Source organism: Equus przewalskii, chromosome 15 (assembly GCF_037783145.1).
Source record: "Equus przewalskii isolate Varuska chromosome 15, EquPr2, whole genome shotgun sequence".
NCBI lineage: Eukaryota > Metazoa > Chordata > Mammalia > Perissodactyla > Equidae > Equus > Equus przewalskii.
In genome coordinates this window covers 71809089-72385804 of record NC_091845.1, presented here as the reverse complement: position 1 = coordinate 72385804, position 576716 = coordinate 71809089, and the positions used below count along the sequence as shown (strand labels likewise).

Genomic DNA, 576716 nt, shown 5'->3' with positions numbered 1-576716 from the left:
ATGCCACCTTAACTCCGCAACCAAACTTAACACCAAGAGTAACAGGACACGTCTACACCACGTGTACCTTGACAGGATGCACCGAGATGGACGCACCATCACTTCTGGGGCATTCCTGCCAAACTGCACAACCTGAACTGACTCCTGAGGAACCCCAGAGGAAACCAAGCCAAGGTTTGTTCTACAAAATAACTGGCCTGTTTTCCCTAAGATCATTTTAGTAATTTCTAAGGCAACATTCTATCCAGGTGTTTTGTAGCCTGCATAGAACCAAACCAATGTAACATCATGCTTGTAGTTTTTGCTGTGATGAAGTCCACGCTGGTGAGGAAAATGCCTGAATGGGGCACCATTCCAGCAACTGACTATCAAATTGCTAGGGATCCCTGGGAGAAGCAGGTAGACTGAGAGGGAGCAGAGGCAGCTGAGGAATATTGGGGTACGGGACAGGGGTGTTGAATACAGTGTTCGACATCCAGCCCACAGCTGATGCTTTCGTGTCTCGGTTTTTCACCTACACTTGTGCTCCATGGCTGCAAAATTATGGCATATTGTTCCTTCCTCTCTGAACCAGTGAGAGCGACATACGGCAAAGCCATCAGAGGGGGCTAACACTTTCTGAGCACTAACTGTGTGCCCAGCACTGTACCTGCATAGTAGGTTGCATTCTCCCTATTATGAGCGAGTATGTCGCAGTGGCCAATTGCTCAGGCTCTTGAATAAGTTTCTTTATCTGTAAAGTGGGGATAATGATAATGCATAGTTCACAGGCATGAGGAGAGGATTCACTGAGATACTGAGTGTCAGGTGTTTACACTGTGCTTGGACCACCATGAACACATAAATGTTCTATGATGCTATGAGTGTGACTAGAAGGGCGTTGGATTAGATGATGTGCTTGAGGTCACTCGGCCCTGAGAAATGAAACAGGGATCAAGCCCACGCTTGGCATTTTTCATACCAACATTCTCCTCTGTGTGAAGTACAGAGACGTGAGGACTAACAGAGGGGCTTGGACTGGAGATCGAGTGTCCATGTCACAGAGAAGGAAGCCGAGGGCAGGTGGAGAGCTCTGGCCTCCCCCAGGTCAGCGCTGGCTGCTGCTCTAACACCCCTCCTCCCTTTGCCACGTTCCTCCATCACCTCCACTTGTGCTAACCTTGGCACTCAGGGAAGTGGGCAGGGAGCTCATAACTTGGTAATTGCCTAGTGGATTTTATGGAGCCATATAACGGTGTGCTGTGCAAACTTTTATGAGTATTTATTTTACAATGTCTACTGAAACCATTAACACTTCCATTAGCCAGATTCAAGGGCCTTGAGAGGCTTGGCTTCCCTTCTAGGATTGATTTTGTTTGTAGATTTTAAATAACAGTTTATGAAAACACTGCACGCTCATCCCAAGGCAAGGTGGCATTCTCAGTGTCTCGCAGACCTGGATGGAATTAGGAATCCACGAGAAACTATTTATCCTTTTCAATTCTGTGCTGGCAGGAAGGGGACAAATGGGGATTACTAGACCAGTGAGCCCACAGTATTTATTACTTCGCCTTGAAACCTGGATTCTGCTGGCAAAGCTGATCTCCGAGTGACCTCACGCCTTCCAAGACTGCACTTTCAGTTTGGGTTCCATAATTTCTGGCAGGTAGAATTTTAAGCACAGGGTACCGAAAAAGATAAAAATAAAATTCTAGTTCCTTTGAAATATGTGGCTGTACACTACAGGTGACTATACCTGATAAAATTAGGATACTGTCCTTAATGTACTTAAAATCTATAGTAAAGGCAAAGAGCTGTTTATCAAAAATAATTCTCTTTTTTAAGTAGTGCTGGAAGCTGAAGTTGTCAAGAGAATTACTGTAGCTGAGTAAAGTGATCATTAGCAAGAAGTGATCAGGTAGAGAAGCCAGTACCTGGGAGCTTGTCTCTGGTTGAGTAAGAGGAGGACATGGGTGGTTTATTTTCCCAGTGCTGAGGCATGTCACGGAGCTGACATGATTAAAATAAGTGCACACTTTGCACATCAATTGATTCCCCTGATGATGTGCAAGGAAATGTCCTAAGAACAGTGAAGAGAGATGCAAGAGTGAATTGAATCCCACTGGTCTGGCATGCAAGTTGTGTTGTTGTTGTTTGCTTGGTCCTTGTGGGTCTTCTTTGCGGCAGGCGGAGTTTAGCCCCCTCCTGAGTCGTGGCCCAGCTGTCATCACTGGTGCAGGCCAACTTCTTCTCTTTGTATCCGTTTTTTCCTTTTTATCCCCGTAACTCTTCCCATTCCCTTCCTCCCCATAAGCAACTGCACGTTTGCATTTGATGTCTACCTTTTTGCTTACATATGTTTTTATAAAATGTTTACTGCTTTGCTGTATGTATTTTTAATGCATGTAAGTGGTCTTATGTCATATAATCTCATTCCATTCTTGCTCCTCTCACTAAACACTATATTTTTAAGATTCACTCATGTTGCTTGTTTAAAGCTAATCTGTTGCTTCTAATTGCTGCATAATGCTACATTCATATTTTATTTGTGTGAAAGAGTAAGTTCTCTTGAGGAAGAGGTCTACCTGAACCTCAGGAAAATAATTCTGGAGATTCTGGGAGAACAGACTGGAGTCATTGGGGGAGGGGCAACTGGGACGCAACTTTAATCACCCAAATGACAGGGATCCTGGCCAAGAACTAGGAATGGAAAAGATGGGATGTGTGTTAAACCTATTTAGAGGCAGACTTGATGTATTTTGACTACATATTTGATAGAAGGAGTGAGGGGGAGAAGGAGTCAAAAGCAGCATTAAGATGTTGAACCTAAAGGGTGGGGTGGTTTCAAGTACCAATGATCGAGAGGGGAAACAGAATAGAAGGCGAAGGTATGGTGGGGAGGAGAGGGGAGAAAAGGATGGCCTCATGCCTAGACACTCATTTGTGCATTCAATCAACATCTATTGAATACCTGTTATGTGCCCTGCACTGAAGGAGCCCGCTAGGAAGGCAGGGTGGGGGTGGTACATACAGACATCTCTACCCTCACTGAGTGGAAAGTAGGCATTAACAAAAGGTCACAAAAAATAAAAACATCATTGCAAGTTGTCATGAGGGCCCTGGGAAGATGAAGGGCCCCAGATTTAGGAAGGAAATCAGGAGAGTTCTCTGGGGACATCACTTTTCAGCTGAAACCTGCATGAGAATGGGTCACCCAGGTGATAAATATTGCATTCCCCTCTGAGGCCTTGAAGTGGCAAAGCACTTGGCACATGGGAGGTGCTAAAGGAAGGCCAGGGTGGCTGAGGCACCGGGAACAAGGGAGGCCGGGCATAGGCTGGATTCTGCGGCATCTCCCGGCCGTGTTCAGCTTTTTAAAACTCATCCTAAGGCAAATGGCAGATATTAAAGACTGTTAATCAAGGCCTGCCATGCTTAGCTGAGCCATTCAAATCAGGGCTGTGTGGAGAAGATGTGGGGAGGGAGTGTGGGAAGACGGACCAATTTTGGGGGTGGGGGTGGTGTTTAGGCAGAGAGGTGGCATGTGGGAAGTCCTGGAGGTGGGGATGCTTGGCATTTTGGAGGAGCTGAAAGAAGTGAGTATAGCTGAAGTGTAGAGAATCAGAGGAAGGACAGCTGAGTGGTGACAGAATTCAGACCACCTCAGGGCTGGTAGGCCATGCTACTGAGTTTGGACACTATCTTAGAGGGAAGCAATTGGAAGACTGTAGGCAGGAGTGATCCCGTCTGATGAGGAGGTTAAAAAGAGATGGGAGAGTAAGAAGGAGACATTTAGGAGCAATTTCAGTTTTCTGGATGGGGGGCGGGGGTGGCTTGGCTTGGGGGTGGAACAGGAGATGGGAAGAAGGAGATTGATGAGAGGTTTTGAGGTCAACTTGACCAAGTTAGATGATGGATGGAATGGCAGAGGCAGGGGCTCTGTGTCACTGAGCTGCCTGTCGGATATGCAAATGCTGATGTCTGGGGATCATTTGGATATGACACTCTGACATGTAGGAGATGGTTTAGATGCTGTGAGATCAATTTCAGAACCCCGTGTGCTGTGGGGAAAGGGGAACCATGAGAACAGGTGAGGTCATCGAGGAAGATTGTGTAGGGACATAAATTGGGAAGTGCCTATTTGGAAGATAAATTTTTATTGGAGATTTTAAATTTTGTTATTCATTTTGAGACATTAAAAATGCAATAGCAAGCAAAGAAATATATAGCATAATCTCATATTCCCATCATCATGAATATATTTGGTCATATCTGCTACATGGGAAAAAAATAGAAATAAAATATTACAACCCCAACCCCCCAACTCCTGGCAAACACACTCGCGAGTTTGGTGGCAGGATACTTTTCTGCGATACAGATCCATCTTTTCTCTCTGTGTTTTTCCTTCCCTGATCCAGGCAGTTTTCAGACTCTGTGCTAAGTGTTTCGGGAGGCAGGGCTCTGGATGTTGGTGAGACGAAGGCTCTCTGAAGATGATAAGGATAGAAGAGACAAGGAGGCTTTCTCAGTGATTGAAGAGAGTTCCCTGGGCAAGTTCTGTGGTCCTGGAGTGGAGCAGCAGGGACCTTTTCCCTGTCCCTTACAGTACCCTGAACCCTGGTAGGACCTCAGAGTGGGTAGCCCATGGTGCCTGGGCTGCCAGCTCTGCCAAAGCTGCCCCCATGCAAGCTTGGTGGGGAAGGAGCAGGGCTACACAGGGCTCAGGGCCTGAGGCAGTGGAATTCTATTAGCGGGGAGGCCCCCTCTATGTTCTAACCCTGTGTCCTGCCTTAGAACCATGGCACAACCCCTCAGGGGAAGGAGAGGAAGCCCTGAGAACAATTGAGGCTGGAATTTCTCATCAACCCAGCAGAATGAGGGCTCAGAGTTAAAATCCAGTTAATTCACAGAAAGTGGAGAAATGAAATATTTCTTGAATGCCTGAGTCTACGGACAGAAATTCAAACCCAACGGAAGTCTACTTAATAAGAGGAGACCATGGTGGAGATTGAGTAGGAGGAGGACAAGAACCAGCACGTCCTAGGGCAGGGGCAGCGGAAAAGCAGAGGGGTCAGCTGTGTGAAATGTGGCAGAAGGACCTGAGGGGGAGGTCCTGGAAGCAGAGGGTGATCTATCCACCTGTAGGGATGGGAAGCCTTTGAGAACATAAAGGGCTTATGGCAAGGGGCTGAAAAGAGAATGGGAGTGAAACTTGTGTAGACTCCATTAAAGAAGCTTGTCTGTGAACAGAAGGAAAGAGAAAGAAGATTTAAAATGCTGTGTTTTGCTTAGGGCTAGGAGAGACGTGAGGCTCTTTCTGTCCTGAGGTAGAGGGAGAAGCAAGAGAGTCTGAATAAGAAAGATAGAGCGGAGGGGATACCTGAGCTTATGGCAGCTAAGATGTCCTGAGGGAGAGAGGGCTGGCCTTGGCAGGAGACGGCACACTCCTCTGGGCCTGCAGGAAAGAGGACTGTGTGGCTACATGTAGAGGGACTCTTCAAGTGTAGAGAGGGTACTGAGGGAGCACATGGTGGATGGCCTTGATCTTCATAACAAAGTACATGGAGAGGTCAATGTCTGCCTGTCAAGGACTTGGGAATAATAGAAACGTTTTCAGGTATATACAGAGAAGAACACCATAAGGGATCATTAAGGCTGAATATAAGTACAACCATGATAAAGCTGCTGTTATGATTGCATTCTATATTGTAGGCACTGTCCTATGCCTACTACCTAATAATTCACATAATTAGTGTACTTCTTAATTCTTAGACATTGTTAGTATTATTATCCCCACTTTATTGATGAGGAAATTGAGGCTTAGAGAGGTTAAATAACATAACTTCATTAAATAGTAAAACCCTGTGGTCATTCAACAAGAAAATCAGAGCCAGGGTTTTAAGCAGCCTACTGGACACCAAAGTCAGCCTTAATCCTTTGTCATACTGGAGGAACACAGCAGTGCAAGCATGGAGGTGGAAGTGAATGAGCTGTGTCCTAGGATGTTCTCCAGCAGCTTAGGGCCAGGAGGACTGCTGCATGCTGAGTGAACTGGTGTAGGAATTCCCTTAACTCTGATCTCAAGATATCTGGATGAAGATGTGAGTATGATGGATGTGGGACCCTTGGCCAGGCTGTTCAGAGAGAGACCTGATGGTCTGGCAGAGTAAAGAGTATGAAGGAGTTAAAAAAACTGGAGACCAAGGCTCAAGGTGGATTCCAGAGTTCATCTGTGTACAGGGAGAATCTGAAGCCATGAGGGTGATGAGCTCATCGAGGGAGATGGTTTAGAGTGTGAGGAAGAAGGGGCCTGGGACCAGGTCTGGGGGAATTCCAATATGAAGTAGTTAATAGAAGGAAGAGAAACTTGCAAAGGAGACAGAAAAAAGTATTGGCAGGAAATTGAGGAGCGGAGTGGTGGTGTGTCACTAGAGCAAAGGGAAGTGAGTGGGTACAAGGAGTAGGGAGTGTCCACAGGGCCAGGGAGAAGCTGGCAAGTGCAGTGAGATTAGGACCAAAACATGCCTGCTGGCTTTGGGGAATGGAGGGCTCTGGTGACCCAAGCAAGAGCACTTCTAGAAAAGCCAGCGGGGAGTAGGTTGAGGAGTGAGAAGAGTGAGGAACTGTAAATGGGAAGTATGAAAGAATCTTTTCAGGAAGTTTTGCTTAAAGGGTAAAGAGAGATGAGGCAATAGCTGGAGGGATATACAAGATTGAAAGAAGGCAGTTTTTAAATGGAAAAGATGTATGGGTATTTAAATGTCTTTGGGAGAAATCCATTCCGGAGGGAATTAAAGAAAGAAGAGATCCTGGATAGTGTATGCTTCCTGACAAGGCAGGAAAAGATGGATCTTAAGCCATGTGGACGAACCAGCCTCGGTTGGTGGGAGGGAGAAAAGGCCAAGGAACAGGAGGGAGGGGGTGGGCTTGCGTGCTTGGTGGTGGGTAGGCGAGAGTATCATGTAACAGACTCAATGTTCCCTGTGAAACAGAGGCAGGGTTGTACGCCAAGAGCGAGGAGAGAAGTGAGGGAGTCGGAGGTTTGAGGAGGGCGCATTAGGCCGGAAGCATGTTGCAGAGCTCATGAGAGAAAAGGGGCATGCTTGCTGGGCAGTGTTGAGAGTCCGTCTGAGAAGAGTTATCATGACTACATGGTGAAATTGATTTGCAGATGTGGTGCTTTCTCAATAAAACTCAGCAGCTGGTGCTCTGCTCCAGAGCATGAGGGCAGTTGGGGCCATTCAGAGTTGGCTTTTTGCCAGGCGGATGTGCTAAAAAGACAAAGTGGCAGAGGAGTTTAGAGTTCTGAAAAAAGTATTATTGAGTGATGGGCCGTGAGATCTAGGTTGGATAAGGAGGAGAATGGAGAAAGAAGTTAGTTGATGGTTGGCAGAGAATGACTGGAGGTTCCAATGAGGTTCAAAGACCATTTGGGGAGAAGCTGATCAAGCTAGCCAGAGAGCAAGGTGAGACCTATGCATAAAATGAATCATGATGACAAGATTTAGGTCTGGGGAGTAAGTGACCAATGTGTAAGAGAGGAGAAGTTCACTGGAGATGAGGCAGTCAAGGGACTGAGAGGCCAGAGTGTTGTATGGTCATCCATGTAGACCCTGAAGTCATGTGACTCACGGGCCAAAGTCAGGGGCCCAATGGCAGCACTGAGGAGGGGAAGAAGGCAATAGAGCCAATAGCTCTGGGCAGGGACTGTATGCCCAGCTGGAAAGAAGTGAGAGTCTGCTTATGCCTGAAATGCCACAATTTGAAATTCCTTTTTTAACCCAAGATGTCATCCCCTTTAAGTTGCAAAGGTTCCGAGGAGGAGTAATACACCAAGCCTCGTGAATCACTTACTTTTTGGTATAAATGAGTTTCTCAGTAGTTTACAGAGAATACTTTTTGGCCAGGAGAACTAAAAAGGCATATGGAGTGAGAGGAAATGGCTAAGCCTAGAAAATGTCATCACAGTCAATCCTAGGAATCAACACAGGGCAATTGGCTCAGGGTACCAGGAAAGTTGTAATCAGGCAAGTGGAGTTCCACTGGCTCACAACCAGCCCTCGTGAGCAGGCAGGGGGCACCATGAGACTTGGTTCAAGGCTTTCCAACTCCTTGGCTGGATTAGTTTGAATGAGATCTGAGCAGAGATCAGGATCCTGGACAAGTCAGAAGGACCACAATTTTCCCCAATAAAGAGCATTTCTAGGTCCCATAGCTGTAGACTTTCTAATTGGAAAAGTAGGGCTGTACAGACCTGGTTATTAAGTCATAGGTCTTTTCTTATTATGGGAAGCAGATCATATTTGTATATTTTGGGAAGCAGATCATATCATACTTATATGTCCATCTATTGGTCCATTCATCCATACCTCCATCCAAAACCAAACATTGATCACTTTCTATATGCAGGCGTTTTGGTGACAAGTATGAAAAGATATGAATAAGACATGATCCCATTCTTCAAAGAGATCATTATCTGGGCGAGGGAGAGAAAGATAAGTTCAACAAATAATTAAAATGCTGTTTGATAAATTCCATGATAATGATTGTACAAAATAGCTGGGGAACATAGCAGAAGAAGTAACTAACTTTGTATACAATTTTTTTTTCTAAATCAGGATGTGGGCAAGCTAAAACATTGGTCACAAATATCCTAAAATAGTCAGTGTCTCTGTGGATGGGGAATAAGGCACATGTGTCTTCTCAAAACTGCTAAAAATAAAGAAGGTTTCAGAAGGTCCTAGCATCTGCACAATTGTTCTGATGTCGGTATCAAGGGGATGTGTTTTGCTGTGGTTTTGAGATGAAGAATATTCCAAATTAATAGCAGAAATATTTTGTGAGTTAGAATATCTATACAACAAAGAGAATCCAAGCAAAATCGTCCAACTGTGATTTCCCTCAGCTTGGGAACTTGTCAGAGTGTCCTTGAGATTGGTAGGGGAGGGCTCCCAGAGAAGTCCCTGCACTCTCTGTCTGGGACATGGAGCCTGAGATCTCAGCAGGGCCTGGAGCCCTGGAAGCTTTCCCACTGGCACCACTTTTTCTTTCATTTATCTAAAACCTGGGTTTTCAGCTTGATGTCACAGCACAAGGATGTGTGGCCACAACTCTAATAACTAAAAATAATTCACATGCTCCCCTCGCATCGTTTCAAAGTTATTTCTATAACAATACAACTCTCGCTCATTCATATTTGAATTTTTTTCCAGTGGCAATAGAGGGGGGTGGATTTACAACTCTGGAAGGAAATTCTGCCTGCCCTGTCACCTATCTTATTTCTGTTGCATCTTTCCACCATATGGACCATAACTATTGATCAGTTAATTGTCCAGGTCACACAGGAAAGGTTCAGTGGGGATCAAGTGGGTACTGGGCTGCCTGTTCTCCAGGTGTAAACAGTCGATGTCTCAACGATAGTGCTTGTGATCCAGTGAGCCATGTTCTTCCATAAAAAGCAAAGGCTTTTTAAATAATGATATGCCTTAATTAACTTCACTCCATAGAAGGTGAATAAGTTCAAAATTTCAATGGGGTCTAGAAAGAAATAGAACGGTGAGGCATGGATTGGCACCTTCAAACGGGAGCTGTCATTAATTGCTGCTTGACCTAAGGTTTCCTCTTATTCTCCAGGAATCCTTTTCCCATTCTTTCCAGCTCCTGTCTGTCCATGAACCCCTGACCCATGTTCCTTCTGGCTTAGCCCTTGCTTTGGGTCTCTGCTTCTTTGGCTCTCTCCAAGTCCCTTTAGAGACGATTGACTTTTTGTTTCCTTTTCTTCCGTGGTCAGAGCGCAAAGAGAATGAAAGGCTCCCGTGGTTCACAGTCTGGTTCCTTTCCAATCAGGTTGTGATTATCTGATGACTGAATCTCTAACATGGGGAGCCTCTACCCCCTGCCCCTGTCTGGCTCCCTCCACTTACCTGCCCTGCCTTTTCTGATGAATAGACCCCTCAGACCCACTGAACCTCAGCCCGGAGCCTGCCACGTGCAGGATTGTACAGGCTTCTTTTGACAGCCCTTTCCTTAAAGAAGCCAAACTCTTTTGGCCTTTCCAAAATTTAAAATATAGCTTAAATATGCCAGAGCATGTGTTAAGCAGAACTACATAGTTTTCATATATCTAAGTTACTAATTTTCTGGGACCTGCCAACATTTCCATTTTAGGCTTGTAAGATTAGAAAGAATAATTTGCAAATATGTCAAAACTTTACATTTTCCACAAAGGCCCTGGTACAGATCATTGAGGGGTGGACCTTATAGTTCCCTGGCTACTTCTCTTCTCCCCGATGGGTTGCCACCATTTGTCCATTCACTCGAGGGTAGAGGGTGTGTAGGACAAACTCACAGCTGTCTATTATTTTGGTAAAGTACTAGAGTCAGAGAGAATGGAAGATGGGAAGACTGTGAGACCGTGGACTAAAATCAGGTCTTACTTAGATATAGTGCACAAAGGAAGCTCTGATGGCTGATAAAGGGTATTGAGGGAGGAGTCAGGCAGTGCCCTTTAGTGCTGTCCGCGCAAGATGGAGTCGCCCTGGAAAGAGTGATGCATCCCTACCCTGAGCTTAGTCTCCCCTTAGACCCCATTCGTCAGTGCTGTCCCCATAACTCACATGCTCACACCCCCTCACACACACTCTCACCTCCACTCACCGCCACTCACACATGCAGGTGCACACACACACACTCATTCCCTCTCACATACACAGCACACCCTCACCTCCACTCACACCCACTCACAATCACACACACAGAGGCACACTCACTCATACACACAAACACACTTATACACACACAATGCATACACGCACACACACTTATACGCATATGCGTGTGTGCCTTCTCAGAAGTGTGATCTAGAGGGCAGGGTATTGTTCTTTAGCAACTAGGAATGAGAACGTTTGGTTAGCTATGTGACCTTGGGCAGACTCTTCAGCCCATTGGGGCCTCAGTTTCCCCACATGGAAAATTAGAGATGTGAACCACGTAATGCTTAAGTTTACTCCAGTCCCAGTGCAGGCAGGAAGAGAATCTCTTTTTTTGAGATATGCTCCCACCACTCCTGCAGTGAGGGCTTCTCGGAAACCGAAGAAGATGCTGAAATGATTAATGAGGGAACAGAGATGAATCCATTTCAGCCTTCCCAGTTAACGATTTTGTAACCTGCTGAGCTGGTCTGGCACCTTCAGATCTGTTATTCAGGGTGGCTTTTTGTTGGTCTTTTCCAGGCTTCCAAATAATTCCCCTTGACATGGTACCCATCCCTCCTGCTTTCACTCCCTGACTAGCTGGGGGTGCTGCTGGAGGCCAGGCCCACACTCAGGACCGTTTGGAGATGGCAAGGCTGTCACTCTGGCTGAAAACACCAGAAAAGTGAGTCACCTTGGGTGCTGACCTTAAAGGGAGAGGCAATTGGTGATGGCTTCTCAGCGGCATCTCTAAAGGCCCAAGATACACACAGCGGCTCCCCTTTCACAGCGCTTTGCTGCAGGCAATACACGTTCACACCTATTAATTACTTCATTTGGTTCTTACAAGAGCTCTAAAAAGAAGAGAGTTCAAATATTCTTATTGCAATTTTTGATAAAAAGTTAAGTGACTTGTCTTATGGTCACAGCTAATGAGGAGCAGGCGTGAGGCTGCCCGTGGGTTTTTCTGATTGACAGACCAGGGCCTTTCCTGGAGCTTTTTATTGTCTCCTAAGAATGTGGATGTCTGAGACCCACCACTGGTGGTGCAGGGTCTCTTGGTGTCAGCGTGGGGGATGGGAATCCAGCTTGTTAGCTAGATCCCCAGGGAATTCTGACACACCCCAGGTTTGGGGGCTCCAGATGGATGTCATCCATCGCATGGGGCAGGCTTGGTGTGGTAAGGCAGCTGTGAGGTATAGAAGGGTGTTGTGCTTACAATGCTGAGGCCATAATTCTGCATGACAATAGACTCACCCAGTAATTACTCTCAGTCCTAGTCTCTTCATTTGATGATGAGGGAAATGAAGCCTGGGTGAACCCCTCCCCCTCCACACACACACATGCACGCGCGCGCGCGCACACACACACACACACATACAGGTACCCAAGTATTTGCTCAGGAAGGTAATATTTGGGAAAGCCCTCATTATGCACTCAGGGCTTATATTGGTTAGCTTTTGTTGTGGTAACGAAGAGCCCTGATTTGTCAGGAGCTTAGAACCATCAACCCCTTATTTCTTACTGACTTTATGTGAGGGCTGCAGGTTGGTGTAGTTTTGCTGGGCTTTGCTTGGCTGGACTGAGCCAGACTGGGAGGCCTCTCTCTGGGACAGGCTGTTCTCAAGGTACAGCGTAGGAACCCAAAGGGTAGCGCCAAATCCCCCTAGCGTATTTAAACTTTTGCTCAGACATGACCTACATCACATCCTCACTCTCATTTCACTAGCCAAAGCAAGACTCCTGGCCAAACCTAAAATCGGCGGGGTAGGGAATTACATACTCCACCTACAGGGAAGAGTGGCCTGGGTGGAGTGGGAGTGAGTAATTGTCAAGACAACACGGTTCAGTATAAGGATGTTATTATGCTGCCCATGGTTAAGAACTCATGAGCTTCAACTCCAGTGGCTGAGTCAAGCTCTCCATTGTCTGGTCAGGTGATTATCTTCTGGTTTGAGTGGCTCCAGTCCCATCCTGGCACTTTTCTGTCTCTCTCTGCCTCAGTGTCTCTTGCAGACTCTTCCTCTCTTCCATCTTCTGTCCTGGCACTCCTTAAAACTCAAAGGAAACGCTCTTGCCTTCAGGGACCTTGCAATATAAATGCAAACAAGGAGAGGCAGCCATAAATCCCTGCAGCCTTCTTCAGTGCTTGGCTCACCTGTCACTCAGCTTGGCAGGGAAAAATGCACTCACACTTCTCTCCTGCAAGTGAGAGACCACAGAGAAAAGAAAGGCACCAGCATTCGGGACCCCAGGAAGGAACTGAGTGTAATTAAGGGAGGCTGGAAACTTGCAAGGATTTCAGTGAGAGGAAGAAAAATATTGTCAGCGTGAGTTCTCTTACCCACTGTTTCAGGGTCATGTCCTCCAGGAGGAAGAGGAGGCCCCATGGCTGGGACCTACAGCACATGTGGTTACTATAGGAGGCCTGGGCTGGCCCATGTTCAGAGCATGGGGAGAGATCATGTGTCTGAGGGCTCAGTATTCCGTAACCAGCCTCACCCTTGTGTGGCAGTGTGATCCCTTTGGTGGACTCCATCATCATTGGTCCTGTTGTCACTGAACAAACTTTTATGCCATATGTAATACTACCATTCCAAAGGCACATATGGAGTGCTTCCTGTGGGCTGAGCCCATCCCTGAGGATATGGAGATGAACAAGCCCCAGGCCCTGACCCGAAGGGCTCACAGTCTACAGCACAAGGCAGATGCATGAATCAGACCTTATATTGCAAAAGAGGCCCAATGGAGATGCATGAGCATCACTGTGCATCATGGTACAGACAAGAAGTTTACTTCTCCAGCCGCCTTGTCTCTTTTTCCATAATGATAATAACAACTAGCATATCTGGAGCACTTCAGTTTCTTTGTATCATTTTCTCCCAGTAAGCAGCGTTTACGCTAACATACCGGAGCAGGGGAGCAGCATGTGAGTTGAACAGTTCTGGAGTTCTAATCCTGGGTCTGCGTCTTATTAGCTGTGTGACCCCATGTGAGTTATCCAACTTCGCTGAACCTCATCTCATCAATGGTAAAATTGGGACAATAATGCCTTCTTTTCAAGGGTCCTGTGAGGATTAGAGCCAAAATGTTCACATTGCCCAGCTCGGTCTCTGGACCGTCTTTGGATAGCATCTGCTTCCAAAATGCTGCATATTCTAAATGTGGTCACTTCTCCTGAACCTCACTGTAGCGTCCTTTGCTAGTTATGTGAATACTAGCTGCTGCAACAAACAGACCTCTTGACTTCAGTGTCTAGTACAATAAATGCTTATTTCCTGCTCATATGAGAATTTAATGCAGGTGTTCATGACTGGCAAGGGGCCTTCTTCCATGGAGTCTTCAGGGGCTCAGACCACTTCCATCCCTTAGCCCCACCATCCCTGCGTCTTCAGAGTTCACTGCTTCCAGCAGCTGGGCAAAGAGAAGGAGGAGACAAAATACCACTTCCTAACTGCCTTGGCCCAGAAGTGAAACACATCACTTCTATGTATATTTCATTGGCAAAAAAAAATCAATGTCCACTGCTAACAGCAGAGGAGACTTGCAAATGCAGTCTCCTTGTGGACCAGGGAAGGAGGAGGTCCAGGTGGGCTGTGCCACACACCATTTCTTCCGCAGACCACTGCAAATGCTGCCCCTGAGCCCACTCTCACCCTGGTAGAGGCCATCGGCTCTCCCACACAGTAGCCAAGGGGATCTTTTAAAAGTGTGAGTTATGTTATGTTACGTTTCTGTGCAAAACCCTTCAAATCTAGACTCCCGGCGATGACCAGCAAGTGCTTGCGGGATCTGGCCCCTGCCTACCTCTCTGATCTCAGCTCCTGTTACTCTGCCTTTCACTCACTCCACCCCTACAGATCTTTCTGTTCCTAGAACATGCTGGACTATTAATAACTTGGAGCCTTTGCACTTGCTGTCCCCATAGCCTGTGACAAACTTCTCACCTCTCATTTCATTCAGTTCTCTGCTGAAATATTGCCTTCCTGAAGAGGCCTTGTTTGACCACTTAACCACCCCTCATTTTTTTAAAAAAAAAAATTGTATTAGGAAATATGTATAGAAAATAATAAGGTGATACCACTATCTAGCTTTATCAAGGCTTAATATATATAAGCGTTTATTGAAAATGAGGATCTTTAAGACTCAGTCTTGACTGGGACCCAATACAAATATGGTAAGTGCCAAGTAGCCCCATATTCCAAAGCAAGGTGATAACATTAGCTGATCAGTCACCTCCAGCTAATAGAAGGGGTGAGACTGGAGGAGTCGGAAGAGAGAATTTCTTTGGAGAAAGTGGCTGGAGTGGTGTGGCATGTCCCCTCCCCTGTCTGCAGAAGAAAGAAGGGACTGTTTTCCTCTCCCTTTAACCTAAGATATGGAGCCATTAGAAGAACCACTCAGAGAGACTTTCCTTTGTCTGCTGGGGCTGGAGAAGCCTGAAGAGAAAGGCAGGCTGAGAGCTGAGGACTGTACAGCGGAGAGAGAGCTTCTCCAGAGCAAGCTGCAGGTCACGTGATGGTGGGGTAAGCGTGAGATTCTCCCAGTCAGAGGTCAATCTGAGGAAGGGAGCAGATATGGGCCCTGCTCAGGAAAGCCACTGTGGAAGCTCATGTTTCCTGGCAACAAGCTGGAAGGGAAATGGAGGCTTCTGACAGGACTGGGGGCACCACTTCCTTCTCTGCTGGAATCTGACTTCCCATCAGGTAGTGGGGCGCTAGAAGTTGACCTTCTCAGACAACTCCCTGCACAGCAGCAACTTCGATGGCTTAGAACCTGGGACTAGACTCGTTATTGCTCACAGACAAGGCTGTTCTCAGGTGCACACCTTAAAAGGTAGAGTAGCAAAGGGGCAGGCTCTCTCTCTAAGCATAGCCCACCATGTGTCCACAGACAGCCCCACATGCCTCTCTGCAGGATGTTGAGAGAATGGGGGACCAGTGCGTCTGCTGGCCCTTCTGCTCAGGAGTCCCACCCCAGTGGTAGAGGGTATTACTGTTCAGCACATAGTATATGTTTTCTTTCCCCAGCCCCAACCCCACTCTCCACCATGGAAGGAGCATACTTAACCTCCTCATTAACACAGGGCTTGGCCAAATGAATAGCTTTGGCCAACAGAATGTGAGCAGACATTTCAGTGTGCCAGTTCGAAGCAGAGTCTTTTAGAGGGATTGCCAGTCTGTTTTTCCTGCCTTAAGAACATTATATTTTGGTTGTAGGGGTGCCCTTCAGCCTGGGTCCTAGAATGAAAAGACCCGGAACACAGCCATTAACATACAACATGAGGAAGATACGAATAATTGTTGTCATGAGCCTCTGAGGTTTTAAGGTTGCGTGTTTCACAACTTCATTGTAGCAAAAGCTGACTGATACTAACTTTCTGTAAGTGACCCTTGTGGGTGTTCACCTGAGTCTCGTGCATGACCTGCAGTGAACAGGGTAAGGGCATCAGGAACTGGCATAAGGAAACTGCTGTGGGCCAAGTGTTTGTATCCCCTCACGATTCATACGGTGAACCTCTAACTCCCAATGTGATGCTATTTGGAGATGAGGCCTTTCGGAGATATTAAGTTTGGATGAAGTCAAGAGGGTGGGACGATCATGATGGGATTAGCGTCCTTATAAGAAGAGGAAGCGCTATCTCCCTCTACATGCACACACACAAGGGAAAGGCCCTGTGAGCAGACGGAGAGAAGGCAACTGTCTTACAAACCAGAAGGCAAGCTCTCACCAGAAACCAAATATGCTGACACCTTGGTCTTGGACATCCCAGCCTCCAGACTGTGAGAAATAAATGTCTATCATTTAAGCCACCCAGTCCATGGTATTTTGGGTTATAGCAACCTGAGCAGAATAAGACAATAATTGGGCTGAGAAGTAGAGGTGCTGCTGTAACAAGTACCTAAAAATGTAGAAGCAGCTTTGGAACTGGGAAATGGGTAGAAACTGGAAGAGTTCTGAGGTGCATGCCGGGAAAAAACAATATTGCCAGAAAGGGATTTTTAAGGTGATTCAGGTGAGAGCTCAGAAAGAAAAGAGGAGAGCTGTAGAGAAGGCTTCCATCTTCTTTAGAGAATACATAAAGAATCATGCACAGAATGTTGGTAAAAATATGGACAATAAAGGCCATTCTGATGAGGTCTCAGATGGAATGGGGGAACGTGTTCTTGAACAATGGAGAAAGGGTGATCCTTACTATAAAATGGCAAAGAACTTGCCTGAATTATATTTGTGTTGTACTGTTCTTTTGAAGGTAGAACTTGTGAGCAATGAAATTGGATATGCTAAGGAGATTTCTAAACAAAGTGTTGAAGGAGAGGGTTGGTTCCTCCTGATTGCTTACAGTAAAAGCAAAAAGAAAGAAACGAATTGAAGAAGGAATTGTTAAACAAAAAGCAACCAAAACTTACACATTTGGAAAATTCTCTGCCTATCCATGTTGCAAAAAATGAGAAATCACGTTTGGAAGAGAACACAAAGAGTGTGGCTATCCAATAATGAGATTAGCGTGGGGTGAATCAGTGACCTGATCAGCCATTTCAGCAGAGGCCAGGAATGGAGATGGGATCATACCTGCAGGAACTCTGCAAGCTGGGACTAAACGAAACAGAGAAAATAGGGCAGAATGAAGGAAGGCTGCAAACACATGCTATTTCTCAAGAAAAGGGAAGAAAGACACCAAAGGTCATTCAGAGATCATCAGCACTTCCATTCCTGCCACAGGCTCATGGGGCAGGGCTAGTTCCTCCTCAGTTTCAAAGGAGGGGGAGCTCCTCTCTGGTTTGGAGGGCCAGACTTCAGGGGCAGAGCCACCGCAGAGAGCCATGTGTGCATGGAGCTGAAGGGGCGGAACCAACTTGCTGAGCTGTGGGGGTGATGTTGTCACCCCAGTGGACCTGGAGGGCACAGCATCAGACCAAAGAGGATTACTCTTGAGTCTTAAGATCTCGTGGACTTTGCCTTGCTGAGTTGAGGACTTGCCTGGGACCTATCACCCCTTCCCTCCTTCCAATTTCTCTCTTTTGGAATGAGAATGTCTACCTATGCCTGTCCCACTATTGTATTTTGGAAACACATAACTTGTCTGGCTTTGCAGGTTCACAACTGGAGGTGAATTTTGCCTCAGGATGAATTGTACCTCGAGTCTCACCCATATCTGATTTAGACGATATTTAGATGGGACTTGGGACTTTAGACATTAGAGTCGATGCTGGAACGGGTTAAGACTTTTGGGGCTGTGGGGTGCAAGAAATGTGTTTTGCATGTGAGAAAGACGTGAATTTGGGGGGACCAGGAGTGGAATGTTATGGACTGAAATTGTCTCCTCTAAATTCATATATTGAAGCCCTACCCAGCAGTGTGATATTAGGAAGTGAAGATTTTGGTGGGTAATCAGGTTTAGATGAGGCCATGAGGGTGGGGTCCTCGTGATGCAGTCAGTGCTCTTCTAAGAAGAGACCAGAGAGCTAACTCTGTCTCCACCATGTGAGGACACAGCAAGAAGACGGTGTTCTGCAACCTGGGAAGAGGGACTCAGTCAGGAACTGAATCAGCCGGCACCCAGATCATGGGAATTCCCAGCCTCCAGAACTGTGTTGTATAAGTTGCCCAGTCTATGGTATTTTGTTACAGCAGCCTGAACAGACAACACAGAACCCAAGGGCCACACAAGGAAACGCGTTAGTTCACATGTTAGTTATAGATTTTCCGTAAATGTGCTCTATGAAATTGAAGTAGTTCCCTTCATTTTGGAATTTGCTGAGAGTCTTTACCATGAATAGTTAAATAAATAAACTGTGGTATAGTCACACAATAGAATACTACTCAGCAATAAAAAAAAGAATAAGCTACTAATACTTGCAAAAACATGGATGAATCTCAAAAACATCTAGAGGAAAAGAAGACAGACACAAGAGAATACCTACCACATGATCTCATTTGTATGTAGATTAAGAATAAGAAAAACTAGTCTGTGGTAATAGAAATTGAATAGCAGTTGCCTCTGGTGGGGGACTCATTGGAAAGGGGCATGAAAATAGATTTATGTATCATTCAATCACCCTAAATCGACTATTTCAGTTTTCCTAGGGCTCCCTGTAGTCTTTACCCATGTCTACATATTTTATGCTGCTTTGATCATAGACCAGATATCACCCCAGATTCTGCTCTCTTCCGCTAATGTCACATCATGGACCTTTTCCCATGTTGTTGTGTGGTCCTCGATGTAACTGTGTGCTCAATGGCTGTAGATTGTTCTGGTAGGAACCCCAAATTTTCTGGAGTATTGGTAATGTTCTCTATTTTGTTATGGGTTTTGGCTACATGGACGTATACGTGTGTCAAATTTTATTGATAAACTTATTTATATGTATGTTTGCAATATTATTATGTGCTCAGGTCTGGTTTTCTTTGTAGTTAATTCTACTTGTGATTCATAGCACTTTTTGCATCTGAAGCTTGATGTACATTGCCACATTTGAAAATACTCAATCTTTATGCCCTCAATACTTGCTTCTGTCCAATTTTCTTTCTCTTCTCCTTCCAGAACCACAATTACACCCGTTAGTGTGGAGGAGGCCAAATGGGAACTCTCCCAGGCTAAACCTGTTTTGATGCCCTTTTAGCCCAATTCCTTCTGTGTCTTTGGGGAGCCCACATACCTTCAGGTCTCCATCCCAGGGCTGAAGGGTCTAGTTTCCAGATCAACAAAAAGCTATCTCTCAATATTTGTTTCAGCGGTAAAGACTCAAAACATGAGCATCTAGTCTCCTCCCTGCCCCATGAATAAGAAGTCCTTATGCCTCAAAGGCATCACGGCCCTGAGAGGGGCAGATGCACCGGCAGACTTTCAGACACCCTGACCTATGAAAGGGAGCCTTCGGATAGAGGAGGTTACAGATCTTGTCCCCTTAGGCAGCCACCTCACCTTCCTCCTTTGGAATCTAGTGTCATTTGGGTCAATTAAAACAGTATTTGCACTTAATTTTACAGTTTAAAAAATAGCTTCTCATACAGTTTAAATCAGTCAGTGTTTAGACAGCATAAACATACACATCCCTATTTTGCAGATGTGGAAGGCGAGGTTCAGAGTGGCCCCTGTGTGCTGGGTGCCTTAGAAATGCTATCTCATTGACCTCTCACAAGACCTGTAGATTGTTCTAGTAGGAACCCCAGCTTTTTCTGCTCCACCCTCCCCACTCCACCTCCCAACAGTTGGGTATAAGACTTCAAGATGAGGGGCTCTGTGGCCTTCTGTGTGTTTAGAAGGGAGTGCAATGCTGAGAAGTCTCTTTTCTTAAAAATTCAAAGTTGAGCATCAAATAAGAACGAACATGCAGGCTGTTAAAGTCGTGATTTTTTTTTGTTTTAAGATTTTTTTTTCCTTTTTCTCCCCAAAGCCCCCCGGTACATAGTTGTATATTCTTCGTTGTGGGTCCTTCTGGTTGTGGCATGTGGGGCGATGCCTCAGCGTGGTTTGGTGAGCAGTGCCATATCCGCGCCCAGGATTCGAACCAACGAAACACTGGGCCGCCTGCAGCGCAGCTTGCAAACTTAACCACTCGGCCACGGGGCCAGCCCCTAAAGTTGTGATTTTTAAGGGCCACTCATCAACAGGTGAGCGTGTAAATCCCTGCTGAAGGCTGCTCTAGGGCAGTCCAGGACGAAATGGGAGGCAACGACACTCTAATGCTTTCATTTGTCCAGACATTCAGCAGGGATGGCAATTTCACTTAAGGGAAAATTTCAGCAGGAATCAATTTTTCTAAATCAAATTCAAGGGTCACTGATTGTTAAGGCAACCGTGGGTACGCTAATGATGCTATTTATAGTTTGGTTAATACGTATGCATAATAAGAGAAAATTATTTACAGAGATGATGAATTTAATATTGGGAGTGAAGCAGATTTACAGCCCGGAAAATGTAATTGCTTTTTGATATCAATTAAAGGACTGTTTCCAAAATCAATAAGAATTTTAAAGAATAGCGTGAGCCTGAATGAATGATAAGTAACTTGGAAGCAATTTTAAAATCTTACAGTGAACAATTCTCTTGAGTCCCATGAAGGGCTTTATGGGCCTTTGAGGAATAAGGTAAGATTTTTTTAAAACTTTCATTGATTCGAAATGAAAGCAAAGCTTGCACACACCACTGAACTGCCACTTGTGTCGCTACATAAAGTCGTGTCGGACATGGAGCTCTGGGAGTGATGAATCAGAGGGAAGGAGAGAGCTCAAGAGTGGGTGCCTAGAGGCTGGAGCCAGAAAAAGAAACACCTGTTGAGGCTGGGGAGGGGATCAGGACCTGCCCTGGGGGGAGGGCAGGGCAGCCCCTCAGCTCAGAGGTGAACAGTAGAAGAGGGACCGTCCAAGAGACACCAAAGGATGAAAGCATACAATTTTGTCATTCCATATATATTTATTGTGCATCTACTGGGTGGAGGCAACTTGATAGACTCTGCAGAGACAGTGATAAATAAGAAAGGGTTTGTCCTTGAGAGGTTCATAGACTAGAGGAGAAGGCAGATGTGCAAGGAGTAAGAGGACAATATAATGTTTGATCCCGTTTATGGAGAACTTACTATGTGACAGGCAACACACCAGGCACTTGGCATGCACTGTCTTACTCAGTCCTTGCAAGAAGACTCCATTTTATAGACTAAAAAAACTGAGACAAAATGAGGTTATACAACCTGCCCAAGGTCACCTAGCTAGCAAGTGCAAGAGCTGGAAATCAAACCCAGCATTCTGCATTTGTTAAAGTTGCTAACACTGTTTCCAGTGGAGTCTGAGTCATGGACCGTTGCTGTGTGGTGCCAAAGTCATGGCCATGACACCAGTGAGAACCCCGTACAGGTGAATGGCCAGTGCTGTGGGGCTGCCCAGGAGGAAGGGACTCACTTTACCTGGGGGACGGCGGAAAGGCTCAGCCAGTTGGATTTCCCAGAGGCAATGAAATTTGACCAACTGTTCAAGGATGAATGGCCATGGGCTTGGCAAGGAACGTAGGGAAGGGTATTTGACAAGGACAGAATTGTAGCCAATGCAAGGAGGCAAGCATGGACCATGAGACAGTCTTGGTACTTGCAGGCCAGGTCATCTCAAACAACAGGTGCCATCGCTGTTTTTAATGATTCCCCATAGCATTTGCCTGTGACAATGTCCACTGGAAAGTGGTCACTGACTACGCAGTGAAGATGTGACTGATCCTCAACTGAGCACTAGCTCAGGAATCTGAAGGCTGAGGTAAGAGTTCTGCTATTTCCTCGCTGTGTAACAATGGACAAGTTACTCAACCTTGCTGGATCTTGGTTTCCCTGTTTATAAACTGAGCATGTAATACCTATTTCTAAGGTTCATTGTGAGGTTTAATATGCAATTCTGAATCTAAAGTGTCTGATATGGGGCCTGGCACAGAATAAGCCTAAATAATTCTAAGAATATGTATCTATATTAATATCTGTGTCCATATGTATATTTATCTTTATCTTTTAATACTTGTCCTCAAGGAACATATGAATCCTAGTTGCCATGACAAAACCAAGTACTGTGTTGTCAACCAAGATAGAGAATCAGAGGATCATACAGACTTGGAATCAGGGGACCCCTAAGAGATTATCTTGTTTAGGCTTCTGGATGTTATCTGATTCTCAGTTGAGCAAGCTTTCCAGCACACCACGTTTATGTGGCATCATACCCAGTTCTAATGATAAATTTTAAACAACAAGCAGAAGATAGACGTGTGTTCCGATTAAGTACTTGGGCATGGAATCAGTATGCCAAGGCTTGAATCTTGGGTCTGTTACCAATTACGTATAATTGTATGGCTTGTATAATTTCATAAACTTGGCTGCACCTTAGTTTCTTCAACTTTAAAATAGAAATAATAATTGCACCTACCTCCTCAGATTCTTGGGAGGATTAAATGAGAGAATGTATGTACATCTCCTAGGGCAATGCTTGATCCACTAGTAAGTGTGAAAAAATGTCTGTTAACATTAATATCAAGGCATTGCTAAGTTACAACAGACAACTTACTTCTTCCAGTAAGTTATCAACACAATCAGTATAGCCCTACCAGCACAGCCAAAACGTATGTGGACAATGGTCTGGAATTTTCAGCAGAGGGTTTGATCTATACCGTTTTCCTCATGGGCTTGCAGAACAGGACTTCCATTGATCCAGAACAAATTTAGATAAATTCCATTGGCTCAGAAATTGATCTTATGTGAGTGCTGGCCTGTCTCCCATTATGACGTTGCCAGCAAGAAATCAGCATCGTCTTGGGATGGAGGAGGTACAGAAAGATCAATCCTAAAATAGCTGTAAAGAAAACCCAAGAAGCAAGCTATGCTGGGGAGAGCCTCACTCATCTGAGAGAGATATGTAGCAAAGGGTTAAGGAATTGGCTTCTGGAGGCACCCTGGGCAAGTCATCTTGCTTTGTTCTGCCTCAGACACCTCATTTTGCGAAATGGGGATAATTATAATACATAATTCCCGAGTTTGTTGTAAAGATTAAATACATGTACATATAAAGTATTTAGAAGCTAATAAATGCTGAATACTCATCAAATATTATTGATAATACACAGATCAAGTGCAGTAAGCCTCCAAGTAGCTCTACGGGAATAGAGGTAGGAGGGGAGAGGATGGGAATTCTCGCTTCTTTGTCTCTGATTTCTCTCGCCATTCTAATAACATCACTTTTGTTAGTTCAGTTCCTTGCAGACAGCATATACTGAGGGCCAGCTATGGGCCTACCTGTGTGCAAGATTCTGTAGGGGACCCACAAGGAGGGGCAAGAAGAGCAGGCATCTCTTTCACCTCCAAGGAACTCTCCATCTGAAAGGAAGACACTTCTATGCAGTGTGAACTTATCTGGTGTAGACACTTGGTATTGCACTAGCTCAGGCAAGGAGAGAGCAGGGGCTGGGTAGATTCGGCTCTAAGCAACAATCCAGGAGGGTGTGAGAGCGTTCCAGGTAAGAGGGCATCAGAAGCAAAGTCAGATGGGCGTGGCCTAGTGTGATAAGTTGGGGGAGAGGGTGAGGAGACCAATCTGGCTGGAAACAGGAGTGAGGGGAGTGGCAGGGGGGTGGTCATCTCAAGGGGCTGCTGTTGATAATGTTGTCGGTTGGGCAGAGATTCAGCTGGTGTCTGTGGTAGGGCCATACTGGTTGTTAAAGGACTGAAATCTGCCCACATACTGTCATCAACTGGGGACAACCTGACCCCAGCTCCCACTCACACAGAAGTCCCCCAAATGCAGAACTGGAGATTAATGCTCAGCGCTACAGGGGGCCTCCTGGGCCAGCCTGCTCTATCACCACGCCCAGTGACCAGTTCTGATTGGTCAGTGGAAGACGACCCTGTTTATCAGCACACAGAGGACCTCCAGGGCCAGGCTGAGGAAATTGCCCTTTATTCTGGAGACCACAGAGACTCACTCACAGTCTCCTCTCTTTAGAAATTCCCTCTGTCATGCAGAGGCATAGTGGGGCAATGTCTCCCACTGCAGGGACATTTGCCTCCTCCAGACTCAGCCACAAGCATTTGCTCTTTCCCACAGGTTTCCTGTGGGCTATTTGGGCCTGATCAGGCACACAATTGATGCCCACACTGAGGTCCCCACACCAGCAAAGGACAATAGAGCTGCTCACTGTCTTTCGTGTGATCCCAGTTGCACCACTGTGATGGTGAAGCAGTCACATCTTCCATCCGTTACAAAGGATGTTGGTGGTCACGCTGGATCTGCCTCTGCCCTTTGCTCTCCCTCTACAACTAGTTAGTTTGTCCTGCTAATTCTTTCTCAACAATTTCTCTTGTCTGTTCTTTTGTCTCTACAACCTCAGGGCTGCCTGTCTCCCTGACTGGTCCCCTACAAACCTCTTGTTGAGTTAGCACATCCCTTGTGGCTGAATCCTCTCAGCATCTGCCACTTTGGTCTTGTCTCCTAACTTCCCCAGGGACAGAGGGGTGGGAGGCTAACAGGGAGGGAGCGCAGATGCTGGTTAGTCTTAAGTTGATGCATCTGTCGAGGAGGACTGCCCTGAGGAGGTGTTGATGCTCTAGAGAATGCTTGGGCCACCTGGGAAAGCTTCCCTGAGGACAAATTGGAAATTGATTCCTGATACTTTTAAACTGAAAGAGGGAAGTGCTCCTGGTTTTCTTTAAATACGTCTGGGTAATTTTATCAAAGAGGCTGATTATATTGGAAATTTTGATTGATTCAGAAACATAACTATTTCAATTTAGAAATATACAAAATTACCTTGGTTAAAACCATCATTTTCCTGTCTTGCCTTTAAACAGATTATATGATTCTTTGTTCTCTTCTCTGTAGATGGTTACTGAGCAAAATCTGGATCTCCCGGTTGCTTGATTTGCGTCTTTTTTGGACTCAAGGCACACAATCAGTGCTATTTCTTCTCTCCAGCATTTCAGGGCCAAGTAGTTTGAAGAAGTCCAAGGCAGAGCTTTCCGGCAAATCCTTTGAAGAACTGCTGAAAGGATGATCAGAAACCATCTCCCAGATGAACAGAGGATTCAGGAAGAAGATGATGGTGGGTCACGAGTTTGCCTTTTTATTTATCAAGCCTACAGTTTTCTGACTCTATCATTTTCTCTTCATGGCCTCTGTCACCTCCCCAACCCAGTCCCCATCACCTGAATTCTGTCTGAGCCTCTACAAGCATTTTCAGCTACTCTTCCCATATTGACTCTCATTTTTCCCTGTATGTTATTTGTATTACCTCAACCCACTTACAGACTCTTTGAGGTCTTTGAAGCTATAGCTCACCAAGGTACCGAAAGAAGGGGTTCACAGGCCATCCATGACAATTTGTTCACTGACCTTTACACTGATGGCAAATGGTCCCTATTGAAGGGAACTCAATCCAAGGAGATTGGTTCTATATGTTGAACCACCGTGGCCCATGAAGAGATGACTGTCTGTTTGGCTGCAATTATATTATTACTGTCTTTATATAAATGGATGACTGAGAGTGCGACTCCACACATCTATCACCTTGGAAAGCCAACATCAATAATCCGGACAGGTGCCAAGGAGATATAACTGAGTACTCCATGGGACAGCCCACCCAGGGCAGGGAAGGGAGGTAGAGTAGCATCCCAGTTAAGCACTCAAGCCCTGAGGTCAGGCTGCCTGTGTTTGAAGCTTGATTCTGCCTTCAATTTCCTGAGTGAAACTGGCAATGATTTTAGACGTTCCTTCACTTCATAGTAAGCAATCCAAAAATAGTGTTGAGGACAGAGAACCCAAAAGGTAGCTATTATTGCTGGAAGGTCCCCTTGCAGAAGATCACTAGAACTCAATCTCCTAGTATCCAGAAACTGGATTTCCTGTTACTCTCGTGAAGCTACTTCAGATCTCCGCTTAAAAAGCCTCACAAAGGTCTGTTTCAATGTGTTTATGTGTCTTGGGGATTATCAAGTAGGGTAAGTCCTCTAACCTTGCTCTTTTTAAAAATTGCTTTGGTTATTGTAGGTATTTTACATTCATACATACATTTTAGAATTTATATAGAATTTACATGTAAATTCTGGCTTATAAATTTCTTCAAAAATGCCTACCGGAATTTTGATGGAGACTGCGTGGGCATGTGAGGAGATCAATTCTCCCCATATCAATTTCTCCTAGCAACATTTTGTAGTTTCAGTGTAGAGGTCTGGATCTCCTTGTTAGACTTATTCCTGCATATTCCATATTTTTTTGGTGCCACTCTAAATGGACTTTTGAAAATTTCCCTTTCTACTTGGTTGTTGTAGGTATATAAGAATAAAATTGCTTTTGTATATTAACCTTATCATCTATGACCTTGCTAACTTCATTCATTCGTTTTAGTAATCCTTAGCTTCCCTGGTATTTTCTACATGAACAATCACGTCAACCGCAAGTAAGGAGAGTTCTACTTCTTTCTTTCTTTCCAGTCTGTATTGATTTTGTTTTCTTGCCTTCACACAATAGAAAGGACCTCCAGAAAGATGTGAATAGATATGGTGAACGTGGGCATCCTTGCCTTCTTCCTGATCTTAGGAGGAAAAGCATTCAGGCTCTCACCATTAAGAATGATGTTAGCTGTCTTTTGTTTGGTTTTACTTTATATGTAGTTATAGATGCCCAGGTTGAAAAAGTGCCATTCCTAGTTTGATGAGAATTTTAAAAAATTATGAATGGTGTTTAATTTTGTCAAATTCTTTTTGACAGCTAATGAAACAATCATCCATTTTTTCCCTTAATTTTGTTTACATGGTAAATTGTGTTGATTGATTTGCACAGGTTAAACCAACCTCGTGTTCTTGAAATAAGCTCTACTTGGTTATGACGCATTATCCATTTTTTATATATAGTTGGAGTCAACTTGCTAATATTTTATTAAGAATTTTTGCATCTATATTCATGAGAGATCGGTCTGTAATTTTCTTTTCTTTGTTATGTCTTTGCTAGGTTTTGGTATTAAAGTTATGCTGATCTCAGAAAATGAGTTAGGCGTTGATCGTTCTGTCTCTATTTCTTGAAAAACTTGTGTAATAGTGTTACTTTTTTCTTCATTGTTTGATAGAATTCGCTAAGGAAGCTGTCTGTATTAGTTTCTTATTGCTGCTCTAACAAATGACCAGAAACCTAGTGGCTTAAAACAACACAAATTTCTTATGTTACAGTTCTTGAGGCCAAAAGCCTGAAATGGGTTTCACTGGGTTAAATTCAAGGCATAAGCGGGGCTGTATTCCTTTTAGGGGGAAGATTAGGGGAGAATCTCTTTTCCTGCCTTTTCCAGCTTTTTGAGGCTGCCTTCATTCTTTGGTTTGCAGCCCCTTCCATTTCCAAAGTCTACTCCAGTAGCCAGTTGAGTCCTTCTCAGATTGCATCTCCCTGACATTGGCCCTCTGCCTCCCTCTTTCATGTTTAAGGACCCTTGTGGTTACATTGGCCTACCTGGCTAATCCAGCATAATCTTTACCTTAAGGTCAGCTGATTAGAAATAGTAATTCTACCTATTACCTAATTTCCTTTTGCTAAAACAAATTCCAGGGATAATGATGTAGACATCTTTGGAAAGTCGTTATTCTTTCCACAATACCATCTCAGCCTGAAGTTTTCTTTGTGGGATGTATTTAATTTTTTTTTCCAATTTTTAAAATAGATGCAGCGCTATCCAGTTTTTCTGTTTCTTCTTTTGTCAATTTTGGTAAGTTGTATTTTTCAAAAAGTCCTCCATTTCACCTAAATTTTCAGGTTTGTTGGCCTAAAGTTGTTCATAGTATTCTCTTATTATCCTTTTCACGTATGTAGGATCAGTGGTGATAAAACCTTTCATTACTAATTGATGATATGTGTTCTTTTTCTTTTTTGCTTCATTTATTTAGCTAGAGTTTGCCAATTTTGTTGCACTTTTCAAAGAACCAGCTTTTTGCCATGGTAGTTTTCTCTGCTTTCTGCCTGCATTTTATTTCGTTAATTTCTGCTCTCAGCCTTTATTCCCTTCCTTCTACTTACATTGGGGTTACTTTGCTCTTTTTTTTCCTGCTTCATAAGCTGAAACTCTTGGTATTTGATTTTAAGTCTTTCCTTCCAAGTACAGCTTTACTTACATGCGACAGATTTTGATGTGTTGTATTTCTTTTGTTTTTCCAAAAGATACAAAAAGATTGTATCCATTGGATGCTATGGATCTCCTGTCTCCTTGAGACACTTCTTAAAAACTGGAATCTGAAACAGGGGCATTGCTGTACCCCAAAGTGGCTTTGGATTGGGACCAAAGGTCAACTCTTGACCTTAAAAAAAAGCACTCACCCTAAACCAGAGGCCTTAGTTCAGTAGCTATTATTTCCTTGTCCCAAAAATATGTTTTGAGAGAAAGAATTCTACAATTGTTTCAAGTATGCTCCAGTTATTGACCCTCTGAGCCCAAGTTGTTAGAAATCACATTGTGAATAATCTATTACCTCCCTTCTAACTAGGGCAAATTATAAGACACAGCTTTGCAATGTCTCCTGAATGCATATGTCTCCACTCAGCTAGGACCGACTTTGTTTTTCCTGGTACCTATTTGGACTGCCTCACTGTGCTAAATGGGATGTACATGGGCTCCTGGACTAGGTATGTGCTGAGAGAGAATGATGCAAGGCAGAGTCCATGGGGGGCAGAGCTTCTTGAGTAGATAAGGTGTAAAGTTGGGGAAAGCATGTGAGGCCAGAAGTCAGCATCTGGGTTTTATCACAGCTCTGCACAGTAAGGAGATGTGAGAGCAAGTCCTTTCTTCTCTCTGAGTCTGTCCTGCCTAGAGCATTGGCTGTGTGGTCCTCAGAGCAGAGTGGATGTGAAAGTCCCTTTGGGCTATAATGTGCTGGGTGACTGTTGTCTGGCATGGCTCTCTGTTTAACCTCTCCACCTCTTGACCCCTATTTCTCTAGCGGATCTTGCTTTTTTCTTACCTGCAGGTCTGGCTTCATGAGTGTGTGACCTGAGCAGTTGCACAGGACCCCACGCTCAGAATGGTCTGCACTTGGTTTAATGCTCTACTGTCACCATCTTGAAATTCTTAATCATTTTTAGCAAGAGCCCCACATTTTCATTTTTCACCGGGCTGCACAATTTCTGTAGGTGAGCCTATTTACCTGGAAAGTCCCTTGAAGACACCACAGTGACTTGGCAAGTAAAAGGGGCATAGTAAGGCTCCAGGGGCAAAGCTCAAGAGCTGTCGCAGACACAGCTGGGTGCAATTTGAGATGGTGTGTCACATTTCCATGCCTCACTAAAACAACTTCCAGCAGCACCTCTCCCGCCCCCATACCTCCTTGTAAGGAGAATTTTTGGAAGGCTAAATCATATTTTCCCGGATATTCCCCACCATACACCTGCCCCAGCAACTCCCCCAGTACTCATTCACATCCAGCAACCCAAGAATCAACAGCATCCATATGTGCATCCTCTATAAATGAAAGCTCTTTTAATTAGTGATGGGACACCTCAAATAATTTCAGCAGATGCTTCCATTCCACGCAAACAGGCACATGTCTTTGCAATTGGGCAATATCGTTCTAATTATATCACAGCCTGCAGCCCAACTGGGTCTGTCTCTTAGACAGTCTTTCTGAAGGAGAGTACGTGGGCTGGGAAGATCTATTTTATTCACTCTCCCCCACACACACTATGATATCTCCTTTCAATATTTAGTGTTTGTTAACGGTTTTTTGTTTTGTTTTGTTTGTTGCTATTTTGATCCCCAAGTGCTTTCTAAAGTCAGAAAACGGGGAATGGGAAGGACATAATTATTTGGCACTAGAATGGTTGAGGAGAGATGGCTCTAGGATTTTTCTTCTTTTTATAGTTTCTTTAAAAAGAATGGGTCTACTTCTTCACGGAGGCTGTGGAGCATGTGACGCAGAGATTCCTTTCACTCTCCCCAATATCCTGGGACTCTGTGGCAGAGATGACAGGGCCATTTGCTATAATTAAATATCCCCTAGGAGGAGTGGGAGAGAGTGTGGTCTCTGAACAGACTGGGTTTGTATCTGGAGCCGTCGGCATGGTTCTGTGTAGTTCCTGGCATACGGTGCGAGAGGACCTGTAAGCATGTAGGCTTGGGCAGGTACATTGTCTGGGTCCATGAGATGCTGGTTGTAGTTGTTCATGAAATATTTATACCTTCCGAACACATAGTAGGACCGTGCTTCTGTTCTTCTTTGAAGGCTTCTATATGGGGCTTCCAAATGGAGCCAAATGTCTTTCTAAATTTCCTTTTATATGGGGCTGTGTGATTTACTTTGGCCAATGAAATATGAGTGGGCATGAACTGTATCCCTTCCAGGTGGAAGTCTTCAAGAACCAGGCTTCCTTCCCACTGCTGCAGTGGTCATGGAAGCACATGTCAAGATGAAGTCTCTGTCACCTTGGGCCCCTGAGTGTCTAATCTCAGCAGAAACCTCTTATGGGCCTAAGACGTTTTTGTTGTATTCCACCACTGAGATTTTGAAATTGTTTGTTGGTGCAGCAAAACCTGGCCTCTCCTGACTAATACGATAGTGACTGGAGCTGGCCCAGGTTCACTCTCTGGGACGTTCCCACAGGGCCACTCTGAGCTGAGGAAAAGAGGGGTTCCTAGAGGAGCAATCTGAGGATTGGCAATACTGGATCAAGCGAGAGAAGACCTACTGACATATACCCATCTTAGGAACACATCTCTCCCATTCTGATACATAGGAATGGCCAACCATGAGGTCCTTGGGCTGTTTTAGGTGAGAAAGAGCAGCTAGATTCTGGAGCAGGGAGGCACAGAAAAGATGACTCATGGCAAGTTGAGGAATAGGCTGAATGAAGCTGTGGTTGAGGCTGCCTCAGGAGAATCCAAAGTCTCCAGGCAGCCCTGAGAGTTTTGTCCTCTCTGCTGACCACGAGCAGGGCCTATCCTTTGCACCGTGGCCTAACACTCAGGCCAGGCTGTGTTGAGGTGCAGCTGGAGGATGCACCCAGATGTCCCCATGTGGCAGAGGGGTCCTGAGGATGCCTTCCTTCTTGGTTGTGTGGGTCCATGAATTCTTGGTTTACCAATCTGGTAGACTCACTTGCTTTCCTGGTCATCCTCTGATGACCTCCAGGGCCTAAGGCAAGCTCAAGGTTCAACTTTCTCACTCTTGCCTCCCCTTATCTGATGTTGCTCTGGGAACCACCATTAATGAAGTCCCTACTTACATAAAACATGATCTGGGCCTCAAACACCAATTGAACAAGTGAGTGTCTTGAGCATCTCCCCATCTGTGAGATGGGAGCCTTGTGAGGATTGATAATTTTCTCTGAGTGCCTCCTATTTGTTTTTTAACCAAAGCAGGATATAGACAAAAACAAAGGAGACTAAAAAAGAAAGCAAGCTTCTTATTTCAAACTTCTTCCAGCACACACTTCAATCTGCTTTATTACCAAGATAATAAAAATAATGCAATTAAATTTAGATAAAATCAAAGAGACATGGTAAGTTTTATTTTATGTGGCCCATAATACATTTAAAATGGTCTCTCTGGGTGAATACTCTAGGCTGAGTCTCATCCAGCCCAGAGGGCTTCTTGTTCTGCCCACTGACAGTGGAACACTCAGAGAATGGGTCTTCAGCAGTGTGGGCACCACCACCACCCTCTGAGCTGTATTTCTCCACACTGACTTAGGTGTGCTGACAAACTGTTGTAAAAAGGAGCTAGAAGCCTCCTTCGGTCCTGCTCAGAGGCAGGGGACTGGATGAGAGAACCTCTCAAGGAATCTTCCAGCTGAGGGAATAACGCATAACTAGGATAAAAACCAGGAAACTATAGGAATTTAAACTTCCTATCTGAGGTTGCATTCAAAGAAGAAAGTTGGGGTGATATCCGAGTGATTAAAAATATTTGGAATGTGTGCAGCATGGACACGCAGAGATGCTAATGGTGTCAGGACATCGTCACCACTGAGTTTCTCTTGCACTTGGTCTCTGCCATTGGGAGCTCACTGTCTGGTGGGAGAGACAGACAGATATATCCCAACACTGTGATCAGGGCTGTGTCAGACACGTGTCCAGCTTCTGGGAGCGTGCTAATGGGACAGGGGTTCTGACTCTTTGGATGAACGGACCTCAGTCTGGATCTTGAAAAAGTGGAAATTAAGTGACAAGGGAATGAGAGCAGCAGCCCTGGAACTGCGAATGCTTTCCCCTGGCAGGGCCGGACCCTGGAAGGGAGGTAGCAGGAAGGGAGCTGGGGAGGACCGGGGGTCAGGTACAGAGGACTGAATGTGTCCACGCTGGATCGTTGAGTTCCTCCTGAAGCAGCAGGAAGCTGGGGGAAGATTTTAAGCAGAGGAGAGGCGTGGTCAGATGAGAGATCTCTCCCACCAGCTTTGGATGGAGAATGGCTGGAGGACAGCGACAGTGGAGAAAGTAATGCTGTAGGAAGCTCCTGCACCAGACCAGATGAGAGATGGCTGGGCCTGAGGGGACAGGGAAGCAGGAGCAGAATCTGGGGGATCCAGGATGAAGGGTGAGCACACCCTTTTGCCTTTGCCATTTCTCAGGGAAGAAACGCACCGGAGCAGCAAGCCTGCCGGTGTCTGGCCTGGATGTGCTTTCCCAGAACAAATGCATCTACGGGGTTGCTTGGGATTCAGTTCAGCAACAACTCCATTGGTGGGATTTTAAATGCCCTCAGCCCACTCACTCTCTGAGCAGTCGCTTCTCTCAGCTGAGAAGCAGCTGCCAGCTGCCAGGCCCCTGTGGCTCTCCCCACTGTCCCACAACAGGGTGCTCAGCAATGGCTGCTGTGCTGCTCTTGTGTGCTGGGCTTCAGCTCGGCATCACGGCAGCCATTCTGTGATCACCCCTTCAAGCTCCAGTCTGCCCGGTCGCCTACCCAGAGGCAGCGGCAGGTGGTACTGAGTGAACCAGCCTAGAGGTCAGGAAACTGGATTCCCATCCTGATGTGCCACAACTCTCCATTTCCCCAGCCCTTGTTTTCCATTTCAGGGAAGTGGGGAGCTCAGCCTAACCATCTCTCAAGGTTCTTTCGGTGCAGTGATTCTCACAGTGTAGCATTCATCAGAATCTTCTTGGGCTTCTTAAAATACAGACGGCTGGGCCCCACTGCCAGAGACTCTGATTAGTGGGACTGGCATGCGGCCTGAGAATCTGTATTTCCAGCAAGCTCCGAGGCATGCTGATGCTGCTGGTTGCGGACCAGACTTTGAGAACCACGTTTTTCCTCCTCACATTCTCTGAGAGCAGTTTTGAGTCATGCCATCTGGGTCCCTCCGCCCTTTAAAACAGAGAAAGCAGAAGAACTGTCCTATTTCAGTTGGTGAATGTGGGAACCAGGTTGGCTCTCGCACATGGGTGCTGAGCCTGGGAATGCTTTGAGGGAGGTGGGCATGGCTGGGAGAGGCTGGGAGAGACTGGAAATCAGGGTGGAGTCAGGGCAGATGCAGGCGCTGAGACCTCCTGACTTGACCTACAGAGCTGCCTGCTGGCTTTGCATGCTCCTCCACGCCCTATTCGGGCTCCTCGCTCCTGATATGTGGGAAAATCAATGCCTGCAAGGTATTAGAACAGCCATCGAATTGCCCTTACCTGCCACCAGGTGACACCTGGTATTGATTTAGCTTATGAAAGTGATTCACAGGTTTTGCTAAAGCCTGGAACAGATCAAATGTTATGAGCCTCATGACCCCATCTTCCTTCTCTGCTCTCAGCTAACGCTAGAGGAGGTAATTGGGAAATAATAGACCGAAGGAGCTTTTTTGGTGCTCTTACAAGGAGAACAAAATACGGGAGAATCATTTCATTGGGAGAGAAGGGATTTTAGTATCATTCGTTTTTATTTAGGGCAATTTTCTCTTTAAGTGCAGCATCCTCCAGACTTGACCGTTATAGAACAACAATCTTAACACAACCAGTAAATCAAATAAAAGAATTACCATGGAGGGAAGCTTTTTACGGATGTTCTGATGGTTACGTACCAGGCAGGTAGCTTAGAGCCAGGAAAGGCTAGAGTCTGCCAGAGAGTCTGTGCTGGGGCTGCCCAGCCTCTTGAAGAAATCTCTCTCTCGTTTTAATAGGGAATGTACTGGGAATAAGACAAATATTTACCAGCTTATTTACATTTCTGAGTCTTGATTTATAATAGTAAATTATAAACTTATCTGGTAGGGTTGTTGTGAAGACTGAAATAATGAAAAGTAGCCAGTGCCCAGTAGCAAGTGTTAGGTGTTGCTGTCGTTGTTATGGCGGTAGAAGTAGCAGGAGCAGAAAGAGCAGTGGTAGTGGGAGGGCGGAGTTTCCATTTATTGAGTGCTGTGGCAGCACGGTGACTTGTGGTCCCCATACCGTTTTGTCTCCTTAACACACAGGAAGACCACATGCCCCAGCTTCCTTTGGAGTTAGTTTAAACCACGTGACAGAATTCCCACCAGTGGGATGTGGGTGGAAGTGATATTACGAGCTCGTTCCTGGCTCACACTTACAAACATTTATAAAATCCTCCAAACCTTCTTTCCTGGCTGCGTTGACCTCGAGATGACGTATTCCTGGTGTGGAGGAGGGCTGCCAGACCCGCATGACAATTTATGTGAGTAATAATAAATGTTTTCATGTTAAGACCCGGAGACTTGAGAGTTTATTTGTCACTGCAGTGTTGTTTATACTATCCTGACAAACATGAATGTCTATATGTGTGAAATGATACATTAGACACATGAATACATAATATGACTTCATTTAATCTGCACAGAAACCCTGCAAGTCTGCTGGACCCCTCACCTGCTGCTCACTGCCTCCCCTCCCCTCTGCAGACACGGTTTGTGTTGGCATCTACTGTGCTGCAGAGAGCTGCTATCGTCGAGAAAAATGGACTTCTAAAACTGGCTACTGTTTTGCCTAGAGCTTCTTTTTCTTCTTAGTAGAGGGCAGATCTGCCTTCATTTAACCGTTAAGGAATTTCAGAATCTTAATCATGTGAGTTCCACAATGGGATCTCTATTGATAGTTGATGATTGTTGCATCTTATTTCTAGACTGTTCCTTTTACCATTTTGTGCAATCCTTTTTACTCCTATTAATTATTTTGCCATATTTAATATTTTGAGTGAAATGAATATCACTGCATTAGCTTTCTTTTGTTTAAAATTTGATGAAATGCTGTTATTGGACTGGCCTTCACTAACTTCCTCTATAAAATAGTATTCCCAGTTAATCTGGAAAGCATATCTTGCTTTTACATATTATATGCGTTTACTTGTTCATTGCTTATTGTCCGTATCCCCTTGCCACTAGAATGGATGTATGTCAATACCTACAATTGAGGTTTTCATAGATTCGTATGCACTTTTAAGTAATATAGGGAGATCTCTTGTACCCTTTGCCCAATTTTCCCCAACATTTTGCAGAACTATCATATGATATCACGCCTGAGATATTGACATTGATACAATCTACCAGTTGTATGCAAATATCTCTGGTTTTACATGTACTCACGTGTGTGCGTTTACATGCATGAATTAACTTCAATACAGTTTTATCGTTTGTGTAGGCTTATGTATCTACTTGTTTCCCTCCTAAACTACCCCTCCCCCCAGCAAGTCATAATCTATCCTCTATTTCTAAAATTTTGTGATTTCAAAAATGTTATGTAAATGGAGTCATAAAATATGTAATCATACAGTATGCAACCATACAGTATGAGATTGGCTTTTTTAAAAGTAACATTCATGTAAGGTAAAATTAACCATTTTAAAGTGCACAACCCAGTGGTATTTCGTACATTCACAATGTGCAACCACCACATCTACTAGATCTAAAATATTTTCATCACTCCAAAAGGAAACCCACATCTACTAAGCAGTCACTCCTCACTCTCCCCTCCCCAGAGCTCCTGGCAACCACTAATCTGCTTTATGTCTGTGGATTTACCTCTTCTGGATATTTTGTGCAAACGGGATTATACAATATGTGATATTTTTTATCTGGCTTCTTTCACTTACCATGATGTTGTCAAGGTTCATGCATGTTGTAGCATGCATCAGAATTTCATTTGTTTTTATGGCTGAATACTATCTCCATTGTATAGATATGCCACATTTTTGTTTATCCATTTATGTTGGTGGACATTTGGGTTATTTCCACCTTTTGGCAATTGTGAATGGTGTTGCTATGAACATTCATGTACAAGTTTCTGTTTGAATATCTGTTTTCACTTCTTTTGGGCGTGTACTGAAGAGTAGAATTGCTGGGTCATATGTTTAACTTTTTGGGGAAGCGTCGAATCATTTCTACAGCTGCTTCAGCATTTCACATTCTCACCAGCAATATGAAACATTCCAAATTCTCTACAGCTTCACCAACACTTGTTATTTTTTGCTTTTTGATTATAGCCATTTTAGTGGGTATAAAGTGACATCTCATTGTGATTTTGATTTGCATTTCCCTAGTGATTAATGACATTGAACATTTTTTCATGTGCTTGTTGGCCATTCATACATCTTTAGAGAGGTGTCTATTCAAGTCCTTTGACCATTTCATAATTGAGTCTTTTCCTTGTTGAGTTCTTTACATATTTTGGATCTAGATATTTACCAGATATATTATTTGAGAATGTGTTCTCCCATTCTGTAGGTTGTCTTAATTTTGTTGATAGTGTCTTTTGAAGCATAAAAGTTTTTAATTTTGATGAAGTCCAATTCATCAATTTTTTTCTTTTGCTGCTTATTCTTCTGGTGTCATATCTGATAATCTATTGCCAAATCCAAGATTGTGAAGATGTACCCCTAAAGGCTGCCTACGTTCCTCGACCTGACAGCGTCCTCCACATTCAAAGCCAGCAGTGTAGCATCTTCTCTCCTCCCTGACCTCCGCTTCGATCCTTACATCTTCTCTCACTGACTCTGATCATCTCCCCTCCTTCTACTGAGGACCTTTGTGATTACATTGGGTCCACCTGGATAATCCAAGATAATCTCCCCATCTTAATTCAATCATATCTACGGAGTCACATCTATCACGTAAAGTGACAAATTCACAGCCTCTGGGGATTAGGGCATGGGCATCATCGGGGGCCATTATTTAGCCTACCACAACTGGTACCAACATTTTACCACTTCCACTGAAGTGTGGATACCTCACTTCCCTTTAGAGCACTTTACCTTCTACACTTTTAAATATCATTGTCTTGGGCATGAGATGCTGTTACAATTTTTGTTTCAATCAATTATTATTTATAAAACTCATCAGGAAAATGGCTACTGTATGTACTCATATTTCTGCTCTTTCCATTGTTCTTTTTTCCTGAAACTCCAAGATTCCTTCTTTTTTCATTTTCTTTCTCTTGGAAGAAATTTCTTTAGCTGAACTTTAAAGAAGTTTGCTAATGACAAATTTTAAAAATTTTCCTTTGTCTGAGAATGTTTTGATTTCCTCCTCATTCTTGAAGGGCATTTTCACCAGCTATCGAATTTGCAGTTTACAATTCTTTTCCTTCAGTACTTGAAAAATATTGTGCCCCTTCTTTCTGGCCTCGGTGGCTTTAGATGAGAAATCCACTCTCATTCAAATGGGTCTTCCCCTACAGGTAATGTTTTCTTTCTTTCTGGCTGTTTTCAAGGTTTTTTCCTGTATCTTTACTTTTAAAAATTTTAATTATGATGTGTCTTGGCACGGATTTCTTTGAGTTTATGTTTTTTGAAGTTTTCTTAGTGTCTTATATCTGTAAGTTTGTGTCTTCCACCAGATTTGGAGAATTTTCAGCCACGATTTCTTTAAAGACTCTTTCAGCCCCGCTGTCCCCTCTACACCTGGGATGGCAGTCACTCTATTTAGTTTTAGCATGCAGGTCTTGGCTTACTTTTGTGGGCTCTGGTTTGAAAGGCAGATTAACTAATCAAAGCCTTTGTGGTATTATTTTGGTCTGTGTAGTGTATCTGGTTCCGCTGGGGTTCCCACTGGTCCTTGCTGGTGCTTCCTTAGGAGGGCAGAAGGAGCTTCCCCAGATGGTCTCACCAGGTGTCTCTAGGTGGGGGAGGGGGATAATGGGATCACCCTACGAGTGCCCGCTCACCCTTCACTTCCTCACCAATACCCCATCCCTGAATGTCTCTGGGTAAGCGAGGAGAGTCTTGAGCTCATGGAGACAAACAGCATTCCTAGATCACGCCGCCTGATGTCTCTCCTGCTGGCTCCACCTGCCTGCTCCTTAGATCTCTGTGGAAGAGGGGACTCTCAGTCCTGGGGAGGAAAGAGAATGCCCCCTTGGCTTCTTATTCTGGTGGGGCTCCCAATCAATTCCCCTTGCCAGTGGTGGTGGGCTCATCTGATGTTGTTGGAGGGCCTCCTGTTGGATCAGGGGGAAGAATGAACCTACCTGGGTTGCCCTCTACTGCTATGTTGGGGATTGGGAAATAGCAGGTCTGGGCAGCCTTCCTGTGTTGGGTGGGGGGTGCAAGACACCCTGCCTCTGTGTTGTTTCTCTAGTCTTGAAGTCCCACACCAGTTCGCCTCTCTTTTACCACCTTTCAGAGCTCTTCTTTGGTTGCCTCTTGCTCCATTTCCAGGATTTATAGCTGTGCTTAGCAGGGAGGAAGCAGGAAAAACAGGCTTACACCATCTTGTCTGGGCCAGTATTGACTCCACCATTTTCCTTAGATCATTTCCTCATCTTCATTGACTTTGATCTCTCCTACTGGAATTCTTATTAAATGCGTTTTGGAGTCTTGTCTTCTTTCACTTTAAAAAAGTCTCTCCTCTTTTATTTTTCCATCTCTTTTTACTATGGAAGATTTTCTTATCTTCCCATGCACTATTTTGATTTTCATTTATGTTTATTCTTTTATTTTTCTTGCCCTATTTATCTTTTACTTCCATTTTCAGAATTCAAATTTTCAATAGCTTTTTTCCTTGTGATTGCTCCTTTTCAACGTTTTCTCAAATGACTCTAAGAATCCAATAAAAAGTACAACTTTTAAACTGCTTTCTTTTCCTTGATTTCTTTAATTCATTGTTGTTGTTGTTTTGGATCATTTTGGCTTCCTCTTCATGCTGTTGATTTTCCTTAAAGGCCTTGTGATCCCTGGCCGACTCTTCACGTTGACAAGTGACAGCAAGGCTGTTTGGTACAGATGGCACACAAGGGACACCCCGCTGTGTGCAAGGGCTTGGGGGGCGTTCCCACTTCTGCCTAAGCCCACTGGCTTGACCCTTGTCACAGTAATTCCCTGTGGTTTAGTCTTGAGCGGAGCTGCCCCCATTTCTGTGTGTTGGTCTGCTGAGGAGGGTGGGAGGTACCCAGTCTCTCCTCTGCCCTTTCTCCAACATGCACATGTGGGCCTCAGGGCCACCGGGTACAAATGCTGCAGCCAACTCCTTTGTGACTCAGGAGGGTACAGGGCCAACTAGCCCAGCAGATAACACCCCAGTGGACGCTAGTGGGGGTGCTCTCCCTGAGAGATGTGCAAGTTGATCCACTGAGTGTGCAAAGAAAAGCTTAGAACTTTTACTGACTTGAATTTTATCTAAAATATGAAAGACAGTAAGGCTTACTAATTTTAACATAAGGGTTGTCATTCCTGAGGTGAAAATAGGAGTTCCTTAATCCACTTGTTTTATCGTCTTATGACGAACTGAAGTTTCTATCTTCTTGGTTAAGGAGACTTATGGATAATACATTCCATTAAAAAATCGAATCCTTGCAAAATGGTTAAGTGATTTAAAATTCCGGCATTGAAAATGCAAATCAAAGAGAATTTTAAAATGCCAACAGGAGTAAACAACTGGAGAATAGCAAAGCCGATACTTCCAACTTTCATTCACTACATTATGTGATGAAAATAGTGATGATTTAATGATATCTGATGAGAATTTGGTCCCTAAAGTTCCAAACTATCATGAAGACTGTTTGGAAGATGAAGTCTCACTCCTGATCATTAAAGATTAATCTCACCTAAATATAAATTGTGTTGAGATATTTGCTAACGAGCATAGTATGAGTATACAATTTATAAATAAATAAATTTACATCAATTGTGCATGTATGCTTAATTTTTTTTAAATGATAAGAGTATGTGATTCAAAACAATTTGGAAACCACTGCAGTGGATAGTCCTCCAACTAATGATTCTGATTTTCGCTCCACGGCCAAACTCAAGCTGGAGACCCTCTGGGCTCCCCTGGGAACACTGCCCTTACTGCTGCTAGAGACTTCTCCCTCATGGTTTCAAGTTGCAACAATCCAGTCACATCTGTATTCTATTGTCCATAAATTTTTTATCATTTCTGTTCCATCAATGACACTCTTACTTACATTTAAGGGCAGCCACAGATTTCTTCCTTTTTGCCAAATGTCACCGACACTCCTGTGAGATCCTCAGGGGGAGGGCATAAGGTGTATGCATAGGCCACCAGCCCAAATCTAAAGCCAAAAGGTGGCCACTGAACTTGGTGAACAAGAAATTCCCTACTGAATGTCTGCTCTGTAAACAATATTTTCTGTTGGTCTTTATTAAAACAAAAGTCAAAACAAACAAAAGCGGGCTGACTCAGGCATGGGGGACAGAGCACGCAAGCTTAGATTTTGTCACGAACTAGGGAGCTCCTGGGCCTGGATGTGGCTTTGGCATGTTGTCCAAGAGAAGGTGAGACTGGCAGAGGGAGGGGCAGGTTGTTATTATCATTTGGGGATATTATCTAAATAGGAAGGACTATTTCTTTCCTCCTAGAAAAATCTCTCCACCAGTGTGGGGCTAACATCAGATTCAGAACCAAGCATCCCCCACCCACCCAGACCCTGACTGCAGTTAGTGGTCTCCTGGTGCCCTTCCCGGCTTAGGTCCTTGGAGGCCTTGGGTTTGCTTTTAGTGAGGGAGGCTGTTTCTTTACAACAAGACCCTCCTCTTGCTTAGCTCTATGATGCACACACTCCCTCCTAGATATGTCATGGAGCACGTTCAACACAAAAATGAATTTAAATTAATTGGGTTTGAGATTCCTTCTTGGAGAATTTCATGAGGCCCTTTGAAATAACAGAAGTGTCACAAACATGGGTTGGGAAGCAGACATCAGGTACAAAGAGTATGCTAGAGGAAGATACAGTTGTCAGAAAGGCATTTTTCCCCCTGCAGTGACAGGTGGCTCTGACAGCTCTGGTTTGTCAGCAGGCAGACACACGAGGATGAGGAGATCAGAAATGAAAGATGCCAGTGAAAATAATTCCTTCTGTGGCTATGAAGTGATCATGACATTGCTGTATCATAACGCAGCGCGGAAGACAGGATCAAAATGAAATCTCTCAACCCGCAGAAGAAATTTTTACCTGGTAATGTTCTCCCTCTAGCCCGTTCTATATTTACTGATGTACCCTGAGGGTGAATGGAAAGGGGCAGGACTAAGAAGATGATCTATCCTTGTCCACAGATTGCTGGAGGCTGGAGGCTGCTTCGTGCAGGGTGTGGTTTTCAGGTTTGTGTCCCTGAGAGAATGGTCCCAGGGAAGCTGGGAGCGGGAGGCACCTGGGATGGTGAGGTAAGTTGTAGTGCCCAGGGCTCAGCACCAGGGGGAGACCTACCTACCGAACGAAGAGGCACATACACCTCCACATGATGCACCATCTGTACTAAGGCCCTTTCCCATCTTCTGAGGGTTGCAGGTTGTGGGAAGGGCATTCACTTTCTTAGGAAAGAAGGTCTTAGAGGAATACTATTTCCTTAAAACTTCTGGAAATAGTTTATGGCTACGGTAGTTACTTTCCCAAATGAACACAGGCTGAAGGCTATAGCTCAGAACATAAGTAGCCACAGATTCCTGAATAAGTTTGCCTAGACACTAGGATGCTTCCTCCATCAACCAGCCATAATGATGGAAAAGCAACTTACTGCTGGTCTGAGTTGAGACAGCTGTGGTTAAGAGCCAGAGAGGGGCTTTTGGGGTATTCAGCTCGGAATACGGGTGAGTGCAGAAGCCAAGAGCTGTAGTGGAGAAGGATGGGCTCCTGGATGGATCCCAAATGCCTGCTCCCTTATGTAATCTACTATGGCCCTGCTTCCCAGAAGTTTTTCTGGACATTTGGGAAAACACTTGTATGCAAGTCAATAACCTGTTCCCCTTCTTGTGACGATGAGTTTTCTAAGTTCATCATCTATAGTGGGTAGAAGTTCTCCTTTTCACACTTTCAAATTTAAGTCTACTGATGTAGAGTTTGGGGAAAAGGTTTATATTCATCCTAACACTGCATATTTTTGGAAAACCTGGCAAGTCTTCCTGCCTGCTTCCCTTTGGTAACTGTGAGCGGCCAGTTCTAGCCTTGGGGATCAAGCCATCATTTTATCTGTCCACTGAAAAAATATAGGAGTCTTCTCCAGAACCCTTCTTAAGTAATATTTTTTAGAAAGGCATAAATCTTCAAGCACGAAGAGACTATGAGAGGAGCAGCAGCAAAAACATTTTTGAAAGATGGATTGCAGGTATACAAGTCACATTTGACTTAACATAAAGAGAGCTGAATCTAAAGACCATACTGGGGAGAGCTGAAAAGCAAACCAGTTTCCAACCCCAAGCTCTCAAAAGGCTCAGGACTTGCTGGTCCTGCATCTCTGGGAATGGGAATGAAAGCGAACCTAAAGGCAGGATGATTTTGGTTCTCTTTATCCCTCCCACTCCAAGAAAGTGGACAACTGTCCCTTCTCCACCCTTCCAGAATACTGGAGGCTTATTTCCTGGAGCCAGGAGAAGAGAGGGTCTCTGCCTGGGGGCATCAGGCCCATGTGAGGATAAGGTCACCGTAAGGGAAAGAGAGGGCTTACGTGCAAGCTTGTACACTGAATGTGGAGGCTGCCAGCCCCCTTTTCACTCAGCTCCCGGGACTCTGGCAGTTAGACTTGACCTTCTAGGAAGGAGCTCAGAAGAATCTTCTCAGAGGAATCTGATCACCCTAGGAGGACTGACCTAAGGATAATGGAATTAAAGTTTCCCAAAGAAAAGTTCAGCCAGCACGCCACAACGTGATATCCGCAATGGGGAAGTCCTAGCCACTTCGACAGAGCTCCCAATGAGACTTTCAGTTTCCCAATTTTAAACAGGCAAGGATCAAGGATCACCAGAAAACTGAAAAAGTCCTCTAATTTAAAACGTGGAGATCAAAACAAGAGGGACAAAAAGCAACTTGGAGGAAATGCAAGAGAAAGAAAACTTTAAAAAATCCTATCATTAATATCATCTGATAGCTAGTAGAAGATATTCTCTCCATGAAAGAAAAGAAGAGAAGGCTATAGACATTAACATTCAGGGGGCAAAAGTGTCATCTTGAAAATTAAAAATATGATGACAAAAAGTGAAAAACTCAATAGAACGACTGGAAGATAAAATTAAAGATATCTCTCAGAAAGGAGACACAAAAATAAGAAAAGAGATGTCATTGTGGAGAAATCATAGAACAATTTAGGAATGTCTCAGAGATCCAAAATCTAAATAATAGGGATTCCCAAAAGAGACAAGAGAGAAAATGGAAGGGAGGCATTCATCAGTGAAGAAATTAAGGAAACTTCCCTGAATTGAAGGGCATGTCTTTCTAGGTTAAAAAGACCAACTGAACACCCAGCAAAAATAGAGCCACATCCTCATCGTCATCTTCATCATCATTATCATCATCAACATCATCATCATCATCATCATCATCATCATCATAGTCTATAAAAGTGAACAAATGCATGTGATTATTTCCAGCATTGGACACTAGAGCAGAACTGTCATCCTTGAGAGAAGGAAAACTCAAAATATGCTCCTCCTAAGTTCACCTGACTTTCTGTCTGGGGGAACTTTCCTGCCACATTGCAGAGACCTGGAGCCTTATCTTGCTGAACTGAGGAGGCAGGTGTTGGGGTCTGAAGCTGCGGACATGGCTTGGAGGGATGGCTATGAACACACAGAGTGAGGATCTGGAATGCCCGGCAGGGAGCAGATGCTGCAGGACAAAAGCTGAATGGAGGTACCTAAGGTCCCACAGTGTTGGGAGACATCAGAATTTGGATCTGGTCAGGGTGAAGAGTCCTTGTTGAGTCTCTGGAATATTCCAGAGACCCCCCCCTCCCCCAAAAGGCCATGTCTTAGCTATAAAAATCACACACATTATAAGAAAGAAAAAAAATAGACATTAACATAGACACAACAATCGTTAAGATAATATTACCAAATTGGGGCCGGCCTGGTGGCTGAGTGGTTAAGTTCGTGTGCTCCAGTTCAGTGTCCTGGGATTCACTGGTTCAGATCCTGGGAGCAGACTTACACACCACTCATCAAGCCTTGCTGTGGAGGCATCCCACATAGAAGAACTAGAAGGACTTACAACTAGGCTATACAACTCTGTCCTGGGACTTTAGGGAAGAAAAAGAAAAGAGGAAGATTGGCAACAGATGTTAGCTCAGGGCCCATATTCCTCACCAAAAAAAAAGCATAAAACAAACAAACAAAATATTAGCAAATTGGAACCAGCCCTATTGAGAAACGGTAATACACATTGGCCAGGCAAGATTTATCCCAGGAGTGCAAGTTGGCTTCACATTTCAAAAATAATGTAATTTACCACATTAATAAAATAACTGGAAAATGCAATTATTTCAATAGATAGAGAAAAAATATTTGACAAAATTCAACAACTATTCATGCTAAAAATTCTCAGAAACTACCAATAGAAGGAAATTGCTTCAATCTGATGAAGAGCATCTCCCAAAAAACCCCTACGGCTGAACATTGCATTTGATGATGAAGTATTCAACACTTTTCTGCTAAGATTGGTATCCAGTCAAAGACCGTCTCTCTCTCATCACTTCTATTCGACATTGTATTGAAGGTTTTAGCCATTGTAATAAGGCAAGATATAGAAATAAGTGACGAAGATGTGAACAAAGGAGCAAAACTTTCTTTATTCACAATGTTATTGTTTACATAGAAAATCTTAAGGAACCCACACACCAAGAAACCCTATGGAATCTAATTTATGAAGCTGGCAAAGTACAAAGTATCGTCAATACAGAATGCAAATGAATATCTACATAATAACAGCAAACAATAGGAAAATGAAATCACATCATAGCACATACATTCTGTTCTAAATTCCAAGACATGATAGATAGATAAATAATAAATAGATACACAGGTTATAATATGTAAACACAAAGATGATAGGTTACATTTATAGATAAAAGGCATTACAGGAGCCTGATTCCAAGATGGCGCCGTGAGTAGTCCTCTTTGTCTCTCGCCCTTCGAGTCTACAATTATTTGGACACTTATCGCTTGACAAAGGATATCCAGACAGCATCTCAGGACGTCTGAGACACCCACGCGACTATACATCGGAAGGCGGACGGACTTTCCTCCGGGAGGATGTGGAAATAGGTGAAAACTCTCCGACCCCGACGGGCAGCCTAGTACCCGCAAGCGGCTTTCTTCCAACGGACGCCCCCAGAGGATCCACACACATCTAGGGCAGGAGCGAGAACACAACAGAGGCGCGACGGTGGAAACAGGTGACCAGAACCCTACTTAAACCCCCCGCAATTACTCCTAAACACAGAGGGAAACTTTGGAGTTGCACACCTGAGCCCGCGGGGAGAGTCTCTCCCCGCCATTGGCGGGGAGACCCGGCCTGGTGCTCGGGGCGCCCGGAGGGTCCCAGAGAGACGCCCGCCCCGGGGGACTAGGGATTGCCGGAGATCTCGGAGAGGACCGGGGCGGGGGAACTTTCAAAGGCGGGTCCGGCGACCCGGTGGGGAAGCGCCGGAGCTCCGCCAGGCAGCAGACAAAACTCTCTGGCTGCCGGTAGCAGAGGGGCTACGCTGAGCACTCAGGGCTCCCGGCAGAGGCCCGGAGAGAAGCCCAGAGGGCGGGGCGACCCCCAGCTGCCGTTGCCCGCCCCGGGGGACTAGGGATTGTCGGAGATCTCGGAGAGGACCGGGGCGGGGGAACTTTCAAAGGCCGGATCGGCGACCCGGAAGGGAAGCGCCGGAGCTCCGCCAGGCAGCAGACAAAACTCTCTGCCGGTAGCAGAGGGGCCACGCTGAGCACTCAGGGCTCCTGGCAGAGGCCCGGACAGAAGCCCAGAGGGCGGGGCGACCCCCAGCTGCCGTTGCCCGCCCCGTGGGACTAGGGATTGCCGGAGATCTCGGAGAGGACCGGGGCGGGGGAACTTTCAAAGGCCGGATCGGCGACCCGGAGGGGAAGTGCCGGAGCTCCCCCAGGCAGCAGACAAAACTCTCTGTCTCCCGGTAGCAGAGGGGCCACGCTGAGCACTCAGGGCTCCCGGCAGAGGCCCGGAGAGAAGCCCAGAGGGCGGGGCGACCCCCAGCTGCCGTTGCCCGCCCCGTGGGACTAGGGATTGTCGGAGATCTTGGAGAGGACCGGGGCGGGGGAACTTTCAAAGGCGGGTCCGGCGACCCGGTGGAGAAGCGCCGGAGCTCCGCCCGGGCAGCAGACAAAACTCTCTGTCTGCCATTAGCAGAGGGGCCACGCCCAGCATTCAGGGCTCCCGGCAGAGGCTCGGACAGAAGCCCAGAGGGCGGGGCGTCCCCCAGCTGCCGTTGCCCGCCCCGTGGGACTAGGGATTGCCGGAGATCTCGGAGAGGACCGGGGCGGGGGAACTTCCAAAGGCGGGTCCGGCGACCCGGAGGGGAAGCGCCGGAGCTCCGCCAGGCAGCAGACAAAACTCTCTGTCTGCCGGTAGCAGAGGGGCCACGCCCAGCATTCAGGGCTCCCGGCAGAGGCTCGGACAGAAGCCCAGAGGGCGGGGCGTCCCCCAGCTGCCGTTGCCCGCCCCGTGGGACTAGGGATTGCCGGAGATCTCAGAGAGGACCGGGGCGGGGGAACTTCCAAAGGCGGGTCCGGCGACCCGGAGGGGAAGCACCGGAGCTCCGCCAGGCAGCAGACAAAACTCTCTGTCTGCCGGTAGCAGAGGGGCCACGCTGAGCATTCAGAGCTCCCGGCAGAGGCCCGGAGAGAAGCCCAGAGGGCGGGGCGACCCCCAGCTGCCGTTGCCCACCCGGTGAGGCTAGGGATTGCCGGAGATCTCGGAGAGGACTGGGGTTGGAGAGAGTTCCAGAGACCCAGCTTAGCAGCCTAGGGGGAAACCCTACAGGCTCACAGAAGCCTTAGGGAAAGCCTCTGCACAGCATCAGTAGAAGGCACCCAGCCGCCAGCCACAAGGCTGGAAGACCCCAGGGCAAAAGCAGCATAGCTAGGTGTACTAACCACAGACTGTAGAAGATGCCAATAGCTCTCCTGCGACCCATAGAGGACAAGTGAGATTTGGTGGGTGCCGACAGCAACCGAGCGACAAATAAAAGTGATCCCACCCCTGGCCACTGGAAAAGCCCATAACACCGTTGCAGACCCCAAGGAGAGAGCGCATCTAGGTGGGCAACAACAGTAGGCACCTGCAGCCTGAAGCCCCCCGTGACGGCCCCCACGGCAGAGGAGGGAATCCAAAGGGCCACTGTGGCTACGAAGAGGGGCCCAGGCCCAGTTAGCAACTACGGACAGGGTTCCTGGTTGGTGAAGTATAAACAGCTGCTCCCCCCACCGCAGCAGCTGAAACAAGTGAAAGGAGCAACTAAACTCTATCTCCATGCGGAGGCACAAATCAACATCATCAAGCAATATGAAAAAATACATTAAATCTCCAGAACAGAAAGAAAGTAACAAATACACAGAAATCAATCCCAAAGAAAATGAGATATATAACCTAAATGATGATGACTTCAAAACAGCCATCATTAAAATACTCACTGAGTTAAGAGAGAATTCTGACCGACAACTCAACGAGTTCAGGAGCTATGTCACAAAAGAGTTTGATACGATAAAGAAGAACCAAACAGAAATACTGGAAATGAAGAACACAATAGAGGAGATTAAGAAAAATCTAGATGCTCTGAACAGTAGGGCCGATAATATGGAGGAAAGAATTAGCAATTTGGAAGATGGCAATATAGAATTGTTGCAGGCAGAGGAGGAGAGAGAAGCAAGACTTAAAAGAAATGAAGAAACTCTCCGAGAATTATCAGACACAATTAGGAGATGCAACGTAAGGATTATAGGTATACCAGAGGGAGAAGAGAAGGAGAAAGGGGCAGAAAACCTATTCAAAGAAATAATGGCTGAGAACTTCCCAAATCTGGTGAGGGAGATGGATCTTCAGGTGACAGAAGCCAATAGATCTCCAAACTTTATCAATGCAAGAAGACCAACTCCACGGCATATAGTAGTGAAGCTAGCAAAAGTCAACGACAAGGAGAAAATATTAAGGACAGCCAGGCAAAAGAAACTAACCTACAAAGGAACCCCCATCAGGCTATCAGCAGATTTCTCAGCAGAAACTTTACAGGCTAGAAGAGAGTGGAATGATATATTCAAAAATCTGAAGGACAAAAACCTACAGCCGAGAATTCTCTACCCAGCGAAAATATCCTTCAAATACGATGGAGAAATAAAAACTTTCCCAGACAAACAAAAATTAAGGGAGTTCATTGCCACAAAACCTCCTCTTCAGGAAATCCTCAGGAAAACCCTCATTCCTGAAAAATCCAAAAAAGGAAAGGGGCTACAAAACCAAGAGCAGAGGAGATAAGTAGAAGGACAACAACAGAGAGTAGCAGCTCTACATCAGAACAGATTAAACCATGGGACGAGAAACAAAGGAAACTGAAGAAAACCGGAAAACAAGACACAAAATGGTAGTGGTAGGCCCCCACGTCTCAATAATCACTCTAAATGTAAACGGATTGAACTCCCCAATCAAAAGACACAGAGTGGCAGGATGGATCAAAGAACAAGATCCAACAATATGCTGCCTCCAGGAAACACACCTCAGCCCCAAAGACAAACACAGACTCAGAGTGAAGGGATGGAGAACAATACTCCAAGCTAATAATGAACAAAAGAAAGCAGGTGTCGCTATACTAATATCAGACAAGGTAGATTTCAAAGCAAAACAGATAAAGAAAGACAAAGAGGGACAGTATATAATGATAAAAGGGACTCTCCACCAAGAAGACATAACACTTATAAATATATACGCACCCAACACAGGAGCACCAAAATTTGTAAAGCAACTCTTAATAGAACTAAAAGAAGACATCAACAACAATACAATAATAGTAGGGGACCTCAACACACCATTAACACCAATGGACAGAACATCCAGACAGAAAATCAACAAGGAAATAATAGAATTAAATGAAAAATTAGACCAGATGGACTTAATAGATATATATAGAACACTTCATCCAAAAACAGCAGGTTACACATTCTTCTCAAGTGCACATGGAACATTCTCAAGGATTGACCATATTTTGGGAACCAAAGCAAACATCAATAAATACAAGAGAGTTGAAATAATATCAAGCATCTTTTCTGATCATAACGCTATTAAACTAGAAATCAACTACAAGAAAAAAGCAGAGAAAGGTGCAAAAATGTGGAGACTAAACAACACGCTTCTCAACAAACAATGGATCATTGAAGAAATTAAAGAAGAAATCAAATATTATCTGGAGACAAATGAAAATGAGAACATGACATACCAAATCATTTGGGATGCAGCAAAAGCAGTCCTAAGAGGGAAATTCATCGCAATACAGGCTCACCTCACTAAACAAGAAAAAGCTCACGTAAGCAACCTCAAACGACACCTAACAGAACTAGAAAAAGAAGAACAAACAAGGCCCAGAGTCAGTAGAAGGAGGGAAATAATAAAAATAAGAGCAGAAATAAACGATATTGAAACAAAAAAGACAATAGAAAGGATCAATGAAACAAAGAGTTGGTTCTTCGAAAGAATTAACAAAATTGACAAACCCCTAGCCAGACTCACCAAGAAAAGAAGAGAGAAATCGCAAATTAATAAAATCAGGAATGACAGAGGAGAAATCACAACAGATACCAACGAAATACAAGAGATCATAAGAGAATACTATGAAAAACTATATGCCAACAAATTGAACAACCTGGAAGAAATGGACAAATTCCTAGACTCCTACAATCTCCCCAAACTGAATCAGGAAGAAATGGAGAATCTGAATAGACCAATCACAAGTAAGGAAATAGAAACGGTAATCAAAAACCTCCCCAAAAACAAGAGTCCAGGACCAGACGGCTTCTCTGGAGAATTCTACCAAACATTCAAAGAAGACTTAATACCTATTCTCCTCAAACTGTTCCAGAAAATTGAGAAAGATGGAGAACTCCCTAACACATTCTATGAAGCCAACATCACTCTGATCCCCAAACCTGACAAGGACAACACAAAGAAGGAGAACTACAGGCCGATATCACTGATGAACATAGATGCAAAAATCCTCAACAAAATTTTGGCAAACCGATTACAGCAATACATCAAAAAGATTATACACCATGATCAAGTGGGATTTATACCAGGGACACAGGGATGGTTCAACATCCGCAAGTCAATCAACGTGATACACTACATTAACAAAATGAAAACCAAAAACCACATGATCATCGCAGTAGATGCAGAGAAAGCATTCGACAAGATCCAACACCCATTTATGATAAAAACCCTCAGTAAAATGGGTATAGATGGAAAGTACCTCAACATAATAAAGGCCATATATGATAGACCCACAGCCAACATCATACTCAATGGACAAAAGCTGAAAGCCATCCCTCTGAGGACAGGAACAAGACAAGGGTGCCCACTTTCACCACTCCTATTCAACATAGTTCTGGAGGTGCTGGCCAGAGCAATTCGGCAGGAAAAAGAAATAAAAGGAATCCAAATAGGTAACGAAGAAGTAAAACTCTCGTTGTTTGCAGACGACATGATCTTATACATAGAAAACCCCAAAGAATCCACAGAAAAACTATTAGAAATAATCAACAACTACAGCAAAGTAGCAGGGTATAAAATTAACGTGCATAAATCAGTAGCATTTCTATACACTAACAATAGACTAACAGAAAAAGAACTCAAGCACTCTATCCCATTCACAATCGCAACGAAAAGAATAAAATACCTTGGGATAAACTTAACCAAGGAAGTGAAGGATCTATACAATGAAAACTACAAGACTCTCTTGAAAGAAATAGGCGATGACATAAAGAGATGGAAAGACATCCCTTGCACATGGATTGGAAGAATAAACATAGTTAAAATGTCCATACTACCTAAAGCAATATACAGATTCAATGCTATCCCAATCAGAATCCCAAGAACATTCTTCACAGAAATTGAACAAACAATCCTAAAATTCATATGGGGCAACAAAAGACCGCGAATTGCTAAAGCAATCCTGAGCAAGAAAAACAAAGCCGGCGGAATCACAATCCCCGATTTCAAAACATACTACAAAGCTACAGTGATCAAAACAGCATGGTACTGGTACAAAAACAGGTCCACAGATCAATGGAACAGAATTGAAAGCCCAGAGATAAAACCACACATCTATGGACAGCTAATCTTCGACAAAGGAGCAGAGGGCCTACAATGGAGAAAAGAAAGTCTCTTCAACAAATGGTGCTGGGAAAACTGGACAGCCACATGCAAAAGATTGAAAATTGACCATTCTTTTTCACCACACACCAAAATAAACTCAAAATGGATCAAAGACCTAAAGATTAGGCCTGAGACAATAAGTCTTTTGGAAGAGAATATAGGCAGTACACTCTTTGACATCAGTTTCAAAAGAATCTTTTCGGACACTGCAACTCCTCAGTTGAGGGAAACAATAGAAAGAATAAACAAATGGGACTTCATCAGACTAAAGAGCTTCTTCAAGGCAAGGGAAAACAGGATTGAAACAAAAAAACAGCTCACTAATTGGGAAAAAATATTTACAAGCCACTTATCCGACAAAGGGTTAATCTCCATAATATACAAAGAACTCACACTGCTTAACAACAAAAAAACAAACAACCCGATCAAAAAATGGGCAGAGGACATGAACAGACATTTCTCAAAAGAAGATATGAATATGGCCAATAGACACATGAAAAGATGTTCATCATCGCTAATCATCAGGGAAATGCAAATCAAAACTACACTAAGATATCACCTTACCCCCGTTAGATTGGCAAAAACATCCAAAACCAAGAACGACAAATGTTGGAGAGGTTGTGGAGAAAGAGGAACCCTCATACACTGTTGGTGGGAATGCAAACTGGTACAGCCACTATGGAAAACAGTATGGAGATTTCTCAAAAAGTTAAAAATAGAAATACCCTATGACCCAGCCATCCCATTACTGGGTATCTATCCTAAGAACCTGATATCAGATATCTCAAGAGTCCGTTGCACCCCTATGTTCATTGCAGCATTATTTACAATAGCCAAGACGTGGAACCAGCCTACATGCCCAGAAACTAATGATTGGATAAAGAAGATGTGGTATATATACACAATGGAATACTACTCAGCCATAAAAAAAGACGAAATTGGCCCATTCACAACAATGTGGATGGACCTCGAGGGTATTATGTTAAGCGAAATAAGTCAGTCAGAGAAAGACGAACTCTACATGACTCCACTCATAGGTGGAAATTAGTATATTGAGAAGGAGATCTGATTGGTGGTTACCAGGGAAAAGGGGGGGTGGGGGGAGGGTACGGAGGGGGAAGTGGTGTACCCACAACATGACTAACAAAAATGTACAACTGAAATCTCACAAGGTTGTAATCTATCATAACATTAATAAAAAAAAAAAAAAATAAAAAAAAGGCATTACAGGATAGGGAAAAAAATAGATCACAGGAGTGTATATGAATGTTTCCCCCATGAACAGAACAATATCTGTTCCACCCTAGTTTTTGCCATTGTAATAAATGGCATCTCTGTCTGCCCATTGGGTCTAGCCAGCAGTCGTTCCTGACAGTACCTCCCTCTCAAGCACACATTCAAACAATCATCACGTCCTGGTACTTCTTCCTTCAAAGACAGCTTTAATCTGTCCACTTCTCTCTACCTGAGTTGCAATAACCCTAGTTCAAGCCATTGTCATTTCTCACTAGGACTGCCTCCTAAATCCTTTCCCCAAATCCAACACATTTTCCACAGAACAATCATTGTGATCTTTTGAAAAAGTAAACTGATGATGCCGCCTTCTGCTCAACACCCTTCAAATGCTTCCAATTTCCTCAAAAGCCACCCAAACTACTAGACACTGCCTGAGGCAGAGAGAAAGGGGGAGAACTCCCCCAGCTTTTCTCTTCCTCCTGGCCGCCAATGTCCTGTCAGCGCCTCCCATTGGCTGAGCCCTGTCCGAGGTCAGTGGACAAGGGACTGTAGAAAACACCAGCTGCAGGGCCCAATCTCCCTCTGCCCCATCTCCAAGATGCAAAATATCAGGGGAAAGATAAGGAATGGGTCTGAAGGTGCACAGGCCCAGGACCTGCTTTATCTAGAGAGGTCGGGGAGTCCTCTCAGGAGGTGACTTCAAACTGAGCCCTGAAGGATGAGAAAGAGCAACTATGTGAAGGATGGGGGAACACGGGCTCCTGGTAGAGAACAGCACAGGCAAATGCTCAGGCGGAAAATAGGTGCCATGTTGTGTCTGAGGAGCTGAAAGAAAGTCATCATGTCTGGGTGTGGTGAGAGGGGCAGATTGCCTGGAGGTGAGGCTAGAGGGAAGGGTGTGGGGCTGTGATGCAGGGCCTCACAGACTGCGGTGGAGCCTCTGGACTTGAACATAGGTGGCACAGTCTGATGAACACCCATTTGGGGAAGCGTCTTTCTGGCTGCTGTGTGCAGAGTGGATTGGCCTGGGTCATAACGTGAGGAGGCAGGGAGACTTGGTGGGGGTGGGGGTGGGGTTGCTGTGGCAGCCCTCCAGGCCAGGAGGTGGCAGTGGAGATGAAGAGAGCTGGGCAGAGTCCAGGTATGTTTCCTTTCTCCCTTGGCCTAGTGGGAGCGGGAGGCGGTCCAGCACTCCCAGGGCATCCTCCTAGTCTAAAGACAACTTTTCTCTGCACCTTGTTCCTTGATTCCTGAGGCTCTTTCCTCCTCATCCTGAGAGTTGCTGGGCTGGAGCTGGGGTAGCTCATGGCCCTAAAACCCCTGCTGATTCATTCCTCCTTCTCTGGAGCTTCCTGACTGTCTGGACCTCTCCCTCCAGAAACTGGGACAAAATGCACCCAGGGCCAGAGGTCACTCACACTGATTATGCAAGAAGTCAGTGGACTTAGGGGAGGGAAGGTGACGGTGCCTGACGAGTGCTGGGACTCTCCCAACCTGCGCCTTGAGTCTCTCATTTCCTTAAATTCCTCCCTAAACTGCCTGTTTTCCAGCCCATTTCTTCTTCTCTCTGAGGAACTGATTAGAGGTAATGGCCCCCTTCTAGACCAACTCATTGTGTATGTAAATTCACATACCAAGGGCACCGTCAGAGACAACAGTCCTTCTGCCTCTTGTGTCTGTGGGAGGAGCAGTCTTGACCACCCAGCTCCGAGCAGGAAGCTTTTCATCCACTCAGCCCTCACAGCTCCCAAAAGACCACAAGCAATCTACTCACCAGGCCCACTGACCCGTTTCTGGGGCCTGGTCCCACATCTGCTGCTTCTAGCTCCAGGCTCCTTTTCTAGGTTTGAAGAGCACATACGGGGTTTTAAGGGAAGTGACTTCCACAATCAGGAAGATGCTCCACGCACATCAAGGAGGACTTGGCACAGAGCTGGGCTATTACAGCTGACGAATCAGGCCAACTTGGAGCTCACAGAGGGCTTAAGGCCGATAACCTCTAAACTCATTTGCATACTGTGGACATTGACTGGGCATTTTCTTTGTGCCCATCCCTGTTCTAAATGCTATAGAGAATAGAAATTAGCCTCAAGCTGGTTCTCACCTTTACACATTACCTGACGGAAAAGCCCCGTATTCATTCAGCAAACAGCAGAGTCTTTCCTGCCTAGAAAGGCATCCTGCATGCCTACCCCAATGAAATGTCACCCTTGGTGGCTCTAACAGCAGTAGAATTCAAAAGAACCCCAAGGGACTGCCAGGGTAAGGCTGCCTTGGACTGATGAGTGAAGAGGCAAATCTTTGCCAGCCAAAAATTAGGATCCTACCCTAATCAGATAGAATTCCCTTCTAGGATTCTCCTCACAATATTCTCAAGAAATGCCTGGCCAGGCACCCTCAGCCCTCCCACCTGCAACATGATGTTTGACATTTGCTAGGGTTACTCACTCTGTGCTTGGGCAGCTCTGTCATGAAGTTCTGTCTTATATTGAGCACAAAGCTGCCTCCTTGTACTGTATTTGTTCTGTCTTCCCAAGTGACTGAGAACAAACCATCCCCTCTTCTGCATGAAGTCCTGAAGAGAAGGCTGCTCTCATGTGCCTTCTGAATGTTTTCTGGGCTCAGCCACCCATGTCTTCCGTTCTCCCTCCTAAGATTTTGCTGTGTGTTTGCTTATCATCCTGGGGGCTTCCTATGGACATGCTCCCTGTGATGGAGTCAGAGCCCAGCAGCAAGCCCAGCTCTCCAGGTTGGGGAAAGGGGCTTTCACCTGAGTTCACTGGGGTCATCAACCCATCCATGGAACACTCTGCTTCTGCTATTCCACCTCTCTGTGTCTCACTTTCCTGATCTGTCAAAGGGGGATAAAAATAGTACTCACCTCGTAGGGTTACATGAAGGTGAAAGCAGATAAGCCATATAAACCACTTAACAGATGACGAAATGTAGGTAATCAACTTAGCATGGGTCCCCTCTGGATCCTGAGACAAAAACTTGCAGACAGGAAATTTATTTTGAGAAGAGATGGCAGGGAATAGAAATGGGGGACTGGGAGGTCCACATACTGGCCCTGGGGAAGAGTGAACCAGGAAGGAGAGAAGACCAATACACAGTAAGTGCTTGGGTTGGTCGCCACTGGTGCCAACTGGGCTCAGTCCGGCTGGGATCCTCTGCAAAGCAGCGTATCTTGGAATTTTCCACCTGAGGGATGAAAGAGAGGAATATTTATTGTTGCCCATTAGCCAAAGAGGAGCTTCTTGTGTGTTAACTTTCTCATACTTTCTGATGGCACATGGAAATGTCAGCAGGTTCCCCAAATGCCCCACACTGAGGAACCCAAGAATCCCTCAGAAGCAAGAGAGACAAGGTGCAGCTAAAGCAGGATGCTATCAGGTTAGCTTGTGTAAAGGTGGTTGACCCAGCAAAAGCTGGAGTAAAAGGTGGGCTAAAAAGATGTGCAGGACGGCACAAGAAGCGCCCAATACATAGTGCCCAATGAATCTTTGTTACTTTTCTTCTTATCATCATCATCAAAATTAATGCAAGCCCAAGGTCACATTCACTCTTTGTCAGCCACACGCTGGTCCTGGTCATTCTATTGGCACAGAACCAGGTTTCCCCAATAACCTCAGAGCTGCACATAGTGACCTCTACTGTCTGTCAGCACCAACTTCATACAAATTACATGCTCAGCAAAGCATTCTGTCACTCTATCCCGTAGACTCTCTTTGTGACCCTAAGTTATCCTATGCTCACTAAAGCCTGGTTCCCTAATCTACAGAATGGATGGTTAGCGGTGCGAGGAAGGGCAGCATCACAGAGCCTTTTTCACGGTGGGAGAAAGGGCTTTTCAAAGGCACCTGAGAGCGGAACTATGGAGCAGTTTCCTCCAGAAGAAGACGGGGCACCCTCCATTTGCCAGTGGTCCCCAGAAGGTGCAGAGCGGGCTTTGATAGTCTCTCTGGAGCATGGAGAGACTTAGTAAGAGGCACCAGCTCTGTAGCTGCTGAGGTGGTCACCAACGGAGAGGGCAACACTCTCAGGAAGAGTGTGGGGCACACTGACCACTGGTCCCATCCTCCTTAATGTAGATAAGAAACATGGGGGGGGGCGGGTAAGAAGATGGACCATGCCCTCTCCCTCCCACTTCAAGTCCCCTTGGACAAAGACTGGCCTATCACAAGAAAGGGGGAATCTAAAGTTGCAATCCAGACTGGAAGTGACCATAAAGCCTAGAATTTCCCAAGATACACTTGAAAGATGTAAAGGGGTGATTTGACAAAGCACAACTCAAGGCGAGATTGGAGGAAAACCTCTTCATGTGTGTGCCCTGCAGAGTTCAGACAGTTCAATTAACCAGTTACATTTGTGGAGCCGAGTACCAGAATGAACCACTGCGGGGCCAGTCCACAGAGCACCTGAATCTCTGCCTTACTCTCCTACAAAGCAGTCCATGGAGTGGAAAGGTTCAGGGCAGCCTTCCTGCCCAAATCAGAGCGTCATGCTTGATTGTCTTCATTTCTTCCCTGGAAATGATGCTGAATAAGAATCAGATGGAGCCGCTGTCTCCTACTTTTCTATAATTTCACCCGGGAAGGCGACTGGCCAGGGTGGGGTAATTACCCCTGGCCTTCCCATCTGTGCGGGAGATGAAGCCTGGCACTCAGCCACGGGAGCTCCGATCTATGCTCCAGGCAAAGGAGCTCCTGACAAGCAAACTGACACTTCCATTGCTCTCATGCCAGTGCGAGGCACAACTTTAATTAAATGGGGTTGCTTAAAACTGCGGCAGAAGAGCTGGGGCTCAGACAGCCTCTTCTTCTCCTATGACATCACCCTGCTCGCGGGCGTTCTTTCTCCTTTCCTCTGGACTAGTCTTCCCTTGGCAGCTGCCGTTCTCTGACTCCAGACTACTGAGATTTCTTTAACTTCTGCCTTCAAAGCCCTTTGCAAAAATAAACTCTGAGGCCAGATCTGGCGGGGAGTGGGGCAGAAAGAGCTTCCTCTCCGTGGGTTGCTCTTTGAGCAGAGTGAATTCTTTCTGTATCCTCTCCTGCTCACCCACTACCCCTGTCTCGTTGTGTTTGTTTAATGAGAGGAGAAAATGTGAATGCCCAATTGAGCATTGCACGTTGTCTGAGAGTATCTAATTTGATCATATTCTATAGGCGTGGGTATACTCTATGGGGAAAACAAGCCATGCCTCCCACTAAACACATTTCTGTGATGTCCACAGAGGCCTGCAGAGTCCCTCCAGGGCAGAGTTGAGGGGAAAGCTTGGTTCCTCAGGACCTTGGGGACCTCAGTCTTAGGCTGCTTCCTCAGCACATCACTGGGAGCGGAAAGGGACGGGGGGCTGGGAGAAGGGCATGGTCACATTTTCATACAGGTTTGGCCAGTTTCCAGTTGGCTGACCTCCCAGGCATCATGGTCAGGCACTCCTTCTGCATTGCTGCTCACTGCCCACCGGAACCAAAGGGGCTTGATTTTGTATTTAGTTGTTCTAAAAGGGGATCTCTTTGTTTGGAGGTGGAAATATCTCCTCCCTCTAAGTAGGATATTGTAATTCTGCCCTGGCTCCTTGAAGTTGACCTTTTGTAGGCTGCCATATTTAAAGGAAGAAAGAAAAACCGAATAAATAATCTCACTGTGCTTGATAGCTAGGTGTCAGAGATGGAGAGGGGAAGATAAGGGCCTATTCCTGGTGACTTATTCTTGGTATGAAATTTATCAGGATAGAAAGGAAAGCCTTGGAGAGAATGTTTAATCAGAGGAAGTGGTGAACGATGGCAGACTCATTACATTCACCTTCAGCAGCGCGATCCTAAGGAACGGGGAAAACAGTGCCTTTGTCTGCCCCTCTTAACAGTTTTTAATTTTTAAATGCATTAAAATTCTTTTTAAATAAGTGAAGAGTTCTGAAGGTTTTTTAATAACTCTGACTTGACTAAAAGTTGGATTGAGAACGTCATTTTTTTTCTGGAAATTTTCGCCAGCCTTTGAAGTACTCCCAACTATATTCTCCCTTCAGAGAGAAAATGCTTGTTTTGAAAGTTGCCTTTTAAGCAGCAGCGCTGTTTCTTCTCTGCTGAGAGCTGCTCTTGTGCACTTCAAAAGCAGAGCATGTCAGCCTTCTCCACCCAGTTTCTCCCCTTTGAAGTAAGTGTGGGGGCAGTCACTGTCTCTTAATCGCACTCTCTGGCATTTCCATGGCACTTCACGGTTTTCAAAGCCTTTCACAGCCATTATCTTATTTGAGCCTCATGACAACCCTGAGGTAGACAGGGCAGGTATCTTTGTCCCCATTTTACAGATGAGAAATCTGGGGCTCAGAGAGATGGAGATTTGTCCCAAGGTGACAGGACACCCAAACTAGAGGTGACTGGAGCAGTCCGAGCCTTTGATGGATACTTTGGGGCTCTTTCTACTGAGTTGCATCCCTTGCCCAGTTGACATTTGGGGGACTAGGGAGTGAGAAGCTGGGGTGACTGAGATAGTTGGTGTTGGCTCTGTGCAGTGTATGAGATGTGTATGCTCTCTGAGGCTTTCAGTGTGCAGTTCTGGAGACTGTGCTGGAAATAGACCCACATTAAGACTTCCCCTGCTACAATGGAGCAAAATAAAGTCAGAAATAAAGCTGAGCTTTGACAGATCTTGTTCCCTGCTCCCATGCTCCATAAATTCCAGCAGCTGTGGTTGCTTCTCCCCCCACCTCCAGACTCAGCCCAGGCCTGGCCCTGGGAGCAGGAACGTCAGAGGCTCTGTCTCACAGGCCTCTGACTGAGAAGCTGCTGGTCCAACTAGTCCATGGTGACATCGTCTTTCATTGACTGAACTTCAGCTCATTTTGAACCCACTCCAGTACCTTATTAATTTTGGTCCATAGCTTAATCCTTATGTCTAGGGTAGAATTTAACTCAGAATTCAAGCTTCCACAAACAAGTGGTCATCTCTTCTACCTGTACATCCAGTAACTGAAGCTTATGGAAATTTCTTTCAGTGTAAACCCTTCATGCTCAAGGCACTTCATTTATTCATTTCATCAACTGGTTTATCCAACAAGCACCTTATACGCAGAAGCTGCCCCTGAGACTTTGTTAAAGAAATGAGTGAGTCCAGTGTGAAAAGAAACAATGATGCTCTGGGGTGGGAGTGCCAGGATGGGAAGGAGCCCAGGTGCTGTGGTCATCTCAGTCCAGAACTGGGATCAGAAAAGACTTCCTAGGGAAGGAAAGGCCTGATCTGGCTCCTGAAATGTGAGTAGATGTAAGCCAGGCAGAGATGGCATGGGAAAGGGAGCAGTGAGAGAGAGGGCGTTCTGGGAGGAAGAAACAGCACAAATAAATGCCAGAAGGTGAGGGGAGGGTGGATTGGGGGGAAAAAGTAGCTCAGAGAGAATAGAGCATGGATTTTGAAGAGAGAGGTAATACATGAGTCCAGAGTGTGAGGGCTTAGTCATAAAGGAACACATTAAGAATCTTGGACTTTATCCCAAAGGCACTGTGCAGCTTTAATAAGAGTTTTTAAGCAGGATAATGTCATACTCAGATTTGCATTTTAGAAAGATCATTCTAGTTGCAGTCTAGAGAATCCAGCATAGATATGCGAGACCCAGCCCTTCCCACAGGCCTACTCAGCTCGAGACCTAGGGAACTTGAAAGAGTCAGTCAGAACAGCATGCTAGTTCCCCATTTTCCTGGATCCCCTAAGCTCTGTACTCTTATTTAGCAAGGTCATCAGAAAGAAAAATGCGTGGCCTGGGCTGCCACATACAGACATGCCATTGCAGAGCTCAAATTTAATGATATTTCATTTGTGTAAGAACCATCCATTTGGAAAAAGGCTCTGTGTTTTTGTCAAACTGAAGTTTAAGACATTGTCCATCAAACGATCATTATCCTTTCTCTGAGGCTCCTCGCTGTTAGAACTCTGTTTTATCTAGAAAAGTGTTCAACTTGGCTTTCCTATACGTAGTATGGGGTTTGTGTGACTACCTTTCTGGGCTGTTGGGAAGGTCGACTGTCACCACAAATGTGAGGATTCTTGGATCCTCTTGGGCATTAAATAAGCATCTGCTAACTTCTCATGATCTACACATAATGTTTAATTCTAGGAGGTGGTGGATAGATATGGGCTTGGAGCCGGGTACCAGATCTGAGCTCAAATCCTGGCCCCACCACTTTCTGTAGCCGAGACCCTGAGCTAGATATTTAATTTCCATGACTCTCTGCTCTCTTATCCCTAACTCTTGGAAACACACTCACTCCACTGAGTTACTGAGAGGAGTGAATAAAAAATACATAGAAAGTGCTTGCCTCGTAGTAGGTGCTGAATGACTACTGATGCCTCTTTCTTCTGCAAAGGAACCCATGGGCTTCATTTCGTCAGAGTATGAACTATATAAATCAGTCTATTTCTCTTTCCTTCTTTATGTAAGTCAGGAAGCTCAGAGCTAATGCAGGGCTCAATTATAAGCTCCTGCCAGCATCCATTTTTGCGCTCCTATCTTCAGATTTCTATTTGTTCTCATTTTGCATCACTCTACTTTGTATATATTTATGTTTTCTAACCACCTCAAATGCACTTTTGAAGCTGGCAGATTGAAGACCATAATAGGTTTACTAAGTAACCTTATTTTGTTATCAGCGCCACATTAGTAAGATGTAGCTCCTGGATTTGATCCTTCTTTGGAGAACTGACCTATGCCGTGGTCTTTGACCATAAGCTTAAAATCCAGCCTTGGCAATAAATGCAATGGTAGGAGAAATAGTGGATGATCTCCTACAGAAACAGCCATCCATCTTGTAACAGACCCTACTGTTTGGTGGTAGTTCTCTGGAATAATGTGTTGAATAGATACCAAAAGCAGTGGTGCACACTCGTCCAGCAAAAAAGGGGGCAGATGGTTGATGACATGGAAATGTTCTTGGATAATGCTGGTTTTAGGCAAAGCTTGACTGGGGCTCGTGCAATGTCACCAGGGCCTGGATTGTCTCTGTCTCAGCTCTGCTCTCTTTCAAGTGTTGACTTTATGCTTAGACTCAAGCTCTAGAAAGATACTGGTAGTTGTTCTAGTCTACATATTTTCAAGATCAACCTTAAGCTTCTTTCTGTCCTTGTCCCAGAAATCTTAGAAAAGTCTTCATGCATCTCACTCGCTCCGATTGAATTTCGTTGTATAGCCTCTTTGTTCTTCCTCATTGTGACCAACGTGATGTGATGCTCTGATTGGCTTAAACCCATGAAGCCTCACTTCTGGAGCTGCAGGTGGGTCATTTTACCTAATTTACATGGACTGAGAATGAGAGAAGGGTGGTTTCCAAAAAATTTAATGGTATTTCTTTTTCCCAGAGAAGGTGAATGGATGCTCTGTGGCAAAATGAATAAATGAAACAATACTGGGGCCACACCGGGATCAGTTATTCACCTCCTCTATCTCACCTCCAAGATCACTCTTTGATGCTTTGCTCTATGATGCGGGGGCTGAGACTCTGCACACTCTTACTTCCCAGTCTCCCTTGTCAGCTGGCTTCCTGTTAAATTCTGCCAGTGGAGGCACTAGAGGAAGACCTGGAGAAGAGAGGAGGGAAAAGGGAATTTCTTTTTGTTTTCTAGTGTCCTTTATCTTCCCTCCAATAACAGCAGACGGTTGACTCTGGCCCCAGCTCCTTTCACCCTTCAAGTACCATTCCTGCCTGAACCATTGCCTCTGGTTCTTCATCCTCATTGTTTCTGGATATGTATCTCGAGTTAGATTACACGTTCCAGAGGACAGGTGCAAAGTCCGTCCCAGAGAGAAATAGCTGATATTCCAAAATAACTGCAAGATTTTGCTAATTTACATAATAAGAGACCTGAAAAATAGTCTGGGGATGGTTTATAAGGTGATAAAACAAGAAGGGTTGTCCATAACCATGGATCAGGCTGAATTTGTCTATATGGTTCTTTGTTAGTTGACTGAAACCAGAGCTCAGTGATGCTGAGATGTTCAAACTTCCCTGGCATAATATAGAGGAAAGAATCAAAACGCTTAAGAAATAAGAATGTTGAGGTGGATTTATCTTGTGCAGCCTTCACACTTACTCAGATCTGCTAAGTCCACTGCAAGGGTCCAAGTTGCACTTCCCTAATTAAGGTACTGAGAAGAGCATTGGCGAGGGAACAGCAGAAATCTTGAATAGCTCTCTCGTGGCTGAATAGCATCTGTAGGCTGGAAGGTGCTGCCACTGAGATGGTTTCCTGATTTCAGTGAGGTTGGTGGAATTCTGAAGTAGCAGAAACCAAGTGATAACAGCAAACTGCCAGAGACAAGGTGGACAGAATTACCATGATGAGCAGCAAAGATCAAGTGGTAATCATCATTTGAATATTTTTAACCTGCAGAAATTTTTGGCAGTGGCTAGTTGATTACAATGTCCCTAGGAATGAAATATATGGACAGCCTGTTAAAATGCTACTTAATTTATGTAACAGGAAAAACTACAATCTGGTGGTCAGAAACCTGGAGAGAGATACCAAAATGGAGAATACCAGTCTCCTACTCAGTTTCAAGGCCTAAGTCAGTTCACAGATCCAGAGTTCCTTGATTCCAGGGAAGACTGAGTTCTCTTGAGACAGATCCCTACAACACTAGCTCCATGTATGTCTCTACACATTCTCCAAAGGAATATGAAGCCATTTACTAAGATGATGGTAAACAGGCTAATGGGAAATGTTGAGACCTTTCAGGATTTAACTAGATACTGGCTCTGATTGAGCGTTAATCCTTAAGGATACAAAATGCCACAGTGGTCCATTGGCAGAGTGGGAGCTTGTAGAGGTTTGGTGGTAAATCAAGTCCAACTATGCCTCAAAGTAATCTGATGGTCTATGGATCTCCTTGTGTTTATTTTCCTGGTTCTTTAACATGTAATTAGAATAGACCTACTCAGCAACCAGTAGAACGCCCACATTGGCTCCCTGATCCAAGAAACAAGGACTCTTAGAGTAGGAAAGGCCAAACAGAAGCCTCTGGAACTTACCTTCCCTGCTAGGATAGTAGGCCAAAAGCAACACCATATCTCAGGGGAAACTGTAAAGATTAGTGCCCCCACTAAAGACTAGAAAGATACAGCGGTGGTAATTCTGCTCACATCCCCATTGAATTTGGTCTGCTTGGTTTGTGTAGAAGGTGAATGGATCTTGGAGAATGACCATGGAATTCTGTAAATTTAATCATGTGCTTTAACACCAATTACGGCAGATGATCCAGATGTGGGATCTCTCCTGTAACAAATCCATACAACCCCTGGAACCTATTACACAGCTGTTTGTATAGCAACTGCTTTTAGCACTATATCAATTTACAAGAACTACAAGAAGTGGTTCTCCTTTCCCCTGGCAGGGACCACAGTACACCTTCATGATTTCCTCAGGCTACACCAACTCACCTGCTCTTGGCTATAATCTAGTTCAGAGATAGTAATCATTTTGACAATCCATAAAACATCACACTGGTCACTGGTGGTCCTGAAAATCAGAAAACATCAAGTACCTTAGAAGTTTTAGTAAGATGCATCAGTGCCAGAGGATTGGAAAAAAATCCCATAAAATTTCAAAGGCCTAAAACTTCGGTGACCATATGGGATATGCCCTTCAATGTGAAAGGCAAGTGCCTACACCTTGTACCATCTCCCACTAAGAAGATGGAATAGCATTTTTGAAGCTTCTTTGGATTTTGGTGGCAACATATACCACATTTGAGTGTGATGTTCAGATCCATTTATAAAGCAAGCTAAAACTTTTGAGTGGGTCTCAGAGAAAGACAAGGCTCTGTAGCAAGTCCAGGCTTCAGGAGAAGCTACTCAGCCACTTGGTTCCTGTGACATAGCAGATCCAACATCACTCAAAGTTTCTGAAGCTCATATGTCTTCTGGCAAGAATCACTGTGGAGAGCCTTAGGATTTTGGAGAAAAACTCGTCTTTTCTAAAGATAAGCATACCTTTGAGAAATAGCTTCTTGCTTGCTATTTGGCCCTGGTGGTACCTGAATGCTTGACCATGGGACTCCAAGTGATCTGAGCTGCTCCTTATGAATTGAGTATCATTGGACCCATCAAATCATAAAGTTAGGCATGCATAGACACAATTCATTATCAAGTGAAAATATAAATGATCAAACTCAAACAGGTCCCGCAGACCCAAGTAAGTTGAATTCCCAGGGGACTGAGACTCCTGCAGCACATAGCCCAGTTGCATGGCCTCCCCTCCTTCCAGACGCATCTATGGAATCATGGGGAATTCCCTACAAACAATTGGCCCTTTGTCCTCCCCCTAGATTAGGGCTAGTTTACAGATAGTTCTGCATGATATGCTGGCACCCATAGGAGGTAGACTGCCACAGTTTTACGGTCTAAGTAGTTTATATTACTGTTCTACTAAATATTCTGTCTCATATCTCCACAGCGTCCCTTCTTGTTGGGAATTAGGTAGTCCATGATCTTTCTGTTTTTCCTCTTCACCATCCATAGCAGGTTGACTCATATCATACAGTGGCAAGATGACTGCCACACTTCTAGACATCATTCATAGTCAATGCAGGAAGAAGTGATAAAGTAAATGTCAGCTGGCTTTCCCATTAATCAACAAAACAGCCTTCCAGAAAACTTCTGCTTAAGTTTCCTAGGCCATAACTGTGTACTATGACCACCTCTAGCTGTGACAGAGGATGGTAAAGTATTTATCTCTTCATCTTCTTGTAATGAAAAGTGGCAAGGCAGAAGGGGTTGGGAATGGCTGCTGGATCCACCAACCAACAGAGTCTGCCACAGGCATAACTAGTTCTCAGTGACAGAAACCGCTTTGGTAGACACCCCCACCCCCCCACAACCCCACCCCCCCGAATGTTACACCATCCTCAGACAATAGATACTGGCCATCTTCTCCTGCTGCAATAGACAAAAATAAATTCAAATCATCTAAAAACTATCAGAATGAGTGTAGGGCGCAGATATTTTTTATGTCATTGGTAATTTTGTGAGAAATAAGGGCATTTCTTGCAGTTGGATTCCTTCATTAAAGTCTTTGACAGAGAGCTAAATAGGCTTGGGTCAATAATGAGATTGTGCAACTTGGGCCAGGTTTGATTTCTGTCTGCGGTATAAACAGTTGATGACAAGATCAATACATGCTTCCAGGTCTTAGATTATCTTTACTTGCATTTCCAATTAGGGGAAATGGACCTTAGAGTATTTCAGATTGGAGTACCCAGGCCTACAGGTTATCTTAAGCAAAGCTGGAACCAACTCTGGGGATACATTCAATGGGCTGACTTATCTAAAATTTTGAGGAGACAGGGATTACCCTCTTTAGATTCATTAAATAGACTTGGGGGTCCAACCTGCCCAGTTATCTGGAAGAAAGTGGAAGAATCAGAGTCTACAAGGGCAGGTTTAAGGGAATCCTAGAATTAGAATTCATCTCAAAAGCCTTTTTCTTTGGCTTCATGTAGTTACATAGATGCGTCCTCATTGGAGGAATTCTGTATCCCATTTGGCATGGAATGGGTGTTGTACTGACACACATCTAGAAGCTACATTTCACCCAGACATCCTACATGACCACTCTTTCAGAGGCCTTGCCATAAGCCACCTTTTTTGCATGCATATGTGGCAGCATTTTACTAATTTTTTTTAAATTGGAGTGTAACATAAATATAGAAAATAATCACAAATAATAAATGTCCAGTTTGGTGAATTTTCATTATTTGGAATATGCATGCATCCTGCACCACCAGATCGAGAAGGAAAACTTTACCAGCACCCCAAAAGACACTCTCTTTGTGTTTGCCCCTTCCTGTCAATACACCCCCTTCCAAGGATGACCACACTCTTGACTTTTTTTTGCAGTTTTCTTGAGATATAATTGACACATAACACTGTATAAGTTTAAGGTGTACAACATTTGATATATCTATATATTGCAAAATGATCACAAGTTTAGTTAACATCCATCCCTTCACGTGGTTATACATTTTTTTCCTTATGACAAGAACTTTTAAGATCTACTCTCTTAGCGATTTTCAAATATACAATACAGTATTGTTAACTATAGTCACATGTTTTACATTACATCTTCTGAACTTATTTCTCTTATAACTGGAAGTTTGTACCTTTTGACTACCTTCACCCACCTCCTCCACCTTCCACCTCCTGCCACAAATCCGATCTCTATTTCTGAGTTTGTTTTTTGTTTTTTCTTTTAGATTCCACATATAAATGAGATCATATGGTATTTGTCTTTCTCTGTCTGACTTATTTCACTTAGCTAATGCCCTCAAGGTACGTCCATGTTGTCATAAATACCAGCTTTTCCTCTTTTTTCTGGCTGAATAGTATTCCATTATCAATATACCACATTTTCTTTATCCATTCATCTGTTGATGGACACTCTTTTGACTTTTAACAGCATATATGTGATTCACTTGCTTTTGAAATTTATGTAAATAGAATCATAGGGCATGTAGTCCTTTGTGCCTAGCTTCTTTTACTCAATATTACAATGGTGGGATTCATCCATGTCGATTCATGTAGTTGTAGTTCATTCATTCTCACCGATTTGCAATATTCCATTGAATGAATACACCATTATTGCTTATCCATTCTTCTGTTAATGGTCATTTGGGTAGTTTCAAGTTTTAGGCTATCACTTACAGTGTTGCTATGAATAATCTTTTACATGATTTTTGATGAATTCTAGATGTGTTTCTGTTGGATGAAGTCAGTATGTCATGGAGTATGCATATATTCAGCTTTAGTAGACAAAAGCCGCTTCTTTCCTGGAATCAACAGTCACTGTTAGCCCTTAGGGCTCTGGGCTGGGTCTGCCTCTGAAAGCAGTAGGCTCGCTGGCTTTTGTCGGAGAGAAAGAGCTTCTAATGTAAAATATAATGAGTTCATGGCATCTTCTTATAAGCTCCTGTTAAGATTCTATGTTGCTGCTTTTCCTAGATTTTTACTATTTTTGGATATTTCCTGGAATTCTCATTTAACCAGGCTCTTTACTGCTTATATTTGGGACAGTCACATGCCTACCATGTGCCAAGCACTGCTAAGTGCTTAGCCTATTTTACTCCATTAAACTTCATAACAAGCCTCTGAGGAAAGTTTGTTTCTATTATAGATAAAAGATATAGATATAGATTATAGAAAAACCCAAGATCAGGAAAGGGAGTTGTGGAGCAAGTACAGAGACCCAGGCCGGTCTGCTTGTCTCCCTCTGTCATCTGATATTGCTTCCCAACTTATTCTGATACCTGGCTTTCACAAACTTGAAATTTACTAAAAACGGAAAGATGCATTTCATAACTCTTCTCCCAACCTGCTGTTCTCTGTCACCAGAAACAGTGTGAGAAGCTGCTGGTAAAAAGTTAAAGCTTTGAAACTGTTTGAAAATTTACAAAGTGGCATCAGGGGAATGAATAAGAGGAGGCTCTGTGAAGGTGGCAACGTGGACCCAGTTAGAGTGAAGACAGAAGACTGCACTTGCGCAAGTCCCTGCATTGGGTCCTGGATCACGGTGTTGTCCTGAGCATGCAAGGCATAGACGGCACCACCCGTGTACCCATTTGTTCAAGAGATGCTTTGAATGACTTTCACGTCAAGCACTACGCTGGGACCTCAGGATAGAAAGATGTATAGCATCTGCTCTGGGGGAGCTCATAGTGTGGTGGAGAAGGCAGGCAATTAAGCAAATAATTGCAAAAAAGAATGCTAAAGTATTCTAACAGAAGTAGGGGATAGACTGGGGCACAGAGAAGTAGCTGGTTCTCCCAGGGAGAGAAGCTGAGGAGTGGTTAGGAGGGATGTAAGGAGGATGAGTTTGAAAGATCAATAGTGGATGGAGTGGTAGCCAAGTGTAAAGGGTAGAAGGAGGCTAGAGTGTAGACAGGGACCCGGCATGAAGGCAGGGGGAGCCATCATGGGCTTTAGCAAGGAAGTGACAGGTCAGATATCCTCGAGTCAGCCCATGCCATGAAGGATTGTCTAGCTGCTGGTTCCTGGAGAGGCTCCCGACCTGTTTCCTGCCAGCCTTACCTCTGGAAGGTGATGGGGCAGAGCTGCTGGTCACACAAACGGATCTTTGGAAACTTGCAGGAGCGCTGGCCACAGACAGTTGCCGATCCTCTTCCAGGCCAGGATGTGGAGCTTTACGGGCATTTGTCCTCCAAAGTATAGTGCTCCCTGGAGCTCAGTCCTCCCTGTGTGCTGTCTAGGGGATGCACATTGTTAACGAAGTGAGCTTTCACACTTCCAGGAAGGAAATTGGATCCTATCAGTGAACTCAAATGGGTTCAGTCCTCCCAAGAGAGGCTGCTGCTGGTAAAGTGTTGAAAAAGTTTCTTGAGTGAAACTCGCCCCCTTTCCAAGTGTACTAGGGGGCGTTCATCCAGGGGCGTGTTAATTCCACCCAATGGAAATAGAGAATGGCATCTTTCCTAACTATAATCTCTTAGCAGGGATGGAAATAAGAGCCCAAGTCTCTGCCCGTGCATCTAGGGGAAGAATCCCTCTGGGCTCCTGCAGTGCTTGAGATACCTTCGTGCATGTGAAGGCAGGAGAATCTGGGGGCTGATGAAGTGAGGCTCAGAGGAATTGCTCCAGGGCAGGGCCAAGATGAGTGACTCAGGGGTCCTCATGTCTAGGGTCTCAGAGATGCCAACCTCTCCTCTAGACTAACAGCCTGTTTATTGCCAGGCAGCCTTGCCACCGACCCCATCGCACTGGCTCAATGGAAAGAGGAGTGCTCAGAAGAAAGGGGTCTGTGGTCTTGGGCTAGGTGAAGGCGGTGAGGCTTTCCTACATAGACACCCATTTCTTCCCCTTCTGTTGGCAATAGATTCTGATTCTTCCCAGGATTAGGCACATGGTCTGAGCTGGACTAATCTCATACACTATCCTGGGAAGCATAATTGTAGGACAAAGGAAGATGAAGGGTTGGCGTATGTCATCTGAGAAGGTCTTCTGGTTCCTGCCGCTGCTGAGATGCATAGAGCAGTCCTCTCCCCGAGGTCCCCAGTTCCCAGGCCAGCTTTTCATTCCTCAGTTCTGTGAGCTACCTCAGGATCCTTTCAATTAATCACACACACAGACTCCTCTCTTTCCTCACGGATTTTTTTCCCCTGCTTAAGTCAGTCAGAATTGGTTTCTGTTGTTGCAGCAGAGTCTTGGCTGAAATAGAAATTGGTTCCAGAAATTAGTTGTAGGCAGCAGGCCCTCAGGCTATGTGCAATTGGTCACGGGCCCAAATGGGATGCGTGTGCATATGGAGAAGGAACAGCTACTCGGTTACCTGTTGTGCTCACCTGAGATGACACGAGCCCAGTGAGGGTGCAGCACTGGGGACCAGCGGCACTGCCATAGAACACATCAGGGGATGAGACAGGGGGATGCTGGGCCCTCCTGAGGGCATCTAATAGCCTAAGAAAGTGTTCTAACCTCACCTAAACATCAAAAATCTCCACTTAAAGTAAATAATCTCTTATTACTTGTGGCTGTTGGCATGATAGTCCTCTAAAAATTTCAGAGATGTAGTCTTCCAGTGTCTAAATGAGAACACTAGTTAATTCATAACCTCATGAACCGGGGGTGTGGGTGGGCAGGTCACTGGCGTGGGGACATCTGTGAGGACTGGAGGACTTGGGGACACTGCCACCTCAAGCCCCTCTGAGTGCTGCCCCGCCCCTCTCCTGCCTGCAGAAGGGGCTGACACTGCCCCCACCTTAATGTTGCTCTCCAAATAAACAAGAGTGGACCTCAACACGGCCCCGAGGGTGAAATGGATAATCAGGGTACGGAAGAAAAAGTTGTGCCTGGAGGTAATTGCAGGTCCATCATCGGGGTGACTTGAGGGCACACACTTTGAGAGTGCTTAACTGATGAGGGTGAAATGTGATTTTAAGATTTTTTTATTTTTTTTCCTTTTTCTCCCCAAAGCCCCCCGGTACATAGTTGTGTATTCTTCATTGTGGGTTCCTCTAGTTGTGGCATGTGGGACGCTGCCTCAGCGTGGTCTGACGAGCAGTGCCATGTCCGCGCCCAGGATTCGAACCGACGAAACACTGGGCCGCCTGCAGCGGAGCGCGCGAACTTAACCACTCGGCCACGGGGCCAGCCCCTGAAATGTGATTTTAAATGAGGAAAAATCTACTGTCACAGGTGAGCCCATCAGACACTGTACCTGCTGTGTGCCTGCCTGGACAGTCAGTGGGTGCTTTCATCAATGAAAATTTCTAGTGAAGACTGGCCTATGCCGGTGAAACCAAGAGGCTAGGAAGCTCTGAAGTGATGTGGAGACGCGAATTCAAAGACCTACCTGCTTGCTATATCCCTTGACAGCACCCCAAAGACTCTTCTATCTCCCTTGCCTTGAGGAATAGATGGTAAGCAAAATGCTAGAATCTTCTTAAAATGCTCTACTGATAGTCCCCTTTGGGCCAAGAATACTGTAGATGAGCTCACTCAAAATGAGCCCTTGCTATCCTTGAGGATGGAAGAATCTTAGAGAGACATGACCCAGGGCACAGCTAGAAGCAGAGCAGTTTTGGTTCTCATAATAAGCAGTTTTGTAAGTATGGTAGTTAGGCCTTGATAGATGGTCTTAAGAGCAGCAATAACTAGCAGTGATCAATCCATCATGTGTCCTCAGAGACTGTGACCACCTCAGCATCTGTACCACCCAGGTCAGGCCAGGTTATGCTGCAGTAACAAAAACTCCTGTTATCTCAGTGGCTTGAAATAACAAAGATTTAAATCTCAATCACTCAGCTCCATCCTCCACTGAGGGTTGGTCAGGGGAGGGGTTCTGGGAGGGGCTAAAATTGTCAGAGTTATGTAGGGCCCCAAGTTGATGAAGTAGGCACCATGTCAAATGATGCCAGTCACACGTAGAGGGAGAGGATGATCTGGAGGGTCTCATACCAGCAATTAAAAACACTCAGCCTCAGAGGAGGGACACATGATGTCTCACTGGGTAGAACTAGTTACACAGTCCCACCCAGCCAAGAGGAGGCCAGGAAATGCAGTCTGCTGTGTATTTAAAAGTAGAGAACTGAAAATATTTGGGAAACAAAACTAATTCCTACCACATTATCCTGTTGAATACAACACAGACCTATGACTCTATGGGGAAGTTCCCTGTGGCCTTTTAAATAGCAATGGGAAAACTTACAGCTTGACTTCTGGGCGCTTCCAACAGCATCTGTCAGTGCTACCAAGAAGTGAATGCTGGGGAGTTACATCTTCATTCAGAGATGGCCTGAAACACCACTGTGGGAGGGAAGTCCTCCTAGCAGGCCAATTCTGCTGGGAAAGAGAGATGAGCTGAGGTAAGGATCTGCATATTTCCTAAGCAGTGGCTGCTGGATTGGGTGGGTGGTTAGAATCTTGGAAGGAGTAAGACCATAACGTTGTGGACATAGGGATGGATAAACTCTCCAGATGGGTCCAGAGTCTGAAAATACCCACACTCTTAGGAACACATACCAGAAGGCCCTGGATTCCTGCATCCGTAAATCAGAAGCAGGAAAGAGAGCAGGAATGGCTTGTTGAAGACTCCATTTCAGACACCAGCTGGGAGATGACACCCTGCAAGAGGTGGGCACTATCCTGCAATATGTGGTCCATATGGTATTTCGCTTAGATTCCAAATACACAGGTCCAGGAAGCAAAAGGATGGCACTGCTTACAATCCCCTAGTTTTGCTTCTCATCCTTATGATGCAAAGCTCTGTTATATTTTTAAAGTTTTTCACACGTACTTTAAAATTCATTCTTTGAGATGTACCATTCTACGGCTTTTGACAAATGCATAGAGTCATTTATCCACCACTATGGTCATTGCACAGAATAGTTCCATCACCCCAAATTTCCCTCCTGCTGCCACTTTTTCTGCTAGCTGTTTTATTGTGCAAAGTAAGGATGCTTCCACTAGAAAACACAATAATGGTCTTGTGGCTGACCTGGGCATGGATGGGAATTCTCACAGAAGCTCATCAACAATTCTCTTCTCTTAGGGGCTGGTGGGAAAGGCCTTGGCAATGGGAAGCAATATGGGAGTAGGCTCTGTATATCTGGGGTAAAAACTGAGAAAGGACAAAGGAACTGCTCTTGTCCCCAGAGATGGCCAAGGGCAGGCCTGAAACTCATAGCTGTCTTGTCTTCCTTTGAGAGGTCAGCACAGCCTCAGACCAGGAAGGCAAGTCTGCAGGCTGCTGAGCCCAGGCCCATTCTGCTCACACCCAGTCAAGACTGGGCTGTGGTGAAGGGCTTGGCCTCCTTTCCAGACTGTTGAGCCCTGGCCCACCCCAGCTGGCCTGTGGGATCTGTGACCACCAGTGTCTCCAGGGCACTACCTCCCCTGAGCTATACACACAGCTGGAGCTGCTAGGCTCAGACCCTCCCCATACTGTGCTCAAAGGAGGCCCCAACACTTAGCACCCTCACAGCCTATTGTACAATTGCATGGTCTGCAGGAGTGGGGGAACAAGAAATAGCAAAATGAGCATGTTTCAAGATGAGCAATTAACCTCATCTGTCAGGCACAGGCTATCATTGGGCCTGGCCCAAGTGACGAGTGAAGGGCCTCATTCTAGTGGCATCTGAAGTCACAGAAATGACAGAGAAAAGAAGAGGGATGCTTAATTCTGGGGTGGGTGGAAATAAGGCTGCTGTTCTCACTCCCTCCTTCTCCTCTCTCTGTGTAGGGGATTGAGGTTGTTGGGAGGGAGGGGGGAGAGCAGGAGGAACGGAGATGATGGTGCAGAAGCAACTGTCTCACACTGGCCTCTGGAAGGAGAAAAGAGGCCTCAAGCCCTGAGAGATCTCTTGTTGGGTGATCAGAGAGTAGAACAAAATCCATGATTAATGATTTGGTTATGGTGGCTTATAGATACCTGCCTTTCTTTCATCAGGGTACACCCATATTCTCCTAAGTTCTGGGTACCTATAAGAAAAAAAGAAGTACTGTCTCTTCCTCTGGACACATCTTCTTAGCAAAACCTTTCATGAATAAGGATGACGCCCATTTATGTGTTTCTTCATTTCTTCATTCATTCATTAGTTCATCCCTAAGCCTGTGGAACCCCTCCCTAGTGCCAGGCCCTTGCTTTACTTAGATGACTATGGGTAGACCTCACCTTCCAGAACTACATAGTCTCCTTGGGTTGTTATAGCAGGGCACAGCCCCTGGGGAGGGGAGTGATAGGAATAAGGCATGATGTCCAGGCCAGGACTTCCCACCCACAGTAGGTAAGGGGGCTTCTCTGTCTCTTGGATGGCTGTGTTGGGAATAACTCAGAGACAGGAAGGGTAGAGGAGGGCATCCTCAGGACCAGTTCTGAGGGTTCAGACCTCCAGTTTCCTGCCCAGCGCATGGGGAGCCATTAGAGACCCTTGAGGAAGGAACAAAGATTTCTAGATTGGTGGCTTGACCCCTGATGGCCAAGTGCTGGGTTACTTGCTCTTGGTAGTGAGGTAATTGTCTTCTGAGCCTGTTGAGGACACTGGCATGACATGGTTTCTGGTCTTAAGGTTCCCTTGGTAAGGCTCAGACTGCTGTCTGGCCATGCACACTTCCTGAAGCTACTCCAGCCCCAGGGAGAAGAGCCTGGCAGAGTGAACGTGGAGCCTGGGGCAGCCTGTGGGGAAGGTCATGACATTGTGGTGTGTGCTGTCAGTCAGCTCCTGAGTGGCACCCGCTCAGGGAGAGAAGCAGAAGTGGCTGGTCCAGGTCAATTGGAGATTGATTTACTTGACATGTCCATGTTATATGTCTATTGGATTTCCGCAGATGGTTGATCTGCAGTTGATATCGCACTGGACAGAAGGAGAGTGACGAGATGGGCTGCCTGCTCACATCCTGGCTTATGCAGCCCTCCCCTGCAATTGGACTGTTTAACCATCACAGGCAGGCACAGCCCTCCCTGTCTCAGGGACCATGTACAGCTCCAGGCAGGTGCTCTATAGGGAGCCCAGGGTCTGTGGCTTCTTGGGTCACGATTTTATCAATCCAGTTGTGGTGCCATACCAAGTGTCCTGAATTACAGACCCTAGACATTCACCCCTTTTCTAGGATTGGCCTCTCCTTTTATCTTCATTTGACCCTGTGTACACCTGCTTCATCCTCTGTGTGAAATCTCATCTGTGGGTTCCAGCTCCTCTGACCTGTGGCAGGCCCTGGTTGACATCAAGCCTTCCAGAGATTTGTCCTGCCCTTGAGTCTGTGTCTGGGACCTGTCATCTCTCAGATTTTGTCTTGTTTTCAGCCTTTGCCTCCCTCTGACCCCGACCTGCATGTTCCATCCCATCCCTGGACCTACCCTTTGATACCCCTGAATGCTGTACTCACCTGCCCTTAGCTCCAGAGTTGAACACCTGTACCCTGTCTTCATGTTAAATGTCTGCCCAGACTGAGTCTTGGGATGCTGTACCCACTGGACATGTGCTTATCTCTCTGCCCTCCTGATCTAGGCTCCCAGCTCCTAGTGGGTGGGTTCAGTGCTACCCGCTGGCCTCTTTCCACGATCCTGCCTATCAGGAGATATTGGCAAGACCTCCTCCCACCCACTGTTACCTGCAGTGACCTCATGATCTACTGTGCCTTGTGCTTGTGGGTTGGGTCTGAAGGGTAAGGCCAACCTTCTGGACAGTCACCCAGGTGCCAGCTTTATATAGGCCAACTGGGGAGGGGACACTATTTGCCTCTCTGGAGGTACCAAGAAGAACCATATTTTACGCCAACATAGCTAAGCATATGCTTTGGGTTGCAAGGGGTGCTTTGTAAAGGGTCTCCACCAGGAGGGCACAGCCCAGTCAGTAGGAAGGGCTGGAGCAATGAGCTCTCAAAAGTTGATTCTATTTAGTAGTTGAGTACCTAATGCCATGTTACAAACGTTGATAGAGCATCTACCGTATTAAAAACAAACAGGACCATTCTGACTGCAGGGAGGGGTGTGGTGGTATCCTCAGCAGCCAGCAAAGTCTCGTTCCAACCCTACTGCCTGGTTTTAGCCATATGAGGTAGGGTATAGGGTTTCCGTTTCGGCAGGAATATGAAAGAGGAAGTCAGACCACCTGAAACAACCAGGTGGAGGTGGCATTGGCTATTAGTGAGATCCAAAGGGAAGTGGAGGGTTGGGGTGAGAACTTGAGAGGACTGGTCCCACTATCCCTCCCTCTTGGAGGCCCCCCATCCCTAAGAGGCTGGTGGTGGTGGAGTGGTGAGGAGCATGGGCTTTGAATGCAGGTGGACTCGGGTTACAGACTCACCTCTGTCACTTACTAGGTTTATGATCTTGGACAAATTACTGAATCTCTCTATTCCTTAGTTCTTTGCTAGTAAAATAAAAACTCTAATACTTATATCATAAGATTACAGGAATTAACTGAGATAATGTATACAAAACAGCACAGTGCCTGCATCATAGTAAATTCTTGATAAATGGTATCTATTAGATTTAATCTATTTCCAACCATGGGTGACTGGGGTTTGTTTTTATTCAAGAAGGAGGAAATTTCCTTTTACTACCCTGCTTGGTCAACATTCAGTTGCCTGTTGCTTGGAGCTGCACCTTTCCTAGGGCTTGAGGATGGGACCAATCTCTGGGTTATGCTCAGCCCACTCTTTGACCCTTCCCTTCACCTGCTGGGCCCCAGCTTGGAAGGTGCCAGAGACCATGCACACAGAGTGTGCAAGATCTTCCTTTTATGCTGTCTATTCCTTGAAGATGTCTTGATAATGTATTTAAACTCTACCATAGCAGTCTTGTGACCTAAAGGGCTTTGTGAACTTCCTGTTAAGGAAAACAATAATATAAAGTGAACGTGTGTGTCGAGAGGGGTGGGGAGGCATAACAAAATACAGTCCCTGGCAAATAGTGGGAGGATCAGGCTGGCACCCAGAAGCCTCCCCATTTCCACCAAGGGTTGGATTTTTCAGCTCCAGCTTCATCTTCTTTATACATCCAAGTTGGGCCTTATGCAACCTGTCCTACTCAATACTAGTTGAGTGTGTGTGAGCTATCATTTTCACACCCTCTCTTCTTTTATCCAGATTAGGCATCTAATTGTCTAATAAACGTGCTTGTAAGATAATCAAAGGGAGGGGGATGAGTGCAAGGCCAAGAAGGGCTGTAGGAAGGACTCAGAACTTAACAATAAGTGGAGACATGCAGTGGGGTTCTCGTGAGCCCCTCTACCCCATCGGTGTGTGTCCACCACTGACAGTCAAGCTGAGGTTCCACCTGGCCAGCAGCTCAACACGCAAGCTCAGCTCGGAATTCCTCCTGACTGAATTAGGCATTACTAGGGATCTCTCTCCTCTCTTTTCTTTTCTCCTCACATCTTTCTCCTTCCCCTTGTGGAAATAAACTGAATAGAAGTTTCTATGTTATGTCCCATTGTTATTCATGCTTCGCATTCACTCATTAAACAAATGTTCATCAGGAGCCTACTCTGTTCCAAGGATATTAGTCACGTCAAGGTCAGTAGCTTTGAGCTCCGGGCTATGTATATTTTGACCATTTTGAGCACAGGGAAGGATGCAAGGTGTGCTCGAGAAATACCTTCAGTCTATTTACTTAATGTTCTTGGGCTTTGGCCTTGAAAGAAATGATAATCATTTCTCAGACAGTTATGAAAAAGAAGGCTCACCCAATAAGTTGGTGTACTCTTCTGAGGGGTGGGTGCTTACCATGTGCCAGAACTTGTGCTGAGGAGTTCCACACTGCTTTTCTGACTCATCCTTGCCCTTCCCTGCCTTTCCCTTTGATCCAGACACTCAGTCACTTAATAAGATTTTTCTGAGAATGAGCTCTGTGTGGGGCACAGAAGCACACACTGGGATACAAGACAAACAGGGGACAATATCTGCTCTCAGAGACTCACTATGTGAAAGACAGTCCCCCTTGCCCAGCCCGAGGGCAAGGCAGAATGGTGTGGGGTGCTTCCTGCTTTCCTGTTTTCTCTGTCATTCATGCAGTGTCTGTGAACCACTAATTGTGTGATCTTTTGTTTTCCTGACACAGTCTTCTCATTCCAGCACCTTAGATAGCACATGGAAGGACATTAGTCTTGAGTTCTCTTTCTACCAAGCATCTCACTATCCTTATACCCAGTTTGTCTTGTAGCAAAAATGACTGACAGGAGAGGAAAAGGCTCTGCCTGGTAGGTTTTGTGTTGGGTTTAGAAGAGAGATGATTCTAAAATTGGAGGGAGAGCTGTCTCAGGACAAATGTGGTCCTGCTGTAGGATATCAGTGACAGAGGGTCTCTCTTCTGGCAACCCTCCCCACAAGGCCAGACTCCATGGCTCCAGAATATCTCCTCCCCTGCTGGCTTTAGCACTGCTAAAGCACTGCTGTCCTTGAAGCCCCCCTATTTATCCCCTGCCTGCTTCTCCTGTTTCCTTTGCCCTTCAGAAGTTGCCTAAGGACCCTCATGGTACTCAGCTTCCAAGCAGAACTGCGACAGGAAATCTGGTGCTCTTCCGTTCCACAGACGCACAGCTGTTCCTGCTCAGAGGGTGGAGAGTCAGGCCCGCCACTTAAGGAGAGGAGAGAACTTAGGTGCCACTGACTTCTGCCAGCAGGAGGACGAGATGTCTACACCCCATTGAAGGACATGCCCAGATCCTTCCAGGCCACGTGGTGAGCAAAAATCTGTCACTGAAGTCTGCTGCTTTGGCAGTCTACAGGCTGAAGTTCATGGAGAGACCAGGAGCCAGCCAACAAGTTAGAAAGCAGTGTGACTGCTGGCAGACTTGAAGAGTCTGGCGCTGTGAAGGACTCCAAGGCAGAATGATCCAACCAGGAGACGAGGTCTCAGGACTCCTGCTCAGGGCAGAAGAAGGGCCAGCAAGACCCCAGAGTGGCAGGAAGAATATCGTGGGGACCCCAGGGCTCCTCTTTGACAACATTCAGAAGGCTTGTTTCCTCTCCACGTGCTGTCTTGGAAGATCCCCTTCAAGCTGCCACTGCATGTGGGGACATTCATCCCCACATCCCCTTTGCTTTGCTGAAGAGCGTCAGCTTTGTCGCTGTGGTAACTGGCTGAGCCAATGTTAGCTCACAGACCCCTAGAGCTGTGGAGATAAACAGGGTCTGTATGTAAGAAAGTTCTTCCTTATACTGACGGAAAGTTTTCCTCCCTACAATTTCTACTCGTTAGTCTGAATTCTGAAGTTCCAGAAAATTGGCCTCTCCTTTGCGCGATAGTCTTCCAAATATTTGAAGGCATTCAAAAGTCACAACATCTATATTATCCAAATTACCCCTTGTTTCTCCGATGACTATTTCTAAACCCCTTTTAATCCTCCTATTTTCACTAGATGTTTATAACTTGCTACCTAAAGTGCGGTCCACGGACCAACAACATTAGCATCCCCTGGGAGCTTGCTAGAAATGCAGAATCTGGGGTCACATCCTGGACCTCCAGGACTAGAATCTGCATTTTAACAGGATCCCTAGGTGATTTATATATCCATTAAAATTTAGAAATACTGGAAGTGCTTATTTATGACATCTTCATAGCAACATACACACACAGATTTGTATGTAACACCTATGCCAAAGAGTAGGAAAATGATTAAATTATGACATATTTAGGCTATGAGATATTATGCATTGTGCATAGAAACTACACAGAAACTTGAGGAAGTATTAATGCTAATAACTAACATTTAAAGAGAGCGCTTGACTACACCACACTCTGTTCAAAGCATATTGGTGATTACCTCCCTGTACCGTCACTGTAACACCACTAGGTACATAACACTGTTATTCACATTTTAAAAATGGGGAAAGAGGTCCAGAGAGGGTGAGTAACTTGCTCATAATCATACAGCTAGAGCCCTGGCAGTTTAATCCCAGAGCCTCTGTGCCTGAGCACTGCTGAAGTCAAATGATAAAGCTGTAGCTGCAGAATCATGTATAAGCTATGACCGCAACTCTGAGGATATACACTGAGTATTCTCCAACGTTGTCACATTGTGTTATCGTAATAAAAATAATGAAAAGCAGCAAGCCCCAAGCTGAGCACAGCTTCATCCAGCCCCAGCAGTGTCTCTATCACCTCTCTTACATTTTCTTTCCATTTAAAGAATGTTTACCATATAAAAATAATACACAATCATGGTAAAAAAAAAAAAAAAAGAAATTTCGTACACACAAAAGGACAAAAAATGAAAAGTGAAGAACTCTCTCCCCTAGGGGCCTCCTGCACTTTGAGATAACCACTGTTAGCAGCTTCTCGTATATCTTCCAAAAAGTATATCCTGCATTTAAAATAACTAATGCACACACATAGGTGCGTATATAACGCACATGCCATCCACTCGGAGCTTGGCTACATCTGTGAAAGCTCCTTGTGATTGGCTCCTGTTTTATTTATGATAAATTGGAACACCCAGATCTTCCACACATGAAGTGTTGTTAAGTTTTCATCTCTCCATCTTGTATAGTTTTTTTTTTTTTCTCACCTAAATGTAGGATATTTTATGGCTTCTTACTGAGTTTCATGTATCTGGTTGTGTTCAAGCATTCCAGCGAATTAAATCTCTTTTACTTCTGCCTCTAAGCCTAGAAGCTTTCTCCTTCACATGTCTCATGTGTACATCCTGAATTTCTAGCCTAAGGAAACAACCACAGGGCCGGGGGGAGCACGGAGCAGGGGTGTTTTATGAGGGTCACTATTAAGAGTGAATCAAAAAATATACCAAAATGTTAGCCATGGTATCTATCTCCAGATGGTGGGGGTTTTATCTTCACTTTTTATTTTTCTATGTTTTCCAAATGTTTAAAATGAGCATGGGCTAATTTTGTCATTAAAAAAAGAAAGAAAGAGGGGCTGGCCCCGTGGCCGAGTGGTTAAGTTCGCGCGCTCCGCTGCAGGCGGCCCAGTGTTTCGTCGGTTCGAATCCTGGGTGCGGACATGGCACTGCTCGTCAGACCACGCTGAGGCAGCGTCCCACATGCCACAACTAGAGGAACCCACAACGAAGAATACACAACTATGTACCGGGGGGCTTTGGGGAGAAAAAGGAAAAAATAAAATCTTTAGAAAAAGAAAGAAAGAAAAGTTGGGGTTTTATGGATTGGCTATTGTTTCCACCTCTTCACTATCTTCCTGAGAGAGATATGTCCTTTCCCTTGGCTGGGAGACTTTGTAGCAAGCTCAGTAGAGTAAGCAGTGTATATACTCCTGATGTATTGACATTGGATTTGACCACGGGACTTGCTTTGGCCATTGTGACACAAGCAGAGGCATTCACTTGTTTGTCTGGTCTGGTTTTGTCACCTGTGCTTCTGCAGCACATCACCCACCATGAGAGGAGTATGCCCTAGGTAGCTATTGGTCTCAGAATTGAGAGCCCTTAGAGGAGATGTGAACCTGGCCTATAGCCCAAGGCCGAGATCCCCATTCCCCCATCAACCCACAGAATGCCAAGTGAGAAAAATAAATGTAATTTGGGATGTTTTTTGGACAGCATAATTACAGTAATAACTGAGTGGCAGGGAGAGCCGGCTACTCCCATGCTGACTGGTGTGTCCTAATGGTAGGTACCCACCCTTCTCCGGCGATGGTGGCTGCCCTCTCCTTGCTTTGTGCTTCCCCCACCAGCCACTCCAGCTATGCTCCCCCATTCCTGCCCTTAGTCACCTGCCTCCTGCCGTCAGCTACAAGACAGGTCATGAGTTGGAAGGCATGCTTCCTGGCAGGTCCTAATGCTCTTTTCTCCAAAAGTTCCTGTACTGCGGAGTAGGAAGGGCTCTGGTCTACAGCTTAATTGAGTTGTTACGAGTTGAATTGTGTCCCTTTAAAATTCATATATTGAAGCCCTAACCTCCAGAACCACAGAATGGGACCTTATTAGGAAACAGAGTGATTGTAGATGTAATTAGTTAAGATGAGGTCATCCTGGAGTAGGGTGGGCCTCTAATCCAACTGACTAGTGTTCTTCCTAAAAGGGAAATTTAGACACAGAGACAGACATGCACACAGGGAGAACATCATGTACACATGAAGGCGGAGATCAGGGAGATGCTTCTAAAAACCAAGGAATGCCAACGATGGCCAGCAAACCATCAGAAGCTAGAAGAGAAGCATGGACCAGCTTCTTCCTCGCAGACTCAGGAGGAAACAATCCTGCTGACATCTTGATCCCAGACTTCCAGCCTCCAGGACTGTGAGACAATAAGTTTCTATCGTTTAAGCCACCGAGTTTGAGGCACTTTCTTATGGCAGCCACAGGAAGCTAATACATGAGGCCACCTCAGATTCTGCACCCAATTACAATGTGTAGGTTCCCCACCCCCGACTCCCAGCAATTCTCTGACACCATCTGGGTGTCCTACAACTCAACACTGGTCACAAGTCCAGGTTGTCCTCTGTGCTTCTGACCAACTGGCTCTAGATTGGAGCTTCCAACAATCCTCTCCGTCCTTGGGTTTGATTAACCTGTTAGGGCAGCTCACTCAACTCAGAGAAACATTTTACTTACTAGATTACCAGTTTATGCTAAAAAGATACAACTCAGGGACAGCCAGATGGAAGAGCTGCACAGGGCAAGGCATGGGGAAAGGGTGCAGAGCCTGCACACCCTCTTGGCAGTGAGCCACTTTCCCCAAATCTCCACGTGTTCATCAATCCAGAGGTCTCTAAACCCTGTCCTTTTGGGTTTATATGGGGCCTTCATTACGTAGGTATGATTGATTAAATCATCAGCCACAGGCAATTGATTGAACCTGCAGCCCCCCTCCCTTCCTAGGAAGTCAGGAGTGAGGGGAGGGTGAGACTGAAAGTGCCAACCCTCTAATCACATGGTTGGTTCCCCTGGCAACCAGTCCCCATCCTTTGGTGCCTTCCAAAAGTCACCTCATTAACATAAAAAAAGACTCTTTAATTACTCTCATCGAGGAAATTCCAAGAGTTGTAGGAGCTCTGTGCCAGGAACAGGGATGAAGATCAAATACATATATATCTTATTATAAATCACAATATCTCCCCACAGCCAAGTCTCTCTGTTCCTTTCAGTGCTGCTGAAGGTACGGCCGGCCTCTGTCACTACCACTCACCCGGCAGCTGGGTCCAGCTGACCTTGAGGGTGAGTGAGCAGGTCAGAAGTTCTCTCTCCTCTCCTTATCTTCCTTCAGAATCAGTCCTTTGCCCACACAGGATGCCATGCCAAAGTCGCCCTCACCTCCTACTCCCCTCCTGCCGTCCGGGAGCTCAATGCTGGAGTCCAGGCTCTATTCCCAAAACTCCTTCTTTGTGCCTCGGTGACTGCCTTTCTGCAAAATGAATCCTAAGTGCCTCTCTGCAGGTCCAATGTGGATGCATTGATAACCCTGGCACTAAAGACAGAGCTAAGTACCCCGCCTGCCTTCCACGTTGCCACAAGCCCATGACCTCATCCATTAAAAGTGACTGTTCAACCAGGAGCTGGTCTGCCTTCCGACTCCGTGCTCCGCCTTGCCACATGGGTAGTCATGAAAGACCAACCTAATACAAATGGCCTCATAGCACAAAAATACAAGTGCCTGTGGGATAGGAGAAAGTCAGAGCTAAAAAGAACCCAAAGATGGTCAAGCTCAAGCCTCTATTTTACTGATAAGGGACCTGAGGCCCCAGAGAGGAAATGACTCGGCCAAGCCGAGTTCTCTGCAAAGCCAGGACTAGAATATAGGTTTTCCACTTTAGTTTTCATAAGACCATCTGAACAAGCTATTTTTTAGAATCTATGATGGCTCTAATTAATCCCTGATTTATTTTCTAATTGTTCGCTGATCATTGGTTTAATAATCTATTTCACTTTTTTTATTACAGAAGCAAATGCACATTGTTGTACAATTTCAAATTGTACTGTAGAGTTCTCTATGGAAACTGATGTCACTAGTTGTCCCACTTCACCCCAAACACATGAGTCCCTCTCCCTGGGCTAGCTACTTAGAACCTCTTCTGTCTTTAGCATTTCTGATGGTTATCACTCTATCACTAAATAACATGCTCTTTTAACTGTTCAAACTTCAGACAGTATTAATTTCAGTTTTTAAAATTATTAGTAATATAATGAAACCTCTATTTTTTGATTCTTCACTTTACACATTACCTATTTACTCCCCATAATATATGGAGAAGAAATTAACATTCATCTCTCTCCTGTACCTTTCACGTGGTCAAACTTTGTAATGTTTATTTTTATTCTTAAATATAATTTAGTTCTCTTAGCACTTGTCCATAAATTAATTCCAAAATTAAATAAACAGCACTTAAAATAATATGAATACATAAATATTATTCATTGCAGATCCTAATACTGTATTTTTCCCCCTCAAAAACATGTACTCTTCTTTGTCATCAAGGAAGACTGCTCAGAAGGTAAAAGCTATCTTTGCTTACACGCGTTGTAGCTTATGACCATGCCTCCTTTCTAATTTGCTTTTCAAGACAGGACCATGTTTTTTTAAGCAGTCTGTCATTTTTCCTAGGAGATTCTTTTCACATTTGAAGATCTTTAACTGTTCTAGTCTTGCTGTTGATTGAGGGAAATCTCCTTTTTTTCTTCAAAACATTCTTCATGGAAGTCCTCTCTGCTCCTCCTTTTAGGTGACTGATTATGTCCTAGGATGGCTATACAGCAATTACCTCATTTGGAGAGTACACGTTTTCTTCTTTCTTTTATTTCCTTTTTTGGGTATCTGGAACACATGTTGAGCACTTTTGTTTCAGAAAACATATATGAATGGCATTTAAACTTTCTGAATTCTGGAATGCCTGAAACGTCTTTATTCCACCCTCACATGTGATTGATCGTTTAGATTGGCATGGAATTCTGGATTCAAATCATTTTCCCTCAGAATCTGGAAGGCTTTCCTCCTTTGTCTTCTAGAATCTGTTGTTGCACAAGGGAAATCTGGGTCAGTTTGATTTTTCTCCTTTGGAGAGAATCTCTTCTTTCTCTCTCTCGGAAGTTGTAGGATTTTCTCTCTGTTCCGAGTTCAGGAATGCCATTAAGATTTCTCTTACTGAGAGTTTTACCCGGTTGGGATTTGGCGGGCCTTTCAATTGGAATAATCCCTTCCTTCTTTAGCTCCAGAATATTTTCTTCCAACATTTCCTTGATAATTTGCTATTATTCTTTTTTTTTCAGTTTTCCCCTTTAAATCTCTTCTGTACAGATGTTAGACTTGCTACATCTGTCTTTCAGTGACTGAAGTTTCAATCATATCTTTTGTTTTGCTCCCTGTTTTGAGACATTAACATAGCTTTATTTGCTAGAGGACCAACGTTGTCTTCAACTGTGCTCTTACTATTCAGAATGCAATTTAATGTTTTATCTTTGCAGTCCTATTTGATTACTAAGAACACTTTTTGTTTTCCGGTTGTGTGTATCAAATTATCCAGTTCTTCTTCTGGGGATACAGTTTTTCTTAAATTGTTGTTATGTATACTAATAAAAATTATTTTTAGTCATACAGTATTCTGAACTTTGTTCCTTTTCACCAGACATTTTATCTTGGCAATTGTTGGATGTCAATATGTCAATGTTGGAGAGTTACTTCAATTCATTTTAGTAGTTACACTGTTTTTCATTTTCCATTTTACCTATGTGTAACTCTTTAACAAGTTCTCTAATAACGGACACCTGGTTTTAAAAAAAAATTGATAGTACAAAATTTTGCAATTATTCTCCTTGTATGAATGTCTTTGTGCACATAGGTTATTATTTCACTGGAATAAATGCTTAGTTGTAAAAAGCACTGATGTACTGTGTACAGCACGGTGACTATAGTTAATAACACTGTATTTTGTGTCTGAAAGTAGCTAGGAGAGTAGATCTTGAAAGTTCTCATCACAAGAAAAAAAGATTTTGTAACTATGTATGGTGATGGATGTCAACTGGACGTATTATGGTGACCATTTTGCAATATATACAAATATCAAATCATTATGTTGTACACTGAAACTAATGTAATGTTATACGTCAATTATATCTCAATAAAAAAATTAGCACCTAAACAGTACACTAGACAAACAAAAGGTGCTGGGTTGACGTGTATATGTACTGCTCATTTTGCTATGTATTGGTAAATCTCCACCCGTTAAGTTTCTATCTATTTACATTCCCACAAAGAATGAAGAGTTCTGTGTCCTACCCACTTCCCAACAAAGTATCCGAACAGACTTGACCTACTTCATCAGTGAAAAATGCTATCTTAGTGTAGTTTAATTTGCAGTTTTCCTGTTAGGAGTGATATAGATCAGATTATTATATGTTCAAAAGTCTTTTGCAATTCCACTTTTGTTAACTATATAGTTAAACCTGGACCACATTTCTATCAACTTATGGATATTTTTTAAGTTTTATAGAAATGTTTTATGTGTTAAATTAGTCTTTTTCTATCATGTGCGTTAAAAGATTAATTTAGATACTGTTTATAGAGTTTTGGCCATCCTAAATTTTCAGCAAACTTTTCAAATTTATAATAGTTTCAGATTTAAAAAAAATTGAGAAGATAATACAGAGTTCCTATATACCCAACCCCAATTTCTCCTATTATTAACATCCCAGATGAGCATTGTTCAATTGTAACAATTGAATCAATATTAATACATTATTATTAACTAAAGTTCATACTTTATTATTCAGATTTCCTTAGTTTTTACCTAATGTTCTTTTCCTGTTCCCGGATCAAATCACATTATGTTTAGTCATCCTGTCTCCTTAGACACCTCTTGGTTGTGACAGTTTCTCTGACTTTCCTTGTTTCTGATGACCTTGACAAGTTTTGAAGGATACTGGTCGGGTATTTTGTGGAATGTCCTTCAGCCGGGGTTTGTCTCATGTTTTTCTCATGATTAGACTGGGAGGAAGGCCACAGAGGTAAAGTATCATTCTCATCACATCATGTGAAGTGAACATACTATAAACACGACATCATGTTGATGTTAACCTGATCACCTGGGTGAGGTGCTCAGGTGTCTCCACTAAAAAGTTACTTTCTTTCCCCCCTTTCCATATTTTAGTCTTTGGAAGGAAGTCACCACATGCAGCCCACAGCTAAGAAGTGGGGACTTATGTTCCACCTTCTTGGAACAGAGTATCTTCATGAATTATTGGGAATTTTGCATGGCAGATTTGTCTATTCTCCTCCTATTTATGATTTCTATAGGTATGTGCATATTTGTTTATTTATTTATTCAGTGATTTATTTATGTCAGTATGGACTCGTGAATATTTATTTCCTACTTTGGCTCATAATCCAATGCAACTTTATTTTTTTGCTCAAATTGTTCTGCTTTGGCCTTTAGGAGTTCTTCCAGCTGGCTTCTGTGTCCCTTTGACATACCCCCATTATTGTGTGTTTTTAAGCACTTCCTTACTGCAAGATGCTCCAGGCTCATCTTGTATACTTCCTGTTCCAGTCCTAGAATCAATCATTTCGCTAAGGAGCCCTATTCCTTTCACTGGAGAATGATATTAAAAATCAAGGTATGAGTTCTAGGTGAGCTCATTTTTATGGAGTGTCATTGCTTCTAGGTCCTTTCAGGTGACAGAGCCAGGAAATATATATACATATATAAATATTTCTATATGCAACCATCTGAATTTATACTGAGCTAAACACGAGTTCATACTGACATCTTCAACTATAATCCAGTACCACATGGATCTTTCTAGCTTCCTCCCTTGCTGATCTGTAAAATCTACTCTAACAGTGAGAAACCTGGCTTCCACAATCTGTTATCCATTTACTTAACAGTTCAATTCCAGTACAGTGTTTTCAGAATTGTTAACCTGTACCCTCGCGGTAAAAACTCCCTCAACCAGAATACAATGTTTAAGTACAGGTCCTCCTACTTTTTGTCTACAGATTCCACTGATTTCCAAAGTTACTTGGATCAGCACCTTTCCCCGCACCCTCTTCAGTGAGGTTGTTCCCTGCATTTGTAATACAGTTAGATTCTTTTGTCACATTCTACTTTCCATCCTAGGACCTCCCGGTCTCCTAAATGATTTTTTTAATTTGCATATGTTAAGGTTTACTCTTTGTGCTGTAAAATTCTACGGGTTTTGACAAATGTATAGTGTCACGTAGCCACCATTACAGTGTCATACAGAACAGTTTCACCACCCTAAAAATCCCCTGTGCTTCGCCTATTCACCCCTCTCTCCCTGACCTGAACCACCAGCACCCACTGACCTACTTACCATCCCTGTAGTTTTGCCCTTTCCAGAATGTTATAGAAATGGAAAATACAGTATACAGTTTTCTCAAACTGGCTTCTTTCACTTAGCAATATGCATTTAAGATTCACCCATGTCTTTGTGTGTCTTGATAGCTCATTCCTTTTCATCAGTGAATAGTATTCCATTATATGGATCTACCACAATTTGTTTATCCATTCATCAACAAAGGACATCTTGGTCACTTCCAGTTTGGGGTAATTATGAATAAAGCTGCTATAAATAGTCATGTGCAGGTTTATGTATGGGCATAAGTTTTCAGATCAGGTGGTAATGCCTAGGAGTGTGATTGCTGGATCATACAATAGAAGAATGTTTGGCTTTGTAAGAAACTGCCAAACTATCTTTCAAAATGGCCATACCTTTTAAAATTCCACCAGCAATAAATGTGAGCTCCTCTTCCTCCACATGCTGTCAGAAATTAGTATTGTCAGGTTTTTTTTTTTGATTTTAGTCAATCTAATAGGTGTGTAGTGGTATCTCATTGTTGTTTTAATTTGCTCTACCCTAAAGACAAATTATGGTGAGCATCTTTTCAATTGTTTATTTGCCATCTGTATATTTTTGGCCCATTTTTAAATTGGGTTGAATGTTTTCTTATTGTTGAATTTTAAGAGTTCTTTATATATTTGGGACACTAACATCTCATCAGATAGGTGTTTGCCAATTTTTTCTCCCAGTCTGTCACTTGTCTTTTCATTCTCTTAACAGTGCCTTTAGTAGAGCAGACATTTTTGATTTTAATAAAGTCCAATGTATCAATTTTTTCTTTCACAAATCATACTTTTGACGTTGTATCTAAAAACTCATCACAAAGCCCAAGGTCACATAGATTTTATCTTATATTTGCTTTTAGAAGTTTTATAATTTTGTATTTCAGGTTAGATCTATGATCCATTTTGAGTTAGTTTTTGTGAAAGGTATAAGATTTGTGTCTGTTTTCTTTCTCTTTGCTTTTTTTGTAAATGAAGGTCTATTTCTTCCAGGCCCATTTGTTGCAAAGACTATCCTTTCTCCATTGGATTGCCTTTGAATTTTTTTTTAATGATTTTAGAATTATCAATTTTTTTAAACCTCTTGGTTTTCTGTTGTGTATGTAAAGGACTTCACTTTTCAAGATTATTTTTTAAAGTCTCTCATGTCTTTGCTTAGTACTCTTATGTCTTTTCTTAGTATTTTATATGTTTAAATTTTTGATCCAAATTTACATAAATGTAAAGTGTAATTTACATAAATGTAAAGTGTGAAGAAGAGATTCAGATTTATTTTCTTCTGAGGACTTCTGAGCCGTCTGAACACCATATATTGAAGAGTTCATCTTTTCTACATTGATACACCGTCCTTATATAGAAAATTTTTGAATGAATATTGGGCCTGTTTCTCCATTCTCTCTTCTGTTCCACTCATAGATTTTCCAGTCATGTTAATAACACACTATTTAATTACTATTCATTTATAAAATATCTTAATATTTGTAAGACTAATATTCCCACCTTATTTTTATTTTTCAGAATTTTCTTAGAGATTCTTACATCGTTATTTTTTCATATCAACATACGTTTCAATTTATCTACTTTAAAAATAGTCTATTGCTTTTATGGGGATAAAGTAGATTTTAGATATTAAATTAGGAATAACTGAAATCTTTATAATATTGATTTTTTCTATCCAATAATACAGTAGCCTTTCCATTATTAAAACTTATTTTGTGTCTCTCAATAGTATTTTAAAGTTACCTTCATAAAAATATTATTCAATAATCACATTAAATACAAATGGTCTAATCAGTCTAATTACAAAGTAGAATTGTCAGATTGGATAAAAAAATAAGGCCCAACTACTTGCTGCCTATCAGAAATGCTCTTTAAATATAAAGACATAAACAGGATAAAAATGAAAGCATGGAAAATGATATAGCGTGCTAAAATTAATCAGAGCAAAGAATATTACCAGAAATGAGAAAGGTTATTTCATGATAATAAAGGTATCAATGCACAAGAGAACAAAGCAACTCTAAATGTTTATGCTCCAAATAACAGAGCTTCAACATACAAGTAAAAACTGACCAACTGCAAAAAGAAATAGATAAATCAAACAATTACTGTGGGAAGTTTCAACACTCCTCTCTTAATAATTCACTGACAGAAAACTGGTAAAGAGATGAAAGACTTGTACAACACTACCGTGGCTTATTTGACATTTATAGAACACTCACCCAGCGACAGTGTAACACATCTTTTTTTAAGTGGACATGGAATATTTACCAACACAGACCATAGTTTGGGCCAAAAAATAAGTATCAATAAATGTAAAAGGATTGAAGTGATAAAAAATTTATTCTTTGACCAAAGTGGAATTATATTAGAAATCAATAAAAGAAGAATATCTTGAAAATTCCCAAATATTCAGAAGTAAATAACTCATGGTCAAAGAGAAAAATCAAAAGGGAAACTAGAAAATATTTGGAACTAAAAAAAAGAAAGCACTACATATCAAAATGTAAGATTGTAGATAAAGTCATAATTTGGGCGAAATTTATAGCACTAAATACCCAGAAAAGAAGACAAAAGATCCCAGAAGTGGAAATTAAACTTAAGTAAGGAGAAGAAAAGAAACAATGAAGATCAAAGTGGAAGTCAATGAAACAGAAAAAACAGAAAAACAGAGAAAATCAATGAAAACAAAAGCTGTTTTTTTAGAGGTTCAAAAAAATTGATAGACCTTTAACCAGAGAGATTATGAAAAAGAGAATGAAGACACTACTTATCAGTATCAACAATGAAATATGCAGCAATACAGATTTATTGCTATAAAAACATTTTTTAAAAAACATTAGAGAGAGTTTATACCAATACATTTTTAAAAGCTTAGATGAAATGGTAAATTTCCTTGAAATATCCAAACTATGAAAGCTTTTTAAAGAAGTAGATAACCTGAATAGCTCTGTAGTATTAAAGAAATTGAATCTGTAGTTTAAACCCTTCCGATGAAGAACCCTGGGGCTAGTTCACATCAATGGGCAATTCCATCAAGCATATGAAGAAGAAAAATACCAACCCTGCACAAATTTTTTGAAAATTTAAGAGGAAAAATTATTTCCTAACTAATTCTCTGTGGCCAGTATTACGCTAATACCAAAACTAGCCAAAGACATCACAAGAAAAGTAAACAGCAGGATAATATCCCTCATGAACATAGAAGCAAAAATTCTTAACAAAACCTTAACAACCTGAATATATAAAGAGGATAATACATCATGACCAGACTGGATTTATGCCAGGAACCTGAGGCTGGTTTAACATTAGAATGTCAATTGATTCAATTTACCATATTACAACCTAAAAAAAAAAACATGATCATCTCAATAGATACAGAAAAAGCATTTGATAACATTCAATACCCATTCATGATAAAAATGTTCATTAAACTTGGAAAAGAAGTGAACCCCCTTGATCTAATAAAGGGCATCTAGAAAAACCCTACACCAACACAACACTTAGTGTGAAGGACTGAATGTTTCCCCTCTAAGATCAGGAACAAGGTAAGAACGTCTACTCTCATCTCACCACTTCTGTTCAACATTTTACTGGAGGATCTAGCCAGGGCAATAAGAAAAAAAAAAAAAAAAGAGAGAGAGAGAAAGAAAGAACAGGCATCCAGATTGGAAAGGAAGGAATAATATTATCTGTAAAATAGATTGAATTTAACATGAGTGTCTAAGTAGAAAATCCCAAAGGATGTACAAAGAGCTCCTGGAATTAGTAAGTGAATTTAGCAAGGTCAATATAAAAAAGTTTAATTGTATTTCTATACAGTAGAGATGGCCATTTGGGAATACAAATTAAAAAGTTCTACTTACAACAGCATCATAAACACACAATATTAAAAAAAATGTATCCCATGATTTGTATGCTGGAACTACAAAACATTAATGAAAGCTACCAAAGAAGGACTAAATAAACGGAGAGTTGTACCTACAACTTTGTAAGTTCAATGCAAACTCATTCAAAATATCAGCAGGCCTTTTTGTAGAAATCAGAAACCTGATTCTAAAATCTATATGGAAAAGTAAAGGAATTAGAATACCCAAAACAATTTTTAAAGGAACACAGAGGACACCTACTCCTTCATTTCAACACTTACTATAAAACTACAGTAATTAAGACAGTGTAACATTCGTGAATGTTTAGACATACTGATAAATGGAACAGAATAGAGATAGCAGAAATAGATTCAAACATATACGTTCAATTGATTTTCAATGAGGATCCCAATGTAATTTAATGGATAGAGGATAGTCTTTTCAGCCAATATTGATGGAACAGTTGGATATCCACATGCAAAAAAAAAAAAATACAACTTAAACCTCTACCTTGTATCATATATAAAAACAACCTAAAATGGGTCATAATCCTAAATATAAAATGTAAAGCTGTAAAACATAACAAAGAAAACACAAAAGAGAATATATTTTACTTTCAGTTCGACAAAGGTTTATTGAAAGGACACAAAAGCACAAACCATAAAATCAAAAAAGATAGATTGAATTTAACTAAAATTTAAAACTTAGGCTCTTTGAATGTTAAGTAAATAAAATGATAAGCAAGAGGCTGGAAGAAAATGTGTGGAAAAAATAAAAGGAAAGTCTGATAAGAGAAGTCAACCCAGAATACGTAAAGAATTCTCAAAACTCAGTAAGAAAAAAACCCCAATCCATTAAAAAATGGAAAAAAGACTTGAACAGATGCTTCACCAAATAAGACATACAAAATGATAAATAAGCACATGAAAAGATGCTTGACATCATTAATCATTAAGGAAATGCAAATTAAAAGCATAATGAACACCCATTAGAATGACTAAAATTTTTAAAAGACAAAAACAACTCCATATCCAGTGCAAAGATGGGAAGTAACATTTGCATCCATTGCCGCTAATAATGGAAAATGGCACAGTCGCTTAGGAAAACAGTAGTCAGTTTGTTTTAATAAAGTTAAACATGAACTTACAATACGGCTGAAGACTCTACTCCAGATTGCCCAAAAGAAATGAAAACATATGTTCACACAAAGACCTGTACACGGATGTTTGCAGCATATTTATTCACAAAAGTAAAACTGGAAATAATCCAAATGTCCATCAACTGGTGAGTGGATAAAGCAATTGTTGTACATATGTAGGATGGAATACTACTCGACAATAAAAATAAATGAACTACTGATACATGCAATGCCATGGATTAATCTCAATAGCATTGTGTTAAGTGAAAGAAACCAGATACAGTTAGCTACATGTTTTATGGTTTCATTCATAAAACACTCTGAAAAGGTAAAACTATAGAGACCAAAGTCTGATCAATGGTTGCTAGGGGCTGAGGGTGGAGGGAAGAAATTGACAACAAAGGAGCACGTAGGAACTTTTTGGGATCATAAAAAAATATCCTGTATTGATTGTGGTAGAGATTATACTACTGTATATGTTTTTCAAAACTCATAGGACTGTGCACCTCAAAAGGGTGAATTTTATTGAAATTATCCTTGTTAAGAGACAATTCTCCATAGCTTTCTCGCATGTCTTATGGGTAAGGCAGTGATTGCTCTTTCTTCTGGACTATCTTTTCAAGAATGATTGCATAGCAAACAGCCTTGGTAGACAGAGATGTGTCACTCTCTCAAGCAAAGTGCAGGCACACTTACCGTCCAGCGTCATAAAGATAATGTCTGCCTCTGGAGCAAATGGCAAACTTACTGTTGAGTAAGTTCAGGGTTCCTCTTGTGCAACATAACGCATTGTATGTGCAGCATCATTTGGTCCAGGCTGTGTCACCCCGTGGGAACTGGGCTCAGGGACTGGTCTAAAATTTATGATATTCTGGTCACCGCTATTTCTGTGAGTAATAAACTGCCCTTCGCCTCTGACCCAGGAGTCTGGTAGAACAGGATCCGTGAAACAGCGGCAGGGTGACTTCTTAGCTTGCGAATAGAACAAAAGCTCTGACCCCCCACAGCTTTGACACTTTCAGAAAACACATTGACAAAAATATGTTCGCCAGGCACTAAATTGTCCTCCACCCTGTTGCCTGTTAATGAGAAGGAAGTAGGGAGGGACTGCAGGCCAAATACTGGGAAAGAGGTTCCAAGACAGCTGCCTGAACCGGGCCTTGCAGGTTGCGACTTTTCTCCAGTACGGGACTTCTTTGCCAGTTTGGTGGTCAGCTTCAAGTTCACTCTATTGTAATAACTAATATTAAGATGTTTCCTCAGGGCAAGAGGCTGAAGCTTCTGTCTCTATCAAATAACAGTTACAAGAACACCCACACGCACTGAGCACGAAAAGAGCGAAGACTGTGACCACTACAGGCAGAAAACAAGAGACTCTACAGACCTTTGGCCGATGCACTTGGGAGCTGTGGGACGCACAACTCTTGCTGGGGAAGAACGGGAGCAGCTGGATCAAATTATGGCTCAGCCCCTCCTACAGTCTACCGTGCAACTGCCGGTCCACTGGACATGACAGTAAAAGGCTCCCAGTTAGTGTTTTTGCAGTAGGAACTGGCTGTGATAAGGGAGTTTTCCCTAAAACCGACAAACTCCCCTGGGAAACCATAATTGAAGCGTTGACTAGTATTCAGGGTCTTACTGGATTGGTTTTACCATAATGATGAAAGTGAGCCACTGTAGATTGAGAAACTGACCCAAAGAAATCTAGATAAATGGTTGCTGTCAGCCCTGCCACCCTGGCAAATTCCCCTGTTCCTAATGTGGAAATCAAGTAAGAACTTAGGAGGTGTTATCTTAGTAATGGGAAATGATGCCCCAGATTAATGTCGATGCCTCAAAGAAAGTTACCACTGTGTGAGCCAAGCCCAAGAAAGGCAGAGGGCACACACCTCATGGCCCCAGCTGGAAATCAGTGTGGCTGTGGCTGCTGAGTCAAGGGGTTCTCAAGGATGAAACAGAGGGCATCAGCCATGAGGACCTCATCATTCCATATAGTACTGGGTAGGCCAAAACCACGGAGTTCGCTCGGTTGAGCTGAGAGCAGCTGCTGCAGTGCTCAAAATGGAGAGTAAACGTGCCTTGCTTACTGGTGTGGAGCCACTCTCTCTTCAGTGCCCTGGATTCATTACCCACCTCTATCTCAGTTACTCTAAGGAGAAGACGATCAGCCATGAGGCTGAGATCTCCTCCTTTCCCCAGGAGTACTGAAGACAATACACACCTGTCTGTATGCAGGAGAACTTCAGGGGAGGAAAGAGTTTCAAATTTTCATGGCTCTGTTGGACACAAGTGCCCAAGTCGCCATCATACCCATTGCCTGGATTGACCTAATGGGTTCTGGGCAAGTTTCAGAGTGGGGCAAGGAAGTTAATGTGATTTTGTCATTGGAACCCTTGAGGCCAATTAAATGTACTATGATTGTGGCTGAACATATAGTTGATGTTGGTGCTTTACATGCATGTACTTGAATGCTCGTAAAGTCCAGAGGAGGGTCTCCTGATCAGAAGAGAAGTGCTCCATAAACACTCAGTATTTCCCCACGGTGCCTACATTGCACTGGGACTTGCCACTAGTGAATGAGTCAGGTTTTAACGTGTGTCTCTACTCCCTGATGTCCAAACCCTTCACTACATAAATGATGTACTGTTTGTTGGCAAGGTAAAAGCCTGAGTCTTGATGACTTGATCACACCTCTGCCAGCAGGGGTGGCTGATAAACCCTGGCAAAATTCAAACCCTGTTCTCTGAGTAAAGTTCCTTGGGACTATGTGGATGGATGCACAAAGCTCAAGTATACCCCTTTCGGAAAGCATGAATTAGCTTCCCCTTGTGGAAAGTGAACACCTGATCCTGAAGTCTTTGTGACCCAGGCTCAATTATTAACAAGTTGAGTAGTACCCAATGAGCCTCACTTTTCAAATGGAAATAGTATATCAAATACTCAGCTGGGTTGGCCCATTAGCATCTTGGATTTACATGAAAACATGGCAGCTGTCTCTTTGAGAGAAACCTCATCTCCCGTCCTACTACTTTGGAAAACTATTTGAAAGTACCTATTAAAGCAGTACATGCAGATATCCTATGACTCAGCAATTTCACCCCTAGGTATATACTAACAGGAATGCATACATGTATATATCAAAAGACATATACACCAGAAGACGTATGTGAGAGTATTCATGGTACAATTATAATAATCAAAGGCTGGAAATAGTTCAAACATATAATGACAGAGTACATAAGCAAATTGTGGTATATTCATACAAAGAAATATTATACAGCTATTAAAATGAATGAATTAAGGCTAGCCTGGGCTCTCTAGTGGTTAAGTTTGGCACACTCTGCTTTGACGGCCCAGGTTTGGTTCCTGGGCATGGAGCTACACCACTCATCTGTCAGTGGCCATGCTGTGATAGTGGCTCATATACAAAATAGAGGAAGATTGGCAATAGATGCTAGCTCAGGGTGAATCTTCCTCCACACACACACAAAAAAGAGTGAATTAAAATTATAAGAACATGAATGAATTTCACACATATGCTTTGAGCAAAACAAATCAGGCACAGAATAATGCATACTATATTATTCCATTTATATAAAGTTCAAAAGAACGCAAAACAATCTATGGTTTTAGAAGTCAGGAGAGTGGTTATCTGTTCACTTTTGCAAAGTTGGGGGCATAGTGACTGGGAGGGAGCTTGATGTTAGTGGCTTTCTGATTTCCTGATCTGGGTGATGGTTACACTGGTGAGTTTGCTTTATGCAAATTCATCAAGCTATTGACTTATAATTTGGACAGTTTTTTCTTTATACTATACTTTAATAAAAGTGAATGTTAAATAATCAAATAATCAGTACCATTCATAATAAAATGCTGAAAAGGCTAGCACAAATACACAAACAAGAACACTACACACTAATCATATTTACTAATACAGAAGCAAGAATCCCAGGTAAAATTGTAACATAGTAGGTCCACCAGTAAAGTAAAAGCAAAACATGCCACAAAGAAGTAGAGTTCATTTCAGGAATTCAAGCATGGTTCAATATATTATCTTCTCTATGCATGCTAAAATACATTTGAAAAAATAAAATATCTACTCTAAATAACAATTCTTAGTAAAACAAAGATAGAAACTCCCTTACTTGAATATCTATATAATAGCAGCAACCAATGTCATACTTCATTGTGAAACAATAAAGGCATTTGCATTTTATCAAGAAAAAGATAAATATGTTTGCCAACACTATTATTGAATACTTTCCCAGAAGTTCCAGACAATGCAATAAAGCAGGAAAACAAATTAAATTAAAACATTGATGAGTTGGAATTAACACTCTCCTTCATTTTATACTGTATTATCATATAAAAAACAAACAAATGAAATAATAAATTTCACCAAGGAAATACTTAATAATATAATAATGCTCAGCATATTGGATATTTAGAAAATATACATTAAAAAATCAGGAAGTATAACACAAAAGCAGATTCCCTCAACTACAGCAAAACATAAATTATAAGAATTTTTAGCAAGAAATATATGGCATCTGTAAGAAAAGTACAAAACTTTTCTGAGGACTGCAGAAGACTACTTGATGAAATGGAGAGAAATGCCATATACGTAAATGAGAAGATACATCTGGTAAAGATTTCCACTATCTCATATTAGTTTAACCTTTAGAGCTATACCAATGAAAATAGTGATATTTCGGAACTTCACAAAATTGTCTCATAATTCAAGTGGAAAAATATACAGGTGAAAATAGTTATGAGAGTTAGGAAATTGAATAAGGATGGATGACTCATGTTACACAACATTAAAATGTGCAATGAGGCTGTGATAATTAAGATAGTGCTGTCCTGGAATAAGAGTTGGCAGACTAATGAAGCATCTCAGATGTCCAGAAATAGATATATATATATATACATATATATACATGTATATGCACATATACACACACACATAAGAATCCAGTTTAAGGGCAGCAAGTGAAATAAGTGGGGAGTGGGAGCTTACCCCCATTATTCCCAACCATAGGCAACCATTCAATCGTGTTCAATGCAGATACTTTGGTTATACATGTTCTTGAGAAATAGGTATTGTCATATTACAGGTCTATTTCAGTTCTTGCTTTGCCCACTCAGCCCTATGATCTTAAAATCTGTGCAAGCTGCTATGTGAAAACCTAGTAGTCCATTATCTGGAACACAAGCACCCCATGGTGTGCATCCACCACATTTTGGCTATTGACTTCCTCAGCAATGTCACCCAGATTGCCTCAACTCCTTACCACCAGACAACTTCTGGTAGAGTCCTGCGACATCAGTCATCTGAGCTAGGAGATCTGAAATCACTTAGAATGGCTGTCTTCTCCTTGACTCTTTTGTTAGTGTTTAGGACTTAGTCTTCTCTTGGCCATGAGTTTCACCTTTTCTAGTGTGAGATCACTCCCCCTGGCAGAGATGAATGTGCGCTGTCTGGAGGCTTGGCCACAGCTTGTGGGAATGGCCTTGCTGTACAGTCTGTGCCTACTGGCTGTGGTGTCTCCCTTGTCTTCTCAGCTGGGCTTTCTGTCCCATTTGTGATCAGCATCCCCACATCCACCTTTACACACTGGAAGGCAAGGTAGGTTTCAGAAAACAAGCTATGTTTTAGCATCAGTCCAGTCAGGATTGGAATCCCAGCTCGGCAACCCACTATCTGGATAGCCTTGACCAAACCATGCAGCCTTCCTAAACCTCAGTTTTTACGTCAGTGAAATGTTAATAATAATGATACCTGGTGCATTAGGGCATGGTGAGGCTTAAATGAGATAGCATATGGAAAGTCTGCGTGCTGTTTTTTGAAACACCAGGCTGGTTTTTGAACACACCTGGCCATAGCTCCAGTGGCGTTTGCCTACAAGACTGTTCCATCCTGGCTCGCTCCCTTACCTCCTTCAAATATTTGCTCAAATCCCACTTTGTCAATGGGTTCTGACCTGATCACCTTAATTAAAATTGCAAACCACCCTTCTCCTACTCTCAACTTTTCTTTTTTTCACAGCACTTTCACCTTCAAAGATGTTAGATATTTATGTTTATGTTTATTGTTAGTCGTCTGTCTCCCCTTGCTAGATCCAGTGAACATCCAGATCTGTGTTTTGTTTACAGATGGATCCTAAGCACGTGGAAATAATGCCTGTTTCCAGGTGGCATGGAGTCTCTACTGAGTAAACATTTGTTGAATAAATAGTTGTATTTAGCAGCATTAAAATAAGAATAGCCCTGAGAGCCTACCTAAGATGTTTTCACGGGCTAGAGAAAGTCCACTTGAGAAAGTCAGTCTTTGGAGAACGTGAACACCGGGCTGAGGTCCGGATCTTCTGTCAGGAGTCTTTGTTCTCAGTCAGCATCTAGGAGACCAGAGGCCCTTGGGGAGAGCTGCCAGGCTGAGTCACCTCTACGTGGAGTAGATACTTAATAAAAGTCTATCAGGTCTATTGGCTGGATTTGGAGACGGCATGATTCGTTAACTTTGAGCACAGGGACAGTTATTCCTTAGGCATCAAGAACTCCATGACCAGATAGGAAATATTCTTGCTCTTGTCCATTGGCCTGACAACTTGGGAAAGAGCTAAACTTTTGTTAAAATTCACCCTGGAAGCTGATCCTTCTGGTAGCTGAAATGAAAATGGAGTGCCCCTTGGAAAGCGCTGCTCAGGAGCCCATATGAGCACAGGAGGAACCCCATCCTCATTTTTCAGTCCAGTGAAATGACCTTGCATCCTCCCCTGGTGCTGGAAGAAGCCTGGTACAGCTTCAGGCCACTGGGGACTTTGGAGGTCAGCTCTACTCAGAAACCCACTGGTCAAGAGAGGCTGGGTGCTGGTGTCTGCGGGTCAGTGGAACAGTCACCTGTGGACTTACTGAAAACAGTATGGAGTGAATGAGTGAGGGGACTGAGGTCTGGGGTCCTACAGACTCACTGCCACCTTGTTCTTCTGTCTCGTGTGCCTCCTCCTCCTCCTTTGCCGTTTTCTCCTCGTCTTCCTTCTCACTCCCTTCACTGCCTTCCTCTCTTCCTTCCTCTGCCTCAGCTCCTCTGCTCTAGAGCAGTGGTCCTCACCTTTTAGTGAACATCACTTGGAAGGCTTATGAAAATGCAGATCATGGGGCCCATCCCTCAGAGTTTCTGATCCAGCGCTGCTGGGCTGAGGCCTGAGAACTTGCATTTCTAACAAGTTCCCAGGCGATGCTGTTGCTGCTGCTGCCCTGGGGTCCGCTCCTGGAGAAGCACTGCTCCACTGCTTGCATCCTCCCTACTCCTCACCTCTCACTGTGTTTCTCTGTCTACCTCTGCCTCCTTGTCTCCTCTCTCTCGCTGTCTTTGTCTCTCCTCTACGTCCTCGCTGACCTCTCTGTCTCTCTGTCTGCTCCTCTGAGGTCACTGATTTCTCTTTTTGTGACTTGGAATCAGGAGCAGGGTGGAGAAGGAAGCCCCAGGTTCCATCACCCAGCATCCTGCTTCCCAGGCTGGAACTCTCTTCTCTGCTTTTCCCTCGATGCTCTTTGCAAGTCCTTGTGCTGAAGCCTGCCTGCTGGCGACAGTGACACCCTGAGAGCCACAGTGGGCACTAAAGCCTCCAGTCCCTCCATATGGCAGGACTTGTGCCTCTGCTCCTCTCTCCCACAGAGAACACCCGGGAATCTTCAAAGACCACAGAAGCCGGGGGAGAGATGAGAGAAAGTGAATCCATTAAAAGGCGTAAAAGCTGACAGTTTCAAAAATAATGATCCGGGTTTCCTCTTATTTAAAACTACCCAGCTGCCCTGCTGCTTTCATTGCTGCCGCAACTGACACTCAGCTACGTTTGGAATTAAAAATACATAAGCGCTTTCTGAAAAAGCTGCTAATTTGAAGGTCATTAGCAGCCCAAAACATATTTCTCTTATTTATAAAAAAGGCATGTAATAAAGCTATTAATATTTACTCTCCTCCCAGAGCTCGGGCATGCTTACTCGCTCCAGTGTAAGAGGCCTGCCTTGTCTTGGCCCCCAGCAATGTGTCCCCCCAGGTGGCCTTCAATTCCTTATACCTGCCCTGTCCCTGACACCTGCATGATGGCCTCCAGCACCCAGAGGACGGAGGAGCCTGTGACTTGCAGTGGACTGAGATGGATGTAAATTGCCATTAGAGCTGTGAAATGGCCCCGTCTTCCAGGGAGAGGGCACTTCCGGCAGTTAAGCGCTGATGGGTTCAGAGGCACTTGGCTCGGTAACGAGGATATTTGGGATAATTTCCCCTGTGGGCTGCAGCTCGTGTCCTCGCTCCCTCTGGTCTGTGTCATAGCAGCCAGGCAGGCCCGCCTCCCCTGGGGCCACTGTGATGGCCGGCATTTGGCCCACCATTCCTGCAGTCTGGAGGGAGCCTTCCACACCTCGCTCAGTGCCCCAGGCTGAGGCTGGCTTGACTTCACACTGCTGTCAACTGCTGTGCCCAGGACTCTTTCTTCGCGTGTGCACCACTCTCTCGCATTTCTCTGTCCCCTGGTGGCTTCCCTGAGCTGGCCCTGCCACACAGCCCCGCCTCCCAACACCTTCTCCTCAGCTGTTTGTTTTATGAGGAAAATTACTAGAAGACCAGTCTGTCAGCAGCTTCCCTGCAAATCCTACTTGCGAAAGGAAGTGGGGGGTGGGGAGAACAGCAGAGGGAAAAGCGATGAGGCTGGGGGCTGTGGTTGCCATAGAAATCTAGAAATGGAACTGACAACTGCAAAGCATTCCACCGAGCAAAGGAGGAGGACGAGAGAGGGCGTGAGGGGCCATAAACACGGTGAGAGGAGCAGCTGATCAATAGGCAGTTACACAAACTGTGTTAGAGGAAGGACGCTGCATAGATGGGGTCCGAGCCTAGGAGTGCAGATCCTGCTAGAGGGCAGGCTGAGATAAGGATGCAATGCAATCCCTGGGCCTAGAACCAGAAAAGCAAGCAGCGCTGAGTCTACAGAAATGCCGCAATGGACACGGAGACCATCCTGACCCCCCTCCACCCTCACCCGGAGCAGTGGAATTGCCAACCTTCTGGTTTGGGCGAGGCAGAAGCCAGTGTTGGCCAGGCGACATTGTGATTTCTTCTGAAAACCTGATGTGTGGCAGAAGGAAATACAGTGGTGTACTCTGGCTTAATTTAGTTTCTTTTCTCTGAGATTTATTCCTTCATTATAAAAAAAAAGTCATTTTGGGCTTACTTAACCAATTTCCTTTCACCGCTCTTATTTCTTCTAATTACATCTGTGAGGCAGGGGATTATGCTTGCTGCTCATTGCGGGCTGGGAAAGGGTCGACTGCCCCGTGGTACGTGGAGTATAATGAATCTTCCTGGGCCCTCAGGAACGCTCTGGGGGTTGGAGGCCGCAGAGGGGGGTTGATGGCTCTGGGAGACAGGGGGAGGGGCAGGTGGCCTCTGGGTCATCAGGGTCATTTCCATCAAGGCCAGGGACAGAGGACCCGGGAGTGAGGGTGCCGGCAGCTGGAGGCTAAGCTTCTCAAGCCGGCCTCTCTCTGGAGCAGGTCTGCTGCTCCCTGTGTGTTGAGGGCAGCTAGGTGCTGACCCAAAATGGCCACCTTGTTCTGCCAGATTCTGTCAGATCCCTCACCGAGGAGGTTAAACCTTCATAAATCGGCCCCCTCAGGACTCCTGCCTCTATGGCAGCACCTCTCACATCGTTTTTGTTTTACTCCTGTATCAGACTGTGAGTGCCGTTAGAGTGAAGACCCTGCCTGGCATTTACAGGCATTCAGCAGAGATTGGTGAAAGAATGAATCAATGAATGCACGAAAGAGTAAATACTTTTTACCTCTTAGACTCCCTTCAAGTCATCATGGCCACCACCCTCCCCTGAGCCACCTGCTTGTATGTCTCTACTTTTCCCTGACTCCCTGTTGGTCCCTGAAGAAGTCCCCATCATTTGCCCTAAGCAGCCAACGAGACAGATTCCATGGTGGCCGACTGTTCCCTTTCTCGCTGCTTTAGTCCAGAACCACAGTCATTTTAACACTGACCGTGAGTCACCTGCATTTCGCCACTCGGTTATAGTCTGAGGGACTTGCTTTGTTTCTCTGTTTCTGTAATATGGATGGTAGTAAGCAGAGTTCTAGTACAATAAGTTTTTCCTGAAACCAGCTGCCAAGAACGACTGTAAAAGACCATTGGCAAGGCCCGCCTGGCAAGGCCGACCAGACAGTCCGGGGATCTGGATTCAGTTGGTGAGGCTTTGAGAAATATTTCAGATTCCTGAACTTTGCCCCAGCCTCCCTAACTCCAGCCACTGGCCCTCCAGCCCACCCCAGGCAGGTTGTATCAAGGTTGGCCTGACTCCAGAGCAGGAGCTCTGAGCCACCAGTTAGACCCGCCTCAGCAAATGCAGGCCCGTGACCATATGCAGCCCTCCACCTGTTTTTGTAAATAAAATCTTATTGGAACACAGCCACACGCGTTCATCTAAATATCATCTATGACTGCTTTCAGGCTACAAGGGCAGAGTTGAATAGTTGTGACAGATACCACATGGCCCACAAGTCTAAAATATTTACTCTCTGGCCCTTTACAGAAAAGTTTTACCATCCCCTGGATTAGATCTGCTGTACTGGAGTCTAGGAGAGATGCTAGATTTTCTTGTTCTCTGTCAGCCACAGGACTCGAAACCACAAACAGTTAACTAAATCTCTGCACCATATGACAGTTTGCAAATAAGACCAAAGGAATGATGTTCATTCAAACGAAATCAGCTGTACAGTATGCCCCCTGGGCCAGACAAGTTAATGCTTGGCAAACTGCCCTCTCTGTGAAACATCGCAGCAGGCGCTGAGCCCCATGGTGGGAAAAAACAATAAAAAAATTGTTAATTGTTAAATTGGATGTCAGAGAGAATATCTTTCAAAGTTGCAGTAGGCACTTTGCTTTGGGAATATATCAGATTGTGAGTAAGGCTGGAGGTCACCAATAGGCAAAGGAGCCCTTCCCCCATTGGGCACAGTGGATGCAAGGCTTGGTGCCATCTGCTCTGTTCTGCAGGGTCACCCATCACCAGGTGCCCTGCTCAGCTCTGCATTTTCCTTTAGCAAAAGCACAAATGAAAGCATGCGAGCAGGGCGATGTAAACACAGCTCTAAAGAGTTGTAGTGAAGGTGGCCCAACCTGGAGCCTGGGGTGTGGTAACTTCAAGAAGAGTCAATGTAATCAATGAGTAGTGTTGGTCCTTTGGTTTCCTTGGTTGGAGGCAACTGATAGCAAAGGGGCACGGATTCAATTATTAGTTCGTTTAGTCAACAGATTTACTGTGTGACCACTGTGCCCCAGGCTTGCAGATTCAGCCATGAATAAGACATGCTCCCTGGTTTGGCGAAGCTCCCAGTCTGGCAGGGCAGGAAACAGACACATAAATGGACCATTATAAAACAGAGTGAACACCATGATGGTGAGAAGCACAGGGAGCTGAGGGGCCTGGGAAGAGAAGCAGCTGACCCAGGTGGGAGGGCTCCGGGATGCCTTCAAGCGGAGCTGAGGCTCAGAGGATGGCCAGGAAGCAGCCTGGTGAGAGGAGACAGGCCAGGGCATATTCCAGCTGGAATTCCAGGTCAAGGGGCAGGGTCCTGGCTGTCAGGGCCAGTGAGCATCTGGGAGGCTCCAAAGCCGGGGTTGGGAAATGCTAAGAAAAGTGAGAAGGATTCATTGGTTTCCAAACTTCCAATCAAGTCCCTCCTTTAAGATTTTTTTTGTCATATTCACATACTAACTATACTATTTATTTACTATTTTTCTTAAAAACAAGACATGGTTTTAGTTGAATAAATTTATTTTAAAAGAAAACTTCATAATATATGTGAAATAATGCATGTATTTTATGTGATAGATACAGTTTTCTCCAGTACACATTAAAATAAAGGTATGACTATTATGATTTTGAAGAATTTGGACACGTACGTCCTAAAACCCTCTTGCCCATCGATGGTACACTCGGCGCTCTTTTGGGAACCCAGCAGGTTGATCTCTGAGGATGGCTTTTTGGTCACAAGAAAATCTCTGAAATGTAATCTACACAGAATTCGAAATATATTATGATGTGCATCCGAAAATAAACAAATAAATGGAAAAAAACCAAAACCAAAAACAAAATAAATAAATAAGACATTTAGTCAGTCAACAAATATCAAGTACCCTCACCTATATAGCACTGCCTTAAATGCACAGATTTCCAACTGTATTAAAGTTGTTACTTCTGAAAAAAAAAAAAAGAAAATCTCTGAACAGTTATTAGCAGAATAAAGCTCCTCATTTTGATAGGACCAGAAATTGGGCTTTAATCCAAAGAAAAAATGTGGTTTAGCACCAGGAAGGACAGGCCCCTGGCCTGTGAGAATGAGAAAGCAATGTGCCTATGCAATGTACTGAAGAAGTTTCCAGAATCCAACTATTGGTCCAATCTGACAGGCAGCCTGGAATCTGCCCAGGAGCGAGGCAAAGCTCGATTCCAGTCTCTGCAAACATGCAGGGTGAAGGGCAGAAATGATTAAGGTGACAGATACATGCAGCTGTGAAGTTCACAAAAACCCCAAATCCACAGAGGGCAAGGGCTGACCTTTATCAGAAGGCAAGAAGACTTTTTACCACAAACCACATGCACTGATTTGCTTCCTATTTTTAGGTCACGTTCCCAAACCCCTAGAAGTAAATTAAACTCACTGATACTGGCCACATTCATTGAGCTCTCCCTAAGAACAGGAACTAGACTGTGTGGTTTCTATGTGGCCCCTTATTCCACCCTCGCAAAAACCTTGTGGAGTAGATAATGTTACCCTCATATCACAGACACGAAGCCTCAGAGTGTACATAGGTCACCTGTGCTGTGCGACAGGACTGGATGGCCAGTAGGAATTCCCAGAAGATGCCTAGCTCAGGTGGCAGTATGCTTGGTGATTTGGAGAACACACTTCAGGCAAATAGCCTGGGTTCAAATCCTGGCTCTTCAGTGTGACATAGAACAAGCTGCTGGAACTTCTCTGAGCCTTACTAGTTGATTCATTCTCAAAATGGATATAATAATACCTGTTGTATAAGTTCTTGGTGTGCCTGGATCATAGCAGGCACCCCCCACCCCAAAAGTAGCAATTGCTATTACCAATTATAAAATTGAATTTGTGATTATTGTTTTTAAGAGCTTCTCAAGTGGCCATAATTCCAGCCCTACCCCAGGAGCACCTCTTCTAATTAGCTGTTAGAAAGGCTCACTTTGAATTCTAAATGTATAACTCTCGCAGCTCTCCCTCTGACCTGAATCTGATATGGGAGCCCTAATCAGTTTATCTGCCTCTGGAAATCTCACGGCCATGGTCAGAGATCCTCAAGACGTCTGTGATCAAACAGGAGAAGCCCAGTTGGCGTGCCAAATCCCACTGGCCTTGAGAGCCGGGCACTTGTATGCTCTGCCTTCCTGGTCCTGACCTTCCCTAGTGTGTGCTAGGGGGACAGGGCTGGGCTGTCAGTAAGCCCTATTGCTCCAGCAGGGGCTGGGACTCAGAGAGTCAACCCAGAACTACAGTAGTTCAGGAAAAGGTGGGCTAACTGCTCAGATTTGGCACCAGTGGGTTCTGGTCATATAGCTTAGACATGGGACACTTTCTGAGGTCTTCATTTCCTGCCCATGTCCCGTGGGCAGATAGAGCCCTGAGCTCACCTGGAGCTGCCCGCCTGCTCATTCAGCAGACGCCACAGCATCTGAACAGGTAAGGCTGCTGTGCACACTCAGGATTGTGTTCTCAGTAGTAAAGATCCTCTAAGAACAGCCTTGCCTCCTCACCCAGTTTCAGCATTTCCTTCCTGTGTGAATGCTGGGGAAGCCAAGGTTGAGGAGCCTGGTGACAGGCCCAAACATGCACTAAGCTTAGTGCGAAAGCCAAGGGTCCTCCTTGACCCATCTGACCTGTCTTCCTGGCCCATCTGCTGATGGGCAGTCTGCCTCCTTCCCTCCCTTGCCTTTGTGACATATAGTCAGAGAACTGCTGGCTGCCTGTCTCTCGCCATGGTTGAATCCTTGGTCCCCAAGCAGGCTTCTACGTTCCCTTTGACCTGTGGTTTTAGTTCACATAGTTTACATGGCTATGCCACCTTTATGACTCCATGGAATACCCAGGACCCTGCAAAGCCCCTAGAGCCCAGGAGCAGTCTCATGCATGTTGGTTGAATGAATGAGCGGAGTTCTGCTTTGCTATTACCAGGCTCTCCTCCCCATCTCCCTGCCCTAGTTCCTGGGAATCTGGAGTCCTGACCCTGGGCTCTGCCCTATAGCTAGACCCTAACTCTGAAGCATTGATATCCCAGTCCCACTGCCTGCCTGGTTGGTCCTGTTGTCAGGACCTTCCACTCATTAAGATGTCCATGAACTTCCCCTGGACTTCCAAGTGCTGACCCCTACATGCCAGGGTGACTGCCTGTGGCATCTCACTACCATCCCAGCTGAGCCTCTCCCCGTGGCACACCTTCCATTCTCTGTGTCTGAGGCTCTCTTGTCTTATTTCCAGAGGTTATCTCTTTCTTGACCGCAGCTCTCCTAGACTGCTCCTTCCTTCTGGACTTAATCTCCTTGGGCCCGGCCATGCCTTCCCTCCCATAAACATTTGTTATGTGTGGGCTCTCTGCTGGGTTCTGGAGATAGACAGATGAATATGGTCCATTCCTGCCCTCAAGGAGCTCATAGGCTAGAAGGTAAGCCAGCTGTGTTGAATATGATGGAAGTGAGGACAATTATTTAGGAGGTAGAGAAGGAGGTGACTGACTCCACGGACTGGGCCACCCTCACAAGACCTGTGACTTTTGAGCTGGGGCCTGATGGGCTCACAGGCTGGGGAGTGGGAGGGGTCCTAGCACAGGGATAGCCATGAGCACAGACGCAGAGGTGGAAAGGGTCTGGGAAGTTGTTGCCTGGTGGGAAGTCTGGCTGGAGAGGTAGGCATGGGCCTCCCCTCCATGATCAGGAATTTGGGCCTTATCCCATTGGTGGAGGGTAGCCACAGAGGGATGCTGAGTGGGAGAAGGGCCTATGATGCTTCTCGTTCGTTTCTCACCAGACCCTCTCATCGTCTGCTCATCCATTTCATCAGAAGGGAGCGGGCTTGCCTTGTCGCTCTAGCACTGCGACGGCAAGGCCCATGGGTTCAATCACGGCTCTTCGACTATCTGCACAAGAGACTGCGCGAACTAAGTGATTAGATTGTGAGAAAATTGGAAGGTGAGCTCGAGTTCTGCTAGGAACTCCTGTCATTCCTCGTTTCATTCATCCTCCAAACCTGATTAGAATGCCCGCATTTGAAGCTGCACCATCCCTCCAGAGGCACTTCCTGCCTTCTTGGGGCCTGACCCTCTCAATGACCCACCTTCTCTCTTTCTCTCTCCATGGATTTAGCTTTAAAACATGCTCAAGTCCTTCCCACCAAAAAATAATGACCAGAAGGAGCCTCGTCCAGCTACATCATTTTCCTTTTCCCTTTTGAAGTTAAGCTTCTTGGAAGGTTGTGATGGCCTCTCATTCCTCAATCCAGCCAGCATCTTTTGCAACCACCTCTCTGCCGATACTGCCCTTACCAAGTTCACCCCAGAACTCCTGCAATTAAACCCGTGGGCAGTTTACAAACCTCACCTCATATCAGCAATCCTGGGCAGCACTGAGCCCTGCACAGCCGTAGCCTCCCTGGAAGGTTTTCCGTTGGCTCTACCGACACTACAGGCTCCTGACTTTTCCTGCAGCAGCTCTACCCAGATGCCTCTGTGAGCCTTCCTTTGCCTGGACATCTTTTAAATATGGCTGTTCTCAGGGTTCCATGCGGGCCCACTTCTTTCTCCACTCCCATTCTTCCCATGCAGTAAACTCTTCTACTCCTGTGGCTTTAATTACCACCTGGAGAAAGGATGGCTTCCAAATCTATATCATTAGCCCAAATCTCTTTGCTAAATTATAGACCCCTGTATGCAGTGGTCCATGGGCAAATCAAATGCATATTGTCCCCGCAATTTCTTTCTCCTTTCTTATCCCATACGTCAATGAATGATATCAAAATCCACTCAGTTGCCCAAACCAGAAACTTGGGGTGTCATTCTTGACTCCTCCCTCCCTCACCCCGATGACCAATTCACCTTCTGCTGATCTTACCTCTTTCATATTTCTTGAATCAGTCCACTTTCTCCATCTCCACTGCTACTTCATACCTTCATCCACGTCTCCATCATCCTTTGCCTACATTATTGTATCAGCATCCTAACTAGTCTCCCAGAACTGAGGCTAGTAACTCCCAACAACCAACTCCATTTTCCATTTTGTGGCCAAAGTGATTTATATAATTCCCTGCTTCAACCTGCTTTCCATCAATTGCATTCAGAATAATACCCACATTCCTTGTGCCATAGAAGATCCTTCATGACCTAGTCCCTGCCTGCCACCTCCCCAGGTACCCATCGTTGGCATTCTATTCTCCAGCCTTGCTGAACAGTCTGTGATCCCACAAGCATGCCACCTACTTTCTAGCTTTTAAATCTCTGCCCATACTGTTCCCTCCACCTGCAACGCTAGTTCCACCACTAACATCTCCCTTTCCCCAATTTGTTAGGTCCTTTCACTCCTCAGGTTCCAGTTTAGCAGTCTCCTTCAGGGATGCCTTCTCTGACCCCCAGGACAATGGCAGTGCCCTTCTCAGGGCTCCCAAAGCCCTCTTGACTTCCCTGCTGAAGTTATGTACAAAGTTGAGTTCTGCTCTAAAGATTGTAGCTGAAACTTGTCATCTGTCATTGTATTCTGTGTCAAAAAGCCATTTCCAGAGCTACGGAGTTCCTACGTTACATGAAAATATGAATTTCAAGACAAGAAAAGGAAATTAAAGTCTTCTTGGAGAGAAGAGAACTTCTTTCTTTTAGGAGAATGCAATAGCATGGGCTCAGTATCTTAGCACCTTGGAAGTGGCTTATTTGCCTGTAATTTTGTTTTGTTCAACTTTTTTTACTTCGGGCAAGTGGGTGGCTACAGGAAATCTTGGAGTGAGGATGGCTTTAGGAAGGTGAAACAGTCCTTGGAAGAGAGTCTTAGTGTACAGGGAGTGGGAAAGATACAGATGAAGTTTCCCTGGCCAGGGAAGTCCTGCCCGTCCTCTCTGCCCAACCGAGGTCAACCTGGCAGGACAGTGGCCCTGGTTCTGCTTTCAGAAGGATGTGCTGCTCACTGCCCTTGCATTTTGCCTCTATTGCACCGGGGACAGTGCTGCTTTCATTCTGCATCTCGGGGACTTTGCAAGTGACTGACACTTGGTGGGATGCTGCTTTCCCGGCCAGCGCTCTGGGGAAGACTGTGACATCGTATTAAAGATGCAGAGGGGGGTGAAAAGGAGTGTGTTAAGCTTCACAAAACTAAAATTAGAATAGCTTACAATTGATGGCAGTTAAGAGTGAGAAAGATTCCAACTAAACCCCTGGGGATTAATTTCCTTAAAAGCATGCTGTCTAAGGTCATGGACTTCTGTAGGTGAAATAATGACATGTTAAACTTTCTCAACTCAAACTTATTTAAATCACCAAATATGTATTGAGTGCCTTCCATGTGGTAGGCAGTATGTTGGGTGCTGGGTACAGAGGTGAATATGGCATGACCTGTGTCCACTCCCACTCTGGGGATCACCAGAAGGTTGTGGGTGGGAATGCTGTGTGCAAGCCATGACTCCCAGCAACACAGGAACCCATCAAGGTTGTGTGTAACAGGTCAGCCTGGGAGGGATGCAGGGGTGGGGATAAAGGAGCAGAAGCCTCTCCTTTTCTCTCAGGCGTGTGATAGAGGTTCATCCACCACTGCCCAAGGGTATCCATCCCACTCACCCTTGAGCAGGGTCTGCAGAACACGTGGAGTCCCCCCCAACCACCACCAGGGCAGGCACTCTCCCAGAGGGACTGGGGGTTTGTGCTCGGTCCTCTGTGCACCTGTTCTCATTTGGAAATTGCTGGTCTCAGGAGACTCCCTGGTGGCGAACACCCTCGCCACTTGACCTCAATCAACTTGAACAACCTTCCAGTGTGATCCAGCCAGCCCCTCCCCGTTTTGATGACCTTTCTCTGAGCTCTGTAATTCTCCTCTACCAGCCCCGCCCCTCCAGCCCCATTGATACCTTGGGCAATACAAAACCTCTGGCTGCTTTTGAAAATGACCCTGTAACTTCTGTATGAACTGCAAGGCATCTCGATGAATGGGGGTAGGGGGGCCTAATCACGCCCTTAGTTGGTGCCAGAGCCATTATTTCTGAAATGATAGTGAAGTTCCCAGAATAGCCCACAAAGGCCTTTTTAGAACAAAACGTGTTGTTGGAATCTTGCATCTTTAACTAATATTTTGGAGATTCTCATCCCCCTGCCTGATGTTTCACTCTTCCTGCCCCTCCCCCATATTCCTGAAGTTCTATTCCTCAATCCTCACTAGCTTCTGTTCTCTTCACAAATGTGTGGTCAAGGATAACTTCCGGTCCTTGCTTGATTTCAATTATCTTAGGGGGCCTCAGTGAGGGCCCAGTGACCTAGCTCTACCCATAACTTTGGGGGCGGGCATAGGGAGGTGGTAGGAGGGAAGAGGCATATGATTTTAGTAGTATATGTATCTATTTGGCATCTGTGAGCTTTACTGATCTCCAGATGATACAATAAACACATGCTCTGTAGATGTATTTACTCTCTTTCATTCCTATCTTTGAGTGTTGGAGAGGGGCAGCAAGAGAGCACAGAGAGATGGGTCATAATCTCCAAGGCTTTCCCACAGATCACCTCCATTCCCATAACTCCTGGCCCAGGAACATTAATTAAACATCTCCCACCTGTCTCCTGTGCAGTCCCCACCCACCTGGCTCTTGGTGGCTGCAGGTGTGCCTGGCAGAGGCCCCTTTCTGTGAGCCATACCCTGGGTTGCACAGCATGGCCGTAGATCCCACCTCTTTAGTCTGGCTCACAGGGCCAGAGGCCACTGACCACTGTGCAAGGAGTTTTTAAGAAAGGATCTGAATTGGACTTAATCTTCTGCCATATGATAAGGTAGCATATCTAACTGAAATGCAGAGGCCTGGGGGCTCTCTGCCAGGGAGCATTCTCCCCAGGGAGCTCTTTTGAAGGCGTAAGTAAGGTCCCCTGTCACGAAAGTACCAGCGGGCACAGATACCTCTGTGCAGGGGACCAGCCTCTCCCATCGCTTCATGCCGGAGAGCCTGAGGGGTCATCCCCCTCTCTCTGGGTAGCTCAAGAACCTCAAGGACTGTCATTCCTTAGTCAAGGGCTTTACAGCCATTATCACGAATTCCAGGAAGGCAGGTTAGTGCAGTGAAGGTGCTCAGAGTGGTTCCTGGACCAGCAGCACCAGCACCCTCTGGCAACTTGCGGGAAGTACAAATTTTCAGATTCCACTCCAGATCGACTGAATCAGAAGACCTAGAGGTGGGGCCCAACAATCTGTTTTAACACGCCCTCCACGTGATGCTAATGCGTGCTCAAGTGTGAGACCCACTGGGATAATGGTTAAGAGCACGGAGTGAGACTGCCTGGGTCAAAATCCCGCCTCCACCATTGTGTGATCTAGGAAAGGTCTCTGCCTCTCAGTTTCCTCATCTGAAGATAGAGTATCTGCTACTCTTCACAAGAGAATGCTGAGGAAGAGAGCTGATACACGTAAAGTACTAGAACGTGCGTGGCATAGAGATCCTGCTCAGGAATGTTAGTCTTCATCAAGGGTAGTTCTTACTGTCTGGTTATACACTGAGGAAATGAGGCTCAGAGAGGTTAATGATGGCCCCGTGTTACAGAGGGAAAACAGGATGTCTCACTCCCTAAAGACACACTGCATTTTGGGGTGTGGAGGTGGGGAAGCCTGGCCTGTGAAGCTGAGCCAGGCATCTGCAGGGCAAGTCGAAAGCTTGGTCATACCCCTCCTCCTGAGAACTGCCTGGGGGGCCCTGGCCTCTGCTTTGCCGACCCCTCATTCTTTCTTTCCCCTGTGCACTCTGGGTCCTTTCTCTCTCTCTTCTTTGTGGAATCTTATGGCAGAAGGAAACCAAAGGGTGTGACATGACCTTCACCTTGACCTTGCTTTGCTCACAGCCAGAAGGTGGGCTGGCATTGGTGGAGGTGCAGCCAGGATTTTGGGTTAAGAATGCTGCCTGAGGAATTTGGTGACAAATTAAAATTCATTCCTGTGGAAAATTGAGAGTAGATTAGCTGAATTGCAGGCTTGTAAGACACTTCATGGATTGAGGTCTTTGGGGTAATTAGCAAATTGTGCGTGGGATTGGTAAGCTATTAACAAGGGGAAGTTTTCTATTCTACCCACTATGTGGCTGGATTGGAGCCCTTTGCAACCATATGGGAATCTGCTAAGTCTGTCCATCTCTTCCATCCCCTAAGGGTTACGCACAAGGGGGGGTGCTTCAAGATGGGGCTCCCCTACACTGGAGCTGTACCCCTAGGCCTATGAGCCTCTTAGAAAAGGCTTCAGAAGGTGAGGACCTCCCCAAGGACAAAGTTACCTACAACTAGGGAAAAAAACTCATCTCACCTTAAATCTTATTAAATTATCTGTGTGGGAACTGGAGCTCCTTTCACTGCCTCACACCCCTCCTCTCCAACTGCATGTTCACAGACACACCACAAGCGCGCAGTCTGAAATACTCTCAGTGGCTTTTACAAAACTGACCCGGATGTGAACTTCTCAAGTGCACAGTGTAAACTGAAATCAGGGCTGATCGTGCACTATTGGCGATTATGTTTATTTGCCACTGATTTCTTAAGTTGCACGTTTGAGGGCTCAGAGCCTCGTATTTATTCAGTTCTTCCTTTGAGTCCCCTCACTGAGTGTGATTCTAACATATTCTGCTTCTCGGGAGCCGCAGGGTCCGGGATGTCCCATATCAGGTCCTTCTCATATCGGCGGGAGAAGGACGGCTGTTAAGGACTCTCCCGTAATGTGGGGAAGACCCAGTGGGATTCGAGAACACACACTCCGACACCATGCTATGTAAACCCAGACATGCTTCTGCTCATTTTAATTAGACAGATAAAATTAGCAAGGAGATTAAGGTAAAAGGAGAAATTAAAAATATTTAAATGTTAGGTGGAATTTACAAAAGTGAATTGAACAATGAGGTACAAGAAGGAATGCAGAGAAACACAGACACATTTGAAACATTCGTCGGATGCCACGCGGCTGAAGCCAGTCCACAGATAAGGTCAGAAGAATTCTCCCTCGCCACCTGTTGAATCGCAGATTCCAGGCATGGGGAAGAACATCCTCCAGAAACACTTTCCTTCTCCCTCGCTTCAGATGTTACCGAGAATAATTCATCAGTCAGTATCATTCTAGAATAGCCCACACTGCATCCAATTCAAACCACTCACCTGTTTCCTGTCTGAATTTGCAAGCTCTTAAGAGTATTTCCCCCACTTTCATTTTATTTTTCTCCCTACCGCCTCTCCCCATTGAGCCAATAGGCCAACTGGGCCCAGCAGAAAACCAAACCATCACGTCCCGGCCCCTTTGGATTTTCCAGGGGCAAAGATTTCCAGTTCTTTCTTGTTTGCATCTGTTACGAACAAGCACAGTCATTTTATAACGCAGACATACATTGGCGTGCTCTCGCACATGGAAACAGGTTTTTTCTTTTTTGTTTTTTTTTTCCCCAATTTGTGGTTTCTTTTTCCTTTTTGCAGAAAATGCAAACAAAAGAAAAACAAGGTTTTCAATTGAAGGTACATCTCTTCTTCAATATGAAGACATTAATTGAATTGGTTGGATCCCCCATGCAGTGGTCAGCAAAGTCCTTTGGCAACTGACAGAACGACATCTGGAGACTCAGGAGCTGGGGTTTTTTTGAAGAAACTTCCCTACACAAGTCGGGAGCAAAAGGGAAATGGATGTGGGAGAAGGGAGGGGACTCTTGGGGAGGAGTACAAAAGGAGAAAAGAAAAGAATGTCATTGGTGAGGAAGAAAATGGAAAACGGCTTCTGTTTCTTCCCTCTACCTCCTTCCCTTTCTTCCTGTGGATGGACGACTCCAGCCCACAGAGGCTGGGAGCTGAGTTCACTCTTGGTCCCCCGATGCATCTTGTTTTGTCTTCACTTCTGTTGAACATCAGCTTTTTGTATTTTTATTATTGTATATTTGGTTTCCCACGGCATCTGAGACATGCTTCTGTCACCGAGAAATGAAAGTGGCCCGTTAGGAATAGGTCCAGTTTATTCTTCACTGATGTAATGCATTTCTCAGCTGAGAAGCCAGTCTTTCCAGAACATTCCACAGTGGTCAACCTCTGGTTCCTTAATCCTGGTCCTTTTCCTTCCTCTCCTCCCCCAAGAGAACGAGAGTTCTCATGCCATTGCCGTTGGTGACTGATTCATCTGGACCCTCATAGAATGAATGCTGTTCAGGATCTTCTTCTGATGACCTGCCAAGGTGACCCCTATTCTCAGGAGGTCTCTAGGAGGGAAAAAGCCACAAAAGAAGGCATTTTAGTGTTAGGGCACCTTTTCACAGATCAAAAGTCATCATAGAAGGCGAGCTCCTGATAATAGTTGGGTAGACAAATAAAAACGGTTTAAAATTCAATGAGCCCAGGTTCATCCGAGTCTTCGGCAAATACCTAACTAGGTACTTTCTTGTTCAGTCTCACTTTGCCCATGGCACTTGTCTCCAATGCCCCCTCCAACTTAGACAACCCTGGATGTGCTGTGCCTTGCTCCTCTCCTATGGCTTCTGGAGCAGCCCCTTCGTTTTATCCATGACACTCTGGGGGACTGGAACTTTCCTCTGCTGCTTTTTTTTTTTTTTTTTTTTAACACTTGAAGTATATACTGTATGGGGCTTCAGTTATTCTGTGAAGCTTTCTGCCTAAATTAGTGATCACCCACTGAGATTGAAAAGATGTGGGGTTTGCCTGCTTTTCTGATGTTTTTCCCCTGAGTTTCCATTTTCTGCCTCTGTTTGAATTTTAATGTCATGAATTTTTAAGAATGGTGATCTCAAAATAACTTTCAAATATCTGCCCAAGCAGGAATCTAAGGAATATGTTTAGGACAGGGGTTGGAATTAGATTAATCTTTGAGCTATGAGTCTTAATATGAACAGGTTCATGGCTTGTATTTGACTTCAGTGAAACCCATGCACTTCTCCTTAGTTAATAATAACAGTATATGGCATTGCTTGAACACTTCCCACCTGCTGTATACTAGCTTATTTATACTGATGGAAGCATTTCATAAAAATTGACAAACCACTAAGTCAATGATGATGATTTACCAGCAATCATTTCTCGTGTGCATCCTGTAGGCAGGCAACAGGCCAGTGCTTTACATGTGTTATTTCATTTACCTCTCACCACAAACCGATGAGATGGACACTTTTATAATCTGCACATTTATAGACAAGGCAAGTAGAGCTCAGAGAAGTTAAGTAATGTGCTCAAGATCACACAGCAAGTGGTGGAACTGGGGTTCAAATTCAAGACTGCCTGGCTCTCAGCCATCCTGCAGGGCTGCTCTCAGAACTCCTCTAAGATCCTAATGTATCCCCTCAAATCCCCCCGTCCCCAGCACAGTAGGTCACTTTGTACACTGTGCACCAGACCCACGAAGAGAACCCTGTGCTGGACTTCCACCCTCAATGCCTTGGCCCTCCTGATCCCCCTTCTTTCAGCTGGTGGTCAGTCCCCCACAGGCTATGGCTGCTTTACATAGTCAAATTGCCCATGTGTTTTTAGCAAACACTTTTGAGAGGCAGAGCTGAATTCTGAATTCACAAATTGTCCCGCAATCTATTTTATTTTGTTGTTCATGTTGTTTTATCTCTTAGGAAACAAGCTAAATTGCTCCAACAGCGTATGGACATTTTTTACTTTGAACTAAATCCCTTAATTTTCAGCTTCACTTTCCTTTTAGTCCTCTCCTTGTTCTTTTTCACGTGACTATTCCTGGACCGAGGGAATGACTCCACTCGATGTCCTCATTTTGGGGGGGGTCAGGGGATGACGGCCCCCGTACTCAGCCATGTCACAGTGGGAAAGCAGGAGCAGCCCCATCTTCGTGAACACCCACTCTGCCCCTGAACCCAGGCTTTCCATCATCTAGGGCATCCACTTTAGCTCTTCTGGATGGGGAAGCTGATTTTCCACTAGGATGTGATTCTTTTTTATTTTTTATTTTTGGTGTCTGACAATAACTCATAATGGCAGGGACTGTCCTTTTTAGGCATCACCAGGAAATAAACCTGGATTTAAACAAATGAATTCTGAAGTTTAGTGGCTCCTAAGGCTTGGTTCACAGTCAAACCATCTTCCTGGAGAAAGTGGAGGTTCCATCATTTCTGGCAAGAATAAACCTCAGAGAGGTGGAGCTGGGCTCCAGGAAGACTGACGGCAAAGCAGGAGTCTAGGACAAAAGGCCGAGGGTCAAGAAGCTTCTCCTCTGGGACTCAACTGCTGGGGGAGGATGACCACCCCTCTCCCCTGGGACTCAGCAACTGTCCCACCCAGGAGGGAATTCCAGCACCTAGCACTGTGCCTGACACAAAAGAGGTGATCAATAAGAGTTTGTCAACTGCCTGGCGGATTGACCAATCGTCTACTCTGGGAAATGTGTGGTACAGGCCACCAACTCGATGCTGTCAGTCCGTGTTGTAGCCTGGGCAGCCAGTGAGGTCCCCTCTGGGGCGGGGGAGGGTGTATTCAAAATTTGACCCTTGCCAACTTCAGCCCAGTAGTTTCCAAACTTTGCTGCCCGTTAGAATCACCTGGGGAGCTTTGAAACATCCCAATGTCCAGGTCTCACCACATACCAAATAAATCAGAATATCTGGGTGTGGCCATCAGACATCGGTATTTTTAGAAGATTCCCGGGTCATTCCAGGGTGCAGCAAATTATAGGCACCACTGTGGCCATGGGTGGACTGGAAGAAGGAAATGGAACTGGCCACCAGGAAAGCTGGCTCTCGCCCCGGCTTTGTTCCTTACGAGCACCGAATCTCCAGGCACTAACTTCACTACCTTCTGAATCTGCACAGTGGAGGGGTGGCACTAATAAATATGTCCCAGGCTACAGTCCCACAAAACCCTGGCCCTCAAAAATATGGTTCCATGGTATTTAATATTTTTAAATGGGTTTCTTTATTTCAGGATTTCTCATGGCCTTTACAATGCTAATATGTGTAGTGAATCTCCAAGAGAGTGATAAAGTGCTCAGTATTTCCCAAATTTATTTGACCGTGGGACCTTTTTTCCAAGGAGAACCTATTAACATTTCCCAGAACTGGCCTACTCAGAACATTCTTGGGGAAATGATGGACTACATGGATCTTTAAGACACTTTCTGGCTCTCATCTTATTTGAATAATTTTAGTTTTTGTATTCCTCCACACTCCTGTGGGAGCTGCAGACTGGTAAATAATTTGTGGGGGATGGAATTGTATGCTTATTTATAAGTGCTGTCTATGAACGCATACAAGCTCCCTACACATCTGAGATTGTTGCTGAATCAGTGCGATGTGTCTTCCTGCTATGCTGTTTAAAGTGCTGGCTGGCTGTGTTCTTTCCATCTGGATGCTCTCTTTGATGGGTTGAGTTTAAAAACTTAAACGGAGGAGAGACTCTTGGTGATTAGGCAAATGACATATGGCTCTGACTTTGAAGAGCTCTCACTGGGGCCCAGAATGGATCCCAGTCTCCCCACTCCAGCCCCAGCTGCCCCCTCCATCTTTCCGTGGTGCTCCTCCACCAGCCTGGTTCTGTACAGAGGCAGAGCTCTGGGGTTTAGGCCAGAAATCAGGACTCAGACCACGGTCAACAGCAGAGAAGGAGCCTTGACCTCCACCCATGAACTAGACATTCTCATCACTTACTCTGATGTCATCTGGGTGACCAGCTGGAGGGAGGTGAAGCCGGCGGTGAGGAAGCTGTCCCTGTACTGGACCATTTTGATGGCACTGAGCCAGTCATCCACGGTGGTAAAGGCCGTGAAGTCTGGGATGGAGCGGTCTAGCAGGGGCTGGGAAGGCCTGCGAGACAGAGAGGAGGAGGTGACCCCACAGCTGCAATGTGGGTGGGTAGAGCCACACTCTGAGTGGCCGGTAGACGTCACGGAGAACAGCATCCCCAGCAGGAGGAGGATTATGGGGGAGCCTGGCACTGACCCTTCCTTCCTTCCAGAATCCTGAATTGGCATGGCTTCTCAAGGCCAGGTGGCTAGTCCCCCAGCCTCTGGGCCCTGCCACAGTCATCAGTCAGTCAGACAGGCATGCTGACACAGCATGCAGTCTGAAGGAAAGGGAAGGCCCACAACTCCTTTGTAAACGAAATCTAAGAGCTTCACCATCCAAAGATATGATCTTTTAAAAAATATATGCAGTTCACTAAAACCTCCCCAAATCTATTGGTAACGTGTTTTTTTTTTTTTTCCTGGTTCCAACCTGTTACTTGAAAAAAAATGGAAAAGAGGAGCCCACCACTGACCTTGTTTGGCACATTCTCAAAGCTGATACCCAGGTACCCAATCCAGAAACCAGGAGGCCATCTTGACGTCTCCCTCACCTTCGACACCCAGGCCCAATCCTTCACCAGTCCTAAAGATGTGCCCTCCAAAATCTCTCACTCATCCACTTCTTTGCACACCAGCACCGTGATTTAAGACACGACCTTCTCTCTCATGATCACTGCAACATTCTCCCTACCCATCTTTCTTCAGGCGTGCTTGCTGCCCTCGATACAAGGTTCCCACTGTAGCCTGATGCTCTTTTAAAAATGCAAATGTGATCATGTCAATAACCCCTATCCTTTCCTGACCCTGACTCACATCACACCCTTCAATGGGTGTTCACTGTTCTGAAAACCAAGCTCCAAATTCTTAGCAGGGCCTCAAGGCTCTGAGAATATGGTCCTTACCCACTTCACCAGTCTTAGCCCCCACCCAGTGCCCTCACAAACTGCTCTTCCAACACACTGGCCCGGTCCTTTCCACCCTTGGCCCTCTGGCGCATGCTGCATTCTTGGCCTGGAACCCTTGACCCTCTACTCCCATCTCCCTTCCATTCAGTTAATGCATCTTTGCCCTTCAGCTCTCAGCTGAAATAATGCTCATCAGGGATGGCCACTCTGACACCAGACTCAAGGATATGTTCTCCAAGCCCCATGCACCTCCTTGCCATGCGGCGACCAAGGTCTCAATTTTGCATTTCTTTGGATGATCATCTGATTAGTGTTTGCCACTCTTCAACAGTTCTAAGCTCCATGAGGGCAGGGACCATGTCTATCTTGTTCATCCTCTGTCAGCAATGGGCACAGTGCTTGGCACATAAGAACCCAATAAACTTCGGTGAAAGGATGAATTAACAAGTGAGTTAACACTGCAAGTGTAGATGAGTAATGTACAGCTGACAGTGCTGACTCTAGCTGACAGTTGTTGTGCATTTGCTCATAAAAAATCGAATTGCCTTGTATTTCTCTGTCCCGCAGCAGTCAGGGCCCTTATTTGCTAATATGTTGGCCAAGGTTCCAGTATGTAACTCTACCTGCCTAGGGAACTGGTGTGGTTAACTGAAAGGGTGTCTTCTGGAAACAGATCTCCCAGAAGTAGGGCCTCATACCACACAGATTAGACACAGCTCCACTACTACGGAGCCCAGTGCCCAGTCCATATGAAGCCAAAGGAAGGTGGAGATCCAGACAGGTATCTCAACATCTGTCTACAGCCCATGCTGGAGGCAGGGAATATTTTAGAGAGATGGAAGAGAAAAAAGAAGGGAAGGGTCTTAGAACTTCCTCCATTAGTGGATAAGCTCAGCTACCTCACCCTTGCTCTCAACAGACCAAAAGGCTAGCAGCCTTGCTATCAGCCCTGCCCCTGACCTTGAGACCACCCATGCTTAGGAACTACCCTGTTCCACCAGACTCACACGGCGGTGATGGTTGCCACAGTCTTAAGACTTGCCGGGTTCCGGATCATCTTGTCCAGGGTGTTGACAATCTCCGCAAAGCGGGGCCGGCTGTTACGGTCTTTCTGCCAACAGTCCAGCATGAGCTGATGTAGAGCAGCTGGGCAGTCCATGGGTGGGGGTAGACGGTAGTCCTGCTCAATGGCATTGATGACCTGCAGTAACACACCACCAGAGCAGGTGTGACTGAGTGATGAGCCACCAGCCAGTCATTCTCAAATTAGTCCTGGAAAATGGAGCCTTCCTGACGCAGGTGTCCTCATTCTGTGCTCACATACCCGACTGTGATGGGTTTTATGTGTACTTGCCTTTTCCCCCCTAGAATGTGGGCTCCTAGAAAGCAGGGCCAACATCTTATTTTCCCATTGTGTCCCCAGAACCTGGCGCAGAGCCTGATACACACTTGATCTCTGTGAATGTTTATTGAAGAATGAGCCAGTGGATGGCTTCAGCTTCCCCTCTCTTTAAGAGCACATCAGGCCCAATTCTGCATCACTGGCAGCTGGTGTCACCAGAGGAGATGAAACAATGGCACACAGAAAACCTAGTGAACCCACTATTTATAGAGGACACCCACCAAAGCCTGTGGTGGCCTCATCCTTTCACCGCTAAGGGAAGAGAAAGAGAGGAAAGAATCAGCATTTGATGGAGAACCTACTCCATGCCAGGGACCCTCCAATGCTCCCAGGCATTATTTGTCTTAATCTTCATGAGGCAGTAACAGGAATTGGGTTAAAGATAATTTGGTCAAACAACTGGCTCAGTACAATGACAATGGTCAAAATTACAAGGTAATCCAAAATGAATATCTTCAATCAGGTTTTGGTAATTTTCACAGACTCCAGGGGATAATTTTGTAAAGATTTTAGGATCTTTCAGTACTTTTGTCTATTTTTCAGTTTGTTGTAAGAGTTTTTTACTGTTTACCTCTTAATTTCCAATTCATTTAAATCAACTATGTCTGCTCTGTGCCTTTTGTAATAGCAAAAATAATTGTAAACGACCCAGTGCTGAATCTGAATGTATTATGGTGCACTCATAACACAATGGAAGGCCTGGGATATAACGCAGGTCTTAAAGTGATGCTGTAAAAATGTGCCTATTGAAACGGAAAAATACTCACATTGTAAAATTAGGCAAAAGAGCAGGCTGCATAACTGCAGGTACGGTATAATCTTGCTTTTGTAAAAAACAAAAATCAAATCAAAACAAAAAACAATAATTATACACACACATAGAAAAGACCTTGGAAGGATATATACTGTGGAGTTAATGGCGGCTGCCTCTGGGCAGGTAGAAACATGAATACTCTTTAGGTTCTTCTTGTTGTTTGTTTGTATGTTTATTTTCTACAATAATTATGCATTGATTTTATATTAAACAGTTAAAGCACTTAAACAACAAAGGAAATAATTTCGAGTTCCGGGATTTTCAGGCGTTTTTGCCTCTACTTTCAAAAATATCAGGTTCATTTCAACTGATTATTCTTGCTTTTTTTCACTTTGTAAATGGGTCAGAAAGTGAATATTTTCAATCAGTTCATATTTTTACAAATTCTATACACAGTATATGGGACATGAGATGGGGCATGAGATAATATAATAAACTGAAGTCATTAGAGATAATCAAGGTGTATTATTCCTTCTATTCAATGCAGCAGAAAAACAAATAAGCATACAAACCATACCAAGATTATCAGTAAATAAAAAAACAGTGAATAGGAACACTCACTTTTGAATATGTTGCACCACTGATAAATTTTTATCTCTGCCCAACTGCTGTCAATCAGTTGTCAATCATCTGCTACCCTCTCAGGAGGGCTTTCTAGTCCCATTTTCCTCACAAGGAAATGCAGGCACAGGAAGTGGAGTCACTTGCCTGAGGGCACACAGCTAGTAATGATAGGGCTGGGAATGAATCACGGGGGTCCGATTTTCAGTTTTGAATACCTTGAAGTCCACCCAGGCTTCTGTGGGATCGCCATGGTAAGCTCAGCCTGGAGAACAGTCCTTGGAGCTGTTTGATAACTTCATGGCAGGAAACAGGCATATGGACCGAAACCAAGTAAGCCATGAGGATGAGCAGCTGGGCATCGTTCCCATCAGCCTGGCTCATCAACCAGCACCCTTTTCCAGCTCCTCCCAGGCAGCCACATTGAGGGGCCTGTCAGAGTCCCCACTCACTGCAGAGGCAAGTGGGATTACCCATGGAATGGACCCACGAGCTCTTTCTCGGTTGCCTAAAAGATAAGCCAGGTGGGGCCAGCAGGAGGGTTAGCGTCTAAGTTCCTCTAGGGGCCCCTCTAAATCTTCCAGGGCAGGGCAGCTCATGTTCTCCTAAACTGCTGGCATCTCTGCTCAAATTGTTAGATGTCAGAGCCCAAAATACTAATTTTCCCCACTGACAAGATTACTCTCCCATATGCCATAACAGGAAGGAGCACTGGAGTTAAGGCCTTTTTGCGGGGGCAGCTCTGTGGTGTGACCAGCTGACCCAAGCACCCCTGGCAGAGCTTCAAGAGACTGGGGTCCCCATGCATGTGCTGAATCTTCTGCTTCTGAGTTCTAGACTGAATGCTACTTAGCTACTTTCCCCTTGTCTCCTCGGCATGCCACCTCATGGGAATTTTTGGAAGACTCTCCTAACATTTGCTTTTGTATTTCCTCTGTTTGTTTGGTGTTCTGACTTTCTTTTTAAGAAGACATCAAAGAGCCACTGATGCCTCCTCCCTGCAGGTGAGCCAGGAGCGCAGATCTACAGGCTATGTTGGTGATGATGTGGCAATGTGATTAGGGGCACAGACCTTGGAGGCCTGGGTTCAAGTCCTAGCTCCACTTCTTATTAGCTCCAGAACCCTGGGAGAGTCCCTTGACTTCTTGAAACTGCACACATGGGGTTGTTAAAAAGATTAAATGACACAGTGAGGTGAAGCATGTTGAACATCACATAGGTGAGTAGTAGAAAGAATCTCTGCATCCCATGGAGACTGTCATTTCCGCCAGGTCTATTACAGCAGATGTCTTCTCTGCAAAGAGGGCTGCTGTTCTGCTGCTGGTCATGTGGAAGTCCAAGAAGATAGTGTTTGAAAAGCACCGAGCACATAGTGGGGACTCAGTCAATGCCACATCCCTATTTCTCACCTTTCAAGGTAGAGCATGGAAACCCCATCTCAAGCTCACATTTACAAAATGGGACTTTATTCCATTTTCTATTTCTTCTAGATAATTTTGTTGTTATTGCTTGAGTTGATACTCTGAATGCACATATGAACAAAGAAAGCCTTTACCCTCCACTCCAAAGGAGAATATCCCCAGGTCATTAATTGATGCGCGGGTAGCCCTTATTTACTCTAGTCTTTCACTGAAGTGCTATGCCTTTGGAGAATTTTATTCTATTTTTAAGGATCTGAGTGTTGTCCAAATTTTCTGAGTACATATAACTTATAATCAAATTAAAATATTATTTCAAAAAAAGAATTGTGGTCCTCTAATGGGGCTTTGGGATCATTCTCTGTCACACTTGCCTTGCTAGCAGGTGTGGAAAACAGGGAGGAGAGATGGAGAAACACCTTCAGTCTATCCGTCTGATGGCTCAAAACACAAGTGACCATGTTTGAATTGTGTGGAAAGATATGGCCCAAGGCTGGGGGCCTTTGGTGTCCTACTGAGCAGAGTTGAAAACTGGAGTGAGTCCTGGGCCCCTTTCCTTGGTCCGTCACAGGATGAGATAAATGGATGTTGAAAAGATTTGAGATTAGAAGGAGATCAGATGGTGTTTCCAGAGAGCAGGTGAGAGTGAGGGTGCAGGCTGTGGGAGAGCTAGTCTTGGCAACTGTCCCAGAGCAGACTGCGGGCTTGCTTTCAACAGTCTGCAGCAACTCTTTGGGCCATCCCAAAGGCCCTGGGGCGTAAGGGGGCAGGGACTGGGTCAATGAGGGGCTGGTTTTGCTCACTTGTACCCAGAGATGGCAGGTGTGGAGTTTGGGTGTGGACCAGGTGCAGGTGGTCTGACCCAGGTGCCTCAGGCTCCTGGTGAGGTACTGGAGCTCTGCTGGAAATTCAGCAGGGCCCCTCCTCCTGCCCTCACATCCTCAGCGGGGGGGCTCCTGGCTGTCCCCAGACATTCATTTCCCATTAGCGAGTTGGGCAGCGGGTGGTGCCTACTCGACCTTCCATGCAGGAGAGTGAAGTAGAGCTCTGAGTGGCGGAGGAACCAGGGCAGAGGGGGTTAAGTTGAGCTCTGATGTTTCAATAAAACCTCGGCTCCTCTCCACAGACACTGCCACTCTCATTATCTCTGTCAATCAGATCCAAGCGGCAGAACTTCCAAGTTCTCTCTCTGGCTGACAAACTCTCTGTACATGTTCAAAGACCTTCCTGGGCTCCGGAAGCCCAATTACCAGCACTCTGACTTGCCTCTGCAATTCTCTTTCTTAAAGCCTTTCAATTGTCATCTGTAAAATTCTTGACTGCCACTACCTCAGTGGTTTCTGATGAGTCGGGCTGTGGCTGGAGCAGCTCGGAGCCCCTCCTGGCTCTCTCCCAGGCCAGGTGATAAGAAGCCTTCTGAATGGCATCAAGTCACCCCCTATCCTCCACAGAGAGCAGAATTTCACTTAGGACAATGCTTAGGGGCTTTATTTTGGAGAAATACAGCAAAACTAGAATAAACTGCTACTTCGCAGATGTTCTTATCCCTCTGAGGCCCAGCTCAAGCATCAAATATCTGGCAAGACTTCCTTACCTCTCCCATCCGAATGTTCCCGCAGGCCTGTGATCATGTCACTGGACTGTAAACCCCCCAAGAATAGAACTGGCAAGCACAACGCTTAGTCACAGTTAGCATACAATGAGTGTTTGTAGCATGAACGATTTGGGAATTCTGGAAGTCTAATATCAGAAATTCCATTTGTTTTCAGCATAGGTGAATGCATTTCCTGAGAATAGCTTGAATGTCAAATCTTGCCTTTCAGAGAGTTTCATAATCCATTCTATGTGTGCTGAATTGTTCTTAATCAGATTAAAGTCTCTGGGCAGGACAAAATGGGTCTGCTTTTTCTGACTAATATTTATTACTCATCTAGCTAACGGTATGGACGGAACCAAGCTGCAGTTCATTTCATGAAAGCAGCCTCGGCATCAATTCCGAAACTTACTGATTCGACATGCCACAGGAGCAGAGGCGAGGCGTGGATAATCACAGATAATGGGGGACCTAGACGCCACACTTGGCATCGGGACCTGGTGAAGGATGCAGCCATTTCACCCGCTCTGGGCTGAAGCCACTCTGCTCATGGCAGGATGGGGCACTGTCACAGCAGCACCCCAGCTGCTCTTTCCAGTCTCACTGGGCAATGTCTCTGCGTTCCCAGATTGCCACCTTTCTCAGTCTTTTGAGCAACTGCCACGGCTCTAAACCTTCGGCTGCAGAGAGGGCTGGCCAAGGGCCGATTCCTCAAGTTTGCCGGTGCCTCAGAGCCCACCCAAGCCTGCAGGTGCTTAGCACGGCTGGTTTTCTGATGGAACCAGATCTGGACTGGGGACACCCCTGCCTCTTCTTGCTTGTCAGTTGGGAAAGATAAGAACTGCTCCCCAGGGTGATGCGAAGAGCTGGCAGAGAGCAGAGGTATGAGAGCTTTGCATACTGTCAGCCTCTCAGCTCCAAGTGGGGAGGTCTGTATTCAAAAAACAAAGGAGGAGTGATCCTGGGGAACAAGCCAGGGTCCCAGGCAGTATGGAAATCCAGGTAGGACTTTCCCTTGGGGCCTTATCAAAACAGATCATCTTCAAGACGCTTCCCACCTTTGGGTATTTATGGACCAAAGGACCCCATCTGGAACACCCCCAAAAGACATTTCCAGTTAAAGCATTTCAGATGACCCTTCTCTTTCCTTTCTTGCCCTTGTCTCTTGAGGGGCAGCCTGGAGGATGTTGATGACCTCCAGTCAGACAGGGTCCTGTTCCTGTGGCCCATCTGAATGTGACCAGCTTTGGGAAACTTGCTCAGCTCCTCCTTCACTGAGAGGTGACACAGGATCCCAGAAGGGTGGATTCTCAGGAAAGAGGGGCCCTTTACAATTCCTTTCTTTAAAGCCGACAGGTGTGAGTCCCAGACAAAAACTGCGCCTGGCTCCACGCAGCACATCTGTCAGAGGCAGAGCAGGTCTGGAAGCCAGGCCCGGCCTCAGAGCCCGGCGCCTTCCCCGCTGTCACATGTGGTGAAGGAGAACACAGCTGGGCACTCTGAAGCAGGGCAGAATTCCTGCTTAATTCTGGGCCTGATCTATTCATGGTCCGCAGCCACTCAGAACCAGCTCACCGTCCCCTGACTTGGCCTGGGCACCTTTACAGGCTTTGGGGTAATTGGGACTGTCATATCTCCATGCTGGGCTCTTTGATTAGTTCAAACATTGATGCCAAGGGGGTCCCTGTATCCCCTGCTCTGGTCCCCTCAAGGTCAGGTTATGAGGCCCTGGGCTGAAAACAGGAGGGTTTGGGATGCCACTCCTGTGGGATCCCTTGGGCAGGGGTTTGTGACAACCAGGTATTGCCAACACTCACATCTTGGTTGGACATATCCCAGTAGGGTCTCTCTCCAAATGACATGACTTCCCACATGACGATCCCGTAGCTCCAGACGTCGCTGGCAGACGTGAACTTGCGGTAGGCGATAGCCTCCGGAGCTGTCCATCTCACGGGGATCTTCCCTCCCTGGAAGAAGGAGAACTGGTCAGCCCCACCATCAGGTGAAAGTAAGCTGGACACACGCATCCTTCACTGGCCCACTCCCACGTCTGGTGAATCAGGACAGCCAGGACAGTCTGTGACCCCAGGCCGGCCTCCGTTCCTGCACCTGAGTGGCTCAGGAAGGATCTGCGTGGCCTGTGAGGGTTTCATGCCGTGTGTGGGCACACCCACACACGTCAGGCGGCAGCTGGTTCTGATGCTCCATTTGCCCCCAATTCCCTACATGCTGATTCTAATGTCACTGTCGGGTGAGAGGAGGGAGTGAAACCATTGTAAATGCACTACATGAGACCGGCTCCCTGAGCTGTGAGGTGTAAGTTGCTGCTGTCTTTGTCCCCCAACATTGTAAAAGTCACAACATTTGGGTCAGGAGGAAGCAAAATCAACAAAAAAGGAAGAAAGTGATGAGCCATACTTCATGGAGGACCTCCTCCTACAGGGTCACACTGTGCTGCCCCTTGGCCCCATTTTCCTTGTGCTCCATCCCTGGGTGGAGATATTCCTCACTCCGCCACCTGTGGTCAGGCCTGGGCTGCATGGGGTTCAAGGGGCCCAGGGCTGAGGTCTCTGTAGACGCTGGTCGTCCTCCCTGCCCTTCTGTGGAGGTCGACATCCTGAGGCTGGAGATACACTTTTCTAAAGGGCCCTTCTTAGGGTAGTTTCTCCTTCTGCTCTCCAGCCTCCCACTGGAAGCTTCCAACTTGGCTCTCTGCTTGTCCCTCAGCTTGTCTGCCAGACCTTGGCCTGTTCTGTTCACCTAAGGGATCGATATCCAGCCAAGCAGTCATTCGCCCCGTCAACAAATAGGCAATGAGCACCACTTTGGGCCAGGCCCTTTCTGGGGAGCTGGTGCCCCAGAGATGAGCCAGCCAGGGGCCCTGCCTTCAAGCTGTGCAGGCTACTGGAGAGGCAGACAACAAAGCAGAGATTTCAAATCTATTGTTAAAATGGAAAGTGATGAGGGTGAGGCTGAGGGGGACACAGGGTGTTCTGAGAAGCAGGGAAGACTCCCTAACACAGGCGGGGTCAGGGAAGGTGGCCAGGCGCAGTCGGAGGGGCAGTTTCCCGGAGCCTCTGGTTGAGTGTGGATACCAGTACTGCCCCTTTCTACCTGTGTGACCTGAGCAAGTTACCTAACCTCTCTGTGCTTCAGTTTCTCATCTGCAAAATGGGAGTAATGACTGAACCTACATAGTCAGGTTGTCGTGAGAATTAAGCAGCTTACTGTCCATATAGCGCCTGGGACAGGGCCTGGCATAGGGGGTAAGTGCTGCACATGCGTTAACTATTATTCACTCTGCTTAGTCCTAGAGGACGAGTAGGAGTGAATCAGGCAAAGTGACAAGAGGAGGGAAGGCCAGGCAGAGAGGAGCATGCGCAGACGCCAGGGTAGGTGAGAGGATGGTGCTGCCTGTCATCCAGGATGGCTGAGGCAGGGATGCTGCAGGGGCAGGTGAGGGGAGGGAGCAGAGAGCAGGGCACACTCTGTAGGATGCTGACACAGCTTACAGGGGTAAAGGGGGGCCCTCACACGGCCGCCCTCCAGAGCTCATCATTCACTAGAACAAATACAATCCTCTTTTTCAGTTCCTCATGTCAAATGCCAGGCGTTCACTCCCACGGCCCTTTCGCGATGCCTGGTCTCTGCCTCCTAATCCACGAAACCTCAGCTCCCTCACGCCCTCCTCACCTGCCTCGAGCCTCGGCTGAAGGAGGCTATTTTTATACTGACCGTCCTCATGATCTCTTCAAATCACCAGAGATATGTGCTGGACTTCAGCAAAAATACCTTAAAAATGTGTAAGCGGTTAGTCTGAGAGCAAGTGAGAGAAAAGGAGCACGCCACAAGCGTATTTTGATCCGGTTTCCTACCCAGGCCTGGGAGGAATAAAGGCATCTGGCCCTGACCTCCCCCAGCACACATCCAGCTTTCCGCAAAGAAGACAGTCCTGATTTCCCCGGGGAGGGTGGCAGGCTTTTGTGGTGGGAGATGTCCTCGGCTCAAATGCCAGCAACGTTGACAAATGCCTGGAGGGCAGGCTTGGGCTGTGGCTGCGACAGGATGCTCTGTTCTCACTGTCACCCAGAACATGAATGAATTTACTGGTTTTACCCACATGGTACCCATGGCTGGGAAGAGAGGTGGAAAATTCATCCAGCAAACCAGGAGTTGTCAAATACCTGGAGGCCAGTGTCTAATGGCTCAGGGACTCCATGTTGTATGCCCCCACTAGGGGAGAGGGTGTGTCCTGGAGAGGGCCTGGGGCTCCCCCAGAGGAGGGGGGGTTGATTTCTGGAAATATCTAGGATAAGTGAGGTAGAGAGGTGGAGTTTAATTAGTGTGATCTGTGTGTGTGTGTGAGAGAGAGAGAGACAGAGAGAGAGAGGCAGAGGGAGGGAGGGAATGAGACTGTGTGAATGAGAACTTATCAATATGTGAGTGAGTGTGTGAGAGAGTGGGAGACAGAGAATTTGGCCGTGTAGGTCTGTGAGTAAAAGAGGGTTGGGGCTTATCTTTGGTGTGTATGTTTGTGTCAGAGAAGGGGGGAGGGGAGATGGAAGTGTGGTCCTTCTGAATTTCAAAGAGGCGATTTGGGAGTCTGAAGGTGTCCTCTCTGCCAAGTCTGGAGCAGACCCCAGGGGCTTCCAGTGACAGCTGCTGAGCTGCTCCCTCCTGCATGTAAAGTGGCAGTGCCAGGCCCACTGGTGAGGCGCCTCAGCCCTCCTGCCACCTTGCGCTGTTGGGCCTCACTGAACACGGAGTTTGGCCTGTCACCGCCACCCCCATCCCAGCAGGTGGCAGAGGCTTCGAGAAGAGCCACCCTGGACAGGCAGGTGACAGCTTGTCACGACCGGCTCTCCCACTCAGCCAAGAGAGCAGGAGATGCTGACCTCTGAGGCAGAACAAAAGGGAGGCCAAAGTCAGGGGAGCAGATGGACAGGCGCTTTCCTCCTGGGAATTTTAAACTTTCCTCCCAGCTTTGCAAACATTGCATCATCAGCGTTGCCTTCGGATGCTCAGAAGTAATTATGGGGACGATTATTTAACTTGTCTTCAATTATGTGAAAGGAAATCTGTTAATTTAGAGGATGATGACCAGCCCCATGTGTGGTGTTGCAGCAGGCAGGGTTTCCACTAGTGAGTAGGGTCCTCCTGCCAGGGAAGAGAAGTCTGGACCAGAAGTCCCAAAGCCAAGGCATTCATGTGACTACAGAGTACTGTAAGAGTTCCTGGCTCTTGCCAGAGCAGGCATGAGGAAGGGCACAGAGGAGTGGTTGGCTGCGTTGGATTGGAAGGAACATGACAGAACAGGAATTCTCACGGGGGTGAAGAACAGATGAGGCCCAGGGAAAGAATCTGCATCCAGGTGGGCAAAGAGGGGCTGACACTGAGCTTGAAGAGACACTGTCCCCAGCACAGAGTTGCCCTATGGCACCAGATGGCTGCTTCCCCAGGGATACTGGGGGCTCAGGTCTGCATTCTGCAGGGACCAGGACTCCCCAGAGTTGCCACAGAGGGTCACTGTTGGGGCATGGGCGGGGTGGGGAGAAGAGGAGAGGCGGGGGAGGCACCTCACCACATCAGGGCTCTGAGCTCCCTAAACGACTTCATACGCCGACCTTGAATTGTTGTGTTGTCAAGAAATTCTTGCAAAGTTTGAAATCTACTGCCTCAGAATAATCATGCCCTGACTTAGGTATAAGACTCATTATAAAGATTGTGTGTGTGTGTAATTCAATAAAGTAAGAGAATATATCTGGCAGCGAATTAATTCTAACACCACCATCTTCAGGGTCACCTGCTGATAACCCACAACCACAGCAGGTATGAGGCCAACATGTGGAAAGTCTGTACAGGGGTGCTTTAGTCCCTTAGCCTCAGCCAGGATACAACAATATGTTTGCAGCACCCACTCTGCCCAGCATTCTGCTGGGGACAGGACAACAATGAGACTCAGCCCCACTCTCATAGAGCAATGGATGCCTCCAGTGCCACCTAGCCAGCTCACTGTCTTACCCCAGTGAGATTAGATAAGCACAGCTCATAGCTTTGGTTCTAGAACTCCCCCAATTGTGGAGTTTTCCAGGCCAAAGTCTGAGCATAGGACTGATTCTCCTTGCTAGTTACCAATCCTAGAGATGGCCATAAGGGTAACACTTCTGTGTGTCTGGGCATTGTTATAGAACTTTTCTCTGCCATCTTGTGTGAGACAAGTCTCAGTGGGGATATAACATGAATCTAGATACTCATGAACACTGAGTATGGTGATCATGGACTTGTTCATCAAATATTGGAATCATGCTGCATGAGGAATCCCCTTGAAGTGATAGGTTTGTGACCAAGAGCATCATGCAATGGCTCTGAATGTCATAATGCCCACTCACTAATAGGTTTATAATATATAAAACATATTGGGGTTGCTGTGAAGATCTGACATGATATATATATCTAAACCACCCAGTATACTATCGTTGCCATTAAATAAGTATTTTTTGAGAGTTATATGTTGGATTGTGTCCTCCAAAAGACATGTTCAAGTTCTAATCTCCTGTACTAATGAGTATGACCTTATTTGGAAATTTGGTCTTTGAAGATATAACCAGATAAGAGAAGGTCCTAGTGGATTAGGGTGGGTCCTAAGTCCAATGACTGATGCCCATGTAGGAAGGCCATGTGAAGACACAGAGACACATAGGAGAGAAGAACATATGAAGACAGAGGCAGAGATTGGAAAGATGCACAGACAAGCCGAGGATTGCCAACAACAGATTCTTCCTAGAGCCTTAGGAGGAAGCATGAGCCAGACAAAACATTGATTTTGGGTTTCTAGCCTCCAGAACTGTAAGAGAATAAATTCCCCTTGTTTAAAGTCACTCAGTTTGTGGTACTTTGGTAAAGTAGCCCTAGGAAACTAACACATTGAGTGTACACAATTTTATCAGGCACTAGTTTAAAAATACTGCTGTTAAATTCCCAGGTGGCAGGTCCACCGTGGGCTGTAATTAGGAGGCAGTGGGATTTGGGAGTGAGAGATTCCTCTAACATTCAGATTGAAGCCCAGCAGATAAACCCAGGGCCCTCTGTATTCCTCAGTGCTGTTGCTCAGACCCAGGCCAGCCTAGCCCTTGAAGGACTGTGCTGCCCAGCAATGCAAGTGCTGTGCAGTGACAATTACAAGGGCCAGCACCATCACACTTTCACTGATGAACTGAGGACCACAGGCAGAAGGCAGCTCTGATGAGGATGCTGGAGCCACCACCAATACTCCTCTTCACTGGAGAGCCCTGACATGCCTGAGGGAGAACCCACCCTTACACTTCCAGCTGAGTCCCAGACAGGGTAGACACTCCAGGTCTAGGTAGCTCCATCTTAATCGACAACACTGGCTGAAGGTAATGTTAATACCCCTCTTCTCGGTACCCCGGAAAGCCTAGCCTGGTGTTCTCAAGCTTTGCTGCCCATTGGAATCACCCTAGGAAGTTGTGGCTTTATTATTTTTTTAATGCCAATGGGCATTCTACTTTATTCAGAATCTCTAGGAGTGGTGCCCAAGCATTGGTAGGTTTAACATGCTTTAGGTGATTCTAATATGCAACCACTGGCCTGCAGCAGTGGTTCTTAAATTTGAGTGTGCATCAGAATCTCCTGGAAGGCCTGTTAAAACACACATCTCAGGGCCCTGACCCAGACTTTCAAATTTACTAGTTCTGGGATAGGATTTGAGAATTTACACTTCTAACAAATTTCTAGGGTGGTTCCTACACTTTGAGAACCATTGGTACAGATCAACCCTGCATAAGTCATGGATTGCATGAGGTCTCATTTTAAATACCAGCTCTGGTCACTGTTAGTGGCTGGGTTGAGAAGGATTCTGAGGGCTCATCTAGGCTCAGCAAGGAAGAGTACCATGACTGATGAGCCATGTCTGTGATGGGTGAGGGAATGGGTGGCCGTATATATGGCCACCATACTGCACTAAATGTCAAAAGATCTTAAAATGATGGGGCGACAAAAGGCAGCAAGATAGCTTCACCAAAGTTTCCATCAAGTATATCTGTGGCCTAAGGAAAATGAAGGGCAAATCGAGGTGAAGTTCACATTGCATAGAAAGTGTCTTTCTGCAGTGGAAGGTTGGACACTCCCCTTGGAGCAATGACCATCCTGACCGTGTGGTTGCCCAGCCTTGGCCGAGGCATCTGCCGAGAGAGGGTCTCTGTGCAGCCCTTTGTAGACAGTTCAGGCACAGATGGTCCTGCCCTCAGGCTGCATCCATGGGACATGTCCTCCTCCTGTTTCCCAGTCACTGTCCCTGGCCTGAACCAAGAGGTCTAATGTGGTTCTAAGTGTTAAATTAGGAAGGTATTTTTGAATAAATGTCTCTTTTTAAAAGCACTCTGAAAGTACACTGAGCCGTTTTCTCCAACCTCATCAACAAAGTGATTTTTTTCAGATAAGACCTGTATCAGCCAAGAAGGAAAAGAACTTTCTGCCTAAAAGGTTATCTTTCTCTGAGTTACCAGCTTCTAACAGCCAGTGGAAATGGCTTCAGGCTGCTAAATTGCAACTGAGTCCATATAATAAACAGGCTGTTCCTAGTTCCCCAGGATGCCAGGAATTTGCATGAAAACAGTCTCTCCATCTTCTGAGAGAGTTCATCTGGCCCTGCTGCTTCTTTCTTTCCAGAAGCCACAATCTTGACGGTGACACTGTAATTTATTACCACGCTAAGGATTATGATGCAACATACAGAGAATTAGAACTTTAGGTGGGAAACAGGCTGCAGGAACAGGTGAGCTTCTGGGGAGGATGGTCTTATTTGTCATGCAAATAGCACACGTAACAGAGAGAAGACAACCCGAAAAGACACACTGCGTTGTCTGCAGACAAAACTGTTTCTAAATAGAATGTTTTTCAAAGCTTTTCTTGAAGCATTAGCTGCTCTCCAAAATGAATGACACAATGTATTTCATACGAGTAATAAAATATGTGATTTGAATAACTACAAACGGCAAGATTTACAGTCAGTAGGGTCCTTGCTGCCTCTCCCCTGAGCTTTGCGAGCGCTGAAACCCTTCTGCGAGATGCTGCAAAAGGTAATTGCATCCCAAACATCATTTTCCAGCAGCTAGAGAAAGGCCTATTTGGACATAAATTAACTAAAAATATGCAGATAATAGTGTGTGTTTCCTGTGGGAAGAACAGAATGGCCGCTTGGTGATGTTTCCCAGATGGAAAAAAAAATCCTGTTCAACCAAACAGACGTTGTTTCTCTGTACTACACAGTCAGGGCAAACAGCTGTCTTTTCCTACCCACCCCCCAGATAGCCCCCGATGGCTGAGATGTGGGCATCATTATTATTATTTTTATCACCCAGCACTTCTTGAGTTTATAATTAAAAAGAAACAGTGGAGAGATAAGGGCTAAATAATTCACTGGCTGCCTTCATTCATTTGAAAGTAGGCGGTGGGTACCCTCTCTGGGCCAGGCCAGGGTCAGCAGAGGGAAAGGGAACAGTACCGCTTCTGCCCTGAGGAGGGCACCAGCCAGGCACTCCTGCAGCCATGAGCAGATCAACCAGGCGCAGGCTTAGTCTCTCCTGGTACCATCCCCCAGGCTTGGGCCTTGTTCTCAGTGCCCCTGGGAAGTCTCTCTGGAGAGAGTGGTTGGATTAACTGGTCCTATGGGCTTTAGATTCTCTGCATGTGCCTTCCCAGATGGTGGACTACTGGTAACCGAGGGAGGGAGCCAGTACCTACCAAGGACCTGGTGAGCAAGGATGTGTCTACCCAGCTGATGAGTCAAAAATTCCCCCTGCCTCCGAGCTGGAGCCTCAGGGCCCTTTGGATGACAAGGTGGCAGGGAGAACCAGGGAGCAGGGGATGGGCAGGGTTGAGGAGGAGGCTAGCCAGTCACCCTGCTGTCTACCCTCAGCTTCCTGGGCCATGTCCAGTGTATATGGGTTGCTTCTCTGTCCTTGGCAAGAATTGTGCTTTTTCCTGGAGCCCCTCATCCCCACTGCTTCTCTGCTGCCTACCCCCAGCCCCAGGCCCACCCTAACACACCACAATTCTCCTCTCCTTTTTCAGCCAGTCCATTTGCCTTGCCAGGGACACCTGGGCTCTCCCACGAGTCCCCATGTCTCCGTGGCTCCTCTCTCTGTCAACAGGCTGTGATGGCCCTCCTGCCTTTGCCCCATGTGTCACCCCCTGACCTCAGGCACCGGCACTATTCTGTGGTTCCATTCCCGCTCCTGTGCCCGGGACCCTGGGCCTTCCTGCACTCTGAGGCACGGCTGCACCGCCCACCGCAACCGGCTGCCAGGGGCTCCCACAGGAGCAGCGAGGTGCAGGGTGGATGCGCTGTCTGCAGACGGGGACTGGCCTCTGTGCAGCCATCTTGGAGACCTCTGTCCAGCTCTGTGGGAGGCCCATGGGGTTTACTCCATTGTCCTTGCTGAGTCCACTAGGGCCTTCCATTTTTTTCCCTTCTCTTCATGCAATGTGAGCATCTGACAGACTGTCCACGGCACCCCGTTTTACTCTGTATACCAGGTACACTCCTTATTCGCAGTGTGATTTTCGGTGCCTTACCCATGCCCACCAGCCATGCGTCTAGTCTCCCTCCCTGCCCCCCCAAGAGCTATTTTAAAATAATCAGTCATGTTAAGTAGCATAAGCTCTCGCGGCCTCCTGAACTGCACTGCCTTCTTGGCACGGCTTCTCCCTCCAACAATCCCGGCTGTTATAACCAAGTCACTTAACCACTCTGTCTTACCATCTCCACCTGCCAATATGGATAATAATGCTTAATTATCTCAGAGGGTCGTACGAGGAGCTGTTAGCTACCGCCTGCGGAGCGCGAGCTGTGCGGGTGAGGCTGTGCCACCTGCCTCCCTGCGTGAGCCCGTTCTCGGGGCCCCTGTCCTCCTCTGGTGGTGGTGAGGGATGGCTAGGGAGAGGCAGAGCCAGCCCCAAAGGCCATTCAGGGAGGCCAGCTTCCTCCTGGGTACCTTCCCCATCAGTTATGTGTCTCGGCAAGGAGAGGAGGGCGCTGTGAGTCCACACCTGACGAAAGGCACAAGGGGCACCCGAAACCCATCTGTCCTCCAGTTCCACATCTCATGCTGCCTTTTCTTCAGAGTGGATAACAAGAAAGAAGAAGGAAAGATAAATGGAGATAAATGTCCCTGTGTATGGAGGGCAGGTGGTATCTGTTCTCTCCCAAAGAGAAAAAAAAGGATTGGCTTCTGTTTTATTTTCAGAGCATGGAGCCCCAAACTCTCCTCCAAGGATGCCATCCCACCTGTGCTGTCATCACCCTGAGACTGTCCAAGTCCCAGTGAGCTTCAGGATACAAAAGATCGTGTGAGTCTACCACATTTTTGATGTTTGGGGAACATCTGTTCAGAGAGAAGAATATTAAGGTGTTCCTCAAAGTGAAGTGGGAAAAGACATTTCTTTCTTTCTTTTAAAATAAAGCATTAATGAGCAGAGTGCACAGGCTGGGAATAAGTTGAGGACTGATGGTCCCCTTCGTGACGGAGGGATGGACCATGGGGAAGTCTCCCAAACTGTGACAGGAGTATAAATTGGTAAAAGGTTTTGGGAAATGAACTTTTTCTATCAAAATTTAAAATATGCAATTCTGAACATCACCATGAGGGGCAGAGGAACATCATGTGCCTCCAGATGTGATCTCTGAGAAGGCCACACCGTCATTTGTGCAATGCATAATGCATAACCCGAGTCTAATCATGAAGAGATAGAAGACAAACCCCAAATGAAGAAGATTCTATTAAAAAAATAGGGACGATATTCTTTTAAAATGTCAATATCATAAACAACAAAGAAAGGGTGTGAAAATGTTCCAGATTAAAAAACACTAAACTGACATGACAATGAAATGCAATATCTGATCTTAGACTGGATCCTGTAACAAAAGCAAAAAGTGCTGAAAAGGACATTTTTGGGTCAATTAACAAAATTAGGGTACAGACAGTACATTAGATCAAAGTATTTTATCCATGTTAAATTGCTGAAGTTGGTAACTGTACTATAGCTTTGTAAGAGAATATTCCTATTCTCAGGAAATAAGGAAGTGCACTCTCGGTTTGTGGAGATAAAGAGCCATGATGTATGCAGCGTATTCCAAGTGTTTAGAAAAAAACATTTTAGAGATGGGAAGCAGGCAAATAATAAAGAAATGGGGTAAAATGACAACAATAGGTGAAGAATCTGGGCAGAGGTCATATGTATATGGGTGTTGTTTGTATTGTTCTTATTTTTGGAACTTTTCTTAAGTTTGAAATTATTAAAAAAAAATTTAATGTGCAAATTCTTTGACCCAACAATTTCCCTTCTTGAAATTTATTTTGCAGAAATATCTATACAAGTGTGCAGAGATATCTATAGGAGAATATTCATGGAAGCATTGTTTGAAATAATACAACATCAGAAGCCACCTAGACGGCCATCCCAAAGGAGCTTGTTAAACGGTTTCTACAGTTCATTCATCCAAAGGATGCCTGAGAAAGAGCCTGAGAAACCTCCAGGGGCAGCAGCAAAAGATCTCCAAAGGTATGAAGTAAGGGACTAAGAGGGGAAAAGGTCATATTCATGATACATCGTGAACTAGCAAAGCAAGTCAAATAGATCAATATGTATAGTATGAAACCATTTTTGAGACCACAAAAAATATATAGATAAACACACACACAAACACACTCAAATTGGGAAGGAACACACCAAACTATTAATGATAGTGACTTCTGGGAATTGGGAAGAGGAAGACAGTTTCACTTTTTACTTTAAACACATTTTTATTTTTTGATATTTTTCAACATTGCTTTTATAAATAAAACTATAGTAACATTTTTTTAAATATGGCATTCAAGAACCTTCCTTAGGTCCCTTTCTTCAGATAGGCTGACCCTCCAAGTTGGATCAATAAGCCCCCTTCTCTCTGCCTGCCCTGGGATCAGTCCTCTCTCAGGTGTGGGGGGAGAGAGTGGGGAATTGTGATGGCCAAAGTCTGATGAAAGGGGCTGATGATAACAGCTACCTAAGAGCCACAGGGAAAGGGTCAAGTCCAGGGTTGGAAGAGTGGAAACTGAAGGGTGTCTTCTTCCCACTCTGAAGAACCCAGCTGCTTTGGGACAGCCATTGCTCCCTGGGCACACGGGCTCCTGCTCCATTTTACACTGACCATTCTACTTGGTAGATCCCAGGTCTCCAGGGACATGTTTGTCACTCATTAATTAATTTCTTAATTCACTCCACAAGCATTTACTGAGCAGCATATGAAAGCTCAGGATACTGTGATAAAAGAAGAAGCCAGGCCAGCTGCTGGGAGAAAAGGATGCATGGCTGGGTAAGAACAGGAGGAGTGGGCAGCGAAGAGCAACTGAGTGGTCTGGAGGAGGGCACTGAGGTGAAACCAGGTGGAGGTGGTAAAAGCAGCAGTAAGAACACAGTGGAGGCTGGACCATGGGCTGAGCTGCCTGTGGTTGTTCCCAATCTCTCATGCTTTTGGCCTCAGATTCCAGTGGCCAGCCTAGGCCTGCACTACAGAACCCTTGCGTGGAGTATCTGGGAGCCAGCTCGATTTAGACTTCAGCCATGCTGCTTGTATCTTACCTCTTCTTTCCTTGCTGACTGACCTCTCTATTTTCTTATCTACGTTAGGATTTATAGTACATTTTCTCATTCCTTAGAAAACCAGATCCTGGAGTTCCTCTCACATTCCCAGACCTAAGTTCGCCCACCCTAGAGGGTCTAGACCCCTGCTCTTTACCTCCCTGCCTGTCCTTCTTGGGCCCATAGGAGCCCAGGGATGGGTCTGCCATATGATTGTCCCAAAGGCAGTTGAGTTCTTCACAGCAGGAAGAGGAGATCCCTCAGTTTCTACTCCTCCATCCCTGGACTTGACCCTTTCCCTGTGGCTCTTAGTGGCTGTTAACACAAGCCCCACTCACTAGACTTGGGGCCTTCCTAATCTTGCTACAGCCTTGAAGCTCTGCCTAGAACTGTGGGGCCTCCATTCCAGAATTTTCTGGAATCATGAGAGTCATGGTAGCACCTCCTGAGGAAGTCCAAAGACTTCCTGTTTTCAGAGAGTTCAAAATTCATTTTATCTGGGGCTGGTGAACTGTGAGCCCCGCAAAACAATTCCCATTTCCTTCATAGCCATGGTCTACCAAGGCCTACGAACCCATATTCATGTTCTGTAGGAACCCAAATGGCTCAGGAGGTAATCCTCAACCACAAGTCAAGAGAAGCCCAGGTAAGTTCCCAAGATCTGTGGCCTCTACACATGATAAGCAGAAGCCTTCCCATCTGGCCTTGTTGATGCTGGAGGTCCTACAGCCTATAGGAACATTTTAGTATCTCCCAAGGTCTATAAGACTTTTACCTTTCTGGGCTATCCAGGGGTATTTTACCACCTGTGACAAATGATGGGTGAGATGAGGACAGGTGGAAAGCAGGGCATCCTCGCTCTGGAGCAAAGAAGGCATGTAGGCAGAGAAGCAAGAATTAAAGAGCCAACATATTTGTGGGGCAGAGAGGAGCTTGTCTACTTCTCCCCATCCTACTCTCCTCTCCCCTCAAGTAAATGACAGACTGTTTACAACAAAGGTGTGCGCAGAGTGTAGAGTGATGGAATAAGACCAGATCTGAAAAGCCATAGCCTTACAGGGTTTGGCAACCGGGGAACAGATGAGAATCTTAATGTTTTGGCCAAAGGTTATTCGAAAACTTCTCAGGCAAAAATCACAGAGAATGTGATCTTCAGAATGTTATTAGGTTGAGTTTCCAAGCAGGACAAAGGAACATTTGACTGGATTATAGAACTACCATCCAAAATATCCCCTTGTCAATGACAAGTGCTAACACAGTGGCTAGAGGTGGAAAATATCATTTTGCAGCCATGATAATAAAGACTATTTCAGATAAGAATCATCAACAGATGCTAAAACTAGCATGGAAATTTTGATGAAGAGCAGAATATTTGCATAGTCAGTCCTCCCACAGACTATTTATCAATTACAAGAGAAAAACATATGTAATATTTACTATACGTAACTATTCATTGGAGAAATTGGACAAAATCTTGACCAGGTGATCAAAATTAATAGCACCAATGAGGGGCACATGGACATCATATGTCTTGAGATATGATACCCTAGGAAGGATGCAACATTACTTATGTGGGATATCACCAAGAATATAGAACAGAAATCTAATTCTGAAGAATACCAGAAAAGCCCAAATTGAAGAATGTTCTACTAATGCATAAAAAACGACTATATCCTTTAAAAAAAGTCAATGTAATAAAAGTCAAAGAAAGACACTGGAAATGTTCCAGATTGAGGGAAACTGAAGAGACGTGACAACTCACTGCAAGAGCTGACCCTAGACTGCAGGTCCTGGGAGGCATTCCCTTCTAGTAGAGATTGGTTTCCACAAAATTAAAATCTTTTGAAATTTTGTCCAAATAAAAAGTTTTAAAAAATCTTCTTTTGAATTGATTAGGTATCTAAAGGAATTCTCTGACAAACAATAGTGTTTCCTTTTGAAGTTGTTCTTACAGAGAAGTGATCAGGAGAGCCCTAAGCATTTCCGTCATGGCTTCAGATGTAGACAGTAAACCAAATGTAATACGGACAATACCCTAGCTTTGAAGCTCTAAAATGTAATTACATTTCCCTGTAATCTTCTTTAAAGACCAACATTGGCATGGTCTGTAGAGTCTCTCCTAGGCCTGGAAAAAGTATGACCACATAAAATGACCTATTATTGTGACACTTGATGGCCCATATTTTTCAAATACTGTACTTGGAGTGGCAAAACCTTTGTTGGAAAGGAAACCTTGTAAAAGCTCAATCTCTCAAACCCATCGAAGAGGAGCTGTGGTTGAAGCAGGATGGCAGCCTGGACCCAGCTGGGTCTCCCATCACACAAGAGGGGGCCCTGTCCCAACTCCTGTAAACTCTAGGACAAGAGAGAGAAGCACTGACCACATGCCAAAGGAGGCATCCTAGAGACTCACATACAAGGTTTTCTTTGGTTGACCTATACGTTCTAACATAATTGTTTTAATTTTGATATTATTGAAAACTCTAAAAACTTTCCGTCTCAGATGTTAGGCCTATTGATGGTTCAATGACTTATTATGCCTAAGTGGAGCATATGCTTCCTGAAGGTGATTGAATAGACTCTAATTTCCCAATACAGGCATTTCTGCTATAACGTCGTACACAAATTTCTAAAAAACCTCATATTCTGAAAAATCCCACAATAAAATAACAGAGAGAGCCTATGGAAAAAAAATTACATTGGGAGAAGAACACTCAAAATGTAACAAAAACACAACAATCCTAGTAAAAATAGTAGTGCAGGTAAATGACAACCTAGTTCGCACCAGCATATCAGCCAGTCAATCCTTTGCAGCCTAAATCCTGGATTTTGTGTTTCCTCTCAGGGGATGCAGGTCCTGGGGGGCATTCACATCTCATAGAGATCAGTTTCCTCAAAATTAAAAATCTGATCAGCAGTGTTGTCTCCAAATTAAAATTTAACACAAAGGAAGACGTTTGCACAGTTTCCTTATCTTTATGCTCCGCTTCACCAGATAACAGAGTGGAAAACACAGTAGTTCTGGAAACCACGAAACCAGCCACTGTTTGCACTAAAGAAAGGCCTTTCTGTCAATGTCCAACTTTTTTCTTCAGGCCCTCTTATTATGCTGAGGCTGTCTCTTTAATTGTAAGAAAACTTACCCTGACTGCTTCAAGACACAAATCTCCTGGGAAAAGATCACATGAGAACCACAGCACTTCTGCCTATCCTGACATCATTTCCCCATTTACTGATCATGTATTGAGTGGGTTTACACTGAAGAGACAGGCACTGTAACACAGCAGGGTCCATCTCCACTCTCATTTTTACCAGGCACCTCAGAGGAGGCGAGAGCAAATGGACATTTATCAAGCATCCACTGGGCGACAGCTGCCCTGCTGGGCGCTTTATATATTCACCCAATTTTCACAATACGAAGAGGTAGGGTCTTATTCCTATTTTACAGATCACAAACTGAGGCTCACAAAGTAAATTCTTCATGGGTTACATACTGTGTTAGTGGCAGAACCATGGTGTAGATCTCTGTCTCACTGCCATCAACTTTGTGCTCTTTACATTACATTGGTTAGATTTTCATATTAGAATCCCACCACTTGCGTATTAACTGAAAGCAACAAGTCCCATTCGTTGCTAATTAGAATTTAGCATGCCGTGTATTGTTGGAACAGAGTTCTCCTCCAAAATCAGGTGAAAGTATTTTACCAAGATCCAGAATAATTTATTGTATTTCATCAGCTTTTATGGTAAGTTTTATTTTGTTACATTTTTATAGGACTTGGAAAGTTTATTAAAGCACTTTCGAAACAGTATATTTTCCTTTGACCTTTACAATAATCATGTGATATAGGTCAAGTATAATATATTATTCCCATTCGAAAGATAATGGAACAGAGTCTCAGAGAGGTAAAGTAACTTACTCCAAGTTAATAATTGGCAGAGCCAGGATTCAAACCATGGTTTTTGGCTCAAAATTCAGCCTTGTCTTAAAGCTGCTGAGACCACCTTCAGAATTACCTACTGTGAGGTCTTGTGCGTTGAACTTGTGTGTCTGTCATCAGACCTATTGGACCGAATTATGCTCCATGAGTTGAAATGTGATGAAAACATTGAAAAATAAAGCAAGAAAAAAAATGAGTTTAGGGTGTTTGTTACTGAAGATAATGACTACTGGTAGGAGAACAAGTATCAAAAGCCAATACAAATAAACAACCAAAAAGCCTGAATAATAGGTTTTAAACTATGTGTCTTATTGACTTACTAAAATAATTATCTAATACTGAGAACTACTATAGAATACTGGTAACTATTTTAGGATAATAGAACCATAGCATGTGCGATGGTAATTTGGGAGGAACATGAACTATCTTGAAGTGATACTAAGGGATCCGCCCCTTCCTCTGCCCAGACCTCTGCATCCCCTCACCCCATACCCCCTACCCCCTACCCCCAACTCTAGCATTTCCTTGCCAAACCTTTACCCTTTTAACTTCTCAGGGTAGAATGTCTAACTAAAAACCATTTCATACCATTTTATTGGTGATGTTGGTTTAAAAGCACATGAATTCACACCGCTTGGCAATTTGGGCTGGGGTCGCCCTGGATTTCCTGCCATCTTCTGTGATCCCTGGACCAGGGAAATTCCGTTCCAAAGGAGAAGTTTTCAAAAATGGTGGGGGCTAAAGTCAGGTCCCCATAGCTACTCCTGGCTAAGTCATAGGCCAGAGTCCTAGGGAATGTGCCCAAAGCATTCACCTCTAACAGTCATGAAGTAAGAGAAAGTGCATGGACAACGCGGGTTCTTTGTCCCACCTGACATGGAGTAGGAAAATGTGAGGCTGCTGGGTCAGTCCGGGCACAACTGGGTTGTGGCTTTGCATTTTAATAGAAAATTCTCAGCCTATTCGTGAATAGAAGGTCAGCTTTGCTCTTGTCACCTGGGTCCCCTCCCCGCCCCTCTCCCCACTGCTTAGCTCCTTGGCCACAAGAGAATAAAGGAAGGAAGACCTGACAGGTCACTTTGAAAAGATAGTCATTGCTGACCAAGAAAAAAAATATCCGCCTCCCACAAAGGAGAGAGCTAGCCATGAGGGGAGGCAAGCAGCTTGTAACTCACAAGCCGAATCTGCGAACTTTGAACTTTTCTTTACGCCTTTTTTTCGTTTTTTCTTTTTATCAAACACTCAGATGGCATGTAGTCTCTAAGTGAGCAATATTGGTGGAAGTCTACATGGACCTTTTCACTGAGAATCTTGTCTTCCTGTTTCTTACTCTCTGGCTTTCTCACAGGGAAACAGTTTACTTGAATGCTTTTGTGGGAGGATTAAAATAAAATCTTCACCTCTGCAGCCTATTCCGCCTGCAGCTGGAGAATCTGCAGAGCTGCTGCAGCACTGGCCTTTGATCAGCTCTCCTCCTGCTCTTTCCCTTCCTCACTCAGCTCTCTCTCCTCCTCTCCCCCTTATTTTCCGACTCACTCTTTCCTGTTCCTCTGGATCTATAAACTGTGCTGGCAGAGAGTTTCTTGGCCGCCTTCAGATTTTCGAATTCAGCTTTCCCAGAGGAAGTGTAATATGGCCAGCCTCGACAGGGCTGGTTTTGAGCTGCTGGGGTCTTTAGAAAATCACTCTTGCTCCCACGTGCTCTCAGAGGGCTGGATTGAAGGGCCTGGTTTCCCTTTCTTGGATAAACACCTTGCCTTCCAGAGATTCGCTGGACCCACAGGCCTCTTTTTGTGAGGAGGCTATGCCTTGTGACTGGCTCATGGGCCAACCCCGTGAGGTCCTGGAGGCCCTATTAGGCTGGGTGCATGGGACAAGTACCTCCACCCTCCGTAGAACTTCTCTAACAATGTATAGAACTCCTGCAGAACTAGAGGGGGATTTGCAAAGACTCCCAGAATCTCAAGGCTGGTCAGGGCTTTACAAACCTGAGCAGTCCCTTTTACTTAACCTCTTGTGCTCATCGCTCTTTGAAAGCAAAGCTCCTGCAAAGATGCACTGCCACCCCAGTGAACTCAGCAAACCAGGATTAGAATGTTATTGGGTTTTTTTTTTTTTACCTTCTTAAATCTCACGCAGTCAGGTTTCCCTGAGTCCTGGGTAAATTCCGGATGTGCATCCAAGACCTTCCATGTTGTTTCCCACCCTTCATCCTTTATAGTCTGACTGCCCACCCACTGCACACCAGTCCAGTGATGGTGGGGCAGTTGGTCTCTTAGGATTTGTATGAATTTGATAGGGCTGCAGTAACACAGTACCATAAACTGGGTGGCTCAAGACAACAGAAGCATATTGTCTCACAGTTCTGGAGGATGGAAGTCTGAAATCAAGGTGTTGGCAGGGCCATGCTCCCTCTGAAATTGCTAGGGGCAAGTCCCTCCTTGCTTCTTCCAGCTTCTGGTGTTTGCTGGTGATCCTTGATGTTCCTTGACTTGTAGACGCATCAATCCAATCCCTGCCTCTGTCATCACGTGGCCACCCTCTCCCAATGGGTGTCTGTCTAAATTTCCCCCTTCTTATGAGGACATTAGTGATTAGTTTTAGGGTCCACTCTTATCCAATATGATCTCATCTTAACTTGATTACATCAAATTAAAGACCCTATTTCCAAATAAGATCACATTTCACAGGTACAGGGCTTAGGACTTAGATAGAATCTTTCCTAGAGGGACACAATTCAACTGAAAACAGGGCCCTTCCAGGGCTAACACACCATGATTTTACTGGTCTGCATGCCCTCTGCCCAATACCAGCCAAATCAACCTGTTCTCTACCCAGTGGGCACAGCACGTACTTTCTGGCCTCTCCTGTTCTGATCAGACTGTTACCATTGTCTAGAAAACCCTCATCCTCTGAGCCCTCATAGCCTTATCCATTTACCCATCCACCCCTCCATTCATCCTAGAAATAGTCACTGAGGATCTTTCATGCACCCAGTGTTACCACTCAGTTCATATCTAACTCATCTGGAAATCTATTCCATCCCCCACCCCTTTTCTCACTTCAGCTGAAAACAATCTCTCTTTTCTCTAAGTTATGGCCCCAAACTTTCATTTATTAAGCGCCCAATCAGTAAAATAAGCCTATTCCTTAGTGAATGATTTACAGATACTACTGCCAATCAACATATTAAATATAAATAAAGTTTAATTTCCTCCTCTAGCAGAGGTCCTTGCCTTTTACAGGAAATCAATGATCCTTGATTGATGGGTTCATTGACTTCTTGACTGACTCTCGTCAGGACCTCAGCTGAGAAGGTGAAATCTGGCTGGCCACCCTCTACAAGGAGTGCTCCAACAGGGCCTGCACAGCTCCCCCTCGCTCTCTTCACAGGGCTCCCAGCGCAGTCCCTGAACACTGGCGTCTGGGGTCTTATTTCTGGTTCTTCCTTGCCTCCTATGCCCCTGGAGTTCATAGGTTGGAGCAAAGCTGCTGTGGGCCCAATGGGGCTGCTCACATGGTCCCTACACCTTGATGCTGCCTCACCTCAGCCTGCCATTTCTCCCAACATCCCCTTTGGCTTTTTCTATTTTCTTTTTTTTAAAGATTGGCACCTGAGCTAACATCTGTTGCCAATCTTTTTTTTCTTTTCTTCTTCTTCTTCTTCTTCTCCCCAAAGGCCCCCAGTACATAGTTGTATATTCTAGTTGTGAGTGCCTCTGATCGTGCTATGTGGGATGCTGCCTCAGCATGGCCTGATGAGTGGTGCCATGTCCGCACCCAGGATCTGAACCAGCGAAATCCTAGGCTGCCGAAGCCAAGTGTGCGAACTTAACCACTCGGCCACGGGGCCGGCCCCTCTTTGGCTTTTTCTATGGGACAGCTGCTTCTCCCCGTCTTTACTTGATCACAAGCCCCCCAACACCTTTGTCTCCCCACACCCTGTGCTCACTGGTGAAGCAGGGTCTGTGTTTTGCTTTGGTCTGTTTCCCACGAGGCACTGGCCAAGCTCTTCCCCTAATTATCTCCTTTCCACCTTGAGTTTCAGCCCAGATGTTCCTTCCTCAGGGTCCTGTGATACACAATTGTAATCACATAGTTCAGTGCATAATTAGTTGTCTAATGTCCATCTTTTTTTGCTAGGAAGGAAATGCAAGGAGCTCAGGAACCGTCCATTTTGTTAACTGCTGTGCTTTGTACACACTAGGTGCCTCATAAATGTGTGCTGGTTGGGAGAAGAGCTCGCAGAGGCATTGCCTGGCCCACATCCAGGTGGCTGGCCCACCTCCGTGATGACAGGCACGATGACAGGCACGTGAAGAGGAGGCCCATACGCCAGGCTCAGAGTAGAGAGATGTGCTTTCTGGGAAACGCCATCTGAGCCTCGCTCCGGTCCCCAGCGCATGAGCTGGCTCAGGCTCTGCGATCCCATCCTCATCTCACTCACGCTAATAATACACTGGCCTTACTAATAATAATTATGCTGAGTCTTTTTCTAAAGGGCATTTCAGTCGGGGCCTGATATCCCTAACTGAGCATCTGGTGACAAAGTGACCCAGGGAGAGATATCGGAGGAAGGAGGAGGCAGACGTGCCTGAAGAAGAATTATCTGAGTGGCGGAGCATGGGTAGAGTGGCATTTGAATTATTCCTCCCTCAGCTTAATTAATGCTACTGGAGAATTTCCAGGGGACCGGGACTCGGTTTTATTCTGGCTGCAATTAAAGGGTCTCCCCCTCTTTTCCTTGCTTGTCTTCATTCCTCTTCACTTTCCCACCCACCCAAGAGAGAGCCTGTTACCCAAGCTCCATGATTGAAAGAAGAGCGAGGAATCATAATTTGACAATGGCCTCATGAGGGAAGGCATGGATTAGAAAGGGAGGAGAAGTATGATTTAAATGGACAAACCGCCAGGAACTGTGGGGAGAAGTAAAACTGGATCTGGGGTCGCTGGCTGGAAAGCCAACAAACCTTTCTCCTTCTGAGGGACTAAGGTCCTCTGAGCCCAAACCTGGCAGGCAGAGGGCTCCATCCGCTTAGCAGCAAATTCTTGCAAAGTGCAGATCGGGGTGCTTTTTCCTGAAGCCTTGCAAGAAGGATTATCTTTGAGATAATTTTCTGCTTTCTTTGCACCTTTTAAGTATTAAGTACATTACAATAAAAAAAATCTAAAACAGAGTCCTATAGCAGCCAAACTCACTTCTCAGTGATAATGAAAGAAAAAAGCCTGGCCATTACCCTGTACTGATTCAGAAAGTTTGTGTGTGTGTGTGTCTGGTAGCCCCAGGTATGTGTGCGTACTTCTCTGTGTGTCTCTGACTGTGCTTTTTATGTGTGTCTACTGCACTAAATACCTGTGTGTGCTTGCTGTGTGTGTGTTGCTGATGGGAGCCACTCACCACAGGCTTTGGGAAAAGTTCACAGAGCCTCTTTGTCCTCACCACAGGGTCCCCTAACCATAGTGTCACCCACGAGGGCTGTGCATAGCATTGCTGGCCCCGGTGGAACTGAAAGTCTGGGCAGCCCTCAGACCCCTGCTGTTTCAGGGAACAGTGATTGCAGGTCTGCCACTCTTCTGGGATGCGTCAAAGCAGATGGAGTCCCGACTGTTCGCGGCACCCACTTCTCCCGCACAGGTCGGGCTCGGGGCCCGGCATGGGGAAGGAGGAGCATCCTTAAGGCTGAAGCTTTGATCCCTTGATCTTTCCTCTGTGGATCTCCTCTTTGAAAGACTCTCAAGCAGGTTCCCTGGAGAGAAAAAGACTCTCCCTCCCAGACGTGGGTGACCCGCTCAGGCGCCCTGATCTACCTTCTTAGCTTGAGCGCCTGTTTACTTATAAGAGATGGGGGATAAACAAATGCAACGCCAGAAACCCTCTTGGAGTTCAACCCCAGTTTACCCCGCAGCTGGCTCACTGGTAACCGTGACAATGAAAGTGACTGAGGCGTTAATGTCTATGCTTTTGCTGCTATGGCACAGAATCTCAAGCCTGAGGGTGATCATCGATCTGTCCCTAACTCCTTAATACCAATCGCAGGATTTCCAGGGCTGATTTAATCAGCTTTTGCTTTTGTTCTTTTGGGTTTTTTCCCAAAAGAGCTGATGGATGGGGAAGGGATTCAGACTCTGGGAAATGGGTTATGAGGGGCAAAGTGGCAGGATCAGAAGGAGGGTCCCAGGACCTGGATGCAGATGCTAGTTTGGGGCTCTGTGGTGGGGACAGCAGCTGGCAGTGTCCCTCCTCCTGAGACAGAGGGAAAATGGGCCGGAGGCACAGGGGCTCCGGACCTCGCAAAGACCTGGTGTGCAGGAGTGGCCCCCGGACCTTCTCACTCCCTTGGGCTTACGGAGGGAGGAGGAGTTCTAGTGAGACTGAAAATACTTTTTCTTTTCCAGCCTGACAGATGGGGACTCTGTGTCAGACTAACTTTGATTTTTGAAAAATAAGGTAATTGATACTTCTCCCAATGCCAGTTTGGGCAGTAAATTTACACTCCCTAAAATAGTTTCAATGCAGTGGTTCTCCAAGTGTGGTCCCAGACCAACGTCATCAGCATTATCTGGGTACTTGTGTGAAATGCACATTCCTGGGCCCACCTCAGCCATACAGATCAGGAACTCTGTGCTTTAACAAGCCCTCCCAGGGGGTCTGGCACACAGTGGAGTGTGAGAACCATGGTTTCAATGGACACAATAATCTTAGTTGCCTTTCCCCTGCTCTCTCCTGAGACGTTTTCTTCAAAATTCTTCCATGGTGATCCTGTCAAAAATACCCTCAATTTTCCTTTGTGACTATCAGCTTTGCCTGGGCTTCTGGAGGCTCTCTGCTCTATTGTTTTCTGCTTTGGAGTGACTAGGAATAGGGAAAGTTATAAGATCCTTTTTGCCAGTTAGCCTTGAAAATGTACCCCTGAGCGTGTCTTGTGCTGGGCTGTGGGCTCTGAGAGGTGGGTGAGCACTTGTGCAGCATCCACAGCCATCACATAAGCTGTGACCGGAGCAGGACTTGGACTGGGGGTTGCTTCTAGTTTATCACATGGGGTCTTACAAATTCCCACAAATCCCATTTCATGGATGAGGAGACTTCAGGTCAAATCTATAGAGCATAGTTTGAATCCGAGTCCTGTATTCTTCCCACCACGTCAAAGAACTATTTTGCCACACCAGATGGGGAGAGAATTCTAGAGAGGGTCTTTTCTCCACCTTCCCAGGTGGGAAGACAGGGCTCAAATGGGCAGCATCGTATCATGGAATGAAGGTCAATTTTTTTTGTGAAAGGAAAGGCGCTCCAGATATCAGCGTGGAATCGATCGTGGCTAGAATTCTTGCTCTCTCCTGGAAACACGGTGAGGATGGAGGCCACAGCTGGGACAACAATTCAGAGGAATAATGGGGGAGGATGGGACTAGGGTCATGCATCCATGGTGACCTGGGATGGCTGAAATTCATCACAGGGGAGTAAGGGCCTCTGCAGAGCCTGTGAGGGGCAGGCCTGACGCCCCCAGCAGGATGAGCCATGGAGTCAGGTACCCACAGAGATTGCCCTCGGGGAGAGGCTGTCCCTAGTCCCACAGGGAGGATGGACCCTCCATGCCCAGGGTCCCAGAGCAGTGCAGGAAATGAGTCTGACGTAGATGGGGAGGATTCTAGAGGAAGTGGAACAGCTGAGCCGTCCCCGAGCCGGTCCAGGCAGTCCGTGTGGGAAATGAGGGGCAGAAGAGGCAGCGCAGCATGTGAGGAAGAACTGGCACGGGAATGAAGATCAAGAAAGGACAAGGGCACAGCTGGCAAATCGCCTGAGAAGATGGTTCCTGCCTCCCACCAGGAGGGGCCGATGCCCCGGAAACAGCTCTGTTTGAAGTTCACAGAGGGGGACAGAGCAGGGCAGAGAACGTCAGCAGACCTTAGAAGAGAGACAGCAAGGAGGAGGAGGAACTGATGGGCTGGGAAGGAGGTGAGTCTCAGAAGCCCAGAAAGCCAGGGTGTGGGAGGAGCTGGGGCCTGAGACAAGAGGACACCACCGCAGGAGGAGCAAAGGAGAAGGGGCTGAGGGAGATCAGAGGCACCTTGAAGACGGAGTGCAGTTCATTTAAAACAGGGAGGCCTGCAGAGAGCGGGGCTGCGGGAAGGCAGAGCAAGGCCAGAGACTTCTTAGAGAGACAGCCTGGGGCTCTGGAGGATGGGAACGTTGACACTACTTTAGCAGAAGGAACGTGGCTGAATACTAAGAAGGGAAGATTTTGCTCACAAAGGGACTGGATGTGGCCTTTTCTTACTGATCAGAAGAGCAAGCAATCCACGCTGGAGTAGAGCTTTTGACTTAACCAGCAGAAAGCTGCCATCCAGAGATTTATGGAATTCTACTGGGGCTCTGTCCACCCGTGGGAGCGGCTATGGGTGGCAGACCAGATTTGTGAATGTGTGTTTGAGCCCATGATGCAAAGACTTAATCAAACACATGGCACCTTTCCTGGTATGTGTGTGCCTCTTTTTTCTCTTGGTAACAGGAGACAGGACCAGTAATTACCAGAATGTGACCTGTGAAGTCAGACATTGAGACCTAGTCTATGACACAAGCATGGTGTTACGGACTGAATGCTCTGGTCCTCCTGAAATGTACATGTTGAAGCCCTAACCCCCAGTGTGATAGTATCCGGAGGCGGGGCCTTTGGGAGGTGATTAGGTTGAGATGAGGTCATGATGGTGGGACCCCCATGATGGGACTGGTGTCCTCATAGTTTGAGGAAGAGAGACCAGAGCCCTCTCTCTCTCTACTATGCACGGATGCGGGAGAAGGCGGCCACCTGCAAACCAGTAAGAGGGCTCTTACCAGGAACTAAGTCTGCCAGCACCTTGACTTGGAGTTTGAGCCTCCGGAACTGCGGGAAATAAACGTCTGTTGTTAAGCCACGCAGTCTCCGGTATTTGTCACAGCTGCCTGAACAAACTAAGGCACATGGGACTGTTGATTTGAACACCCACAACAGTATTCAGAAATATACCTGCCAAAAAGAGCACTGTGTAAATGGTACAGGTGTTAGAGCCCAGCCCAGCTCATTTATCTCATAAAGGATGGAACAGTGGGAGCAATTCAGAACTCCTCCCTCCTCCCTACTTTAGTGGGTTTATTCCAATCATAAGAAAGCACAAAAGAACAAATTCTATCTGTTCATTATTCTGGGAGCCTGGTGGGAAGGAAATGCTCCTGGGGCTAGAAATAGCAATTTAAAATAGAGAAAGAAGACCTGCAGAAAAGTATGGTGGTGAATTAAGACAGAATGAGAGATGAAGGCTGAGAGCCTGGTAGGAAAACCTAGAGAACTTTAATAGCTCTTAATGAGGTCTTCACTAACAGAGTAAAACAAGATGCATTAGAAGATGATGATGTTAAAGAGATCCTGAAAGAACTGCATGGAATAGGGGAATGAAGATGGAGTAGAGTGTCTTAAGGACTGTGTTAGGGAATTGCTGATCACGGGTAATAAGTGGAGGGTTCCACTTCTGGTGGGAGACATATGCTGCTAACAGACGGACTCTTCAGCAAATAACAACAAATACAAGAGAAGAGGAAAGGACAGAAAATAAGAAAAAAGAAAAGAAAGGAAAAGCAACCTGAAGTTTTCACCGACTGAACAGCGCGGAGGTGAACTTTACTTCCTGCAGTTTTGTCCTGAGGGCAGTCAGCTCTCGTGGCTAAAACTCCCACTGAAAAACCCACCCTCTGTCTGGCTGGAGGAACCAAGGGAAGATAATCAGGGCTGCTGCAGAGTTGGGGAGGATCTCTGGAAATGAGAACCAGGGAAAAGGAATCCCAACTTCTGGGTTTTCCCAATTCTCTGGCTGACCCTTGAACCATGCATGTATGAGACGGACTGAAAACCACAAGCACTGAAATCTGAACTGTTGCCTACTGCACACATGACCGAGTTTGCAGGTTGAGTGTAACAAGTTAATTCACTGCTAAACCGAAAACATCAACACTCTTTGGATCAATGTAACAGAATTCAGAGTCTCTACATCATAACAGTCACAATGTATATAATCCAAAACTACTAGACACACAAAGAGCTAGAGAAATGTAACCCGTTTTCACCAGAAAAAAAAGATGCCAACCCCAAGACGACCCAGACTTTAAAGCTGCTATTGCAGCTATGCTCAATAAAGTAAAGAAAAATATGCTTAGAATGAATAAAAAAATAAGACATTTCGGCTGAGAATTAGAAAGTATAAAAGAAAAATTAATAAGAAATTGTAGAGAAAAAGATACAATATCAGAAAAAAATCAATACAGGGCCTTTTTTTTTTTTTTTAGCAGAACGGAGATGGCGAATGAAAGAATCAATGAACTTAAAGATAGATCTGAGGAAGAAAGGGAAAAAATTGGGGAAAATAATGAACAGAGCCTCAAGAACCTGTGGAACAATTTCAAAAGTACTACAAATAGATAACTGTTGTCCTAGAAGGAGAGAAAAAGGGGTGGGAAATAATAATTGAAGAATTGTGGCTGAAAACTTCCCAAATAATAGTGAAAGACATAAATTTACAGAATTAAGAACCTTAGAAAATTTCAAACAGGATAAATTGGTGGAAAAAAGCATATCCAGGCACATCATACATCATAATAAAGCTAAAAACCAAAGATAATGAGAACATCTTGAAAGCTGCTAGAGAAAAATCACACAGCGTATATATATATATATATATATATATATATATGTACACACACACACATGCACACACTGGAACGATGATCCAAATAACTGAGGACTTTTCATCAGAAACCACAGCAACCAGAAGACAATGATACAACATGTTTAAAGTGCTTAAAGAAAAAAAGTAACCTATAAAGCTGGAACTGTATATCCAGCAAAAATGTCTTTCAGGAATGAATGAAAACATATAGACATTTCTCTGATAAAGGAAAATTAAGAGAATTTGTTGTTCAAAGACCTGCATTACAAGAAATAACAAAGGAAGTTCTTCAGACTGAAGGAATGATGCCAAAGAGCAAACTGGATCTTCCAGAATGAACAAAAAGCAAGAGAAATGGTCACTATGTTGAGTTAAAACAAAACATTTTCCTCTTATGTATTACATATGACTGCTTAAAGGAAAAACTGTCAGATTGTCTTCTGGGACTTTTAATGTACATAGACATAACACATATGACAATTATAACATAAAGGGCAGCAGGAGTAGGGTGGTAAATGGACTATATGTTTTGATTTTGTTGTTGTTTCTACATTTTATATAAAGTGGTACAATATTAACCCTAAGCAGATTGAAATTAAAAAAAAATTATATATATAAGTTCTAGAGTAACCAAGAAAAAAATGTAAAGAAGCAAGAGCTGAAAAATCAATAGATAAAGTTAATAGCCTGCTCGCCTCTGCCTGAAGATGGGGTGGGGAGAGATTCAAGATCCCTTGGCATCTGTCACCCAAAGGCCCAAAGGCCAGCAGAGCGAGTTGGCAAAGACGACAGCTGGCTTGGATACAAAGTCAGTCCTTTACTGGGCCTTTGTAAGCAAAAGGGGAAAAAATAAAGACAGAGAAACAGACTTTCTGGGACATCACAAATGACCAAAGTTGGGCAAGGGGTCCAGCACACTGTGGGGCCAGATAGGGAGCCGTAGTGTCCTGTCACCAGGCTTGGAGTCTGGATACCTAGAGTGAGGGCCAAGCTGCACTAACAGGCTATATGACTGGGGGTAACTCAGTTCACCACTCTGGGCCATGGATCTCTTGTCTGCAAAGTGACGGGGTAGGAGTTTCAGCAAATTCTTAGTAATTGCCTCTCTGGAGGAAAGGCACAATTGGACTTCCACAGCTCCTACTTTATATACACCTGTATTGGTAAATGGAGGGCTCCGTCATGCTCAGAATGAGGCCTCTTGCCCACTCTACTCTCTCCCAAGTCAAGTACATTTACACCCACTGTTTTGATTCCTGCCTTTATGCCAATGACTCCTAAATATACATCTTCATTTGGACTTTTCCTCCATGTGCCAAACCCACGTCTCCAGCTGCCTACTCAGTAGCTCTGCTTAGATACCCTACTAGCACATAAAAATCAAAATGTTCTAAACAAATACCTTTCAAAATTCTGTGGGTGTCAGAATTTCCTGGGAAATCATGGTCACAATGGAAAGGCCTGGACTCTATTCTACCTCAGTGAATCTGTGCCTCCATGCTCCTTATTAGCTCTCCAGATGAATCTGATACTCTTCCAACTTTGAGAAACACCATTCTAAACTAAACCTACAATCCACTCCCCAACCCTTCTACTGTTCCAACCAGTACCTTTCCAGCATCCCCACTCTCAGAGAATGGCAACATCATCCATTCAGAGGCATGGGTCTGATACTGGGTGTCACTCTTGGACCTCTGTCACCCTCATCCCTAAGCAACATCCACCAGCAAGTCCTTTCCAGGGTGCTCCCCGAACCCTCTGGGCTCCATTCACTCCCACTGTCTCAGAGCCCCTGGACACATCTTCTTGCTTCTATTGCCTCTCCCACCCAAACTCCACACTGCAAGCAGGGTAAGTGTTTTTAAAAAATAGTTTATTTTGAGATAGTTTCAACTCTCTACAAAAGTTGCAAGAACACTACAAAGAATGTCTGTACACTCCTCACCCAGAAACTCCATTCCGACTCTCAACAACTGTCCCAGAAAGACCCTATTAAGGATCCCACGTGTTACCTGGTTATCACACCTGCCTCTGGAATCCCCTTCAATCTGGAACAGTTGCTCAGTCTCCCTGACTTTCATGTCCTTGAAACTTTTGAAGATCATAGGCCAGGCATTGAATAGAATGTACCTTAATTTTAGTTAGTCTAATGTCTCCTCACGATGGTACCTGGCTTATACATTTTGAACAGAGTATCTCAAATGCTTATGTTCTTTTCCTTGCATCCTACTAAGTGGCACACAATGTCCACTTGTCCTGTGATTCGTGGTATGAACTTAAAACACTTGATTCAGATGGTGTTTGACAAACTTCTCTGTAAACTTACATTCTTCCCCTTTGTAATAAATATTTTGTAGGGAGATGCTTTAAGGCTATGTAAAATCCTATTTCTTTCCCCAATTTCACCCCAACTTTTAGCATCCATTAATGTTTCTTATCTGATCTAATTATTAATTTGATGGTTGCCAAATAGTGATTTTCTAATAATATCATTCTTTCCACTATTGGGAAAAGCTTTCTCTTCTCTCCATTTATTTATTCATTTATATTCATATCAGTGTGGACTCAATAATTCCTATCTTAGTCAATAGGTTGTAATCTGTTACTATCATTATATATTTTGAAGCTCAAATTATCCCGTATTTGGACATTGGGAGTCCCTTCAAGCTCAGTGTTGTCTTCTTTTGACATGTCCCCATCATTCTTTGAGTACTTTCTTACTTTTGGACACAAACAGATATACCATGCTCATCTTGTACTTTCCCTGCCCAGGCCCTGGAAAGGGTCATTACTCTAATAAGTTCTGATTGCTTTTAGTGTAGAAGGGACTATAGAATCCAGGATCTGAGTGCCAGGTGTACTCTTTGCTACATGAGTGTCATTGATTTGAGGCTCTCTCACCCTATATTTATTTCTTTATCTCTGTATTGAAAACTACAAGTTCATACCAATACCTCCAATTCCGATTCAATACCACATAATTCATTCCAGCAAATATGCTTTGCATATTTGTACCTCCTTTTCCAACATCTCCCATTATCTTCAATATATTTCTCAATCTCCCTTATAAAGTTAATTTCCCACTCTTGCGGGCTGCCAATCCCCTCACACGTGGGTCTCCATCCCTGCGAGGGCTTGTCTCCCTTGCTCAGGATGTCTACTTTGATTGGGCCTGCCAAATGGTTTTCTGGTGAAAAAAAAAGAAGGAAGAAAGCCAAAGAAGTATTTTGTTTTGTTTTGCTTTTAAGGAAGGGAAGGGAAGAGATTGGAAGGGGTTGGCAAGAGAAAAAGCCAGGTTATTTTTCTAAAATGAAAATCCATCACCATTGGGTCATGTGTGTGCATCTGTGTGCACACACACGTATCCACACACTCACAGCCCTTGAATGACTTGCTAGTACTTTGAGGCTGTAAATTCCATCACAAGGCTCTAGAAGGCCCTGCATGATGTAACTGCTGCTGACCTCCTTGGCCACTTTCCCCCTCTTTCTCCAAATTCCCAGCACAGGGGTCCTCTCTCAGCTCCTCTAATATTCCATTTTCCCTCTTACCACAGGGCCTTTGTATGTGCTGCTTCTCTCTCTCTCAGTGCCCTAACCTGCCCCATTCATTTGGGTGACTTATTCTTCAAATCTCTGTTGGAGTACCATCTCCTCCTCTGGATACCCTCTTTAACTCTCCCAGATAAAGTCAAACTGCTTTGTTATTTATTGTTCTATTCATGCTCTCACAGAACACAGTGGCTCTTCTCTCAACTGGTAATTATGCACTTATTTGTGTATATGTCTTATTAATGTCCTCTTTCCTCATTAAGTTGTGAGTGATGTGAGAAAAGAAATGATTTCTTTTTTTTTTCTTTTTGCTGAGGAAGATTCGCTCTGAGCCAATCTTCCTCTTTTTTTCCTTTTATCTGAGCCACCACCACAGCATGGCCACTAACCAACAAGTGGTGTGGGTCTACACCCTGGAACCGAACCCAGGCTGCTGAAGTGGAGTGCACCAAACTTAACCACTAGCCGACTGGGGCTGGCCCAGTGATGTCTCTTTTTGATCAGGATTGTGCCCCTAGCTTGTAGTCCAATATTGGCACACAGTAGATGCTCAATAAATACTTTTCATGTGAATAAATTGTAATTTTTGAAACAAAGTGTTTAATCAGCAAACATTATAACGTTCTCTATTTGGAATAAAAGGCAAAATGTGGAGGAATAATATGATAAATATGGTGAGGCAGGTGAACATATGACTGTGAAAGATCCTGAAAGCTCTTAGGTCTAGGAGTTTATAAGCGTTGCTATTTAGAAGAAACACAAAATCACAATAAATGATCTACATGATGCGTACAGAAAAATAATTTGGGAAAGATCTTACCTAAGGCATACACAAATTGTGTATTTGGCTCACATCATGACTGAGGTGACTCAAGGTCATCAGAATGTGAGTCCACCCAAAGGTAGCAACAGAGTTCATTCAAAATCCAAACATGAGGGTATTCTGTATGTGCATGTTTTGGGGCTTGATAAAGTCATTTTAAATTGTCCTTAAATGAAAAGGTGTCTGATAACAGTCAAGAACTGTTTTTTCTTATGAAGGATAACTTAGTTTACCCAAATAGTAAAACTTTCCTTGAAGTTATCATAATCAGAACAATATAGTTGGGCACAAGAATCAACAAATAGGTCAATGGTCCAGAATTGAGAATCAAAACATAATTTATATAAGGGACTTAATATATGACAAAGATGACATGTGATTCAATAAAAGATGGATAATATATTTAATTAGTGGTGTTCCATAGTTATCTATTCACCTGGATGAAACAGGGTAAGAAGATACGCCCTAATACATATTCAAAACCAAATTCAAGAACAGCTCTGGGGATCTATCGACAAGAAAATGGGTAAATAAACCATGGACTATTACAATAAATAGGAGCAAACTACTGAGGCACACACGCCAAGAATGAGTCTCACAAACAGGATGCTGAGTGACAGCAGCCGGACACAAAGAACACAAAATATGTATGATTCCAGTCACGTGAAGTTCTAGAACAGGTAAAACAAACCCACGGTCGAAGAAAAAATCAGAACAGCAGTTGCCTCCGGGGTGGGGTCGGGGTGAGAATTGACGGGGGAGGGACGTGAGGGAACTTCCTGGTGTGACGACAGGGTTCTACGTCTTGATAGGAGTTTGGGTTACACAGTTTTATGCATTTGTTAAAACTCTGTAAATGTACACTTAAGACTTGTGCATTTCTTATATGCAAATTTTACCTTAAGGAAAAAAAAAAGAATGTAAACAAATGTTTAACTCTAGTTAAAGACACGTACACTGACGTGTTCAGGGGTGATACGTACTGATGTCTGCAACTTACCTGGAAATGCGGCGACCACATAGGATGGAGTGGTGAACGGACAGAGGGATGATTAGATGGGGAGTTATATGACAAGCAAACAAAGCAAGATCTTAATTCTGGAATATACGTGGTGAGTATATGGTTGTGCTCTGTGAAATTCTATCAAGTGCTCTGTATGCTTGAAATTTTTCAAAATAAAATCTTGGGAAAAAGAAATAAATTTCAGGTGTACTAAATATTTAAACATAGAACAAAAACGCAAACAAAATAGTACAGGAAACTTTAAAAAGCATTTTATAACCTTGGAGTGAGGAAAACTTTTAAAATAAACCAGAAAATCCAAGAAGACATAGAGAAACAGATAGCTATTTTTGACTAAATGAATATTAACCACTTTTGAAAGCCAAAGGATATCATAAGCAATATCAAAAGAACAATTGTATTCTTTTGAATACAAAAAAGAATTGTATTTTTTTGTACAAAAAAGGAGGAGGGGTAATTAATTGTATCGCATTTGGCAGACAAAGGGTTAACATCGGTAATATAAAAAACTTTCTGTAAATTTCTAAGAAACCATCAAACAACCCAATAGAAAAATAGTTAAAAACATGTACAGATAATGAACAGAAGAGGAAGCACACATCCCAGTACCTGTGTAAAAAGACAGTAAAATCGCTAGCAGTGAGCTGAAAATGCAAACGAAAACAAAATAAGGTCTCATTTTTCATCTTTGGATTAGCAAATTTGTAAGGATTGATCACTTCCAGTGCTCATGAGGATGTTGGAAGACGCACCATACATTCCTGGTGGGGTGTGAATGCTTACAAACTTTCAGGACAGTAACCTGACAGTAAGAAAGCTCGAGACACACAGGACACAGAGTCACAGGCATAGTATGATCCCATTTTTATAAACTAAAAAGTTCAAAATTTTGAACAAAGAGAAAAATGTGAAAGGAGACACATTTAACTGAAAGTAATGCTTCACGACAGGGGTTGGTAAACAGCGCCAACTCTGCTTGGTCATCTGGTTTCCTGCAGCCCAGGAGCTAAGAATGGTGTTTGTATCTTTTAAAGGGTTACATTTTAAATAGAGGAATATCCTCTATTTTGCCTCTGGGCCAGCAAAGCCTAAAATATTTACTACATGGCCCTTTAGGAAAAGTTTACTGACTCCTGCTTCAAGGGAATGGCAGTTTCTCAGTTATTCTTTTCCTCTTCTCTGTATTGTTTTCATTTTTATAATAATCATGTATTGCAAGTTGAAAGAATATAGGTAGGTAAGAAATCAATCACTTTGGATGCTGTTGAGAATGGATATAAGGAGACAAAACGAAACCATGAGACTAGTTAAGGAGCTACTGTAACAGTGCAGGTGAAAGAGAATGGTGCTTTGGAACAGAGTGGGACAGTAGAGATGGAAAGAAGGGGCAGGTTTTATAGGAACCTATAGGAGTGGCTGAGGGATTGGACAGGAATGGTGAGGCACAGAGAGAAATCAAGGCTGATTCCTAGGTTTCAGTCATTAGTTGAGTGGTGAACCACTGAGATGGAGAGACTGGGGAGAGGAAACCAGAGAGTAAGTCTAGAGCTTTGTTTTGGACCTGTGGAAGTTCTAAATGGAATTGTGTGAACTAGGGGGTTGGACCCAGATGATTAGAGCAGCTTGGGCTATGGAGTGGGAGGCTGAGCAGGAAATACAAGTTTAAGAGGACTCATCATGTGGATGGCACTTGAAGCTATCGGGAAGCAATGGAGAGGGAGAGAAGGGGACAAAGAGTCTACCTGGTAGCACAGTGCCCAACCCAACTGGAACCTGCTCCCTGCTGACAGATGTCTCTGATGCTACTGTCCAACTGTTTGGATTCCCCCAAACCATCTGTTCCAAAATATCCAAGGAACATCATGGCTTTGGAGGAGACACCGACCCTTCCTCACAGCCTCTGCCCAAATGCTTGTCTGGACAACCAGCTGCTATTGTTTCTCTTGGCCAATGGATGGTCCACCCAGCACCTGACTCCCCCAGTGGAGAGACGAGTTCAGGTCCCAGTCCCTCCCAGTCTGCCCTGCCATGGGTCCCCAGCCATGTGCAGCCACCTTTACTCATGCCACGCTTTTACCTGAGAATGCCAAGAAAGACTCACCAAGGAGCTGGTATAGGTGGGATCTGAGGTGTCATCCTGGAGGTAGCGGGAAAGGCCAAAGTCAGACACCTTGCACACCAAGTTACTGTTGACAAGAATGTTTCTAGCAGCCAGGTCCCGGTGCACATAGTTCATCTCGGCCAGGTACTTCATCCCTGCGGCGATGCCCCTGAGCATCCCTACCAGCTGGATCACCGTGAACTGTCCATCATTTTGCTGTAATAAGACACAAAGGGCATTGAGATCAAGATGGGCTTCAGTGGTTAAACAGAAGCTGAGGTGCCATGGTCCCACTGCTTGTCAGCCTCTGTCAGTACCAGGCCAAGCCACTCACTGCCTCCTCCCTCCCCAAACCCCATCTTCATCCCTCTCCTTGAATGCTCTGCTCTCTTCTCCTTGCCAAACCCTGTTGATTTCATCTCCAAATTACATTTCAAACCCATCCACTTCTCTCTGTCTCCACTGCCACCATTCTAACCAAGTCATTGTCATCCCTCACCTGTAACAGCCTCCCTGCAGCTGCCCCGCCCCCACAATCCATTCTCTACATGGGAGTTAGAGCCATCTTTATAAGACATAAATCAGGTCATGTCACTCCCTGGCTAAAGCTCTCTATTAGCCTCCCATTGCATTAAGGAAAAGCTGCGAACTTCTTCGCATGGCCCACAAGACCCCACGGAATCATCTACTGCCTCACCTTATGCTACCTTATCCCTCACTCCTGTGCTAAAGCCACAATGATTGGTGACCTTTCAATCCTTTCCCAAGCCAAGCTCTTCCTGCCTTACGGTCCTTACACATGCCATTCCCTCTGTTTTTTCCCCACAATCCAAACTTACCTGCCCTTCAGGTCTCCACTTAAACTTCACTTCTTTGGAGAGGATGTCTCTGTAACCAGTCCCCTCCCCCAACTGTAATTAGCGCTTTCTTACTACTACCTGTCAGTGCATGCTCTTAGTTTTCTTCTCAGCACATATCATAAGTTTTAGCTGCCTGTGTGTGTGCATGCATGTGTGTGTGCGTGCATGCGTGCATGTGTGTATGTGTCTGTGTGTCTGTCTGTCTCTGCTGCTTGACTCTAAGCTCTTTGAGACAAGAACTCTCTCTTCTGTGGTCACCACAGTATTCCCAGTGCTGAGAACTTTAATGTCGATAGAAAGAGCTCAGTAAGCACATGTGGAATGAATGACCTAGACATCTCTTCCTATTTCCAGAAATAAACGTTTAAGGTGTCTTCCTTGGGTGCTACCAGTGCTGTCAACCTTGACATTGGGATAACCACACCTACCTCATAGGGATTGGTGGTCAGGGGAAGTGCACACCCAGCGTCTGGAACATGGACCCTTCTAGTGAATGGGAGCTGTGACTGCTCCCTCTCATGCCAACCTGAAGTGCTTCCTTCTCTGCAATCACAGTTTCTTGCATGGATGCCCTCTTCCAGGGTTAGATGATAGACTCTTCAGTGAATGAATCTGTGCATCCTTCTGCCTCCCCCAAACCTCTGGGTCTTGGCTCGGCACACACTGGTTAGATTAGTGGACCCTGGGCCAGGTTGCCAAGAACACCTTTTCCCATCTAGTCCAGCCCCAGCTGCTCGCCAAAGGGCTATGAGTTGTATTCTGTAAGTAGAGCCTGGACCAGGCACTGAGACGCTCTGATTGAAGGAGAGGTCGGAGTAGGCGGGTCTCCCTGGGTCTACTCCAGCTACTGCTGAACACAGGCCCTGGGCAAAGCAGTCACCTCCTCTGCCCCAGTGTTCCCATGTGAAATGCAGAAAGCATAAATAGTGTGAGGAGCTCTCATTTATTGAGCACCTACTATATGTGAGATAGTATATGCTACACTCTTCTGCATTATCTCACCTAAATATGTGTGGACACATCATTTATGAATGCATTCCCACAAAAGCATTTCCATAAGTAAGGAAAAATAAAAGAGCTGCTATAAAAATACCCTGTTTATTAGAGAAAACACCAACCGAAAATTCTAACAATGACAGCAATGTGGTTAAAAACGAGTATCTCCCTAAAGAAGCCCACTGGTAGATAGATGTTGGGGGGAACTGGTGGTGACTGAACAACTCTGAGAGGAGCAGTGTTGAAAGCGTGGGCAGCAGTGTGTCTATGCTTCCACTTTAAGTTAGTCAAGACTTCATAGAGCCGCTTTATTGTCTGATTTGTTTGAATATTTAGATCAGTCATCCTTATAGTTTCTGGGGCCAACAAAGGCCAAGAAGTGGTTAAAAGTCCAGGATTTGGAGCCACACAGACCGCTTGGATCCAGGCTCTGCCGCTCACTGGTTGCATGGCATCGGGCAAGTTATTTAACCTCCAGAGCAGTGATTTCCACATCCACAAAACAAGAACATAGTATCCACGCTTCCCAGAATTTTGGTGAGGTAAAATGTGATAATAGGTGTGAAGGGGCTTAGCTCAGTGCCCCACGAATACTAAGACGCAGCAATGATCGCTGGTATTATCAGCAAGGCCATATGCCTCACAAATCAGCTCTCCCACATACCTCAGATGCCTGGTGAGAGAGACAGAGGACACCTGGGGACAGAAATGTGGGTTCCTCATAGCCTCCTGGGTGTGTGCGGGAGACATCCTAGGATCATTACCCTGGGAGAACCTAGTTCACAGTGCATTCTGAGCTCAACAGGTTGGCACCTGTGATAGTACCCCCACCCCAACTGTAGTAATGGATGGTCAGGAGCTAATGATGCAGGCCTGAAGTTTGGATCAATTAATCAACAAACACTGATTTCTTCCATTGCTTGACTTTTGAATGGTAAGTCATACTTTACAGAAATATCTTTTGATCCTTAAAACTGGTCCTGTGGAGTAGGCGAGGCAGGCAATAGTATATTGCTTTTGTAGAGAGGATAAAGGAAATCCAGAAAGTTTAAGTGATCAGCCTGAAATCGCTCGGGGTGGTTTTGATTCATATTAAGAATCTAAGTCCAGGGGCCTGCCCTGTGGTCAAGTGGTTAAGTTCGCAGGCTCCGCTTTGGTGGCCCAGGGTTTCACTGGTTTGGATCCTAGGCGCGGATATAGCACTGCTCATCAAGCCATGCTGAGGACGCGTCCCACAGAGCACAACCAGAAGGTTCTACAACTAGAATATACAACTGTGTACCAGGTGGTTTTGGGGAGAAGAAGAAGAAAAAGAAAAAGAAAAAGAAAAGAAGATTGGTAATAGATTTTAGCTCAGGTGCCAATCTTTAAAAAAAAGAAAAAAAGAATCTAAGTCCAGAACAGCAAATTGCTTCTCCACTGACTTTCCATCTCTGATCAATTGGTAATGGCTGCCTCCAACACTGTGTGTAGAAGAAGGCTATGGATAAGCTTTGATTAATGATGGCTGCCAAGGTCATAGAAATAGAAAGTAGAGACAAGTGTACCACAAATATGCTACTCTTATCTGAATCTTTTAACTCCTATCCAGTGCCTCTTCCATTGGAATATGCTTACTCTGCAATGAGCAACACATTTTCTTCAGCATTAGCATGGGAATCACATAGCATGATAAGACAGGGTCATACCTGGCAAGTTCAAAGTTTTGGTGAAACTTAAAAGATATGACCATATTAAGATTTTCTGATATGTTCAAGTGTTTTATGTTCAGTTCATTGGTATAACTCTCCAAGAAGAACTTCCAGAGATATGAACATTGGCCCACAAAGATAAACAAGATAGAAAAAAAAATAGATTTCTTAGTGACTTTCAGAGAGGGCCTGGCTCCATGCTGAGCACACGGTAACAACACAGCACAGAGAAGAAATACAGGCAGGCCCAGGTGAAATGATTTAGACTTTCTTCCCTTCATGAAGTGCTTTTTGCTGAAATTGCTTTTCTGCAAATTCACTGAAGCCACTTGCTGGCCCTTTTATTAGATAGGAAGGATTTAGGTATTTCAACTTTCAGTGACAAATCCACTTCAGGAAATGAAACCCTTATTTGATTTGTTTGAAGAGAATGAATCATAGGTTTTTTTTTTAACTGAAAGAGACCTTTCAAGATCATCCAGCTCAATGCCTTTAGTTTATAGATTGGGAAATCGAGTTAACAGATTTGCTTAAGGCCACACGGTGACTCATAGCAGAGCCCAAAGCAGACCCTTGGTCTCAGGACTTCCAATCTGGTGTTCTCTTCCTGACATCTGGGTTGCTATCGTCCAGCTTCAGGCATGAATGAGCTTCTTTGATGCAAATGTCTCCATTTGACATTGCTCAGCGATTTCCAAGAGTCTTCCAGTTATGACCATCTGGGAATGAGCCAGTAGCAACCACAAGGCCAAACTTTAGGCACAGAGGCCTTATGGAGCATATTGACCTTCTTGGCTATGGCATGGAACATTGATGACGGCGTCAGGGGTTGTGCCTAAGATTATAGAAGGGCCACCAGATTAAGTCCTCCGAATTTGAATGCCAAGAAGTAAATATTTAATTATGGATTCTTGTGCTACAAATCCATGGCACAGACATTTAAAAAAATGGATAATAATGAACCTACTGAAGATGTGGTTGAAGAATAATGGTGCTTCCAATTCCTCCAGAATGTGAGGGATTCTAAGTCCTGCCATGGGAGAGGGGCAGTGAGTGGGCTGTGAGAAGCTATGTCCGATATGCTCACTGGATCCCCGATGCCCAGAGCCTCTCAGACACCGACCCAGAGCTGGAGCTGCGGCCACTCTCCAAAGGCTCCACGTCCGGTGTGAAAGGACCAGTCGGAGGGAAGGAAACAGTTGCACAAATTGAGGACTAAGGCTTTTCCTTTCTTCTCTGAATGGTGATCCTAAAATTATACCACTTCCCAGAAGATGGACCCTGCAGAACTGAACTGATGACCTACTTTTCGATTTTATCAAGCAGCAGATACATCAATTAATGTTGCTATGCTCCAGGGTTTGGTAGTAAGGCTGAAATTAGATTTATAGATTACCTGCCTCCATGCCGTGCAAGGAGTCAGAAACGCTTCATTTCCCCTCTCCTTCTGGCACCGCTGGCTCTGGCCGCTCTTTTCTCGCTGTCCTTTCTCCTGTTTTCCTGGGCCCCTCTCTCGCCTCTAGCTTTTCTATCACTGCCCAGGTCCCATCATCATGAAAAATACTGGTGTCCAACATGTCCCCTTGTCCTGGGTCCTGAATGCAAATAGCCCTGTGCAGAGCAACAGTGTGGGGCTTGACTTTCCATAGGCCCCTGAGAATGAATCCCCGCTCCTCTGCATGCTCCAGGAAGAGAGTCTGATCATATTGTGACTCCTCTGTGAAGTACAGACAGGTGACTTGTAGAAAATAAATGACTCCTGAGAGGGACCGGAGGCTGGTTCCAGAAAATACTTTTTCTTCTAACATTGTCTCCTACTTACTTTTATTTGGCTGTCTGCATGAGATCTATGAGCACGAATGAAAGCCCCCAGGAAAGCATGGTCCATACTCTGCTCTGACACGAGAGGTCTGGCAACAAGGACAGGAGACCATGTACACTCAGGATGACTACATCTCTCCTGCCACTCCTGGACGCTTTTGCCCCAGAAATGGTTATTCATGTCTTTCATTCAACTAGCATTTGCCAGGTGCTCACTGTGCTAGGTACTGGGGTTTCAAAATATAAGGCGTAACCCATAGGCTCCAGGAGGCTGTACCAGGCAAAGCACAGGGCCCCACAGTCTACATCAGTGGTACCCCCACCCCATCAAAATCAAGCACTGCTGCCTAATGACTCAGATGAGGGAAAAAGCGTGTGCTCGCCCTACAAAGGTAGCTTCAAATGTGCAAATGCAGCTTCTAGACACGTCCCCCAGCTACCCTTCCTCACTGCAGCCCCTAAGCTCTGCCTCTGAGCCTTGGAGCCACCATGCAGCTGCCGACAGATTACCAAATAGGCCAGCTTCCTGTGGCCTTTGAACACACTGTTCCATTGTTCTAGCAGCCTGCCTGCCCGCTCCCCCACCTGCCTTGCAAATTCCTCATTCTCCACTAAGAGATAAATTCTCTCTCCTCTGAGAGAGGAAGATTTCAGTTCTCCTTTATGTGACACCTCTATAGTCCACGCTTGGAAACAAAAAGCATAATCTAGGCAGATGATGGCTGCAAGCTTTGAATGCTAAGGTCCTCGGGGGCAGGGACCTCTGCGGCAGGTTGCATTCTCTAAGATGGACATAAGAGGATCTCCCACCCCTTATGTGTAAGAAGACATCGGGTTGCTGTCCCCCAGCAAACAGTGGGGACTCTTTCCTCCCTTGGTTCTGGGTGGGCCTGTCACTATGGTTGAAGGATGTTGTGTGGCTTTTCAGGCTAGGTTATAAAACTGATACAGCTTCTGACTTTTCTTCTTAGGGTGCTTGTTCTTGGGGCAGCTTTCTGTGAGGAAGCCCCATCAGGCCACATGGAGAGATGCCAGCTGACACTCAGCATCAATCATAAGACAAATGAGTAAACAAGCCTTTGGATGATTCCCGGCCTCAGCCTTTGAGCTGCCCCAGCTGATAACACGTGGAACAGAGATGTCCCCACTGAGCCCTGCCCAAATTGCAGGTTCACGAGCAAGACAAACCGTTGTTGTGCTAAGCCACTAAAGTCTTGAGGTGATTTGTTACACAGCATTAGAGCAATCTCGCTTTCATCTCTATAAGCCCAGTACCCAGCACAGGGCGTGCCCAGAGCAGTCACTCCGTGAATGTTTTAATGACTGACTACACACATGGTCCTTTGATCTGCAGCTACAGCTACCGTTTGGCAGCTTTGGTGATGTGCGTAGCCTGCTGCTTGGTATTGCCCTGAAGTCCTTGCTCTGAGGGCCCTGCCCCACTCTTTGATGCTGCCCCCTGAACCCTCTGCTCTCAGGCTCCCCAGCAGCCCCCAGCTGTGCCTTTGGTCCCATGCAGGCCTTGCACCCTGGCCTGTGCTCCGTCAGCTCCCACTCCCCAGACGTCAGCATCATGGCCATGCTCACTCACTCCTTTTCTGGGCATAGAAATGAAAGTGGTTCCACTATGGCTCCATTGGACATGTTCTGACAATGCTCTTTTACAGATCTCCCAGCCATAGGCCTTGAGGTACCCCCATCTCTGCTGCAGGTTGGTTGGGAGTCACAATTCTTCATCAACCCCAGAAAAGACTTGTGGACGCTTGTGACACAGTCTTCTCCTTTCCTGCCCACAAGTGCCTCCTCAGAGGGCACGTGGCCCAGATAACAAAAAAGGACAACCTGTTTTATCTGTGAGCTGCAATGAAGAGAGCTGGCTGGGAGGGCGGCTGTGCCGGGGAAAAGGCAGAGATGGCCACTGGAGTGTGCGCGATCTCAGTGATTCATGCAGATACCGATGGTCATTCTTTGCCCTCCCCTATCATTCTTGTTCATCCAACAAGTATTGATCAAGGCTCCACTCCATGCCATCCTCCTACTGAGTGTTCCTCAAGCTTTGCTTTATCCTTTCCTTTTAGCAAGAAATCTCTTAACCTTGCTAACATCTCCAGTCCCCACTCACATTTCACTGGGCCATTCCTGAATGGCCAGTTAGCCTCACATAGACACTTCTCCCCAGACATTGTTCCCCAGCGTCCACCAGGGCTCACACCATCCATGCCCCTGAGCTGCTCTTACCCTGAGGAAAGAATCCAGAGCGCCATTCTCCATGAATTCTGTGATGATCATGACCGGTCGACTCTTGGTGACCACGCCCTCCAGGCGAATGATGTTGGGATGGTCGAACTGGCCCATGATGCTCGCCTCACTCAGAAAGTCCCGACGCTGCTTCTCTGAGTACCCGGCCTTCAGCGTCTTGATGGCCACATAGATTTCCCTCTTGCCTGGAAGTTTCAGACGCCCCTTGTACACCTCTCCAAACTCTCCTGCAACAAGAATGCAATTATTACCCTCTTCCTTCTCAGTCTGTGGTGCCATAAGGGGAGGCAGCTGATCAAGAACAATGGTGCTCAATGTAGAATTGTGATTAAAGTGGCAGAAATGGAAACAGTGTTGTCTCATTGTAACTATGATGTCTCAGCTCTAATCAGTTCACGGCAAACACAGAAGGAATACTAAAATATGTTCCTTACCTCAGTTCTTAGAAAGAGCTCGAGCGACTAAAGTGGAATTTCACAATATATATGAGTTTGTTTTTCCCCAAGTTTGGTTTTTCATTTGTGTCCCAGCTGAATAATTGAAATGAAATGGTCAGTTTCACTTTGGCAGAATCATAATTTGTTTTTAGCAGAGCCTGGCGCAAGAATGTCCAGGGGCTAGGGGACATGTTCAGGTACTTGAGTCCTCTGAATGAGATGTATAGCGTTTATGTTCCTACATTGCCCTGAAAGCGTTTGTGTCTATTGGGTCCCCCAGAAAGCAGACACTGAGAAGTTACTGACAGGGAAGTTAGCAGATGCTGTGCAGGATAAAAGCGGGAGGAAGCAGGACTGGCCAGGGTCCCACATTACGATGCAGACCTGCCATTATGAAAACAAAGGAGGAAACGGGAACAGGCAATGAGAGGCCCACATTGCAAAGCAGACCTGGCTGATGTAGACCTGACAGTCTCATCAACTCAACAGAGAGCTCTAGAGTAAAGAGTGTCCATTCCAGAAAGGCCCAGGCCCTAGCATCCCGCATGCTCAGTCACTGGCTGGGGCTGCCAGGAAGAGCTGGGGCTCTGCGGGAAAGCTGAGGCAGATTCCGAAGGCGCCGCAGCTGGAGGGTGGCAGCTACCTGCACTCTTGGCAGCTGAACAGTGAGCGGTTTTTCTAAGCAAACATGAGCTGTGGGCACACCTCCAAGGGTGCCATAGCATTTAAACATTTCTGCAGTAAACTCACCAGGAGTAAAAACAATTCTGGCAACACTATTTCATAGCTGCTTAAAAAACACTGTTGAATCCTGTTAAATGTGCTTTCAAGTTATTTTATGATTTAACTTGGTTTTGTAACTTCCAATTCTTTCATGTGAAACAGTTTAGCATCTCCTTGTAAGTGCATCACCGAAATGGGTGACAAAGGCTCAGGCCTTCAGGAGAAACATGGCTTTCTGCTGGGAAAACTTTCTTTTTCACTTTCAGCTTCTGGAAGAAAATGATGGAGCAAACTGAGCAATCAGATAAATTACTGGCCATATTAAAAAAGCAGGTTAACATCTCCTCTGTGATTTGGTTGGGAGCCCCTTGTGTTTTCTGCTGCAAAAAAGGTTGGGAGGAAGCTACATGAAAGGCCTTTTCATGCAAAACTGCTCCAGAGTCAACAGAACTTGTCAGAATCTAGGGCTGGAGCGGAGGTTGGCTCAAGCACCACTGGGAAGATTTCAACACGGACCTTACAATGCTGACATATATCATGTGTAACATTGGCTCTGACATTGAATCACATGCTGCTTTGGTGAACCCCTCGAGGTCACACTGAGTCTCATGCACGTTTGTAGCTTGTGCACCCCACTGCGATGACTGGTACCTCGTGGGCAGGCCCGTAAAAGTTGGAGAAGCATATTTCTTATTATCTGTTTGACTCTCACTTTGCCCACTCTTAGGTTATATATTGCTGGAGACTCTCTCTCTGCTCTATCCAAAAGATTTAGAAGTAGAAGTATTTAAATTTGTATAAATCTCTGTTTAATGCAGCATCTTCTTCTACAGCCAAACACTGTATGACCATAACCAGGGAACGGCTGGAAACAGCTCAGCCATCCTGCAGAATGCCACAAGCTGTTGAGGACTAACAAGTGAGTGATGCGGACTGATTTCAAAAGATGTCCGCTTATTGTCAAATGAAGAAGACAAGAAAAGCAAGTTACAGAATGTGATATGTAGCACGTGTCCATGTGGGGGGGGGGGGGTGTGTGTGCAAAAGAAAAAGATGGAAAAATCCATATCAGATTTATTTTTAACTTCAAATTATTTTAAAAAATGGTTATACTAGAAGGGTGGGAGTAGGAGGGGGAAGGACAGGATAGTAAACTAAGTTACTTTCACATTGTTTGAATTGTTACAACAAGCATTACTTTTGTAGTTCAAATGAGTAAGATTTAAAGAAAAGTAGTGAACAATAGGGTTCTGCCATACATGTGTGTATATGTATATGTATGTATGTGTATAAATATATGCGTGTAAATATACACTTGTGTATGTCTATATCCATGAAGACATGCGTGTATGTGTATATCTGTACACATATGGAATCTATCCCTCTGACACTTTGACCTAGTAAGTATTCAATAACCAGGAGCTCAGTGAATACAAATTGCATATTTGATAAGTATACTAATTGGAGAATATTGGTTAGTACTCCTTCTTTGTTGACACGATAATGAGTTCTGTTTCTCTTAGCAAAGATTCAGTTGAGAACTGAGGGGAAAGGTATGCTAATATTTCTTCTTGGAGGAGATAGGACACCAATATTTACTGAGCACCCGCTGCGTGCCAGGCACAGTGCTGGGACCCTTGCATGTCTTAGCTCACTAATCCTCACAGCACCTTCATGAGCTTCATGACCTTCATGGGTATTATTATGCTCATTTTACTAATAAGGAAACTGAGGCATGAAGAAAACATGCCCACACCCCACAGCTGTGAGACAGGGCCAGGGTTGTGGTCCACGCCCATCCCTTTTCCTGCCACACCACCTCTCCATAGGTGTGCGCAGTTTGCAGTGTCACAGGGATCACAGCTGTATGGATAGGAAGTCACAATCCAGGCACCACCGTGCCCCAACTGTGCAGGTCCCAGCAGTTCATATGCAGTTACCGTCACAGCAACTCAGCAGCCAGCGAACAGCAAATGCAGTGAGACTGTCTCAGAGACAGATGTTATATTCATCGAAAGTTCCTGCCTGGGAGTGAGGTGGGATGAGAATATTTGTGAATCAGAATACTCATCAGTTTCTACACATCAGTGTGTGGAGTTTGGAAAGTGCTCCAGGTGAATCTGACGTCCCCCACAACACACACATAAACACCCCAGTGGAGGGCTTCTTGTCTACACCAGTGGTTCCCAAAGCTGGTTGCCCACTCAGTCAGCTGAGGAGCTTTACAAAGTACACAGGCCTGGGTCCCACCTTCAGCAATTCTGATTCGTGGGTCTGGGTGCAGCCTGGGCACGGACACATTTGAAAGCTGCCTGCAGGATCAGCTACATGATTTGCAGGGTCTAGTGCAAAACGAAAACTCAGGACTCCTTGTTCAAAGATTAAGAATTTCAAGACTGTGACAGTAGAATTTAAACTAAGTGTGGGCCCTTCTGAGCATGGGGCCCCGTCCCACGGTACTGGTCACAGGCCCGTGAAGCTAGGCCCGGCCGCCTAGGTGGTTCAATGTGCAGGCAAGACTGAGAACCACGGGTCTAAACTACCCAAGCGTATTTCAAATGGATTAGGGAGCTGCCAATGGCCTTGGAGTCCCCGGAATTTATCCCCACCCCTTCAAATTCTTTTGAAAGCAGTGCATATGGCTGCCTGTCCCCGCACAGGGCCTGACGCCGTGATGGCTTTATAGACGTGAGCAAAGAGGAAGAAGAGAAGAAGGAAGGAAGGAACAAACAAACGAAGGTGTGGCTTTGAAAAGTTCTAGCTATACAGGATGGTGTGGATCACATTACCTTCCTAACTGACAGACGTCATCTCATTGTTTAATCTTTGTGCCGATTGGTCTTCAAGTGCAATGCTTCTAATGCTTTAGTTTTAAATTACATCCTCTGCAGGGTCTCATTGTATCGTTTTTAAAAATTGTAAAATAAAAAGCATGCTCTCCTGAGAGGATTTTTAGGGCAGTGAAACTACTCTGTATGAAACTGTAATGATGGGTACACATCATTATACGTTTGTTCAAACCCACAGACTGTTCCACACCAAGAGGGAACCCTAATGTACACTGTGCACTTTGGGTGATAATGATGTGTCAGTGTAGGCCCATCGGCTGTAACAAATGTACGACTGCATGTGTGGAGCAGAGGGTACGTGGAAAATCTCTGTACCTTCTGCTCACCATTCCTGTGAACTAAAATTGCTCTAAAAAAATAAAGTCAAAAAAAAGGGCTCTCCTTAGGTTGGGAGAGATGTCTTTGTAATGGGTCACTATGGTGGTAACGGTGTTACTGCTCTCAGAAATTTACTCCACGATCACTGGAAAGCAGCGGCTTAAAGAAGGGTGATTCTGTAAAAATCGCCCTTTCCTGTCTGGCAAAGAAATGACTTCATATTCTCCAAGCCCAGAGGTTTTCAAAGCCCAACTGCAGAGGAAGTCACTCAATCCACAGTCCTCTCTCAGAGGCTGTGGTCCACCCTGTAGTTAGTGGCCCTGGTGCAGTGGGGAGAAACTCTGGTGGGAGCAAAAGAAGCAGCTCACGTCTGCACCAGCCCCACCACACGCTCAGGGCGAGGCACTCCTCCAGCCTCAGCGTTCCCAGCTCTACACAATCAAAAGAAATGATTGACGGAGGGCCTTCCTAACAAGGTGTGGTGTGTATGTGAAAGTGCTTTGTAAACTACAAAGATGTGGGTGGTGGTTTAAAGAAGACAAGCCACGGAGAGGGGCCTGGTTGGGAGGACAGGGATGGGCACTGGAAGAGAAAATGGGGGAAGGAGGTTTCTGCAGCCCAGTGGGACCTGAAGGAGGTTGATCCAGCCACAGCAGGATGTCAGCCAGGGGTAGTGGGGGAGTCATGCTGCCGTATCTGCACATGGTGGGTTGTCCCCAGGTGAGCCCAGGGTGCTGAAGTCTGGGGGCTCTGGCCCTCTAGCGCCTCCACAGCCTCAGAGGGAGTGGGAGTCAATGGGCTGTTATTACCAATATGTAGAAAACCAAGGCCTCGTGTCGCTTACGATCTAAGAACTGCTGTCACCTGTGATCTTTAACTTCAGGCTCATACACTATTCTCAAGAAACTATTTTTGCTTTTTTGACATCTTTTCTGTAATTAGAGCCAGAACTTGATGCCTGTGGTGCTTTGATTTGCTGTGATCTAAACACTAAAGAGCTTCCTTTTATATGAGCTCCAAATCATGCCCATATGTTTTCCATTTTTTTAAATAAAAATTCATAGTACCTAAAAAATAGCTTCAACACATGCAGCATTAACATTATTTTTAAAATAGATGCTTACAAGAAACCATTGGGTAGTGGCTGCGGTTGATTCTTTCTATGAAGATCCCGTACTGACTGTGACTGCAGTCAGCCTAATTTTGGTCTGGCTGGACTTTGATTGGCAGCACTTTTGCAGCTGACCTTGGAGCCTCTCCTACGGCAAAACCTCCCCTTGGCTAGGACCCAGCTCCAGCTTTAGGGAAGTTTGGTGGCCATTGGCTCTCAGTGGTGGTTCTCAAAGTGTGATGTCTGCTCAACAGCATCAGCATCACCCCAGAACTTGTTTGAAATGCAGGTTCTTGAGGCCCGCCTGGACCTATCAGAAGCTCAGGAGCCTCGGTTTTAACACACCTCCAGGTGATTCGGGTGTCTGGCTGGAGTTTGAGAACCAAGGCCCTCAAGGCTGTCAGCTGAGGGTCATTTAGCCAGTTCCTGTGACTGTCCTCCCAGACAGCTGCTGAAATTATTCTGTACAAGTTTCAGCTCCTTGCCAGATCCTCTCTTCTACCTTCCTTGACAAAACGAGGAAGAGAGAAAAATGGTTCAGCAGCATTAAATGCCTCAACTGTGATATATAAAATCAGAAGGAAAGAATTTTCAATTTTTGAAAATGAAACATCCAACCTGCCAGCAGGTATTTCAAGCTGTAGCTGTTGGCTATGTGCAGAGCAGATCTACACACAATTACACTCTTTTTTTTTTTAGCAGCATTTTGAAGTCACAAACTGCCTTAGGGGAAAAAAAAAGGAAAGCAGAGCTTCCAGTTACTAATTCAAGCTTCCACCAGAAAAGAAACTTTTAAAAAATAAATTTAACTAGATTTTAAAGTACGGTTTCCAGTAAGTTTTATCACACTCGCCTGTGTAACATAAGTAGGTTACGGCTAAACCAGGGATAGTGAAACTGTGGCAGGTGTGTCACTATCTCCTGACCCTGCACCCAGGACAGACATTACTAATTGATCACAACCCTATTCCTCCTTCTCAGCAGAGTTCCCCAGGTACCCATTACCAGGCTCCTGGAGTTGGCAAACGAGATGGAACCTGCTTAACAGACATGGTGTCCACAACACTTAATACCTAGATGGTGAGAGTAAACTGGTTTTCTCTTTCTTTGTAGCTGTTTGTGGTCCTTAGACAACTCCACACCTATATATCCCTTATTATTTTCATAATGTAAGTAAGCACATATAATTAAAAATGCTAAATAGCTTGGTCCTCGTCCTTGTCATTCTTAAGGCAGATAACTGATCATACTAGAAGAAGAGGACCAGAGGATGGGACCAGTGTATTCTAGGAAGAACATGCCCTCCCCAGGGAACGCAAAACGTCCTTGCAGCACCCCCAGATGGGGCAACCTGAATTCTAGGGCAGTGTTATCATTTCCAGCAAGGAGGCCTGGGCATCCCAAACTGCTAGATAGAGTTTACCATCAGAAGCAATGTCCCTGTATATTGGCTGCTCTTTTCCTGAACAGGAAGCAAAGTGGCAGGTGGTGTGGGGGTGACATTCACCAGACCCAGATCAGCCATGTCTGGGTTTCAATTCTTGCTCTACCATTAACTCAACTGATAGTACAACCTTCGGCAAGCTCTCCTCTGAAAGTTGATTTCCTCACCAGTTTAAATACACACACACACACACACTCGCACGCACACAAACTCTAACTCACAGGCCTCTTATGAGGGTTAAATGAGACAACGCTGGTAAAGTATGTACACGGTGAGTGTTCAGTGCATGCCAACTATTTTAATTATAATAACTAAAGACATCTATTTAATTTCCTGATCTAGGAACCCCAGTCATCTGCTGTGATTGCTACCCGGTCTGAGGCTACCCCCATGCTGCCCACTTCCACTCCAAATGAGCCCAGGAGAATCAGGTTGGCAGGTGGCCTTTCTACCAAATTATCTCCAAGAAACTCATCCTCTTCTTCAAAGAGAGAAATGCTGGCCCCCTTCCCGTCCGTGCTCATCACACAGCTCCTCAGCCAGCCCTCTCACTGTAAGCCACCTTATCCCTCACAATTAGCCATCCGCGGAAATGCGGAATCGGCAGACGATGGAGTCAGAGGAGGATGTACTTATAAACAAAATACAATTGGCGTGTCTTCCCCTAGATGACACCTGCTGGTGACACCTCTACCTACATTTTCATGCACTTGACAGTCATGCTCAGGGCTGCTGCATGCAATTACATAGGTTACACACTGCACAACCCAGGAGTGCCGTTCATATTCTAAGGCCTGATCATACATGGCAGCCCTGGTTCCTGCTCTGGGTGAGTCTACTGATCACACTGATCAGAATTAGTCAATGCCTTGGACTTGATCTGCGAGATGACTCCTATTAGTCAGACTCACGGTTACAAAGAGCTGATATTCTCCAAAGACGCCAGATGGCTGGTTGCCGTCTCGAAAGAGATTTCAGTTATTCCCATCATCCACAGGGAGAAGAGGGAGGGTCAGCCTTCCTGCCTTCCCCTGGGCCACTTTCAGATCACTGAACTCATGGTCTTACTCCACCTCTCTAGTCTCTCTCCATCCTCCCAAACTCTACCCAGTTCTCCGAATTTTTATCCCTGTTATGTTTTTACCCCAAGCCTCTACTTTCATTCAACCTTATGCAAAAAACACTTAATTGAGCACCTGAGTGCCACACACCAGGCTAGGCACGGGACTAACAAAAACACTTAGTTTCCCTCGCTCCCATGGAACTTTGAGCCTGATGATGAAAGGCGCTAAAAAAATAATTACGTATTGATTAATGAGTTCATTATAACTCAGTCTTCTTGGATGGTATCACACCCGGCTCACAGTTATTATTTTTTCTTCCTTTGTTCAACATCCTCAACAACTTTAGAAGAAATGTTGGCAGTTGATACAATTCTTCAACCTTACAGTTTCTAGATTTTACTCTCCTGGCCTTCACTCACATGCATAACCTCCACTGCCCACACCCTGGGGTCCAGGCAGCCTTCTTCTCCCTTCATGGTTTTAACCTGATGCCCCTCTTTTCTGCCCACAGCCTCCGTGCCATGTCTCCCCATCAACTCCGGGCACCAAGCCCCCAAGTCGCTCCAGTCACCATATTTGTATACATTCTGGTTTAGATCAGTTTAGTTACTTCAGTGCAGCCTTCCTTACCACCCATGATCCCAGCATCAGCCATCTCAAACCTTCTCCACGTTTCCAGGCAAAGCCCCATAACTGGTCTCCATGCCTCTGAGGTCTTACCCATCCTTTTCCATCACCCCCTTCCAGTCCAATCAAAACACACCGTTTATCAGATTCGTCTCCCCAGAACCTCATTCCTAGCACCCCCCTGCTTAGAAACCAACAGGAGCTCACCATTTCTGTGGGGATAAATCCGCACCACAGCCTCTGGGTCTCTAGGCCTCAGAATGATTCTTTAGACTTAATGCTCGATACCCTCAGGAAACTCCTCCCCAGCAGCCTCTCTCTTCCTTGTTCTCAGGATATACCGCACAGTGTCAACACATCCAATGCCTGCGTATCCTCAGGGTCCCCCCAGGTCCCTCTTCTCTGGGTTCTCCCTGCCATCAGTCCTCTCGTCTATCTCCGGGCCTATGTGTTCCTCGGGCTCCTGTCTTAGCTCTAAATCACCTATCCACTCTCACAGAGTGGCATTGTGTCTGTGTTACACAATAACCCCTGCAGGGCAGGGATTGTTAGGCATTAAGTGCATTTTCCAGCATCTACCCCAGTAACAGGCACAAATTCAATGTTTAATTAATGAGGCTCTTCTTGAAGCCTCAACTTAATCCCTCCTGCAACAAACATAGCCCTGTCCTCTGGCTCCAGACCCAGAAGGCACAGGTTCCACTGCCTATTCCTCTGCCACCTCTATGAAATAACCGTGTACCTTCTGGAAGCCTGGGGTGTGCTGGTAAGTGTTCAACTACCAGCTCTCCAGAAAAGAAAGAAACAAATATCTGTTATTTGTAACATTAGTCGGTTCCCATGGTGTAAATCCTCCTCCCATGGTTGACGTCAAGCTATCAACATGACGTCACTGAACATGGGGCTGGAAAGAGATGCACACAATTGGCTCTTGCGAGCTAGTGCCAGCTGGCTCCAGCACACCACTGCTGGAAGGTTATATTAATTTTCCTCCTCAAATCATCTAGTTTTCCTCTACTGTCTCATTCTCTAATGAGTTTGCCCAAAATATACTTTTTCTACTAGTTTTCATCCTTGAAAGCTCAGGCCACAGGTTATCTCCTTTGTCAAGAGAACAAGGAGCTGGACACTGCTCTGTGTTGGCCCACGGTGTTGTGGATGATATAAGATCATGAACAGTTACTGGCCCGTTTCCCACTAAGACTGTCAGACCTGTGAGGGGGAGAGCTGTTTGTTCCTCTCTGGAACTCCACATCTGGCAGTCAAGAAGTACCCAATAAGAGCTTGTTGAGGGAAGGAAGGAAGGAAAACACAAATGAAGGAGGGATAAATGACTTTTGATTCTTCTTTTCATGTTTTATTACCATTTTTCAACCCAACTTTTGCCCCCTGCTCCAAATCTGCCAGGTGGCTAAGAGAAATACTGAACTACACTATATAAATCTTACCTTAGAAAATTCCCTTTTTTTTTTTTTCTTAAACTCGACCTTCACATCTGCTCTTTTAGCACAAAATGAAATCAGTCTCAGTGAGGGAGAAGCAAGAGTGGTGACAGAGGAGAAAAAGAACTGGAGAATGGAGAGAGATTGATTCCAGCCCAGAGTGTCTCCTGTTAAAATTGCATCAAGTTACACTTAGTGAATCCGCATCCACAGGGATTAGCTCTGGGATTTCTGAATCGCGAAGAGATGGGTGTTTGGTAGAGGATGGTCAGCAGCAACTGGGCAGAGGTCTTTATCCCATGCTGCTGGGAGTCTTATAAACTGCTACATGTATCAATCTCTCCCAGTACCATGGGAGCCCGGAGAAGACTACGCCTTCTCTGAGCAGAATGCACAAACACGGCAGCATCAGCAAAGGCTACACAAAAATGAAGGTGAAGGATGGAGCAGGGCCATCAATTGTCCCTTTACAGGCATCCAGCAGTTGATGAGCTCACCCCAAATCGTAACTCCCCAGCAGGGTCATAAAATGAGAAGGCTCTTTACTCCTCCCCTGACAAAGGCAGAACGGGGCTGCTGTGTGCTCTCTGGGATGAAATGCAGGTCAGAACACATTGCTCTAAGTACATGACGTAAATAACAACATTAAAATCACTAGTACCATTACCACATGACATAACAACAATTAATAATGTGGAGAAACAGGGTGCAGGACTGAAAGCCCACCTCCCCAACACCCTTTCAAGTTTGCTGGAGAAATCTGAGCCCCTAAGGGTAATCCAATTTATCTGGTACCCAGCCTTCCAAGGCATGATGCTTAAATATGTCAGCATCTAACGAGGAAGAGAAAATTATCTGCACAGAAGTAAAGTCGTGGTTCAGTAACATATCTAATGAAAGTCAATGGGAAATATGTATAGACTGATGTGGATCAGATTTTGGTCAGCCGGCTGGAACTCCTGAGGGGCTGGCGAGAGGAGAGTGCTGTGTCCTTACAGGGAGAGTCCCAGCACCCACCACAGAGATACCATGAGGTTAGAGCTCTTTAAGAGGGAAAACAGAGCATGAAAATGGTGGCCTAATGGATCAAGCTTTCAAATGTGACTTCCAATTTCACAAATGGCTTTTTGACCCCTCAGTGCATTAAGAAAGGCAGTGAATGGAAGGACAATGACTTCCCCCTAAAAATAATATATGAAGTGGCTGTCTGTAAGACTTTAACTAAACATATTTTATTGAGTTAAAACACTATTGGAAAAGGCAACTCCATGGCTCTCCAAATATTGATACAAATAAAGCACTTCTAGACACAGGAGCTAAAAAAGAAGACTACAGCATACAAATGAAGAGAGCTTGAACAATGGCTAATAAGAATTGAAGAGGAAGAAAGACAAAAAATTGTGTAGAAGAAAATAAAAGTAGAAAAGAGGACACAACAAATGCAGCTTTTAAGAAGATTCAAAGGAGGCAACAGAGGAGATAGTAAAGAGATTACTTACGAAGTATTGATATTTTGGGACATTTTACTCACATTAATAAGGCTGGGTCTATTGCCAAATTGCTTCAACTACCGATCCATTAAAGAAAGATGAAAATCCTAGATTAGTCTTTAGGTAGGATTTCCTGAGAGTATCTCAGACATTTAGTTCTCTGCTGGGCTGGGTTTCTATTCCAAAGCAGTAAGATGGGTGAGCGCACACAAGTTCCTTGGGAGTGAAATTTGTCTTGTATTACCACCCATATCATAGATCTTTTGTAGAAAATATGACTATGGGTGAGTTTTCTTCTGGAAACAGTGGTCCCTCTTCAATTCCTCATGTCTACGTCCAAATGCATGTATGTAGGAAAAGCAGAACTGAAAGTATGAGAAGAAATCTTGGCTCAAAGCCATGGAGATATCATTGTCAATGAGTGAGATACTAAGTCAGCTTCTAAAAATTTACATTTCTTTCAAAGTCTTCTCAATTGAGCATCCTACATCTATCTCCTTATCTGCATTTGGTGGTCCATTTCCAGAGCTATTTCTGAATCTTTTAAAACTACAGCTGACTTCTCTGCTTGGCCACCGTGATCAAAGTCCCCAAAAGATCCCTAGACACATATTGTAGATGGTTCAGACTCATCTGGGGAGAAGGATGGTAGAGAACACCTAGAGTGGTGGGAAGAAGATGTCTGGACACCAAGAGAACAGAAATGAGGGGAGGGGAGAGCCATACCTGCTCCGATGACCTCTTCGATTTTCACAAAAGATACATCAATCTCCTTGGCAAACTCCCGGACAGCTTCATTCGGGTCCTCATAAGTGAAGGGGTCAATGTAGATCTTCATCCCTGGGGAGCCTTATTGGAGGAGATAAGCAGGGTTAACATCCCAAAGAGGACACAATGGTCATTAAGCACTGGCCGCTGTTCTCAGCAGTAAGGGTATGGCTGGGAGGGCTGGGAGGGTCTCTCCTACACACCAGGCTGCCTCTCTTTTCCTTGCAGGGTCTCCCTAATTCTCTTCCCTCTGGGCCATGCTAGCCTAGCGCTCTGTCCTCTACTTCTCCTCCATATTTTCTTCTCTTTGAGCTCTTGATGAAATGTGGAGCAGATTACTTATAAGTGACAGATCGGGACCAGTTCCCACACCGGGCGCTCACAGAAGGCAAAGAAGCTGATTGATGCCAACCAAATGCATTAGCAGAAAAGTGGTGGTACAATGGTAGGGCAGATATCAATATTTATCAACTTGACAACATTCCTGAGTGGAGGCCACCGTTAAGGTTATAACTGACAGCTGTGTCCAGGGCTGGACGAGGGATGAGGATGGATTAAAACAAAACAGAAATTGCTATTAGCAAAACCTCAAGATGGAAGTGCCAAGACGGTATACCAGAAGAGAAACCATGAAGAGAAAAGCTTAGAAAACACTGATAAAGAAAAGAGCAAAGTCTACATAGAAAAAAAATGTGGTGGGATGAAAGAAAAATGGTAATTGAACCCCCTTGCCTTCAGACACGCTCAAGTATGAAAAACGAACAAAATGGTGAGTGAAAAATACATACAGGAACATAGACTTTGTCACTGATGTTTACAGTGGCAAGATAAATAGGTGTGCATGGGGACAAAATAGAGAATTGTCACTGCAGAAAAAATACAATCGAAAAGTGGAGGAGGGGGGACAAGAAAGGAAATGGAATCCAAGAAACAAATGGATTTGTTTATAACGTAATTTTTCAACGTTTGATGTGTCATTAGGCAGCGTATAGACATCGTTTGCATGGTGGTGGTGTGGTGGCCGGGTGAGGTCTTCAAAAGCTAAACAACACAGGCTAGCATCATATCTTTGTGAAGAGAAGGAGTTTTCCCTGCCTGCTGCTGCTGCCTGTTATGGAAGAGTCAGGTCAGCAGGGCAGTCAGGTTTAGGAAAGCATGGGTGCTGAGCGCCCAGGGGGCCCAAGGCTGAGGCTGGACCTCAGGTTCCTGAGCTCCACCTTCTCGGTGCTGGGTCGTCCCCCTCCACTGTGGCTTTTTCTCTGGTGACTCCCAGTCCTTCACACATGGTCTAGTTTTGACATTTTTCATCCAAAAATCTCTGGTGGCTCCACAGCTCTCCCAAATTAGTGTTGCCTTGGTCACCCATTCAGGCAAGGATTGGAGTGCCCGAGTACAATCCATCGGGAGAAGGAAGATACAGCAGAGAATTGAAGGGGGATATTTTCTTAAAGCCAAAGAAAGCCAGGTGCCCTGCCCAGAAGAACTGCTTTTTTCTGATAGATGAGTTATTCCCAGTCATTAATTGAAATCCCTCCTAGCACGCTAGACGGGCTGCTCTAGGATGGCCAATGCCCTCCTGGAATGCTCCTCGGAAACTTGAGGATGACAGCGTTGACTTTGGAATCTGCTGACTGAGACTTGGACAAAGCAAATAGAAATCTTCACCTTTCTAAAGAATGTTCTGATCCCTGGGGTATGGAGAGAGAGAGAGAGAGTAAGAGTGAGCGAGAGAGAGAGAGAGAGGGAGGGAGGGAGAAAGAGACAGAGAAAGTGGAGAGAGAGTTTCTACTTTAATAACAGTGGACAAAGGGGAAAATAGAGATGGGGGGGGGGGTCGTCTCTTCCTCATTTGGTATGGAGAACAAGCAAAGAGCAAGAACAGTTGAAACCAGACTGAAAGTGTCTAATGAAGCCAGATCAGCATCTCCAGGCAGTCTCACCTTGGCTTTTCCCAGCAGCAACCCTTGAGACAAGGTTTTGAAAGCAAGTAGCTGATCTGGGAGGTGATCCCAAGAAGTACCTGTAGGCGAGTGAGGAAGGAAGGCAGCCTATAAAACGTGTGCTCGCAAGCCCCTTACCACCGTGGGTAACTGAAGCAGGCTCGAGCTCCCCGTGGAAGCTCTAGGAGCTGGTGTAGGTAACCACCCTGGGCATCAGGGAGCAGTGGTGTTACCACATGTTCCCCATCAGTCATTGGGTGGGGGCTGTTTGGCCTGCTGCGCAGGTGGGCAGGAGGCTCCACAGCCAGAGGGAGCATTTAGGGGAAGAAACACAGATGCTGCAGGTAGAAGCTGGCCAGTGTGCACCGGAAGGGAGGGGGCAGGAGATGAGGTGACCACGGATCCACTCAAAATGCAAAAAAGACAGCAGGTCAGAGTCAACAACCTGCGACTTTTCCCAAATTCTGTGCTGAAATGAGAAGAGGTTGAGAGCCCAGATGCTGGGGCCCAGAGGTGAGGTCAGAATCCCAAAGCTTCTCCCTAACCCAGCATAATGCAGCAAGTCCACACACATCTCTCATACCAATTTTCTCCCCTGCCAGCGGAGAAGATAGCCCCTCCCTCCCAGGGTGGTTGTGATAGTAAATAACATATTGCCAGTGACATGCCTAGCACAGTGCCTGATGTGCAGAGACGTCTCACGACCTGATATACTCACGATTATCACCAGCGAACTGCTCTAGGAGGTGTTCGGTGAGGTAGGAAGAGGACGCCACGTGCGGTGAGTAGTAGGGAGTGTAAGCCAGTTAGGGTTATATTAGTTACTTTAAAAATAACCACTTTGTCATTCTTAGATCAAAGGCTTTTAAACAATGTATGCTGAGCTGTCCCACAGGAACTCTTCCATGGAAACTAATTAAACAATCTAGAATGTGCCGTAATGAATGGTTTGCAAGTGAAGACATATATAAGGATGAATGAGAAAGGATTCCGAGATAATGAGCTTTACAGATATTGGCCCCAATCAGTTCAGGGAAGGAGCTATTCCCAGAAGAGAATGGCTCATCTCTTGATGGTGCCAGGATTCTTTTAGGTTGTAATGTGCAACTGAGTGCACCTAAATGGGAGAAAGTTCACACTTCAACGACAGGTGCAGTTTACTCACAAAGAGAGGTTTGCTACTTTGCTGGCTTGTAGAATTTAGAAGCGTGTGTGTATGAGTGTGTGAGTGTGCACGCGTGCAATGTCATGGCTCCTGTTCTGGGGCCAGGGGCTTTAGTTGTCACTGAGGCCTTTCACAAGAAGCCGGGGAGGCTATGTGGAGCCTAGGAGTGTGATGCAATGTCAATTTAGAATGCCCTGCATCTGTACCTGAAACTGAGGAACCATTGTTACGTTAAGGAAGGGAAAGTGAAATCGAGTCTAATAAATGACTCAAACCCAGTGCTTTTCCTCTGACATGGGTCTGTTAGCACTGACCTAGGACAGCCCTGGCCTAACTCTTCTGGTGGGGTCAGGAATCACACATCCTAAATCAGAAGAGTGATTTGGCCGAGCACGTGCACATAATGGCTCCCCCTGCGTCCACCCCATCTCAGAATGACACATCTCTCCAGACCTCTCTCGGCACTACAGCCAGCCTTTCTCAAGTCCCAGAAGATGATGGGAAAAAAAATGCCTTTCGCTAGGTAGAACAGGTCATTTGTCTTTTGGCTCATTTTGTGTTTCTGCATAAATCCTGCATCAGCCTGTTCCTGCTCCCACTTGCCAGTGAGCAGTTTTTAATTATCAGGAAAATGGTATTTAGTGCAATGAATCACCAGACAGTGAACAAGGAATTCAAGTCAGCTGCGGAGTCAGGCACAGCCAAACATTTGGAGACAGGGCTCAGGAAATGTTCTCAGATTATGAGTGTTGGGGAAATATTATTAGTGGCAGTAATAATAATATCAGATGTAATATAGCTCTATAATGTCTGGCATTTTATAATGCTCTGTACAGTGCTTCACATTATTATTAATATCATATATTTCTAGTATTTTACAGTTTCTGATTATTTTTAACATAGGTTACATACTTTTAAGTGGTATGTATGGACCTAAACTAATTGCCAGTACCCTGAGACAGGAAAAAAATCTTCAATTTTATGATCTTCTGGTTTACAAATTTCTATTATAAAGATCTAATCTGCAGATATGTTTGTTCTTTGACCTCAACCCATTTATGCTGTGGCTGGCATCACAGCCTGCACTGCTTAAAGCTTTAAAGGACCATAGTCCCAGGAGATTTGCCAAACCTTAAACATGAACCAAGGCTTTAAATATATTAGGTTTGGGGAGAAATGACTTAGCCACTATCCAGAACTTTCTTGCATGGCATGGAGTAGTCCTTGAAGCAGAAGAAATTCCTGGACATCCCCAGAGACCCCACATCAGATCAGGATGCTCTCAAAAGGGAAGAGGTCGGGATAAATTCTGGCATTTCTAGCAGATGTGTGGGGTGTATCTAAAAAAGTTAGCCAGGCCCATTTACAAGTGCCAGGACGTCAGGACAGAGGAGAAGTAGGCTGACAAATGGCAGTTCTATACAGTAGGGGTCATCTGGGGGTTAAAAGCCGAAGGAGAAGACTGAAGGAGGTCCTGTGCATTCAGAAAGTACAAGATCAGAACCATGGGCATCTTGTGGGTCCATGGAAGGCATGGCTGCCCAGTAGGCTTCAGGGGTGCCAGAAGAGCTGATGTCTTCCTGCTGGTGAAGGATTCCTAGAATCCCACAGCAGGGTTCCACAAAGGTAGTGTATGAGGTTGTCTTCAGTCACCGATATCTTGTGTCTCAGCAAGTCTGATGGAGCCACGGAAAAGGGTGAATTGTGCTTCCCTGCTCCTCATTCTGGATCCAAAGCAGGCTTTGTCATCTTTATGACTCACCTATATTTGGTCCAGGTATCTAAGCACAAGACAGAAGATGTTTAGGGATCTACACATAAAGTCCAGTTCCTGGAAGGGACTTCGTCCAATACTCTGCCTCAGTACACTGATCACTCCTCATTTTTCTCAAAGCTCACTAGACATCTGACCAGTGCACTGTGCAAGTGACTGTAGGAGCTACAGGAAGAACAAAGCTCATGAAGTTCTTCAGGCGATTGAGACATGAAATAACAGGTACGGTGCTGGAGAGCCCGGAATCCGGAGCCCACACCTGGAAACAAGCTGTAAGTGCTGCAGAAACCAGAGAAGCAGAGGGCTATGGATGCCAGTCTTCGTCAGAATCCTAGAAGGACAAGTGATATGGTCCTGCACTGGAGAGGGAGAAGCTCAGAGTGTCATGAGGAGCAGCTCAGAGAGAGGTCCACTGCATGAGTGAGGAGAGTAAGACCAGCTTGAATGTGGAGAGAAGTTGGTGGGGACGGGGGGTGGGGGGTGTCTGAGATGGAACAGCACTGATGCACTAGCATGGGAGGGCCTTGACTCTCAGACAAAGGCATTAGGATTGATGCCATCGGACACACAGAGCTGACAACTGCTCCATCAGCAGGGAAGGGATGTACTGAGAGCAAGCATCAGGGAGTTCATTTTGCTGTCAGGCTGCAGCATTCACATGCATTGTTGTGGGGCAGGGGCTGGGGGCTGAGAAAACAGCTATGAGGTTGTTGCAATAATTAAGGTGTAAGATAGCAGAGTTTTCAACGTGAGTGCTGCAATGAGGACAGCAGAAGGGGTGACATAAATTTCAAAGGAAGAATTGATGGCACTTGGTGAGCAATTAAAGACAGAGAATTAAAGAAGGTCAAGGAGAATCCAAATCAACGCCAAGACTTCTAGAATCAAGTGTGCTATTCACCAGGTAATGGACTCCGGGAAAGAAACCCTATTTTTAGGAAAGTTTGCACACATGGTTTAGACTTGGAATGCACAGACAAAATATGCAAGTGCGTAGAAGTCAGTCAGAAGACTGAGAATGGAAACAGAGCTGGAAGATGGGATCTGGAATTGCGGACATGAGAGGCACAAGGGCAGTGGTTGAAGCTGTTGATGTGAAAGTTTGAAGCTGGGCAGTTTTTTGGAGTAAACCCACTGGGCAAGGTTGATGGGCACTAGAAGCAGTTTGCTCTGCCTGCTTCTGAGGGCCAAGACCAAGACAAGGAGGGGCTGTCTCCTTCCGTGAAAGAGCAGAGGTAACGGTGCCCAGCCAGAGCTTGGGGAGGAATCCAAGTGGGGAGACCCAGGGTGGGCAGCGAGACTGAATGGAAAAGATCTGAGGAGGATCTTCCTTCCACTTGGTGGAAAAAGATGGTTTCACCATCTTTTCAGGATTGGTTCTTAAAACCACAGTTGTTGCCTAATATGTGTCTCCAGGAAAAGGAAAGTGGACCACAGGCTACTTGCTACTGAGGAAGGTAATTCAGGAAAAAGGGTTTAATATCTCCCTGCTTCTGGGACATCAATGGCCAGGACAGGGAGGTCCTTACAGGCAAGCCTCACTGGCTCTGGGCCACTGAAGTCCTGCCAGGAACCCAAGGGCAAGAGCCAACCAGCTCGGGACTAAAACAGTTAACACGGTTTCTAGAGGCTCTGGCTTGCAGCCAGCAGCAGACACACGGGTGAATCCAGCTCATTAAATTTATTTGACATTTAATAAGCACCTACTGAAAACCCAGCCACCTTTTGCACCTTGGGGCCTTTCCTCCTCCCCCCAGAGGCTCTCATTTACTCATGCTCAGTTACTAATGCTCTGTTACCTCCAGAAGAGGCAGCCAAAATGTCCGTGGTCTGTCTCCCTCCACCAGGGGGTACAACAAGGTGGCCAAGGTGATTTCCAGTGGGCTGGATGTTGTGTCCTCCAAAGTTCTAAAACACACCTGCCACCCAGAGTCAAGCAAGATGGGTGTGGAATCTTGGAGCTAGATGTGCTTCTGGGTCTAATCAAGTCCAATCTCCCAGGTGAAGCAGGAATCCTCTCTACAACATCCTTTATTGATAGCTCTCTAGCCTCTGCTTGAATGCTTCCAAGGACAGAGAGCTCACCTCCTCACACAGCAGCCTGTCTCTGCATTGGTGGAGAGCTCCAGTTTGGTGGGGAGGGTATGTTCTTATATGAATCAACGTCTGCCTACTTTGAGCTTTCGCTCGATGTTTCCATTAACCTCACGGGGCACAAGAGCATCTCCTTTCCTTTGCCTAATGGCAATATGCTTGATGATGACTCTTAGGCCCCTTCCCATGTTTCTCCAGCACCAAACTGGAGTTTCTAAGTCTCCTCAGTAACAGATCAGAACTTGGTACCCTCCACAGGCAGGCTGCTCTCCTCTGGACAGGTGCTTTGCCAACATGTCCTTCCTGAAATGGGGTCCCCAGAATCAAGATAACTCTAGATGTGCTCTTACCAGCACAGAGAACAGCGTGTCTGTGTATCACTTCCTCTGAGCTCAACTGTACTTGTAACCACAGAGTCAGACGGACCTCAGTTTAAAACCTTGCTTTATAAATCACTAATTCCAAGACTCTGGACAGATTACTCGTCCTCTCTAAGGCTTTACTTCTTCACGTGCAAAATCTGCCTCATGAGATAAGTTATGAGGATTAAATTAGTTAACACATGTAAAGTGCTTAACACAGCAAGAGCTCAAAATTGGAGAATAGTAATATTCTGCACCAGCAACAGTGCTTGGCTTTTTTATCAGCTATTTATCACTCATATTAAACCTGTGGTCAACGAAATACATAAATTTTTTTTCACACAAACCCATAGCTAGTCAGGTCTTCTCCTTCTGTACGGCTTTATTTTTGTTTCAACCTAAACACTAGATTCTAGATTTATCCCTCTAACATTTCATCTTGCAGATTTCAAATTAGCATTCAAAGCTGTTGGATAGTTCTGAATTTTGATTCTGTCTTCTGTGGTGTTAGTTATGCTCTCCGACTCTTACCTGCAAACTTGATAAGAATCCCTAGGCTTGCATCTGACTCATGAATTTAAAAAACAATCCAACAAACAAAACATTGAATTGGACAAGGACTAGAATAAAGCTAGTGACTTCCTTCCTGGCTGACAGAGTCACTAACCCACTTTCTTTTGCTATGAAGACAAGCTCCGTATCCACTTGACGGTGCTTTCCCTTAGGAGAGCATCAAATATTTTTGCCCAAATAAAAATCCACTACATCTGCAATTCTTCTCGAATTTACTAAATGTGTAACCCTAGTAAATGAGATGAGGACCCACAATTTTTTCTTAATAATCCTGTGTGGTTCCCAGTGATCAGTGAATTCAGTTTTAAATGCCCAGAACCCATCTGCTCAGTATCCTCAAGACTTAGCTGGACTCAAGCTCGCACTCCTGTTCTGTAATCCCTGTGCTCTGTCCTCTTGTCCTATGTGAAAACTAGAGTGTTTGCCAGTCTGCGGTCTTTGGGCACACACTCTTTTGTTTCTGCTTTTCCCAAAGCTTAATAATAGTAGCTTTGTGATTATATCTGCAGTTGCCTGCAACACAGAGATGGTTCAGTTAAGGTTGCTTTCTGAAAGTCTTGACCCCTTACCAAGCTTTCATTTTCCTCTCCCCACTCCTACATACTTCGCCCAACTCAGAAATCAGTGAGGCATCAACCACCATCAAATGTGTAGTTATCTGAGCCCCATAAGTACCTAGTAGCATTTCCCAAATGTAGAATCAACCAGAACTTTTCTAAGATAGATTCCCAAGCCTAGGTCATCCTGTCCAGGTAATTTTTGGTCCGCCAGCACCTTCTGAGAACTGGTCCACAGAAACCACGAGAACACACCATCTATCTGCTTCTTCCTGGACACGGGAAATCCACAGTCCCACCCACTTGAACATGAGCCACAGGTTCCCAGGTTCTTCATCCAAGCATCCAGCACCACATCCAGCACAGTTTCTCTTTCCAACCTGCTTTCCCTCTAGTCTCTTTCACCCAAATCCAAAATCCCCTTTATATGCCTGTTCCCTGTGCTCCAGGCTCAGAGGAGGGACATAAACCAGTGTCCTAGAGAGCACACTGTGTTCTCAAGTTGACCAAATCTGCCATGTCCCAACAGGCTGGAGAAAGTATCTCCTTCAGCCTTTGCATGAGCTGGAGAGGAGTGTCTGGGAGGGCAGGGACCAACAGCCTTTCTATGATGCTCTATGTCCTCCTGGAGGGGAAGAGAGGCAGGCATTCTTGGGCACTGATGAATGAGGCTGGGGAGCTGCTGCAGCTTTTCTGTCATTCCCAGGGCAGGAAGCCCCCAGAGCTCCAGGATGCTATCTGCATCCCACAGTGAGGTGCATGCATGTGGATGGCCCAGGTAGAGTTATGTGGACACATTCAGATCAGGCATTACTGACCTTTCTGCCTCCTGTGGTGGGATCCAGAAGGGGACCAACAAACCACCAACCAGGGATTAGTTGTCACCACATTCTCACTTGCTCTTGACCATCAGGCACTTTGGGCCTCTGCAATCTGGAAGGAGCCCGGGCTCTGCAGCCAAGTTTAGAGGGTGTGCCATCCACCTCTGCCACCTCTGAGCCATGTGACCTGGGTAAGTCACTTAGCCTTCCTAGACTGATGCCTACCTCTTTGAGTGGTTGTCAGGCTTAGATGAGTCGAACTGAGTTACCAGAATAGAGTTTCCAGTGCATGGTAGAGAGTGGGCTTTCCAATACTAATGATCCCCACCCCGAGCCCACCTTGGGCCAGGCCCATCCTCCATCAGAGCCTGAGTGACCTCTTCTGTTACAAGTGTGCTGAGCCTTCCCCCAGCCCTACAGTCTGTCCACTGTGACTCTCCAACCGTAATAACTTTAGTCAGAGTGGCGGATGTCTGCAGGAGAAAACGCACTAATACGATTCAATGCATGAGACCGTGAGTTTAGAGAACCTGGGTGCAAAGAGGAGCCAGATATCAGGGGCTGGATAAAAAGAGAACGGTTATGAATAGAGGGAAAGGACGTTTATAAAAGACGAACTGAATTAAAAAGAAAACAGACTTCTAAGGCAGCCAAGGGAGTGAACTCTGGTCCATGAAGAACTCTGCGTCCACCCCGAGTCCCAGGGATGGCGACTGCGCAGCTTGTCAACACTGTGTCCCCAGCTGTCCTCACTGGTTGCAGCAAGGCCACTATTACTGCAGACTGGGTACTGGTTTTTCTGTGGGTCCTGGGAACCAGGGAAGCCTCCTTCTGTTGGTCACCTGTTGGAGGTGACAGAGGCCTCCAGAAGGGAGCTGTGAGCACTTGGGAAGTGTACCTCTGGGCACGTGGCGCCCTGTGGTGCGCCAGCACAGCCCATCCCTCCAGAGCAGTAGAATGGCCAGATCTCAGGTTTAAGTGGCCAAAAGGGCGCTAAGCTGCCCCAGACTTGATGCTTGGGGACCCTCTGTACCTGCCCAAGTAGTGATGACAAGGCTTAGCCTACATGCCTTTAAAAGGGCACCCTATTCTCACCTTTGGGCTTCTCTAGTCTTCAAAAAGGCATTTCTCCTTTTGAACTCAATTTTGCATCCCCTGCCTTCAGGCCAACATGGCCACCCCTAAATGTTTCATCCAAAGAGTTCACAGGATGCCAAATCTGAAATGGGCTTCACAGTGGTTCTCAACATGGCAAGGAGTCAGCCCAGAGCAGGGAGGGGGCAAGATCAGAATCCTGAGGCAGAGGCAGGAAGAAGGGGAGCTGGAGACAGCCTTCCAGGAAATTCTGATGCACCCTGGAGGGGGACCTTCACTTAGGAACCAGAGATACAATCAAAGTCTTTGTTTCCCAGCTGGGGAAGCTAAGGCCCTGCCCAGAAGGGTAAACACACAGGTTAACAGAAGTAGAAGTATCTGTAGATTTTGCAGTGAGGCAGAGTCAGGGCGTCGGAAAGGAGAGCCAAAACACTGAGGTTCCCCTCTGAGACCAGTGACATCTGGTTAAAATGGAGGCCCAGGGTAGCCTGGAGGGAGAAAGAGGGGAGCAAAAGGGACACTGGGTGGTCCTCCAAGCCCCCAGTTGGCTCTGCTGATTGTGGGGCTGCCCTGGACCACTGTGGGAGAGCCTCAGGGCCTCAGCCAGTGCTGAGCCCACACCTGCCTCCCAGGAACGACGGTGCAAAGCAGCAGCCCAGCTGCCAGGGGTCTGGTCCTCTACAAACCCTTGGCAGGGTCTTGGATCGAAAGCCCCTGGAGAACAAAGCCATATCTACAAAGTGGCCTTTGCACAGCCCGAGCCGGCACTGACCACACTACAACACAGCTCCTAGGTGGTGAAGCTGCGGTGGGGACGTCCTGGCCTCATCCTCCTGCCTCAGGGAACATAGGAGAAGGAAGGAGTTTGGTCCATGAGAACTCTGGCCTGCTAGTCCATTTTCACTCCAGAACCACTTGCCGGAGGCATGCTTAGTGTGTGTGTACGAGGTCTTTCCACGCTCACTGCTGAGTGAACAGGAAGAAAAGGGTTTACATTGCAACAGGGGGATTTAGGCGAGATGCGGCTCACAGAAGAAGCCTGTGACAGAGCACAGCACAAAGTGCTGGGACAGGTTTCCGAGGGCATCTGCAGAATTCAAAAGGAGTTATTTAGGAACAGAACACGTCTGCCGCGAGGATCTAAGCATACCGCTTTCTGGAGGCAGGAAGGGGGCCCAGCTGGCCTCCTGGGGCCTTTTTCAGATCCTGCAATGTTGTCATTACACAGATAAAAGACATAGGACTTCAGGTTGCACATTGATGAGGTGAAATTTTAGTTATAAAAGTATTATGTCTAGGTTTTTTAAAAAGAGAGGAATAAGATAATGAGTGAGAAAAACTTTTAAAGGTACTTCTTAAAAGAAAACACTTGGGAGATATCCCAACACTTGGGCCTCTTGGGCTCTGCTATCTTTTTAATTCCCTGCATTCATGTTCTCTGGCTTATCTATGACTTTGGTTAACACATTCCCCAGCCGCTCAACTGGATAAGATAAGGCAGAAGGTGTTAAGAGAGAACCCTCCATCTTTTCCCACTGAGTCTCATTTCAGGATTCATTGACTTGCTAAACCCAATCTTTTCCCTGCATTCGCTGTCCTATATGGGCTTATCAATGCACAAGATAATCTACCCGCCAGGCGTCCAATGAGTGCCCATAGTGGGCGGACAGCAGAGGAGGTGGGGAGCCTATGGTCCCTGGGGACCTGCAGAGAGAGGCAGTGGCTGGGGCATCAGGGACTGGAAGGGGGCTCGCAGTTGGGACCAGCCAGTCTGCCCATAAGGAACGCCCCACGCATTCGCCTGCTCTACTCAGCGGTTCGCCAGGAGTCAGGCAGTGGTGTCTGCTTTCTACTCACCTCGGCCCGTGCTGTAATGCTGCAGCTTATCGCTGTACACGGCCTCTTTGCTGTAAGCCCGTTTCCTGTGGGGACAAGGCAGAGGAGCTCTTTCAGCCAGGCACACCCCCACCGCTCTGCTCCAGGGAACTCCGCCCAAGCCTCCTGTCCTGATGGGGCTCACCCAGCATCTCCTGGGACTGGGAACTGCAACTCTCACTTTAGGTGTGGCTCCTGTAGTGGCCAGTGTTCTGGCTTGGCCACCACTGTGGGCAGCTCAGTCTGCTTTCAAGTCAAGGTCTTTCAGAGGCCAGGCAGGGCCATGGGTCCCCATCAGAGCTTGGGGCAGAGGCTTTGAAGATGCCTATTAGCATTCTGGCTGCACTGCAGAGCTGCTCGAGAGCGGCTGATTGGGGCTTTGCACAGCGGAATCTGGGCTAACCACCGAAGACAGTAGCAATAGTATTAAAAATTCACAAGGCCTTCAGGGCCGGCCCTTCTGCAGAACTCAGAGCTCCTCTTTTCTTCCTCAGCATCCATCCTGCCCATTTGCCTTGTGTCCTCTGCTGAGGCAGCCTTGGTTCTCTAACCAGAGGATGGGCTGTGACACAGGGGGTGATGCTTCAATGGGTCAAATGCAAGTTTGTAACTGTCACTCCAAAAAACCATTGTGTGTGTTAGGGGGGTGGGGTGCTAAAAGTCTTGGCTAAAATGAGGTTTGAGGATGGATGCTGTTTACTCAGAGTCTTGCCCAGCTCTCACAGAGGATTTTATCCCAGGCTTAGAGAAAATAAATAATCTGGAGAATTCTAGGCTGCCTGTGGATTGAGATGGAGTAATGATGGCGACTTTGAAAGTGTGTCCATGAATGGTCAGGCCCTGTCCAGTCTGCATGACCTGGGAGGGGGTCTGCACGTGGGGCTTCCTGGGTCTGAGGAGAGCAGGCAGGAATGGGAGGGGAGGACCTACCTGCTACAGACGATGGAGATGGCCACCAAGGACACGACGAACACGACCCCAGCCGCCGCCGAGCCAGCAATCAGGGGCAGCTGCTCCCTCAGCTCAGACTTGTAATCGTCTAGGTGAGAAAGAGCCATTAGAATCCTTCCTGTATGCCCTTTGCATACAGCTGGTACTCAATACATGATAGCGAAGACTATATATAGATGAGAGAGAGAGTACAGTTTCTATGCCTCACAGCTCTGAGTCTGATCAAAACAGTGAGTGATCTTTGTCACAAATAAAAACAAATGACAGTGACAACAATAAAAGCAAAATAGCAGTAACAGAATCTCAGAACTAAAAGCAGATGACATTGGTCCCCAGAGCAGAGGGGACTCCCAATCCGCATGCCCTCATTCGGAATGTCTCTTGAAGGACTGTCAGCCACGTTGAGAAAAAGTCTAACGGGGTAGGGGGTGCTGAGTATTTCCTGAAACACGAAGTTGTTGAAATGCAGCAGAGTCAGCAGATTCACTGAGCGGGTATTTCAGGAGTCCCTGCTGCCAGCACTGCAGCAGGTGCCGTGGAGGGTGAAGAAACACCGAGGAATGGCCCTGCCCTCTGAAGCTCCTTCTCAAGAAGAACAGGACCAAGCCTTCTGCCAAATGTTAGGTCCACGCTGTTCTATGCAGGGGAGCCGGAAGCCCCTGGGTCAGAGGCAGACAGGGCTCATCGAAACCCTGGCTTTACCATGTGCAACCTCCGTGATCTTGGACCAAGTATTTAGCGCCTCTGACCCTCAGACTCCTTATCTGTTAGACAAACTATGATGCACATTTCACGTGTCTAGCCTAGCATGGGTGCCCCAAATACTAATTATCTTTTCCTTAACCCATATATACCACCTGGCCCAGCTGGCTATTATTATTGTGGCTACTCTTTCACGTGATGTTAGGGAGCCGTTATCGGATGTTTAGGACCGAGGCATACGGAGGTCAAGCTATATACGCTCCATGACAATTAGGCTTGCCAGATAGAGCAAATGAAAATACCAGAGGGCCAGTTAAATTTGAATTTCAGGTAAACAACGAATAATGTTTTCGTATAAGTATGTCCCAAATATTGCATGGGAGATACTTATACGAAAACATTATTCACTCTTTATCTGGAACTCGAATTTAACGGGCCATCCCGTATTTTATCTGGCAACACTGATGACAGTCCTTCTTGGAGTGAGGTTCCCCATGCCCTCCATCAGCATCACCTGAGCCTGGTTACTAACCATGAGGATTTCTGGGCCCCTCCTCAGATCTGCTGAATCAGAACCTCTGGTGAAGAGCAGGGTGTCTGCGTGTTCACCAAACACTCCGGGTGATTCTTATTCTCCCCGATGTTTGGAAACCACCCTTCAACTCTGTGGGTGGAAGAGACTTCTAAGGACAAGGATGTTTTCTCCAAAAATCAATTTAAAGGGGCTGGCCCGGTGGCCGAGTGGTTAAGTTCGCACGCTCCGCTGCAGGCGGCCCAGTGTTTCGTCGGTTCGAATCCTGGGCGCGGACATGGCACTGCTCATCAAGCCACGCTGAGGCAGCGTCCCACATGCCACAACTAGAAGAACCCACAACGAAGAATACACAACTATGTACCGGGGGGCTTTGGGGAGAAAAAGGAAAAAAAAAAAATCAATTTAAAGACTGAAGGGAGTCTCAGCTTCCCTCTGCTGAGAGCTTTTTGTAATGTGTTTTAAAAAATTAATTTGGCAAAAAAAAAAAAAAATGAATGGAAAGAACCACAATAAGGAGTGCATGGCAGCAACTCTATAAGTTAAAAACTTCATAAAGCAGGGGCCAGCCCAGTGGCCTAAGTGGTTAAGTTTGCGTGCTCTGCTTCAGCAGCCTGGGGTTCATGGGTTTGAATCGCGGGTGTGTATCTGTACACCACTCATCAGGCCATGCTGTGGCAGCATCCCACATACAAAATGGAAGAAGACTGGCACGGATGTTAGCTCGGTGACAATCTTCCTCAAGCAAAAAGAGGAAGATTGGTAAGAGATGTTAGCTCAGGGCCAATCTTCCTCATCACAAAAAAAAAAACCCCAAAACTACATAAAGCAATGCGACCTTCAGCCTTTAAAATTGATTTATAGAGAGTGGGAATCTTCAAGAACAACATCCTTGTCTTTAGAAGTCTCTTTCTCCACCCATAGAGTTGAAGGATGGTTCCCAAGCATTGGGGAGAATAAGAATCACCCAGAGTGTTTGGGAACATGCAGACACCCTGCTTTATGAATTGTTTTAAAAAAAAAAAGTAGGCAGCGAAATCAAAGGTTAGCCCGATGTAGCTAAGAGCTGCCCGGGACCACAGTGGCTCTGCCCCCATGTGGAGGTCACCTGCCCAAAGTGTGGTCATTGACCCTGGGCAGGATCCCATAGGTCCTCCTCGTCCCAATGACCCCGTCATAGGTCAACCTTCAGACACACTTTTGTGCTGCTGACGGGGCCAGAGGCCTCAACAAACATGATTACTACTGACGTGTGAACCTCAGTCATTAAGATAAATACTCCTGAACTTGGCCACTTACCAAAACTCTCTTATATCTAGCCCCTCTTGGGTTTACAAAACTTAACTGCCAAATGTAAAAGGAACAGCCTTCTTGGGAGAAATTAGTTACTTCTTAATTTGTCTAGCAGAATTGCCAAGAGATCAGTGCTCAGAGCATTTTGAGTTTTGGGTTTTTAATCCTGTGTACCTCCTGATGCCAAAGTGCCCATAAAGCTAGACGGCCAGTGAGGTGCAAAGCGGGGACAGAGTCCGTGAAGAACAGAAGACAGTCTGTGCTCTTTTCACACCAACAGCATCGTTAATCTGAATGAACTGGCTCATCCTTCCATCCCATCCTACCCTCCTCAAAAGATGAGTGAAAGTTCACCTAAAATAAACTCAAAACAGGTTATATACTCTAATCCGACGGGAGTCAGACGGCCCACATTAAAGCATCCAGGTAAAAACCACTGGGAAGGGGGAGGCACCCCAGCAATCCCCCAGCTCGGGCCAGAGTCCTCACACTAGAATGCCCACCAGCACTGGCTTCTCTTACAATTCTTCAAGAAAACGAATGTTACGATTTTTTTTTGGTGAGGAAGATTGGCCCTGAGCTAACAGCTAACATCTGTGCCAATCTTCCTCTATTTTGTATATGAGACACTGCCGCAGCTTGGCTTGATGAGCAGTGTATAGGTCTGTGCCTGGGATCTGAGCCCATGAACCCCCGGCTGCTGAAGCAGAGCATGTGAATTTAACCACTATGCCACCGGGCTGGCCCCATGAATATTATGATTTTTATATGAGATCAATGATTTTTAAATCTTTCTGATGAATTTTTAAATTGTTAAAAAAATGTAATATGAGTTAATATAAAACCTCCAGGCCTATCAAGTGCCTAGTCAGAGAGTGCCGGCCTAAAAGAAAATGTTGTGTAAGGGTGGACTGTTTTCTGTGTAATTCAAATAACTAAGGAAAAACTAAAGGCTTTCAATTTGGGAGGTTGGGAATCGACTGACATTTGGAAAACTATCAGGAAACAGCTCACAAATGAATAAATAAATATAGATAGATAGGTAGATAGTAGATAGATAAGTGAATACATACACTCTGGTAAATGGCTAATGCATGCACAGACACACCATGCACGACGCTGGGGCTACAGGAGGATTGGATTTTCATAACTATTAAAAGAGGTGGTCTCTGGGGACAGAGGGAGAGTGATATAATAGGGAACTAATAAAGCCCAAGGGGAAGTATTTTTGGTGACAGACTTTCTGGGGAACAGTTTGGAAAACAGTGGCTGTTCTCTCTGCAGACACCTGAGCAGGACCTCCTGGAGGCCACACATGAAGCCGCTTCACGTATGCTGAGATGCATGGGACTGCCCCACCCCAAATGTTTCCCTCCACTTCCTTCCTGGAGCGCTCAGCTCAGGCGATGAGGCTGCAAGCTCAGGTCCCAGGCCCCAAGAACAGAGTGAAGTGAAAGTGAGGGTGAAACCAGAGGCATCTGAGCCCTGATCGAGAGGCAGGAGGGTGCAGGGACCCTTGAGATATGGGGAGTTCTCACTGCTATGCAAATGCAGGGCCACACGTGGTTGCCTCTCCGCTCATTGTACAGAAACCCTTCCAAGGCAAATCTGCTAGATGTTGGGAGCAAAACGGGCCAGACTTCAGACAAATGTCCTGCCTGGTAAATGGAGCAACTCTCCATGGCCCCACTGGGGGCAAACCCTTTGGAGGAATTCCATTGGAATCCAGTTAGAGATTGGCATTTTGGCTGTGAGTGTGGCTTCTTTGGGGCCTCTTCTCCTCCCCCAGCTGCCTGCCTTGTGCCTGGGTCACTGGTCCACCCCTTACCGTCCGTCAGAGTCTGGAAGCACATCTTGCCACTGAACTTGCCGTAGCCGGCCACGGTGCGGGCGCGCACCTGCACCACGTACACCATGCCCGGCCGCAGGCCATCGATACGCGCTGTGTTGGTCTGGCTCCTGGCCATGGAGGAGTTAAACTCATTGTGTTCCTAAAAATGAGCAAGGAGAAGGGGTCAGCAGTCTGCTCCTGAGCTCCCAGGCCCCATCAGTTCTTGATCCTACGGGTCTGCTAGAAGTTGTCACCAGCCCCAGGCCATCCCTCTGAATGGGGACAGAATGGCCTAGACCAAAAGAAGGAAAAATCAGCTCTGGACCATGGGGTGGTTATGCTCTGAAGAGATGGGTCTGAGCAATGGCTGAGCTCTCAGGGCCTGGCCAGGGGGCACAGAGTCATTTTCCGCTCCAGCCCCCTCCAGGGTTAAGAGGTAGAATAACAAGGCACATCCACCTTTGCAAAATCCTGTCTAGTCTCTGACCTCAGCAGAAGCAGACAGCAACATCCGGCCCTGCCTGCCTCTCTTTGTCTTGCCTCTGCCCAGCCCTGGTCTTCTCTCTCCTCACTCAAGATCTCCCTAGTCACTCCTGGTCCAGGTCACTCCTTAAGTGCCCTCAAGTCCTTAGGCAAATGGCTTTGCATCCACTCTGCTGAAGAGCTTGAGCCTATTCTGGACCATGTACCACACCTGCTTCTGCCTTCACCATGGCGTGTGTCTGTCTGGGTCCCCATCCTCCAGTTCCCTCTCCACCAGCATCTAGGGAGAGCCTGTCCCTTCTCCCCGGAGAGCAGGCCCTATGTCCTCATCCTCCCACTTACTCAGGGGGTTAGCCCACCCTCTTGTCTGTCACTCCCTCCAGCACCTTCTGCCCTGTCCCCTACAGTACCTGTTTCCTGCACGTGTGTCCTCTGGTGTGCACAGATGGTGCTCGTCTTTCTCATCCTCCTGACCCATCTGCCAGTCGTGAGTGTCCTGAACGTGCTCTTGCTGCCTCTCTTTGCTGCTGGCCTTATGTGACATGTGGTCTGTGCCTGGGCTTTTATAGTCTCCCACCTTTTCTGCCGCTCCCTCCCCACCAAATCCAAACTTCTTTTCTAAAAAAGATCTGTGACTTTCCCTAAAACTATTATCAGACAAAAACAAAACTCTTAAACATAGGTTTATAGGCCCTTCATAAGGATGTCAATTCCAGTCTCTCACATCCTCCTAAATCACCACCTGGCTGCCCCTCCAGCGACCAGGCCCCTGGCCACCAGGCCTTTTCTCAGGCTGTTTTCCCAGTCTGAAATGCCTCCCTCTGGGGCTCCTCTGAGCCCTCCAGCTTCCTTAAGCCTACACCCCTCAAGGTTTCCTCTTCTAGGAAATCTTCTCTCACTATTCCAGCCCATGGATTCTCTTCATTACCGTCCTTCATCATTACACCTCACCCTCAGCACCTTCATATACACCAGCCTGGTCTCCAGTCACCTCCATGTAAGCATCATGGGGCTGGTGGGTTATCTCCAAGCGTGCAGGAACGAAAGTTCAGAGGTGGGCCTGCCCCTTCTGCACCACGAATCTTTGAGCAAAATGGGGACATCAGTGAAAATGAAGAGCTTGGGTCACTGGGAGGAAGGCCCATGTCCAATGTGGAGATCTATGGTACTGTGATGAGTTCGAGGCACAATGGTCCAAGAGGCACGGTGACAAATGAGGGGAAGCTGATGATGAGAGGTCTGTAAGACACATCCTTAGTCAAACAACAGAAGAAACTCGGGGAGTTGAGCCAGGAGAAAAGAATACAGCACAATAATAAGATATTATCGTTGTCTTAAAACATGTGAAAGTCTACTTTGCAAAGGCAGACATGACCTGATGTGTGATCATTCATTCATTTGGCCAGGCAGTCACACTTACGACACACCACCATGTGCTAGGCCCTATACACGGGCTGTGGGTGTCAAGGTACAGTCTCTCTCCTCTGGGGACACAACATCTTGTGGGATGGACCAGAAAATAGACACATGATGACAGCAGTGCTGACTGAGTGACTTGGCAGAGGGCAGCTTAGGGGGATGTAAGGAATATCAGAGGGTCACCCAGCCCAGACTGATAAGGAGGCTGGGAGGGGCTCAGAAAAAGGGTGACATGAGTTGTCATGAAAGACGAAAGAAATTAGCCACATGGATGAATGTGGGGAGTGAGAACTTAAAAGGATATCCCATGAGAACAGAATAAAACAAGCAAAAACAAGGCCTAAAAGAATTCAGGATCCTGCAGTAACTGGGTGTATCTGGAGTGTGGGTGGCATAGAGGGTGGTGATGAATGATTTGGAAGCACTTGTAAGGGACCACAGGTTGGACGCCAGCTCAGAGAGACAGCTGAAAGTTACAAAGAGGCCCATGGTCCCCCTGATGGAGGGGCTATCCATTGGCCTCTGGGAGAGACTGTCTGGGGAAAGACTATCCATCCATCACGTGATCTGTTTAAAAAGAGGCGGATCCCACCACCACCACTGCCAATCAGGGATTCTGCAGAAAGAAGGCTGTCTACTGTGGAAGGGATGCCATCTAGAATTTTGGTCTTTACTATCCTGACATGCTGGAGAGCTGAAACTATGAAAATCATCTCATCACCTTCCAAATGAGGACAAAATCCAGACGACTGTCTGAATTCTCTGGTTTTACTGGAATCTGATGGAAATATGTGCTGTTTGAAATAAATGAAGCATTGACTTGGCAGCTCTTTTACTGAAAACTGTGTTTTGGTGTATTGGCATTTGGACTGTGAGGAAAAACCATTAACCCATAATCACTTTATAGTCCAAACATTCAAGAATTTCAGTGATTAAAATGGGTATCAGTCCTTGTTCTCTTCAAAACCATTAATCAACGTCAAGCAAATGAGTGAGAGTGAAGAGTAAGGATTTTTTTTTCTTTTTGGTCGCTTATGACTGATTTTATAAGTGTGTGGGAGATAGAAGCTGCAGCTGTTGGAGGCAGAGACCATGTCTCCCTATTTCGCCTTCCCCAACATGTGGCACAGAGCTTGTACTGCCTGGGTGCTCAACCACTCAGTGCTAAGTGGATGACTAAACAGCACACTTCAGACCAGTTATCTGAACCAATCGATTGAGAACAAGATACTGCCAAGGTCTGAAAGGGTTTCTATGAGAAAATGAGCCTAAAATTTGAAGGGTAGAAATTCCCAAGGCCTAAACCAGCCCATTCTGGCCTAGACAGTTATTATGAAGAGTCAGTCAACGTCTAAATGCTTAATCATGAAGACAGCTGAGAGCAGATGTAGATGTTCCTCCCATGGTTTGCCTACAAGCGCTGACACCAGAAGTGAAAAGTGCTACAAGACAGTAAGCAAGAGAGAATGATGAATGGAAACATATTAAAATGGGGAAGGAGATGAACATGGAGAGGCTCTGGGAGCATCAGCAGCTTGATGGCATCTCAGCTCTCTATTAATGAGCTGTGGGAGGAGGCGAAAGCCTCATTGATTTCATTCACAGAGATGAAATTGAAAGGTGTCCCAAGCACAAACCGAGAGGGTGATATGGGGCAAGAGACCCAGGGAGGGTTGTCAGGGCTTGGGAAACTAGTGCATGGCCAGCTACTTGTTTTTGTAAATAAAGTTTTATTGGAACCCAGCCACACCCTTCTATTGACGTATTACCTATGGCTGCTTTCCTGCTACAAAGGCAGAGTTGAGTAGTTGGGACAGAGACTGTATGGCCCACAAGCCTAAAATATTTACTATCTGGCCCTTTACAGAAAAACTTTGCTGACTCCTGGTTTAGAAGAAGTGGCACAGCATGGAGGAATGGTGAGTTTTGTTTCTTTGGACTAAATCCAGGACATCTACCGGGCTGAGTTCTATTTGTGTTTGCATCTTCTTAAGACCAGGATTCCATGGCCTCACGGAGCAGGTAGGCATACCGTTCTGGTTACAAGCATTTGGATTTAAAATTAAGATACAATCTCTTATTTCCGGGGCCACACTAATTTCAAGATCCTCAGCATCAATATGATTACATCCAGTCTTATACTGAGCTCAGAAATACACTGAAATACAATAAAAATGTCTATAGTTCTGGCTCTGTGACTCCATAGCTGTGACCTGTGTGGTCATGAGTAAGTTGTTTAACCTTTCTGTGACTTACTTCCATCATCTACAAATTGGTTATACCTGGCTTTCAAGTGTCCTTCTTTCATTTCTTTCAAGGATCGGAACTAATATATCTGTGAAGATCTGGCACATAATAGATACTCAATATGTGATGAATTATTATCATTGTGGTTATTATTTCAAAATACCCTCACAAGGTAATGTCTTTTCTTTAGTCATATTAGAAATGGTCAAAGCAATGTAACGGATTTTATAGTCAAGCACTTTATAAGTGGAGGAGAGTTTTATAGTAATATACCGAACGGTAACCAATGCTTCAGCAAAAAAGCCTTCTGTGTTCCCAAGGAAAACATTCTGTCCTCCCAAGTGGGGACAATAATATGCTTCACTGAGGTGTGGAAGCTGCCTCAGGCATTGAGCTGCTGTGCATGTGTGTCTGTTAATAATTAGTATAAATTACTGAGAAGTAAGGATGTGGCCTGAAATGGGAGAATAAGGTTCCTTCAGAGCATCAGAAGTTGAGGTTAATTACAGTGTTTTGAGGGAGGAGGTTTGCATGTACGGGGAAAGGCAGTGGAGAGCCTGGGCGTTGGTTAGGGAGCTAGGAGCCAAGGGACACAGGCACGATTGTTTCGGTTCGGAGCCTGTCATTAAGCCCATCACTGCCCCAGGGTGACTGCCCTTGGCATGGCAGATGAGGAGGAGGGTAGGTGGTCTTCCATGCATTCAGCCCCTTCCCAGCACCCCGACTTGCTTCAGGGCAAAGAACTAGGCTATAGGCTCACTTCTAAGCTGTGTGACTGACGGCAAGTTTTTCTTTCTTTTTTTTTTTTTTAACTTCTTTGTGCATCGGTTTCTTTACCCATAGCAATGATACTAATGTTTACCACACTGTGTTGTGAGGGGGAAAGGAGATACTATTTATAAAGCCCCTGGCATCCAATAGGGCCACAGTAGGGAGAAATTATTATTTTTCTAAGATGAACTACAACGCTCAAGTTCATGTGTGTGTGGGAAGGGCGGCTGGATGGAACCTTATGAGTGACTCTGACATCACATCATAGACTGGCCACACACGATACTCTATTGAACCTGTAGGTCAACTTTGGTGATGAAATGAGGCCATGTGGTCAAGTGGTCTGAGCAGACTGGTCCAAAACATTTTGGAAAGTCAGCATTTACTTTATTAACTGATAAAAAAAAATCTAAGGCCCCAAATTCAAAGCTGAATGGATATAACGGCTGCTTATGAATCCAAATGGTTTAAATTACCCCCAGTTCACTGAATTACCTGAATCAAGAGTCTACAAAACCCAATATTCTCTAAATGAATAGAATGCTGCCTAATCCTCACCTTGCTTGCAAATTCGGCTGTAATGGCTGAGGGGCACACTTCCTCACAAACTAGACTCGTGATCCATCTGGCTCTCCACTTTCAGGAAGGTAAATTGCTACCATTTTATAAATGTGAAGACTGTGGCTGGAGTGGTTGAGTAATTTGACCACACTGCTGGTTGGTTAGGGCAGGCACTGGAAACTAGGGCTCCCGCTTCCCAACACAGTGGTGCCCCACTATTCAACACTGCTGCCATGTTGGAGGCCGCAGGTCTCCATCCGTGATCATCTTCTTATTTCCACTGACCCATCAGATGCTCTGACCCAGGCTCACTACTTTCATGCCATTTACATACTGAAAACTTCCAAATGGACATCTGTGACCTGCTCCTTTCTCCTGAACTCCAGACATGTACATCTGGCTGCTAATCCACGGCTCCACTTAGCTGTATCAGAGGCATTTTATACACAGAGCTGAACTTCTGTCACTTCTCTCCCCACGAGCATGCTCTGCCCACAGAGATCCCTTTCTCAGTCAATGGTGGCTATATCCTTCTAGTGGGTCAGGCCAGAAGTCTCCCACATCTGAAATCCAACCCATTGGAAGTCCTGTTGGCTCTCTCGTTTGTTTACATATCTGGAAATTGACTACATTTCACCAGCCCTTTGCTTCCACTTTGATTCAAGCCACCATCATCCTTGTCTTAGATGACTGTCATCTAGCAGGCCTATTTTAAACAGAACAGCCTGAATGATCCTTTCAAAATGTAAGTCAGAGTTTTGTCTGTCCTCTGCTCCTAACCCTGCTATGGATCCCCATCTCACTCTGTGGAAAAACCCAAGTTCTTAAGGCCCAACATGATCACCTCCCTGGATTAGCTCTTTCCCCGGTCTACTCCTTCCCCCGTCAGAGAGGTCTCCCTCCTGCTCCTTGAATCATGCATCATGATCTTGCCTCAGGGCCTTTGCACAGGCTTTCTATCCTCCAGATATCAGCTTCACAACACCCTTACCTCTTTCAGGTCTTTACTCAGGACTTACCTTCTCCAGGAGGCCTGCCTTTACCATTCTACCTGCTTCTGCAACCTGCTCCTCCCCCAGACTTCACCCCCCTGCTCCCATTGACCTTGCTTTACTTTTCCATTTTCCCTTCACACTACTCATTTTCTAACATATTTTACGATTTCCTTATTTATTATGTTCATTGTTCACTGTCTGTTTCCTTCTATTGGAAAGTAAGCCCCTTGAGGGAAGGAACCATTTTCTGATCACTAACATATCCTAGATAGTCCCTATCCAATGGCAGCTGCTCAATGAATACTTGCTGGACAAATAAATGAATGACTCTGGTGTTTTAAAAATAATGTGTTAGGTCAGTACAGCAAGCCCTGCATTTTCCTGGGATTTTGCAAGTCCCACAGTTCACAGTGGGAGAGAGGCCCTGTCTCCCCCTCAGACAGACTAGGGACCAACTCCACAGGGCACCATTTCTCTTTTTGTGGCAGCACATGCCCTGCAGTAGCCCCCAGCGGGAGCTGCTAAAAACAGTCAAGGAAGAGAATATACAAATTTCTATTTCTATTAATTTCTATCTCATCCTTTAAATTTTCATCTAAATATTTTTAATGTCCAAAACATATTAGTGCAGTAGTACATGAATATGATTTATAAATAAACAATCTTATATTGGAGGTACATAATCAATCACTTTGAAAAACACTAGTCTACAAAACCACTAAATCTTGGGAAAGTTCAGGGGACACCTGGCAGTTTCGTAGCATCTGCATTAGCACAGCAAACGTGTGACTGGGAGAATGGGCTTGGTCCCACCCACACCAGCCCCGGGAACTGTCCAGACAGCAGGGCAGTGGATTGGAAGTTTCTCTCCTGTGTTGGTACAGAAAGTGCCTGGGTTTGGGAGGCTTTTGCCCAAGCAGACCTGGAGAATTCTCCCAGGGAGCCCCTGTCCTCTGTCACCAGAATCTCCCCTCCCATAGGCTTTGTCCAGCTTGTCTCCTTGTGCCCTCAGCTGGCCACCACCCGCCACCCCACAGTGGCTAGCTCTAGGTCTTTCAAGCCTGCAGGCAAAGCTGGCTCACCTTCTCATAGTACCGGATCTCATAGTCCAGGATGATGCCATTGGGCTGCTCGGGCTGTGGCCATGACAAGGTGATGCTCCTCATGGTGGCACTGACCTGGTGCATGATGGGAACAGTGGAAGGGGCTGTGGAGAAAAAAAGAGACAGAGCAGATTATATGAGACTATATGAGAAGTGCTGTCTTTCAGAGATAAGGAGGGAGAGAAATGTCATTGAGTTTGAACCCTGTCTTTTCTTTCTCATCAGCTGAGCTGGATCCGCAGAACTTCCTGTGGGTTTTGCAGAATGAATGGAGTTTGGGTAACAAAGGAGAGAAAAGGCCATAATTTAGGACAGGAGAGCATGTGTGAAGGTGGGGGCTGAAATGGATGGGGTATTTTCTGGGCAGGGAGGAGAAAGGTTTGACCAAAACCAGAGATGACTGGAGGAATCATGGGAAAACAGTATGGCCTGGGGAAGCCCAAGCCAGTTAGAGAGGGCATGATAACCAGGACAAGTCTAGGCCTCAGACCGGAGGAGGAGAGGAGCAACGGGATGTTTTTGAGCAGAAGTTGCTGGAGGAATCTCAGTCTTGCAATAATAGGCTGAGCTATTGCAGAGAAGAGAGCCTGGAAGCAAGGGATGATAGTGAGAGAGTAGAACTGGTCAGTGCAGAAGTATTGTGCAACAGAAAGGAACATTCTAGCAAATATCTCCTTTGGAGACTGCAGTTAAGGTTTTGCTACATTTCAAAAGAAAGAGAGGAGGCATCTCTCAAAATAACATGAGTACAGACCAACAACAGAGTTCTTTCAGACTTCTGTCAGAGTTTTCCAGATGAGAACATTGGCAACAAAGAGCTCACAAATACAAATGAAGAAATGATCTGCAAAGCAAACATTTGGAAACAGGATAATAATTCCAAAATCTGTGAAGTGATTCTGAAATCTCTCTTTGGAAATAATATTATTTATTTCCCAATTCAACATTTTTCACACGGTCTAAGTAAAATGAAAACAGTCAGGAAATAACAAATGAGGGTTGTCTTTCTAGGGGGAGAGGCGGGTAATGGATGAGGCTTCACTCTGTGCTCTGCTCAGGGGCTATTCTGTTTAGTTGTGGCACTTCTGCCATGATGAAAGTCATGTCTTCGCGTGAACTCCACTTTACAAGGGTTTCTCTAGGGACTATGGCTGAGTGACATTTACTATCATCAGTTTAAGTTAAGAGATTCCCCTCCAAGACCTGAAATTACAGAGCACTGCTATCAGGTCAGGGGAGGAGGTGGTCATTGCATTCTCCACCACTCCCTGGACCATTCAGTGGAGCACCCACTACATGCTGGCCCCTAGGCTGGTGGTGGGATGCAGAGCATTTATTCTGAGGATGCTCACAGTCCAGGGAGCCATACAGAGAGCACAGTGTGAGAAGTGGTATGATGAGGGCTTAGAATCAGAGTCCCCCTGGGACTTTGCACAGTTCCCATTGGAGACCTTGTAATGGCTGTGAAAATGCAACTCTCAGAGCTCCTACTTCTGGGAGCATAACTGACTGATGGCCACAGCTGCTGCACTCTGAAATCCATCACTACATTCACACAGGGGCCCATTTCCCACAGGCTGCTCCCAGCCAACGACTGAGTGTGGCAGGCCAATTCCTGACTCTTCTGGTTGGCAACTTTGCCTCAGAGACTCACATTGGACTTACCAGTACTTCTGTGTAACACCATGGCAGTCTAAGACTCTTCCCACCCAATCCTCCTTCCTTCCGTCTCTCCTTCAGAGGGATCAGAGCTTCATCATGGTCTAATGGCTCTCTCAGCCTTCTCTGGCCTCCACCCCATTTCCCCAGTAAATCTCTGGCACATCGAATCCCACCTTGGCGTCTGCTTCGTGGAGGACGTGCATTAATACAGTCCTGAATCCCCCCAGGTATCCTCTGCCCAGCCCTGCTGTGTCCTCAAGGATGGCAGACTCACTGCTTCTAGGAGCTGCTACTCCATACTTGGGTAATCTCACCAATTTGCACGTCTTCCTTATCCTTATCTGAAATTTGTCTCCTTCCCACTGGTCTCAGTTCTGCCAACTGAAGTAATATAGAATGTTCTCTCTTCCACAGAATGGCTTGTCAAATAGCTAAAGAAACTAGTTAGGGCTCCCCCGAGTTTTTCCTGCTGAAAAGAATGGCCAGGTGCTACGAACATCTCTCCCACGATAAGCTGCCATCTGTGGCTCTTTTCCAACTGGGGCTCATGTTCTCTAAATCTCTCTTTAGGCATGAGGCCCCGAGGTGAACCCAATTCTCTCACTGATGTTTGAGCAGCAAAGAGTAGAGTAAAACTAATATCTATCATGACCTGTGTACTATACATTTATTGACGTGACCATTAGCCTTTGTATCACAATCATGCCCCTGCTATGAGACTCTGAAATCACAGTCAAATACGACCTTTATGGTTTCCCATGGTACGCTCCTCGTCCTTTGTCTGTAGAGTTGGCTTTTGCCTTTGATTACAGGGATTTACATGCATCTCTTTACCATCAGTCAAATTTGGACTATTAACCTAATAAGTTGAAATAATTTTTTGATCCTGATTCAACCAACAAATCCATCTTCTTTTCCTCTCAACTTAGTATCATTGCCCAGGTTCATCATTTAACTAATTGAACAAATATTTAATTATCTGCCACCTGTCAGTCGTCATTTTAAATGCTAGAGACTCTACAGTGAATGAAATAAATTTCCTGCCCTCATAAGGCTTATTTTCTAATGGAGGGATACAGAGACTAGATGTAATACATCAGTCAACCACAAGGTATGTTAAAAATATTAAGTACAACAGGAAAAAACAGAACAGAGGAAAAGCATACAGAATGCCAAAGTGCAGGAGGCTGGAGCAGGGAAAGCTGCAATTCTAAAGCATGTGGTCAGCAAGGTCTTGCCTGAAAATTAGATGCAGGAGCACAGGGTTGAAGGAGTGAACGGAGGGAGCCATGTGGGCGGATACCTGGGAGAAGAGCACAGGAGAGGGAACAGCCAAGGCAAAAGTTTTGATCTGGGAGCAGCCTGGAGTTTCAGGGGAACAGCAAAGAGCCAGTAGGACTGGAGCAGAGACAAGGCCACAGACGGTAGGGCCCTGAGGGTCACTAAAAGAGGACTTTGGCTTCTACTCCAAGTGAGATGAAGAGCCGAGGGAGGATCCTGAGCTGAGTGACAGAATCTGACTTGCATGCTAACAGGCTCACCCTCTGCTGGGTTGAAAATAGAACGCAGGGGCCACGTAAAAGCTGAATGATGGCTCAAACACTATGGCAATAATTCAGCTGCAGGATCATGGTTACTTGGATGGGGCTTGGAGCAGCGGGGTTGGTGAGAGTAGGGGTGGTCAGATTCTGAATATATTTAGAATATCTCAATGGACGGGGGACGTGGAAGAAATGGAAGAGTCAGAATGACTCCAAGGTTTTTGGCTGGAGCAACTGGAGGAGTGGGGCTGCCATCAACTGAGATCAGGCAAGACATAGTAGAGGCAGTCTAGGAGGAAAGACCAGGTGCTCCTGTTAGGGTTGAGATGTCCACGGTGTCCCAGAGTAGACGCCGTGTAGGCGAATGTATATAAGAGGTCCAGATTGGAGATGAAAATTTAAAGTCACCAGTATTTCAAAGATATTGAAAGCAGCAGAACTAAGAGAGATCACCAAGAGAATGAGTAGAACACAATCTATATTCTAAGATTCAGGTGATGAGGGGAAAACAGCAGAGGGGCCTGAGAAAGAACGGTCAGAGAGGTAGAAATAAATGGGAGCATGTGATCGCCTAGAAATCAAGGGGCAATAACGTTCCCCGGAGGAGAGAATGTGGGAAACGCTGCTGCTGAGTCACATAAAATGAAACTAGGAGCTGAGTGCGGATTCAGCAACAGGCTGGATGGTTAGGTATGGATGGCTCTTGACCATCTTTTCCAAGACCTCATGTGCATTGTGCAGAGCTGTGCAGAGGATGAAGGTGCTTCAGGGAATGTGAGGCAGTTTCTGGAGTCCGTCCAGATCACCGGGGGATCCCGCTGGACCCACCAAGACAGGTTGTGAATGGCTCCTGATAAGCCTGCTTCTCCCCCCGCAACACACACGCTGTGCAGCTCCGTGGAAACATGATGTTAATCATGTCAGTGCCACACAGGTTTTCAGGATCCTCCCACCTCAAGAGCTGAAGCATCACGTATTAAAAATTGGAAAGATGAATCCCAATGGCCTGAGGATTTTAATGGGCTTGGTTCTTTTCTTTGCCTCTAATCACTGGAAAGCCATCACTCAAGACCCAATATATTTACCAAACATTGTGCCAGGGCTCTGCTGTAATCACTGGGGATGGACGGACAACTTAAAAAGTCACAGCCCTGCCCTGAAGATCCTTGAAGTCCATCAGAGGCAATGAATAGCCGAAATCCACAGAAAGGAACACCCCTGTTAGGCAGATGGCAAGGATATGCCTGCAGCCAGTCAGCAGCACGCAGATCTGGGAGACGCTGCCAAGGATAATGGTCACAGGTCACCACCTCCCACATTTCTCGGATTTATAGTATTGACACAATGGTCACAGGCCTCACTGCAGGCTGTTTATCCTCACACAGGTCACTCTAAATGTTTTACATTTTCAGATGGGATTTAGCACATGGGAGAAAGCAAGAAACTATTACTTTTCCTCTCTGAAAGTCAGGGGCAGCTTACACTTGGTGCTCTGCCATCGGTGATCACCTACAGTGACAAATTTATTTTTTTTCCTTTTCCAAGTGCAAATGCCACCTCTAGATCTGGTGTTTTACATGTTGTGAAACTTTCAGACAAAACTTTCGAAAATAAAAATAAGCTCAAGTATCCACTCAAACACCAACTTCTTCTAGAAAAACTAAGGGGGAGATAAGGCAGATGACAGAGGGATGGGAAGACATTCAAAGACGCAGCCCCTGTGACCCCCAAATACACTGGTATCAACAGTAAGTCCCAGCCAGTTGTCTTTTCTCCCTAAATCTGCATCTTTAGATGAAGGAGCAGTTTCATTAACAAAGACTGAAAGACTCCCCCTCACAAGCACACAGAGTGCTTGGACTAAATTAAACATTCTATGGAGAGAAGGAAATGAAAATAAGGAGTTCACAAAATTATTAAAATTTAGCAAAGAAACAAATATGGACGTTTCTTTTAAAAAAAGTAATTTAAAGAATTAGTTTAGGGGCTATGTGGAAAGAAGGTACTGAAGGCTCAAGAAAGATGTGTTTGGCCTAAAAAAGAGATGCTCAAAAAACCCAAACATGATAAAAAAAAAAATACCCTGTGTTCCTTCTTAGCAAAATAAAGAGGCTGACCCAATAGGAAGGCAGGATCCAAAGAAGAGTCGGGAAGCAATGGAAACTGTCCTGTCAGGCACCGAGGAAAAATGAGCTGAGGTTCAAATAGAAGCAGAACCAAGAGCGTCTGATAAGAAAGTCCACAGCCAATAATAAGAAGCTCTTTAAATGTGTCAGAAGCGGAAAGAGACTTAAACTGCCCTGGTCAAAGGGCCCAGGGGTGGGAAAATGCAACAGCAGGTTGACTGAATGAATCCTTTGTCTTGGTTTTTGCCAAGGAAGACTTTGGGGAGATCAGACTCCCAAATTGCTTCCGAAGCAGACAGCTCCAAGATAGTATATCACATACGGCGAAGGAAGTGCACAGAATGTTCTTGCCTGAACTGACAAATGAGATGTGGACAAATTGCAGAGACAGGATGGCCCCAGCTGCAAGCTATGAAAGAACTCACAGGTGACGTGGGACAAGCGTTGGCCCAAACTGGTCACAGGTCACTGCCAACGACATCAGGGATGGGCCTGGCCAATCAACAGCCAGCCCAAAATCTGTAAGAAGAGCTCCAAAGGAGATCATAGGATCAGCATTCCTGTGAGACTCAGGCTGGGACTGGAAGGGTGACGTTAATCTATTTCAGAAGTTAATAACCCAAAATCTGGACCTTAAAGGCTTAATGTGGGGAAGCCTCACTGTCATATCTCAGGTTCACCAGGACCATACATTTCATGTTTATGACATTCCTCGACCCTTTAATTTAGTTACTGACTCAGTCATGTTCAAGGTTTTCTTCTTACTCATTTTGCTTTTCTTATTTGCTAGAGGCATTTTCTCCCAACAATTAAGCATCTCAGATTCCAAAATATGAAAATGAGTTGTTGCTTTTTTTCCCTAGGACAATTATTAAGTTCTAATGCATTATCTTTGCTTATTAAAAATGATTACCTTGCAGCATTATTCACAACAGCCAAGACATGGAAGCAACCCAAGGGCACCTTCTATGGATGAATGGATAAAGAAGATGTGGTGTATATATATATATATACAATGGAATACTACTCAGCCATAAAGAAAAGACAAAATCATCCCACTTGCAACAAGATGGATGGACCATGACGGCATTATGTTAAGTGAGATAAGCCAGACAGAGAAAGACAAATACTGCATGATTTCACTCACATGTGGAAGACAACAAATACATGGATTAGTGGTTCCCAGAGGGGAAGGGGGTTTCAGGGAGGATGAAAGGGGTAAAGGGGCACATATGTATGATGATAGACAAAAATTAGACTACTGGGGGGCTGGCCCTGTGGCTGAGTGGTTAAGTTCTCGCACTCCGCTGCAGGTGGCCCAGTGTTTCGTTGGTTCGAATCCTGGGTGCGGACATGGCACTGCTCATCAAGCCACACTGAGGCAGCGTCCCACATGCCACAACCAGAAGGACACACAACGAAGAATATGCAACTATGTACTGGGGGGATTTGGGGAGAAAAAGGGAAAAAAATTTTTAAAAATCTTAAAAAAAAATTAAGACTACTGGAAGTGAGCACAATGAAGTCTATTCAGAAATTGATAAAATAATAAGATGCACCTGAAATTACACAACGTGATAAACCATTATGATCTCAATAAAATTACTGGGAAAAAAATGACTTCCTAATGTCTTAATTGATTTTTGTGTTAAATGATTCTTTCAGTAGTTTTAACCATAATCCATTTTGGGATATAACAAATGATATAATAGTTTAGAATGTTGCAACATTTTATTTAAAACATCAAAAGTATCAGTAGTTTTAAAGAAAAATAATAGCAGAACACACATACCTTCAAAATTAAGTAGATTTATTGCAGCAAAATGTTTGAAGAGCTTATAAAATATGAAACTTGGATTTCAGAGTTCAGCAAATCTCACCTAAAAGGGAAAACACTGTTGCTTCTGCAGGTGGAAATCATGCCTGGGATGGCCTTGTTCTGAGGTCCCCTCTCACCCACCCTAGGAGCTGGGGTGTAGGTCACAGCTGGGTCCCCTCTACTTCGCCTCAGGTGACAGTCCCAGCAAGTCTCCTGGAAGATAAAATGGCCTCTCCAGTTAGCGGGACTTTCATATCTGAACTTTCTTTGGAGGCCCATAGAAAGAGGAGCCCATCTGATTCCTCCACAGTAACTCACGCCGGGCAGAGTAGGGCAGCTTCCCCAGTCCTACCATCTGGTTTGTGGGAGCAGGTGCGGAGGTCTTCATAGTGACCTCTCAGAGAGATGCGGCTGCCCCAGCCTGAACAGTGTGCATCTGAAGCTTAGTAGCCTCTTCTACCATCTTGGGCATTGCTTTTTCTGGGACAAATATCCACCAGTTGATGGACATTTGGGTTGTTTCTGCGTTTTGGCTGATGTGAACAATGCTGCTGAGCACATTCACGTACAACTTGTGTGGACGTATGTTTGCATTTCTCTTGGGCATGTACCTAGGAGTGGAATTGCTGGATCATATAGTAATGCTAACTTTTTCTATTCTTTCTAGAATAGCATTTCCCAGCCAAATCATCCTTGAACTACCTACCTATAATCTAACCATAGACTGCAGCTGTGAGGAAAACAGCGCAGAGCAGGGTGTAGTAAGGAGCTTAGGGCCCTAGCCCAGGGCAGTAGGAATTAGCAAAAATAGAGAAAGGCTACGGTTAGGGCCCTATAGATGCTGCAGAGAGAAGTGGGTTCCTATTCTGGCTCTGCCGTCTGCTTACTGTGTGATCTTGGGCTAAAGTTACTTAACTTCCTTGGGCCTCAAATTCTTCAACTGTAAAACAGGAATATTAATCCTTATGTTATGAATTTTTCAAAGGTTCTGAGGATGTGCCCTGTGTTGCTCCTGCCAAATCGATCCAGTCTGCCAGGCCAGGGGACTTGGTAACCACCTTAAAGTCTCCTTCTGGGTCCATCACTGTTCACATATGCAAATCAGTCCCTGGGCATAGTTCCCCCAAGGTAAATGTGAAAAGCATGATCCAGTGACAGCCTTGGGTATTTATTTGATAAATATCTTTGAGGGGATAAATAAACATGTCAACCCAGTCAAGGTGGAGGCGATGGATAAGAATGGGTTTGGAGAAAGGGAAGGCTAACAGTGGGGTTCCCCAGAGGTTGGTGTGATAAATGCTCCAGAAGACAGATGATTTTTTGTGACATCTCAAGATGACCTGAAGTCTTTCTGGGAAGTAATCTAGAAAGCAAATGACAAGGTGCCTTGTCCTGGAGGACAAGAGGACTTTGTGACTCTGCCGGAAGGATGAGCCATGGCCCAACCCTCTGATGGTGTGACTCAGGCCCAGGAGTCATGGATGCCCCCTTGGCTCTGCACCCTCCTTTCTCCTGATCTTGTCACCCATATCTCCTTACACTTGTCCAAACTCCCTTGTTCTCTCTGGGCCTCTTCACTTCAAACTGCACTCCAGCCACATTAATCTTTTCAAAGCTTGATTCGCTCATGTTTCTAGGATGGTCAAAAACCTCCAACGGCTCCCCACTGGAAAAAGTCCCAACTCCCTCTCTAACATTTGACAACATGGCAGCCAGTGGCCAGCCCAGGCTTCCTCCCTTTCAGGAACCTGCTGTTCTCATCTAACTGCTCCCCTCCCAGCAGAACTCAGCTTTTGGGATCTCTGCTTGTAGGACTACCCTCTCTGGCCACCTCTCTTCATAGCCCCACCAGCCTTCAGAGGCACAGATCTGGCCACACATCGCCCTGGCTCAGCCTTGGCAGACCATGCTCACAAGACCGCCCCTTCCCTCCTTCCAGTTCAAAGCCCTATTTTAGTAACTCATTGGGCTATAATCACCACCTTGGGACACAGTGCACTGTTATCTAACTTTCCAGGGGCTCATCTCTGCTCCCAATCACTGGAATAAATAAAATCTTTAGGGCAGAAGCCATGTTTCTAGCTTCTTCCTGCTGTGTTAGTACATAATTGATGTTCAGTAAAATTTGCCTGTACTAGAATGATTGTGGGCTCTTCTCTAAAGACGCCGGAAGTAAAAGAGGTCAGAAAATCATGTAGTTGCACCTTACACGGATATTGGCCTTCAAAGGAGAAAGATGTGGAGGCGGGGAGGCAGAGCTGTGATTCTGCAGCCTGCACTGGGGGAAGAATACGGAGCAGGTCTGAACTTAGCGGTCCTAGGGGAGTGGGGACGGGAGTGCTTCTGCATGGCACAGACGCAGAAATCGGAGGCTGCTACCATCCCCATCTCACTGGGATGTTTCAGCTGAAATGTGACCCTAACGTTAGTTGTTTTCTAACTTTTCTTCTTTTTAAGCTGTGGAATCCTTTCTCCCAACAAAATTTTCTTTGAAGCATGAAGTGCAAAACAGAACAATTCAGAGCTGCTCTGGGTGGACCAGAAGTGAGAGTCCCAGAGCCCTGGAAGCCGGGTTCATTTCCTTTCTCCCCAATCCAGACTCAGAAGGTTCACAGAGAGATCCGAGAGTGCTGAGCAGCCTCCGGAAGTCCCCTGAGGCCTCAGATTAAATTATGTGAGTTCCTAAAAGACACAGGAGATGAGGCTGGGAGTGGAGAGTTGTGGGTGGTGGGTTATCTTTCACCTTATATGAAACACATTCTTAGAAAAAACCCAAAATCTATATTTAAATGTCAGCTAAAGACTTCAGGCCCACTAGTACTGACGACAAAGAAGAACGGTTTGCACACAGATGAATTGGGCAAATGATGAATTGTGTTTCCTCTGACATTTCTATTCTAGAAGATAACTTTGTTGAGAAGGTACTGCTTAGATAACAGGTTCTCCCTCTCTTGATGAAAACTCATTTCGCTGCACAAATATGCTTGAATTTTACATTAGGAAGCCTGACTCATTAAATATTGTTGGTGCAGTAACACTTCTGGTCAAAGTAGATTAAACAAATAAGCAATTAGTTTGGAGCCTGGGTATGAATACAAAAGCAGAATTAATTATTTTTCTAATTGTTTTCCCCTATTGTGGACACTGGCTTCTTGGATATTGCTCTGGGCTGTGCCTTGAGACGACCCTGACACCCTTTTCCAATCTACCTTTCTACCCTGGAGTCATCTGGGGACAGAGGACTGCTTTGGGTGGGTGGCATCAGTTCGATGTTGTCGTAGAATATTGGCTGAGTACCGTCATGGGCTCATTGAAGTGGGCTTGGGGGAGAGAGTGAGGGCTTCCAGGCTGGGCAACTGAGTCAGCCCCATACCCCTAGACAGGCGCCTCCTTCACGGGTCTGTCCACTAAGGGTTTGGTCCCAAGCCAAGGGGGGTGTGATAGCTTGGGGCTGAGGGACAGGGGGCTGCTCTGGGGATGTGGGTTTATAGCAGAGGCCCTCATTTCTGCTATTACCTCTGAAGTAGTGGGGGTTCCTTAGTGAGATCATCCACCTGACCCAGCTGGTTCTCAAAATGTGCTCCCAGAGCAGCATCACCTGGGAACTGGCCAGAAAAGCAGAATCTTCCCCAGCCAGACCCACTGAGTCAGAAACTCCGGGTTGGGGCCCAGCCCAGTGACCTGTGTTTTAACAAGCCCTCCAGGAGATTCTGATGCATGCTCAAGTTTGAGAACTGTTCATCTAGAAATCTAGAAATCAGAATGATAAACTTTGAAAGGACATCCGAGGTCATTCAGTTTTCTGTCAACTCTTACTATTTATGGGTTAGAGTGGTGAAGGCAAGAGAGAAAGTGACTTCCCTGAGTCCTCTGTGGGCTGATCGGGCCCCCTGTCCCTGAGACCCAGGCAGGCCCTCTCTCCTCTCCCCCACACTCATGCACCCAGCATTTTCAGAGCCCTTGAGGACGGCCAGCATGGGGGGCAGGCAGGGTCACACCACTGATGGAGGGGTGCTGCCCTCAGGGAGATCAGAGGTCCCCACAGAGGCAGAAGTGGGCAGAGTCCAGGATCAGAAGGAGGAGGCATCCCAGCTAGCGGGGTCCCGGGGGCCCCTCCGCCTCCCAGCTCACCCTGTGGCTCCTCCTCCTTGCTGGGGTAATCAGAAGGTGCACCAGGAAGCAGCTGTTTACTGTGGAAAGGACAGCGAAACTGCCACTGGGGCCCTGGTGGCAGGAGGCTGTGAAGGGATGTGTGAGCACAGAGGGTACTTGTCAGGCGGTGCCTGTCCTAGGCAGCCACACCAGGGTGGCTTTGAGGGCAGCTGAGGACAGACCCATCAGGACTCAGGCAGCAGGCAGCTGGGGCAGCCACATAGCTCATCCTCCCACAGGCTGTCAGCCTTTTCCAGGTGAGACAAGAGAGAAGGCAGCTCTGGTGTGTCGAATGTTTGATCGCAGAGGCTGTTCACTAGAAACACCATCACTGGAGAGGCCACAGGAGAGAGCAAGGGACATCTTGTAGTAGGCCGTGTGCCCTGTACTCCCTGGCTGTCACTCACGTGCATTCGGAGTACCCGCCACAGTGGGGAGGACCCACCACTGCCACCCTAAGACTCGCATCACTGCCACCAATACTGGGCAGGGGCCGTGCCCACAGTCACTGGGCCTGGAAGTCTAAGTCTCCTGGCCTTCGGGCCCAGAGCCCCTCCTCCTGAGGCCAGTTTCCATCCTGCAATGCCCAGCTGTGAGCCCTGCCCTGCACAATGCCATCCCCACAATGGTATGGGCCTCCTTCTCCTGGACCCTGACTCCTGGATACACTTCTACTCTGCAGCCCTCTCAAGTATGGTGGTTTATGATTTTATGCCCAGCGAACCTCAGGGTCAAGAAGTGGGCTATGTCCCGCTTGTCCCATGTCACCTCTGTCACACCATTACTCACCATCTCCTGCACCCTCTGTAAAAATGCCATTGGGCTGGGACCCTCCAAGCTGTAGGACCACCATGTACACCCTCCCACTATCACTCCCTGACTCATTAATGACTTAGGCTTCCGTCTCCATCTTCTCCTCTATCTGAGCCTTGCCCTTCTGTGGATGACTTCAATGTCCACCTGAATATGCACTCTCAGTTCCCCGGACCCACAGCTTTTCTGTGTCTGCCCATTCCCATGGCACACTAGACTTTGCCACACCTGAGGTTTTCAAAGCCTCATTTTCAAAGGCACCAACTCAAGTATTCTGCTTCCTCATGGCGCTCTCTGATGAGCCCACTGCAACTCTTGTTGGCCGCATCTGGCCCTCATGGCCTTGATTTCCACCCAATGCATCAGCCCTCTCCCTTACTCATACACCTCACTACCCAGCTTAGGCTCCATTCTGCAGTAACATGATTGACAATACTCCCCTGACCCTCAGCATGAGTTGCCTTTATCTTTTCATAGGATACAACCAGCAAAACTCAACCCGAGAGAGATCCACCATCAGCTTCCTGTAGAGGCTGCTCTCCAGCAGCCATGTTCTGCTGAGGAAGGCACATAACAGGGCGAATGGACAGCTTTGTTAATACGTGCTCACCAACTTCAAATGAACCCTCAACCCTTTCTGGCAATGCTGAATTTCTCTAGTCAGTTTCATCTCCCATTCTCTGCAATGGCACTGCCAGACTTCTTCCATTCTCCTCAAGCCTTCAACCGCAGTACTTCTCCCACACTCTCAGCAACCAAGCTTACCGCCCACCTCCCAGAGAAAATAGAAGCCCGATATCCGACAGCATAAATAATACCTCGACGTGGGTACTCCGACTCCCCATAAATCCACATGTGCAGAATTGAACCCGCCTCCCCTTGTCGCCCTCCCTGAACACATTTGCAAACCTCGCGCTCATCCTCCTGCTTGATTTCTTTGTTCTCGATGTCAACTGCCTGCAAGACCCCCTTGGAAGGCTGCTCACTAAGCTAGCTTGCTAGGCCCCTCCCTGAGGGCCTGTGGCCCTGTGAGAGCATGGTTCTCCCGTGCTCCCTCAGACAGAGCCCCACTCAATGCCACCCCGAGGTCCTTGCCTCCCTGATGCCGGCGCTTCCTCCTCATGAGCCTCACCACCTCCCACCTGCAAAGTCACCTTCTTCACCCTCCCAGTCTTTGTCCTGGGCCCTCATTCCCTTCCAAGGCATCAGAGGAGCCAACAGACACCAGGATGCCCTGGCCCCGCCAGCCCCTGCTTACCCACCTCCTCGCAAGCTTCCCTTCCCACATGCAAACCCGCTTCTGCAAATGAATGCCAGCCTGCTGGTTTACGAGGCACCACCAGACTGTGAACACCATGGAAGGCCAGCTAGGACATCCTGGAACATGGGACACCGTGTTGAGGTGCAGGGGTTACTGGAAGAGCGAGACCAGGTCTTTTCCCCCAGGACCCCTCAGTCTTTCAGGAGAAATAGGGTCTACATACACAAAAACTAATACACATTCAAGAGCTCACTGTGTCATCCTTAAAACTAGCACAGCTCAGAGAAGACAACACACACAGCAGGATTTTCTATGAGGCAGATAGGCTCACAGGGGCATGAACAGGCCCTTGTTCCCCTGCGTTCTTCTGGACAGATGAAGCATTTGCTCTATGCCTCAAAAAAAAAAAAAAAAAAAAGTAAAAGAAAGAAACACGCACACACATAATTTAGAATCCTAGGGCTCAGTTCTATAGCTGATGTTGTCCTGCCACTTGGCTCTCAGAAGGAAACCGATCCCAAGGCCTTGGGGTTTGGCAGAGAGTCTCCCTTGCACTGGAAAATATTTGTGGTCCAGTAATGCCTTTATTTACCCAGAACATCTAATGTGCCTTTTTTCCCCATCTTTCACATCCTCTCAGAGAAGATGTTAATTTTCTGAAATTAAACACTTAGCTTGATTACTGTTTTGTTAATTGCTGCATTCAGAAACCCCTGGTGCTCCTGCCTGTTTAACATGGATGGTGCTGTGAAAATGATAGGCACGGAACTGGCATGCAGGTGGACAGACAACAGCACTGGAATGCCCTCCCAACTACCCCCAACTGGGCTTCCTCAACAGCTGGGGCCCTGCCTGTGGGGGGGTGAGTGAGGCAGCCCAGGTCTTAGCAGAGTGCCTCCCACAAGGCCACGTTTTGGGAGGACAGTGCACCCAGGAAGTCCCAGGTCTCACCAACATCTGGGAGAATTAATTCCAATCGCAGAGCCTGCCCAAAGATGCCTGAGGAAGGAAAGACCACAGAGAGAGCTCAAGCTGCACCATTTCCTGATGCCTGAGATCAGATTAAGAAAGGTTGAGGCATTCATTCATACATTTATCTGATCATTTACTAATTCATTCAGTGACCATTTATTGAATGCTATTATTTCAGGCACCTGCCTAGACACTGGGGAACAATAGCCAATAAGATGGATACAGGGCATGCTCGCCTGGAGATTACAGTGGGCTCATGGGGCTGACATGTGCCGGAGGAGCATGGAGCAGATATATCACCAGGACCCTTCCTCTCTCCACTCCCTTTGCTGGGGCCGCAAGGCAAACAGCAACCATCTCATGATCCAACTAGATGTTCCCTCTGCAAAGAGGGCTGTAACAATCTCATTTGGACGTTGAGCAGGGTAGGGACTTACTGCAGCCTCACTGTGAGCAGTCCCACTTTCACTTCACAAGCCACCTCCTTAGAGTGCCTGGCCCATGGTGGAGTAAAATGAGCAACCAGGTCCCCAGGTCCCCTGGGACCCTCTCGTAGTCCTTGCAGCCATGCATTCTCAGCTGTTCTCCAGATGTTAGCAGCATCACTCGGCACTGCTCAGGATCTGGAATGGAGAGAATTCCCACACCCAACCACCGCGTGGCCCAGCGGGTAATATCTGTCCACAAGAAGCTCAAATTGGTCAGTTGATGAACAATAAAATACCCCACCCAACACTGTCACTGTATACAACAATCGCTACCGATGGAAGTGCATCCGGCAAGTGCATGTGGTTACATCCTAACTTTTGGGTACCAAGAGCCCAGCTGAGGGCCCCTGGAGGTGCCTCACAGGTAGTCACCTGCTCATCTGTGACTTCCTGGGCCTCCATCCCGAGTCTCAGTGAGTACTGTGACTAGAATGTGAGCTCCTTGAGTCACGATTTGTCTGTCTGTTTGCTCCTGTACTCCTGGTGCCTGGAGCTGTGTATGACCACAGAAGGCCTTGATGAATATGCTGAGTAGGTGGATGGGAGCTTCTGGACACAGGAACCAGTGAGTCAGCATGTGGAAAGCAGTCACAAAGGCTGCGTTGAATGAATGAATACATTTCCAAAGTTAAAGTGCTTAAACAAACAAACGCCTTTGAGTATGGTTGACTCTCGCTGCGTTCCTATGAGTGGAGCTGGGCTCGTAGCATCATCCTAAGGCCATTTCCTTAAGTTTCCTTCTAGGAGCCAAGAGGAGGAAGATACCTGTTTACCTGGCTGGACTGGAGGGATCACCTGGCCACCTGTAGACTACCAGGACATATTCTGATCACCACACACCAGATAACATTTATATACTAAAGCTCATAAGTGGGGACTCAAGGACCCTGGCAAATATTTATCAAGGCTCTCTGTGCCTAGCACTGTGTGGTCCCTCCCTGACAAAGCTGGAGTTGGTGAGAAAGTCTGCTTCTCTGTACAGCTCAGCATGTAGTGGAGAGCCCCAAGGCTGCCTGGGGTGGAAGCTCTGACTTTGGTCACGGACAGTGCTACATGCTGAGCTGCTTAGCTCAACAGATGGCACACTACTGTTTGCAAATGGCCAGGACCTTTCTGAGGATACTTGAAAGTTCCTTCTCAATGCCAGGGCTTAGGAAACAATAAAAACAACCATTTTAGAATTAACAGTGAGAAGAAAGCAATGAAACGAACTATGAAATTGAATTAAGAACAGCAAAAATTTCATTTACTTAAGGTTTTTAAACTTTTCTTTATTAATTTCCATGAAAGTTTTCTTTAAAGTCATTCCAGTCTTTTTAAAGTTCTGACTCAATCTTTTCTCTTCTCTGAAGCAAATTTTGCCTGCTAATTTCCAATGAGATCAGCCCTTAAAAATGAACTAGCTTCAGCATATGGATCTTAACACTCTAAATTTTTATAGGCAGCAGTGTAATATTGTTTTAATATTTAATTTTGAGATTTACATAATATCTTTCCTCCACAGAGCTCAATATATTGCAATATCATAAATTCCTTTTCATATTCAAAGATTATTCTTTATGCATGCAAATACTATATTTAACCAAGGAATAATGCAAATTAGGTGATGTGTTCAGAGGAATTGGGGGGCTAGGTAATTCTTTTGTAAAAAAAGTAGTGGCTCTGAATGACTTTAATTGTCTAAGAACTTGAAGAATGGACAAACTATAGGGGCCTGTGACTATTAACAGAAGTCGTGTAGTATTTTATAAACAAAATGAAATAATAGATTGTGTCTGTGTTGTGGGCATGGTGAATATGTCAGTATTCCACATGCATTCGGCATAGCAGGCTATACACGAACTGTCTGTAATATAAATGTCAGATATAAATGCAGCTGATGACATCATGAAAGTAAGAGGAAAACTGTTGCTTCTCCAGACTTGCAATGAGGAGATACAGACAGGCTCCTCTGAGCAGCAGGATCAGCCTGTGCCAGGTACACAGGTTCAGGCTCTGCTCCTGCCCTCATCATTAACTCATTGGGACACAGGTTGTGCTGTTCCTCCTTCTTGCCTACTCCTCCTTGACGAATGGACAAACCAATATCTGTCATCTGTCTGATATAAATGACATCAGCCCCAAACAAAGAGACTGAGGGACCTCGGAAGGAAACAGCCTAGAAAGAAAAAGTCCAGCAAATTGCTCTCCGGCTTAGGACATATTCTCAGAAATGATGCTCATCTCCCTGTCCACAGCATGGCTTACAAAGTGGTTTTCTATCCCCTGTCTCATTTGCTTGTCACAACAGCACTAGGAAGCAGGTGTCATTACTCCCACTTTACAGTTGAGAAAGGCAGGATCACGGCCGTCAATGAACTTATATGAGTCGCATGAGGAGCAGAGAGAGGGACCAATCCCAGGACTCCTCTGCTATACTTCTGCCACCATGAGCCCAAAAAGGGAGGAAAGTGACTGCCCCATGGTGGAATGAGACTGCAGTAAGAGCACACTCACCTTTCCAGCTTGCATCAATCAGATTAGCCCTCTGAATCACAGGTTACAAACCACAGCCAACAGGCCAAACTAGAATTGGATTTGTTTGGCTCTCAAGTGCTTCAAATTTTTTTAATTAGCTGCCAACATTTTAAATCTGGATTTTCACCTTATAAGATCTGGCAGCACTGGGTATGGCACCACTTGTTGGAGCTGAGTAGGGGCTGCCCTGTATCTTCAGTTCTCTGCAGTCCCCACCACTCCCTATTGCCTGACACCTAACACTGATTTGCTCATCTCCATTACCTGCCTGGCCTCATGGGTCTTTGAGTTAGTTCTCTCTGGCTTAGATGGTCCCAAATTCACTGACTTTATTTCATCTTACTACAAGTTGATTTTATAGATGTGCTGGTATGATTTGTCTTATTTATTTTCTCCAAGATTTCCTCTGAGGTCCCCTTCCCCAACTCTGACACTCTGAGTCTAGTTGGCAGAAAAGAGAAGTAAAGTTTGTCATTCACTTTAATTCTCTCTGACAGCCAGATGATCCAGCAATCAGTCTGAATCTGGGACCAGGCACCAGAGAGTGACTGCAGGAGTTAGTGGTGATAACAATCTCTCTGCAAATCGCTTGGCCACTGGAAGAGAGAGAGTTCCACCTGATCTGGCCTATTTTAAACTCAAGGCAACTGTATTCAGTGCAAGGCTGCATCCCTGAAGACCTCACGTAAATCTGAGCTTGCATAATTCATGACCAACCCTGACCAACTATGATGGACATTTTTTTGACAGCTAAAGTGCCCCAGCTATGTGGCAATAGCTTACAGAGAGCTTACAACTTACACAGCTCACCATAATGCAATTTTCGATCACTCTGAGAATAAAATGGCCACAAACCTGAGTTTGAAACTCAGAAACATCATTTGCTGGCTGTGAGATGCTGAGCAAATTCCAAAAGCACTTCTGACCCTGGTTTCTTCACCTGATCCACCTCAACTCTGTAAAGAACTTGGTATGGGCTAGGCACATTGCAGGGACTCAAAAATAGTAGTTCTCTGCCACTGCCTATAGGCTGGGTGAGGATCCTATCCTGATACTCTCCAAGTGGTACAAGATCCTTGTGGAGTCTGTCTATGTACATGACTAGGGTCATCACGGAAGAAGATGGAGACTCTCTGGATCTCAGGACTCAACAGACCCTTCCGTGTTCCCCCTGTCATGCTTGCCTCTGGGGGAAGAACTGTATCTACTATGTGCCCAATGGACCGAAAGGTGATTACAAAATCTCTTATGGTCTCTTCTTAGATTACAACTTTAGGGTCAAGAAATGCCTGTTGGTAACTTTCTCTCATGGGCTGATGCCAACCATAACCATCTTTGTCCGGTACCTAAATCAGCTAAGAGGAGTTGCCTACCTCCACTGGGCAAGCTCATGAGAGCAGCACGATGCAACATCAGCCTGGCACATCTGGGCAGCCCCGAGAAAGAAGAGCAAGACAAAAGTGTGTGCTGAACAGTAAGAGTTCCACACCCAGCCAGAGATGCAGACCACAGCTCCCAAATAAAGGAGAAACAGCCAGAGCAGCAAGCAGCTGCCCGGGATAGAGTCTGAAGTTCATGAGCATCAGCCTTCAGACCAAGCCCACAGCAAATTGGCAGCCAACGCGTCCAAGCTCGTCTCTCAGGTGACCCTTACCTCCATTGTCAGGATCCAACTCACCTTGGGAATAACTTGTACCCCTCAGCAAACACACACTCATCTCCCATCTGCAACCAGAGGCAGGGGAAAGCCTTTTATGGTTCACTGTCACAGAGAAAATTTTGGAAGGGTAACAGAGGCTGCACAGTGAGGTCTCCCCTCTCAGCAGGATGGCATCAGCTGGTTCTGAATAACCCCTCCATGCTTGGAGACTATGAAATCGGGAGCCCAGAGAGACTGTCCATCTTTTAGAGCAGGAAACAGGAAGCAGAAACAGAGAGGCCATGTCCTCCTCACCCTCTTCTAACACCCTTCTGACTCCTTTAAGCCTCTGCTTCCTTATCTGAAAAATGGGAACAACAACGCCCAAGTCATAGGGTAATCATGAGGATCAAATGAGTCCACATATTCCAAAATTCTTTGTTAACTCAGGTGAAACACAAACATGAGGTGTTAGCTATAATAATTATTACTTGTCTACTTCTCACTCGGGACCCATTCAGTGGTGCCCAGCTCTTTCAGTTTGCGCAGTTCCAGACCCAGAATAGGCACTCGATAAACACTTACCAGTTGACTGAATGATTGATTCCAGGACTGCTCTTGGTCAAATTCTTTATCTGCCATCTACCTACTCATGACCCAAACAGTAAGACACTGGTGGCCACACCACACCATGAGGTCGGGGTAGGGAGACTGACTTGGATCTCCCCCAGAGTGGAAGAGCTCAGGGATGTCCTGGAAAGGGGTTGGACATGTCATGATTTATTGGTGAAACGTGGGCCCAATCCACCATATGCCCTAATGGATCTGAGTCATTAGAGTTTTTATGATATTGCTATTTAGTCTCCCCTTCATCTCTTATAAAATGTGTCTTCCATTCACGTTTCTAAACTGTTCTTTCAGAGGTACAGGCTGAAGTGTTTATTTTGAAGGTTCTCATCTTCTTAAAAAAATTATCTGTTGGTTGACAATAATTCGCATTCTCATGTGGATTCGCCAGAGCAGCGTGATAACAGCATGTTCCTCAGAGCCCGACAGCCCACGGTTCAGGAACCACTGGTCAACTGACACGTACTTTATAATAACCATGTGCCACCAAGAGGCAACTGTACCCTTCTCTCATTGATTGTAAACTTTTTGGCACCTCAACTCCAGAATTCCCAAAGAGAAATCACAGATTGGAAGGTGCAATGGGGCTAGGACCACGAAATCAGGGAAGATTAAGGATACAGGGCCTATCAGAGGCACAAAGGGCAAGAAAAATGTGCTCCTGAAGGAACAAATGAGTGAGGATAAAAATAAGTATTTTGAATGTTGGTAATGCAGGGCCTTTGCAGGAGCCCTGGTCCCTCAGCTCCTCTGCAGCCAGGGAAGGTGCAGATGGCAAGACAAGCAGATGGGCAGGTTCGGGAATAGCAGGGTAAGGGAAGGGAGGGGCAGAAATCAAAGCAAACCGATATAAGTGGCAGGTTTGTTCGCACATGCTTAGAGAGACAGAAAAGACAGCCAAGCCCAGCAGAACATGACAGGCTGGCAGGATTATTATTTCCAGAAGCTGGGACACTAAAATATTTCAGCCAGTTTTCTGCCTTAAACTCTCCAAGGGAAATACTGCTAACAAAGGCTGCCCATGTCACATGCTCAACATGATGCAAAAATTACCATTCCCTTTTCTTCGGGTAAGACGGACTGTCACAACCTTTGTCTCCATGGCGCCGGCGCTGTGGTCACCAGCTGGAGGTTTCCACACTTCCACTCTTATTTTCTCACTACACACGTATGCATGTAAACACGTGACCATACACACACATACAAACATGCACACACGAACACATGCTCACAGCAACAACGCAGCCATCTGGACTTCCATGCTCTCCTACGACACCTTTTTCTCTTCTCAGTTCTGACAGCTTAAACCCAAGAATCATCTGCCATCAAAGATGCCTGGTATTAAAAGAGGCAGAATGAGCTGAGGATGGGGAGGTGAGGAGTAGAAAAACATCAATGGAGTAACAGAGAAGAGGTCAAGAAGGAAAGCCACACGGAGGGAGAGAAAGCAAAGAAAGATGCTTGGCTCCTGCTCTTCCACTAACAAGCTGTCCTTTTTGAATCTGTTGATTGAGAAAAATCCATAATTCCAAATAAGATCATGGTCCATTGCCTATAGACATGATATTCACTTCCCCTCTGCAGCCTTGCACCATCACCCCAGGGGAGAGAGTGCTCATTTCTCTCTAACTCTCTTGGTATTTATGGCAGGTGTACAGCACATGATGCTTAGAATACACTACCTTGCAGCTTCACACTTTGTGTCTGTTTCCTGCAAATTCTTCACTTAATGAACTTCACGGGAGGAACAATGGTGTCCCAGCATCACCGTATCCCTTGCAGTGTCTAATCTGCAGCTTGGCACACAGTAGATGCTAAATAACTATCTTTTAATAATGAGTGAATAAATAAATAAATGAGTGAGTGAGCGCATGAATGGACTGGTTAAATGGATATAAAAAGAAAAGAACTCTTGCAAGAGGTGTGAATAGTAATAAAGAGAAAAGGTCAGAAGACAGAGATACAGAAATAAAGAGAAGAAAATGTGTCCTGAGCTGTGCATGCCACAGGATGTACTGGCTTTCAGGAGTGATCTATTGCCAACTATCTGTGGTCTCCATAACAGTGCAGCATTCATGTGAGCAAACTATAAAGAAGAATGCGCTCTTGAATTACATGGGTTTAATTGAAAAATAATCTATGAAGGCAATACTGACTTTATCACATGATGTCTGGGAAGTTTCTTTCATTGGGTTTTCTAGTAAAGCAGCACTGATGTTTCCAAGATCACGCAGTGCTCCATCCATCCACCCACCCACCCACCCATCCATCCCTCTGTCTATCCATCTACCCACCTATCTGTCTCTGTCTGTCCATCCATATTTTCAATGGAATTTGTTGAGTCCCAGCTGGATGCAGAGCACTGGGTCCTACTCTGGCTTGGATATACATCTTTGCTTTTGTGCTGGGCACAAGAAAATCTTTCAGAATCCAGCTCACACTCAGAGGTGATACACTACACCTGTTTCCTCTATAGCCACAAATGACCATCATCTGACACCTTCACTCCTGGGAGGAGCCCTGAGGGCAGACTGGCAGAACGGGTGTGGCTGTAGCTTTGTTCCTGCACAGAGATGGACAAAGAGCCAGCCACAAAGATGGACAGAAGGAGCACAAATGCCTCCAGACTTACCAGCTTGGTTTGTGGTGATGTTGACAGAGACGTGCTGTGGTGGGAAGGGACTCTTGCTGGAGACTCCATTGACTGCCTGGATGTCAAAGGTGTAGGGGGTGTGGGCCCACAGGCTGCTGATGGAGACACGGCACTCCGTCAGGCCCAGCTGCCTGGGCACAAACTCCACGTTGTCATCACAGCGGGAGCAGCTTCGACGGTCTGCCCGGCACTTTTTACAGATGATGTTGTAGGTCACATCATCCCGCCCACCTGTCTCCCTTGGAGGGTGCCACTCCAGAATGATGGATGTCTCATTGACGATGGAGATGACGTTGCGGGGACCCGACGGGACACCTGTAGGGAGACACAAAAGGGCCCAGTGAGGCTGGGCAGCAGCTTCCTTACCAGCATCTTTCTGTCTGCCTTTGCTGCATTCCCACCCTCATCATGTGTACACATCCCTTCCCCTCCTTCAACCCCAAATCTCCATGCTCTGATCTATTCTGAGACAAAATGGTGGACAGAGACAGCAACCCCAAACTCCCCTTACAGTCATCCCCACTGTGGCTTTCCTTCTTTTGATAATGTGTGCCAAGGGAGAGGAGGATGCAAGGACCTAGGTTCACATCTTTTTGTTCTCAGGACCAAGCTGCATCCTCTAGCCAGCTTTAGTGTCAATGATATATATGTATATTGGACACTCTGGATTCCTTGTCCTAACTGATGTAGAACTCAATGGTTGAGGGATATGAGCAGCCTGTCAAAAGCCCCAACATATCCTGGCATCCTGCACAAAATCTCCCACAATTTGGGATCAATGTGGTCTGTGCATGGTGGTATGGGTATTTCTCTGTAGGACAGGCTGCCAGAACACTTGGTTATGGAAAGATAAATATTCACATTGCACAAGCTTTTGTGCATGAAGACAAGAAGTAAAGTTGGATGGCAGGTTCATGCAGCCACCATTTTTGACCCCATGACATGAGAAGAGCACAGGGGACAAAAAGTGTTTGTTCCAGACACTCTGTTGGCTATTTTACATGCACTTAATCCCCCTCAAGAATCCTACAGGGAAGATACAATAATTAACTCAATTTTATAGGAAGGGAAATTAAAGTTGAGAATGAGGACGGGCTATAGATCATGTGGCCTATAAGAACTGAAGCCAGTGTGGGCACCCATACCTGCCTGATTGCAAAGCTCACGTTCTTAACTATAGCCCTGTGCTGCCTGCTAGTGACATCAGCTATCTTTTCCTACTAAAGGAAACGCTGTATCCAACTCTAGCCTTGCACTGATATCATACTCCAAATGTTGGTGGTCAGATCCACACATGGATCACAGGAGACTTGAACAGACTCTCTCTCCTACAAAGCAGCTAGGCTTACTGGGACTCAAGAAGGGTGGCCTCTTCCCTCTGGACAGCTCTGTCTATGGCTGATGTTCACACTCTGGCAAAGGTTGAAATGCCTCGTTAAAAACTCTAGAAAGCCTAGCATTTCGTAGGAGGGCAAAATGTTGCTGAATTAATGGCCACAGTGCTGCGCGTTTTAAGAATAAGTTGGAGAATCTCCCACCCAAGAACAGAACAGATCACAGCCTCAGGTTCCCAAGCTGAGCTTTGCATATCCCCAATGTCTAAATGATGGGAATGAATCCTGCCTGAAAGCCCCCCTTCCTAGCGGTAGGTCTGCTGGAGCAGCTGCTCCAGATAGTAATGCATTCAGAATTCACGCACGTGACTGTCGCCAGCCGAAGGAAGACATGTGTAAACTGGTTCATGCTGGAGACAGGAATCAAATGCCAACACACAAAATGCAGGAATAACAACAAGGTCGGGGGGCACTAGGGAAGGATTCTGTGTTGAATCAGTCAACAGCAAGCAGCTAGCGCAGAAGGCAAATATTAAATCGGATTCTATTATAACATGAAAGAAAATCAGTACTGTACTATATAAAGCCTATTAGGGCTGAGTTAAAGCACAACGTCCATACACGCTTGTGACAGGGCAGGATTCATGACGCGTTTTTACTGAAGTCCTGCAAATAGCATTCAAGAATTCCCCACCCATCTGCCCAGGGATAAACATTCATCTCTTTTGAATCAGCACACAGCTAGTACTGGGAGGGGAGTCGGTATCACCCTAGGTGGGCTCTTACTGGGCTGGGCTGGTCTCAGCTCACACTACACTATTCATTACCATCTGTATGGGCCAGTGCCTGTCTTGGACATGTTTGTTTGCACAGACTGATAAGACTCAGACCATAAGCTCCCAGTGGTCAATGCCATTGCTGTCTCATCTTCACAGCAGACAGCCTACCCACAGCTGGACCACTGTTTCTCATACTCGTAATAAAGACATTCACTGAGTGCTTGCTCTGTGTTAGGTGTGGGGCAAGTCCTTTAACAATGTTATCTTATTGCGTCCTTGGGACACTCTGAGGCTATCACCCAGAGAGAGGCCTTGGGTGGAGGGGCAAAGACAAGTACTGGCAGGGAAACTGACCGCCCATCCTGCCCACCCTTCAGAGACCTACCCCCTTCAGTTATCTTCCTTCTCCCTTGAGCTTTGACTTCACCCTCTCCCCTGACTCCAACTTCTCCACTGAACTTGCACAGGTTGTTGGCATTTTTAAACCCAAACACTGTTACCCGGCATTTCTCTACATCGCACATCATCTCTTTTTCACTCTCCAGCCAATCTTCTCCAAGGTGGAGTCACACTTGCTGGCTCTTCTCTCTCCCTGCTTGGCCACCTGCAGGCTGGTTAGTTCCCCACCCCCTGGCCACACCTGCTTTCCCTTTGGACTGCTACTTGACAAATCCAGGGACTGCAACTCAGTCCCTACCTTCCTTGATATCCCGTGTTGTCTCCAGCTAGACCCTGGGAGCCACATCTTCTGTGCCCCCCAACACACAGTCTGTCAGCTCCATCTCCTTTTCCTCAGCTCTTTCCCTGCCCCTATATCTCTACTACCTCATAATGAGGGGCCTTGTCAATTCTCCTGCCCTATTTCAAAAGCCTCCTAATTAATTCTCCAACTTCACTTTGCATCTCTCCCCTCCATTCTCTCCTGCCAGAGTGTGAGTTCCAAAATGTATATGGGATCATAGCCTTCCTCTGCTCAAACCCCAGTGATCCAAAATTCTACCTCCTTTCCACATCCTTCAAGTCCCCATGTAGTCTTAACGTTCTTGACCTCATCTCTGGCCACTTGTCTCTTGCCCCTCATCTTGTGGCCAATAGGAAGATTCCTGGGATTTGCTGTGCACATTAAGCTCTCTTCATGCCCCGGAGCCTCTGCACAGGGTTCTCTCCTCTGTCTGGAATTCTTTTCCTCCTATCTACTTGAGGAACTCCTGCTCACCCTTCGAGATCCAGCACCCATTCCACCAGGAGGCTTTCCTGATGTCTGCAGTCATGCACTGCCCCTCTGGGCTTCCATAAGCCCATTTCTAGATGCCTAGCCCAGATTCCACTGTTGCATTGTGATGGTCTCTTCCTCCGTGTTGTCCTCACCATGCTGTGGCCTCCTTGTGGGCAGGGGCTGGTGGCTGGTTTGTCTCTGTGATTCCCATGCCCAGCACTTTGCCCAACAGAGGCCCCTTCCACTAGAGGTTTTTGACCTCTGCTCAGTGTGCAAGGCTTAAGGTCACATGTGTGCATCCTTCTGCAGCATGAGACAGGATGCCCTGCAGCATGAGACAGGATGATGGAGGATGCAGCAGCACCCGTGAGGACCCACTGTTTGTGACTGAGTGGTAGAGGCTTTGGTGAGATAAAGGGGCCAAGTGAGGAGCTGGTTTGGAGAGGCCTGCCCTGTCCCTGACTCGACAGTGTGGTGGCAGCTGGGGAGACCAACTCTGGTCGGTGCTGCTCGTGTCTGTTCATTTACTCCCCACTTAGGAAGAAAAACAGTGGGTTTCTAGGAAGTCTTTTTCATATTTATTTAGAAACAGCCTTCATTTGAAGCAACGACTTCTTCTCATCCATGGCTGCATTCCAGAGCAAATGCATCTGTGGGGTATGAACGGGGGCCTGTGGGAGCCATAGTTGTTGAGTCCAGGACTGCAGAAACCTGAATCCTTTCCATTCAAGGAGCAGGAATAGACTCTAATGGTCTTCCCCTGGAGAGTGGACTCAGAGGGCTAGAGGAGCCTGAACACGCCCTGCTCTGGGTCCTTCCCCACCAGCCCCCTCACCAGCAGGGATGTGTCGTTATCTCAGAGCCAGCCCATTGCCTGGGCTCACAGTGCACATTTGTGGAGGTGACCAGAATCTGGGTCACAAACATTGTTTGTGACCCCATTCATTATTCATTCATTCACTCATTCACCCCTTTAACAAATACTCCCTGTACTGTTCTAGGCACTAGGAAGAGAGGAAAAAGCAAGACAGACAACTTCTGCTCCCACGGAGCTTACACTCTGGTGAGAGAAAATGGACAGGAAAGAAGAAAATATAGAGATAAAAGAGATTATTTCAGATAAAAATAAGTTCAATGAAATAAAACAGCCACGAGGCTCAGACTACCTCCCATCAATGCTTAGCTCCCCTCCCTTTACCCATGAGGTCTGCTCCCGGCTGGGCAAGCCAGGGCCCGGTGTCTGGGCGGCTAGAATGATGATGGTCCCAGGTCTGTGCTCCATCATCCTGATGATCAGGGCACATTCCTGCAAGCAGGCTGCTCGGCCTCTCCTGTGCCTAAATGAAGACCCTGACCAGAGCAGATCTGGCCTCTGAATAAATCTCCCTAGAGGAAGGTGTTAGGGCCACTTCCTACCCGCCCAGGCTGCACCCCCTGGGTTTGGGGCCCTACCTCTGCAGGAAGCATTTGTCCAGAGCCAGGGCCCCCAGGAACATCTTCAGGAGGAAGGCCAGTTGAGACAACCAAACAAGAACGTTCAAGAGGGACTAGAGAGGGAGGCCAGAGGAAGAAGAAAATCTGCCTTCTCTGTCCACAAAAGCCCTCAGGAAGTGTGGTGGCAGGGCTCAGAGCCAGGGCCTCCTTGTCTAAGCTTCCTGACTTTGTGTCCGTGTCCTCATTTTTTCTTAATTACATACGGACAGGCTTTTTGAAGCTACTCTGATCTGTTGCCACGGTTACTACTGATGGAAGCTTCCAGTTAATAGGGCTAAGGAAACTCAGTCTTTTTAAAGGATGGGAAAACTGCTGAGCTGTGATTCTCTGTCTGAGTGGAAGGAACGTGGTGGGTCCTGGGTTATGCGGATGAGTCTCCATTGTCTTCCAGGATACTTGAGAATTTGGCTTAGCCTGTGCGGAGCAGGGTTGGCATTGGAACCTCAAAGAGCAACCAGAAAAGATTCTTCTAGAGCCATAGGGCTAGCCCAAGAGTTGCCCTATTGAGACAGAATCTCCACTTTTTAATGTGATTTGAGCCAGACGATTTTTTTTTAAAGAATGGAGAGGCAGGATGGGTGGGAGAGAGTGAGTGTATTTGTAAGCATTAGGCTGGAAATAAGAGCACTCCTGAGTATCAAAGGAGAGATCTTCTGAAGACAGGTAAGCCCCAAGAGCCAATTCCTTTATCAGGAATCTTAATAAGGCCAACTTCCTGGTCTCAGAATTAGGATGTGAATTTCAGCCTTGTCCAAGGTGCCAAGCAGGCAGTGTCCAGTTAACCATGCATTGTTGCAGCTGGGTCAATGTCCTCAGACCCCTCCCCCTGGGGAGCTGGTAAGGGTGACGACCATGGCGAAGCGATGCTCTCCTGGGAGACCTCCCTTGCAGGCTGGAATTGCTGCTCTACATCAGCCCAGAGACGGGGTCCTCCCCATGGGTCAATGACCCCTTGGAGTATCTGATAGAAGCAACAGAGCTTTTCCGAAGAAAAATAAACATGTTCTTGAACACACTCATGGTTTTTCAGAGACTCTGAGGAGTCTTTGAAACCAACTAATGACCGCCCTAAATGTTCACAGGAACCTAGCTAAAAAATATTCCCTTGTTGGCAAACCTTGAGAAGGTGAACTTCTAAGCCTTAATTTTCTCATCTGAAAAGTGGTAGTTTTGAGGATTTAATGAGATAATATGCCCAAGGAGTTTAGCTGTGTGGCTGGTACACAGAGGAACTCAGTCAATGTCAGCTGCTATTGTTATTAGTATTATCTTTATTGGATGATTTGGAACCTTAACCCACTCATCTGATTAAGACTGATATCATTCAGCCACTCATTCTTTGAGCAGAGACTCCCCTACCCAGAACTGTGCTGAGCACTGTGAAAGCCATGAGGATATGGAGGTTACAGCCCATGGGGTTGGGGAAACCAGAGGCTTATTAGTGAGGTAAGAGCTCATACTCACAGAGTACTTGGAATTGTGAACATAACCAGTTACGGATCCAAGTAAGTGATATGGACACAAAGAGTTACAGATGTTTGGGAAAAGGTAAGATCAATACAGAACAAAATATTCAGACATGGTATCTGGGAGTCCTGTCCACAGCTTGGAGCTATATTTGGGGAGAAGCACCTTGGAGGCTGTCTGTCCCTGTTTATATTGTCTGGGCCACCTAATGCCTGCAAGCACACCCAGAAAGGGACAGAACCCTAGTCTTGGGAATGAGGTTGTGTCCCCAAAATGGGTCCAGCTCTTTTATATCCTGGGTTCATAACCTCTGTGTGAACCTGTACATATGCTCCCTGGCCTCCCAAGAGGTGGTCTGGTTTTGACATGGTATCTGGTCTTGCTTGTTCTCCCCTCACCTCTGGGCAAGGAAACTCCTCCTTTACTCCTACAATAAACTGTGTCCTCTACTCAATCTCCCTTTAGAAGAAAGAGGGGAGATAGGGTCTGGGAATGAGCCAAGAAGGATATTTTATACTCAAGATTCCTGAATATTGTGAGTTGAGAGAATTCAAAGAGGTAATGTTGCCATGGCTGAGAAGAGTCAAGATGTGGACTGAGTAAAGAGGGGTTAGAGAAGGAGACCAGAAAACGACATCATGGTAGGGATGGTAAAAAAGAGTAGTGTGAGGGGCCAGGAAGACATGGGTGAGGGTAGTCCAGGATTGGTCATCAAAAATGATAATTCTATCAGGACATCTCTTTACCCATTGCTCACCATGACACAGATACTTAAAGGAACCATGTCTGTGTGATTGGAAAGCTTCCTGGAGAAGGGGAAAAGGTCTTTGAGATTTATGGAGAGATATATAGGAGTCAAGGAGCAGAGAAAGAGAGGAAATGGGGACTTTGGAGGTCTTCTGTGGAGGCAAAATATGCAGGAAACCAAATCAGAGTGGTTGTTATGCCTTTGCCCTCAGTATAGCATCCAGGGCTGAAAGCAGGGTGGGTTGGAGGATAGCATTAGCCAACAGAGGGAAAGTTTGCAACTGTCAGAAAGGTAGTAGAGTTGTCAAATAAACATGAAATCAGCTTCATGTTCAGTTGTGATTCTTTGATAACTGGTTATTTGAAAACAAGGTCAAAACAGATATCCTCTCTTTATTCCTCCTAGCTGCCATGTGTAGTTATGACACTCCCAGACTAAGTTCAGCTCTCTCTCCCTCCCTCTCTCCTTCCCTCCTGAGACACCAATTCCTCTTCCATCATTCCCTCACTTGTTGTAGAATTCCTGGGAGAGATTGGACAGGAATGACCATTGTCCTTGAGGGAAGGGTTGTGACGTGGCTGGTTCAGGACCTTGGAGAGGGGCACAAGCCTGCGTGCTCCCCATGCCCTTCAGGGAGACTCCCTCCATGGCAGTGGGAGAGCTTCTAGAGATTTGATGTCAGGCACCAATAGCCACACAGTAACAGAGGTCAGTGGCAGCAGGGATTGTCAGGTATTATCATTGGGGGATGGGGGCATGGCTGTTTGAGGCTATATCAGGAAACCAGGAGTAAGTTATCAGGGACCTGGTGGAAAGCAGTGGCATCCAAGTGGACAGACTGCTGGGGCATCCTCCTCTCAATAGTGTAAGCCTAGCAGGGCTTGGGACTTTTGGAAAAAATAGGCCAAGGATCGTCTACAATTTGTGAGTGATGAGCACCAGGCATTCGGAAAACTGTTTTGCTCAATGTGAAGGTGATGGTGTCTGAGGTGTTCCTTCCAAAGAGGGAGCTGTGCTGGGGGCCTGAGGCATCAGGGACAGGACGGCCAAGTGGGCTTGTCCCACTGAAAGCTCAGGCACGCTGGTTCCTCTCCTCAAAATGTAGGCTGTCTCCCCGGAGCAAGGAGGAGAGGATGTTGAAACCTGGGGAAATCATGTTGCTTTACTTTTCCTAATGGCCCTGAGATCCCAACATTCCAATTTTATGCCACCTTTGAAGTCAGTTTAATATGAACCCCAGGGACATAGGCTTTCTGGGGACAGACACCTGTGCCATCTGCACGGACGTCAGAGAGACAAGGCTTTGATTTAGTGGAACTCATTCGTTTCATGCCACTGAGTGAGTGATTAATGTCAGTTGTTTGCCTGCAGTGGATTTCTAGAAGGAGCAGCTGAAAAACAGAGAGACGTCTTTGGTTCCCATTCCAGTGGAGTTCTATATGGTATTTTGAACTTTGTTTTAATGCTAAGCCCTATATGCAAAATACTATCTTAGGCATTTTGGTCCATTACTTAATGAAATCTCATCTTTCTAACATCCTATGAGGTAGGAACTATTATCCCCATTTTACATATGAGGAAACTATAGCTCAGAGATATTAAGTAACTTGCCCAAGTGATGTGGCTGGTGAGTGGTGGAATCAAGACTTGAAAGCAGGCCTGGCCAGTTTCAAAGTTCAACCTCAACAATTGTTCCACCCAGGAGGAGGCACTGAGGGTGTAAGGTGCAGGTGTGGTGCAAATACAGTTGGGTGCTGGGGCCTGGGGGGTACGTCTTTAATGGAGGCAGAAAGCTCTTATTCCTGAACCATTCCAGTAGCTTCCTTGCAGAAACAGAGCAACTGTGGTTCCAGGACCGTGCTGAGCAAGTCTGCACGTGTTACTCATTAGGGTCTTGGAAACACTGGGCCTGTACTCAGGCAATTCTCCCAATCATAACAGTTAGTAATAAGGAGAAATGGTTAGTCAAAACAAGGAGGGACCCTGCCGAGAGGGATTTCGGGAGCATTAAAGAACCTAGTGTTACATATTCCACCAAACACCAATGTTTATAGAAAGTACTTTTTGTTTCTCCTGCTTTGAGGGAGCTAATTGTCTGGGAGAAAGGGGGTGGATTTCACTTTCTGGAAAAAGAGACAGCCCCTCTATGTGGCCTGAGCATCTAGGTTTCCACAGGGCTGCAGAAGCCCTTGGAGGACGGCTGAGGCCCCTGCACCCAGACGGGCAGCGTATCTCAGTAGGAATGTGCTTACAGCCAGTCCCACATCACTGCCTGTGTGGAGGAAGCACAGAAGCTTGAGTTTTCTATTTGTAGGCCAAGGTGAGGCCAAAGAGAGGGAAGCTTTGACATGATTCTCCCCTGTAGAGCCCCTGGACACTTCAAGTCAAAGAGGGCAATAGGTCATATCACCTTAAAGACATGGCCTTCAAGACCTCTTTCCTAGTCTCAGAGGCCTTTGGGAGTGGTGAAAGATGCACTGGACTCACAAACAGAAACCCGGGGCAGAGTGCCAGCTTTGCCATAGTATGACCTTAGGCAGATCACCTATAGTCTCTGAGCCTCATCACTCATTATTCTTGACTGGTCAATCCACACATGTTTACTGAAACTCTACTCTGCGTTATGCCCTATATGTGAGGTTATAGTATGAAAAGTTCACTGACGTCTACCCTGAAGAGCTCAAGGTCTGCAGGGGAGGTGGGTACCCACATGATAGCCACACCAATCACTGACTGACAAGGCTGGTGGAGATGCACCCCTGGGGCTGGAGAGGGCCAGGCACTGTGCAATGGGGACTTGGAGGGGACACTGCCCTCTTCACATTCATGAGGGGATCAGATGGCAGAATTTGCACTGAAGTGTTCAGTGTACCTTAGTGCACTCTACATAAAGGACTGTCTAGTATAGTTACCCAGGAATCCCTGCCCATCTCTTCACCTTCTAGAAGAGAAAGAGTGACAGGGTGCACACCTGTACAATGAATAAAAGACACCATCCAGAACATTTGACCTGAAGGCCCTGTGAGGCAGGAAGAATATCTTCCTGCCTAGGGCTCCTGAGGCCCCAAGCAGACCTCTTCTGTGGGATCTCCCACACCTGTATACAGAGCTCCTACCTTACACTGGGGCAGGTTGTACATTCCCAGGCCCTGCTCATGGCATCTCTGACCCAGGTAATCTCTCAGAGAAAGAATCGCCATAGGTCTTCCTGTTGAGGGATTCGTACTCTAGGCCACTCACTCCCTGCCAGGGCAGGTGAAAGGTGCTTGCTTTCACCGCAGGCAACAGTCTAAGCCAGTCATGGTCTTCTTGAAGTCAAAGAACTTTGGGACACACTTCAGTCTTGAGCACAACAATGGGATACACCCTCTTTGGGCAGGGTCTCCCATAGAGCAACTTATTCTGGCATCTCATTTCCAAGTGATGCAAACTCAGACCCTGAACCATCCCAAATCACCCATTTGATCTAGTATGTCCTAACACAGCCTAGAGGTGGGTAATTCTCTTCATGCAGGTGTGACTGGAGATTGAACCTAGGACAGGAATCAAGAACAAGCAAACTGATGCTATGCATCCTGAGAGCTGGTTGGCAGCCACTGGACCAAGGCCCATCAGGGATGAGGCTCACACAAATGCTGGAAGCCTTGCAGGTGAAGCATCTCAGATCCTCAAACCACTCTCAGGAGAGCAGAGCCTGGCCAGTCCCACATAGCACACAGCCTACTGTGAACTTTCAGATACCACACGCTGACAAGTGAAGGGCATAGACCTTTCAAGGTATCTTTTAAAAGAAGATAACCATCTGGACCAGATTGGATAAGCCCCTTGTTCATGCAGGAAGAGAAGTTGCTGACAGGTGGGAGGCCTCAAGACTACTGCATAATCAGCAGTCCTATCTCCCCACTAACCCCTGAGAGAGGGTGCTACCCATGAAGGAGTCCTGCATCTCCACAGTTCTTCAGAAATGACCAAGAGCTCTCTCCCTGGATGACAGAAATTTTTCCACTTGTCATAATTCTCCATCCTTTTTTCAGAGGCTGTATATCAGAATGGCATCTAGATAACAGCTGGAATATGGGTTAAATATTCATGGATTATTCATTCCATTTTCCTTGGGAATACACAGAAGAAATCTTCCAGAAGCTGTCTCATGCAGCTCTTAAGGAGACATGTGCTGCCTCTCTCCAGGTATACAGAAGAGGCCCAGGTTCTAAAGACAACATTTCAAGGTCAAGAGAACAAAAAGAGAAATCAAAAAAGGTAAGTATACTTCCCAGAAAGTTATAGTTCATCCAAAATCAAGCCCTGATTCTGACACTTCACAGACACACTCATTCTTGGAAGAGGAAGAAATACTGGAGGTCATGGTGTGTCCCTAGTGGCAACAGACCTCTATAGTCCCTACCAGGTTGGCCAGCTTCCGTTTGATTCCTCCAGGGATGGGAAGCCCTCAACTCCCACCATTGGATGTCATCTGTTAACAATAATCATAACCTCTTTGAAAATATAATGAAAAAGTACCTATTCACAAGAACCACAAAACCCATAAAACACCTAGGATTAAATCTCACAGGGTCTGTGTAATACCCATATGAAGACAACTATAAAACTTTACTGAAAGGCAAAAAAGAAGGCCTGAATGCCATGCTCCTGGATGGAGAGATCATAAAGATGACAGCCTTCTCCAAAGGAATCCATAGAGTCGATGCAACCCCAACCATGATTTAACAGTATTGTTTAATGAGTTGTGCCAAGCTAATTTCAAAGTTCATCTTGAAGAAAAATTGTTTAAGAATGGGCAAGACATTTTGACAGTGAACAATATGTAGAGACATAGTTTACTAGTTATTGGAACATACTAGAGCGCTAACATCTTTAGAACAGCTTACAACTGGTGCCAGAACAGACAAAACAGTCAATGGGAAAGAATAAAGAGAAGTACGTAGAGCCATTTAGGCTATAGTCAAAGGGTCATCTCACCGACACGTAGACAATTCAGGTGGAGCCGATGGGACAAGTAAGATACAACAGATAAGTCAGAATACCAATATCACATCCTATACAAAAATAAATTCTAGATTGAGGAAGGAGCTAAACATAAACATTATCTAAAGAGTTAAAAGAAAATATAAGTGAGTGTTTCCATCCCTTAGAGTGAGAAGGAAATACACAAATCCAGGCAAAAAGCCAGAACACAAATTCCCAAAACCAGAAAGAAAAATACGGTCAGGTTTGAGTTCAAAAATTAAAACCTGGATATGACAAAAAACAAATGTATCCATAAACAGAGTTAAAAATAAGTGAAGAGCTGGGGGGCAGGATGTCACACATAATTAATGGGAATCTAGAAATCAATTTTTTAAAATAGAATAAGGGCAAGGGTTATCAACAGACAACTCCCAGAATACAAAATAAATTGGTCAATAAAGATGAAAAATACACACTCACTTATAGTCAAGGAAATACTAATCAAGAAGACAAGGAGGTCAATCAAACTGAAAAAAACTAAAAGTCTTGAGAACATCCAGTTGGGCCAGCGTGTGGGGAAGCAAGCTGTAGATCCAGGTAGGGGTGTCAATTGGTTAAGTCCTTTGGGAAAGCATTTTGATAATATTGATTGACTTTCTAAGTGTATGTGCCCGGCAACCCAGCAATTCTGTTTCTAGGTGAATTTCCTCCACAAATACAATTGCATGGGCCCCAAGGTGTGTCTGAACATTTTCATGGCAGTATTGCTTGTATTAGTGAAACACTAGAGTTAGCCCAAATGCCCACTCATGGGGACGGTATAACATGGGCAAGAGTGCTGGTGCCCTGCTCATTGCACAGAGATCACTTGACAAGTCTTAGCAGATGAAACGCATCCTTCACCATCACACATTACGTTACTTTGGTGCCAGGCCACCTCAGAGGCAATAGTCCTCCTTCCTGAGGGAAGCAGCCTAGCACTGAGAATAAAGAGCCCCGAACCCTGGCAGGTCTGAGTGGAAATCTGGGCCCGGCCACTCACGGATGTGGGAGCTTGGGGCAGATCACTTAGCCCTTCTGGGCCTCAGCTCTCTCATCTATAAATTGGGAACAACAGTAGTACCTAGATTATATTCTGTGAATTTAATTGAGAAAAATCCATGTCAGGGGCTTAGCACAGCCTAACTTATGGTAAGACCTTAATCAGTGCCAGCTATTACATTAGGCTTATTGCTATGCACTTACGTTCCTGATCCAATGGCTTGGAGCCAGTGTGGTGGAGCACCATGACACACAGCACAGGAGGTGTGCTCAGAAGAGGCCTCTGCCCCTGGGTCTTGGTGGTTCACAGCCTTCCTGTGCTGTGCAGGGGGTGCAGGCACAGGCACGGCTACCCTCATCATAACTGCACACAAGCCCTTTCACTGGGCATGGGCCAAAGTCTGACCTTCACTCACAGGGACTCCCATTGGGGAGTCCATCCTTTAAGCCCACAGCCAGCCCCATATCATAACAGTTCTCAGGTGTCTGACTCTGACCAGGTACTTCCCAGGCAATCATGTGGAAAGTTTCTCAGAGGATCAGAAACACAGTTTCAAAATAAATGCTGGTGTCCTGGTCCTATGCCACACATAATTCAGAGAGCAGGGACATGCCCAAACTGACTATGAGACCCATTTCTCTCTGCTTCACCCCACTTCCCACACATTTCAGAAGCCCTCTTGGCAGCATCCCCAGCACCCCTTTGTACACTTCCAGTTACGGGGAGATCACTAACTGGTCAGGTGACTTTTGCTCTCTTGGACAGTGTTCAGAATATATCCTTACACTAAGTTGAAAGTGGCTTCCTTCTAAATCTCTGATGACAGTCAAAGACACCTGGGGCCCCTGGCCTTTGTCACACCCAAGTGAAGCCATCAATGAGATTTGTGGGTCTCTAGCTCTAGCTTCCTTGCTGCATCTACAAGTGTTACCAAACCAGGGAATCTGGAAGATGACAGTCCTGGTTTGGGAGAGGGTTGGCTGGTACCAAATTTCCAATATGGCAACTGGAGGGTCAGGGAATGAAAGAGGGGGTGGAGCCAGGGATCCCACCCAGTGCAATGGAGTTGAGGATGGATTCTGAACCTGGCTCCTGGACAGGGTCAATTATCAGTAACAGGGGGATGCCACGAGTCGATATGGGTTCCAGGACTGATTGGCAGTGATGACCTTGAAAGGAGACTGCAAAGCAGACAATGGCCAGAGGTCTAGCAGTGAGATACATCCCAGACCCCATGATGGGACTTGGGCTTGGCCTCTGGAATCAGAATTGGATCAGGATCTGATGCTGAGTTATATGGATGGAAGAGGGGAGACTAGGAGAACCAGGACCCTAGTCTAATCCGGGGACCAACTGTGAGATGCTAGGGACAAGAGGGTCTGCACAGATGATACACGGATTTGTGATCACACTGTGATGGTGTGGGGACAGGGGACGATGGTGTCAGAATTCAGCCAATCTAGGATGGCTCTCCAGGAGCACTTGCTCTAAAATGCCCATTTCCCCGACACTTTTCTTTTGTTCTTATTTTAAACTGTGCAATTTAGATATGACTCAAGACTCACCTCTTAAACTTTATTCATAACAACCGAAACAAAGACAACTTATTGAGGATTTACTATGTCCTACACTGAGTTGGGTCTTTTACATGTGTCATCACAATTGGCACACTAATAAACAATATCCTCATTTTATGGAAAGAAACAAAGGTTCAGAGAGGTTGGGTAACTTACCCAAGGCCACACTGCAATGGGAGGATGGAGCCAAGAGTCAACCCTGGTGTACCTGTTCCCAACAGCAGGGCTCTTACCACTTGACTGTGTTGGGCACCTGCTGTGTAAGGTCACAGAGGGAGTAAAAAAGATCAGATTATCATGTCACAGAGCTTCCAGTCCAGTGGACAGAGAGAGCCCTCCACCTAAATAACTCTAACCAGTGTAGACTATTCAGAGTGTGCAAAGCAAGGCATCCTCCTTCCTGGGGATGAGGTGAGATGCTGGCAGAGGACAGAGGATGCACAGCCACTCACTTCTAAATGGCTTCTCCTTTGAGGAAGAGAATCGGAGCAGGGAAGATTCAAGAACCCTGGGCTACAGCCATCATCAAGTTCCAGCATCCATCCCAGACCAGTCCCACTGGGACCAGAGCCTGCAAATCTGACATCAGAGCCATTGCCTGCCACTGCTAAGAGGCATTCATGACAAGAGAGGGGCCTAAGGCCATGGGGTGGACAGTTTTGTTCTGATTTTCAAGATAGAGGAGAGAGTAGATTAAGTGAATACATTTTACCTCCATCCCCTCCTACTTCTGTAACTTCACAGGTAAATCAGTGCTTTGTGAGCCTCAAAGAAAGAGTGACAAGAACCAGCATGTGTCTCTAAGTCAGGCCAAATGACATTGTTTCTTTTTCTAAAAGTTTATGAGCCTGCAGAGAAAAAGTTTAGAGAGCGTACCTAGATTTCAACAACAGTAACTGAAAAAGTACACAGATACTTGTGTACCAAAGGAAGAAGTGTTAGCTAAATGATAATGCCAGGGCTTGGGTTTTAGCTGCTTTGAAAATAACATCAAAGCAGGGTAGGCAACTCCAATAATAGTAATACAATAAAATAACTTACTTTCACTGAATGCTTCCTGTGTGCCGAATACTGCTCTAAGTAGGGTTACTACACTTAATACCCTTGACCACACGGTGAGGCAGACAGCAGCACTCTACCCATTTCATGGATGAGGAAATGGAGACACAGAGAAGCCATCTCAGTTGCCCCATGCCACACAGCTGGCAAGTGGCAGAGCAGGACTTGAACCCAGGCACAGACACTAGAGCCACACTCCCAACAATTCATACTAATACGTCTCATTTGAAAGATAAAAATTAGTATTCAAAATGATCTATACTTGAAAGAGCACTGTGTCTAAATCCATAAGGCAAAGTTTCTGAAGTCACATTTATAAGTACACAAAAGGAGACACCCAAATGGGCAGCATTTCCTGAAGGAACAAACAAAACCAATGGAGGTTTAGTGGCCAGTTAGTCTGGTAGGAGCCCACAGTGTCAGGGCTGCACCACAGTGAGCAATTCACAGGATCCAGTCACAGCAGAAAATCCATCACGTTTCCACTGACCCCGCTCTGGGGTGAGGGTCACATATTGCCTTCTGGCTGCATAATTTGAGAGTTTTATTGATAAATGTGAAAGATTCAGAAAAGGCCAGCCAGGACAACGGGGTTCAAGAAATCATGTGCTTTGGGAAATAAATCACAGACGTTTAACCTAAAGTAGGTGACTAAGGAAGGATGAGAATGTTGTCCTTAAACACTGGAACCACTGGCCTGCAGAACATTGGTCCTCAATGGCGGACCAATGGCAAGGTGGAGAGGAAGGCAGGGCCCAACCCAAAATTCAGAAGATCCCTCCCACAGTGATGGAGGATGGCTGCCTGGCAATGGAATGGAGCCACCCTGCAAAAGATATCAGCTGTCTGTCATCACAAATGTTCAGAAAAATAACAGAGGAATGACCACCTCTCAGGGGTGTCAGAGAGGCAAGGCTGACATGGGGGAGGAGTTTGGGTGTTAGGACCCAGGAGGCTGCTCTGAATGCTAATACCCTCTGACTCCCAATGCTCTCACAACCCACGAAATGCTGAGATACAAACGTCAGCGCCTGTGCCTGGCCAGGAGCTTAAAACGCTGCGCTGTATGATGCCTCAGAAGGGTTAGACCCATTTGGGTCAAAGAACTGTGAAAAGAAATTGTCGATTATAGAACTGTGAAAGCGTGTTTACACGGGCAATGCCGACCCTTCTTGAAACAGTGGTGACAGTTATAAATAGCTTTCAGCTCGTAGTCACACTCCCTCAGTTCTGCATCCAGGTGTATAAACTCTCCAAACCCAGGCTCAGGGAAACAGCTTCCCTGAATTTCACCTCAAGGAAAACACAGGCTACCTCTCCCTCAAAAACACAAATGACAGACTTTTATGTGGGACATGGTTCACATGTCAGGGTAAAATTAAGCAGCTCTTCATCTCTAGATTGGGACACTGGGTGTATCATTTACTGCAGCCCTGGTCAGCGACGGGTTGAGCTAAGCTTGAACAAAGCAGCCCTCTTTTAATATGATGCAACTGGTAGATTAACAGAGGTAAACAGTTGTGAAAAGATCTACTTCTGAAGAGTATTTAAGCTCATCCCCAAAGTGTAGACATGTAGAGGAGCAAGCAGTCCTCAATTTATAATACTGGACTCCTGTCCCAGTGGAACAGGAGGGTCCTATTGGCCTGAGGGGCCCCTCCCTGCAGTGGCGGCCACAGAGGGTTCCTCTTGGCCTATTTCCTGCTAAGTGGGGTGGAGGAGGACCATCTGAAGGGTGAGGCTCATCACCCATTTATATTCCCTGCCCACCTGCTCCTCCATCTGAGCTCAGGTGATCCCTACCAATCACTTTGCTTCTGCCTCAGTTTCTCCCTCAGCCCTCCCTGGTCAGGTTGTGCTCCAGCCAGGTCAGGTAGTGTCCCCTGACCTCCACGCCCTTCTCTCCCCCATCACTGCTCCCAGCCCCAGCTAATGCTGTACACTGGAAGTCTCCACAATGCTCCAACCACCCAAGAGTCAGAATGAACTGGAAACTGAGCCAGAGCAAGTGGGATTGTTCTAAGAACAAATGAGACCCTCCCTTGAAACACTCAAACACAGATGACACTCACACCACACACACCCCCTCCTCTTCCCCAGGCAGGTCTTCACAGGCTTTCAATCTCTCTCTCTTCCTTCAGCCTAGCACACAGCACCTGGATGGGGAAGGCAGGCCCTGTGGTTCCAGTCTGCAGGAATTCACTCGATGGCCTTTCTCCCCAGGAGTCATAAACCAGAGGACAGAGAAACATGACCTAATTCCAAAGCAAAGTTCTCAAACTTCAGCGGCTTCAGAATCTCCTGAAGGGCTTGTTAAAACTCAGGTCGCTGCCTCCCCATCCCCAGCCCCTGCCCCCAGAGTCTCTCATGCAGTAGGTCTAGAGAGGGGCTGAGGATCCATATTTCCAAGTTCCCAGGTGATGTTGAGGCTGCTTGTTCAGGGACTGCATTTAAAAATCACTGCTGTAAAGAAAAAACCCACCACTGGCGACCTTGTGGAGCATGACCCAGCAGGGCCTGTGTCCAAAATGGGTGGGAGAAGGCTGATGAGCTGATGTTCTAACAGACTTCTCACAACGCCCCAGAGGCCCTCAGGCCTGGCCGCAGAGGACTTCCTTCTTTTCCTGTCATCCGTCTGGGCCCTGCTGCCCTCTTCTCCATGCCACGCAGCCTGCCTGGGAAGACCAGGGTCTGGGTGATGCCACACTCCTGGGCAGTCCATCCAAGGAGCAGGACCCCTGCATCACAGGGGCCACCTTGCTGCCCTGGGATGAAAGAAGGGAAGAGCTGCCAGTCCCTTAAAGGATGAAACGTGAGCTTAAAGGAGAGAAATTGGAGTATGCAGAGATGGGAGAGGCAAGAGTAGATTCCTATCCTCCTCTGTGGGAGGCGGAGTCAGGAGGGAGAGTAAGAGCGAGTCACCATCATCCTCGATAACCCGCAACATCCTCCTAAGGGCTACCAGATTGTAGCTCCCACTCTGTGTGAGGTAGTGGCGTTGGAGGCAGACCTGAAGTTTCATCCTTCACTGACATTCTATCATTTGATTCTCATAACCTCCTGATTTGACTGACATCATGCCCAGCTCTGCCTATGAGAAGCTCCTGCCCATAGAGGCTGTCACATGCCCCAGGTCACACCCAATCGAGAACCACACCTGGAGCCCTGGCCTTGCGGCTCAGCTTCCCAGCCTCTCTCTGTGAGTCAGGAGGGAGGTCAGAGGTGATCTCTGGGGGGCCCCAGAGAGCTGGCCAGCATTGTGCCCCCTCATGTGAGGGGACAGCAGGAGGGCTCAGGGGACAAGACAATGACCTCTGGAGCCCCTTCTTCATTCTGTTTCTATGATCAAAACTGTAGAGGGAAACCCATTGCATTTGAAGAAGAAATACAGACACAAGATAAGCATGGGCTTGTCTCTGTGATCCATCAAAGTTTCTCCCATGTGGGTGACAAAAAAAGGGTTTTTGTGGTCAGAAATGTAACAAGGTAATTATTTTTACACCAGTCCTTCTGCATAGTTTTTCACAGACAGCAATTTTATAAGGCATAATTATCTATTTTCACCTGCTTCATAAATTCCTCCTTTTCATTTCCTCCTTCAGTAAACTAGGAATTATTTAAAACTGAAGACGTGCCTTTGGGGCTTGACTTCACACGGCCGTGCACTTCCTTGTGCTTTCCTGGCGGCTCCCTCTCTCCAGCTGACCCTGTCACGCTTCCTGTGCCATCGGACCCTCCTGTGGAAAGAAGTGTGTCTGACCCTGGGGAGTCACTGAGCGCCTGCTCCCTGAGAACTGAAAGCCAGTCTTGTTGCCCACTGCTCCTGCCCAGCTGCTCAGGCCGTCTCAGGCCTGGGCGAGAGGGCTTGGTGGCATCTGCAGTTCTCAGATGCTCAGTCTGCACCTCCCTCCTTCTCCCATGGCACATCCAGCCACAGTGGCCATCACCTTCTTATTTGTTCTCCTCAGGATCTCCAGGCCAAGGTGACTGTGTGGTCTGGGGCCACACAACAGATGCTGCTGCAACGCTCAGGGGCAGCGTCAACCTGGACTCCTCCTGAGGATGTCACTTTTATTTTTAGATCTCCAACATCCTATCATGCCAGAAGCTTCCATATCGGCTGCAATCTTCACACTTTTCAGGGATGTAAGCAAAGCAAGTTCTAACATTGATGGAGAGTTTACTATGAACCAGGCACTGTGCCAAAGACTCCATAATACTATTTTGCTTAATCCTTGTAACAACCCAGAAAGGCAGACATCATTATGAGGTTGTGAGAATAAAGTGACAGAATGCAAGAAAGTTAAGAAATGAGCCCAAAGTCACAGAGAAGGCGAGAGACAGAGTCCAGATTCAGACTTTTGGACTTTTGTCTATGAAGTGCTGAAGCCCGTCTTCCAACCGCTACGTGCAATTGATGATTCGATAAACTTTCCCAGACTCACTCAAGATTGGGGCCGTTTGGGGATGCCAGGACTCCCCGGGGAGCCTCAGGGCCTCTGGGCGGTGGCGCAGCGGGGCAGCAGGAGGCAGAAGGTGGCAACTTCCTCAGCAAAAGCTCAGGAAGCCCGAAGCTCAGAGCTGGCTCCTCAGCCTACAACCTTCACAACCCTCCTGGCTAGTGGGGTTTCACCTTCTCTTTGACCTCTACCCCTTCCCCCTGCTGCCAGGGGCCCTCTGGTAACTCCTCATTAAGGGGTGGTCCCCACTGTCCTTCATTCAGAGGGTTTTATTAGCAGGAAAAGGTGGGGGTCACCTGTAACCTGCCTCTAGTTATCCCCCCAGCTCCCACCTCATCGCCTCCATGGCTTAGGTTGTCCCTCTGTCTTTGAGGGCAGCCCTGATATGCTGCAGGATGCACCCTAAACCCTTACACCGGCCCTCAGTCTTCTTCTTCCTCCTTCCAGAGCCTGTAGGGGGACAACGCCTCTTCCTGGATATGAGCAGGTATCGGGCCACAGCTGGGCAAGGGGGCACCAGCCAGATATTTATGAGCAGATCCAGAACTCCAGGTCTGGCAGAGGTACAAGGAGGATGAAGAAGGAAGAAGGGAGCTGGGTGCCCACAGACCTGCAACAATACCATCATCACACTCAGACACAGAGTTCACTATGCCCCCTCTGCCTTCACTTGGAGCCCCACCAGCCCTTTCGACACTGACCTGGGGTGCCCCCAAACCCCTGTGGAGTCCACGAACCTTGTCAAGAACAAGGCTGGACACACAGGGCTGCCAGGACCTCCCAGACATCAAGGGGATCCCAGGCTCTCCCAGGAGATTAAAAAGAAAATGAACAAGAGCCTACATGGGGCTATAAAAGTTGTCAGGCATTCTAAATGTTTAGATTAATTTGGAATAAATTAACATGTTTAACACTATAAAAATACAATGAATATATATATGCCTTGGTCCCAAGAGATTAACTGGATTCATTAAAAATATTAAGTTTTAGTGTATTATAGGTATTTTAGCCTTGTAAAAGAGTATTCTTTAAATCGTAAGATTATAAAATTTTCAATACTGTCAGTGAATGAGTGTGACTGTTGACTTAACCTCATTTGAAGATGATGGTAATAGGCCAAACCTGAGACCCTTCCAGACTTTAAGACCTGGGCTCTTGGACACTCCTGACACTGTCCCCTTTCCCCCATGCCCACAGGACACAGTAGATGCCCACTGTCCTGTACAGTTTAGAAAGACAGCTCCCATTTGCCTGGGTCCTCCCAGTGACCCACTGGGCCATAATTGTTTCCTGACTGGATGGATGGAGGACTGCATTTGCAAAGTGACATGCTCCTGTGCCCTCTCAGCCCCAACCACCTTCTCTCAGGCTGGGCTGGGCCTGTGCTCACCTGCCTTCCTACACCTACAGAATCAGTTGGGGCCCTCAAGACCGTGGTATGGGGCTGTGCCTAGCCTCCACAGCTCCAGATATGCTCCTTGTATCTGAAAAATTATTTACTGTGGGGATGTGCGATGCCTTTTTAAGAGAACAGATGGCACCTCCAATTAGAATGCTTTAAAAGGAAACCCTAATGAGATTATAAAAGCCAACAAATTGACTTTTTCATACAGTACTTCCCTGGCACACAATAAATCAAATATATAATGAGACTCAATAAAATAATAGGTTTATTTACACTTGTTTTGCCTAGCATTGTGCTGCTGCCCAGCCAGGCCTCTGGGTCCCCTCACCAAGTGCTCACTGAGGTGGGGGCTGCCCGAGGCATCCATGAGCTGCTCTCAAGCCTGACCACCACAGACGAGTGTGGCTTTAATTTACTGATTTCTAGTCTGATCCCGGCACTCTGCGTCTGGGGACATAAGAGCACAGGGTTGCGTACAGGGTGGTAACACACACAGGCACATCTAGATTTACTCTGGGCAAGGTGGGGAGATCATGGTGGGACCAGAGTGGGTGAGGAAGGAGTGTCTAACCCCAGGGCCAGCTGGCCCAGAGACAGGAGAGGAAAACCTGTGAGGTCTGGTTTTACTGAGGTGGACTCAGGATCTAGGCAGGCAGAGTGGAGAGAGAGTCTACCATGTGCAAACTGGAGGCCTTGGATGTTCCTGTTTATTCCAGGGATCAGTCCTGTTGGTTCAAGCACATCAGGTCAGATGGTTGGAAGATAAGCCTGGAGAGATAGACGGGAGAAATGCCCCATATCAGCATTCTGAGCACTTTGTCATTGGTCTACCTTCCCTATAGGTGACCTCATCCAGGGGCTGGAAGGATTTACAGGGAGTGTCTGCTGAAGTGAGAGGTGGAGAGGCCTCAACTTCTATTTGCATGAGTTGACCTGCAGAGGGAGGCTGGCAGTGAGAAAGGGCTCACGAGCAGAAGTGGGGGGGTGGGTGCGGGGATGTTTTCAGGAGGGAAGCTGTGAGACCCTGCATATGCTCTGGCAATCATGGAGACTAGTCCTTGGTCTGGACATCCAAGCAGCAGTGCTTCAGCCTTAAGTGGCTTCTAAAGAAGTACATTAAACAATGTTTCTCAGGCTCACGGAGACCCACAGGGGAACCTCAGGAATCAGTAGAGGAGATACCACAACAGAAAGATAGGGATGTTAGTCTGCAAAAATGGAATCATTTCTGTTCATATCAACCCACCAGAGAGGGAGGTCTGGGGAAAATCAGTTTACAAGAGGACGAGCTTTTCCTCAGTTCAGATCTATAAGCATTGATTGACCTCAGGACCTTGATCTAGAAGACACTTTCATTTCTCTTCTTTACTCAGCAAAGGTTACAGACATTGCAAGGCCAGAATTAAGAAATTATTCTACTCAGAGCTCAGTCATTTTTTTCTGTCCATCAAACTGCAAGTCTGGATGAAACGTTCCCTCTGTACCCTTCCATCCTGGGGGTGGGAGGAAGGGATTTGGTCCAAGGAGGTGAAGGGAAGGTCCCTGCTCACAGGGAGTCAGGAAACAGCATCCAATGCAGAAGAAAGCTCTACTATAATGGGAGGCTGACCTGGAGCATTGAATTCCAAATACAGAGGGAATATTGAAAAGAGAAATCATCCCTGTTTCAGGGCTGCAACCCTTAGGGGAGTAGGAGCAAGTTCTCTAAAGTGCTGTGCAGGGAGGGCAGCCCCATGATTATGCAGGAAAAGACTGGGAGGAAATTCTCCCCTTCCCCATCCTACCCTGGGAGTGGAGTTCCCACCCTCCCACCTCCACTTTTGGCAGGATGACTGCCCTTCCCTTTCCAGCAGAGAATGGGAGAGTGATGGAGCCCCTAGAATTTCTGCCTCAAAGATGCTCGCTGTAGCCAGGCTCCTGGTCTTGTCATTTGGCAGGGGCACAGATGCTGTACCATACTGAGCACTGGAAGAGACACAGGGAGATGAATACCTGGTCCTGGCACACAAGGACCTTCAGGTGGTAACTGAGAAGGCAAGTACAGAATAACTGGGCAATTAATAAAATTATGAAAGTCTGATGAAAGCCTGGTCACAGAGATACAGGAAGCTCAGCGAAGAGAGAAGATATTCTCAGCTGTCACGACCAAGGGAGCTTCTTGGAGGAGGTGACTGGAAGTTACTATGAATTGCTGCAATATCCTAGTGAATCTTGATTTTGCACTCAATGAACTTTCCAGGTTGGCATTTTTACCACCTAGCGGGAAGACATTCTCTTGCTTTGGTGAGGAAGACTCTCCTATCTGGGAGGAGGGAGTAAGAAAGAACATAATCTTGACCCTGTGCTACTAAGCAGAGAGAGGGGCCCTGCATGCCCAGCACAGGAGCTGTCCATTTCAGCACCACAGCCAGCATTTCTGCTTTGTACTACAGTCGGAGAATGAAGTCTCTCCTGCCCCAGACCCATCACTTGCACTGTCAAGGAACCAAACTCCCCAGCCCAGACCCTTACTAGACACTTACTAGTGCATGCCACTTCCGGAGGGTCAAAATCCGCTCGGTAATAGCCAGTCCGGCAGGTGCAGATGGGAGAAGCCTCTGAAGGGGATCGGCTGTTGGAGGGGCAGTGGGAGCAGCCCTCAGCTTCCTGGTTGGCCTTGAACATCCCTGCAGGGCAGGCTGGAACACAAAGAGACCATCTGAGTATTAATGGAAGAGCAGTAGTCAGAGGCCCTTCCCTGGATCTAGAAAACGAAAGAGTCTGCCCGCCCAAAAATGGAAACTGAGATACTCTGTTGCACAAAGTGAGCATTTTAGATTGAGGAGACCCCTATTTAACACTTCCAATTCTTCAAACATCCTTAGTGAAACATACCTTCCTGGTACCATTGGCCTTTCTCACTTGAACATATGAATAATGACTCTTCCCTTTCAGGTGTGTCGAGAGATTTAATTGAGAAAATGAATCTAATGTGTAGCTCAGTGTCTGGGAGATAAGTGCTCTATAAATGGTTATTCCCTCCCTCTTCCACCTGGTTAACAGACAGGGCCTTACCCTGAGTCACTCACTGAAGGAATTTCACCTAATGTTCTCAGATGGCAAGGGGTCCAGGTTGACAGAGCACTGGACCCATGGTTCTTAAATGCCATGTGCAACACATGTGAGGGACACTGCGAGCAGTGTTAACAAGCACTTGTTATGAAGGATGGTATAGGAGTGAAATTCATGAGTGATTCTTTAAAAAGAAATTAAAGTGATTTCAAGGTTACTGGCTTAACAACATCATTCTCCCTTAATTGCATTTTGAAATGCTTTGGGAGGTGGGGGGAAAAAATAATGGCTTTGCAGGCAGTGCACCAGGGAACATGTCATACACTTGGTGTCATCTATCATGTACATGGCAGTGGGGAAGGTTGGGAACACCTGGTACAGCCTGATGCCCATTAGAGGTGCCCTCAGATATAGGGCACTTTTTCTTAGTTCCCTATGTGGTCAGCCTATGAAGAGCCATGAATGGAGAAGTCACTCTAAACCAGCCGTCAGGCTTTCACCATGCCTCATCTGTACAGACCATCTACTCCAGACATCTGGTCTCCTCTCTGCTGATTCGTCAAAATATTGCTTCTGCCTGACCTACTTCCTGGAGGCCCTTTCTCACCATCTCAGCTCCTGACTCTTCCTCTCCCCATGAAACCTGTTCTGGTTCATCCTCCTTTGAGATTGGATAAAACTTACTGCATGGTCAACTGCATGGCTTTCTTATATACTTCACTCAGTCATTCATAGACATTTACTGTGACCCTTCTGATAACCTGATCAAGGGAGTTTAGAGAACAGAGCCAGTCATCAAGGAGCTCTTGATCCAGTGTAGTCACACAATTACAATACAACGTGATCATCACTGTAAGAGAAGTACCATTATAATGGCTTCTACTTACACGAAGTTCATCTTCCCAAATATATTGTTCCCTCCTGGAAAGTGCAGAGTATTCTTTCATAATATCAGTAGCCACCATCTGTTAACATTCCTGTTAAGTGCTTTCCATGCATTACTCTATGGGGTAGCTATTATTATCTCCATTTTGCTAATGAGGAAATTGGGACATGGAGAGGTTAAAAAAGTTGCCTGGAATGACACAGTGGGAGAAACGATAGTGATGATATACACATAAACTGTTTGAAAAATATCCATGGTGCTAAGATAAGAAAGCAGGACTATTTCCTATGCTGGGAAATTTTCCTCACTCCTTTGCTCACTTGAAGTGAGGTATAGGGTTTCAGCTACTCTGGAAGTGCCCTGGAGCAGGAGCTCATCTTGGATGGGAGGTAATTTCTGAAATGAAATGTTCTGGAATAGCATAACCCAAGAGAGTTCCATGGAGTTCGTGATCTTTGAGTTGTTAGCACCTGTTCTGTGGCCAGATATTTTGAACACGTGAATTTAAGAAGTTCATCTCATTTTTATTACAGAATTTCTCAGAACTTCCAAAAATGGGATATAGAATGCTACATTTTCTCACCACGAAGCCCTATTTTGTAGAGCATCCCCTTGGATTCAAGTTTCATAGAACCCACTGGGATAAACCTTGTCTAGACGCTCCAATAATGTTCTTAAAGATTTCTGTTGTAACCCATGTAAAAATGGGCCACTTGCTGACCCATGTCAGCACATTCAAAAGAAACTTCTCAGTAGAAAGAAAAAAAAATTTAAATCTTTGCTAAGGACTCAACAAATAAACATCAAAAGGAAAACCCTGAATGGCACAACCAAGGTATCCCAGAACATGGCTCACTGGTCTACCTTCCGAGCCCACTCAGTGAAGTGTCTCCCTCTATTTCTTTCTCCTCTTTCCCTTTCTTCTTTCCATATCTCTTCCTTATCTTCTGTGAGAAGCACTTGGCCCTTTCCACTGTAAATCACCCAGAATTGCTTGGCCCCATTCAGCTCTGGAGCTGAAGAACAGAGAACCCAGGCCTGTGCTGTCAAACACAGCAAAGCTCTTTCCCTGGAAAGCTGGGGAGGGTGCAGTGGCGACTCTCATGAATTCATTGGGTCCCGGCCACACTGTAATTTTCTTAATGCACCAGTCTAACAGGAACAAGGCGTTTTACTTTCTTTCCAGCACTTAAAAGCTCCTTGCTTTACATTTAATAAGTTAACAGCATAAACAATCATCCTGATATCCACAAGTGGCAGAGAGATTTAGAAAGTGACTTCCTCTGAGATTTCTGATGGAAGAAGGCAGAACTGGGTGTCCTGAAGCCTCGAGACTCTAAGTCGGCCACAAGGGAGGACATGCAGGAGAGCAGACTTCAGGGAGAGAAGTTCAGAGAAAGGTTGGGAAGAGAGGTCCTGAGAGGGGGTGTGACTCTATTCCCCCCGGGGCAGTGAGGCCTGGACAGTTATCAGACAGTCCTGGGTCCACATCCGGGCTCCGCTGGTTCCTGGCTGGTGACCACTGGCAAGTTATGTAATCCCTCAGAGCCTCAACTTGCTCCTCTGTACAAAGGATCTATAAAAAAGAAACACACTTCCCACAACAACTCCCACAGGTCATTATAATTTAATAAACTCAAATATGAAACGGTACCTAGTGTTAAAAAGTGTTGAACAATGCTAATTCCTCTCTACCTCTGCTTACCCACCTTCTCTGTCTCTCTCTCTCTTTTTTTTTTTGGTGAGGAAGATAGGCCCTGAGCCAACATCTGTTGCTAATCTTCCTCTTTTTGCTTGAGGAAGATTGTCGCTGAGCTAACGTCTGTGGCAATCTTCCTCTATTTTGTATGTGGGATGCCACCACAGCATGGCTTGATGAGTGGTGTGTGGGTCTGCACCTGGGATCTGAACCCATGAACCCCAGGCCACGGAGTATAGCATGCAGACTTAACCACTATTCCACTGAGCCAGCCCCTTACCCACTTTATTTTGAAAAATAAGTTTTCTTTGCAGGAACTTTCAGAATTCAAGGTCAGAATATAAGTTTGGAGTCCCAAAGTGTGCAAATAAATCCTAGAACCAAATGGAAGAATCTGCTTCTGCGCATATTATTCTTGTTCGTATAATGGGTGAATAATTATATCTGTAAAGTATATTTTACCTATAATTGAAAAATGGGTGAATCCCCCTAATATTCAGAATTCATAAGATAATATTTTAATAAAATCTCTGTCTGGGCATTCCCTGATTTACAAAGAAGCAGCATTCCTAGGCTTATTCATTAGATTTTTAGATTGTAACTTGTAAGCACACTTGTGCTATATTTTCTCATAGAATTAATGCTTTAAATAATTGTTAAAGTGCCTGGCTAGTCCATAAAGTGCTTTTAACTCATCTTGTATCAGACACCACTAATAAGAAATGGAAGTTAATAGCATTGTTATTTAACCGGAAATTCAACATAGAAAAATAAGTAAAAAATTATGCTGCCCCTTGACAAAAAGCAGCTTTAATTAGGGGAGCTACATGAAGCTTCTGGGTAGATTCTAACAAAGAATATTTAGGCCAAGGGAAGCAAAGGCAGATGGCCTCTGCCCAGATAAGCCCCCTGAGTACAGAAAGCACTGGAAGTAACAGCAGTGGAGAGTGGTGGGGACTCTGGCAGCCTGGAGACCACACACCTGCTGAAAGGCTCCACAGTTTCAAAAAATAATAATTAAGTAATGTGAAAGCCTAACCAAGCACATAACCTCACTTTCAAGCAGTTTTGAGGTGGATAACATAGTTCTTTGCTTTAATATCATTTCAAAACTCAGAGATTGTCTTTCTCTTAATATAAAATTACGGTCAATATTATCACCACAGTTATGAGCTCCTGATTCAACAAATGTTTATAGGAGATCTGCTGGGAGCGAGGCACCTTGCTAGAGGAACAGAGCAGAGCGCAGGGGATGGGGGCAGCAGACTTTGGGAAGCACTCTTCCTGCTGGGAGAGGCAGACCATGAATACTGATTCCCGTACAGCGCCATTTGCACTCTGCTTGTGTGTGCACAGAGGGGACTGGTGAGGCAGGGTGGACATCATTTTGGGGATCTGTCATTATGAGATGAGAACCACAAGAAATGTTTTCTTGCGGCGACTAAGAGGCGAGATTCAGGGGAGGCAAAGACAAAGCAACAAGGGAAGAGGTGGAAGAACAGGAGAGGTTGGAAGGGAAATTAGATCAGACAGTGCCCAGCCCCATCTCAGCTGCTGGGAGAGTTTCATTATGATCCCAGGAGGTGGGTGGGAAAGAAGAGCCACGTGCACCTTGCTGGGGATTCACACAAGACCCTTGTCAGTAGGACACCTGTAACTCGGAGTGCTGAATGTTTGTTTCTGACACCGGTGTAGCCCAGATTGCTTTGTTTCCTTAAGAAAAGGGGGTTTACTTCCTTCCATTGCAAGAGATCACAGTTCAGACAGGTGATAAACGGGGCCTTGGGGTGGCACGCCCGCCTTCCCCCCCCCCCCCCCGCCCCATACACACACCTGTTTCCCTGCCCCCAACTTAGGCAGAGAGGAAGAGACAAGATCTGAGTACCAGGTCCCTCTGCATAAGTATATTATCCATTCCCCAGGCAAAACACACTGCGTTTCCCTCATCCTTCAAGCAATAAGGGACTTGTACACGTGACCTCTAGCTGATATCCAGAAGGTCACCTTGAAACGCCCACCCAACTTCCTAGAGGCTCCAAGATGTAACAAATTACCTGTGCTTACAATGCTCTCAAGACCGCCAGCCCCCCCACCACTCCCGTCCCTGCATGCAGACTTCCAGTGACACTAAATCCATCACCTACAGTACTATTACTTTATAAAGAAACAGATTAAGTGTCTCATAAACAGTGCAGTGATTGAGATAATGGAAAGCGCCTCTCATCTCCATCTGCAGCATCAGGTTATGAAGCATTTCCAAGCAGCCAGGAAGAGGAAATTAATAGAAGCAAGAAGGAATAACCACTTTTATGCAATTTCCTCAGGAGATAGTGGACCATCTAATCTTTATTGGAGCCCTTTAACCTGTCACTCAGCACTCACCAGAGCCTCTTTAGCTCTCTCAATTTTTCTGATATCCAAGGAAGATAAAGTGAAAACCTCGAAACATTATTTTATAATTTTCGTATGTGGAAGGGGCACATTGCCTCTGCCCATCCCCCCTCAACTGAGGCCTCAGAAAACAACATTTTCATGCAGCAGAAATGTGGGAGAGCTTAACTATTCCTGGTGCATGGTCCAGGGGGTCACAGCTACTCAGCAGGAAGGAAACCTCTCCTTGCATTTTAAATGTGATTCTTCCCTCCACCGCTGCCTTCTGTCCTCGCTCTTTCTTTTTAATAATCTGATTACTTCTCTTGATCTAATTTTTTCTCCCCAAATGAGTTTGCAAAGGTTCATGCCAATGAATATTCATCCCCTGCTTAAGAACCGGGTGCCTTTTTCTCAAGGCAGGTGCAGCTCAGCAGCTGGCTTGGGAGGTCTGCACGCCTCACTCACCGGGCCACAGTGAGAGGGAAAAGGCACGTGCTCCTGACCAGGAAGAAAGAGGGTCATAGCCCTGAGCTCCTTACTCCTAAAACCTCCCCTTCACCTCCACACTTTGCTCCCACTGTGAAAGAGAGGCAGAAGCGTTTCTCTCTGCAGCGGCTGGGAGATCTGGGGTGGGCGCTGCGGTGGCAGTGTGGGCAGGCAAGAGGCTCCTGAAGGACAGGCACACAGCTCTGGACAGGTCTTCCCTTGGGTCTTGTGACCCCAGGTTGGGCCTGATATCTAGAGACGCTCCTGTGGCCAAATGTCTCCATCACCTTCAGAGTATTGGTGGCTGACACCATGGGTTCCCAACTCTGGAACTCCAGGCACGAAGCTCCCTGGAAAGAGGTGGCACTGGCCCCTCTGCCGGGATGCTTGTCTACTCTCACCAGTAGTCTTTGCTCTTCCCAGCAATGAGTCTCCTTGAACAACCCAGGACATCTCGTTGGGACCCAGGGCCTGTGAATACTTCCATTTCCCCTTATATTCATGGCAAGATGTTGAGAAGACTGATAGCAGAGAAGTAGTTCCCAGGTACACACGCATCCATCCATCCAATTACTGTACTCGTTTGAAAGATCTCTGAAGGCTGATGCTAAGTCTTGTCGTCTTTGCATTTCCCTCTCCCTACTGCTTAGCATAAGGCTTACACATGGGCATATGCACTCTGTGGCTGGTTGAACTGAACATTCACTGGAGGCTGGCTGTGATAAGACCCCAAAGATAAAAGCTGTGATAAAAAATAATAATAACAGGGGTTGGCCCTGTGGCCTAGTTCTTAAGTTTGGCATGCTCTGCTTCAGCGGCCCAGGGTTCAGTTCCCAGGTACGGACCTATACCACTTGTTGGCGGCCATGCTGTGGCAGTGACTAACACACAAAATAGAGGAAGACTAGCACAGCTGTTAGCTCAGGGGTAATCTTCCTCAGCAAAATAATAATAATAGTAATAATAACAAAAACAATAATAATAATGTGATCTCAATATTAGAGGGCATGAGGTGATGGGCACTTCCACACAAACTGTGGATGCTTAAGGCTTTTCTGTATTCAGACCTTAAAAATGTTCAGAGCTTTGATTCAAGAATTATACTTCTGGTGACTCATTCTAAAGCAAAGCGAGTAGATGTGGGAGCAGATTTATGTTGATGGATCTTTAGCCCAGTGTCGTTTATAATATGTAAGAAAGGAAGGAAGGAGGGAAAAAAGAAAGAACTCAAAAGTCAAACAATAGGGTATTGATTAAATAAATTATGGAACATCCACATAATGGAATACTATATAGCCATTAAAATTATGTCATGGAAAAATATTTTAAAAGTAGGTTCTAAAATGATATGTAGAGTATGAACTTCATTATACACACACACCACATATACATATACACATACACATACATATATATGTAAATATATATAAACCATACTCACTAAAATGAAAACTGTGAGTGGTAGCATTACTGATGATTATTTTGTGTTTTTCCCAATGTTTTGCATTGTGTATACGGGACTCTAGGAATCAAAGAGAATCTCAATCACTCCATTTTTTAATTTGTGGGAGGACACAAAAGCCTGGATGGCAATCTCTGATCCCAAGGAGCTGAGCTGAACAGGGCAGGTCAGAGAGGGCTGAGATGCCCTGTGCCAGAGGTCTTGAGAGGAAGGGGACAGTAAAGGGGAGCTGGGAAGGCTGCTTGGAGAAGGTGGCACATGCACAGGCCTTGAAGGAGGAGTAAAAGTTGATGCAAAAATGGGAGGGTGAGGCAAAGGGAAAAGAGTACATCAAGACTCAGAGAGAGCAGGACCCTGGCTCGCCTGGGGACCCTTGGGTAGTTGTAGAGGTTGCCAGGAATACAAAGCATTTATGGGGGCCATGGCAGGAGACGGGCTGGGGCACTTTCATTTCTATGTCACCTGCATGCATGAAGCCAAAAGGGTCTCCAGTTCCTGCCTCCCTGGGCCCCGCGCCAGCTGTAATGGCCTGTGCAGAGGGGATACTTAGCTGTGTCATACACTCGTATCACTCTTGGTGACACTTGCTAAAATTGACGAATGCTGCAGGCACCACGACACAGACGAGACTGTAACTTCCAGCGCTATTAAGCTGCTCAGACAGCAGCAGCAGCAGCGAGCCTAGAATACATCAATCAGCACGGACATTGTTAAAGAGGTGGGGTCAGGATGGGGCGCCTTCCTTGCTGGAATGGGGAGATCACTGGTCAGGACTGAAGGATGACAAACAGAAGAGCAAAGTCTCAAGGGGGAGGGGCAGGCACTTAGGTCCTTGTCACTGTGCCAGAGAGCAGCTGGGCCCAGCACAGCCAAGGCCAATTCCAGGCAAGGGAGGCTGGACCGGGCGCCAGCCTCTCAGAAGGGAGTTCAGGACTGCATCCCGGCCCAAGGTCAGTGTGGTTGAAGAGAGAGTGGGGGTGGCCATAAAGCAAACCCAGGTGTTTTCTAAGGATCTCGGCCAGTGATCCTCAAACTGTGGTCTCCAGACCGGCAGCAGCATCAGCAGCAGCAGCTCCCGGGAGCTACAGAAATGCAGAACCTCCGACTGCACTCCAAACCTACTGATCCAGAAACTCTGGGGTGGGTTAGTGATCTGAGTGTTAGCAAGCCCTCCAGGGGATTCTGACGCAGCTCCACTTTGAGAACCACTGTTCTTGCCCACCTGATAGAGTGGAAACATCATGGCCCTGGGGTCTGAGAGCACTGCCGCTTACTGGTTGTGTGATCTTAAGCAAGTTACTCAACCCCCCAGACCTCAGCCTCCTCATCTGTAACAAAGGCTTCTGGGCAACTTCCTTCCCATAGCTTTGTGCAGAGCAGTTTATCGTAGGTAAACTTCCTGGAATGTAGCATCTCCTCAATAAGTAGCAACTTGATGTTTTCTGCAAGGAGCTAAGCTGAATGTTGAATGTTTTCATCAATCATTCATTTTAAAGTATTCAAATTGACGATTTACTCTGCACTTGCAGCTGTGCTAGGCACTGGCATATACCAGTGGATGAAACACACAAAGATCCCTCCCCGCAGAGCTGCCACCCTCGTGCAGGAAGGCAGACTCTCAACTGAGAATCCCAATGGATGGGACCAGGGTGGGGAGGCCAAAGAGGGACCCAACCCAGTCTGGGAAGGTCTCGGGCAAGTGATGACTAAGTTAAGACATAAAGAAGAAATGAAGAGGCACACAGGTTGGCAGAGGTAAGGTGGGTTAGTGAGGGGAGATAGAGAGCCCTCCAGGTGGAGGGAGCAGCATGTGCAAGGGCCCAGGGGAACAAATATGACTCAGTCAAGAAACTGAGAGCAGCGTTTCCATGGTTGAGGTGCAGTGGGAGTGCCGCAGGCGCAGGCAGAGAGTGTACGTGGGTGGGCAGGCATCAGTCAGCAAGGAGGAGGCTGCGTCTGCAGAGGTAACCTGAAATGTCATCCAGCCCCTGGATGTTATCCGTAGGTCTGCAAAAGCCACGGATGGGCTTAAAATTGGGAAGAAACACAATCAGACTTTTGTTTCTGAAAGATCACACTGGCAGCTGAGAAGAGAATGGATTGCAGGAGAGAGGACAGTTAGGGGGAGACACAGTAGCCCAGAAAGATTGACAATTGCCAGGGTAGAGGGGACAGAGAGAAGTAGATGGATTCAAGAGTCATTTAGAAGAGGAGGATCTGGTGATTGATCGGGGATCACTCATTCCTTCAACAGATATGCACTGAGCCCCTACTGGGTGCCAGGCACTGAGCCGAGGGGCTGGGAGTCAAACGATGCCCATTGTCTGGAATGTGCTCCTGCTTTCCTACTGATGCTGGAAAGCCCGCCCTCCACTCGGGTTAGGCATTTCCTTCTTCCTGGAGTTCTCTTTTAAAAATCTAATGCCCTGGCAGTGGCTTCACTGACCCTAGGACCTTGAGGGGGTTGGGAGTGACACTAGGAAAGGGTCCAGAGCAGGGAAGGTAGGATGGGCCTCACACGGAAATCAGGACTGACTTGGCTCCTCTTGGAGCTGGCTGTGTCTACTCCACAAGTCTGTCCCCTAATGCCAGCCTCAAAACAGGTCTAAAGGAGCTCCTGTACTGAGGAGGGGGTGCCATGGTCTCCAGACTCCAGAGTCCTCAGAGCAGACAGAAGAGCCTTCAGGACTTAGGAATGGGACAGGGAGGGGCCTCTAGCTGGAGACTCAGCCCCCCCATCTCCTTTATTACACTGGCCCCTGAAGGTGCAGCATTACCTGAGCCCATCCCAACAGGCCAACTGGACAGCCAGCAGCTGCTGAGAGCCCCGTGGTGGAGCTGATTCCTAGCTTGAGCCAACAGAGCCCTTCCCTTTCATATGCATGTCTCATTCATTCCACAAGACTTTGGGGAGCACTTTCTGTGTGCCCTGAGTTGGATATAAGAGACTCGCTCTCTTTACATTGGGAAAGAAGAGGGCTCTTGTTGAGGAGCGAAGGCAGGCGTGCAGGGACTCAGAAGTGGAAGGGGACCTGGAGAAGCCCCAATCCAGAGGCAGCAAATGGCCAGATGGGGATGGAATTCTCAAGACATTGGGCTCCAGGGGCAGGGTGAGGCCTCCTGGAGAAGAGCCTATGTCACAGCCTGTTGGTGAAGGAGGTGGGTGAGCCTGTGCTGGGGGTGGGGACAGGGGATCTGTCCCTTAAAAGAGAGTAGAAACACCCTGCCAGCAGCCAGGACAGACTTTAAGGGAGTATGGCCTCCCCACTTCCCTCTCCACTACCAGGGAGATGCTTCACGAGGCAGAGGAAGGTGAGAACCAGATGACTTCAGACATTCCCAGGGGCTCCAAGGTCCTCTATCCTGATTGGGCCCATTGGGCCACCAGGTCTGCCAGGCCTAGGCTCCCACTGCTCTGTTGGGGGGTTGAGGGGAATCCCCAGATGACCCCTCCCCAGGCCCTGTCTCCTCTTGTGTCAGAGCCCAGCTGCCAAGGTTCTAAAAATACCATCAATCTATAGCTCTGGGCAGTGGACAAGGAGGACATATGCTGGCAGTCAGGCTGCTTCCCACATTTTTAAACTGAAGTGTTTACTCTGAGAAAAAACCCTATTTTTAAGTACTTCTCCTGACACAGACCTTGATGGATTCCCTTGAAAAATAATTTATAACCAGGTTCTTAAGATAAACAAAGTGCCTTCTCACGGTGCTTCTCAAGGTTGGATAATGGCGAGAAGCCACCCAGGGCTCCTGGCTCCTTCCTGTGGGCCGGGGCAAGGGCTGGCGAGTCATTGTACCCACAAAAGGCCTCGCTTTCCTCACTCTCTCTGCTGAGCCAATATGAAAAAAACAGAAACAAATAACCATCCACGTGCAGATGCATCACACAAATCTCATTTCCCCCAAACCTGACAAGGCGAACAGTACTCTTCTCCTGGGAGAGTTGTTACTGCTTCTCCCTTTCCAGGCTTCCTTGCCCTAGGGCTTTGGTGAGTCTACAAATCACTGGTAGCCAGGGTGGGGAAGACCTTAAAAATACCCTGGAACAGGGTTAAGTACCCAGCACAGCTACTGTCACCACTCTCAATGCTGGCCATGGCAGACATTACTAATCAATCACAGCATTCATTCCCCCTCAGCCCAGATCAGACTCATAATCTTCAACACAATACCACAGGCAGCCACTACCCAATGGATCAAAGTTGGCACATCTCAGACCTATGATGGGGAAACTGAGCCCTGGAAAAGGCAGTGAATTACTTGGTCACAGTCAGCAGGGCAATCAGAACAAGCCACCAGCCCACGTGGCCCACTCATCAGGATGAGCCTGCTGCAGCTTGGTGGGGCTCACCCCCATCCCTCCCCTGCCTGCTTCAACTCTTTCTCCTTCTCATCTTTGAGGTCAGCCCCACAGCGCAGCCTCCTCTCTGGCTGGGATGCCAGGGCACCTAATTATTCTCTCTGTGTGCATCCGGGGAAGAGCTGCATTATGTTTAAGTAAGTGTAGCTAAGAGGTGCCACATCTCAAGAGAAGGTCAAGTGCTGCATATGTATAATATAAGATTAAGATTTCCCCTTCTGTGGTGTACTTGATAAAATAATTTTGCTGTGACCTTTACAGAAGCCCAGGAGTAGAAATGGGCACAGTGGAATTTCCAGCTTCTCCCCAGGTCACAAAGTCATAAACACATAAATCCATAATGATATTATACACCATTCAAGTGGAACAAGTGAGCAAAAGAAGTGATTTTATTTTTGATTTTTATTTTTTGGTAATGATGGGGCAAAAGCTTCGAGGCTGAAATTCTCAAGCTATATTACCAGAGCTGTCTCGACAGATGAGGGCCAGGCATCCTTCCCCCACGCCACCCTGGCCTGGCCAAAGGGTGTGGCATGGGCCTCCTGGCAGAATGGCAGAGAAAAGTGGCCTGTCCAAGGTCACATAGGGGCCAAAGTCAGGTCTAATTGGTTCTGCCACACTCTGGCCAGGAGGGTGTGTTGATCTCAGTTTCAGCTCCTAAATTGCAAAGATAGTGGATGTAGCACTTTCTAAGTCCCAAAGTCAACTCTAAAGAGTGAAATAACGATGAGTAATAATCAATATTGAAATAATAAGGTTATCCTCATCCCAAAAGATTCTCCAAGTAGGAGTGAACTTGACAAGGCAGAACATTTGCATGACATTTATCCGAAAGGCTGAAGGCAGACAAATTTGGCAGAATCCCTTTTGTCTGACCTATGACTTTTGCTCGGGAACCTCACCAAATCTGAAGTAGCCTCTGAACAGAGAAACGGGGCTCACGGGTTCTGGAATAGGGAGGATGCCCTCCTTCTGAACAGCTGTGCAGGGCCAACCCTAGAGCCCTGGAGGCCGTGCGAGTGGATCAGCGGGTGTTGCACATCAGAGCAGCGGGGAGAGGGCTCCTGCTGTGAGCAGAGGCAGAAAGGGGTTGGATAGTTGTGTTCTCTCCCAGTGACCACTTATTCCCAGGTGCTGAGAGGTAATTTCCAGAGTGCTCTGTGTCCTCCCTATTTGCAGTTCCTAGATGAATATTAGCATCACCAAATGCCTTCAGGTTTGTCAGTTGAACACGATTAAAGGGAGAAGCTTGCAGCAAAGATCAGAGGTGTTAAGGGTGCACTTAGCACTTAGATCTCAGTGTGCACGTTGGGGAAGCGGAGAGCCATTCAGCTGAAGGCATCAGGAGGGCCTAGGGCAGGGGCAGCAGGCGCGGACCCAAAGGAGAGCCAGGGAGGGAGGAGTGCAGGAAAGTAGGGGCAGACTCTGCTAAGCAGCTTGGGAAAGAACTTCCCCAAAGGAAATAAATCCAGGGCTGAAGGAAAGACAGGAGCCTAGCTGGACAGGAGACCACCACGCTGGTGCCTCTGCTGCAGAGGAAGAGGCCTGCTCTTCTTTGCTCACCCTCACCCCCATCCCAAGCCTACTAGGTCAGGCCAGTAAAGGAAGGCCTCATTAAACCAGAGACTAGCAAGTCCCACAGAACACAGGATAGCGTAGGATGTTGGGCCAGCCCCCTTCCATCTTCTGCATCCTGCTAGGGCAAGGTCCATGGGTTGCCAAGCCGACCATCACCTGCTAAAATTGGTTATAAAGTTGAGTCGATATTAGTAACAATAATGTTATCAGTAATAATAATGAGAGTATTCAAACAAGCATTTATCATGGGCCAGGTACTCAGGTGCTCAGCACAACCTCACTTCATCCTCACAACAGCTCTAAGAGACATGTGCTACAATATTCCCATTTTGAACATTAGGAAACTGAGGCTCAAGTAAGATCAGCAGCTTGTCTGAGGTCCCACAGCCAGTGATACAGCCAGGAACTGAACATGGGCTGTCTGGATCTAGACACTTGACAGCTTACTGGTTGGGGTGTTTTAAAATCGAGTCAATTTCCTTGGAACCAACAAAAACTAGTGTATATCACGTTAAATATAAACTATGGCAACACGACTTTATGAGGAAAGGAATGCCATCCTCTGAGTTGTGAACCCCCTATTTGTAGCCATAGGAAGAAAGTTCTGTAATTGTTTGAAATTCAGTTTCTTCACCTGTAAAAATGCAATAACAGTAGTCCTTATCTCACAGAGTTGTTTTGATAATCAAATGAGATAATAAATATAAAATGTTTGATGTAGTACCCGGCATGTAACAACTACTCAATTAAAAGCAGCTATTAATATTATTCTATTATAAAATTGTGTGCTCACTATAGGCAATGTGTCATCACCTTGCTCATGTTTTATATCTTTCAAAGTCAACGTTTGTGCCACCATGTGGAACATTCTCATCAAGGCTTGATAATGCATGGGCATTGGTTCAAATTGCTAAGATCCAGAGATACGAGCAGAAGTATATGTGAGTTCCGGGCAGTGACTTTCAAGAGAGAAAGCTAGCTCTTCTTTTCCCTTTCTTTTTTCCTGCCAGCTGGAAAGTGGACATGATGGCTGGAACTCAAGCAGCCATTTGGTTTGTGAGGTGGAAATTGTGTGTTAAAGATGTTGGAGCAACAAGATAGAATATACCTGGCTCTCCAATACCATACCACAGAGTGCTCTACCAGCCTGGATTTACTTTACAGACAAAAAAAAATTCTAATTTTTAAAAACCAAATTTTCTTATATTTTTCTATTTCTCACATATCATTTCTTTCTAATGAAACTATGTAAGGAAGATAGTATCATCCTCATTTCACCAGCAATGACATTGAGGCTCAGAGAGGTCAAACAACTTGCCTGATATTTTGCAGCTAGTCTGTGGCAGAGGCAGAGGCAGCATTCAAAAGCAGGTCTGTCTGGCTTAAAGCTGACGGCCTTTCCGATTAGCCATTAAGGTAAGCTATTCATGGGGGTGGGGGCCGTCTGTATTTGGGGGCACATGCACTAAGGCTGGAGAATGCACACATTCAAGTGCACGTGAGTTCAGATGAGAGGCTTGGGAAAGGGACAAGATGTATTTCTTTTCTGCTCACCGAAGGCATCTTGCCCTACTTTCCCTGCCTCCAAAGGGGAAAAAATAAGTATGGTCTATGTCATATGCTGGTTCTGAGCCCTCTGAGTGGCTGCCTGCCTGAATTCCTGACCAAAGGTAAAAAGGTGATGCATGGCTGTGGGTGCTGGGTTTTCTGCAGAAGCCTGCTCTGAAAGGCAGATTCATCTTCCCAGTGGCTTCCGATAAGCAGAGGAAAAGAAGAGCATAAATGGTGGGACTGGCTGCATTTTCCAGTGGACACTTGGGCAGTGTTCACTGACACTAACTCCTCCTACCTCTAGTGGGTGCCAGCCTCCTAGAATATACGATGTCTGCTATTTATATGACATATGGGCATCTGTAATTATTATCGTTTGCTGACACCTCAGTCCAAATATGCTAAAGGACTCTACCACCTTTATGTCCACTTCCCAGATAACTTCAGGATAGGGTACAGGGACAGAAGGAGCCAGCCTGCTGTCCGTCAGCATGAGGGGGCACAGAAGAGTGAGTGCCAAGGAAACCACATGCATTGAAGTCTGGATTTCATCATCATCAGGCTAATAATCATTATAATCCTATGAAACTTCATTACTGAATTCCCCCTTTACCATTTCTACACGTAACGCTCATTTGTTAATAACCAAGATAAAGGTCCATAAAACAATATTGCTCCCATGTAACACGTCTTTCTCCTCACTCTCAATAAGAATCCAGAATTTCATCAGAAGAATGTAAGTGCCTCACCAAGATGTGTCAATTATTTCGAGATGACAGGTATTCGATTCCCAACTTCATCAGTGAGGGCTGAAAATGTATCGGCTCATCAAGCAAAGCACATTTCTGGAAGCGCGCTCACCATTTGGGAATCAAATAATAATTGCAATACCAACACCTTGACTTTCTAATGGAATTTTTCAAGGAGCTAAAGGGTTTTGACACATTCCCCCACCAACCCACTCTCAGATTCATCTTCTTTGTAGGCTTCTGAAATAGTGAAGGCACCGGTTTCATTTTTCCCATCTTGCAGAGAAGAAACTCAGCTTTTCCACTCAGAAGCTGAGTGACTTACACAAACAAAGTGTGTTGGAGGCAAAGGAAAGATTTGCAGTGGCTCTTTCACTCTGGGGCTCCAATCACTTGACTGCACAGCTTTGGGAACATCACTCCTTGACCCGGCTGCTGGAGATACAGAGCAGAGTAAGCTCGAGTCCCCACTCTCAAGGAACACAAGCCTAATGGAAGAACCTAATGCTAACAGTAATTATAATATACCATGATTAATGTGAAAAGGGAAGCATGTATAGGAGTGGGGGGGAAAGAGGCAGTCCCTCTGTTTATCAGTTGGGAGAGAAGGAAGGTCCCCTGGAAGAGATGACAGTTGATCTGGGTTTTGAAGCACAAATAGGAGTTTACCAGGTAGATAAAATAAAGAAAGGCATTCCAGGCAAAGGAAATGGCATGTGCAAATGCATGGTGGTAGGAAAGACTCAAGGACGCTTTGAAGCTTGCTGGACGCCCATCACCAACCTAAAGAAACAGAAGACTGTCTTCATGGAGAGAGATATTGGGTGGTCCAAATAGACTGGAATTAGTCTTGGGGGGGGTGAATAATGTTAAAATGAGTCTTGAAATAAGTAGGAATCGTGGATATGTTTCAGGATCACCCACCCCCAACCTGTAATACTGAGTCTCTCTTGATGAGTGCCTGCCAGTTTCTCACTCTCCCAGATAATCATTTTTGCCCCCCTCTTTCCCAGCTCCCAGAGGTAATCAAAGACCCTCTCAGGCCTGGCTGGTCTGGGTAGCTGGATGCATGGCTCAGCCCTGATAGGGCTACGCAGACTTCCTAACCCTGAGAGGAGCACCTTCCCATGCCTGAACCCAGCTGTCTGGGACCTCTTGTCCAGAGCAGAACAGAAGCAGGAAGGGGCCCTTCTGAGGAAGGGGAGTTAGTAGGTGTGACAGACTGACAGTCTGCATGTTTGTGTACTCCCCAAATTCACATGTTGAAACCCTAACCCCCAAGGTGATGGTATTTGGAGGTGGCGTCTTTGGGAGGTAATGAGGGTTAGACTAGGTCATAAGAGTGGGGTCCCCATGATGGGATTAGTGCCCTTATGAAAAGAGAAAGAGACATGAGATCTTGCTCTCTCTGTGCGCAAGAACCAAAGAAAGGGCCTGTGAGGACTTAAGGAGAAGATGCCTGCAAACCAGGAAGTGGGCCCCCACCAGACACCAAATCTGCTGGCACCTGGATCTTGGATTTCCCAGCCCCCTTAACTGTGAGAAACAAATGTTTGTTGTTAAGGCCCCCAGTCCGTGGTATTCTGTCATGGCAGCTGGAGCTCAGACAGTAGGCAAGTGTCTTCCTTCTCTCCAAGGTGCCGCCTTTCCTCCCGGCGCATGCTGATTCCTTTCTCCTGTGGAAGCCTCCCCTCTGCTCCGAATCAGGCTGCACTTCGTCCTTCCCAGGCAGGGCCCAGTGTGGATTTATAGTTTAATTTGTGTGTATGGCTCTAAGAAATGATTTCTGGGCTGGTCACTTAAGAAATGATTAAAGACCATCATTTCAAACCCACAGCACTCCCTGGGGGGAGGGAAGCGGTCTGAGACAGAAGGAGGTGTCAGTAATATGCTGAGATGAACGTGTGGCAGGGGACACAGGTCACCTGGGGGAGACAGAGGCAGGGAAGGCAAGGCCAGGATGCCCCCTTCTGCTGCTGTGAGGGAGGAATGTGTGCTGGGGAGCACTAGACGGCGCCCTCAGGACAACATGAGCCACCAGCATCCGACATTTGTGAGGCTATCTTTGTTCAGACCGGCAGATGCCATCTGAGGCAGCATAAGCAAACCCAGGCCCAGCCTCCCTTCCTCAGCATCTTTACAATCTCAGAGCAGTAGACCTGGGCCTGAAGGTGGCTGAGTGTGAAGAAAGGAAACAACTGATGGAGGCCTCCATCCTCCAGAAGATTCCACGCATTGACACCGACCGGAAACCAGCATGCAGGAGCTCTAAATCACCCGACATCTCTTCCAAGTGAACAGCCAGATGTCACATTGAACCAATTTATGAGGTGCGGCTATAAAGTTCTAAGACCAGGTAATGAGCTTGGGAAGACACACTCAGCTCCCCTCGAGGAATTCCTCAAAGTCAGGGCTGCTTTCAGCACCTCGTGTATTAATCAACTGACTCGGCCACCAGAAAACATAGGCGAGCACCGGTCCCGCCTCCTCGTGGCTACACTTTCAACACGTGGCCCCAGGATGTCACAGGAGGCAGCCATGGGGCAGCAATATCAAAATCCACCCTGAGAGTTGACTCCAACACCTGGTTCCAGAACCAGTTCCTAAACCCTTTCTCCCTGAGAGGTCACAGGAAGTCCCACGGGAGCCTCTCTGAGCCACAGTGGACTCATCTGTGCAGTGGGGATGAGGGGAGTCAGACCAGCTCCTCGCCTTTGCTGTTGATGGGTGAACACACACAGGCCTGGATTCGAATGTGAATGTCAGCTGCCAAGGCTGCTGACTTGGGCTTCTTGAACATCTACCATGACAAACGATACTCTGAGTTTTGTAAGCTCCTTTTATTCTGAATAGAATATAGAAAAAGAGCTGTAAGACCACATTCTCACTTATGCTTTATATCTCCTAGAAGAAGGGTAGGGACAGAGAGGCCTCTGGGAAGGAAGGAGCTGAACCTCAGGCCAGCTCTGAAGTACTGGGTGTGAGTTCCCATCTCTGGACCACACTGACCCATTCTGTGAAATGAATGGTTAAACCGGATTCATTGATCACCTATCCCTTTATCACACGCTCGCTCTCATGGTCTCTCATCCATCATTCAGCCACTCAACACACACCTTTACTAAGCAAGGGCCCTATTTAATACAAAGGCAAGCAAGAAGCAGTCTGTGCCACAAAGAACTCAAGCCCTAGTCTGGAAATCCTCTCCCAGCTCTGTGAGGCTAACCCAACCATAAGTACTATTCTTTCCGGGCTGGACTGATGGGTCAGCTGGGGCACCCATAAATCAAAGGCCATGCTCACCCAGCATGTCGAAGGCAAGGTAGAGACTCAGCTCATCTGGATTCAGGCCTCCTAGAGAGATTTTCCCATTAGTCTGCAGGGCTTCTCCATCAATAATGATACCAAGCGTAATGAAGATAAATATTTTGCAATGAACCGTCGTTTTTTCACATGGGAAAAGCTATTCAAATTAAAGACACTTTGGTCTCTCTCTCTCCCCCCTTTACTTTTATTTTCTTGGCATATCTCTGAGCTGGAAAAAAAATATATATTCATGAAAAGGGAGAGGGAGGACCACATCCAGCAAAGATTTCCCTCACTGCCTAGATTAACTATTTCACAGTTCTGCCACCACAAACACCCCTGTGTGGGAGCTCATGGAGCTGCCATCACCACCTCTCCTGAGAAGTGAGGGGGCCCCAGGATGGGCCTGGAGACCCAAAGGGAACAGGGCCCCAAGGATTGCTCTGGGCTCCTGGGGAGGCAAGGGGATGGAGCATGAGGGGCAGATGTGGTGGACTCACTTGGTCCTTATTATCATTATTATTTGTAGTGTGTAGGTTTTAATTAACTTGACCCATGTAGCACTAACTCCTGCCTGTGACACATAATGAAAGCTCCAGTTAGAGAAGTAGGAGAAGAGCAGGTGGGAACCTTGCCACCTACTACATGCCCTCCCCAAGCTCTGGAGAAGATGCTCCTTGTGCTAGTGATGAACTCCCCTTCTCCCTGCACTCACTCTCACTCTCAGCCCATTTCATGCCCTTCCTGCTGGGATCAGGGCCTTGCCCTAATGGTTCTGTCCTCTCTTCTGTGTTTTCAGTCTCTGTCTATTGGAAGTGTCCTGTGGACAGCCCATAAGCAAATGTCCCCAAACCTGTTTCTTCCCTTACCCTCCTCCCGTCCCTCACATCCAACTGTCACCACGTCTTGTCACCTCTACATTCTAAGCTATTGTCAGATCTCTCGATTTTTAGCCCCACTTTGGTTCAGGCCCTTGTCTTGTCACCAGCAACCTGATTTCCCCGACTGCCACTTGCCTCCTCTGCACACCTGCCAGAGAAGTCTTCCAGTCACAGGGATCTGATGGTGCCGCTTGGCTGTCTAAAACCTCCGAGGCCTCTCATGCCTTGACGATGATGTCCTGTGCCTGGACATGGAGTTCCACAGCCCCTCAGGATCAGTGGTCCTGCTGACCCTTTCAGCATCTCTATCAGCCTCTCCCTCCCCCTGTCTGTCCAAAGAGAACAGGGCCCCAAGAATTGCTCTGGACTCCTGGGGAAGCGAGCAGATGGAGCTCCCACCCATGTGGAACTGCTTGGGACCCCTCCTCCTAGAAGTACTGCCTCCTTTGCACCAGTCCCAGACTTCTATGTGCCTCAACTGCGGAACTTCCCACACTGGGTACGGCTGTCTGCTCATCTGCCTGCCTCCCCCGCCAAGCTGCTCCCAGTACCTGTGTATGTTTGCCTGCCAGTACCTAAACGGCACTCCGTACTCACATGGAATGAGCAAAAGAGTGGGTACGGGCAAGACAAACTTTTAAGAGCTCAGACTTTTTTTGTTTTACTTTCCCTAATCTATGACTGTTACCAATCTTCCAAGACGTTGCTAACACGGATCCCTGGATGCCCTTCTCACCCACCTCTGAACCTGAAATGTGCCCGCTCCCTATGGCTTAGCTCACATTCCGCCCTATCCATGACTGTGTCCCTCATTTCCCAGTTGACATGATGTCTCCTCCCAGAAAGCCCCCTTAGCATCATCCGTGCATTTGCATCCTGTCATCCCCACCAACACTGCTTGTCTTGTATTATAAGACAGGATACGGAGCCGGGGGGGCCCAGAGAGATCCCAGCTCCACCTCCTACCAGCTGTGTGACTATGGGCAAGTCACTAACCTCCCTAAGCCTCAGGCTCCCCTCTGTAAATTAGGAATAATAATAGTTCCTTCTGTTATAATAATAATAGTGTATGATAATAATAGTACCTACCTGTTATAATAACAATAATGGTATATAATGATAGTGCATCATAATAACAGTACCTACCTATAGCGCTGGAGATTAAATATGATGATCCAAAGAAAATGACTTGGATAATAAGCAGTCGAAAGAGCTAGCTCATCTTCATCCTCCTCTTCCTCAACATCACCTGGTCTCTCTCACTAAGCCATGTGTTTCTGAGAACACAGGCTATATCCAAGTCACTTTTGTACCCTTCTGTGTCCAACGTCCTGCCCAATCCAGACAGCAGCTTCAGGTACTTGTAGAATTGCATTCATTATGAGACTGTCCTTACATTTGCATTGGCTCTTTGGTTCTCATGTCTGTCCATGGTGACCCTGCAGTGCTCCCACTCAAGCCCTGGCTTCCCTGGGCTCTTCTGTTGGCCCTGACCCAGTTTCAGGGGTCCTCTGAGGGATACAGGATTTCCTGTAACTCTGAGTCCCGCCCACCCTGCCAATCACACATGCTGGGGAGAGCCTTCATTTAATGCTTCCCAGCCTGGGCCTCCTGCTCGGATCTCCCCACTCCTGCTGCCATTCCATCTGCCTCACAGGGAGGCACCCATGCCTCCTCGTCTCCTTTCCCTTCCTCTCCCAAGAGCTATGCAACTCTGAGCTGTCTGCCCCCAGCAAAATGGTGATGCCTTTTGTGCCCTCCTGCTGTCCTGATGTTGGCCCTGCCTGTGCATTCATGACTGATGCCTTTTGGGCCTTCAAAGGGTCAGATCCCCGCCTCAACAGATTGACTATTGGAAAATCAGCCTACACCACCTTTTATGTTCCCTGCAGGTTCACAGGGCTGGAAAGAGAGGAACTACATTTCCCAGAATGCTAGCCTCTAGGGGTCTGGATTAGAGCCTACTAGTGAGAGGCCCCCCCACCAGGTATCGAAGGGGGAAGACAGGCAAAAGCTTTGATGTGGCTCCTGGGCAGGGGTGGCGAACAGCCCATGACACTTGAGGGGTGAAGTTAGGCAGTGACTTACAGGTGTTCGCTATGCCCCTGCCTCAGTGCTAAAGGCAGCTGTGACCGTTACCAGCAGGATCTGCTGCTTACTGACTCCCTGAAAGTTAGCGCCAGCCTGAGAGTGCTTAGTGGCCTGGCCTCACCTCTCCTCCCCCTCTTTTTCAAGATATTTGCAAGCACCTAAATTCCTGTATCGAATCTGATTCTGCTTGAAACAACCTGGGCTATTTCTATATCAACTCCCTTCCTCCTCCCCACACAGCTTTTTTCTAAAATAGGTTAAAATAATTCTCCCCAAAGACCTCCTTTTATGCCACACATTCTAAGAACTTGTGAAGAACATATTCAAAGGTACCAGGAGTCTGAAATTCCTCAAAGACTGCGTGAGCTTTGCTGATGATAGAGGAGAAGGTAAGGTGAAACCCTAGACACTCCTCCTCGCCCATCCTCCTCGCCTCCTCTCCGCCACCGGACTCTTCTCACTTCTCTAGAGGGAGATTAGATGGAGTTTTGGAATGGAAGATGTCTGTCTCAACTGGAAGAGGTTGTATGTAAAAGCAACAATCAACACTGAATACACAGTGGTTACGTGCCCAGTGCTGGGCTAGATGCTGTAAAGAAATTGTATGATTATATCATTTAATTCCCAAACAACACAATAACCATGCACAATAATAATAGCAAATGGCCATTGTGGGTGATGACTCACTCTGGGTGAATATTGTGCTAAGGACTTAGCTCCATCATTATGTTCAATTCTCCCACCAGCCTATGAAACAGGTGCTGCCATTAATGCTTTAAATAGAGGCAGAAACCAAGGTACAGGGAGGTTAAGTAGCTGGTCCCAGGTCCTACAGCTATAAGTGAAACTATCAAAATTCAACCCAGGTCTGTGTTACTCCTGAGTCTGGTCCAAGTTTGGAGAAGGTGAGGTTTGAAGCTTCTGATCATGACCTCCAGCCATTTTCACTGGCACTCAAATCTTACAGCTGCCAAGTTGCGCCACAGCCAGCACCAGTCTCTCTGAGACCTTTGCACACCTGCTGCCCCCTGCCTTTCCCCAGGACCACACTCTCCTCAGATGGTCCAAACACAGCTCTCTAAAGTGTCCGCCTTTGCCCCACCCCAAGTGTCCCCAGGGGTAATTCGATTAAAGCAATTTACCTCTTCTTGCAAAGAAAGCTTAGCTTTCCCCCAAAACAATTTCTTTTGGAAAGAATCTGATTACCCTGATACTTGGCAATAGGAGTTTGGGGTTTGGGGGCGGATGTTTCTGCTCATCTCTCTTCCTGCCCTCTCCGCTTTCTCCCTTGGGCCTGGCTTTCCCTTCTGAAAGAAATCTGGCTCAGGGCCCCTCCACCCACTCTGTGAAGCCTCCTTCTGAGGCCAAGATTTCACCCTGCTCAGAGCATCATGCCTGGATCAGGATTTGCAGTAACACCCCACGCCCAACAAGCCTCCTCTCACTCCACCCCTCCCTTTCGCGACCTTGCAAGTAACTCCCCAACTCTGGAGGACGATACAAGCCAGGGTGAGGTTACCACAGTGACAGGGACAAGAGACAGTGTGTGTCATTATCTCCGGCAGTACCCCAAATAAACAGGACCTCTGTTAAAAGAGTGTGTGTGATTCTTAGATATAGAATCACACCTCATCTTCCAGCCAAGTGACATCTCTAAGTCCCTTTTATGCCCTGGGCCCTTATGGACGCATGTAGGTGGGTTTGGAGTGGCCATTTCAAATACTCAGACACTCCATGTCATCCCCTCACCTTGGAGAAGGAAGATAGCTGGGGTGACAGGAGGAGAGGGAGGCAAAGCTGCAGTGAAGAGTGAGCCGCGTCTCAGATTCCACTGCAGTGCCTCGAGAGAGGGTACACCAGGACAGCAATTAACGTACACACAGCCACACATGCACAAATTGCAGAACCATTATTTTGTAATTTCCATAACGAGGCCTTTGGAATAACAATCAAGCTGAAGAGAAAGGGAAGGAGAACAGCTCAGAGGGAGCTCAGGACCACTCTGCCAAGGGCCTCCCTGCCCTGCTCTCCACCATCACTATCGAAATCAATAGCTGGTCTCCGGGAGGCAGGAAGCAGAATGAGGCCTCCTCTCACAGGGGCTTTGTGGGCAGAGCCTTTCAGAGTACTTGCTCTAACGGAGTCAGGGAATTTGGGAAGCAGCAGCAGGCAGAAGTCTCCTCACACGGCACCAATGGGATGGAGGCGTGGGCCCATTGGGATGGAGGCATGGGTGCCTCTTGGATAGAAGCATGGGCCTTTGGATGAAGGCCTAGGATCCAACTGGATAGAGATATGGACCCATTAGGCAGGAGGTATGGCTGCCCCTCTGGATGGCAGCATGGGCCCATAAGCAGGTTACCATCATTCTGCAGGCTCAAAGCTCTATGATCAACTCATTCTAGCCTTCTGAACTATCACCGCCCAAGCCCAAGACAGGTATCAATTTTCTAAGAAGATGTCCTGGTGAGTAACTCTTTACTGCTTGGTTGGTTTGTCTTTAAACTTGTGTCCATGACTCCCCACCCACGACTAACACAGGCACCATTTGGGGCTCAGCATTGTGGTGTTGAATGCTGGATGCTGGAGACCTGTAGCATCTACTCACAAGTACTCTTATCCCAAAGATCTTCTCTGGAGGATACTGTGGTTGCAGAGATCACAGAAAAGGAAAGGGGAAGCAGATAAGAGAGTGAGCCTGCCCAGATCTATAAGAAGGCCCCTGTCCAGGAAGTCAAACACATAGTAGCCGTGCAAAAAGTACAGGTTGAATCTGAAGGCATACTAGGAGAAGGTAAAAATTCTCCTGAAGTTCAAGACTCCTTTGTCGCTGGATTTTATTAGGCCCAGCCCCCTTGCTGCTGTGAGCCCCTATCCTCCCTAATAAAGATCAGGTTTCTCTGGGCACAGCACACCCCAGTTCCCAACCTCCCTCTGCTTCTCTCCACCTCCCTTTTACACAGGTGGTGCCTTCTCTGTCCATTTGTCTATCAGCACTCTGGCCTTACAGACTGTCTTTCAGAAGACCCCACCCAGCTGACTGTGGCCAGAGAAGGTGCAATACGCAGGCCAGAGTGTGCAGGAGGGCAGACAGAGCTGCCAGCCCAGGCTTCTACCTACGTGCACCCTACAAATGTACAAGCCAGGTGTGCAGCTGGTCTTTCCTGCCACCTGGGGCCAGGGAGCTGGGCTTGGGGTGCCTTGCCCATCCAGCTCGTCTCCCTCCAGGATACAGGCTCCCAGGATACCTCCCTGGGAAGTGTCATGCCTCTCCTCTGTCCAAGAGCATGTCAACTTCTTCTCCTGCTCCTTTCCTTCCTCCTCCCCAAACTGAGCCCAGAGGATGAGCTTGTCTTGAACGCCTCAACCTTCTCACATGGGGCCTTTAAGAGACTTGCTTCTTAACCCATCAAACCCACCTTTGGGATGGACCTGGGGGAATGCAGGAACTAGAGACCCACTGCTCGGGCTCCAACCCTGGCTCTGCTGCTGATTGCTTTTCAAACATTGGATAACTTGCTTTACCCCCAGGACCTCAGTTCCATCATCTGCAAAATGGAGTGAGAATAATAGCACCTACTTCAAAGAGTTTGTGAGGATGAAATGAATCAATGCCTATTAAATGCTTTCTATAGAGTCTAGCACATAACAAGGGCTCCAAAATTGACTCAAAGTTCTCAGGGGCTGGTTCATACTCAGAAATAGATGACTATAAACCAATGGCAAGGGTCAACCTTCCAGGGAGCAGCAATTCTCAGAATGAAGCAAAGTCAACCCAAAAGGGCTTAGCTGCTCCTGAGTGTCCTACTTCCAATTGCTGGGTTATGGCTCCAAGACAGGCCTCCACAGGATGCTCCAGCCCTTCCTGTGTGTGCCAGGAAAGTACTGTGCATCTGTATGTTTCCCCACATCATGCGTCCCACACACTTCTCCTTCATCTCCCCCTACAATCCACTCACTCTTTCTACTATGTCTTCCTCTCCCCTAGGTTTGAGATCGTCTCCCAGCAAGGCTATGCCAAATTGTCTCAATGTCCAGCCATCTCATGGCCCAGCGACATACTCTAGAAAGCAGGACATGCCTGTCAGAGGACAATGGAGAGGATGGGCACGATGGCTGATGTCAGAGCTGGAGGGGGGGAAGGCGGTGATGGCATCAGAGTAATATGGCCAAGGGGGTGAGAGAGTAGGACACGCCATGGGAGAGAGGAAGAGAGAAGAAGGCTGTAGTGAGCTGAGGCCTAAGGGTTGAACTGCAGAGTTGCCTAGGGTTACTGCTACCGGAAGGGGGAGATGGAAGGTCCTTAGGACTCAGCTCAGTGGGCTGGACCAGGTGGTGTCTGCATCCTTCTTGGATGTTGATACTTGTTCCAAGAGGTCCTGAGTCCACTCTCCCCTTCTCTCTTGCTCCTAGGTGGTCCCTTTGGCAAAACATTCTGGAATCTACCTCCCCACCTTCTATCTTTTTTCTTAAATAGCTTTAGGGATTTATAATTAACATACTATAAAATTCACTATAAGTGTACAGCTCAAGGATTTTTAATAAATTTATACAGTTATGCAACCATCACCACAATCCAACTTGGGAACACTTCCATCACTCCCAAAAGCTCCCTCACGCCCATTTGCCACCAATAACTGCTCCCACTCCCAACTCAAGGCAACCACTGATCTGTTTTCTGTTTGTATAGATTTTCCTTTTATGGATAGTTCATAGACACATTCTATATTTTCTTTGCATCTGATTTCTTTCACTTAGCATAATGTTTTTGAGGGTCATCCATATCGTAACATATATTAGTACTTCATTCCTTTTTATCGATGAATAATATTTCATTGTATGGATATACTACATTTTGTTTATCTATTCACCAGTTAATAGACGTTTGTATAATTTCCACTTTTTGGCTATTACAAAAAATGTTGCTGTGAACATCTGCATGCAAGTCATTGTGTAGACATATGTTTTCATTCTCTTGCATAGAAACCTAGGAGTGGTAGTGCTGAGTCATATGGTAAATTTATGTTTGACTTAAGAAACTGCCAAATTGTTTTCCAAACTGGCTGTGCAATTTTACATTCCCACCAGTTATGTACAAGTGTTCCATTCTTTAAATTTAAAATTCAGAATTAAAGCCACGCTAGTGGGTGTGAAGTGGTATCTCATTTGTTTTTGATTTGTATTTGCCTGCTGACTAATGGTGTTGAGCATCTTTTCATGTGTATATTAGTCATTTGTATATCTTCTTTGCTGAAATGTCTATTTAAATCTGTTGCTCATTTTTTAATTGAGTTGTTTGACTTCTTCCTATTGAGTTTTAAGAGTTCTATATATTCTGAATGTAATTCCCTTATCAGATACATGATGTGCAAATATTTTCTTTCAGCCTGTGTGCCATTTCTTCTCAAATTAGAATTAATGGCATACTCCAAAGAGCAAAAGTTTTAATTTTGACAAAATCCAATTTATCAATTTTCTTGCTTATGGATTGTGCTTTTGGAGTCATATCTAAGAATTCTTTGTCCTAAGGTCACAAAAATTTTTTCCTAGAAGTTTTATAGTTTTGGCTTTTCCATTTAGGTCTATGATCCATTTTTGAGTTAATATTTATATACGGTGTGAGGTAAGGGTCTAAGTTTGTTTTTCCTCGCATTTGGATATTCAATTGTTACATCACTGTCTCTGCTTTATAAATGGACACCAGGAGTCCATATCTTGGGATGGTTTCTATCCACCAATGTGACTCTGACCATCCATTCATCCCCAGATGCCTCAAATGGGAGAAAGGTCTAACACCTCCTACAGGTGCCGATAGGAAAGGTGTGGGGCTTCTCACCATGCCAGCTCTTTGCAGGACACAGAGCATACCTCCTCCCTCTTTGGGTGACCTGCCCACTGCTTATACTCAGGAAGATGGCAGAGATGGCACTGTGAGGGTGATGCGGGTGGAGACAGGATAGTAGCCTCCCGCCAGCTGCCTTCCCCTTCCTATCATAGAGGGAGTGAGAAGAGCTGTGTGTGATGCCATACAAGCCACTACACCTTTCATTAGCCAAGCCCCTGTCCTTGGCTAATAAAAAGCCCCATAGCCCCTAGCTATTGGCAGCTAATATTGGGAAGCAGGAGAAAGAGACATTCCATCATCTCTAGATACCTCATCAGGTCCATGCGAGAATCAGATAAGCTGATTTTTCTCTCTGGGGCTTGGGTTGCATGCTGACAGAGGTGGAGAGATGTGGGCCCTGTGATTGGAGAGCAGGAATGCAGACAACTCAGCAGCAGCCCTGCTGATCAGAAAGCTCACAGAATGCCGGCTAGCAATTCCCATGCAATCGAACCTTGTGGCAGACAAAAGGAAAATGCCAGCGGACTCGCTGGCACTCTAAATATCTGAATTCCCAGAGAGCCGATGCTGCCAGAGCAGCTGGCAAGGCTGCCTCTGCTTCCAGGGGTGGCCACAGGGACAGGTGGGAGATGACCTGAAGATGTGGGAGCAGCCCTGACAGGAAGTGCACGGTCAGTGGGGGGATGGCTCAGGCATCAGAGCACCATGCTTCAGCAACCATAATTTGAAAACAGCTTCCTGCATCCAACATATAGTCTTTCTTCCTTTGGAGACCACCAAACACTCCCAGACATCTTTCCTAACCTAGTAGGCACCTGCTGCTCCCACCAAACTCCAGAAAGCTTTTAAAGAAAGCGGCACACAGAATGGCAAATGCAGTCCCTCCATGGCTCCTGTTGAGCAGCTGGTTGAGTTCTGTGTGGCGGGCTCTCCCTCCTAGCCTGTGGGTCCCATTCTTCCTTCCTCTCTCCCCGGACTCCACTGCTGCCTTGCTCTTCCCTTCTGACATATTCACATGGCCTTTATCTAGGGGTCACATGAAGTAGGGAGGAGGGTGAGTTCCTCAAAATGTAAAGATTAGAAAGAGTCAAGGTAATGACCTGGTGCCATCCCTATATGTTCATATGGGGAAACTGAGGCCCAAAGAAGAGATAAGTAGCACAGGAGCCTAGACCAGGCCTAGGTCACTGTCACTGCCTCTGGGCCAGTGACAAGCACCTTCCCAGGTGGGAAACACATCAGTGCATTTTGATAATGAAGTGATTCAAGATGAAAGTGAAACTGTTCTGTTAAGTAGCAGATGGATAAGAATATTCCTAAAAGCAGGGCCTATGTTTTACTTATTCAATTAAACCCCAGAGTAATAAGTGAAGATTCAAGGAATAGAATTAACTCCATAAGAAAATCATGCAATGACTTTGCATATAAAATCTTGGACTTTAAAGTCTGGAAAGAAAGAATTGAAAGCCAAAAGAAGTTCTACATTTGCATTTATTCAATTATTAATTCATCCATTCAACAAATATCTATTGATGGAAATTCATCAAGTATTTTAAATCTATGAGTTCATGATAATACTTAAAATAAAATTCCTCACTGGTCAACTTTGGAGGATATAGGGACCAACTTCTTATTTTGGAAACTAGAATCAAGCATTTATCTGCCTTTCAATACAAACCATACCTCAGGGTAACAAAATAATGAATGAGGATAAGTTTCCCCTAATAAAAGTATTCCAGGCTAACATATGCAGAAGGAATGATAGAATTAGAATATTAACATTTTGTAAACTCTCATGAAATAGTGGATCTGAGCAATGATAATCAACACCTCCGACATCACAGAGAGACAACCAGACACGATGTGCCTCCTGATGGAAGAATATGAGACTGCAGTGTTCTTTCCAAAGAAACAAACCTGAATCTTACCGAACATCTTACTTTCAAATGCAGGGCACAGAGGGACATGTTAAGCAACACCAGTGGAATGCAACTAGCAAAATTAGACCATGGGACACTCTACTGGACAAAGTACCTTGTTTCCTCAACAAATATATTTCAAGAAAAAACAAGGGAGTTAGAAAGATGACTACGGATTAAAAGAGACTGAAAAGACATAAATCATTCATAATTTAAGGACCTTCTATGAAGCCTGCTTCAAACAAACTGTAGAAAAATTGAGACATTGAGGGAATTTTGAAAACTCACTGGATATCTGATGATAGTAAGGGATTTTTGTAAATCATGTGATAATGGTATTCTGATTATTTTTCCTAAAGAATCCTTATCTTTTAGAGATACGTTCTGAAATATTTATGGATAAAATGATATGATGTCTTGGATTTGCTTTAACATAGGAAGAAAGATGAAAACAGATTGGCCTTGGGTTGATAATTGTTGAAGCTGAGTGATGAGTAGGAGTGCGTTCATTATATTATTCTCTCTAGTTTTGTGCATGTTTGAAATTTTCCACTATAAATATGTTTTTGAGCTCCTACTAGGTGACAGGTGTGGAGGATGCAACAGTGAACCAGACAGGGAATAAAACTACTCTCATGGGGCTCATGGGGGCTCCCATTCTAGTGAGGGGAGAGGGGAGAGGAGACAGTTAATAAATAAGCAAATGAATAAGAAAATGTCATAGATCAATAAATGCCTTGAAGACTATAGAACAGGAAAAATGGGAGGACAGGGATGAGGAGTGGAGGGTGCTTTAGACTTTAAGGTCAGGGAAAGTCAAAGCCAGCCCCACAAAAGATCAGGGGTAAGAACTTTCTAGGCAGAAGGAGTAGCAAGTGCAGAAGGCCTCAGGCCAGTGTGGCTGCAGCTCGGTGGCCTGGATGAGCAGAAGGAGACACGTCAGATTGCAGATTGGAGTCAGGTCACAGAGGGAGGGCTGGTAAGGAATTTAGTTTCATTAAGAAGAGGAGAGATGATGGCAGACTGGGCTGAGTTCTACAGTGAAGATGGAGCAAAGCAGAGACTGGAACATATTCTCAAAGTAGAGCTGATGGAACTTGCAGGTGGGTTGGAAGCAAGGTTGGGGAAGATGTTGAGGAGAAGAGCGAGAATGATCTAATTTTCTTGATTCGGTAACTGGATCTGTGGTGGTGCCATTTGTTGAAATGGTGAATAGCGGGGAGCAATCTATGTGAAAGAGAAAATCAAGAGTTCCATGTGGGTCTCACTGAGTTTGAAATGCCTTTTAGCCCTCCAGGGGGAGATGTCAAGTCAGCAGGTAAATATATGACTCTTGAGCTCAGGTCTTGCTGGAGCTGTAAATTTCGGAGTCATTAGCATACAGATGGTATTTAGAGCTATGAGATTTTTCACTCATTACCCAAATAATGCACTAAGTGGAGACCCCCTCCCTTTCTGAAGCCATTCCTGGAACCTCAAACAAGACAGTGTTGGAGCAGAAAGAGGTGTCAAACTGCCTTAAATTTTCTACCCCCAGAGCCCAGTATGGAAGACTCTGCACGTTCTGGTCCAGCTCATTATCTCATTACATCACTGAGGCTCCCCTTCATGAATTCTTGGAAGAAGCCACATAAATCCTTCCCTGAACTCAGCATATTCAAGTCCTACCCTCTTTAATGACTCTTTTAAAAAGTCATTTTATTCTCATGAAGGCTTCCTGTCCCTCAGACTCGGTGGAAATGATCTTCCCCTCCTCTGAGCCCCTGCTGATCTATATCTGCTTTTCTCTGAGATGCTACTGCTCTCAGTCCAGTACTGTGGTTATGTGGGCACAGTCACCCTCAGCAAGACTGTGATGTCCCCAGGAGCAGAGAGGGTGTCAGCCCCACCTTTGTATCCACCCCACCTTTGTATCCACCCCAACTTTGTATCTGCCCCACCTTTGTATCCCAGCACAAAAGGGATAGATGTTTGGAACTTGGGTCTTCCTTCGTGGTTCTTCCAGTGACACATACTCTATTGTTGAAGAAGGTTTACAAGCCTGGTGCTAAGGCAGAGCCAGATCAGGTCAGCAAAGGAAGACGGGCTGGAAGCAGTCTCCTTAGCCTTTGAGGAGGATCCTATGCAGGGAAGTGACCTTGCTCACTCCAAAAAACTCTCCAGGTGTGTGGGAGGAAAGAAGACACAGACCAGATAGACTACCCTCTGACCCTATTGGCCACACTTATGCTGTAGTACAATGAACCCTTGGCCACGTGCGTTATTTCTGACTGTGCACAAAATCAGAGCCCCATTGGCCTCTACTGCTGCTGGAGGTCGTGCTCCAAACTGTCTTCTCTTGGGTTCTAGGTCATTCTCCATTAACTCACAAAAGGCAGACAGCCTGACAGAGAAGTAGCAGGCAGCTCTTAGAGAACCCTTGCTCAGAACCTGAAAGACTCATGACCCACAACAGGGTTTGGATTGGCCCAACTCAGAGGTTTCATTTTGTTTTTAATTGAGGTGATTGTCTTAAGAGGGTGTGCCATAAAATTTAACCCAAATTTAAATTTTATAGCACACTGTCTAAAGACAAGAGCTAAAACTATAAAATTCACATAGATATAAATCTTTCTGATCTTAGACTTAGGCAATGGTTTCTTACCTGTGACACTAAATGCATAGGCAACAACAACAAAATAATAGGTAAATTGGATTTCATCAAAATTAAACTTTTGTGCTTCAAAGGATACTATAAAGAAAGTGAAAAGATGGAGCTGGCCCAGTAGTGCAGGAGTTAAGTTCGCACGTTCCTCTTAGGCGGCCCAGAGTTTGCCGGTTCAGATGCCTGGTGCAGACCTACACACCGCTTGTCAAGTCATGCTGTGGTAGGTGTCCCACATATAAAGTAGAGGAAGATGGGCACGGATGTTAGCTCAGGGCCAATCTTCTTCAGCAAAAAGAGGAGGATTGGCAGCAGATGTTAGCTCAGAGCTAATCTTCCTCAAAAAAAAAAAAAAGTGAAAAGATAACTCACAGAATAGGAGAAAATATTTGCAAATCATATAAATGAAAAGGGAATAGTATCAAGAATATATAAAGAACTCATACAACTCAACACTAAGAAGACAAATAACCCAATTTAAAAATGGGCAAAGGAACTGAATAGACATTTCTTCGAAAGTGTACTAATAACCCCAATAAGCACAGGAAAAGATACTCAACAACATTAGTCATTAGGGAAATGCAAATTAAAACTTTAATGAGATATCACTTCATACCCACTAGAGTGGCGGTAATCAAAAAGATGGACAATAACAAGTGTTGCTGAGGATGCGGAGATATTGAAACTCTCATACATTGCTGGTGGGAATATAAAATGGTTCTGCCACTTTGTAAAAGTGTTTTGCAGTTCTTGAAAACGTTAAACATAGAGTTAGCATATGACCCAGAATCTCCAATTCGAAACCCAAGAGAATTGAAAACATATGTCCATGCAAAAACTTACACAAATGCTTATTATTATTAATAATAGCTAAAAAGTAGAAACAACCCAAGGTCCATCAACTGATGGATAGATAAATAAAATAGATAAAAAAATGAATATAATTCAGTTATAAAAAGGAATGAAGTATTGTTGCATGCTGCAACATGGATAACCTTGAAAACATTGTGCTAAATGAAAGAAACCAGTTACAAAGGACCACATGTTGTATGATTCCATTTATATAAAATGTCCAGAATAGGCAAATCCATAGAGACCAAAAGTAGATCAGCGGTTGCCAGGTGCCAGGAGGAGAAAGGAATGATGAGTGACTGATAATGGGTATGGATCTCTTTTTGGGGTAATGAAAACGTTCTGGAATAAGATAGTGGTGACGGTTGCACAACCCTGTGAGTATACTAAAAACTACTTTATTTATTTATTTATTTATTTATTTATTTATTTATTTATTTATTTTGAGGAAGATTAGCCCTGAGCTAACTGCTGCCAATCCTCCTCTTTTTGCTGAGGAAGACCGGCCTTGAGCTAACATCCGTGCCCATTTTCTTCTACTTTATATGTCGGACGCCTACCACAGCATGGCGTGCCAAGTGGTGCCATGTCTGCACCTGGGATCCCAACAGGCAAACCCTGGGCCGCTGAAGCAGAATGTATGCACTTAAGCGCTGTGCCACCGAGCCAGCCCTAAAAACCACTTTAAAGGGTGAATTTTATGGTATGTGAACTATATCTCAATATTGAAAGAGAGAGCAAGAGACGGCATGCACACACTGGCACTCCCATCACCCCCCATTGCCTTGCCCTGGCTAGACCCTGGCAGGCACTGTGTTTGAGAATCATGTCCCAGACTGATTCTCATCTTATGCGTAAGCACAGTGAGGCCCAAACAGGCCACAGGGACTTGCCCAAGGTCACATGTTAGCAACGGTGGGGATGGAACCAGAGCCCATGGCCCCATCTCAGAGCCTCTAAAGGCCTATTCAGCTTCCCTAGGAATTTAAGGCCTTGGGATGCTATTTGGAGTAAAATAATTACTGTGCTCTTTTGTGTCTACATTGTCACCATCCACATCCACTCTCACTGGGAAGCAAATATCCATCACACCTAAAACAGATAAAGCCGCATGCCCCTCGCATGCAGCAGACACTGACAGTGAGGCGGGGAGGCCAGGCAACTGCTGCTCCCCAAAGCTCCCATGGGGTGCAAGGCACTGTCTGTGCCTCCCTTTCTTCTCCACTATCCTCCTCCTTTCCTCCCCTCTCCAGCCCCCTTCTCTCCCTTCTCCTCTCCCGTTTTTGAGTTGTTTCAAGCAGGTGGGAGTTCACTTCTCAAGTAATGGCAAATTGAGAGACCTCCCTGTAGGGGGGTGAGCTGCTAGGGATCGACCCTACAGGAGAAAAGTGACCCATGTCATAATATCCCGAATAACGTGGTACTTCAGGTACTCTCAGGTGACACCTGAATTCCAAATGTCAGCTTAGTAGCCGTGAAGCAGTAAATGATTGTGTTCACTCAGAGAGGACCCCTGTAATAAAATTTTTCCTACCTCAGAAGTAAACCTTGTAGGTAAGCTCAACATAAGTTCTCTGCTCTTGTCATAGAACGGAATTTGAACAGAAGACTCTGCTGCATCACAGGGATCAAGCTGCTGTGCTGCACAGAGAAGGTGCATGAAAAATACGTGCTGATCTGATTTATTTGATAACATCCATAAGGATCATTCTCATGAATATGAGTGAGGAGTCTAGTTTAGAAACAAGTGGCTTCTCCCAAACCACTTCCCTAAACTGTACTCTGTGAGATGTCACAAGGTGTTCTGAGGAGAAGGGCTTCCTGTGGTCAAATAAGCTTAGAAGGTTCATACTAACTCTCCCTGTTGGGGTCTTAAGAAGCACACTGGAACATGAAAAGGTCTGAGGAGCTGCAGGGAAGAGGGGCCCCACCCAGGGGCCTCGCATCGTTCTGACCACGGACCTCTTAACAAGAGCTCTGTGGAGCGTAGGCAGGAGATGCCGCGGCTGTAGACTGTAGATCAGTAAAGACAGACGCATGCCCCCCAGGAGGTTTAGGTGGGCGGAGGCCCAGGGATGCTCTTCAGACCACGTTCATAAAGCAGCAGGAGAGCTGTGCCCTGGAGAACCCGAATGGTGGTAAAAACAAGCCAGCAAGGAAGCCCGGATTGTGGCCAGGCCCTCCTCCTCTCCAGGGCATGGAGTGGCCAATGCGCAGCAGAGGGGGTAGGAGGGTGGAGAAGAGGGCAGAGCCCACTGCCCTGCAGGCAGGCCACCATGCCCGTTCACGGCACAGCACAGCGGCAGACAGGCTGGACATCTGTGCTGCCACGAAGGCACATCATTCCCCTTTTGCCACGTCCATCAAGTGAGATTAAGAGCAGAGGAATGAGGGAGACAGCCAGGCAGATGGAACGCACCAGCTCAAACTGGTAACCGCGGGGCTCCAGCCCTCGGCACAGGGTGGCTTTTGCCAGCCTCTGACGCGGGTGCTCCGTTCCTCTCTGTCCCTCTCTGTGCCTGTCCACTGTCTGCCCGACTCACTGCTCCTGGGGCTTGGCTGTGTCCCCGCATGAAGCCTGTCTGGCCCCAGAGAACCTGTACCAGCTTTGGAAGGGCTGCCTCCTGAGCGAAATCCCAATGTTTCGGTATCTGATTGCTCTCTACAGCTGATCAAATGTGATTTTCCAGTTGAGAGAGAAAAATAAACCCACTAAAAGAAGGGAGCTAAAATGAAGCTAACCTAGAAGACAAAGCCCGAGCGGGTGGGGCTCAGCCCTGTAACCTAGGTTGTCTGGGGCTTTCAGTGAAGGCAGCAAAGGACACGATTTTGTGTATCGTTACACCCTTACATATACTGACTTATACAGTATATGTGTATGTCTAGACAGACGCATACATATGACATATGGGCCATGTGTTAAGGAATCTGATTTTGAGATTGGAAAATGTGGTCACCACACTCAGAAAAACCGCAAGGAAGAGTGACCACTGCCCTGTGGGTGGGGGAGACAGAACCCTTCTGAAAAGCTGGACAAGGCAACCAGCCCGTGCTCTCTGCCCAGTGCTCCAGAGAGAAGGCAGGGCACGAGGGCGCTGGGAGAATCACAGATGGAGCGACAGCCGAGACCGGGGGCGTCCAGGAGGGCATTTAAGGAATGCGTAGGGCTGGGGGTTGAGGATTTGGGCTCTGGGGGACTTGAAAGCCCATTGGTAGGGCAGACCAGAACCTTCTCAAAGGAGAAGAGAGTACTAGAGTGGGAAGAAAGAGGGAAAGGAGAAAGAGAGGAAAGACAAGCGGTCTGTCTCTGGAGCAGATATGGAATGAGCCGGTTGGCCACAGCGCTGGACACTGAGGGATCGTGGGCGACTCCCATGGAGCCTGACCTCCATCCCTTTCATCTGCCTCCAAACTCCTCTGGCCCACGACCTCTTGCTCTTTGGCTGTCTCTCGTATAAGCCTTCCTCATCCAGGGACTCCTACTGGGAAGGCCACTCTCCAAAGATATCCTTGGCTGCACATGACACCTGGAGCCCATCTGTGTAATCAGGGCACCTTTGAGCCTGCAGTGGTGCCTTCCCCAGCCTCACCTGCTCTTGGGCACAGAGGCAGCAGGAAGACTGTGGCTCTGATGTGCATGGGGTTTGATGGCTTCTCCAAGGTTCCCAGTAACTGCTTTATCAGGAGTCACTGAGCAGGCCCAGAGGGGACTTCCAATCTTGCCCCTCTGCATAAGTGGACGTCCTTCTCTCAGCCTACATGGGTGAGTATTGAGGAGAGCTGAGGAGGGGCAGGTCGCCCTGAGTCTGGCACTTTGGCAGGAATCTTCTCCCAGCGTGGCAGTCGTTGGGGCTTAAATCCTCTCTTCCCTCTGGTACTCCTCAGGCTCCCTGCTTCCAAGAGCCCGCTCCCAGGGCCGAGCCTCCCACTCCACAGCCGCTCCTCCCTCCCCATCTGTCTGTCTGTGAGGGCTCCAAGAAACCCCAAGCATCTCTGTGTGTCAAATGCATTTGGAAGCATGAAATCTGTTGGAAATCTAATGAGACCAGAGCAGAAGAGAAAGACAGAATTTAACTTCTTTCTCCCAGTTCTGGATTTGATGTTGCCATCTCACATCTGCTTGGTGGTGCCCCTGCCTTTTCTCAGAAGTGCCTCAGGGCATAGTCAACACACCTGAGTTAGTCTCCACGCCCGCTCCGACCCTTCTCAGGCCATCTGCTGGCTCAGGGGTAAAACAGAGAAGATCGTACCAGCTCTGCTGATGACAGGCCTTCTAGAGGCTCTCGAGAGTTCACAACCCTTGCTGAGGAGGGAAGAGCCATGCAGGGCTGCTCTGTCCAAAGTGGAGGAGGGGTGTGTGAAGTGTCTGCGGAGCCTCTGCAGCCCAGAGTGGTGAGCAGGCTGGTGCAGGAGCGAGCCTCACTCCTCCTGCATGCAGGGGTGGGTCCTGGTCTTGTGGGAGCTTTGTAGGCAGAAGGCTTCATCTCTGCTGTGAACAGCCTGAAGCTCCACAGTGATGTGCAGGTTTCCTGGTACCATGGTCACCTGGCATTGGTGGCCTGGGCTCAGAAGTGGACAGCACTACTCCAGAGAGTAAGCATCTGATGGGTGGGCTATTGGTACTAAGATGGAGGAGATGAGAAGAGCTGTGGGCCAGGCCAGAGGGGGTGTGAGGGAGACCCCCAGGTGGAGGAGCACCTTGAGAATTGCTGTGTGTTTCCGCTTCCCTGTCTTCTGGGTCATAGGACAAGAAGATGTATGAATGGGGACAGTAAGGCAGGGAAGAATGAGGCCCATCCTCAGGCCTGGATTGTGGGGGCTTCACCACAGAAATGACAGCAGCCATCCCTGGTGGGCACTTCTGAGTGCCAGGCTGGTGCTGGGCCTTGACTGATGACCCCACTCATCCTCAAAGGCGGGCTCTGCCACTTGCTAGCTGAATGGCCATCAAGAACAAGTTCCAGCCATCTAAGGTCCTTGTGCCTTGGTGTTCTCATCTTAAAAAAATGGGAGTCATGGTACTAATTCCTTTAAGGCTGCATCAAAGACAACCAGGCAGCTCCTACCACAGGGGCTGGCCCACGGGAGTGCTCCATAGATGTGAGCCAGCATTATGATCGAGTATTTCCTAAACATGTACCCCAAAAGGCAGACGGAGAGTTACGTACAATATGTTCTTTGAAGTGTTATGCATAATCATTTTATGAAACACAGATACAAACCAAATGTCCAACATTACAGAAATTGTTCTGTATATGGTATTATACCCGAAGGTAGACAGCCAAATGGACAGCCATTAAAAATAAGGTTCATGATTTTTTTATATCAAAATGCTTAGACTAGATTGTCGGGCACAAAATGATAATAAACTAGATAAAGAGGCTACAAGTTAATGTTAACATACCAAAATATTAACAGAATTATGGGTACTATTTTGCCTACTTTTTATTATGTTTAGCTTCTTAAATTTTTGACAGTAGTCATCTGTTAATTATATATTAAAAACTATAATTTACTTGAGTAAAAGTGAAAATTGAGAGCCAGAGGAATATTATGTCAGACGTATGGCATGAGGAGGTATAAGGGGGCGGCATGCAGAAGGACAAATGGATACCTCTGAAAAAACTGCCTCTGAAATCTGGAAAACAGCCAGAAAGGAAAGGATAAAACCCATGCAGAAGAAAAGAAAATTGAATCTATAATAAATTTGAGTTTATAAGGAATAAATATGGAGTGTTTGTGGAAATCGTGTTGCATCTGGAAGAAAGAATGATAAATATGCATACAATGTAAATCTTTGATGATAAATCTGTGACGATCCAATGAGCTGACATCCATGCTAGCTAGCCCTGGGAGAAGTCTGAGACTCCCACGGAGATCAGGACTCTTGACAACACAATGGCAGTGTAGCTCGCCACGCTCTGAGGCAGTCGCCCGCCTTCACCTGTGTGTGATGACATGTGATACCCTCCGGGGCAGTGAAGCAAGCTGCTCCGCTTACAGCACGCCCATCTGGACCCGCTCTAGCATCTCCCCAGAGCTCTCTGAACTTTTGTCTCTGCACCTGGCTTCCCAGGTCTCCAAGGCAGTGGCACCCCATCTTTTGCTCCACTCTCATTCTGCTCCATTCCAAGCCAAGCCCCACTCCTCTGGAACAGGCTCAACTTAAGGGCTCAGAAAGGAAAAGAAATGATCATTTAATAGGAATAAATTTTGAGCTAGGCGCTGTGCAGGTAACGGGGGCGAATTTATCAGCAGTGAATGAGATAGGCTGTGGTCTCCTAGAGATTGAATTAACATTAAAGTAACTTGTGGCAGGTCAGGCCCAGAGCAGGAGTCTCATGCCTTGAATGAATGAGTGGGATACCTTAAAAATTATTTTATCCCTTGCATTAGACAAGGTTCTCCAGAAAAACAGAACTAATAGAGAGAGAGAGAGAAGAGAGAGAGAGAGAGTGTGTGTGTGTGTGTGTGTGTGTGGAGAGACAGAGACAGAGACAGAGCAAGAGGTGGGGGGGAGGTGGGGGAGACATTTTAAGGAATTGGCTCACACAATTACAGAGGCTGGCAAGTCCAAAACCTGGAGGATAGGTCAGCAGCCTAAAGACCCAGGGAAGAGTTAAAGTCCAAAAGCAGTCTACTGACAGAATTCCCTCTTCCTTGGGAGATGTCAGCCTTTTTGTTTTAATTAAGGTCTTCAACTGATTGGATGAGGCCCACCTACATTATGGAGGGTTATCTGCTTGACTAGAAGTCTACTGATTTAAATGTTAATCTTGTCTAAAAAATACCTTCACAGAAACACCTAGAATAGTGTTTGCTCAAATATCTGGATACTGTGGCTTAATGGAGTTGACATAATAAATTAACCATCACACCAACCTTATACTTTTATAGATGAGAAAAAAAGCAGGTCCTTAGAGACACTGTGACTTGGCTGCAGAGCTGACAGAGCCCAAACTGGAATTCAACCCTGTGTCTAAGCAATTTCCCTCATTTACTCTTCCCTTCTTAATAAAAAGCAAATATTTTTTTCTTTTTCTCTTTCTCTAACCAGCCTTTTCTTCCAACCCAGAAGCCTGATTTCCAGCACGTATGCAAACTCAGAGACCATCTTGAAGAAACCATCTCTCATTCTGATAAATTTTCCAGAATCTCCAAAATATTCAATCAACATCCAAGAGGGATGCATGCAGTGTCTCATCAAGCCCATTTCGTGGGTCCTCTTCAGCCTCTGACCTGCCATCTATTTTACGTAACCCCAGTTTGATGTCTGCTGTGACCAGGCCTGAATACTGATCAACCCCTTCTGCAAGAATCTGAAATTTTTTCCCTAAATGCCCAAATAGGACCAATTCCTCCCTGACTGGGACAGATTAACTCTGTCCTGGCAAAGACATGTGCTAAACTGTTAGGTTGATCCTTATGAAATTGCTGATATTTGACCTACGAAACAGCATTTTCATACAGTTCAAGGAAAAAGGAACTCATCTTTTCCTGGTTAGACCTCACCTTCCTCAGTGTCCTATTCTCTGTACAGAGAAAATCCCCACTCCCTCAGTGGACAGGAATGAAAGATGCTGTTATTAAAAACAATCTAAAGCGATTTGAGAAGTGACAGCATCTCTTAGAGCAATGAGGTAATGCTCCCAGCCCGCCTTCTCTGCCGTTTAACTCCCTGACAGGAGGCACGGAACGTGAACAAATTGATTGTCCTGTACAAAGTCAAGTAAATAAATAGCAATGCTTAATGCAATCATTTTCCATATTGCCTCATCAAAACCCACGCAGGCAAAGCCATTTATGAATTACGTAGGTCCCTACCGTTGTCATCTTTTCAGCGTGTTGCTCTCAAAGACGCCCGCGGGTAGGGTGACATGGGAGAGCAGGTGCTCATCAATCTTGAAGCTGTGATCAGAAACCATTTAGAAAGATGACAGCTGGCCCGAGCCGCTCCTAAATTTCCAAGAGGACACCTCCAAGGGACTAAGTCATTAATAGAGCGATAAGAAGGAGGTTGGCGGTGGTTTATTATTAGAGAAAAACTACCTTGGTGCCTTTGTCTTGCTTTAGGTTTTCAAAGAAAAAATAAACTTTGGAAAGAAGTCAAGGTGATTAGGACCCAGGCCCAGAGTAAGGGTGGGCTGGAAGGAAATGACCCTTTCTACCTAGCTTGTTGGATTTCTTATTTCCTTTCCTTTTGACCCTTCTCATGGTTAAGATGACAGAGCTCCAGAAAATCAGGGATAGAAGGACTCTTAGACTTGACTAGTGGTTGGACATTTGAGCTGTTACATCAGCAACTAGAAGCAGATCAGAGGCTCTGAGGCAAATACTCATGAATGAGGTGAGGCCCACAACCACAAGAAGCAGAAACCACATCCTAGTAAAGCAAAGGCCACTTGCCCTCCCACGCAGACATGATGGACGCAGACAGTGCCCACAACATTGGCTAGTAGTCTGCAGTATGATGAGAAAAAATATGAAAAATGCAATGTTTTAATAAAGATAGGTTCATTTTCATTGCAAGGACTGTCCTTTATTATTATATCCTTGCCACTTTGGGGTTGCGGGTTAAGGTGTCTTCTCTTTTACAGAATTGACACTGGCTGTAGATGGTCATTATAGTTTCAGTGGCCTCACAGGGGAGTCATATCTAACTCAAAGTTTAGGCTATAAAGTCAGCACATCAGGCAAAAGCCTTAGAGTCTAATCCTAGAAAACCCCACTGGCAGCCGCGCACACCGGCCATGCATACGTGATAGCTCACGTGCATCTCTCCATCACTCCCTCTTATCTATTTTCATATCAGCTTGGATGCAAGTAACAGAGACCCACTGCAGTTGAGCTTAAACTCTGAAGGGAATGCATTGGCCATGAAGGTTAAAAGGTAAGGAGGAGGCAGGCTTCACACCCAGGCTGAGGTCTGTCCAGTGCTTGTCCTGGGAGCCATTGGAAGCTCATAGCAGAGCAATGTTGTGGACTCAGGGACCAGCCAGCTTTGGCCCCATCTCAGTTTCCAACCGGGAAAGAACACTCAGAAGGCAGAGTTCAAAGGTCTAGAAGTTAGTCCATGAGTCCTGAATTCCCCACAGGTGAGAGGCATGGCTTAGTCACTTCTGTCCCCACGCAGAACCTTGCACAGAGATGGTGCTCAAGACAATTTCATCCATGAATGAATGGCTGCAGAGCCAAATGCTTACTCTTCTCTGATCACATGTTATGTGCTTAGCAACCAAGCCCACACAGGAAGGAAGGAGGAACGAACTGTTGGTTGGGCATTTGACCTATTCCATCATCTCCTGAGACAGACTCTCATGTGAGGAGGCACAAAGCTGGAAGAAGCAGAAGCCACAGGGGCCCTGTAATCAAGGCACCCTCATCCCTGGTGTGGAGCCCATGGGCCCAGGAACACAGTTCCCACTACCCACCAAACGGGACGAGACCCCAGCACGTGTATGCATGGAGTGGTGGGCGTGGTGACCAGTTGGCTACTCTGCCCTCTTATGTTTCATGACACCAGCTTCAAACCTAGGGTCATGTGCCCTTGGTGAGAGGAGAGACTTTCTAAGACTTGAAGGAAGATTCAAAGGACACACAAAGGGAGGCTTCGCTTCCCTCCTCCCAAGAGATCTTAAACTGTGGTCACACTCTCTCCTGCACCTTTACTTTTGCCCTCCTCTGACCCTCAGAGACAGCAATCTTGAGTACCCATGCTCCCTCTAGGAGCCATCATCCCACTGTCCAGTTCTTCACTTTGCCAAGGTAGGTGGATAACTGCTGTCTGTATTGTCTGTTCGCTCCCTCCGGAACCCCCAAATATCCACCTCCCATCCAGAGCAGGGTTCTCGACCTGGGCACTGTCGACATTTGGGGCTAAATAACACTTCATTGTGGGGGGCTGTCCTGAGCATTGCAGGGTGTTTAACAGCATCACTCCCACCATGTGCCCCAATACCCTCCAGTTTTGACAACCAAAAGTCAAATGTCCCCCTGGGGGAAGAGGGAAAATATTGCTCCTGTCTGAGAACCACTGGTCCGGAGTAAAAAGAGGCAGAGACAAGAGTGTGAATAAATGTTTGTTAAGAAGAGGAACAAATGAACAGAGAAATGAATAAATGAATGAACGAGTGAGTGAATCAATGAACAAAGAGGAGGTATGCTGTCCCTGGGGAGCTCTGGGTATATAAAGCTGAGAGCTGCAGGCAGAGAAGCAGTTAATGGGTCAGCCAGGCGTTGTGAGGCCCTACCTCCTCCATGGGCTTTTGCTGGCTGTGCAGTGCGACGCATTTCCAATTAACAAGAAGACTTGCAGGTGCCAATGGACCTTTAATAGGGTCATGGGAATGGGGCTTCTGATAAGCCAGGCTGGAGAGTGTGACACAGGGAAGCTCAGGCACCTGTCTGCCAAGCGCTGATTCATTCTCTTTGTCAAGTTGCAATTTGGAATGACAGTTTTTCACCTTCTGTTTCCCCAGCTGCCATTTGCAAAGGTTACTTGCTCTAATTTGCCCAGCATTTCTCCTCTCTCGACCTCTCTCTAAGCTGTCACTTCTCTTCCTCTCTCTCCCTCCGTCAGGACCTTTCTGGAGTTCACTGGACTGTTGTGTGCTGTTCCTCACTAAGAAAGGACCAGAGCAGCACAGACTAAAGGTCAGCAGACTTTCATCAGGGAGGGAAAAGGAAATGGAAGGCTCAGGGGCCTGGCCGCACACTGTCCTTCCTCCGCTTTCTGGGCCTCTCTGCTCTCTCTCCAACTAAGCCATACTCCTTACCCTGAGCTCGGGGCCAAAGAATGTGAGCAAGAGGCAAGGAAATAGTTCAGTCAGATGTAAAACAGTCTAGGCTTCAGATTCAGGTCGTAATCTGACATCATTTCAGGTAACTCTGAGGGCCAATGGATCTTGTTTTTATAGATGGAAAGACAATCTAACACTCACTATCCCTTTTATTAAATATTTACCAAATATCTACCACCTAGTTGCTGGGGATACAAACAAAAATAAGAAGCTGTTATCAGTGAGGTTACATGTCCAACGAGGGAGAAAAGCACACGCACCAATAATTACAATAAAATCTATGTAGAGATATTGTTCAGAAAGAACAAAGCATTTGCTAGAGTAGCAGTTCTCAAACTTTTTGGTCTCAGGGCCCTCTTACATTCTTAAAAATTATTGAGAACTTGAATAATGAACTCATTACATGTTAACACAAATAACGTGTTTTTATAAAAAATAACTATTTTTCATAAAAAGTAAGAAGACTGGCAGTGCTTTATCATTTCGCAAAACTCTATGTCTGACTCAACAGAAGACAGCTGGGTCCTCAGTTCTTCTTCCACATTTAATCTGCTGTAATATGTTATTTTGGTTAAAATATATGAAGAAAATCCATCTCATACAAATATATAGCTGGAAAAGAGAAAAACATTGTAGTAGCTTTTTCAGATAATTGAGGATCTTCTTTAATACTACACCAAAATTCGATAAGTTTAATTGCAATGTGGAATCTTAAACCTAATCAATGAAAACTTTGCATTAATGTTGCATTAAAATACATTCATTCATTTTGAATTTTCCATGGAATATTTACCTATCTTGATTTAGTAACATCATGCATTGTCACTTGGCAAATATCAGTACACTGAGTTATGAAGATCTTCCAGATATTGACAGGTTACATCATACAGTATCAAAACCCCATATTAATTAATTTCACCTTTTAAGTAATGGGAAGCTGTCAAGTCTCCAAAAGTCTAATTTTCACTTGAAAGCTCAAATTTTATCATTAGCAACCAATACTTTCAGTTGTTTTCCTGCAAAGGTAGGAATGGTACTCACTCCTTTTATTTTCAAGAAAATATCTGCCAAATATCCAAGTCAAAATAGCCATAATTTTTTCTGTTGTTATTTCAAGTAAAAATCATGCTCCATGAAAAAAGTGGCTAGTTCAGCTTGCAACTCACATGATCACGTGAGAGCTTTCCCCTGAGACGACCATGACACTTCAGGATGCCGCACTTCAGGATGTATGTGAACTTACCATTTCATCACACAGAATGGCAAAAGAACATGTACTCAAGGACCAAGACTTAAAAAAATTACTAACTTTTACTGCTTCATCAAGGACATTCTTAAGTGAAAATGGCATTTTTTTCTTTGAGCGACTGTTTGTGGAAGACAGAATGACTACTTGTACACTTTGGGGCCACTTCTTTAGTTCTTGCTAAGGAAAAGAATTCATAGTCAGGTAGATCCAAGTTTTACCCATCATCCATGCAAATATCCAGACAGCAAAATAGGCAAATGGTATGTAAGTTTTACTATGAAAACAGTTCTGACTTTGAAGACCCCCTAAAAGCATCCCCTTGGGGTCCATGGAGCATACTTTGAAAACCTCAGTGCTACAGTAGCGTTAAATTCCTCAGCATTTCTCAAGCATCTCCTGAACAACTCCTTATCTTGTTCATACTCAGCCTTGCTCCTGAAACGCCTCAAGAGAGTAAACACATAAGAAAAGAAAACACAAAAGGTGAAAATGTAGGGGGAAAACATTTCAGGAAAGATATAGTCTATACTGCAATGCGTGAGCTAAGAATATAGTAGAATTAAGCAGGGAGCTTATTTTAGCCTAAAAGATATCACTTTAAAAACAACCAAATGTATTAAGACACTACAGTCCTAATATGTTTTCTAATAATAATCAGTACCATTTATTAAACATTTACTAAGGGACAGGCATTGCGCTAAAAACTTTACCTATACTGCCCCTCCTCTCCCAGTAAGTCAAGGCCAACCTGCTTTGAGACATAGTTATCTTGTTTGATCTTTCCAACAACCCTATGAAACAAACATAATTACCTCCATTTACAGGCCAGGAAACTAAGACTCAGAGAGGTGAAATGATGGGCCCTGTACTCAGCAGTAGTAAATAAGAAAGCAGAACTGCGATTATGGACTTGGTTCTGTTTCACCCAGAAGCCGGTGTTGTTAGCCTCTTTGCTCCACAGTGCCTTGGGCACAGCTGACCACACAGGCTGAGCTGAAGTCACTCTGCTGCTTGCCGAGGGCCAGATGCTGGCCTACTTCCACAGGGACTGGTCCCTCAGGGCAGATGCGGGCAGAACTGCTCTCCTCCAGGAAAGCATGGCTCTGCCACACCTGTAACCCCTCAGGAGGTGGTCTTGCCCTCTGATGCTCCCACTGCCTTTATTTGTTACAGCAGCAATGGCAGCACCAAACTCCCTGTACCATACGATATACAGAAATGTCTGCCCCTCGACATCCTGGGAAGCTGCAACAACTTCAGGCAGAACTCTTCTTTTTTGAAGGAAGATTAGCCCTGAGCTAACATCTGCCGCCAATCCTCCTCTTTTTGCTGAGGAAGATTGGCCCTGAGCTAACATCTGTGCCCATCTTCCTCTACTTTATATGTGGGATGCCTGCTACAGCATGGCTTGACAAGCCGTGCATAGGTCTGCACCCGGGATCCAGACTCGTGAACCCTGGGCCACCAAAGCAGAACATGCAAACTTAACTGCTAAAGCCACCAGGCTAGCCTCTCTCTCTCTCTCTTTTTTTTTTAATTAGTGGTTTGGAAGTGAGACAAATCCAGTTTTAATTAGAATCTATTTCCTAATAAATTCACTGCTCGGGACATTCATTATACAAAATCTACCTGCCAATCTGTGACTGTCCTGCTCGTTCTCAGGATGAGCCCGGCCCTGACAGTCAGCCTGGGAAGAGTAGCGTGCCAGCGAGACTCCACGGGCAGGGCTGGCACAGGATCCATCATCAGGATGCTGACAGACCCCAACCTCAGGGGTCCCACCTCCCTGTCCTCCTCCTACCCCAGGCTTCGGGGAACGTGCAGGTCAGCCTCTCTCCCGCTTCTTCCTCCCCAGACACTAACTGAGGAAAGGACCTGCGGAACACAGTCTGAGGCACAAGGAACCAATCAGCCTAAAGGTGTCATCCACATCAGAAGCCGCTGTATTACTATGGATGCAAAAGGGTTCCACCCAAGAAATGCATCTTGGGAATTTCTGGAACGGAGATGGAGCAGGACCCTCCATGGGAGAGGGCAGGAAGTCCTCAGGGCATCCCAAACCAAACATAGGAACAGATGCCTCCCCAGACAGTGTGGTCAGTGAGACCCTCTCCTGATAGGCAAGTCAAGGGAGATGGTGCAGAGGGATAGAGAGAGGAAGAAGGAGAGCTGACCCTGGGGAGTGGCTTCACTCCAGGCTTTGGCCCCCCAGAGGCCCAGGCCCATCAGCACACCTCCTGGAGGGTTTCGCACTCCGAGACAGACATTTGGGCACAACGGAGAGCCCTGTTCTAAGCCTGAGTCTGGTTTACTAACAGTTAAAAGATTAGAGAGAAAAGTGCCACACTGTATTTAGGGGCTCAGATATCCCACATTCTTTCTGATATGAATGTACGATATAAATAAGAAAATAAAATCCTAGTACTTGACTTCTTTAACTCGAATTCAATAGCATAGTCTTGGCTGTTTGCCGTGGGGAGCTGTTTTTACGCTTAAAGAAGGGCATTAGAGGATGAGTCACAAGGCTTCTCTAGACCAGCGGAAGAACGCCTTGCTGTTTGGACAGACCAGATAATAAGGCAGCACCTTGCTACCTGGGGAACCGACCTTGGCGCAAGTGAATTCCTCCAGGGGAAACACTCAACCCAGTGAAGGCTGCCTGCAGACCCAGCAACCTCAGCTCAGGATGCCAGACCCGGCCCCAGTGCAGGGGGGTGGTCTTCCTTGGGAGGGTTGCTGGATCTAGCAAATAAAAGACAAGAAGCCCAGTTGAATTGAAATTTCAGACAACTAGAAATAACTTTTTCAGTGTAAGTATGTCCTAAATATTGCATGGGACATACTTACACTGAAAAATTATTCTTTGTGAGGAGTCCATTTGGGACACACACATACTAAAAAGTTATTCATGGTTTATCTGAAATTTGCCTTTAACTGGTCATTCTGTATTTTATCTGGCCACCCTATCCTGATGGCCTCAAAACTTGGGCTTCAAATTTTCACTTTCTTGCTCATGACAGCTGGCAGCCTGGAGCTTCCTTTCTCTTGGCAGAGGGGTGGGTCTGCTCGAAGCTGGGAGGGGAGGATAAGACCACGGGGTGCTTATGCAAGACCAGTTGGAACACTTGCACCTGAGAAGCCCCATTTGAGGCAGTAGCGCCACAAGAAGGCGAAGAACCCAGCATCCCAGCTCACATGTCCGCGGGCCACACAAGGTCCCCAGGCACTACACGCTTCTCAACATCCCAGCAGTTCTGGGCCACATGGGTAACTCCATGGGTGCCACGTTATGGTCTGGGGGAGGGATGGGGAATGAGTAGGCCAGGAGCTATTGTCTCAAGGCAGAGACAAGGAGGGAGGGAATCAGAATTGTGGCTACAGGGTTTGAAGCAGTTCAGCCAACAGCCCCACCACTACAGACTGAAGAGTGGGTACCTCCCTGCCCTCCTGGTTTACAGAAACCCAGGGAAGGGGCTCCAGGCAGTGGAGTACATCCCTGACCAGGAGAGGATATTTCGCCACAAAAGAAAATCCACGGTGAGGGGATTCATTAAGAAAGTCCCAGCTGAGCTTTCCTAAGGGGCTCTGGGCCTTCTGCAGCTGGATGCCCACTAATCCCCCTAAAATTCCAACGTCGTAAGAAAGGGAAGGAATTATAGATGTAAATTGTTCTCAGGAGGCTTCAGGTGGATTTCTCCTCATCCACTTCCTCTATCTCCACTCCCTCCTTGTCACACTATTAAGAATAATGCCTTGCACGTGTAGAGTGCTTTACAGTTTAGAAAGAGCTGTCCGCACCTTATCTTTGAGGCTGGGCAGAGCAGTGACCTGCCTGGGCTGTGAGATGATTCCCTGATCCTTCCCAGGTCCTGCTTCGGGGCTCCTCACAGCCGCGTCCCCTTTGACACACGCAAACATGTGTACCTGGGCACGTGGGCATGCCTGTGGGTGCAGATGTGTCTCGTTCACGAACCCGATGTTGTTCCTGCACTCCTGGCAGGTTGGGACATGGGCCTCCAACTCACCAAATGCCCCTAGCCCCAGGGCTCAGTGTCTTTGGGTGGCTTTTCCCTACCAAGACCACAGGTACCCAAGAGGACAAGCCAGGCAGCTCTGGGGACATAACACTGCGTGTAGGGGAGCAAGTCCTAAGAGACCCCTGCCTGAGGGAATTCTGGCTTGCTGAAAAAAAAAAGCTTCAAGAAGAGCTTGAACTTATTGCACACCTAGTATATGCCTGGCCCTTTATACCATACTGTGGCGTATCTTCCCCAATTCTTCTGAAAGGAAAGGAGAGTTACCCCAGTTTTCTAGTTGTTGGAACTAAGGTTCGGAGAGAATCAACCTCAGAGAGGCTGATCCTCTCTGATTTGCCTGAGGTCACACAGCCAGAAAGTGCAGAGCTGAGATTCAAACCCAGGAAGTCTGACTCCAAACTCAACATTTTTATTATCTATAAAGATTCTGTGGTCAGGAATTCAGACAGAAGTTGGCAGTTCAATTCTTCTGCTCCATGTGACATTGACCAGGGTCCATCAGTGGTTGCAGTTGTGGCTGGACTAGGCTGGAGGGTGTGAGATGGCCTCAGTCACCTGCCTGGCACCTTGGGAGGGCCAGTTGACAGGCTGGGCTCAGCCGGCCCTGTTGCGTCAGGGTCTCTCCATGTTCCCTCTCTAGCAGAGTAACGACTTCTCACATGGCGGCTCAGGGCACCAAGAGACCAAGGAGGAAGTGACACTCGCCCTTAAAGGAAAGGCCCAGAAGTGGCAGAGTGTTACTTTTGCCATACCATATTGGTCAAAGTAGTCACAGGCCAGCTCAGATTCAAGTAGAAGGGAAATGGGCCCTATCTCTCCATGGGATGAGTGTCAAAGAATTTGCTGTCATCTCTATTCCACCACAGGTGATAAGTAAACCTAAAGATATTACATAAGCCAGGACTTGGCCAGGCTACCCCACTGGAGCCACAATTGGCCAACTTGCCCCTCCTGCCTTATTCTGGTGAGGGTGATGGGAGAAGCATGCTTGCAGGAAGGGGACACACCAGAACTCCATGACAGGACCAGATGTTCCTGGGGTTCTTAGGCTGGGGGGATCTGGTAGCTGTAAACAATGACCAGGACAGAAAAGAGGTGGGATCTGATAGGAGGCACACCAGAAAACTATTCTAACACCAACTGCAGAGTTCCTGTAACTTTTCCTCATAAGTCATCCAACCAGCCAAAGGCTGAGGAAGCAGAGCAAATGGGACCTGATGAAATCCACCATTCAAGCCACACAGATGAATTAGTATAGTGTCCACCCCAGGCAGACGTCACAGAACCTCCAGGAAACACAAGATCCCCATTTCAACCTTCACCTCTTGGCCTGCTCAGTAAGGGGACTGCTATGCAAAGTGGACTAGAGATACAATGCAAAATTTTAGCTGGTTCATTCACTCTTTTTCAACCAACAAATGCAAAATACGCACTCTACAGAAATCAGCATTGATGGGGCTTGGGAGAATGGATGAGAAACAGATGTGGGCCATAGGCAAGTCACCTCAACGCTATGGACCTCAGTCTCTCCTTATGTAAAATGGACTTGGTCTACGTGATTTCTGAATCCCTTCCAACATTTTTACGTTGGGAACTAGCGCTAATGACCTTTAAAAGCCAAATTCATGCAAACTCATTCATTTTCTCCCTTACCTATCCAGTGAGTGCTTCTCTGCACAAAACATTTATCCTCAAGGGATATCACCCTGAGGGTTTGAACCTTCACCAGTTTTCAAGGCCAAGACTACAGAGAATTCTATCAAATCCTCCCCCAGAGGCCAGACTTTTGGGTGGATACTTGAAACAAACAGCAGACTTTTCATTTTCAGCGTGCATCTAGGGTAAGGAGATTGAGTTTAGAGGGACTCGTTGCACTGAAATCCCTCTACTTTGCTTCCAGGCCCGAACAGTTACTCTAGCTCCTTGGCATATCCTATTTCTCTCATTCTGGGGCTTGGTGTGAGGGTGGGTGGTGGCACCCCAGATCAGGATGCTCCCCATGCCTTGAGAATGTCTGATTACAGAATAACAAACCATCCCTCTTCTCCATAGTCTAGTTACCATCCCAGAGCTCCAGTCTGCCCACTTGGCCCGGCATTCCACTGCCAAATCAGGGGAGCAGAAGGCTGTCCTAATGGCCACATTGTGGCTGCTTGTCAAGCCCCACTGCCCACTTTGTAAACCCCTGCAGCCCTGGACCCCAGCCACTTCAGCCCATTGCTATACCCTTCTGCAGATCTCAACCGTGGCTTCCACATTTGGGTTTCCCAACCTGCCTGCCTGTGGTCAGCACAACTTGCTATTCTAGAAGTTTCCTAAATAGGCACAAGGACCCTACTGACCAGAGGGGTTAAGGCACCTATCCCAAGTTCAAACACCTCCTCAGGGGGAAGGTGAGGTTCAGGATACCCACCAGTTACATTGTCATGGTGGCTGAGTTAGGAGCACCCTCCGCAGGTCTGAAGGGTGGAACTAATGGTGACAATAGCAGCTCTTGAGATGTGCAAGTCTGCAGGGGACACATCTCTCTCAATCTTGGGGCACAGTAATCTGTACACTGGAGAGTACTCACATGGTAGAGATGGAACAGAATGGTAAAGCTGACATTACAGGCCATTGAGGCCTGTCCTCTCCATCCTGACCAGGCTAGACAGGTGTGTGCCAATTCCACCACTTCCTTGATTAATTCTCTCCCTGTCCAATTCAAGTAAGCCCTAGCAGCTTGGTAGGATTGGCCCCAGCCCCCCGCCCCCGGCACTATCTACCCCCTCTTTAGGTATAATATGGGTCTGATGTTCTGGTCCTCCAGAGCCATGCTCCATCAGCCTGGCCATGCTATTTATGCCAATGTCTGCCTTCTCTGCCCAAGCGTGGGCTCCTGGGGGATCAGGAGTAGTTTCTCACTTGTGGACTCGTGTTCTTAGCATTTAGGTCAGAGCCTGGGAGCCACTAGAGGGGCATTCAGTGGAGTCAGTGAATGGATGGAGGGATGGGTGGATGGAAGGAAGGGTAGATGGAGAGAGGCATAAATGAAGGCTAGCTCCCAAGGGGATTTCCACGCACTCATGCCTCTCATTTCCTCAGGTCTATGCACCTGGCCTGACCAGATACTTTGACAAATCCCATGAGCCAATCTCCTTAGGGATCAATTTTCTCTTCTTGGTGGTACAGCAGAGTGCTGGCATGTTACAGACAGGCCTCCACGTGGACCAGTCATCTGACCCCTGCAATAAGGTCATATGCTTTGGAATGCTCTATGACTCATGCATCATGCAAGGATGTCTTTGGTGGCAGGAGCCACTAAAAGGATATCCCAAGGCCAATGGATGCCAGGTCTCCGGCCGGCCCAGCCTCTCCCAGTGACAGGCTCTAGACCCATGCGAATGGGCGTGAGAGCAGCTGTGCTGGTGAGTGGGAGGGTCCTGAGCGGGAGACCATGACCAAACACAGAATCTGCTGGGTTTCAACTTCCTTCTCTAATTACGTAACCAAGATGTGCTCCCTGTGATGTACATTATAAATAAAAGACCCCCTAATTAAAGGTAATTCACTTTTCCCAATTCCATTTACCATTGCATGTAATTATTGTAAATACTGGCTTGGAATAAGAGAATTTTCTTTTTGTCTGTGCAATTCTAGCTTCCCCTCTATAGAACTAAGCAGCAAAATCCCATCTCCACAGGTATGAACCCATTCCTTCTCAGGTGAAAAGGGCAGCAGATAAGGCCTTGAGGATAACAGAAACTATGGAACCCTAACAAGCATGACAGCAGGTTCCTCTGCAGCCTTCCCAAGGGGAGACAGATGCAGGAGAGCAGGCAAGGAAAAGGGTTGTTTGGCACAACTCATGCCCACTCTCTGTGGGCAGCAGAACCCACGGCTCAGGCCATGTGGTTCCAAACCTCATAGGGTTAGAAGAAGGAGCTCAGAAGGTGGCCATGGAGATGGCTGTGAGCTGGCAGCACGCAGGCGGTGTCCCCACGGAAGGTCACTCCAGCCTGAACAGTGTGTGAGCGCTCGGCCTCCTTCTTGCTTTGCATATTCAGGGATTCTCTCTGTCCTTCTCCAGCTCCCTGAGCAGCCTCCCTGTCAGTTGTCCTCCTAAGTCCTACTCAGGTCCTACAGGCAGGATCCATCCCACAGGATGGAGAGGTTTTGAAGGCTCCTGGGTGATGAGATGTTACACTTACAAGCTGGGCCTCCCCATTTGCTTGCATAGTCACAATCCCCCCTCTGGTGACCTTAAAAAACACCTGCTGCCAGGAGCCATCTTGACAGGATCACCTGAGCTTGCACGCAGGACCTCCCTGGACAAAGCCTCATGGCAGGACCTGTCCAGGGTCCCTCTGGCTGTGACTTGGGGCCGAGACTTGCCTAGGCACCAAAGCTATCACTTTGCCACAATCCACCTTCCCAGTTTCCTGCGTGGAACTTCAGCCTCTAATCCTCCCCAGCCAGCCAGCACCTGCCTCGCACAGCCTTCCGAACCTGGCTATAGAGGCACGGTCAGGAGCTTGAAGCCCTCCCATAGGATTCCCAGATTGAGCCTTCTGTGCCATACAGGAGCTTTCCCTGCAAGATCCTTCCAGGCAGACCTGGCTGTACTTCCTGTCCACCTGCCCCTTGCCCTCCCCAGATGGGAGGTGCATATTTTATCTCCAGTGGACCATGAAGTTCTGAAGGCGGCAGGCTGATTTATCAGAGACATAACCATACAGTTGAAATTGTGTCAATATATCTTTGCACAGTGGATTCTGAAGGAAGTCCCCTATTTCTCTGGTAAATCATATACATTTAAAGTCCCCAAATGCCTAAATATATATTTATCCAGTAAATCAGCTCAGCTTTGAAGTGGTTCATTTCTTTCCTGCGAAAATACAAGATACAGTTGCTAACCTTGTTTTTCTTTCCTTCTCCAAGTAGGAAAAAAAAAAGAAAGAGGAGCAGAGAAATGAAATTCTGAATAATGAATGTTTAAATATTGACGAAGTTTTGACACTAATGGTGTGAGGGAGAGTGTGCAGCACAATCGCTCCTCTGCAGCAGAATCTACAAAGGGAAGCATTTTGCCAGAACCTTTCAGGCTCCTTCCAGCAACTAAATTCTCTGAACCTGTGACACATTATTGAGTGCTCAGGGGCCAAGGCGGAGCATGCTGGACTGGGATGGAAGCTTCTTGATGCAACAGGAAAGGGCTGATGATTTATTAGCCTTCATTTCCTGATTTCCTCTCTCAACCTATTTGCAAACAATTTATTCAGAAACAGCAGTTTCTCATTTCTCAAGGATCCTACCCTGGCTCTAGCTATCTGCCATCTTCCTAGGAAGATATTAAAACCCACTGTGAATGAGGATTTACGTGTGTGAAATCCCTAGCACTGGGCCTGGTGCAAAGTAAGTTCTCAGTCAATGAGGGCTCCTCTCCTGGAGCCTCCACAGCCTGTGCACCATGTGTTTTTCACAGCCACATGCCCCAGAAGACTGAAAATAAGCTCTCCACTTTACAGTCAGGAGGGTTGAGGCCTAGTGAATCAACATATCAGAGAGAGCAGCTGTCCTGTGTGTTTCCTGCAGGGTTAAGTTGATTCTGAGGACTCCAGTGGCTGTAACGACGGAATGTCCTAAGGGGAGATGACCTTTCCCACAGGACACATGCTGCCTTGTCTTCAAGATGAGCTTTGGCCCTGAGTTCTCTGAGTCTATCCCTCTGCCTTTAAGCCAAACCCTCCATAAAAGATTCCAGAATCTACCCTGATTGTCACATTCCAGGAAAGGAATTTCCCTGCAACACCCTATCCCAACATAAACTGAATCCTGCATCGAAGCCCAGCGGCTCTTATTCCTTCTTGGTGATGGCTTCAGGTCCCTCTTCCCTGTCCCACTGTGTTAGACACAGTCTTTGGGCACATGAACTTTTGCCACCAATGTCATCTACAGTCAAATCTCTGACTCAAATACATGTTTCTCTTTGCTACCTCCTGGAACCCCACTAAATGACAATGAACAGTGGAAAAAGTGTAAACTCTGCAAGGACAAGGAGGGTTGGGAAGGAGACTCAGTATGCAAAGGTCCATATACATTTTTGGAAGGAGCAGTGGACACTGACTTTGAGGAATGGCCACAATGTCTGTGTCTCTAGAGGGGCCAAGTGAGCTGTTGGTCACTGGAACTCCTTAGAGGCAGAGTTCTCTGAGGGTGGTGGTGGACCACGCAGGCAGAGACCCCTCCACTTGAAACGAACAGATAAATAAAATATCAGGTGACTGGAGGAATCTTCTCTTGAGAAATTGGAGGGCATCTGAGAAAAGATCTCTGGATACTGACCCCAGTGAATTGGTCGTCTTGCCATCTGACCATCCAGCAGTGGCACCCATCAGTCAACAAGCCCCAGCCACTCTTAAGGGATGTCTGATCATCTTTCAGCACCACACACTAAAAGATGAACAGATGGCCCAGATACTCGACTATGTTTTTCAAGCCTGCAACATGAGACAGCAAAACCTACAATCAGCAAGGGGATCCAGAAGAAAGAAAGCAAAGCAAAGAATTGAAGAAAATATATCTAAAATTAAAATCCTCAGGGAGATGGAAAGACGTACTCATGAAAAAAGAACAGGATGCTATGAAAAGACATAGGTCTTAGAAAACAAAAATAAAAGCAAAAAAAAAAAATCAGTAAAATGGTTGCATGATGAAGTTGAGGAAATTACCTACAAAGAAGAACAAAAAACTAGAGATGGAAGATAGAAAAAAGATTTTTTTTTTTAAAAAAAGAGAATCCATTCAGGAATTCTCATATCTGAGTAATGAGAGTTTAGGAAAGAGAGAACTAATAAAATGGATAGAAAGAAATGATCAAGAAAGTACTAAAATGAATTTTAGCAGAACAAAGGACATCAGACTCCACAGTGAAATATCCATGGAGGGGCCAGGCAATGAGTGTTAAAATAAAAAGCATGAAATTTCAGAATCTCAGGAAAGAGACAGAAGATCTAAAAAGCTTCCAATGAAGGAAATCAAACCAAACAAAACACAAAACAAGGAAAATTCGAACGTCATTGGACATCCCAATAGCAACACCGACAAGTAGAAGCAGCGAAATCAGTGTCTTCAAAGGATTTTTAACCTAGAATTCATACACAGCCAATCAATCAAGCACAAGACTAGAATAACCTTTCAGACATGGTGAGGATACAATACATTGACCTCCCAAGCACACATTTTTCTAAGGAAATTTCTGAAGGATGTGCTTAAGCCAAACAAGAGAGTAAACCAATAAAAATGAAGACATAAGACTCAGGAAACAGAGGAAGCAATGTATGAAAGTAGCAGAGAAATGTCCTAAGACGCTAATGTGCAGCAGCACTGGGGAGCAGGATTCAAGCAGGAGAACAGAGGATTTCTGGAAGGAGTCAGAGATCATCTGAACCTTCTGAGCAGTGGGAAAGTAGTATTGGTTATTATTGGATAGATTTCACTGATTCTCTGGATACATAGATAATACATAGAAAATTTAAATGAAAAAATGAGGAAATCATTAATCCCAAATTTTAGAAAAAGGACTGTATACAAGAAAGAAAATAACCATATAACTCTATTCGACTCAGACTGAAAAATAGCTGCATAGATACAGTAATGTAAACATGATATGAATTTAACCAAAAAGTTATAAATATAGATTGACAAAATAAATATATATTCTCTATTACATACATATAGATATCCCAAAGACATATATGTAAAACCAAAACATTATAGATACATCAGAGATAGAGCAATAGAATAAGATAATAACAAAATAAGAGAAGGGAAAGATGTGGAGAGGGACAAACGAGAGAGACAAATCCTCAGTAACTAAACTGATACAGATAAATTGCTTTGCAAACATACAATTCAAAAAATGGAAGCAACTATAAGACACAGATCATAGTGTTAGGGAACAGGATGGGGTCAGGGAAGTGGGCAGGAGACTGATATTTTTTCATCTTGGGACTAACTGAATTTTTTAACCCATGACTTTGACAAAAATGAAAATTCATTTAAATAAATGAAAGGCTGTCATTCCCACAAGAGGGCCCGCTACAGCGGGGAAGAAGGTGCTAGTCCACCCCCCAGTGTGGGATGGACGGCCGCCACAGGCAAAGGGAGGCCCTGAACCACCTGTTCCGCTGTGGCTGGGAACTGACGCACATCTTAAATTCTGGCGACTCCAGCCTTGTTTCTGAACCAGGCAGCTGAAAGGTTCCCAAGAAGGTGGCTTTAGCAGACTAGTTGGAACTTCCCCTCTCTGGGATTAAAATAGAAGAAGCAAAAGTCGTATTTTCACAACTAGAGCCACACTGGGGCCCTGTTTTCATTCCACCGCACGGTTTGTGACATGAAAATAAACAAAACTGGAAAGGAGGTGTTTCTATGTTTTTCCCCAGTCTCTGGAGATGAAGTTGGGCAAAGGGTATGCAGCCAAACTGTTTTCACAGCACGGCTCGATTCAGTCTCACACTTCTTTGCATTTAGAGGGGATTTTCATCACTGCCTGGCTTCAGAATTGACTAGGTGCAGGCTGTAGGCTGAGGGCTCAGCTCAGCCGTCATTAGCGCCTGTGGCCTGAACGTGGTTGGCGGGGTCTGGAAGAGCTGACCGCCTATTTAAGGTTGCAGAGGGGCCATTTTTCAGTGTGGCCCAGAATAAACTACTTCATTGGGCATCCCAAATTACAGCCTGAACCAGTGATATATTCACCCGAAACACCAACATATGTATTAAAAACAATTCCCCTAAGAAACAAGAATTATTTTTTAAAGAGTCTGGGTATAAAAATGCAGAGTGAGAAAATTCACAAAAAAGAAAAATGGTGTATAATAGTCACTGGCCAGTGATGCCCGACACAATTTCTCCCAGATTCCTACTAAAAGAACACTGAAAACTAGACAAGTAAAAACTCAAAAGATTAACTACAATTTGAAAGAGTGCTAAAACCTTGAGAGATTTCCACCAATTATAAAGCCATGGGAGCAGAAGGAAAAGCTCGAACTGGGGCACACAAATGCTTTTTTGCTTGAATGAGAGCCCAACTGAAATATGATAGGGGAGATGTTGTGTTCCTGCACCTGAGTTCAGAACACAAGTCCATGCCACCCTCTGCTCCAGAGTCTCCACAGGGGGCGATTTTGCCCCCTAGGAAACATCTCACAATGTCTGGGGACATTTTGAGCTGTCACAATTTGAGAGGAGAGGGTGCTCCTGGCATCTAGTGGGTAGAGGCCAGGGATGCTGCTAAACATTCTACAATGCACAGGATGGCTCCCCAAACAAAGAAGGATCTGGACCAAAATGTCAATAGTTTCAAGGATGAGAAATACTGCTATACTACGTGGGAGATATATTTTAAGGCAATGAGAATACCTATTTCCCCATCATACTGAATCTCTCTCTCTCACTAACACACACAGGTATAGACAGAGACATAATACATCACAATATATTAAGTTTGAAGACCTTAATATTGTTATCTAAAAGGACTTTTAAAAATCTACAAGTATTCAGGCAGGAGAAAAAGCAAAACAAAACATGAGGTAATCAATGAAGGACTAGCCCCAGACCACTTCTGCAACTACACAAGGCAAGAACAGAAGATATTAAACATCACCCATTGAGTTTTGCAGGAAATGGTTGTGGCCAGAAATTTTATACTCAACCAATACACTGTCTAAATGTGGAGCCACAAAGACATTTCAAGATATGCATGAACTCTAAAATTAGAAGAGAAAATTATTACTTGAAAACACACTCTACTCAAATGAGTGATGAATCAAAATGAAGAATTTGGAATGGGAAGGCTGGAGGTGAGTGATAAAACCCATTTAAATGTAAAGTTCTCTATACTATTATTGTAAATAAGGAGAATGAGAGGAAACAAATAACGTTAAGTACTAAGAAAGGGGATACAACCACAGACACAGTGCCTTCTTCTAGTTCAAAAAATCTCTCTGAACAGCACAGTGCTATTGAATTGAAAAATCTCAACAAATTGAAAAATTTTCCCAGAAAATGTAAATTATCAAAGCGTGACACAGGAAAAAATAAAAACCTAAAGAGATCAATTACTACGGTAGAATACCAAAATTCACATCTTAGAAAGATTCCAAGAATAAACACTTTTACAGTGTGGGGTGAGGGAATTCTTTCAAACTTTTAAGAAACTGATAACCCCACGCTATATTAACTGTCTCACACATTAGAAAAATATAAAACTCTATCTAGTTCATTTTATGAAATTAGTGAAACTTTAAACCAAAATACGTAAATATGACTAAAAAAACAAAAAGAAAAATTTACATATGAATACAGATGTGAGCATCTGAATAAAAGCACTATAAACCAAATACAACATTCACCATGGCCAACTAAGGTTTATTCTAAAAATTGAAAATATAGTTTTACATATTTTTATTAATATTAATCAAAACCATGTCAATTCACCAACAAGGAAAACATTATGCTTGTCTCAAAACATATGAATATATTCTTCACTATTCTTTCAAGTAGATATACATTATTTTTCTTTCTAGTTTTCTACTTTAAACCTACACTATTCTTAATAGTGAAACAACTAAAGTCAGTTCCATTAAAATTAGGAAGAAAATGAGCTTGTTCCCTCTCCCTAATGCTTTACCTTTTTCTGCAAGATCAGGCCAAGGCACTAAGAAATGAAACAGAAATTAGAAGTAACTATTAGAAAGGAAGAAAGAAATAATCGCTGCTTCGGACAGTTTGATTAGAGACATAGAAATTGCAAAGGAAACAACTGGAAAATATCTTATAATTAGAAAAGAGGGTTCAGAAAATCAGGCCATTACAAAGGAAAAAAAAAAAGAGGCATCTTTAATACCAGAAATAACCAGTTTTAGAAATCCACTCACAACAGCAATAAAAAACATCAAAAGCAATCAAAGACATGAGAACAGCCCTGAACTGTGCCACCAAAGTGAAGAAAATTAAAAACCTTACTAAAATACATAAAATAAGATTTGACAAAATGGGGAGACACACTCCTGGATGGAAGATTGAATGCACTCAATTCCCGAAATAATATATAAGCTTAAAACATGACCGATGAAATTACCAGTAGCTGATCGGTGGTGGGGAAAAGGCACTGTTAAAGAGAAGACAAGGAAATCTGACCAAAAAAACTCTAAGATTTTCTGACAAAATGAACGGGCAAAGGAATTCAGAATGTCTATAAAAAGAATGAAGAGAGGTAACTTCCCCAATAACCAGACTGTACCCTATTTTACCACAGTTAGCAAGCACCGCACTGGTGCAGTCATCGATAAACAGAGCATTGCAACAGAAGAGTCTGGAAATAGACCCAGGTACATTTAAGAACTTAATAAATTACCAAGGAAGCAGTATAAGTAAATGGAGTAGAAATTGGGTATTGGAAAAAAATTAAATTAGACTCTCACCTTATTACTATTTACTAAAATACATGCCAGGTGGATTGAAGAGTTGACATAAAAACTAAAGCCATTTAAAACAGGACTATATCCATATATTACTTTGAGATTTAATTATTCTAATGTTTTAATGAAGCAGTTAAAAAAAATAGCAGAAAATATAGTCGTAAATTTAACTGAAGGACGTTCTAAACATAAAAGCCGTGGAGAGTGAGGGAGGAGATCACAAAAGGAAAGCTCAAAACATCCAGTACATAAACATTTAAAACTTCTACTATTAAAAGTCATAAGCCAGCTTAATGGCAAGTTGAGGTACTGAGACATGCTACAACCTTGGAAACATTCTGCTAAGTGAAAGAAGCCAGTCCCCAAAGACCATGTATTTATGATTCCTTTTACATGAAATGTCCAGAATAGGCAAATCCATGGAGACGGAAAGTGGATTAGCAGTTGCCAGGGGCTGGGGGAGTGGGGAGTTAAGTGAAATGGGAGTGACCGCTGATGGGTACAGGTTTCTTTTTAGGGTGATGAAAATGTTCTAAAATTCTGGTGATGGTTGCATGACTCTATGAATATTCTAAAAACCATTGAATTGTACACTTTAATGGGGTGAAGTGTATGGTACATGAATTACATCTCAATAAAGCTGTTATAAAAAATTTAATGGCAAATAACCAACTGAGGGAAATATTTGTAATATATTTGGGAAAATATTAATAATCTAGATATATAAGCAATACTTGAAAATAAGAAGTAAAACACTGACATCCTATTGGAAAATCAGACAAAATCAATGAACTGACAATAAATGACTAAGAAACTAATGAACAGTGTTTATTCTATCAAGTTAGCAGAGATTTAAGAAACAGTCATACTCAGTGCAGAAGAAGGTGCCAGAACAAGGACATTCTTATCTACTGTGGCTTCCATTAGCAAATACACGTCCCCTTTATTCCACATCTAGGAATCTGTCCTCCAAAAATAAGCCAAAGTGTCCAAGGATTTATGTATGAGGATGTTCACAGCATCATTATTTGTGGATATTTATAATCTCCACAAATTAGAATGAACGTAAGTGCCCAAAAAGGGAGAAATGGTTAAATAAATTATGAATCAGCCACAAGACTAAATATTATGCAGCCATTAAAAATGATGTTTTCAAATAAATTTAATGACAGGGAAAATGATCACAATGTAATGTTCAATGGATGAGGGATATAAAATCGCTTACAATATGATCCCATACACACACGATGCTAAGATGAAATACACCAAAGGGCTGGCAGAAATGATCTCTAGACGGTGGCATTCTGGGTGATTTTAATTTTTTCTTTATGGTTCCCATATCTTCCATGTTCTCTGCAATAGGCATACTTTATGTCTGTAGTTTGAAAACAAAAAATGGTATTTTTCTGGAATATTCATCTACAGACAGGTCTTTGGCCAGAAGAGATGAATAACTGGAATGAAATTCCTTTAAAAGCTGGGATCTGCTTTGCACACACACTGTCCCTGCCCTTGCCCCTGAGTCCTGGCACAGAGGTTGTTTTAAAGGTTTAAAGGCCGTGTGCCCTCCTAGAGGCAGCCCCACCCTGCTGACTGGCCTGGTGTCTTAGTCTGCGCAGGCTGCTGGAACAACACACCACAGACTGGGTGGTTTATAAACAGGGGAAATTTATTTCTCACAGTTCTGGAGGCTAGAAATCTGAGATCAGGGTACCAACAAGGTCGGGGAAGGGCCCTCTTCTGGGTTGCAGACTTCTCATTGTATTCTCAGACGGCCGAAAGGCAGGGGAGCTCTCTGGAGCCCTTTTCAGAAGAGCACCAATCCCATCTGGGAGGGTGCCCCCCTCATGACCTCATCACCTTCCAAAGGCCCCACCTCCTAACACCATCACCTGAGGGGGTAGGATTTCAATATACGAATTTTGGGGAGACACAAACATTCAGACCATAGCACTGCCTAAGGGCCCTCCAGGCCTGTGCTCCAACTCATCTGGGCTTTTCATTCCCGTGGAGCTGAGGCTCTCGAAGAAGAACAAAGCTGACAACACTGATGAGTCTGAAGGTCTTTTTGTCGAAAGTGGTTAAAGGCTAAAGAACCTTCAGAATCCAGGGAAAAGAATGTATCAAGATTAAAGAAATTGTGATAAATATATATAAATACACAATATAATGGAATATATACATTCCATTGTAAATAATTGTGAGGTATATACACATAAAATATATAACATAATGGAATATCATTAGGCCTGAAGAAAGAAAGAAATCCTGCCATTTGCCACAACATAGATGAAGCTGAAGACATTATGCTAAGTGAAATAAGCCAGATCTCACCTATATGCATGATCTCACTTATATGTGGAATATACATATATATGTATATATACAAGCCAAACTCATGGTAACCGAGAGTAGAATGGTAGTTACCAGAGCCTGGGTCAAGGGGGAAATGGGGAGATAAAAGTCGAATGGTGGTTGCCATGGACTAGGGGAGGGTGTCATGAGGAATCCTTGTTTAATGGGTGCAAAAAGTCCCCTGGTGGGATTTCAGGCCCCTGGAAGAGGTGGGGCGGAATCCACTCGGCCCCCAAGCCTGCTGCTGTGGGGCAGCCCGCTCCTACGCTGGAGCCAAAGGCTGGGGCATGGGGCCTGCAGTGCGGGGCCCCTGGGTATTGGCAGCACTGCACACAGGGCTCGGCTCGGGCAGCCGGTGATAGTTAAGCCTTGGTAGAAAGACAGGACCCCTCTGAACACACAGGTTCTCAGGGAAACTCAGCCAAGGCCGCCCCAGTGCCCCAGCCCCTCTGCCTCAGCTTCTCAGGAGGTTTCAAGAGTCTGCTAAGGGGAGGAAGGTGACGTCTGAGATGGTCATTGAAGAAGGGGAGGAAGCCCATTGAAGAAGGAGCTCACAGCACCAGCCAGGTCCCAGTTTCAGCCGGGAGGAGTGCCAGATGGGCTGTGTGGACCAAGCCCCCCAGAGAGTGCCCCAAAGTCAGTCCCTGCTCAGCACCCCCATCATAGTAGCTGGAAGGCCTTGCTGTCCGTCCGAGGACCCCGCCTCCATGTCTAAGTCGGGCACAGAGTAGGGTGCATGCAGATGGCTGCTGCTTGCTTGGAAGTCAAGTACCCTTCGTGACAGGGGCTTCACAAAACCTGTTCCTCTGTCCAGGCCTGGTTTAAGCACCACCTCCTACCTCACTGCTTCTCCCCATCCTCTGTCCTCCCTAGGGCTCCCGTCACACCCCACCTCACAGCCCAGGCACAGTGGATGCACCTGTCAGAGACAGCAGTGAGACAATCTCAACGTGTCTGAATGCATGAGGGTCCTTCCTATGCCCATTCATTCATTTATTCATTCAACAAACACATATTGAGTGACCACAGTAGGCCAGGCCTTGTGGTGGACACTTTGGAATGTCACAGTAAAAGACACAGGCCTTGGCCCCAAGTAGCCTCTCGTAGATGAGACAGGCAAAAGAAAAGTCCAGTGCTGAGGCCCCTGAGCACAGAAAGGGAAGGGAGGGCAGAGGCTGCATAAAAAGGGAGTGGACAGTGGTTCTCTCAGGCGCGGCAAGGAGGGGCTCCCCAACCCCCAGGCCCAGCGAGGCTCGTGGGAAGCCACACGGGAAGTGGGTGACGGTCTGTGCAGGTGCCCGGGACCTTGACTTTCTCTGCTGATTCGCCTCGTGGGCACCTGAACTTAAGATTCATCAGAGGCTCTGGCTGCCTGGGCAATCGTGATTTATTCTCTCTCTCTCTCTCACTCACACACAATTTGCAATCCTTTGTTCTCGATTTCCTACACATTTAATTACCTCGGGATAAATCTGATTTCCCCTCTTGGAAAATCTCTTTTTTTCTTTTCCTTTAATTTCCTTTCTTTCACGTTACATTTGACAAAGTTGGGAGAGACAACCAGGACAGAGGCACAGGGAGGCGGCAAGGCCAGCGGGTGGCAAGGGCCAGGCCCGGATGACCCGGCCGCCTCAGCTCCTCCACCCGAGCTGTGAACTAGGAGACGTGCCCTGTACTTATATTTAATTCAATAACAAATACTTACCTGAAATAACTTATTTTTGTTCTGGGAAGGCAAGGCCTAAATTTAAACAATCTTTCCCAGCCTGCCTGAGGAAAGTCTGCCAGGTCTGCCTCCTCCACCCCTCAGCCTCCAGGCCTTCGACCGCTGCTCTGAGAGGAGGGAGGGGATCCTTCGCCAGGGGAAGCCCCAGCCAGCAGGGAGGAGTGTCTGGAAACCTCTGGAGTAAGGAAATACTCCTGGCTAGAGTCCTGAGAAATAAACACCACCGACATTCTTAATGAAAGACATCAAATGGATGGGAGGGAGGCCATGCTCACCTAGAGAAACTCCTATTCTTATCTTAAAAGAAGAGAAAAGGAAAGCTGTCATTTCCCTGGCAAGTGGGAGGAGCCTGAGCTCTGGGAGGGAGGACCCTGCCACTCAGATTCCGGGCCTGGGCCTGAGCAAGGAGGACAGTGACGCCACCCGGCTTGCCAGGCCCTGGGCAGGGCAGGACTCCCACCTTGATTCTGCCGGTCACTCAGGGGCTGGCTGGGTGGCCATGGGAGGGACAACAGGCCCTTCTCAGCCTCAGGCCTCTCATGGTCTCCCCTTCCATTCTGACTCCACTGTGACCAGCTCTCCGCACACGCCGGCCGGGGTGCTGGCTGTCATTTTTATTAGAAGTATTATTCCACTCAAGTCAGATCATTTGTTCCCCTCCTCCAAACCCTGCAGTGGCTTCCTTCACACTTGGAGGGTGAATAATCTTCAGCCCAAACTTGTTTCTCTGCAAAGGCAGTTTTATTTGCAAGTCATGAATGAGAAGAAAGTCTGACACTACCAAAGCCGCTGACCCAGCTCCTTGGGTAGAAGCCACACACACCCATCACTTCATGTGCCGTGATTTGCATATCTGTGCTTGATCGGAAAACAGGGAAGGTTGGCTGGAAGTACTTCAGGGTGACCCAGATCTTCCTTACTCAGTACCACTTCAAGCCAGGACGTCATAATAGACACGGTACCTGACCACTTCAGAGTGAAGGCCCTTCCATCTCCAAAATCATCCCCACCTGTACCCATTTAGCTGGGGCACAAGGATGCTGAACAGGAGTGGGGGTCATCTCCACTTCTCAGAAAGGAAAGTTGACAGTGACCTTACCAGTGGGCACCACCTGACCTGTGCCTACCTCTCAGATCTCATCTTGACCACGCTCCCCTTCACACGGAGTTGCAGCCACCCTGTGCTGGTCCTTGACCTTGCTAAAATCTTTCCACCTCAGGGGGGTTGGCATCAGTGTTTGTTTAAAAGCTCCCCAGGCCATTCTCAAGTTCAGCCAGGTTAAGAACTCCTGGATCAGCACTTTAGGGACACATGCTACCTTTTCCCAAGGAAAGATCCCTGCCTGCTCTCGGGGGCGTGCCAAAGGCCATTGGGTCAGTGGTGAGCCCCCAGGGAGTCCAAGGTGCTGGCTGATGGGCCCTGAGATGCCCAGTGATTTTATGGATGGAGAAGCAGGCACTGGACAGCAGCAAGAAGAGCACAGAAACTGGAGGATGGAAGGATGCAGTCAGGCTCCAGGCCCAAATGGGATGGCTGTGCAAAGGAGGAGTCAGGACTTGGGCCTGGGGTGCTGTGAGGGAGCCTGCAGTGCTGTGAGGGAGCTTGGGGTGCTGCGTGGGAATCTGGGTGCCATGTGGGAGGCTAGGGTGCTTCGCAGGGGTTCCTAACACCCCCCAGACACAAACACATCTGGCAGCCCAGTGTGCCTTCACCCCTAAAGACAGAGAGTAAATCTGTGATTGGCTGTGACCAGCAACTCTCTCCCTCTTGAGGTCTATTAAATAAGAAGGAAAATAAAACCAGAAAGCAAAAACTAGAAGAAATCGCTATAACAACGCATAAAAGAGTGGGTGATTTGTGCCTACATGAAAGCTGGGGTCCAGGCGAGTTGCTGCTGTTGAATGCCAGGACCTTACTTGACACTCCATAAGACCTGCTGGGCACCTGCTTTGTGAATGAATGGCACATGCTCCCACCAGGCAGGCAGCCTTCCAAATGGGATCCGTCTGGAACAGTGATCTGGAAGCTGGACAGGCATGTCTCCTCCACCAGTGCATAAGCTCCATGAGGGGCACAGAGCCTGCCACCAGCACACACTCAACAGCCATTTACTGAATTATGAACGGGCATTTCTCGATCTACTCCATGGGTACGGTCTTCCTGCTAGAAGCAGCCTTCCCCTAAGAAACACCTGGCTAACTCAAAACTCAGCACCAGTCTTGTATCAGTGGAGATTCCTGGCTGCAAGCAACAGAAATTGACTAGGGTTAATGAAAGAAACAGAAAGGGAAGATAGCCTTTTGGAATGCTATCAGCAGTGCTCAGACCCATCTGAAAGGCAGGGCAGGAGGCAAGGCTGCCTGGGCCCCAGCGCCTGGGGCCCTATACCTCAGGGAGGGTCTGGACTGGGTTAGACATTCCCGATGGTCCCTCTGCCATGCCCACCTTCCAAATGCCCAATGCAGATGCATCTGCTGGGACTGAAGGCTGTGGTAAATGTCCCAGGTCTCCTGAATCTGCGAGTCGCTCCCTCAAAAGTCGAAGCCTTGGTCCGGAGCATGCAGGTAGGTGAGCTGAGGTCAGGAGCCCATGCCCTAGCTCCCTGGAGGTGGCAAGAAGGACCATCTGAGCCCTTGGGATTTCCTGACACTCTCCAGGCGACACTCCCCACCACACACACACCCTTGGAGCAAGAAGGAGTGTTCAGATTCTGGGCAGTGCCCTCCCACACCACCAGACTTACGTCCACTAGAACACGGAATGCCATCTCCAACTTCTAGAATGACTTTGTTCCACCAGACTTTCAAAACGTAGCTGAATTTCAGCAGGAATAAGCTCTCTTGCTTGATGTGTAGTTGAGTCAGTTTTATAATCTAGTGTTTACAAGGCGCTAAATCCACAGCCAAGGGTAAATACTATTGCAGTTGTAACTTTAGCCTCTGGTTACGAAGGGAGGCTGGGGACACTCTCTTGGGGGAGATATTTGGAAAGACGATAAGCCCGCTTAGAGAGCCAGGTTGTTTCCAGCTGTGGGCTGGGCGTGGGGGAGGGGTGGTTGCATCTTGGCTGGAAGCAGGGTCTGGACAAAATTACTTTTCTTTCCTAATGGAGCTTAGCCCCAGGACTCTCAGCCTGATAGCTGACACCTTCTCCTTTCCCCCTCCCCGCTCTCACCCTAAGAGCGTGTGTCTAAATCTGCCGCCAGCTCTCCCAGATGTGTCCTCTGCCATACGGACTCTGCCGCATGCTGTGGTCATGCAGCGGGTCGGGCTGCCTGCAACCGGCTCATCTCCCATCCTCCCCGACAGGCAGGCACTGACTCCACAGCTGTCCTGATGAGAAGGGTGAGCAGCGCTGGGCAGGCACTGCAGGGGTGGACCATACACGAGTTTGAACCAAGGGTGGACCTCTGCGCTTTCCTAAATCCCCTGGTAACTGTTATGAAGGTCCTGAGACGGGGGTGTCATTGTCATCTGTTTCATGTTTTTAGGTATAAACAAGGTGGGTCAGTGACTTCCACTTCTGTGCTCTCAATTCTCCTTTCTCACAAGTGCAGACAACCTCCCTCCTGTTTGGCAGGATCATAAATGGCTACAGGTGGGGGCAATTTTGGAGACAGAAGGGCCTTCACTCTGAAGCGGTCAGGCGCCACATCCATTATGACGTCCTGGCCTGAGATTATACTGAAGAAGGGAGGTTTGGGTCACCCTGAAGTACTTCCAGCCAACCTTCTCTGTTTTCCGATCAAGCACAGATATGCAAATAATAGCACATGAAATAATGGGTGAATGTGGCTTTCACCCAAAGAGCTGGCTCAGTGAGTTTAGTGGCCTTGGACTTTCTTCGTGCTTCACCATTTGCCAATACAACAGCCTTTGCAGAGAAACAAGCTGAGAAGTTTGGGCCGAAGTCTGTTCCCCTCTGAGGGAGATGGCTTCGAGAGCCTCAGGACTGAGCTGCCACAGCTGCAGGAGCCGAGGCAGGAGGGAGCCTATTAGTTATGTGTCCCCACCGTTAGCCACGTTAACTGGGGAAAACGGAGAAGAAATAAGCCAATTAAATGTGGAACAAGTTGAGCCCACATCCTGGCCTCTGCCAGGATAGAAAGGTAGAGAAAAGTGAAGTTGTTCCTGAAGTCTTCTATCTCCTCCCACATATCTTTAGCTTAATGCACAAAGGAAAAGAGATTTTTCTTGTAGGAAGAGAAGAAAGATCAACTTTTATTAAAATAAAGGAACAGCCACAACTACAGACCACAGAGTAGAAAATGCAGTGGAATTTGGAAGAATATTGAAAGCTGACACAACCCTCCTCAGACTTCAGGCAAGATCTGGATTCTTCTAAGGCAAATGTTGCATTCTGGAAGGCCCTTCAGTGAGATGAGAGCCATGAGGTGCCGGGGAAGGTGAGGGAAGCTGTGGAATAGCTCAGAGGTGTTCTCTGAGCCTCCGTCTCCACCTCCCCCCACCCCCATCTCCACCACCCCGGACTGAGGGCTCCTGGCCGAGAGAAACTTCCAGGAGAGTGTGGAGAAGGTCGACAAACAGGTTCAGTGAGTCACAGCCCACAGCACCCCCCTGTGCATCCACCGACTCATGCCTCAGTTGTGCTCTGTAGAAGGGACCCCAAAGTCAAGCACAAACCAAAGACATAAGGGAGAATGGTCTCCTGAATTAAAGGCTTGAAACTGCCATTTGAAAAAGTCAAAATACATCCCAAGACCAAATTGAAACACATCCTGGCAAATTACTAAACCTCAAGGATAAAGAAGAAATCCTCTGGACATCCAGGTGGAGAAAAGGAGATCACCTAAAAAAGGTAAAAATCAGGCTTGCTCTAAATTGACCACAGCAATGTTCAACGCCAGAGACACCGGAGCAACGTCCACCACTCTGAGCACAGGAATTTCCGTGACCTCTGGAATTTAACCCAGGCAGGTTACTCCCCACCTCGTGCACGCAAATAGGCAAGAAGCTCCAGGCATTCTCAAGAAGGCTGCAATTCAGGGAACATAGCACCAAGGAGATACGGGGACAAGGGGGGGAAAGGATGGAATCTGGTCAACAAAGAAGTAAACAAAAAATTTTAGAACGTGTCTATCAAAGCATGGTTCTTGTAGCAGCAGCAGTGACATGGTAAGGGTGCTTGTTAGCAATACAGACCCCCGGGGCCCCACCTCAGACCTACTGCACCAGAATCTGCATTTCAACCAAGTTGTCAAACAATTCATACTCAATTTAAGGTTTGAGAATCATTGCTCTGGAGTAAAGAAACCCCAGGGAAGGTCGGCAATGGCAGGCGAGAGGAGGGAAGTAAGGTGAAGCACCTGGGCATGACAGCACGAACACAACGCAAATGCTACAAAGCTCCATGATGTAAACACAGCAGCATAAGAAATCCAGAGTTGGAGGGAGCAGGAAGGTAGCAAGACATCCAGAAACACTGAGAAACTTTAAAACTGTGAATAAATCTCACCTTCCTCCCAAATAAATAAATAACTTCATAGACAATTCTTTCAGAAATTGAAATAGCTTGTAATGAAGAAAACTATTTCTGAACTTTAGCAATTTTTGCAGTTTCATTTTAATTTTTTTGCCTATTAAATTTGAATTAAACTAAACATATTGCTTTTAATTTAAAAAATGTGTACAGTAAGATTCTATTTCTGTAAAAGTGTTTCAATTTACCCAATTAGCTATCATTCTATCAGAGAGAGAGCTGTGATGATGTTCACCAAATGTTAATAATTTCTTCTCCACAGTAGAATTTGAAGTAATTTTTCCTTTTTCCCTTTTTTTTTCTTTTTTGGTACTTTTGTATATTACTTAATTTTAAAAAAAACAAATAACGAGGTTGTCTCATTTTCACAAAAAAAGTTCTTTAAAAAGCATAATCAGAAAGGTCTGTTTTAAATAAAAGATTTAAATGATGTTCTAATTAGTCCCTAGACTTTATAAATCTTAAGGAAAAAATAATTAAAATGAAGTTAAAAGAAGTCAAATTGAGAGAGAAGCTGGCTAAAAGTTGAACTGCTCCAGGTCCACCAAACACTGCTTTTCTATTACCAGGGTGTTAGAAAAACCTTGCAATCTTTCCATTAAGAAGCTTCTGGGGCAGTCTGCAAACCCTCTGGATCGCTCCAGGGTTCTGACCCCAGCCCGTGCCTGCAGCTTCGGCCATGGCCGGTCCTTGGTGTTGTCCGTCCGTGCTGAGCTCACTGAGGCCTGCCTCTGCTGCTCTGTCCTCTGCTCTCAGCACCTCTAACAGCTACATACAGGACAGCCCACTGTGAGACTGTGTTACCTTAGCTGACAATAAAACACAGGAGCTTTAAGAAATGACTCTGTGAGCCGCGCCCCAGACCACTGGTCCACAGGTTTTGAAGGGTGTCAGAATCACCCCAGGAAAACTTGGTAAAAATGTAACAGCACGGGGCCTATCCTCCTTCAAGGCTCCTGGGGACCGGGTGTGCTTTATCAGCTCTCCAGGTGATCCTAATCCCCTCAGAGGGCGAGGACTGAATCAGACTCTGCAGACGGGCCGGGGCATTCGCAGACTTCCAACCTTTCCAGGAGATTCTAACTGCAGCCAAGGCTGAGACCCACTGCCCTCGCACCTGCTCCTGGATCTAATGAAGGACGTGGATTTATGCTGCTCCTCTTTTTGCAGGCAACCCAGGGTCCTGTGACTTTGCAACAGAGGATGACAGAAAGGCAAGTCCATCCCCCCGTTGACCACACCCGTCCATTCACCCTGCACTGAATGCACTTATCTTGCTGACACCCAGATATGTGACTTACATTTCTCCATCTCAAGGCACACTGAACTTTTGCTTAGGAAAATGACTTAAAGTTGTCTTTAAGATCAGCCTCACCTTTTCACAGATGAAGAAACTGAGGACCAAGGTGTCAGCTGGTGGAAAAGGCCTCCCTCACCCCAGGCCTTCCCCTCTTGGCCCTGAACCGTCCCCACCTGGCTAGGAAATGCCACCCACACAGTCAGGACATGTGGGACACCCTCTGAGACAGATTATTTACCAATTTCCCATAGCAGTCACTCTCTCCTCTCCTACTTTGCTGAGAGAAGATTCCACAGGCACTGCTGGCCCTGGAGAGATTGTCCTGAGGTCTGGAATGCCTGGGATTGTCCAAGCCCTCTTTCTGCAAGCTGAACGTGCCACTGCTCTCTCCGAAATCCGTTCAATAGTACAGTGGAGGCTGAGCTTTCCAAGGCCATGGAGTGAAGTGGCGGAGGGCACACTCTGGAGCCAGCCTACTTAGGTTTAAATCCTGGTGGTATGACGCAGGGTAAATTATTTAACCCTTCTATGTGCCTCAGTGTCCTCATCTGTAAGATGTGGGTAATTACACCCGCCTCCATAGGGTGTGAGAATTGAGTTCAGGTAGGCAAGTGTGTATAGGACGCCGTCTGGCACACAGTAAGTACTATGTATATGTTTGCTATAGTATTCTCAAGTTGTACCTACAGGCCTAAATGCAACTAGCCTTCTCTCCTCTTTCAGTTCCACGTACGAAGCCAATGCTTTCCCCGAGTGGCCCCCCGCTTCCACTGCACCATCTACTTCTTCCTGGTAATCAGAGCTCAGGCACTAATCAGAGCTTTCCTGTTTCATCTCCCTTCTCTTCCCACAGTCCAAGTCATCTGATTTCAGCAGAGCCTCTGAGCCCCCCATGATTTCACCATGGATGTGATGGCTGGCTGAGACCTCAGCCATCCCATTAGTAATAATTCTGTTAAATAACTGTATCCCGTCAGCCTTGAGAAATGGCATGTCATCACCTGATGCTGCCCTTGGTCCTGACCTAATCAACATCTTAATCCATAAAGTGGAGGAAAAATATTTAACAGAATGTATATCAAATCAGGAAGTGACAGAAAGCTGGAAGAAATGACTAAAATGCTGGTGTGTGAGTTAAGATTCACTCAGATTGATCATGGGGGTTGAGAATTCTGGATTGAAGCCAAGAGAAGGTGATCTTTAGACAGGACAAATGTATATAATAAATTAGGGCGCCTTGGCTCTGCAGCACACTGTGTGGAGGAGACCGTGCCAGGTGGCACAAGCTCCCTGCCCCGATACAGGGCAGGGCTGCCTCCTGGAAAGGGCCAGCCCACTGTCCTCTGCATTCAAGAGGCCCCTTCAAAGAATTCTGTACTGTTGTGGAAGCCATAGGATAAGAAGAACATTAGCAACTAGAGTTTGCAGACAAGTCATTTATTCATCCATCTATTTACCATCATTTATTTCAGGCTTTATCTTCACAAGTAGCTGGCCCAGAGCTGCTAAAAGAAGGACTACGCTTGTTCTGGTTCTTCAGAAGGTCTAAGATTAGAAGTTGGAAACCACCAGGAGGTGCATTTGAGGGAGCATATCCTTCCTAAGAATCAGGAGGGAGTGAGCTCCCTGTTACTGGCTGTGTACCGAGGCTCTGGAGGCTGGGAAGGGAGCATAGCAAGGACTCCTGCTGTTAGGCAGCTGGACCCCTTAGGGCTTCTTCTAAGGTGCCACTCCATGGTTCCATGAGTCACATGATAAAGGCGAGGCAGCCAGTAGAGGGAGGCTGGGGAGGGGGTGAACTGAGTCAGAAATTCTTCTTTCACACCCCAGCCAGCCAGCCCTCCCTTGTGCCTCTGAGCTGCCCCTGAACAGTTTCTGTCTTGACTGGGACCAAGGTGACTGATCTGTGGAGTCTCTGACCCTCACCACACATATGGCATGAGCCCCTAAGAGAAATGCCAATTAACTCTACAAGGGGCACCATGTTTCAGCTGTCAGGGTGGCAAAGATCAAAATGTTTGATACCAGACTGTGGGTGGTATCAAACCAACCTCATATCTCATGGGTCAGAGCATTACCTAGAACAACCTTTTGAAATATAATTTGGCACAAACTATCAATATTTAAAACGCACACACTCTCCCACTCCGCAACCCCATCTCTGGGAATGCATCATACAGCTAGGCTTGCATTCTGACAGGGTGCTCTGCTGCACAAGGCTGTTCACTGTAGGATTCTTTTTTTTTTTTTTCTTTTTTAGGCTTCAGCAGCGTATTTCTATATTTCTGTTGTCATTTCTTCTTATTGTGGTAAAATATACATAACATGATAATTATCATTTTAACTATTTGCAAGTGTATAATTCAGTGGCATTAAATACCTTCACAATATTGCATAACCATCTCTATTACACCCAAAACGTTGTCATCCTCCCCAACATAAAACTCCGCACCCATTAAACACTAACTCCCCATTCTCCCTCCCCCTTACCCCAGTAACCTCTATTCTTTTCTGTCTCTACAAATTGGCCTATTCTAGGTTCCTTATATAAGTGGAATCAAAAATATTTGTCCTGCTATGTCTGGCTTCTGACACTTAGCATACTATTTTCAAGGTCCATGCATGTTGTAGGATGTATCAGTATTTCATTCTTTTTTATGGCTGAATAATATTCTATTTTACGGATACATCACATTTTGTTTATGCATTCATCTCCTGATGGACATTTGGGCTGTTTCTGCCTTTTGGCCTTTGTGAATAACGCTGCTATAAACATTTTGTACAAATATCTGATTGAGTCCCTGCTTCCAATTCTTTTGTACAGTATTTGTTTTAATAGCAAAAAAAAGATTGGAAACAGACAAAATAACTACTAATAGGGGATTAGTTAAATAAGTTATTGTACATCCACACATTAGAATACTACACAACCCTTTAGAATGAGGCAGGTTTACGAGTCTTGGTACGGAATCATCTACAAGAGATATTGTAACATTAAAAAAAGAAGAAAGAAGAGGAGGAAGGGGAGGAGAGGGAGGAGGGAGAGGAAAAGGAGGAGGGGGAGGAGCAGCAGCAGCAGCAGTAGCTCGGAAGGCGGTGGTGGCGGGAGGAGCTGATGCACGCCTCATTTCTAGACTGTTCTGGAAGGCTCCCCAGGAGCCAGTGCGAGCAGCTCTGGGAGGCCACTGGGCCCAAGGTTGGCGGTGAGGGAAGACTTACTCTTCACTATACACCCTTTGTACTGTTGGAAATATTTTAATGAACTGAATGTCTGCCTCCTGAAAATTAATCAATACATTTTTCAATTGGCATGTGATCTCTTAAGATCCTGAATTTGGTCACAGGTCTAGCAGCAGGTGGGGACATGTGACAGCAGGGAGGCTGCAGAACAGCCCTGGGAAATGCAAGCAAAGGACTGCCTGACGTTTATCACTTCAAGCCCAAGAAACCTCATGGCTGCTGCCCCACCTTCAAACCCTGAGCCCACTGTCAGAGCCTCCTGATAGCTCGTAGCCTCTCAGTTCCGACCCCCTATTTCTTCTTTTCTTCCTCCTTGCCCTAGAAAAGTCATTTTGAGAGCTGCAAGATGAAGGGCGTGGGCTCACCTCGCCAGAAAGGGAGGCCGTCAGGTGAGGCTTCAAAGGCGCAGCAATATCCCTGCCCTGAGGAGGGTCACGCTCCAGCAGGAGAGGCCTCTGTCATCCTCCTCCAGGCTGGATATGTCAAAAAGGTGTCTGCTCAGAGCCAGAGGAGCAGACCTCACAGGATGATAATCAAATCATATTTGAAAATGAGACGAGGAGGGGAGTCAGGACAAAAGCCGGTGAAAAGAAAAATAAGGTGGAACTTGCAGAAATTGGTGCTCTGTATTCTAAGGCCTTCCTGGCTCCTAGCAGGGTTTGAGATTAGTGTTGATAATAGCTTCACCATAGGACCACAAGAAATCAATGGAACTGAGACTGAGGCAGGATCCATTTATCTTCTTGGGGTGAAATAGAAGGTGTGATTTTAAAAAGACGAATTATAGCGAATGCGTGTAATTGATGTGCATACACAGAACCATGCAAGGAAGTCCAACTGCACACGATTGCACAATATCAGGCATTATTCTCATCAAGAGTTTTTTGCAACAATGCCAACCCCAGGGTGCAGTTCAAGTACTCTGGAGAGTGGTGCTAGGAATTGAGTTCTAGAATATGCTGCATTATTTTTGCATGGTTAATTATTTGTTTGAAAGAGCGCTGAAGAATAATGAAGGGAAAAGCCAATTTGCAGGTCCTGCTTTATAATGAAATTAGTTGGTTGGGACAGGACTCCAGAGGTCACTTAATCCAGCCCGCTGCCTCTCATTTAAATGGACTGTCTACCCCTCAAATGAATTTTTTTCCCTTAAAGGCCTTGTTTTATGTGAGTTTCCTTCATTGAGCCATGTCTACACTCTCACGGGCATGGACCACGGTCTCCTGGCCTCTATGGTGTCAGCACCTCACACAGAAGGTTCTCAAAGATGTTTTATTGATTAACTGATTAACTAGTTAATTGAGATCTTGTTTTTCAATGCAAGAAGACTATCATAAGCAGAAATTCAGAGCTGGCTATTTCACAACCAGCTTTCTTATCCAGCTGACAGTGCTAAACCAGTCTAGCTGAGGGGATCAAGTTTGTCCTTGGAGAGGGGGTGGGCAGGGTCGCAGTGGAAGTGAGAAGAGCCGTTGCCCAGTGTCAGGGGATCAGGGACCCAGGACAAGGACCATCTCCAGAGCAGTTTACTGTGTGTCCTCGGCTGATGCACTTCACATCTCTGGAGAGGAGGATGGGGCAGTAGTCCACAATATCTGAAAGGTAAGGAAGTGGGGGTTTAGGTCCAGGGAGAGCCTCCCTCCTGGCTTGATCAAAGCCACTTCCTGAAAGCTTTCCTCAAGCCTTCTAGAAAGAAGTCAAGGTTAGCACAGGGCAAAAGGCCACCCGAAGCAAGGTGCTTGAGGCTCTCCTGTGGGGCTTCCCCAACATCACTTCTAGAGGCTTCTCCTGCCCCTAGGCTGGACCAGAGGGCTGGAGGCAATCCTCACATCCTTCTCCTTTTTTCTACACAAGGCTTGGCTGTGCCTTGCCCCTTCTCCCCCCAACCCCAGCAGACCCCTCCTCCTTTACTACGAGGCGGAGAAGAGCGGGTGCCCTCCCCATCTTTCCTTGTCATCTTAAGGTGCCTCTACCACAGCCCACAGCCTTCCCTCCCCCATCAAGTCCCTGCACGTCCAGGAACCTTGCTGGTCACAGGAGAGGCAGCCCTTGCCTTCAAGGAGCTCTCAGACCAAGCCTTCTCTCTACACACCCAATTTCATCCTCCTCAGATCAGACTCTGACTGTCTTTTTCAAACATCCCTTCTCGGTCTTGTAAATTGCTCTTTCAAGTCACAATCTCCCTCCCTTAGGATATAAAGCTGATCAAATCTTCCCCATTCCAACAGCAACAACAGTAACCAAAACAGAAAACCTTCTGGCATGCTGATTTCCCCTCAAGCCTTCTTTTTTCTCTTCTTTACTCTTTTTTAAAAATGTACTCAACTTCTTCCACTTCCTCAATCCACTCAGCCTTTCAGCTATCGAACAGACTGTCTTCAGTGCTTCTGAAACTAAAGTGACTGGCTGGGCATCAGATCTACTTCACTCATTACCCTCCTCAGCCACTTGGCCACTGTCATCACTGACCTGTCTTCCCAGTCCAGCCTTCTCCGCCCACCGTGTGCTTCCCTGTACCTGCTCTGCTCTCTCCCTTCCTCTCTGATTGTGACTTCTTTGTCTCTCTTGCTAGCTTATCTTCCTCCTCTTGCTTCTGCCACATCCTTTGAAGCCCAGTGTTCTGTCTTTTCTCCTTTTTTCTCTCTCTCTACATTCTCTTCCTAGGGAATCATATTCCAGTTTAATTCAAAATATATCTATTAAACCTGTGCATACAACACTGTGTTAGGCACTGCTGACGTAGTGGTGAATTATAATTCTTTCAAAAAGCTGACAGAGAAATGGAGGGGGTGGGGAGGGTGCAGACAGATAAATACACGATTTAACACACTATATTAAGATTTTCTGGCTCAAAATGGGGATAGCAGCCCCAAGGTACTCACAATTTTTCAGTAAAATTATTATGATGTCAGAGAAATGTTGAAAACTCACAACAACCTTTCTGCAAACTAATACTGACAGATCGTCCAGCGTCAGAACGGGAGGGGGAAATACTTACAGAAGGGATGGACTGAGAAAACCCACCCAAGCTTAAGACGAGTCACCCTGACCATACTGCCTGAACCAGAGAGTCCCTGAGAAAAAGGTCCTAAGGTCACCGTCTGTCCCAGCCTCAGAGACCCAGGCTTCTACCACTATGGAAGCGGGCTATGCTGTGAGTCAGAGGAGTTTCATTTCACCCTCTGCACTCTCGTCCCTTCCCAGGAAACAGCTCGATAGAACATAGCCACCCAAGGCCTAGAAGTGGTTGTATGTATTCTGAGAGCAGTTGGCCTTAGGGGAAAAGAAGTGGGAGAAGGGACAGGATAGCAATGCCCAGAAGTGGCGCGCCCAGGGAATTGCATTTTTCACATGTTGCATCAGACTAGAAGAATCAAAGAACCAGATGCTGCAGGTCAAAGGAAGATGCCACCTGCACAGAGCTACAGCAAAGGAAAAGCTTTTAGGGATGAGAAATTGGACTGAGACTTGCAGACATCAGTCTCCACAGCTGGTGCAGAAGGGAGCAGGGAACGAAATCACCCCACAAGTGGGCAGAGAGTCCCAGGACAAGCCATTCACCCTATCTGTGGCACCTCACCCAGTCTCACCAAAGTCCACTGTGCTTTAAAGTTAAAGGGGAGACACCACCTGCGACAAGAATGGGAACATTCTGCAGAGACAGAGGAAGAGCATGCCTCTAAAAGTGAGATACCAGAGAATTCAGAAGAAAAATTCAGGAAACTGTCTACTTTTTCAGGAGTATACAAGAAAGTTCAGCTTCTAAATCAGAGGAGCAGAAAGTCACAAGAAGGGACAGTCAGCAGAACGAGACCAAATGGAAGATGAATCAAAATGGAAGGAGCGCAAGGAGACTGAAAATGCAATAGCAGAAGCAAAGCCACTTTGCAGCAACAAAGAGCAGCACTGAAGCTTCAGGACACCCCGTCAGTAACAAAAAACAAATGTGAAAGAAATTCAAACAATACGGCAGAAGGTGAAAGATTTAGAAAATAGAGAATGAAGAACCACAAGTAGATAATGAGGATTCCTAAAATAGAATCCACACAAATGAAGCAGAAAAGAAGTCAAAAACACAATGTAATAAAGTGTTACGGAGCTGAAGATAAAGGCCTGTGTGTACAGACAGATGGGCTCACCAGGCAAAGTCAGTGGAAAGAGACCCTAGACGCATCATGGAAAATAATAAAGATAACGTCAGAGGGAGAAAGCAGGCTGCTCGCAGGTTGAATAAGGCAGCTTCAGACATCCCCATGACACAGAAAGACCTGAGGGCAGAGAGGAACATGGACAGTGATGAAGGGGACCTTTCCAGTCGGGGGAAGAGAGAATTATTCAGGGAACGAGGCAGAGACACAAGTTAGCTCCTGGAAAACAAGTTACATCCCTACTTTAGACCAAATCCCCAAAATGAGTCCCAGCTGGATTAAATATTTAAATGAAAAATTGAGCCATAAAAGTAATGTGGTAAAACACAGATGAATATTTACATAACTTTAGAGTGAGGAAGAACTTTCTAAGAAGGAACCAAAGGGAAAAGTACATAAGGAAGAAGACTGATAGACTAAACAAAGAAAAATTTTAAGGTTTACTGCACAAATAGAGTTCTAAGTCAAATTACAAAACTAGGGAAAATGAAATAGATGTGACAAAGGTTCATGTCATTCAAATCAATAGAAAAATGGGTAAAGAATATAAACAGGTAATTCACAATAGAAGAAACACAAATAAGTATTTAGTCCAACTGGAAATCAAATTTTAAAAAATCTAAATTAAAATTACTAAGATTTAGCATTTTTCAGCCATCAGACTAACAAACAATCAAAAGAATTATATGGCCATTGTTGGAAACAGTAGGGGGGAATGGTCATTCTCATGGGCTCTGGGATATAAAGGGGACATCAGTACGTCATTTTGGAATGGCAATCAGGAAATTTTTATCAAAAGCCTTAAAAATGGGGAGAATTTTAATCCAAAAATTTTACTTATTGGAATTTATCTTGAGAACATGATCCACTAAGTTACCAAAAACATGTGAATAAGGAATCTCATTAGCTATTGTTTATAATAGCAAGAGAAAAACATGAAATGACCTAGATGTCTAAGTTTAGTGAAATAAGTCCCTGAATTTAATTTAAACAAGTGTTAACATGATAACGCAGGCACTCGTTAACATGGGGGGAGGGGGGAACAATATACTGTATAAAAGTCATGAAAGTATACGGCACCATTTTTGATAAAAAATACACATACACCACACAATCCACCAAAATCTTAGCAGTAGTTATGTCTAGATAGCAAGATTACATGAGATTTTTACCTTTATGTCTATTTATATTTCTTTTTTTACCATGAATGTGAATTACGTATACATTTTTTTTAACTTGTTTTAAAAGGCCCAAGAGTGCAAGCACTAGGTCAGATGATAAACACATGTTTAGTTTTGTAAGAAACTGTGATACTCTTGTCCAGAGTGGCTGTACCATTTTACATTCCCACCATCAATGCGTGAGTGATCCAGTTTCTCTGCATCCTTGCCAGCATTGGTGTTATCACTATGTTTCATTTTAGCCATTCTGATTGGGGTGTAGTGATATCTCATTGTGGTTTTAATTGGTATGTCCCTAATGGCTAATGATGTTGAACATCTTTTCATGTGCTTATTGGCCATCTGTAGAAAAATGAAAACTTATGTTCACACAGAAACCTGTACATAAATGTTCACTACAGCTTTATTTGTAATTGCCAGAAACTGGAAACAATTCAAATGTCTCTCAACAGTAAAGGGTTAAGCAAACTACAGCACTCCCATACGATGGAATACTCCTCAGCAAATTAAAAGGAATACACTGCTGATACGCCCAACAACTTGAATGATTCTCAATGGAATTATGCTGATGTGAAAAAAGTCAGTTCCTAAAGCTTACATATTGGATGATTCCATTCATACAGCATTCTTGAAAAGGCAAAATTATAAAGAAAGAGAACAGATTTGCTGTCCTGAGAGACAAAGGAGAGGAGGAGAAAGGGAGTCAGCTCTGGCTATAAAGGGGTTTCCCTAGGGATGCTGGTTCTGTATCTTGACTATGGTAGAGGTCATGCAATTCTACTCATGTGATAGAATAGAACAGATCTAAATATTCACACACACACACAAGTGAGCGCATGTAAAACTGGTGAAACCTGAATAAGGTCAATCGATTGTATCAATGTTAATTTCCTCAGTATGCTATGGCACAATAGTTAGGCAAGATGTTACCATTGTGGGAACCCGATGAGGGGCAGCTCTGTCTTTCTATATTACTTCTTACAACTGCATTTATTTTGAGATAATTATAATTACAGATTATCTCATGAAAAGCTAAAAAAAAAAAACAATGGGACATAAAAATAGACAATGAAAATGCACCAAGGTACATGCTACACAAGGCACCTTGTGTAGCTACACAAAGAGCAATGTGAATTTTGGAGGTGGGAGGAGGAAGTGGGCATTTTGTCCATAAGGGATTCAGGGAGACCTTCTTGGAAGAGGTTATGACTGAGGAGTCTGGAGGGACCATGAGCAGCAAGAACATTCCCAGGCATGGAACAACAGGAGATCAGGATGCAGCCTGAGACCCTGCGAGGACTGTATCTCTGAGGCCTCGTGGCCTGCTATGGAGGGGCGAGAAGCAGGGCAGACAGGGAGAGGAGACGCCCTAGGAGGGCCAACTTTTTTCCCTACTTGGTCTGGTTATTCATTTATTTATCATATCATTCATTTATTCATGCACTCATTTGTTCAACAAATATTCTCCATGTGCCAGATGCTGTACCATGCCCTAGGGATAAAATGATAAGTAAAAGACCATCCTTGCCTACCCCGCCCCAGCCAAGGTCTTGATGGGGAGACAGACAAGGAAACAAAAAAATGCAAATACATTATTGTGTGAAAAGTGCTATAACGGGGTACGCACAGGCTGCGTATGAAAGGGGCACCTAACCCTGGAGGGCTTCATGGAAGAGCTGGCATCTGAGCTAAAACCTGAAGGATCAGTGAAAGAAATCCAAATGAGCAGAAGGTGGAGAAGGATGGTAGTCAAGGTAAAAGGAATCAATGGCTTGAACAAAGGTCCAGAGGCAAGAATATGTGTCACAGTTGAGGAAACCAAAGACATTAAATGTGGCTGGAAAACTCATCAAACCCAGGATCCATCCCACAGCGCCCCGAATGCCATGCTAAGAAGTCTGGACTTCTGGGGGATGGAAGAGTCATTGCAGTCCTCTCCAGAGGAGAGGCTCATGATCAGAACTGGGCTGTAGGAAGATGATTCTGAGATCAGTGAGGGAAATGAACCTGGGGTAGCAAGGAACCACAACTTCAACCCCATCCGTGCTCCAGGTCAACAGTGCCTCCCTTCAGAGCTCTCACACGGCTTCCTGGGCCCCCCGTGCTGTGGTCAGCACATGTCCCCTTAGGGAGCCCTGAGCTCTGATGGTTTATGGAGTTCTGAGCTCCCGGGCCAAGCTCTCTCCCATCCCCAATCAATTGCTCCCTGTCACGAGCTGATCTTGTTCCAGTTCTTTACTTTCTGGATCATAAAGTTGTCCTCTGCGTGACTTAGGAGGCTCTCTGCTGCTGGGCATTTATAACCCAGAGATACCTGTGCAGCCAGCAGCCCCCATTAGTGTGCTGCTTGACAATTTAGCTGTCCCCTCCGAGGCCAGGATTAGATCTATCTGTTTCCCCAGGTCTTGCTTGCCTGGCATCAGGATGAGACTGGATGGCTTCCCAGGCTGTGCTTTGGCAACAAGGGCAGCTGGCAGCCTGCGCTACTGTGGCTTCAAAAAAGACAGAGCAAGAACTGCAGATGGGCAACCTGGAAGCGGGGAAAGGGGGACAGCACCCTTTCCAGCTAGACATGCCTCCTTCTTGACCTCAAGATGCTTATTGTGAACAAGTGCAATCTGGGAAGATGCTTTCAGAAACGGACATGGAGCCAGGGGCTGGTGGACTCGGGGAGCAGGGCGTCTACCAGTCGGCCCCAAACCCTGGTGAGAAATCAGGACAGGAAATCCATGCACAGGGCTGGAAATGCACCCTCGTCAGTGGTATTCTGGGGTACAACAGCAGGTCCAGTGTGGTATAGGTCAAGAGGGATGGGACTGAGCATTCAGGGAAGAGAGTAAGGGAAGATGAGGGTCCACCCGCTGTCTCTCTGCCGTGGAGAGATGAATGGGACTGCTCTTGGGAGCTGACAGCATGGAGGGGGTGAGACAAGGCGGCAAGGTTCCACCCCTCCCCCATCTGATTCCACACCTCTCTGCTATAGGAAGCAACTGCTGAGGTTGTGGGCCCAAGGGGTTTTGAGGGCATTTATATTGGCAGCCCAAGAGCTAGTAAAGATCCCTCCACTATGGCGGTGTCATTTTGTGCTCCTGCTTAAATGCTTATGACAGTGCCTGGCACCTAGCGGATGCTCAGTCAATACTCTGGGATGTTTGTCTTGGTTTAACCCCTTTGTCTCAGGAAACAAGAACACAAACAAGCTTGCTTTCGCCACACTGACCAGAAGCTTGGGCAACATTGTTCTGGGACCAGAGGGAAGTTTGGAGCATGCGCCATTTGCCCACATGCTTGGGGATGCCTCTCTCGGAGGCATCACCAAGTTCTCACAAGCTTATAACTCGAAATGAGAGCTTTCTGTAAAACCAGGCCCTGAGAGCAGATTCCAGGCCTTCACCTCCACCTCAGGGCAGCCCCCTCCCTCCCTGGACCACCCCCTCAGGTGCTGGGCTATTGTCTCCACACATGTATCACAGGCTTCTACACCCAAAGTGTCTCATTTTAGGTCCCAACATCGAGCTCATTTACAGTGCAACCTTTAAAAAAAAAAAGGAAAGCCAATCTTTCTTCACAAGTGATCTTGGATTAAAGTTCCCAAAATGCAGTAGAAAAAGTGGAGGCTGAGAGAGGGACAAGGGAAAGGGATAACCGAAATAAATAGCCCTAGAAACGGGTTTGCCTCCAGACTTAGCCATCACTGGAAAGTCCTGGAACGGTTTAACTACACACCTGAAGTCTCACCACGGTGCGCTGTGTGCGCAACGATGAGAGGTGTGGCCTTCCGTGGGGGTCCACGCAGAAGGGTTCCTTGAGGATGTGACCTCTGAGCTGAGATCTGATTCAGGGGCTGAGCTGGCAAGAAAGGGTGGGGTGACCCAGGCAGAGGGATCGATATTGGAAAGGTCTCAGTTGGAAGAGAATGTGGGGCAGGCAAGGAACAAAAAGCAGGCCCACAGGAAGGGAGGCCAGCAAGGGGGAAGTGGCTTGCATTCGGGTTGGGGGGAGGCAGGCAGAGCATGCAGATCTGTGGGGCCAGTCTAGATGAACTGGTGAGTTAGGTTCTGAGAATTCTCTCTGGATCCCCGCATTGGGAGGGTTGGAAAGGAGCTCTAAGGGGTTTTTTAAAAAATCTTTTTCTTCTCAGGGCTGATATCCTTACAGAAAAATAAGCTGCAGGGCTCCACTCTGAAGCAGGGAAACAATTCAAATGCCAAGGCTTACCCCTACCACCACCCCAACTTGAGGAAGATCAGCCCTGGTTGGAATCGTTAACAAAGTCCAAGACAGAGCAGATAGAGGGCCTCCAGCAAAGATTGTGCACAGATCACAGACTGAGCCGAGCTGTCTTCCTCCCCCAGGTACAGGAAGGTGGGTGGAGGTGGGGCACAATCCAGGCTGAACCTGTGGCTCAGGTGTGAGGACAAATGGGCCTCAGGTAAAGTGGGTAGAGAGTCAAGGGGAAGTCACCCACTCCACATCAGAGATGCAGGGGTCTGCCCTTGTAAGTGAGCAGTAAGAAGAGACAGCAGGGCAAATATGCAGACCCATTACCAACTGTATACAAGATGAGAAGACACACAGAAACATAGCGTGAAAAAAACCAAGCAGAAAAAGAACTCAGGACGGAGGAAAATATAGCCCAAGAAATAGAAGAAAAGTATCCATAAGGATTCATTTTCAGAAGAACTCAATAATACAAAAGCGCAACACCAGATGATGAAACAGTAGAATGAAATTAGAAGATGGCAGAGTTAAAGAAACAACTTACAGGTCAAAATAACATGATAAAACTGATAAAGTAGAAATGGCTACAGAATGACAGAGTTCAAGATGGAACTACTGACAGAGTAAATACATAAAAAATATGTGATTAGCAAAGAAAAGTCTGAAAATAATGTAGGACGGACAACTGGTATCTCTAAATCAGAGGCCCTAGCCAAAATACACAAAAAACAAAAGGATATTCAGAGAGCTAATAGAAAAAAAGGTCTCAAAATGAAGGAATAATCAGCAGTCAAAGGCATGGCCCGGTGAAGCTGTTGCATTTCAAAGATAAAGAAGTATGCAGCCGGGAAACAGAGCAAGCAGTGACCTCTAAAGGGAACCGTGGGTGAGGCGCGGACCGTCTATCGTGATCTACGCAGGCAGGTGCTCTCATAGATGCGGAACCTCAGGGAACGGAGGCTCCTTCTGGGGGAAATATTGCTTGATAATGAACTAAAACCAACAAAGCGATAAATAAAAACAATGAATTCAGTATAGAGAAATTGTGATGACATGTCTGGGAGTCATTCCAGTCTTTTTTATAGAAATAAAATTAAAACATCCTGGAGTGATTATAAACCTTAAAATAAAAAAATAATTTTTAAAAATTAGCAAAAATTAAGAGGCAGGGAAAGGGGAAGAAAGAGAAGCATGCCAATTTCCTCATCTTTTGAAGAAAGGGGTTAATGGATACTATTTAAAATTGAGACATGAAGTTTAGAATAACAATTCAAATCTCATTGTTTTTGTAACATTCTTTCCTAATCTTAAGAGAATCTTTCAGAAAATAATATATTTTGTGGTGAAGAAACATTTATCAAATATAGCCGTTTCCTCCATTTTATATTAGTTTCTTCTTCAGTTACATTTAAACAAAATTAATGTTTTAAAGATTACTATTATCACATCTTTCTAAAATTAGTTCTGACTCTCCATCTATCTTTCTAGCTATAGTGAAGATAGATTGTAGAGATATATCTAAAGCGGTGTTGACCTAAATTTAACTATGGTAGTTTTTGAATTTTTTGTGTCATTTTTACTTTCCTCATTAGACTTTTTTTTTTGCTTTTCTGAAATGTTAATAGAAATGTGTAACTTCAATAAAAACAAAAAGTAACTTTTCTAAAAATAAAAATGGCATGCACAAAAAGAATATTAATAACATTTTGAATAACTTAAAGCAATAATTATGATTTCCATGTTAGCAATTTAGTAATTCCCATTTACTAGCCTCAATTTGCTGAAACATTTTCAGAATCTTCCTCTTCACAGTTTTGAAAAGACATCTGTGGTTTTCCCCCTCCGGTGCAGTCAATGCACACACTGGTTCACTTTTTTCCCCCCTATCTTGCCCTCCAGTCAAATATTTACAGCGTTTCGGATTTATGTCACCTGCTACTTGAACCCTACCTCTTTGCTTCCACTGGGGTGCCAGAGACACCCAGCAATCGAGAAGTTTGCAATCCTTTCAGGAATCTTTATTTAATTTAGTCAGAAAAGTTCCATAGGAATCTAATTCCTCAGCCCCCTTACAAACATGGTGGGACAGACGGCCAGAGCTCTTCAGCCCGTGGCCTAGGACTCTGATCCCAGGTCAGGCACATCTTAATCCCCTGCCCAGAAGAGACACGGACGCAGGAAGGCCTCCCAGGTCTCCCTCCAAGACTGCACTGAACAGCATCACCTGCTGTTCCGCCTTCCACTCTCTCTCGTCTCCTGCCACCCACCAGTTCCTCTATTTCTAAATTATCCCCAACAGCCGTGACTCAAAACCTGAGTATCCTGAAACAGAAATTCTCAAAGTATACAGAAATAAATCCAAGGATACCAGAATTTCATAAAAAGAGAATCTGTGTTTGGGGAGGGATTACCGTACACACAAATCCCTGTAAGTAATACAAGTAAAAACCACATGGATGCGGATACCTGAATACTTGTTCTGCATATCTGTCATGGCCACCCCAGCTAGTATCTATTAGCAATACGCAGGGGAGCGAGGGGGCAGCATCTTCTGGTATTGATAGTCCTGTTTTAGTCTAATGGCACATTCATTACTGTGGTTGCTATTATTAGGGCAGTTAGCACTTCAAGACACAATTTATAGAAACTGACAGTGATTCGTTCTGCTCATGTTCACTCATTTGATTAAGTTAACTGCTCTTCTTTGAAAAATATATAGTTAAGCTGTTCTAAGACTACAGTTACACACATCAAGCTGAAGACAAAGGGATGCTAACGTACTATTCGTATATTTGCTCATCAGATCCCATTAGCATCTCTTTAGCTCTTGCCTACTTCTGTGCCCAGCTCTGAGCCCAAGATTTTATATTCATTCTCTTTCTACCACAACAGCCCCCCAGGCTGGCAAGCATTTCATCACACAGAGCCTTGTACCTTGGTTCAGAGGGACAGAGCTACTGGCTTAGATTGAAGAGCTAGGACCCAGGCCTCCCTCCAATCTCAATGTGACATAGTGCTCCTTAATGGATATCAGCTCAGACACTGGAACAAGGCCAACCTCCACAATTTCTGTTTGTCCTTGGACAAGCCAGTCACAACTTTGGGGTTCAAGGTCTTCCTTGGCAAAATGGAACCGACCTAAGTATGTATCCCAAAGGGTTGTTGCATTAGTCTGCTCGGCTGCCACGACAGAAGACCAGAGACTGGTAACCTAAACAACAGACATTTATTTTCTCACAGTTCTGGAGGCTGGAAGTCCAAGCTCAAGGTGCCGGCAGAGTTGGTTTCTGGTGAGATCTCTCCTCAATTGCAGGTGGCACATTCTCACTGTGTCCTCACCTGGCATTTCCTCTGTATGGGGAGAGGGAGCTCTGGGGTCTCATCCTCTTCTTATAAAGACATTGGTCCATTGGATTAGAGCCTCACCCTTATGACTTTATTTAACCTTAACCACCTCCTTAAGGCTCCATCTCCAAATACAGTCATATTGGAGGGTAGGGCTTCAATGTAGGAATTTTGTGGAGACACAATTCAGTCCCCAACAGTTGTTGCAATGATTAAATGAGCTAACACATGTAAGGTACTTAGGTAGGACAGGACCTGTACACACTGCTTAATAAAGGTTAGCAATTATTATCATTATTGACACTGTGGTTATCAAAATACTGAGTCACAATGGGCTAACATTTGAAGAATAGCGAGTGCCCTTATTTCACAGTTGAAGTTCCATCCAGGGGAGTGTCTCGGTGAGTTGTACAAGGTAAGAAAGGGGATGTCCTTCATCTCAAGAACAGGTTAGACCAGCTATTCCCACCCTGGAGCTGCCAGAAGTGAGAAAGCTGTATGAACACAAGAAGGATAAATGTAATGTAGTGAGATTTTTCACAAAGATTCAATTTTCACAAAAATTTTCATAAAAATTAAATTATTGAATGTTTAAATTCTGAGATTATATCCTTGTTCATTTTTTGGAAACATATAATTAAATTATTCTAGGTCTATGATGATACACATTAAGTTGAAGACAAAGGGCTGTCCCTCTTTGTCCTCTATTTGCTGTTAGACTGACCTTTTAAGAAACGATACACCAACAATGGGAAGCAGCTCTCTTGATTTTGTTCAGGGGGTGTGTGTGTGTGTGTGTGTTTTAATATCCCTAAACGGAAAGCTTTTATTAGTAACCTAATATTTTGGGGATGATTTTTGGTCCAAAAGTCTTGAGCCCATGGGCTGGACCAAAGTCCAATATGAACTGAAAAATCAGAGTTCTCTGTCCCAGGCCTCCATTTTCCAGATGGATAAGTTGGATCGTGACATCGCTTGGGTGTTTCCCGGTGCTCTGGCTGATGCTGAAACTTAGCTGGTCCCTCAGGCTAAAGTCTGGAATGAGCTGTCTATTGTCTAGGACACTAGAAGCCGTGCACACAGACACATATCAAAGCATATGCTTATTTGTGAGGATTGGCAATTAAGAAAGGCTCATTTAAGCTGCATTGCATCTGACAAGAATGACTTAAAAGGAACCATCTAGGAGATAAAGCACCCTGAGTTGCCTGAACTCTGGCTAAATTCACTGAACACTCTGTCACCACTTTTCCTAAATGAAAAAGATAGTTCTGTGGAATAATCATGAGGGATTCTCCTGGCACTCACATTCTTTAATTGTCTGAAAAACATTCACTTCCTATGACCATGAGATGAAGCTGAGGAGCAGGCAATGGGATTACCACGTCCTGACTTGATGTGTTAAGCCTGAATTTATAGTCTAAAGCAATGGGCAAAATGCAGACTTTCTCAATTGCGTCTCATCCTCAAGTTATTGCAAGTGAAATCTGTCTGATGGCCGTTATCTGGGGCAAACACGTTTTCTGCTTGGCTGGAATTGTGTGTGACTCCTGACCAGGGGCTTCCCAGCAGGCTCCCAGGCCATTTACTGTCATGGATGAGCCAGTGATTCAGGCTTGAGCCACACTGATCTCAGAATTAGAGGGTCTTGGCATCCAAAGCTAGCAGGCAACACGGACCCTAAGCCATCCTGGGTTGGGGCAGGTGTTCTTGGAAGAAAGGAGCCTCAGTAAAATAAAAGTAATAACAGTAATGATAACAAGAGTAACGTGAGTACTAATATTTAGTGAGGGTTTGTTCTGTCCCAGATAACGTGCTGAGCGTTTTACTCATCGCAGTAAATCCTCCCTACAACTCTATTAAATAGGTTCTATTAGTATCCCATTTAGCGATGAGAAATCTGAGGCACAAGTAGCAAATGACGAAGTAGATACAGAAAAGTCCTCGTTTCTGTTTTCAAGGAGCTTTCGACTCTCTGGAAAAATAAGGCATAAAGGGCAGCTTAACTCCATTCCCACAGAAAGCCATCTTTATTTGCTCAGGTGCACCCCATGAATCCCACAGAGGGAGGGGCAGGCTGAGGGTCCCATGGTCAAACTAAGTCTCGTAGGGTAGTCTCCTGAAAGGGCCCCAAGGGGGAACCCAAGGGGCAGAACTGGGAAGCTGAGTCAAGCTGTGCAATAAAAAGGACTCAACTGCAACTGTTTACACCAGGACAGGGATCCCCATGGCTCTAGAGTAAACTGTGAGAATCACACACTCCATGGGGGCCCTTGCAGGCTCAGCGTCCTTCCATGGCTCTTCGGTGAGGTCCCCCAAGCTCCACAACCCTGGCCATAGGTGGAGCGCGGCATGACTGTCCTCCCTCTGCTACCTCACCTCTCCCTTGGCCTCGGGCCCCGCCTCGTACCCTCCTCTTTGGCCTCTTGTAGCACACCCCCCACATCCCCACCCCCTCACAGTACACTATGCTATTGTCTTTCTGAGGCTTTCCCCCGACGACTCCCTTGCCCCCTTCACCCCAGGAAACACACTCCCAGATCTGCAGTGAGACCTCTAATGTGGCAGGAGTGGCTCAGCGCAGGTCCTTGGGTGGGAGCTCCAAATTCAGGGCTCAGGCTCTCCCCTCTCTGGCGCCTGGAAGTAGCCGGTCCCCCAGACCTTCCAGAGAGTCTTCTTGGAGAGCTTGATATTCCATTTTGTTGTCTGCTCGCCATCTGAGGTCGCCCCAGTCACTTCCTGGCCTTTGTTCTTCCTTGGAACCCTGCCGTCTCCCATTCCTCCCCTCTTTGAAGCCCCATCACATCCGAGCTGTGGAGAGGGGCTCTCTGAAGGCTGCTGTCAGGGTCGCTGCCCACAAGGTGGGTGAGCCTCAGTGGGGAGGGGAAGAAAGCCCGGCTGCAGGGGAGCTCACAGCTGGGGGCCACTGGGAGGATGGGTCCTGGCCCTCAAGATGGTCCTCTCAGGCTGTTCGCAGGCCTTCACTTTCAACTGGCAGTGAAGGAGAGGCTCAGACACAGGGAGTGAAGCTCAAGGCCAGGAGCTCTGCCCTCGCTCCTGCTTCTTCAGCCCCTCAGCCCTTTTGGAGATTGTACCATGAATGCATTACAGGTAAGGAACTTCCTAGGCCACCCAAGAGTCACCCATTCCCTTGCAGGGCACAGCATCTGTTCTTAACCAGGAAAGTCCATCACTGAAGTCACATTCACCTGACCCTCAGGACAGGCCAGGGGCCCAGCAGGAAGGTAGGGGAGAGTTCACCCTCACTTTGTGAATGAACTGCCGAGGCCAAGGTGCGACTGTCACACAGTATGGTGGTACACACTGCATACTGCAGAGCCATCCAAGCTTCCTGGATACTTGTCCAGGTTCCATCAACCACCTCTGTCTATGAGGGTCTGGGTCACTGTGACCCTAGGAGAGGGAGCCACCCACTGCAGGCCCTTCAGATAGCCAAGCCCTTCACAGAGGGCTTCACCTGAGGAGATGCCAGGCCCCTGATGGGGAGCTTCTGCAGCCCAAGGACCCAGCTAATCCTCTGCTTTGCATGGGCAGCATGGTGGGGAGAAGCTTGCTGGCTAAGCTTCTGACTCCCTTCAGAGTCTCTCTAGAACTCTGCCCTGCCCACCTTCAGCCCTATTTCCTTCTTGCTCTGAAACAGCTTTGCCACCTTCCCATGGGCCCCTCTCCTGAGGAGATGCTCTGGCCAGAGGATGAGTTTGAACCCAGATGGTGAAGGAGAATTAGCATTGAGCCCCACTGAGCCATGAAGGGAACCGAAGAGGTGAATATTTTACACCTGCAATTAGTCACACATGCAGAACTGTGCTCACAACTAGTTGCACCTGCAAGTGGTTAATTGCTAAAAGCAAATGCAATTAGGCACTTACACATTATCTCCAGGAGCAAAGTTGCCAACACAGTAGTCACTAGTATATGCATGGTCATGCACACACACACATATACACACATATAGACAGGGTGCACACACACACACATAGACAGCGGTGCACATACACACAGGGGCACACACAAGCATATACATATACAGGGGCATATGCACACACTCCTGATGAAGTAGTGAACACAGCACAAAGCAATCTGACCCTCGAGGTTGGAGACTGACAGACACTAAGGGGGCCTTTTTATCAAAACGTCGAGAAGCTGCATTAGAAGAATCTAGGTTAACCCAAGCCTTATATCGATATATAGGACACAGGCTGAGGCTCCGGCACCAGATAAGAACAGCACGGGATCACAGATTGTTCTTTTGATAAGGACTGAGCAATCGTGGAAAACAAATGTTTCCTGGCACACAGGGCCTGGCTGCAGAAAGGCCCACGCTTTCAGGCCTCACCGACCGTTGTTGATCCCCAGTGTAAGCCATTATTTAACTGCCCAGGACAGAGGCTAGCCGTAATTGTTATATTCACACAGGTTTTTTTTTTTTTAATCTCAAAATATCGCTTTGGAAAGTAACCCACAAAATCAGGGAGTGACCTTTAAAAATTCTGTTTAATGCTTCCTTTGCAGCCCTTTCTCCCTTCCTCCAGCTCCTCTGAGCTGCGATACTGAGTTGTCATATTTTTCAAAAATATTTCCTTTTCCGCAGCTGAGTGAGGAGGAATACATCTGTGTATTTAATTGTAGTCGGTTGAGACATGCTAGACTGAAGGACCTCTTCAGCGGTAATGAGACGAGCTCAGGCGCAGAGCAGGTAGACTGAGGGACGGAGCTGAGGATCAGATGAAGAAAGCGGCCCCGGATTTACAGAACCCCTTTCTGCAGCATCAGAGCATGTGCCTGCCTTTGTACACAGCCACACCGCCTCGCTGTCAAGACTTTCCTTCCACATCAAGAGAATCAACTTCTCTCCCTCCTCCCCCTTCCTTTGTTCCTTTCTTTCCACTTCCCTCCCTTTCTTCTGTCCCTCCCTCCCTCTCTCCTTCCTTCATTCATTTATTAAAAAAAGAATCGAAAGATCAGAAATCACTGGAATTGCTCCCTTCCTTCTAAACGCTTATAGTACAACCGCAGAGAATCATCTCTGTTTGTTTCCAGGTCTCTGATTCAGAGAAAAAATTGCATGAGCATTACCGATAAGGGTAACGTGACCACTGAAGAGTGAGCACTTGCACTCAGCCCACATTTAAACCTCCACTCTGCCACTTAGCAGCTGTGTGACCTTGGACAAGCGACTTAACCCCTGTGAGGCTAAATTTACTCATTTATAAATGGGCAGAATACAGCCAACCACACAAAACTGTACTGAGGGTTAAACTGAACTCTCAGCTTATTGTAAGGGCTCAGTAATAATTAAATAATAGTTATTATTGTGCTTAACCATCAGTGACATATTGCTGAGGAAGGATCCGTTAATCCTGGCTGTCTTCGTGGAGACTCCAGCTTCAGCCCGAAAAAGTTGGATAGATTTTGAACAACTCCAGTAGGATTATGGACTTCTCCAGGGAATCTTTTCATCTCTGCATGCCTAGCACCTAGAGCTATACCTGGCAGAGGACAGGTAGTCACTAAACATGAGATGGCTTGATGGGTAGATGGATGGTTGCATGCAGGCAGGCATGCATGAATGAAAATGTGGAGAAGAGGAAAAGGACATTCTAAAAAGAGGACAAGATGCTGATTTAAGGAGAGCATTGCGGTAGTCAGGTAACAGTCAATGCAATTTGCCATTTTCTCCAGCTCTCTGTGTTTCAGGGACATGGTGGGATGGTGCTTCCTAGCCCTTTTGCGGTGGGGTGAGGCCATGTGTCCAGTTCTGGCCAATAGGTTGTAAATAGAAGTGATGTGTGTCACTTCTAAGGTAGGGTGTTTAATTGTCAGCACAAAACCCACAGAGTTCCCTTTCCTTCTGACAGATGACTTTCAGCGATGTGGAACAGAACCCCCGCCAACCCATGATAAATATACACTAGGAGGGGAAAATAAACATGTTTTGTTTTACGCCACTAAGATTTGGCAAGTGTTTGTTACTGTCACAGAACCTAGCCTATGGTGACTGGTACAGACCCCATGGTTCATGAAAATCTAACGAAAAAATCTGACGTGGCTGCAGTGCTGGTAAGAGGACCACCATGCGGCAAATGAGATAAGAAAGGTCATTAGGGACCACTTTTGACTACCAAGAATGAAAGAGTTGGTCAACATGTGTTCCAGGAGACCCTAATGTGTCAGCAATGACTTGGCGCAACAAGGATGACACTGCAAGATCTGATACCCTGTCTGTCCTGTGCTCATCTCTGGATCCAGCCTTGAGGGAGGAGAACCCTTGGAGCTCATGGATAAAGTCCTTTGAATTCCCAGGAAGCTATCTCTTTAGCCTCTCTTCTCTCAGAGAGGTCCTCAATCCCTTTACTCCCACGGACTGTGTCAGATGAAATATCTTCTCTCCAAGGGGATGCAGGGTCATGGCTTATGAGCAGCAGGCAGAGAATCCTCAAACCACATCATACTTAAGTCTCTGGCCTAGCATGGTGCCTGACTGTCTACCTTACACGCAGATATGCATGCACTGAGTGTTTATCCCAGTAGAGGATGGCAAGGGCCACCTCTTGTGACCTGGTACTGCCAGGGAGAACTAAATGGGACCATCTGGATGGCCTGTCCTCCCACATGGATGTGGAAATCTAAGGTATTACCAGAGTCCACTACTAGCAAGTCTCTCGAGAGCTTATCTTGTTCACCCCCTTTCTCCCAGATAGCACTGAATGCACGTCAATCTAATCTGTTTCGGTTTTAAAGACACGGCTGCAAATTCTTGACACCCCTCCCATTGAGAGGGGGCTTCTATGTCCCCTTCTCTTGAATCCCAGTAGGCTTGTGGTTTCTTTAAACTGGTGGGGTAGGGCAGAAGTGACAATGTGTGACTTCTGAGACTAAGTCATAAAAGCCATGTAGCGTCTGCCTTCTTCACTGGAACGTTTCTCTTGGAACCTTGAACTACCATGTAAAAAGTCTAATTGCCCTGAGGTCACCATGCTATGAGGGAGCCCAAGCCACATAGAGAGGGCACCTGTAACGGCTCCAGTTCAGTTCATCCCAGCCCAGGTGCCAGACATGTGAGTGAAGAAGCCTCCAGATGATTCCATCTCCCAGCCATTCAAACCTCCCAGCCGAGGCCTAGCCATAATGACCCAGAGGCAACCCATCCCTGTTGTGCCCCATCCAAATTCCTAACCAGAGAATCTGCGAGCATAATAAAAATGGTTTCTACCTTAGGCAACCACTGAGATGGCTTGTTATGCAGCAAAGGGTAAGGAAAACACAATTCTACCAGCTAAGGTCCCAGCAGTGCAGTGTGAGGATAATCCAAATAACGTCTGCATTCGGGCATCAAAGGAACAGTGAGGAAATAAATGATTTAGGGAGAGAGGGTCTGGGCTCAAACACCATCTATAACCATGAGCTGACTAGATGGTCTTGGGCTGGTCATTCAACCACTCATTTCTATTTTTTTCCTTCTACAAAATGGGAGTAATAATGATCAATAACCTCTTCACAAACACTCGTGGTTGCTGTCAGTAGAGTGAAAGAGCCCTTTCTAAAATGTTTTCTTGAGGTGAAGAACATAATCTTAAGCAATTTATGGAGAATGGTGTGTATTACACACACACACACACACACACACACACACACACACACCCACCCCTTGGTTGCCCCTTGCTGAAAATAATGGATTCCTTTGGAACAAAAGTCTAAAGTTACAGAGAGAACCGAAACACATCAATCTGGTTGGTTTTTTTCTTTCCTTCTTTAACCATGCTCCTTTACCAAAGTTTTAAAATTACACAATAGCTTCCAAAGATCTAATCGCTGGATTTCTTCTCCCTAAGATTCCAGATTAAAAATAGCTTAAATACACTTCTTCCATCAGTCAAATCATAAGGTAGAAGATACTGTACCATTCTAAATATGAGTTGAGAATATTTCTTTCCCTAAGGAAAAATCCTCCAACATCTTGATTTTGTTTCCTTGGGGGCATTGACAAACTATATCAGGGCCAGAAATCCTGAGTGTTTGTGTAGCTTTCAAATGCCAGGACCAAGGCCCCTGGCCCTGTGCTCCATGGGGACAGCTCTATGGAGGAAACCCAAGAAGGCCGGTTCTATGTTACTCCGGTGAAGCCAGATGGCAGCACTGTCTGCGACCTCTCATATTATTGTGTGGCTCCGGCACCACTTTCTCATTCATTCATTCATTCAATACATGTGTAATGAGTCCTTGTAACACCTGCACTCGGCCAGGTGAGGAGTCACAGACATGACCTGGAGGCCTGCCCCCAGGGAGCTCCCAGTCTTGTGGGCGGGCCAGGAGAGAGAACACTCTGCCTGCACAGTGTGATGAATGCCCCCGGAGTCAATGCTCACAAAGCACAGGGGACACAGAAGCAAGAGCTGCTACTACGCCTTTGCAAGAGAAGACAGAGAAGGCTCAGTAAGGAGGAGCCATCTGAGCAGACCTGGAGCTGTACCAACTGAAGAGAGAGAAGGGAACCCCAGGAAGAGGAAAGAGTGTGTCAGCAACACTGAGGGCCAGACTGGATTCTGGGAATCCCTGAGCACTGTTTGGCCAGAAGCTTGAAGTGGGGCCACAGGAGATGGGTCTGGAGAGGCAGCCAGGGCCAGATTGCTACAGGCCCCAGTGCTGAGGCAGGAGTTTCAGACTTTATCCTGAAGTAATGGAGAGACCTAAAGAGTCTCACATCAGCAGCCAGGACCAGCTTTACTTTTCGGGAAAATCCTCGGGGCAGCTGTGAGGAAGATGTACTGAGCAGCCAGGACAGCACCCAGGAAGACAAGAAAGGGCCTGACTGCAGTGGCCTAGGGTAGGGGCAATGGAGAGAAAGAGAAGGTTCCAGAGATCTTCAGCATAGAATGGACAGGACTGGTAGGTCGGTGGCTTGGGTAAAGGGGAGGGTTGTGTGAGGAGGAGCGAAAGCCTGGACCTCCATTTTTGAGGCTTCACAAGCAGCCCTTGCCTCCTCAGAGGCGGCAAATTCACCAAAGGCTGACGTGTGGGTATGGCAGAGACGCCAGGTTCCTCCAGAATAGATTGTACTGTCTAAGGATCCTCCAAACAGGTCTGGACACTGTGGGAAGAAAAGCGGAGGAGAAGGAAGACGCTGGGCAAATCTCCTCTCATTCCTTCCTCCACAGGTAGAGCCATCCCCCCGGCCTGGCCCAGGGAGGCTGGGAGGCTCTGCTCCCAGCCCTGACGGTTTCCCACATTCACTGGGGTCAGGCCTCTCACCTTACACTCCTGTGGACAACCCAAAGGGTGCCAGGGGCATCTTGGGAGAATGGAAAACTCATCCGTCCCCTGGTGGGGGTGGGAGGAGAAGCAGCTGAGAAGGCAGAAGGGAGGGCGAGCAGAGAGTCACAGAGAATGAACCTGGTGGGGAGTACCCCACATGCAAAACAAAGCCAAGGTATCTCACTCCAGGAGCAAACTGGGGGCCCCAGGGCAGAACCTTACCCTGGAGAAGACTGAATGTGATCAGGATGATGGGGAGAAACTGGGGTGGGGGATGTAGGGGGCAGGAGGACAAGAGGGCATCCCAGCCAACGAAAGGGAGTCTGCTGGAAACATTTTGAGCCTTTTGCTATCTTTCCTGAAAGGAAAGTCTGAAAATGAGGGAACAGGTATTTTGGGGGAGTCCACTGTGGCATGGGCCCGGAGGTACTATTACAGGAATGCACGATGCTGGGGTCCATTCCGCCTAGGATGAATTTTCTGTAAGCCCATCCTGCCCCTCCCCAGAGCATATCTTTGCTGAAAGAAAACAGGCTCGGAGCTGGGGATTTTCTGAGGCATCCTCCTCCACATCCCAGGCCACTCACTGTGAGAGTGCCTTGTGACACGCAAAGCACAAGCTGAAAATCTACACAAGCACGTCCTTTAGTGTAAAGTTGCGGCTGTTTACTGGCTTTAAGTACCTCTACTCCTCCACTCTGTTAAGCTAGGAGGCTGGGAATGCAGATGACAAAGCTACAAAGACATTTCTGCCTATGTTAAGACATCTACAACATGCTTCAGATGTTAAATTTTGATAAGCTGGGTCTCAGCCAAAAGTGAATGCCCTCCAGGACCTGCATTTCCTAGGGAAGGTAGTACCCCAAGGCTCATGGCCACAAAGCCTCCACAGCCTGGGCTGGGTGCAAAGGTTGGCAGAGATTTAACTGAGCTACAGTTTCCACGAGGACTGTCGCTTTGCTCAGGGGTTTGGCTACAAAGTTCCGCATGTGTTGAATGACCAGCCCTAACCTTTCTTTCCCCAGGAGCAGTGTTACTGCAGGGTGCGATCTTGCAGAAGAGCTTGCTTAAGGAGTGTATGTAGCCTTACAGAAGAAATGCTGGGCCATCAAGAGCATTATAGGCACTGAGGGACAGGGGGTGGCTTCTGGAGAAAGTGACCCCTAAGCTGAAATCCAAAAAATGAGGAGAAGTTAGCCAGGTGAACAGGGGAGCAAAATTGTTTTGTGACAAAATCCAGAGAATATTGGAAAGTTGGCAAGCAGCCAAGGTTCCATGTCATCTCAGGATGGTTTGATCACCTTTCAACTCTCCTCTGAATTGGCGCCACCTAATGCTGCCTTTATTGGACCAGGTGAGGAAGCTGTTCTCCTGCATTTGCCAGGAGGCTGCCAGACTGCTGAGCCCAGAGGGGCTATTGCACCAGCCCAGCCGTGCCCTCAGCCCCTACCTGGGAGCTCCAGCCAGATGAGATCTAGTTAGGTTGCTGCTCCCACAGAGCTTTGAACTCATGTTGGGGAGGGATGGTCACAATTCATGGCTACAGAACCCAAGATGGGGGCAGGTCAGAATTGGTGACAACCAACCAGTTCATCCAGAGGGCCCACCTCTGACCAGGGGTGTCAGGACCTTCAACTACAGATCACCTTACTCCCTGCCTTTATTTTCCCTTCATCCAATATCCTCATCTATTCACTTGATTCTGTTGGTTTATTTATATATATCCAGCCACATTTCCAAAAAGATTTAATGCAGCCTACATGTGTGAACAAGTGTGCTCACACACACACCCTCCAGTAGGCAAGATGCTGCCTTTCTCCCCCCAACTCTGCCCTCTTAGATCTTTCTATTATCCCATCTTTACAGATAGTGGTTTTGTTAAAAAAAAAAATCCACTGTCCTTTGCTAACTATATTGTCATCTTGCCCATAAAGTGAGATGTAAATAATATGACCAGCCTCCTGAGGTTATTAGAAGGACTAAATGGGAAGATGTAGGAAAGCCCTGAGCACAGGGCTGGGCACAGGCACAGGCGTTGGATCACTACGTGCTGCATGTGGGAACAGGTGAGACAGTCCCAGGAAGTCCTCTGCCGCCACGCAGCCTCACCAGCACATTCCCATCACTGTTCCTCTCCCCCAGCCTGCCCCTCATCCCAGACGGCCTATGATAACACCTGCTTTGTCTTGGTTCACTCTCTATCCATGCTGTTTAGCCTGACCCTCCAATCCAGGGCAGTGTGTAAGGGCCCCACCCCGCCCAAGGCTCTCTGCCACCAGACTTGGGCCTGTGAAAGGGAGGGCAGCCCCGACCTCAGCTCATTAGACATGGCATCGGAGGTCCCCGAGCTCTCTCAGTCACCGGAAAAGAGTTTCCAACATCGACTCCTACCTCAGTAGAACAAAGCCAACAGCTTCTGAAACAGCTTTCTTCCTACATTTAGAAATAAGATCATGGAAAGGCCCGCAGAAAAATCAATGCTGGCTTTTTAAAATGCCAAATCAATATGACGTGTGAAAGTTCTCATTAAGAGAGAGGTGGGGGAGGTCAGAGAAACAAAGAGAATCAAAAAGCAAGAGATGGAGAGAGGGGAAGAAGAAAAGAGAAAGACAGAGCCTGGCTGGTGGCCAGGGAGAGGAGAGGGAGGAGGGAAGAAGGAAGAAAGGTGGCGAGGGGCAAAGGGCAGGAGCAGCTCCACCAGCAAGGAAGAGAGAGAGCCGCTCCCGTGCAGGGGACAGGGATGTGAGGGAGAAGGGGATGGGGGCCCCTCGGGGACTTAGGGTCTGTCTCAGGCACTGGGGGCAGAGCGGCCAAGAGGACTGGGGAACAAATAGGCAATGTGCTGAGAGAGGGGTACGAACACAAAATCAATCATTGTGTCCAGCTGTCAACCGGGGAAGAAATCAGACACTCTTTGTAGAAGAGGTGGAAGTTCAGGCAGGCCGTGAAGGCTTGATGAGATTTAAAATATGAACTTCCGGAGTTGAAGGGGAAGGGGCTGCAGCAGGCTAGGTGTGAGCTGCAGAATAATAATAACGCCTAATGTATGCTGAATGCTCTCTGATAGTCCCAGGTGTCCTAAGCACTTTGGAAGCATTAATTCATTCAATTCTCACAACCACCCTAGGAAGTAGGTTACTATTGTATGCCCATTTTACATCTGAGGAAACTGAGGCACAGAAAGGTAAAGTAATTTACCCAAGGTCATATAGCTGGTAGGTGGTAGCAACAGAGTTCAAGCCCAGGCTGTCTGGCCCCAGAGTCTACACTCTTAACCAAGCTGGGTTTGGGGCCTGTGTTGATTGTGTGTGTGTGTGTGTGTGTGTGTGTGTGCACTCTGGAACGCCTGCCTGAGAACATGCTCTTAGAGCAACGGGGAGCTATAAGAGTGTGCGAGCAGAGGGACAACTGGCCGAGTGTGGGATTCAGGAAGATGAGTCTGGAGATGGATGAACCTGGAGTACTGAGGGGAGTTTGGTTAGAAGCCACTGCAGTTGGCAGCATCTCCAAGACGAGGGATAAAGGCAGAGATTTGGGACACGCCCTCCATCCCAGATGCAGCTCCAAACCCCTCCACAGCGCTCTTTCAACACCATCCCCTCAGCCAAATCACCAACTTCCCGCTGGCCTGTGGATCACCCTTCCTGCAGACATGCTTTTCTGCATTTTTCCAGGTCAGACAATACTTCTCAGCATCTCCTAAGGGGACAAGGATGCCCTCCCACTCAGGCCTCAGAGCCTGGAGCTGCAGCGTTTCCCTCTAGGATTAAGTATTTCAGAAGTGTTTTCTCCCCAGATTCTTTGACAACCCCCAACCGACCCACCCCTATCACTCCCAGGCATTTTAATTCTGCTCAGATGATTTCTATTGAAAGACCAGAATACAGTCAAGGAGAGCTTCTGCTCAGCTCCCCTCCTGCTGCCAGACCTGCAGTTGGCTCCCCCATAATAAAGAAGCAGGGAGCACTTCCCACAAGCTGACCCAGGGCCCCGTCTGGTGCGTTGAACCTTGATCAACCCTGCTCTTCACCATCAGGTCCCCCTGCCCTGCCCCCTAGGGAAGGCCAGGTAGCCAGTCCACACAGCCAGAGAGAACAGTCTGTTTGCTGTGTGCCTGCCCTTAGAATGGGCTGCAAACCTGGGTGTCAGGGCACACAGATGCCCATGAGCATCTGAGACCACTGCGGGTGCCATGGGGCAGAGCTCCTGCAGGGTGACACAGTCCTCACGTCCAAGGAAGGAGAGTGACTGTGCCAGCAGTCCCAGCTCAACCACGTGCCAGATTTATCTACTCCCTGAATCAGATTCCAAGTGGCTCTGTCCATGGCGCCCCCACGGGGGCTGAAGAGGGAGCAAGAAGAGAAGTCAGATCAGGTCCTCAGAGAGAGGGGAATGCGACTGAGTCCAGCCTGGGATGTGCAGGTGCACGAGGGACCCACCTCCATCAGAGCTGCCCGCCCTTCCAGACTCAGGGGCCGAGCAGGGCTGTCACCGGCAAGGTAGGGGGGCCATCTAGCCTTGCTCCCATTCAGGAAAGTCCTCAAATTCACACTCAGTGAGATATACTCACAGGACTGAAAGGAGAAGTCCATCACGACTTAAAACTCTGTCCCATTATCCAACCAGCATGCCTCTAGGGTGCTGCACGTGAATATATTTGGTAAATCCTGCAAATGTCTTCTTGTAGCATAACATAGAGTATTGTGATTTTTGTGTTAAAAGCAATTTGTTTGTTGAATGCAAACATTTAAATCATACCACAATTTATGTAACCCTGTTTTGACATTACCTCTTTAAATATACACATGCACACGTGCGCGGGCGCGCACACACACACACACACACACACACACGCACATATACATATCCTCAGAGAAAGACCCAAAGACCCAGGCACTCTCTGTACAGCGGAGAAGCCTTGCACACAGCATTGGCTCACAGAGAAGATGCTCTGAAGGGGGAGGAAGGGTAGGGGGTCAGGGAGGGGAGGCAGCTTCCCCTGGGGCAGGTCTTCCCCCAGAGCAGCCAGGGGAGGCAGGTGTGGCCAAGGAAACAGGCAAGAAGCAATTCTCAGACACTGCTAGTTTCTGCTTCTGATCTGTAATTAAGACCTTCTTTTAAGCTGGTAACACTTTAAAAAAAAAAAAAAAAAGACAAAGGAAGACATTTCAACCAGCTCTGCTTGGGCTTCTTTTCCGTGAATTATTACAAGTGTTAATTGGGCGTCTTCATTAAAGTATAATTTAAAAAATATTACAAGTTGAGGTCCCCCACCCTCACAGGTCTGATGACTCAAAATCAGCAGCTCCTCCCACTGAACTGAAACAAATTTATCAAAAGGGAAAATTAGCCGACTTGGTCCATCCCGTGGTGGAAGCTAGACAGAAATAGGAGACAACGTGAGTTTGCTTTTCTGGGAACAAACATAGTATGTGACCAGATTCCAAACAGGCCAGGAGCTTCAGCTGTTCAGAGATCATCAAAAAGCAAGGCTAGCAGAACTGAGGGCAGTCTGCCAGGATCCCCTGGACCTGCAGGGTACCACTTGGGCCTGGAGGTGGGGTGGTATCTAGGGGGGCAGGTTCCTCTGCAGCCAGGAAGGGGAAGGACCAGCTCTTTCTGCACATGCTTGCCACCAGCCCTCACCAGCCAGGTCCTGACAGACACAGTGGCAGCCCTTCCATCCTGTTCCCATTAGTGCCCCACACTTCAAATTAACATTCACTTTAAGAACAGTGTGCTTGCTGTGCAAACGCAGCCTTCAAGTGCCCGGCCAGCCCCTTCTCCACCCATCCAACCACACTGTTGCCCCAAGGCCCTCCTATACAGAAATTCCGGAGCAGACCCCAGGGAGATACAATATCATCCACTCACTCCACCTGCTCCTGGAGAGGCCTAGGGCAGAGTGATGTTGGCACTCAGGATAGGAACAAAATGAAGGGGCTCCATTGCAGGCGACGGGACTCCACTAAGCCCCCACCCCACTTTATTTAATCTGCCCTCTTTTCTTCTCGTCTCTCCATATCTTTGCACTGTTTGTTTCTGGGATTCCCTGGGCCTCCCACTTGATAAGTTAAGCCTCGTCACTGGGACTGAAGCACTATTAGCCAGTTGAAAGCCTCCATTCTAGCTGACTCTGCCTCCTAAACAGCTTTCCCCGCGTGCCCCCTGCCGCATGCACCACCTCACCTCCGAGTTGCTTCTAACACCCAGGATTGAGGGCTGATTAGAATTTAAGATACTTTCCCCAGGACGTTAGAGTACTTACTCTCTTTCAAGAAGTATAAGGGGGAAAAAGGGATAAAGCTTAAGTTTCAAGGAACAAGTACTTTAAGACTGGGAGGGAAAACGGTTTAATTGCTTAAGTTCTTACTAGCCTCAAACAACATGGTAGGCGGTTGGATGAGAAGAGCGCTGGAGCGGAGTGTTAAGTTTGACAGACCTGTTTTGCCTGATGAACACGTGAGGCAGGGAGGCCACCAGGCTCCCGACAGCTCACTTCTGATCTTATCACTGCTGCCTGCCTGGGAGCTTCTGCCAGCTGCTCTACAGCCATGTGCCCTAGGGGATCCCAGCCTTTTCATGCATCCAGCACTTGATCACTCAAGGCACATCAGTTAACAAGCAGACCCCCTCTCCCAATACACACTCAAATATCCCTGCCATCAGGTAGCCTACATTCTAAGGAGCGGAGACAGATGATGCACATAATCAGTAAATTGTACACCATGTTAGAGATGATAAGTGCTATGGAGAAAAAATAAAGGGAGGTAGAGATGGGAGGGCTGTTGAAGGGGGTCTACCCTGTGAGTAGGGTGGTCAGGGCAGGGGTCACTGAGAAGGTAAGTTTCAGCTAAAGGCTTGGAGGAGGTAAAGGATCCATGTATTGTTGTTCAAGTGTTGGAACTGGACATCACAGGCAAAATAACAATAAAATGAACCTCACCCTGAACCTCATACCTTCAACAAAAGCTAACTCAAAACGGATCATAGACTTGAACGTAAAACATGAAACTATCAAACTTTTAAGGGATAACATAAGGAGAAAACCCTTGTGACCCAGGGCTGGGCAAAGAATTACTGGACATGACGCCAAAAGTATGATCCATAACCTGGATCAATTGAAAAAACGATTGGATAAATTGGAAAAAAAAAAAAAAAGGATAAATTCTCCAGACAATGGAGTATTATTCAGCTCTAAAAAGAAACGAGCTGTCAAGCCATGAAAAGATATGGGGAAACCTTACATGCATATTACTAAGTGAAAGAAGCCAATCTAACAGGCTACATACTGCACAATTGCAACCGTATGAAAATTATGGAGACAGTAAAAATATCAGTGGTTGCCAGGGGTTGGAGGGGTGAGGAGGGATGAGTAGGCAGAGCATAGAGGATTTTTAGGCAGTGAAAATACTCTATATGATACTATAATGATGAATGCATGTCATTATACATTTGTCCACACCCACAGAATGTACAAGTGAATTCTATGATGTGTCAATGTGGGTTCATCGATTGTACCAAATGTATCACTCTGGAGGGGAATTTTGATAATGGAGGAGGCTATGCATGTGTGTGGGCAGGGAGTATATGAGAAACCTCTGTACCTTCCTCTTAATTTTGCTGTGAACCTAAAATTACTCTAAAAGAATTTAAAAATAAAATTTTTTTAACAGATAAAGGGTTTCATCAAAATTAAAAATGTTTGCTTTGTAAAAGACATTGTTAAAAGAAAGAAGAGACAAGTTAAAGACTGGGAGAAAATATTTGCAAATCACACAGTCAACAAAAAGATTTTTATCTGAAATATATTAAAAATTCTCAAAACTCAATAGTAAGAAAATAAACAATCTAATTAAAACTTGGGCAAAAATGTTGAATAGACACTTCACTAAAGAGTATAAACAGATGGCAACTAAGCACATGAAAGATATTCAACATCATTAATCACTAGAGAAATGCAAATTAAAACCACTATGAGATACTACGACTCACCAATTAGAATGGCTAAAACAAAAAATACTGACCATACCAAGCGGTGACAGGATACAGAGCAATTGCTGATGCTAAAGCAAAATGGTACAGCCACTCTAAAAATCACTCAGGCAGTTAAACATACAATTTCCATATGACCCAGCAATCCCTCTCCTGGGCGTTGGCTCTAGAGAAAAGAAAATGTATGTCTACACAAAAAACTAGAGATGAACATTTATAGCAACTATTTATAAGCACTAAAAATTGGAAACAATCCAAATGTTCTTCCAGAGGTGAATACATAAACTATGGTACATCCATACAATGGAATACTGCTCAGCAAACTACTGATACAAACAACAACTTAGAAGAATCTCACAGGCATTACCTTGAGCAAGAGAAGCCAGTCTCACAAAATTGACATATTGTTACCATTCTGTTTTAGAAGACAATGCAATGGTGATGGAGAACAGATCACTGATTGCCCGGCGCTCGGGTGGGAAGAGGCAGTGACTATAGAGGGATAACATAAGGCAGCTCTTCTGGACCCTGATTTTTATGGTGGTTATACAAATCTATACATATGCTAAAATTCATAAAGAGGCCAGCCCAGTGGCATAGAGGTTAAGTTCACACGCTCTGCTTTGGCAGCCCAGGGTTTGCAGGTTCAAAGCCCGGGTGCAGATCTACACACTGCTCATCAAGCCATGCTGTGGTGGCATCCCACATACAAAATAGAGGAAGATTGGCACAGATTTAGCTCAGGGCCATTCTTTCTCACCAAAAAAAAAAAAAAAAAAAAAATCATAAAACTGTCTACCAATATAAGTCAGATTTTCTGTATATTTTTTAAAATGAAATTTAAAGTCACAAAAAAATGAAAAAAGAATTTTAAAAAATTTAATCTTGCAACAACAAACTGAACAAACATATCCATTTATGACTTAGATGGGGGGCTTCCACTATTTTCAGAGACTCTAAAATATTTTATGTACCAATGACCCAGATCATGTTATCTAAGCATTCTTAATATTTACTTGATCCCTGCAAATTTACCACATTCTTTCTATAATTCCCATATGTCCCAAGAGAACCAGCACCATATATAGAGAGAAAATTATCCTCTAGCTTATTTAACAATAAAAATGTTGATAGCGTCAACATTCATTTTTGAACCCTTGCAATGCGCCAAGGTCTTTGTTGAGCTCTACACAGGCACATTCTTGGAGTGTTCACAGCAAGCCTGAGGCCCGTGTTACAGAACCATTTAATGCAGAGCAATACTGGGCTCAGAGAGCTCGCTCTGCCAACTAACACGGAGCCAGGACAGAACAACCCAAGAGCTCCCTGCCACCAGCTCTTAACAACTACACATCTATAGCTGTTTCCTCAACAACTCCGTTGCCCCGGCTAGTTGCATGGTACATGGACTCCTGCCCTTGTTTTCTAGAGGAGTCCTTGGGCAGGGCTAAGACAGGCTGCACCGAACATCCAGGGAAGCACACCTGAGTCCTAGAGACAGGGCCACTGAGTATGGACTCCTGAAAAGCTCATTTTGAGAACCCATCCCAGAATCAGGGGATTTTCCCAATAGATTCCAGTGGGTCAATCTCTCTTTTCACATGTAGCCATCACCTTCAACAGCCACCAATGGAAGAGAATGAACTAATTATAATCCTTTCTTTCCAGGTTCTATTTCCTTTTCCTTTCTTCCTCCCTGACTAGTTAGTACCACTGTGTATCATGATGAGGCTTCCACTGTTCTCATTTTCATTTGTTTACATTCACAAGAAATCAGAAATTTGCCTCATTTTTTCAATGCACAGGGCACGTACATGCAAATCTTTACAAGCGCCATCAGTCGGTTCGCCTGATGCCTGGAGAAACTGCATCGTGGAGAGGCTGAGTCACCAGGGAACCCTCCCCATGACTGACAGCTCTCCAAAATCCATTCTCCTGGGAGCCTGCAGGACTTCAGAGTGAGCCTAGCGGAATGAAGCAAGGGGCAGCTACATTCTAAGCCATGGCAGAAATGCCCAGTAAGTGACCCCTGCCCTGGCTGCTTTGTATCTGGAGCCTTCTCTGAGCATGAAGCGAGTTCAACGAGCTCAGGGTCGGAGCAGGGTCCTGTCCTAACACTGCTGCTGTTCCCCCAGCCACACACCAGGCAGCTAGCACTTCATCAGCACGCATCAAGGCTGCTCCTGCAAACTTAATGACCCCGGGCTGGGAAAAGAAACCGACCTGTAAACCAAAAATAGGATGGAGTAGAAAAAAAAAAAAAAGCCCTCACAGAAAGTCCTGATTATTCGGGGGATATTTTCCATGCTCAGGTTTCCTGATGACTCAGCTGTTCCTGTCTGGGAAGCTCCCCTCTCAGGCAGCCCTGCCTGGGAAGGCAACCCAGTGATTTCCCATTCTCTATTAACCAGAACAAAAATTACCAATAAAGGGATACACTTAAACGTTCCCCAGATAGAGACCATTGTTTACCGGGCTATTGAGAGAGTGAAAAAGATAAGAGCTGGGGGAGGTGGACACAGCGGTGGGAGCTTACAAGAAAACTCCGTCATTTCTTGTTTCCTCTGCTTTTATGATGGGGGTTAAGACAAAGCCCCTCTTTGCCATTCTGAAGAACCTTTGTTGCTTATTTTGTCAAAATATCCCTCTCAAGCCCCTCCAGGGCCCCCCTTGTCCTTCCCTCACCGGCTCCTAACAGCAGCTGATTTGCAGGGGAGCCGGCCTCGCTGTATCCCTCTGCCAGGCTCACTCTCATTCTCCTGCTCTAATTAGCAACTGCTTTTTTTATTTTTGTATGCACATTCAAAGACAGAGAGCGAGGGGGAGAGTGAAAGGGAGAAAGCAAAGGTCTGTGTGAAAGGAGAGAGCAGATGGCTTCTCCCTCGCCCCCTCTGTGTACCCGGGCCCCCGTGTTGGCAAACAGCACACAATGTCTGTCTACAGAGCCTTTGTGGCCCAGAAGGAAGGGACAGCACGCAGCCACAGGCAGGAAAGAGACTGTGAGGGAAAAGCCTGAAGAGGTCTGGCCGCCAGGAGAAGCCAGGGTGGGGAGGGGATGGAAACTGTCAACCCACGGGATGTCCAGGGCCAGCCACCTCTGCCTTCTCTTCCTGGGTCAGGAAGAAGTGGGTGTACGGATGTCCAACTGGCTTGTGTACTGATGCTATCAGATCTCTGGGTAGCAAATCCATTGCCCCCAGGGCTGCAGAAAGTCCTAGGAGGGGAGGGGATCTGCTGCCCACTTTGGCACTGTTCATTCATATTTAGGCTCTACAGGTGGGCAAGGAGGGGCAGTAAGTTTACCTCAATGGGAGTCAGAGAAAAGGAGAGTGGAAAGGCCAGTCTCGAAAGATGAAACACTCTCCTAAATAATTAAGTTTTGATTAGAGGAAATTCTTAGGAAAGTGGGCAGAGATCGTCACAAAGGGAAGGGGCATTGTCAACCAGAAAGGTTGAACCAGCCACCCTAGTTGGGTATGATAAATTCAACAATGAACAGCTTTGGTTACCGGTTTTTAACTAGTAGCTGCATTGAAAGATTTAAAAGATTTTGGGGGTAAAAAAAAGGAGCTTGAAAGAATTCTCATAAGCCAAGAATAATCAAGAATGGGGTTGAAGAAGCTGAAAGAAGCAAAATATGCTCCAAAAAAATAAAGAAATGAGTTCGGAGAAGCAGGGCATTCTACAAAGACATTTTTTTTAAAAAAGCAATTGTTCTTTTTAATGATTTACCTTATTATCAACATATGTGATTATATGTTAATAATTTTGATGACAAAAATCACTCGTCATATTTGCAATTGATTTCAATGATAAACATTGAATTCCTGTATTTTACTATATGAAAATTCATTTTTTATTGCAATTTGCATCTAAACAGTTTCCTAAGCAAAAAATAAAAGCAATGAATGAAAATAGCCACCCATTCATTAAAATTCTATCAATGGAATGTGTTTCCTCTTTTCTCTCTTTTCAAATTAAGTCCAGAGAGAAGACAGACAAGAGAATAGACTAAATAGAGGAAAAGAAGAGAAAACAGGGGAGACAAATTTGGCTAAAGATGCAGAGGGGAAGACAAACAGAACCAGTGAGAAGAGTAGAGCCCAAATCTCCAGGCCTCCACATTCAGATAAGTGCAGGCATGTGTGTGACAGACCCAGAAACCAAACAGAAACCCTCAAATCGCCTAATTCCCAGAACAGGCAAATTTTTGCCAAGTTCGTGATTTGGCAGAGTTCTTGCATATTCCATACAATTTCAATGAGAATCTCTATCCATCTTGTGCAAAGAGCAGATTGTCATTTTTCACTTGAAATACACACGTTGCACTGACCTTATGTCCTCTGTCAAACTGAGACATTATCACCAACTTTTTGTGAAAGGGTTTCATGACGTATGGGCTTGAGGCCATTCTGTTGATTTTGTTCTGTGTGTGTGTGCACAATGTGTCACTATATTGGACAACAGACAGACGAGGCCTCTGCCATCCCTGGTTACTTCCTCCATCTGGTCCTGCCATTGTCACCTCTGCAAGTACACCCCTTGTCAGCGGACTCGCACCCAGTTCCTGACTGCTTTCTTCGGAGCTTACTCGACTCAATGCTGCTGGGATGTTTTCTTACACGTCCTAATGCAAAGACTTTCTTCCTCCTCAGCTCACATCCTGCTTCCACAAATTTTGTTTTCAACGGTTTTTGTTTTATTCTCATTTACCAGATGGCAAAGAGTAGGCATGCGGGATGCGGAGAAGCATCAGGCTTGGCCCTGCCCACAGGAGTTCAGGGAGGAGAAGAGTGAGAGTGAGGGGTGGGCTGATGATGGAGGTGGTGGATGCTGGGATGGTGCCTTCATTTCCCTCTCGCCAGGGAGCACGGTGACATCTTCATTGCTTTAGCCACATCTACACACTAGGTTTTTAATTTATTATTTAATTTATTATTTTTCTTTAAGTTGACTTACTTGAATATATTTACTTTAAAAGAAAAGTAGAGAGGAAGGAGGGAAGGGGCAGGGAGAGGTTAGGAGGGAAGAGAATAGGAGGGGAGGAGAAAGGAGGAGAGGGGGGACTGAGGCAAGTAAGAGAGGTAGGAAGTGTGTGGCCCTAGTGAGAAAGAGTTGTCACAGGTTAGAAGGCAAAAACCAAGAAGAGATGCCCACGGAGGGAGCGAGCAGCAGCCCCAGGCTGAGACAAGGCTCCCTGGCAGAAGCAGAGCCGGGGCTTCAGCAGCGCTGGGGAAGGTATGTGCTCCGGCCTCGGGGGTAGCCACCTGGTCAGGAATGGGGCTGCGACTGATTCAGGGCTGCTGGGGAAGGGGTGGCAGGACTGGTGGGGGTGGGTTGGTGCAGAAGAAATGAAGAGGAGGTGAGGGCTGAGGGCTGGTGACTTGGAGAAGGGACAGCTGAGGGGGAGTCACCAGGGAGAGCTGAGACCCGAAGCCCTAGAGGTGAGCTGGGAGAGTTAAAGGAAGGGATGTAGGGTGGAGGGACTGGGCCAAAGGGTGAGAGCTGAGAGAAGCACGGTTGGGGGGTGGGCAAAGCAGGGCTGCAATAGGGTCAGCAGAGAGCCCACAACAGGCCTGGGACAGTGAAGAAAGGATGGGAAAGTGAGGTGTGTTTCCCACCAAACCAGGCTGGGCCAGCTTTCCTAAGACTGGACCAGGAGAGTGGCATGGCTCTTCAGCACCACTACCTGCTCTTGTCCTATCCCATCTTTTAGGACCTTTCACCTGCCACAGTCTAGAAAACGCTGAAATAGGTGCGTGGCAGGTGCCAAAATGTCCTGATGCTAGAGATGAGAAAAGAACAGATAAACGGTGGGATGCAGGGCAGGAGGGGATGAACAGAGGAAAGTGAAGGGTAGACCGTGTCGAGGAGTGAGCAAACCCCTCACTGTCTGCAACATGCAGACTCGCCTGATTCAACGATGTGTTATACAGGAAACCTTGTGTCTCGACTCCTGACCAGGGCGACTCAGGGAACCTCTCCACGTGCAAGGCCCCTCAGAGCAAGACAAATGCAAACGGAGGCCACAGAGGGATGCAGGTTTTCATCTCTCAGACTGGCAAAGATAAAAGCGATCGCTATTTTATTATCTTGGCAAAGTTATGGGGAATAGGAACTCTCACACATCGGTGGGAGCAAAAATTGGTAGAAAATGCCCTTTTATGGAGGACTATTCAGGACTATGTATCAAAATTAAAAATTTATATTATTCTGATTCAGCAATTCACTTCTAAGAATTTGCTGCATCCTGAGCTCTTAGAAAAGTGCTTGGCACATAGAAATTCCCCAATAAATATTCATTGAATAAATTAATTAATGAATTTGTCTCACAGATATGCTCACACCTAAGTGCAAAGATGAATGCACAAGCATGTTTGATGAAACATTGTTTAGAAATAACAAAAAACAGGAAGCAATCTAAATGGATATAAATGAAGGACCAATTAAATAGAGGGACATCCATCTGATAGAGTACTACACCATCGTTGGAAAGAATGAGGCAGATTTCCAGGCCATATAACCAAACTACTGTTAAGGTTCACTGTAAAGGGAGAAAGCGGGGGCACTAAGTGTGCCCCTATGCAGGTGGGAAAAGGATAGGTCTATCTTCTGAGCATACAAATGCATGAACCTTCTCAGCAAGAGAATATCAAAACCATAACAGGGGCAGGGAGGAACCCTGGTGAGGAGAAGAGTCAGAGGGAAGTTTACTTTTCATGTGTATTTCCTGTTCAAAACATTTTTAAGATAATAACAAAAAAAGGTAAATTGGAAGACAGGAGATTTGCATAAAAGTGCCAGGCCAGGGACTGCAGCAGTGGGCCCCTGGGTCATTTCAATGCCAGGAAGAAGGGCTTAGAAATGCACCAGGCTGCCTCGGGAAGTCTCAGGGTCCCATCCCTGGGGGTGGCTAAAAGGCTGGGGGCCACTGTGGGAAAGAAAACTAAGTGTCATCTGGTGAGCTGGACTCACTGTCCTTAGAGGCTTTATCTAAGTTGGAGAGGCCATGCTTCACTGGGTTCTTCAGGGCAATAGAGCCACTTGTGGCCCCACTGTCCTCTGGACATTGCAAGCGCTTTCTAAGAGCTAAGAATGTAGCAAATTCTAGGAAGTAAAATTGCTCAATCTGAGTACATAAGTACAAACAGCCTGGCATTAGTAGATGCCCAATAAGTACCTGAAGAAAGGATGAGCGGAGGGACCACTCCATCCACATGAACTCAAGACTAGAATCCAACTTGACTGAGGAATGGGAGTCCAGAACTGCTGAGGCCTGTAAGGAGATGACCAGAGCAGGCCCCCACGGGTCACACCTGAAGACCAAGTAACCCTAGCCCCCACTAGGAATGTGTGTCCTTATGGTTAATGGGTTATTCCAGACAGAGGCCAGGGACAAGCCAGAAACCAAAAGGCCTTCTTCCTTCTCCAGCCCTTCTCATGAATTGGGTCCTACCCTCAATGAAAATCCTTATTAGGGCTGGGCTTGTCCTTCCTGGCCCTGAATTTCTGTCCTGTGATTCCAAGAGGCCTCCTGAGGCTCCCCACAATGCCTCCCCCCTCACCAAGCTCTCCAGGGTCCTGCTGAGGCCAAGCTGATTTCCTCCTGACTTCCCTGGCCATGCACACAGACACACACATGCACACACACACACATACATGGGAGGATGAGTCTGGCACACCTGCAGCTGTACAGACTCATCCTGCAGCAGGCTGGGTGGGCACACAGGAAGGGGGGATACTCTCTGTCATATGGGAGAGCTCCTGGCACTACAGCAGACCTAGACGTGCTCCTCTGTACTAAACCACACCTCCTAGGGTTTGCCTGCCCTGCCTCATTAACCGGCCCTTAAATAGAAGTGAGGACTCAGCTGCCTTATCAAGTAACTGGTACTCAAGCCCTTAGCTCAGCCAGCAAGAAGGGTGTGGACAGGACATCTACAAGCAGAGACCCCTCCTCTAGGGAAAGGCCAAGACTGCCCCTCTCTCAATGTTCCTGTCAAAGCCCTGTTGGCAAAATAAGGCTTGTTTGGGATACATTCCTTCCACGTTTGCAAAAGCCCTGGGCTGACTCTTCTAGGTTTTCTTCACCCCACTGCCTTGAGGGAGAACTGAGGCCCGGGAGTATTAAGGCACTATTTACACAGTTGTCATTGGCCAAAAGCAGTGGAAACAGAACTCAGATAATCAGAGCTCCCTGGGCCTCAGAACTGAAGGACCCCACTCTGGGGAGGCTGGGATTCAGTATGATTTTTCATCTCCATGCTTCAAACTCAAAAGTGGTGATGGCCCCTCCAAGCAAAGAAGTTTCTGCAGATGTTTGTGCTCAAATTTCACAGAAAGGGACTCTCCAGCTGCAGAGAGCCAAGGGGACAGAAAGCAAAGGGGGTGAGTCTGACCACAGCCCTGCCTGAGCAGGCATGGAGCCCTGGGGCCCAGACTGGCCTGGATGTGGATTAGACAGCCACAACCAGGCCTCCAGCCCGCAGCCCCACCCCCTCCCCTCTGTCTTCTTCTGTCAGCGCAAAGCCTTAGACCTCATCCTTCCTAGGAGCTGGGGGGCATCCCCCGAGACGATGTGTGCCCTCTGGACGGCTCACAGGCAGGTCAACATGTCAGAGCTCTCTGGAGAGATGGTGCCGCTCCCAGAGTTAAAAAGAAGATGGTGATAATCATCATGGAGCTCTGTGCCCTATAGTGAGGAAACGCATAACCACAGAGCATGACTCCAGGAGCGCCTGGACCCCGGGAAAAACAAGGCACAACATAGATGCAAGAGAGTATTCAGAGAGAACAGCTGAGAAGACTTTGATATTCCTGAAAACGCATGCTGTGCTGCTAAGGACGGTTAATGTCAATGAAACCCAGTCTCAGAAGCAGACGCAGATGGTGGCCTCCCCAGCCTTGGGTTCTAATCCCAGCTCTGAGATTAACTAGCAAGGGCTCTCTGGACTGGTGCCCAGAAATGCTCCCTGGCCCCCTCTCTGTGGATGAATGAGGTGGTCAGAAGAGTTAGCCTCTCAGCATCCCACACTCTCCCACCCCAGCTTGGGCAGCTTCAGACACTACAGTTCTTCAAGGGCAGATGATGGTGCAGTCAGTGGTGGCACTGGGACCCCAGCTGGACTCCTGGCCCAGCAAGGTTTCCACTACCCACACCACCTCAGTAGTAACCATGTGGTGTCTTCATCACCATCTTTGATAATACATACTTATTAAGTCATGGACTTCCAGCCAGGGCAGCTCTCATGCACAGAACATTCCAAATCATTCTCAGTGACTCTAGCACTGACCTGGGAGAATCATGATCATCACGTCAACACCAGCAGAATCTGGTCTTTCAGGTTCAAACTGTCTTTCAAAGGCAGAAGGGGCAGTGCAGAGCACAGGGGGATCTGGAACCCAGAGCTTCGCCTCCCCTCTGTCCCCTTGCCATCGTCTATCACCTCCAGATCAGGGACCAGGCAGCTGTGCCCGATATGCTGGAGCCAGTGTGGCAGAAGGGCATCCTTCCAGCTCTGTTTCCTGTTGTTCATGCCGGTGTCACAGCCCATTACATCCAGCCAATTACATCGGATTCCTCCCTGGAGGGCACCAGGCAGGGCCACCATGGGAACAGAGGAGGCCCGAGAGATTTCTAAATGAAGTAGTCTGTTGGGAAATCCTATTATGAAGCTCATCTTACAGGACTGCGGTGTTAATGACCTTGGCCTCCCCCCAGCCCTGAGGTGAGCTGGTCTCCCTGGGGCTTGAGAGGAGGCTGGGCTTGGCCTTCGTCTCACTCACCCGCCAACTGCTGATGGGCCAGGGAGAGCAGACAGGGTTCCTCAAGACCGTGAATGCAGCTGCCAGCACAGCAGCCTCCCTCCCTCCCTCCATCTCTCCCTCCCTCCCTCTCTCTCTCTGTCTCTCATACACACACACACACACACACACACACACACACACACGGCTCCCTCAGGCCCCCACCTACCTTTCAGCACCCAGGATGAGCAGGCAGGTGGAGACCCAGAGCTGGGACCAGCAACCCTCAGGGAGATGAAAATAGGCCCCAGAAACTCCTTTTTCCAAGTGGAGGTGAATTAGACACATTTTTCTCCACCTTCGAATACTACAGATTTTTCTTTGCAACTCCCCCAGGCTTATAAATTGGCTCATCTCAGCTGCTCACGTTGACAAAGGCGCCGAAACTGTTGAAAGCTTCAAAATGTCCCTTGGGTCTCCAGGCATGAAGGAATTTACATGTAGGTGGAAAATTACCAAGGAAAAAAAAAAATCCCCATTTGGAGAGAGGAGAAGAGTGAAGGAGAAGCTGTGGGAGGAGAGGAGACCTTGGGGAGATGGCAGGGAAGAGAATGGCCTGAGGAGCATGGTTGGAGGGCCACACAAGGCTGTGCTCATTAGGTTTTAGGCCCCGACTCAGGAGTCTGACAGATCCATGGGGAGTGGGAGAAACACAACCGGGGAGACCGGTGAACCAAGAACTGCTCTGCTCTTCTTCGTGAGTTGTCAAGGCCCTGCCAACATCTGGAGTTGGAATGGTCTTAGGCGACCACAGAGCCCCCTGGAAAAGCCACATGGATTCTAGTTATGGGACATGGATCCTCAGCCCCAACCCTGACAGGCAGTCCTTGAGCAGAAGGGAATCCTGCAGGTTTGACCGTGCCCTGGAGCAGCAGTACCCCTGCTGTTCTGAGGACAGTCCTGAGTGAACAGCCAGTACTGGCCAGCTGTGAGAAGGTTGCTCTTTTCTGTGACCCCCAAACAGTCTGAACTCAGCTCTCTGCCCTTCCCTCCTCTGCCCAGAGCCGTTCTCGAGCTTCCTATCAGCTGAGGCGCTACGTCCATACCTTCCGGCCTCTTCAGTGCCCTGCATAGCCTTCCCACAGCCCCCAGCCCCTATTCAAGGAGCACTGATGCTCCGAGCATCTCCTCCCCTTCGGCCTGCAGGCCTCGCACTCTGTCCACCCAGCCTCCAGCCCGCTTCTGCAGTCTCCTCTCCCAGACTCCTTCTACATCCCCTCAGGTGCTCAGGTCCACCGTCTCTACAAATCCCACAGGCCCAAGGACGCCTTCAGTGACCTCTCCCGGGGTCCCCTTCTTCTAGACTCCACAGCTACATAGATGGTCTTGGTCTGGAGCTTCCACTTGGCATTCTTGGCCTGGGCCCCAGTCAGACCTACCCGTCACCATCTCAGAAGGGAGCATCTGGGGATGTCGTCTTATAAAAATCTTTCCTGGGGGTTCCTATGCCCACCCTAGCACCAAGAATTGCTGCTTTAGAAGACCAGTATTTTCTCTCAGGTGTGGGCAGTCTTCCCTCGTCACTCAGATCTCCAGCTGGCAAAGACCACCTGCCTAGAACACCTGGCTCAAGGCAGCCCACGTGAGCCACACCTTTCACATGTGTGTTAACTGACCCATTGACCTGTTGAGGGACTGGGGATCATGCCTATGTGCTGATCTCACTGGTCACTGCTTGATGGTCATGGAGCTGCCCCCGGGCAGGTGCAGGCAGATGATGACTGAACATTAGGATGCAAGCTGACCAGTGTCTCTGGGTGGGGGCACCACGCGCCACCTTCATTCCAGAACCTCGTTCCCTTAGTAACCAGGGTCAGATGGTGCGTTTGAGGGCTTAAAGGCAGTGCCACCTGGCAACATATGGCATTGCATGGCTTTCAGGGCACTCTCATATCCATTATCCCCCTTGATTTTCACTCACCTTGAGAAGTAGGCACAGAAGACAGGACTGTCAGAGGAAAAAGACTGACATAAAAAGCACCCAGAAGTTCACAGCAGAGCCAGGACTAAAACCAGCTGCTGTCTCCAGCTTAGGCCTCTTCCACGTGACACATCCCCTTCCCCTCTTCATCCGCCTGCACCTGCTGCAAGTGACAGCACCAACAATGAAGGCCTGTGCACCATGGGTCGGCATGAACATTCTGCAGTGGTGAGCCAAGGCACCCACAGGCGCAGGAGCAACGGAAGACAGCAGGGAGGGTTATGTAGAGCACTGTCATTTCCTGAGTCCTGACAGTGGCTGAGAGGCAGGCTAATGAGGCAGCACCTTCCAGAAGCTCCAGGCACTGTGCCTGGGAGGAAAAGCTAGGCCTTCAGGGGACACTCAGGGGCAGAAGCAGATCCAAGCCCCATGGATACACTTCTCCAGCTAGGATCTGGCTGCCAGAGGCTGTCTCAGCACCTGGGACCCCCTCCTTGGGCATCTGTATGAGATTCTGCAGCCCCCAGGCTTCTCACAGACAGATAAGAGGCCTGCCCATGCAGGTTCCCCCTGGAAACTGTCAGTCCCAACCCAGCCATCCTCCCCCGAGTCCAATGTCAGCTGATGCAGTATTTTCAGCTCCACAGCACAGAGAGAGCTTGCCAAGGGGCAACTCTTGGCCGCCCTGGCCCAGGGACAGTTAAGACTGCAGGGGCTCACCCAGAGAACTGACTTAGCCATCAACCTGAGCAGGGAAGGCGTGGAGGTGGGAAAAGACAAAGACATGACTTCTCATTAATCCACTATACTGCGAGCACAAAACTTAAAGTTGGGGCAGGTGGGCCATTTTCCTAGTAATTAGGAATTTCATAGAGACAAACATAGGATGGGGTCAGAGTCACTGGTAGGATCAGCAGGCTGCTGTGATTCTGTCTGATGGGTCCAACCTGTGTGTGCAGAAAGAATGAGTCCAGAACAGTCCTTGGGCCGTGGAGCCCTCTAGAAAGTATGAGCCGCTTGCCGCACATTCTAATGTTCAAGTTCCCCCCACAGCTTCCTCTACTTGCCGCACCCCCACACACACACACCCACAATAGGAACAGCTCCAGGCCAGTGCCACTCTCCGCTGGTTGGGCTGCCTAGTTGGTCTCCAGGTGTTTCTGCACAACTAAGCAACTGGTCCCTATGACTTTGACAGGCGAGAGTTTAGCGGAGGCAAAGCAAGCCAGGAAAATAAGGTTCCTGCCCATCGTGAAAGTCTGTTGTGCCAAAAAATAATATAGAAGATATTCTTTCCACCACCCTGTAGATTCAAAACATGCAAATTCAAATGTTCAGAAAAGAAAATTTATCGGATAAACATAACTGTGTGTATCACAGAATTTTCCAGGCTTCACCTAGCCCTGCTCTAAGGCATCAATTCTCAGGGCTGTGTTGAGAGAGAGTAGCTTGCCTTCCTTCTCCAGTCCTACCAGGACAGCTGATGGAGGCTCACTGTTTCTCACCCACAGTGACCTGGCATCCACTGTTCTCCATGTTCCTGGCCTCATGAGGATTGGCTATACTAGGTAGGCCACTCCAGAACTGCTATGAAGGGCTATGGTACCCACCTGACAGCACAACATGAGCATCTAAAGTGGGTGGGGTACCTTCCCTTGAAGACACACCATGGTAACCAGTCACAAATCCCTCCCCATGCACTGTCCACCCCAAACCAAAGGGTGCCGAGTCTTCCCAAGATCGCCATCTATGCCCAAGAGTCCTTCACCTCCCCCGAGGAAGCCCGCTGTGAGCCCTGGGAAGGGAGGTCTGGCTCAGCCATCAAGGCAGGGTTACCAGCAAAGCCAAGGGCAAAGAATTTGGAGGATGTAGCTTAAAGTTCTTGAAACAGGGACAAAGGGGCTTCTCTGTGCTGAGCTCAGCCAGGCTGCTGGGCTGCAGGACCCATGATGCTGCCTGACTTGCCACTCTCCATTCTCAGAAATGCCACCAAAAGGTGGCTGCCTGTGCCTCTGAAATGGCAAAGTGATGGTGCCCTGGGCTCCCCGTTTCCTCCACCCACCTAGTTTGCATTAAGCAGTTTGTGAAGTCAAGCCAGGTTCACCACAACTCTAGATTAGGAATGTCAAACAAAACTTCGGAGGGTTTGGTACTGGGAAGGGAGAATGGGAAGAAACCACTTGGATTTACATATTTGTCCCCATAAGCCCTCCCAGGACAACCACAGGAGGTGACTGACAAGCAGCTGGGACAGCAGAGCCCCTCAAAAGAGAAAAGTTCCAATTAGCCCAAAGAAATGAGAGCCTGTTCCCAGAGTCCCAATTAAATCAGAACCAATCAATGGTTGCTCTGGTTCCTGCAGTTTTGCTCAGGAAATAATGAGAAGAAGGAGAGGGCCCCAGCCAGCAAGTGTGGTGTGGCCACCCTTTGAAGCCTGGAGAAATCACCCCGTGCTGTTGCAAGCATGCCTGGCAGCAGCCGCACCTGCACCTTTAAGAACTCAGCCTGGTGCCTGGGTCCCCACTCAGATCCACGTTTGCCTAAGAGGGTGCCTCCCGCCCCTCCCCCAACCAATGGGACAAAGAGGAGCGCTGTGAGACCTGGCCCGGCGGGTTTTAAAACTGTCTGCATTGATTCATCGCTTGATCAGGCACTCTCTCCCCTCTGTTTCCACACCATCCATCACGGGTACCATAACCAAGAAATCCAATAAAGACACAAAGGTGCAGCTCTCCGCTCTCAGCAGGCCCCAGAAAGGCTGTGTGAGTGCCCTGGCCCAGGCAATTAGCTGAGTCCAAAGGACAGCAGAGCTGATGGGCATTAGCAAGCCCCTGCCTGGTGTTTGGGGAGCAAGGCAAGTGAGGAAGGAGACACAAGGGACAGCCTGGTGCTTAGGCAGGGTGGGAATGACAACTGGGAGGACAGCTGGCATGAAGCTCACAATGGAGAAGACGGAGCTAATATAGCCCCCACCCCACGTTGTCCCCAAAGGACTGGGGGCCACCCAAGTGATGAGTTAGGGTCAAGGTGGTCATTTTTGAGGTTCGTGTGGGAAGCCTTGCTCTTGAAAGAATCTGAAACTTTGAAGGCCACAAGCAACATTGAATAAAGTACAGAAGACTTCTCTTCCCCAAATCTGGAATCCCCCACGTTCAGCTTCCATACACTTAGGCAAGAGAACTGTAGGCCCTCTAGATCCTTCTATTCACTCTCAGAGAAGACTAAGCCTTGAGCCAGTTTAGCACATTTATTGCCACACATAGAACATGTGCTTTCTAGGGCTGAGAAGAGCCAATGTGAGCTCGTGGTATCCTGACATCTCAAATGGCAAGGTTTGCATCATTTTGCACCACTCAAAAGCCAAGGCAGTACGGCACATGATACAGTCCCACTCCCATTCTGACAGCTTCATTTCCTTCCAGAACACACCAAAGGTAGGCCCTATCCCTGCCCCAGGGCCTGGCATTGAGCTCCTGGAGAAAGACAGCCAAGCAGAGGGTTTTGAGTTAATGAGCCATATAGGTTCAGTATCAAGTCAAGTGCTGTGGGAGCTGGACTGAAATGAACTAAAATACACTCCAAATTCAGTCACTTCTCAATTACCCTTGAGTGAATTGTCCAGGACAGTCCAAATTCTCCATTCCTCATAGTGTGGGGCTAGACACAGGATGCAGGAGAGTGTGTGTGAAAGAGAGAGAGACAGAGAGAATATGAATGTCTCTGTCCCAAACTAAATACAACTGTTATTACTAAACTATTCTCCACCATTTGGAATTCTCCTCATCTCTTCCTCCCACCATGAAAATGGACACTCTGGTTGGACACAATTGAAAATCATCAGGCCTGGCATTGGGGATGGATGTTCCCCAGAGCTTTATAATAAGCCACTGTATGCTCTTCTGTTCCTGTATGACCCAGATATGGAGGTAGGAAAACCTTACAGATCTGGCCCTGCCCCAGGTAGGCAGGAAGCAGAGGCCTCAAGAGGCCCCAGGGCTTACCCTTGCAGGCCACGCTGTTCTCGGGCTCATAGCCAGGCTTGCAGGTGCAGCGCCCGATGGGCACCATCCACTCCCCATCCCCGTTGCAGTAGAGTTTGATGGGCACATCCACTTCCTCTGCGTTGGGGATGCACGTGCCCCTAGCAATCACCAGAGATGTGCTTTCTGCCCCTGTCATGGTCTCTGGGAACACCGCAAAATTTTGCACAATGCTGGGACACTTTTTGAAGAAGACACGGACAGAAAGGAGAGACATACAGGCTCCATAATCCTGGAAAGCAAGGTAAAAACCATTCCGAGTAAGAGGCCCAAAGCTCCTGACTTCTGTGTTGACCTTCATTAACCTTCCCCCGAAGTCCACCTGGGAGAAGCTCTCGTCTGCAGCAATGGTGTCTACTTTGAGGTAGGGGGCCTCAGACCAGAAGGCCGACTTCTTGGTGGCAATGACTGAGTCAGTCTCATAATAGTACAAGTTGAAAGTCTCCTTGCAGGAGCCTGGGACATTGGGGAGGCTGCTGCAGTCTCTCACAGTGAAGCGCATCTCCGTGTAGATGCGATGGGCCCCCCGCCGGTTGATGAAGGTGGTGAGCAGCCAGTTGTTCTGGTTGGGCTCGAAGACATTGCACACCTGGTAGGTGCGGATGGTGTTCAGGTTTTCATCGTAGCCACTGACTTCTTCCCACTGTACCAGGCAGGCCACAGGCACACACATGCAAAGACACAAAATAGAGAGTGAGAAGACAAAGAGAGGCAGGGCAGAGAAGCCTGGCACTGGAGGGGGCCTTACGAGCTCACCAGTCCAGCTGCTTGACTTGGGAAATGAACACACCTAACACTAACTTGTTTTTAAAGATCTCCTTATAAGCATACTTCGGAATATTTCTCTGCAGCCCATCCCAAAATATAACACACTTCACTCTAGAAAGCCTTCCTTCATCTAAGCCACAACTCTCATGTTGTGACTATGGCTCATTACATCCATGGGGACAATTTGCAGCTTTTAGCCCCACAAGATGGCAGGGGCTTTCTTTCTCCATTCCACGGCTTCTACTCTCAACAGCCACTCTGTGGACTAGGGCTCGACTGCATGAGACCCCCACCTTGGAAATCCTCATGTCTCAACCTAATTTCTTTACTGTGGTAAAACTCTTTTATATCTTTTAAAATCATATGAATATATAGCTTTTCAGAACTTCTCAACAAACCCAGATTCTCATAAACTTTTGTTTCACAACATCAATCTCCTTGAAAGAGCTAGATTATAAAACTGCTAAGAGGAGGGGCTGCTAAGAGACGTCCTTAAGGAAGCAAATTAAGTTTCATTGTGTGTGAATTTCAAGCAAAGATGTGATGGAAGAGAATGTTGGAGAGAGTTAGGGAGTAAGGAAATCTTCTTAATAAGGGAGAGATGATTGTGATTCACGTTGGAAAAGAGCTCTCCTTTTTAGCAGCCCTATAGACTAGAAGGAGCGGAGGAACGATGTATTGATTAAGTGATGACTCTCAATCTTCCCAACAACTTTGAGAACTAGACACAATCATCCCCAATTTACAGATGAAAAGACATAATGAAACTTGCCCATGGTCACATGGCCATAAGAGGAGACGGGGAGAAGAGGAGATAGAAAGAAGGGCTTTGAATGGCCAAAGAAATTCACCTACTAACTTATTTCAGTAACAGGCATGAAGGCACGGCTTCCTTAACTGAGCCACTCTGGGCTAGGGGCCAAAGAAGAGTTGCTGCTCATTCTCATTTCCTTGTGCTGGGAGAGGAAGCAGCTGCCCACACTGGGGAGCTCTCAGGACCCTGATCTCAAGAACTGGGGTTATTCCCAGGAGGTTTCAATGTGTTTGTTAAACTTCTGCTCTGCTTACCAAAAGTAAAAAAGGAACAGAAGAAATTCAACTTCCTAAAATGAAAAGAGAAAATGGATTAAGATACTTGGCTATCCAGCAATAGTGATAAAAGTAACCAAATAGTACTCATTTCCTTAAATATAGTGCTAATTGCTTATTATTCACAGTGTGGAGTTGAAATTTATACACTAGAATTCTTCACTAAAAGAGCTAAAAGCAAGACATGTGTGCGTGAGAAGTACACTACAGTTGCTTCTTGCACAGAATTAAGCCCCCTGTAGGAGCAGGAAGGCAGAAGCAAGGCTGTCCTTCAAACTGGTGCCGTGGCATCTGAAGACCAGGCATGATGTGGAGAAGAAATGGGCACATGGAGAGCTGGCCCTGCACACCCAGGTCTGTAAAGTGACCTCATGGCCACTCCTGCTGCTCAGACCCCACCACAGAGCCACCCGAGCTGCAGTCCATCCATGGCCCTTCTCTGCTCCAGCCCCTCCCAGCACTCCCAGGGGCCAGTTACCTCCCCAGCCTGGAGTCCTTCCAGCATCCTCGCACGCTGTCAAACCTCACGTGAACTTTGCTTAATTTCTTAGTGATTCTCTAGATCTCAAGGAACCACTTTTTATTCCTTCTTTAAGATTGTGTTATGTTCTATTTAAATGTGTTTTTTAAAGTCATGTTCTGCTTGCTTGGTTTTTCTGAACCAGAACGCAAATATATTTAGGGAAAACAAGTCACTGACAGTTGTTTTAGTTCAAATTTTCAGACCGCTCTCCCTTTCCACGGCCGTTTTGAAATAACCCTTTCCCAGCTGACCCTATATGACTTTTGAGGGAAGGACGAGTTTCTTTTGCTGTTCTGCAACTGTTTAAACACAGCAGGTCTCATGACCCATTATTTCAGTTAGGCTATATGGGTCTCAGCGGGAATGTGGGGCCCCTTTGTCAATGCACAGTGGCCCCACTTAGGGTGGGGGCCTGACCCCAGCCAGAGCCCTTGACCCACGCAAGATTAATGCAGTTCCACTGTGTGGGAGCAGGGCAGGAAGCCCACCTGTCAGGGCTCACCTTAGCCCTGAGACTGTCACCAACAGTAGGTCTTTAAATAGACAGAATGAGGATTTACACCCTTGTGGAGCTAGGATATTGAGAAGATTTATCTTAGCAAATGACACTGATTGGTATTATAAGACCCAACAGAGGTAATTGTTTCAAACATTAACCTCTCTGAGTCTCAGTTTTCTCATCTGTAAAATGAGGAATCATACTGGGTGACCTCGAGTCATAAAATCCTACTGATCTAATTGATTCCATGACAGCTCCTAAGGGAGCGATCAAAGCAAATTAAGGGGAATACAGCTGTATATTCAAAGGGAAAGAGTAGGTTGCAATTGAGAGAAAGGAAAATAATTCCCCGTTGCTTGGGAAAAGGCCATCACGGAGTCTGACGTTCATTTCTGTCCCGCCTTCATTCTTCTCTTGCCAGCGGGTGTTACCAGGGTTGGAAAAATATGTTACCAGAGTGGGCTAGAGGAGGTAGAAATGCTTTCTGAGCAAGTGGCAATTAGGATTGGGGGCCTTGAAGAAAGATGAGATTCTGGTAAATGGAGATGACGGTGGACCGGCATTCCCAGCGGGGAGGGACAAACACTCTGATTGGTTTATGATACTTGGAATCAGTCTCATTGCTTCATAGTTATCCCTCATTCATTCATCAATGAAAAGAGTATTCACCGAATGCCAGCTTTATGCCAGGCACTCCATTACCACTGGGGAGACAGCAATATGAAGCTTATAATCTAGCGAGGGAAACAGAAATTAGAGAAATTATTAGACAGTTATTATTAAAATAACTAAATAATTACCACTGTGCTAAGTGCTATGAGGGAAAATTATAGGGTGCCAAGAGAGGGGGCGCACTTGATATACAGAGGAGTGTCAGGGAAGACCCTCCAAGCTGAGAGGGGATGGATGGATAGGGGTTAGCCAGGAGAAGTGTATGTGTTGGGGGCAGAGAGGGGCAGAGCATCCAAGCCCAGGAATGGTGAGTGCAAAGGCCCTGTGGTGGGCAAAGCAGCCTGGCACCATTGAAGAATGCAGTCTGTGCAACGAGTCATAAAAAGCTACAGATGGCAGGAAGAAGAATGAAGGGAGGTGAGTCTGGTCGAGAACTCTGAATTTCATCCTGAGGGTAACCAGAAGTCACTGATGAGTTTTAGGGAGGAAAAATACAGGTGATCAGAACTGAGGTTTTAAAAGATTTCTCTGATGCAAAGTAAAGACTGGGTTGCAGGGCAGCTTGAATGTGTGGGTGGGACAACTGGATGTCACTGTAGTGGCCCAGGCAAGAGATGATGGTCGGTTGGACCAGACCAGTGGAGACCAGAAAGATATTTTGGGGTAAAATCTCTAGGTTCTCAGTGACCTGAGTTGGGGGGTGAGAGGGGGAGACGGGGTAAGACTGGTTTGACCAGACCCAAGGGGCCACATGTCCCCTTAATGCTCTTTCATGCATCAGTCCTGCCTCCCCAACCAGGCTGTGAGCTACCCTGTGTCCCCAGGCACACCACTTCCCAGTTTGGTTAAAAAGGGTTTTTACCAGTGTTAGATATACTACCCCATCGACACTCAGGACCCAGTTTCTTTACCCAAGACCTGTGCTAGCCCCAGTCCCTGGGACACACTCTCACTGCCCATCCTAAAGCCGATTTCCTACAGGAGTCCGTTCAGGGGCAGCTTCTCAACCTCCACGTCTAGGCATTTGACACACTGCCGCCTGGGTTCCTGTCTGTAATTATCTCCTCCCATTAAAACAATAACAAAACACCATGATTTGCTTATCAGATTGGCAAAAAATTTAAAACCTAGAATATAGAGTCTTGGTAAGAATGTGGAGAAAAGGGCACTCCCAAGCGTATTGTGGGAGCCTAATTGGTGAATTCTTTTAGAAGTTAAATCACTAGTTTCTCTCAACGTTTAAAACATTGGCCACAACTCAAACCAGCAGGGAAAAGGTGAATCATTTTTAAAATTGTGTGATAACTAGGTAACTATCTGGGAAAAAACACAACTTTGCCTCCATACCTCATACCTTACTCCAGCATAAATTCCCAGTGAATCAAAGATTTAGACATTAAAAATAAAGCCATAAAAATTCTAAAAGAAACCAAAACCAATTTATATATACTAATTATGACATGAAACTCAGAAGCCCTAGATGAACAGATTGATTGATTCAGCTCTAGACAATTTTTTTCTAATTGGCATGACAGAAATGGCCATAAGTCAAATCAAAAGAAAAAAACTATTTGTAACTTATTACAGATAAAGTGTTAGTTTCTTCTAATATATAAAGAAAATATATACATCAATAATAAAATAGCAAAATAGGCAAAGGATATTAACAACGTGTTTACTAAAAAAGAAACAGATAAGCTCATAAATATATGAAAAGATGCTGAACCTCACTCATAACCAAAACAGGAATTAGCCACACGGTGATACTTTTTCTTTGGGGTGGGGGGGGAGGGTTAGGCAAAAGTTTGATAAACACCACATTGGAGAGGGAGTGTGAGATAAGCATTCTGATACATGACTGGATGAAGGGCAAATTGGTACAATCTCTATGGAAATTTTGGTTTTACTTATCATAATTACAACTACACACACCCTTCGACCCAGCAAAGAGTGTAGGATCAACCCTCAGTAGATACTAATCTGACTGTAGTCCTCCCTTCTTGGAGGTCTCAAGTGGACACTAATATGGCACCTAAGAATCTTTGTTAATGTCCATCAACGAGTGAACTCATAAATAATATGAGCAGCCATTGACAATATACAAATAGGATGTAGCCATACAATGGAATACTATTTGGAAATAAAAAAGAAGGAAATCCCGGGGCTGGTCCCATTGCCTAGTGGTTAAGTTGAGTGCATTCTGCTTTGGTGGCCTGGGTTCAGTTCCCAGGCACAGACCTACACCACTCATTGGCAGCCATGCTGTGGCTGTGACACACATACAAAATAGAGGAAAGATTGTTATAGATGTTAGTTCAGGGTGAATCTTCCTCAACCAAAAAAAAGAGGAAGATTGGCAACAGATGTTAGCTCAGACTGAATCTTCTTCAGCAAAAAAAGAAGGAAGTATTGCTACATGCAACAACATGGATGAACCTCTAAAACATGATGCTAACAAAAGCTAGACACAAAAGACCATATGTGGCATGATTCCATATACACGAAATGTCCAGAAAAGGCAAACCTATAGACAGGAAAGTGTTAGTATTTCCCTGGGACCAGGGATAGGAATAGGGAACAACTGTGAGTGGGCACAAAGAATCTTTTTTGGAATGATGGAAATGTTCTAAAATGGGATTGTGGTGATGATTACACAACTCTGTAAACTTACTAAAAATCACTGAATTGTATGCTTAAAATGAATAAATTTTATGACATGTAACTAATACCTCAATATAGCTCTAAAAAAAAAAAAACTCTGTGATCCGGGTCAGCCTACACCTCAACACCCAACAATGTTGGCTTGGTCTCTATTATCTGCAAATAGTACCCCTGTAGCAACTTCATGTCCTAATTTGTCACCACATTTTGCCATTTCTTCCAGAACAATGTTCCTCCTATCTGCCCTCTCTCTTGCACTCCCAAGGCCATGTGCTGGGGTTGGCATTACTCATGCCTGGACTAAAGCCCTGGCTTGCTCTTTTAGTCAGAAAGTAATGACCTCAGATCAGGCAAGAGATGGCAATGGCTCAAACCAAGGCCAGCCGAATCCTCTCACGTCTGGACACAGAGACAGTGTCCATTTCTGCCCCGTGATGTTGTTGCTGATCTTCTGGCTGGCTCTAACGCCTTTCTTCCACCCCAACCTCATCCCGTCTCAACTCCTCTAAGACAGAGAACCAGAGAATAATGAGCTGGCTGGGAGCCACTATAGGTCATGTTGACCAAGACCTTTTGTTAACAAATGGGCCCACTGAGGCCCAGAGATATTCAACAGCTGGCCTAAAGTCAGCCACAGAATGGGTGGCAGAGCCCAGCGCTCTCTGCAGCTCCCTCCTTTGAGGGGGCTCAGGTCTTATTTCCTCTATGATGCCCTCCCAGCCTATATTCAGCTGCCATTTTTCCAAACGCTTAAAGCATTGACAAATAAAAATGGCAAGCAATAGGATATATTGGAGAATATGAGGAAGCCATTTGGTATAAACCTAATTCAGCCTGACCTTGTCTTTCCAAAAGGGCCTGACCTTGGCTGTTGAGCATGCATTGTATATCTGCTTTAGAGATTCCCTATGGCAAGAACAAAGGCCCTTGAGATAGAGGTGCAACTCCCTCCCCCTCCCAACGTTGGCATCTCCTTAAGGATTAAGCATCTTTCCTTAGGCTAGAAACTGATTGCTGCACTCACCTGTGACCACCCAGCTCAAGACAATAGACTTGCCTCCTGCTAAGCCCTCTGAGATAGCAGACCCACTACCTGCTGTGTCCATCAAGCGCTGTGCCGACAGGGCAATCCTGTGACTATTGTGGGAGGGACATTTCAATCATATGTGAAAAGTCCTGTATGGGCGTATATAACCACTCTGTATACCTCACTTCTTTGGTGCCCTTTCTTCCTTCGGGAAGAAAGCCCTGGGCCATGGTCCTCAGATTTCAGCTCAGAATAAACTCACGCAAATTTTCATTTATAGATTGGTTATGGATTATTTTCGTCGACAGCATGATTGAGCTTATTCCACACAATTTAGCATTTGATAATACACTGTTTTGAACTATTCCTTAATTGCTTCGTGCGTGTGACTTTGGTTTCTGCTACCAGGCTGTGAGCTCCTTGAGGACAGGGAATTATGTTTTGACTAATTTATTAGTTCATTCAACAAGCGAAATAATTCTACGTGTTTGGCTTTGCAACACTGGTATTACACAACAGCATTTTTACTCAGAAATGTCTGGGACCATTGAAAATCCACATGTTTCTTGGGGCTCCCCCCTCCCTCCCTTCTCCTCTCACTTTCTATCCTGGGCGAGCTCATCCTGGAGCTCATTGCTGACCTCTCCCCAACGCTCCAGGCTTGTTTATCCAGCTGCCTGCTGGAAGCCTCCTGAGAAACACCGGGAACTCCCACCTTGCTCTCTGCAATCCTGCTGCAGTCTCACAAATCCATCGCCCCCAGTGGACTTGCCCCTAGAGTCTGGACTGTGCTGGGACCCTCTCCACATTCCCAGTGCCCAACCCTCAATAAATACTGGCAGGTTGAGGGAATGAGCAAGGACCTGGTCTGTTCCTTAAGTTCTCTGCCTCCTCAGCCCTGGTCCTTTGCTGGGGACTTACTGCAGGTGCCACCAGGCTAACTTGTCCCTGGGAGAAGAGGAAACAAAGCAGCCTTGCACAACCAGCAGAATATTAAGAGCCTTTGAAAGGGCACTATTCTTGATGCAAATGGACCACCTGTCCTTGAGATAAGCATAACAAAAACAGCAATGACACCCACAAGAAAGTACTTGTTCAGGCTTTCAGATCCTGACTTTGATGTATGAGAAAGACACCTTGAGGGGCCTCCAAGACCTAGGTTCCTTAGACTGGCTTGTTGAAAGCTTGCAGGTCTGTTGCTGTGGAGTGGCCCAGAGCGCCCGCTGACCTTTGGACAGTGCATACTGACTGTCTGCAGTCTGGCTGATGGTGTGTGTGCGTTGTGTGCGCACATGCATGTCTGTGTGTAAAACCTGCTCTTCCCCTTCAAAACCACTGCCATGAACTCTATCCACCAGTCCATCTACACTGCCTTCTAGAACCACCTTCGGAGACTAACACATTCTTCAACCACCAAGGATGGATTTGGATTTCAGTAACAGGCAAAGGTCATTTGGAGCCAAATCTGATGAGTCGGATGGATGAGCAAGCTAAGAAATAACATTTCTTGGTCAAAAATGAAGAGACACTATAAACTGAAGTTAAGAGTAAGCTGACTGCATTCTGTGCTTCTAAAGACAGTTCCAAGAAGGGAGTTCTGGAAAGCTGTGTGATAGTTGGCCCCCTAGCAGGGGCCCTGGGGCAACTTCCCCAGGCAGGCCCTGCCCCTCCCAGAATGCCCAATACCTGCCATGATGCTGCATCATTATAGCCAGTGAGAAGAAGCCATTTCTCCAGGGCCTGTCCAGGAAGGGGCACTTCCTGTGGACACTGCTATTTATGATAAGGATAGAAATAATTAAAACTGGCTTTTTGGCCTCTATTAGCCTAATAAGAGGCTATCCTGATCTGTTTCAAACCCAGCTCATTTCACTCATTTTTTTAATAAAGAATTGAGCATTTATTACATCCCCAAGCAAGGTTCTAGGCATTGGTGACACAGCAGTGACTAAAGAACAAAGTACCTGCCCCCACGGGCCTTATATTCTAATAGAGTAAATCAGAGGATGAACAGGCAAACAAATGAATAATGTAAAGTGGGATAGTGTTAAATACTATTCAGGAGCAGGTGAGGGCATGGTGAGTGACAGCTGGCAGTGGGTCATCAGGGAAGGTCTCCTCCTAGGCAGAGATATGAATGACACACAGGAGCCACCAGCCTGGAGGGCCCATGGGGGGTTGGGGGCATTCCATGCTCAGGGAACTAGAATGAACTCTCCGGAGCAAAAGTGTGCCTGCCCTGTTGCCAAGAAAGCCAGGAGGCTCGGGTGGCTGCCCAATTGCATGCGTCAAGGGGAAAGTGGGAGGAGGTAAGGCAGGAGAGTTGCCAGGGGCAGGTAACCCCCACCTCTGCCAGTTACAGCTCTGTGACCACAGACAACTTTCTGAGCTTTGGTTTCCTCATCTGCAAAATACTATTTACCTTGCAGGGTGTCATGAGGACTGACAGATTGTGTAAGTAACTCATCCAGCACTGTGCCTGCACAAAACTACCACTCACAGAGTACCAATTATTATCATTATTATCCTCATCAGCAGCATCACGGTTATGTTGACCTCAGGATCCACCTCTGGCTGATGCATCAGAGTGTGGAAACTGTCTCCTCCATCTTAGGTAAATATGTCATCCTGCCCTTTGGTCAGCAGAATGCAGAGACTAAAGGGCCGAACTCTGCCTCCTTACAGACCAGAGGACAGCCAGCAGCCCTGTTCCCTGCCCCTCCCGGAATCACTAGGGCTTCCTCTGGGCAGGCTTCAGCATGGGCTCCCTTCTCTCAACCAGGCCATGCCGGGGCCACTATCAGCCAGCAGCTCAGACACCCAGGAGACAAACTGGACACAGCTCACGGGTGTTGGTCCCATTCAGCAGTCTGTATTCGGGCACAACCTGCTGTTGAAGGAATCTGCCATTTTGCGGTCACTGCACCACGCCCCGTGAACCATAACTTCCCTGGCACTGTCCAGTCAGGTAAAACCCAAAACCCACTTTCAGGCCCCTGGTTAGAGATGGCTGCCTCTCTGAACAAGAAGCCCACTGAGGCCCAGGCAGCACAGAACTCCACAGAGCCCACAGGAGGCTGGAGTCCTCAGGGCAGCACGTGACTCTGGCTGGGATGGAGCCACCAATGCCAACGCCAAGGACACAGCTCCTGTGTGGATAGTAAACTAAGCCTGAAAGAGTTCGGATATTAGACAAGCTAGAGGGCTAATTAAAATGTAAAATGTGGTCCGTGGGGCATAAATTCCTACAAGCCCGGAGGGATCCACCATTTAGCACACCAACCAACCAGGGCAGCCATTTACTCAATGGCTCCCCTGAGGGCTGCGAGCACCAGCTCACCTCCCAATGTGCTCAATTTACCTCCCAGATGTGCTGGGCTGAGAGGACAGGAATGGCCCCCATTCATTACCGTGGCCCCACGTAGGGTGCCAAAGAGCTGGGTGGCTGACTGGGGGCAGGCCACTGTTGCTGAAGCCCAGAGCCTTGAAAGGGGACCACACTGCAGGGACACAAAGCAACGAACCCCCTAAACTATTCACTTACTCCCTGGGATGCATCAGAGCCTGGGGAGCCGGATGAGGACACAACTGGAAAATGGAAAATATACTCATTGTTTCCCACCGCAGTCTCTAAGAGTCTCCACAAAACCCTTTTGGAAACCGGGATGGTGGGAAAATGCAAGAAATACTGTATTGAGGTGGGAGTGGGAGAAATGGCCCCAAGCAGAATATATCCGGGTTGCTGGGAAGGAGGTTTTTGTGTTTACCAAAAAAGGGCTGGGATTAAGAAGTGCTGCTGTCACCCTGCCTCAGCCTGAAGCTCGAGGTCATGGCAACCCCTGGTTTAGCAGAGGAGTTCAATTCACAGACTCTGGAGCGGGCCATACCCTGCTGTGTGACCATGGGCAAGTCTTTACACCTCTCTGAGCCTCAGTTTCCTTCTCTAACTCAGGGATGCTAATAGTACCCACCTCACTAGATGGTTGTGATGATCAAATGTGATAACGCGTGTAATGTACTCAAACCTGAGTAAGAGACACCCCGCTCCCCTGCCCTCCAGAATCACGTGTTTAGCTTCTCTCTGAGCACAGGTCAGTTATTTCTCCTTGAAAGTCTTGGTCTCCCTCCACTATGTATATGATCTACGACTCTCTCCTGTCTGTCTGGTTGTCTGCATCTGTGCATCATCTTCAGTGTGTGCGTGCATGTGTACGTGTGTATATGTATGCATGCATGCGTGCCTATGTGTGTGCATGTGTGTGCCTGTGTGTGTGTGCAGTTGGGGGTGCTAGCTGTGGCCCAGGCGGGGCCTGTGTCTGGCCCAACCATCAAATGCCATAAGTGCACTGGTCAGCCCTGCCCATTCCCAGCCAGGGTGAGCAGCCCTCACCGCTCAGGGATCCCACAGCTATGGGAGCCACAGTAATAGAAGGCAAGGCGGGGTGGGCCCATGGTCCAGATGGCCCGCATGTCTTTGCATTCTGGCACATTTCACATTTCACACCAGATCTCTGCCAGGAGGCCAGGAGGAACACTGCAGGCTTGTGCCTCCGGAGGGGGCTGCTTGTCCACAGCCCTGGGGCCACTGTAACTTCCACCAGGCAGCAGCATTTCGTACCAGGCCCTGCCTGGAGTGGGGTCCTCAGCCATTATGACAGCTGCTGCTGCTGTTGACACTGCAACAGTGACAAATTCATCCCTCTGACAAGATCCCTTTAAATAATTCACAGGGAGCTAGGGATTAAGACACTGTTTCTCTCTGTCTCTGTTGAGATTTAAAACACCCCCAGCTGGGGTATTTAAAGAGTGCATAATGGACTGCCCCTCGTGGGTCTCCCCTCCCCCTTTCCTCCTCTTTCCCATTTCCCAAACTCATCCCCCACTCCACCAGCCAGCCCATAACAAGGAGGCCCAGAAAACAAGAAAGGGAAAAAAAGGAGGGAACCAGTGCTTGGCTGGTCACTATGGCAACGGTGGCAGGGTATTCAGCTGTCATTATCCCAGTGCCTCACACATGTGATTATCTTAAGCTGTCGATTGAATGTGGTCCTCACTGCTGCCCAACAAGGCCTTGTCGAACAAGGCAGGGGCGGGAGCTGCGGGGCCCAGGCCCCAGCTGCCTGATACTGCACTGCCCAGACCCAGGCTCCCCTGATGAGGAGCAGAGCTGCCCCTGGGAGAGACTGATGGCATTTCCCTTCAGCTCGGAGGGATCTCTGCTCAGAACATATAGTGGAGGCTGGGATGAAGCTGGGCCACCACACTGGGTTACAGGCTGGGGAAATGGGCTCCTCGTTCCATGAGCAAGAGAGTTCTGACTGAGTGTCGGCCAGCTGGGGCAGTCCTGGAGATAAGAGAGCAAGCCAGGGGGAAGGAAGAGGCCGGCCTTCCTGGAGGAGCTCTTGGCTTCATTCCCATTCTCAGGGTGGAGGAAAATTCCCGTTCTCAGGGTGCAAGAAAATCAAATCTGGCCTGGGAAGAGGACACACGTCCCTCCATCCTGTCTATCCACTCTAATTGTGGGAATGTGGCCACGTGAGTGACCCACTTCAGGGGACTTTTTCGTGAGACTGCAGCTGCTGGAGCTTGGTGCTGAGAAGCCTGGGGAGGACTCTGGTCTCACTCCTTTGCCCCCTGGACTCTGCTTCAGATTGTCTCTGGACTGAGGTTCCCATATTCACAAATGTTCTTTGAATGCCACGACCACTGGTCACCCTGCACTGGGCACGCTCCAGGTTCTCCAATGTCCCTTTTAAAACTTAGCTCCCAGAATAAGCCCATCGTAGCAGAGGTGCTCAGGTCAGCACAGCACACAGCAGGGCCACCATCACCTGTGACACACACCTGGATCGCTCTGAATACCACCAGCTCAGTCTGGCCTTTCCTGCACCTGGGGTCAGTCCTCATGAATATGTGGCCAGACACACACAAGTCCCTACTACCTGAGGCACTGCCCACCCGGATCACCCCAGGCTTGATGCTGCACAGCGAACTGCACCTAAAGGCAAACGCAGACCACTGCCATTGACCATGTTAGTTTGAAGGCAGAGCGCTCAGTCTGCAAGACGTTTGAATCTTGACTCCAGCATCTTTCATGTGGCTAACCTTTGGGACTCCAGGGAGTGTGTTGGATATGCCTGTGTCCACCAGAAAGAGTGGGGAATGGAACAGTATGCATGGAGATGAGAATACAACATGACTAGAACAACCCCCGCCACCGCCTGATTCTATCATGAGAACCCGCGCCCCGCCCCCCACCGCATTCTATCAGCAGAGATGCTCCTCAAATGGAGAAGGGGCTGGTTCAGCAGAACTGATACTGCGGCCACTGGATGGGACAAAGCAGCTCTCTACACCTCACATATTTCCGTTCCTGAATATTGGCAAAGGCCTGGGAGTAGGAGCTGACTCGCAGGCTCCTCCATCGCCCCCTGGAGCCAGCCATCCCCAGGGACCGCCTGTGTCCTCCTCTGGATCCCTGGCCAGGCCTCGCCTGCTCTGGGAGTGGCGCCTCCCCCTCCAGTCTCCCTCTGGAACGGCTACTCTCTGCCCCAAACCCCACACATCACAAAGCACCTGTTCCACCTTTCCTCGTGCAGCTCGCTTCAGAAGATGATTCTTGGGGTGCTTAACATGTGCACCACTCACTGGTCCTGGCGTTCACACCTACCCTTTCCCTTTGTAGAAAACTGGGACACTGCTGCCTCGCCTCGCCCCCTGTTCTCTGGTTTCTCAACCATATATGTGGGATCCCTTCCCCACACTCCTTCTGGGGCAGAGGTACAAGAGGGAGCTTTGTGGTCAGACAGGCCTGGGGTCAGTCTCAGCGAAACCCCTAAGCAGCCCTGTGACTGCCCTGAGCCTCAATGTCTGCTCTGTAAAATGGAAGAAAAACCACCTGGCTCGCAGTGTCCTGGTGAGAATTCAGTTAGGTAACACAAGCAACGTTCAGTGCTTGGTACACAGGTGGTGCTTAATTGATGCAACTAGTAGTAGCAGTAGTTATTACTATAACATGGTGCACCCTCTGATGGTATTCACGCGAGAGCCACAACCTAATGGAAATGCTGGAATGCTGATCTTGTAGCTCAGAGGCCCTTCCATCAGTTCCCACTCTCATCCCAAGCAAGTTCAGTCCCTCCAACAAGAGTCATCGCAGCACTAGTACTAGTCATGGTAAGCGGGATTCACTGAACATTAGAGTTTACAAAGACGGTAACCACAATTTAATCCTGCCAGCCCCACTGTGAATAAGCTCTTACATTACCTATGTGATAGAGGCAGAAAATGAGCTCGGGGAAGTCAAAGAACTTAGACGAAAAAGGAAACAAACCCAGGACTTTAGATTCCAAATTCCTGGGCTTGCTCTTTTATGCTGCCAGAAATACAGTGAGATTTAGGCCAAACAATTCTAATACTTTTGGCTGGAACTGGAGGTAAGGCCAAAGGCATCATCCAAGGGCACCCTGCTCCCTCAGAGGCCAGGCTCGTCCTTCCAGAGCCAGGCCCAGAGGCCCCATCTGTCTTCTGCCCACCTTGATCCTCTCTTATTCATCCGTTTTCCTCTTGTCCATCTTCTCCAGCCCACTTAACCCTGCCTCACCTTCCTTCTGAGGCTTTGCCTCCCCCAATAATATAGTTCTTTCCTTCACCAAGGCGACCAGTGTGAGGGAGCTGTGAGTTCAGGCCTCTGCTGAGCCACCTCAGCTCCATCCTGGTGCCCACATCGGGAGCTGTGTCCTTCCATGGTCCTGAGAGCCATGCCCACCCTCAACGTGAGAAGAGCTGTCATCAGGCAGTTGGTCCTTAGGCTCACATGCCCAGGGAGGAGAGTTTCTAGGGTTGGGACAAGGGACATGGCAGGGGGACTGCCTTCCTGGGGAAGGTCTTAGAGAAGAAGAAAGACACCTGTCTGTCCAGGCAAACAAGGGTTAAGCCTGCCTCCAAGAGTGGGAAGGGGGCTGGTGACCTCTGGGGTTCACTCCTAGCATCTGCGCACAGAAATATCTCCTGCTCTGCTGATGAATGAGTCTGTGAGCCATTTCCAAGAGCAAGAAAATAAATCTGCCAGACAGTAAGGTTCCGGTGAACCCCCACAACTCCTAAAATTCTTTACTGCAGTGAGCTAGAGAAGCATCTCTTCTTCAGTCAATCTCTTCCCCTCCACCCACACCTCCCCCTCCCACACCCATCTGATGTATTTCTGTAACCAATGTAATAATTAATATTCTACTCAATGACACTGGGCATCTGTAACCTCCTATTCACCTTTCTGTTAAAGGCATATGCATGCCTACAAAAAAGACCTCATATAAACACCCCGTGAGAGAGCAACCAAAACCACGAAGCCAGGCAGAACGGTGCCCTGGCTGCTCATCGGGCCCAGCTCTGCCCCCGTGGGGACCCACCCTGCCTCCGCCAAGCCACTCCACAGCCGTCACACTCTTCCCAGAGCAGCGTTGGAACTTCACGGGCCCTTCCACCTCGGCAGGGCCCACCTCCCCGACTGGCGGCCCGAGCCCCCATGCCTTGTCTATCTGTCTCTGTCAGGCAGGCGATTTTAAACTTTCATTCCTAAAAGACACGTATGATATAAAAAAATGTTTTAAGTGCCTCGGAGTGTTTTGCTCCTCATTGCTTCATAAAAGTGACATTAATAGCCAGGGAAGAGCACTGCTGAGTGCAATTACAGAGGATGTTTCAGGTATGAAAGCTGTTTTGAGCCTGCTAATGTTTCCTAATTACAGGCCTTTTGGTATCGAGAGAAAAAGATAAAGAGTAGGTGGGAGGCCCAGGGGGGGAGCTCTGACTTCTCCCAGGGGTTCACCTGAAGAGGGCAGGGGAAGGGGCGAGGAGCAGGGAGGTCAGAGGCCCACCCGCTGGGAGGCAGGGCCTCTCTTAGCTGAGAAAGTGGTACTAATTCCTGGGTAGCAGCTCAGGAAAAGGATCCCACCCATGCCCTGTATTGAGAGAAACCTTTTATACACTGAGCTGAATTTGAGGAGCCGGCAGCACTGCCCAGGAGTTCTTCTGGAGCCACCCTCTGAAGACGCCTTCGTGGGCAGCGTTTCACTGGGAAAGAAGGCACAGCAGGGCTGTCAGCAGGAGAGTGGCCTGCAGGTTAAATGTCAGCACTGGCACCTTCTAGACCAGAGGTAAGTTCACAGCTACTCTGAGCCTTAGTTTCCTCTTCTGCAAAATGAGACTTTCGTGGGGATTAACGCATTCAGGGCTGTAAAGCACTTAGAGCCTAGGATAGAGCATTAGATTTTTACTCTACCTAGCATCTATTCATCTTTCTGTACCTATGTCCCGATTCCTCCTGGGAATTACTCCCTCCCACCCTTCAGTCCCCGGGCTCCTGGTAGGCTCCGCACACCACAGGGGTAGAGCACGGTACCTGGGAGTAGCAATCAGCGCTCTGCTTTCCTGGGCTGCAGGGATGGGTGCAGGGCAGGCACAGGATTCAAGCCGAGAGGGTCAGGCCCTTTCAGAGCTACTTCCAGGGCTTCTTTCTGCTGGGGGGCCAGGAGGAGGTGTTTGTTCTCCCCCAGGGGATACGGATGAATGAGGTTCTAGGGGCTGGAGCTGCTGCAGACTTCCTATGACCAAGAGGCCTTGCACAGAGCCAACACCATGGGAGTAGAGAGAGGCGAAGGGGGATGGGAAGAGAGAGAATGAAGACTGGAGGGTAGAGAGGGAGATGGATCCTGAAGATCTGGACCAGCCCACACACGAAGCCACAGCAGCCCCTGGACCGTTCAGTCACGTGAGCCAAGACACTTCCTTTAAAATTGAGTTGTGCTTTTCTGTCACTGGCCACCAGACAGCCCTGACTGATACAAAAGTGTGCTTCCAGTAATCAGCGACCAGGTCGAATGCCCTCAACCCCCACGCAGTGGACCAGTCTGAGAAAGGGTGACCAACCCTGCCCCCCTTTGCCAGCCTGCCCTAGGCATGGTCTGGAATTCAAACACGGAAAACTTCATTCACAAAATCGTTTTGCCCAGAGCTAAATTTCTCTTGGATTTGCCTAATTTAGCTCAGGCTTTCTGTCTTAATTAGCATGACTGAGTCATCAGAGAAAGAAAAGAGAAAAATTCAGCCCTGCAGAGGGTTAGTACTATGCTAACACTTCCTCAGTGTTTATGAAGGAAAACTTTTTGCCGCCATTGTTTCCTATAGGACACAGTTACCATCCTTACCCCACGCAGTAGAGGAGGAAGCTGGGACTGAAAAAGTCTAAATGATGGACTCAAGATCACACAGCCTAGGGAGCTGAAGAGCTGACGGGGAGCTGGTTTATTTGATGCCAAGGCCTGGGGCCTTCATTGCTGCTCCGTAAGCATCTCACCCATCAGACCAGATACACTTCAGTGGATCTTGCTTGCCCTCAGAACGAATGGGCTCTTACTAGAGTGGACTTCCCTCCTGGACATGCTTTCCTTATTCCCATGGTGTGGGCAGCTGGCAAGGGTGCCCGGAGGATCTGACAGACATGGGGAGAGCAGGCAGCCAGGGTCTGCCAAGTGGCCACGATGGTCCACACGTGGACAACCAGCAGTGGCTGTGTGGTAAGGCCTCAGTGTGCCTGCTCTCACGGATTTGCATCTGGTGTCAGGAGTTAATTTACCAGACATCGACATTCAAATGCATATTGTTCTCTTCACAGTGGCTTCCTCTGGAAGCAACCCACTTAGTCCAATACTCCTCCCACCATTTAAGATAATTCCAGAACACTAGGAACTGCCTACAGAAGCATAAGGTGAAATCATCTCATTTAACTTCATACACACATACACACACATAAACACACACAAATACACACACAAGTACACATATATATACACAGATGCACACAAACACACATACATATGCACACGTATACATATATATACAGACACACACATATATAAGCAGATACATATACAGACGCACGAATATACACACATACACACACACACACACGCATGGAGCATAGGCATGCATACACCCAGCTTGCCCATGCTGAAAGCTCATCAGGCTGGCCTCTGGACTCTGATTTCTTTTTCTTTCCTCTATCAAATCCCCCTTCCCATGATGCAGATTTGCCAATATTAAAATAGTGAACAGAGTATGTCACAGGCCGTGAAGGTGGTTCCAAAGCACAGCACAGATGGAGGTGGAGTCTGGAGCGCTCTTCGAAGATAAGAATGGGTAGATGTTTACACTTAGACCACACATCCCACAGACACAGAAACCTACACACGCAAAGGCCATCAGTGGCCCAGTTACAAACAGCCAGTGAGTCCCGGCAAAACTCTTGGAAAGTAAAACAACTTTGGGCTTGGATTTCCAACAAGCAAGCTGAATAAGCCTCACTATCAGAGGAACCTAGGCTTGCCTTTCTAACCCATCACAGCCTGCTTCAAAAGCAACTGGGACCTTCTCGTGGCAGTCCTGGTCTCCTGCATCTTGCTTATCTCAGGAGAGGTGGTTCCATTTGCATCACTAACTAGTCTCTTTAGAAAGATATTGACAACCAAATGGGTATTGAGAGGCCTACAACAAACATTTTATTGGGCTACAATAAACCTAAGCTCAGGACCCTGGGTTGGAGATGCAGGGAAGAGAATGGTCTGGTCCTTCCTCATTCATTCGGCCAACAAACCTTTATTAGAGCCTGTTGCCAGCTGGGCTGGTGCTGGGCACCTGGGGACACAGTGATGAAGCTGTGCCATTCTCTGGCCAAGTAGGAGAGACCACACAGCAAGACATGTTTAGCTCACAGAGTGATGGACAGTATGTTAGAAGATGGCACCAAGTCCTCTGGGCTTTAGGGAGAGGGCTCCAACCTGAGCCCTGCTGGGGAAGATCATCCAGATGGGCTCCCCAGGGGATGAGAACAGAGCTGACACCTGAGGGACAGAGAGTGGTGCAGGGAGGGTGGGGGAAAAAGAAAAGGGTGGAGAGGGCCAAGCAGTGTCTAGAAACTGGGGCGGACTATTGAGAGTGGACTGTGCAATCATAAAGACCATTGTGTACTGAGAGCTGCCCGTGGCTGGGCAGGGCACCGAGTACTTACCATGGGACTTCTCTGAACTCCCCCACTTCCCGGAGGTCCTGAAATGTGGAGGTCAGGGAAACTTTGAGGCAGGGCCTGAAGCAAGGATTTGGGAGAGGTGACTGAAGCCGGCCCATGGGAGGGGTCACCAGGGGCCCCACTGAGGGTCCCCAGGACACCCTTTGGTGGGAGTTCAGCCCTCCCTGGCTTTGGTTACTTTATAAATGTATTTGTGACTTTCTCCCTCTGCTTACCAGGTGGCCTCCGATTCAGAATAAACCTAAAAGCTTTAGATTAAAGCTCCAATTAGATTATAAAGCAACATTTTGCGTTGGAGCATAAATACTTTCTGTTTTTGACATGTAATATTATGATCCACTTTCTAGCAATACAACTGAAAACAATCTGTGGGCCATGTGTAGGTGGGCAGTCCAACTCCTTCCCATATCTGCTGGTTCTCAAGTACAGCAGTGAAGACACCCAGTGAGCCCCATAAAAGCAAGAGTCCCTTGGCCTCTCTTTGGGGACCCCACCTCACAGGCCATGCACTGTGGGTAGGGTCCATTGCAATGCCAGATGGGCCCCCTGGACAAATTTTGGTGCCTCTTCTGGTCAAGGCAAATGCAGTTCCTTAGGGACCCGCAGGCTACCAGAACAATGCCCACCCATCCTTCTCCATCTTGAGCATGCATGCATGGTGTCCCGACTGCAGAGAGACAATCTAAGGCCTTTGCCCCTTTCTGGGCTGGGGGGACACATCTCTTCCCTACTGAGTCCAAGGAAGATGTGGACCCCCCACCCAGCCTCGTAGCTTCTCAAATGCCCAATCCTGGACCTCTTCATCACTCAGAAGTACTCTGCATGTCTTAAATCCAAGTGCTTCTCAAGGCTGTGGCATCTGGTCCTCCTCCAGTCTCACTGGGACCTCCATCTGGGCCCTTGTACTTTGTCACAATGGTCGGTGCCTCCTGGCTTCACTCTTCTTCTTGTTGGCTAGACACCATGATATAAGATGCCAATCCCCTCCCACCAATGTCCTCAGCTCCTTAACCCTCCAGGCGCACCATTCTTGTACAACCACACCTCAGGATGGCTGCACCTCCACACCTCCTCCAGGTACTGTCAGACAGCTGAAGGAGGCCAGCAGAGCAGGGCCATCACAAACGCACGGCCTGCACACTTGCCACAGCTGGGCCCTTACCCCCAGCCACATTCCTTCTGAGCAGGCCAGCCTCTGTCCACCTCTCCAACGGTAGCAGGTACTTCAAACCTTTTACACCCTCCTAAAACCTGCTACCCAAGACTGCCTACCCCTCAGTCTCTGAACCTGGCCTCCAACCCCATAGAGCAAATAGGAAGCTGGAAGAATTTTCTATCTTACAGCTTCTATCACCAAACCTGAGTACTCGCATCTCTCTGCAGGTACCTTATCTCTGTCTTGCCATTTCAAAAGAGAAGGGGTCCCTTCCTCTGAAAGGCAAACACACCCACAGCCCCCGTTCCCTCAGTCCCTCATGCTCTGTCTTCCCTCCTCTTCACAAACTGCTATCTCCATCTCCCCATCTCCCACTGACCCTTCAACTCTCTGCTTTCTGGCTTCCTATGTTTGTCCCCTCTGAAACCCTCCACAAGGGTCCCAATAGAGTCACTGTAACTAAACCCAGTGGAGACATTCAATGCCCAGCAGCATTTGCCATTTGTGTCCCCTCTTCCTCCTTGACACACTCTTCCCTTGGCTTCTGTGGGAGAACCACCTCTTGGTTTTCTCCTGCCCCGTGAACCACTCCTTCTCAGGCCCCTTTGAAGGCTCCTCTTTCCCTATTTGACACTTCAATGCAGGCTGCTGTCCAAAGCCCTCACTTCTTCTCCCTCCAGACACTCTCTCTGGGAGACTGCAGCCACACCCTGCCCCCTACTCAAGTGATGTGGGGTTGCCTTCTCATCCCACTGCCCATGAGTCAAATGCTGATGGCGCTTCTCCCCGTGGATGCCCCAGAGGCACTTAAAACTCAACAGGCCCAACACTGCACTCAGCCTCTTCCCACCCAAGCTCCTCCTCCTATGTCCCCACCTCCAAGAATGGCACCATCAGCCACCTACTTGCCCAGGTCAGAGACTTTCGACAAGCATACATTGAGTCAGCTAGTAAACTAGGTGCCAGTTTCTAATGCTGAACAAATAGACAGAGTCCTGGCCACCCTGGAGGTGAAAGTATGGCCAAAGGTAGGAGGGGTGATAGAAATTAATCCAATATTAACACATAGTGATGCAAAATGTGCAACTGTGAAAAGTGCTATTGAGAAAAGCTCCTGGTCCTGAAAGGACCTGTGATGGGGACCCACTGTGGTTGGGGTGCAGTGAAGGTGTCCCTGAGGATGGGCCCAGTGAGCCAAGGCCTGGAGATGATGGAGGAGAAGTCAAGAACCACTCTGGTTTCTGGTCGTTACAGTGTGCTAAGACGGAGCCCACATGTGCGCGTTGGGGAAGGAGAGGAGGGTGAATTCTACGGACCATGCTGAGATGCCCGTGAGCAGCCAGTGAGAGAGGCAGCATTTGGATCTGTGAGCCTGGGCTAGGGACACAAACTAGGGAGTCGGTATTCACCGAATCAGAGGCAACTGTCCAGGATGAGGACAGAGGGAGAAGGGCAGAGGGCTTGAGATAGAAGCATAGTCCTTGATCGTTCCTTTCCCCCCAGGCCAAGGGCTGGCCTGACCCTCCTGCTGATGGCGATAAATCAGCCAGGTTCTGAAGCTGCTCAGGGCACCAGGAGAAGAGCTATCTGGCTGTTTGTCACCACAAGAAAAGCATCTGGGAAAGGCGGCTGAGCCGTGGCTGGTAACCAGTGGGAGGGCGAGCAGAGAGCAGCCCAGCCAGCTGCTGTCTCTAAAGGGCATCACTTGACTTTGAATGTTTCCCTCAAGGACAATCTTCCTTGGAAAGGAGATCCGACGTTTAAAGACAGGTGGTATGTACAGAAATCAAGGGAAAAATTAACCATAAATCACACCACATTGATGCTTTGTGAAAACATACAAGCCTTCAAATCACACGTAATTTGTAAAAGAGTGGCAAGTTCGTGATATCCAGGCAACCTGAAGGGCTGCGCCTTGTCAGCTTTGCCTAAAGCCCCTAGGAGCGGGAAGGGTGCCCAAGTTGTCCACAGTGTTCCCAGCAGGATGTGCACTTCTTCCGAGTGGGCAGCCTTTGCCCCTGCCCCCAGGCCCTGCTCTGGAAACACCAGCTCATCCTAGACCTTGCCCTCCACCCCCAAGGATGATGCTCGCACCTGGGATGTGCATTTCTGCAACTGCTGGGGCCGGTGGAAGTGACAGCACTGGGGAGAAACGCACAGAGGAGATCAGGGCTGCCCTGCGACCTGAATGGCCCAATTCGTATGGTCCCCCAGGCAGAACTGGGCCCATTAGGACTGTGGTGATGTGTGCCACAGGACTCAGTGTGGCACTAGATGACCAGAGGCAGGGAAGGAGAAAGGGGATGTGGGGCCTAGGGACACCCTGCCCCCCCCAACCTCACCCCCCTGCTGGGATGTAGAAACCACTCACTCCTCCTGCCCCCTCCCTTCTGATGAGGCCCTGCAGAGAGCCAGTCATCCGGACCAGGGACTTGAACCTCATCTCCACTTCCTCCCTCTCCCTCCCCTCACAGTCCATCCAGTGCCAAATGCTGCCAACGCTTTCCCCTTAGCTTCGCTCCAACTGACCTCTGAGTACTCATTTTAATTCGACTCATCTGACCCACCTACGACAGCTGAAAGAGCCTCTTAAATGCCTTTCTCTCAACTGCTCCCCACAATCCTGTCAGCACGGGTGACTGATTCTCCTGCCCAGGTCTGTCCATCACCTGTGGGATGAAACCCAAACTGCTTACTCAGCACGGCCGCTGCAGTCTGTCACCAGGGGCCACCTTCCATCGACACCCCAGCCCCATCTCTGCACTGTCCACACCCTGCCATGTTCCAGACACACAGACTCTTCTCTCTTGTGTCTTTTCATGACCCTGTGCCTTCAAACCAGCTACTCGTCCTACTTGAGATATCTTTCCAGACTCCCCATTCACCATCTGTCAAACTCCTACTCACTCTCCAAAACCCAGCTCGTGTGCACTTTCTCCGTAAAGGCTTCTGGTCTGCCTCCAATGCTTCTCACCCCCAGCTCTGTGCCCACACCTGCCTGTTGATCTCTCCATTGCCACAAAGGAGTGATGTACTTCAGCTTATTCAGGAACATGGTGGATCCCAAAGGAGACAGGGAGCTCCTCAAGGCTGCTCCATTTTTGTAGCTGCAGAGTCTGGCCAGGTGTATGAACACTGAACAAATGAATCAGGAACATCTCTCTGAAGCAACTCCAGATGAGAGACAGCCTCAGTCCTCCTGAACTCCAGCTCCTCCCTCATGCCCCTGCCCTCTCTGCAGCCCCATGGGCATCACAGATCTCTGATCCACCCCAGTGCCACTGGCCTGAGTGCCCAGCTATTGGCAGCCACTGCCCCCATTCCTACACAGGCACAGCCTTGGTCACCTAGGGGCTGACTCCCTGAAGGACTGTGTCACGAGATGGTCTGCATCACTACACCAGAGAGCAGCTCAGGTCTGAGACCCCTGCTGCTGCCTTGCCTCTCTGTGGATGGGCAGTGAACACAACCATTCACACCTATATTCCACCTCCCAAGGTGCTGCTTCATGCAGGCTCTGCTTCCCCCAGCCATCCTTGGGCCCAGGACTACACAGCAGGATTGAAGGGTGGATGGTCTGACACTCACCCCCGATGCGGGATTGGCTGTCCAGCCCAGCTCTGCAGTAGCCGTCCTGGTGTCCATTAAAGTTTCTGTAAATCAAAAAGAGAAAAACTGATGAGTCAGAAAGATTACTGAACAATAGCCCTTCTGTTCATGAAATTACTTATGACTGTAAATGTCAGTGCTTAAAGCCTGGAGCCCTTTGCCAAGCCCAAGGCTCGGGGAGCAAGGGGTCAGCTAGGCTGACACAGCTCACGGCGTGGTTAGACGCAGACCTCAGGTCTCCTGAAGCCAAGTCCTTGCGCTCTACCCGAATGACCCCAGGCCACCTGTGGAGGGTGAAGTCACCACTTTACCCCTGAGATGCAGCTTCTTCCTGCAACTCTCTACCTAGAGGCTCCGCCAGGGCCTTGGTGACCCGGGAGCCAAACTTCCTTCCTTCCTCAGCCCCTTCCCTCTGCCCTGTTCCACCCCACTGGGCTGTTCTCCAACCTCGTCTGTCTGCCCGCCTTTCTCCCCACCACTCCCCTCTGCCTCCCCATAGGTATCCAGGTTGACACTCCGATGATTCCCCATCAACTCCTCGGACCTGAGGCTCAGTGCTCCTGCAGGTCCTTCTGCCCCCAGGCCCAGACACTGCCCAGCCCCTTCCCCAAGACTCTGCTGGTGGCTCATACAGCTTGAGCACAAACACACATCTCAGATCCCAGCAGCCTGCGTCCTGGTCACCAATCCCTCTGGCCAGTAAGGGAAAGAAAGTCACCCTGACTCCGCTGTGAGCTCCTGGGTACCATCAGGGAGCCGAGACCACCAGGCTTCACACAGTGATCACAGAGGTGATGTTTATTGTAACAGTTTTCTGGCAGACAGCAGTAAGTCTCCTGAGAACAGAGCACCTTTTCCTTTTCTCTTTTTTTCTCTTCAACCTATTATTGACCTTTGTCAGCCCCCACCTCTCAATGGAAATTTCTCCCCAAAGGCTGTTCATGGGCTCCTGATCAAAGCCTCTTTTTTTTTTTTTTTTTTTTTTGGTGAGGAAGATTCGCCCTGAGCTAACATCTGTGCCAATCATCCTCCATTTTGTATGTGGGATGCCACCGCAGCACAGCTTGACGAGCTGTGTGTAGGTCCACACCCAAGATCCAAACCCACGAATCCTAGGCCACCGAAGTAGAGTGTGCAAACTTAACCACTATGCCACCAGGCCAGCCCCCTCTTTTTTCTTGACAGTTTTATTGAGGTAGAAATGACATAGAATAAACTGCATATAATTATGGCATACAATTTGATACATTTTGACATATATTTACACTTGTGAAACCATCATCACAATCAGGATAACGAACATATCCATCATTTCAAGAAGTTTCCTTGTCCCTTTGTAAAACCCCCTGCCCCTGCCCCACACTGTCACTGTCCCTGGGCAATGACTGATCTGCTTTCTGTCATTACAGATTAATTAGCATTTTCTAGAATTTTTATCTGGCTTCTTTCACTCAGCATAATTGTTTTAAGATTCATCACATTGTTGTGTGTGCCAATAGTTCATTCCTTTTTATTGCTGAGTAGTATTCCATTGTATAGATGTACCAGTTTGTCTATCCATTCACCTGTCATTTCCAGTTTTGGGCTATTACATAAGAGTATATAAGAGCTCCAGTTCCTCCGCATCCTTACTGGCACTTGGCACGGTCAGTCACCTTTAATTTTGGCCATTTTAATAGGTATGTAGTGGTATCTCATTGTGATTTTAATTTTCCTTTCCTTAATGATGAATGATGTTCAGCATCTTTTCACATGCTTATTTGCCATCTGCTTATCTTTCTTGGTGAAGTGTCTCTCCAAATATTTGTCCATTTTTAAATTGGGTTGTTTGTTTTCTTATTATTGAGTTTGGAGAGTTCTTTATAAATTCTAAATACAAGTCCTTTATCAGATACGTGTTTCGCAAATACTTTCTCCTACTCTGTGGCTTGTCTTTTCCTTCCTTTAACAGTGTCTTTCAAAAAGCAGAAGTGTTAAATTTTTATGAAGTCCAATTTATCAATGTTTTCTTTTATGGTTTGGTATCATCTCAGAGAAATCTTTGACTAGCCCAAGGTCACAAAGATTCCTCCCTTACCTAGGTCTATGATCTATTTTGAGTTAATTTTTGCGTAAGGTGGGAGGTGTGGATCAAATGTACAATTGTTTTTTTCACGTGGATATCCAGTCGTTTCAGAGGGGCACCTTTTTAAAGGTGCTGTATAGGCTGGTGGAGGTGTGTTATCCACCTGGATTCCCCAGGGCCGGTATCAGAGGACCAGGCGCCGCACACCCTGGCCGCATAGGTGTTCAACAGACGGGGTTGGAAATACACAGAATGTGGCATTTGCTTTTCTCTCCTCTGCTTCCTTTTCTTCCTGAACTCCCCTCTACCCTGTGTGAACAGCCATTCTGTGCTCACTGCTTCAGGCAGGAGATGGGAGATATGAATGCAGAGTTATAAAATCTTGGGCCCCTTAAGAAATAGAAGGACTCCTGGCATGAACCAAAGGTTTGGGAAGAAACCCACCCCAGGGGCAGGACTGAGGGAACAAAAACAGATGTGATAAACGAGGAGCTGCGTTGAGAAAAGGGCGTCCCCGTGCTCTCATGGCCCAGTGCTCAATCCCAGACAAGGGGCGGTGGGAGTCTGTCAAGGTACAGGGCCTTGGACATCCAGCATCCCATTGTGGTGACGAGCAGCAAATGACACTCCCCCATGTAAGGTGACATGGCACAGACAGAGCAGAGGGAGCTTTAGGGCCTGAACCAGTCTAATGAAGGGGACCCAGGACTATGCAGTGGTGACCTGCACAGACCATAAGCAAGGGTCAAATAAGGCACAGGGTGTCTAAATGGATGTCCATATGGACGTGAGCTAGCAGGCCCAGTGAGGCACGTTCCTCCACAACTAGATGATATAACCTGCCTGGAACCTAGATTACGGTGCTGCCACCCCAATGCAACGGGGGCTCAGACTGCAAACTGAGGGAGTTTGAATAAATAAAGCAAGCTGTATTTTCTTTCCTATTTGCATTTGGGTTTGGCTTGAGAGTCCTACCCCATGCACATTCTAAGGAAGGCAAGCACTGGAACAGACTTCTTGAGTTTGTTTTCTCCTCTGACTCTTTTGACAGCTGGGGAGGCCGATCTCGGGGTGGAGCAACCCTCCCTCTCCTCCTCATCTCCACTTCACAGCACTAATAATGATCATAATGACACACCAAATTTACATAATACACTTCTCAGAAGACACTCCATGAGGCTCTGTGGAAATTCATCTCCATGATTAAAATACCTCTGCCAGGTGGGCCTAAAGCGGGAGCCACTGAACCCATTTGGCAGAGTTGGGGATCAGGGCACAGAAAGGTGCAGTGCTTTCTGCAGGGTCACACAGCCTCCCACCATGATACTCACAGCCTCAACTCTCAGCATGCTGCCTACCAGGCAGACATGGGCTTCCATGGGGTTCTACTGCAGCCCTGGGGTAAGGGTGTGGGGGTCCCAGATCACAAAGCCAAGAAGCCACAAAAGCCCCCAGAATAATGCATCCCCTACCCCAAATTCAGGATGATACTGAAGCAGCAGAGAAGAGGCAGGAGATGCAGGCAGCAAGGGAAAGAGTCCAGAATCAGACATAAGAACCAGCCTTCACTCCAGAACCTTCCAAGCCCTGGTTTCTTCTGTTAATTCCATTAATATAATCGAAGACTTCATAATATTCACAATCACCTGCTCGAGGGCCGTAATTGAATCTGTTTCTAAATGATATTTTCCATCTGCCCGATTAGACAGAAGGTGCAGCAAAAGGAATCCGTTTCGCTGCATTCTGCCCACCATGGAGACAGAAGACCAGAAAACCGTAAACCATCCACTCGGTATGATTAAGGGCAGTTTCTTTTCTGGCACTGAGAGCTCCTGATTATGGCATTACACTCTGGTGGGGGCTGAATGAAAGTGATCTGAGGAGGTTTACATCTCCCTGGAGAGAAAGAGAGCACTCATTTGCATTTATAAAGCATATTGAGAGTTCTGGCAGAAAGTTATGGTGGAAGTACAATTAAATATTTACCATCTCTTCTGTTCTCAAACAGTGGCATGGGGACCAAACCAGCTGGAGGTGCATGTGTTGTTGTCAAATCTGAAGATGCCTACAGGGGACACAGCTCTGGGACCTACACCCGCCACCCAGCCTCTGCCCTCCAGGAGCATGTACTCACTGCCCACAGGAGGAAAGCTGGGAAGGGCACACGCAGAGCATAGAGAAGGCGCTGGTGTGGGCAGACTGGGTCCAGGTCCCACTTCCACCACTTAGTAACAACCTCTCTCTCTCTATCCCTTCTCTCTTCCTCCCTCCCTCCCTCTTCATCAGCATAATGGGACTAAAGTTACCTAGTACCCAGGATTGCAGGAAGGGACTGTGTGAGATAAAACACTGCACAATATATGCTATTATTATCATAACTTAATCACTCCAAGCTTCAGTTTCCTTAGCTATGAATGGAATCTAATGATGGTATCAATGACACCTAAAAGGTATCTATAAGAATCAATGACATTAGATACCTAATGATATCTCATCTACTTTCTTCCTTTCATTGCTGTGAAGACCAAGGAGTAATACATGTTGGGGAGACAGTAGGGAATCAGAGTGGATGGGTGCCCTGGAGGAACTCATGGGCTAGTCCAGGGAGAAAGAAAAAGCAAAGTCATCCAGGGCATCCTATTCCGGCCAAGCCCATGAGAAGGGGACTGACAAACTCAAGGAACTGGACACGGTTCTTCTGCACATGGGGAATAAGCAGGGCTGTCCCGACAGGGAGGACAGGGACACTCACCCCGTGTGGAGGCAAAGGGAGATGCGTGTGGTCTCCTGGACAGGGGTCGGTCGGCAGCTGTGGGGAGGGAAGAATGGCGACCTCCACCTATCTCTTGGAACACAGACGACAGAGTGACTCCCAGCAGCAACAAGGGGAGCAGAAGAGACAGGTTGAAGGGAACAAAGTGGGAGCCAACCCAAACATACGGGAGGATGAAGAACACTGAGCAGGAGGGGAGGCGAGGCCATGAGGGAGACAGAAGGGGGTCTCTGGCAAGAGCTGGCTAGGCTGGCAAGAACCCGAGAAGGATGGGGCACATGAGAAGCCTGGCAGAGAGACCCCATTTTCCCAGGTAACAATTTCCCTGCAGTAGCTTCAATATAGGAACCCAGAGGGTACCCCCCCTACACGCACCTGAACCACGGGGGGCCACCACCTGGGTGTCCGGGTGCTGGGGCCAGGTCTGAGCCCCCTGTGAGGAGGAAGAGGCAGCTGCCACCTGGCTCTGCAGGCGGTTCCTCTTTCTGTCTGGACTGGCACCTTGGGATGTATTGACATTTGGGATGAATTAGATACCCATCATGGTGAAAGAGAGCTAAATAAACCCTCTCCTTACAGCTCTGTCATTCTTTTTGGAGAGACATTAATCAGACATTCAGCTGAAAATATTTACAACGTCCTTCCATGGTGGTAACAATATACAACAACATATACAGATGGAATCCGGGCTTCCAGGCCTTCTCTGAGCAGTGCCTCCTGTGTATTTGATAAGGCAAGTCCACGGACCTTCCAAGCAGAGAAGAACCAGCACAAACATGCAATCATTGGCCTATGTGGCCCGCTGATGCCCACAGAACTCCTGAAGCCTAGAAGCCAACCCATGGAGTAGTTTCAAGAAGCAAGTTCCTATTATGCAAATGTAAGGAGCTTCAGGTTGGCCCCACTACAGCCCCAACTCCCTCCCTCAACCTTCACAAGGGATGTGGATCCTTGGAAGAAGGATGAAACATGGTTGTATAAAGGGGTTCCGGAATCCACCCAACAAAGGTTGTCTGCATGGGTCCTGCAGGCAGGGCAGGCACTGTGCAGGCACCAGAAACAGAGCAGAGAACAGACAGACACCCCAGCCCTCAGGGAGCTCGCAGACAAGTGGGGAAACAGGAATTAATCAAATAACCATGCAGATAAAGATAAATCTGCAATTACAGCCTCGGTGAATGGCAGGAAGGGGGATCCCAGGGACAGCCGTGAGCAAGGAAGAAAATGACAGGTGGATGGAGCCCGGCATGCAGCTGGCACTTCTTCCTTCCTCCATCCCCTGATGGATAAAGGCACAGGGGCCACCCGCCCCCCTTCACACACACACACACAGCCTGCCCTGACTGAGTCTATACTGGCAGGAATAAGATATGTATTAACTAGTCTTCCCCACTCCCAAACCCAGAATGTGCTGGGCATGCCTTACCCCGGCCCGCCCCCCTGCCCTCCAGATCTGGACTCAGCACGGAATGCCCTGAGGACCTCCTGGAGCTCACATCCTCTGGCCACCACCCCAGGATCCTGCAGTGTCCCCACACTCCCTGACCCTGCTCCATCCATCACAGCAGCCTGCAAAGGACTCCAGCCCAGCCTCACTGCAGAGGCCTTGTGCTGCTCTTTCCCCAACCTTCCCGGGGGCTGTGTCCTGTCTCCACATGCCCTGATCACTGGGCAAGCCAGCCCCATTGGCACAGAACTCCTGAACGATGCCCACATGGTTCCTCAGATGGCCTGCTCCCCTCTCGATCCTCAGCCACTGAGACCTGGTCTTGGACCAAAGGCTTCTGAGCCCCAACTTTACACCACACCCAGACTTCCTGCCATCATGCCGGCCAGCCTCCCTGTAATCTCATCCCTAGCCCTCTGAATCAGTCTCAAGGTGCCTCCCTGGACCAGGGGAGGGAGAGACTTGGCTAACTCTTGGTTTTGGATGGCGCTGGTTGAGTGTGAACCGTAAAGGGCACCAGCCAGCCTCAGGGGCCGGTGTTCGGGCGTGACTGGTGCCTAGGCCCAGCACAGCTACAAATGGCTGAAGGGAGAAGGTGTTCCAAGAAGCCTTTCACATCCCATCTCCCAGGCGTCCACCCATCTAATCTCTCTATCTCAGACCTCCTCTTCTTCACACGGGCCCTTCCAAACTTTCTTACCGCTCTTCCCCAGAGCAGCCGGGAAACCTCAGAGGTATTTAATTTTGTTTCCTCCTTTTCCCCTAGTCTGTTATCAAATCATTCACCATGCCCCAGCGACTCTTTGCAGCATTTCTTCAGCTGTGCATTCCTTTCCAGCATCTTCTTCAGCTGTGTATTCCTTTCTATTCTATCTGAGTCCAGGGCTTCATCCTGCCCATTGGGACCCAAGCGACCACCTCCTACCTGGTGTCTCAGCACAAGCCCCCATCTGAACCATGCCCAGGTAACCACCAAGTTCATCTTCTGATGTATGTGTAATTGATTTAAAAGCAATATGGCCACACTAAGTGAAGCCTTATAGAACCTCAGGTCCTCTGAACATACAGTGATTTCACCCTCAAGAATTTGTCCAAAGGAAATAATTTCAAAGGAAAAGAAAATGAAAAAGCTCTATGTCACAAAGATCATCATCTAGAATCAGCATCATCTAGAATAGGAGAACACTAGAATGGCCTATCCATAGAGGAAGGAAGAAATACAGGATAGCATGTTCACATTCATGCTCCTGGAGCATTATGAAGACACTGTAACAGCATCCAGAATGTCAGCAGTGCAACATAAAGCAGGAGACAGAACTGTGTGTGCCCCACAGATGCAACTCTGGAAACAGTGCTTCAACTGAGTAAAACTGCAGCATAAGTACAGACTAGAACGCAAGGTGCAACAGCTGCAGGTTAGGGACGAGCTTCCTTACCATTATTATGCTGTTTTAGAAGACATAAATTCAGAAATAGAAATCTAACCAGTCTGCTAAAAATACCTCTTTCATCACGTCTCACTCCCGTAGTTTATGATTTTCAAAGTCTCTCCACTAACTCCAAGATTCACCCCAAACTTCTGGCCTTCCTGAACCTTCTGAGCCAAGCCCACCTTTTCCAAATTGGTCTTCCAGTCCCCAAAGGAAACCTCTCTCCTATCCCCCGACCTGTGCTCATGTGGTTCCTCTTGCCTAGAATGTCTTCTTCCTTCTCTCTATTGACCTGAAATTTTGTCTTGAATCTCTCCTCCTCGAGGACATTGTAAGTACCTTGAGAGGGCAGAGCTGTGACTTATGTCCCATAGAGCATTATCAGATGCCTCACACAGTATAAATGCTCAGTCGACTCTGGAGACCTGGGTTCAAGTCCCAGCTGCACCAGTGATGAGCAAATAGTCACGTGTGAGTGTCAGAGCCTGATCTCCACGGGTAGCAGCATCCCTCCTGCATCGGCAAGCCAGCAAGACCATGCCCAGAAAGATGTTCTGTGTCTTCTTAAGATCACTCATTGGACTACCATTTATTTACTGTCTCTGCCAAGTGTAAAATGCTAGGTGAAAAGAAGCTCCATTGATTGATGTGTAGTAGTGGCCAGTGAGGAAGAGAAATGAGCCTGAGTAAACTGTATGAGCCAGCCCAGCCCATCTGCTGAATGACTGACTGACTGAATGAGTCGGAACAGGCATTTAAATTATAAATACAAACTGTGAAATTTGCTCTTTTAAAGAACACCCAGATTAGCACAGTCCTCCCCGCCACACCCTTCTCCTTCTGTTCTTTTATTTTCCAAGGTGCAATTAATTATCATAAACAGAAAGAAGCCACAGCTCAGACGGGTCATGGCACAGAAATGAGCCTCAAGGAGGTGGGACGGGCTCTAGAGCTGGTCTTGGGTCCCACGTGGCATAGCCCCTGAACAAGTGGGAGGGCCCAGAGGTGTGGTTCTGAGTTCCCTCCCTCCCAGGGCTCTGCCAGCCAGGCTCCCAGGGAAGCAGACCAGAGCATGAGGACACAGTATGGTCTGTTCAGCTGGGGAGCTGGAAAGGGCTGGGGACAAGCCTCAGAAGGGCTGCCTTCTCTGCCCCACCCAGCCCCAGACTTGGTAGGTGGCTTGTGAGGGTCCCTCTCCTCTCTGGTCTCAGAGAGTCTCTTCTGGCTTCCTAGTTCTTAGAGTGATCTCTAAGAAACGTGGCAAGAAATCAAAGGGACCTCTGGAGCCTGGGTGGACCCGCTGCCTCCCGAACCCCCAGGTCTCGCAGGTCCTAGGGTGACTTAGGAGTCTTACACTCAAACCCTGCCAGAGCTTTTTACTAATAAAAAATGGAAATTGCTTTAGGAGATGTGTTAGCATCCTGGGCCTGCTGTAACAAAGTACCACACTCTGGGAGGCTTAAGACAACAGAAGTGTATTGTCTCACAGTTCTGGAGGCTGAAAGTCCCAAATCAAGGTGTCGGCAGGGCCCTGCTCCCTCTGTAACCTGAATGGGGGAATCCTGTCTCGCCTCTTCTAGCTCCTGGTGGTTTGCTGGCGGTCTTCGGCGTTCCTTGCAGCCGCATCATTCCGGTCTCTGCCTTTGTCATCCCACAGTGTCCTCCCTGTGTGTCTGTCTTATGAGGACACCAGTCCTGTTGGATTAGGGGCCCACACGACTTTAGTACCACTTCCACTTCATCTCAAGTAATTACATCTGCAATGACCCTATTTTCAAATAAGGTCATATTGTAAGGCACTGGCGGTTAGGACTTCAACATATCTTTTTCTGAGGGGACACAATTCAACCCACAACAGGAGGGGAGGACACCAGGAAATAAGGCTGCTGGGTTTCCTCCAACAAATACCCAGGCCCTGTGCTGGGAGCTTGGGAAATACAGACACAAAGAAGGCCGAGGGCCTCCTTCAAAGACACCCAGTCTAGCAGGCAAGGGGCAGTCTGCACTGGTTCCTCCAGACCTGCCACCCTTCTGCACCCTGCTCTGTCCCGGGACGCAGATCTTCGTAGCCCACATGGACCGGGCCCCTTTGCCCTAGGGGTCTGCAGGGTGTGGGGAGGCAGAGGCTGGGGGAATATCCCCGGCTACCCCCCCCCCGCCCCCTGCTGAGCTGCAGAGGGTGGTGGGCTCTCCTGAAGCCTGGTTCTGGTCACATGTCCCTCCCCTTGTCCTTCAGGCCTAGGGGTGGTAAAAGCTCTTTGCTCTGCTGGTCCCAAAGTGTTCTGTCATCCTTGCTGCTGTTCTTTAACTCTGTGCCAACCGTTGTGAACAGTTCCTTCACTAATCTCCCCTCAGTTACCTCTTTAGTCCATGTGAGGTTTCTTCCAAGCTCCTGATGACACTCAGGGCTTAGGTTAGTGGCACATGGTAGGCAGCACCAGGTCTCCTGGACCCCTCCCCACCAGGTCCTGCAGCACTGCAAGCAAGCGGGCAGCCACTTGCCAGAGTGGCCACGTCCTGATGACAGGGGATATGGATCAGACAGACCCGGGCACAAGTCTCTCCTTGCACTCACAGCCCTCGAGAAGCGCATCAGCACGCAGCTCAACTACCCTCTGCATGTTCCCAAGGGACCAAGGTTAAGGACAGTGCTTCAGAGCAAAGGCAGGGTGACCACAGTGCCTGTCCTTTCCCTCCCAGATGACATGCCCCCAGTCTTCCTGATGATCAGGTCTGACGGGTTCCTTCTTCACAGTGAAGGATTTCAGGGGCGTTCCTGCCTAACTGGAAGTGGAGCCAGTGCTGGGCCCTGCCCTCAGGAGATGTTCTCACTAAGGGCTGGTGCTCAGGACCCTCCATGTACCCTCGTCACCCCTCGCATGCCCCTGCCCAGCCTGCACTCGCTCTGCATGCTCCATGCCACTGAGGGTGACCCACTCTCCCTCACCTGGGCCTCCCCGCCCTCAGCACACTTCCTTCTGCCTTCTCTTCCTTTGATCGCAGCTCCCTTTGCCATTCTGATAGCTGTATCCTCTCATCCTTTAAGATGGCCAGACCCCCTCTCAAACCCATGTGTGCTCCTCCACATCTGAAAATATGCCACAACCAGAGAACCAAGAAGAAAATCAGGTCTCACCACACCTGGCTCGGGATCTCCAGATCTCTTCAGCATCAAACACCTTTAGGCAGAAGCCAAACTGGCCAGATCGCATTAGTGGCACAGGTGAGGCAGGTCTCTGAGGCTGCCCACTGCCAGGCATGACTGCTGGGCAGCGCCACCCACTCCCAGGCCATCAGGCGTCAGGGGTCCTTTAACCAGACTTGCAGCCGAGCTCCTCCCCAAGCCCTCACCCCTCCTGACCCAGATTCCTCCTCAACACCTACATAGGGCATACCTTTCCCCCCAGTCCAGCAGCAAAGAAAGAGAGAGGCAAGGGCAGGGAGAGAAAAGAGAACCACAAAGGGATGCAGTGGTCCAGGAACATCATTTAAATCAATGCTGATGGTGCAGGCCTGGCCAGGAGCCCATTGCTGCTCAGCGCTTCACCGAACCCACATTTTTGTGGAGAAAGTCAAAGATCTATTAAAATCGAGGAGTCTGGCATTTTCCAGTCTTCCAGCACCATGAATTCTGAGGGAGATTAAATCTGTTTGCTCCGGCCACTCTGACAGACCCATGAGTTGGCGCCAATGGCACATGGGTAAGAACCATGCATAATAAGCCTGCTGCTTCCTGCTCCACATGGACATGAGGAGAGAGGGCCTCTCACTTCCTGGGGGATGCGGGCACCCAGGGGGCATCAATCACCCGGGAGAAGAGTGGGGAGGAGAGCCCGCACGCCCATGCAAAATGACTCTCTGCAGCCCTAATGAAGGCTGGGGATGGATGGTGGCCCAGGCTCATTAATCAGAGGGAACATGCTGCCGTCTGCCTCCCCTCCCGAGCCCTCCTGTGCCCTCCTCCCGGATTGATCTGTAGCACAGAAACTCTCAGATGTCACTGGCACTGGGCTGTGCCCTCTGGGGCCCTGCATGCACTGGCAGCAGCCAGAGAGAGCCAGGGCCCCTGCGGGGACGGCTGTGGCAGGGGCTTGGGTGATGTGCCATGGGAGAGGCAACTAGTCAGAGCAGGAAGAAGTGGGGGCTGGCCAGGCAGGCCTTGGAGTTCTCCTGGACACGTCCTGGATCAGACTGGGGCTGCTGAGTCCCCACCGGAGACACCGGAGTTGGAGTCCCCTTAGGGCTGCTCCACAGTGCACCTCCCAGCAGGTGCTCTGACATCCTCTTCCAAGTGTGTGCCATCCTCCATGCTACTGCGGGGTGCTGCGGGGTACTGAGGGGTACTGCTGTCCTTTCATACAGCCTCTATGCCCTGCCTCACTGCCCAGCCTGCTCCCTCCCCCATAAGAGGCCTCACCCTCCCCTCTCCAGAGAGCCAGGTTGGCTGACTGCAGCCCCCAGAATCACCAGCCACGCCTCCCAGACAGAATCTATCTGTATCACACCCTGACTCTCCAGTCCACCAAGTCCCTCCAGCTCTCAAAAGTCCTCTCCCTGCTCTCGGAAGCCTGCCTGACCACCCAGAACTTTGTTCTCCTCCTGCCCCTGAAGATGTGGCCCGCCCCCAACGGCACCCCAACTCTGTGGGGCCTGCATTCTGAGTTGCCTTCTCTAGCAGTTTCCTGGCCCAGGTCCTTGTAGGCCCTGCGAGATCAGTACCAATGACATCACTCTCCTCCACGGGCACCTTGCAAAGCACCTCACATGCAGTAATGCATAGCCATCGATGGAGAGTTTGCCAATGGACCCAGCCCTGCTGTGTGAATGAGGCCTGGGGGCTCAAAGGCTGTAAGCTGCAGGTGGAGGAGGCCTAGTCTCTCTTCCTCCAGGAGGCGTCCCTAATGACTCAAGCCACAGAGTCTCTCCCACCCCTCACCTCGTTACAGTCACCACCCAACGCAGGCCTCAGTCACTCTCTGCTCTTTATCCTTCCCCCTCGTTCTGTGGGGTTGATTTAGAACTCCTTACAATGGCTTGTCTGTCCTGAGTTCTAACCCAGTCCTGTTGTACCACCTGACCACTGTCAACAGTCAACAGAGGGTCAAGGGGAGGCAGGTGGTGATGGGAGCAACGGACCACCATGAGCAGACCCTGTGAGAGAAGCCTGCCAGAAGAATGGCTCACCCTTGGCTGTGAGATCATAGTTCTGGCCTCAACTAACTATGTAGTTGTGCGGTCAATGGTGCGAGACTCAACGCTCCTCCAGCACTGCCCCTCTAACTGCACAGATACCTCCTGGCCCCAGGAATAGACCTTTTGCCACTCTGTATCTCCTGTCAGAGAAAGTCTATCCAGCCCTGCCTGTCACTCATGTTCCTAAGGCCTCTCTGTCATCACCAAGACATCCGGAGACAGCCCTGGGAAGAGTTCTATTTATGTCTCCCAATCAATAGCATTGACTGGCTCCTGGCATCCAGCATTTCCTGAGATCCCAAACAGTCTCGATGCCATAAATGTCCTCCCCGAGCCTTGCAAGCTCTTGTAGTGCATGCCTTTGTGCAGAAATGTCTCCAGAGGGATGTGAAGCTCCAGGTAAAGCTCCTTTGTTGGCCTTAGAGGGGTCCAGCTGGGTTTCCAAGTAGGCCTGGTGGCCACGAAGTCCTGCTGCCCTCCCGCGCTGGCTGTGAGCCCCTGACCCGCCCTCTGCAGCAGGAAAGGAGAATGGGGGAAGCCTGGGGCCTAAAACCTCCCCGGGCAGGACCTATCACACTCCCACAGTTACCAGGGCTTTGGCTTTGCAGCTTCGGGGACTGGATAAATCCTACATCACAACCTAGATCCCTCAGGCCTTAGGACAGCACACACAGCCTCAAAGGAGGCCTTTTATGGACTTGTTCCCAGTTAACAAGCAGCTGACGTGACATGTGGCAAAGGGAGGCCATCTACACGTCGGTTTGTCAGAGGGAACAGACTAGGAAACAGCTGACCTGGGTTCTACGCCTGGCTCTGCCATCAGCATGCAGTGTGAGCCTGGACCTCTCTCTGCCCAGTCTCCCTGGTGGACAGTAGATGGGGCTGGGATGATCATTCTAGGCCTTTCTGGACTGAGCCTTGTGCCTGAGTGGAAGGTGACGTGCAGCTCCTGGTCTCTAATAATGGACACTTGGAGGTCATCTCCTCCTCTTCAATGCTGGGAGCTCAAGGGGAGAGTCATTCATTGACTTGGCCCGGTATTCCCGACCCTGGGATGGGGCAAAGCTTTCCTTGAAGGCTGGAACCTCAAGACTTTGTGTCTTGGTTTTCTGGCCAAAAGAACAGGCTTCAGGAAAAATGACGCCAGCAGTTCTCTTCCTTCTGAAGTGAGAAAAGATCAAGTTCAGTGGCTTCAGGATCTGGAGCTCTCTTCCATATCTTCCAGCTTGGACATGATGACTGGTCCAGACTTCATCTGCCCACTCATATCTCTTCCTGCTATCCAAACGCAGGAGGCAACTGGGCCCTAAATCCAGGCACCACCCTCATTTCAGGACCTCTTAGGGTTTAAAAAGCTCCAGAGGTTTGGTCCTCTCCTCCACCCCACGCCTGAGCCACTGATCCATCACCCTCAGCAGTTGGTCATTCAGTCTCTGCTTGCCTACCGGTGAGGACAGTGGTCCTGTCCTCTGATGGGACAGCGCCTGCCGCTGAGCTTGTGCTCTCATGGTCTGAGTCGCACAGGAGAGAGAAGGGGGCTGGCTCCTCTCTGGCAGGCACTGGCTACTTCCCTCTTCATCTCCCTCTCAACTCCCGTATGAATCCCACCAAGCATACCAGGGTCTCCCTAGAGGAAACATGGCTCCTTAGAGGTTGGAATCCACCCACAGGGCCTGAAGGATCCTAACAAGCAGCTCCCCTTACACACCGTGGGTGCCCTTCCTCCTTGTCCTTGCCTCCCTCCTCCCAGCTCTCTTCGCTCATCTCTCCTCCCTCCTCACCCCTCAGGCCTCCTTTCTCTGCCTCCTCCCTCCTCTTTCCCACTCTCTTCTCTCTCCTCCCTCTTTGTGCTGTTGTTGCTGCTTAATAGGGTGTTTCTGGGATGAATGTTGTTTCAGCCTGGCTGGGAACACATCCGGCCTTTCCCAGCCCTGCCCCTGTCCTCACTGAGCTGGTGGAATTCTGTGGAGAGCAGGGCCCAGACAATGGGCCAGCGGATTCACTTAAGAACTCACAAAAGCCCCAGTTCCCTCCACACGGCGCAGAGTGACAGGCACAGGGAACAAATACCCTTCCCTGCACGCCGCCTGTATGGGCTACTGCGGGGGTATGGGGCCCCTGAGCAGCGAGGCTGGAGCCCTGGGTCCTGGGACCCAGAGAGGCAATGGAAAGGCCAGCCCTCTACCAGTCAGAGCTCACAGAGCTGCAGAATCCCTGAGGTTTGGCATGGCCCCGACCTCATGCAATCACTGGGCATATTAGCACCTCCATCTCTGACACACTGAAGCCTCTAGATGCATACACTGGAGGCCCCACATCCTCTGTTTAGAATCTGAGAGAAGAGGACTTGCAAAAAGGAAGATGGGATAAGCAGCTCACTGTACTATCGGCTTTCTAAGGGGGGAAGTGTGCCCAGGGGAGGGTCAGACACAGAGCACTGGCCCATGTCTGCCGCAAGGATGGGTGAATGGGTCAGTGACCAAATCAGTCAGGGAAGAAGACCCCAGCTCTGGCCTACAGCACCCCAAGGGAGCAAGCTTCTCTGGAATGTACTGGTCCTTAAGTCTGTATCAGGAGACCCCGAATGTAAGGGTAGCAACCCGTTGGAGGCCTGAAGAGGGGAGGCCAAGCTCTAGCATGCGGAGGGGAGAGTGTGTGTGAGGCAGCATGGGCACGGACGGTTCCTGCTCACCTCCCAAGTACACTCAATCGGTGAGACTTAAATGTGGACATGTTCTAAGATTGCTATTAATTTGTAAATTAGGTAATACAATCATGTGTACATTCTTTCTTGTATGATGTTTATTCTCTTTACCTTCTCTTGATTCCACCACTACTACTACCGGCTAACTTTGTTGGGAGGGACGGGTCACCTCTTCCCCACTTCATAAGAGTTACTCTAACGAATGTAACGTAATGGAATGGTGATAAATGGCAAATAGCAAAGCAACTGTGTCCCTCCTGGCAGCCCCCTTGGTGCTACAACTCAAGTTCACATCTCAGCAAAAGGACATGGAACTTCACTCTACAACACCCAAAACTCAGTGCTAAACGTGGGAATGGCCAGAGACAACTGAGCTGTGTTTCTTTGTTTTACCAAGCTCCTTGGGCCTGCCTGCCCTTCCTTTAGAACAACGATGGGAAGCTTTACCAGCAGAGGAAAATGCATGCCTGCCTCCTTTAGAGGACCCCTCTCTAGCCAGCCAACGTGCATCTAAGAGAGCACTATAATTGAAGTCAGAGGACAGGGGTTCTAATCCAGGCTGTGTGGATGATAGCAGTGTCGCCCTGAGCAACCCCACAACCTCTCTGAGCCCAGATTTCTCACCAGTAACATGGGTATAGTGTACCTGTTTCTCAAGGTGATATGAGGATCAAATGAAATGCTATTTGTAAAGTGTTTATTACTGTACCTGGCCATAATAATCACCATAGTAATTATCAATGTTACCTACTATTATTCCTAACCAGTTGGATAAAAAATTAAGATGTATGCTTTTGATGAAGGATGTAAGGTCTGTGACTAGATTCATTTCTTTGTCTGTAGATGTCCAGTTGTTCCAGCACCATTTGTTGAAGAGATTATCTTTGTTCCATTGTATTGCCTTTGCTCCTCTGTCAAAGATCAGTTGACTGTACTTATGGGGGTCTGCTTTTGAACTCTCTATTCTGTTCCACTGATCTGTCTGTCTGTTCTTTTGCCAATACCACACTATCTTGATTACTGTAGCTTTATAGTAAGTCTTGAAATTGGGTAGCATCAATCCTCCAACTTCGTTCTTCTCCTCCAATATTGTGTTGGCTATTCTGGGTCTTTTGCCTCTTCATATAAACTTTAGAATCAGTTTGTCTATATCCAAAAAATAACTTGCTAGGATTTTCATTGGGATTGCATTAAAGCTACAAATCAAGTTGGGAAGAACTGACATCTTGACAATACTGAATCTTCCCATCCATGAACATGGAGTATCGGTCCATTTATTTAGTTCTTCTTTAATTTTGTTCATCAGAGTTTTGTAATTTTCTTCATATCGATCTTGTAAATATTTTGTTAGACTTATACCTATTATTTCACTTTTTTGAGGATGCTAACATATGCTTTTTATAAATAGCCCTTAGAGTTATAAAATATTTTCACAGACATTATCATATATTCAGAAAACTATTAAGAGACAGGCATGTGCCCACTGTTTAAGATCTCATTACACAAACTGGACATAATACCATCAATTAAATGGGTCTCAGCTTGCATTCCCTAGACCCCTCCAGGTGATACATCATCTCGGCTGGGAAGGAACACAGCTGTTGGGGAAGTCCTCCCACCCTCCCAGGGCACATCCTCCCAGGTGGCCTTAGTTTACCATCGGCCCTCAGGAGCTGGGCTGCTATGATGTGCGCTGCGATGGTCTACACTGGCAGTTGGCAAACTTTCTGTAAAGGGCCAGATAGTCAATATTCTAGGCTTTGTAGGCAATAACATCTCTGTTGCAGTTATTCAACTCTGCCATTGCCATTGCACCATGAAAACAGGCTGCAGGCTGGATTGGGCCCGTGGACTACTGTTTGCCCACCACTAATCTAGACAGGCAAGGACTCTGGCATATGCTGACAACATTTATTCAGCAATATTTAAATTTTTTCTTATAATTTTTTTTTTGAGGAAGATTAGCCCTGAGCTAACATCTGCCACTTCTCCTCCTCTTTTTGCTGAGGAAGATTGGCCCTGAGGTAACATCTGTGCCCATCTTCCTCTATTTTATATGTGGGACACCTGCCACAGCATGGCTTGATAAGTGGTGCATAGGTCCACACCTAGGATCCCAATCAGCAAACCCTGGGTCACCAAAATGGAGCGCACAAACCTAACTGCTATGTCATCAGGCTGACCCCTTTTTCTTGTGATTTTTCATCAACTAATTCATTATTTTAGCATACAATAATAAAATACCCTGCCAGCTATCAGCATACTTATAAACTTCCATAGAAGCCTGTAAGATCTTCAGAACACCAGAAAGACACCACCTAGGACTCTGGGGATATTTAGTGAATAAAAATAAAATTAAATAAGGTTCACATTCACAGGCAATCTAAGCCAAGGGTACCTACGGGAGACGACTGGCCTAATTCTGGCCTATGTGCTGTCCTCTTGGGCTAATTAGTTTCTACCAGATTCAGGAGGGAGTTTGAGTCCCTCCTAGCGCATCTGAAGGGAAACGTGAGAAAGATGGGGAGCACAGGCCTGACTCACCACTCATGAATTTGCAGAGGAATGTGTATAATTGGTGTGTTTGTCAGCTGGGGGCCTGAAGACTTGGCATCAATGGAAACGCCTCTCCACAGAACACTCAGAAGGGCATGAGCCCTGGGCTCAGGGAAGAGCACCCACTGCTCTGATGGGAAAACAAACAAAGGCAGGATGAAGAAGATCAGGTAAGAGAAAATGCAACCCAGAAAACCAGGTGGCAGAAGGAGAGAAGCTGGCAGATGGGCAAACGGGGCTTCAGAAGGAAAGCCAACAGCAAGATGCTCCACCAAAATAGGCCAAGGCCTCCCCAGGAATCATGGCGAAATGGCAAGGCTCTGCCGCCTTCCACAGCCTAGAGGCCAGTTGGGTGGAAATGGACACAGCAAGGCCCCTGGTCACCACCAAGGGGAAACATAAGTTGGAGGATAGTCCAAGTTCCTCCAGACCTCAGAAGCAGGGGAGAGCTGGATCGACATGACCACTCCTCAGAGCCTCCAGCCTAAGCAGCAACTCTAACCAGCACGGTGACTGGCAGTTTCTCACAGCTATCTTCAAAACTCCTCCTGCAATGAAGGGGAAACTAGTGGGTCCACAAAGGTCAGATAACAGCCAGAGAGATGGTAAGACCCAAGGGGGGTGAGTCCTCTCCATTGTAATGTAATGCAGTGTAATGTAATGTAAACTGACTTACATCACAGTGCATGGCCCAGAGTGTAGGCCACAATGGAGTGTTGGTTGGGACTCCTGGGTGAGGAACCTGGGACCCCAATGACACCTCCAATGAGGAGGAGCAAAGGCCAGTGTAGTGGGTTTAATTGTGTCCCCCAAAGGTGTGTCCGAATCCTAGCTCCCAGGACATGAGAATGTGACCTTATTTGGAAATAGGATCTTTGCAGATGTAATCAAGGATCTTGAGATGGAATCATCCTGGACTTGGGGTGGGTTCTCAGTCTAATGACATGGTCTTATAAGAGAAAAGGGAAAAATTTGACACGCAACAATATACAGAGGAGAAGGCCATGTAAAGACAGAGATAGAGACTGAATTTATTCGGCTACAAACACAGAGCACCAAGGATTGTTGGTAATCAGAAAAAGTTAGGACAGAGGCATGGAACAGATTCTCCTTCAGAGCTTCCAGAAGGAACCAACCCTGCCAACACCTTGATTTCAGACTTGTGGCCTCCAGAATAGTGGGAGAACGAATTTCTGTTGCTTTAAGTTCCCGGTTTGAGGTGATTTTTTATGGCAGCCCTGGGAAGCCAATCCAGCCAGGAATGACATGTCCCCTCCATGATCCCAGGGTCATGGTCTGTCTTCTCCACAACTATGTCCTCAGCCCGAGGCACATCATAAATACTCACTGCCTGCTCGGTGCATGGAGGGCCAGGGCTGCCTGAGGCCCTGAGCTGGCTGACGGGTGGTCCCTGGGCCTGGTGGTGGGATAGGGGTGGGTGGTCAGCTGGTCAAGGTCCTGGCCTGAAGGCTGTGGAGTTCCCTGGCTTGGCTTGGGAGGTCCTGAGTTCAGGGGCACTGGAGCAGTAGAGTGAAGAAGTGTGGCAAGTGACAGCAGAGATTCGAGGGCCAGCTAGAAGTAGTGGCCAGGTTCTTGGAAAGCTATGACCTTGGGGTCTTCCTGGGAAATTCCCCTCATCACCTCAGTCTCTGAAAGAATCCTTGGTACCAACTGGTACAGACTACCAGGGTCCCGGGGAGGAGAGAGGGTGAGCCGAGGGTAGTCAGGGAAGACTTCCTGCAAGAGGTGGATTATAGGCACGCCCTGGATTATGGAAAGGATTTGGGTGAGAGGAGAAATGAGAAGACGGAAGGTTTGGAGCAATATTTCCCAAAGGGTAATCTGTGGAACTGGGGAAAGAGAGTATGTGTTTCAAGGGAAAAATAGGTTGTGTGGTCAAATTAGTCAGGGAAGTCAGTTAAACCAGTGTTCTTACTGCAAGACCCTTCAGGTGAGGTGCAGGGCGAGCTGAGAAATGGGGCTCCAGGAACAAAGACAGTCTTCAGGAGCTGCCACGGGTAGTAGCTACGAAGGAGAGGTACAGTAAACGGCCAGTGAAGTGTGGCCATGGCAGGGCCAGGCTCGTGGCGGCTGGAAGGACAGGGCCAGTCCTCACCATCCTCAGCCTCCCGCCCACATGGCTCAGAAGCTAGGTGTGAAGCTGGAGGCGAGGAGGCCCCGGTCTGTGGTGGAGGCACAGGTGGTAAGGCCCTGGGGGACAAAGGACCCCTCCCACATGATCGCAAGACCTCCATGTCTTCTCTGTGAGGAGGAAAACTTCCTAATTAAAAAAGAAGGTAAGACGACAGGGGACAGACTGTGTTTGTCTTCATTTGCATCCTATAAGAGGGGCTTAATGACAGTGTTCCACTTTGGTACAACTCTAGTGCCCCCGAACAGCACACTGATCCTGATTTGGCTCATTCTTAGCTCAGTCCTTGGTGGCAACCCCTGTCCCAGCTCCCCACATTGTGCTCACTTCAAGAGGGGGCAGCAGGAAGGGGAGCAGGTGGGAAGCAGCCCCACAGGCGGGGCAGTCCTTCACCGCTCCCTGAGCCCAGCCACACCCAGCTCACACCCCAACCTCAGGGACCTGCTCCAAAGTTCCCTGCTTCCCAGCACCCTGGGGCTCTGGAATTCCGTCCCCACTCCCAGCCAGGGCAGTAGCCCAGGCGGTGCACCGTGTTGTACAGCCCACAGGCCATACTGACTGACCCCTGTAAAACCACCCACCACAAGCTGCCTTCGCTCTCCTCCCTTTCCTCTGCACCCACCTAAGCCTCTTTACCCAGCAGGCAGTCTCCACAGATGTGCTGAATTACTGAATAAAGCACCTGTGTTTCCCAAAGCAGAAGTTTGCCCTCCTGCCTAGGTTGGCAGTGGCTGGGCAGTCAAGAATGCCCAGAGTGACAGCAAGAATGCTTGACACCATGGAGGGTGACTGGGGAGGGCTGTGTGGAAGGCGAGGTGGGGCAGGGGCTGCAGTGGGCAGAATGCACAGTCTGGTAAGCCAGCAGATTGTGCAGAGATAAGAAGTACTGGCTTCCGAGAGAGGCTCCTGGGGCTCCTCAGCCAGCACTTCAGGTAGCTCCAAAGAGGAAAATTGAGGGAAGCTGATCTCAGGTGGCTCCTCAACCTCCTCCATCCAAAACTTCCTAGAGCATCCGAAAGGGAAGACTTCCCGAGGGATGGGGCCTTTCTGCAGTTATTAGAGCATGAGGCACACCCCTCTGATGGATCAGCCTCACCCACCCACCATCCAGCTCCGCCACCTCCACGTGGCCTGAGGGACTGACTGCCCATGGTGACCAATACTGCAAAGCTGCTGCCCTGCATCGTTGCTTTTTTCTTTTTGAAGTATAGTTGACATACAATATTGTATCATTTTTCAGGTGTACAACATAGTGTTTTGATATTTATTTACATTAAAAAATGATCACTCGGATAAGACTAGTACTCATCTGTCATCTTACAAAGTTATTACAATATTGTTGACTCTCTTCCCTCTGCTGTACATTACATCCCAACACCTATTTATTTTATGATGGGAAATTTGTACCTCTTAATCCCCTTCACCCATTTTGCCCTTCCTCCCACCCCTCTCCCCTCCAGCAACTATCAATTTGCTCTCTGTATCTAGGATTCTGTTTCTGTTTTGTTTTGTTTTTAGATTCCACATATAAGTGAAATCGTATGGTATTCTACACAACAGAATACTATTCAGCCATAAAACAGAATGAGGGCCGGCCTGGTGGCACAGCGGTTAAGTGCACATGTTCTGCTTCTTGGCGGCCTGGGGTTTGCCAGTTTGATCCCGGGTGCAGACATGGCACTGCTTGGCACGCCATGCTGTGTAGGCGTCCCACATATAAAGTAGAAGAAGATGGGCACAGATGTTAGCTCACGGCCAGTCTTCCTCAGCAAAAAGGGGAGGATTGGCAGCAGTTAGCTCAGGGCTAATCTTCCTCAAAAAAAAACCCAGAATGAAATCCTCCCATTCGTGACAACAAGGATGGATCTAGAAGGTCTTATGCTAAGTGAAATAAGCCTGCATCACTACTTTTGTTTTGCAGATTCAGCTCCTGTGGCGATCATTTTCTCTCAAAATGCAGCCCTGTCACTGGGGATTGGACATCTGACTGGGGACTGGGCATCCACCACCATGTGCACAGCCCTCTGTCCAAAAAGGCCCCAGTTAAAGCAGAGGTGGAAGAGGAAGGCACGGTTGACCAAAACAAGCAACTTTTTAAAAAAAATCCATCTCTTTCAGACCAGCTAAGCTTGAGAAAATGGCACAAACACTGTATTTAGATGTTTTAAAGCAATATTTAAAGTTTGTGTTCTCTCAATTACGTCAGATGTCTTGCCTAACTACTCACAACTGTGACCAGCTGCAGAACTCACTTCCTCACACCCAGGCTTGGTTTGTGTCCTGGAACCCCTCGGTCACAGCCCCTGCCGTGGGAGGTATCGCTCCCAACCATGACTTTTCCCCATGAAGACAGTCCAAACTGTCCCCTGGCTCTGGAACCGTGGACCCACCTCCCGACAGGCTCTGGGGGATGTCTCACCCTGCGATGCTCATGGATTCCTGAAGCACCTGGGCCCGTCTCCCACTGGCTCACCACCCCTCTGTCATCCCCACAGCTGCCTTCTTCCCAAACTGCCTCAGAAAGATGAAAAGGACCACGTCCCCTCAACAAAAGAGAATATTTTGAACAGAGAATTAACAGCAAATTAAACTGGTTTCATTGTACTCATTCATGCACAAAATGAGTGTGGGAGTTAAACGGAGAAAAACCAAACAGGCGAAGCGTTGCGATAATTAGAGGGCAGAACCCAGCCGCCAAGGAAATGATCGCTCGGGAGGGAAGCGCCACGCGGTATGGCTCCTAATCGTCAGGAGTGCTGCCTCTTCTCACGCTGGAGCCAGCCGCTTCCTTCCCAGGCTGGGACCTCCAAAGGGCTAGGAGAGCTTCAGCTCGGTCAGTGGCAGCCAGTCCCATTCCAGGGGACACACACTCCTGAAAATGCCCCAGGAGACTCCCCTCTCCCGGAGCAGAAGCTCCTGCTTGCACCGCCTCTGCACACTCAGTCAGAAACGCTACAGCAACAGCCAATTAGGGCCCAGAAGCCCCCAGTGCTTTTCCTTCCTGGGAACATTTGGCTGCAGTGGGGTCACAGCAGAACTGCTTGGCATGGGAGTAAGGTGAGAGCCCATCAGTCTCCTGAGGATTCATCAGGACCCAGGATTAGCAACAACGGAATAATAACCGGCTTTCGAACACTGAACAATTTTAAACAACCTCACAAATCTCTTTTCTGTCAACTCTGCCTGGTTAATCTCTTTTCTGATTCCCATCTCTGGTGGGTGCCCGGGGCCTTCCCTATGCTGAGGCCTCCCCAACCTCCTCCCCAGAATAAAGGTGCACATGGCCCTGCCTGCATAAGAGGAGAGGGTCCAAGAGTGGACAGTGAGAGGACCCCTGACCTCCAGCCCCCAAGATCCTCTGAAAAGGTGATTCTCAGACAGGGCAGCAATGATCCTATGCAAATTCATTTTTAATCACAAGTGGTGCTGCTACACGTGCCAGCGTTCCCTGTGCATGCTGACACACACCAGGCCTGGCGGCAAGCTGGGGCTTCTCTCCCAGGCAGATGACCAGAGAGAAGGGACATGAATCTCAGCTCCTCTCTGCCTTTTCCCTCCTCCACGCACCCATCTTTGCTTTTCTAGCACCAACAGGACCCACCTCAACAGCCAGACCTCATGAGCTTCAGGGGTACCTGGAATGCAGAACTCCAGACTAGAGCCCGGAGCAGACTGCTCAGAGCCTCACCTGCCTTAACCAGCCCACACAGGGCACTCTGTCACCCTCCGCTTGGTACAGAGCAACCCAGAGCTCCAAGTGAAGTATCTGCACTTCTATTTCTTTTTAATACAGAAAAGACGAAAAAAAAAAAAAAAACCCTTACGCTTTAGTCATGCTGAATATACAGATGGCCCCCATGCCCTCACTTGGGCCACCATCAGGGGTCACATGTCAGGCACAGCTTTCCAGGTGTCCTGAGAGAAACGTGGGAGGGCAGCAGGTAGGAGGACGGCCAGGGCACCCTGACTCTGCTCATTTTCTGCATGCATCTTGCAGTTTACAGATGCCTAGGGAAAAGCATTTACGGGCTACATTGTCTGGTTGAGGACAAACTAACCCTTACAAAAATGGAACAAGTGGCTTTAAACGATCCTTGCAAAGAACACCCAAGTGGAGCCATCCCAATACTGCACGAGTCAATACAGCCAAGGAGCCTGAGGTCACTGACACGGCCCTCCCCTAGTCACAGCTCTTCCTCAGCCGCACAGAGGGCTAAGAGCCACGACAGTCTACCAGATCTGACAAGAAACTGGCCAAAAACATCAAATAATCAAGAAGACTGTTTGAAATATGGATATACATCCACTATCGTTAATGTTGCACTTCCCCTGAGTGTAGATTTTGCCTTGCTGTACTAGCTAATGACATTAAGCAGCCATTTTAATCATAGCAAGATATTTTAAAATATTGTTTATTTCATCTTTATCTGATTTTTTAATAATTTTAATTTTATTGCATATATTAAAGTGCACTGAATATATTAGTACAGTAGCACACATACATGTTCACTAAATACATAAATATACAAGTTCTGGGGTACGTGCTCAGTCTGGGGTCCTGGAGGTTTGGAGACTCCCCCTGTCTCAGTGTGGCACCACCCTCCTGCCAGAGACTCAAGCCAAAACCCTGCACCCCTCCTGGACTCCTGGCTCCCCTCTCTCAGCCGCTTTGTCTGTTACCTCTTCTTGGTGTTTTTTCTCTGAATTCCTCCCAATAAGGCCATTTACCTCTCAGCCCCTCCCATTACCCTGCCCGGGCCAGCCGCCTCTTTTAGGGACAACTGGATCAGCCCCTAACTGCTGTCTCACCCCTTTCTTGCATCTCCCAAGTCCATTCTCCATCTTGCAGATGTGTCAGCCTCCCTGCAATGCAAATCTGATCACATCTGTCTCTGACCCACAGGCTCTCAATAGCTTCCCGTGGACCTCAGGGAAAAGTCCAAGCTCCCTTCCCTCCTCCTCCACATCGTCGTCATCATCATCATCATCATCACCACCAATAACAGCTATCGATCCCTTTCTATTTGTCAGGCACTGCTGCGAAATGTTCTGCATCCATTACCTCTTTTAATCTCCACGATCCCTTTAAGAGGTAATCAGGCACTGTGTCGGCTCTACAGATGAGGCTTAAAGAGGTGAAGAGACAGCCCAAGTTCCCGCAGCTCTGCTCTGCCTCTGCTTCCTGTCCCTGGCCTCTGTCATCACCGTGCAGACCTTGCCACCCACCTTCCAGCTTCTCAGAGCTGTTCTCAGTTCTGACATGCCTCCCTTATGCCCAAGCCTTAATTCATGATCCCTTTCCCTTCCCTCCTCTCCCCATTTCCCTCTCCTCCCCTCCTCCCCTCCTCTCTCCCCTCCCTCTCCCTTCTCTTCTCCAGTGACTCTTCTTACTCAGCTGGCTTTAGCTTAGATGCTGCAATCAATGAGATGTCTTCTCCACCTAGGCCGCAGCCACCAAGGGCTGCCAAACCAGCAGGTGAAATCCTGTGGGAAACCCAACTGAACTTGAACCCGTTCAGGCCTCTAGGTCTCACTCAGTTTACAGGACATCCATGGGGCCGAGCAACATGCTAACTGACACCATGAGGATAATAAGATCAGCAAAATCCAGACTCTGCGAAACTCTACAGGACACACAACCTGGTTTAGTCAACAAATAAATTATATAAAAAAATAAAAAGGCTAGGGTACCTATGGATCAGAAGAGAATTGAGAGAGAAGTCAACCAAATGTAACGTGTGGATCTGGTGTGGATCCTTATTTGAATAAACCAACTGTAAAAACTTTTACGAGACACATATGGTGATCTGAACACCAACTGGATATTTGACAATACTAAGGAATTGGTGTTAATGTTTTAGATGTGATTATGGTATGTGGTTATGTTAAAACATGAAAATATGAACATATTTATCTATGTAAAAATTTTAAATTATGCTTATTAAAATTATGATAAATAAGATTAAAAGAGAAAAACTTTTTCAAAAAGGAAGTTGCCTTCCAAGCTCCCAATTATGAATTGGGTACTTATATGAACTCTCAAAGAATCCCTGAAATTCCCCATCAGACCAATCACCACAGTTTCAAGCAACAATTTCATTCACGCCATTCTTCCTCAGGCAACTGGAAGCTGTGTGAGGCAGAAATGCGTCTTTTGGTCAGTGTTGGGTTCTTTGGACACACATGCATGCACACACACACCCATTCACACACCCATATCCCCCTAACACCTCCACACACCTGCAAACACCTCCACCCACACACAAACACACCCACACGTACGCTTGCCCCCACGTTCCCACATGCTCTTCCCACCTCTCGGCCCAAGTCTACCTCCCCCGGAGCCCAGGGAGCAAGCAGGAGGAGGAGGCTCCGTGACCTCCTGGAGGCCTCCAGTCCAGGTCTCATCAGGGTATGCTTGAAATGTCCTGATTTCTCGGCTCAAGGTCCCTCCTCTCCCCTCCACACGCCCCTACTCTCTATAACCCACCCTACACACACGCCACTGCTAGAGTCGGCTTCCTTCATGATCACTTTCACCCTGCCTCTTCCTGGCTCAAAATTCTTACAGCAATGTCTCCACTCAACTGTTCTACAAAATGAACAGCCAGTAAGCACATGCGCTGTGCTCGGCCCACTGGCAGAGCTAAAGATGTCAAAGGTAAGATCCCTGCTCCTGAAGACATCAGCTGCTCAGCCAGGATGCTCTCAGTGACAGCCACCATATCTGAGCACCTACTATGCGCTTTCCCTGCATCACTTGACATTCCCACAGCAGCCTATGGGATTGGCTCTATTATCACACATCTACAGGAAGAGAAGCTGAGGCTCAAAGAAGATGAAGCCTCAGAACATACTGCACCCAGAGCCTGATTCCAACTGAGGTCGTGTCTAACCCCAAAGTCCATTCTCCTAGGATAGTCTTATCAGCTTAGACACCAACGACCTCCCTGACCCACCCAGCCTAAATCCTGCCACTCCCAGCCTAGGTCCATCGGTCTCCCCATCACCTCACAAATTCACCAGGTGCAGTCATGACTCCCTGCCCTTGCCCCCCGCTGTGCCTATACCTAGAAAGCCCTTCCCCTCAATTAGTTCAAAGTTAGTGTCTGTTTTGGGTGGCTAAAAAACATGGAAGAGACCAACTTTAGAATGTGATAAACACTATCCTTGGAAAGATATTTATTCGGCCTAACAGAAGGGGTGCTTAAGATGAGGTTTAGCACATGAATGGGAGTGTGTTAGTCAAAGAAGCATGGAAGGGCATTCTAGTCAGAGGGAACGGCAAGGGCAAAGGCACTGAAGCATGCAAGAGGTGGATGTTTTCGGGGCTCACCAAGCTGCCCAGTGTAGGATCTCAGATGCACTGACGGGAGTGAATGAGCATCCCAGGCCAGCCTCAGTTAGGAGGATTCTCACTCTCTGCCTAGAACATCTAGTAAAAACGTTCCATAATCCCTGGGCCCCCATAGTTGAGAAGGAGGATAAAGATGATAATGATAAAGATGATTATGATGATGATGATGAATTTCACGCATCAGGGGTCCAAGGTGTCCTTTCTATGCCCACCCCCTGGGAAGTGTCCTGTGCGCACCTTGGATGGTGTGAAGAACCCATGGCCCTCCTCTAGCCCTCCACCCCACCGACCAGCACACTGAGAAATTAAGAAAATTGGAACTGGTAATTAGGGGTGTCTCCCTCATCTGTTGGGAGACAATCAAAAACTGGCGCACGACACCCTCCAGACGCGGCTGCCCCGCACAGTGCCCTCCACCCCCACTCCCTTGAGGGACTGGCCAGAATCAGAATTCTGGGCACTGCTAGGCCCGAGCTCCCAGCCGGTACACAGCACACCCAGCATTGCACACACTGCATCCCAACAAGGAAGGGAAATGTCAATGCGCTCCCAGGGCCTGGAGGCAGAGCTCCCGAAGGCTAGACCCACCTCCCGAGAAGCCCTGGAACTTCTCAGCTCGGAAATGAAATGACACACGCAGGAGGGCAGACATTTCCACTCCTGAGCAGCCGTTGTTTCCCCAAGAAGCAAACAGACACTGCTCTCCTCCACAGATGGGCGCCTAGAAAACACAAAATCGCTTCCAAACTACAGATTGCGCCAAAGCCCCACATCACCTGTTAGCAGGCAGACTCTGTTGTCACTTGTTTGGAGTCTCTGGGGAGTCAGGAGCATCAGGGCTAGCCTGCCACCGACTGCAGAGAGAAGACCAATCAGTGCCATAAGTGGGGGTCGATTTTTAGATGATGGGGTCAGCAGGAAGGAAACCAACCAAGACTGGGCTGGAAATCCTACAGCCCCGGCTTCTCCTCCCGGTCCTGCCATCAGCATTCATGCCACCATGATCAAGTCATCTTTCCCATCCAAAATGGGGCTGTTAATGAAGCCCATTTACAGGGATGATTCTTGGAGTCGTGAGATGATGACTCCAAAAGTGTAGGAGGTTGGGCATGAAGTCGACAAGCTGGGATGACAAGATGCTTGGCCCGTGTGTAGCCACATCTATCCCCCTTACCCATGACAGACATTGCCAGTAGACCCAAGCACATTTATCCACCAAGTCACAGTCCTCCCCACTGCAGCCTACCCCGTAGACACTCCAATCGACGACAGCTGGCACAGGAGACAACACTGATTTGCCTTCTTGGGATTAATCAGCAAGACCCCAAGCCATGAATCCCTGAGGGATGTTTAAGGTGAAGCACAGGGAGTGTCACGGCCTTGGGCCATGGTCCCATGCAGCTGGGCTCTAAGGGAAGAGAAGAGAATCTGCCTGTGAAATGGGCTCTAAAACCCCTCCCTTCATCACAGCTTGAGATACTGGGCTGCCCCAGCAGAAAGATGCTTCTTCTCACGGAGGATGTGCAGACATAGCCCAATCAATCAGCCTGGTATCCCAAACCAACCCTCTTTCACAGATGATCCCAGGGTTTCCAAGCCAAGATGAAGGAGGGTCTGTGGTGAGTAATAAAGCCTCAGAGTGAGAAGGACCCCTCATCCATCATCCATTCAATGTGTCAGTCAACAACGCAGTGGAAGGATGGGGCTGGCTACTGAAGAGCCGGTAGTCAGGTGAGGCCACCAGAGGAAATGCCCCTCTGAGTTCTGGCCCTTAAGAAACCCACCAGGAAGACATCCTGGGCAGAGGAAACTAATGGTGTCTGAAGATTGACACACCTGTGGTTGAGGACCACCTTAAGGGACCTGCATGTGACCCCACCACCCTGCTTTGCTGGCCTGCATGTCCAACTGTGGCCCCACACTCCTGCGGGGCTGCTATTGCTCCAGCCCTCCCTCTTTGCCCTTAGTCTGAGTCCCAAGGGTTTAGGGAGCCGCTGGGATTGGGGCACCCTCTCTTCAAGATGCTGCAGCCCCTCCAGGCTCCCCAGGCCAAAGAGAAGTTGGGATCTTCCAGACACCTAAGGATGATGAGCTGACCAAGGAGAAAACTGCTCTTTAGGAATAAATACAGTGAGTGGGCCGGGGTGTGCCCTGGGTCCCCTGACTTAAACGTGGTTGCGAGAAAGAATCAGAGTACCTCCGCCCTCACCATTTCAGGAAAAGTCTCCAAGGCGCAGTCATCACCAAATGGCAGCAGCCCCCCTCCCATCACCGTGAGTGGCCCCATGCCCTCACTCTCCCACAGCCCTGATGGTGACAAGACAGACACCACGTGAGGAGAGTGACATTCCAGGAAGGAGCTCTCCGTCGAGCTTCTTCTCTCACTCCCCACTACATCCCCACTACATGGCTGAGTCACCTGGTTGATCCTTCACCGGCCCCTGCCCCTTGAATCTAGGACAGCACAGGGCTCTTGTGGGTCCCTCAGGACATGGGCCTGAGGACGTCTGCAGCTGCCAGCTCTGCGTTCAGCTTGCCACCTCTGTCCACACCAAACCCTTGGTGCTTTCTAGCAAGTCTGCCCAAGTGGGCCTGCTCTCTGAGCCTGACTCCTCAGGATCAAAGCATCCCAGAGACTTGAGGGCAGAAGACATTGGCTGGAGAAGTTTCACATCGTGAACATCTGGGCTAGAGACCAGCCTGCTCGGGATCAGGCCTTTGACAGGAGGAAACCATCAAGTCATTCGGCAAGAACACAGGTGAGCAGCAACATGCCAGTGGGAGTGGAAACAAAGATTGTCATAAAAACATCAACTATTATTGGGTGCTTATGATGTGCTAGGCATGGTCTCAGCGCCTCCTTAGTCCTCAGTAGCCCTACAAGGAAGGTTCTGTGACCGTCCCCCTTACTGCCGAGGTAGCTCACACTCAGTGCACCAGGTTTTGGGAGGGAAGGGGCCAAGGCTGAAGAAAACCAGCTGGGGAAGAAGCTTAGCATCCAGCACGTGCAAATCAAACACAGACTCAGCCTCCGAGACGAACTCTGCAGGGAGGGTTCAGAGGACCTTTTGGGACCATGAGCCCTGGAGGTCTGGGCAGTCTGTGTGATATCTCAGAGCTTCTTCCCTGGCCTCGACATGCCATATGCCAGGCCTGGAGAGCCACTGAAACGCTTCTATTTCCACATCCACAGTGAACCCCAGGAAGGCTACAACTCCCTGCTCCAGCTCCGTGGAAGAAATTGGAGGAGTCAGAGAGAGGATTCCAGTTCCTTGCTTCTTCCCAACCTGTACCTCATCCTCAAGCCTGTTTGCTGGTCTGAACATGGTTGGCAAAGGCTACAGAAATTGGGACTAAAAGAGCGAGGTAGAGGACAACCTTATGAAGGACCCATGTGCCCTTCATTTGGGATTTGAATTGTACCCACTTCCCCTCTCCTTCCCATCCCTTTCAAAATGCAGAAGATAAATGTGGCCCATGGCCTGCCTCTCGATTATCAGCCCTCCTTCTCTAGCAGTTTAAACTTGAATAGAAACTTAGGCCGCCCTTCTTAACATTTGAGTGGCTTTTCTTCTTAGAGCTTATACGGCGAATTCGCTTCTGCTTACATGAGTACTAGAAAGATATTTGAGCATGTTTAACGGGAAAAGTGCATGTTTTCCGATTCTGTATCTGCACACAAAAGGCCCTAGCACCATATTTTACTTTTCAGCTTCTTCCAAGCCTAGAAAATTTCCACTTCAAAGCTGTGGCTTTCTTATTTTCTTTGTAGAAAAAATGCATTGGTAACAGTTAGAGATTATTCTCTCCTGGCTCACCCTCTCCCTGTGTGTGGTGACGGAACGACAGGCACTCACCCTCCAACAAACACAGCCCTTCTGCACTGGCCACCAAGAACACTCCTGTGTCCATCTGGACCCTGATTCTCTGTCACTGGGCAAAATGTTTAATTCACTGGGCATCCAGCGAGTCAGCAAACGCAGACTGAGAACACAAGATGGGGGTGGTTTTGATGTCTGTGGGTGTCAATTCCTGGGGGACCCAAGCTTGGCTGGACAAAGCAAGGCAGCCCCACAGGGAGGGAGCAGGGGTGAGCGAAGGGCTCTGGGGCTCTCCCAATGCAGACTCCTATTTTGCATTAATTTCTTTTAAATAACACCTTTGAAACTGCAAACCTCCAGAAGAGAGGGGGATGCTTATTAAAGCAGGAGATCTGGCCAGGCATTAAGGAGTGAAAAGCCTGTTTCTGTGCAGAAACCCAAGGCTGGAGGCTGTCACTCTTTTCAGAGGCTGGAGATTTACTGAACTGGAATAAGAAAAGGAGAGGCCCCAGCATAACAGTCATGGTTCCTCATTCCCAGAGCCAAAGAGAAGATGAGAAACTAGAGAGGAAAATACCAGTTAGGGAACAAAACCATCAGAAGGAGACACTGTCAAGGAACAAAGTACTTGGCTCTTCAACATACCTCTGCAGATCAGAGGCGACCACAGGAGGAGGCAGAAGAAATGTACCTCCTATGACCGGTGTGTTCATGAAACAGTGGAGTAAGGAGCAAGTCTCGCAAAGCCCTCAGCAGAGAGTTTGGGGAGAGAGGCCGGCTGGCCTGCCACAACAGAGCCCTTGCTCCCAACAAGAACTCTTCATTCTCTTCCAGAACCGTATTTCATTTGCCATAATCTGCAGAAAGAACCAAGCCAACAATCCTGAACTTTGTAAACAGTGGCAAGACAGGGAGAAGAACGATACAGAGAGCACAGACTTTCAGAGAAGAACACTGCCTTTCCCGGAGGGGAGGGCTGGCTTAGAGGGCCTCTAGGAAGGCTCCTAGGCTGAGAAGTCTCAGTCTTTGTATTTCTGCTTCAGAAAGTTCAAATCATATTATTAGAAGGGGCCTCAGATGAGGAAGCTGAGGCCCAAGAGAGGAAATTGAGACCAGGAGAGGGGGGTGTCAAGGTAGCACATTGAGTCGGGCTCCCCAGAAGCTGAGGCCTCCCCACCAGTCCACTCCTCCTCCCGCAAGCCACACCATGCTGCACTCGGACGTGATGACCAGGAAAGACCCCAGGCAGGGACACCCCAGGATAAAATTACCAGCTCAGTTCCATGAACATGAAATGAGCCCACGTGCGCTGGACTGCAAGAGTCCCAAGCTGGAGGAAGCTTAGCTCCTATTCTCCGAGCCTCTGGCTTTGGTGGGGAGAAACCAGCACCGGCTCAACTCAGAAAGAATAGGAATAAAGGAGGGTGGAGTGAGGGTGGAAAATGGAGGAAGCAAATAAAAGAGAAAATTCACACTTCCATGCAAACATCTCCCAAGCACGAGTGAAGAAAGCCAGAAAGCCGCTGTTGCTCCCGCGTGCCTCCTTCCTGCTCAGCTCGGCCCAGGGGCACTGAGGGAGCAGCTGCTCTGTGGATAAAGCTCTGAACGAAATAGGCAGGCGCTCACCCCCAGGCAGCCTACAGACATCCTGAAAGGAGTGGCCCAAATGCCATGACCCTTGCACTAAGTGACACAGAGGAGGACAACAGTGAGTGGTGGAGTAGGTAACAGGATCTAGCAGAACGGAGGGGACATTTCCTGGAAGAAGTAGCTGTGAGGCTGAGATGAGAGGGATGAGTAGAAGGGGCCTGATGAAGGGGCTGTGCCGGGTAAGACTCATCAGGCAGAGTCCAAGGTGGGACCAAAGCCCTCGAGGGTCTGGCAAAAGGCTTTCGTGGGCATTTACGGGCAGCAGGGGGTGGTGGCGCAGTTGTACTGGACAGTGGGGGAGGCGGGGCAGGCTGGGCCTCCTGGGCCACATGAGGCTGTTCTTTGTTCGGATTTATGGTTTGTTTGCTTGTTTTTCTACTTTATTCTCAGTGCAAGGGGAAACCACTGTAGTGTCTGAGGCAGAGCAGCCCATGAACTGGTTTGCTCATTCCTCATCTTGGTTAATATAGTTTAGGTTTACACTCTCTCTGAGTATTCTGGGTGCAAACAACAAAGGTTTTATAGGCCTATACTTGTTAATTATACAACTAGTTAAGTCTTCAATCAGGACAATCTCTAGCCCCCTTGAAACCACCAGCACCCAGGATGGCACTATGGGGAGGTGGACGGTCCTGGGGACATCTCTTCCCACGTTCTTGTAATTTAACTGGTTCTCAGATGGATGACTTGAGATTTTTCATTCTATTTGGTGAGAAAAGATGCAGAGGGCTGATACCATGTGTGAGCATGTGCCTCTGCGCAGGCTGTCCGCATCCTCTGTTTGCAAGGGGCTTGACCCAGGCTGAGCAAATGGTGTTGGACTAGCTGGGGCTCAGCAAAGCAATCCATTTATTATAATTCTGCTGAGAAGAGGCCCAGTAAATCAAAGAGACAACTTGACTGCAAACAAATTACACACCCAGAGATAGGCCGAAGGGAGGGAGGGCAGAGTGGTGGCCAACTGGGAAAAGTGAGAATAAAAATGAAGGAGATAGGGAAAGCCAGCGAATAGAGCCCTGAGAGATGCCTGGAGTCAGAAAGAAACAAACACAGAGCCTAATTTGTCCATCAGGAAGAAAAAGAAAAAAGAAAAATGTCCTACCAAGAGAGAGCCCATTTGCTGGAAACCCCCAACTTAGAAACCCTTGACTTAAAAAACCAACTGCCCTTTGTCCTCGGAAGGGTCACCTAGGGAGTGATTGATGGGCAGTTACTTTCTCCTGTGTAAATGCACAGAGTGTTCTTTTATCATGCAAATAGAGAGGGGACCTCTTCTTAAATACAGAGTCAACCTGCTCCTGTCACCCTGGTGCAAGTAGGCAGCCCAGCCTGAGAATCCTCCAGAAGCAACTGCCCTTTGGGAGGAAAAGACATTCTCGCTGGGCCAAGGTTAGAAAGGACAGGCTTCTGGGGAGAGTTCCAGCATGGAACTCAGCCCAGGTTCCTGTCACAAGAACTTGACAACTGGTGAGTAGCTGTGGTTGGGATTGCCACACCCACACCCCTGGTGGGGACATGTGGCAGTAAATTGGCTTCAAGGTCAGGATGAAGAAGTAGTTCAACTATCACTGAAAACACCCTTTCTCCAGAAAAATACATTCCTAGATCCAAATATCTCCCTTATAAGTTCAATTCTGAAAAAAGAACCTGCTTGGGAAACTGGAAAGTACTTCTAGTGAAGCAGTAAACAGAGAACGAAGAGGACGAGGAGAGGACCCACTCAGACAATGAGAGTTACACCGCAGTTCTCCAGAACTCACTTAGAAGGGAAACAGCCTGACTAAAGAGAGAACAATAGGAGCCATCACAGGAAGCTGTGGCCCATGTCATTCCCAAGGAATCTGAACAGACTCCTTCTATCTGAGATGCCATTCTACTCTGTGACAAGATTATGGAGAAGATAATTTCTAGCAGCCTGAAGGGCTGAGGAACATCTGGGGACCCAAACAGTCATGAGAACTGGTTCTTAGCGCAAATGCTAAAGCTGTAAGGAGAATTCAAACACCCAGATCCTAACAGGGTGCTTTATACACGGCTCTCCAACACCCAGACAGGCCTTTGAAATCAACCTTGATTATGAGAAACAATGTGAAAACCCTAAATAAATTACAGTCATGCACCACATAACAATGTTTTGGTCAGCGATGGACTGCATATATGACAGTGGTCCCATAAAATTAGTACCATGTAGCCTAGGTGTGTAGTAGGCTATACCATCTAGGTTTGTGTAAGTTCACTCTATAATGTTCGCACAGTGACGAAATCACCTAATGATGCATTTCTCAGAACACATCTCTGGGTTAAGTGGCTCAGGACTATATTAGCAGAAAATCCAGCAACATACCAAGTACCAAGTGGGGTTTATTATAAGGCAAGGATGGTTCAATATTAGAGAATTCATAATATAATTAAACTCATTAATATATCCAAAGCCTTATCTAAGCATCTCAAAGGACATTGAAAAGACAATAAATAATACTCAACACTCATCCTTGATTTTTAAAAAACTCATAATAAATAAGAATAGGTGGATATTTTCTGCCATGATGATATATATCTTTCTTAACACAAAACGCTTAATCGAAAACACCAGAATTTTTCCCATAAAAATTAGGAACAAGGCAAAATGTCCACATTTACCACTATTACTTAGCAGTGTTATGAGGCAGTAGGCAAAGCAATTAGTTTAGGAAATTAGATGTGTAAATTGGAAGGAGGAGACAAACATGGTCAATGTTAGTAGATAATATGATTGCACACCCGGCAAATCCAAGAAAATCAACTGGCAACTTGCTGTAAACAGTAAAGGGGCAGGCTATCAAAATAACATATAGAAAGCAATGGCTTTTATAATTACAAACAACAACCAATTGGAAGATATAATAGAAGAGAAAAACTTCATTGATAATAGCAACAAAAAAGACAAGATATCTGGAGAGAGACTTATAGGAAAAAAAGATAATTTCCATATTCTTGGATAAGAATTCTAAACATCCTAAAGATGTTAATTATTCCTAAGTTAAGCTGCAAATTTAATCTCCTAAAACTGTTATTTATTTATATGTTCATTTGGAAATAGTCAAGTTAATTCTAAAGTTAAAACAGAAAAACCAACAGGTACACTCACTTCAGAGAGCAGTCTGACCCTATTTAGGAGGACTGTCCTATGAACAAGCAATTCTATTCTTAGGTACAGACCCAAGAGATCCAAGGGCAATTCTTAGAAATGTGTAAGAATGTCAGCAGAAGTATTAATAATGGCGGAAAATCGTACACAAGCTAAATGCCATCAACAGGAAAACGAATGAATTTGTATTTTATACAACAAAATACCACACAGCTGTGGTAACAATGGACTAGAGCAAGAGTTCTCAGCATGGATGAACCTCTCAAACATAATGTTGACTTGGGAAAAAAAGAGTAAGATTCAGAAGAACACATAAAGTATAATACCATTTATACAAAATTTAGAAACATCTAGTTTACTGTTTAGTTTAGGCCCACCGACACAGGCATTAAAAGCAAATAAAATGTGAGGAAATGAAAGACACCAAATTCAAATTCAGCGGCCACCCTGGTGGGAAGAGGGGCAGGGATGAGGGGAGACGGAAGGGGCTCCCTCTGCATCTGTAGAGGACATTGGGCGGTAGGTAGATCGGCATCTATAGCATATTTCTCTTTGTTTTTTTAAAGTGTTGCTTTATACTTTTTATAGATCTGAAAAATTTTTAAAACATTTAATGTAAGACAAATAAGCAAGAAGAGCCAGAAAAACTTTCATAAAAGAATAAGAAGAGGCAACTAGTCCTATCCGATATTAACACATTATCATGCCATCGCCAGTAAAAACAGTGTGGTACTGGCATCAAAAGAGGATGAGTAACGGAATAAAATATAAAGTTTGGAAACATCCTCACCTTTCTTTTTCCAGAGGGCTACTTGTTCTAAAACAACAGGTTCTGTATGGTCGTGCTTCTCACCATTTTTCACCCAAGTGTCCATCGTGATAAGGTGGTGGTGAACAAGGGACCTGGGGCTCTGGGGCCACAGCCCAAAGTGGCCACCATGGGGGCAAAACCTCTTTGAAGACTCAAGCTTTACTGTTGCAATGAATGCAAAATTTGCAATCTACTCAAAAATACTTATTCATGATCCCACAGCACAAGCCACTATCTCCCTTGGCCTGGCCTTCTGCAGCTGCCCCTCACTGGTCCCCTCCCCCTAGCTCCCTCTCTTGCCTCCCTAAACAACAGCTAGAGGGATCTTTCAACCAGGTAGATCCTATCCTTTCGCCTCCCGGCTTAAAACTCTTCAACAGCACCCCACGGCACTCAGTGGAAAATCTAAATTCCTCACCAGGACCTATGAAGGGCTCCTAAGGGGTCTACTCAGCCCACCTGTACTCAGACCCTTCCAACTGACCTTCTCTCTGCTACTGGAATCTGCCAAATTCCTTCCCCTCAGAATTTCTGCACTGTCCTTCTTCCCCTTCTAGAAGATTCTTTGAAGCTCCAGAAGAACAGAGATTTTGTCTTCCTGTACATTACTCCATTCTTAGCACAGTGCCCACTGTGTGGTGCCACTCAAAATATTGGATGAACAAGCAAATTACATGTGGGTGAGGCTGACACTCCAGGAAGATATGCTTTATTTCCAGAAAAGAGCAGATCTCTTTTCCCAGAAGGGACTAGAGATATAGGCTACATCAGACTGCAGAATGCTTTACCACAGGTCCTTAGATGCCCTAAAGAATCCCCCTCCCTCAGGATGTGGAACCCACTGAGGAGACCTTCCAGGCTGGTGTGGAACTGAGATTGTCCTAGTTCTGATATCAGTGAACTGTGCATCAGGCCAGGGCTGGCCCAGTCATGGGAAGTGCTCTGACTGGCTGTCCATGTGTGAAACCACAGATGCTGCCTGTCAGGGAGATAGTCCTTCCCCACCCACGAGAGGGTTCTCTCTGCTGATCAGGCCTCAGCTGCCCCTGGTGGCTGTCCTCGAGGGAAGGGAGTGGGATGCACCAGAGGTGGAACCTTCCACAATCCCCCAACCAGCAGGCCCAGCAAGAGGCGTTCAAGTCTTCCCCTGGCACAAAATCCTTTCCCTGGGGAAGTTCTCAATCTACTCTTTGCTGAGAGGAGTGGGTGAAGATAGTCAACACAAATCCCAGGCTGGTGGGCCCCTGGTCATCAGAAACAAATCCTTCCAGGTGGAAAATATGACCTGCCCTCCCTTAAATGGCATTTTGATATTTGTTTGATGATTCCCCCTCTAATATTGATACAGTTCTCTCTCCTTACAAGGACTTCTAAATACTGGATGGATATGGTCTCACTAATCTTCAGCTTTTTACTGACTTACAAAATGAATCATCCTGCAGAGTTAAAACAACAAAAACTTGATTTTCCTTTGGCATCACTCCCCAAACAACTTCTCTGCATCATTCAGATTTATAATGTGTTGTTTTGATAGCCTTTGAGCTTACATCAAAAGACATAAATGAAATTAAATTCTTCCTATTCTTTTATACGCAAATGTCACTCTCTTTCTGGCTGCCCTTCATCCCAAACCCAGTGTGGTGGATGGTTATAATAATGGCCCCCAGTGAATCTTGCCTCCCTGTGTCTATGCCTCTTGTCATGTGACTTTGCCGCTCCTTCCCTCAACAGGGGATGTTTGTTTCTCCACCTTCTTGAAGCCAGGCTGTCCCTATGGCTTGCTTTCACCGTTAGTATGGGTAGAAGTGATGTGTGAATTCACCAGCTCAGGAGACCTGACAGTTTCCACTCTGGTCCTCTGGCCCTGAGCCACCATGCTATGAAGAAGCCCAGTGGAGCCTAGTGGAAGATGAGAGGCCACCTGGAGGAGAACAAGGCGCCAGGCAACAGACAGCACCAACTGCCAGATACAGGAGTGAGGCCACTTTCGAGCCCCCAATCCTCCATCAAAACACAGCTGCCCGAGTGAGCCCAGCTGAAACCAGAAGAGAAATGACCCAGCCAATCTACCGAATTATGAGAAATAATAAACTCTTAGCGTTTTAAGCCATTACATTTTTGGGGTCATTTGCCATGCAGCAATGGGTAACCACTGCCCTATGTCTGCTGCCTCATGATTCTGTGTCTCTAATTTGGTTTTCCTATTTCCCAACTTCCTCCCGGGTGAACTCACTGTATGGAAAGGAGCACCACTCTGATTTTCAATCACTTTGTAACAGCCTCTGGCCTTGGACGGAAGTCACGATGCCTTCTCTCACCCACTGATCACGAACTGTGTGACTTAGAGTAAGCAACTTACATTCACTCTCTGCCTCAGCTCCTCACCTGTAAAACAGGGGTAATCATAGTGCTGACCCAGGGCTGTGGGGAGCGTAAGATAAAACATGCAAGAGGTTTGCACAGTTCCCAGCACGTAATGAATGCTCAAGAAATATTAGCTGCTACTATGACTATAAAATATTTATTCAAGAAGTGTCTTTATTGAGTGTTCTGTCAAACTGTTATTTGCAGGAAGGAAAGATGTAACGTTTTATGGAGCACTGTCTCTGTGCCAGGGATCCTTATTTCTTTTTGTTTTCACAAAAACATGCCATATAAGCATGGTAGAAAATCCTGCCTGAGTTTGATTCTCATCTCTCTCACAAGCTGTATGACCCTGGATAAATAACTTAACTTCTCTGTGCCTCAGTTTTCTCATCTCTGAAGTCTGGGGATAAAAAGTGTACTTACCTTCCGGGGTTGTCATGGGAAGTAATGCAGTTATTTCCTGCCAAGCATACAGAAAGCAGCTGGCCACAGTAAGTGTTCAATAAATATTTGCATCAGGTTATAATCCTCCTGGGTTAGAAGACGTACTGGGGCTTGGGAAACATAAGCAATGTGAACAGCGCCACACAGGTACTAAGCAGAAGAAGAGCTATCTGACTCCTCGCCTTCTGCTCTTGCCGCCACCACCACACTTGTGGAAATGGGTCCCCCAAACCCTCCTGCTTCTGCTGAATTTGAGAGGCAGAGCCTGCCTCTCCACACGTCATATTTTATTTTTCTGCAACTAAATCCACCTGCTGAATCATCTTCTTCTCCCAGGAAATTTTTTTTGTTTTATTTATTCATTTTTTTGAGGAAGATTAGTCCTGAGCTAACTACTGCCAATCCTCCTCTTTTTGCTGAGGAAGACTGGCCCTGAGCTAACATCCATGCCCATCTTCTTCTACTTTATATGTGGGATGCCTACCACAGCATGGCTTTTGCCAAGCGGTGCCATGTCCACACCCAGGATCCGAACCGGCGAACCCAGGGCCACCGAGAAGCGGAACGTGTGAACTTAACCGCTGTGCCACCGGGCCGGCCCCTGTTTTATTTTTTTAATTAACTCTTTAGCCAACACTCAGCTCCCCATGGCACCATTTGTGTGCATGGAATTAGCCTCGAATCCTGCCCATTCTGGTTCTTTCGCAGCCCCATCCTCAGCTGCCCAGGCCACACAGGCTCTCCTGCCACCCATCTTCGGGCTCACATACGACTGCCCCGGAGATTCGGTGCAGTTTCCAGTCAAGCCACCGCCTCCCGCTGCTGGCAGGGCAGCCTCTCCCAAAGGACTCAGCTGAAGCACCCTCGTAGTGACAGGACACAGCCTTCCTTGAAGGAGTCGCTTGAGCGAAGCCTGGGAAATACTGCTCACTTTCTCCTTCACCAGGAGTCTGAAACTCTGCCAAGTTCACAATAACCAAGCCCACTCGCTTGACTTTGTTGTCCCCAAGATTTCTCAAACTTTCTAAGCCATGGAACCCTTCTTTCTCGCCACATCAATTATGTTCCACAAAATTCCTTGGAGGCCGTGTAAGGAAATCTGTTTGGGGAGTCCTAGAGTTACAGAGCTGGAGCAGAGGATCTGACTGTCACCTGCTGCTTGACTGTCCTCAAACCTGGGGTCGCCTTTCAGATTTATAAATACAACTAGGTGGACATGGGCACATTTATTTTTGTGAAAGGAATTACAAGAAACTGTTACTGGTGGTTATGACTGGGGAAAGAAATGGGGGTGCAGACCGGGGAAATACTTTTCATTCTGCCCTCTGTCAGCTGCTTGAATTTTCTAAGATCATCCACATACCATTTGTTGTTTTTTAATGCCAATAGTTCACCGATGCTCTGTTCATTATTCTTCAATCTTTGATCCTTCTGTGTTTCAATTTGGATTGTTTCTATTACTATGTCTTTGAGTCCATGAATCTTTTCTGCAATGCCTCATCTTCCTTCAGTCCCATGCAGTGTATTTCTCACATCAGATGTTCATGTCTAGATGTTCCATTTGGACCTTTTTTTTAATCTTCTATGTTTCTCCTTACCATGCCCATGTATTCCTCTCCCTTCTCAAAAAGTAGAGACAACTCTCTGCTATTAGAATCCAAAACTTCTAATTTCAATTACTCGGTGAATTCAGAACAAAGCCGCCCTTTCAGATCTGCAGCCAGGAGAATCACTGCATCCACTCCCTTGTTTCCTCCAAGGGCTGCTGTCAATTCCAGCAGGCCTGTATTCAGACGAGCGTGCGGTAAAGGCTTGCTGATTGATGGACAGCAGTTCCTAAGACCAGTTCTAAATAGATGGATTGCTCAATTTCTGTTCACTGGTCCGGCACCTCCCTTGTGCCCACACCTGTCAGGTGTAGGTCCAGCCCAACTCAACATGCACAACAGATGAAACTGGGGGCTTTCTTGCCAATATTCCAGGCCCCAGTATCTCAGCCTCTTAAAATGCAAAGATTCAAATTAGCCAAAGGAAATACGATCTGGGTCATTCAGGTCTTTTGAAAAGAAACGGTTTTATTAACTTATATGCTGTTGCTTGTTTATGCTGACTTTTGATATTTTGTTTAACTAAAAGGACCGTGTCCGATGCTTGCTCAGTCTTTGAACCTCAACTAATTAGAACCCATCATGCTCTCCAGCAAGAACAGGCCACCTTCTGATCAAATAAACTTCTGAATCCCCAGAAACGGCATCTGAGCAGCTTTGGCTTCATGCATAGATTTTCAAAGAGTTAAAAGAAAGCTCACACTCATTTATTTATAATAAGCATATGCATACAAAAAGGCTTCTTTGAGGCTTCATGAAGTAATGGTAGTGTGATCACTTACGGACTCCGAATTCTTCCAGCTGTGTACTTCCCAACAAGGAATGTTCAAATTCCCAGCTTCCCCAGCCCATCACTGCTCTCTGATATGCTGCTAGGGTGAAGCACAGCTTCTGACATGTGGGACTCAGCCAATGGTCACTCACACTGGAACACCACTCCGACACTGGACATCACTGACCCACAGTCAGTCACAGGGCCTGATGCATAGAGGCCAGATGGGAGGCAGCCCAGGGCAGTGCACCTAGTTCTAAAGTAGATAGACATGATTCAAATCCCATCCCCCCACCACCTACCAGCGGTGTGGCCTTGCGCAAATCATTTAAATTCACACGGCTACATTTCTTCACCTCGTAGACCAGGAGAAACGGCTTGCAACTCACAGAGTTGCCATGAGATGATGTATGAATGAATTTAGCACAGTGCCCAGCACTGGGAAGGCACCTAAGGGCTACTCTCCTTAACTACTGCCCCTCACCTCCAAGGCAGGGCAACACCTGCCCTCTGGGCATCTAGGCCTTGCTGGAAGCTGCTACAGAGGCTCCACGGTAACCAGAGGTTACTCAGGAAGGTCCAGTCTCAGAACAGACAGGATCCCCTTGTCCAGCCCCCACCCCAATTCCTCTTTCCAAGTGAAATAATGTCCTGTATTTTCTGATGGCTAACTCAGGGTTCATGGCCAGTTGTTAAAAGCTAGCCAAGGAACCCTCTCCTTGTCCAGAAATGTTAAATGTATCGCTTGATCTTCCTGGGTGGGTTTAAAGTTGGTCTGGCTTGCAATCTCAGAATTATAAAACTCAAGGATTAAACAGGACCTTTCAAGTTCAATACTTGAATCCCCTTCAACATTTCTGCCAGGAGGCTGTACAACCTCCGCTTGGGATGGTACGCTCACTCTCGCCACGGCAGGACATGTCTTTGTAAGACAGGTAGGGCCCGAATCTCAGACTTGGCGTCCACTCTGCATTTAAGAGCCTTCTTCCCTGCAGGGGCTCTCATGTCTGCCTCTGAGATCTTTCCTCTCCAGCCCGCCCCCATTTCTTCCACAGTTCTTCTTAGGACGGGTTTCCAGTTTCTGCCCCTCAGAACAGACTATGGCTTGTTTCTTCTCCTTCTGCTACCATGTTGGGATGAACAAATTAGGGGACCTTGTATATTCTCTTCTGGTCCTAAGAAATCCTAATTGCAGGAGGGAAGAAATGTTCTTACAGTACATCCCTTTCCTGGTCTCCAACTTCATCCCTTTAGAGTAGACACCTCCCCCAAGGCACACACAAACATACACACGCAAGTTGATTCTTCATGGTGAATCTGTGTTATAGCCATCTGGACTCTGATGCTTCATAATTGGGATTTTTTTTTATAGCTTTAATTATTTCCTCTGTTCTCTTTTCTTTTTTATGTACAATGAATCATTCTGTTCCTGAGAGGGGAAAAATAAAAAGATTTTTGAAAGTTATGGCTGTAATTTCAATAGAAGGAGATTGGGCTTTGAGCAATATGAGCATTTGTTGTATTTTCTGAGTCCATTTTTTATCCCCACTGGTTAATGAAGATGTTATTTCTCTCTTGCATTTTGGTTGCTAATTTCTGACAAGTATTTTTTTAGTTACGGCTGGTTATAAACCTCTCAGTTCACCCTCTTTTGTATACTTTATGAAATATTCAGTTCTTCTTGATAGGATGAGGTTTGATTCACCCCTGGCTGTGATTAATTGTGTTAGTATTTGGGGACCTAATTTATGTTTATATCATTCCTCTAGTGTTTCCTTTTTCTTTTCTAATTATCCATTTTTCCCCCATCTTTTTTCCTGAAATTAGTATTGAATTAGCTTGCCTCTGATTACAGTCTTGGATGCATCCCAAAGAATATTGTTGGACAGCTCCCATTATCATTCCATCCCACGAATTCTTTGTTTGTTTTTTGCAATAAAGCTTTATTAACCCTCTGTGAACCCTCATTTTCATTTGCTCAGTCGTCTTGGATTGGAAACCGCGCCAAGCTCTGGTCCGACGTCGCAGCAATCACTCCCACGTTGTCTTCTACCGCCTGCCAAGTCAAGCTCTTTTTAAAAAGTCAGAATTCCAAGGATTAAAAATAAGATCCATGCCTGCATGGAGGGGCTGATTTGTCTAAGAGCCTCTTCCTTCCTTTCAATTATTCATTTATTTACCATTCTGGTGTGGACATATGTTGAGGCAGCTCTGCTGATGGGCATAAACCAGTTAGCATCCTCTTTACCTGTAGGTCTTGCCTGGTTTATGAAGAGAGGTCCCTTGAGAAGAGCATCTCTTCTGACTTAGCTCCACAGATGGCTAGCACTCGGTCTCTGCCAGCAGGTCTCTCCATCAGTCTGAGGCAGGTGGGGCCTCAGGTGAAGCTGCCCTGGAATAGGGGCCATCTCATCCATCATCAATTAAAGGCACCTTTATTTCAAGTCAGCCTGGAGTCTGCATTTTGCTTCTTGGTGGGTTCTCCTTTTTTAACAATTCCCTGCTCCATGTGGATGCATATACCTACATGCCCCTTCCTACCACATACACATCTACATACAATGTGCTGCTGTGTACATGCTATACACTCTATACACCCTTCCACACGTGAAACACACACCCACCACCTCTTCCCATGGAGCCTCTGCTCCCTGGGAGATGCTATTTCCTGCTTTAGGGATGTTGGTACAAAGGCTCTGGGCCACTGCCAACAAAAGGTCCTCCCACAACCAGAAAAGGCTTGGCTGCCCAGAATCTCCCAGGAGAACAGAGCACTCAAACTGTTTTGACCAGGGCTCCTCTGCTACCCTTGATCTGCCAAGGTGAGCGTGGAAATGGCAGTATTCCAATGAGGAACAACTGTATTCCTCTTAACCACATCCCAAGTCCCAGAACCCTTGGCCATGTAATTCTCACACCGCCCCTTCCTTTCACAGACAAAGCAACAACATCTCTTCCCTATTGAAAGAAAGAACTAGAAGCCCAATTCCAAGCTGCCTAACCTTCCTGTGAAGACACATCTGGGATTATCATCAGTGTAGAGTGCAGCTGGAAGGGCTGCAGGCCCTCAGCCTCATGGCTCAGCTCTACAGCCCAAATGCTCATATGCTGCAGCCTCGCTCTGCCCGAGCCCTGGCTGAGTGCTCCCAGGGGGGCCCAGGAAGATGAATCTTGGCTGAACAGTGATATGGGCCTAGCTGTCTGGTCTTGTGGTCCCTGTTGATGTGCCCTCAATGCCACACCCTCCAAAGTGGTTGGGGCCATCTCTTGGCCATGGGGAGGGCTACTGCAGTCTCCAGGAAGGGACTACTGGTTGAGTGGACAGCATGCGGCCACCATTAGCAGGCCTGCCCTAGGAACCTGTCAGGCCAGTAGTGAGAGGGATGGACAAAGAACAAAGAGAAGAACCAGCCTTTACGTCCCATGGGTAGCACCCAGAAGGTACCCTCTGCAGAGTGGACAGCCCATCCCTGAAGGCATCCTCACCAAAGCCCCCTTCTTGGCCCAGGAAAGCCTGTTCTTAATTAATCCTAAATGTCCCAGAGGAGTCTTGAAGGAGCATGCTTCCACAGAAGCCCTGGAGCGAAGCCCCCCAGGTCTGTTAACACCACACCTTCACGTTTTCCAGTCAGTCCTTCCACAGCGCGAGAACAGCAGTGATCTTGTCACCTTCGGTTCTGAGTTTACTGTTGGACCAATTCAGACCGGAGCAGAGTATTTCCTCTCACAAAGCTTTTCCAGCCTCAGGACAAAAGGCAAAATTGCAAAAAGCTGAGCAAGAACAGTGAAGGGCACCGTCAGGGAAGATCCACGGACCCCTGCGTTTGGGGCAGACAGAAAGGATCAGGAACCCAGGATTCTCAGAGAAAGCCTCCACTATTTGTTCTCCAAATCTGAGACGTCCTCTGGAGTATGCTGATATTTTCCGGCCTCAGTTACATCACTTCTCTGATCTTTATCTTCTTAGAAATTTCTTCAAGTCTGGACCTTACCAGTGTCATTTTTGGATTTGATTTTGCCTGTTTTCATGGCATTGGGCTAGGTTTTGATATAAATCATTCTATAACAACTCTGCAGATCTGTCTCAGCTCCACCAGAACTTTGTCCAAACTAGATTCCTGTCCTGTAAAGCTCTGGAAGTATGGCCAATTTCCCTAATGAATCTCCACCCTTTGTATTTCTTGATGAAATCTCTGCTTGGTAAACGCTTTTGACTTGGAATTGGGATCAGATGTTGGTTTTCCAAGCTGAACAGTAATCCAAAGATTTCAGTTCCTTAGAGTCTTAAGGCCTGGGCCCCACTCTGTGCTGCCTCTGGCCAGCTCTGGGCACCCTGGATACGTTACTCTATATATGAGCCTCAGTCATGCCTTCTGCCAAACAGGAGCGGAGGACGGAGGAGTAAGGTTTTCTGGATGAACAGGGAGAGGCCGACACCATTGGCGACATACAAAGCAATTTTAGGGGATGCCAGACACCACAGTAAATCTATTGAATGACTTAGGGAGAAACGAACACCCCTTCCAACTCCCTTTCAATCCTTCTGATCCCTTAAGGAGAAAGTCTTAGTTAAGTGCAGTATTTCTTTAACACCTCTTGAACCCTTGATACTCATCAAGAAAACAGGCTGTAGACTTCAGCTAAAGCTTAATATCATTTTTTTCATTTGATTCATTTTGACTGTTGCCTTCTATTTTTTGCAAACATCCAATTTTCCATGCACTAGATTGATTTAAACTTTCTTTTACAAATGAATGCACTTAAATTTTTAAGAAGTGAATTAACAATAGTACAGATATGGCAGAAACTCATCAAGGTGGTTGGTGTGTGAAAGACAGAAGTACAGAAAACGCCAGGCTATGTGTGCCAAAGATCCCTTCCTCCCCAGCATTGGACTCCTGACTGGGAAAACTGCCTCCCTGTGACCACAGCTACCACAGAGGGGCCAAATTCTCCCTCCCACCAGCTGCCTGGAAACCAGAGGAAGCCACAGCAGAGAGACCTCTGTCCCCAGAAACTCAGTCTTCCAGCCCTGTGTGCTCATCTGGACCTCGGCGAGGAGCTCGCTTCTGCCTAGTGGCCAGCGATGATGCCAACGCCTTCGGTCCGCTCTCTCCATCAACACAGTGGTCTTTAATTCATAAGGTTTCCAGCCTCTCTTTGTTCTTTTAGAACTCTCATATGAGCCGCCAACTTTTCCTGTCCCATATCTGGCTGATTCTCCATTAAGGGAAGAGCAAATTTAAATTTGGAAGAAGGAAAATGAATTATTCAGAATAGCTCATTTCACCTGAGCCACTTTCTGAAGAAATTGCTTCAAGAACAACCTGAAACTTGTTCTTAATTCACGATATACAAATATCCCTCAGAAAGATCAATGGAGACAAGGCCAGAAGGTTCTCTTGGAAGTTCCAGCCTCGGCACTCAAGGCCATCCTCAGCTGGGGTGTGAGGAACGGCCACACTCAGTGCCTGCCACCATCATCACTGAGAAGGCTGCTGGCAATCTCCACCCAGAGGCAGAGAGCAGGGCTGCCTTCCCTCAGCCACCCCCTGGGGACCACGTGTGATTAACTCCCACTAGATCAAGCGGCACTGGAGGCTTGGCCGGGAGGCCTCCTACTGCTGAAGGGAAGGAGAAAGGTCTAGAGCAGTGAATCTGGCCTGACTCCCTGCCTCAGGTGACACTGTCAGGCCCGTCACAGCCTCTCTGGGGCCCCCAGGCAATGCAGCTGCACCATGGGTACGAGAGGCTGCAGGTAACACACAGTCTCCAGCCCCTACAACGGAGCCATCCCTTCTGTCCCACACAGGAAAGCACATGTGAGTGAGGGTGAAGATATTATAGGGAATAGCCTTCAGCCCCTATAATTTAAAGAAGTAAATAAATTAGTCACAAACTTGAGTTCTTTGTTATTAGCAACAATTTTCCTGTGGTCTATCTCCCAACTGATGTGACCTTGTTTCTGGAGTTAGTGCCTTTGGGAAGGTTTGCATCATGGGTGCACTCGGCCAACCATCGAGGGGGCTAGCTAAGTGTGGAGGCCTGAGGGTCAGAGAATAAGGAGAGGTGCTCAGAAAGGAAGGAACACAGCTCTGGGGATGGGCCTGCTCCTTAGGGCTGTCATGCTGGCTATGGGGTTGATTTCTCCCCCACAGGGAAAGGACCAGCTCCTACGATGTTGTGCCATTCATTGCTGCCCTTGCTGAAAAGCATTCTCATCCGAAGCTGAGGTTCTCCAGGTATCCTGTTCTGACATGACATGACATTCTCAGCTCACAAAGAAGTGGCCCCAAATGGTGGATCTTACCAGATCACGGGATTCACAGGATCTGGACCCACAGGATCTGGACCAGTGTGCCTGGCGTTATCATTATCCAGAACCATGATCCATCTGACTCTTCTCAGTGTGGCTCCATTTGTGCATGGACCTGAGTTTGGGCCTTCATTCAGTGGGCTCACAGATACCAAGCCCCCATGGGGGCAGGCCTGGCATCAGGTGGTAAGGAGTCAGAGGTGAATGGGAGACACATCCTGGCTTCAGGGAGCTCACAGCACACTGGGAGAAACAGATGCGTGAGCAAAAATTCATTTCACTCTGATGGGAGCAGCAAGGCAGACGGGAAGCATGTAAGTGCCCTGGGGGTGGTGGGAGCAATCAGGGAAGTGCTAGAATCTGCTATGCCTGCCAGCTCAGCATTTATGGCCTCTTTCTTTAGTAAGAGCACCCTGATTCTGCTCTGATAAATACTCCCTCCCACTTTCTTCCACAGGATTCAGCCAGGCTCATACTCTCCCCATCCTGCCCCAAATGTCTGCCCTGTCATAGCCCATCACCCTCAGCCACAACAACTGGTTGGTCCCATGACCCACACCAGCCTATTGAGGCTCCGCCTAGGCCTTTTGCTGGCACTACTATGGAGAGGCATGCTGTCTGCATTTTAAGCCTGAACTTGTCTTTGCCACCACTTTTGGGGTCCACCCAAGAATGAATCTTACAGAGAAGACAGCAGAGCCGCGAGATGAGAGAGACCAGGTCCTGGTGCTGCCTGAGCACCTGAATCCAGAAAGCATGCAATTTTTCAGTTTTGTGAATTAATAAGCTCCCTTTTCCCCTAAGCTATTTTGAGTTGGATTTCCATCACTTGCAACCTACAAAGGCTGAGTCATGGAGGCTGGGCAGGAAAGTGGCAAATGATGAGGGATGGAAGAATAAAGGGCATCTTAGAGGTGTGCAGGCAAAGACTGGGAACCCAGCACCAGCCCGGGTGTGGTCTGAGAACAGCACTAGCCAATCAGCACCAGGGTTTAGCCTGGAGGTTGGTGAGGAGGGGCAGAGAGGATGGGCTGAAGAGGAGGGCCGGGGACAGCTCCAGCGGACTCGGGAGCGGTGACTCTCAGCCTGCAGGGACTGAAGAACCCTAGCCCATAAGCCTGGGGACAGGACTGTGTCCCATCCGTGTTCTCATTCCCACTCCCTGCTTAGCACAGAGCTTAACATACATCCCCTGTGTGAAAGTGGATGACGAACTGAAGGTTGTGAGCAGGACGATGACAAGAGCAGGTGTGCAGTTCTCGAAAGCTCCCTCTGGAGGAGATGTGGAGGGCAGCACAGAGGAGGCCAGGCTGGGTGCAGGGGAGGCTAATTAGGGGTGGAAGCAAAAGGCTCAGTTCCAGCAGGAGATGACAAAGGCTCAAAAGAGGCCCTGTGACCACTTCCCTGACCTGGTCCATTTTGAATGTCTTTCAAATTTCTGCTTTAAAGACGTGTAAGAAAAATAAGTACTTGAGAAGTGGAATAAAAACAGGTAAACACAGTAATCATCTCACTTACGTATAGCGATCTATGGTGTTTCAAGCCGGCTCACAAACATTAGCTCATCACCCCGTTGAGAGGTGGTTATTATCCACATTTCACAGATGTGGAAACGAGAGCTCTGAGGTGCTGAGTAACTTCCTGTGACTGTGGCAGCATCAAGGTGGAGGCCTGGGGCAGAGCAGGTCTACAGAGCCATGCTGCCCGGGCCTCCCTGGGGTCCACGAAGGCCATCAGCCCCTCACTCCCTGGAGTTCTGTACATGCTCTTGCCTTCCACAGGAGACCCGAGAGCTGAGTCCTCTCCATACTGCCCACATGCGCCCATCTTCATTGCCAGCAGTGCCTCCATCTGCCCAAACTCCCCCTCCCAGCTGGCCTTCTGCTCCCCTCTGCCCGCCAACACAAAGCCCTGGTGAGATACCAGGCAGGCGGGTCAGCTGTTCCTGGCTGATTCAAATGGAAAGGGATCAGGGACAACATTCGGCTTCTCCCCAGGAGCCAGCAGAGCCAAATGGTGGAGTCTGAGCCGAGCTACCCCGCTTCCTTGCCTTGCATAACTGAAGACTGTCCAGATGCCAGCAAGCACCGTGGGAGACCGATCCCTTGGGAGACGAGTTTCTAAAGATGCCAGGAGCCAAGCTCTGGGCAGCACCTGAGAAGTGATGGAAAAGCTTTGCCTGCTGGCCACCCAAGTGAGACAAAGATGAGGCAGGGGAGGGAAGCCGACTGTCTCTCTCAGACAGGGACCCTGAGCTTGGGGGAGGGTGCAGCAGTGCAAGCTCAGTCTGCTACAGAGACGAGCAGAGGAAGGGGCTCACAGGGACTGCAGAGTGGCAGCCCATGCTCTAGAAACAGCCATCAGATGACTACAATAATAAAAAGCCCAAAGGTTTGGGTTCCTCCTTCTGAAAATCCTCCAGCAAGAAGAGGAACGAGTCTCCACGTGAGGAGCGATTTCCGTGCTTTCAGATGAGGAGTGGAGAATCACCACATGCCCACGAGGTATTCAACACAAGTCTCGCCAGATCACCCAGGCCAGTCTGCTGCCTCCAGGAGCCAAAGGGTCCAGGAGTTGAGTGCTGTCCACAGGCTTTTTTTGGAAGAGGGAGAGGAGCAGTATGTAATCTTTTAAAAATCTTCTGCTAATATTAAAGAGCTGAAGCTTTCACATAAAAATCCAAATTTCTGGATTACATTAAAGAACATCTGAAGGTCTGGTCATGCTTGCTCCTGCTGGAGGTGAGGGGCAGAGCTGGAGCAATCATCCAGCAGCCATAGGCTAGCCCAGCCTCCCTGTCGCCATCACCTGCCAGCCCTGCAGAGTTAAGTTTCCACCCCAGAGCCAAGCCAGGGAAGCGGCTGAATTTCTGCTTCTATCATAGTTCTTCTGGAGAGGAAGGGGACTCATTCTCCTTCCTCAGTCTCTCCTGGAAATCTCTCAGGCCAGGCTGAGTGACAAAGCACTGCCAGTGACTTCCTAAAAGGGCCTACTCTGCCAGAACTGGCATCTGAGGGTGAGGGGCGAGATACCACCTCCTTGTTCTTGTTTATTCTGTTCTTCAGCCCACACTGGAGGCCCCTCCACTACCCTGAAACCCACCCCACTGCCCCTCCTCAGAGCTGTCACAGGACACAGTCTGCCCCTCTGCTGGCCCAGAATGAATGACGAGGCCATCAGTTAATGGGCACCACCAGGCCGTCCGGCTTCTCCAGAAGGGCAGCAGGCAGGGGCGGGGGTTCAAATGAATTAAGGAGAAGGACTGTCTCCTACTTGCATGACAGGCATCTTAGAGCAGAACCTTGTAGATTGACAACAGCATGAAATGAGTCCCCACTGCCGTATTTCCTCAACAAATATATACACTATTATCACTGAGATGCAGAGTAGATAAAAAGACGATTACTGTGGTTGGCTATTAGAATTCAGATAAATTCAGTACAAATCCCCAAACCATCTGGGTCACTCAGATGTGGCAAATACACCCCAGAAAAGTTTTCTCTTACTTGGGGTAAGCATGGGGTGAATTGGGCTTTAGGGGCAGTCTAAACAAACCTTTGTCACACCCAGAGCAGCAAAATGTTCGGGCCACAAGAAGCACAAGGGAATTAGAACAGAGGAGAAATCACCGCCTGTGCCCCCCTCACTCTGGAGCATCTGGAGCATGCTCTCCTACAGCACTCTCTCCCTCTCTCCCTCTCCCCATCTCTCTCTCTTTCCTCCTTCCTCTCCCTCCCCCTCCTTTTTTCTCTCTTCTGCACGAGTTTGTTCATGTTCTCTCACTCTCTGTCATAGCACAGGTAGTTAAGTTGGCATAATTCTTATTTAATGGTTCAAGTTTAAGGGTCTATGCTGAGGTAGAAAATTTCAGGTGATGTGTCAAATATCTGGAGATGTCACTTTGTGAATTTTGGCTCAAATGTGAGCCATGTCAAGGCCACGAGATGTTCCCCAGTCCATCCCCTCCCCTGTCACAGTACAGTCATCCCTTGGTACCCACATGGGGGACTGGTTCCAGGACCCCTGCAGATACCAAAATCCAAGGATGCTTGAGTCCCTTAAATAAAATAAAAATAAAAAATGTAGTATGTACATATAACCTAGGCACATCCTCCTGTATACTTTAAATCATCTCTAGATTACTTATAATACTAACACAATGTAAATGCTATATGAATAGATCTTATACTGTATTGTTTAGGGAATAATGACAGGAAAAAGTCTGTACATTTTCAGTACAGACACAACCATGGTAGGCATTTCACTCCACAGTTGCTTGAATCTGTGGATGTGGGACCCATCGATATGGAGGGCCAACTGGGATGACAAGGAAAAAGATCTGTACATGTTCAGTACAGATGCAACAACCAGAGGCCTTTCAACTCCTGGTTGGTTGAATCCATGGATGCAGAACCCACAGACAAGGAACATGCGGATAAGGAAGGCTGAATGTATCTCAAGTTGATCATTCAGTCATTCATCCACTCAGCAACCTCTGCTGGGCTCTCTTGGGATGCCAGGCCCTGTGCTAGACAAGGGATACCAAGAAAAATAGTGCAGTTCCTGCCTCACGGGAAACCCAGCCAGGTGGGGCAGGCACAGGGGAACATTCTCTTACAGCATCTGTGATAAGTGCCGTGGTGAGGGGAGCACTCAAGTGTCCACCCATCATTCTCATTTATGGAAAGACATTGAAGGAGCTTAAGCAGGGAGTGACATGATCACTCATGTAATTGAGTAAATTAGATGTCAAAAAAGCACTATTCTGTCCACGATTGTTGGTTGGATTGTTATACAACTGGCAGCCCCCATTCCAGCTTTGCTTTATTTATTGGAAATCTGTGCTGTGTAATGTGATAGGCTGGCCATAAAAACGTCTAATCATTACACGTGAAATAGCCGTGTCTTTCAGCTTTGCATGAAAATGGCAAATTCTGCTCAATGTTCCTGGACTCTTTTACAGTCTGATTAATTGTGCTGGATCCAAATTACAAAGGAAGAGAAGAGGCAATGGGAGAGAGAACTAAGACACTGTGAGCAAAACACCTCTCCCTCGAATGGGAATTATCTTTCACGTGTGCTTACAAGGGCCCAGGTAAAACATGCCAGGGCTACTGTGTGAGGTGTCCCAGAGCCCCCTGAGTGGGTGGGGGCTGGTTCCCTCCTAGGGAGGCAAAGTGGCTGCCCTGAATCCGGCCATCCTTTGTCAATTTGTTGTAAAGCTTGTCCTTTATTCTCAGGTGTCAGGTGAGACTCAGAACAAATAGAATGCACTTGAGGAAAAGTGGAAGGGTGAGATAGGACGGGAAATTTGAGGATTTTACAGCACAAAGGCTCCTCTCCACATGGGGGACAAAAGCAGACGCAGGTGTCAGAGGTGGATGGACAGGCAATTTGGCAGCCCCTGTGTCACCACATGGAAACGCAGCATCCAATTCTTGCTATCAAATAGCTACCCACATGGCTCCATTCTAGTTCCTCTGGACTTTTCTCATTCATTGCCCTTGTTGCTTCGTGCAATTAACTGTATTAACTCTGCAAGCAGGCTGGCTGCTGGCCATCACAGGGCCACGCGGATGAAGTCCTTGCGAGGATAACTCAGAGCTTTAGCGCAGCCACGACTCATTCCACCCACCTACCGGCCCCTCACACACACAGTCACACTTGCTCCCTCACCTGCAGCTGCTGGGATGATGATGATGGCAATTGCAAAGACCTCATGGTCCAGACACAGTAACCCCACTCGAGGAGGGACCATGAACTAGCTAAGGGACACTTTCTTAGGGGATCTTCAAACTCTCTCTTTTGGGAGCAGCACCCTAGTAGGTTTGTCTAGGAAAGGCTTTCGGAGAAGAGTGTTGGAGCAAGACAACTGGGTTTGAACTTCATCTCTGCCACTTACAAGTTTGGATGACCTTAGACAAGATATGTGACATCTTTAAACTTCGACTTCCTGTAAAATTGAGCAAATGAAACCTACTTTGCTAGGTCACTGTTGAAATTAGATAAACACTTGTTCATGAACTCACTCAATATTTACCAAGAGTCTACTGTGTCCCAGGCACCATGCGAGGCCCTGTTCAGAGCAGAACCAACTCACAAACGGTTCCTGCTCCTGGAAAGTCTACACCCCCGTGTGTGTAAACAAGTAAGATAGTTTCAGATAATTACAAGTGCTGTGTATGACAGAGCAAGATGATATGATAAGGAGTGGCAGGGGGTGTTATTAACTAAGGTGGGCTGGGAAGGCCTCTGTGTGAAGCTGACACTTAGTGGAACTGACTGAAGAGAAGGAGCCAGTCCTGGGAAGCCCTGAGGGAAACCATTCCAGGCAGAAGGAAAAGCAATGGCAAAGTTCCTGAGACAGGAACAAGTGTGCTCTGTTAAAGGGCCAGAAAGGTCAGCACAGCCTGAAGAGTAGCAAGGAGGAGTAGGAGTTTGCAGAGGTGGGCAGAGGTCAGAGCAGATAGGGACCTGAGGGCCATGGCACAAAGCTGGGTTTCATGCTGAGTGTAACGAGAAGACCCCAGGAGGTTCTGAATGAATAAGTTCTTAGACTTAGAATGAGTGAGAAGGAATCTGGAAGCAGGGATGCCTGTTGGTCAGGAGGCAAAAGATAATGGGGGCTAGGGCCAGGTGATGAAGGTAGAGAAAGTGGACAGATCCAGGAGGCATTCTGGAAGGAGAGCCAGCGGGGTCTGTGGGTGGACTGGATGAGGGCCACGAGGGAAAGGGAGGCATTCAAGGCGACTCACGCCTTGTGGCTATGACAGCCAGGTAGATCATAACACCATTCACGTGATGTAAAGACTGGTGGGGGAGCAGTCCCCTTTGGGACATGCTATGGGTGAGGAGCCTGTTGGACATCCCAGTGGGGAGATCCAGGGACAAAGGGGAACGATGTGTTTGCAGTAAAGAGAGAGATCGGGCTGGAAACAAGTTTGGGGGCTGTCACTGTCTAGATATTTAAAGTCCTGAGATTGGCTGCGATCACCTAGGGAGCCCTGAAGTGTGAAGTGCAGTGCACTCATTAAATAAAGGCAATAATAATAATGATCATAAATAATAAATAATGAATACAGTGAGGTGACAGCCAACAACCCTGCATCCACTTGATTTGTCCCTGGCCACTGAATTCACTTTGAACAAAGGACTCTGAGCACCCCAGAGTTTAGCACCCTGTTCCCTGCCCCAGTGCCAGGGACTGGGGACCTCACCAGCTGAATTCCTCACTCCCTTGTCCCAGCCAATCCTCCAGCTCAGAGACTTGGCCAAACTGACTCATATGTTGCTCAGATCATGAGAGGTACCCACCTGCCTAGACCCTGGGGTAGGTGTACAATAACAGCAAGAAAGCGACAGTGTTATAAATAAGTGATGGCTTCCTCGTTAGGCCCGGAGCTGTAGTCATTACCCGGCTCAACTAGTTCCCTGAGCTGCAGCTCGTTTAAAAGGTCGTTATCCGATATTGTTTTAGTAACTAGGTATTTCTATGTCCTCCTTCTGGCCTAGGCTTCCCTAATCTCTGCTGCATTATTAAACTGAGGCCTTTCTCACCACACAGTAACTCACGGTAAAGGACCATGGGCTACCCATCCAGGGGTAGGCGGGGGTCCAAGCTAGCAGAGGGGCAGCAGCCTGCCTGTGTATGGACCAAGCTCGAGCTAGGAGGAAAAGAGGGAGCTTCAGGACCATGCTCTGCCAATCTTGGGCGACATAAACAAGGCAAGCGGCTTGACTTCTGTGAGCCCCTGTTTCCACAGCCAAAAACCAGGGAGACATGGCTAAGAGGGAGCTGATACTTCCTGAGTCCTTACTCTGTACTGGGAACTTGGTGACCGTCATCTCATTTCATCCTCCCAACAGTCCATGAGGTAGGTATCTCTGTCCGCATTTTACTGATGAGGCTCCTGAGGCCTGTTCTGCTTGTGGTTGGGGTCTTCTGAGGCGGGGCTGACCTGCACATGCAGCTGATGTCAGGCAGCCTGGGGCGGCATTAGATGATGCCAACCTCTGCATGAGATTCTGAGTCTGGTGGGATTCAAAATTTGTTGTGCTTGCCTGGGTCGCTGGGCAAAGGGATGAGTGCCCTCCTGGCCTTCCTGGGTGGGCAGCCCCTTCTGAATATAGTCCTCAGATGACCTGAGGGGAACACTCCCATTTGTGAACTAAGGCCAGCTCACGCTTTGCTCTACGACCTGGGGCCAGGGGACGGCATCCTCTTCCCTTTTCCATGCCCTTATGGATAGACTTAGAGTGGGCAGGCTGGGGCTATGCTTTCCTAACATTCCCCATCCCGCACCCATGAACTCTACGCCAGGGATCTTCCTTGCTCAGATCGGATGCCCACAGCTCTGGCCATCAGGTCTGGATGTGGACTTAAGTCATCATAGCTATCTCTGGACTATTGGCTCTCCTCAGGGATGCCAAAGCTCCCCTTCTCTCTTGCCCATCCCATATGGGTCCAGCTCACTCTCTCAAAATCCACTGCAACTAACCATCCATGCCGGTCATCCGAGAGCAAACCTGGGAAGTGGAAACTCTCTTTAACGACCTTATTGGATTTGCCTGCTCCACCGACTTTTTCTATTTGCTCTGTCAAACGCACGGACCCAATGCCCACGACCCTGTGACAGCTCAAGGAGACTCTTGCACTTGTGCCCCACAAGCCAAATAGAATGCTTACCAGGAGTCTGCTGTGTTTGTCCCCACACCTGTTTGCCAGTTGTATTTGTTATTATAAATACTTAATTTAATTAAATATTAATAAACCAATGAAGTATAAATGTGAAGAGAAAGAGCTGCAGCTTCTAGGACAGTAAATTGGAGGCTTTGGAAAGACACAACAAATGCAAGTTGCTAAAATCGTGCTCACTTTTTGGACAGGGTGAGACAAAGCTGAGAGATCAGAAACAAAATATCTCTAAAAATGTAGCAGATTTTGCACTCAAATTGCTTTTAGAGTCTTGGAGTTCTTGCTCCATTAAAAGAAGCCAGAGATGGACATCGTAGAGAATGTGTTTTAGATGGAGAGTGCAATGGCCTCCAGGCACTCAGCCGACCTCAGAGAGTGGCTCAGGGTCAGGCACAGGCTTAACCCTCCCAGGGTCCATCCAAGGGCTCTTCCGAGGAGTGCGAGAGAAAAGGCTCTTGTATTATCTCCCACTGAATTCCTCCTAGGAGGCTGTAGTCATAAGAGCTGCCTGCACCCTTCTTGGCAAGGTCATACAGTCTTTGAGAATGGTGTCAACCTAGAGGGAGCGGCCAACAAGGGAGAGAGACACCAGATCCACAGAACTGTTTGACCTTCCCAGTCCACTGGGAAAGTCAGTAAATTCCCTGCTCACTCAGGCCAAGCTGGGTTGGGCTATCACATGTCTAACTTATTCTCCTCCAAGAACTCCCTTCCGGTCCAGCTTTCTAGATGACTTCTCCTCCTCCTTCTTCTCTACCATCAAAGCTAACACTGTGTAACACATTTAATCCTTTCAACAACTCTATGAGGTAAGTCCCACTGCAAGGAAACTGAGGCACAGAGATGTTAAGTGACTTGCTCAAGGCTATGCAACTTGTAAGCAGCAGAGGCAGGATTTGAATCCACCTACTCATCCTTCTGGTGAGAGCTCATCAAAGCCTGGAGGCCCATGGCCTCAAATGCACCAAGTTGCTGCTCAGTGGTACATGATGGCTGTGGGGACAGTATGACAGTAGGCTTACTTTAAGGATTCACTATTTTCCCATCAAGAGGCCCCACTTTGTGCCTTGTACAAATGTCTATTATCGAATAGACCATAGGTATATCACATACAACTGTTTACCAGACAATTTCTCCACTATTTAGTCAACAACTTGAGACAAGAATGTGTTTTACTCCTATTTGTATCTCTGGAACCTGACACACAGTAGGTATCAATAACTATCTACTGAACGGAACTGTGCAAGCCAGGCCCATCCTCCGCATTTCACTTCCCAAGCCCTCCAGATACCTTCTCCCTCCAAAGACCAGCTTCTCCAAGGACTCTCCCAGATGTATCTGGAGGTTAAGACTCCCCCCGCCCCTGCATCAGCACTGTACCTCCCCCCAATCCTCCTCTCGACATCCATTTCCATTCTAGTAAAACATAAGAACCTCCGGATTCCTTGTAACCTTCTTCCCACGTTGCAGCTGCAGCCCTCAGGAGGCAGTTTATTTTCTCCTAGTACTCCGCCCGGAATGAGGGTAAATTACCACCCAGTGGGCAGTGATGCCTTTGCATATGGCCTTAGGGTCCAAACAGCTGAGCTGCTCAGGGGTGATTAATTGAAGAAAAACGTTAAGAGTCTCCTCTCAGTTATGCTTTTTCAGTTAAAATATAACTCTTTGTTAAAACAGCCAAGCCGGAGATCCTAAGTAGCATTAATCATGTCCACATTTAAAAATCTGATACATAATTTAAGAACAAGAGGCAAAGAAAGATAAGCACTTAAGTACAATTTCGTATCTTTTCATTAAACCTTAACTCATCAATCAATGACTCGTCTAACCCTAGTCTTCTCCTCTGGCTGCAGCGGATCCCTCCCTCAGTCTTCCCGAACTTTCTGTTTAGAGACCAGGTCTTTACGTACTGCCCTCGGGGTACACCCTCTGCTGGTTCCAACTCTTCCCCATTCACCCAGCTCCTCCTCCACGACAGGCTGAAGGGACTGTTGGTGCCAGAGCCCATGGGAAGGGGACTCCAACATGCGATGCTCACAGCATTTCCCTCAGAAGCCCTGGGAGACCAGCCTACTCCCAGTCAACCCCATCTCGTCACTCAGCACAGGTCCCAATGAGAAGTGACATGGAACTGCACTCCTCGATTGAGCAGTCCCCAAGATGTGGTCCCTGGTCACCTACTTCTTCTGTACTCCCTCTTAAATGATTTCATTCATTCCGTCACGTCAATGAGTCATCATCTTTGCTTCTATGAAGTTTTGGCCAAAAGCTTGAACTCAGTCCCAAGCTTGAGATAACTACCAGGGGAAGAGAATCTAGCCAAAGGGAGATGGAGAGTAGGCTCAGTAAGTCAATTTTGAATGTCCAATCCTGAATAACTGAATAAGCCTCTTCTCCCCAAGGCTCCTCCCCATCACACTTCCCACCACCAGGGAAGCCAGAGTCATGTCTTGTCTTCTTATCTCTGATATTGAGTCAGATTCCTCCAAAGCCAGTTGCTTCCTCCTTCCCAAGGCCACTGGCACCTCTCACTCCCTCTCACCTGTCTGCTCCTCCCCACCCAGGCCCCTGGACTGCTCACTGGAGCTGCGGCAGCGGCTGTCCCCATGGCCTGCCCAGCTCCAGCTCACTCCACTCATCTGCCCAGCACTTCCTGAGTAACTTCACAGAGCCCCACTGGGGTCACGCCATTCTCTTCACTGACCACTGTCCAGGGCTGTTTCTGTTACGTGAGCAGTGGGGTGTTGGGTAAAACACAGGCAGCACATGAGAGCGAGAGTAAGACCCTTCCCTGAGTAAACAAATAAATACTGTAGTCCCCTCTTGCCGGTGGGGGATAAGTTCCAAGACCCCCAGTGGATGCCTGAAACTCCGGATTAGTACCAAACCCTATATATACTATTTTTTCCTATACATAATTATAACTTTTCCTGTAATAAAAGTTGTGTGAATGTGGGCTCCCCCTCTCTTTCTCTCTCAGAATATCTTACTGTGCTGCACTCATCCTTCTTCTTCTCATGAGGATGTGAGATGATACAAACCCTGTGTGATGAGAGATGGCGGGAACGATGCAGGCACTGTGATGGAGTGTGATTTTCGGACCACGGTTGACTGCAGGTAACTGAAACCACAGAAAGTGAAATCGCGGAGAAGGGGGGACTACTGTAAATAACTTGGAAAGATGTCAATACAGGGTGTTTTCTGAGGGAAACTAAAGATCTCTGCCCACCTAGAATCAACTAAGTGAATTAAAGTTATTCATAAGGCTAAAGAAGGAAGGTGCCCCACGAAGGGGACTGGCCACGCCTAGAGAATAAAAAGAAACTTCCTAGAGGCAATTAAGCCATGGTCCTCCCAGCACTGCCCGGCCCCCACCCCTGCCCCGGGCGCCAATACATACACACACACACACACACACCTTTCACATTCTCGGTGGAAGGGATCAGCCCCCAGGTCTCCAGTGATACATCGGGGCTGGTGTTCCACAGCCACAGGCTGGCCTGTATAGCTCAGATTCCTGCCTGCAAAAGGCCTTCGGACACTGGTTTTCTGCTCCTCTGGAGTTGCCTGAGGGACGGGATGTACTGGCCAGAGGGCCCGCGTATCTGCTCCCCTTGGCAGTCCTACTCCTAGAGTAAGGGACACACAGGGCAGGTCCACAGGAGTCTCTGGGAGCCTGTGTGACTCCGCCGTGGAGAGATGGATCTGTCCTCCACGTGCCGAGGAAAACAAGCTTCCGAGTCTGCAGGGTTAAGATCAAGCCCCCGTGCTAGTGAAGCACCCTCATAAAAGCTGCCCTGTGCTGACCTAGCTGAATACCCTGCCAGCTGCCCAGGCAGCCTCGTCGGCACTGGAGTCCTGAAAAAAATTAAATGTGTGCTTTGGGGTGAACAGATCAGGCCTCACTTCCATCCTCAACTCCACCCTCACTCCCACCCAGCAGTGGCCACCCCCTCAAGACACTGCCCAGATGACCCAGGATCCTAGGAACCTCACGCAGCTTGACCATTAGGCTGAGCAGCAGGCATTAGAGAAGTGGTCCCTGCTTGTGGGCAGCTCTCCTGAGTCCTGGGCCCTCTCCAGCTCAGCTCTGAGAAGTAAAAAACCCCACTTGGTCCAGCCTACAGTGATCAACACACCTTGAGTGATGCTTTCTTTGCCACATGGAATTGCATTCAAAGCATAAAATTCTGAAAAGGTTAAATTTCTAACTCATTCTCACCATACGATCCGCATACGACACCTAGAAAGAGGGAGTCAGCTGCCGGTCCACTCTACCAGCCTCCTGTCCACTATCTGGGGCTGGTCTAGCCTGGGGCTCGGGTGTGAGGACAGGGGCAGGCAGCTTCTGCTCACCCTTCATGTGGGCGTGGCCTTTGGTTCTGCCTTAGCTCAGAGTGACCCCCATTCCTTTCCCAGTAATCACCTCAGAGATTCCTTATTTTTAACAGTCCCAGTGAGAAGTCTCTGCCCATCCTTCTTCAGGGAACTTCATTTCTTACCTTATCCTTCCTATATGCACACATTATGTTGAACCATGTGAAATTACCAATATTCAACCATTATGACCTTTTAAAACGGTAATTTCATATGGTTCAACCCAAGACAAGCACTTAGGAATACAGAGCCTAATTCTCCCTTTTTTATTCAAAAGGCAACATACTAAACACTGTTTTGCATCTTGCCTGTTTGAGTTATATCTTGGCAGTCTTTCCAACTCAGGTCATTGAGAGCTTCTCTTCTTTTTCTTAGCAGCTGTAGAGTGTTCTTCCATTGTGTGGCTGTTCCATTAGTTAGTCAACCCGTCTCATAATGATGGACATTTGGGTTGTTTCCAATCGTTTGCTATTAAAAACAATAGAGCAAAGAATTATCTTGAACATCATTTGGCACAAGTCTGTCTGTAGGATAAATTCCTAGAAATGGAACATCAGGGTCAATGAGTGTATGTATTTGTAAATTTGATAGATATTGCCAAAGGCCCTCATTAAGAATGTGCTAATTTACACTCCCACGAGTGGTGTATGCGAGTTCCCAGATCTGGGATTCTTAACATCTTCCTTTAGATCAGTGTTTTCCAAAGGGCAAGTTGTGACTCATTACTGGGTCAAAAAATCAATTTCATGGGTTGCAATCAGTATTTTTTAATGAAATAGAATAGAATAGCTTACCATAGAATCAAGAAGAATAACATAGAAAATATCACATTGATTTGCACGTGGAAAAGGGAAGTATTGTTGGGGAACTTTTGTTTCAGAGATATAGATACATGGCTACCCAGAAAACTCATACACACACACACAGACATGTGAGACAAGGTCAAGATATGTATTTTTTACAATATATCATAGTCAAAACATTTGAAAGCCAGTCTTAGATCTTGAACCTTTTTAAGAATCAGAGGAAAATGACATACTAACATCTCAGTTCTCTGACTTCTCGGAGGCCCGGGCAGGGACCTCAGGTCTGAAGCACGCGCTGGGCCATGGCTATGAGCCGCACGAGGACAGGCCTGTGTTTATTCGTCTTCACGTCCCCTGTGGCCAGCCCGGCTGGCAGGGAGCGACTATTCTGAAAACATCTGCTCCACTGAAGAAATGAACACACCTGGCTTCCTCCTGACCTCTTACCTCCGTGTGCCTTCTACTGCTCGCTCTTTTTCTCGGCCGTGGGGAGACTGGCCCCCACCTGCTGCTTTGGTTCTTATAAAAAGCAAGCAGAGAGAGTAGGAAAGGTTTCAAAGAGATAGAATAATTATTTCTCTCCTTTGAGTCCACTGATTTCTTTTTTACGCTGAGCCTGTGGCTCGGTAGAGAAACAGAACTGCTAGAGAAAGAAGGAAGAGTGGAGGAGGAGGAGGGAGAGAGGGCAAACCAGAGGGACAGGGACCTGAGACAAGGCTGAGAAAAGGCCAAGGAAGGAAGGAGGTGGGCAGGGACATTCGGGATGGGCGCCCCTGTGCACAGGTATCCAAACAAACGGAGGAAAGGTGAGCCAGCAGCAGTTCAGGGAAGAAAACAGCCAGCCCCATTTCTGAAGTAAAGAATCCTTCCTGACAGCTGGGAACCAGGGCCCAGCTCACTGGGAGCCCTGTCCTGACACTGGGATCACCAAGCACCTTTCAGAACCCACAGCACAGGGGGTTACAAGACCGGAGGTGAACGGAACCTCCTACAAGAGCAACGAGCCGCAGCAGGGCTCAGAGGAGGCGCAGGCGGAGGCGAATAAACAGAAAAAGGCCCAGTGCTGGGAGCGGTGCTGTGGCTGAGCCATCATCTCCACTGTCGTTGAGAGGGCAAAGGACAGGATGCATGACTTTCCCGAAAGCATTTTTCCAACGAGACAGCCTTCATCCTGACATCAGCAGAGAGGCCGTCCCTTGCTGAGCTCCACTTCCCCACCACACGTCTCCCAAATGAAAACCAACATGTGGCTACGAAATGGAATAATGCAACCAGGCCGCCTACTGTTAATATCTGCTTTCACTCCCTGGGGGCAGGAGCGGGGACGCAGCCTGGGGCAGAGGACGCTGCACACACAGGGCGTCCACATGGCAGGCCTGCCTTTTCTGGTCTCTGCTTTGAATATGAAGCTGGGTAAGAAGATTTACGTTAGAAAGAAGGAACAAGGTTCTACAGGGGAAGCCACATCTGTTCTCCTATTTCCAGCCTCTGAGGTGAAAGAGCAAACTCAAAATGTTGAGTTTCTTTCCCAAGGCTTGCGCCAGGAGCCCTCGAATAATAGCAACTATTCCCCGAAACCAAGCATAGTAAAAGACTGTTAAGTCTTTAAAAACCCAATACCAATATTGATTCTCCTTTTACCTAATTTCTTCCTTCTTTTGTTCCTGGTGGAGCTTGCTGCCACTTAAGAGCACTGGGTTTAAAAGACAAGCACACGTGCGGTTATTGATTTTCTCCTAAGAACTCGCCTGCTCTTGAAGTGGCTCACGTCAGGCAGGTACGGGCAGGTTATGGCCTGGTGGCCCAGCCTCTGCAGGTGGGGAGGGCTGGACAGGGATCCAAGGGCTCCTTCACACACTGTTACTTTGTTCCTGGCAAACTAGAGCTCTTCCTTAAAAGTGTAAAAGATAAAATTCTTAAAGTTTAGGAGTGGATGAGTAATTATAAAAATTAGTGGAAGATAAAAAGATAAGTAAAGGTCAATCATTACCTTTAAAAAACACATAGTCTACCAGACAAGAAAGGTGTAACTTAACACTATTCTTTAACTTATACCCTGACTTCTACAGAGAAATCGAAGGGCCCGTGTGCACATGTATTTGCAATAGGATGTGAAACAGGCGGATCGAGGCCAACAGACAGACAAAGGAGCAGCGAGGAGATGTGTCTAACTGGGCCTTGGGGAGGGGGTAACCAGGGACAGCTTTAGAGAAACATCTTTATTACTTCCAGCAATCTACCAGTTAGCTGGGAGACAGGAGTGGCTGAACAGAGGGCCTTTGTACACGCAGGCATGGCGGGAGATGAGGGAAGACGGGTAGGAGGGTCCAGGTCGCATGCAGCCTTGAATGCCAGGTCAGGACCCACTAGGACCCACTCCAGCTGCTGTCCAGGGATCCCTGGAGCAAAACCACGGAAACAGAGTGGTTCTTGGAGCTATACCACCAAAGATAGCCTCAAGTTCCATCCCAAGGCCAAGGAAAACAGCACTCACTAATGTTCACATGGCTTTGAGTCAAGGTGACTGTCAGGTGTGGTGCACTGGAAGCCCCCTGAGTGACCTGCAGCCCTCCCTACTCTGGGCCCCAGGAGGACAGCCCCTGCAGGCTCCATCTGCGGCTAGTACCTGCGGTGGGTCCCTTTGTCTCCAGGAGGAAGAGCAAGAAGGTCACCAACTGTGCCACAGGGGTGAGGACTCAGCAGGAGGGGTGCCCTGTTCCCAGGGCCCAAAGCCAGCCTTCAGTTTCTTTATCTCCAAACCCCAACAGCCACAGCAGCATGTCCAGCTAGCCCTCCAGCCACTCTGTGACCAAGGCTGGTGCTTCCAGGCCACTGGGCCGTAGTGGCTGCTGCTTGTTGCAAACACTTTAATTAGTGCTCTATTTTAATTGATGACATGTTTTAATTGGTATTTCAATTTAATTAAAGTTTTATTCTAATTGAGTGGGTGTGTTTTTTTTTTTTTTTTTTAGCTCATAAGGTTTGAACAAAAGAAAGACTAATAATTAGTCCAGAAAAATAAACCCATGACCAAGCAGGCCAGTATCCCCAGGGGAAGAACTGTGGTTAAGCCAGGTATGAGTCTATTCTAGGGCTCCAGGGAGACAGACTAACAACAGCCACGGAATACACCACACCCCTCTGTCCTCTTTGGGCTCAAGGAAAACTGCTCTTCCTCCCTCTGCTGCCCCCACCTCCAAACCTGCACCAACTAGGTCTTCCCTCAAGAACCAAGTGCTTCTCCCAGACATGAGCCCCGGTGTTAGACATCAAGGTGGCTTTGCCCATGAGCCCCATCACCCTCCACATGGGACCACATGTTCCTAGCAGACGGGGAAGGCCTAGGGCAAGCCCTGTGATTTCTTGCTTTCCACAGCATCCCACCTTCACCCATGATGCTCAGGCCTATCTGAGAATCTTAGAATTGACCATGTGCAGGGTAAGTGGTGAGGCCAAGATGGGCATTCCAAGGAATCCCCGCACAGCAGAGCCCCAACCCCCAGGCCTAGCTGGGAGGCGGCTAAGGTCATGTTTTTGAGGGCTCTTCTTCACCCCTCCAAAGTGAATACTCCAGTTAGACATCAGGGAGAGCCCAGGGACCGTATCACACATGGGTTACTCTTTTAGCCCAACAGTGCTGAACACATCTTTCTTTCCCACCTTGGGAGTGGCGGTGGGATGGGCGGGGCCTCTCCTTCATCTCCCTCTGCCCCCCTCCCTTTCCTAACTGTTTCACACACCCTCTTTCCAGGGCAGCCTCCTTTTCTGGAAGGAACAACAAGCTTTCTAAAATCTGCTCTTTCTGTCCCCTTCACTGGTTGTCTTGGCCACATCCCATGCACTCGACTGCTTTCTTCTTTTTTTTTTTTTTTTTTTTTTTTTTTTAAAGATTTTATTTTTTCCTTTTTCTCCCCAAAGCCCCCCGGTACATAGTTGTGTATTCTTCGTTGTGGGTTCTTCTAGTTGTGGCATGTGGGACGCTGCCTCAGCGTGGTCTGATGAGCAGTGCCATGTCCGCGCCCAGGATTCGAACCAACGAAACACTGGGCCGCCTGCAGCGGAGCGCGCGAACTTAACCACTCGGCCACGGGGCCAGCCCCTCGACTGCTTTCTTCTTAAACGCCCTGGCCCTCACCAACTATAGAATGACATCACCTTTCTACTGCATCTCTTTCTTTTTCTTGGTCCCAGGGTCATCCTCTGTCGATTCCAATACCTGCAAACCCAGCCCTGCCCTCTCACTGGCATTCCAGTCCCCCAAGGTCCTCCAAGGTGGCCCGTTCTTCATGCACACTTCCACTCACTGCATCTCCCGTATGCAGGCCATTGCCAAGTGCTTCTTGGGGAAACACAAAAAGTAAAACACAGGCAAATTAAACAGTGAGCCATGAAGTATTACTTTTCACCTCTTAAATCCAGAGATGAGTGGAGGTACATGCAGGAGTGCAATGACGGGTGAGAAGCTCCAGTGTCACTCACAGTGACAGTGCCAAGTAACCTTTGCAGAAAGCAGTAAGTGGAGTTGCTTCTAATGCCAGGGTTAGGTTGGAAGGTCCATATATTCAAAACTGCCCTTGAAAGTCCCTGAGGAAGGCAGCACGCTAGAGACCACCATGTCACCTTTCCACATCTCCCCGCAGCCCAGGAACAGATGGCCCTTTCTTTGGCTGAGTGCCACATGAAGCAGGTGGTGTACACTAAGGTGCCAGAGAACACGAAAACCATGCGTCTTCAACACCAGAGTCTTTAACAAGGGTGTGGCGAGAGGCTCCCAGATGGGAGGCTGGTGGGAGGGAGACTGGCTGAGGGGTCAGCGGAGCCCTCTGTGTGTGTGTATGTGTAGGTGTGTCTATCTCGAACTCTTCTCTTTTGTTAGACTTAAATTCTGGTCAGTCAAATGTGCATATGATGCAACTCTGTACTTTCAACAGCTATAAAAGCGTTCAAAAATAATCCACCCATCAGAGTTTATCAAGAGAGAGAGCAGAGTATGAAAAAAGCCAAATACATGATATATTCCAGTTTCAGGAAACAGGGGAATGGTTAAATGTTATATAGCCACTTGAAGGACTGTGACAAAGCCAAAGAAAAATGAAAATTCCAGAGATTACGTAAGGCAAGGAAAATATTGAGTGAATTTGTACGCATCTGGACACAGCCTAGGAGAGGAAACACCACAGAATGCACTGAGTGATTCTGCAACATAAATCATTACTTTAAAAAGAGGAAATTTCACAAATAAATGCTTGTTAATTGAACGAATGATTACTTTGGGGTAGGGAAATCCAAAGTCCTAATGGTGCAGCTGGCAGGCTCCATGGGCACAGAAGTCAGGGTCCTGTGGCTCAGAGGGAAGATGCTGTGAAACCTGCAACTGGCCACTGCAGGCTGCAGCAGAAGGCTCAGCGGGGTCTTAGCCGAGGGTTGGGGACACCAGGCTTCACAGAGCAGCACCCTGGGACGGGAATTCTAGAGATCTCAAGTCTGGGACCACTGGACCCAGATCAGGGCCCAGATCTGCCACAGACCTTGACCAGAACAGCCTAGAAAAGGCTAGAAACCTCCTACCACTCCCAAGATAACTTCCAGCAGGAAGACTGGTGTGGAGGGTGCTGCCCAGGGTGTTTCCCTTGAGTCTCCTGGTTACCCTCCCCCTGAGGCTGTTTGAGAAGAGCTTTCTCTACTAGTTGGCAACCATCATTTGATGGTCATCCAGTGAAACCTAACAAGGAGCAACGAGAGAGGGAGGGAGGAGAGAAGATATGATGCCACACGTCCCTGGATCAGTGCCTAAAATGGCTAACTATGAGACACTGATGGGAAGAGGGATACAAGGAACTGGAAGAAGCCCAGGGTGTTTTTCTGCCCCTCAGAAGTGGACAGGAAAGAGCCTTCCAAACCAGAGGTGAAACCTCCCTGAATTCCTCCTCCACTCTGTCCCTGGGCCTCAGCTCACGTGGCCATGCAGCTGGGGAGGACACGGGGTAGGCAGCTTGCCCCACACATAGCTGTGCACCACAAGGAGTGGGAGCCCGTCCCAGGATTCCCACTCACTCGGTGCGAAGGGGCCCAGTGTTGGCAATAAGCGCTTCCGAGGGATCTGCCAGGACAGGCTGGGCTTTGGGGAGCTGCTGGGGGGATGTCCTGGCTGGAGACTCTGGTTGGCTGGTTGTGCCTCCAGCTCTGTCACTGACTCTGTGATCATGTCCCCTCCCTGTGCTGCCTTAGTTTCCTCAACAGACAGACGAGTGGACCCGACCAGCTCATGCCACAGTCTGTCATTTCATGCTGTTATTTCTAGCAGTCTGTCCAAGGCAGAGACACTTTCCTGTGCCCCCTTCTGGAGTGATTTTGGGTCAAGTTATATAAGCTCCAGGCTCTTAACTTATGTTGGGGCTTCTCTGGGGGCTGCTGATGGGAACAGATTTTAAATCACGCCTTGCCGTGTTGAGTGCAAACAGGCATCTCTTTCGTGCTCAATAACACCAGCCATCAATGAAGCTCCATAGTTAGCAGATGTTCAGCAGTAATTACCTGGACATCAAATACATTCTCCCTGTTTAATTACTCGGCTACACTGGCCCCAGAGGCCCTCCCACGTGCCACTTTGAGGGCTCACATAAACACATTCCAAGCATCGCCTTTGATTATGACCAGTAGGGGACCACGTGAACTCTTGGGATGGTAACAGGACAGGCTTCTGGGGCCTCAAGTAAGGAGTACATATCACCCCAATCTAACAGTGACACCCTGGAGATTGGACAACATTGGACAACAATGATGATGACGATGTGGATGGGACCATAATGCTTGTCAATGAGAGCAGGAGGCAGTTGTCAGCCTGAAGCAGTTCTGTAAAAGTTAGGTGGGGGATGGCACAAGCTAAGGCTCCCTGGATGGCTTCCAGGAAGCCTGCCAAAGTGGTATCATCTTTCATGAAATCACCCCAGACCAGCTCAGACCCACAACTGTAGTAACAGGGGGCTGGCTCACGCTAACAATGTTCACAAAGAGTGATGCACAACCAGGATATGGATGTGTTGCTTTCAAATGAAATTAATACCTCTCTAGGTAGCCAGAATACCTATGCTGGCTCACCAGCACACCCCTCTCCCTGTAGACAAGCTCACAGAGAGTCACATTATCCAACAGGTACAGGGGAACTGATGATAGGATTTAAACACTTAGTAGCATCAGGCACCAGCAAGCTCCACCCTGGTGATGTACCAGGCATCACTCCTGGACAGGCACATGGGGCAGGCACTGCCCCCAAGCATGGTGCTAGGGTGGACACCGCCAGTTCTCATGACTAACCACCCCACCATCCACTGTCGTAGTGCCCATCAGGCCCTGCCCTCTGCTCAGGGGCACATGCCAAGTTGGCATGCAAACAGAAGTAGCCACTGAGTGGATCGGAGGCCAGTGTTGACCCCAGGGCTGACATCCCCAGCCAGTCAGTGGCCATTACCCATTACGTGGCCTGGTGTGAAAAGGTGAACCTTTCTGACCAGAATGCCAATATCAGGAGGATGAAGCAAGACCTTCAAGAAGGAGGTAGCAAGGAGGAGCCTGGGCTGAGAGAAAGACCCGAGGCAGGGCTGGACAAGCTGGCAGGAGGCAGGAACTCAGAGGGAGGGAAAAGATACTGAGAGAAGAGGGAGAGCAGGCAGAGAGGGGACAGGCAGGACGAAACTCTGAGATGCATGCTGGCCGAGGGAGCAGCCTCGCTTCTCCCAGGAGGCCACCCAGTGGAGCTCACACCCCCTGCCCTCGGGGGGCTGGCTCACTCAGCTTCCCTTGGTTTCCTGGCATCAGGTCTTTAGCACAGCACCCTGCCCAGTCATTTGAGAGGGTCTCAATTCCCACAACCAAAAGAACCCGACTACACACTACCTCTGGAAGGATACTCTCCTTCTTTAAATGCACTTTATGCAACAAAATTCACACCATTCAGGGAGATGTGCATAAAGCACAACCTTCCTTCTTTTTTCCCAACCTTCCTTCTTGTCTAAAACAGTGCTGTCTAGCAGAAATATAATGCCAGTCACACATGGCAGTTAAAATTTTTCAGTAATGACATTATTAAAAGCAAAAAAAGGGTAAAATTAATTCTAATATTTTACTTATCCCATCTCTCCAAAAATATTACCATTTAAACACATAATCAATATGAAATTATTGAGATATTTATCCTTGTTTTCATACTGCCTTCGAAATCTCAGGTCTATTTCATACTTACAGCACCTCTCAGTTGGGACTAAGTGACATTTCAATTGCTCAACAGCCGCATGTGGCTAGTAGCTACCGTATTAGACAAGACAGGTCTAAAATTTGATGTCTTGCTCATCAGCCCCCAGTTCTGTTGATGGCAGATAAAAATAAACTGTAAAGTTAAAGAAAACTCCATTTCTTCCAGTTTAAAAGACTCTCTTTTCAGATGCACTCAGGCCCATTTGTCCTCCCTCCCCCAACCCCGAAATCGAGCAGGGTACAGGGAAGCTGAGCTATCCTCATGGTGGGAGGGATGAGATGTGGCTGCTGCTTGCATCTCTGCCCACACTCACCCATCCAGCCTGCCCTCTAGGGGAGGAGAATTGCCTGGTTATCAGGCTCAGGGGGCTGAGGAGGCCCTGGATGACCACACAGGGGAATTCCCACACCTGATGCAGCCCCACTCCAGGCCTGCTCCCATCCGCTGGCTCTCTCCACACGTCCACTCCCCCAAACCTGTCTAGGGGTCTCCAAGCCCATGGCACCTTCACCACCTTCCCCCACCCAAAAGTGGGGCTCTGGGCCACTAGCACTCAGCTCCAGTCTGCCTTCCTCCAGGAACCGGAAGGGCTTTCTTAGTTGTATCCCTGAGTGGGCCCTGGAGCCTTGTGGATTAAGGCTGCCATCGGTAGTCAGGCCACTTGATTTTGGATCTTGGCTCCACCCATTAGTAGCTACATGATCTTGAACAAATTACTTAACTCCTCTCTTCCTCTATTTCATCACCCGTAAAATGGGTATAACCCTAATACTACCATCTCCTAGAGTTGCTTTGTGGATTGAATGATGCGTATACGTGAAACACTCAGAAGAGAGACTGGTACCAGGTGCGAGCTCACCAACATGAGTTGTTCCAGTGGAGCAGAAACTTCTAGCTCCACTAGCTGCCTTCTTCCCTCCTCTGCACTGTGTCCCCGCCTTCCCCCAGCTTCACTGGTGGAAGGGCTACAGGGAAACAAACCAGTCTATGGATTCAGAAAAATGTATCAGGAGATATTTCTAAAACATCATCCCCATTATAGTTAGTGCACTCAGTCAGGTCACCGCCCAGCCATAACCAGGAGCCATCTTGTCGCTTTAAAATGACTTCTCAAATCTCTGCTCAGATGGGTGGTAGATCATTCAGAGGATGCACCTTCCGCCCCTTCTAACACCTCACAGTTGTCCTGACATTCTGTCTACATGTTCAACAGGTGAGTTTCTTCCAGTCTGACTGTGGGATCCAATGGGCACCTTTGAACTTCTCCTAATGTGCTCGAAATCCCCTCCAGGACCTGAGGCAGCTCACTCGGGGCAACTCCACCCCAGGGGCAGCTCTTACTCACCCCAGTCCTGAGCCTCTGGCTTCTGGGGAGCCCTTCTGGGCCTTCTCTAGATTTTGCTGTAGGCTTTGCCTCGCGCTGGGTTCCAAAGCTTCCCTGGAAGTCTCTCCCTTAAATCTTACATTTTGTTTTATTTATAACCCACTCTATTTTACAAGATTTAAGATGGCTTACAAGGATTATGTAAAATACTATTAGATATATACGTAACCAAGTGAAAAATATCTATTGCTATTTTTTTAAAGTTACCTTACACAATGTATTACGTGGTGAATTGCTGTCTGAACATTATGCATGTGTGTGTGTGTGTGTGTGTGTGTCTGTACACCTATGTGTGGTGCCCTCACACATGTATGGAAAAGAGACAGGTAAGGTGAACACCAAATTTAACAGATGGCCACAGGAGGGCGGGGATTATAGTTGACTTAGTTTTCTTCTTTACATTTTTCTATATTTTCTTAACTTTTTGTAGAGCACCTATATTTGTTCTATAGTAACGAAAAAAAGCAATAAAAAAATCCCTAAAGAAAAATAGGTGAGAAAGAAAAAGCCAAACCAAGAATAAAGACATAAATCGGAACCCACAGTGAGGCTAAAACAACTCATTTTCCATGGCCGAGCCACACGCTTGTAGCTGGATTTTCTAAGAGTCAATGGATGAGGGAAACCTGATCAGTTACACGGGTCACAGGGCCCATATGACATAAACAAAATGATTGCTCAGAAGAGTCTGGCTGTTCCGGATATGGCAGCCTGAAGCAAATACCTCCCATGGGTCCCCACGGAGGACACCGTGTAACACAATGAATGCTGCCAGTGATACTCTCATGATAAACACCACCAAGTTTCTCAGGGCTGTTCTTCTAAGGCCCCTCAGCGCAGGCTAACGGCATCTCGCCAAAGTGCAGGGTAGTGAAAGCAATTCCTCGAGGAGTGGAAACCATGAGTCCAGGTTCACAGTGAGTCTAACAATGCAGAGGGAGACGTTAGAGAATCAAGACAGGACACTGATCACCTTTCAGGGAATCTCCTCCTTCAGCACAGCTCCTCCTAGGCTCAGCTCAGCTCAGTTCAGTCCCCTAGGTCATCAGGCAGAATGCTTATGCCTCTGCCCCACAGAGGCTCCAGGCACCAACTCATCTAAACATTTGTCCATTCCATACATATTCCCTGAGCACCTACTGGGCACTCCGATTGCACAATTACTCCCAATAATCCCAGATCCATCAAACATCCAGAGCCCCAGGCCAGGACCACCCCATATCACCTCAGAGCTTGCAGGAAGAAAAACCCCATCTTCCTGCACCGGAACTCCAGGACAGGGGAGGAACGTGCGCCTGCTTGCATACCAAGAGGATCCACCATGGACAGTAGCCAGCTGGAGGAAAGGACTGTCAGGCTGAGTATGGGCTCATGGGAAGGACTGCATGATGGATGGGCTCTGGGTCCTGGCTGAGGAGAACGCACTTGGCAGAGACGTGATGTTGCTCCTGCATAGCACCCATGACTCATATTTTCCTCCTTGCTTTGGCTCTGGGTGGAGGGACCCAAAGACTTCTCTTCCTCCCCAAAGCTTTCTCTTCTCTCCACCCTTATGAGAAGAGGCCAAGAATACTGCTGGGCCATGGTGATGGTGGGGGATCCACCACCTGAATACCCATGGCTACCAACTTTCCATCTCAACCCCAACCACAGACCTCTCCTCTGAGCCCCAGATCCACACATCCAATCTCCTTCTCGACACTCAGCTGGAAGTCTTCAGGCATCTCAAGATCAGCACAGTCAAGTCCCCCAAACATGGGAGTCTTCCATTCTTTCCCATTTCAACAAGTGGCATCGCCCTCCATTGACTGTAAAAGCCGGAAACCTGGATGCCTTCTTTGACAACTCCCTCTCCTCTACTTCCCACAGCCCACCTCTCACTAAAATCTATCGATTTTATCCCCCAAACATGTCTGCCATTTCTTTCCACTTCCAGGTCCATTGTGAAAGTCTACACAAACCCACCACACGAACTGGTGAGCCTTCAGGGGCACCCGCGGTCTCCTCTGGCTCTTTGGGCTGTCCCAGGATGGGGTGAGCACCAGAAGCCACAGAGGAGCAGGAGCACACACCACGTCCTCAAGTTGTGCCGTGTGCTTCTCCTCTCTCTTCTTCTGACATCACCATCTCCCAGGTAAGTGGTCGCCTTTCTCTTTCTCTTCCCTTTTCTTCCCTCACCTCTGTTTTCATCTTCCATTCTGCTGCCTTCTCTTCCACTCCTTGGCTTCATCTATTTCTCTTCTCTTCCTTCCGTCACTCTCTCTCTCCCCACATCTGCACTCTCTTCCTCTTCTGCAAATGTGACAGTCACAGAAACTCAGCGTTGACAGACCTCACCTGCCCTTCCAACTTTCCAGATGGGGATGCAAGGCTCAGAGTGGTGAAGCCACGCATCACATTCTCACAGCGTTGGCAGGAGGGTCAGCCCTGGAGCTTGGACATCCTGACCCCGGCCCAGTACTCTCCCCGACTCATACCTCACTATTCCACTGGTTTTCCTTGTTCCTGTCCTTTATTCCATGACTGTAGCCCTCTGCTAAGGACAGGGCTGTTCATTCTTCATACAACACAAATCAATAATCAGGGCTCTTGGGTATGCCTGTCTGTCTGTCTCTCTCTCTCTCTCTCATTTACTGTACATACACACACCTCTCAGAGGAGAGTGGTTTTACCCTCTCCAAATGTCCCTTCAGTGGCTTCCCAGACTTCGGTCTCCTCCTGGCGAGGCTGATGCATTCTGTTGCAGGTGGACACACCTAAAACAACCCTCTTCAAAATCCCATCACTTCACCACAAAGGATTTATTAAAATACGATGAAAAATGTGCCCAAAGGAGATGGGGAGAGTACTGGCCTGACCCTCCGCCCTTCTCTCCTGTAGCCCCATACGGTCTTGGCAGAGAGGGCTGCAGAAATCAAATAACATCTTCGGAACCCATCCAGATTTTACAGAGCCATCTGTGGAAATGCTGCTGGCCAGGGTGGGAGTGACAGGGTGTGTTGTGGCTACAGATTCAGGGTCCAGGCAGACGGCCAGAGGGGCGGGTCAGCCAAAAGGAGGGGACCATTAAGGCGGACAGTGGTGAGAGGTGGGGACAGGTGGATGACTCCAGATGGTGGTGCACTGTCCTGTTGTGACCACTTAAAACAAGTAGGTAACACCCGCACCCCCTGAAGGTGGGTCAAGTGCACAGCCGCCTGCACAGGACGGGGGCGGGGCACATAATCTGAACTTGGACAGGTCTTGCAGCCCTGGGGTTCTACAGAAAATCCACCCTTGGGCAGCTTTTCAAAACAGACATTGAGCAAAGAAGGACGCATTCGAATCCCAGGCTCCTCCTGAGGTCCCCCAATGCACACCAGGCCTCCAGAGCCTGGCAAAGGACCATGCTCGGCTCTGAGCGTGAATAGAGGTACAAAAAGGTAAACAAGGCTACAATTTCTTTTTCAGACTGAGACGATTTTGTACCATTTTATGATTTTCAGCCAATGTAATTCATGAAATGTGTACCAAAGGGGATTTAATATTTATACCTTCCTTTATAAGACAATGTGAACAAACCTCAGATGCGAAACAAACTATCCCTTGTCAGGCAGTGAAGAGTGGCCACAGTGCCCACAGGTCAGGACACTGAGGACGATGAGCATGGTGGAGGCCCCACGACGAACTCGCAGACGCCCAAGGAACAAGACCGCAGAAGCTAAGACAGCCCACGTGAACCTCGCCACGCGAACAACACGCACGGAGTTCAAGGTGTACATCCATCACGCAGCGTGTTGAAGGGAAGACGGTGCCTACAGCAGGAAGGGAACCTACAGGAGGAAGAGGGAGGGATCTGATCAGAGGGAAGATGGTGGAGGGGCGAGGGGAGAACGAGAGAAGGGCAGGGAAAGAGAGGAAGAAAAGGAAGAACCAATGCAGAGGAGGGAGGAAGCTCCGGGAGCAAAAGGGGCAGGGCGATGAGGAGAGGCTGCAAGGGGTGCCAGGGGGACAGGAGAGGAGAGGAAGGCAGGAATGCAGGATACTGGGGACCCAGGGAAAAGCCTGTGAGGACTGCACAGTGGAGGGGACCCCAAAGGAGGCCCTTAAGAAGAGGCTCTCCAGAGACCTTCACTGCCTTGGAAACCCGTTGCTGAGATGCTGGCACTGCATTAAGGAGTCACCTGTGCACCCTGCTCAGCTGTCTCCCCACAGCCTGGATTCTTCCTTCCAGACAAGGCCTGCTCAACCCTGGGGGCCCTAGCCCCCCGTTCTCTCTTTTCTGGACCCAGCCAAACCCTGGAGGAGCACAGAACCGGCACCTTCCCTCCCAAACATACTCGGACCTTCAGCCTGGGAGGAAACAGGGCAATGATCCAACGGGAATGGGGAGAGAGGCAGTTCCTGATCCAGGACAGGAGCCAAGGCCCAGCCTCCCATTGTGACACAACTTCCCTTCCAGCTGCTTCTGCAGGGCTATCCCCAGGGGAAGGGGACGAACACCCTCCCGGCTCTGTACTAACAGCCAGAGGGTCTTCTGCAATTGACCCTGCGCCATGGGGAGACTGTCTGGCCTCTCTCGTGCCCACAGGGCAGCCATGGGAGCTCCCTATGGAAGCGGGAGTGGGTAGATTATGACCCTCCACCTCCATTAGATAATGAATCCAGGATCCCAGTCAGTGTGGGCACCACGAGATGCTCCTCCTTGCTCAGCACAATTCCCAAAGCCCTCTGGGGCCAGCGTGAGCTCTTGGCACCCAGGACTCCTAAGTCAGCCCCAGGCCCCACGGTCCCTTCACCTCCGTGCCTAGGATGCAGGACTTTTCCTGCCCCACACTGTCCCGTTTCCCACCCCTGACCAAGAGCAGTCAGTGAAGGCAGGGCATGCCCAGAGGACCCCCAAGAAGGCTGAGGGGTGCCCACTCCATAGGCCTCCCAGCCTCATCTTTCTCAGGCCCTAGACCTGGGCAGTCTCCCCAGGGGCTAACGTGGAGGACACCTCTCTTCTTCGGAGAAGGTCTTGGCCAGCAGGCTGGCTCGTCCCCTCGGCACTGGGAAGTACTGAGGCCAGGCCCTCCCCTGTCCTCTCCCGGGAGCTCCGGGCTGCTTTGATGTGGAACAGCGATGACAACGGCAGTCACTGGTGGGAATGAGCTTTAATGCTGCCGTTTTAAATGACAGCCATTGTTCCTTGGCAATTTTATGATCAAGGCAAAGAAAGAGGCCTTTTAAGAAATGATGTAGCATATTTAAGAAGCCCTAGAGGATTGGAGAAGGTGGAAGAATGAAGAAGCTCCAAAGAGGCGGCAGCACCATGCTGGTGTCTAGGAACCTGTCCCTTCCCCAGTGCCCCAAAGCACAGCCCATCAGGAACAGCCTCCCAACATGGCCGAGGGACTCCTTGGAGAGGCACCTAGAAGGCCAAGGCCACGCTGCTGCTGGGCGGCCTCCACAGCTGGGTCCAGCAGACCTAACCCGGGGCAGGTGGCGGTCCTTTTCCTCACACTAGGGGCTTGTGGAGCAGAGCTCCAGGAGGCACGTCCCTTCCATTCCCTTCCCCCCACCCAGCAAAGGGAGCAATGTAGGGAAAAGCACTGAACCCAAATCATAGGAGTGGGGTGATGGGCTCTGAACCACAGGTCTTCCTGGTGTGGTCCAGCCTGGGCTGTATCTCAGGAGGGTGCTGTCCAGCTGGCGTGAATGGCTTCTGACCCCTGACCTCCTGGCTCTGCCTTCACGGTCATCCTGCATTGTCACAGGGAAGCCACAGCTCTCCCTGTGCCACTCACCCCTCTCCACTGATGGAGACAGAGTTCTCCATTCCCACTCCCAGGGCCACCTGCTGGCCCACCTCCTGGTCAAGGCTCTTAAGCCAAACACCATCTCCCCGGGGCCCGCTGCCCTCCAAACTTCCCATTTCTGACTCTGGCCGCATCACCTTCCAGGGGACTTCTCCTTCTCCCTACTTGGTCAGGTTCTACTCCTCCTACAGAGTCCAAAAGGACCTTCTCCATGAAGCCCTCCTCGCCTTGTTCTCAGCAGTCTAGTCTAAATCAGTGGTTCTCAAAGTGTGGTTCACGGATCCGCAGCATCAGCATCATCTGGAAAATTGCTTGAAGTGCAATTTATTGGATTCCACCCGAAAGCTACTCAACCAGCTGAATCCAGGTGATTCAGATGCTAACGCCTCAGCACCTCCGGGGAAGGGCAGTGGATCCCAACCCCTGGAGTGCAAGCTGATGCTGCTGGCCCGGGCACCACACTGAGAACCACTGCTCTACACCTTTGGGGTGCTTCTGTCCACACCACTCATCTGGGACTCACATCTCCGCAGGGCAGGGTGAGTTTTGCCCATTTTGGCATCTCGATAGTACCTTGCAGATAGTCAACAAGTATCTCTTGGACTGGATTGAAAAATAGAGGCCTGTGACTTCTGAGCGCACTTCCACCCTGAGGAGACAACCTCAAGCCACCAAAGGCCTTTAGCTTTCTCAATGCAGAACACACAAGATTTAGTGAGCTACAGGTCACGGAGGGGCTTCCTGGCAGGAGAAGCCCTCCCTCTCGAGTGGCCGGTGCCTTGAGGTGTGGCCTGGAGAGTGGCAGCCAACTGCAGCAGGGCAGATGGCGTGACAGCCCGTGATGGCTCCCTCAAAGCCTCTAGCACCGTTATCACATCACACCATAACAGCAAGAAAAAGTTATTTCTATTTTAAATTGTCAATATTAATCTAATGCCGGCGATGAATGGAGTGGTGATGATAAATGGGGTGTTTAATAAAGATGAAAGCTCCAGCAGCCTAGGAGAAAACCTCCTTTGACTTAAAGTTATCGTCTTGATTAAAATTTCCATTTTATTATCCTAATCAGCAATCTTTGTTCAATGTGCTACAATTTCTATTTTCTCCACTTAGAGAGATAATTAACAACACTATAAACATATTAAAAGTAAAATGTTTATTAAAATTGCTCTGTTATCCATATTTAACTTATTTTTAGCAATGCTTCATCGAGACACGCCCCTGCCTCCAAGAAGACTTCCCCAAAAACCAACCTCTGCCAGGAGCCGCATCCCGTTCCCAAGGCCCCGAGGGGACAGACCACTCCATGTCCCGGTCACACGTTCTGGTGTTCAACAGCTCTGTCAACTTAACTCAGTTTCATTTCATTTCATTCAACCTGACATCTCTTTACACAGAGCATAAGAAACTCATTATTCTCCATTATGAATGTGTGGCTGGGGTCAAGTGCAGACACAGCTGGGAAACCGAGGCACAGGAAAATACAAAAATTTCTCCAAATAAATCACCTTTGCATCTCCGTGGAATGCAAAAGTTTTGCTAATTAAAGGTACCTAAGGAGCAAATAGCCATCAAGCACCAATTAGGAGCAAGGCTCAGGGGGAGGAAGCCACAGCACCTCACCATCCACAGCCTGACTCTGAGCAGGGCACCAGGACACACCCATCTCAAGGCCACAGTGGGAAAACTGTCTAAGTCTGATTTTTTTTTAACACAACACTGATCCTTATCCAGACACAGAATCTGTCTCCCCATATGGGATGTCTGCTCCACGCAATATGAAACGCTGGAGCCAGGTTAAAAAGGCCACCTGAGATCACCGGTGACACCCATGAAAGGAGCACGTGGCCAAGGGCCTTCTGGTCTCTCTTCCTGCCTTCTTCTTGACCTCCGCATCTCAGCGCAGACCACAGACTCAGTCCACCCACCTTATCTTGTTCTTTGAACAAGGCTGACTCTGCACCAGGACCTGTCCTCCCGAGGGCCATGAGAGGCCACCACTCCCGGGGAGGCCTTCCGTTTAAAAGCACTTTGGCACAGATCTCGTTTCATCCTCTCCAAGGCCTGGTAAAGCAGGTGCAATCTCCACATTTTACAGATGAGGAAACTGAGGCTTGGTGAGGTTAGGCACTTTGCCTCAAGATACACAGCTAATGGGCTGGTGGCAGTGCTGCTGCCGTCCTAGTCCCAGCTGGCTCCTGGGCAATCAAGGCTCTGGCCCACTTCTCCGGCCACAGGATGAGTGGCTACATCCGAAGCAGGAGGGGAACCAGGCCTGGCGCTGCCTCTGGGGGAAGCTGGCTCTGGGAGGCTTCCGTGCACAGCCTGTCTGGGAGGTGTTTTTCCATGAGGTGTGTGTTTTAACCTGGGTCACCCGGGGACCCTAGAGCTTCCACAGGGAAGGCCGCATTCGGTTAATCAGTGTGAACCGGCACACGCCCTCTGACCCCACGGAAAGGAAGGCACAGCAGAGCTGACAACACTTAGGGAAATGGAGGAAACAGCAATCCACACAGGCCCTGGGGTAAGGGCCATTAATCTCCCTCCCCTAAAGGAAATGAAATCATTATGTCTGCAGCAACAGAATCCAAAAGAACAAATTTCCTGCCAGGATAATAAATGGATTCTTTTGTGTTCGCCCTGACTCCCGTCACATGACCCTCCTGGCCCATTCCTCATCCAGGTGACTGGCTGGGTAAATACCCAGAGGTTTCAGTTTCAACTTCCAAAACGGACCGGGGAGCAGCCCACCAGAGCTCTCAGCCCGCCTGCCCTGTCTGCCCTGAGCCTTTCCTTCCCAGATCACAGCCTGCGAAGGTGAGCAAGGCTTCCGTGCGTTTCCATCCTCTCCCCAGGGCTTGCGTGAAGAGGCCGGTCCCCCAGTCTCAGCCAGGAGCAGGGTTTGAAGTAACTCGTGGAGAAGAGACAAAAAGAGCCATCTTACCACGGAACAGCTATCACACGATATAGTTCGGAGACAATAATGAATCGTCAATACAGGCGATGAGGTTCCCAGGGCCAGCAGAGGAGGGCCCAGGCGATGCTCCCGATCACGTGCTGGAGGGAACAAGGTAGGGCTGGGAGGTCTCGCGAAGGCAGCATCCAAGACAAGCTGGGCTGCATGACCTGCGCTAACATCCCCCTGAACAGACCCTGGAGCCCTGCCCTGGCAGGTCACAATGTACAAGCAACAAAACACTTCATGATGGACTTCTGTTCAGACACAACACCGAGCGCTCAGCTTCTAAAACGGGTCTGTGTTTGCAAAAGAACTGTTGCTGGCTTAACACCCAGGGAAAACGTGTCTGCTGCTGCTTGCCCTCCTGTCCCCTGGGTCCCTGAGAAGAAGCAACGCCTGAAGCAGAGAAGGAAACACAACTCAGTGGCACTGCTTGGCAGCCCCACTTCCCCAACGGTGTGACCCACTTCAGAAGACCCTCTGCAGATGTGAAGAGAAATGACCACGGGTCCTCTTCTGTCTGACGTGGGCGTGAAAACCTCCACCTCTTAGGTATGGGTGTGTCGGAGACAGCGGCAGGGGAAATGGTCCCCGTCACCTAAGAGAAGCAAAGGTGCCTCCTCTGAGAAAAAAGAGTGAGAGCCTGCAAGGCACTCCTGGACTCCACTGGAAAACTATGACATGTAAGTGCTTTGCAGTAGAACAGTGGATAGAAATGATGAGTGTCTTGGCAGGAAAAATAAAACCATCCCTCCTCCAGAGGCAGTGTGAGCACATACATGAGAGCTGCCGTCTGAGGTCTGCTCGGTTATCTCCCCAGACGAGGCTGGACCTTAGGATTCTACAGGATGAAGAAAGTGGCTAGCTGGTCTTGTCGCTCCCCACCCCTGAATCCCTGCCCCTGTCCAGAGAGCCTCGAAGCCACATGGACACCAGATCCCCCACCCCAGTGTCACTCCTCTGGCCTCTGTACCTGCAGCTCTTCCCTCGTGTCTGCCAAAGTTCTTGCCTGCAAGACTGTAAATTATCTATTTATGTCTGTCTTCTCCATTAGAGGTGTTTCTCCAGAACACACAACTTGTCTCATTTTTCTCTGCATCTGTAGAAAGATGGATGGATGGATGGATGGATGGATGGATAAGTCGATTACCCAAGGCATATTATCTTCATCAATCTCACATTTTATGGGAAGAAATGAAATTAATAGTCACAAAGCACTACTCTATGCTGGGTGTTGTTTGAGATGACTTCTACATCTTACCTTATTTAATTCACACAGCTATCCCAGGAAGTGAGTTTCACTTTTGACATTTTACAGATGAGAAACTAAGGATCAGTAAAGTGAAGCACTGCACTTGAGAACCAAAGCCAGGGCTGCACGAGTCCACATCCAGCATTCAAATGGATCACACCATCTGTCAGCCATCTTTAAGACTGTAAGTGCAACAAACATTTGTTGGGCACCTGCTGTGTGCCAGGCAGGATGCCACACATGGAGGAATCAAGAAACAAATCCGAAATGGATTTGGATGGAGCTCTGGGGGAGGTAGGGGAGGAAACCTGAGCTCTCCAGTGACTCCACAGCCAGGAAAAAGCTGATCACATAAAAAAGTACGCAACCTGGGGGAGACCCATGGCTCTGCAGAAGAAAGAGGCCAGCAAATTCTCTTTCTTAAAAAACAACTATAGGGGGCCAACCCAGTAGCGTAGTGGTTAAGTTTACATGCTCCGCTTCAGCAGCCCAGGTTTTGTGAGTTTGGAGCTCGGGTGCAGACCTACACAGCACTTATCAAGCCACACTATGGCAGCATTCCATGTACAAAATAGAGGAAGATTGGTAACAGATGTTAGTTCAAGGCCAATCTTCCTCACCCCAAAAAGAAGCAACTATAAAGTTGGGCAAACGTGACAAAAATAACAATCTCAGCCCTCTGAAAATTTACCAAAGACAATCTGAGAAGTGTTCATGTTTCCAAGGCTGAACTCTGGGTAAGAACAGTGGGAATCTGGGGTGTTCTTGCCTAGGGTTGCTCCCTCCACCCTACCACCGGCCCCTCCCCACCCCAGCTCTGTTGACTGGAGGTTCTGCCAGGGAAGGAAATGACATGAGAACAGCAGAGCTGTGAGGTCAAAGAGAACTCACTTGATCTGGAGTGGCTGGTGATGCCTTCGTACGGCAGCACTGTCAGCAGAAGTGAGGATCTCAGAGGCAAAGCTGTACTCATGGTTGGGGCAAGCATATTCCTGGCTGGTGCTGCACATATACCCAATGAAGACCAGAGAGGACCCAAGATATCTACACGCTCCTGGCCAGCTCTAAGGCTGTGCTTGCTCATAGGAGAAACGAAAAGTCCTCTTGGAAAGTCAAAGGCAGAGTATGTTTCAAAATGGCCTGAATTTTGAATGTGCTTTTTTACCCAAAGGCAGATCCATTGGCAAAGAATGGAAAACTTACTGGCTCAGGGTGTTTGAGCACGACCTCTGTCTAACCACTGGCAGACCTCTAAGCTACACAGGCAGAGGGGCTACTCCTAGGAAGCAAGACTTAAGCATAAAAACAAAAATTAAGAAATAAAAACTGAACTAACAGATCAGTGGCCACATACCTCTAGGGACACAGATTTCCCAGATTTAGCCCCGGCAAGTTACTGAACAAACAAATAAACAAAACAGTAACAACAGTCTTAAGGGGAAAAAATAGGAACCCAGAGTTGCTATAATATATTATCTAAAATGTCCCAGTTTTCAATTAAAAATATTATGACACATACAAAGAAACAGGAAAGTGTGACCTATACTCGAGAACAAAAGCAGTCAACAGAAACTGTCTCTGAGTCCCCAGATGATGGATTCAGCAGACAAAGACTTTAAAGCAGTTATTATAAATATGTTCAAAAACTAAAGGAAATCACATTTAAAGAATTAAGGAAGTGTAACAACAATGAATCAACAAAAAGAGATTTTCACTAAGGAGACAGAAATTACAAAGAAAGAACCAAATGGAACTTCCAAAGTTGAAGACCGCAATACCTGAAACGAAAAACTGACTAGAGGAGCTCAGCAGAAGACTCAAGATGGACAAAGGAGAAAATCAGTGAACTTGAAGAAAGATCAATGAAAATTATAACATCTGAAGAACACAGAAAGAAGATTAAAGTGAAAAGCAATAGATCCTCAGAAACTTGTTGGATAACATCGAGTACACCCATATATACTTGAAAAGAGTTCCAGAAGGAGAAGAAAAAGAGACAGAAAAAAAATTTGAAAAATAATGGCTTAAAACTTTTCAAATTTAATGAAAAATATTGATCTACATACGTTCAGGAAGTTCAATGAACCCAAAGTAGGATAAATATAAGGCGAATCATATGTAGATACATCATAGTCAAACTTTCAAAAGACAAAGAGAACATTTTGAACGCAGCTAGAGAAGAATGATTTATCACATAGAGAGGAACATCGATATGATTAATACCTGACTTCTTCTCTGAAACAATGGTGGGCCAAAGGCAGTGGGATGATATTCAAAACACTACCAAAAATCCCGTCAACCAAGAACTCTATATCCAGTAAAACTATCGTACAAAAAACAAGGCAAAATAAAGGCATTCCCAGATAAACAAAGACAGAGAGAATTCATTGCCAGCAAACCTGCCTTACAAAAAATACTGAAAGATGTCACTCAAGATGGAAGGAAATGGCACCAGAAGGTAATTTGAAAACAGAGGAAGAAATAAAAAGTACTGGAAAAGGTAAATATGTGGGTTAATATTAAAAAAAACTCTATGTATTCCTCATGCCTTCTCTTAATGTCTTTAACAAGCACAAGATAATATGAAGCAGTAATTGTGACACTGAGTTGTTGAGTTTATAATGTCTATAAGTGTGATAGAAACAACTTTAATAGCATGAAGGAGAGGATCAAGGCACCACTTCACCAGACCACTAAGGACATGTGGGGGAATTTAAGAGATGGAGACAGTGGGAAAGGTCCTCCAGGCAGAGAGAATGGATCAGCCAAAGTCTGCAGACAGGGAAGTCATGTTTGAGGAAGAGAAAGCTGTCTGACTGAAGGGCCTAGAGGATAAGGATGGAAGAGTCAGCCGCAGGTAACTGAGGCAGCCCACGAAAGGCAAGCGGAGGAAACAGGATTGGTTTTCCCCCATCAAAAGGAAATGGGAGGGCTTTTTGTTTTGTTTTTTGTTTTTTAACTAGGGGAATGGATCTTTCTAATTGGTGCCCTGGGAAAGGTCTTCCAGCTACAGCACTGAAATGGCACAGGTCCTGATGGAGCAAGTCCCATGATGGAGTGGACTCGGGATGGCGTGGACATGGAGGAGGGAGCTCACCCTAATATGTGGTGATGTCTATGATGTCCTCGTACTTTTATTCTGTCCCCAGCTCTCCAAGTCCCTGCAAATAAGCTCAGTAAGGTAGAGAGCAATGAAGGATATCCCGAGGAGTGGACAAGCCAAATGAATATGGGAATAAAAGAATTTAAATGGACCCATACACGGCACCAGACACTCTGATAAGCACCTCAAATGCCCCCATTTAAGCCTGAAAGGGAGATTTTTATTAAACCCATTTTATAGAGGAGGAGACTGAGGATACACTGGCCTAAGGTCACACAGAGAGGCCCCGGCAAAGCAAGATTCGGATGCACATGAACCTGATTCAACACCCATGCTCTTCCCACAGTTTCCGTCAGCTCTTTCAGGTAAGAAGGTGCCCCTTCCAAAGAGTCAGCGTTTGCAATCAAACAAATGGGTGAAACTAGTAGAGGCGAACTATTGAAGCTAGAGTTGCTCCAGCCTCCTTTCAAGAATCTCTCATCCCACTGCCCCCATCCCTGCCAAGGCTTCCCCAGAAAGCAAAATACCTGGGCTCAGCATTGCTCCATGACGAGCAGCAACCTCAGTACCTCCCACCCACCTCCCCCTACACACTGACATAGGCCTGAAAAACTGCCACCACCAACAGGCAGGCCCCAGTGACCAGCAGCGCAAGTAGCAAGTGGAAGAAGGCTGCTGGGACAGGAAGCCCCACTCTGCCAAGGCTCCCAGGCTGGGTCTGAACATGGCTAGGGCAGGCAGAGCACCTAATGGTGTCCTGGAAACATCCCGGCCACTGCTTGCTGCCACATCAAAGCTCTTCCTGGAAACCACAAAAATGCCCCCCGATGGCCAGGAGCTGCCAGTCACTCTGCAGCACCAGTGAGTTCTGCCCCTTCTTGGCACATCGTCGTCTCCTGGCGGGGTGCAGGGAGATACAGCCAGAGAAGGGGGTTCTGAGACTGTGGGAGACCACAGAGGGGTTCCCTCCCCTGGAAGAAGCCCTGAGATGGGGCAGCACATCGCAGTGCAAAACCCACCCTTCCTATTAACAGCTGCTGTGGACGGCCCAGCGACAGTCACTACAATAATGCGCCGATCCAGAAGTGAGTCGGAGGGTCATGAGCTGGCAGGGCTGCTAAAGCCCATCCCTGTGCTGGAAGCTTCGCAGGGGACTGTTGAAGGGAGAGGACTTCACATTTGTCACCGAAGGAGAGGCCGAAGGGGCAGTCAAGGAACGGGCATTTACAACGTGTACCAGTTCTGCACATTATAAAACAGCATCCGGATCACAACTTTCCCCCCAACTTCCTAAAATACATTTTATCAGTATTGTTATGGTTCTGACTCAAACAACTTCATAAAATTTTTCCTTCTTATGAAGTGGATGCTCTTACACACACTCATTTGAAAGACAGAAGTTCAACTGCCAAGGTCTGTTTAATTAGGAATGTGCACTGAGATGCTATTTTTTAAAGGATCACGGCATACATATGCTATTTGTGGTGCTTTAATTTCCAGGTTTTAATGCATCTGAGATCCAGATTGATTTTATTTGGTTGTACAATGATATAAAAGGGAAAAAGAAAAAGAAAAAATGCATTTTTGTCAACATGTAAAAATTGGGGATTATCCCCATGAAAATCAAGAAGATGAGGCAATGCCCATATAGACGGGTGGGGCGTGGACTCATCTGTTCGCACGGTCCCACCAGGCAACCTCATCTGGTTATGACACCTACGAGTCACCAGCAGGCATCTGGACTTGGAGTCCCTGCTTTGGATGAACCACCAACGCTAACAGCATCGTCACTATAGGCAGAGCCTTGTGCCAGCACCACGGGGAAACAATTAAGTAAGGCCTGGTCTCTGTGTCCCAGTGACTCATGCTGCCTGGGGAGACAGACAGACAGGCACATGGAAATAACTGATCCAAAGACAAATGAAATTCAGGCAATAATGAAGGCACCAAGTGGAGATAAAGAGATTTCTTATGGAGAGACAGGAATGATGTGTTCCCATAAAGGAATGCCACTTCTTCCCCTGCCCCAGGACTTCTTAGAGGGATGCTCCAGGGTCCCTAATGACGTGTCAGTCCCAGCCCACCCTGAGCTAATCCTCAACAAAGCAGATGCACATTCAACCTTTCATTTGTTAATCCAAAAAGAGGTGCCCTAGGGCACACAGCAGAATCACCTCAAAGCTTTCTCACCCTGCACACAAACAGGTCCAACATCTGTGGGGTTGGGCTCCCTCTTTGTAGCAGGTGTCTGGTCATGGGGACATGGAAAGCACTCACCAGGTAGATCTGAGGTCCATCCCCCATTACTCACCGCGGTCCTGCCCTATGCCAGACCCCGTCCCAGGCTACAGCGTCTCTCTCAGGGGCTGCCCACTGAACTGGTCATCCTACCCAGGGGCAGCCTGGCATGAGGTCACGACCCAGTCGGGGGCCGGGATTGGGCACACAGCAGGACCTTCTGGACGTTCAAGGGCAGAGGCATTTTCAAGACATGCTCCACCCCTCTGCTTTGTAATCCAAAATAGCTCATCTTCTTCCCCAGGACTCACTCTCTTCCACTCCCGCCTCATGGCAAGCAGAGGCTGGTAACACAGCCAGAACAGCCAACAACAAAGGAAGAGACTCTAGAAGTCCAGGTGAAGCTCAGATTGGTCATTTTATCAACAACGTGGAAATCGCCACCAGCCAACAACAAGCACGGTGAGGGCAGGGATGTGCCTGCTGAGACTGATGCTCTGAGCACACAGGACTCTGCAGAATCAGGAGGCAGCGAGGCAAGAAAGACAAGAGCGGTCTTGAGCCTGAACAACTGAGTTCACATCCTAACCCTGAGAGCTCCAGATTGTGTGGCTTTGCCTGTTCACCTCTGTAAAATAGGAATAATATTTTGGGGGTGTATATTGAGAATCAAATGAGGTAACACAAGTAAAGCACTCAACACAGTATCTGGCATATAGTAGGCACTATACAATATTACTTCTCTTCCACTGAACATTAATTAATGGATGAATATATAGTAGAAAAGAAATCATTTACTTAACTTGTTCCACATTGTTTCTAATTATTTCAATCTTGTTGTTTTTATTAGAATCTGTCTGGGGGTAGAAGATTTATCTTTATGTTGTAGCTTCCAAGTTGCACGTGAGAAAGCGGTCTTCATTTTACATACTTCTCTTGTAATTAGGGTATACTGCCACCAGGTGGCGGTAGCTGCTTTGGACTCATCATCAAGCTGGAAGCCACATGATTTGTCTCAGGTCTAGCTATAACCATGAATTTTCTAGTTATTAATTTTCAAAGAGCAAGAAAGGCTCCATGTGATTGATTAGAGGATTCTATTAAGTGAAAGATTTTTTTTAGAGGAGAGTGCTAAGCAATTATTCTCCCATGACTTTCCAGTATAGCATGAGAGAACAAGCTTTTAAATTTGGGCAAAATAGATGACAGATACTAGGAAGAACTGATTGACCAACAGGATGATAATGTTTTAGCATAAACTGCAAGGAGACTCTGTGAAGAAGACATCCAGGAGATGTCCCCGAGAGCCAAAATATACCCAAGAAAGCTGTGAGGGAACAAAGGGGCTAGAACAAAAAATCAGGACACCAGGGTTTCCTTTGGACTCTGTTTCCAACACACCTTGAGACTCTGGCCAGAGCAGCAAACTTCCCTGGGTCTCAGTTTCCTCATCTGTAAAAGGCAATGAAGGAGTAAAATGACCTCTTATGGCCCCCAGGACCTGAGCCGACAGAAATCTTCCACCTTTGTGTGTTGCATCTCCCTGATCCTAGCCTGTCCTCTGTGCTGATAACAACTCCCCGCCCCCGAAGGCAGAGCCCAGACCAGAACCTCAGGAGGCCAGGTGCATCCCACGCTACCAGAAACCTGGCCATCGGGCACGAGGGTGTTGGGGGCAAGAGTGGGGCGGAAGCACCGTCTGGGACCAACGGCTCCCTAAAGCCTCCCAAATAGCCCCGAAGGTAAACCCCACTCACACAGTGCACCTGTTCTGTGCTCCCCATCCTCCTACCCTCCATGGGCACCTGTTCTCGGGTCCACCCCGGCACCATTTCCTCTGCTACATGGCTGTGTAATGTCTGCTGCTTGCTCTGCGGGATGAGTGTGACCACTTACCTAGCATGAATCCTCAAAAGAGGAATTGCATGGATGAGGCCATGCATGTTCCTCACTTTCTTTTTAAATTTTCCTTGTATGGCAACTGTTAAAAATTCCACCAAATAGCCCCAAACACCTAGGTCCTTCATATGGGCTAATTCTCAATCTTCGGGAGCCAGAGGAGAGCTTTATTTGGTATGTTGTCCCTTTGACAAAACCATGCTGTTATCGACACAGAAGCAAGGCCTCAAGAATCCCCGGGCCAAAAACCCCTCCCTGTTCCCCACTAGGGTCCAGCCCTGCAGCCCCCATCCCACCAGCCCCACCCCTTCCCCGCTCCAGCCAGGTCTGCAGAGGAGGATTGATTGTCCCCCCACACCTCCACCCACGCCATCTCCCAGGAGCCGGGGACATCCCGCAAAGCAGCCTGAGCCCTGCGAACCATCTGGTGGTCATCCTTGAGTTTATGTCAACAACACCTGCATCCCTGTGAACTAAGAAGGATGACCACCAGGGATTCTTCAGGAGAAAATCAGGTTTAAAACATCTATTTTTTTAAAAACTAACTTCCACTTCCAAAACATTAGTTTTCTTTTTCATAACCAAAAAGATACGCTAAAGCTCAAAGACATAATCATGGAATCATGGAATCATGAAATATACCTTTTAGTTATGGGGTACTTGAGAAAACAGATCATTTTAATCTTTTAAAGAAACATTTCACAAATAGGTCCCAATATGCTCTGGACACACTGGTTGCTGGTGTTCCCACAGCTGCGCTGGGGTCACTCAAACTGCAGGGTCCCCTTGACATCCAGTCACATGAACATCCAGCTATCGTCCTTTTTCAATATCAACTCTACGAGTCAAAGCTAATGGTCAATATGTTAAGACGTAGGTATTTGCTGATGAGTAATTTCAACTAGCTGAAGTCATTTACCTGAACTCATCAAAAAATTAAAATAATAAAATATTTAAATGATTATTAAAACCAAACTTTTAATAACCGTACTCTGCTCTAGAGATGGAGAAACAATGTCTTCTTTCTTTAGACAAATTTATTCGAGATTACTCACTCGGGAATTGGAAAAGCAGGAGAGCTCCCATTTCTTTTCCGGTCAATGAATTAACAGGAAGGAGAAGGTAAATGTTGAAGTTGCTGCATAATGAAAGACATTAAGTTTCTTCTCTTGATTAAACTTAGGTTGATTCATATTTACAGCTATTTTTTAAAGCCCATGTTTCATATTTATAACTAAAACACTAACAATGCATGTACAAGTTTCGTTAGAATGTGCTTTGGTTGAATGTAAATATTCATAATATATAAATATGCAGTGCAAACCAACCAAAACACTTTGAATGTCTGTTATTCCTGTTATACTTCATTTGCCTAATAAAGTATAGTTTAAAAAAATCCACCAAATATATATCATATCTCTGTTAGATTGGATATGGTTTGCCTCTTAATTTATAAACATCTGCTTCAGTTTGTGTTAATAAGTGAAATTCCTAACATTTTCAGATGTAAAGTTAAAAATAGACAAATGAAGTAATTCTTTAAATGCACCTTTTAAAAAACTGCATCTGACTTATGAAAAACAAGGAGCTAAAATCCATTATCAAAATGTGCTTTTTAATTGAAAAGAGTGAGTATAATAGGAGTTGAAACATGCCTTGCATTGACCATTGCTGTCAAATCACCCTGAGGACGAATGGAGACTGGCTGGGCCGTAGGGGGCTCCGTGGGTCCAGCGTGGCCAGAAGGGCCTGGGATGGCTGTGCCAGCCAGGTGCCCAGTGGACGGCTCTCCCTGAGGAGATCCAGCCCCTCGCATCTCCAGACATCCTCTGCATCAACTTCTGCCTTCAAATGACATGTCCACAGAAGATACCAAGTGCTGACTGTGACACAACCTTTCATAAAACCTTATTTGTGAAGAAGCTTGCTGACTCCTGGCAGAGCACCCATCATTTCCGTGTTTGGACCAAAAGAGCGTCAACCTGTGACCAAAGGAGCCCACAGGACAGGGGGACAGGACCCCCAAGGTTCTGACAAAGGGATGATAATGTGGGGCCAAGAACGGACCAAGCCCTAGGGCACCAGGGAAATCCGAAACCTCTTCCTGCCCTCCTCCTTCCCCACTCAGGTCTTTCTCTCTCTCTCTTTTTTTTTAAATTTAAGGTATGCTTGTTTTTGGTGAGGAAGATTGGCCCTGAGCTAACAGCTGTCACCAATCTTCCTCTGTTTTTTTTTCCTCTCCAAAGCCCCAGCACATAGCTGTATACTCTAGTTGCAAGTTCTCCTAGTTCTTCTATGTGGGATGCCACCAAAGCATGGCTTGATGAGCGGTATGTAGGTCCATGCCCAGCATCTGAAGTGGCGAACCCCGGACTGCTGAAGTGGAGAGTGCAAACTTAACCACTCGGCCACAGGGCTGGCCCCCAGGGCCCTCTCTTTAGAGCTGCCCTCCAGGCTCCACAGCTGTCCTCTCACCCCAGCCCCAGAGTCTGTCCCACCTGGCTGGGGGCATCTGGTGCTGGAGTGGGATGAACACAGGCTTTGAAGCCAGACTGTTCTGGACTGGACTCTTGGCTCCTGCCTTTTCTACCTACCTTGGAAATGTCACTTCACGTCTCTGGGCCTCCAGGTCCTATCAACAAAGAGTTGTGGTCAAGATTCAAGATAATGCAGATAAAGACACCAGCCCAGTGCCTGGCTGCACTGCCAGCATCAATAAATGTCATGTTCACACATGCCTTGTGTTCTCAATATCAACGCCTCCGCGGGGCTGGAAGTAGCAATCACAGGGCTTAGAATCTGGAATCTATTCCCCTTAAATGCTGTCCAGCCCAGGGAAGGGGAGGGAAGGGGGTCTCAGTGTTCAGACCCCAGTCCCACTGGGGTGGACCTGATTTCTCCAGAGTCCCCACCACCTCCAACACCACATGTCAGCATCTCTCACCTCAGGCAACGACTTGGCTAAGACACTACCAATGGGAGTGACACACCTGCACAGACGTTAACACAGCTTCTCCCACAGTCGCCTGGTCTCCGACAGAATCCAGAACCTGAGTCACAGACACCTTGCGGAAGCCAAAAAGAGAGGCTGCCAACCCATTACGCACAGGTCCAGCCGACCGTGAGAGAGCGCCTCTAAATTACCCCCTGTTCACTTGACTGGGGAAGTAGCATTTGTTTTTATTTTCCAGGACAGACAGTCAATCACTCGTATGTGACAGAAATAAAGATAAATACTACCCATTGAACTTTAAATCAAAATGCTAATCCCAGGCTGACTCCTCTGTCAAGGTCTGACACTGAAGTAATTCAGCAGGCTTTGATTATGCCCCAAATTAATGCTCTGGTGGAGATTACGTCTATTAATCACTGATTTTGATGGCCTGGCTGTTCATGTTCCTCTACCGGGTGACATCCAAAACTGTCCTAACGGCCAGGGGACCTTCGCCTGGGTGTCCTCAACTCACAGATTATAAGGCAACCTCCACACGGGAGTATTTGAAAAGACAACTTGATGTTTACATAGTAAAACGCTCAAAGTGTGGGACCATCCCTAAGAAGCAGCTAGATGGTGACATGTTCTAAGCGTAAAATAACGGCAAAGCATTGTTCTGTCTCTACAATTGTTGTAGACATTGTTCTGTCCCTATTGTTCTGTCTCTACTAGGAACCAAGCAAGAGACACCTGGGCTGGCCAACTTGAGTCCAACAGAAGAGACCCCAAGGATGACCACGTCGCAGACGTTCCCAAACAACCAGCATTCACATCCCAAGAGTTTGGTTTGTGTGCCAAAAGAAAAAGAGAGTTCTTGGCTCTCGAGGTCTACCATAGCGGACAGTTAGGAATCCAGACTGGAACATCAAATGCCCATTTCATTTCCACAAAACTGGACCCCCTAAACGTCCCCTCAGTCTGAATCTCTCTCTCAGCACACATTTGTTTATCACTTACTACTTATCAGGCTCTACCCTAGGCATTTGGGATCTGTCTGAACAAAGCAGATGAAGATCCCTGATGTCACAGGGCTTGCATTCTAGGGAGCCTAGCCATTCCACCGGCCAGGCCTTCTCAGTCCCTGCCTAGAATGACACAGAAGCCTTCTAGCTGGTCTCTCCCCTCTGTCTTGGCAGCCTCCCATCCATCACCCACACAACTCCCAGAGCAACTTTCTTAAATGTAAACTTGACCAGAACCTTCAATGGCTCCCCTGCCTGAGAGCTCATACTTCTTATCAGGTTCAAGGGGGCCTGCATAATCCCCCTCTGCTTCTCTCTCCAGGCTCAACTCTCTTCAGAAACATGGGCAGACGGCAGAACCTCAGCACGCAGTGTGCTCGTTAGCCCCCTGCCCCGCTGTTGGCCACTCACTCTGCAGGGCGTGCCCTGCATCCCTGCTCTTCACCGGTCTGACGCCTCCTCACCTTTCAAGACTCAGCTCAGCTGCAGGCTGCCTCCTCTAGACGCCCTCAGGCTTGGCCAGCCCCTCTGCTGGACCCCACAGCACTCCCAGCCTCTGTCAGTCCTGGCACCCACCACGCTGAACCGCCACTGCCTACATTTGCTCTTTGCCCATCTCTCCCACAAGACCGTGCTTGATACAGTTTGTAGTCCCAGTACAGTGTCTGGACATATTAGGCGCTCAATGAAAGTTTACTGTCCTGAACCGATTGTACCATAAAAACTAACCACCCTGCAGGACATGGTTTCCACGGAAAAACTGTGTTCCAAGTTCTTCCTGGCCTGTCGGAGACTTAGCTTGCCACTCACAGTCCCAATAACAAGACTATCGGTCCATTCAGCACATTCTATCCTGTGCTGTCCTTCCCATTAAACCAGAGGGCCAGCGGGGGGAGGGGGGGTGGTCACAGGGTCAGTGTGGGGCCACCAGTAGATCAAAGCTGAAGAGTCCAGTTGGGTTTGCCCCGTGGCCTCACTCACAGGGCAATGAGAGTCCCACGGGACCCTAAGATGGTTTCTGGCAGATGTCGGCTTACGGCCCCAGGACATGATCCCTGAGGCTGAGCACAGAGGATCTGAGATCAGGTCATCCAGGACAGGCACTCAGAAACTCAGACTCCTACCTGCAAATACTCAAACCTCTTCTTCACAGAGAAAAGAATTTCATTTATATAGGACTTTCTAAAAAATGCAAAACAAAACAGCATTACTGGCCATTGCTAAGACACGCCCAATACCAGCACTTCCCCGGAGTGAGAGTCACACTAACCACGAACACACGGACACAGCACTAAATATGCCCACTTGCAGGGTTACAAAGTCGTGTCTTCTGTAATTCTCTCGTGGTCCTTCTGACCACATCAAGAACATCTTAACTGGGAACTAGCGTGGCATTAGCACCTCTTTACCACTTACTAAGTCAAGTTTTGAGGAATCAAGAGCAGGTTTCAGAGTCAAAAGTTAGAGTTCAATAACAACAATTTCATTGTCCTTCTGTTTACAGCCACCTGCGGTCTGTGAAAAGTGAGGCTGCTTTTCCACTGACAGCGGTGGAATCAAGTTTCCTTTTTGAAATACATTTATTCAAGGATTTAAGTGAATTGATTTAAGGAGGATATTAGGTAAATACTAGCACATAAGGGGCTGAGGGAGGAGGCATATCAGTGACACCCAGATGGCTGGAGCCGGGGGACAGAAGAGCGCCCCAAGTCAGCAGGGCACATTCTGGGGACGGAGCGATGACGCTTCCCGTGCAGGTCTGAAAGTCCAGTTGTCTCACGATCTGTCCCAGATTTCTTTTCAGCTCCTTTCTATCGTTGCTTTGCTCCCAGCCTGGCCTCAGCTCCATTCGATGGAGCCTTTGGTTATGTTCACAAATGTTGACCTCGTTGACCTTGCTGACCTCAGATGAAGTCTCCACAGCCTACCTGGCTCCGTCCCACCCTTCCACGTTGGGTTGCCGGATTTAGCAAACCAACAAACAACAGGATGCCTAGTTAAATTTGAATTCCAGGGCCAGCCCGGTGGTGGAGCGGTTAAGTTTCCACCTTCTGCTTCGGCGGCCCGGGGTTCACTGGTTCGGATCCTGGGTGTGGACCTATGCACTGCTTGTAAAGCCATGCTGTGGCAGGCGTCCCACATATAAGGTAGAGGAAGATGGGCACGGATGTTAGCTCAGGGCCAGTCTTCCTCAGCAAAAAAAAAAGAAAAGAAAAGAAAAAGGATTGGTGGCAGATGTTAGCTCAAGGCTAATCTTCCTCAAAAAAAATAAAATAAATTGAATTCCAGATAAACAGTGAAAATTTTTTAGTAGAAATATGTCCCAGATGTCAAAGGCAATACGTCACTGCATGTCCCACAATATTGTGAACATGCTTATACTAAAAATGATTTATTGTTTATCTGGAATACAAATTTAACTGAGCATTCTCTATTTTATCCAGCAACCCTGCGCGGCCATGGCTCTGGGCAGTGCTGCTCTCACAATATATTGGCACATTGCACAATTTCAGAAAGCATCAGCCAATATTTTCCTTTTTCAGATAACAGCCCCAAATTCTCTCAAGCATATCATACAAACATTCAAAGAGGTAAGTTCTCCCTCAATGCCGCTGAACCAAGGAAGAATACAGAAACTCCTCTTTGGAAAGGAGAAGCTCAGAAGCATGTATTTCTTTTGTAATTGGGGGGAAGCCAATAAATGTTACAAAATGGAAAAAAGCACTGGGCCAAGCTACAACGGCCTGAAGGCAGACAAGGTAGAAGATGAGTTTCCATTTGTGTAGGAGCAACATTTAGAGAAGCAAGGGGAGGAAGCGGCGACCCAACTGTAGGGAAAGTGTCTCTGCAGAGGTGACGTTGGAAGGGAAGGAGGGAACATCAGAGGGATAGGCTAGGCCAGAGGCAAATGTTCATTGCTTGTTTTGAAGGGATTTGAGCAAGTCTGTGAACCTGGGGAAGGAAAGGTGGAGAAAGTGAGGGTGGGACAGCGTGGGAAGGCATGGTCCCAGAGCATCAGCTGGGCCCTAAGTCTGGCCAGCTGTGGGGTCAGGCAACTGGGCTAGAATTGTGGGGTCAGGGTCCAATTCAACGGGCGACAGCTCCCCATTCTAGAATCTGGAACTCTGTGGGCCCAAGTCCTGGTCTCCGAGCTGTGCTCCCAAGCTCCAGGGCAGATTGGAGGCCATGCCTGCAAGTATTTCCAGTGCTCTGGGAAGCAATTTGCCTGGACAGGACACTGGGTCTCAATTATGACAATGAGAGCCCCTCTTATGATCCATATCTCCTCCCCAGAGACCACTCTGGAGTTTCTTTACCAGAAAGGTTTAAGAGCAATGCTCCAGTGGATTGGGGACACCATGGCAGTTTACATTTCAAGGATGGGGAGAGAGCTGATGGAAGTTCTGATAAGTCTAATGCCTCCCCCCAACCCCAAAGCCCTTGGTGACATCCCCACTTGGCATCGTCTTGTCCTCATTCACCCAGGGCTTGTCTCTTTTCTTCACCCAGTTTATAGCACCCATCCCAGCCAGGACACGCTTGTCCTTGGTGGGGAAAATGAGGCACCCAGAAACCAATCAGTGGCTCCCAGGCTCTCTGAGACAGAAGGCATGTCAGAGCCCTGTGGTTCACCAGACACATCGAACCAGCTGGGAGAACAGGGTTGTCTCAACGGCCCCAGGCTGGGAAGCAGGTTCCTTCAACACGATGTTGCCCATCAGTCTGCCATGGACTCTGAGGACCCTCCTTTCATATGTTTCCCTCCAGAGGAAAAAAAAAAACATAACCTCCGCCCCTCCCCCTGCCGCCCAGAAAAGGCTTTGCTTTATTCTAGTGATTTTCAACCATGCTGCCCTGATCTGAGCCCTTCTCCCACCTGTCGCCTCCTCTCCACGCCTTGGCCTAGACTCAACTACTCCAGATAGGTCAAAATTCCACCAAACCCTGGCTTGTCTCCTCTCTCCTCAAGACACCCCAATTTCTTTTCCTGAAGCTCAGGGTGCCTAATCTGACCAAGAGTAATTGTAACCAAGAGTGAGTCTTAACTCGCCTGCCCTCATGGGTGGGGGGACACCAGGGGAGGGACGGATTTTAAAAGAGAAGCTGGTGAACATTGCTGAGTCTTCAGGGGTGGCGAGAGGATGGGGCTCCAAACGCTGTCTTCACAAGAGTCTCCCTGCATGCCTGCTTTCTTTGCAAGGGAGTGAGGCACAGGGATGTCATTTCAGCTTTGGAGGGGCCCTCTATTCCAAGGGTTGCTTATGGACAGTCAGGGATGAGATGGGAGCATAAGGGAAGTCCCCAAACCTCAAGTCCTGAGGCCTCAGGATGGGGAGGGCCTCCTGTGAGGGAGGCACCTTCTCCACCATGTTCACCAGGCTTTCCCTGCCCATCTACTGTGTTAACTCCTGCTGCTGAAAAGGGATTCCTTCACACTGAAGAACAGGACCAGTGACAGCTGGTGAGTCCGCATATTCAGCCTGAATCACAGCCTTAAGAAAAAAGCAGGCTGAATACACAGGAGCCTCTCCTCCTCCTTTAAGTACAGGAGAGCAGAAACCCAGAGCCACAGAAAGAAGGAAGTAGAGAAGAGACCTCCTGCAATTCCTTGAAGAAAACTGATGGACAAGTGCTTCCTTTGGAAACAAAATGGAAAAAGCCAGCAGCAAGAACACAGAGAGGGAGTTGCAGCTAAGAAACAATGTAGAAAAGAACTCAGCCTTTCTTGATATTCTTAAACATGGACACTAGGTCTTTGAGGAATCCTGCAACACAAAAAATAAATGAATAGGAAAAAAACAGTCAATTCAGGCAATAGCTTTATCTCAGCCCTTCCTCATCTCTCCCCATCATTTAAAAATTCTCTAATCAGTACCCTCAGATAAAAACAAGACATTGCGTCCAAAGTGCAAGAACAGGATGTCATATTAAATAAACAGAGTGAATAGAGAGGAAAGTGACCTTATAAAACTTTGGAAATCTTGGCCAAAATATATGTATCTTTCAAACAGTGCTTGCAGGATAAAGCCAAGGAACTCTCTCAACACAGGACAGGAATACTAATAGGAAGAAGTAAGAGTCCTGGGGCGTCACTCCAGGCGTCCAGCTCCCATTCTCAGGCAGCGAAGGCAAAGTTTACTTTCCATGCACCCTTTCTTAGAAATTATTTGAGATTGTACTGCGGTCAAACAAGGGAATAAATCATGAAAGAGAAAGACAAGGAGTCAGGACACAGTGGATCCAAACCAAGAGATCAGAGAAGTCCTGGGGCGGGGGGGGGGGGGGGCTGCTGTGCAGCAGACCTGAGAAAACCAGCCCAGACTGGAGCATGAGGATGGAGAACTCCAGGAGGGAAGTCTCTGGTTGAAAAAGGGAGGGGGCGCAAGCTAGGATACACAGTGAGATGGAGTGTTTGAAACATTTTGGGGGAAACATTACGGGGGAAAAAACCTGAAGATATGATATTGGCATAAATTACAAGAAAAAAAAGAAAAGCAATCCAAAACTCCAGGGGAAAAAAAGTACAAGGGAGGCATTATCCAACCAAGGAACAGACCAAATGAAGGCATTGATTTGAGCAGCTGGTGGCATATAAAAAAGGAATGCTAGAAATATTTAATTTTAAATGGCTCAAGAGTAAGAGCACTAGAAACTTGGAAAAGAAAGTGGAATCCCAGCATGTAGCTTGGCCTTGCAGTGAACACTTTCAAATTATGATGTCATAAATGCTATGTAATGGGTTTTGGCTTTTAGAATCAACTCATAGTCAAATTATGGCAAGTTCAGCTAGGATTAAAGAACTGAATATAAATATCAACCTTGACCACGTAAAACGGAAGGTATGGTGACAAAAGTTGGGATGAGATGGTGGGAAGGGTGAGAGAAGCGCCAATGTCCTCACCTTACAAAAAAATGGAGAATCAAGAGACACTGTTTGGTGGGTGAAACAAGAAATAGAGATTTAGGTATTTGTAGGGGGGGGATGGGGAGAAAAGGAGGGATAAATGGGTTAAAGCTTCAATCTATTATTTCAGAAAAGTCAACAGATGGTGTATTCAAAAGTCCACAGAATTCGATTAAACAAGAAATATTGATACACATGTGTTACATACAGACATGGGCATAATCCCCAGAAGAAAAAATAAGTAAAAACTGGTCACTTCTGAGCAGTAGACTGAGAGGGAGAGAGGTGGAGCACAGGAATGTTACTTTTCACTTTAAGCCCTTCAGAGCTATTTTATTTGTTAACTGTGATAGAAAATTTTAAATTTTAGTTAATACTTTGAAAAGATAATAGAGATCAAAATAAATATTTTTCTTTTGCAAGAAAGGCATTAATAGAAAAATTAGCAAAATGTGAAGGTCTGTGAATTCCATATGGTACTGTAATAGTCTTGTATCAATATTTATCTTCTGATTTCAATCATTGCACTATAGTTATATAAGGGAATTTCCTTGCTTTATCAAACACTGAAATATTTAGGAATAAAGAGATATTATATATGCAACTTTCTTTCAAACGCTTCAAGAAATAACAATTCCACGTGAGTATGTGTGCAGGGGGAGGAATGACAGAGCAACATGGTAAATGTTCACATTTGAGGCATCTGTGTGAAGAGCTGTATGAGTTTGCTAAGGCTGCTGTGACAAAGTAACACAAACTGAGGAACTCCAACAACAGAAATGTATCCTCTCACAGTTCTGGAGGCTGGAAGTCCAAGAACAAGGTGTCGGCAGGGTTGGTTCCTCCTGTGGGTTGGGGGCAAGGCTCAATTCTCCCACGCCTCTCTCCTAGCTTCTGGTGGTTTGCTGGCAATCTTTGGCGTTCCTCGGCCTGTCGATGCATCACCCAGATCCCTGCCTTCGTGTTCACAAGCCATTCTCCCTGTGTGTGTATTGTCCAAATTTTCCTTTGTGATAAGGACAACTGCATATTGGATTAGGGGCTCACCCTGCTCCAGTCTGACCTCATCTTATTTTAACTCATTACATCTACAACTCCCTAATTCCAAATAGGTCACACTCTGAGGGACTGGGCATTAAGACCATATCTTTCCTGCGGGCACAATTCGACCCATAACAATGGAATTCTTTGTACTATACTTAAAACTTTTCTGTAGGTCTGAAATTATTTCAAAATTAAAAGTTTGATTTTTTTGAAAGATAAATGGAAAGGAGCTCTGGGAAGGACTGAAGGGAGTCTGAGCAGGGAAGGACAGCATCATTGGGGGCCCTCTCACAGCGGAAAGGTTCTAAAAGCCCACCAGAGAGGCAGCTGTTGAGAGGCAACTTCCTCAAGTTCCCGCATCCCCAGGACAGAGAGCCCCCCACCTTCAAGGTGATGGACTCAGATCCATGAAGGGGAGGCTCACTCAGGATTTGGGTCCAAAATACAAATTAATTTTTTTTCCCTCCCAAATAAGCATGGAGCAGGACGTACTTGCCCAGCATCTCAATAGATGTTCACGGTAGTTAATTAGGAAAATGTTGCTAAACAAAGACAGCTAAATAATTGCGTGTTTCACAGAATTTCATTCCTTAACTAGTATCTCTTAAAAATAGCACCCTTCATATGAGAGTTTTCCTTTTATTCAAATCACGTCTGAGAAGCAGCACACTTCTACAGAAAGACTTCATCGAGTAGGAGGAGGAAGGGGCCCCAGGAGAAAGTAGGTGCTCCCCCAGTAGAGTATGAGTTGGGTGGTGGAGGCCGCCTGCCCCGCCAGCCTCAGGCAGCTCATGTCTGAGCACTCAGACCTCCTCCTTTAACACCTCCAGAGAAGAGACGCAGTGGCCATCTTGCATGGCCCTCCCCAGCATTCTATCACCCTGACAGTCCCAATCCTCTGCACTATAGAAAATACTGGGGTGGAACCTTCCTAACTAGAAACTTGCCATACCCGAGAAGCAGCATCAAGCCAACCCAGTGTCCATCCTCTGGTTCCGTGCCCAGGACCATGTGGACCAGTCTCCAGGCCCTCTCGGTGGCCCTCTGCCTCCTCCAGGCTGGGCACCGCCTGCAGTCCCCAAGCCTCCCTCACTGTCATTCTCCAGCTTGACAGCCTTGCTGGGCCCCCCTGGATAACCACAGAGATTGAAGGGGACCCCAGATGGGATTTCCACTTCTAGTGTGCCTCTAACCCACTGCGTGACCCTGGGGAATTAATTCAACCTCTCGGGATCTCAGATTCCTGATCTGTAAAATGACTAGATTGAGTCAGATGGTGGGAGAGAACACACATTTTCAGGTATAGTAGCCCAACTGGGTACTAGGCTCCAAGAAGATTCTAACTGACCTGGAACCGAGCAAAAGGACAATCGCCCAGCCCGAAATGCCCCATTTGTTTTGATCTCACTGGGAGGTGCTGGGAGGGGCATGCCAGATTTCTCATTATGGCACTATATTGAGAATCATATTCATCATGGGTCTATTAAGACCCCATGATCTTTTTTGTTCCCACTCATACACAGTGGTTTTTGCCTCCATCCTTTGCTACCATGATTTTCACCAACAATTCACCAAAAGCCCCAAATACTGCTGAGATGCGAATTTTGCACATTTTTCCTACTAGAACATAATCTCTTTTCTTGAAAGCTGTCTAAGGTGCCAAGCAGATGTCTTTCCTCAACGGGGTATCAAGCAAGGGAAAGCAGGAATCCAGATCAGCGGACCTCAAGTGAGGAAGTGTCCGGAGGCTAGGTGGCCAGCAAGGCTTCCTCGGTCTAAGGAGGCTGAAGCAGGCCAGAGCATCCAGGAGGATTTAGACGGGAAAGGTGAAAATAGGGGCAGGATAAAAAGCATAAGCAAAGAGATGGCTGGTGGACAGGGCAATGCCCATCTGAGGAGCAGCCCAGCCAGAGTGCGAGGACTTATGGTAGGTGCTCAGGCGGAGCACCAAGGGGGCGCTGTTGCAGATGGCTGTTTCTTGTCAGCCATCTTGTCAGCGCCTACTTGTCCTACTTTTCATAAAAGTGCTCCCTATGCTCCCCTGTGCTCTTTGTTTGCAGTTTCACCTCCCTTTTGGAGCGCCCCACCTCCACCCCCAGCTCCCCAGGAGAAGGAGTAATCTGGGCCAATTAGTGAACTGCAGCCCCTAGGCACGATGACTGGTTCAGGGATGAGCATGTGACTTAGGTTGGGCTCAATCAGGATGACCCCCAGGACCACACGGGAATTACCAAGAAGTGGATCTACCTGTTCCTGTTGTACTCAAAACAATGGACCCACTGACAGTGACAGGAAAGCATGAGGCTAACCCAGAGGAAGAGGGGCTGAAAGACAGAAACTTGAGTCCTCATGGCACACTGAATCCAGCCATGCCTGAAACCAGCATCACACTGTACTTTCAATAACATAGGCCAATAAGGTATGTGTATATGTGTGCATATGCATTGATTTCCCTTAGCGTCACTCAACCAAAAATATCATAATGGATGTAGCCATACATTCAAGTTAGAGAGAAGAGAAAGTACTAAATTAGCGTGTTTGATAAACCTGGGCTCAGATCCCAGCACTACCACATGATAGCTGTGTGAGTTTGAATAAGCCGCTTGGGTTTCACAAGCCTTAGTTTCTTCATCTACAAAATGGGCATAATAATTCAAGAGCTGATGCATGTGTAAGCATAGGCTCCTGAATACTGGTAGAATCTGTGGCGTTTGTACTTGACGCAGTGAGAGACAGTGCTGCCCTCTGGGCAGAGAATTCACTCCAAGGAAAATGTGCTTTATGTTCATTGGCCTGGGCACTGGATAGAGGGAATCACGCCCACCAGTGAGCCCACTGCATGATGCTTTCCAGGTGGAGAAGAAGAAACACACTCCACAGATGTGGTGTCGGATGCTGAGTAGAGAGCTGAGCCCTCTCTCACACCATGCACACGCCAGCTAGGGGGTTCCGGAAAAGAAGTCACCTGCACCCCCCTGGCCTTTCTCCCTCTAAAATAGATAAACGACCCCTATCCTCTTTCCCCAGGAATGGGTCGAGAATTAACTATGAGCTTTACCAACTACTTTGTGCTCCCTGTGGAAAAGCTGCCGTATAGCTATAAGGGGGTGATTAATTTTATCTCTCTAAATGTCTTTGTATCATTTGCCAAAATGATGATTTATTATCTAGACAACCTTTATATTTCCAAGGGGCTTTAAAACCATTTATAGTGGGGAATGAAATAAAACTGATGAGGGCTCCGAAAAACAGGGATGGTGAAGAAGTGCACAAGGAACTGGGGGTTATTTATCCAGAACCAGAGAAGGCAGATGAAGGACACAGCAAGAATCGTCAATTATATGCAAAGCAGTGCTGCTGAGGAGAGGCCCATTTCTACCCGCTACACGCTGAGGGGCAAAAGAAACAGGAAAAGAGATGGCAATGCATTCAAACTGATTTCGGCTAGTCACCAAGATGATAACAGGAAGAACTTCCTAAATGTATATTAGTTCTAAGCTGAGCATCTAAAACATGTTTTCCATCATCTTTTATGGCATAACACTGCCTAGAAGAAAGTACAATATAGAAAGACAATGCAGACATGGTCAAAGGAAAGCATCTTCAAGGAATGAGAGGATGAAAAAAATGGCAGAAAACTGAGAGGGCAATGTAATATTTCTTAAAGGATGAAAAAGATAGTGAATACTGTACGTCATGAGCCAAACCGCAGCAGAAGGTGGAGACTGGAGTATGGTATATGCAGAGGAAATATGGAGATCTCCTGGAGGCATCATAGGTTGAGTAAGAACCACCGAACTTTCCCTCTTGAAAGTTTTCCTAGGCCACTAGATCATGATGTATCTAGATTTCAGTAAAGCACTTCACGAAATGGTGGATCAGATGGAGAACTGAGGGCCGAGACAAGTACAAATTGGTGGATTCACAGCTGGCAGAATAACAGTGCCCAAAGAGGGCCCAACAGCAGCAGCATCTCCTGTGAGATTTCACGAGCTCTGTGCTCTCTGGCACTTTTATCAACTGCTTGGATGAAATCCTGCAAGGGATGTTCATCCAATCTCAATTGCTGGGATGGTCAGCCAAAACCAACCACATGAAATGAACAGCCCTGCACACTTAGGTTCAAAACTGTCCCATCAGAGCTGGAATAGATCTGGACTGATTGGCATTTCTGTTGCCAAACTGGAGACCAACCACCAAGCTTCTGGAGTTGACTGACAGATGATCCCTACCCCTCCAGTATGCTTCCTCACTGCAGGATTCACCAATAGGCAAGCCACCAACTGTCTCCTTTTGGTTTTGAAGGTCTAAGGCCTTGGACCCTAGGGCCCACCACAGGGTCAGTCACATGCCACAACTGTGGTCACTGACTCTGGGCCTGTCTGGGTTTTGTCTCGCATAACAACTTGAAGTGACTGCTTGTGTTGCATTACCTACTGTGTGTGACAAATCGCCCTGGAAATTTAGTGGCTGGAGACAATAATGTTTTATTATGTCTCACAATTCTGCAGATTAGTTGGGCTCAGCTGGGTCGTTCTCATCTGGGGTTGCTCAGGAAGTTGAGTTGATGTTGGCAGGGGCTGCAGTCACCTGAAACCTCTACCAAGCTTGATGTCCAAATGGCCCATTCACATGGATGGCAGTTGGTGCTGGCTGGCAGTTGGGAGCTCACCTGGAGCCCCTACACGTGGACTCTCCATGTGGCTTTGGCATCTTGCAACATGGCAACTGGGTTCCCAGAGTGAACATTCCAAGAGCTAGAGTTCCCAGATCCAGGTGGAAGCTGTGAGGTTGCTTATGATCTAGCTTTGAAAGTCCCAGACCATCACTTCCGCCACATTCTATTGGTTAAGCAAGTCACCAAGACCAGTCCAGATTCAAGGGGAGGAGAATTAGACTCTACTTTGGCGTGGTCCCATTGCCAAAGAGCATGCAGAACGGAAGATATTGTTGTAGCCATCCTTGAACAATATAATTGGCCGCAGCTTTTAACAACATGCAGCACTGTGATGAGAAGGATCCCAACTGACAACAGCACACAGTGCTGCTGTGGGTCACACCCTGGGAATCCCAAACCAAGACCCTTTAAGCCCAGTGTGAACCAACTGGTACTCTGCCCCAGCATAGTCAGCATCTGATCTCTACCTCCGAGTCTCCTTCCAGAAACCCACTTGCCTCTCAGTCCTTGACTCCCAACTATGCCTGTCTCATTGTCATTTCCACCCTGGCAAGCCATGTCACCAGGAATTAAGAGCATCACCATGCTGGGCACACAAAGAGCCAATCACCACTTACTCAATTGTAAGAGCCAAGGATTACAAAGAAGAAAAAGAAAGAAAGAAGAAGGAAAAAAAGGAAGGAAGGAAGAAAAAAAGTATTGTTCTTTTTGCAATTATTCAAAGAAAACTTTTTGGGGAAATTTTGTTTTTGATTATTGAGTCTGGAAGCAGAAGCATTCAACAGTTCATAAAGCCCATATATTTGTTCCAAATGTCCCCCTTGTGAAAAGCAGCAGCAGATGCTGGGGGAGGGTAAATGGAAAGCCTTCATCATTTGTGCTCACAGATAGCATCCTACATCCTCTCACCATGGCTCCCCATTTCCCTGCTTGATTGTCTCTCTGCTGTTGCAGGCATTTGTCTGTGACATCATAGTCTGTTGCCACGGCAACTGATGCTATCATGACTTCTGACTTCAGGCAATAAAATTTCTTTGTATTTACAATTTCCTGAGAGGACATCAGCATGGATCTTCACATGAATGATGTTCAATGTAAAACTTCGCAGTTTCCTGAGTATTCATTGGGTTCCGTATCACCGACTGCCGCATGGGAATGGTAGAAAGAACCCTGCCTGGCACCCAGAAGAGGCCCTGGCATTACCTTGGCCAAGCTGGGCCTTAGTTTCCCTATCTGTAAAATGGAAATGAGAATGCTTAGCCTTTTGGGTTATTATGAGGGGTAGTGAGAGTTACCTGTCACAGAGCCTGAGGCAAGGCAGGTGTGCAACAGCAAGTCTTCTCTTCCCCAAGACCCCCAGAGCTCTGACTTAAAGAGCCTGTGTGGCTCACTTCTGCAGGAACCCTGGCAGACGTTGGAGGGTGGGGATGGGAGCTGGAAATTCTGAGTTACTGAGAGGATCATGATGGCATCAACTCTGCTGCCCCTTGGTCCCCTCCCTCTGGCTCTCCTTCTTTCTCCGTCCACTTCTGCTGGGTTCTGCCACATGGTTCTGCCCAGACAGGGCCAAGTGAAGCAGGAGAAAGTTAACCTCAGCTCCAGCCCACCTCCTCCTCTTCCTCTCTACTGTCCTCCCTTCTATGTCCTCCCTCCCTCTTCCCTTCCTTCCTTCCCACCCTTCATAATCCAGGACCTTCCTTCAGTCCAGAAGACATCCCTCCCACCATCCCAGGGTGCTCACATTTTAGCCTGGGTGGCCCCACCAGAGAAGACTCTAGCAGCTCGGAATGCTGGGCAGGCTCCGTTTGAGGACTGCACAGGGGCCTCCTTCCAGCCAAGAGTCAAAGCCCCAGCCAGGAGACTGGTCTTCCCTGGAGACATCGCGCTCCTTCCACTTCTCAAGTCCAGAGTGACCTCCTGCACCCTCTCCCTTCTCCTCCATGCAAGCTCAGCCTCACTCCATACATCGAACCCATTGCTCACAGAAGACACTTCCCTTCTGAGAGAGCTTGGCCTTTAGTCATTTTCCAGAAGCTTCTCTCTGAATTTACTTCCTCCATTAAGGAGGCAGGTGAGTTATTTACACCAGTTCATACCTTCTCCTGAGAGATTTAATGGTCTTTAAGCAAAAGCAATTATCTGAGAGGCCACAGGCCCAGGGGCAAGCTATCGGAGCCTGTCGACCCAGTGCTGGGTGCAGGGAGGGTGCAAGGAACTAATAAGCTGGGTGTCCCCAGTGGGGGTGAGAGCAGTGCAACGCATCAAGGGCGCTTCTGCTTCCCTCTTGGCCAGGTCTGAGGCAAGGGTGCAGGTCTTGCTGAGTCTGATCCCTGGCTGGACAGCCTGGGTTGGTTTATGCCAAGCCAAAGCCACAATCCGCCACTCCACTCCCACAAACCACCCAGCATTCTGAGAAGGACACAAATCTCTTCCACACTGATTGGAAAAAGACTTTTTTTAACAGCAAAAGTATGCTATTTAAAAACACGCGGCCCCTGATGTAACTTAGATCTATCGTCTTTGCAAAATGAGACAAAATAGAAAAGGAAAGTGTTTTGGTGCAGGCTGGCTCATCAGAGCAAGGCAGGCAGAGGCTGGAGCAGTCTCCCCAACAAATGGTACAGAGCACGATCCTCCAACTTCAAATAAGAACTGAGGGCATTCCTGAAGTGTCAAGGCAAGGTCCTGACTTTAGGGAGCAAATCCTTTTGCAATGTGAATGAGAAAGGAATATATATATGTCAGTCAGTGCCCGCGCCACCCTGCACACACCATCAGCCTGTAGCATCTCAGCTCACCTGCAGCCGAGGTCTGAGTGAAGGGTGGCCAGTGTTGGGGGTTAAGAGATGCCAGGGACCCAGGAAGCCTAGGCCAGAGGGTGTGTGGGGTTTGTCCATGTCTAGGGGACAGCCCTGAAGCCTCCAGTGCGGTGACACGGCCCGTGGGGACCAGGAACCGTAGAGCCTGGAGGCTGGGTTCCAGGCAGGAGGGCCGAGGGAGGGAAACGGGGTGCCTGCCAGCTGAGGCCCTCCTTACACCGGGCAAATTCCCCAGGGCCAGAAGTGAAGCAGGGAGACCTGCGGGCTCCTACACTAGTTCCCAGACAGCACAAGGCCTTCGGGGATAGCCCTTGCCCGCCACCTGCCTCATTTTAACAGTCTTTCACTTTCCAATGAGCCAAAGGTCTCCTGAATACACTGTCTGGAGGAGCCCTTGCTCTTAGCGTGTGGCCCCCAATTCTGACCTCCCCACCTCCTTGCCCCACCCCTTCCCAAATGCAGGAGAAGGGAGACTGAGAGGGGCTGCACCCCAGAAGCACGACAAATAGTACAAGCCCACCAGCCTCCCGGGTTCACAGTCTCCACCCTAGCCTTTTTCTCCTAAAGAGAAACGCGCTCCTGTTTGCACTGGGACTTCTCACGCCCAAGAAGCATCAGAGAGAGAGATGGCATTCTCCTGGGACATCCCAGAGCCAGGCTGCTCCCTCTCATCTCCCATGGTTTAGGAACGTTTGTTTTCTTCTGAATTTGCTCTTTTGTTACACAATCAAGCCTTCAAGTATATTAGATTTCTATTTCACATTTCATCTTGTCCATTTGGGTTCATCCCTTTGTTTCATCATTATTTTTATTCCTATCTTTTATCTTTAACCTTTTTCACTTGTCACTAATTCTTTTAAGCAGTTAGTGCCCTGGTTTTTGTCACTTTATTATCATTTTTTATTTCTCTATATTCTTAATTCTAATACTTTTCCTTAATTTTAAAATCCATTCTCCCTTTAAAGCGTATCTGATTTTTGTTCCTTTTACCCAGCAGCGGGAACAGCAGGTGCAAATGTTCCAAGGCAGGAGGACGCATGGGGAGTGCCAGGAACAGAGAAGGCGGCCAATGTGGGGGGCACACTGCAGGTGGCCGGACAAACACAAGTAAATAAAAACCACCACCAAGAACTTGCTGTTGAAGAAGCACTTGGGCCCTAATTATGCTGGTCGCTTGCCTCTGTATAGAATAATCTGGATAACATTTTGCCTGTGATCAGAGAGCCCGGCTTCCACGATCTGAAATGTTACCCCAAGCATCTCTTCCTCCACTGCATAAAGGCAGTGGTCCAAGGGGACTCTGCTGGAAGAAGGAGGGAGGGAGGACAAAAAAGAAGGGAGAGAGGCAGGGAGGAATTTTCTGAGCCCTCCTGGAGGACAGGCCTCCCTTGGGGCAGGAGGCATTTGCCCCTGTCCTTGGACTGCAGAGGCTGTGGTGTTGCAGCAAGGCCACTGCCACCCAAACCTGTGCCCTCTTCCCAGAAGGGAGCTCACTCCATTCCTCAGCCTGTGTCCGGGTGGGACCATGAGAGGAGAGGAAGGGAGGTATCACCTCTGGGCTGAGGTAGACAAGAGCAGGTGTGCCTCCTGCTCCATCAGCATGGGTCCCCAGATCACGGGGCAGAACAGAGCCCCAGCACTGGGCTCACTGGACTGTGATGTGAGGAAGAAGTAAACTTTTACCTTGCTGGATAACAGATTTGGACTCAGTTGTTAGAGCAATTAGCTGACACCGGCCAAATCAGAAATCAGCACCACGGGTGTCCATCTGTCCTCTGAGCCGGGCCCACCCCAGCAAGGCGCAGAGCAGGAGGTGGCAGAGGCAAGGCCAGGCTAGGGAAGGAGGCCACAGCACTCCTTGTGGCCTGTCACAGGGAAGCCCCCCCACAGGCCAGACATGGGAGCAGCAGGACCACAGGAACACTTGTAGAGCAGCCACCTTGACCACAAGGAGAAGCTGCAAGGGCAGTGTCTCAGCGGCCTGCATGAGGCAGAGAGGGGATACAAGGTGGAAAGTCAGCTTCTCTAAGCAGAAACCCCACACTACTGCCTTGAAAGAGAAGGAAAAGAAGAACAGAGATGAGGGAGGAAGCATTTACTGAGTACCTTCTACATACCCAGCACTGTACCAGGCACCGGACGTATATCTCCCTTACTAACTACCGAAGTAGGCGCTGTCATTCCATTTTGCAGATGTCAAGATGGCTGTCCAAGGCCCACATGTGGAGAGTGGCCAAGTGAAGATGGGCACCTGGTGTCTGAGACCACCCGACAAGCACCATTCTACCTCCCCCGTGGGAAATGGGGACTCACCAGTGGGGCATGCATCCTGCCTGCAGCCTGTGCAAGACACAGAGGCACAAAGAGGAGGTTCCCAGGCCTCAAAACACAGGGAGAGAGAGAGACACACCCCAAACAGAAAGCTCCAACTTACTACAGAAATGCTAAGACAGAGATGTGTTTGTGCCCATCCAACTCCATTTCTCTATGTTAGGAGTGCACCTCTGCATACAACAAATAATTCCACCTGCTAAAGCATTCTCCTATTTGGTCTCCCACATACAGACCCATTTCCATCCTGCTCAAATGGCCTCCTGTACTCATAAGCTGACCACTAAGCATCCCATGGCAGTCTGAAGATTACATGGGCCCCCAGCTGCCACCCCCACCCTCTTACCAGCCAGGCTGCCTCTTCCCTTCTGCTCCTCAGCCTTCCGATCTCACTACTCAAGAGCTGGCCACAGCTTTCACTTCCTGTGAGTGACAGGTCAAAGGAAGGTGAAGGTGAAATCTACAGCTAGGGCCTTATAATCTCCCAGGAGTGAGATGACCACCCGGGGAGCATATCCTGGTACCTGGTTCTGCCCTCCCTTTCCATGTCCTCCTTCTTCACATGGCTGCTAAGAGAGTCGGGGAATGGACAGCCCACAAGTCTTAGGTGAGCCAGGAAGGGGGCAGGGAGGGTGACACTGGGGAGCCACCTGTTTGAGGAGTAGTGAGTGGGAGCACAGGCACAGACGTCGAGAGGTGCTGCAAACCTGGCTAGGCATGGAGGAGATGCCGCACTTGTCACTGAACCTCTCCACTCCAGGCTGGATGTGGGGTGTTGGATTTAAGCCCCCTCTATGGGTTTGACCACTCAGCCAGCCTTGGGTCAAGGCGTGGACACTGTCCACAGGAATCAATTGCATCCACGGTTACAAGTGGACTGCATCTCCAGAGCATGTCCCCCTTCTGGGATGAAGCATTTCACATCCATTGGCTCCAATTCCTACTCAACAACCTCTTACTGAAGAGCCCACAGGGGAGGAGGTTGGACCCCATGTCACCATGGGACAGGGATGAAGTTGGGCCTCAAAGCGATGAGGTGACTTTCCAAGATCACCGGAGGGTAAATGCGAGTCCATTCCCTAACTCTCAACACCTCGTATCTTCCGTGGAGATAAGGCTTCAGTTCTAAGGCCAGGGCGTGGCCCATGTGTACCCTCCACCACGACAGGGACACCAGCACCACCCAGCACCATTTGGACCAACCACATATACCCACCTCCAGGTCTTGGTGCTCCCTCCCCAGAGCCATGAGCCATGAGCCATGCTGGCTGTGGGCTGGGAGCACCAGGGTACCGGCCCTCCAAAGGATGAAAGAGCTGTGCGAACTCTGGAGCTGCAGGCATTGTTGACATTGCTACATTGAGGACAAGTGCCAGGAATGCTCTCTCCAGGGCCCCCCAGTGCTTGGGGCCACACAGAGGGGGTGTGGGTAGGCTGAGTCCTTCAAACTTTATTTTTAAACTTTATTTTTTATTTATGAAAACAGGCAGCCAGCCCACAGGCCAGAGTTTAAAGATGTGACTTTTTAAAACTTTTACTTTGGTTACTGAATTTTTTGGTGCCCCCTTGAATTTTACACCCCAGCTGAGTGCCTTACTTGTCTCACCCTAGACCCAGCCCTGTGCTTCCCCCTCCCCAGAGTCTGAATCCCAGTCTAAGGAAAGGAAACCCTGGAGATGGGAATGGAAGGGAGCAGCGGGGCAGCTGGGAATTCATCCAGACCTGCTCACCAGGATTAATGACCCAGGAGATGCTGCTGCTGGAGACCTGGGATTCCTGGTCTTCCTGTGTGATGTCAGGCTACTGAACATCACCCCAGCACACGTGCCTGAGTATCAACTTGTCAGATATGCTCAGAGCACCAACCTCCCACGTCTATTGGAGTAGATGAGACAGAACCACACACCAGCAAGATATGCACCCGACAAGGTGCCGGCAGGCAGAGTAAAAACCCAGGGATCAGTCTTCCCGGAGGAGGTGGCCTGAAGATTGCTTTTAAATGAAAAGAGAGATACAGAAGAAATGACAAGAACAATGGCTACTTCATACTTTAAGCAGGTTACCTCATTTATCTTTTATGACAATCCTGAGAGGTCACTAACACTATCCCCACTTATCAGATGAATAAACTGAGGCTGGTAGTCTATCCAAGGTCAGAGAGGGAATTCACTCAGGTCTGACTCCAACACTGTACTAAACGGCTTCAGAAAAAAACATATCGATCCCATCTGTTCAGGAAGCAATGCAGGAAACTCTGGGAAGCAGGAGAGGAAGACGCAGGTGCAGAGGACGTGGTCTCTGGCTCCATCACTTACCTTTGGCAGTTACTTAATTTTGCTGAGTCTCAATTCGCAACCTCCCCCCAAAAAATGTGCAATGACAAATAAATATGGTAAAATATTAACGATTGTTGAATGTGGGTGGTGGGCTATGGACGTTCAGCACTCTACAACTTTGCTATGCTTTTAGAAATATTCAGAATAAATTGGGAAAAACCAAAATGTCCCCAGGTCAAAACTGATCTATGACCCCATCAAAAAAAAGTCCCTGGCATCAAAAGAGCTGAATAAAAACAGCTACAACAAACAGCTGCACAAACCCTCTCATAGTGCCGTGAGAAGATAAATTGGTTCAGCCTTTTTGGAGGGAAACTTGCAACGTCCATCAAACTTTTAAAGAAGATATACATTTTTTAAACTTTTTATTTTTAAAATAATAGCAATCACACAGGAAGACTGCGTGAATAGAACATATACTTTTCATCCTGATTCACCAATTTTAACATTCTGCTACATTTGCTTTTTCATTCTCTTTATACATATATTCTGTAGTATAGTATAGTACATCTATCTTTTTATATTATATATACATTTGTTATAGAGTACACACCCATTCATTTATTTGTTCATTTATTTTCCTCCCTGAACCCTCTGTGACTAGGGTGCGTTCATCAAGAGAGCGAGGATGTTCTCTTACTTGACCACAACACAGTCACCAAATTTGGAAAATTTAACATTGTTATAATACTCTCATCTAATGAGGCCCTCTGCCCTAATCTGCGGAGTTCACTGTCAACTGTCAATTGTCCAAATACTGTCCTTTAGAACAATGTTTTTCCAGTACAGGATGTAGGAAAGGATCATGTGTTATATTTACTTGTCATATCTCTTTAGTCTTCTTCTTTTTTTTTCTTTTTTAGAGGAAGATTAGCCCTGAGCTAACTGCTGCCAATCCTCCTCTTTTCGCTGAGGAAGACCGGCCTTGAGCTAACATCCGTGCCCAGCTTCCTCTACTTTATATGTGGGACGCCTACCACAGCATGGCGTGCCAAGCGGTGCCATGTCCACACCCGGGATCCGAACCAGCAAACCCCAGGCCTCCGAGAAGCAGAACGTGCAAACTTAACCGCTGCGTCACTAGACCAGCCCCTCTTTAGTCTTCTTTAATCTAGAACAATTCCTTTTAAAAAAAAAAAAAAGGCTTGTTAAATTGTTTAAAGAGGCTGCTCCCCTGATGCAGACGTTTAAAGCCTGGGACTCCTGCCCGCGGCAGATCTCAGTTCAGTGACCGGGAAGCAGGGCCTGAGAGTCCGCATTTCCAATAGGCTCCCCAGTGAAACCCGCATCCTGCCACAGACCACACACTGAGTGGTGAGACCAAAGAGGACAGCGGTGGTAGGCTGGTCCAGACCACTGAAGAAGCATCTTGCTTTCCTCTAGGTGAACCCTTGCTGGCAGTGTCAGCTGGGCTCTGGGACTCAGGACCCAACGGTAAGGCTGAGCTCTCCTTACAGGAACACCTCCTGGGCTTTCCAGAGCCAGGAAGTCCAAGATCGAGGGGCACATGTCACAGAAGCAGGCTTCTCTGTGGTTCCCCAGCCCAGATAATTGTGGTTTCAGGCAGGGCAAGCCTGTCTGGAAGAGAATCTTATGCCTTGCCTCCTCTACCAGCACGAATCCTCTGCTTCCTCCAAGAAGGGCCCCTTCCTTCGGGAAGCCATCCTGGTTTCCCAGGCCCACTCCAATCTCTCCGTCCTCTAACTACCTACAGCACGACCCACCTGGCTGTATCACTGAGCGCTCGCTTGTCCACAATTGCCATTCCAGGTACTCACCTTTCCCTTCCCATCACCAAGCCTCTGCTTCTGCTATTTCTCCAATGAAAGCACCCCACCACTCTCCATCTCCACATGTCCAAGGCCCAGTTTACCCCTAAACTCCCCCTCAAACAGGCCCTTTCAATGGTGGTTCCTTGTCTGAACCATCTTCAGGTCTCTCCCACCCAGTACCAATTATATCAGCCTTGTCTCCACAGCTGGATCTTCCAGGTTTCCAATGCTGCCACTGCTTTTGTGTGATATGAGTCCCTTGTTTTATGCCATGGTGGCACCAGCACCAGCCTCTCCCTGAATGACCCTGTGCAGTGTGATAGGGACCCAGTCCATCCATCCAACCACCCATCCTTTACCAAGTGCCTACTCTGTGCCAGGCCCTGGCTGAATTCTGGGGCACTGTGACACAGCCCTCCCTGCCCAGAGCCAGAAGTGATGCAGTGTCAGCTGTATCTTCGCTCGTGGGCACAACAAATGCTTGTGAGGAGTGACGCGGGGCCCAGATGAGCATACCAATCCTTGATGACTCCATGGCAGGCCTCCACATCCTTGTCATGTGTCACCACCCCCATGATTACTGTGATCACTGATCATCATCATGCAAATAACAGCAAACACGGCAGAAGCACCTACATCATCCACAGGATTGAAAAGCCTGTGGAATCTCGAGGCTGTCATCTAAAGTTCAAAAATGAGCCAGTCATTCTCCACTGCTTGAAGGCAGCACAAACAGAGGGGCTGGGAGCTCTCTCAGCAGTCAGAGTGGCCAGGAGAAAGGTGATGAGCAGCCTGGGGCACCGAGCACCCTACTGAATGGGCCCAACCCTGGGAGTCTGGGCCAAGCCTGGGTGTGCTCTCCTGTGCAGGTTCAGACCACCCTTCATAGAGCATCCTGCAAAGAGGAATCACACCTTTCTCCACGGACAGAAAACCCAAAACCAAAAGATACCTGATAAGAACACCCTGGAGAGGCAGGATGCTGGGGCATTTTGACCCGATCTCTGCTGCCACCAGCACGGAGGCCCAGCTGCCCCTTCGATGCTGGGCAGGGGCAGGGGCACAGGCCCTTCTTTCAGACCCAGGAGGATGGTGGAGATGAGGCTGAACCTTAGGGATGACACACGAGAAATAAACACAGGGTAACACAATCTCAGGTCACCTGAATTGCGGTTTCCTGCAGAGGCTTACATACTTGCATAGCAAGAGCCACTTTCTAAGCTCTTGGTCACCGTCTGGGGACGCAGTTCTTCCCAAACAGTGACAACCATCCTTGTCAGGAAGATCATGGCCCATCCCCACTCCACCTCCAGGAACGAGACCCAGCAGGAACCACCTGTGGAATTCTCAGCACGACACAGCACCCCAAACAGACAGGCAGTGGTCAGAGCAGGGTTCCTCTGTTACCTCCAAACAACCACATAAATCGAAAATGGACCCAGAACAGATAACCCAACAACAAAAATGGACCAGAGACCTGAACATCCATTTCATTAAAGAATACAAGTTAATGGCTGAGAGGCACATGAAAAGAATATCATAAGTCACTAGAGAAATGAAATGAAAATCACAATGAGATGCCATTATACACCCACCAGGATGGCTAAAATTTTAAAAATGATAATACCAACTGTTGGTTGGTGGAGCCACTGGGACTCTCATATACTGCTGGTGAGAACGCAACGTGGAACAATTTGGAAAACAAATTGGCAGTTTCTTATAAAGTTAAACTTACACTTACCACTATCCAGCAATTCCACTCTTAGGTATTTACCCAAAAGAAATGAAAACCTATTTTTCATTTTGTGTCTGACAAAGACATGTACTCAAATGTTCACAGTGGCTTTATTCATAAAAGCCAAAAACTAGAAACTAGAAGAAAATGGTCATCAACTGTTGAATGAATAAACCAATTGTGATATATCTATGCAGTGAAATACCACTCAGCAATAACAGGAGGGAAACATTGATCATGCAACAACACACATGACTCTCAAATGCATTATGCTAAGTGAAAGAAGCCATACGAAAAAAGACTACACGCTCTATGATTCCATTTATAAGAACTTCTAGAAAAGACAAAACTATAGAGCCAGAAAGCATATCAGTGGTTGCCAGGGGTAGAGGGACAGAGGGAGCAGAATGACAGTGAAGGGACATGAAGGTGATGAAAATGTTCTTTATCATGTTTGTATGCTGGCGACACAACTACATTCAGTTGTCAAGTCTCATGGAATTGAACACCTAAAACTGGTGAATTTTATTGTATGTAAATTTTACCTCAAGAGAGGATATTTATTCAAATAATGGACCCAGATGTAAGAACCTATTTTCAAATCTAGTGAGCTCAGGGCTGACATTCGGTTAAGTACACACTGGCCTAAGCACAATGTCCACCTCCACTGGGAAATCACTGCTGCCCGACGCTCTGGTTACCTGTGTGCCCCAGGCCTTCACTGGGCCCCCGACCACCCCAGCACCCCACAACTAAAGGTTCATACTGGCCAGCAGGGGACCTCTGGGACTTGCTAAGATGGACATCCTTTCCACTGGCCAGACATCCTTTCCACACAGGGTAAAACTTTCATGGGAAAACAGATGGTGCCAAGCTGCTCTGTAACTCAGCTGACGACTGGCTAATTTGCCGCCAGGCTCGTTTTGTTTAGATCATGCGTTCTGAATGGGGTGAAAACCGATTCTTCGAGGAGGAAGGGGAGTGAAAAATCTTAGATTTGACCATGGTTTGTGGCCCTTGTAAACAGATGTACAGCAATCTGCGGTATTAACATTTCACAGGGAATGGGTGGTTAGGAAAAATATGTCTAAAAAGGCTCTGTAGCGGGGCAACCATGAGAATAAGGGGAAAAACACTGGTTTAGAAGCAGAACTCTGTGACAGAGAGAATGTGACACCATAGGGCCAGCCCCAGGCCCAAGTTCAGAATTCCCACTGGATAAAGTTAGCTGGGAGGATGTGTGAAGGAGGGAGTGACCACACAAGCTCCTGTGATCCTTCTGGAGTGAGCCAGTCACTCACTCTCTGTTCTGCCAAAGCCTTTACACCAACTGAACTCAGAAAACTCTCCCCAGGACTCCGAGGGCCAGCACCCAGCTAAGCCCAGGCTATCAAGACAGCTACAGCCAGGACTCCCTCCACACGAGGTCTACAGGGAGATGAGGAGAAATCCCAGGGCTTCTACCCGTTCCTCCCTGACCTCTTGGCTTTCTGGAGCCCATGGCTGCAGAACTGCATGCAGCACATTCACAGTTTGAAGCCGACATTAAGTAATGAAGACGACTTCCAGATGAGAAATTAAGCGGCGGAGCTGCGCCGCCTGTTTTGTCAAGCTCAGCCGAGCCAGAGCCTCCTCGGGAACGGCTCGCTTTGTGCACTTATACGTTATGACAATACTATAATTGTTCCTTCAGTCTTTTCCAGATATTTAATAACATCATGAAGTGGAAGTCGCAAAGGTCAGCCCTACTGTAGAATGAGCTTTATTCTTATTGTCCTTTTCTGAATAGCGTCTTCCGTTTGCAGGCTGTTCCATGCCAGTGGGCCCCGGTGGAGGCGGCCTGGTGCTCTTACAAAAGCAGCACCACCTACTCAGGGAGGAATATTGTAATTTGCTAAATGGTCCAGTGCCACTGTCTATCCACACACAAGCACACACACGGATGCAAGCACGCTGGGCTTTCCCTCACTCCTTCTGTGCTACCTACGGCTACAAGCCCAAGAATGGAAAGACTAGCAACGCCAAGACCAGAGACACCAGGTGATACACATATTTGGCATATTCACTTGGGCAATTACTCTCTCTGGTTGGGCGAGAAGTGAAATTTCCTAGGACCTCATATGAATAGAGCCGAAAATATATGTTAAAAAATAACTTTCCTTAAACCGATTCTGAAAGCTCACAATAGTTGGCAAATGCGAGTCACTCTTCAGGATGCATATGTGAGAGTGGAGCAAGGGCTAGGAAGCAGCAGGGCCCTGAGCTCTCATCTCTCCTTGGCATGTTCCAGGCGCCTGTCCCACCTTGGGGTAGCCATTTCGCCTCTCTGAGCCTCAGCTGCCAGATCCATAAAATGGACCTAATTCGCTGCTTGTCTGAAGACAGGATTCTCCTCCAATGCTGAGATCTGTGACTCTCCCTCTGAAGACATACATCAGAGGACAGTTTTTAGGAACCAATGGATTAGTTGAGGCATTTGAGTGCAAGGGTGCCTTAGAAGTCTGCATGCTCAGATAACGTAAGGAGGAATTGCATTGTAATTCAGAGCCATGTGATGCTGTGAGTAAACGGGATTCATGTCTGGGCAGGGCTCGGTTTGGTTACTCAGGCACCAGAAAAGAGGGTGACATAGCCCCTGCAGTCTGTGTCAGAGAGCAGCTTTGTACCTAATCCAGAGGGTATGATAGTTGCTAAAGAACCATTGAGATGCAAATGAATTGGCAAATACTTAGCAGCAAGCTATCAGAGGAGGGTGGGGAGGGGATGCTCAGAACAAGTTAGTCAGGTGAGTGAAAGGAAAATTACTTTCTTCTGATTGGCAAAAGAAAACCACGGGTTTTCATGCAGAGCAGCAGCATTGTGCTACTGTGTTAAAAAAAAAACAAAAAAACTGTTCTTTTTCTGCTTGGCTGAGAGCAAAGGAAAGTTGGAGCCAAGAGCAAGGAACTCAGAGGACAAATGGGGTCTTTCTCTGATGAACTCTAAGCAGGTTTAGATGCCTCTCTCTCAAAAGAGAAAGAGACACCTAAGGTATGAGGGAAGAAGTCTGCAAAGGACTTTGAAGACCTGCCATCTTTTTACAAGTCTCAAAAGCTAGACCAAAAGTGCACAAAAAACTGTGAATAAATATTCTACTGATGCAAAATGGAAACTCCAGGTGAGACAAAGCCATGATTGATAATGGTGAAAAAGGAGGGGAAATGAGCTATCTCATTGTACCTATGAGTTTGCATTTCTTTCATTCTTGCTCTCCACGGGGTATCCGATTTAAATCAATGGTTACGTTAAGATGTTCTGGTACCCATGTTGGAGCCCAGAGTTACAGTGAGAAGTATGGCCCCTTACTCATTGTTTTTTCATCTTGCCCCAAACAGGAACCCTCCTCCTTCAGAGTCTTAGAGTTGAGATACCCTAGTCTTAATATCATTTTGCCTTTAGCCAGACACTGCCTACACATTACTTTGAGTCTGATCATGATGCTTAGGAAAATAGGGAACATCCTTATCAAAAAAGAAGCTGCTTGCCCAGCCATCTCCCTTCCTGGGCTTTTACTTTTCCATCACCTTCAGTTTCCCAGCTTTTCCCATATATTCAACCAGGATCATCACAGCTACACCTTCTGCCCTCGGAGTCCATGTTCTTTCCTTTGCTGCAAACACTAGCTCTCTCATTACATGCCATGATTCAGTTACACAGAAAGGTTGAATGGCAGACTGTTGCCTGTCCAGCACCTGTCCAACATTCGTGCTTTTTCTGGTAACAGCCCCCGTAAAATGCCCTGACATTTTTGTGGGGAGCCAGCCCTCCCCTATCTCAGGCCAAGTGGCTCAGGTGGGTCTGGGCTACCCCTCTCCCCCCAGCTCCAAGGATGGGTAGTTGCACGCCCAAGCTTGGCCAATGAGTACATTCCATCATCCTGGTGTCAGAGCCTGGTTGATGGAAGGGCTTATGACCCAAGGGAGGCCAAGGAGGCAAAACTTCCAGGGCTTTTGCTAGAAAAAAAGCAAAACTGGAGTGAGAATTTATCTTTCTGTTGAAGATTCAAGATGATGTGAGTTTGAGCTGCTGGTGGCCACATGACCACCTCATGGGAGAGCCTGCCTGAGGATGAGGAGGACATAAATGAATCTGTGCTGATGAGTTCCCACTGTCCCTCCAGATCTGTTCTCCACCTTTCTTTGTCCTCTTCTGTGCCACAGGACACTGACCTCTATAAACCAGGCTTCCACGCCCTCTGCCTTCTTGTTGAGTTCATCCAATGGGAGGTGCTGGCGGGAGGTGAGAAAGTTGGGCAGAAAGTGTTCAGGGAATATAACACCCTCCTCCCGACTCTGCGCAGGGTTCAGGCAGCAGCTGCATTCCTCCACCTGTGTCTATAGCTCCTGTCAGGGAGCTCTCTCTCATGCCACTCCTGATGGCACCATTCCCACCCACTTCTGGCCTTGGGGAGTCATGGCTTCCCACTATTGCCAGTCCCTGGGTGCATCTCCATCTTTACTGGTTCCCTTAATCCTATTCATACTTCTGTAAACAGTCTCTTCACTAAACTTTCCTCAATTAACCCTATAAGAGTGCCATCTGTTTTCTGCCAGAACCTTGGCTGACAAAAACACAGAGCTACGGAATGAAAAGGGAGACTGAGTCCTGAGACAGCATGGGTGCCCCCAGATATAACCACAACCTAAGTCCCAAACTGTCCAGTAATGCCAGTGATCACCCCCACCCTTCCCTTTCCTCCAGCTCAACTTGAACATCTATCTCTACAACCAAGAGGAATGGCTAACGAAGGAGGTAAAGCCCTTGATGGGAGCTCTGGTCGTCCACCTCCATGAGACAGAGAGCAGGAATGACTTCAGTCTTGGTTCCTCATTCTTACCCACTCCCATCTCTGACAAATTTCTACCCATCCTCCAAGGAGCTTCACCCTGTGTCTTTACATCTTACACACACACATGTGCACACGTGCACACACACACACACACATTCCTTCCTCAAATCCTTCCCATTGGAAGTATGATCGCCTCATTTGGTTTCTCCCACCAGCTGATGTGTAACTGTTATACTACATCTAACAGACTCCGTCAGATGTCCTGTGTTAGCTTGTAGTTTGCACAGCTCTGTCTCCCCCACCAGTCTGTTAATCAGTGAGCTTCTTTTTCTTTTTTAAGATTTTATTTTTCCTTTTTCTACCCAAAGCCCCCCAGTACATAGTTGTATATTTTTAATTGTGGGTCCTTCTAGTTGTGGCATGTGGGACGCCGCCTCAGCATGGCTTGATGAGTGCTGCCATGTCCGCGCCTAGGACCCGAACTGGTGAAACCCTGGGCCGCGGAAGCGGAGCGCGTGAACTTAACCACTCGGCCACGGGGCCGGCCCCCTGAGCTTCCGTTTTCTTCTTCTTCTTCTCCCCAAAGCCCCCTGGTACATAGTTGTATATTGTAGTTGTGAGTGCCTCTGGTTGTGAGATGTGGGATGCTGCCTCAGCATGGCCTGATGAGCAGTGCCATGTCCATGCCCAGGATCCAAACCAGTGAAACCCTGGGCAGCCTAAGTGGAGCACATGAACTTAACCACTCAGCCACGGGGCCGGCCCCTCAGTGAGCTTCTTGAAGGAAAAGCTGTGTCTTCTTTACCTTCGTGTTTCCATTTTCAAGTACAATGTTTCTCATGTAGATACTCAATAAAAGTGTTCTGTATGGGTACAGTAGTCCCTCCTTCTCTGAGGCTTCACTTTCCATGGTTTCAGTTACCCTCTGTTAACCACGGTCCAAAAAGATTAAATGGAAAATTCCAGAAATAAAGAATTCATAAGCTTTAAATTGCTCATGGTTCTTGGGTAGCATGATGAAATCTTGAACCACCCCCCTCCATCCCATCCAGGACGTGAATCATCCCTTCGTCCAGCGGATCCACACTGGATACGTTACCTGTCCTTTAGTCACTTAGTAGCCAACTCGGTTATCAGATCGAATGTTGTGGTATCGCAGCACTTGTATTCAAGTAACCCTTATTTTACTTAACAATGGCCCCAAAGCACAAGAGTGGTGATGCTGGCAATTCAGATACGCCAAAGAGAAGTGTAAAGTGCTACCTTTCAGTGAAAAAGTGAAAGTTCTCAACTTAAAGAACAAAAAAAAATCCTATGCTGAGGTTGCTAAGATCTATGGTAACTCAATTACAGTATATTGTTATAATTATTCTGTTCTATTATTAGTTATTGTTGTTAATCTCTTACTGTGCCTAATTGATAAATTAAACTTTATCACAGGTATGTATGTATAGGAAAAAACATAATATATATAGGGTTCGATACTATCCGTGGTTTCAGGCATCTGCTGGGGTCCTGGAACATTTCCCCCATGGATAAGGAGGGGGACTACTGTATTCATGAAACCAATGGCTCCTAAGCAAAGCTGTCCGTTCTGTCTCTCTGCTCCCACTCCTCATTTGCCTCTTGTAGAACTGAGCTTTCAAGTCTGGGAGTAGCTCAGTCCTTACCTGGAAACCCCTGGGATGGGCCCATGTCATCCCTCAAGGCTGCCTATTCCATCTTGGTTCAGCTTGGCTAGAAAGAATTTCATAACCAAGCAAAATCTATCTCCCATGCAGAGTAAAGCTGGCCTGTTTGGCCAGACCACCCTTCATGGCTTCACAGAGAGTGGCCTTCCCTTCCCTTCCCTACCCTCTTCCCCCATTTTAAGTTGCCCAAGCCCGCACCCATCACTCTCACTCACATCACCCCACAAACTCCCTTTATAGCTCTTTCCTCAAGTTATATTACACATTATTTGTCTCCCTAATGACTATCGGTCCCCCCACTAGGATGCTCCCAAGACCTGGAACATTTCCTGTTTGGTGCACACTACCTGGCACATAGCAGAAGGTTAACAAAGACTTGTTAGGTGTTGAATGGATTAGATACCACATCTCCTGCCCCTCCCTGGCCTCCCCCTAAGTCCTCGCCAGTCTTCTGTAAAACATTTTTCTTCCACTACTTCTCCTAGGATATTTCAGTTATCAATTGTTATAAAATAGACCAACCCAAAACTTAGTGGTTTTAAACAATGATATATACTCTGTTCACGAATCTGCAATTTGGACAAGGCTCAGTGAGGAAAGCCTGTCTCTTCCCACTTAGAGTCCACAGGGGTGGCTCAAATGATGGAGGCTGCAACTATCTGAAGACTCCCTCTCTCAGGTGCTTAGCATTTGATGCTGGCAGTGGACTGAGATTTGAGCTGGGGCTGTGACCAGAACATCTACAACGTGGCCTCCCCATGTCCTCTGGGCTACCCACAGCATGGTGGCTGGGTCACAAAGGCAAGCATCCCAGGAGAGAACGTGCCAGACAGAAGCTGTAGCATCTTCTATGATCTCACCTCCAAGTTGTGCAGGATCACTTCCACCATATCCTACTCATTAGAGTGAGTCAAAAGACCAACCAAAAAGGGGAGAGGAATTAGGCCCAAGATTTTGATGAGAAGGGTATCAAAATACTTGCAGATATATATTAACCTACCCCATAGGACATGACTTCAGGTTCTTAAGTGTTCTATTGGTCTTTTCTTTCTTTTTATTCATCAATTCAACACACACTACTTATTGACGCCACCTATGTGCCACATGCTGGGGATATCATGACTATTAAGACAGACCCTTACCCTTTAGGGGCTCACAGAGCTGTGGGGTACTCAGCAAAATCAACACACAACTACAGACCAGTGTGGAATGTGCTCCCACAGAAGGAGGCAGAGGCAGCTGTGGTGGGGACCAACGGCCACCTAAGCTAGCCTGGGGCTGGGAGGAAACCTTCCAGGAGGAGGTGACCACTGTGGCAAATTCTAAAGAAAAAGTTAGGGTTGGCCAAGAAAAGATCACTGAGAAATGTAACATAGGCCAGAGCAAGCAGGTGCAGACCTAGTGGCACATGGCAGCAGAAAGCTTAGTCGGGCCTCTGCACAGGTAGGGAAAAAGAAAAGGGGATGCCCAGGGTGTGTGTACCTGTGTAGCGTGGATGCATCTGTGCATGTGTGGAGCAGGGGAAGAAGGAGCAGGAGGAGGTATGCTGGGCAGAAGGAAAGGAGGACCCAGATTGTGAAGGGTCTTTTATCGGTCCTGAAGGTGCTGGAAGAGATTCGCATATGTAGTGGCCAGGGTAAACCCAAAGACCAAGGTACGGTCGGACACCAAAAGGATGGTCTCACCAGTGCCCGACACAGGCCCTTGGGCACCACCGAAAACTCGGATTTTCTGATGATCCTCAGACCTTCCTCCTTGCCCTGAAGCTTATAGTCTGTGCTCCATCACCCGGCCCATTTGGATGCGTTGCCAAAGGGGCTGAGAACATCCCTGGATGGGCTCTCCCTCCACTCCTTCCCGGTGAGTCTCTTACCCCCTCTCTGGCCCCCTCCAAGCTCACCACCCAGCTCCAGCCTCAGCATCAATGAGAAAGCAAGGGTAAAGGTCCCACCTCAATGTGCTGGGAAAACAGCAAGAGGAAAACAACAGAACAATTAACTGCAGGGCCCAGCTGCCTCTCACAGATAAGGCATTTTCTCTGCCACCACTGTCGATGAAGCTACCTGCAATTACTCCCAGTCCTCCCGTTCAGCCCTCCCCACGGCCACTGTCCAGTGAGACTAGGATGCTGAAGGGTTTCTCTCCTCCCCCTCCTCCCACATGTCCTTCCACTCAAAGCTGATGCTAAATGCCAGTGTCCTCTCCTGATGCCGTGGCACCTGCACCTGGCAGATGGTCGAGAGCAGCCAGAGCTCAAGGAGCAAGCCAGCCTGAGGCAGGGCACGGTCCCCAAAGGTGTACACCCACTGCTGGCCCCTCCTCAGGAAGGTGGCTCTGGGGAGGGAGTGCCAGGAGACCCTCAGTGACCCTGTTCCCCACACACCGTCACCACCAAGAGCCAGGCACAGACACAAAACTGCAACCACCTAAGAACACAGCTCATCAAAGACAAGAGCCAGATGGACATGCAGCAAAAGAAAAGCAATAATGACCACGGTGGAGGTCTGAGTGGTGGGGGCACATGGCAAAGGCCATGTGCAAACAAGAAAACGCAAACTGAGAGGAAAAGGGTTTTCGTCCACCTGGGGGCACGGGTGGGGCAGTTCCAGAGAGCAAGAGGAGAGCCTGGTTGTAGGGACCAAGTGTGGACACAAGAGCAGGACTGTCTGGTACCTATGACAGCACTGGCAGGACAGTGAATAAACAGCTGGTGCTTAATAAGTGCTCCCTGACTTAATTCACGAGCAATGTTAAATGAAAAAGATGCCAAACTGTGAGGCAGAGGCCTGGGGAGTTGTGCAACTTCAACTTGTCAAAACTTCTCTTTGAATCTTAGCTCTTGCATCAGTAACTTAACCTCTGAAACCCTCAGCCTCCTCACCTGTAAAATGGAAGAATAAAGCTTGGATAGTAGGGGTATGGGGATCAATACATACAAAGGGACTGGCACATGGTAAACGCTCGATGGGCGATGGGAGCTTAGTCTGGTCCTGGCTCTAGCACTGCCAGGCTGTAGGATTTCTGGAGAGTCTCATCCTTTCCCTAAAACTTGTCTCCAGTTCTGCTCCTGACATGTTAGGGCCATGGGAACAAATGGGAATGAGCCTGACCCCTTGTCGGCTCCCCGGAGCTTAAGCGGCCCCAGGATCAGTCCCAGGGACCTCAGGAGCTAGGCTAGCAGCCTAGCCCCTGAGACCCTAGCAGCCTGGGGCCCCTGCTCCTGCGTCTGCCCCTCCCCTCCTGGCCACCTGCCTCTGCCCATTTCTCTGCTCATTATCACCTCCACTGGGGGATGGAGAAGCAGAGTAAGGAGGTTAAATTCAAATCAGTCATTTTGTCACTTGCTGCTAAGAAGTGGGAGGGGAGAGAGGAGAGATGCAAGGCCTCAGGTGCAATCTGCGGGCAGAAATGAGTCCTGGTAATTCTCAGGAAAGTTCCTACATGTTTCTGCGCTGGCCCAGTCCTGCTACAGAGAACTCTGGGGGAACTTTCCGTGAGCGGACAGATCAGCCTCCTTGAGCAGCTGCTAATGGTGTTGTCTTCAGATGCTGAGACTTCACCTGACCTGGAGGAACATCTGTACTGGTGACAGAGATGGAAACAGGGCCTTCTTCTTCATCACCTTTTTTCCCCTTTAGCAAATGGATTTCCCGAGCCCCAGTCATCAGCAGGGTCATTATAGTGTACAGAAGGGCCCCAGATCCGCAGCTCTGTGAATAAGATGCTTTTCCTAAGCTGTGGAAATGAAACCTTCTTGTTCACAAAGTTAGAGGCAAAGTTACGAGCCAGTTGGACTGAGAGGCACCTGGCACGTGATTCTACTTGGGACCAACGGGGACTGTGTGGCCCCAGTGCTGCCTACACCACCTACCCAGGCCTGGACCTGCTGCTGACCAGCAGGAGGGCCCTACAGCAGGGTCTTCCTCACAGAGGACACGAGGCTAAGGCCCTTTCTGATGCTGGCCAAGCTCACCCTCACTCATCTCTGATGCCTGAAAATTGAGGCCTGAGCTGCTGCCTGCAGAACCCCCACCAGCCTGTGAAGACCCACGCCCCACCCACGATTAGCCAGGGGTCACTATGCCCCAGATTGTACTTTAGCTACAACTGTCGACCCCTATTTCTACCACTGCCTCTACCCTGGGGCTTGCCCCGACCCCAAGCCCCTGCCCTCTCCACCATACTGACCCCTTCCTTATTCTGATTCAACAATCAGAAAACTGAGGCACAGGGAGGGAGAGAGCTAACTGTGAGTCTGCTGGCTTCCTGTGCCCGAGGTCCGCTGGAAATCAGCCTTCTATTAGCAAAGAACTCACCCCACCACCTGGCCTCCCTGGAGAGTGTGTCCTCATCTCTCCAACCCCAGAGGAGTAGTCAACAAAAGCCAGCGAGGCGGCTCTGAGACAGCAGGTATCAGGGGCCTTTGAGGGAGCAGGTGGCCCTGACCTGGCCCCTCAATGCCACCGCCCCCCTCAAGCACAGTCAAACACTCCGACCCGAAGGCCCCTACTATTGCTGCAATTGAAAAGGACTCTGTGGAAGGAATTTCTCATGCAAAAGTTCACTTTTAAATACGAAATCTCTCCCAAGGCATTACTTTATTCTTACAGTAATTTCCTCAGAAGGGCAGGCATCCAATGCTCTGTTTCTCCACCACCTTTGCAGACAGGGAAATCGGACAGAAATGTTCAGGTTTAAGTCATTAGTGCCGAAGAGGGAGACAGACAGGGAGCTCCTCCAAGGGATGCAGCCTCCGGGAACCCAGGTCCAGGGATGTGCTCTAGATGGTCAGGTAGAGACAGGTAAGGGTCCAGTGTGCCCTCTCCACTGCCCCCAGAATGCACAGGGTGCCCAGGCCCATCTCCTTTGGGCACACTTGTCTGCAATCATTTCTTCCTTGGGAGAGCAGCCCAGGGCAGGGAGAGGAGCAAAGATGCTCCTAGTCCTTCTTGTCAGAACCCATGCTCTGGACCTGTGTCTGCATGTGTATGGGGTGGGAATAAGGGTGGGAAATGAGAGGAAGGGGCAGGAAGGGAGCAACATGGAAACTGGTGCTCAAGCTGAAGTGCTGAGATTAGCTGAACATTTTGTTCATCTCCACTCCCATGACCATGGAAACCTGGAGTCCCCAGTACTCAGTGAAGTACTCAGTGGCCAGTGGCTGAGTCAGCACCAGAATTCTTCCCACCTGTGAATTCTGGCTGGTCAGAACCTTTCTTCGTGCAAAGCCTACAAAAGTGGTGTAGTAAGAGGCAGTGGTGAAGAAGATGGACTCCACAACCTGAATGCCCGGGTTCAAATGCAGGCCACTTACTAGCTCTACGACCTTTTCAAATTACTTAACTACTCTGGTTCTCAGTCTTCTCATCTGATAAATGGGAGAGGAGTATTAATAATAATGATAATACCTACCTGACAGGGTTGTTTTAAGGACTGAGTGAATTAATTTATGTAAAGCACCTAGACCAGCACCTGGTGTTATGTGCTAGCTACCATTGGTAGCTCCCAAATACACTGGTGTCAGGTTTCCTGCATCAGACACTGGGGTCAGATGCCCAGGCCATTGGGACTCTGTAAGCGCAAAGTGGGGCCCAACCGGCCCAGAATTTCTGACTGCAGTCTCGTCTAGAACTATTCCTCTGGGCAGTCTTTCCAGGGAACACCTATGTCAGATTTTCTGGGAGGCCAGAATGCAGATTTGCAGGGTCCACTCAGATGTGCAGAACATTGGGGTTAGAGCCTAGGAGTCTGCAGCAAACTGCCCAGGTCCGTGGAGGCTCCCTGGAGCCTGAAAACCACTGCCTGAGATGATACTCCCCTCTTTTGCCTTTTGAAATTGCTTCCATCCTCTTCCCATGCTGGAAAAACACTCTTTTCCTAAATCTTAGTGATACTAAGAAATCATAGGGATTAGCTGTAGAAGATTTTTTTTTTTTTGAGGAAGATTAGCCTTGAGCTAACTATTGCCAATCCTCCTCTTTTTGCTGAGGAGGACTGGCCCTGAGCTAACATCCATGCCCATCTTCCTCTACTTTACACGTGGGACGCCTACCACAGCATGGCTTTTGCCAAGAGATGCCATGTCTGCACCCAGGATCCAAACCAGCAAACCCCGGGCCGCCGACAAGCAGAATGTGCGAACTTAACTGCTGCACCACCGGGCCAGCCCCTGTGGACAATTTTTTTAAGTTAAATAATATGAATGTATCTTTGACTTTAACAGCATCTTTATTTTTAAACTAGTACAGATATAACTTCATACTGTGTGTTACTTGTCCAACTTCTAAGGTTGGAACAGGTGAGCAGAATGACCCACTGTACAGAGAAAGACAATGTGGCCAGGAGAACTGGGTAATTTGCCCAAGCGACAGAGTTGGGAGACGAAAAAGCCAAATGGAGTACTCTGACTTCCTGCTCCACCCCCTGGTGGTCCCAGCCCCATCCTCATGGTCAGCCCCATTCGTGACCCTGCAACGCCTTCCACTGACCCAAGTACAGGCAATTCCAGTCAACCAGCTAGATAATTGGTAATTTCCGGTAAAGTGGAGGGTCTACACACTAGATCCAGAGGAAGGGGTCATGGTGCTGTCCTGCATCCCCTGGCACCACTCTTCTTCTTTGGTCCAATTTGCTTTATCAAAGATGATTTCCTGATGGCTAGAATTTAAAAAGGTGCCAAATCATGCCTCTGCCTCATGGGCTTTTCCCAAAGCCCATCTTGGTGATTAGGACCCATCCTTGTTGATGGGCTCTGAGATCTGGGTCTCGGTCTGCACAGGTCAACCAAAGGCTGGAGGGCTGGGCAGGATCCTAAGTGGCCTGACAGGCCCTCCGCCATGCTCCTGGGCATCTCCAGCTGCTGGCTGCCCTGCTCTGCCAACCCAGAAGCTTCAAGCTGGGGCTGGGGCTGGACCTCTGCAATTGTTTACATTGCCAAGACTCTTCTCAAGCAATTGCCCAGAGCTGTGTTGCCCTACCTCACCGGCATTCCACTCACTGGCCTGCAGGGTTCCCTCCACAAACCCTGAATAACAGCGACCTTTTCACGATGCACAGAAAACAAAGTCAGCTAATGGATAGAATTTTCTCAAATTTACTTTTCTCTCCTAGACATTTTTTTAAATCTTTAGCGCCTGCTACTGCTTGTAGGCTCATGCACACTCATGGACACCCGAAACAGATGCACACGCAGCAGACAAATACTAACAGAAAATGCAGACGCAGCCAATCACTGCCTGGCCTGGTGGCCTGTTGCAGACACACAGGCTGAGGTTGGGGAATTTTCACCATGAACCTGTAATGGAGGTTTAACTGTGTACAATGGAATTCAGTGCCCCTGCATTTCAAGGAGGGGTAGGCCATCAAGGAGTACAGGAACTCAGGCACGTTTTCATGCATCAGCAATTCTGACTAAGAACCCACTCTTTGTCAAACCCTGAGAAATCTACCACCAAATCAAACCATCCATGTTCAAGGGCGCCAAGCCCAGGACTTCGCTCCAGACCACACCAAAGAGCAGATCTCCTGGGAATGCTCTGGTCAGCCAGTGTCCAAACACCAAGGCCACCTGCAGGTGTATGGTCATTCTGTGGACGCCGGATGTGGAGCTGGGAGGAAGCTATGAACGGTCAGTGATTCTGGATTGCTGCTTCCCAAAGGGCTATCATGCTTAATCCAGGGACACCCCACCCTGAGGGAGGGGTGTCTGCTGCCCGCCCAACATGTCCTGCTGCTGAAGAAGCACCTTGAGAGAAGCCCAGGTCCCCAGACCCCGTCCGGAAGGGCACAGGCCCAAGGGCAGCTCAGAGAATGCAGGCGACGGCATTCCCTCCTTCTGTAGACGCCAGCAGCATATTCTCAACAAGCCCTCGAGTGAAAGAACATCAGCCTGAATATTGTCCAGTTTGTCCAGACACTGAAGAAGGAGGCCTGATCCTGTGTCCAGAGGGCTGGAGGACATCAGCAGCCCTACCTCCCAGTCTGCCCTGCTCCCCTCCACAAAGACTTACAAAGCCCCAGAGAGCCTTTTCCCTGCGATGCCATTTCTTTGTCCAGGCAGAGCCACCCACCAGCTGGAAATGGGGAAGTAGAGGAAGAGGAGGGCAGGGGCGCCCTCCTTCAGTGTGGGTTTCTACACCCCAGGCCAACCAGCCCTGCCCTCCCTCCTTCTGGCAGGCAGAGGATCTCATAGGGCCCTGCCTGCCTTTCGCCATGTCTCCCCACCTGGACCATGGCTGCCACTGTCCTTGGTCCCTGCCCTGGCCTGGGCTGAGGACCTGCCTGGTCTTGGAGCTGCTTGCCCCGGGTGACAAGGCCCCACTGAAATTCCACCAGAGACCCCTGAGGGGAAAGAAGGCAGACAGACACCTAAGTGGCCACACCAGCAAGAAGAGGGCCCCCTGGCCACCCAGAGTTCGGGAGGGATGTGCTGTCTGACTAGGCAGCTCATTGATCCACTTTTCTGATAATTATTCCTCACTCATCACAAACTGAAAGACGCTGGCTCCAGCCCAGCCAGGCAGGCGGGAAGGCGGCTCCATGTGTGGAAAGTATAACATGAACCTGCCTGTGTTCATTGGAAGAGAGGAAGGAGTGAATGGTGTGTACTATGCCTGTGCACTGAACAGGGACGATACGATGGGGCTGCTGTAATATTCTGCTGAATGTGGCATTTCCTTTAACCCTCGCTGGAGAGATTCTCAGCTCAGAGAGTCAGGCTCCCTGTTGTCAGGCTACTGGCAAAGTTTCCGGGGCTGCGCGGAGAGAAGGGCCACAGCCCCCACAGCGCGGGCCACTCCAGACACCGGGTGACAGGGTTCCATATGAGGGCTGGTCGCCAGTACAACGGCACCCTCCCTCAGGCAGCTCCCGCCCGCCGAGCAGAGAGGGAGCTCTGGCTAGCAAAGCAGAGGGGTCTAGGCAGGACACGCGCGCATCCAGACGCCTGGTGTCTTCCCACGCATTTGCTCATGTCTCTGGCACGCATATGCCCTCCTTCATCGATGGAGACTCAATGCCAAGACCAGCTTCCAAAGCGGGCGTCTATCCGCTCTCAGAGACCCAGCCCCTGACCCTCTACGGGGGCGCGAAGAGTCTCAGGCAGGATGCGTCCCCCACCCCCCCGGCCCCCCTGCAGCGCTAGAAAGTCCGGTCTCCTACCTCTGTTGCAAATGCTCGCTCCCCTACGTTGTCCTGACGGGTTTGGAAGCGCACATCGCCTTTCTTGTCCTTTCTATTTCAACTGCTCCCGCACTTGCCTCTCAATAAGCCAACCCCAAGCATTCCTGCCCCGGGGGATTGACCGCGGTCCACACCGCTCCCGTCCCTGCACATTCTAAAAGGCAAGCCCTGGGCACAAAGACCAGCAGCCAGAAAGGGCAGCGGGAGGAGGGGGGCAGACAAAAAGCCGCCTTCGGAATAGCAAGCGAGAGCTTTCTAGGCATCAATCGCCGCACCCCCGCGCCGCCACCAGAACGAACGCGGGATACGGTAGTCTTCGCTACAAGGCGAGGGCATCGTAGCCCTGCCTCAGGGCCCCGAATGCCCAAGCTTCGCTTCGAGACGGGCAGCTTTTCCGGAAGGGTCCGGGGCGCTGAACCACGGTGCTTTGCGGGGAGGGGAAGAGGGAGGTTCCCACTGGGCGACCGGTAACAGTTCGGCGAGGAACCGGCCAGCCCAGCGGAGCGAGCTCCCAGGTTGGAACGCGGCGCGGGCGCCAGGAGCTGCGTCCCTTCGGCGCGGAGTCCCCCAGCCGAGTGTCACCCCCGCGCGGACACCAGGAAGCGGGGCTGCGAGCGGGGCTGTGGCGGCGCATCACACCCCAAGAGTTGCTTCCATCCCGCCAACTTCCACTCCGCTCAGGGGCCGAGCTGTGTTCTCGGGAGGGGGCTGCGGCCGCCGCTCGACTGCGAGCAGTGGGGGCGGGGGACGCGGGAGGGAGGCGGGGAGCGGGGCAGGGATTTCCCACAGGGATTCGCGGGCGCCGCTGCGCGCCCGGGCTCCCCGCTGCGCCAGGCTCGGAGCCCGCGGAGCGCGCTTTCCTGGTCACAGCCAAAGCACAGCCAAGGCTGAAGTAGCAGAGAGAGTGTCGCTGCCCCTCGGCTCCAGACCGCCGAGTTTCCCTTCCCGAGGTGGAGGGGATGCCGAGCGAGTTTCGACAGGACCGACCACCCACCCCACCCTGTTCCCAGGCTCAAGAGGCGACAATGGTGTCTACCTCGCCCCAACGGACCCGGGAAAGATGCAGCCCCGCAGGCTCCCGGACCACCAGACTGTCCCCTAAGGTACGGCCAAAGAATTCAGCCTCTCTCCTTCGGCGGCCACTTGCTGGGTAGCGGGGCAGAGCTCCTCCGGTCCCCGCGCGCAATGCTAGCCTGCCGAGTCCAGAGTCCCGGAGCCTGCGGACCCCAAGCTGAGAAAAAGGAGAGGTGGCGCGCGGCCGCCTAAGCGCATCCGTGCCCGGGATAGGAAGGGAGCGGACAGGCGCCCACACTCCAGGGGTCGGATGGCCCGAGGCGCCCCTTCTTCCCCAAAGCCCAGCTCCGCCCGGACCGAAGGAGCCTGCACTGCAATGCAGCGGGCTCCGCGTTCTCCGAGCCCAGGCTGCGGGAAACCAGGCTGCCAGGGAGCACCCGGGCGCGGGAGCCAGGGGACTCCGTGAGCCAGCTGCGGGCGCCGAGAGCCAGCCGGGGGCGCGCCGGGGGGTGCCGCCCCAGTCCCACGCTTGGTCGTAGCCGAGGCTCCTGAACAGCCTTGCCCTCGGGTCTCGGGGTGTGGGCGACGCGAAGCAACCAGACAAGCCGCGGGGATACAGCCGCTGCCGCCAACTTGCTCCGCCGAGGGTACGTTACCTTCCATCGCGGCGACTGCGGATGCCAGGAGGAGCAGCAGCAGGCAATCCAGGGCCATCGCCGGCCGGCGGCCCCCAGGCCGAGCCCGAGCCGAGGCGGCCGCGCGGGGAGGGCGCCGCGTCCCGGGGCGCCGCTGCGCTCCCCGCCGGTGGCTTCTCCGTATCCTTTCGCGCTCTCGCTGGGACCGGACTCCCCGGAGCGCGGCGTGGGCGTGGGCGGGAGTGTGCGCGCGTGGGGCGGTGCGGACGCGCGTGGGTGTGGGTGTGCATGTGTGTGTGTGTGTTTATGGGAGAGGTGGGTGTGTGCGTGCGTGTGTGTGTGTGTGTGAGAGAGAGAGGGCGAGGCAGCGCGAGCTGAGGAGAGCGCGCGAGTGCGTGTGCGTCCTGGTGTCACATTGCGAGCTACAGCGGAGCCTACGAGAGGACAGAGCCGGCCAGACTGACGCGGGAGGGAGCGGGATCCCCCACCATCAGCTCTCTCCCCACCCCTAACACCTCCTGTCCAATCAAGGAATCAAACCTGCAAAATTCTCCCGTCCAATCAGGCGCGAGCACCTCCTTACACTGGCATTGTTAGTTTAAGAAAAACTTTTGCTTGCAAGGCTGTGCGGGAGGGCTCGGAAGGCGCTAGGAGGGGTCCGGGCTCCCCCTCGTGGTTCTGTCGGAGAACCACAGCGGCTGGCCCCAGCTCCCCAGGCCCCGGACCTAGGCGCGCCTAACCCTTAGAGCCCACCCGGGACTGGATGAGCTTCAAATAATCAAATTTGTCTTCTTTCATCTTCTCAGCGAGACTTACCCTGACTACCCAGTTTGGTGCAACCCCATGGCACACCCTATCCCTCCTATCTATAGCGCTTCACCGTCTGACACCGTGTGGTTTTTACTGAACAATTTTCTTCATTGTGGGTCTCCCCTTATTAGAATGGGTTTCTATTCTTGAGATTCGTGTCTGTTTTGCTCGCTACAGAATCCCAGTGCCTAGAATGGTCCGTGGCCCGTAGAAGGGGATGGCATAAATCTGTTGAATGAATAAGGTTCAGAGAACCTGGGCTGCTGCTCCAGTGTGTGCGGAGCGCTGGATATGCCTTCTCTCCAACTCCCTGCAGCTCTCCTCCAGAGGTCTCTGGCTGCTTTAGTTTTCACTTCCGAATGCGTTCTGTGAGCATCCACAGAGGGCGCTGCCCCCAGAGGATGGGTCAGGGAGGAGAGACCACGGGTCACACAGCCAGCTATGAAAGCAGAGAATGCATTAGGGCAGCAGAGGGTTCTCTGCAAGGTGAGACGCACAGAGGAGGGCGCTGTCACCACGGGCGAGGCCTTGGGCGTGGGTTGGAAGGACTTGCACCCGCAGCAACAAGGGGCTGGGCTTAGGAGGTCACATCGAGTCTCCCAGGCCCAGCTCCCACAGCTCCGCTTCCTTTCCTGTCTGTGGAGTTACCCAGAGTGTTCTATATCAAGGACCTGCCTTGAGGCTGTAATGTTATGTTGGAGAAGTGTCCTAACCCCATCACCCCCACCCCCGACCTGGTGATAGTCTGGTCCTACGGGGTCAAGGAGGACCTGTTACATCCCCCCCGACCCCCAATGGAGGAGGCAGCTGCCCCTTCCCCACCAAGCCTTTCCCGGAGTTGTTAATGAGTTAACAGTGGGCAGGTGGGATGACTCCTCTCCTGCTCTCCCTCCTCATTTTCAGGCTTTGCTAAGTTAGTTTCCCACCCTGTGTGTTTAGTCTCCCCTTTGCTGGGACTGCTCCCCCTCAATCACAGCAAGACTTTCTCCCCACCCTGACACCACCTTGCTTCCTCCACTGCCTCAGGCTGCCTCCCTGTCCCCTACCCTCCACCCCACCCTGCCTCAGCACCTGAAGAGAAGATCCCATCTGCCTCCACTCCCTCATCATCCTCCTCACCACCATGCCATTTGCCTTTCCGCCCTGCCACACACCACCAACCGTGTCCTGACATCTCTGAAGCCATCACCCTGGGAATGCCCCACTTGCAGTTACCCACTCCTGTCCTGGACCCTCAGCACCTCTGACATCAGTGACCAGCCATTCTCCTGGAGCTCTGGCCTCATTGTCCACGGTCGCCGCTCTCCTACCATGTGACTTACCACTTCTTACTCTTCCCTCTTCAATTCTCAAAAGAGGCTTCCCCCCAAGCTCCGTCCTTGGAACCTCTGTTCCCCTGGTTCACGGACAATTCCTTGGCAGCTTCACTTGCTCTTCTGCCTCCAGGCCTCCCCTGATGGAGGGATGATGGATGGATGGATGGATGGATGGATAATGGATGGGTCTCAGACACCTCTTTCCTTCACTACATCACAGTCTCTTAAGATGCAGGTCTGGCAAAGTTCCCCTGTGCCACATCCTCCTCCCAAGGCCCTTGTCCCAGTCCAGTGAGTCTGTCCCAGTTCCAGCCCATGCTGCCTTCCTCTGAACAACAGGAGCATCACTGAATGGTCACTCAGCTTCCATCCCTTCCCCCTTTAATCTTTCTGCACTCTGCTGCCAAACTCATCTTCTCAAGCCAAGCTTGATCTTATCTCTTCCCAGCACAGAAAGCTGGTGGCTCCTCACTGTCTGCTGAAGAAAGACCAACCACTGTGGCATGGCATCCAGATTTCTCTGCAAGCTCTGGAACCTGCCTTCTCAGCCCCGACTCCGCCAGCCCCCCTCTGGGCTTGGGCTGCTCAGCCAGCTTGATCCCCTCACTATGCCCACCCCCACACCCGGGCTCTCCTTTCCTTGCACCTGGCTAGTCATGCACTCACCGACATATTCAACAAAGATTTATCGAATGCCTGCTCTGAGCCAGGAAAGCCCTGCTCTAGGCTTTGGGCACTCAGTAGACACAGGCCCTTCTCAGAGGGAGCTCACAGTGTAGTGGTGAAGGATGACAAAAAAGAGGCAAAGTATGTCAGGTGGTGAGAAGGACTAGAGAATCAAGCAAGGCAATAGCTAAAGGGTGATGGTGGGTAGTTAGACATGAGGGGGATGGCTTCCGTTTATTGAGCACCTTCTGCATAGAAGCACGCACTGGACATTTTCATGCACAAATGAAATGAAATTAATTTCCTGCTTTGTATTTCTACCCAAAATTCCTGTCTCCCAGGAAGCCTTACTGTTGCTCAGCTGGTTCCTCTTACACGATCTCGTGCTACACATCTTTGTGTGAGTACTGAGCAGCTCCTCCAGGTCTTGCTAAGGACAGAACTGACCATTCTCCAACGGCAGAACACCTCTCCTGAGAGGAGCCTGGGAGACCTCAAGGACAGGGATCCCAAGGAGGACCCTGCCGAGGTTCAACCTGTGCCAGGCACATTATGCGAGAATCACCAGCTCCATCTCTTCTGATCCCTGGGCCTCACCCCTGAGGGTTTTAAGTCAGAGGGGATGAGGGAGAGCCACAAATGTCATTTTACAGCCTCTGCCTCAGTTGATTCTGCTGCACGGTGAGGCTGGGGAGTCACTTTCTCCATCTGGGAGTTTAAAACTGTGCTCTGAGAACTTCTCAGGGGGCACCCAGGTGGGGAAGTGTGGGAGAGGTCAGGGGATGGGGCTTCAGACCTCCCCTCTGCTCTGGAAGCTTTTTGCTTTTTGCTGGGCATGTATATCAGGTTTTGTGAGAAGGAGGGGTTCTGTGGCCAGAAGAGGAGGAGGTAGGGGGAAAGTAAGAAGGATTAGAGGAGAGGGTTGGATTGGGGTGGGGGTGGGGAACAACTCAGAAGGGAGTAGGGAAAACCTGCTGATGCCTTTCCGAACATGCTGATGGCTCAGGTAAGAGTTTCAGGCTTTTGTTAATTTCCCTAATAACCCAGGGGATTGACTTTTCCTGAGCAAGTTAAATATTAATTTAGCTATGCCGCAGATTGATCTTTCTCTTGCACTGGGTTATGATTTGTAAATATCCCTGAAAGCACCATGGGTCTGGGATTCCAAGCTTGGGTGCCTATTTTCCCCAAAGCATCTCTTTGGCTAGTTTTTTCTCTCTCTCTGATGTCAAATGCTCACTTGTTTTCTTGATTAATCACAAGCTATTTGATATCACTAAATCACTACTTCAAAGTGACAAATGCTCGCCTCCAAGCCAGCAGCTGAGGGCTCTCAGGCACCCAAGGGTGACTTGACCCATTTGCCAGGGCTCAGAGGCCCTTCTGGCTGGAAGGTTTTGGGGCAACCAACCAGCTCACCCTCACCGCTAAGCAGTTTTGTGTCTAAAAGGTTGAAAAGCATTTCTAGTGAAAGCAATTGCCCAAGTTCCCTGGATAATTCCACATGTTATGAAGCTACCCTATTCGAAAGTTCCTGCTCACCTGCACCCTGCATGCCTTTGTTGTCGTGTGAGCCTATTTTCTTCCTTCTGCTTAGTAGTGGTGAGTGTACACAAATAGTAACCATCCTGAGGATGATCGTATGGGCGTCTTGTACAATCGAAGATATCAAGTTGCTCCCTTATCCCATTGTTTTCTTTTTAAATATTACTTAACTGCATAAATGAAAGGTTTAGTTACACACTCCATGACCCAGGCTGCCTTTAATTAGATTCTTAAGCTGCAAGACACATTTTCATCAATTCTTTTTGGAGAGGCAGAGAGACCCTTTATGAGTCATTTAAAACACTTTAACAATGGATAATAGACAAATAACAAAAAGCTTCCTCTCCCTTTTTTGTTCTTTCAACATTTATTGAGCAGCAATTCTGTGCAAGTTGCCTACAAGGTGCTAGGGACCCAGTGGTGTCTGTGATCTGGCCCCTCCCTTTAAGGATCTCATGGTTTCCCTAGGAAGACAGACACTGAAATGCATTGCAGGACTTTCTGTACAAAATGGCCTCTGGCTAGAGGCTTCCAACAAGCCTCTCCTTGTTTCTCGGGAAAGTACCCCAGCAAATACAGACAAATATGAAGACTCTCACTAACGAGGGGAATGAACACTGACAGACAACCTAATTGCCAGGATGTGGAAGCAACTGACAATACTTATAAGGCAGATGAAGCTAGATGGAGAAAAACCTATCAAGCACATTTATGACATATGCCAAGTTCTCCTCTATAAAGAGAAGCTGCTTTAAGGAAATAGATAGGGATGTATGCTGTAATTCTCTTTCTGTCAATACCTGACTCAGACACCCAGCATCTCTACTAACCAGAGAATGGAGTAAATATCCAACACCATTGTTGCTTAAACTTCAAACCAAAGAATAGTTTCCCCTGGTCATCCTCCTCCCTTCCCTAGGGTCTTCTTATACCCAGGAAGAGCCTGAAAATGAGTCTGACAACTGGGCAAATGGATGAGCTGATGAAGACACACCCAATGCGTTCTGGAGGTGAACAATGGTCAAGGAGTAGGCACAGGCATGACTGTGGGAGTAGAGCGGCCTGCTGACTATAGTTCTTCCTGTGACACATCAGGTCAGAGCACCAGAGAATCGGGATGGTAGTTAGAGAAAGAGGCCACCTCAGCTGAGTAGATATACACTAGATGAAGCCCGTTGGCAAGTGACAATTGAACATTGGCTGGCCCTCCAGCTGTAGGTCTAAAAAGGTGATTCAACCATCAAGCAAGTAGAGGGGTGGAGGGCCCAAGGTCAGTCCTCTTATCCTGCCTTGTGAAAAACAGCGAAAACTAATGAGTCTCCCCCTTCTCGGAGAGGAGTAAAGAGGGGTCAAGACAGCCCAGGGGCCTATTAGAACACTGCAAAATGAAGCGCAGGGACTGTGTCTCCAAGACTCAGAGGGGAGCATCCCTCTGAAAATGATGCTCTGCACAGTCAAGAGACATTTTCAGGAAGTTCCTTTGGCATGCATGAAGACAAAGTCCATGAAAAGGGAACAAGCTTACGAGAAAACCAGTTAAGCAGAAAAGGCAACAGAATGAGAGGAGGGAGGGGAAAGAGGTAGAGAAGGGCTTTAAGGAAACAAAAATGCAGTGTCAGAATCAAACTCCTCGCTGGTGTGGCTGTAAAGAGCAGATGTTTTGCTGATGAACACTGAATGGATGATGCAGAAGATAAACTGGAGAATCTTTCAAAGAACACATACAAAATGGACAGAAAAGGACAAAACATTAAGAGAAAATACAAAACACATGGAAGACAGAAAATGGAGAACCAACTTATATAAAATTGTGTCTGTTGCTTGCAAGGGGCTGGGGACCTGAAAGAGTCCCCAAAAGCATTCCTAGAAGACTTCAGAGTTCCTAAAAGAGATACCAGTACAAATGCCATGAGAGTAACGGCAAAGCTATAAAAGAATACAACTAGCTGAATAAAGACCTGACAGTCACATCCAGGCAATGTTTTTGAACCATACGGAAATTTTAAAGACATCTTACAGATGTAAGATCCAAGGACGCATGAACAGATACATAGAAAAATAAATTACCTACAATGGAATAAATATTGTTGACTTCATAACACTAAATTCCAAAAGAGAATGAAGCCAGAGATATAGAGTTTTATGAGGGGAAAATTTGTGACAAACAAAAATATATTTCCAGCAGGCTGAAAGCAACAGACATTTTCAGGTCTCAGAAAATTTGCAAGAGTTTAGAATAAAAGTACGCAACAATATATTCCAGTTGACAAAGAAATGAGCTTTGGTGGTAAGCAAAAAAAGTCAATTAAAATACAAGTCTAAATGTTTGCAAACTGCTTTTAAATTGAATTAAAATGTCAAAAGTAGTCTCAATGAAGAATATACATCTTTTTACAATTATAATTACAAAAAAAAAAAAAGCTAAAGCTCAAATTATATTAAGTAAGACCAAAGAGAAGGAGAATGTAAGGAAAGGAAGGAGAGCTTTGTGAAATTCCTTGTTCACAGGTGAGGGATTCAGAAGCTGTGTTTTTGTGCTTGAATCTTACAAATACTGAAATTAGTTTAAAATTGTTAAAGTTGGTTTAAAAATGGTTTTAAAAAGTTAAAAGTTTCCACAAATATACTTGAAAGCAGTATGATATACATTTTGAAAATACTGAAGAAGATAAAATATAACCCCTATGTTTAAAAAAAAGAATTTAAAAAAAGTTAAACAGAAGGGAAGTTATTGTTTAAAAAATTAGAATTTATAAGAAATGACAGAAATCACTTCCAATAACAAATATGAATGAATTGAATCTTGATTGAAAAGACTCTTTGATTGGCTAAAAAATAGTATCATTATGTATCATACCTAAAACAAAGAGAAAAATAATTAAATAGTAAAAGAATAACTTTCAGTCATGGTGATATTATAGGTTACCCACAAAACTCTTGCTAAACATTTCTAGAACATTTCTAGAAAAACTCGATCATATGTAAAACGGCTTCTTTTCAATATATTGCAGAGCCCATAAAAAGTATCTCCAAGAGTCTAGAAATAAAGATTTACTAAAATCCAGAATGGTAAATGTGGGAGCTTACATCGAGGTGTGGATGGGGATTAGTCCCTGGTCTGGGAAATCTAATGGCTCAAATTTTAATGTACATCAATTGAAAACAAGGTTTTGAATGAATGCAAGACAGAAAGTTGGAACTGAGACTAAAGCGTGAAGCTGAGGCCTCAAATTGCAACACGTTCATTCAAAGAATAGACTAAGAGACAAGTTTACACAGTGCCATAGAGGAGAACAAGGAAGCTTACCTCTCAGCCTGGGCTCAGGTTGTGAGAGAAAATAACCTCCCCTCAGAATTCCTATGATGGGCCTTCACTTACATGGGTCTGCAGTTCATATTTATACTACTTGATCTCAGATCTCTCATGCCGAGAGCTCAACTGAAAAGAACTAAGTTGTAAATGCATAGGTACAAGGAAATGCAAGGACACACCCTCCATGAGATTCCCATAGACAAAACCCTGCCAAACATGAACTCACAATCCAAAATCACAGAACACATGAATGAATCTATCATGTGCAAAATTCAGCAGACAAAACAAACAGGATTAGACCTCTATCATAGAATTATCAGAGAAAGATGTTTAAGTATCAATATTTAAAATAATAAGACATCCTATAAAAGAATCAATTGATTTGAGAGAGAATCACATGGAATAGGAAAAACTTTTAAAAGACATTAAAATGAAAAACTAAATGGATAGGTGTAAGAGATTAGATGTACTTGAAGAGAGGTTTACCAAAGTTCAAGTTAAAGCTGAGAAAATGAACTATAATGCAACACAGAAAAGTAAAGAGAGGTAAACCATTGAAAGAGGTTGAGAAATATGAGTGAAGTAAACAGAAGACTATCATTTTTAAAATACTTAAAAGGAAATAATAAAAGGATGGGGGGATAAGCAATATTAAGAGAAAATGGCAGATAAGTTTCAGAACTGATGAAAGAAGTCAATCATTCAGATTCAGGAGCACAGATGTAGGAAGTCCTGAGCGAAATAAATGAAAAGTGTGCATGACTAGACAAATTGTAATGAAACTTCAGGATACCAAAGACAGGAGAAAACTCTTAAAAGCAATCAGACAGAGATGACAATTAGTCTTCTCAGCAGCAAAATGTTAAGTGCAGAAAGAAAATATTTTTAGGTTTAAAATTTAGTATAGCCTAAAATCCTATATCCAGCTAAATTTTTATTCAACTCTGAGAGCGAAATGAAGACATTTTCTAGCAAGACTGAGGGAGGTTACCGCCAAGCTACTGTCTCTGAGATCTACTACAGGAAATAGTCCAGGATTAAGGGAAATGAACTTGGAAGAGCAAAGTAAGATGAAATAAGAAATAACAAGTAAAGGAACTGGTAAATATGTGGATAAATCTTTGGTGTTTATAAAAGCGAGATAACACTAAAATAATGAATAAGACTAGCATCTAGAATGGGAGTTAAAATCTAAAACTTTTCTAAAACCCAGGTACTCTTCGGGAGGCAGGCAGAGATATTGAGTAATTTTAGATGTTGGCAAGTCAGCCATGCTTTAAAATGTTAAGGGTAACCACTTCCAGGGAAGCAGCGGGACAAGGGGCAACAATGAAACTTCATCAAGACAATGGAAAGCAGGAAATGAGAGAAAAATAAGGAAAGAAAAGCATAGCATACATAAAGCACAAAATAAGATGATGAAAATAAATCCAAATATAGCAATCACAATAAATATAAATGAAATAAATTCATCATTTAAAAAAATAAACTTCAGATTGGTTAAGAAGAAAATCCAGTGATATACCGTTGGAAGAAAGACACTTAAAACATAAAGATTCACATATGTTCAAAGTAAATGGATAAGAAAAAATATACCAGGAAAACATTAATTTTAAATATCTGGTATAGGTAGATTAACACCTCCCAAAAAATTAAGGAAAAAGCATTATTAGTAATAAAAGAAGCACTATACAATAATAAAAGAAATAATATTTTTAGGAAGACATATGAATTTTGAATTTCTATGCACCTAAGCCATGTCCCCAAATTCTATAAATAAAAAAAGGGGCAGAAGTTCAAGGAGAAATTAACAAATCTATCATTATAGAGAGAGATTTTAACATACATTATCTATAGAGTCTATTTATTGATCAAGCAGATTAAAATTGATAAATGAGTGTAAGATTGGAACAACATAACCACCCAAGTTAATTTAATAGATGTACATAGAATCCCATCTGGTCACTAGTGATTGCACATTATTCTCAAGTGCACGTAGAACTATTACAAAAGCTGACAGCTGACCAGGCCACAAAATAAATCTCAACAAAGACAAATAATTTGCTGTACAAATCACATTATCTGACTCCAAACAATTCAATTAGAAATCAATAACAAAAGAAACTTTGAATGAGACTATAATAACCTTTAAATAAAAAATCAGAATTTGGAGATGAAAAATATTTCAAATTGAATGACACTTAAAATTTTGACCTCTCACAACTTTAACATGCAGCTAAAGTGGTATTTAAAGGAAATTTTATATCTTACATTGGAATATTAGAAAGTGTATCAGGATAGAGGAAAGAGTCTAAGTTAAACAACTAATTCAAGGAGCTAAAAAAACAGCAATAGAACTGAAACTAACTTAAGGGAAAGAAATATGATATGAAGATAAGTACATAAAACTACAGGAATGGAAAATAAAGAAATTATCAACAAGACCCCATACCTCAAAGCTCACTGCCTGAAAAAAGGCACTAATAAAGCAGAAAAAACTTCTGACAAGGTTGAGCTGGTTTACGAGGAATGTATAATGAGATAAAGCATTTGGGGTGGAAAGAGGGACATACGTATAGAATAAAACTTCTGAGAACGCTATGAACCACTTGAATGAAATAGAAGTTTTTCTTTAAAGGAAATAAAGAAATTCACATATCAAATCTAATTTACAAAAAATTAGAATATTTGAATAGACCAATTACCATGAAATAACTTGAATCAGTAATTAAAAATATACCCACCAAAAAGAAAACAACATTAAGTCCAGATGGTTTTGCCAGTGAATTCTACTCCAAACCTTCAATAATCTATTTCCCAATTATGTTAGGAAGCTAGTATAACCTTGATACCAAAACCTGGGAGGAATGGTCCAAGAAAGGAAAATAAAGGACCAAATACATGCATAAATATATAATAAAATATTATCAAACTGAATCCAGCAATGCACTGTATACTTTTTTTTTAATGTGACCAATTTGGGCTTGTCGCAGCCTTGGAAGGAAAGTCTAATTTTAGAGAAATCTATTTGCTTCATCAAGTGATTAAAGGACAAAACATATATAGTCATCTCAATAGCCACAGATAAAACATTTGATAAAAATTCAGAACTTTTCACAATTTCAAAACTATTTAATAAGAGAAATAGAAAGGAAATTGCTTATCTTGAGACATGGTATCTACCAAAACCCCAGAGGAAATAAGATATTTAATGGTGAAACATCAGAAGCATTCCCTTTAAAGTTGGGGAAAAGGAAAGGCTGCCTACTCTCCTTATTTCTAGTCAACATTTTACTACAGGTCATAGCCACCACTCTAAGACATGAAAAAGAAATGAAAGCTACAGGGCCAGCCCAGTGGTGTAGTAGTTAAGTTTGGCACACTCTGCTTCAGCGGCCCAGGTTTGTGGATTCGGATCCCAGGCACAGACCAACACCACTCATCAGCCATGCTGTGGCAGTGACCCACATACAAAGTAGAGGAAGACTGGCACAGATGTTAGCTCAGGGCTAATCTTCCTCAATCAAAAAAAGAGGAAGATTGGCAACAGATGTTAGTTCAGGGCCAATCTTCCTCACCAAAAAAAAAGAAAGAATGAAAGCTATAAAGAGAGAAAAAAAAAGAAAGAAAACCATATCAATTCACAAAAAGTAAGATTATCCCTACAGAAAACCCAAGAGACTGTACAGACAAATCATTAGACCAAACATGAGAGATGAGGAAGTTTGCTGGTTACAAAGTCAATACATAAAAATATATTGCGTTCCTAAACATCAACAAAAAACAAGAATATTTTTTAATAATATGACATTTTAATAGCAATAAAAACTCTAAAGTATCATGGAACAAACCTAAAGAAAGATTTAAAAGGCCTGTATAGAAAAAATTATAAGATTTTGTTAAAGAATATTTAAATAACTGAGGAGATACATCATGTTCACGGGTGAGAAAACTGGTGGCAGTTCTCCCCAATTTTAACTACAAATTTAACACAAATGCAAGAAAAGCATCTACAATATTTTTGAAAAATTCGATCCAAAGTTCAAAGGCAAAGGCAAGAACAACCAAGACGATTTTGAAGACAAACAGAATGGAGGGCCTCACCTTAACCAACTATCCATACTTATAAAGCTACCGTAATTAAAACAATATAGCACTGAGTGGGGATTTAGGACCAATGTGTATGTGGAAAATCCGTGTGAAGGGAATCATCACACAGGACTGGGGGAACGATAAACAATTCAATAAATGTTGCTGACACTATTTGAAAAAATTAAATTCCTCTCTCACACCAAATGTAATCAATTCCAGGTGGGTTAAAAACAAATATGAAAGGCAAAACTTTTAAAATATTTTTGAAGAAAATATGAGAGAATATCTTAATGATATTAATGAAGTGGGGTGGGTGGAAGAGGATTTCAAAAAAAAAAGCACAAATTACAAAGGAAAATATAGATATATTTGACTACATAAAATGAAAAACTTTGGTGCAAAAAGACACCATAAACATAGGTAAGCCACGCACTGGGAGAAAGTATTTGCAGCCATTTAATTAAAAAAGTATTAGTTTCTAGAATATATAAAGAACCTCTACAAACCAAAAATAAACGAACATTTTAAAAGTGCTCAAGCGTTTGCTTTGGCAGCATATGTCCTAAAATTGGAACGATACAGAGATGACTGTGGCCCCTGCACAAACATGACACACAAGTTCGTAGTGTTCCATATTTCTAAGCCGGATGCCACCAGGACAAATACTGCATGATTCCCCTCAGACGAAATATCTAGAATAGGCTAATTCATGGAGACAGCAAGTAGGTTAGAGGTTACCAGGGGCTGCAGAAGCGAGTATGGGAAGTTACTGCTTAATGGGTAGGGTTTCTATTTGGGGTGATGAAAGGGTTTTGGAAATAGATAGTGGTGATGGTTGCACAACATTGTAAATATAATTAATGCCACTGAATCCTACACTTAAAATGGTTAAAATGCAAATTTTATATTATATATATTTGACCACAATAAAAAAAAAAAGCACCCAATATTAAAGAAGGCAAAGATTCAAATAGACGTTTCAGGTAAAAGGAAATAGGAATGACCTAACAATATCTGAAAAGATGTACAACCTCGTTTGCAAGTGAAAACACTACCAAGATAATACTTTTCACCCACCAATAGGCAAAAGTAATAAAGTCAGACAGTAGCTAGGGTTGGTAGGATATGGAGCGTCAGGAGCTTTCATACACTCCTAGTGGGAGTGTCGATTGCTTCAAACACTTTGGATAGGAGTACGGCATCACTCAGCAGAGTTTAACATGTGCTTCCTTATGTTTTAGAGTAAGCACAGGCCGCCATAATAAAGACACTAATAATAAAATGGCTTAAAGGTAAATAAGTTTCTCTCTCTCTCACATATCAGTCCTGAAGTTTACTGTCCTGATCAGGGACAATTTTGATCCCCACGGTCATTCAGGTACTCAGTTCTTTCCATGTCATTGCTCTGCCATCAACTAGGAACTGTCATTTTCGGCAAAGTTGAAGTTGGGCCACAACCACCCTTGGATTTGGGGTAGTGGAAAGAGAGAAGAGAGCATGTCCCGCCCCCCCCCCCCCCCCCCCCCGCCTTAAGGCTCTGATCCCAAAGTAGCTGAATGGAAAGCTGCTTAGATTCCACTGGTGAGAACTTAGTCACATAGCCACATCCAACTAAAAGGGAAGTTGGGAAAGATGTCTCGCTGGACACCATCTGCAAAGACGGGGAGAATGAATTTGGATGGATAACTAGCCGTCTCCATTATACCCTGAGACTCAGCAATTCACAGCTAGGTATACCTTAGCAACGCTCCTGCACAGCGCACCAGGAGACATACACAAGAAAGCTCATTGATGCACAATTCAAAATAGGGAAAAACAGGAAAACAGCTCAAATGCCCATCATTGTAGAACAGAAAAAATAAATCATGGTATATTCATACAGGAGAAAAAAATGAATGAATTACTGCTGTACAATTGGGAAGACGCTCCTAAGGCATTATTCATATTCAGCTGAGGGGTAGGTATTAATATTTAAATTGTATGTGCTACATATATACACACATATACATACAGTATATTCATTATATGTGAGTACATATGCATATGCTTACAATAACAAAGTTACCTCCTAAAAATGAACTAGATATGATTTTTCACCCAACAGCCTGGCAAAAACAAATGTCTGTTAATATTAAATGTAGGCAATAATGTGGGCAGATGGACAGTAAAGTATAAATTGCAGTTTTATCCTGTAGGGCATTTCGACAGCATCTTAAAAACCTTAAATTGGGCATTTCTATGAACTGTAGTTTCACTGCTCAGCACTAACCTAGAGAAACAGCCATGGAGGCACATAAGGAGGCAATGTGCAGAGATGCAGCAAATTTCAAAATGGCAAGAAATTGAGAATAACCTAGATGCCATTAATTAAGGAAATGACTAACTAAACTATGATCCAGCCGTACTACTAAACATTATGCAAGAGTGAAAGAGTGACATGGAACCATTTGCGCTTAATGCAAGTAGGTCTTCAAGACCCAGTGTTCTGTGAAAAGGCAAGTTGCAGAACAAACAAAAGAAAACCAGTATTATATTTCCTTTAAGGGTGTGTGTGTATTTTCTATTTGTTCCAAATTATCTCCAAAAAGAATTTGCTGTTTAAAAAAGCTTGTATGAAGAACTATTGTTTTAAAATATTAAGCTCAAAAATGTTTTAAAACCAGTAAAAGAGACTTGATCATCGAAATAAAACTAAATGAAGAAATGATGCAACTGGTCCATTCATTCAAAAATATTTATCGAGTGCATACAATAGGTGAGAATCTGGGATACCGCAGTGAATTAAAAGCAAAGTCGTTTCTTTAAAAATTCAATCATTTGAAGGATTGAATTTCACCAAAAGTGAAACTTGGGAACCACAACACTAACCATTTCCATGTATTCTCCTAAGCAAACTCACTGGGTTTTGAAAATTTTTTTAAAATGAGTCAATTGCACAAGCCCAGTAATTGCTCAAAGCCTCGGTTTACCCGTCTGAAAAATGAGGTGCATATATATCCTGCCCAGAAGTCAGTTAACAGGCACTTGAGAGTGCAAAATCTGATCATTCTCTCTTTGAAGTGCTATGTGTGGTTGATCAAGGAGAAGAAATGAAGGCAATTTATCTTGTTCTTCACAAAGAGTCTAAGGTATAAAATGCTAATCATTATAACAAGAAATACAGTCTAGATCAAAATACTGTTATGTGATCACACAACTAATTGGAGAGTGAGAACCAGAAGGGATTTATTAATGGTAAATCCACAAGTGCTTCTCAAGGAGGTCAATGTGAAATGTGTGCCTTTTTTAACACCTACACCAAGGACTCAACAATGCATTAGAAAGCATGCTGGTTAAATCTGTGTTTGTCACTTCTTGCCTTTTGAAATCTTCTTTTTGAAAAATTTGAATTAAGAATAGTTTGCTTTCCTAACGATTAATAGATGAGCCACAGAGCTGCACAGTTGGCTCTAATCTTGCCTTGTCTGAATAAAGTGGTCTGGTTCCCCAAACAGCATCAGCATCAGTGTCATGGCTTGTCCCTCTGCCCCTCTTTCTGCCAGTATCATGGATGGTTTCAAGACCTTAACAACACTGGCCTGAAAGTTCCTCCAGCACCTCAGGCAAGCGATCCCTATCTCCACCCACTCTTGACAGCCACCAGCATCGGACACTGCCCCACTTCCCTGATCTCCAACTCTGGAAATTCCCCTCTTGGACCAGGACCACTCAAAGTTCCAGCACCTCCCCCTCACCCACTCCTCGTCACTACCCTCTAGCTCCATCACAAACCTCAGCTCTCAACGCCAACCCAGCTGCCCGTATCACCAAGAACATCAGGGACTCCTGGCTTCACTTGCCTCCTAGTCCAACCTAGATCCTATGGCCAGACCATTTCAACAAAGCCAGGTTGGCTACCAGAGACTCTAGAATAGAGCTCTCCAATATGGTACCCTTAGCCGCATGTGGCTAACTGATTTGTGGCTAATCCAAATTGAAACGTACTTTCAGTGTAAAGTATACTGAAATTTAAAACCAGCTTGCAAGGGTTTAGTATTAAAAATGTAAACTATCTCATTGATAATTTTTATATTAATTTCATGTTGAAATGATAGCTTAACATATTGTGTTAAATTATATTATTAAAATGAATTTCACCTATTTCTTTTACTGTTTTAATGTGTTACTAGAAAATACATAGCTTGCATTATATTTCTGCTCTAACCAGCTGCTGACCAGAACTATGGGAAACAGAATCTGGCTCTCTGGGGCCAGGGGTTGGCAAGGATTAGGCAGGTGTCAAGGCCCCACAGAGTCGGGTTGATGTGCAGAGCATCCCAGAGGGGCATACACCAAGCAGAGGAGATGTATCAGAGACCCACCCCTACAACACCACAGATATCTCTGCCCACAGACCAATGCGTGGGGAGGTGGCTTGCTGAGAAAGCAACTGGCCCCATCAGTAGTTCTGTGCATTGTGGCCCCTTCAGCTGTTCGTATGCACTTCATAGATGTGATGCAAAGAAGAAGAGGGATTTGGGCAGGCATACAGCCCCACATCCCCACCTGAAGGACAGGAAGAGTGAGAAGGCTGAAAAAGAGAGTCTGGGTCACTCCAGGAGAAGAGGTACCATTTCACACAGAATAAGTGATGGAGACAGAAGGGTCACTGTCTGAATAACTCCACCAATTATCCAAAATAACCTCCAGGACCAAATGGGAACTTGAAGAGACTATCAAGAGATTTGAGATCTCCCTTCTCCTGGAGATCTAGACAAATCTACCTCATTCCATACCCCAGAATCAGACCGTGAGACAAAGATCAGAATGCAAGCCTATATGAAAGGAGGGTGGATGCCCCCTTTTACTGGCCAGTGCCCCCATCCTCCAGCTGTAGTTCTGGCTGCTAACATCTCACGGCTGACCCCTTTTCTAGAGGATTGCCTTTGGCCAAATAGGTACTGCCTTAGTTTGGAGGATACGCCTGCCCACGGCCACCCTTCAGGGCAATCCTCAGGAAATTTCTAACTGAAATGGGGGTTCAAAAGGTCAGCCCCCTTGACTCCAGGGGTGACCAATTCTGTGATACAGTTTGTGCTCCAGAGTTCCCCATGGATCAGGTTGAAGCCAATCTCAAGGCAAGACCAGCTTGCTCAGCTCCTTCCCCTGCTCCATCCTACAGCCCCCTCTCCTCTGCCCTGAGAGCACCCACCACCACCACTAAGTCACTTGAACAAGACCCTGTCTCTGGCTCTGCCTCTAGGACCTCACTAAGCAAGGAGGGGAAGGAAACGTGGAAGGCGACTGGGGAAGCGAGACAACAAAGGAGTAGCAGCCGATAACAGTGTGTTATCCAGCCAGTCACCACCATGGGGGAGTGGAGATTAACCCTGTGGGAAACTTAGGAAGCCAGTATAGAGCACACACCTAAGAGTTAGCCCACTCAAGGGGCAAGGAAGCTGGGGTATTTACACACCAATTCTCACCAGACATTGGTTCAGGTGGCTGCGTGGGGATCATCAACCCCACAGCACTTCCAGCCTGCATGACCATGGGCAGGCAGCCCTGTAAGGTCCCGGAAAGCCCTTGGGCTCCAGCTCTGGCAGTTGGAAGTCAGGCCACTGTGACTCAAGTGCTGGAGCTGAGGAAACATGGGCAGGGCATAAGAGTTTTCAATTCTAGCCCCAAACTTCTGCTCCTGTTTCATCAGTTCCATGTAGGAATCTCCACATCTCTGCTAGGCACCAAACTGGCCCGAACAGACTTTGCCCCTCTTTCCGTTCTCACACATGCACACTCACCACTCTCACGTGGCATTTGTGTGTGAGGTAGACGTCACCAAGGATTCAGCGGTGGTGAGGAGATATTTACTTTGCAGAAATATGAATAGCTTCAGATATAAAATTACATGTTCCTGTTCTTCAAAGTTCTTGAGCTGCCCGCATACCCCCCACGCCAGGGGATCCTTCACTGGTTGCCTCAGTTCGAGGCTACCTGTGTGGACAAGAGCCCCTCAAGGGGTTCAGTGGAACAAAAGGGTCTTTCGTTTTACAAGACTAACTCTCCTTAGAAGGTGCTTATGGACTAATAAGCAATTTTCCTCTGTTACATTAGTATCATAGCATACCATTATATTACCTTGAGAGTTAAGTTTTAAGTTGGCGCGCTAAATTGGAGAGTAAATTGTATTTTGCGTCACTTCTTGGCTGTGTGACTTAGCACAAGGGAAGGAGCAGGAATGCAGATACCTGCATCGCCCGGAAAGCCTGTGGAAGAGAACCAGAGGTGAAGGTCAGGAAGTTGACCTTAGCCTGAAGGAGGAGGTCATCGAGAGGACATGGCCGCTGGCTGACCCACGAGCTGGACCTGGGCAATGGAGGCTCTCACCCCCTCCCCTGTCCTTGGAATCTATGTTCCACCCACTGTTCCCACAGTGTGAGCCGTTTTCAAGGACACAGCCTTGAGAGAGCAAAGTGTTGTTGAGACCATCTGGACAGTATACATGACTGAACCCAGTCAAGTCCTCCAGATAAACTTTAAGATTCTGGAGGGCGGGTGTGGAGATCTACCCATCTTGCGCCCATCTAAGACAAGCCTCGTGTGTAAGCTTGCTTGCTTGTTAAGCCTGGCACCTACCTGGCTGGAGTGGCCTGCCTCTTTCTTTGGTCTCTCCTTGACCTCTGTGTATGGGGGTCAATTCTGCCACCAACACAGCCACATGGGGGAAGGTGTCAGTTAGGAAATCATGCCCCAGGATGCGCCAGTGAGACTGTTTCCTTCCCTCTGGTATGCAGAGGACGGTGCCCACCATGCCCAGGAATCCTCCGCAGCAGCGAGGCAGGGCTCTCTGCACATGCCATCAGTCAGTGACTTATTCAGCAGGTGTCTTCTGAGCACCTGTTGCATGCTGGGCACCAGGCTGGGTGCTGGGGAAACAACAACGAGCCAGACAGAGTCTGTGTTCTCGTGGATGTTAAATTACGGAAGAGACAGACCCTCCCCCCAAAACTAAGCAAATATAATAAGTAAGATCATCTCAGATGATGCCAACTAAGAACCATATAGACAGTAAGATGCTGCATGACAAAGGGTGACTGTTGGTAGGGTGAGGGGCACGACCTCACCCAGGGCGGTTTGGGATGGCATCTGTGAAGACATAATGTTTAATCAGGGGAAGTAAACAGAAATGTCAAAAAAAGAAAAAAGGAAGGAGCAGAGAGAACAGCGGGGCTGAAGCCTAAGTAAGTGAGAAGCAAAAAGCTGAAGCTGTAGGACATGAGGTTGGAAAGACGGGCAGGGCTCATTGACGTGGAGCCCACTCTGTTCTGAGTTATGATTTTAAGTACAGTGTTCATGAAGGGATACAGCTGGAACCGGGGGTAACATGGCCGGGTGCACTTGACTTTCCTCCACCTCTATGTACTAAAAACAGCCTGGGACTTAATGCTCAAAATAGACTTGGCCTCCGTGGGTGCCATTTTGCCTGGACGAAAAGAGTGGCTTGAGTGGCCTCTGAAGGTCCCTCCCTCCCAGCCATGCCACGCAGAGTGGGCTCTGCCTGCTGAAAGATGGACGGCTCCTGCAGGAAGGGAGCCCCTAGATGGGCCACCTGTATGTGATGGCTGGGTCTGCTGTCTCTTCTGAGGCCTTGGCCCCACTCCTGAGTGGCAGCAGACAGAAGCAGGATCTTGCAGCCTGGGGTGGGGAAGGAAAGTGAGGAAGCGGCTGCAGTCACTCTCTGCCTGCCAGCGTGTGACTCCCTATGTCCTGCTGTCTCTGTGAGCAGATGGGCACTGGTGGGAGGCTGAGGCTGGCAAGCACACTCCAAGGGGCTCTTGGTAGACTCTGGCATATGTGAAGAGGAGTCCATAGCTGCCGCCATGCCTTGGAATCCGGAGACCCTTCCCAGGAGAGGGTCACTGACCACAGTGCCTTGGAAGCAGCAGCCTGGGGAGCTGTCTCCATCTACAGGAAGTCAAATTCCCCAGAAGACTACAAGGAGCATAAACTGAGTCACAGCTAAGCTGAGCTGCTGACAACGACCCTTCAGCTCCTGAGATGACAAAGCTCTCTGGTCCCTCATGAGAGCAGTCAGACTCCACAAGGAAACGCTTGCACTGAGACTGAGGGCCATCTTGGAATGTCATGGGGAAGTGGAAGGAGCCCTCCACTGAGGTCCTGCAGAGGCCCAGCCCCAATGTGCACCACTGGCAGGGACACAGCGAGGAGCATCCAGGTGAGAGAGCCCCCTGCATCCAAAGCCAAGAGTGGCTCTGAGTCCTTTCCACACGGAGCATTGCCAGACCATGGGAGAAATAATGGGGAATGGAGAGGGAGAAGAAAATGGAGGGTAAGAGAGAAGGGGAAGGGAGAGAAGAGAAAACAGAAAAGCAAGAAGCTAGAGAGAAGCCTTGCCTGGCTCTCCATCAAGTGCTCTCCCCCCAAAGCAACTGGCACGGGTACAACGTGACCACAAGCCAAGTGTCTCCCTCGAAGCCATTCCAGCCTCCCATTATGGCTGGCTAACAGAAATCAATCTTCTTAATGCTGCCTCGAACAGAAAGGGAGGCCAGCCAAGTCTGGCAAGAGGATCCAGCCATGCATCAGCTGCACTGGGTGTCTGGCATTAAAGGGTCAGGTTTCTCCCATCCACCTCCTCTCCTGGCACTGAAAGAGCACAATGCCCACAGTGCCTCCAGGGGAGAAGGCAACCAGGCAGCCCACACTGATGTCTCAGACAGGCCTGGCCAGGATGCCTCTGCTCAGTGTACCTGCGTCTGCTTCTGCCCCACCCACCCTGGATGGCTGGATCCACTTTCCTGCATGAAGGTGTCTGTAACTTGTTGTCACCAGGATATTTGCAAATAACCCCTCATCTCTGCAGTTTTTCCCTCTAAGTCAGGGATCCAGAATGCATCTACCTTTAAGAATATCCTTTAAGAATATTCTGGATTCCTCAAGGGTCAGTGGACAGTGAGAAGAAGAGAAGATGAAGTGTCCTGGATCTGGTAACTTCTGAGGGTGGAGGTGAGCATGGATTGCTCTTTGCTAGTCCTTCAGTCTGTCTGCCTGCACTGAGCCTGGAGAAAGGACAGCAAAGTTTCTCTCGGCTGCATTCAGGAAGCAGATGGAGTCCATGGCATGCAGGCAGGTGGCCGGGCTGCCCTGCTTGAGAACCTCACCCCAGTGAGAGCCTCAGCTCTCAGGAACGGAAGTTGGGATGTCAACTACCCTCGTTAGCGTCTGCCCAAATGTATCCTTAGCGTTACATTCTAGCCAACATGGATTGATAATTTTGTATCAAATTTGGGGATGGTTGCTAAGGGAATCAGGAGAAAAGTGTTTGGTATGTAAATCTTATCATTGTTTTCCAAATTAGCATCAACACAAGCTGTAACTTTGAAAGACTTTGAAGCCAATTAGCCCATGTACTAGTGATTAAGACGAAACAGACACAAGAGGAGAACTCTGGAGTGGGGCTGTTGATACTACTATTTAACTATTTATAGCTTTTCTTTACCACTTGACGAGAAGGTGGTGGAAGCTAAAAGGGAGCCTGCAAGGACCCTAAGCGGAGGGAGACAGATTACATCTCCCTCAACAGCTCTGGTACAGTTAACCGCGAACCACGGATGATGGCTGCTGGGAAGGGAAAAGTAACAGCATCTTAAACAGTGTTTGATGACAAACTAGCTTAATGCCTCAAAATCACAAGGGGAAGATTGTTAAAGTCTGAATCGGAGATTAGGAGAAGAAGTGCCACTAAATCCTGAGAAGAGAATCAGTTTAGTGGAAAAGAAATGCAAGATAAGTAGAAAGAATTGTAACTGTTCTGAAGTATTTGCAATTCTTTAACTTTTATTCTAAATAATCTAGCTTTATTGATGCAATCTTTTTACTAAAGCCCGTGTAGATTTAACAACTTTAAGACATTTTCCTCATCTAGAAAGGGCATAAATTTGCGAATGAGTATGTTAGAGGCAATGATTCCCAAACTCTCATGGACTGGCTACATCAGAACCCCCAGGGGGTTCTATTAAAAGTATAGATTTGAGAGTTCCACTATTGAACATCCTGATTTAGTGGGTCTGGATGGGAAGTAATAGTATGAATTGTCACCTGTCTTTCCAGGGGATTTTGATGGGCAGCCAGATTTGAGAACTGTGATCTGGCCTCTCTGTTATCCAGCCACTGGAGTTCGAAGCCCAGCGATTTGGACTACAGAAACAAGGACCCACCCCACACTTGCTGGCAACTTACCTTAATGGAGAAAGCATCCCCATGAGAAGAAAAATAGACTTGATGTGCTGGCTCTGCTCATCAGTGAAATGACAGGGGGACTGGCATAACACACTTCCCCCGTGTCTCAGAAATGAACCCATTTACACTCCACGTCCTAGAGCTGAAGACACGCGGCAAGAGAGATAGAACTAACTGTAGGCTCTTGTCCGACACCTCAGTCTCATCCTTACCCCTTTTGGGTAGACACAAGCAGGCCAGATTAGACATTAGGAAAGTGCTCAGAGGGGAGGATGACAACCAGGACCAAGGCTGGCTGTCATCTTCCAAAAGGCAGGTCCCTCCCTCCTCACAGCCCCCCGGGGCCCCTTATGGTCAGGGGTTGGGGTTACTCCTCTGGTGGAGCAACCACTAACATCAAGGATTTTTCAGAGTATATTATTAACCATCCATCTAGTCAGGAAATATTTACCAAGTTTCAGTTATGTGCCTGAGTAGCAATTCTCAATGTTCATTAGAGTCATGCAAGGAACTGTTAAAAATTACGAATAATATCCAGGCCCCACTCCAGAAATTTTTAGTCTCCTGGTTTCAGGTGGGGTCCAGGCAGCTGTGGTTTTGAGAGCATCTCCTGTGAGCCTGATGCACAGCCCAGGTGGAGACTCACGGTGCCAGCATTACACCTGTGGTCCTCACACTCAAGCCAGCATCAGAACCACTCGGAGGGCTTGTTAAGACAGATCTCTGCCCTCACATGGAGACTCTCTGCTTCAGCAGGTCTGGGGTGGGGCCCAAGAATTTACTTCTCTACAAGTTCCCAGGAGATGCTGAGCCTGCCGGTCCAGGATCACCCTCAGAACTACCGAGCTACTTAGTGCCTGTGTCTCGCGAAACCTGCAGTCAACTAAAAATATGTTCTCTTGCCTGTTTCTTAGCCAGCATCAGAGCCCACCTGAAAATCACCCCTCCCTCACCACAGAGCCACTGAAAGCTATTCATGAGTCTCCGGGCCCAAGCTCCTGGCCTAACTGGAGGCCTGCTTTAATAAGAAAGGTACAGAGAGCGGCATTCCCTACTGGAGGCACAGAGGGGAGTCTGCTCCCAAGCTCAGTCAGTTGTTCGCAGGATCCAGTTGCTTGAGGTTGTAGGACTGAGGTCTCCTTTCTTTGCTGGCTGTCAGTCAGGGTTCCTCTTAGCTTCTAGAAAGCTCTCTCGTCCTGGCACATGGCCCCTCTACCTTAGGGCCAGGGACAGTTCATCAAACCCTTCTCATGCTCGGAATCTCTCCTGCCACCCTCTTCTGCTTTTGATGGCTCATGTGAGTATATGGGGCCCACCTGGACAACCTGAGATAATCGCCCTATCTTAAAGCCAGCTGATTAGCAACCTTAACGTACCTTCAAAGTCCCTTCACAGCAGTACCTAGGGTAGCATTTGGTGGAATAACTAGGGGACAGGAATTTTGAGAGACATCTTTTAGACTTCCACCTACCACACCACTCTACCTGTCTGTAGTGCTTTCCCGTGAGCAGCCACTAGGAGAAGCTACTCCTTCCTAGCGTCAGCCCCATAAAAAGTTGGTACCAGGACATCCAGAATCCCAGGGCTTCCAGCACCCCGGCCAGCCCAGGGTTCGGAAGGGATGCCAGTGCTGACTGAGGAGAGGAGGGTGCTCAGCACCTCTGGCACCGTGAAGAGGAAGAGAAGGAAAAATGCCTCTGGTTACTATGAAAGCCTTTCATCACCTTAATTAGAGCTCCAGTGACTTTTAAGCAGGCCTTGCAAAATTAAGATCTGTAGGCTAAGTCAGAAGCAGGACAAATGAGGTCCTTGTTTCTGGGAAATTGGGGTCTGACCAGCTAAAGATAATCCTCAGTAATGGGGCAACATCTTACAGATCCCTCCAGGCTCTCTGCCTGTAATCCTTTGGCCACACCAATGCTACCTGAAGGATCGTCCATTATGCAAATCCGATCGTGTTCCTGCCTGTTTCTGATCCTCCTGTGGCTCCCCATGTGATGCCGAAGATTTCAATTTCCTTAAGTATACAGAAGGCCCCCTGATCTGGCCCCTGTGGCTCCCGGCAGCCTCATCTCTCCTGGCCTCACACGTGTCCTGCCTAAGAGTTTCAAGCTCCCTGCACACACGGTGACATCCCACATCTCCAGACCTTTGCTCTGGCTGACTCTGCCTGGAGTCTCTTTCCCCTTGGTCTTTGGTAAGTTGCTCATCACTCAGCTCAGGGCTCTGCTCCTGCAGGAAGGCTCTTCTCTCTCCGGGAGTAGGCCAGATGAGGTGCCCCTGAATGTGGATAATCCAGTTATGTGTCTCTCTCCTCTCCTAGACGGAGAACACTCTGAACAGTGCGTGGTGCCTGGCACAGCATGGACCCTCAAAAATGTTTGCTTACAAGCAATAAGAACAACATCTTTGGCAGGAACTTAGAGTAATCAGACCCAGATTTCTGTATCTGAAGTTGCATTGGAATTATCAGTGTGGGAGTCAGGGAAGGGCCAGAATAGGGTCCTGTCTGCAAGATTTGCTTCTTCACCTGCAGGGCCCATTGCAAAATGAAAATGCAAGGCCCTTTGTTAAGCAGTTATTAAGAATTTTCAAAATGGCAGAGCATTAAACCAAGCATGGGATGTTTCTGAGTGCAGCGTCCTGAGTGACTTCATGAAGTTGGTCCTGCTGGTCTAGAATCTTGACATGCGCTAAAAGGTGGAGCCAGAAGGGTCGAACACTCACCTTCCATTACCCAAAACCCCTCAAGCTTGATTTTAAATGTCTATGAAGTCAACCCATTGGAATAGTTCAAGGGGGATGCAGTTCAGTCCCCAGTTGAGGCCTCGTCTTTGTCTAATAGGAAGATACCACCTGCAACAAAACACCAGCCACGTAGTACAAAGCATGTCTGTGTAAATAGCTGGGGACCTGAGCACCTGGGAGCCCATTTCTCCAAGTGGTGGTTGAGAAGGCCAAGTCACACCAATGTGCATATGTCCAAGCCTGGCCTCTTCCCACAGCTGGGCCCAGAAGGGTCTGAGTAGCAAGATGGAACCGAATGGGAGGGCTAGGATTCAGACCAGATTGTCCTCTGGAGCACAGCACAGTCCAAGCAGCTGGGATGGGTACCCATGTGGCAGGGCAGCCTCTGGACAGAACCTGTCAGCCCCAGGCACACAAGCAGCCACAGGGAGTCCCACGGAGGGTCGAAGAGCTACAAAAAACGCAGACCTCTCAGGCTGGCTTTTAAATGCTGTTGGGTGGGCATGGACCAGAGCTCTCACTGGATGCCCCAGAGTGAAACTGGGGGACGCCAGGCCATGGACGAACTAGAACTTAAAGGTGGCCAGGAGCAAGGAAGCTGTGAGGACAAGTTTCTCCCTCAGTGCTCCATCTTCCCTCCTCTCCCCTCACCTCCAACCATCACCTTCTGCCCACATGTGGTTTCTGTCCCCAAAGGTCTTGGATTCCATAAACACTCAGGGCTGTCCTGGCCTTAGTCCCCCTACACCATAGCTCTGCTCCTTCGGTCCTTACACTCATGGCCCAATCTTTCTATTTTCCACATTCTCAAAGGAGTCCGAATTGGCCTGACATGAGCCCAGACACAGAGCCTCAGATGGCCACGCAGGCAGTGATAGTCAGATGACTACCCTTGGTCCAGCTAGCTGTGGATCAGGGAACAGGTGGTGTGGCACAGCCCCCACCGAGGTCACTCAGCCTCCCCTGGGAGAGCACGGGCAGGGCTCTTTCAAGTACAAGACGGAGCAGGCCCTGTAGGGTTGCCCCAGTGATAAAAGATCCAGGCAGACAGGCAGGCAGCACCAGACCCGCCTGGCTGTGGACAGCTGTCCACAGGCACTGGGCTGGGGTTCGTGCTGGAGGGGGGAGGTTCCCAAGATCTGAGGATGGTCCCCGAATCAGGAAGCAGGCTCCAGAACTGAGTGCAGAACAAAGCGGAGCAAGATCTGACTCATAGCCACAGAGACGCTGCTGCCGCCCAGAGAGCTGCTCATGTCCACACCTCTGACCTGCTGTCAGGAGAGCTGTCAGGAGATGCAGATCCAACACTGAAACAAAGAGAAGCCCCCGACCCCCAGTGCTTTCATGGTATAAGCGTGTGCAACCCCAGCGACCCAGAGCACTTCATGGACTAGAACACACTTTCTTCCCCCTCAAGTTGAGTGAGTTGACTCTACTGTAGGTGTATCTCAATAAACACATTTGCAAGTCCTGGGGAGCCAGGCTCAGCCAACACCTTCACTTTCTGACCCCTGTGAATATGACCCCAAGGCCTTCCTTCAATGAAGAGACCACCAACCCTGAGAATAAAGGTATGCATGGAGATAGTGCTGTTGAAGACGTTCTCCACACTGGCCGGAGATCTCTTGAAAATGCAAGTAGGTCATATTGCCATTTTGTTTAAATTCTTTCACTTGTTTGCTCCTTCAACAAATGTGTGTTTGCTGAGAAATGATTCTGTGCTGGGGGTGCTGCAGGATCAAATCCAGATGCCTTCATAGGACTTGCATGGCCTCTATCCAGCCTCTGCCCACTTCTCTAGGTAAGCAGCTCTCAAACTGAGTGCGTCAGGTCTCCTGGAGGGCTGGTTAAAACACAGATGGCTGGGCCCTATCCTCAGAGTTCTGACTCAGTGGATCAATGATGAGTCCTGAGAATTTGCATTTCCGACAAGTTCCCAAGTGATACTGATGTTGCTGGTCCAGGACTACTGGAGAGTCACCGCCCTAGCATCACCTGTTACCATGGCCAACTCCAGCCTCCAACCTCTCTCTCTACCCCTTCTCCTCCTCTCACACACAGACACCCTCCCCACTAGCTATTGAACTTCTTCCAGTTTCCATATCACGTCATGCCACAGCTTTCCCCTGATCTTAAGGCTTTCTCCTTTACCTGGAACACAGTCTCTCCCTGACTTCCTCTGACTCTCTCTTATTTATGTTTGAAGATCCAGCATAGACACCACTTCCTCCAGGAAGCCTTACAGGATTTCTCCCTTCTCCCTTACTCAGTCACACATCAGACTGGGCTGGGGCCCCTACTCTGAGCTCCAAGAGCAGCCTATACTTCCTCTCCTGTAGATCTGAGCCTACTGTATCTTCACACCTGGTGTGTCTCAGCCTCTGTGAGGGCAGGAGTCAGAGCCATCCTAGTCACCATTTCATCCCCAAGGTCTGCCTAGTGACCAGTAGGTGGTCAGTACATATTTGTTGACTCAATGAGTGAATGAATAAACAACATGAACTGGATCATTGTCTTATTGGGATATTAGCCTGCCTTCAAATTAGGCGGAATTTCACCACCTCATGCACACATGCCCACAGTGGTTCTCAAGGTGTCATTCTTGGACTGGAACATCAACCTCACCTGGGAACCTCTTAGAAATGCAAGTTCTCGGGCCCCGCCCCAGACCTGCTGAATCAGAAGCACTGGGGGTGAGAGCCAGCAATCTGGTTTTAATAAAACTCCTGGTGGCTCCAGTGCTCCCTCAAGTTTGAGAACCGTGGCACCATCACATGGTGAGTCCTCAGAGGAGTGCCAGTACTGAAGTACTCTGAAGGTAACAGCCCCCTCGGGTGCGATGAGTGAGTACCGCCGGGGGTAAGCAGGACAGCTCAGGGATGGTTCACTCTCATGGGGGAGTTGTAGCCTCAAAGTGGTCAAGCTGAGTTTCTTCTCCAAATTATTGATATTTATAAAATAAATCCAGGGACAGAGGCGTCCCTGCAGATGAAGACAGTTTGGAGGGAAGAAGATTTCTCCGTCAGGTGAATAATGCGGAGACTGAATTGAAAAGCAACAACCAGGGAAACCAAGTCAGCTGAAGGTGTCGTGGCCGGCGGAAGATGTATTAGGATGCATGAGGTGTTCCATCAGGGCGTTTGAGGGAGCAAGCCCTTCTCAAATTCCACGCGCTACTGCCCCCTTGGGATAAACTACACATGGTCTGGGCGTGAGGGGGAAACGCTGCAGAGGTGACACCCAGCGGCTGCAGGGTCTCCAGGGCGGGAATGGGGTCAACAGCAGGGGTCAGGGATGGTGACGAAGAGAACCTGGACGAAAGAAGGAGGTTGGTGCTATGCAGTGAGGTAGGTATGGTCACGTGGTCTCTCCAAGGGGCTGTGGTCAAGGGGAGAGCAGAACAAGGGTGGCCTCCGAAGGCTTTGGAAAGTGGAACCCCAGCCTGACCTTGGGGGCTTGTCCCTGAAGCCCCGCTTTCCTTTAAAGACCGGGAACATGGGAACTCGTACAGCTACCCGGCATTGAAGCCAAGCGGAAATAAGAGGCGAGACCTCCTTGTTGAACCATGATGAGCAGGGGCTGTAGCTCCACCACGTGCTTCTCAGTCGCCCACGTCTGCACGGGTGGCTCTCAGATCGTCTTCACGTGCTAACAGAACGTATTCTACACGGCAAATGAAGCTAGCCTTGGGTTGCCCTTCTGACCCAGAGGGTAGAAAGGAAAGGCATCGATCTGCAGTCCTGGTCACTCTCCCTTGTGCCCTGCGAGGTGTCACCCCAAGAAATGAGGAATGAGTAGGGCAGACCCTCCACTAAAAGCAGATTTGCCACATGGAGCTAAGTAAGACTTCACTGGGGGGTGTTATTTAAAACGATCGCTTATCCTAAATTAGGGCAAAGGTCAGGGTGAGGGACACCAAGGTCAACGTCTCAGATATCTTGTGCAGACACTCGATCCACAGGAAACCGACTGTTCTGAAAACACTCCGTGCCTTGGAGGTAGGTATGATACGCGGCTATGGGTGTGAGCGCGGGCAGGCTGTTGCTCCCTCTGATTCTCCGCATTATCTCAAAACAAGGATAAAAATATCCACTAGGCAGGGATGTTTGGAGAATTAAGCAAAATATCACAGAATCTCTCATAGACACCTAGTAAATGTTGGAGGTGTGGTCTTCTCTTTCCCCGAGATTATGGAGTCCTGACCCGTCTGAATCCTGTTTCATAGAACGAAGGCCGGTGTGGAACTCCATCACACAGCCCTGGACCGCAGAAAAGCCACGATTCCTGATGAGCCTTCAAAATTACTTTTAACAATTACTGATGAAACGGCCCCTGCCCTCCGGTTTGGTCTGGCAAACTATGTTTCTTCTTCACAGCCAGCAACGTCACCACCACGGACCCTAGGAGCTGTCTGGCGAGCTTCCTGGGACCCCAGGAGGAACTTCACATCCCCACTTATTCACTAAGTCCTGAAATTTTAGCCAGAAGTGTTTTTTGCTGGTTTTAGCTGATGAAGCCGCTTGTGTTTGTTTTCAAGAGCTGCCAGAAACAAAGTACCACAAACTGGGTGACTGCATCAGCAGAGAGGCACACCGTCTCAGTGCTGGAGGCTCGACATCTGAATGAAGGTAGGCAGGGTCTCCCACAGCCACGGGCTGCGAGGGGAGGGTCTGGTCCAGGCCTCTCTCCGTGGCTTGTCAATGGCTGCCTTCCCCCTGTTTTCGCATCGTCTTCCCTCTGCACAGATCTCTGTGGCCAAATTCCCCCTTCTTACAAGGACGCAGGTCATACTGAGTTAGGAACCACCCTAATGACTTCACTTTAACTTGATTACCTCTACAAATACCCTATCTCCAAATAACGTCACATTCTGAGTCCTGGGTGTGAACAGTTCAACACGTGAATTTGGGGGGAGGAGGGACACATTTAAACCCATAACACGCCACAACCCCACTCCTGTGCACTTACGCCAAGTCGGGGATAAGAGTGCAGTGTTACCTGGCACAGCTTCCCCGGAAAATGGTGCATTTCCACAGTGCAGGGTAGAGAGTCCCAACCTCAAGGCGGTGTTCGCCCTCAGCAGAGGCCGCCAGGGCAGCTAACCAGGACAGCCTGCGATGGGCCTCTCTCAGTCTGACTTCCTTTAGGTCTGACAGTATTTTTAGAGTGGAACCTATAGGCTAGGCCCACCGTCATGGCCGTATTAATCACCCTTAGCCAAGTGCCATCCGGGCAGCGGCATCGAAGTGTCTGCTCGTCTCCCACATCAGAAACCATATAGAGCCACAGGATCCATGTCAGCCTTCCTCACCTCTGCTTCTGCCCACCTAGCTACAAAACGCGGCGGCTCTGTTCGATCTCAGGATAAGAACTGCTGGAAGGTTCTGCTCCTGCGGGAAGAACGAGGAGCAGGTGGAGAGTGGGGGAAGTTCCGTGTCATGGGAAGCTCAGTGTCAGGCTTCCTTCCCCAGCTTTCTGGCTGGGTGGCTTGGAGTTTCCGAGAAGCATCTCCACCTCGGGGAAGGAGGGGAGAGAAGTGAGGGGCTCAGGCACACTCGAGGGTTGACACAGAGAGAAGAAAGAAAAAGAGGCACAGCTTTGCAAATTCTGCTCGGCCACTCCCAGACCAATCTGAAGCACTCATACCAGGGCCGGGTGCATGGAGCGCCAGAGGCTGCCAGACCCCCACCGCGAGCATCTCCCCCTCTGCCCAGGGTGGAAGCAGGGCCTTAGCTGCCGCCCTCCCTGCCAAAGCATTGCTCCCCCGTGTCCCTTCCAACAAAATGGATTTTTCCTGGCTCAGCCTTAAGGCGAGTCCAGTGGACACCTCCTCAGAGCCATCCTCTCTCCAGGCTCCGCCCAGGTGCTGCCCAATGCCAAGCGGATGTCCAGGGGGCCTGGGACATGCACCTTTCGCCTGGAGAGAGTCCCAGTCCTGTGTTCCCCCTCGGGCTGCAGGGACCTCTTTCCACACCCGGTCCTCTCCCAGCCACCCTCATTTTCCATGTTCATGTTTATGAAAATGAAAAGTCCTGAGGGTTTAATTAGGGGGCTGTGTTGGGAGAACAAGTGGGCAGGCTTGGTGCCCGGCCCAGGGCAGCTTGCAAGCTCAGGGGGTGGGGCGTTTAGATGGGAGAGGACAGTGGACACAGAGGAATCAGCCAGCGATGATGGGAGCTGGTTCCAGGTTCTTCCCCTCAGAAGGTTATCACTTAAGAGCAAAAAAGACCCCTCAACCTTGTTTTCACAACAGCTTTTTGAGCAACAGTTTCAGTCATTCTAAAGAATTAAAATTCCAAGTTCCTGGCCTGGGAATTCAGTGGAGTGGAGCAGGGAGAGCGCCTTGTGGGCCCTGAGGCACTAAGCACATGTGAATCCTTGTTACCTTGCAGAAGTGACCAAGGGAGGCCCCAGGACAGCACTATCCCATCAAGGTCTGCAAGTCGTGGTGAGGAAGCTATTTGCATTGAACTCTGAGCTCCTCTTCTTGCCAGGAGCATGTGAATGTTTCTAGCTTTGCCACTGACTATTACAGCTGTGTTACCTCCACCAAGTTCCTTAACCTCTCTGGTCTCCACCTCGTGGCATTGTTACGAGGATTGATGTGTACATGAGAATGTATTAACACCTAGCAGACATGTCGTAATTGCTCAATAAATGCTAACCCTTCCAATTACCCTGTTTACTCCCCTATAACCCTAGGTTGGGGCCGTGCTCTGCAGATACACCAGACAGACATTGAACAGGGGTGGTAGGGGCCACTTTCTTTCGAGCGGACTCTGACTTAAGTTTCCTCATCTAAGGAATGGAGATAAGGATTCCTGCCTGCTTCTCTGGGCACCAAAACAAAACCAGGAATGGGAAAGTACTTTGGGATCTGCGATGAGGCGAATTAATATCTTTACGTGCGAATCAAGAGCATATTCCCTAAGTCAGACTAATCCTGAGTTCGAATTGTTCTTTAGGCAATTACTTCACCTCTCTGTGCTCCCGTTTTCCATCTGCAAAACAGGGATAATAAAGGCAAACATCTTGCGGGTTACAGTGAAGATTAAAAAGTATGTGCTAACCGCTTAGAAGAGTGCCTGGCCCATCACAAACTCCTCTTATTATTAGTTATTGTCCTCATTGTTGTCAATAGTCATGCAAGGATTCAGTTGTGCATCCTCTTTTAGGGTGCTTGTTCCATAAGTCTTTCATGCTTACACATCGCTGCCAGAGACCCCTACCCCTTATATAAAAATCCAAACTCCAGGACAGTGACTTGGTTTCCCCTCCTCCACGGCAGCCACCACTTTAGCAGGGTTCTTTCCACACCACGGCCCACATGTCAGACTCACCTGGCTACCAGGTTTCAAATCCAGGTGCTGTAAGTCAGGTCGGACCTGCCTGCCTCCCTCGCATTTGGATCATTTCCTGTTGTTGGGATGCTGGTTGGTACCTGCAGGCAGTTCGAGGGGAGGGTGCAGTCTCCCTTGCCAGGAAGATCTGGTGGGTGATGATGCCAGAGGCAAAGGTATGTCCTCGTGCAGCGCCAGTTCACGCAGAAGCACCCGTGAGCTGGCAAGGGAAGGCCCTGGTTCCTAAGAAGTCATGGGCCCCCGCCAAAGAGGGCAGCTCTTAGAATGGGGGGAAGACACACCTTGTTCAGGGACTGGATTCCTTTGCCATCACTGCTGTAGAAAATGACACAAACTTAGTGGCTTAAGATAACACAAATTTATTATCTTATGTTTCTGGAGGTCAGAGTCTAAAATCAAGGTATCAGCAGGGCTGCATTCCTTCTGGAAGTTCCAGGGAAGAATCCATTTCCTCACCTCTTCCAGCTTCTGGTGGCTCCAGGTGTTCCTCGGCTGGCGGCAGAGTCAGTCCAGTCTCTGACTCCATCTTCACACGGCACGGGGTCTTCTCCCTATGTCTTTCCCTCTTCTGTCTCCTATAAGGACATTTGTCATTGGATTTAGTGTCCACCTGGTTAATCTAGGATGATCTCAGCTCAAGATCCATAACTTAATGACACCTGCATAAACCCTTTTTCCAAACAAGGACACATTCACAGGTACTGGGAGTTAGGGCCCCACATCATTTTTGGGGGTAGCTATTCAAGCCACTACAGAAGGAATTGTCGGATAATTGAGTTAATGAGCAGGGTATGTGCCTGCTCCTCCATAGCTAGGACCCACTGTGTGGGGAGGTACACACGGGGACGGTCTGTGGGCTGGAAGGACCCCAGGGCTCATCATCACCAGCTCAGCCCTGAAGTTGAAGCTGAGCCCCCAGGAAATGGGAAACCCCTGGGGTGTCAAAACAACACATACCTTGGGGAGCCCTGGGTCTGAGTGACACATCAGGGAAGTGGAGCTGCCATTGACGGGGGCAGCCCAGAGTTTGGGTGATGAAAAGTGAAAAGGGAAATCATGCTGAGCCGGTGGTCCCAGTCTGGCTTGGGGAGCTGTGCTCACACCGATCCTGTGGACGGGGGTGGCCACAAGGGTCAGAGGCCCCAGCAGGGCCATGTCAGGGAATAGGGTGTGGCTGCATTGGAACAAGCTGAGCCAGAGCCAAGCTGAGAAGGGCCCAGCAGGGCAGGGATGGTGGGGGGCAGGGAGCACCCCCCACGGAGCTGTTCCTCAGGCCAGCCGCTGGGGAGCCAGCAGCCAGACTCCAGCCTGAAGCAGCCTGTCAGGGTTGCATGACCAGCCCCACCTTACGGACGAGGAAATCGAGGCCCAGGGAGAGCGGGGCCTCCCCCGAGGTACAGTGGTCCGCAGTACAGCTCCTGGCCCAGCGCTTTTCTCTGCGTGAAAGCATCGCCCTCTCCTCTGTTTAGGGCATCGTGGTCACATGACCACATCACCCAGAGAGTCCTCAGGCTCTGTGCACAGCAGAGGATGTGACAGACGCGACCAGAGCTCAGGGCAGAGCTCCAGTGCTGCCTAAATAAAGGTCCCTGACACGCGAATGGCAAGTGGGGCTGAAGACTGTGCTCAGGGCAGTGTGCTGGTGGAACACGCTGTCCTTCTTGGAAGAATTTCCCAATGGCGTCTGTCGGTGCGAAGGCTTCAGGGTAGGGGTACCTGCCCAGGAGGACTCCAGAAGGCTTGGGAGAGCAAGGAAGAGCAGGAGCTGGGGCTAGGGATGAGCTGAGGAGGGGACAGAGACGAGTGGGTGCTGCGACGCTCCCACTGGGGCAGTCAACAGGACTCCAGGAGGAGAGGCGGGGCGAGTGTAGAGGTCCCTGCCACCCTCATGTCCAGCCGACCTCCAGGACCCTGCTGAGCTCTGAGGACGGCTCACTCTGTGGTTGTTGAGATGACAGGAGCAGCGCTGGGGGCAGAGGAGGCCAGGAATGCTCGTGTGCAGACATCTGCAGACAGACAGGGAGCCCTGGACTCCCACAGACAGTGCAGGTGGGGCGGGCGGGGCCATCTCACCAGCTCTCCAAGGGACGAGGAGTCTCCTGCTGACCCTGGTTACATCCTTTTACCAGAGCAGTTCACAAACACTCAACAAACAGTTGTCACAACAGCTGTGATCGGGGCGACATCGTCACGGACAAGTTGTCCTTTCATTGTTTTTCTCTTTGTTATCCCATCTCTACCCAATTTCCTGGGCCAACCCCATTTCAGCTTAGCCTCAGCGGGCTCACAGTCACACCCACGGGGGCACACACGCTCGCGTCCAGGTTCACCCCAGCCAGCACTCACTCACTCCTGCTCTCCTGGCCCCTTGCCTGGACCAGGGGTAAAGCCCCCACAGCAACCCCTCCTCTCACTCTGTGCCTGCCCCTTTCCCTCCCCCCTCAGTCCCTCTGCTCACTTCTGCGCCCCAACACCGCTTTCTCTGACTCTGCCACCAAAGCCTCCAATTCTATCAAGTTCTCCGCAGGCTTGAAAACTTGTCCTTCCGTGACCTGCTACCCCTCAGGTCAGCATCCTCTTCTCTCTTTCCCGTTACTCCCAAGGGGTCTCTTCACATCCTTGGTACCTGCCCCCAGACGGCCTTCAGCTCCCCTCCAGGGGCAGCCTCCCCTCAGGCTCACCCCCAGTACCTTTCTCCTCAATATGGTCTGGGAGCCACTCGGCCCTGCATGGGACCACGGAAGTGTCCATCCTTGTCTCAGGGACTCTATGCCATCCTGATGCCTCTCATTCCTCCCAGCTGTGCTTTCTCTACCTTCCATCTACCTCTCTACAATCTACACACACACACACAAACACACACACATATCTCTCTAACTTAAACTTAGTCATTGCTCATCTCTTCCCAAATTTTCTACTTTCCTCCTCTCTTTAGAACTGAAAACTTTGGAATAATTCTTGATACCTCTTTTTCTACACTCACCCTTAATATTCTGCCAGTCACCAAATCCTGTGCACATTTAATAAATATTATTGAATTGAAATGCTGTATTGATGAAACAACCTTGTCGCGGGAGTACAGAGTTCCGATTCTAGACCAACGTCTAACACTGGCCGTGTAACTCTATGGATCTCAGTGTGCTCATCTGTGAAAGGGGGTTTGGGCCACACGAGCTTTAAGGGCTATGGCAAACACGGCTGGTGATCCCTTCATCTATTCTCCTTGTAGTCCTTGACAAAACCATGATTCCGTCCTGGTAGTAACATGCTCAGCCACAAACCCAGCCGCTCCCTTGGTGGCCAGTTCCGGCCTAAGGGTGACATGTGCTGCACCTTCTAAGTCCTCCTGGTCCCAAAGTCATCCCGAGCCATGGAGAAGCAGCCAGTCCTTCATGCCAAAGATGCCGAAGGAATGGTGTCTGCTCACCTGATATCTCCTTGGGAATAGGGTGGACTGTGTTTAGAGGCTCAGAACCTGGGAGCTGAACAGACCCTGAGGTCCCCTGGGTCCTAATTCCTGTCTCACTCAGAGACGCAGATACTGCTCCAAGATTTTCTCTGCTGTTGAGCACCCTCTGGGCCCATACAGAAGTTTCTCCTACCAGTCCTTGTCTCTCTTCTGGAGCTGGAAGGACAGGATGTAGGACAGGCCTTCAGATATGACAGATGCTTCTTGTCCCCTGGGTCTCCTCTTTTCCAGGTTTAGCTGGACCTTCAGCTGTCAGGACAGGACTGGTTTCCAGACCCCACACTATCCTGGTCCCTGAACTCTACCAAATGTCGCAGCCCTCCGTCCCTGCACACACTGAGACTTGGCTTCCCTCACAGGCTCTTGCTAAGGATGCTCTTCTTGGCTGTTGAGGGGCCCTTGACAGTTTGCCAAGTGTCCCATCCTAGGGTGAGAATTTCCCATCTGTCCATGCATGGTCCCCTTGAAATGCTCTCTATCCAGAGGCAGGGGCCATCTTTTCTGATCTTAACCTGAACTCAGGAAAGCTGGAATGTAGAAGTTAGAAAGTACTGTTACTAGATGCCATCCAGACCAGGTACCCTCAAAACTGCCCTCGGGCTGAGCAAGTGCCTAGCACAAAGGGCTCAGTGACTGTCAGGAACTTCTCTGGCCAGCTTGCCTCCAGCCTTGCTGACTCCAGCTTCCAGCAGGACCCAGAGCTCCCCCCACCCCCTGCAGGGGGCTCAGGCCACCTGTGGACCAAATGTGTAAGATTTTCTCCAAACCAGAGGCAACCTCCCCTGCACCATCCGCCAGAGGCAAAGTGTGAACACCACTCTGTGCTGGTCATCAGCAGCTGATCATCTAAACACTGCATTTGGGGACATGTGGAGCGCCATGTCCATTTCCCCCAGCTCTTTCTGGCATCCAACACTCAGAAGGCCAGGGGAGCATTCAGCTTACAACTACTTAACAACAAGTATCCCGCTGTGCTGGCAACTTACCAAACCTGGGATTCTTTCGGGATCTTCTCAGCAAAGGCAGCCAGGCTGAAGGAGGGAGGAGGACAAAGGTGAGCTTCATCCACAGCCATGGAAGAGGCACCTTGAGCAGCCCGCACAGGAGACTGAAGAAGGAGGAGGTGATCTCTCCCCACTTAGAGGCCAAGTCAGCCATGGAGGAGCCCTGTGGCTGCCCTCAAGCCAAATTGCTCTGTGCATGCAATATGATGGAGCCCACCCCTTGTCGAGAGACGCTGATCACCAGAGGGCTCAGTTGCCATTCACAGACTCTCCACTAGAGGGCAGCTCTGGGTGCGGGCAGGGCTCTGCCACTCCTGGGAGCTCCCAGGGCTGCTGGGCTCAGGGCTCTGGAAGCAGCTCCCAGACAGTGAAGGATGAGGCACTCCCATCCATTCCCACTTTGTACCTGCTGGGTCCTCCATAAATCAGCAATCAGAGGTCAGAAGAGCTGCCCGCACACTCAGCTGCCCAAGAGGTCCCTTGTGTCCTGGCCAAGACACTCACGGTGAAGAGGGAGCCCAGGGTGCAGCCGAGATCTGCAGAGGCGTGTCAGAGTTGCCCATGCAGCCCCTGAACATCCCTTCCAGCCCTCTTGTGGTCTGCTTCTCCCAGACCCACAGGGAGGGGAGAGAGGATTTTGAGGGGCTGAAAGCTCGCCTGTCGCTAGCTAAGAGTTACGGGAGTTGGGTAGGCTGGAGCCCTTTTTAAGAAGACAAATAAAAATGTGACAGGAGTCGGAGTGCCGGCCCAGCCAAGCCCTTAGAAGAAAGGCCAATCCGTGGAACACACACAGTCAGGGCGCCCTGGTCAGAGGAGGGTAAACAGATGCCCGTCCTCTGATATCCTGTAACCACCCACCCTCTCCGCCCCCCACTTTCAAGGAGTCACTGAAATACCTCTTGGAGAGGCTTAAGTCTCAAGGATATGGTTTGAAAATTGCCAGGCTAGGCATCCTGAGGCCTTGGGCATGGCCTTAGGCCCAGACAGCCCCAGGCCAGTGCACATGGGAGAGTGACCTACCGCCTGACAGAGGAAGGGGGTTAGGAAGGAGGAGACCCTCCTCACACTGGGGCAGCCCTTCTGTTGACAAGATGAGCTGTGTCATCACCAACACCCTGGAAGAAAACTCTGGCTTTCTGAGTAGATTCCTGATGGGCAAAAATGGACAGCCCGGGGTCTCTGAGCGGGAGCCCCTGCTGCTCTGTGGCTGTCTCAGGCCCAGCGAGAGAGCCGCAGGGCACTGGAGGGCAAGCCACAAGGAGTCCTGGAGGCTAAGTCACAACCTTGGCTGCCTGGCGCAGCCCCAATCACTGTGCATGTGCGGTGCAGGGCGCCACAGTAGGCAGGGGACTGCTCCAGCCGGGAGGAGGGGCCTTGCACCTGGCAAGTCCTCTGAGCTCAGAGACTCCGTTTTGTCACATTTTCAGTAAAGACTGGAAGGGGCATTTTACCTTGTCCTAAGGAGCTCCCTAAAGATTGGAACCAGATCTCAAAACATGTGTGGACAGCACACATGCATACACCTCCCACGCATGTGCCATATGCACGTACAAACTTCAGATATTCAGAGTATGCTCATGCACACCAGTGCATGCCTTATACATGTTGGTGGCCCACACTACAGGCCCCTGAGGCAGTACTGCAAAGTGGTTGGGAGTACCCTGGGCCAAGAGCACCCCGTTGCTGTCTAGCTCTGTGTCTTCAGGTAAGTTACCTCACCTCTCTGAGCCTTTGTTTTCTCACTTGTAAATGTGCATGTGTCAGAACCATCTCCCTCCAAGGCTCTTTATGAGGATGGAATGGGGAACTGGCCCACGAAGCCCTAGCCTGAGATCTGTGCCTGACCATGTGCTTAGACACCCAGGACGATGGCGCTGAGTGGGGGCTTTGGAAACCAGGAGGTGCTGGCTCACTCTCTAAGTGATGGACCGTGGCCTGGGCAGCTATCACGGCCTTTAGGGCAGTTTTCCAACTCCAGTGGTCCGTGAGGAAGGAGCGCCTAGCCAGTGCCGGAGACCTGCAGCATGTGGACCCACGGAGGGATGAAGCTTGGGCCATCTCAGCTGCACGCTGCTTGCCTGGACACCCAGGAGTTGGAGACCAGGCCCCCTGGAGGGAGGCACACTGACCGCAGGGAGACAATGAGGGGGAAAGAGAGCTGGGATAAATATAGAGAAAGAGAAACTGTAAATAGAGCGGTGACAGATGCAAAGGGAACGAGCAGAGAGGGCTGGGTTATGGAGACCAGCTTAGGAAGACCATAGGGAGACAGCCAGCTAGAGACCTGCTGACAGACAGACAGGGACAAGGACCGCTCTCCAGGGCCAGGGGCCTGAGGAGTCGCACATGCACGGCTCCAACAGCTGAGGACAGAGAAGAAAGGGCGGAAACACAGAGCCCATCCGCCTATGACCTTCACACCCACTTCGTGCCTGGACACCCCAAAGCCCTTCCCTGCCGGCAGCTGAGACTCTGCCAGGCCGCTGGCCACCAGACCCACATCGTGCCCGGGCAGCGGCTGAGGCTGGCGGGCTGGGCAGAGGGGGCAGTGCAGGTCACCGGCCAGCCAGGCAGGAGGAGGAGGAGATGACGGGCACTTCAAAGAGTCCGGTCCTGGGCAGCCACGGCAGTCACCGAGGACCTTCACTTGTCAGCCCTGCGTTTTAATGGCTTTAATGAGACCTTGTGCAATCCTCTCCCTGGAGAAGGAGCTTTTCATCCACGATGCTGGCCCTGTGAGGCCGCCCCCTCCCCTGTCCTGGTTTTGCCCACTCCGTGGGGGAGCCTGCGGAAATTCTGTCTGTCTTCTTTTTGTGACTGTAGTTAATTCTCTCCAAGGGGTATAAAGGAACTTGCTGTCCATGTTCCTGATCATCTGCCACCACTCCAGGAATTGGCCCAGGAGAGGAGTTGGCTGCTGTGTACCACCATGGAACACGGGGGGAGCGGGGAGGGGGCAGGGCTGAGCCTTGGGAGGCAAAACAGGAGAACCCAGGCTAGAAGATGCCCGGCCCAGTCAGCCTTCCAGCCTCAGGCTTCCACTGCTCCATGAGAGAACGCCCGTCGTGTCACATGCTCACAGCCCACATGTGCTGATCACTTACCTCAGGCACTGGGCTGGTTACAGTGACGATCACATCTGATGTGGCCTCTGCCCTAGGAACTTGCACGCAAATGTCCACATGCAAGGCGTCCTTGGGACGGGTTGACTCACCTTAAAAATATTGCCCCCTGTGAGTTCTCTCTGATTCCTTCCCATCCTGCTGAGCATTTTTCCTGGTCTCATTTACTGAATGCTCTTTTCCACCTGCCCTTAAAAGTCGGGGTCCCCCAGGAGCCACTCCTGGCCCTCTTCTCTTCTCACTGTAAAGCCCTAACTCAGGAAGTCCATTCACCCCCGGGACCGACTGGACAAGCAGGCCAGCCTCTGAGCCAGGTCCAGGGAGCAGGGAGGAAGGCCCAGTCCCTGCCCTCAAGGAGCTCAGTCCTCCAGGGGAGCAGCCAGAAACAAAGCAACAATAAAATCAGCGAGCTCTGTGCTTGTGGAATATTGAAGGGCCGAGGGAGCCTAGCGCTATTTTCCGTATGTGGGAAACGAGGATGTTGGTAGAACCTCATAGGGCTCTTGGGATGGTTGAATAGTGGGAAGCACTTAGAGCAATGCCTGGGATGATGACAAGAGCTCAGCACAGGAAGATGCATGTGATGGCCTAGCCACTGAGGCCCACTGCAGTCTCCAACCCACACCTTTCCCTGTGTCCACAGGGAGCACAGCCAGTCCTGCCCCAAGCATGTCCATGTGGGCATCTACAGGTACTTCAAATCCAACAGACCCCAGGGGAACACATCTCCCACCCCATAGTGAGGCACGATCATTCACCCATTGGTCCAGCAACCTGAGCTACGACCTGGGAGCCATCCCCTACTCACACCACACATGTCACAGCGTCCTGGGAACTCTACCAGGGTCAGGCTGAGGCACGAAAAGTCCTGAACTAAAAGTAAGTTACCTCAAAAAAAGGTAAACATTGAATTATCATATAACCCATTACCATATAAGCCATTGCAATTCATAGGTATATACCCCAAATAATTGAAAACGGGCACTGAAAAGAAATTCTTGTGCACAAATATGCATAGCAGCACTATTCACAATAGCCAAAAGGTGGGAAGAAGCCAAATGTCCATGGATGGATGAATGGATAAATGAAATGTGGTCTATCCATATGATGGAATACTACTCAGCCATAAAAAGGAATGAAGAACTGATTCTTGCTATAACATAGATGAACCTTGGAATTATGCTAAATGAAAGAAGCCAGACACAAAAGGTCTCATATTGTATGATTCCATTTATGTGAAATGTCCAGAGCAGGCAAACCCACAGAGTTAGAAAGCATATCGGTGGTTGCTAAGGGTTAGGGAGAAGGGAGAATGGGGACTGATGCTCAATGGTGCAGGGTGTTATTCTGGAGGGATGGAAATGTTTTAGAACTAGATAGACATGGTGGTTGCACAGCAGTGTGAATGTGCTAACTGCCACTGAATTGTTTGCTTTTAAATGGTTAGTTTTATATTGTGTGAATTTCACCTCAATATTTCTTTCAAAGAAGCCTGTAAAATTTTCTCTGGGGAATCCTTTGGTCTTGGAAATAGATATCTTTCTGTTATCAGAATAGAAATGCCCAGCACTTCCTGGCAAGAAAGGCTGGCAGGGTCGAGGCTGAGAGGAAAATAGGGCCAGAGGATCAACAGATGGTGTACAGAAAGCCCCTTTCTCTCTAGACCCTTCCTCACATGAGCTGCCCCCCAACCTACTGTACCCACTGAGGGTACAGTCCAGTCAGTGCGGGGTTGGGGTCCTAGGGAAGAGGGGCTTCCCTGTGTGGTACACAGGTGCCATCAGTGAGGCCTGACCCCAGCAACCCCCCATCAGTGAGGCCTGACCTCAGAGCACCCCTGCAGCTCTCTGATCCCCCACCCCCTCCCACAAGCTGCTAAGAGAGAAAACCAGGGGAGTCTTGCTGCCCTGGGCTCAGGAGCAACCACCTGGGCTGCTGGGGAGGCCTCGCTCTGGACGTCCCCAGGGGCAGGGGCAAAGAAGATGGGCTTCGTGGGGCTACTCCCCCAGAAGGTGCCTACAGGGGCGGGGACATTTATCACCAGGGAGGGAGGGGCTCTGGCGCAAGCAGCAGCCTGGAGATGACAGCCGGAAGCCCCGCCCCATCACGCCCTACAGCCGTCGTCCATGTCTGGCCTGGTCTTGGACAGAAACGCTCATGCTCTAAAGAGCCTGCAGGAGCTCGCCCTGGGACTGTTGGTCAGGGCTGTGCAGACGGCGATCCAGGCTCTCCCGCCGACACTGAGCTGGGTCCCGCAGCATCTGGTAGCAAGGGCTCGGTTAACTGCGGGAAGACTGGGCCTGCCACCGGATGCCTTGCCCCATTAGCGTCCCGGGCCCCCACCCCTCCACCAGCGTGGCCCAGGGCTCGGAGCTCAGGTCTGTCTGTCCTCCTCCTCACTCCACCCCTGTCTACCTAGCTCTCTGGCTCTCTGGGCTCCAGCTGGTGATCGATTCTCTGTCTCTCATTTGGTTTTATCATCCCACTTTATCCTCCTTGTGGCATTTTTACTTTCTTTGAACAATTATAGCTGCAAGAGGGGATGGAGGTGGGAGGAATAAAGGCAGGGAGGGTCTGTGTGCCTCTCTGGACTGTCCCCCCGGTTGGACACACTGACTCCTTGTCTGGAGATTTTGAGATGGAGGTAAGATCCGCTTGAGTTTTACGTTATCTGATCCCCAAACCTCTGAAGTCCTGTTGATTGACCTAAATGTTCCTCCTTCCCGTTTCCCTCTCTCCTGGTGCAGCTCCTGGTCCAACACGCCTGGTTCAGCTCTCCCCTGAACCACTGCAGCAGCCAACAGCGTCCTAGCCAAGCCCTCGGTCCCAGCTGCTTGCTCTCCAGTCCATCCCAGTGGAAATCTAGCGCACCACTTCCCTACTTCAGTGGTTCTCAAAGTGGGGTTCCTGCACCACCAGCATCCCCTGAGAACTGGTTACAAATGTGAATTCTCAGGACATATCCCAGACCTACTGATCCAGCAACTCCAGGGCAGAACCCAGCAATTTGGGTTTTAACAAGCCGTCTAAATGATTGTAATGTCTTCCTGGGCTGAAAACCACTGACTGCTTAATAGCCTTCAGTGGCCCAGGTTCCTTGGCACGTGCAGAACCTCTGGGACCCACTCCTTGCCTCTCTTCTGAGTCCTGCCTCCTCCTCCCCATCACTTACCACCAACCCCCTCCCAACCCCCCTCATTCTACCTCTTCCCACCTGCCAATGGCTCCCTGAACAGGGGCTGGTCCAGGCCTCTGTGCCATGTTCCCTGATGCTGGGGGGCCCTTCCCTCCTTCCCTCAGAGCACACAGTCCTCTCCGGGTGCCCTCTCTGGCTCTGACTAGCCCACATCCCCCTGTACTCAATGTCAGCCTGTTGCTGTCTCTCTTCCTAGACAATGAGCTCTTTGAGGGCAGGGCCATGCATTTGCCCTTGTGAACCCCAGCCCCTGCACATATGTGGCACCTGCGTCAAAGCTGTGACTTAAGCACTGTTCCCTGGGCTGTCACAAGATGCCTGATCACACACCAGCACACAGGCACGGTTGTTTCATTTTACAGTTGGGTTTACTATTACTACAGAGAGGTTATTGGGCCCCTGCAGGGCGCACAGCAAGCTCCCTGCTGCTCTCCTGGACCCCACTGTTAACAACACGGCTTCTGGTGGCTTCCAGAGTATGTTCGGAGGACTGGGCAGTTGGAGTCTAATGACCGTATTTGTACCCTGGCTCTGCCAGTTTCCAGCCCTGTGACTCAGGAAAAGCTCCACGACTCAATTTTCTCATCTGTAAAATGGAATTGTAGAACTAAATTTAGAGCAGCATATATCTTCATTTGAGTCCCCCTGAAAGCACAGCCGAGACGAGCACTTGGATGCAGGTAATTCATTCAGGAAGTGATCCCAAAGAGGAGGAGGGAAGATCTGGGGAGACCAAGTCAGGAAAGAGGGAACGCCAATGTCACTATCGCTGTACATAATGGGAGCCTCCATCCTGCTGGAGTCTGTGAGATGTGTGCATAATGCCCCCCTCGGACTGTCCATCCAAAGGACAGGAAGTGGGGTCATTCATCACACCTCCCATCTCCCATTGGTGAAGGACAGACATGGCCGTGAACTCCCCACTTCCTCTTCCAGACTGTACTTCTGAGGTGCTCTTGTTGGCAGTGTGTGGGTTTCCAAAGCTTCAGGGAAGGCCTGAGGCAGAGAAGTGGAGAGGTGCAAGGTGCACTCAAGATGGGCCTGAGCTCATGTGGAACTTTCCACCACAGCTGCAGCTGAAATCAGAAGGAATCCAGGGGGATGTGAAATGGGGCCCTAAAAGCAGGTGCTGCAGGGTGTGAATGCTGACTCCCACAGAGCAGCCTGACTCCCTCTCACATGGCCCTGTAGCTCTGAACTGAGCCTGTTTCGTTGTCCGTGTCCTCCGCCTGACAGAGATTTCCTTGAGGGCAGGGACAATGTCTGTCTTGCTCATCACTGCATCCCCAGTGCCAAAGAGAGAGCTCTGCACAGGGGAATTCTCAAAAATATTCGATGGATGACTGGATGAATGGACGTACCTCTCACATAGTGGGTCCTCAAGCCAACCAATGTCACACTATGCAGACTTTCTGAACTGAAGGAGAGAACGCACTGCTTTCTCGTCAAGTAGCAGAGACTCATTCAAGATTGGAGTTCCTTTTCCACTCAAGATGGAGTAACAGAGACCAGGTTTACTCTCTGATCCAGAACAGCCACAAGACCAGACAAAACATTTGAAACAGCGGTGCTCAAGACATTGGGCATTGGGCAACGAGGACGGATTATTCTTGAGAAACAGGAGATGAAGGAGGTGGGCACTATGATTGCCCCGGGTTAGTGCTCAGAGGAAGTTTCCAGGCAGCAGTGGGAAACGGGGGTGGGGTGGGAGAGGGAGGGACAGGTTACAAAGAGGCAGGAGGAAACATTTTAGGGTGATGGGTATGTCCACTCTCTTGATTGTGGAGATGACTTCATGGGTAAATACATATGTCAGAACTTATCAAATTGTATGCTTTAAACTATGCCATTTTATTGTACGTAATTATCCTTCAATAAAGCTGTTTTTTAAAAAAAATACGAGAGGACTGGTATTTCTGTTCAGGTAACGGAGAATAATCTACATTAGAAAAACACACGGAGAAACTCATTAAAGAATGTGTAAGTAATCAATATCTTTCTGGTAAGATCCTTCTCTCTCTGCTTTTTGACAAACAATCTGTGTCTAAAATGTGGATCCAGTGTCCGATGGGGGTTCAGAATTGTGTTGGCTGGCCCACAGAATCGGAAACACATTAATAAGTTCCACATGAGTTGCTCTCCCCTCCGGATCAGAGCCAGTTGCCATGGGAGGGGCACATCTGGCTCCCTGGGCCACATGCCAGGCTGTGTTCCTCTAGGGGCTTCAATTTTGTCCCCCACATTCCGCTGCTTCTACCAGAGAAACCCTAGGAGGCTCCTTCCCACAGCCTCCCTGCCATACCTGGATCATTGTCGCCATCTTTCCAAGATCTCTACCCTCCGATGCCCTTTGCACCTGCCCACCATCTCCTCATGGACCACTCAGGCTCCCACCCAGAGGCTGGAGCCACCCGTTTCTCCACTGATCGCTCACCCCCTCCCTTCCTCATGCTCTGTTCTGGGCAAGGAGAAGGACGGAGCCCCAGAGAGTTGCTTGGGCCCCTAGTGGAATGATTCTTCCCAATTTACTCCCCATTCCCCTAGCAAAATAGCTTACATTCTTAAAGA

General features: G+C 47.2%; 1 protein-coding gene, 2 long non-coding RNA genes and 1 pseudogene across 4 annotated transcripts; 3 read left to right on the top strand and 1 right to left on the bottom strand.

Moving 5' to 3' along the window:
- Positions 1-114251: 114251 nt before the first annotated feature.
- On the bottom strand, positions 114252-531752 carry EPHB1 (EPH receptor B1). The gene is made up of 16 exons (XM_008512898.2): positions 531289-531752; positions 397986-398050; positions 373882-374563; positions 253114-253269; positions 229022-229357; positions 206752-206876; positions 199191-199353; positions 194815-194923; positions 193867-193931; positions 181587-181709; positions 169335-169582; positions 161729-161944; positions 127773-127922; positions 121174-121367; positions 119125-119280; positions 114252-115713 (listed from the first exon to the last, which is right to left on the bottom strand). Exons 1-16 carry the CDS (start codon positions 531344-531346, stop codon positions 115605-115607), a joined length of 2955 nt encoding a protein of 984 aa, XP_008511120.1. The 5' UTR covers positions 531347-531752; the 3' UTR covers positions 114252-115604.
- Positions 134719-148714, top strand: LOC139076205 (uncharacterized). 2 transcript variants are annotated; one of them, XR_011527579.1, is made up of 4 exons: positions 134719-134749; positions 137223-137325; positions 138339-138537; positions 147745-148714. It is a non-coding gene; the product is annotated as an uncharacterized lncRNA (long non-coding RNA). The 2 variants fall into 2 exon arrangements; XR_011527578.1 differs by having other exon boundaries at positions 134742-135053; positions 147745-148015.
- Positions 530457-562667, top strand: LOC139076206 (uncharacterized). The gene is made up of 4 exons (XR_011527580.1): positions 530457-530721; positions 553120-557633; positions 560222-560624; positions 562389-562667. It is a non-coding gene; the product is annotated as an uncharacterized lncRNA (long non-coding RNA).
- LOC139076284 (U6 spliceosomal RNA) lies at positions 543552-543649 on the top strand (annotated as a pseudogene).
- Positions 562668-576716: the final 14049 nt, after the last annotated feature.

Excerpts from the sequence above, each read along its gene's own strand:
- EPHB1 (XM_008512898.2), bottom strand. The coding sequence starts at position 531,346 with ATGGCCCTGGATTGCCTGCTGCTGCTCCTCCTGGCATCCGCAGTCGCC. Across the intron at positions 253,270-373,881 it reads GAACAGCGTGGCCTGCAAGG|CCTGCCCTGCAGGGATGTTC; the intron begins GTAAGCCCTGGG and ends TTTGTGTTCCAG. Across the intron at positions 119,281-121,173 it reads GTGGCAACCATCACCGCCGT|GCCTTCCCAGCCCCTGCTAG; the intron begins GTGAGTCTGGTG and ends TCTGTCTCGCAG.